The 576716-nt window shown below is 44.4% G+C and overlaps 4 protein-coding genes across 6 annotated transcripts; 1 reads left to right on the top strand and 3 right to left on the bottom strand.

Annotated features, from left to right (window-relative positions):
* The first annotated feature begins 103109 nt into the window (after window positions 1–103109).
* Window positions 103110–425010, top strand: CACNA1D (calcium voltage-gated channel subunit alpha1 D). The gene is made up of 46 exons (XM_081245584.1): window positions 103110–103271; window positions 105223–105532; window positions 109271–109376; window positions 268343–268482; window positions 277227–277369; window positions 281627–281779; window positions 282327–282523; window positions 289253–289356; window positions 317991–318160; window positions 334322–334409; window positions 335730–335756; window positions 339425–339585; window positions 340497–340722; window positions 340853–341060; window positions 343379–343499; window positions 346190–346304; window positions 346833–346902; window positions 347767–347833; window positions 348579–348726; window positions 350875–351004; window positions 354256–354315; window positions 356961–357067; window positions 358551–358638; window positions 359450–359557; window positions 359645–359697; window positions 361053–361199; window positions 362951–363152; window positions 365225–365383; window positions 366699–366809; window positions 375342–375425; window positions 383532–383660; window positions 386249–386314; window positions 387997–388088; window positions 388977–389136; window positions 389698–389825; window positions 389964–390060; window positions 393466–393568; window positions 393903–394004; window positions 398819–398949; window positions 411994–412110; window positions 412819–413186; window positions 415111–415260; window positions 416646–416815; window positions 419554–419675; window positions 421548–421868; window positions 422343–425010. The coding sequence occupies exons 1-46, from the start codon at window positions 103205–103207 to the stop codon at window positions 422634–422636; spliced, it is 6420 nt and encodes a 2139-aa protein (XP_081101710.1). The 5' UTR covers window positions 103110–103204; the 3' UTR covers window positions 422637–425010.
* On the bottom strand, window positions 425008–497247 carry CHDH (choline dehydrogenase). The gene is made up of 8 exons (XM_081245578.1): window positions 497074–497247; window positions 449436–450194; window positions 448646–448797; window positions 447757–447886; window positions 446668–446802; window positions 430219–430361; window positions 429633–429735; window positions 425008–428875 (listed from the first exon to the last, which is right to left on the bottom strand). Exons 2-8 carry the CDS (start codon window positions 450136–450138, stop codon window positions 428457–428459), a joined length of 1785 nt encoding a protein of 594 aa, XP_081101704.1. The 5' UTR covers window positions 450139–450194; window positions 497074–497247; the 3' UTR covers window positions 425008–428456.
* A 9944-nt stretch (window positions 497248–507191) lies between these two features.
* Window positions 507192–525882, bottom strand: ACTR8 (actin related protein 8). Of its 3 annotated transcripts, XR_014016917.1 has the most exons (16): window positions 525655–525882; window positions 522570–522740; window positions 521071–521181; window positions 520339–520443; window positions 519882–520055; window positions 519267–519360; window positions 518918–519050; window positions 517471–517624; window positions 516580–516675; window positions 515929–516069; window positions 514621–514885; window positions 513685–513848; window positions 512675–512863; window positions 510986–511019; window positions 509162–509230; window positions 507192–507279 (listed from the first exon to the last, which is right to left on the bottom strand). XR_014016917.1 is itself a non-coding variant. In XM_081246938.1 (14 exons), exons 1-13 carry the CDS (start codon window positions 525775–525777, stop codon window positions 512720–512722), a joined length of 1875 nt encoding a protein of 624 aa, XP_081103064.1. In that variant the 5' UTR covers window positions 525778–525882; the 3' UTR covers window positions 510963–511019; window positions 512675–512719. The 3 variants fall into 3 exon arrangements, 2 of the variants coding, with proteins under 2 accessions (XP_081103064.1, XP_081103063.1); XM_081246938.1 differs by lacking the exons at window positions 507192–507279; window positions 509162–509230 and having other exon boundaries at window positions 510963–511019; XM_081246937.1 differs by lacking the exons at window positions 507192–507279; window positions 509162–509230; window positions 510986–511019 and having other exon boundaries at window positions 511287–512863.
* An 800-nt stretch (window positions 525883–526682) lies between these two features.
* Window positions 526683–533622, bottom strand: SELENOK (selenoprotein K). Its single transcript, XM_081247120.1, has 5 exons — window positions 533448–533622; window positions 530091–530181; window positions 528562–528645; window positions 527866–527952; window positions 526683–527606 (listed from the first exon to the last, which is right to left on the bottom strand). The coding sequence occupies exons 1-4, from the start codon at window positions 533605–533607 to the stop codon at window positions 527871–527873; spliced, it is 417 nt and encodes a 138-aa protein (XP_081103246.1). The 5' UTR covers window positions 533608–533622; the 3' UTR covers window positions 526683–527606; window positions 527866–527870.
* Between the last annotated feature and the right edge of the window lie 43094 nt (window positions 533623–576716).

The following is a 576716-nucleotide window of genomic DNA, read 5'->3' as shown; positions in this document are numbered from 1 at the left end:
TAATAATTTGCATGTTGAGCATATTTCCATGTGCCTTTTGACCATCTGTATGTCTTCTTTGGAGAAAAGTCTATTATAGGTCTTCTGCCCAGAAAATGCAATATTTCTTAAGCCAAGACCATAAGAAGAGTTTTTGTAAGGCATCTCTCTGTCGTGTCAACTCTGAATGCTGATAGTTTCTTTGTGAATGTCCAGATAAACATGAAAGCCTAAGAAGCACTGATAATAGAACCTATAGATTCTCTCCATGGATTCTCTTCTATAACTCCCCAATTTTAATACTTGGTTTCTTCTAGTCTTATATTGCCATTATTCATTTATTAATATTTATTTTTCTGGCATAATTAACGTCATAATCATTTTTACATATGAATTTAATTCATTTAATGAATTTTAGCTCCCTCGAATCTGCAATTTGATTGTTCGGTGGCCAGGGAATATTCATAAGTTGTTGATCTCCTATGGTTTGCATCTGTACAGAAATACCTATAGGAGTTAATTATTTATATTTATTATACCCTCCCACTTTGCGGTAAAACCACAATGTTACATAGTTAAAGGGTTCAATGCTTTCTGTTTTTCTGTTTACATCTTGTCCTAATTTGCCTCTCTGACATGTGGTCTACTTGAGACAAAACTGACATATGAGTCATTGGGAGTCTTTCTTGTGTAAACCACTCACTATATGATCTGTGGAGTAATAAACGTGGTCCAGATACAGTTTATGTGAACTCAAACTCATTCACCCTGAAGGCTCACGTATTAGGAAATCCTATCTTTCCCAATTCAAGTGCACTTATAGACTGTGATGTCACAAAGGATCATTAAAAATCACTCTGAATTACTGAACCACTATAATTTAATGGAGATTAACTGTCACAATATGAAAAGCCAGTCACTCATCTATGTGTTGTCTGCAGCCTTGAATTTAATGAGTATTACCTGTTCTGAGCCTTGAAGGGATCTTGATATTCATTATCTAAAGAGAAGCACATAAATTATACTTTACCATTCAATAAGCATGAACCCAAAAGGTAACAGAATAACCAGTTTCTCTTGCACAGTAAAATTATTGCCACTACTGTGAAAAAAGAGGTTGAACTAGGTCAGGAACGGTTCTTTTTACATTGCTCAAGAACACTAGAAGAATTAAAAATTTATGGATTACCTCCTAGAAACAATGATCTGGTAGAGAAATGTAATACAACACCCACTCTCCTGTGTCTTCCTAAGCTGCTCCATGCCATTTCATTTTGCGATTGTATTAGTGTGACAACTTTCCCAAAGCTCTAGAAACTGTCTTTTGGCAAAGATGAAGATTTCCAAAGCAAAAGATTTTTTGTGGGAAATCCAGAGGCAGACGGTGTAGAAAGGTAATGTTAAAATGGGAAATCAAATAGAATCTCATTTTGTGTATACTCTGTATATTCGTATTTTTATTTTACTTAGGTTGCTGATAAGTACAAGCCAAAAAACAATGAAGGTGAAGTAGAGTGGTATTAATAGTATCATACAATATAAGTATCCTTCTGGCTACGAAAAATACTATCTTGTTATTTTTATGTGAAATCTTCCAGCAGCAAAAGCTGGCAACGTTACTTCTTAAAAGAACAGTATCTAGTTTTGAAAAGTCTTTTATTAATGGTTCTTTAACCTTTCAGACACTTCTAAGTCTTTGTTGTTGTTTTTAAAGAGTATTTTAAAGCATGTGTATTTGTATAATATTTAATGCTGGAAAATAATCTAAGCGGGCCCGTTTAGTGATAGACGTAACTTAGTTTTAAGGGATTTGGGGGGGAGTTGGGGCATTTTATTTGTAAGTGTCTAAAAATCATGTGTTTCCTAAGTATTGATGGATGTTTTCATATAGAAAAATTTTTGTTTTCTGACTCAGTGATTCCTTTCCTATCTCTGTTTTCCTTTGATGGCCGTTTATTCTTCCATAATGAACCGCTTGAGAAGATACACAGTGTCAAGCATTCCATTGATCTGTTTTTGAGCTAAATTGCCTTGTGGTTTAGCAAAGGTAATGGAAATATGATTAGTTGGGTGAAACATTACTGTACAGACATTTTCTGCTTTCCACAGATTCCTGCATTTAAAGTAATCTACGGAAAACTAAGCCTTAGGAGGAAAAAATGCCCATCCACAGTTTATGCTAGTAGAATACATGCAAAAAAAAAAAAAAAACTCGAATTTTTTAGTCAGTGAATCCCTGAGGATTGAGGTACATCATCTATTGAAAGCAGCCAAGAGATCTGTTGAAAGGCATATCACATCAGAGAAAAGAGCTGTGTAGCTTGCAATTGCTTGAAATACATCAGCTGAACCGAACTAAAAGATAATCTCAATGTCATATTTTGGCGTTCCTTCTCAGAATAAACAAGTTTTTTCCCCCCCAAAGAAGTCAGCTGATTTTTAAAGTGTTTGGAATAGCATAGATCTTTCCTGGTGTGATCTGCAAAGGTCTTTGAAAAAGGTATCATTGACCATAAAAAAGGAGCAGTCTTTGGATTTTTTGTCCTTCAAACTGGAGAAGGGTAGTGCAAAAGAGGTTTCAGAGGCAAAGCCAATGAGTTTATTTCAACCTTCTTCAGACAGGCAGAGGGTAAATGAATTGATATTAACATCATGAAAGAGAAGAGAACTGACCTTTTAAGAAAGTATGGGTTAGGTTTGCATCTATTAGACCTAAGTATTTCATAGGTCTGAGCAGAGCAAAGCCAGCTGCTGACTGTGCAATATTGTGGTGTGGCCAGGCCTTCTGTTGTAGGGTCATCTGTCCTCCAAGATGCAGACGGGGTGAAAAAAGAACATTTTGATAGCTGAGGGGAAAACACAGACTTGACTTCCTTTTGATCTTCTACACAGCTTTTGAATCCAGTTTTATTTAAAACCATCACCATCAGATGTATGTACACTAAAATACTTTTAACTTTATTTTTTTTATTTTTTGGCCCTGCCACACGGCATGTAGGATCTTAGTTCCCCGACCAGGGATTGAATCCACGCCCCCTGCAGTGGAAGCGCAGAGTCTTAAGCACCGTACCACCAGGGAAATCCTTTGACTTTTAACTTTAAACAAAAAATATAAGCAACAGGGCTTCCCTGGTGGCGCAGTGGTTGAGAATCTGCCTGCTGATGCAGGGGACACAGTTTCATGCCCCGGTCTGGGAAGATCCCACATGCTGCGGAGCGGCTAGGCCCGTGAGCCATGGCCACTGATCCTGCACGTCCGGAGCCTGTGCTCCGCAACGGGAGAGGCCACAAGAGTGAGAGGCCCGCGCACCACAAAAAAAACCAAAACCAAAACAAAACAAAAACAAAAACAAAACAAAAAATATATATATATATGTGCAACAAACCTGTGAGGACTCAGTAGCACTTCTTCCAATAAATAGTTAGGCACTTTGATTTTGTATAGAATTAATTGACCATACAATCTTGACCCAAAAGTTCCAGGGTAAGAACATTGATAAACTACATCCAAACTCTGCCATGATGACAAAGCACCGCATTCTGGTACTTTCATCTTTTAATATGCTCCTTGCTGTAGGTGAAGAAAAAGTTTTCTTCAAACTTTTTAGGGTCCATGGCTGGGTCTGAAAATTAAACTGGTGAAGATTAACAGGAGAAAAGTACACACATTTATTTAAGTTTCATGTGACAACAAGAGACTTCATAATGAAATGAAGACCCAAAGAAATGGTTAAACCTGAGTGTTTTTTTTAAATTAATTTATTTTGGAGTATAGTTGATTTACAATGTTGTATTAGTTTCTGCTTTACAGCAAAGTGAATCAGTTATACATATATATATATATATATCCACTCTTTTTAATTTTATTAATTTTATTTTTTAATTTTAATTTTAATTTTTTTGGCCATGTAGCTTGCAGGATCTTAGTTCCCCGATGAGTGACTGAACCTGGGCCCTCGGCAGTGAAAGCCTGGAGTCCTAACCACTGGACTGCCCAGGGAATTCCAATATCCACTCCTTTTTTTACATCTTTATTGGAGTATAATTGGTTTACAATGGTGTGTCAGTTTCTGCTTTATAACAAAGTGAATCTGCTATACATATACATATAACCCATATCTCCTCCCTGTTGCATCTTCCTCCCACCCTCCCTATCCCACCCCTCTAGGTGGTCACAAAGCACCGAGCTGATCTCCCTGTGCCATGCAGCTGCTTCCCACTAGCTATCTACCTTATGTTTGGTAGTGTATGTATGTCCATGCCTCTCTCTCGCTTCGTCCCAGCTTATCCTTCCCCCTCCCCATGTCCTCAAGTCCATTCTCTACATCTGTGTCTTTGTTCCTGTCCTGCCCCTAGGTTCTTCAGAACCATTTTTTTTTTAGATTCCATATATATGTGTTCGCATATGGTATTTGTTTTCTCTTTCTGACTCACTTCACTCTGTATGACAGACTCTAGGTCCATCCACCTCACTACAAATAACTCAATTTTGTTTCTTTTTATGGCTGAGTAATATTCCATTGTACATATGCACCACATCTTCTTTATCCATTCATCTGTTGATGGACACTTAGCTTGCTTCCATGTCCGGTCTATTGTAAATAGAGCTGCAATGAACATCGTGGTACATGACTCTTTTTGAATTATGGTTTTCTCAGGGTATATACCCAGTAGTGGGATTGCTGGGTCGTATGGTAGTTCTATTTTTAGTTTTTTAAGGAACCTTCATACTGTTCTCCATAGTGGCTGTATCAATTTACATTCCCACCAACAGTGCAAGAGGGTTCCTTTTCTCCACACCCTCTCCAGCATTTATTGTTTGTAGATTTTTTGGTGATGGCCATTCTGACTGGTGTGAGGTGATACCTCATTGTAGTTTTGATTTGCATTTCTCTAATGATTAGTGCTATTGAGCATTCTTTCATATGTTTGTTGGCAATCTTCTTTGGAGAAATGTCAATTTAGTTCTTCTGCCCATTTTTGGATTGGGTTGTTTGTTTTTTTGATATTGAGTTGCATGAGCTGCTTGTAAATTTTGGAGATTAAGCCTTTATCAGTTGCTTCATTTGCAAATATTTTCTCCCATTCTGAGGGTTTTCTTTTCGTTTTGTTTATGGTTTCCTTTGCTGTGCAAAAGCTTTTAAGTTTCATTAGGTCTCATTTGTTTATTTTTGTTTTTATTTCCATTTCTCTAGGAGGTGGGTCAAAATGGATCTTGCTTCCACTCTTTTTTAGATTCTTTTCCCATGTAGTTCATTACAGAGTACTGAGTAGACTTCCCTGTGCTATATAGTAGGTCCTTATTAGTTATCTATTTTATATATAGTAGTGAGTATGTCAATCCCAATCTCCCAATTTATCCCTCCCTGCCTTTCCCCCTTTGGTAACCATAAGTTTGTTTTCTACATCTGTGACTCTATTTCTGTTTTATAAATAAGTTCATTGTACCATTTTTTTAGATTCCACATGTAAACCATATCATATGATATTTGTCTTTCTCTGTCTGACTTGCTTCACTCAGTCTGACAGTCTCTAGGTCCATCCATGTCACTGCAGATGGCAGTGTTTTGCTCTTTTTTAATGACCAAGTAATATTCCACTGTATAAACCTGAGTGTTTTTATGCTAGATTGGATGAAGAATGGAAGTCGTGGAGAGATGATGGAATGAAGGGTATGAGCTAAGTGTAGTAAACTGGGGGAAACTCAGCAAGGCCTGTTTGTTCAAATTCCTCCCTGTGTCCCTTTTTCTTCAGAGATAGAGATGCTCCTTCCTCTGGGTATTGGGAGAGCACCTCTCACATGAGGGTTTTATGACCTGCTTCAGGGAAAGGTCAGAAAGTCCTTCCTGCACAAGCCGTTTCTCAAGTTCTTCCAGGTAGAAATATCCAATATGCCAAGGTGCCCTATTTTGGGTAGCATGTCCTGAACCCTGTCACTGCCATAGAAATATTCATCTCTCACATTGAACATCCATACAAATTATTTCCTTTAATGTGCAACCCAGGGCAAGGCAAGGATGTTTATCCTTGTTTCATCTAGGGGAAAGTGGGTGCTCTGACAGTGAAGTGACACAGCCTGTCTCCACACAGGTGGAGCCAGCACCCACTGCCAGGGTGCCCATCCCACAAGACCACTCCGCCTCACTATCCATGGACGCTGGAATCTCAGCCGTTTGGCGTCCGAGGAATCATGTAGCAAAACCGATAAACAAATGCTAATGTGCCAGTGGTGGTTTAGAGGACCATTCCCAGGTACCCCACTAGCTGCTTTCATAGTGAATGTTTCAGGAAAATATGAAAGATGGTTTTGGCTAGTAAGATAATGGAAACTGGGCTGTGAAACAAGAAAAAGGAGAGACAGAAAAATTCTGGCATCCGTGAAATTTTGTTAGATGCATTAAAAAGTTTTGGGATGCTTTTGGGAAGACCCTCATGTTTGACTTAACTCAGTTCTGTGACTGGAGTTTTCTTTTTCTTGGAGCTGCCACGGGCTTCCTTGTCTCTTGCTCCTTCACCGCTGAACAACTCAGTATATTCCAAGTGAACCTTTTTTTTTTTTTTTTGCGGTACGCGGGCCTCTCACTGTTGTGGCCTCTCCCGTTGCGGAGCACAGGCTCCGGACGCGCAGACTCAGCGGCCATGGCTCACGGGCCCAGCTGCTCGCGGCATGTGGCATCTTCCCGGACTGGGGCACGAACCTGTGTCCCCTGCATCGGCAGGTGGACTCTCAACCACTGCGCTACCAGGGAAGCCCCCAAGTGAATCTTGAAAGCTCTGTCCTGGCTTCCCTTCCTCTCTGCCAGTGGGCCGTGCAGAGACTTCCATGCTCTGAAGCTCCCACTGTAATAGTCAGCTCTGGATATCGGGGGCTGATGATTCAATCTGTGAAATATCCAGGATCTTTACTTTTTTCTTTTTTTTTTTTTTTTTTTTTTTTTTTTTGCAGTACGTGGGCCTCTCACTACTGTGGCCTCTCCCGTTGTGGAGCACAGGCTCCGGACATGCAGGCTCAGCGGCCATGGCTCACGGGCCCAGCCGCTCCGCGGCATGTGGGATCTTCCCAGACCGGGACACGAACCCGTGTCCCCTGCATTGGCAAGCAGACTCTCAACCACTGCGCCACCAGGGAAGCCCACTTTTTTCTTTTTGACTATATTAAAACATTGAGATATAATTGACAAAGAAAATTATATTAGTTTCAGGTGTACAACATAATGATTTGATATTTGTATGTCTTGCGAAATGATCACCGCAGTAGTCCAATTAACATCCATCACCATATGTAGTTACACATTTTTTTTCTTGTGATGAGAACTTTTAAGATCCACTCTCTTAGCAACTTTCAAATATGTAATACAGTATTGTTAAGTATAGTCTCCATGCTGTACATGACTTACCCAGGACTGGTTTACTTTATAACTAGAAGTTTGTACCTTTTGACTCCCTTCACCTCATTCCCCCCGCCCCATGCCTCTGCCAATCATCAATCTGTCTTCTGTATCCATAAGTTCAGTTTCTTTGTTTTATTTTATTTTTTTTAGATACCACATATAAGTGAGATCATACAGTATTTGTCTCTGTCTGACTTATTTCACTTAACATAATGCCCTCAAAGTCCATCCACGTTGCAAATGGCAAGATGTCCTTCTTTTTTATGGCGAATAATATTCTATTGTATACATATTTGTATATATCTTCTATTACATATATACATACCACATTTTCTTTATCCATTCATCCATCAATAGATGCTTACTTTTTTTTTCTTAGCATTTCCCTGCTTATTAGAGTAACTGGGAGTTCAGAGGGGTAGTTAGAAGGGGTACTGTTATAAAGCAGTATATGGTAAGTGCCAAATGAATGGTCCTGCTATGCTAGCCAGGGCCGTGTTCCAGATGAAGGGCACTCAGAGAAGCCACACGGAGGAGCAGAGTCTGGGCCTGAGCTTCAGTGGTGGGTGGGGTTAGGACGGACTGAGGGGAGAGGAAAGGATGCCAACTCCCTTCTTTTTCTATATGTTTCATTACAGAGAAAACCATATGGGTTCTCTTTGGGGTTACATTCTTTTTTCTCTTTTTTGTGGTACGCAGGCCTCTCACTGTTGTGGCCTCTCCCTTTGCAGAGCACAGGCTCCGGACGCGCAGGCTCAGCGGCCATGGCTCACGGGCCCAGCCGCTCCGCGGCATGCGGGATCTTCCCGGACCGGGGCACGAACCCGTGTCCCCTGCATTGGCAGGCGGACTCTCAACCACTGCGCCACCAGGGAAGCCCTGGGGTTACATTCTTGAATAATATTTCTTGGAACACTCTTAGAAAGAATGTTCTCCTTTTCTCCTGTTTGCTGGGTTATGCTAAAGCAGTATCTCACCAGTAGCTTTAAGACGCCCAACATCTGAGCATTTCAAATCAGAAAGTCAAACAAGAACTCCAGTGTTGGTTCCATCGCGTGATGGCTGGCACCAGCGGAGAAATCATTTAACTTCTCTGGATCTGTTTTCTCATCTGAAAAAATAGGGTTATTAATTTCTACCTCCCGGGCTTGTAGAAATTGGGAACTTTGGCCACACTGAGAAAACGTGGGCAAATTAGCTAACATGGTGCCTAACACATAGGAAGGGCTCTATCAATGACAAGGTTCTTGTCCCTCCTTATAGGCCATAAACGACAGATTTGTTTTTTGAGTAGGGGACAGACATCATGGCTCCTGACAGCATGTGAATAAGGTGGTACCTCTGCTGAAATGCTTGTCTCTGGAATCGTGGTCAGCCTTTCTGGAAACCTAAGCCTGACCTCTCGCTGGTGGTCGCCCACAGACGCTGTTCCTTGTCTGGAGAATGAATGGGGGCCCCAGGGTCACAATTCCTGGTACATTGCCATCCACAAGCCCAAGGGCCCCAGAACACATGTGCACTGTCAAGAGGATCAAAGGACAGCAGAGTTCAGGACGGAAAAGTGCTGAGGCCAGGCATATTTGTTAAAGTGAGGATGTTAGCCAAGGACAAGTGCATATTGCTAGGTAATCAGAAGTTTCCCAGTGAGCTAGCCCAGCACGGAGTTACAGTAATTTTTCTTGCATATATTTTTCTGGGTGGCCTTCTAAAGCCCTTTGATAGTGCAGTCAGATGGGACAGACACACTGGTTAAATCTGCTCTCTACTAACAGAGGGAGAGTAATGGCTTCTGTGCTGTATTTAATTAATTAAAATATCTTACTGGGAAAGTGGTCATCACGAGGGGAAGAATCTGTTCTGAGAGCTTGTTGTAAGCCTAGGAATTGAAGAAAGGGGGAGGTTGCATTATTACAGACCCCCTAGCAAGCTAAATAACATCCCTTTGAAGGCTAAATAAAATTTCAGAGTGAATCAGGTATATACCTGTAAGTCCTGTGTCTTTATGCTCTAGGGTTTCTGCTGAATTAATAATAGTAAGAACAATAACAACAAATGACAAAATACTTCCAGTCAGAGAAATGGATCCAAGGCAAAAAATCCCCTAAAACCCCAAAAGGTAAAGCTACCTGTTTTAATATTTGCTACTAACATGGGAAGGGAGGCTCCTTTGTGGCCCTGAGGAATTGCTTCCGCTGGGCAACCAGTCTCTGGCACAGCAAGGACACCATCTTCCAAGTCTGCAGCAGGGGCCTCTGTTCTCTATTTCTTCCCTGAACACTAGAGTTATTAAAGAGGGATTGGATTCATGTTTAAGGAAGTGTTTATTCTTTGGGAGATGAGGTTAGGGTTGGTGTTGGGAACAGGGCCTTGGAGAAGCTCTTAGAGGTGAGAAAATGATGTTATTGTTACTACCCTCTTTCCCTCTTTTTCTCACCTTATTAAATAGTTAAAAAAAGGTCACTTTTTTGAAATGCTTGAAAACAGCTTTTTCACACTCTAGGCAGCAGACTAAGTTCTTGTTCAGGGTGGCCTTTGGGCTGGAAAGTTGGATAGTCACTTGGTGGAAAAGGGAAATTAAAGGTAGTTTTAACCAAGTGAAGAAAAAAATAGATACAGTCCTTTATTGTTACTTATTGATGGTGTTATATGCAGACTCCATTTAGATGGGGATCTGAGCCTTTGTAGAGTGATGTCCTAAGACACCTCAGGAAAGGGTACCCTAATTAGAGTAGTGGACTTGAAAGGTGGTAGAAGAAAGATTTTCTTTAGGGTTTTTTTTAAAATAAATTAAAAAAATTATTTATTTATTTGGTTGTGCCGGGTCTTAGTTGCAGCAGGCGGGCTCCTTAGTTGTGGCACATGGGCTCCTTAGTTGCAGCACGTGGGCTCCTTAGTTGTGGCATGTGAACTCTTAGCTGCGACATTCACGTGAGATCTAGTTCCCTGACCAGTGATCGAACCCGGGCCCCCTGCATTGGGTGTGCAGAGTCTTAACCCCTGAGCCACCAGGGAAGTCCCTTTAGGGGGTGTTTTTGCCACCCAAAAGTCATAGGGTAAACTTTCTCTGCCCCTGAGGGTCAATATATTTCTGAAGTTAATGATTAATTGAGGTGATGAATCCTGTGTCCCCTCTACCCCTCCCTACCATATCCAAAGCCTAGGTTTTCTTTTTTTTTTTTTTGGTTTGGTTTTGTTTTCAGTGTAAGTAAGGATTGAACATCAGTTATCACTGTGTAACGTAGGTCAAACCTTAATTTCAATATCTTTTTTGTTGAATAACTATTTCAATGGAAAATGAAATTTAATTCTCTTCTTTTTAAAAACATTTGAAACAAAATATTTCAGGGTGTTCAGATTGCCCGAGATAGTTGAGCTCATACTGAGATATCCCTAAATATCCAGTCAGGCGGAGAAGATTTGGCATATATGTTAAAAGTTAGAACTAATTAAAAACATGTTGTGACACTGATTAAAACCGGGAGATGAAATCATGATTGCAGTGGTTTTTAACCTGGGGCCTGTGGATGGCCTTTAGAAATTCTTCGACTGCCCTGGGATTAAAAGCAATGTTTTATGTTTCTGTGCTTTTGTCTCAGAAGGGGATTGGTGGCCTCCATCAGATTCTCAAAAGGGTCCATGTCTCCCCAAAAGGTTAAGAACCACAAACATTTAAAAGTGCCCAGTACATAGAATTAAATTTTAAAAATTGATAAAAAGAAACTTCTCTGGTCATCTATACTTTCTCTTTTTACATTAAAGGCTTAGAATATTAGATATTATAGGATATACAACCTATAAAAATTCATTCTAGTATGAATTTTAAATCCCAATGCAATGATTATAAAAATTATTTCACAAATAGAGAAGCTCGACTGAAAAGGAGATGCCTTGTCTTAGGGTGTGAGATGGCCTTAATAAATTCAAATGAAAAATTTCCTGGGAACTGGAGGACTGAGAAGATGGACACCCTGATGCTGTGGGTGGAAAATGTCACCTGAGTGCCACTGGGGGGCGCTGTGGCACAGCGAATAAAAGGAACCCAGGTTTAATGAGCCCTCAGCTTCCAGCTCCAGTGAGACCGTGGACAGGTCATTTAATCTCACACTGGGTCAGTTTTGTTAACTGCAAAATAGAGATATTCTGTTTCAATGTATTTCAATGAGACTAAGGTATGATAGCAAAGCGCTTTTTAAAAAGTATACCATGGCCATTAAAATAACTGTGTTGATAAGGATCGCCAATATACATTATAAGCATAGAGAGTAAGGTGCAGAGTAGTTATAATATGATGGTTTTGTGTATGAATTTTTATCCAAACACGTATATGCTGATAATATATGCCATTATGATTATTATTTACTAGAAAGGTAAACAAAAAACTGTGGTTACTGTTGGGGGAATAGAACCAGGAGTGGGGAGGTATTTTTTTCTTCTTTTCTTTTTTTTTTTTTATTAGTTTCTGTGGTATTTTTTTCTGTTAAAAATATTGGGACTTCCCTGGAGGTCCAGTGGTTAAGAATTCACCTTTCAATGCAGGGGACGCGGGTTTGATCTCTGGTTGGGGAACTAAGATCCCACATGCCGTGGGGCAACTAAGCCTGTGCACCGCAACTACTGAGGCCAGGTGCCTCAACGAAAGATCATGCATGCCGCAACTAAGACCTGGCACAGCCATAAATAAGTAAATAAATAAATAAGTAAAAGGAGAGCTGATTATAGAAAGTTAAAAAAAATATGATCCGTAATTTCACTATTTAAGAAAATATTAATGGCATATTTGGGCAGTGGGATTATGGGCTGTTGTTTTAATTATTATTTTCTCTTAAAAAACTAAAAATAATTTGAAAAAAGAAAATAGAAGACCCTTGGGAAAAGGGTGACTCGGAGGTGTTAGGTGGGATTATTATTAATGAAGAATAACCATGGCTGATTTAAGGTCTGATCATAGGAAGGAGGGTGTTTTCAGGAAGTTGCTTCCCAAGGATGAGGAAGTACCCCAGATTCACCTCTCTAGGTCCCTTAAATAGAACAAACTTGGAGACGGTTTTCTTCTCTAAGAAACCTATGTCCCTGTCCAATGTGGCTGTGAGACTTGTGCTGGGTTTACTTGCAGGTAACAGCGTAACGCCTGCACCAGAGCATGCTTCCCTCTCCCATCGTTCTCTCTTCCTACTGGGTCATCCTCTCATCGGAACACTAACTTTCTCCAATGTCGCTATTTTCAGAAAACCCTCATGACTTTCAGAAAACGTCAACCCCACATTCTCTTCTTGCTGCCGCCCCATTTCTCTGCTTCTCTCCTGGCTTCTCTAGAGCAGTCCGTACTTGCTCTCTCCAGGTCCTCTCTTCCCATTCTCTTTCAACTAGTTTTCTGTGGCACGTGGGATCCTCCTGGACCGGGGCACGAACCCGTGTCCCCTGCATCGGCAGGCGGACTCTCAACCACTGTGCTACCAGGGAAGCCCTCAACTAGTTTTTGATGGTGAGTTTGAAACAGATATAACTGTAGAGTTAATAGTAGAATGAACCCAAGGATGCTCCTCACCCAGCCTTAACAGTGATCAATCATGGCCAATTTTATTTCATCTACACCCTTATTTACTTCTCCTTTCCCATATTTTGAAGCAAATTTTATATAGCATATCCCTTTATCCGTAAATATTTTAGTGTCTTACTAAAAGATAAGGTCCCTTTTACCATAACCAATACCTTAAAAATTAACAATTTCTTGGGCTTCCCTGGTGGCGTGGTGGTTGAGAGTCCGCCTGCCGATGCAGGGGACACGGGTTCGTGCCCCGGTCTGGGAAGATCCCACATGCCACGGAGCAGCTAGGCCTGTGAGCCATGGCCGCTGAGCCTGCGCATCCGGAGCCTGTGCTCCGCAGCGGGAGAGGCCACAACAGTGAGAGGCCCGCGTACCGCAAAACAATTAACGATTTCTTGATATCATTAAATATCTGGTCAGTGTTGAAATTTCTAATGGTTTCACCTCTGTCGTAACTTTTTTACAGGGTTTGAAACAGGATTCAAATGTTGTCCATATAATGCATTTCTTCTTTTTCTCTCTGTTTCTGAATCTGTCTCACTTTCTCTGTATCCCCTCCCTTGTAATTTGTCTGTTGAGGAAACTATGATCCATTTCCTTTAGAGTTTTTCATAATCTGGATTTTGCCAATTGTATCCCTGTGGTGTAATTTAATGTGTTTCTCTGCCCTCTGTATCTCCTAAAAATTGGTAGCTGAATTTAGAGGCTTGATCGGATACAGGTTTGATTTTGGGAGTGTGGGACCAGGATGACTTTATAGCTGCCAGTGTGTTTTTCCGTCAGGAGGCTTATAAAGTCTGTTTGTTTTTCTCCTTGAGATGCTAGTTGCTCTTGATGATCAATGCTTGTTTCCATTAATTCATTAGGGGTTCCAAAATATATTAGGTGATATTCTAATTTTATCGTTCCCTTTTCATTTATTTACTGGCTGGAATAATTCTATTTTTTAAATTAAAATTTTTTTTATTTATTTAGGCTACACCGGGTCTTAGTTGCGGCACGTGTTGCAGCATGTTTGTTTGTTGCAGCATGTTTAGTTGCGGCATGCGGGACCTTTAGTTGCGGCATGTGGGATCTTTAGTTGCAGCGTGTGAACTCTTAGTTGTGGCATGTGGGATCTAATTCCCTGACCAGGGATCAAACCCGGCCCCCCTGCACTGGGAGCCTGGAGTCTTATGCACTGGACCACCAGTGAAGTCTCTGGAATATATTTTAAAAGATAAATTTACCTTCATTTACTATTTGGATACCCAATAGTACAATTTATATAAGAAAACCAAGATAAATTCTTTGATTTTTAAAAAATTCACTAGTCTCAGAATACTAAGTTGGTCTCCTAGGATCCTCAATTTGGGTTTTTTGGGTGATTTTTTTCAAGTATTATTATGAACTCATGTATTTAAACATATTATATGTGTTTCAGTCCATTACAGTTATTCATATTGATGCTCGAATTTTCCCATTCCCATTCTCTCTTAAACTCACTTCAGTAATCCCCACCACTTTTGTCAATGTCACCATTGGCCTACATGCCACAAAATCCAATAGTCAACTCTGAGTTCTCTTTTTTAAAAGATTTTTTTAAATGGAGATATACCACATACCATTAACATTCACTCTTTTAATGTATACAGTTCAGTGGGTTTTAAAGTTTATTCACAAAGTTGTGCAGCCATCACCACTCTCTAATCCCAGAACACTTGGACTTCCCTGGCTGTCCAGTGGTTAAGGCTCCGAGCTTCCACTGCATGGGGCGTTGGTTCTATCCCTGGTCAGGGAAGTTCCATATGCCATGGGGTGCAGCAAAACTCCCCACAAAACAACAACAAAAACACCCAATGAAAACAAAAAACATAGGCCAGAACACTTTCATCACCTCATACCCATAGCGGTTAATCCCCGTTTCTTCCTCCCCCAGCTTCTGGTAACCACTAATCTACTTTCTGTCTCAATGGATTTGTGTATTCTGGACGTACTATATAAATAGACTTGTACAGTATGTGGCCTTTTGCGACTGGCTTCTTTCACTTACCATAATGTTTTCAAAGTTCATCCACATTGTAGCGTGAATCCTGAGTCCTCATCTTGCCCTATCAGGAGCATTTGACATGACTGATCACTGTTGTTTGTTCTTTTGACTTCTGGAGCACCCTCTCTCTTACGTTCCTCTCACTACTCTGGCTGCATCTTCTCAGTCTTCTTTGATGCTTCCTCCTTATTGTCCAGTCCTCTTAATGTTGGTGAGCCCGGGGCTCAGACATCATTCTACTTCTTCTTTTTTTTTGGCTGTGCCACGCGGCCTGTGGGATCTTAGTTTCCCGACCAGTAATCGAACCCGTGCCCCCTGCAGTGGAAGCATGGAGTCTTAACCACTGGACCGCCAGGGAAGTCCCAGACCTCTTCTTTATACTCACTTCCCAGGGGCCCTCATCCAGTCTCATGGGTTTACATCCCATACAAATGCCATCAACTCCTGAATTTGTATTCCTAGCCAGGACATTTCCTCTGAATTCCGGAGCTATATCTTCATCTCTTCTTGGATGTCTCACATGCATTGCAAAAGCAACATGTCCAAAATTGAACTCCTGAGTCACCACACCCTCCTGCTTTCCAATTTGTTCCTCCTACAGCCTTCCATCTAGATGCTTTGACCAAAAACTTCATAGTCATGCTTGACTGTTTTTCTTACTCCCTACATCACATCTATCAGCAAATCCCGCTGGCCTTTCCTTCAAAATACATCCAGAATCCAGCTCCTTCTCATTACGTTCATGGCTAAATCCCCTTGTCTAAGCCCCCATCACCTCTTGTAGGATAATTGCAATAAGTTCCTGACTGGCATCCCTCTGCCAACCCCCTATGGTATATTCCTAGCAGCTCGAGAGGTCATTCTAAAGCCTAAGTCAGATCATGTGTCTCTTCTGCTCAGAATTGTTCAGGGGATCCCCATGTTGGGCAGAATAAAAGCTGAAGTTCTTACAGTGTCTTACAAGCCCTCTGTGAGGCGCCCTCCCCTCACTCCATCACACGCACATCCTGCTGCTCTCTGCCTTGCTTTCTCTGATTCATCCTCACTGGATTCCTTGCTATTCCTCATAGACGACTCACATGTTCTCACCTCCAGGCCTTTGTACTCACTGTTTTTCTGCTAGAATCCTGTTCCTCCAGACACCTCAATTCCTCATCTTTCAGTTCTGTGTTTATGTCACCTAATTGATGAAGCTCACTCTATTTAAAATAATAACTTGTACCCAGCCCCTTCCCCATTCCCTATGCCACTTTCTCTGCTTTTCTTTTTTTCCAAAGCACTTACCTACCTACACGCACCCATAAATATATGCATCCACATGTGCACACATTCTCCACCTATGCCTACATACATGCACACACATACACCTACTTGTTTACTTGTTTATTTGCCTATTGCCTGTCTTCCCCACTAGAAGGTAAGCTTTGTGGATACAGGAACGTAATTTTTTTCCCTGCTGTATTCCCAGCACCTAGAATAGTACTTGGCAAATCATAGGCTCTCAATATATTTTTATGGAATAAGTGAATGAATTGTGTGAATACTTCTTTCCCTGACAGAGACAAATGGCTAGAGCAGGAGCTTTAAAGCATTATTCTTGTGCCTTCTGCTTCTGCTTCCTTTCTAAAACTCAGCTGGTCAGGAATGACAGTCCCTCCAAGCTCTGGGCTCACACAGATTCCTCCTGGACGTTTAGTCAGCACGTCTTCCCCTTTGATCTCCCGCAGCATCCCTGGGGAGTCAACATTTAGGCCCATCTGCGAGCCTGGCACAGAGCCTTCCTTCCCTCCAAATGTATGGATGATTGGGTTTTGGGTAGAGATGCTAAACAAAGAAAGGAAGATTATCTTTTGGGTTATGGATTACTTCCAAAAGCTAAATGTGATAGAAGCGCTATCACAAAGGCTAGCACACACAAGTAGCTTGAAAAACTGGCTTGAGCATTTCTGCTTGCTACAGATAGAGGAGAAAAGAACTTCTAAATGTAGAATTTCCCAAACCATCAGACTTTTAGAATCAGGAGGGCATTTCCTTCCCTCCCTCTCTCCCTCACTTCTTGACTCCCCTCCCCTCCTTCCCCTCCCTTCCTTCCTTCCTTCATTCCTTCTTTCCTCCATTCCTTCCTTCCTTCCTTCCTCAAATAGACACAAAAGGCCAGAGAAATGAGGCAGATCTCCAGAGTCACACAATTAATAGCAGAGTCAGAACCCAAACTCAGGTTTCCTAATTCTCACTCTTTAGAATATATTATGCCGCCTTCCCAGTAAACAAGGAAATAGTCAGGAAGATGCTCAATTAAATATTTTTGGGGAAGTTAACCACTTAGGTCTCAAAAAGCTCAGTGCCAGTGGACAAGTAATTAGAGTATCACCCAAGAGATGGAAAAATGAACACTTCTTGGTCTTTAACCACTCTAAAGTTTCCAGTTTACCTCTCTAATCCTGTAGATTTCTCCCAAGGCTATTTATTTTCAGCTCATCATTATTTGCTCATTTACTTGCAGACAGTTTATATCCTTCTTTGGGCAAGAGAGAACAGAGAGGGTCACAAGGAAAATGTGTTATTTAAAAAAATTATTACAAAACAAATTTTTAATGTTTTTGGCCATGTTGCACAGCTTGCAGGATCTTAGTTCCCTGACCAGGGATCGACCCCAGGCCCAGAGCAGTGGAAGCATGGAGTCCTAACCACTGGACTGCCAGGGAATTCCCTACTACAAAACAATTTTAATGTACGTTAAACTTAATAAAAATAATAATGGCTGATATTCATTAAGCATATTGTGTGACAGATGCTATTATTACTTTTCATACATTATCATATTTAATCCTCATAACCTATGAGGTAGGTATGATTATCATCTCCATATTATAGAGGCAAAAACTGAAGCTTGGAGAGATTAGGTAACTGGAATTGGGTTTTCTTCAGTCTCAAAAGATATTTTTAATATTATGTCAGTGGACAGCTCTTCTGCTACTGACATACCATTTGTCTTTCTGTGGCTTAGTGGGTATGGGATTGTACCAGTCTATACAGTTTTCTGTTTTTTTATGTTAATTGTTTCTAGTGGTAGGACCATATATTATATTTATATAGACTTGGACATACAGACAATTATAGAATAATATATAGGCCACATATATAATTTGAAACACTCATTCTAAATCAGGACACACAAATTCTCCAAAGGAGCTCCTCAGACATGCTGAATCCAGGATTTGACTCCAGTGACTACTTTCTAAACTCTTACGCTTTGGAAGATAAAACTAAAATATATTTTGCAAGTTTTCTTTGTATTTTTGTAACTCATAATAGGAGAGTTTTGGTATGATAGTTGTCTTACATAAATCAAAATGATTTATTAAAATGACATTTTACAAAGGTATAAAACTCTTAGGAGAAGACATAGGTGTACATCTTCGTGATGGTGTAGTAGGCATTGGTTTCTTAAATATGACACCAAAGGCATAAGCAACAAAAGAATAAATAGACAAATAGAACTTTTGCAAAATTAAAAATTTTTATTCTTCAAAGGACACTATCAAGAAAGTGAGAAGACAACCCACAGAATGGGAGAACACATCTGCAAATCTTATCTGATAAGGGTCTAGTATCTACAATTTATAAAGATATTTACAACTTAACAATATAAAGAAAAACAATCCAATTTAAAAATAAGCAAAGGAAAAATAAGTGAGGGAGATTAAGAGGTACAAACTTACAGTTGCAAATAAATGTCACCTGTATAAAATGTACAGTGTGGGGAATACAGTCAATAACTATAATATCTATATGGTGACATGTTGTAACTAGACTTATCATGGTGACCATTTTGAAATGTATAGAAATACCAAATCACTATGTTGTGTAACAGGAACTAACATAGTGTTGTAGGTCAATTATAATTCAACAATAGACAAACCAACTCATAGAAAAAGAGATCAGATTTGTGGTAACCAGAGGTAGAGGGGGAATGGGAGGGGGAATTGGATGAAGGCAGTCAAAAGGTACAAACTTCCAGTCATAAGATACATAAGTACTAAGGATGTGATGTACAACATGATAAATACAATGAACACTGCTGCATGTCATATATGAAAGTCATTAAGAGAGTGAATCCTAGGAGATCTCATCACAAAACATTTTTTTCTATTTCTTTAATGTTGTATCTATATGAGATGATGGATATCCAATAACTTATTGTGATAATCATTTCATGATGTATGCAAGTCAAATCACTATGCTGAGATCCTTTTTGATCCACCTCGTAGAGTAATGGAAATAAAAGCAAAGATAAACAAATGGGACCTAATGAAACTTAAAAGCTTTTGCACAGCAAAGGAAACCATAAACAAGATGAAAAGACAACCCTCAGAATGGGAGAAAAATTTTGCAAACCAATCAATGGACAAAGGATTAATCTCCAAAATATATAAATAGTGCATGCAGCTCAATATTAAAAAAACAAACAACCCAATCCAAAAATGGGCAGAAGACCTAAATAGACATTTCTCCAAAGAGGACATACAGATGGCCAAGAAGCACATGAAAAGCTGCTCAACATCACTAATTATTAGAGAAATGCAAATCAAAACTACAATGAGGTATCACCTCACACCAGTTAGAATGGGCATCATCAGAAAATCTACAAACAACAAATGTTGGAGAGGGTGTGGAGAAAAGGGAACCCTCTTGCGCTGTTGGTGGGAATGTAAATTGATACAACCACTATGGAGAACAGTATGGAGGTTCCTTAAAAAACTAAAAATAGAATTACCATATGACCCAGCAATCCCACTACTGGGCATATACCCAGAGAAAACCATAATTCAAAAAGATGCATGCATCCCAATGTTCACTGCAGCACTATTTACAATAGCCAAGTCATGGAAGCAACCTAAATGCCCATCAACAGATGAATGGATAAAGAAGATGTGGTACATATATACAATGGAATATTACTCAGTCATAAAAAGGAACAAAATTGGGTCATTTGTAGAGATGTGGATGACTCTAGAGACTGTCATACAGAGTGAAGCAAGTCAGAAAGAGAAAAACAAATATCACATATTAACGCATGTATGTGGAACTTAGAAAAATGGTACAGATGAACTGGTTTTCAGGGCAGAAATAGAGACACAGATGTAGAGAACAAATGTATAGACACCAAGGGGGGAAAGCGGCGGGGGGCGGGGTGGTGGTGGTATGAGTTGGGAGATTGCGATTGACATGTATACACTGTTGTGTATAAAATGGATGACTAATAAGAAACTGCTGTATAAAAAAATTAAAAACTAATAAAAAAAGAATTTAAAACAAAGGACACGGGGGTGGGGAGGAAGGGTAAGCTGGGATGAAGTGAGAGAGTAGCATTGACATATATACACTACCAAATGTAAAATAGATAGCTAGTGGGAAGCAGCTGCATAGCACAGGGAGATCAGCTCGGTGCTTTGTGACCTACTAGAGGGGTAGGATAGGAAGGGTGGGAAGGAGATGCAAGAAGGAGGGGATATGGGGATATATGTATACATATAGCTGCTTCACTTTGTTATACAGCAGAAACTAATGCAACATTGTAAAGCAATTATACTCCAATAAAGATATTAAAAAATAAAATAAAATAAAACTAGACTATTATAAAAAATTAAAGGAAAATAAATGGAAAAAAATCACTATGCTGTACATCTTAATCTTATACAGGGCTCTATGTCGATTATATCTCAATAAAACTGGAAGAAAAAAATAAAAATAAGCAAAAGATCTGAACAGACATTTCTCCAAAGTGGATACACAAACGGCAAGTAAGAATGTGAAAAGATGCTCAACATCATTAGTCATTAGGGCAATAAGTCAAAACGACAATGAGATACTACTTCATACCTACTAGAATGGCTATAATAATAATAAAAATAATAACGATGGAAAATAACAAGTGTCACTGAGGATATGGAGAAATTGGAGCCTTCAAACATTGCTGGTGGGAATGTGAAATGCAGCAGTCACTTTGTAAGACAGAATTGGCAGTTCTTCAAAATGTTAGAGTTATCATGTGACCCAGCAATTTCATTCCCAGGTATATACCCAAGAGGGTTGAAAACATATGTTTTCATACGAAAACAAGGGCATAAGAACTTGTACATGAATGCTCATAGCAGCATTAATAGCCAAAAGGAGGAAACAATGCCAAATGTTCATCAAATTATCATTGGATAAACAAAATGTGGTGTATCCATACAATGCAATATTATTCATCCATAAAGAGGAGCAAAGTGCATGCTACACCATGGATGAACCTTGAAAACATTCTGCTAAGTGAGAGACGCCAGACAGAAAAGGCCACATATTGTATGATTCCATTTATATGAAATGTCTAGAATAGGCAGATCCATAGAAACCACAAGTAGATTAGTGGTTGCCAAGGGATGGGGGGAATGGGGAAATTGGGAGTAACTACTAACAGATAAGGGGTTTCTTTATGGTGTGATGGAAATGTTCTGCAGTTAGATAGTGATGATGGTTGTACAACTCTGTGAATATACCACTATGTTATACATTTAAAAATGGCTAACATGGTGAATTTTATGTTAATTGAATTTTATCTCAGTTTAAAAAAATGGCATTTTACAAGCTTTAAGTGATGCGTATATTTGAATAATCTTATTTAAATTAGATTTCTGTGCTCTTTATTGCAAGCAAGCGTTGCCTCTTTTTGTATCTGTCAGAGTTTGATTTTTAAAATTTTTATTGGAGTATAGTTGCTTTACAATGTTGTGTTAGTTTCTGCTGTACAGCAAAGTGAATCAGCTATACATACACATATTTCTTCTCTTTGTTGGATTTCCTTCCCATTTAGGTCACCACAGGGCACTGAGCAGAGTTCCCTGTGCTATACAGTAGGTTCTCATTAGTTATCTATTTTATACATAGTAGTGTATATATGTCAATCCCAGTCTCCCAATTTATCGCACCCCACCTTCCCCCCTTCCCTCCATACATTTGTACTCTACGTCTGTGTTTCTATTTCTGCTTTGCAAATAAGTTTATCTGTACCATTTTTCTAGATTCCACATACAAGCGATATTATACGATATTTGTTTTTCTCTTTCTGACTTACTTCACTCTGTATGACAGTCTCTAGGTCCATCCATGTCTCTGCAAATGGCACAATTTCGTTCCTTTATATGGCTGAGTAATATTCCATTGTATGTATGTACCACATCTTCTTTATCCATTTCTCTGTTGATGGACATTTAGGTTGCTTTCATGTCCTGGCTATTGTAAATAGTGCTGCAATGAACACTGGGGTGCGTGTATCTTTTTGAATTATGCTTTTCTCTGAGTATATGCCCAGTAGTGGGATTGCTGGGTCATATGGTAGTTCTATTTTTAGTTTTTAAAGGAACTTCCATACTGTTCTCCATAGTGGCTGTATCAATTTACATTCCCACCAACAGTGTTAAGAGGGTTCCCTTTTCTCCACACCCTCTCCAGCATTTATTGTTTGTAGATTTTTTTGATGATGGCCATTGTCAGAGTTTGATTTTGCGGCAACACCAGGTTGGGGTTAGGGCATGTGCTTCTTGAGTTGTATCAGAACTTTACTGTGGTTGCTTTGCCTCACCTGCTGCCCAGCTAATTTTATAATACTACCTTCAGAAGGCAGGGAGCAAACCTGGTCATCACCAAAATTGGGTCTACATAGTGGCAAAACATTTGATGACTTTAATCTAAAAATAAAGCTGGAAATAATAGACTCTTAGAATTCTAGTTAGGATTGTGTTTGCCCTTGGTGAGGAGAGGCATGGTTATGACTAGGAAGGAAACATGGAGGAGGTTTCTGCAGTGCTGGGGATATTGTATATTTTGACTTGGACACTGGTTCATGGGTATGTTCAATTTGTGAAAATTCATCCAGTGGTATGCTGATGATATGTGCACCGTTCTGCATGTTTGTAAATTTCAATAACATGAAAACAATTCAGTTCAACCTCCATATACGTGTTTATGATATCGACAAACTGGTGTGATTAAATGGGGACCAGAATCCACTGAGTTGACCTGCTGCTATGGAGGTGACACTCAGCCATGGCCATTCTGAAAGTTTGTTGCCAAACTTCGTAGGCGCTCTCTGAGCTCTGCATCAGGGCCCTGTCCCTGAGGCAGTGAGTGCATCTTCACCATCTCCTAATCATTGTTTTGAAGAGCAAGGGTATGGCTAATGAGTGGCTCCTGTGCATTGGGGCTGCTGGAATATAAACCCCCTGGATGACGTGATGCTCCGAGCCAGATATGGAGCTGCCAGGCAGGCGTGCCCCACTCCCTGCTCTATCATCAATGTTAGACGTCCAGAAGCTACATACCGTTGTGCTTGCTCTTTCCACCCGGGCCCCAGAAATGTCCTTATGGGCACCCACTACAAACAGATCTGATTGGCCTGTTCGTGGGTTCAGGCCCACAGTCCCATATCTAAAATATTTGGTGCTGGATGTATTTTAGCATCCAGATATTTTGGGGTTTTAGAAAGATGATACATTGCCTATACGGTATATTATGTATAAATACTGCCAACACGGCCTGGGGCAGCAGTCTGTAATCAAAGTTGAGTATTTGGACCAGGTGGGATAAAGACTACAAATGGTCTCCTGTCAGTTCAGGCCAGGGCATTCTGTCAAATGAGTTTGCCTTAAGACTTAAAAAGTTTTTTTGGATCAAAGAAACAAAAAATGAAAACAAATTTTAAATAGAAAAGAAGACATTAAAAACATTTTTTTAAAAAAGAGAAAAAGAAAAAAATTTTTGTTTTTCAGAGTTCGGGGATTTGGAGTTGCTCATGGGAGAACATAGATCTGTATCAGTCAATTTACCGTTAAGCACTGAGTCCCTGTTCTTTCCAGACGGAGGTTTCAATGGGCTGAGTGAGCAGGGGAATGCGGAAGGGTATCACGTGCTGAGGAATGTCACAATCTGCTCAGGCTGAGGCTGTGCCTCTGGGTCGGTAAATGGAGGTGGAAGAGTGGCCAGAAGGTACCCTTGATGAGGTGGGACAGAGATGCTTGGTGGAGCACAACCGTTTTCTGGATTCGCCTCTCCTCCGCGGCACCTGCTGAGCTGTCAGTGCTCGTTAACATTTCATCGATTCCTGCAGCTCATAGGGGCCTCCTGGAGCATCTAGCTGTAGCCAAGCTTATGATGTAAAATTTAAGGAGACTAATATTTATCTAAATTAAGTTAATTATAGGGATGATAAAGCTCACTTACACATGTGCTTTGAGGAGATTAGCGTTGAATTCCCTACATGAGGAGCAGGAAACAAGGAGCCTTTCCTGGAAAACGGATTTGCCACCATTCCTGCTGATCACTCAACAGCATGTAAATTCACTGTAGGAATGGCTTCTAGATGTTTTTCTACAGGACTGTCGATAGAGGTTGGAGGGGCATAAACAGACAAGTCTCACATCACATTGGGAAAATGTCCCCCATGATCCCCAAACACGCTAATCTTGGTGTAAACTGTTTAAAGGGAACGATAAAGAAAGTGATGATGACGGTGTGTTTACGTGTGTCTGCAGACGGAGGGTGGTAGCCAGTGGTGGGGGTAGCTTGTAAGCTGATCCTAGTTGCAGCTGGTGATTACATTTCACTGTGGTGTAGTATTTTTTAGTTCTCTTACAACCTCAGAGATATTTTCCTGTCTCCCTCTTGCACCTCCACCATCTTTTGCCCATCATCGTATCTCATTTGGATCCATCCAATAGATGTTTGTTTACGGAGTGCTTTTTGTGGTGCGGGAGATACCACAACGGTGTAGTAGGTGCTAGGGAAATAAAGCTGTTAAGACATGGTCTTTGCCCGCTAAAGCTTTTGGCCTGGCAAGGTAGACAAATGACTTCAACAGTTGTGTACATACAGTAGGATAGGGTAAGTCCTGCAATAGAAGGGTTCATGGAGTGTTATGTGGGCACAGAGGAGGGTTATCTGAATCAGCCTGTGGGGCTCAGGGAAAACTTCTTATAGGAAATGATGCTTTGGGTTGACTCTTTTCGTGTTGCTTCCCATTATAAACAGTTAAAATAAAATGCACAGGTGGTAATACGTTTCAGTGCATTTTTTTTTTTTTTTTGTGGTACGCGGGCCTCTCACTGTTGTGGCCTCTCCCGTTGCGGAGCACAGGCTTCAGACGTGCAGGCTCAGCAGCCATGGCTCACGAGCCTAGCCGCTCCGTGGCATGTGGGATCTTCCCGGACCGGGGCACGAACCCGTGTCCCCTGCATCGGCAGGCAGACTCTCAACCACTGCGCCACCAGGGAAGCCCCATTTCAGTGCATTTTGATCTTTAATCAAGAAATCATTTTCATCAGCACAGAGCGTTCCTTTGCGCTCCTTTCCAGCCAGCGCTCCACTCCAACCCACCACCTCAGAGGCAACCAGATGAATGGTCTTTGGTCTAGACATCTACAATAGGAAGAGTGGAGGAAAGGCAATTCCATGGAGGGAACAGCGTGCAAAGGCATGGACATGTGAGCAATTGTGATATGTGTAAGGGACCTCCTGTCCTCTGGTCATCGTGCCTCTGGGGCTGAGGGAATGTCATCTCTGTTGGATGGAAGTTTGACAGAGGTGAGGCTAGGAGCCAGGTCACTAAAGGATGGGCAGTCAAGCAACTTGACTTTCATCTTATAAGACAAAAGGAGCATGGAAGAGATTCAGGCAGAGTAGTGGTACTAGTACCAAGACCAGTGAACTTAATTTGGTTTTTTTCCTAATGAAAAAATCTCAATCCTTTTATTGAGGTAAAATACACACAACATAAAATTTACCGTCTTAGCCATTTTAAAGCGTACATTTCAGTGTTATTAAATACCTTCATACTGTTGTACAACCATCACCACCATCCATCTCCAGAACTCTTTCCATCTTGCAAGACTGAAACTCTACCCAGTAAATAATAACTGCCCATTCTCCCCTCCTCCCAGTCTCTGGCAACCATCGTTCTACTTTCTGTCCATATGATTTTGACTACTTTAGGTACCCCACATAAGTGGAGTCATACAGTATTTGTCTTTTTGTGGCTGGCTTATTTCACTTAGCATAATGTCCTCAAGGTTCATCTATGTTGTAGCATATGTCAGAATTTCCTTCCTTTTTAAGGCAGAATCCTTTGTATGTATTCAGTATTTTGTGTAAATGTATTTTGCTTATCCTTTCGTCTGTTGATGGACATTTGTGTTGCTTCCACGTTTTAGCTATTGTGAATAATGCTGCTATGAACTCGGGTATACAAATATCTGTTTGAGACTCTCATAATTCTTTTGGGTATATACCTAGAAATGGAATGGCTGGATCATATGGTAATACTTTGTTTAATTTTCTAAGGAATCATCATACCGTTTTCCACAACAGCTATACCATTTTACATTCCCATCAACAGTGCACAAGGGTTCCAATTTCTCCACATCTTTTTTTTTTTATAAATGTATTCATTTATATATTTATTTTATTTTTGTCTCCGTTGGGTCTTCATTGCTGCTTGTGGGCTTTCTCTGGTTGTGGCGAGCGGGGGCTACTCTTCATTGTGGTGTGCGGGCTTCTCACTGCAGTGGCTTCTCTTGTTGTGGAGCACGGGCTCTAGGCATGTGGGCTTCAGTAGTTGCCGCACACAGGCTCAGTAGTTGTGGCTCGTGGGCTTTAGAGCGCAGACTCAGTAGTTGTGGCGCACGGTCTTAGTTGCTCCACGGCACATGGGATCTTCCTGGACAAGGGCTCGAACCCGTGTCCCCTGCATTGGTAGGCGGATTCTTAACCACTGAGCCACCAGAGAAGTCCCTCCACATCTTTGTCAACACTTGGTGTTTTCTGTTTTTTGACAGTAGTCATCCTAATGGGTATGAAGTGTTATCTCATCATAGTTTTGATTTGCATTTCCCTAATGATTAAGACCTTACTTTTAAAGAGATCACCCTGGCACCCAGTGTTTGGGGAAATGGAAGGGGACATTGAGTAGAGGCAGAGAGACCCTGTTAGGAGTGATTACAGTAACCTAGAAATGATAAAGGCCTGAGCAAGACAGGGCATGGTGGAAATGGAGAAAAGGAAATAGATGGGAGAAGAGTTAAGGAGATAGGCTCGCCAGTACTTGGTGATTAGGTAGAGGTTGACTTTATAAACTAAGGCACCTACAAAACAGTACATGCATGGTATTTCCTTTAGTAACACCGGATTGTGTGCCTCCCCATATTTCCAGATTTTGCTTATTCAAAATTACCAGCAGGTTAGTGGAGAACACTAGAACTCAGATCCCTGGCTCCCAGCCGAGGTGGGGAAAAGTTTTTTCTACCATATTTTTAGGGTCCCTTAAATAGCTCAGAAATGGTCCAGTTGTTATTCTTAAATAAATAGTCGTGGGCTCCCTTCCTCAAGGAATGACTGTATACCAGTTCAATCTATGATTTTTTCAACCTATAATTTTTAAATAATGGCTTTATTAAGATATGATTCATATACTATGCAATTCACCCACTTAAAGTATATAATTCAGTGGTTTTAATATATGGGCAGATTGTGCAGCCATCACTATAATCAATGTCAGAACATTTTTTCACTCAAAAAAGAAACCCTGTTTCCATTAACACTCACTCCCAGTTCTCCCCCTGCCCCCAGCTCCCAACCCTAGGCAACCACTAATCTACTTTCTATTTCTATAGGTTTGCCTATTCTGGAATGTTCACATAAATGGGATCACACCCTATGTGGTCTTTTGTGACTGACTTCTTTTACTTAACACAAAGTTTTCAGGGGTCATCCATGCTGTAGCATGTATTAGTACTTTATTTCTTTTTATTGCTGAATAGTATTCCTGTATGGATATGCCAAATTTTGTCTAGCTGTTCATCAGTTAATGGACATTTGGGTTGTTTTCACTTTTTGGCTAGTATGAACAATCCTGTCATGAACACACATTTACAAATCAATCTATGATTTTATTTTTTTATTTTTTTGCGGTGCGTGGGCCTCTCACTGTTGTGGCCTCTCCCGTTGCGGAGCACAGGCTCCAGATGCACAGGCTCAGCAGCCATGGCTCACGGGCCCAGCCGCTCTGCGGCATGTGGGATCTTCCCGGACCGGGGCATGAACCCATGTCCCCTGCATTGGCAGGCGGACTCTCAACCACTGCGTCACTAGGGAAGCCCCTCAATCTATGATTTTAAATGGGAATGGCTACCTTATGAGATTGTTGCAAGAATAAAGTGAGAGGCTGCATGTAAGGCACAAATACAGTGCTTGGTACACAGCAAGTGCAAAGCAAATGTTGACATCATATGATGAGGGTGGTAACGATGGTGAAAGGTGTCTCTGTTAGGAGCTGGAGGTTAATGGCCCTCAAACATTTCTTTCTCTCCTTTTGTCCTACTCTATGGCTCCACTTCCATCTTCCCCTTTTTAGTTTCTCCTTCTTTTCTTCCATATTACTTTCGTTGCCCTCCTCAACTCATATCTTAACATTGTTGGTGGTTCCCTGATGGATTGCTTAGCACCTGGTAGCCTGAGGACAGAGCCACAGTCTTTGTTACTCTTTGAGAATGAACATGACAAAGACTTGGGAGCAAGTACAGTGATGGACAGGAAATTACTGCTGGGAAATTCTATATGGATTTTTTCGGATTTCACAGGCTCTTATTTGGGTGGCAAAACCTGTGTAATGGAATATTACTCAGTCATAAAAAGAAATGAAATTGAATTATTTGTAGTGAGGTGGATGGACCTAGAGACTATCATACAGAGTGAAGTAAGTCAGAAAGAGAAAAACAAATACCATATGCTAACACGTATATATGGAATCTAAGAAAAAATGGTTCTGAAGAACCTAGGGGCAGGACAGGAATAAAGATGCAGACATAGAGAATGGACTTGAGGATATGGGGAGGGGGAAGGATAAGCTGGGATGAAGTGAGAGAGTGGCATGGACATATATACACTACCAAATGTAAAATAGATAGCTAGTGGGAAGCAGCCGCATAGCACAGGGAGATCAGCTCCTGCTTTGTGACCACCTAGAGGGGTGGGATAGGGAGGGTGGGAGGGAGACGCAAGAGGGAGGAGATATGGGGATATATGTATATGTATAACTGATTCACTTTGTTATACAGCAGAAACTAACACACCATTGTAAAATAATTATACTCCAATAAAGACTTTAAAAAAAATAAAGGAATAGGAATCAAGACACTGTGGTTTTTTAGCAGATACAAATTATTACAAAGAGAATGGATAAAAACAGGGTCCTACTGTATAGCACAGGGAACTACATTCAATATCCTGTGATAAACCATAATGTAAAATAATATGAAAAATATACATACAGGGCTTCCCTGGTGGCGCAGTGGTTGAGAGTCCGCCTGCCGATGCAGGGGACACGGGTTCGTACCCTGGTCTGGGAAGATCCCACATGCCACGGAGCGGCTGGGCCCGTGAGCCATGGCCGCGGAGCCTGTGCTCCACAATGGGAGATGCCACAGCAGTGAGAGGCCCGCGTACCTCAAAAAAAAAAAAAATACATACATATAAGTGAGTCATTTTGCTGTATAGCAGAAATTGATACAACATTATAAATCAACTATACTTCAATAAAATTTTAAAAAAGAAAACAAAAACCTAATATAAGTTTTTCAGCCATAATTATTTAAGTCTTACAGCTTCTTTTTTTATATTCACATGCTCAGAGGTTTTTATCTTTTAATCAAAGGATTAAATCAAAGAAGTGCCTGGGTGTTTTCTATACTGCCATGCAAGATAATTATTTTTAATAGGTAATTATCTTTTTTTCTGAATTTGTTGGTATTTTATCCATTTTTAATTGAAGTATAGTTAATTTATAATGTTGTGTTAGCTTTAGGTATACAGCAAAGTGATTCAATTATACATATATATACATATATATATTCTTTTTCAGATTCTTTTCCATTGTAAGTTATTACAGGGCATTGAATATAGTTCCCTGCACTATACTGTAGGTCCTTGTTGTTTATCTATTTTATACACAGTAGCGTGTATACATTAATCCCAACCTCCTAATTTATCTTCTACCCCCACCCCCCTGCTATCTCCTCTGGTAACTGTAAGTTTGTTTCCTATGTCTTTGAGTCATAGGTATGTATCTTAATATTAAATAAATTATTCTTATCAATTCAAAGAAAATATAAGGTAACTGTGGAGACAATTTGCATTTTAAAGTTCAACTGGTTAAAACATTTTGAGGGCAAAGTTTTATTTTATTGGTAAGAAATTTTAAAATTCATTCCTCTATGTAATACTGTAATCTGTCTTTTTATGTGAAGAGAGACAAGCATCTAATTAAATAATACTGCTTGACATCAAACAATTCATCAAATATTTCAATGAAGACAGTTTTATGCTCAGAGTTGCTGTTGGATGGTGTCTGCGTTTGAAACTCTTTTTCACATTAATTCAGTATGTCATCCATCTCTCTCTTTGACTCACACATAGGAACAGAGATGATTCTTTTCTGTTAGGAGGACCTCAAAAGCAGAAGCTGAACTGACACTGAAGAAGATTTGAAAAAAGATTCATCAGGCCTTTTTGAAAGGTGTTATGTGGGTGCACTTTCCTCTGACTAAATTGATAGTTTATTTGCTTTTGAAGTATGGAAGGAAAAAACAGTTACCTGAAAGAAACTCCTCATCTCAGGAGCAAAGCTGGCTTATCTCTGGGGGTCCTTAGTGTGTTGTTGACTGGTGTTGTGAACTGCTTTTCCTTACTCTTCTCCAAAGAAACCTTAGGATGAAAATTTATTTTTAAAATTCAGTTGTTTTTTGTGCTTCAAAAAGTGAACTTGTATGAGTAACCACTCTCTGGTCCTCAATGTTTTTGTGCAAAGATGAAGGGAATATAGACAATGAGAGCTTGCCAGAAGGCATGCTGGAAATATCATTAAATATAGTCATATACTATTTCAGAAGAACTAAAAGACAGTAAGAAACTTATAAAAGACCTAAAGAACCTTATTCATCAGAATTAGAAAAACGTACAAATGAGGTGACAAAATTCAAGACAGAACTAGAAATAAAAGGGAAAAAATCATTTTAGAAAAGAAGACCAGACCAGAAGGAACAGTAGAACAGAGATAGTAGAAGGTAAAAAGAAATATAATTTCACAGTAAAAAAGAAATGAAGAAAGAAATTAAAAGGACTTGAGGGAAGTGATACATAGGAGATAAAGAAAGTCAGAGATACGGATATTGGGAGGGGAAGAAGTCCAAAGAACCGGAAAGAACAAGTGTTAAAAGTGAAAGTCAAGAAAACTTTCTTGAAATATTTCCTGGAATGTTTTGAACTACAGATTGAAAGAGCTCCATTGACCCAGAACTGCAAATACCAGGACACATTCTAGAACAATTGCTGGACTTTAAAGAAAAATAAAGAATTTCTTTTAAGGCACAAATAGCATGTGACTTATGAAAGAAAGGAAATTAGATTATTACCAGACTTAATTTTTAAAAAAATTTTTATACAAAGGTTTTATATAAAACCTTTTATATGGAAGGGTACTTTCCATTTATAGTTGTTACAAAATATTGGCTATATTCCCTGTGTTGTATAATGCATCCTTGAGCCTATATTACACATAATAGTTTGTACCTCCCACTCTCCCACCCGTTTATTGCCCTTCCCCCCTCCCCACTGTATTACCAGACTTTCTGACAGCAAACATTTATGCCAGAAGACGGAATAATATACTAAGATACTCAAGGAAACAAAATCTGAACAAAAAGTTTTATATCCAGTAAGATTGACACTAGCTGTGATCAACATACAAGAACTCAGGGAATATTGTTCTCATGGGCCCTTATTCAAGTGTCCACTAGAGATCAAGTCCACCACAAAGATTAGAGAGACGCTGGCACAAGAACTGGTGGTGAGCATGAAATACGTGGTTGCTTGTAGAACTAAGACTTAATGAGGGTTGAAGGCGGGAGATTATAATATCTAAAGGTTATATGAACTGTCAACACAGATCTAGTACAACCATTAAAAAAGAGGAGAGAATGAGGTTAGCCTAAGAAAAACATTTTTTTCCAAGACTTTTTTTGATGTGGACCATTTTTAAAGTCTTTATTGAATTTGTTACAATATTGCCTCTGTTTTATGTTTTGGTGTTTTGGCCCCAAGGCATGTGGGATCTTAGCTCTCCAACCAGGGATCAAACCTGCTCCCCCTACATTGGAAGGTGAAGTCTTAAACATTGGACCACCAAGGAAGTCCTCAAAAAACATTTTTTAAAGTGTTTTCTCTAACCATAATTTGTGATGGTATTATTATTATTCCAAGACTGTTGTACAATTATTATAGCTTAGAGTATATGATGGGATATTCTAATTCTATCACCCTCTGGATCCTTGAGACTAGGATTCTTGGTATGGAATAAAGGGTGCAATCCCCTAGTAACAATGAGTAGCTCTAGTGCCCAGAGTATGGCCCTGAAATACTATGTTCCACTAAAAGAAACTAGGGCTTCTTGGAGAAATGGCTGATTCTAGATCTGGAGTAGGAAATGTACAAGATGAACTGGAGCATCTTGACATAGAATGGGGCAGGAAGGCTATCAAAGACTACTAGAGGGGCAGACAAAAGGCTCAGGGGCCATTCTGAAGAGGCTTCCACATTATTAGTGAGAATAATGTTGAAATACGTTTAAATCCATGATTTCATAGTAGTATCTAAAAAGAAAACTAATTGGTCACCTTCTGAGAATGATAGATAACCAATTCATTATTTTGAAAACTGTGTGAATAAAAACAAAGAATCGACTATTTATCTTGTTTCTCCTTTATGAATTGTGCAAACACATGGGTAACCAAATGGTATATGAGGGGAAGTATCTCTTTATTAGATGATTCCAGCCAATAAATAAAAACAATGTGATAAAATTAGAATATCACCATTCCAACTATCTCAAATGAACGAATTAACCTAGGCATTGAGCACTAACTGCCAACGTTAAAACAAAAACCCTGGTGAAAGAATACATCACCACTTCATCTTGTCAAAGAGATGGAATCTGAGTCTCATTAATACTCTGGATCCGGTGGCCAATTTGCAGGAAAAAACAGAGGATAGAGGAATATGCTGACCTGTACCATAAGCAAGCAGTCATAGTAGTCCAGATCGGAGGAAACTGCACAGGTTAAACAGCCTAGGTCCTTCAACAGATACACTGTAAGGGAAAGAAAGGGATGGAGGGGGATATACCAAGTTAAAAGGGGAGCAAACCAAACTACTGTGCCCACTGGGGTGATAAAACCATAAAGTAACACAAGAAGGTGATTATATTTTTAGAGGGAGAGCTGGAAGGTGTGATTAGTATGGGGTACACAGAGAATACTTCACCAAGTATTCCATTATTAACACACTACTATACGTGCTTTATCATACATGTAGCCAAAGCTATCCCTCCATCCATCCATCAATCCATCTTAATTTTGGATGCATTTAAAAGTAAATTACAAACATTTGTATACTTCCCCCAAAGTACTTCAGTACTCTAATACGATTAACCAGACCTTAATATTTACTTACGGTTTTTTCCTTTTGATGTAAAATTTACATGAAATGCACAAATTTGTAGTGTACATCCACTGAGTTTTGACAAATGCATACGCCCATGTAGCTCCTATCAAGATATACATTACCTTCACCCCCAAATTCCCTCATGTTCCTTCCAATTCTCTAAAATCTGAATGTATTTTTCCTCAAATGATTAAATTCAAGAACAAAATTGATTTCCTTTTGAGTAAAAAAAAAAAAAGCCTGTTTTACTTCCCCTTTCCTTCCCCCAACATCGCTAATTTTTGTAGATATATTCCAGGAATCTCACTTTGGATTATTGTTAGCAGTACTGAGAGGAAGTCTAGAATGGTGGTTAAGATTTTGGAATGAAACCGCCTGGGTTTGAATCCCAGCTCTTTCCCTTATCAACAGTGTGACATTTCTACGTACCTTCTCTGCCTCAGTTTCCTTCTTTGAAAAATGGAGGTAATAATAATACCTTCATCAAAGGGCAGATTTGAGGATTAAATGAGGTGGTACAGTTGGCCCTCCCTATTAGTGGGTTCCACATCCATGGATTCAACCAATAGCGGGTCAAAAATATTCTAAAACTTCTAGAAATTTCCAAAAAATAAAATAGTAAAACTTGAATTTGCCACGCGCTGGCAATTATTTGCATAGAATTTACATTGTATTTACAATTATTTACATAGCAATTATATTGTATTAGGTATTATAAATAATCTAGAGAAGATCCAAAGTGTACATGAGGATGTGTATAGGTTATACTCAGATACTAAGTCATTTTATATAAGGGATTTGAGTATTCATGGATTTTTGGTATCCTCGGGAGTCCTGGAACCAATGCCCCATGGATACCAAGGGCCAACTATATATGTAAAGCACTTACAACAGTACCTGGCACATAGTAAACAAGACATGTGTTTACATTATTGTTATTAAATTACCATTTTACAGTGTGTATAATTTCTTTCAAGAACTATTTTGATGATTGCATTCAGATTTAAAATTACGTTAACAAGAATTATATTAACAACAATTATTTAGACTTAACTGGATTTGAGGGTCAATTGGAGGCATTCGATGATTTAACTATGGGTCATCCTTGCAGTCTGGAACGATTTGTTCTAGTGTCCTTCAGAGACCATCCATCTGGTGTAGATCCCATGTGGTGTTGAGGAAGCCTCATACCTTCTCTCTTTAGTTTCCTTTTCTATGAGATGTGAGGAGCACCAGAGACTCATACAGGAGATTCATCAGACTCATCACAGGAACTTCTTGGTTATAAATTAGATTATTCATATGAAAACTTGTGGAAGTCTTCGGGAAATCGATACTCTACAAAGGCCTGTGATTGCTGTTATTTATCATTCTCCAAGTGAGTCAGTCCTTTTCATCAACCCGGGCATGCTAACTTTAGCAGTGTCAGCTTGCAGATCATCCATAATTGGTGTCCCCTTTTTTCTTCCCCCTTGAGTCATCCTCCCCAAGGATGCCTCCATCTCCACCACCACTTTCCAGCCATCTCTCCTGTACGACATGGTCAGCCACCATTACAACAGCTCCAGCCCATCCAGGACTCTCACAGAGGCCAGATCTACCTTTTTCTCCATGAGGGAGCAGGAAAATACCTACCATTTCTTTGAAATAGTTAGCTTTGCAGCTATGGAACTGAGGGCAGTCATTTGGAATTCTGTTTGATTTTACTGTGTGTATGTTTACTCTTCTGTGATCAAACCTCTGAAGTTTACTGACAGAACGTGCAACAAAAACTTTGTTCCATCAAGATGGATTTTTTGGATAATGTGAAAATTATCCTTAATTTCTTCTTTCTCTTAGACAAGCAAACCTACATTTAATAGTGGTGATGGTTGCACAAGACTGTGAATGCAATTAATGCCCCTGAATTTTATACTTAAAATGATTAGAATGGAAAATTATATAAATATATATAAATCATATATTTATATTATAATATAAATCATATATATAATATATATATATGATTTAACTGTAATAAAAAGAATGTGTTAGACTTTGGAGGTCCTATAGCTCACTGGCAAAGGCTGGTAAGGGGGAAGAAACATGTAAGTTATTATTATCCTTTACTGGCCTGAATCTGTAGAGAATCTGTACTCTAGGTATCTCTCCTGAGCAGCCTGTGTTTAGTGGAATCTTAAGCAATTAAGACAAGGTGTGTCGGGGACTTCCCTGGAGGTCCAGTGGTTAGGACTCCGCACTTCCACTGCAGGGGGCACGGGTTCGATCCCTGGTTGGGTAACTAAGATCCCACAAGCTGCGCGGCACGGCCGAAAAAAAGACAAGGTTTGTCAAATTTAAGGATCTTTAAGTAGAACTTTTGTTCTTAGCCACAAAGTCAGTTGACTGTGGTGTAAATAGGTGAACAGGGAGAGCTTTGCATTATTGATTTTCCTTCCTATGATTTAAATCTGATTACCAGCTGTGGAGTGATAAAGTGGATGCGCTAATCTAGAGAAGAAAGAGCTCAGTGTTTTCAGCCAGGGCTACTGGAAACCCTCACATAGACCTTATCTGACTCCACTCCCTTTGTGCGCCTGCATTTGTTAAGCCTCTGTCCTTGAGCCATCTGCAGTCTCAGTAAAGTAAAATGCTGACTCCACTTCACCATGGGGTTAGCGTGTCACACCCTAAGTGACTGGGGACTCCGGAGAAGTAGCCTAACCCATAGAGGTGTGCTCCTTTTACCGAGACGCACATTCCCAGGGCCCCTTAGTTTGCACAAATAAAGCTGTTTTGATGGCCTGTTGGCTGAGTTATCTTTGAAGTTTGGCTATTGAAAGATTAATTTGACCTTAGCCTGAAAAAAAAAGAGCACATTAATGTAACTTGTGAAGCATTAAATATACTATTTTCGAGAACGAGATCCTTTATATAAACATTTGCTACACATTGTGCATATGTTTACGTTGAACTATTAAATGTGTCAGTTAAGTTCTTAGGCATTACTTACAGTTTTTTTTTTGTGTGTGGTACGCAGGCCTCTCACTGTTGTGGCCTCTCTCGTTGCGGAGCACAGGCTCCGGACATGCAGGCCCAGTGGCCATGGCTCACGGGCCTAGCCGCTCCGCGGCATGTGGGATCTTCCCGGCCCGGGGCATGAACCTGCGTCCCCTGCATGGGCAGGCAGACTCTCAACCACTGCGCCACCAAGGAAGTCCCTACAGTTTTAATATATCTGGGTGTGTTGAATCCCAAGCAATTTGTATCCAAGGAAGCATCTCACACTGTGAATTGCCATCTGGGAGACCATTCATTCATTCATTCAGCATCAGTCAGTTAGCATGTGCAAGGCCCTCTGCTATGCCTTGAGTCCAGATCTAAAAGCACTCTCCCTGTCATTCTTACTGCCACCAGTACGCCAGAAGCAGGGGACTTCCTTGGGAGGCCTTGGCAGGATGCCTCACCCTGAAAAAAAGCTGCTGTTCCCTAGCAAAGCCTAGGGTTGTTTTACTGACTTCCCAGGAATTTAGAGAACAAGGTGAGCAGGTGCTGGTATTAGGTGTATGATGTCTCCTTTCCTTTTAATCATATAAATAAAGGGTTTTCTTTTTCTTTTTTTCCTGGGTTTTAAAACTGAAGTGTAGTTGATTTACAATATTGTGTTAGTTTCTGGTGTACAGCAAAGTGATTCAGTTATACATATATATTTTTTCCAGATTTTTTTCCATTATACGTTATTACAAGATATTGAATATAGTTCCCTGTGCTAAACAGTAAGTCCTTATTGTTTATCTATTTTATGTATAGTAGTGTGTATCTGTTAATCCCATACTCCTAATTTATCCCTCCCCCGCCCTTTTCCCCCTTGGTAACCATAAGTTTGTTTTACATGTCTGTGAATCTGTTTCTGTATTGTAAATAAATTCATTTGGGGCTTCCCTGGTGGCGCAGTGGTTGAGAGTCCGCCTGCCGATGCAGGGGACACGGGTTCGTGCCCCGGTCTGGGAGGATCCCATGTGCCATGGAGCGGCTGGGCCTGTGAGCCATGGCTGCTGAGCCTGCGCGTCCGGAGCCTGTGCTCCGCAACAGGAGAGGCCACAACAGTGAGAGGCCCGCATACCACACACACACAAAAATATTCATTTGTATTGTTTTTCAGATTCCACATGTAAGTGATATCATACAATATTTGTCTTTCTCTGTCTGACTTATTTCATTCAGTATGATAAACTCTAGGTCCATCCATGTTGCTGCAAATGGCACTATTACGTTCTTTTTTATGGCTGAGTAATATTCCATTGTATACATATACATCACATCTTCTTTATCCATTCATCAGTTGATGGACACTTAGGTTGCTTCCATGTCTTGGCTATTGTGAATACTGCTGCTATTAACATTGGGGTGCATGTATCTTTTTGAATTAGAGTTTTCATCTTTCCCAGCTACATGCCCAGGGATTGGTGGATCGTATGATAACTCTATTCTCAGGGTTTTTTTTTTTTTTTTTTTTTTTTTGCGGTACACAGGCCTCTCACTGTTGTGGCCTCTCCCGTTGCGGACCACAGGCTCTGGACGCACAGGCTCAGCAGCCATGGCTCACGGACCCAGCCGCAGCCGCTCCGCGGCATGTGGGATCTTCCCGGACTGGGACAAGAACCCGCGTCCCCTGCATCGGCAGGCAGACTCTCAACCACTGCGCCACCAGGGAAGCCCCTATTCTCAGTTTTTTGGGGAACCTCCATACCATTTTCCATAGTGGCTGCACCAATTTATATTCCCGCCAACAGTGCAGGAGGGTTCCCAATAAAGGGTTTTTATTTGTTTATTTATTTATTTATTCATTCATTTATTTATTTTAAAGGGTTTTCTTAATTTTCCACATCACCAGGCATTTTCTCCTAAACATCTCTTGAAAGCAGCCAGGCTTTTGTCTCCCCGTAAGGTGGAACCTGAGATATAGATATGAATAGGCCAGCTCAAATCATGCAGCAAGTCACTGACAAAACTGGGGATCCTAGGTTCCAGGAAAGGATGGCATCTCATCCATCCCTTGAGGTCCTGACAGTCTCCTCTTCTTTGAGAAGCCTTCCTTCCCCTTCCCAGTCATTACCTGTCTCTCCACCTTTTTCCTATAGAACCCAGCCTCCAGGCTCCTGGTCACACAGTTTTGTACTGTGTCTCATTTCCACAACTAGATTGTAGGCTTCTTGAGTCTCTCAAGCAGAGTGTAGCACATAGTTGCCTTCTATGGCAACCCTTTCGTATCTTTCTATCTTCTCTACTTCTCCTTCCAAAATGTATCTGTGCTTTTCTATGTCTCATCTAGGAAGGGAAAGTGATATTCTCAGAACACCTATGGTCTATACTACAGTTATGATTGGCTATTTTGGAACAAAGCCTCTTGTTTGTGTCTTTGTTTTTTATATAAATATATTTATTTATTTTATTTTTGGCTGCATTGGGTCTTCGTTGCCGCGTGTGGGTTTTCTCTAGTTGCGGCGAGTGGGGGCTACTCTTCATTAAGGTGTGCAGGCTTCTCATTGTGGTGGCTTGTTCTGTAGCGGAGAACAGGCCTAGGCACGCAGGCTTCAGTAGTTGCGGTACACGGGCCCTAGAGCGCCTGCTTCAGTAGTTGCTGCGTGTGGGCTCAGTAGTTGTGGCATGTGGGCTCTAGGGTGCTCGGGCTTCAGTAGTTGTTGTGCATGGGCTCAGTAGGTGTTGCTCACAGGCTCTAGAGTGTAGGCTCAGTAGTTGTGGCTCATGGACTTAGTTGCTCCGTGGCATGTGGGATCTTCCCGGACCAGGGATCGAACCTGTGTGCCCTGCATTGGCAGGCGGATTCTTAACCACTACGCCACCAGGGAAGTCCCTTGTTTGTGTCTTCTAATCAAATGGAGCAATTCTCCTTTTGTAGGGGCCTTGAAAACCCTAAGGCAAAGGCAGAGAATTAAGGTCTAGCTAGAAAACATAGTTTTCTTTTTTTAAAAATAATTATTATAGGAGTTCCCTGATGGCCTAGTTGTTAGGACTCTGGGTTTTTCACTGTTGTGGTCCAGGTTCAATCCCTGGTCAGGGAACATCCCGCAAGCCATGTGGCACGACCAAGAAAAAGTTATTACAAAAAATTTGATATTTAACTAAATATGTGTATATGTACACACACACAAACATGTATGTAAGTTATGAAGGTCAAAAATAAAATACCAATGAAACTGATATTCAACTTAATAATAAAATGTAACCAATACTATTGAAACTACCTTTGCATTTCTCCTTTGTTTTATTCCTCTGCTTGCCCAAACCAACCTGAGTGAATCACTATCCTGAATTCTCTTCTTTATAATTTTAATACATAGGCATATATCACAAAACAATGTATTATTTAGTTTTACATGTTTAGACTTTAGATAAATTATATCATATAGTGTGTTTTCTTTTGGTATCTTGATTTTTTTTTTTTACTTAGCATTATATTTTTCAGACAAATGTTACTGTGTGTAGCTGCAGTTCATTTATTCTTACTGCTGCATAATATTCCACTGTGTGGATATTCTGCAGTGTTTTAACCATTCTCCTGTTGATGGACACTTTGGTTGTTTTCAGTTTTTTACTAATAATGCTGCTAGAACATTCTTCTCCCTGTCTCTTGGTGCAGATGTGCAAGAGTTTCTCCAAGGTATTTGGCAGTCCTTGGTTGGATTTACCCTCAGATCTATTTCTTGCCCTTCTGCTGACCTGCTTTGTATTACAGGAGGCAGACCCCTGCAGGCTGTGTGCTTCAGGCTTTTGTGTCCACTGGGTTTGGTGAGTTGGAGGCACTGAGGGGAGATTGGAGGGACAAGGAAGAGAGAAGCCAGGTATTTCTCCCCCTCTGTCTTGAACAGTATTTCTGGAAATGGCTGTGACTGTCTCCTCCTGGCTCTAGGTTCTGGACAGGCCATTGTGGTTCCAGCTTCTGCCAGGTGACTGTTGACCATGCGCTTCTAGAACATTGCTTTCTCCCTTTGTCCCTTGTGACTAAGAGTCATCAAACTTTTCGTATAAAGGGCCAGACAGTAAATATTTTAGGTTTGCAGGCCACACAGTCTCTGTCAGAACTACTCAACTCTGTGAATGGGTGTGGCTGTGTTCTAATAAGTCTTTATTTACAAAAACTGGAAAACATGTTTGTGAGACTATTTGATAATTATCGTATAAATTCCTGAGGCTGAGTTTTATTCTTTCTGTCTTTTTTTTTTAACATCTTTATTGGAGTACAATTGCCTTACAATGTTGTGTTAGTTTCTGCTTTATAACAAAGTGAATCAGCTATACATATACATGTATCTCCATATCTCCTCCCTCTTTTGTCTCCCTCCCAGATTGGATGATTTTTAAGATCTGTCTTCAAGTTTGCTAACACATAGTTCATCTATTAAGCCCATCCAGTGAATTTTTCATTTCAGTTATTGTTCTTTTCAGTTCTATAATATCCATTTAGATCTTTTAAAATGTTTTGTTTTATTGCTGCAATTCCGTATATGTTCACTCAGTAAGACAATATGCTCCTTTAAGTCCTGGAACATACTTATAGCTGCTTGAAGTTGTCTGCAAAATCCAACATCTGTGCCGACTTGGGGTCACATTTTCCTGTTTTTTTTTTTTTTTTTTGCATGTCTAATACTTTTGAACTGCATACTGGAGATAGTTGCTGATACATTGTATAGACCCTGGATTTTATTGTCTTCATTTGAAGAGTGGTGATTTTTTGCTCTATCAGGCAGTTCAGTTACCAGCAGGTCACCTTGAATTTGTGCAGAGTTAGTTTTACGCTTTGTTAGGATAGATCTGTGCAAAGCTCATATCTGTGGCAAACCCATTCCCAGCCCCTTGACCTTGGCAGGATTCAAACTCCAAAGCTATGTCTTTCCCTCAGATCTTGTCAAGACTGCTGAGTGGTCTTTTTATTCCATATATATTTTAGAATCAGCTCATCAAATTCCTAGTTATTGGGGACCTATCATGTTTTCAGCTAAAGAAGAGTGGTTTAAGAATATGTGACATGGTCTTTGTTTACAATGAGCTTACATTTAAATTGCAGAGAGGACTAATATCCATGAAACAGTGAAGAGAATAAGATGGTATGTAAAGTGCAGGATTGTGTGGAATGTGTTAGACACAGAGGAGAAACCCAGAAAAGAGTTGGATAAAGAATGTAGAAGAGATAGTGAGATTTCAGAGAGGGTGGTGGGGCTTGGAGGGTGAGATGAAGAGGAGAAGGGGCGGTGTGCTCAGAGGTGATAGAAATAGAACTTACCTGAGTGTTACTGCATCCCAGCTTACATATATTATCTCATTTGTTCCTCAAAGAACACTACTGGGTAAGACAGGTAATAGTCTTATTTTAGGGGGCATAGAGGGAAAGTGATTTGCCTAAGAATCTAGTTTGTAAATGCTAGGCTGGAACTTCAGAGCAGATCTTCTGCTTCTAGTCCAGAATCCTTTCCACTGCATCCCCTTAGCTCTTCATATAAAGAATGGTTTCAAAACAAAGCCAGGACGCCTAGAACTGTGGTTTGTGTTATGCACGTGACTTCTCCCTTCCCCAGAGCATGTCAGGAATCAGGACAAGCTGCTTGATCTGTGACCCTGTGTAATGCTTTTAGCATCCAGGCCGACTCAGCCAGGGGTCCTGAAGGGGAGATTAGGGGGAGAAAATAAGAGAGGCAAGTGGGAATCACGTGACCTCAAAAAGATCTTGAGTACCTCTTAGGAAATTAAATTTAATACAGAATCCTTATATATATATATATATATATATATATATATATATATATTTTTTTTTTTTTTTTTTTTTTTTTTTTTTTTTTGCGGTATGCGGGCCTCTCACTGTTGTGGCCTCTCCCGTTGCGGAGCACAGGCTCCGGATGCGCAGGCTCAGCGGCCATGGCTCACAGGCCCAGCCACTCCGCGGCATATGGGATCCTCCCGGACCGGGGCACGAACCCGTATCCCCTGCATCGGCAGGCGGACTCTCAACCACTGCGCCACCAGGGAGGCCCAGAATCCTTATATTGATACCATGGCTCTATTAGAACAGGCTTGTTGTTTTTCCTTAAAAAGAATGTCACCCAAAGGGGAACAGGCGGGGGTGGGATGAATTGGGAGATGGGGATTGACATGTGTACACTATCGATACTATGTATAAAACAGGTAACTAATGAGAACCTACCATAAAGCACAGGGAACTCTACTCAGTGCTCTGTGGGGACCTAAATGGGAAGGAAATCCCAAAAAGAAAGGATATGTGTAAACGTATGGCTGATCACTTTTCTGTACTGTAGAAACTAACACACCATTAAAAAGCAGCTATACTCAATAAAAATTAAAAAGAAATGAATGTCACAAAGTAATTCTATATTTTTATCAGACAAAATTCGCGGTACCATTGTTACCTCCGGACTTGCATTTGGCACAACATGGATCTGGGCTCAGAATGCGTCCTCCCGTGCAAAACAGCTGAGGCTGTAAAGTTGATACTCCTTTCCAGCAATTTCCCTGTCTTCTTCTATTCCTAACTTCAACTGTTGAGTCCCATCTGGTAGCCAGTGCCCTCTTGATGACTCTCCCTCACTTCTAAGCAACAGCGGTGTTCAAGATTGAATGTGACTGAAGCAGGCTAGGGTAAACTGATGTGTGATAAGCTATTTTTTTTTTTTTCTTTTTGCGGTACGCGGGCCTCTCACTGTTGTGTCCTCTCCCGTTGCGGAGCACAGGCTCCGGATGCGCAGGCTCAGTGGCCATGGCTCACGGGCCCAGCCGCTCCGCGGCATATGGGATCCTCCCAGACCGGGGCACGAACCCGTATCCCCTGCATCGGCAGGCGGACTCTCAACCACTGCGCCACCAGGGAGGCCCGTGATAAGCTATTTTGATGTCTTTCAGGAGCATCTTCATTTTTAAAAAAATATTTACTTATTTATTTTATTTTTGGCTGCGTCGGGTCTTAGTTGCCACACCTGGGATCTTCGCTGCGGCACGCGGGATCCTCCACTGCGGTCTGCGGGCTTCTCGTTGGGTGCGCCGGCTTCTCTCTCGTTGTGGCGCGTGGGTTTAGTTGCCCCACGGCATGTGGGATCTTTGTTCCCTGACCAGGGATCGAACCTGTGTCCCCTGCCTTGGAAGGCAGATTCTTAACCGCTGGACCCCCAGGGAAGTCCCCAGGAGCAGCTTCATTTAATTGAAGCAAAACTTCAAGCAGAAGAGCTAAAGGTGTGCAATGGTGGACTTTCCAGCCATGATCACTGTTGGGTGGGAGGTGGACGGCAAATTAGAGAAAGAAGCTTTTGTTTTAGTCCTTCACTTTATATCAGAAGTCACACCAAATCAGCAAGCATTTACTGAGTGCCTATGAAAGGCAAATCAGCAAACTTCTACTGGATGCCTACAATATGTCTCACCATGAGATATATGGTTTAATCTTGAGAAATGTAGGGTCTATTAGAGATGATGTAACTTGGAAAGTCTTAATTTGGCATCTTTAGATATTCCATGAACTATCTGAAATTCATGCAGTATTTGATGCATGTGAGTGTATGTATATATATTGGTGTGGGGGGGAAGGGTCCAGATCATTCATCAGAATCTCAAAGCCACCCCCCTTCCCCCAAAGCTTAAAAATTACTAGCAAGAGTTCCCTCTTCTGTCTGCATGTAGACTCAGGACTATGGTAGAGATGGGCTCATTTCCTTCTTGAATAGTGATGTCACAGTCAGGATTTGGAATCACATCTCAAGGCTCATTCCAGCTTCATCTTTGTTGCAGTTTAGGTTGGGAAACAGATTCTGCAACTGAGATTAGCCTTCAGGAAGTTTATTTGGGAGTGCATATGGGATTGACACTTGTAAAAGGGAAGGGAAGAAAGCAGGATTGGGCAGAGGGAGAAGCTTTGATACCATCTCAGAGGATGCTGTGGTTGATCCCATGGGGACCAGGGGGCTTGGCCTTTACACCTCCCACAGATCAGTGATTGGATGAGGAAGCGTGACCTTGGGTGAGGTGGCAATCTCCATCTAAGGCAGTCCCAGCGACAGGGGTCTGGTGGGGACTAAGAGTGGAGGGCTTCCTGCTGGCAGTCCGCTCAGCAGTGTAATTCCTTCCTTTTCAGTGTTCATAAGGGTCTAGCTCTGTGCTGCTCAGATCCACTTCTTTTGTGTAAGGTCTGGGGGAAACTCCTCCAGGATTCTAATTGGACTGTCCTCCTGGGTAAGCTGATTTTACTGATGTGGCAGTAAATCTTTGTAGGCTTTATGTCCCACCCCTGGGAGAGCGTATGTCTTAAGTCCCCCAGAGTGCTAGACACTTGTCCATCTGGTCTGACTATATAATCATCATCTGTATGGAGCATCAGTGTGATGTTCTCTGGGGTTTTCATCCACACCACCAGGTTTCTTCAGAGAGTGGGAGAGCTAATATAGCTCTGGGGCAGGACTGTAAATGTATCCTGTATACAAGACTATAAATGTATACTGTTGTTTGTTCTAAGTGAATGGGAACCGTTTCTGATCATCTTTTCTAAGAGAGATAGAAAAGAATGCCATTTGCGGATCATAGCACATAGCTGAGGCCACGTTAATCTGCTCTACCAAAGAGAGGCACGCCTGGAACAGCAGCTGCAATTGGGGATACTGCTTGGTTGAATTTGCAGTAGTTTCCTTTCATACTCCAGCATTTGTCTTATTTTTTGCAGGATCCCGGATTGGTAAATTAGATGAGGACATGATGAGGACCATCCTCTCTGCATCCTTTAGATCTTTAAGGGAGGCACTTTGTTTTTTTGCCAGGATGCCATATCGATTTGGATTTACTATCTGGGCTTATTTGTAAGCCAAGGGGTGGTGGTCAGTTTCAGAGTTTTCACTTGGCCTTCCCATGATGATAGCTCTTACCTGACAGGCCAAGAACTGATATGGAAGTTCTACCAAATAATAAGCGTGTTCTTCCAGTTATACATTTGGGGATCCAAGAAATGACTGTTACATGGGTCATAGACCCAATGGATTTTCTGTGAATAGGACCCGGGCTAGGATTTCAGTTTTTACCTAAATCCCATACGACCCCACTGTAAGGGCTGGGGTGGGAGTGCTTGTGCTGTTTTAGGTCTCTGGAAACTAATGTCAATTTCGACCCTGTGTCCAACAGTCCTTTTGGGCAGTTCCCTTTCCTCAGTGCATGGTTATCTGAGTAATGGCTCTAGAGGCCCACGTGGAGAGAGAACATAAGGAAACATCACCATGTACACTTGCCAGGATGTTACAGGATCCTTCCACTTGGGAATCTGTCTTCTCTTCCAGGCAGTTATTTCTGTGTCAAAAAACTAGCTCAGGTTCAGAAACCTGGCAAGGGACCATGATGTTTTACTGGGGTAATGGACCTCAGTTTCCTGATTATCCATCCTTGATTTATTTTGATTTTACAGTTTGAGTAATACGCTTATTGGGGTCCCACTTATTTTGTCCTTAGGGATCCTGTGTGCTGTTAATCATCTCCTGAACTCTGTGTCTCAGGCCTCCTGGCCGCCCCCAACCTTGCCGCTCACTGTGATAATTACATCCACCTTCCCTCTGACCGTTAAGCATTGCCACCTGGCCACGGAGGGAGGGTAAGGTGGTAGGCGTGGATTGTACCATCCCATCCTCATTGCTATCAATGAGTTGTTTTGTAATGGCGTCTCTCCCATCGGCTCTGGCCCACAGGAGGCAGCCACCATTGAACTTCTCAGCTTTGGTAAGTGCTGCATCCTCTGGTGGGTTTTCTGGCCTCCTATCCATCTAGCAACACCCACCCCAGCATTTCAACCCTTCTTCTGTGGTCTGCCATGGCAGTTCTGGTATTTCTACTTCACTTAATGGGGCCCATTGCCTTTTCTATGCTTTTAGGAATCATGCTAGGAATGTGTCGGCACCATTTCCTGGGATCCTTGCCAGGGTGTTACATCATGTATCCTAGGAGAGTGCTCTCCAAGCGATAAACTCTCCATTATTCAGCCTTGTGTTCTGCCCTCCTTGACGGAGCACGCTCAGGATGCAGCCCTGTGTGCCTGCCTCACTCCTGCGTGTTGGCGAGGACCTGCAGCTCCTTGGTGGCCCCTTCCTCCCTCCCCATGGCCAGATCCTTTTCCCCCACTTCGCTCCCAGCTGCCTGCACTTAAACAGCATTTAATATTTACAGTTACAAAGCTGGATTTTGTTGTGACTTAAACCTTGTTATTGGCCTAATGATGGGAAGGGGAGGTGAGGTTGAATCCAAAACATGTTGTTTTGCTGGGGAGAAGCCTCTGTGTCACCTCCAAGCGAGAGGGGAGTGCTATCCCCTAATAGGGAGGAGTGGGCCACTTCAGCAGGTTCAGAAGTTTAGGGGAAATATAGGAATTTAGCATTTTCAGGTGGATCCACCAGATGCCTCCATCCTATGAGTCATGGTCCCGTTTTTTCCCAACCAGGACTCTATCCTTGGTATAGCAAATCTATACTGGTTGGGACTTTAATGTACCTTGGAGCTCAGCTGCTCTTACTATTAAGTCCTGGGACCAACCCGCAGCCTTTTCTGCCCTCCCACTACAGATGATGACAGCCTCTTCCCTTACTATTTAAGAGGCCATCTGGGCTTTTACACTCAACTTTTTGCTTTTTTAATTTTGTTTTTTTTCTGGCTGCACCACACAGCATGTGGGATCTTATTTCCCTGACCAGGGATCGAACCTGCGCCCCCCACCCCCATTGAAAGCGAGGAGTCTTTACCACTGGACCACAGGGAAGTCCTTACACTCAGCTTTTAATTGATGATTAATGGCTCTCAGCTTTTCATTAATTAAAAAAAATAAATTTATTACTTAACTAATTTATTTTTGGCTGCATTGGGTCTTCGTTGCGTGTGGGCTTTCTCTAGTTGTGGTGAGCGGGGGCTACTCTGTTGTGGTGCACGGATTTCTCATTGTGGTGGCTTCTCTCGTTGTGGAGCACAGGCTCTAGGTGCGTGGGCTCAGTAGTTGTAGCTCACAGGTTCTAGAGCACAGGCTCAGTAGTTGTGGTGCGTGGGCTTAGTTGCACCGTGACATGTGGGAATCTTCCCAGACCAGGGATCAAAGTGTCCCCTGCATTGGCAGGTGGATTCTCAACCACTGTGCCACCAGGGAAGCCCTCATTATCTTTTCCATAGTGTCAATTGTGTTTAGCAATAGCCATGCAACTTCATTACCCTTACTGTTACTATTTCTCTAATGCATGATACATCATGCCAGCCAATGCCTTTCTTTCCACCAGTGTAGCATCCCAGTTCACCACAGATGAAATTTTAACAATTACAGTGCTACCTTATGCCACCTAATACCACACAGTCCCACTAGTGATGGGATCCTCATTGCCAACTGGGTGATCCACTTCCAAAATCCTAACCTAATGTCCACTTCCTCTGACTATGCCTGGTACCAACTTAAGATTAGCATGCAAAAAATTTATTAGGAATTGCTCTTAGGATCAAAACCTGTGGAAGGGAAGGGAAATGGAGCTGTGATGCAGTCTCAGTGGAGGCCTCAGCTGACCCCAGAGGGAGCTCAGAAGCTGAGATCCATGACCCTTTAGGATTGCCCCAAGTTGGGGCAAGAGGGCTTAGTCCTAAACCGCCATGTCAAAAAGTCATGATGCAAGATGCTTTGGTAAGGGGCCACGAGCTTGAAAACGTGGCTCTCATCAGCCAGGGTGATTTGTGTAGGGGCTCACAGCTGACGGACTTTTGCTGGCAGCACTCCTAGGACCTGGGAGTGACTTTCTTCCCTGAAGGCAGATCAGTGTGGAGCATCACAGCGTCCAACACAGGCACTACTTAGGATTTTTAAAATCTTGAAAGTGACATCTCCAGACTCATCTGCCTTTGTTGATGAAATAGATGTGATTGTCTTCATAGTAAAGAATAAATAGTAAACTTAAAGACTAAATACTCTTTTAAGGGTGGGCAAACTAGTCGGGAGGTGAGAAGAACAGGCTCTGACTCTGTGGTCTTGAGCAAATCATTTCACCTTTGAGCCTCTTTCCTTCTCTGTGAACTAGAATGCCAGTCCCTGCCCTGTTTGTCTTCTGTTGATTGAGGATCTCATTAGCTGTTAGACAACATATTTGAAAGTGATCTCTGATTTTAAAGCTTCAGCCAGCCTAGCACGGTTCCCTGTGCACAGTAGGACCTGCTACAAGTGATAGGGGTTGGAAGGATTCCTCCTTTTCCAGAAGAGTTTCCCTACAGTTAAAATTGTTTTCCACTGGAAGTCTTTTCAGAGCACTCAACCCTTGAGAAAGAAAGCGTATTAAGTTACTATCACTCATGCACACCCTCCTAGGATGTTGGGAGGAGCCTCCCGATGTGAAGAGAGGGATCCCAGGAAGGAGGTATGTGAGAATGTTGAAAATACACCAGTGGGCCCTGGCTCTACATTGACATGTGCCCCACTGGCTAGGGTAGCTAGATTGAGTGGGCTGTGCCTCACTGGTTTGCTCATGGGAGGTTTGGAGACCTCCTACAGCTATAAATGAGCTTGCCTCTTTTTCTAGTTAGAGTCTAAATCATCTGTGTTTCTGCAGAAACCCGGAGTCCCTCAGAGGTCTCCGAATCCTGGCACTCCTGGCAGTGTGTGTTAGGAACTGACTGGGCAGGTAAGGAATGGACGGGAACTTCTCACTGTCTATTCAGTGGAAATGGAGTGGATAAAGAGAACTGATAAAATGCAGTTTTGAAATTTACCTCATTCATCATTTCTAGTGTTTTAGATGCTGGCTAACGCACTCCACTCAATCACTCCTCAGCTCCTGGTAGGAGGTAATAATGACAGCTATTTGGGGCAGAGTGGATAATGACAAAAATCCCCTGCATCCACATAGTGTCTGTTCACAACTTTATCCTCTGCTCACAGAGCCCAACTAAAATCAGCCTGTGTTAGTTCAAGTCTGTGGAGAAGCAGACTCCAAGGTGGCATTAGACACACAAGAGTGCTCCTGAGGGGGAGGTGGGGAGCAGGAGAAGGCAGACACGGTGATGTAGATCCGACACCTGAGGAAGGAAGAAGGAAAGAAGAAGAGTCTTGGACGAAAACACAGTCAAAAGAGGTTCAGCCAGGCCAATGGGGAGCCCTCAAGCCGGTTACACATTGGAGAAGCCCTGCCTCTTGCTGGAATGAGCCGCCTTAATCTCCCCACTGTGCTTAATTGTTGTCGATTACCCACCCCACAGCAGGAGGTCTGAGCTGTGCATTTTCAGGGCCACCAGGGTCCATCCCTTGCTCTGCACAGATCTACTGCTTTCCACAGCTCAGGGAGCAGCTTCTGCATAGCTCCTGTCAGCCTCTCTTCCTGAGGGGAGCCTAGAAGAGGTTAATGGGATGAACAATGACCCATTGCTGTGGTTGGTCTCTGGGCCACAAGTAGCCCTCATCCTCTCCTTCCTCCATCATCCATCCTAAATTCCCTTCACCCTCAGCCATTACCTTGGTAGGTGGCAGCAACTTACTGGTAATTGTGACCCAAACCTTCATCTCAAGGGCCTGAGCTCTTGGTAATCATACCCTTCTCAGGCTGGTGTTGCTACACATCTGTTTACAGTTACAAGGTGAGGGAGTACCAGCAGGCACTATCCCAGACCCTCTCCCGGTCCCCTGAAGTAAAGGGCCAGCCACTGGCCACCACTTCAGAATCTTCGCATATTCTCACCTTGGGCCACTTCTCCACATGGGCACGACCAAGAGCTCTGCTCGTAAGTCAACCCACAGGGAAGATTTTTTTTGTCTCTGCTGTCTTTCAAGACCAACTCTGAACGTGGCTGCAAAACAGTTGCTGTCCAGTTTCAGCTTGTATCCACATACAGCTTGTGACCAAACATTTAAAAATTTGAGATGTAATTCACATACAATACAAATCTGTAAGTCATTGGAAAGCCAAACTTGGGCCTTTTCCTGCTCTTTCAGCTGGTTGTGTAGAACTCCCTGTATGGCCATAGATGCAAGCTAAGAGAGAGGCACTGGAGCAGCTGTGGTGGGTGATCTGGGGACTGTGCCCTCTGTTCCTGCTCAAGCTCAATTACAGATGCACATTTCATCTTATGGTGGGCTGAGGCTGGGCCTGTCCCACTTTATGACTTGGCAGGTCCAACAGATGCAGCTCTTCATGGACAGCAATACTGGTTACCACAGGGCCAAGCATTCTGTCTCTATCAGGACCCCTTCAGGAACTGTTTTTCAAGAGGCATAAAACCCTCCACTGCAGATGGCATGGCCTTGCTCCAGAATCGCAGGGGACTACATTGTGATTCTCCCACTGGGGATTACCATAGACTCCACAACATGTCTTTTTTCTACCATTAACACCCCCTGCATGATAGGGTCCGCTGGATAGTATGGCCCAAGTATCAGGACACGTCTGTAGTACCTGCCGTATAGCCCTTTCCTGCTTTGGGCTCCACCCAAATCAGGCATGCCCCTGATTATTGGACCTCTAAACACTTTGCTGAAGTGGCAGGTCCCTGGTGCTTCAAAGGGTTTATCTTCCATCCCTGCCACAAGTGTGTTTTATCAAGGCCTCTTGTGTACCAGCAGCTTTTGCTCATCCTGTCATTGATGGAATGTTTTGGTCTGATGTTCTGTGGGATGGCCAGGTGGCCAGAGGGCTTCTGACTATATCACAATAGAGGGCAGGAGAATTAACATAACCCTGAGGCATTATTGTAAATGAACATTGTCACTGGTCCCACTGTGAATGCTGAATGGAAAAGAATGCATTAGCCAAATCGAATACACATTCTGTACTTGAGGCCTTGTTAGATTGATCTAACATTAATACTAGGCCCAGAGCAGCAGCTACAGTCAGGACTACTACTTGGTTGAGCTTGTAGTCTACAGGCATCCTCTGGGAGCCATCAAGTTTCTGCAGGGGCCAGACTGGTGAACTGAAAGTATGATAGGTCTTCCATCCTGTAGGTCTTTAATGATGATACTAATCTCCATCCCTACTAAGTGATATTGTGTTTGATTTACTATCTTGGCTTTTGGGGACTCAGTTTCAGAATTTCCACCTGGCATTTTCCACTCTGATAGCTCTTACCCCACAGGCCAAGGACCCAATGTGAGGGTTACTGCAACTGCCACGTATATCACTTCGAATCATACAGTCAGGGACTGGGGCAACGATCACTGGGTGGATCACTGGGCCCACTGAGAGCCAGATGATAGCCAGGATCTATTTACTACGTGGCCTCGCCTAAGATAACAACAGGGGGGCGTGATGATGCTTTGGGTCCCCAGGTATCAATGTTAACTCAGATCCTGTGTCTGGTAGTTCTCAAAAAGCCTGGAAACTTCCATATCCATATAATCACATGAGTAAATGGCCCTAGGTCCTTTGCAGAAGGAATCATTACAGTATATACTTGCTGTGCTATTGTGGGTCCTACGTACCTGTCTGCTTCACGTCTTTTAAGGCAGTGGATTCCAGATCTACAAATTGCCTTGGATCTGGGAGCTGAGAAGGGAAAGTGACTTTTTACTGAGGTGACCACCCTCAGCCTCTTGTTCCTCCATTCTTGACCTTTCACCCCCTTATCGACGTTAAATGAAGTAGCATTCTTAATGGCTGCCTATCTATTTCACCTCCAGGAACACTGTGCTCTATTAACTATCTCCAAACTCTCTGAGTGTCAAGCCCCCTTGACTGCCCCCCGGACCACTGTGACTTTGGACCCCATCAGCCTCATAGATATTAACAAGCCTGGCTCTGTGATGACCTTTCCTATCATGAGCTCTGGCCCGCCGAGGAGAGCCACCACTCAGCTTAGTGATGCCAGGTGGATGGAGAGTCCTCGAGCCACAGCTGCCTGTTGGAAGAGTGTGTGCCCTGCTGGAATGAGCCTGCCTTAGTAGCCCTGCTGGCCTCAGTCATTGGTTGGGGGCGGCCAGCAGAAGCCTGGCACAAGTGCGGTGGCCAATCTAGAGCAGGAGCAGCTGGGCCATCAGTCAGTTATGCTCCCTGCTGCAGGTGGCCTGGGCACTTTTCCTGGCTGCTGCACAGCCTCTCTCAGGAAGCGTCCAGGAGTGGAGAAAGCCTCGAGCTTATAACATGGTAACAGGAAGGAACAACTGTGCCAAAGTCACTAAGCATAGTTTCTGGGGTTTTTTTCCTCTAAAATATTTCTAAGCAAGTCACTTTCAAACACTCATTCTTCTACGTGCCTGACCTATAAAAATTGAGATATAATTCATATACTGTAAAATTCACCTATTAAAGCGTACAATTGAGTGGTTTTTTCCCTATATTCACAAAATTGTGCAAGTATCATGAGAGTCTAATTTCGGAACATTTCATCACCCCCAAAAGAAACTCCATACACATCAGCGGTCACTCCCCACTCTTCCCTCCCGCCTTGCTCCAGGCAACCAGAAATCTACTTTCTGTCTCTATGGATTTGCCTATTCTGGACATTTTATATAAGTGGAATCACATATATGGCCTTTTGTGTTTGGCTTCTTTCACTGAGCATAGTACTTTCAAGGATCATTCATGTTGTAGTATGTATCAGTATTTCATTCCTTTTTATGGTTAAACAATAGTCTTTTGTATGGATATACCACATTTGGTTTATCCATTCATCAGTTGATGGACATGGGGATTGTTTCCAATTTTTGGCTATTATGAACAAGGCTGATCTGAATATTTGTGTACACATTTTTGTGAATGTACGTTTTCAGTTCTCTTGGGTATAAGAATGAATTGCTGGGTCAGAGGGTAACTCTGTGTTTAAATTTTTGAAGAATTGCCAACCTGTTTTCCAAAAAGTGTGCCCAACATTTTTATAGGCATTTTGGAAAACACAAAAGTGAAGATAACCTCTCATTCCAAAGAGTTTCCAATTTACAGTAGATGAGGAGATGAGATTAAGATGCATACATTAAACTATAATATAGCTTATAATTAAGAGCCAAACCATGTAGCTCTAAATTAAAAGTGGATCTACAGTCCTACACACTGTGAGAGCTGGAAGGGAAGGATGAATATGTCTGAAATAGTTAGGGCTATGCCGCTGAAAGCCTGCATTTCCACAATCCTCTTCAACAAGACCGGCATGGGACTACCCGGGACAAAGGAGTAGCAACTGCTTGACACTCTGGAAAGCCTGCCCTGTGTCAGGGATGTTTTCTGCTTTCTTCATTTTACATTATTTTTAAAGATAAAAAATCTGATACAGTGGAGATAGTTTGAAGTTATGTTTTAGATATTTTCTCCAAAAGTGAACATAAATTTGAGTAAAGCTACTTCCGTTCTCTGATCTGGTCTCCCTTGTGACATATGGTACACATTTTGCTGACTCACTTGGAGTTATGGTTAAAATCTGTGGCCAGGAGCAGAGAGAGAGCAACTAGTTCACAGAAGAAATGAACCCTGACCTATGCACTCGGGGCCATGTTAAGCAATAGCTTGGGACATTTTCTATCTATGCTAAAACAGTATTGTAGCATTAGTATTCTGTCTCCTTCTTCCTTCAGGGGTCTTAATGGACGGAGTCAAATGCTTTCCACTTGCTATCCATTTATCTTTCAGAGAGCAAATAAATGATAGGATGGGAGTTATTCCTACTGAATTATTCTGAGATACTTCTTAAGTAAAACCGGCATCACCTTTGGTCCATTTCATGTTGATGTTTGCAGTTGATTTCCCGCTCTCTGAATTTCATAACTCTTCCTCTCAGCATCCAGACCTTGCTGTCCTCCTTAGAGAAATCAGCCACCATTGGCCACCCTGGAAGCCTGCGCTCCCCTCATGCTCTCACCTGCAATTGCTCACCCAATTTGTCCTTCACAGAGAGATTTGTTCTGAACGCCACACACCCTTCTTTCTAAGCTCCCTCACCTTCTTATAAGGCTGACATTCATTCTGAATTTTCAGTAAGAAAATATAGGGAATAGGGGGAGAAAGAAGGCTTTTCTCTTTGTGCATGAAGGAGCATGTTCTGTATCCCTTTTTGAAGGAGCAGAGACTTGATAATGGACTGGTTCCCCCCCCCCCTTGTTAAAATTCTCATCTTTTAGTATTAAAAAAAACCCCAATTGCATGGTGAATTGTCTTTATTTTCTCCATGACTAAACACTGCATTCTTCAGCTTTTAACAAGTCATTGTTCTGAAAAATTGGTTTCAGATCAGACCCTGTTTCCTAATGAGGCAATGACTTAGTTGGTAATACATTTTTTCCCTGGGACTGTAAACAGCAGCAGACATGAAAAAAGGTATAAAAGATGGATGGAAAATAAAATTATGCAATTCCCCCTTTCCAGTGGTGTGGTGTCTGTGAATAATAAAGGACTGATGGAAGATTGATGGGGTCTTTGATTGAAAGTCTATCAATCAGAAGTGCTAATTAAATAACTACTGTATAACCAGCCCTGGTCATTGTTTGTTGAGGACCCAAGAAAAGGAGAGTTGCTGCAATCTAATCTGGGAGGAAAGTTTTATTTTTTAAATTTATTTTATTTAAATATAGTTGATTTACAATGTTAATTTCTGCTGTACAGCAAAGTGATTCAGTTATACATACATATATTTTTTCTTTTTCATATTCTTTTCCATTATGGTTTATCACAGGGAATTGAATATAGTTCTCTGTGCTACACAGAAGGACCTTGCTGTTTATCCATCCTATATAGTTTGCATCTGCTAATCCCATACTCCCAATCCATCCCTCCCCCACCCCCTCTTGGCAACCATGAGTCTGTTCTCTACGTCTGTGAGTCTGTTTCTGTTTTGTAGATAAGTTCATTTGTGTCATATTTTAGATTCCACATAAAAGTGACATCATATGGTATTTGTCTTTCTGTTTCTGACTTACTTCACTTAGTATGATAATCTCTAGGTCTGTCCATGTTGCTGCAAATGGCATTATTTCATTCTTTTTTATGGCTGAGTAATATTCCATTATATATACATAATGGAATAATATAATATATATTATATATTAATTATATATAATATCACATCTTCTTTATCCATTCATCTGTCGATGGACATTTAGGTTGTTGCCATGTCTTGGCTGTTGTGAGTAGTGCTGCTATGAACATAGGGGTGCATGTATCTTTTTGAATTATAGTCTTATCCAAGTATATGTCCAGGAGTAGGATTGTTGGATCATATGGTAGCTCTATTTTTAGTTTTTTGAGGAGTGTCCATACTGTTTTCCCTAATGGCTGCACCAATTTGCATTCCCACCAACAGTGTAGGAAGGTTCCATTTTCTCTATACCCTCTGGAAGAGAAGTTTTTAATCTTGTTATTTCTGGACTTCCTATCTCTATCACATCAAGTCCAAACCCTTCTCTTTGTTTGGATACCTTTGGTAATCTGTGGTTCACCTGCCCTTACAACTTGACTTCCCACTTTCTTCCCCAAAAGGAGCTCTCTTAAAGTCTGTCTGGTCTTCTGGGCCATTTTCATAGGCTTTTGCTCATTGCTTTCCAACTCCCTCCTTCCAAACCCCAAGCTTTTCATGTTTCAGAGTCTGATTCAAGTTACACTTCTTTTGGCAGCTTCCCCAGTCACTACAGCATTTCCTGATCATTTTAGTCTATTTTCTCAACTCTACAGTACAGTCTATGTTAAATAATTTGATTCTTGCTTATTAAGTATTCTGTATTGTTCAATAGTTCCAAGTACCCCTTGAAAATGTCCGTTCGAGTTGAGAAAATATCTTAGGTTGTTTGTCTTTCTCAGAGCACTTAACATTTATCTAGCAAATAAAAAATATTTATAAAGTGCTTATTCTGTATCAGGCCCAGTTCAAGGTACGGGAGACACAGTTCCTGCCCACATGGATGTTACACTCTAGTGGGGGAAGCAGACAATATACAAACCAAATAGATGATCTAATGCCAGAAGCATTCTGAGACTCTCTGTCTTTTTAAAAATTTTATTGGAGTATAGTTGATTTACAATGTGTTAGTTTTAGGTGTACAGCAAAGTGGTTCAGTTATACATATATAATACATACATTCATTCCTTTTTAGATTCTTTTCTCATATAGGTTATCACAGAATATTGAGTAGCATTCCTCATGCTACACAGTAGGTCCTTGTTGGTTATCTATCAATACATGTAAGTTCTAAATAAATCACTCATTTTGGAGAACAAGTGGAGACCAATTAGAGAGTAATACAGTAAACAACCTCATGCAAATTATTTTTGCATTTTATAGCAGAACTGTGGTATCATCTTGGGCATTTAATTTTGTGATGCTTCAGTTTCTTCATCTCTTCATCATGCTCATGTTCCATCCTGTGTACACATATGATCACATCAAACACAGTATCATCGTCCCCTTCTGCACTCCAGTGATCATCCTTAGTTACTTGCATATTCACTGGTCTACCAACTGTTCAAAGCCAAGCCTCTGATAATTATTCTCAGTTTTGATTGCTATTGGATTAAAGGGACTTTAGAATCATCTGATCCACTCCCTCACATTATAGGTGGAGAAATTGGGGCCCAAATTGTATGTGTTTTGCCCTAAAACCATATAGTAACTTACTGGCAGAGTCAGAACTATGACCTGAACTTCAGATACTTCCCCCCACCCCCACCCCCACCCTATGATTTCACCATCTCATCTGAAATGGCTCCTGCTTGACCCTTACAGGCTGCCAAGGTCAGTGTTAGCGCCTATTGTATTTTCTGATATGGGACTCTTTTCCTACCAAATAATATACTCTCAAAGCTCACCTTATTCAAGCCTCTATCCCTTCTGTGTACTGTACTGCCTGGCACATGGATGTATCCAGTAAATGTTGGATGAGTGAAGGTATTAGTGAATTATTTATTTATTTAGTTAGTGTTTTAGTGAATAATTCAAGTGTATTTTACTTTTGCAAGAAATACATTTCTAAAAAGTGATGTGTAAGATGAATTTCAGTAAATAGGATGTGACTTTCTTCTTGATTCCCATTCAGAGAAGAAAGATGACTATCTTTATTTCTAATTTGCCTTTGATTCAAAAGTAGTTCCTTACATTTAAACTTTAAGTTTTTTCCTTCCAGCTCAGGGACTTTGTAAAGCTGTTCATGGCATATAAGATAACACTGTCATATACTCAAGAACTGCTACTTAGAATCACTGTGATTAACTTTGCATACATTGAGGCATGATTTATCCTGTCTTTCCTCAACCTATTATATACCTATGTACCACTCCTGGACCATACTGAATTTTCTTAAAGTGAGGCCCACCTTTGGGGTGTGTGTGTGTGTGTGTGTGTGTGTGTGTGTGTGTGTTTTGAGAACCAATGCCAAGGTTAGGGTGACCCAGGAGAGAGGAAGAGGGAAGACGTATAAGCCTCATCATAGAACAGTCAGTGTCAGAATAAAAGTCTAGAGAGTGGGAAAGAAGACCAGGAGGTAGACCAAGTCACAGTGGATAGAGCCTTGAGTGCCAGGATGAGGAAAGGGCATTTAATTTGGTAAGTATTTGAAGAGATTTAGCAGAATTTATAATACCCTTGATCCTCCCTCCAGAGGTCTTTCTAGCCTATTCCTTCTACATCCACTTGCAGTTACACACCCACTGAAATGATGAGCTACTTGCTGTTCACCAAGACTCCCTGTTCTATTGCCTCTGTGTCTCCACCTTCTCTCCCATCCCTTTATTTATGGCCCATGCTAACTTATTCTTGAGGTTTCAACTATCATTTCCTCCAAAGGTCTTCCCTGTCCCCTAACGGAGTTGGACCCTGGTGCAGGGTACCCCCTTCTCCATGGTCACCCTGTCATACCACCCATCTCTCTGAACTCTAACACTTGCTGAATTTTCTGTATCCATCTCCAGGTAGGAAGCTCCTTCGGGGGGGGGGGCTGTGACACACTCACCAGTGTATTCCAATTGCCTGGCACATAATGGTCCAAGTATTTGTTGCATGAATGAAAGAAAGAATGAGCAAATAAATGCGTGGATGGAATGATATAATTGGTCCTGCCCTTTAGGATCCTTACCTGGCAAGACAAATGGAGAAAAGGGAGAAAGACAGGTTAGGCAGTTCCTATGGTATTCAGGCGAAAGAGCTTGAGGCTTAAACTAGTAGCAGAAAGAGTACAAAACTGGGACATAAGAAAGTTTCAGAGGAAATCTAGCAACTGATTGAATGTACAGAGTGAGGGACCAGGTATAGTCTAAAGGCTGAGGTTTTGAGTTTATAAGAATAATGGTACCCTGGATGGAAATAGAAGGAAGAGCTGGTTTGGGGTGGTAATGGTGGGGGGATAAAAGTGTGGTTTTAGACACATGCATGTATAATATTATCTACTGAAGCTAATTTTATGGTTGGTTTTCCTGATTCTTGAAAACATACCAGAATTAAGCTACTCATGCTTGAATGGCGGGTCTGGCCTCTTCTTCATCCTCATTGCCAATCCTTGGATTGTTTGGAAGAACCTACCTTCCTTTTTCAGTGTGGATTTCTAGGTTACTTGGGAAACTCAGCTGTTTTTTTGCACTTCAATCCAGGCAGGATCCTGTATGCCCAGGAAATCAATATCTTGAGCCTGACTCAAGATAGTTGGAATTAAGCCCATTTACATGAGCGTTCTCTCAAGTGTCATAGCAATGGCCATTCTTCTAGGACAGTCCCTATGACTAGTGACATTACCTTCCTTCCCTGCCTCCAGGTCAGATGGGTGCTGAGACCGCAGAGGTGGGATGCACTGGTCGTGGCAATTGCCACTGCCAGGTCAGATGGCACATGAAATGTCTTCTCCAGTAGGATTACCCTCAGCATTAACATTTGGCAAAAGACTGCTGCTGAGGACGTTTGTCTTTGGCATTTTTGGTCACTTTCTCTCCACATCCTTTCTTAATGACTTTTACAACTTTGACACTTCCCTGTGTCTGATCCAGGCAGGAAGCTTCTCTAAACTTCTGGGCCACTTAAAAAGAATAAGATCATACCATTCAAGTGTAGGTGTTAATGTTGGACATTGTTTCACCTCCCTTTCTCTGTGGCATTCCTATTTTAACAGTGGTTAGATTCTTGGTAATATCTGAAAATATTGGAAAGTTGCTTGGTCTGGTGCTATGGACCCTGAAAGCAGAGAGGGGTCCTGGGTTCTGGTCCTAGCAGTGTTATTGACAGACTTTGTAACCTGTATAGATTGAATAGGTATAGCCTCAGTTTCTTTATTATGAAATGAGGCAGTTAAACTTAATCAGTGGTTTTCAGCCATATTATTGTCTTCTCTTTTATTTGAAGCTCCTCTTTTACTATTCTGAAATGGAATTCAGAGATAATATAAGCTACTTAACATACATGATTTAAAAAATCAATATAGTATCTTAACTGTAACAGAAAAAAGAAATAAAAGGAAAGTATTTTATATAAAACAATATGTATTTCAATATGTAAATGCTCAGGCCCACCTACACCAGAAGATATAAAGTCATCAGATATCTGCAGCTATACGTAAAATCACCATAAATGTGACAGCTACAAATGCTGCAACTCTACGTGGTGTTGGCATTCATTTATCATTTTTATTGGCCATCAAATACAACTAGCGGTATTGCTGTCAGTGATTTGATTTTCCAAAATGGTGAACGTTTCTTGGTAAAGTTCCAAACAAAATAAAGCATGATCTTCCCTTCTGGGTTGCTTTCCTAAAAAAAAAAAAAGTCAGTATATATTTAAACTGTCCAAACCCCCCCCCCCAAAAAAAAAACCCATGTACTTATATGTAGAAAGGAGTTTTGTTCTAGGCTCAGATAATTAAACACACACTTTCACTTATGTAATTGGCTGGCTGGACCTTGGGAAGTCAGAGGAGGAGTGAGACAGTTTTCTGTGGGTGGGATTCTTCCCTACGGTGCAGGATGTTGAGTGTCCCTCACCACCCCTACCAAATGCTAGGAGGTTCTCTCCAAATTACTGGGAGAACAACAAAAACACCCACCACAATTTCAAAAACATGCTGGAGTGGGGGTAAGGGGGTGCAGGCAGTACTGCCTCCCTTGAGAATTACTGAACTAGATGATGTTCTACGTCTGTGGAAGTTCCACCAAGGGCAGATTCAGGTATTACGGGACACAAAGCTTATTCAATTTGGAGACCCTGTCTTTAAACAAAGAATCAAAATTAGAAATACAAAATTAAGTAGGAACTTGGGCATGTATTTACCATGAGATGAGAAATGGCAATGAAATACGAAAATATTAAAAGCTGATAAGTACCACAAACGTCATAAACACCTACTATGTTTAAAATTAGTTAACTGCCTGTCATACCTCTCTAAGACTTTTTCCCTGCAGCATCCTCTGGTCATCTCTTCACATGACAATGAATATCATTTTCTATGGAGACAAGGAAGGATAATTCTGTCTTTCCTTTAACATGGTTGATCAAATTTCATTTCTATTGGTAATGATTTAGAAAAGTTTTTTTAGCTTCACAGCTCATTACGATCATATAAATTGTTAGGATTGTTATCAGATTTGGGAAAGCTTCTAGTTTCTTTTATATGTAAACTATAAGATAAAAAAAAATTTTTTTGTGTGCAGTAACCAATCATAAGTAGCCCTTAAATTGACAATACTCATTAACCAGTTTGTCACTGATGTTCTCATTTTAGTAGCTTAATGTTACTTTATGCTGTCTTCATCAAAGTCATATTTCATGTTAAGTCACCTGGAAATTTAAAGACAAGTATTCTGATAAATTCTGTTTTGTATGATTCCCACCAAAAAAGAAAAAAAATGTTTTTTTTTTTTATATTTGTACTGGCCTTACTATCAAGTATATTTCTTTTAGGAGAAAACTTCTCTTTTGACCTGACATCAATGAAAACTTTATCCTTCATTCACAGTTTCACATGTCTGATGATTGCAAGAATTTTCCATAGGCTAGCTTTTAGATATGTACATTTCAAACCTTGCTTCTCCTGCACCACTCACATACTTCTGGGGCTGGGTGCCATAGGACATGTTCATATCATGACACGGCCTCACTTCTGCACCTTCATATCAGGATAGATACCTGATATGGTGGACAGTAGGAGCATTCCTGGAGGTCTTTCTTAGATTACAAGTGAAAGCAAAAACAACTCTACATAGAAGAGCCATATAAATATTTCCCAGTAAAGCAACACTAAATGTATCCACAATTTAACTTCCCCTTATCCAGATTCCCCAAAACATCTCTACTCTGATGGTGCCAACTCTAGAAGTGTGATAGAAAGGAAGCTGGAGAGGAAAGAGATACAATTCTCAAGAACTGTGGTTGAAATATTTTATTTCTGCAAATGACCTGTAAAAATAGTTTTTAAATATTTCATTTTAATGCAAAATATTGCATTTCCCCCCGCTGTGATGTTGCCAATTTCTGGGTTATAAACCACTTAAATTTTTAAAAACTAATTTTTACTACTGGTAATAGAATAAATTAACATATTTCTAAAATTCAAGTAGGGCTAATAACAAAAATCAGTGATCCCATGCCTTCTCCCAATCCAAGAGGCAACCACCTTCAACCTATTAAACCACTTTTTCAGGTTTTCTTTGTACTTTCAAAACCAATATTTATGTACTATGATCTCTTGGCTTATTGTTTTAGACGTTATTTATTGTCTCTATTCTAACAGATGCAAATTTAACTTTCAGTTTCATGTTTCTTTCCTGGAGGTATCCCTTTGGCAGCCTTCTGTCCTTTCCTCCCAGTCTGGACCTGTCCTTCTCCAGGAACACATATGGGGTTTTCCTAGAACTTCTTTTTTCCATCGTCTGAGAAGTCCTTCAGTTCAGCTCATCTTCTGTGTTCTAGCCCCAATTCCTGGCCCTCATACCTCTCTTTTTCTTGCTTTAATCCTCTATTTTGGTGAAATACATTTTTCAGTAGCTTTTTGAAAAAGAGTATATGGGAGATAAATCTTTAGAAACAGAAAAAAATTTTAAGTGTTTATTTTCTCATGTTTTTGGGTGTAGAATTTTAGATAAAAAATAATTTCCCATCACATGAGAATTCTGAAGGCGTTGTTCTAGTGCTTTCCAGCTTCACTGTTGCTCTCAGTAAGTCTGATACCATTTGATTTCCAGTTCTTTGTAGATAGCCTGTTTCTTCTCTCCGGATGTTTTAGGATCTTTTATTTAACTCTAGTGTTCTGAACATGTATAATAATTTGCCTGGCCTGTGTTGTTTTTCAGTCACTGTGTTGGACACTTGTTCGGTAGGCCCTTTCAGTCTGGAAGATGATGTCCTTTAGTTCTCAGAAATTTTCCCTTAAAAACTTTTTTTTTAAGTTATTATTTTGTTTTGGTAATTGTTTTTGAAAATTTCCTTCTCACGTTTTCTTTGTCCTCTGTCTGGAATCATTATTTAGAAATGGGTCTTCCTGTATCACTTCTACTTTCCTTTCCTTTTCAGTGTTATTGTTCATGTCTTGGTCTTTTTGTTTTACTTTGATTTTTAAGGACATTTTCATAGATTTTAAAATTTCATATATTTTTAACTTGAAGAGTCCTTTCTGGGTTCTTGGATTATTACTTCAAAACTTTTATATATAGTATTCTCTTATTATTTCAAGGATGAAATAGCTTTTCTCATTTCTCTGATATTCTAATGAGCTTTCTTCTGCTCCCTGGTTATACCTGTTTTCTCTGAGGTTTTGTTTGTTTGTTTGTTTTCTTTTCTCCTACTATATTAGAAATATTCCTAACATTTCTCAAATGTCTGATGATCCTGTGCTGTCTTATCATATGTAAGGATGAGGTTTAACAGTCTATCTGTGTATCTCAAAATTTATCTAGAATCCTCCTTCTCACCACCTTCACCTGTACCATCTTGGTCCAAACCACCATTGTCTCTTGCCTAGATTATTGCAATACTCTCCTAATTGGTCTCCCTGCTTCCATACCTATGCCTTATAGACTATTCTCAACAGAGGCTAGAGTGATCTTTTAAAAACGTAAGCCATATTATATCACTTCTGTTGCAAATGCCCCAATGGCTTCCCATCTTATTCCAAGTAAAAGCCTAAGTCCTTACAATAAGATATTAGTTTTCTATGCTGTGTAATAAGTTGCCACAAATGTAGAGGCTTAAAACAACACACATTTATTATTTTAGTTTCTGTGGTTCCGAAGTCCAGGCATGACTCAGCTGGGTCCTCTGCTTAGGGTCTCACAAGGCTGCAGTTAAGCTGTTGGCCAGGGTTAGGTTCTCATCTGGAGCCTCGGCCAGGGAAGCACCTGTTTTCTAACTTGAGTGATGGTTGGCAGCATTCAGTTCCTTGCGGTTGTGGGATTCACAGATGTTTGCTTCCTCAAACCATCAAGGTGGTGGTGCTGGGTTGGGTGGGGGGAGAGAGAGAGAGAGAGAGAGAGAGAGAGAGAGAGAGAGAGAGAGAGAGAGGCACTAGGGCAAGTCTACTAGCAAAGCAGAATCTTATACAATGTAACTTAATCACAAGAATGACATCCTCTCATCTTTGCCATACTCTTTTGGTTAAAAACAAGTCACAAAACTTGTCCACATACAGGAGGGAACAGCACAAAGGCGTGAACCTCAGAAGTCAGGATTATGGGGTGCCACCTTGAGTCTCTCTGCCACAAGTGGTCTACAAGGCCATACCTGGTCTGGCTCCCTATTACCTCTCTGACATCATTTCCTACCATTGTCATTCTTGTTCACTCTGCTAGAGCCACAGGAATCTTAGGGCTTTTGCATTTTCTCTCTCCTCCTCCTAGAACTCTCTTCTCCCAGCTGTCCATATAGCTCACTCTCTCATCTCCTTCAAGTCTGTGTTCAAGTGTCACCTCAGAGGACCCTTCTCTGACCACCTTATTTAGAATTCCTGGCACTCTCTTTCCCTTTTTCTGCTTTATTTTCCTCCATATACTGTATCATTTATCTATTTGTTGTATTTATTATCTGTTATCCCCCACTAGAATGGAAGGTCTATGAACATAGGGCTTTCTATCTGTTTTCTTTACTGCTGAATCCCTTGTATTAAAACATGATAGTCACCCCATAAGTATGTATTAAATAAATGAGTGTGCTGTGCAAGATTTGTTGTCTGATGGGCTTAACAATAGGACAATTGGATGGGTGGCTGGCTGGCTTTTTTGTTGGGGACCTCCAAATTTCAGCATCTGTAGGCCTTTGTTCATGTGTCCTTCAGTTTCTCCAAGAGGGGATCATCCAACCTCCTGCCCGAGGATTATAAGAAGCATGGCTGCCATTATTTTGTAGCTATGCAGTGGGAGGGGCTGAGGTTCTCATATTCAATATGCAAATTTTTATTTTATCTTTTAACCCCCTCTCCTCCCCAGGCCTAATGTCCTCTAGACTTGATCTTCTCTGGTTCAATGTCACCAGAGACTTGATCTTCTGTCTCCTATGGGAAGGAGAATTAATTGAATATGCCAGGTGAAGGTTGGGGTCTTGGAGCTTACCTGCTGCCTCTGGCTCACCTCTGCCTTCTATCTGGTACTTAATATTTCCTGAATTCCTCTAGAGTTCTTGAGAGTGAGTTAGTTTCTCTTTCACTGGCCTCTTCTTTTGTATGCCCTCAGGTTTGACCTTTTTCTCTTCGTCATTAATCCTTCCTACATCTACTTTCCGACTTTATATGGAGTTTCTCTTTCTGCTTCTTTTCCTTCTCATTTTGGAGAAAGTTTTGAGAGAAGAAGGCCATCTTAATACTGAAAATCCTAACGGATATTTTCATCCTGATGTTTAACATCTCCTTGGGGATATGCTTGAAGTCTAAAAATATTGATGACAAATGGAAAATCTTACCAGAGGCAGCTTGATTCTGTACTAAAGGTGAACATTAGGAAAAGGATTTCAGATCACCCAAGTGTTAAATGGGGTTGGAGGAGAGGGTGAGAAGTACTATGTACAGTCAACACTTCAGATAATTCATACCTTTTGACCCTGTAATAGCCTTTCAAGGACTCTGTCTTAAAGGAATACTCAGAAACTTGAACAAAAATAGAAGTGTAATTATATTCATCACAACATATAGTCAAAACTGGAGAAACCATAGGGAAATAAAATTTGGTACCACAATATTTCACTGGAATATTATGCAGATATTAAAGAGATATTTCTGAAGTTACTTTTGAAAAGTCATAAAAAGAGAGATAGGGACTTCCCTGGTGACACAGTGGTTAAGAATTCGCCTGCCAATGCAGGGGACACGGGTTCGAGCCCTGGTCCAGGAAGATCCCATATGCTGCAGAGCAACTAAGCCCATGCGCCACAACTACTGAGTCTGCGCTCTAGAGCCTACGAGCCACAATTATTGAGCCCACGTGCCACAACTACGGAAGCCCACATGCCTAGAGCCTGTGCTCTGCAACAAGAGAAGCCACTGCAATGAGAAGTCCGCAAATCGCAGTGAAGAATAGCCCCTGCTCGCCACAACTAGAGAAAAGCCCGTGCGCAGCAACAAAGACCCAATGCAGCCAAAGATAGATAGATAGATAGACAAACAAACAAATAAATAAATAAATTTATTTAAAAAAGATTGTTAAGACTGTTTAATGATGGGAAAAAGGGCTCACAATATATTAAATGATGAAAACAAGATGAGTACATATTACTTTTATTGTAAGAAAGCTTTTGAAAGGCACAATTAAATTAAAAGCCATTTAATTTATTTTAAACCAGTTAAAAAGATGAAGAAACAGTTAATGATACACAAAATGAGTGTTATATGTACCAGAAAATACAAAATTGTGGCTTATAAATGAGTTCAAAAGAAAGCATCTGTTTCCTTTCTTAGGTACCTACTGCTCCTATAGATGTGAAAGGGAATAAAGCAGTTACTCCTTTTCAAGGAAAACAATTATCTTTCCTTTGGACTATCTGGTAAACTTATATGCCCTCACTTTCCAGCTTTCCAGAATAATCTTTGTATGTACTTCAAAAGAATGGCTTTTTCCAATAGTCTGCCAAGCTTTTAAAAAAAGCCCTATTCTTGACCAAGTTTGGAAAAGCACATAAATGTTCACTGCACACAAAGTCAGTGTGTTCATTTCATAGGAAAATTCTCCAGCATGTAGGACAATTTTAGAGTATGCAGATGACAAGTACTCTAATATTAGTTACTAATGATAGAAGAGTTTAATTCAGGGAAAAATTGTTTACTTAGTGAAAGAGGTCAGTTCTTGAACCTAAACTCTTCATTACATAAAAAAGATGTTGGGAAATATTATGGCTCCAGAAATAATCATCACAATGAACCTTCACGCTCAGTCCACATTCATCTACCCAACTCACTGGCACAGAAAATTCTAGGAGGGTAATTCTTGCCCTTGGGGGGAAGCAAAAGCTAGGATGACAAGCAGAAGTTATATTAGGGTATGATTTTTGTCCCTGTTTTCCTTTCTCTTACTCCTTTTGCTCTTTCTCTCCTTCCAGACCCACCCCGCCTTTCATTAAATAGGGGGTGGTGCAGTGGGAGAGATATGTACTATCTGTATTTTCTGTTCTAGTTCTAGAGGAGCTTCTCACATGTCCATGAACTGACACGGACTATACAATTATCTATTTCCACCCTTCACCTCTCATATACAAGTACTGAACATCTTATTATACAAGGCATCACGTGAGACGCATGGCCCCAAGGAGCTTATGACAGAGCTCACGACTCAAGGTAGCTCGGTACACACCATGTATGGTACAGGTGGACAAGAAGAGAGCATTATGGGTAGGTGCCATAGGAAAGAGCTTCTGCTCTGGGCATTTAGTTTTTTGGAATAGAGGGGGTTTCCTCTTTGGAATTCCCCTTGAATTTTATTGTTAGAGCCATGCTTTTGTATATACTCATGAAACCATGCACACTGGACCTAGGCTCAGCAGACAGACATCTTTGCCCAAGAAAGTTGGAAGTTGACCGCTGCACACTTGGAGAGATGAACTTTCCCTACATTTCACAGAATTGGAGGATTTGTTTGGTAGAAATGTTAGGCACAGCTACTTTAACTAAAAATAAAGAAGCTGGACTAATTCAAAAAGGCTGGAATTCTCAGTTTTTATACATTTCAAACTCTTAAAGTGTTTTGTTGAGAAAATTTTACTGATTAGAGTTAAATATCTGAACCAGTCACTTTAGAGCTATTCCAGACCTTTTAATTCTCTGACTTGCTTTTGGAGGATCTAGCCTCTTTAATGTCCTTGGATCCACATGGCAGAAGTTGTAGTGTTTTCTGTTTACTTGAAAGGGGAGGTTTGGGATGACAGTAGCATTTCCATAGAGATTTAGTTACTAAGAGGCAGTTAACACAACACTAAGTGTGTAGGAGGAGTTTAATAGTTAGTGATTACTAAATTGATGAATCTTTTGGGAGCAATGCTGTTATATTTCTTTCTTTTTAAAAAATTTTTATTGGAGTATAGTTGATTTACAATGTTTTGTTAGTTTCAGGTGTACAGTAAAGTGCATCAGTTATATATATACATATATCCACTCTTTTTTAGATTCTTTTCCCATATAGGTCATTACAGAGTATTGAGTAGAGTTCCCTGTGCTATACAGTAGGTCCTTATTAGTTACCTATTTTATATATAGTAGTGTGTATATGTCAATCCCAATCTCCCATATTATCTCTCCCCAACTTTTCCCCCCAGTAACCATAAGTTTGTTTTCTACATCTGCGACTCTGTTTCTGTTTTGTAAATAAGTTCATTTGTACCATTTTTAAAAAGGTTCCACATATAAGTGATATCTTATGATATTTGTCATTCTCTGTTTGGCTTACTTCCCTTAGTATGATCATCTCTAGGTCCATCCATGTTGCTGCAAATGACATTGTTTCATTCTTTTTTATGGCTGAGCAGTATTCCACTGTATCTAAGTACCACACCTTTATCCACTCCACTGTCGATGGACATTTAGGTTGCTTCCATGTCTTGGCTATTGTAAGTAGTGTGGATGCTGTTATATTTCTAAAGACTTCACATACATTATGTAAAGCATTGATCTTTTTGAACAACTTGTTTGTGCAGTTACATGGGATCAAAAAGCTATAGCTGAAAACAAAGAGGGCTGTCCCTGCTCTACAAGGAGAAAGAAGGGAAATTTAGATACGTTTCAGAGTCCAGTTTAATCCCATGAAGACCTCTCTGTCCACCCATGTTTACTGCTTTCCCTCTGCTTTCAGATCTTACAGCTTCTGCACACAATTTATGACTTGTTTCATATGTACAACAGCCACAGCTATATTTTGGTAACTGCTTTGTTACCAGGGGTGTACTGGGCGCTAGATGATGTGGTGATTCCTGCCTCCTGGATGTTACAAAGGAGTAGGACAGACAATAAACAAGTAACAGGAATAAACAGTTCATCAAGGATTCTCAGTTCATTTGGATATAAACTTGAAACAGCTCTATCTGTTTTTCCAGTGACTGCTTTCAACCTTGTTCACACAATTTCCTACCTCTTGGTGAATGTTTGGCAGATCCTATAAATTTCCAATCAATTTGAGTGGTTAAAATACAGTCTAGGCAAGCTTACAATTCAACCTGACTTCTGGTTCAAAGTAAACTCCTCCCTCATTACATGATGTACTTACATTTACCCTACCGGGAAAGAAATTCTCAGAGATTCTGGTTGGTCTCTTTTCCTGGGAAAACCTAGAAGAGCAAAGTTAGTGGGATGAAATATCTTTCTACTGCAGCTCGTCTCAAGGCTGCAACTGACGCTCAGTGTGTCCTTCCTCTGTGTTCATTCTAAATCCCCTCACCCTTGGCTCACACAGCTGCTGGCTTACTTTATGTGGTAAGGTCGGAACCCCTGTTCATTTTAGAAATACCTGAGATCCATGGCTGCTGTACTTGTTCATGTGTCATCAAGTTGGGCAGTGGGATACCAAGAGATGAACCAGTCGGTCACCCGGGTCCTTCTTGTGTAGTAGTCACCCTACCGCCTGCTGATGAGCAAGATCAGTGACCTCTGCTAGCCTAGAGACACCTTTCCTCATCTGCTGGTCTTTGGAACAAGGAGCTCAAAGTGACTAGGTGGCAGCTGTAGCTTAAAGTTGAGTGGATCTCTCATGACTCCCCTGGTAGAAGTGCTACTCCTATGGGAAAGAGGACCTCAAGACCCACAGAGTCTGAAGTTGCAGGGCGAAGCAGCATGCATTCTCCTAGTGGGTTGCTGGGGGTGATAGTAAGTGGGGACACTCCTACTTTTACTCCTTGGTTCCCCGACCCATGCATTCTTCCTCTTGTGACACAGCACAATGTAATCGTCATTGCTTTAGGTGTAAGCTGTGTATATACCCTATGGATATCATCTCTAAACTGGCACCTCAGTTGCATCTTCAATGGGCTGTTCTGTCTCTTTGTCAATGTGGCAGCTTCTAGAGAGATGAACAATATGGTGGGACCAGTGGATCTCATGGTTATGTGCCACACTGTGTCACCTCCTTGGTCTAATGCACTGTTGCACAAGATTCTGTGTTGCTAGACCAAACGCTCTATAAACCCTCCAATAATGGTGCTGGCCAAGAACTTGTAGGCATGAAAGAGAAGGGTAAACTGTCAAATTCCAATAGATGAATTGCTACCCCTTCCAGGGAGAAGGGGTCTGGTGTAATCAACTTGCCACCAGCTGGCTGGTTGGTCTTTTCAAAGAATGATGCTGTATCAGGCACTCAGAATTGGTCTCTGTTGCTAGCAAGATAGATATTTGGCAGTAGCAGTAGGACGATCAGGCTTGTTGAATGAGAGCCCATTTTGTTGACCATGCATGTCCTTTATCCCTGAACCATGCCTACCCCAGTCATGAGCCCATCATGCCAGCGCTGGAGTAGCCAATGACAGAGGCTGGCTGATGTCAGCTGGCTACACCATTCTGCCTCCTTGATTGCTTGATGCCTTTTCTGTGATGGATGCTATCTGAGGAGAATTAATATGTGATAGAAATATCTCCACACTTTATGTTTCTCCCCATAGTTCCATCCATATGCCTCTTCCCCAAGCCTCCTTGTCCTTCATCTTCCATTTTCCTTCCATGTCCCTGAACAACCAGTCAAGTCATTCACTTCTGTCCAGAAGTCTGTGTATATTCTTGCTTCATACCACTTCTCCTTCGACATACAGTGGATGACCAGGTGCAACACACATAGATGCTGTCTTTTAGTGTCACCCCTGAGTGCACTAGTGGTCCATTTTTGGCACCTACATATCAAGTCACTCTATCTGTGAATCATGTTCTGCCTTCTTCCTCCTCTGTCAGCTGTTCATGCAGGACTCCCAGGTGGCCATTGGTGTGAGTTGAGGGAGAAATGCTTACAACAGTGGGGGAGGACCTGGGGGTCTGTGCTACCCACTTCATTTTTTTGTGCCCTCTGCATGCTCGATCCTAGGTGTACTACTTCAGTCTTATGATGTATCACGGGTGGGCCCATCTTATGACTTGGTGGGCCTTACAGAACCCCGTTCATGAGGGGCAACTTCAGCTGTATGGTCACTAGATGTCTTATGACAAGACTCTCCATCTCTCTCCTAGCCCAGTAACACACTAGAAGTTTTTAAAATAGTATATAGTTCTCTGCTGCATATATAATGGCCTTGCTCCAGAACTCTTGAGATTTGTGTTGTGAGTCTCCTGCAGGAGTTTACCATAAACTCGTCAAGGCATTTTTTCCCCCTACCAAGTATACCTCTAGAATCATAGGTTTTGCCAGGTCGGATGGTTAGGGTATAGTGTGGAATGCATCAATGCTTCACTGCTTGGACATGTTATAGAGTCCTTTCCTACTCTGGACATACTTGAAACCTGTAGTCTTCCTGCCACTTAGTAAATGAGTTTGAACAGTATTCCCAGATATGGAATATGCTGCTTCCAGAACTCAGGTACAGGCATGGTGAAGGAAGGTGCCTAATACATCCAAGCAGGGAGGTTTGTCCGGAGAGTACAGCAATACGAGGAGAAGGGCAAGAGCATTGAGGGGATTCATAAGGAAGTGATTATTAAGATGGAACATGGGATCCAAAGAGTATAGGAGGGAAGTGGTGAGAAAGAGGGAGAGAGAGAGAAATGATGTGAGAAAGTGCATTGCAGTTCCAAAGTGATGTTGAAGAATTGCTGTAGCTGGGGTACTTGAGCAAGTAGATCAAAAGACCAGGAGGTTGGAGTGTGAATTTGGAAAAACAGTGTGTGTGTGTGTGTGTGTGTGTGTGTGTGCGCACATGAGCGCACATGCGTGCACACATCATGAGAGTAAGTAGGCTGCTGCATTGGAATGGAGGAAAGAGTAATTTGAAATGAGAGGATGGAGAGACCAATACACTATTCTGTTTTGTTTGTTGTTAATTTCCTTGCAGTGTGTGTCTTCCCTACTAGACTCCAAGTTCTTATATTTGGCACCAGACACAGTGCTGAGGCCATTGTACGAACTCAATGTATACATGAGAGGAACAGCCTTCAGGTCTATGTTACATACAGAAAGAACTTCTAGACATAGAGCTAGGGCTATTTAAACTGATGCATTTACCTGTTAGCAGACACCGTATTACTGTCTGTAAGGAGGCCAGAGGAGCAGCTATAGAGAGTAGATTTAATGATTTTTGACTTTTGCATTAGGCAGGCTGACTGGGGAACAGGAGACATAACCAGAACACAGAATCAGTACAGGGGGTTTGCTGTGTTGTTATTCCCAAATCTACTTCTTTCCTTATATTCAAGTGTCTGGTTCATTATTTTTAATGCCAAGGAGACCCTGTACAGATATTTCTTTTCCCCTTATGTTACATATTTGTGTGACTCTTTCTCTGTTCTTCCAAAGAAAACTGGGGATAGCTTTGATATTTTAGGGGCTAAGTTCTCTAGCTAGGGTGTATTTCTGTTGGGGGGAGCAGATTTTCCTTAAAGGGGTTGGCAAATGCTAAAATTCCTTTGACTAACGTGGTGTTTTTCTTCCATTAAAGAAAAGGCTTAAAATGCAAACTCCTGGCAGAAAGATAACAAAGCCTTAAATGATATTAAGGTGTAAATGACTGAAGCTAGACTCTTTTCTGAGAGAAAGATACATATATTTTTCTGAGAGAAAGGGGAGGAGGATCAGAAGACAGTGATGGTGTGGGCATGGAAGGAAATTGCTCTAAGGAGAAGCAGGGCTACAGGAGCTAAGCCTTTTGCCTGGTGCTGGCTCTGTCACCTATGAGCCTCTGGGTTGCAGGGTTTAGTGGTTATTGACCTAAAACAAATAGATTGCCAGATACTTCTCCAGCAAAGATAGGTTTGTTCAGGATCAGCAGAGAATTGCAATTCAGGGTCTGCAGCCCTGGCAGGCCACATGCAAGTTCCCCCCTGGCAAGGGAAGGAAAACGCTTTTATAGAGGAGAAAGGAAGTGGGGAGGGCTGTAGTAAACAAAGTCCATGGCTTCTCATTGGCTGAGTCCTTGCAAGGGAAGAAGAGGCATCTTTCTTTTTTTGTGAGCTTTGCTATCAACACAGGGCATGAGAGCTCCCCCTTCTGGTCTCCTGACTCTGTTTAATTGAGGTTTCTGTTTATAGTTTTTTTCCATGGTGAATATGGTTTGTGAGCTCTGAAGTCATGATAGTGCTTCTGAATGACCTTGAGGCCAGTGGAAATATTTACCTCCCTATAGGGCGGTGCTCGCTTTCTCTCTCTCCCCTAGGAATTCACCTGGCTTATCAAGTTTACATTCCCTCAAATGGATGAGAATTCTAGGTCCACCTGGTTTTCCTCTATGTATTCCAAACCATTCTTTCCACTATTTCCTATTACCTATGAGTGCAGGAATGAGTCTGTTTACACCAGCGGTTCCCAACATTTTTGGCACCAGGGACCGTTTTCATGGAAGACAATTTTTCCACGGGGGGGAGGAGGGTACGGTTCAGATGGTAATGTGAGCCATGAGGAGCGGCAGATGAAGCTTTGCTCACCTCCTGCTGTGTGACCCGGTTCCTAACAGGCTGCGGACTCCGTAGTGGTCTGTGGCCCGGGGGTTGGGGACCCCTGGTTTACACAAGCACTAATCAGTCATCAAATTAAAATGGGACCTGTTCCAGTGCTTAGAAAAGCGGAATTCTGAGCTTTAAAACAAGTAAAATCTTTCAAGAAAAAAATTTCTTTCAAGCTAAAGTCAGTTGAGATGCCAAAGCTCGGAGTTTTATTTCTAGTTCTACTAAATAGCCATATGACCTTGGATGAGTTGTTTTACTTTTCCGGGCCTCAGTTTCCTCATCAAACATGAGAAAGACTGCATTCATGCAATTACCGTGTATTAAAGTGCTCAAAACAGCCAAAAATGACTGTTAGATGGCATTGCTCATGTTGTGGTTTGAATCCTGGTAAATATTCCACAGTTCACAACTGCTTGGGAATCTGGTCAGGCTTTTGCTGCTTTTGTTCAGTTGGGTTTTGCACCTGTTTCAGGTGGTTGAGGGCAATATTAGAATCACTGATGAGCTTTTTTTTTCTGGCCATGTTACTCTCCTGAAAGCTAATTCCTAGGCTTAAAAGTCAGATCCTCCCCGCTTTTCCCTCCCGGAAGTGGTGTTGATGTTTCTGGCTTTTTACTTCTGCTCTCCCTCGAGGCCTCTTAAGTTTGAAAACTCATTTAATTCCCCATCTCCAGCTGGGAGTGTTCTTGAGTTCTGTATTTTCCCCCAGGATCTTTAAGGAGACTGCTTGCTCATTCCTAGATATGATTTTCCTTGTATTTTCAGAATTGAGCACACGGCTTGACATTCATTTTCTGCATTTTCCTTTTTTTTTCTCTAATAGTCTATTTTCTAACCATTGCTACTTCCATCAAGAATACCCTTTGCCTTTAGTTAGATCCAGTGAGTACTGGACACCACGGTTCTTTCAACAGTACTATTATATATTTATAACCTAACTCCTCTGCATCAGTTCAGATGCCATCGATAATGTGAAAATTTGAGTTACCTTTTCCCCTTTCTTCCCCTTTCTAACCCTGTGGCTCTGGCTTGACCAGGGAGTCTGGCAGCATGAATAGAATTACACCGCTTTGTGTTTTGGATGGATTGACTTTATCTACCAATCTGAGAGTCACAAGATATGAATTTGCATTCCAAATTGCCATCTACTTGCTGTGGGATATCAGGGGGTTCACTTACCTTCTCCGAGTCTCCTGATTCCTTATCTGTACAATGGGTGCAATAATTTCTTGCCTCCTTCACAGTTATGAAGATAAAATTAAATGTTTTGCGATATGTAAAGTACTATATACACGTAAGCGACCTTTGTCATTATTATTATCGTTATGACTGATTTTCTAGGAGTTTTTTTTTTTTTTTTTTTTTTTTGCTGTACGCGGGCCTCTTACTGTTGTGGCTTTTCCCATCGTGAAGCACAGGCTCCGGATGCACAGGCTCAGTGGCCATGGCTCACGGGCCCAGGCGCTCCGCGACATGTGGGATCTTCCCGGACCGGGGCACGAACCCGTGTCCCCTGCATCGGCAGGTGGACTCTCAACCACTGCGCCACCAGGGAAGCCCTTTCTAGGAGTTTAACGTCAATATTACCATAATAATATTAATATGGGACCCTGAGATTGGCTGGCTCACTGGAACACAGGAAAGGGTACCACTAGAATATTGGAGAGTGGACAGAGTGATAGAATGGAGCTGAGGTACCCAAGGTTCCAAAGAACCTGTGTGTAATGAATAAGACTCGGACACTGGGTCCTATCTTTAGCCCCAAGGTAAGGGCCCCCTGTCTTCCTTAGCAATGCCCTCTCCAGTCTCCCTCACCTTAGAGCTCACTCTCAGCTTCTCATTTCCTATAGCTCTAGCCACTCATACCACTTATCTGATTAAATAAGGGTAATCTACTTTGTTTATCTTTTCAATTTTCACATTCTCTCTCCCCTACCAAATTGCAAGTATTTCAAAGTCTAGAACCATGTGCATGCATGTCATTTATCCCATAGAGATGGCACATCACTGTGATATATACCTGGTAGGTACCAGAAATGTATGGTATTTATGCAGTGCTGGGTCATGTATTTCTTTGTCAAAGATTGGAGAGAAGAGTCTTCTGTGTGTGTTCTGTTATTCTCTAAAATTTTTATCTTTAACACAGTCATAAGAGAATATACATTAAAAAGTTAAACTGTGGTAAAAGACTTATGATTCCACACTTACATGAGGTACCTAGAACGTACCTCCAGTTCATAGAGACAGAAAGCAGTATGGTAATTGCCAGGGGTAGAGGGAGGGAGGAAGGAATGGAGGTTGTTGTTTAATGGGTATAGACTTGCAGTTTTACAAGATGAAGTGTTCTGGAGATTGGTTGCATAACAACATGAATGTATTTAACACTACTATTGAATACAGTCTCTTAAAAATAGCTAAGATGGTAAATGTTATGTGTATTTTATTACAATTGAAATAAATTAAAAAAAAGAGTAGTCCCTGTCAACCTCACATTCTAATCTGTTCCCCAGAAGTAACCACTTCTTAACTCTTTGTTTTCTCCTCCTTGAAATTGTTCTCTCTCTCTCTCTCATACATATCTATATTATATAACATATATAATATATCTATATATAATATATTATATATAACTACATACATTATAGCATGTATAATATATATTATACACTATCTCCTGGTTTATCAAATTTATACATTATCTACTAACATAAACATTGGTAGATGAAGATTTTTTAGCTTTCTTTTACTCCCCTCTTCTCATCCTATAATCCAATATACTCATATCTCAACTTTTGGTTAATTTGATTGTCAGTGTTTCAGTTATCTATTGCTGCTTAACAAATCATCACAAATCTTAATGATTTAAAACAACTAGAATCATTTTCTTCTTTCTCACAGTTGTGATGGGTCAGGAATTAGGCAGGGGTTGACCGGCTGGCTCTGGCTCCAGGTGTCCCAGGCAGTTGCAGTCAGGCAGGGGATGGAGGTGGAATGGCAGGGGCCGGCCAGAATGTCATAGAGTTGGAATCCTACAGTATATAACCTTTTCAGATTGCCTTCTGTCCCTTAGTAATATGCATTTAAGTTTCCCTCATGTCTTTTCAGGGCTCAATAGCTCATTTCTTTTCAGTGCTGGACAATATTTCATTGTCTAGGTATACCAAAGTTTATTTATCCATTTACCTACTGAAGGACATCTTGATTGATTCCAAGTTTTGGCAATTATACATGAGGCTGCTATAAACATCCATGTGCAGGTTTTGTGTGGACATAAGTCTTCAACACTTCTGGTGAATGCCAAGGAGAATGACTGCTAGATCATATGGTAAGAGTATGTTGAGTTGTATAAGAAACTGCCAAACTGTCTTCCAAAGTGTCTGTACCATTTTGCATTCTCACCAGCAGTGAATGAGAACTCCTATTACTCCATACCCTTGCCAGCATATGGTGTTGTCAGTGTTCCAGATTTTGGCCATTCTAGTAGGTGTGTAGTGGTATCCTCATTGTTACTTTAATTTGCATTTCCCTGATGGCAAATGATGTGGAGCATGTTTTCATATACTTCTTTGTCATCTGTATATCTTCTTTGGTGAGGTGTCTGTTAAGTTCTTTGGCACATTTTTTATTCAGGGTGTTTGTTCTCTTATTGTCGAGTTTTAAGAGTGCCTTGCATATATTGAATAACAGTCCTTTATCAGATGTATCTTTTGCAAATATTTTCTCCCCGTCTGTGGCTTGTCTTCTCATTTTCTTGTCATCGTTTTTCACAGAGCAGAAAATTTTAATTATAATGGCATCCAGTTTGTCAATTATTTCTTTCATGGATTGTACATTTGATATGCTATCTAAACATTCACCACCCCGTGCAAGGTCATCTTAATTTTCTCCTGTGTTATCTTTTAGGAGTTTTATATTTTTGCATTTTACATTTGGGAATATGATCCATTCTGAGGTAAGTTTTGTGAAGGGTGTAAGATTTGTGTCTAGATCCATTTTTTAACATGTGGATGTCCAGTTGTTCTGGTATAATTTGTTGAAGAGACTATCTTTGTTCCCTTGTACTGCTGTTACTTCTTTGTCAAAGATCAGTTGATTATATTTACATGGGTCTATTTTTGGACTCTCTATTCTGTTCCATTGATCTATTTGTCCATTATTCTACCAAAATACCATACTTTCTTTTTCTTTTTTAAAAAATAATTCATTTTTTAGAGCAGTTTAGGTTCAGTAAAATTAAACAGGGTTACAGAGATTTCCCATATACTCCAGGCCCCTACACATGCATAACCTTTCCCATTAACAACAACTCCCATGAGAGATATTTGTTATAACTGATGACCTAAATTGACACATCACTATCATCCAAAGTCCATAGTTTACATTAGGGTTCACTCCTGGACTTGTACATTCTCTGAGTTTGAGAAATTTACACTGGTATGTATCCACAATTATAATATCATACAGAGTAGTTTCACTGTGCTAAACATCTGTCTTCTACCTATTCATTCCATTTCCTCTCCCAACACTTGGCAACCACATTTTTTTAAAATTGTCTCCATAGTTTTGTCTTTTCCAGAATATCATATATTTGAACTCATACAGTAGGTAGTCTTTTCAGATTGGCTTCATGAATTTAGTAAATATGCATTTAAGGTTTCTTTAATTGTTTTTATGGGTTGATAGTTCATTTCCTTTTTTTTTAACATCTTTATTGGAGTATAATTGCTTTACAATGATTTATTAGTTTCTGCTTTATAACAAAGTGAATCAGCTATACATATACATATATCTCCATATATCCTCCCTCTTGCATCTTCCTCCCACCCTCCCTATCCTACCACTCTAGGTGGTCACAAAGCACCAAGCTGATCTCCTTGTGCTATGCGGCTGCTTCCCACTAGCTATCTATTTTACATTTGGTCGTGTATATATGTCCATGCCACTCTCTCACTTCGTCCCAGCTTACCCTTCCCCCACCCGGTGTCCTCAAGTCCATTCTCTACGTCTGCGTCTTTATTCCTGTTCTGCTCCTAGGTTCTTCAGAACCTTTTTTTTTTTTTTTAGATTCCATATATATGTGTTAGCATACGGTATTTGTTTTTCTCTTTCTGACTCACTTCACTCTGTATGACAGACTCTAGGTCCACCCACCTCACTACAAATAACTCAATTTCATTTATTTTTATGGCTGAGTAATATTCCATTGTATATATGTGCCACATCTTCTTTATCCATTCATCTGTCAATGGACACTTTGGTTGCTTCCATGTCCTGGCTATTGTAAATAGAGCTGCAATGGACATTGTGGTTCATGACTCTTTCTGAATTATGGTTTTCTCAGGGTATATGCTTGGTAGTGGGATTGCTGGGTCATATGGTAGTTCTATTTCTAGTTTTTTAAGGAACTTCCATACTGTTCTCCATAGTGGCTGTATCAATTTACATTCCCACCAGCAGTGCAAGAGGGTTCCCTTTTCTCCACACCCACTCCAGCATTTATTATTTGTAGATTTTTTGATCATGGCCATTCTGACCAGTGTGAGGTGATACCTCATTGTAGTTTTGATTTGCATTTCTCTAATGATTAGTGATGTTGAGCACCCTTTCATGTGTTTGTTGGCAATCTGTATATCTTCTTTGGAGAAATGTCTATTTAGGTGTTCTGCCCATGTTTGGATTGGGTTGCTTGTTTTTTTCATATTGAGCTGCATGAGTTGTTTGTAAATATTGGAGATTAATCCTTCGTCAGTTGCTTCATTTGCAAATATTTTCTCCCATTCTGAGGGTTGTCTTTTCATCTTGTTTATGGTTTCCTTTGCTGTGCAAAAGTTTTGAAGTTTCATTAGGTCCCATTTGTTTATTTTTGTTTTTATTTCCATACCTCTAAGAGGTGGGTCAAAAAGGATCTTGCTGTGATTTATGTCATGGAGTGTTCTGCCTATATTTTCCTCTAAGAATTTGATAGTGTCTGGCCTTACATTTAGGTCTTTAATCCATTTTGAGTTTATTTTTGTGTATGGTGTTAGGGAGTGTTCTAATTTCACTCTTTTACATGTAGCTGTCCAGTTTTCCCAGCACCACTTATTGAAGAGGCTGTCTTTTCTCCATTGTATGTTCTTGCCTCCTTTATCAAAAATAAGGTGACCATATGTGTGTGGGTTTATCTCTGGGCTTTCTATTCTGTTCCATTGAGCTATACTTCTGTTTTTGTGCCAGTACCATACTGTCTTCATTACTGTAGCTTTGTAGTATAGTCCGAAGTCCAGAGCCTGATTCCTCCAGCTCCGTTTTTGTTTCTCAAGATTGCTTTGGCTATTCGGGGTTTTTTGTGTTTCCATACAAATTGTGAAATTTTTTGTTCTAGTTCTGTGAAAAATGCCATTGCTAGTTTGATAAGGATCACATTGAATTGTAGATTGCTTTGGGTAGTAGAGTCATCTTCACAATGTTGATTCTTGCAAACCAAGAACATGGTATATCTCTCCATCTGTTTGTATCATCTTTAATTTCTTTCATCAGTGTCTTATAGTTTTCTGCATACAGGTCTTTTGTCTCCTTAGGTAGGTTTATTCCTAGGTATTTTATTCTTTTTGTTGCAATGGTAAATGGGAGTGTTTCCTTAATTCCTCTTTCAGATTTTAGTGTATAGGAATGCAAGAGATTTCTGTGCATTAATTTTGTATCCAGCTACTTTACCAAATTCATTGATTAGCTCTAGTAGTTTTCTGGTGGCATCTTTAGGATTCTCATGTATAGTATCATGTCATCTGCAAACATTGACAGATTTACTTCTTCTTTTCCGATTTGGATTCCTTTTATTTCTTTTTCTTCTCAGACTGCTGTGGCTAAAACTTCCAAAACATGTTGAATAATAGTGGTAAGAGTGGACAACCTTGTCTTGTTCCTGATCTTAGAGGAAATGCTTTCAGTTTTTCACCATTGAAAACAATGTTGGCTGTGGGCTTGTCATATATGGCCTTTATTATGTTGAGGTAAGTTCCCTCTTTGTCTACTTTCTGGAGGGTTTTTTTTTATCATAAATAGGTGTTGAATTTTGTCAAAAGCTTTTTCTGCATCTATTGAGATGATCATATGGTTTTTCTTCTTCAGTTTGCTAATATGGTGTATCACATTGATTGATTCGCATATATTGAAGAATCCTTGCATTCCTGGGCTAAACCCTACTTGATCATGGTGTATGATCCTTTTAATGTGCTGTTGGATTCTGTTTGCTAGTATTTTGTTGAGGATTTTTGCATCTATGTTCATCAGTGATACTGGCCTGTAGTTTTCTTTCTTTGTGACATCTTTGTCTGGTTTTGGTGTCAGGGTGATAGTGGCCTCGTAGAATGAATTTGGGAGTGCTCCTCCCTCTGCTATATTTTGGAAGAGTTTGAGAAGGATAGGTGTTAGCTCTTCTCTAAATGTTTGATAGAATTTGCCTGTGAAGTCATCTGGTCCTGGGCTTTTGTTTGTTGGAAGATTTTTTTTTTGTGTGTGTGTGGTACGTGGGCCCCTCACTGTTGTGGCCTCTCCCCTTGCAGAGCACAGGCTCTGGATGCGCAGGCTCAGCGGCCATGGCTCACGGGCCCAGCCGCTCCGCGGCATGTGGGATCTTCCCAGACCGGGGCACGAACCCGTGTCCCCTGCATCGGCAGGCGGACTCTCAACCACTGCACCACCAGGGAAGCCCCTAGCTTTTTAAAATTAGTGTTAATATGGTTTCTTTTTCTCCATCCATTTGCTCTTTCGAACAAGAAGAAGACTCTTAGGCCCTAGGGGATGTCGGAACTCCAAGATGGAGTAAGCCTGGTTCCCTAAATCCGTGAATTGGGGAGAATCTCCTGTTAACCAGAATGTTTGTCTTCAATTGTTAGATGAGTGAGAAGTAAACATTTATTTTGCTAAATCACTCACATTTTAAAGTTTATTAGCAGTTAGCATTACCTAAATAATAAATTTATCATTGCTAACATTGTTAATTTATCTAGTCTCCTTTTTTTGATATTGATCAACCATGGTAGAGATTTGTCTGTTTTATTAATATTTTAAAGAAACATCCTCTGTGTTTGATACTACTCTCCACTTCATTAATTTATATTGTCTTCAATATTTATTTTCTTCTATTTGGGTTTAATCTTTTGTTCTTTTTCTAAGTTCTTGAATTGCTTGGGTAAATCGTAATTCTTTCTTTCTTTTTTTTTTTTTTCTGGTCATACCACGTGGCATGTGAGATCTTAGTTCCCCAGCCAGGGATGAACCTGCAACCCCTGCAGTAGAAGTGCAGAGTCTTAACCACTGGACTGCCAAGGAAGTCCCCATAATTCTCAATATGTATTATATTTTAATATATACACTTAGGCCTATAAATCATCATCTAAGTATTAATTTTGCTGCATTTTATAAGTAGTTTTAACTACTTAATAATATTCATTATGATTTTAAAAACATTAATTATTCACACATATGTTTTATTATTTTTCTAATGTTTGAGCTTTGGGGGCCCAGTTTTGTCATTGTTTTCTAGTTGAACTATATTGTGATTTTAGAAAGTCCATCCATTTACATTTAATCTATATGTGTCTTTACATTTCTTGTAGAAAACATATCGTTTGGTCTTGTTTTTTGATCCACTCTGACAATTTGTCTTTTAATTTGTTCATTTTGCCCATTGACATTCAAAGTGATGATTGATATAATTGGTTTAATAGCTACCATATTTGCTACTGTTTTCCATTTGTTGCCCTTGTTTGTTGTTATTATCTTGGTCTTCCACACTTTTTCTGCCTTTTGTGGTTTTAATTGGTCATTTTATATGATTCCAGTTTCTCTTCTGTCCTAGAATATCAGTTATAACTTAGAAAAAAAGAAAAACCTTTTTTGTGGATGCCCTAGAGTTTGCAATATACATTTCCAACTAATCTAAGTCTACTTTCAAATAACACTATGCTGTTTCACTGGTAGTATGAGTACTTTGTAATAACAAAATAATCTTGATTCCTCCCTTGCATCCTTTGTGTCATTGCTCTCATTTTTTTTTATGTTTCTTATTTTCTCATTTTATGTTTTACTTACACATAAGCATACATAGATACATAAGCTCACATAACCAAATACATTGTTGCTATTATATTTTGAACATACTTTTATCTGTTATATCAATTAAGAATAATAAAACTTTTCACATATATATGGGATCTAAAAAAAAAAAAGGTTCTAAAGAACCTAGGGGCAGGACAGGGATAAAGAAGCAGATGTAGAGAATGGACTTGAGGACACGGGGAGAGGAAAGGCTAAGCTGGGATGAAGTGAGAGAGTGGCATGGACATATATACACTACCAAATGTAAAATAGATAGCTACTGGGAAGAAGCTGCATAGCACAGGGAGATCAGCTCCATGCTTTGTGACCACCTAGAGGGGTGGGATAGGAGAGTGGGAGGGAGAGGCAAGAGGGAGGAGATATGGGGATATATGTATATGTATAGCTGATTCACTTTGTTATACAGCAGAAACTAACACACCATTGTAAAGCAATTATACTCCAAAAAAGATGTTAAAAAAAAAGAATAATAAAAATTTTAATTTCACCTTCACTTATTCCTTCTCTGCTGCTCTTCCTTTCTTTATGTAGATCTGAATTTCTGACCTATATTGTTTTCCTTCTCTCTAAAGAACTTCTTTTGACATTTCTTGCAGGGCAGGTCTACTGGCAACAAATTCCCTCAATTTTTGTTTGAGAAAGTCTTTATTTCTCCTTCACCTTGGAAGGATACTTTCACAGGGTACAGAAATATAGGTTGATGTTTTTTTCTCTCAATACTTTAAATATTTCACTCCACTCTTTCTGGCTTTCATGCTTTCTGAGAAGTCAGTTGTAACTCTTATTTTTGTTCCTCTATAGGTGAGGTCTATTTTTCCTCTGGCTTCTTTCAGGATTTTTTCTTCAGCTTTACTTTTTTTTTTTTTTGTAGTTTAAACACGATATGCCTAGGTATTTTTTTGTGGTGGGAGGGGATTTATCCTCCTGGAGTCTCCCTCATGAAATAATAGTACAGTGGTCAACAAAACGATATGGGTAGAGTCTATACTCACATTTTGGGGACTGTACCCTCTGTGGAGCCCTCCTTTCTGGAGTTTCCCTTATAATTTCTGACCTCTCTGAATTCTGTCCTCTAAAATCTCAAGGCAGTAAGACTAAAGCTTTTTGCCAACCCACTCTGCACAGATAAGGAGTGTCCTCAGGCAAAAAGCCACAAATATCAAATCTCACCTAGTACAGTTCGCATCTTTCAAGGGTTAACGTTCCTCCAGTTTCTGCCTCCTTTTGGTCACTCTCCAATATTTTCATAGTTAAAAAATAGTTATTTTGCTCCTGATATTATACCAATCATCTGTAGGTGGGACACTTTGATCAAGCTCCTCTACTGTTATCACTGAACTTTAACCACAGCGTTTTGCAGTGTCTGATGCTCCAATCCCTGTAACTGTCTGTTCTTTTGGGAGTATTGGTTTGCTTCCTGTTGGAATTTCTCTCTGGCAGTACTACATTTTTACCTTCCTCTGCTCTGCTACGTCATTTACCTTTCTTCATGTGTTTTCTCTCTTCATGTATTGTGATTCAGAGTTACAACTGTCTTTAAGTTTCATCAACGTTGGATTTTTTTCCTTATTATTTTTATAGTAATTTCTGGGAGGTGAGTGAATGTGGAAATATTTTTACTCTGTCCTCTTGAAACCTGAAGTCTCTTGAGTTATTCTTAAATGTGTTTAGATTGTAAATTCTTCTTGGACCAGGATAGTATCTCTTTTGTATTCTCTCAACACCGTGAATTTATAAGAGCTAAATTAACATGGTGCATGTTGAAATCCAGGTGGTTTGGACACACAAAGCTCTCTGAAAAGTGTCAGTGTTTCTGGCTGGTTTGGCTTAGTTTCTGTCTAAGAAACAAATTTCAACCTTCCTGTCTTCTCTGAACCACTGCTCTAGGCCTCCACTTAGCCAGTTTTCTTACAGGGCTGTAGCTACCCTCTATGCTTTCTCAGTGAGGTGTAGATCATCCTGAGAGAGAGCTTAAAATCTTTTCACAGGCAAGGCCGGAAGGATGAAGGCTGTCCTTGGTTTCAGGAAAAGTATCATCCTTTAAGCCTTTAAAAATGGTGTATGAGTGGGAGTGTGCAGCAGTGTGAAAGTTCAGCATCAGGAGACTATGTTTATTCTCAAATCTAAGACTTTTCTGGGAAAAATAATGTGAAAGAATCACCACATATCCACTGGCAGATCTGATCTACTAGAGCCCTATTCTTCTTGAAGATGAATCTATCAGTCTGGGTTCATGGCCACACCATGTACTATCTGACTCAGAGTAGCATCTATGGGTTCTCCTCCTTAACCACTAGCTTTCTCACAAACTGATAAACTCCTTTGTGTTTAGAAGCAGCGGAGCACATAGACATCCTCGTGTGCCCTGGAAATGTCTGTGTTTCTGTGTACAGTTTCTGTCAATCCAACAATGAAGGGTGTATGTGGGAACCTCTGTTTTTAATTAGCCTTTAGGGCACAGCCTGCTCTCCACACACTGTCACAACAAAGGGATCTTTATTTCTTTGGGGCATAGTATTAAGATGCAGGAGCTGGAGCTGTATACTTGTCATGTTTGAAACAGCTTTTATCTACTTTTTCATCAGTGATCTTTGACAACTGATCTCCAGTTCTGGCTTAACCATTTACTAGTTGCATAACCTTGGGCAAACTCTTGTCCCAGATTAATTAATCTAGTTTACTGCTTCATAAACTGGCAGTGATAATATTTTCCCTGATCACATACTTCACAGGCTTAGTGAGGTTTAAAGGTTAGCATGGAAGTGGAAAAGTGTTATTAAAAATATAAAAATAAATTATAGATATTACATCTTAGAGAAGTTTTTCATAGGAAGAGGGCTAAGTTAAAAAAAGGAAGCCTTGGTTGACTCCTGAGAGAGTCCTATTCATGGGGGTAAAAACAGAACATGGGACAATGTGGCACTGAGGCTCTGCCACCACTGCTAGCTTTCCCCTCCTTTTCTCAACCCTCCCTGCCCCCAGATGGAGACAGGAATTGACACTGGGCAGGACACCCCTCCCCAGTGCTGCTAGGCCACCTATGCCGAGCAACTTTGTCAGAGGGTTGACAATCAGCTCCCTGCTGCTTTCTCATCTTTTAAAATCCAATTAAACATCTCTGGCCACAGCGTGACAATTGTCTGGGCTCCACAGAGTGGAACTTCACCTGAGGTGGCATTAGGAAGCCAAAAGATAAAAGAAAAGCTGCTTTATCCTGGAAAGATCATGCCCACAGCTCCAGAAAGGGTGGAACCATTGTGAGGTCTGGACCCATGTTCAGACTGAGCCGTTGTCTAGCTGAGCTCCAAACTTCAAGATGTCAAAGGTCACGGAGCAGATTTAACCCCATCCACATGGGCTCCTGTGCAGAGAAGTGCTCTGGTGGTTTAAGAATCATCAGTGACATAACATGTGTGTGAGAAACATCGAATTTGAGTATAACATCCCAGCAGGGACGGATGCTGGAAAGTTAGGATGGAGCCAGATTATAGGGGACCTTGAAGCCATCATCAGAGTCTGACACTGAACTATAGGGCCCGACCTCTTGTGGAAGGCAGGAGGATTCTGCTATGGATAAAGTGTTCACCTTGCAGATTGCCATCCTGTAACATCTTGCCATTACACTTGTTTCCTGAGGTTTATCCAGCCCATCTAGTCACAGGGCATTGGCATGTTGTTTGCATAATACAGTAATGGCTCCCCTTAAACACTGGGAAGATGCTACCTCTGGAAGAATCAAGAGCTTCTTGTTCTGAAATAAATGCTATGCAGTTATTGGATCAACAAAACAAAACAAGGAATCTGGACTCTGGTACTGAATTTCCTACTGTCCAATTGGTCATGTGAGGAAGCTATTCTCTTCTTGGGGTTTCAGCTTCCTTATCAATAAAATGATGGAGAAAGTGATGAGAACTTGTAAGATTTATTTCTTTTTAGCAACTTTCAAATATGCAATACAGTATTATTAACTATAGTCACCATGCTGTACATTATATCCCCATGACTTATTTATTTTATAACTAGAAGTTTGTACCTTTTGACTCCCTTCACCCATTTTGCCCACCTGCCCACCCCCATGTCTGGCAACCACAAATCTGTTCTTGGCATCTATGAGCTTGTTTATTTCCCTGTTTTAGATTCCACATGTAAGTGAGATCATACAGTACTTGTCTTTTTCTGTCTGACTTATTTCACCTAACATAGTGCCCTCAAGGTCCATCCATGTTGCAAATTTCATTCTTTTTTGTGGCTGAGGAGTATTCTGTTGTATGTATATGTATATAAATAATAATCATAAATAATGCTGCTATGAACATAGGGCATGTATGAGCATATATCTCTTTGAATTAATGTTTTCATTTTCTTTGCATATATGTCTAGGAGTGGAATTGCTGGATCATATGGTAGTTCTATTTTAGTTTTTTGAGGAACCTCCATACTGTTCTCCATAGTGGCTGAACCAGTTTACATTCCCACCAATAATGCAAAAGGGAGAGAAATTTCCCTTTTCTCCACATCCTTGCCAACACTTGTTATTTCTTATCTTTTTGATAATAGCCATTCTGACAGGTGTATGGTAATATCTCATTATATTATGATTTGCATTTCCCTGATGATTAGTGATGTGGAGCATCTTTTCATGTACCTATTAGCTATCTGTATGTCTTCTTTGGAAAAATGTCTATTCAGATCTTTTCCCCTTTTTTTTTTTTTTTTTTTTTTTTTGTGGCACACGGGCCTCTCACTGTTGTGGCCTCTCCCGTTGCAGAGCACAGGCTCCAGATGCGCAGCCCAGTGGCTATGGCTCACGGGCCCAGCCGCTCCACGGCATGTGGGATCCTCCCAGACTGGGGCACAAAGCCGTGTCCCCTGCGTTGGCAGGCAGACTCTCAACCACTGTGCCACCAGGGAAGCCCATCTTTTCCCCATTTTTAAATCAGATTTTGTTTTGTTTTGTTGCTATTAAATTGTACGAGTTCTTCATATATTTTGGATATTAACCCCTTATCACGTACATGATTTGCAAATATTTTCTCCCATTTAGTAGTTGGATTTTCATTTTGCTAATGATTTCCTTTGCTGTGCCGAAGCTTTTTAGCTTGATGCAGTCCACTTCTTTATTTCTGCTTTTGTTGCCTTTGCTTTTGGTGTTAAATTCAAAAAATCATTGCCAAGACCAATGTCAAGGACATTACTGCCTACGTTTTCTTTTAGGAGTTTTATAGTTTCAGATCTTACATTTGAGTCTTTAATTCATTTTGGGCTTATTTTTATGTATGGTGTAAGACAGTGGTCCAGTTTCATTCTTTTGCATGTGACTATCCAGTTTCCCAACACCATTTATTAAAGAGACCGACCTTTCCCTATAGTGCATTCTTGGCTCCTTTGTTGTAAATTAATTGACTGTAAATGTGTAGGTTTATTTCTGGGCTCTCTCTTTTGTTCCACTGATCTATGTGTCTGTTTTTATGACAGGACCACACTCTTTTGATTACTTTAGCTTGGTAATATAGTTTGAAATCAGGGAGCATGATACCTCCAGCTTTGTTCTTCTTTCTCAAGACTGCTTTGGCTATTTGGGTTCTTTTGTGGTTTCATATAAATTTAGGATTGTTTGTTCTATTTCTGTAAAAAATGTCATTGGAATTTTGACAGGGATTGCATTGAATCTGTAGATTGCATTGAATCTATAGATGGCTTTGGGTAGTGTGGACATTTTAAGAATACTAATTCCTCCTATCCATGAACATAGAATACTTTTCATTTACTGTGTCTTCTTCAATTTCTTTCACCAATGTCTTACAGTTTTCGGTGTGTAGGTCTTTTTTCTCCTTGGTTAAATTGATTCCTAGGTATTTGATTCTTTTTGATGCAAATGAAAATGGGCTGGTGTTCTTAATTTTCTATTTCTGATAGTTTGTTATTAGCATATAAAAATGTAACAGATTTCTTTATGTTAATTTTGTGTCATACAACTTTATTGAATTCATTTATTAGTTCTAACAGTTTTTGGGTAGAGTCTTTAGGATTTTCTGTATATAGTATCATGTCATCTGCAATATGACAGTTTTACCTCTTCCTTTCCAATTTGGATGGCTTTTTTTCCTTTTTCTTGACTAATAACTCTGACTAGGACTTCTAACACTATGTTGAATAAAAGTGGTGGGTGTGGGCCTCCTTGTTTCATTCCTTATCTTAGAAGAAAATCTTTCAGACTTTCACCTTGAGTATAACATTAGCTGTGGGCTCTATTATGGCCTTTATTATGTTGAGGTGTGTTCCCTCTATATCCACTTTGTTAAGAGTTTTTATAATAAATAGATGTTGAGTTTTGTCAAATGTTTTTGTGCATCTATTAAGATGCTCAAATGATTATCCTTTATTTTGTTAATATGGTGTATCATGTGGACTGATTTGCAGATATTGACTCATCCTTGCCTTCCTGGAATAAATCCCACTTGATCATGGTGCATGATCTTTTTAATGTATTGTTGAATTCAAAGGCATTTTTCAGAAACAGAAAATGACCTGCCTGCAGTCACAATGTGTCAACAATGGTGCCTAGGTTCCACATCTCTCTTCTTCCAGTTTTCTTCTTGCCTTTAGCTGCAGAGCTTATTGTATGATAGAATGATCACCACACTTTCTGTAGTTGTGGGAGATCAGAGGAAAAAGAAATGAATAAACCATGGAGTGGTTGAGGAAGACTAAATGGGAGAAGAGGGCCTAGGCTGGAAACTGACAGAGGGGTAAGATTTAACTAGGCAGAGAGAAGGGAGTCAGGCTTTCCAAGTAAACCAGGATGGCAAGGCAGGGCTGGTGTGTTAGGAGGAGTCAAGAGCTGCACTAGTGAGAACAGGAAGCCTGGGAAATGAGGAATGGCCTTACAGTCACCAAAGCCCCCAGGTAATGCTGAGCTCCTACACTTGGTGTGCTAGGACCTTGAGACTCAAAGTATGGTCTTGGAACTAGGAGCATCATCATTACCTGAGCTTGTTAGAAACACAGCATCACAGGCCCACCCCAGCCCTACTGAGTCCAAATCTTTATTTTAACAAGATCCAAAGGTGATTCCCATGCAACTTAAAGTTTGAAAAGTACTGTCATTCAGGACAATGGTTCTCAGTGATATGATGTCTTATCCCCCACCCCCAGGCCTACTGAATCAGAATTTTCTAGGGATGGGGCTTGGACATTAAAGGTTTTAAGAAGCTCTAACCTGTAAGAAGTACTGTTAAGCCAGGGTTAACAGTAAGTACTTAAGTACTTCTTAAGTACTTAAGTACTTACTCAAGTACTTACTTCTTAAGTACTTCTTAAGTACTTAAGTAAGTACAGAAGTACTTAAGTACTTCTTAAGCCAAGGTTAAGAAGTACTGTTTTCATGGCTATAAAGCAAGAGTGAAAATGTTGGATCAGAGAATAGCACGGCGAAAGATTTAATAAAGATAAGTCAGGCAGCAGTATGAAGAGTGTGCTCAGGAAAGAGAAATTAGTGGCAATGAACCAAATGTACAAAATGAAAGAGAAGACAACTCCACCACGCTGAGTCTTGATGGTTGAGAAAATAGTTGTGCCAGAAGTTGCTGTGGGGTTGGGGAGCTGGTCTGCAGAGGATAAGGAGGAGTTAGTTTGGCTTAAGGTATTTCCGCTTAGTTTTCATGGCAACTACATCTGGCAGGCATTAGGTGGTTGGGCATTGGAGCTTAGGTGAAAGGGCAGCACTAGAAGTGTGGATTTGTGATCCATTATCCCAGGGGTGGGAGCCTGAGTCATACAAATGGTACAAGAAGTCCAGATAACAGAATAAAGACTATTCGTGCTTATAAGTTAGAATGGGAGGCATGGAAGGAATTTTAGAAAACTTTAGGCCAAACTTCTATGCATGATCCAAGTGTCCTGACCTCAATGATAGTGCAAGGAATGTCCTTCCAGGTTGGCCTCAGCAGCTGTCAGCTTAGATCAGGGAAGAGCCATGCCCTGTGTCCCCTGCTAGAGCCCCGTGGAGCTCATTGCCAGAAAGGCCTGGGCTGTGTGTCATTCTCTTGCCAACTCTGTGACTCAGCTACACACTTCCAGAGTGATATTTTCAGAATACAGTTATGTGTAGCAGAATCTCTTTTCCATGACTGGCAGTGTTGCCCATCTGTGGAGTCATCAAGTTCCGTGCTCTAAAAGCAGGGAGGAGGTATGCAGTTGGAGAAACTTGGGAGCCTGCTTGGCTGTTGGGAGTCTGGGGTTCATACTCTGCACCAGGGCTCCACACCCCCGGAAGCCCTCTCCTAAAGGGAGGGTGGGAGTTGACCAGTAATACACAGACCACCTCAGCAATAGGGTGCAAACCAGGCTGAAAATACACACCAAGATAAAAGAAGTAGGCTTGGGGGACTTCCTTGGTGGTCCAGTGGTAAAGAATCTGCCTTACAATGCAGGGGATGTGGGTTCGATCCCCAGTCAGGGAACTAAGATCCCACATGTCGCGGGGCAACTAAGCCCGCAGCGCCACAACTACTGAGCCCGAAAGCCTCACTAGAGAGCCTGCATGCCACAAACTACAGAGCCCACGTGCTCTGGAACCCACACACCACAACTACAGAGCCCACACACCTTGAAGCCTGCATGCCACAACTAGAGAAGAGAAAACCCGCACGCCACAACTAGAGAGAAGCCTGCGTGTTGCAACGAAAGATCCCACATGCCTCAGTGAAGATCCCGCATGCTGCAACGAAGACCCGATGCAGCCAGAAGTAAATAAAATAAATAAATAAATAAATAAATAAATCTTTTTTTTAAAAAAAGAAGTAGGCTTGGGGTCGCAGAACCAGGGTTCAAATCTAAGTGAGCTCTGCTACTTATTGATGGAATCCTTGCACAAGTTTCCTCCTCGACAAAATGAGGAATTTTCTCTTCTTCATGGGCTGTAGAGAGCAAATGAAATGCTGCATGTAAGAGTGCTTTGCAAACTATACAATACTTCTATAAATACAATTTTTTAAAAAAAGAACACCAGAATGTCAAATGTATAGACAGATGAGGGAGAAAAGGACCCAGTGAAATCGGAAGATTTGTTTCCATGATAGTTTGGGAGGTTTTCTCTCTTTCCCAGTGCACCAAAAAGGAGGAATCTTCCCCTTTGGTTCTGTCTCTGTTATGGTCTATTCATTCTTCCTCCTTCAGCCTGAGACTCCCCAAGTCAATCCTTAAGTTTTAACACACCTATGATGTACACCTGTTTCTGTGTGCACACCTGGCTTTGGGCAAAATTGTGAAGGAAGCACAGTTACCTGTAGTGACCCCAGATAGCCCTTTAGGGTATGCTTCCCAAAGCAGGCGTGGGCATCCCACTTCCTGAGAACAGGACCATTTAACTGGGAAGTAAAGGGTTTGCTGTGATATTTCCAGAGATGTTGGCATTTCAGGTGGAGGACTAAAGCTTTAAGCTCTGATGATGGAATTTCTGGCATCAGTGAGCTGGGTGGAAATGTGTAGAATTAGATCTTTCTAGTATCCTTGAAACCATAGTACATAGTCTTCTATCGAGGTGTTAGGCTGCCCTTATGGTGGAATAATTCTCAGCCCTCAAAGATGTCATAAATTGTATGATCCACATTATAAGTGCTCTGGGATTCCGTGAGATGGATCCAATTGCATTACTTTGTTGAATTTTGTAAGAATCAAGAAGAGAACAGAGGAGAGTAAGCCATTGTGTTCATCCCGTGATAAGTACCAGTGCAATACAAGGGCATTAACATTCCTGATGCTGGCAGAATCTATTCAGAGCCATAGAAAGCTGCAACCAGAAGAAATCTCATGAAAAGCAATTCATCTGTATAGTGCAGGGTCTTCAAACTTTAGCAGGTATCAGAATCACTTGGAGGACTTGTTAAAGCATAGATGGCTGGACCTCACCCAGAAACCCTCCAGAGTTTCTGATTCAATAGGTCTGCGGTGAGTTGGAAAATTTGTATTTCTAACAAGTTCTCAGGTGAAGCTGATGCTGCTCTTGTAGGAAATCTTTGGAAACTGTGGGTCTTGTGCTTTGTAATTTATAAAATGCTCTCCCATAGCGATCTCCTGTGATCCTCTTACACCTTGTGACCTCATGAGGCAGGTACTTCACAGATGAAGAAGTAAGTCCAGAAAGACTGTGATTGCTAAAGTTCACCCAGCTAGTGGCGAGCAGAGCTGGGACTCAGAGCCCCTCACTCTTATGGCCGTTTTTCTAGTTCTAAAGTGTACCACTGCGGAGTTCTAGGACATTGGCTAAGTGTGACCAAAACGTGACCATCAATTTTCTAACTCTTTCTGTAGGATTCTTTTTATTCACTTTGCCTTCTGCAGTCTGCAGTGAGCTATAATAGTTGGGGAAGTTTGGAGATTTGTGAAGAAATAGTTGGAGGAGGAAGCAAAGGGACTAGAGGGAAGAAGTTTCTAAGAAGAAAGGTCTGTGAGTGATGAAAGGGTCCCAGTTAGGCAGGAGCTGGGAAAGGAAGCCAAGGAGAGGCCTGCTGAGGGAAAGGGGAGGGGGAGCAAGCTAGTAGAAAGTTAAGAATCCTGAAAGACCTTTCGTAGCACTTAGGCATTGAGCTTCACAGGACAAGATGTGTGGTGTTCTGTCCTTTAGCCACTCGGTTACTCTGCCACATCAAAGTCTAGCCTGTTTCTGATGTGGAGTGTTTGCAAAGCCCCTCTCACCCACCCTGGCATTCTTTGCTATTTATTATTAAAGTAGTGTCAGTCTTTGAAAAATTATGAAGCTCTGGATATGTTTCCCTCTTAGCCCCATGTGTTCTTTGTATTTATCAAAATGGAACACTAACAAATATTTATCCAGTTTTATAGATGTGTTGACGATAAAGAGTACCAGGTGCGTCTCCCTGCCATGGTGATTATTTTGCTCAATACGTGATTGACTGAGAAGTCTTTAGTGTATTATAAACACACATTAAAAATAGCAACATAAAAAAAAAGATAAAACTGACAAATAGGAAGTTCCATATTTTTGGATGCAATACATTGCCAACCTCGTTATTAGGACACCAAACAGATAATCCTTAGTGAGTTATATAACTTTATATAATGATTCTTCTTCAAATAAATGTCTTTTTGGCTCCTACAATTTTTTTTCATTTATAAATGTTTTTCAAATTGGAACCCTTTTTTTAAAATTGTTTTTTTTTTTTTTGGTTCAAATTGGAGCCCTTTCAAAAGAAGCATTTTTTTTTTTTTCTGTGTGTATGTCCTAATAACCTAGGACATGTAAAGATCTGGCTATTTTATCAAAATTTCAAACTCATGGTCCAATTTCAATTTTTAGCATCTACTTGTGACCATAATCATGAAGCTAAGAAAGGTTACTGCATTTTCATGTTGCGTTTTTGTCAAAGAGAAAATGTTCTTAAATTGGCCCAGTACTCTATACTTTGCTAATCAAAGGGGGTTAAAGGGGTTCAAATCACTCAAGATTTGTTACTGCTTATTTCTGGGTGTTATGAAAACAATTTAAAATTAATGAAATAAAGATTCTTAATATTTTTATCATTTCCTACTTAATGTTCCCCCAAAACACTGATTTAAAAGTTGAAAAGACATATAAGTATCAAGGATTTGTGACTTAGATTTTTCTTTAAAGTTGTAAGAAAAGTGAACAGGTCTGCATATACTGTCGGTGCCAGGTCGGAGAGATACTGGTCCCATTTAAACTTCAGTTTTTGTTTTGCGAATTGAATAAACAACTGCTCTGAAGAAACGAAAGGAAACTATAATGTTTGAACTATAAAATTTCTGACGTTTATTGACTCTCTGGATCTCCCAAACAACTTCCTGTCCTCGTAAATTTGCTCCTGTGCTTGGCCAGATGCAGGCTTGTGTTATTTTTCCATTGCAGCATGTGAATATACCAGTTTTATTTCCAGCGGTTAGCTGCTTTTAACCTGGAGGTGGCTGTGCAGTAGTGCTGACTAAACCCAATGTTGGATGTGCTGTGTGTGTGTCCACTGTCACATTCAGTATGTGCCATGGGGCTGCACTTATGTGCACGGATGTAAATACCTATTTCACTATTATCTCTGTCCTCTACTTTATCTCCTTTGGGGTTGTCCGTATTGACTGTTGAATCTAAATAGTAAAGCAGGTACAGGAAATTAAAATATGTAAAGCAAAATACAAAAACCATTTAAAAAATCCAACCGCATTCTATTGCTTTGGGACTATATTGAATGACAGAATACTCATGAACAAAAAGGAGAATCATCACAATGGATTGATCTTAATGGGGGCAAAGAGTTAAGTTTTGAGGTCAGGCCATAAAGGTAAGAACTAAGACCAACCAAGGGAAGGGCAGACTCCTGCCAGCACTATTTAAATGGTGCCCTCCCTTCCTTCCTTTCTCTCCTTGCAACTGCGTATACTTAAATTCACATAAGGTATATGATTCAAGTTGATGGTATGTATCAGCGCTTCTACAACATTATTTTTATTTTTTTAAAAAAATTATTTATTTATTTTTGGCTGCATTGGGTCTTCATTGTTGTGTGCGGGCTTTTTCTAGTTGCGGCGAGTGGGGGCTACTCTTCGTTGTGATGTGTGTGTTTCTTATTGCAGTGGCTTCTCGTTGCGGAGCATAGGCTCTAGGTGCGCGGGCTTCAGTAATTGTGGTATGCAGCCTCAGTAGTTGTGGCTCGCAGGCTCTAGAGCCCAGACTCAGCAGTTGTGGTGCACAGGCTTATTTGCTCCATGGCATGTGGGATCTTCCCGGACAAGGGCTCGAACCTGTGTCCCCTGCATTGGCAGGCGGATTCTTCACCACTGCACCACCAGGGAAGTCCCTACAACATTATTTCAAATCTTTGCAATAAATCAATAAGATGGGTGATATTATCCCTGTTTTACCCAAAGAGAGGAAGTGACTTTCCCAGAGCAACATAGCTAGTAGCTGGCAAGGTCAGGATTTGAACCCAGATCTACCTGGCTCTAAAGTCTAATCTCTCAAATACACCGTATTAGAATGGTAAGAACCCTTAGAGATCATGTTTTATAACCACTTTATTTCACAGATGGGAAATAGGACTTGCCCCCTTTGCTGCTTCCCTCAGTCAGCGTGGATAATGGGGTGTCAACTGTATATACTAGACTTTGCCAGGATTTCCCAACTGGGGAAATGGAGAGGATTTGGTGCATCAGAGAGTGATGGATAAGATTTAAGAATTGGGTCAAGGGGGATGGGAATGAACCAGTTAAAGGAACTGGAATTACATAGCCTGATGTGAAACATAAATCCGGCTCTTCAAGTGAATAGTTAGTTGATGAAGGATAAAGACCAGCTGGGCTCTACTTTCCATGTGCCAACTCAAGAAGAAAGGCCTGTGTATTTTGCTGGGTGGGGGTATAAGTCAGTTGTAATCAAGAAGTCCTGCTGGGAGGCTGTTGGGAGGAGGGTGGCTAGTTAGAATAGTGGGATAGGGGACCCTCCCCACCACCTGCCAGGCTGGAAGCTGACTTCTGCAGGTCTTTATGTTTTCCTCCCCAAGTTAAGAATAGCATTGCCCCTCTCAATAGCTATAGTTAAAAAGTAACATTCTTAATTGACCCATCAGAACCTCCTGCACCTACAAATGTTTCTACTCTCTGATCCATCCTGCCCACTGGGGTTAGAGCTATTTTCATGAAGCACAACTCTGATACCAATTCTCTGCCCAAAGATGGCCCCAGAATAGCTATTTTCAAAGTGTGGTCGATGAAACCCCAGAGGTAAGGTTGCCATTTTAAATAATCAACAGAAAATTTTTTAGTATATCTATGTCCCAGGCAATATTTGAGCATCCTGTATTTTATCTAGTAACCCCTACCTGGGGGACCTTAAGATCCTTTTCAAGGGGTCTTTGAGGTCAAAACTATTTTCACAGGACCACTAAAGCTTCTTTGCTGTTTCCACTGTGTTGACATTTGCACTGATGGTGCGAAATCAACAGTAGTTAAAAGTGCTGGTGTCTTAGCATGAATCAGGGCAGTGACACCAAAGTGTACTGGGGGACATCGTGTGATACACAATCTCTGTCATGTGCTCACAGTAAAAAAAAAAAAAAAAAAGCCAGTTTTACTTAAGAATCTCCTTGATGAAGCAGTAAAAATGATTAGTTTTATTAAATCTCAATCCTTGTGTAGATGTCTTCTTAATATTCTGGGTGACATATTGGGATGTATATATAAATCACTACTGCCGCATACAATGGTTGTCTCAGTTGTGTGATGGTCTGAGGTGCAAAGCTGAATGGTTGCTTTTTCATGGAACACCACTTTTACTGACAAACTTTGGTTATTGAGACCTAAGTATTTGTCAGACGTTTTGAAAATGAATGAAGTGAGCCAGTCACCTCCAAGAAAAACTTGACAGTGTTTGTGCCAATTATAAAATTTGAGCTTTCAAGTGAAAATTAGAATTTTGAAAAACTTCTGTCTACCACTGAGAGCTTGACAACTTCCCAATGCTCAAAGCCTTTCTGATGAGCTTGGTGGTGATAACAATGAATGTGGGGTTTTGTGTTTTTTTTTGATACTCTAATGAAACATGTCAATATTTGGAAAATCTGTGTAACTCAGTGAGTCAAAATATTCCAAATGACCAATGCATGATATTACCAAATTCTGCATCAGTAGAAAGATCCATTCACAGTGCAATATAAACTGAGTGATTTTAATGTAACAGTGTGTAAAAAATTTGCACTGTTATGGTTTTCTTTTTTTTTTTTTTTGCGGTACCCGGGCCTCTCACTGTTTTGGCCTCTCCCGTTGCGGAGCACAGGCTCCGGACACGCAGGCTCAGCGGCCATGGCTCATGGGCTCAGCTGCTCCGCGGCATGTGGGATCTTCCCGGACCGGGACACGAACCCATGTCCCCTGCATCGGCAGGCGGACTCTCAACCACTGCGCCACCAGGGAAGCCCCATGGGCTTATTACTATTTTAAAGTGAACTATAAATGATTTTTTAAATGTTTTGTTTGAATTTTGCATATGGTGAATATCAAGTGAGACCATCTACATGGCAAAAGCTCTTTGGGGTCTACCATAAGTTTTTAAAAAAATATTTATTTACTTATTTATTTAGTCTGTGCCGGTCTTAGCTGTGGCACACAGGATCTTTGTTGTGGCATGCATGCGTGATCTAGTTCCCCGACCAGGGATTGAACCTGGGCCCCTTGCATTGGGAGTGTGGAGTCTTGCCACCAGGCAAGTCCCTACCATAATTTTTAAGAGTGTGAAGGGATTCGGAGACCAAAAATCTTGAGAATCATTGGCCTACAGGACAACACCTAAACTGGTGAACCAGATATTAGGGATTCCTGCCATTCTACTCCAACCTGCCTTTGCCACCTCACTTATCACGACTGTCTCTGAAGTAACCCCAGGTTCCAGCCTAACCACCTACTTAATGATTTCTGCACATGTTCTGCACTTGTCTGCCTGACTCTGTGCATGCCATTCCTCTACCTGGAACACATGTCCACACCCCCTTTATCCACCTGTCTGATGATTAGTGGGTCAGAGCTACCTCCTTAGGGCCTGAGGATGGAGAGACTCATTTAGACCCAACGTCACAGTCTGTTTATGGCTATACTGTGCATATAGCCTTCAGGATCTGTTTATTTGTCTTCCTTAATTAGAATTCCTGGAGTGCAAAGGACCCAATCTTCCCTCTGTTTATATTTTTTCCAATCTAAAGGCCAAGTGTCCTGCCATAAACTTTATGGGATTTTTGTAAATATTAGCTGACAATTTCTACCGATATCTTTGGGCTTTTATGATCCTGTGCAGATTAATCAGAGTATTTAGTGCCTGCTGTGAGAAGAACACTTGGCAGTGGGGGAAAGGGGGCTAAGGAGGTGACCCTTGCTTAAGGACCTGAACTGTGCTTGGAGAGACAGGATTTATAGCCAAAAAGCAATCAAACGAGACACAAGAAGGTATGTAATCAAAGGAATAACCAGGTGCTGTAGGCCTTTAGGGAAGGGGAGATGGGAGCCAGGGCACGTGCGTGTTTGCGGTCGCTGGAGAAATCTGAGCAGGCTCCTGGGAGGAGGCAAGGACTTGCAGGGGACTCGTTAAATAGGGAGGGTTTAGTTAGAGGTCAGCAAGGCAGGATTTTGGGTCAGCAAATAAACACAAGCCAGGGCAGAGTCAGGAATGAGCACAGCATGTTCATGGCCTAATGAGGAGGCTGCTGACCATGGTGAAGGTGAATGGTGTGAAATGATAAGGTTGAAAGCTGGTTAGAGGAGTTTAGACTGGACTTGGAAGGAAGGAAGAACAAGCTTTTTTTTTTTTTTTGGGTTAGGTAAGTGACATGGTGTTTTTTGAGCCAAAGATGGGCTATTTGTGGGAGAAGGAATGGAGATGGGGCATCTAGTTAATGGCCCAGGGGTGTGAGGTGGTGAGGCTCTGGACTGGGGTATCAGCAAGGTTTTTGGAATGAAGTTCACACAGGTCACCACGTCTAGAATGCCAGCATGGAGCTTTTAAATGGCAGTGTTTTATATATAAAAGTCTAGGGATTAAAACTCCACAGTAGTGTGTTAGTGACATAATTGGGTCTTATCATGTGTGGCTGATTTAGAGGTGAAATCTTTTATTCTAGCCTTTCCTCATGTTTTATTGTTTCAGCTACTAAATAATTGTGTGTGGTTTTGGGCAGTTTACTTAACTCCTCGGTGTCTTGGTTTTGTCATCTGTAAAATGAGGGTATTAATAGTTTAATAGTACCTGTCTCATAGCCTCGTTATGAGAATTACATGAGGTAATACATGTAAAGTGCCTATTTTTGCGCCTGACACATAGGAGGCCTTTAAAAAATATTAGCTATTATTATTTATTTATTCAGTAATTCACATTATCATGGGAATATAAGTATTTAAATTACCCAATGGGCTAAAGCATTCAGTGCTAAGCTGAATGAAGGCCCTTAAAAAAAAAAAAAAAAAAAGCTTCCTGGAGACAGGGCAAAGATGGGATTCAGAAGCTGGGATGGAAAAATGTTAAAAATTCTAATTCCATAAACTCATTAAGATCTAAAGTGTAAAACTGGGAGACCCAAGTCACAATTTAATTTTGTCACTTCTCAGCTTAAACACCTTCACTGGCTCCCACTGCAGGAAAGATAAATTTGGTCTTTTTAGCAAGCCAGCAAGGCTTCCTTCACTGACGTTTCGTTGGCCATCACAGCCTTCCTTCCCCAGCCCAGCAGCCTGCGCCTCAGCTGCTCTGCACTCCTGCTAATTTTCAAACACATCCTGTCCTGCACAGCAGTCTCCCTTGCCTTCACTCTTTCCCCCAAAGCTCATTCCTCTTACCCCATTTATGCACTATAAAATTAATCACCTGTTTTTAATAGACTTTATTTTTAAGGGCATTTTTAGGTTTACAGAAAGATTGCATAGAATGTAGAGTTCCCATAAACTGTCTCCCCCAACAGTTTCTCCTTTCATTAACATCTTGCATTAGTGTGGTCCATTTGTTACAACTGATAAACCAGTATTGATACATTATTCTTAACTAAAGTCCATAGTTTACACTAGGGTTCACCCTGTGTTGTACACTACTATGGATTTTGACAAATGCATAAGAAAAATGTCCTATAGCCACCATTACAGTATTACAGAATAGCTTCATTGCCCTAAAATCGCCCTGTCCTCCACCTACTTATCCCTCCCTTTTCCCCTCCCTGTCAGTTTTTTTTTTTTTTTTTTTTGTTTTTGTTTTTGTTTTTTCTTTTTGTGGTATGCGGGCCTCTCACTGTTGTGGCCTCTCCCGTTGCGGAGCACAGGCTCCGGACGCGCAGGCCCAGCGGCCACGGCTCACGGGCCCAGCCGCTCCGCGGCATATGGGATCCTCCCAGACCGGGGCACGAACCCGTATCCCCTGCATCGGCAGGCGGACTCTCAACCACTGCGCCACCAGGGAGGCCCTCCCTGTCAGTTTTTAACAATCAGTTAAAATGCCATCTCTTTTGTGAAAATATCTCAGAATCCCTCAATTATCAATCTCTTTGATGCTTGCATAACACTTTCTTCATACCTGTTATAGCTCCTATGTTCCAAATATTATTAGAGATACACACACTCTTTTCTTCTGGAGTGTATGTCCTTGACGGAGGGTCTGTGCCATAGATTTATCCTCACAACACCTAGCCTAGACCCTGTTCTTTTTTTTTTTTTTTTTAATTTGTGGTACACGGGCCTCTCACTGCTGTGGCCTCTCCCGCTGTGGAGCACAGGCTCCGGACACGCAGGCTCAGCGGCCATGGCTCATGGGCCCAGCCGCTCCGCGGCATGTGGGATCTTCCCAGACCAGGGCACGAACCCGTGTCCTCTGCATCAGCAGGCAGACTCTCAACCACTGCACCACCAGGGAAGCCCAGACCCTGTTCTTAACGGGTGCCTTGTGAATGCTGGCTGAATTGTGAGCAAATATTAGGGTGGGATTTTCCAGAATAGGTCTCAAGAGGCAAAGCTTTAGACCTAGAGTTCTGAAAGTGACAAGTGTACTTATGAATTTTAAACATGCTTCAGGACTCAGGGGTCCATGGATGGGAAACTCTCTGAAGGGAACCGGCTTCTGTCCCTTCAGATTTGGGCTCAGAATCAGCCTCGGTTGAGGTGGCCCAGGCCAGCTTTATAAATATTACTAACTAGGCCTCAGGGCTCTTTCCTTGCCTCTCCTCCCCTCCAAAAACAAAGCAAAAAAAGAAAAGGACAAGGAAGTTGGTTGTTTCCATCCATCTAGTCCCGGTGCCCCTCTCTGGAAGGCCCCTGGAACGTCTGTTTGGTACCCTCCTCTCTCTCCTCAGATGGCTCTCAACAATTGAGGGTGCCCAGCGTGCCTTCTTTGGCCAAGGAGCACCTTCCCTTAATTTCCTAGTTCACGCTGAGCTTTTTGCTTTATTTTCGCTTTAAAGACTTTGTTCTCAAACATTCTAAAACGCTGTAGGAACATGCAGATCAGAAAAGCAAATAAATCGAATCTTCTGAAGTAACAAAGCAGACGTCCTTATTCAACAACCAGCACAACGCTAAATGGGAAATATCAGTCATGCACTAGAGACAGTAGCTTCCCCTCCAGACGGGAACTGCCGTTTGCAAAAAACCCCCAACCCTCAAAATGAGGCAGTGAAGGTATCGTAAAACAAACTCCTCTCCTCAGCTCCCAAACGGGAGTCTGCAGTTTCTAGCAGCACTGCCTGTTCTTTTTACGAGACACAAGCAGTTTGCAAGACCTCGGCTTTTACTTCCCAGTACCTGCCTCCTAACACACGTGGGGGTGGAGAGGGAGGGAGGGAGTGGGAAAGAGAGATGTCCTCCCCTTCCCCCAACCATCTTAGAGCCCACAGCGGCGCCAGACCCAGCGTTGGGTGGGGTGGGATGAGGGACACTCTGGAAACCAGGTTAGATCTAAAGGTGCTGTTACCTGGGGCGGCGAGTGCTCTCCAGACAGCCAGGCTCCCCCATCCCCCTCGCAATCGGAAAGAGCCGAGGAAAAGTGTGTGTGTGGGGGTGCTCCTGCCCTGCTCCGAATTAGTTTGGGAGCCGGGCAGAGCCCTTCGCCAACCGAGCGACAACCGCCCGCCGGCACCTGTGCTCCCAGGGGGCGGGGCCTCCTCCAGGTGTGCTCCGGGGGAGGACGACGCCGACAGCCGAGGCCAGCCGCGGGAGCCTAAGCGTCCCCCGGCCCCCTCCCCGAAGAAATGCCGGGGGAGGAGCGGTTAATCCGCACCCGGCCTCCGAGCGATCCGCGGGCCCCGCCGGGGGGAAAGGGAGAGCACGCCGCGGTACCGAGGGGGTTAAGCGGGAGGCCCGCGGCTGGAGCGCGCTTAACCCTTCGGCGCCCGCGGGTCAGCCGAGCCTGGCCGGGGTGGCGGGCCCCCGAGTCCCACGCGGCGGCTACCCCGACCGCGCGGGCCGTGCGGGGGGAGCCGCGGGTCGGCCTCCGATCGCCGGGGCGCGGCGCGGCCCGTGGGAGGCCCGGGGCGGGCGGGGGGAGGAGGGGGACGCGGCGGCGGGCGCGCAGCGTCGCCAGGGCGAAGCCGGCGTGCGGCGCGGCGCGGCGGGCGCGGAGCTAGCGAGCGAGCGCCTCCGTCCCCGGATGTGAGCTCCGGCTGCCCGCGGTCGCGAGCCAGCGGCGGCGCGGGCGGCGGCGGCGGCGGGCACCGGGCACCGGGCACCGCGGCGGGCGAGCGGGCGGGCATGGGGGGCGCGCCGAGCGGCCCCGGCGGCCGGGCCGGCATCCTCGCGGCGTCCCTCCGCTAGAGGGGTGGACCAAGCCAATTCTCCTTTGCAGCAAAAAATTACATGTATATATTATCAAGATAATATATACATCCGATCTTATTTTTTTAAAAAAAGTTTATTTTGCTCCGATTTTGAAAAAGAGGGAGCGTGGGTGGCCAGCGGTTTTTATAAATTATTCTTATTTTCTGTTATCTGTCCTCGTCCCTCCCCACCCCCTGCTGAAGCTTGAATAAGGGCAGGGATCGCGGCTCCTACCTATCGGTCACCCCCTTACCCGTTCCTCCCCCGCCCCAACGCCTAACACAGTGCCCTGCACACAGTAGGCGCTCAATAAATGTTCGTGGATGATGATGATGATGATGATGAAAAAAATGCAGCATCAACGGCAGCAGCAAGCGGACCACGCGAACGGTGAGCAGCCAGAGCCTGGGCACCCGCTGCCAAATCTAATCCTTGTCATGGTCTTCCTATACCCACCCCCCTCTTCCTTCTCACCCCTCTCCCATCTCTGATGCGCTGGTGGGTTGAGGGGGTTGGAGAGGATGCTTCTAGCTCGGTGTCATCTACATAGAAAGGGGAGATGCGTGACAGCCACTCCGTTCTCCCCTTCAGGCCTTGAATGTCAGAGCTAATTCTGCATTTGTGGGGTTGGGGGCGGCCGTGGAGTCCTTGGAGTACTGTGCCGCCGGAGGGGCGGCGAGCCGAGGTGATTCGGCTTCAGTGTCCTCGGGCTCAACTTTCCGCCAACGCTCCCGAGCGATGGAAAGGGGGTGGCTATGAGTCTTCAGCCGGAGCCCCCTTTCCAGCCTCTTCACCTCCTTCCCCGGCCCCTGGTTAATTAGGAAGAAGGTCTCTGGTGGCATCCGGAAAATTCTAGGATTGCCAGGTTTCAACCTTCTCGCCGGTGGGTGAAGCATCCCCCTACCCTTGAGAGGGAGGCTGGGTCTCCGAGTCGCCGGCCAGGGGGTCGGGTGGAACGCGTATTCCCGCTCGCAGCGCTGCTGTGCACACGTCGGTAACCTAGCAATGCCCGGAGAGTCGCTGCCGCTGTGAGGCTCTGCGCCCCAGCCCGGCCACGTGCAGTTACCATGCCGGCCCGGCTGGGTCGAGGGAAGGGGGCGCAGCTCCTGGCCAGCCCTCTTCACTCCTGCTTGGAGGTCACTGGAGTCCCCCACAACCCTCCATGGGCTCGCAGCCTTCCCGATGAGCGCTCCCCAAGGGAAGACTTGGGGCGACTTCTCCCCTGGCTGAGACCGTCTGCTGCCCAACCCCGCGGCCCCCTCAGGCTGCTGGCCAGGCAGACGTGTGCTCGCTTTGACTCTTCCTTGCTTTGTACTGAGCAAGAATTGGTTTTGCAAACGCCCATCCCTCTACCTCTGCCACCACGCTCACTTTGACTTCTGTCTCAGTAAGGAGGTTGTGACCAGAGGCAGGCAGGTGCCAGGGAGACCTGCCTGGGTCTTGGCCTGACCCCAGGCTGGAGAGGGCTTTGCACATGGAACTGTCTTGGGGTTCTACCCTGTGTGCACTTGGATACCAGCCTACACTGAGGTGATTCCTGTTTAGGCCTTGAGGGCCCCTGGCATAACCCAGCCTGTCTATCCTAGGTGTAAGGGTGCAGGCTGCCTGCCTTGTCTGTTTCTTCGGATGCTGGCTTGGCTGCTGCAGCTGCAATTTAAAATGCAAAAAAGCCCTAAAGATGTTTTCTGTTTTCCAGAGACTGTGGAGGAAATGAGTCCCAAGCATCATGAATTTTCATTTGGAGGAAGTGTCAGTGCATAATCTAAGTATTGGTTATGGGGCTTTTGGTATTGCCCTGGTGCCAGTGGAGGATTTTTTTTCCATGCTGAAAAAAATGCATTGGTGGCTATGGAAAGATGTTGGAGTAACACCCTGAAAATGATTAAGACTGTTGAATTATTGCCACTGCTTTTTTTGTGTGTGTGTGATGGTAGTTATTTTGAAGAAAAGCTGTTGTATGTATCTGTTAACTCATTAGAGATACATGGGTTTTAAAAGTCAGAAAAGATTTGAAATAAACATGGGAATGACCTCAGTTTGTCTGAAGGAATGCACTGAAAGACTCCTTGTGAAGACACGGATGTAGGGAGTTACTAACCCATTGAGCGTGATGCAGCAGTGGTCCTGTGTTACTGACACTTTGGGCAGGGCTTGTGGACTTTTCTTGCTACTCTTGCTGGCCAAACCCTGTTTCTGAAAAATAGGACATGAGGTTTCAAATGGAAACATGGGGATGATTTCCCTACTGTTCTTGATGGGAAACCACTTTAGCTTTCTTCTGACACTGGATTCTCATTGTTTTGTTTTGTTTTTTAATTTTCCTTTTTCTCCTTCTTCCCAGAGGCAAACTATGCAAGAGGCACCAGGCTCCCTCTTTCTGGTGAAGGACCAACTTCTCAGCCGAATAGATCCAAGCAAACCGTCCTGTCTTGGCAAGCCGCGATCGACGCTGCTAGACAGGCCAAGGCTGCCCAAACTATGAGCACCTCTGCACCCGCACCTGTAGGATCTCTCTCCCAAAGAAAACGTCAGCAATACGCCAAGAGCAAAAAACAGGGTAACTCGTCCAACAGCCGACCTGCCCGCGCCCTTTTCTGTTTGTCACTCAATAACCCCATCCGAAGAGCCTGCATTAGTATAGTGGAATGGAAGTATCCTTTTTTGGGGGAATGGTTTCTCGTTTTCTCTTTTACCATCTGTTCTTTAAAAGGATTTGCTTTCTGAAATGGCACTTACAAAGTGATAGCATTTTGGAATGTGAGCAACAGAAGAAGTTGTGTGTAGAGGGTTTCATGGTATATAATTTCCTATCTCCTCTGGGTGCAGAGGGGTATCTCTCTGGGTAAGTATAGGCTACTCTGTGTGTGTGTGTGTGTGTAGTGGTGGGGGAGGGAGTGACAACCTGAAACTTCAAAGTGGTAGATAATTAAAATATGACATTAACCTTTGGTCATTTGACACTAGATGGTTAGTTTAAATGCACCATTGTTTTTTGGCAGTGGTATGCATTGAACCTATTGCAAATAAGGTATGCTGATTTAAAAAAAAACTGTACTAGAAATAAATACATTTTTGACCTTTAGTGGAATCTTCTCATTTTGACGTTTGGAATTTGCCTCGGAAACTCCAATTAATGCTAAGATGGCTTGTAGATCTGACATTTGGTGAGTCTGATTGTTCAGGTAGCTACAAATATGAACACTTGCTTCATAGGGAGGGAGCAATTTGCTCATCAATGCTATGACTTCCTGGAATTTCCTTTTGACAAGTTCCAAAACAGCATTTGAAACGTGAGCGTGAGGGAGCATGTGAAGGGAGAGGTTTGTGTGTGCCTCTTCTTTCAGCGCCCGTGTGGGTTAGAGCACAGCCCTCAGTGGAGGAATTTGCAGTTGCTGCCTTTATAAAAAAACTCCGTCTGTGTCCTTGGACTGGAGTTACATTTCTGGGTGTCTCCTTTGTATTTTTAAAACTGAACTCCAACTGCCCCAGGAGGGTGGTTAGGGCCCAGATCTTGGAAAACTAGGGTGTACTGCCTGCTCACTCCCTCCCCTAAACCTGGAGGCCAGGTTCCAGTGCCCGCCACCCTTCAGAAAAGGTTGACTGAGGCCTTTCTTTCTGAGCAAAAATGGCTTTCTAATTAGTCAGATGATTCATCGGTTTGGGTAAAACACAGCATTTCCTTCTCCCAGAAGTATATTCGGAGTTGACCTGGGCCTTAGAGCAGTTCCTAAGCATGGGAAGGAGTATGAATAAAGGGCTTCCCCATGGAGGCTGAGGGGAGGGGAGGGGCGGTCATGCTACAAAGGGAGGGGGTTGGTGACCCGGGCTAGAAAGTGGAGCTGAAACCCCTGTATCATTTGAGTGCCTAGCTAGGCAGCTCTTTGCACGCCCTCTGTCTTAGCTGGCTACTTTGTGTGCTCTCAGAGAGTTAAAATGAGGTAACTGTCTAGAAAGGTTTTGGAGAGAGTAGCCAAGTGTAGGATTTGAGGGGTTTTCATGCGCTTTTTCCTTTTTAGAACAGATGTCTCCTCTCCAGAGGGAGTTGCGGTGTCTGTCACATGGCTGGGGTTGTGTGGATGTGTTTTCTCTTTAGGTTCTTTCTGAGTCTGAGGACGAACACTGGTGTCGGCCCAGGAGGGAGCCGGCTCCACAGGGTGTCCCTCAAGTGGCATGGCAGCAGTCAGAGGCACAGACTGTACTTAGCCAGAAAGATCTCGTCCTCCTCAGGTTGGCTTGACGTGACTCTGAGTAAGCAGAGGCCTCTCGGTGGGGTCATTAATTTCATGTGGAGTGAGGTGGGAGGCCTGGTGCTGTTTGTGCACAGTAGTTTCTCTTTGTGCACAGTAATTTGTATATAGTAATTTATGTGAACGGAGTGAATTCCTGGATGGTGCTGCCGACTCCCGTTCCCACACTGCCAGACATGTGTGCAGGAATTAGGGGCTGTGGCTGCCAGTGCAGGGAGAAGCCGCCCCTACAAATGGGGAAGTTTGCAGAATAGATCCTGAAACGATACATGATTTTTTTCAAATGACAGTTTTCTTCAGGTTCAGGGAGCAGGGTATGGGCAGCCTCCTAAAGCCAGCAATGCCAGGCCCTGTCAGCACTGGGAGAGTGAGTTTTTACCTGCTGTTTGCCTTTACATGCAGGCAAAGCAGAGTGTCCTGCACTTGGGGAATGAGGAAGGAATATTTAGGATCAGACCATCTGTTTCTCTGATGCTCTGTTCTGCTTGGCTTGTCAGAATCTTGTGGCAGTGGGTTAGGATCCACCAGTACCTGGAGTCTGAAACTGGACCACCATAAAGAAAAAGTACTCTTATGTTTGCTTTCCTGAACAGCATCAGTGCTTCTCAGATTTGCTGGTTTATCATTTAGGTAGCAGGAAATTAAAAAGGCAGAATGGTGGTGTGGGGGAGGGGAGAGACAGTAACTGTGTTTCCATATAGGATAGCCCTGGGGCAATAGACTTTTAAAATTTTGGAAGGAACTGCCAAAAGGAAAAATGAAAAGGAGATTCTGAAGTCTTTTTAAGGTGGACTGCCTTAAAGTTGGGTCCCTACATAAGAGATTTTGTAATACTAGATGAGTTAAAAGAATAACTATGAGGGAAGGATAACTGGCTTTAAAAATAAGCCCCTCAAATTAGTAAGGGAATAATGTCTTTCACGTCCATATTTCAGTGAGTGTTAAAGGTCTTCAAGAGGCTGAGGCTTCATGAAACTCAACGTATCCCCAGAGACATGAGGGGTCTCTGTTTCCTTCAGCATCTTTGGATTTTCCAGAAGGAAATCAGGGTGAGTGGAGAAGGTCTGTGCATATCCTCAAAGCTTTAGGACTTGGAGATGTTTAGTGAAACTGTGGCCTTGCCTTTTATGGGTGAGTGTATGGGAGAAACAGTGTCATACAACCAAGCCCGGAGTTGGAGATTAGATTGGTGCTCGTGAAACCTTGCATTTGGAAAGGCTGAAAACCAAGAGAGGAAAAACAGTCATTTTGGCAGATGTCAAATTTTGTATTGCCAGTTTTGACAGTGTCTCTTAATAACACCAGAAGGTTTAAGCAAGTATCTGTTGAAGGCTGCTCTCAGAGCGATTCTTCCAGACGGACCCCTGAGATTTAGAAATGTTAAGTTGAACTCTGAAAGTGTCTGGTGGTGATTTCTTATGGCCTTTTATTTAATTTGTTTATAAATTGAACACAGTAACAACACGTTATAAACGGAGCTCCGGTCTGGCTCTAATCTAAAACAGTGATAACCGCTGATTAGTAAGAAGGAAAGCGGAGGAGGGAGGTGAAGCCTGGCTTGCTTGTTACAGCGAGGGATTGGAACAGCCACAAGACGGTCACAGGTGGAATGGAGAAGGTCCTTGGTGACTTGTCCTATCCCAGTTCGGACAGGAGATTCAGACTGACCCAGCCAAGAAGAGCCTCCAAGAAAACGGCTGTAACACATGGTGACAAGGATTTGTGGAAGAGGTTTGTCTTATGATGGCTTTTCTTTGTGTCTACAACAGCCAGGAATTTAGCTCTCTGAGGCCCTTGTTGCTGTGAAAATGACACGAAGTAGAAACCTGTTTCACACAGTGCCCTAGTTGGATGTACTTTTAGGTTTTCATATAAAATGTCCAACAGAAGAATGAGTGTAACGTGATCCTTGCAACAGAGGAAAAGGGCGTGGAGATGTCATTTGATAGGAAGATCTGCTGTGAGTTGACCACTAACTGTTACTCCTGCTGGAAACCTTGTAGTCACAGCAGTCAGTTGAATAAGGATTTGTGGGTAAAATTTTCATTTAAAAAGCAGTTCAAAAGTGGTGTGATCGGGAGTGTGACGAGAGAGATGGTTTATGTTGGTGTAACACAAATATACCTTAACAAAAATTTTCAGACCATTTGACATATTTATATTATTGGCTATTTTTGCCAATTGTGTGGCCTTAGCTATTTACATCCCATTCCCTGAAGATGATTCTAATTCAACAAATCATAACTTGGTAAGTGTCCTTAGAGTTGCTGCTTGTCCTGATGTGTGCTTGTCATTTACCTCTATACTGAAGCTGGAAGCTGGCAGCTGTCTTTCTGGATGGTTGAAGTTAACAGCTATGCATGTGATGTTTCACGGAGCTTTGCAACAGCGGTGTTTTTTTTTTTTTTTTTGACCTGTATTCTCAAATTCATACTGAATGAAAGTGTTTAAAGTCATGAATCTTGTATAAATAGATGTGGAACTTTTCATAGAAGAGGTTTGTAGCAGATTTAAAAATAACTTTTCTCTCCATATAGGTTTTTTTTGTCAACCATTCTTTTCCTCGTAATGTTAGCCTTTTTTTTTTTTTTTAATCCAGTGTTATTCGGGAGTTGTGGGTACTATTGGGTACTATGGTTAATTTTTCTGGTAAGTAGAGAGTTATCATAGCTTCTGTACCTGAACCATTAATTTTTACAGAAGTAGAACACAACAAAACTAATCCATGTAACGCATAATTTGGTGAATGTACAGTAGAGTATTGAAGTTCCTCCACTTGGTCCTATGAAATGCTCCAAGATAAAATGATTCTATGGTGAAATAAATTGGGATACTTCCATATACCTTATTGCTCTCTTAAAGATTTATAGTGCACGTTAACTCAGTAAAAGCTCCAGGAAAGTCTGTAGTTAAAAAACCAGTTTCATTTTGTTTAACTCAGCTAGTCCCTAAAAGTAATTGGTCATGGATTCTTTAAACATTTTTTTGGCAGAGTGCATCACAGTGTTTCATGGAACTTCCTTTGGGAAAGGTTGATACAGTTTAAAAAAAAGCACTGAAGAGCACTGGAGTGGGACTGGGAGTTGTCCCAGTGGACTGTCAACTGGCTGTATTTTGGGGCATTTCCCAGACCCATTTTGCATTGCCATTTACCCACCTGTCAATTCGGGGGATCGGATGAGAAGAGCACCAGGGTTGTTTTTACCTCTGACATCCTGTAATCTTTCCTTGATGATTCAGAAGCCATTTTAGGATTTTTCTGGTACTGCAGCATCCTCTTTGCAAAGATCAGTCCTTCATGAGTGGAGGCTGTGCAGAAAGGAGGTGAATGAGGGGCTGGTCCCGGATAAACAGGAAATTCTCCCTATTGTTTTGCTTTCCCCTCTTTTAGCTGGTTCCATTTGGTTTTGGTTTCTCATGCTGAAGCTGTATTTTAGTAGGGCTGGATGTTCTTAGCTGAGTGTTGTAAAGTCAAAACTAGTGAGGGGAGAGCTCTGCCGGGGTCTGTAGATGTTGACATTATGCTCTTATGATTTTAGAGTTCATGGTTTATGTACAGGATTTCATGTTACATTTAAAATGTGCGGCACATTTCAGATGTAGTGTGATGTCTCTTCATATTTGGGCTTTTGTAGTCTGATGTGTAGGGAATTTTAAAAAATTTTGGATACTGCTACTGAAAGTACAACTGTAAATGGGAGTTGGATACACATGTAAAGACTTACTGGTAGTATATATTTATACTGTGCTAGAGATGATCTGTGTGACTGTATATTTTAAATAGCTTGTGATTTAGCTGTAGACATGTGACTTTAGACAATCATTTCAAAGGAAAAGCAGAAGTAGTGAAAAGCCCCCACAATGGGGCTAGATCATCACAGTCTAGGCCACAGATGGTGTCAGCCTTGTTACCAAATTTAACAACGTGGATGGTGACCCAGTTTGTTGCTTTTTGTAGCTCAAGAGAACATGATTAAACAAACTTAGAAAATAGATACCTTTCTGAAAGGCAGATTAATTCAGATCCATGGAATAATTAATGTAGCTGCATGTGTAAGTCAATTAATATTCTGATTTTTTTTTCCCAGGGAAGTTCAGGGCACTAATATAAGTACTGTCGGGCCATTTGGATTTCTCAGCTAATAAGTGAGGGAATAAAACATAGGAAATGGATAAATCTCTCTTCCTCCCCCTGGCAGTCCCTCCCCCGTGGATCTTTTATTGACAGTTCTTAAAACACCGGCCTTTTGTGGGTGGGAGAGGGCAGTGTGTTAGTTTGGCAATCCTTTCTAAAAAAACCCAACATATATTTCTTTGACCTCTTAACATTCTGAAACTTATAGCATTCAAGTTTGTGTTCACTTGGCTGGTCACATGGCCAGACGAGTTTAATCTCTGCCTAACTCTTTAAATATTTCCTTTCTCACTGTGGGAAGCGAAGATCTTTGTGGATTTCCCCCTGACTCTTAGCAAGGTCCCATGCCATGTCAGTCCTCCTGCCAGGGAGCCGTTTTTTTTTTTAAAAACATTTGACCCAATTTGTACCAAAGTGATTGCTCTATTTTTGGGATCGGTTTAGAGGCAGCTGAACGAAGCTTATTTTTCATCTGTAGTAAATACCTTTCAATTAATGTGAATGGCAAAACAAAGGGCAGAGACTGATACGGATTGCAAAGCTGTACGTGTCAGGGAGCTGGTGGTTTCCTTTGCCTCCAAGCTCTGTCGGGAATGTAGATGTTGAGCGCTTAAAGTACGATTCAGGGCCAGCTTTGTGGAAGATGTTTCTGCCTGTTACAGGTAGTTGGCAGTGAAATTATTACTTTTGTTGGGTAAGAAATGTGGCCATCTCCCTTGGTCCAATGTGCGTTTAGTCTGGGTTGTACCTAACTGAGCCAGCTTTGGGGATTTGGAGACTACCTTGGGGGCAGCAAGTTTTCCCAGTGTTAGATTAAAAAAAAAATTATATATATATATATATATATATATATATATATATATATATATATATAAACAATCTCAAGTTTCTATGCAGCTTTCATCTGTGGACTTGCAGGGACTAGTGGAGGCTGCAGCCATGGAAACGGTGCAACTCAGTTCCCACAGCAATCTCCCTCCTAGATCAGTCGGTAGCAGGATTTCCTCAGTTCCACTTATTGAAAGCGTATACCATTTATTTAATTTTTTTCTTAGCATGGGGCAGGGGGCGGGGAGCGCTTCTTTATGGAGTGTCAGCGTGGGAATGATCACAATCCTGTACCTCACTGTGTTGGAAAATGCTTTATTTCACTTCCCAAACTTCAGTTTCTCATAAGTCACAAACTGACTGAACGCTTCAGTCTGGGCATCCGGCTACTGGAACTCCCACCCCACCCCCGGGCCCAGTTCTCCATAGCGCTGACCGGCCTCAAATTAGAACTGTCCAAAGGAGGGCGCCCAGCTGCCAGCCCTGACCTTCCTTGATGTCTGCAGCCACCGAGGGCAGGGCGCATGGCCTAGGCCGCTCTGTCCCTTTACCAGGTGCTCAATATATGTGTTTGACACTCAACGAGAAGGTTTACTAAGTCTTTGACCCCCTTTTGGCCCCCTTTCTCATCTTGCCTTTGTGTTTTTAGACGGCTGACACTTGGCCTCTATAAAGCCCCTCATGTCTTCCCCTTCCTCTCCATTCACATTGCGGTCAGATGGCTTTTGCTAGAGGAGTGATCCTGAGGTTTCAGGGGCGACCTGCTGCCCGAGGGAAGGCTGGGTGCTCCTTGGTCTACCCAACCTTTTCTGGTTCACCTTCTGTGCCTCTCCTTCATACCCACCCCCACCCCCATCCGTTAGTCCACCAGCTGATCGTGAACACCCCTCCCTGCTCTTGTCCACCTCCTTGGCCTCTTCTCCATCTGAAATACCTCTTCCTCCCCACCACCCCTTCATCACTGTCACTGTCCTTAGAGCTGCTCAGGAATAATCTCAAAGGATGTCTCTTCTGTGAAGCCTTTTCTGACCCTGATTAGAAGTAACACTCTTATCTGAACTGCTCCGCTGGCACTTTGCATATAAAACACCTTATATTTTGGTTATTTATGTGCACATCTTATCTTTGTCTTATCAAGCCTCTTCAGAATGCAACTCACAGTGAATCATTTTGGAACCCCAATAGCACTGAGCCTGACGGTGTGTAGAAGATGTTCATAAATGCGGGTTGTTGAGGACCACTGAATGAATGCTCTCAGGAGAAGTTTCCCACCCAGTCTTTCCTCTGAACCGTACTCAGGATTTCCTTGTGTGGCAGGTTCCTCTGAGGACTCTTTCGAGGTCCTTGGCGGGGGGTAGGTGGGAAGTTCCACGTGTTTACTCCTGAAAAGCTGAGGGTCTCATGACCCTGCTCCTCATGTATCCCTGGCTGAAGGCACCGTGGGGCTGGGTTTCCGAGCTGAGCAGCCTTATGCGTTTTGTGCTCCAGCTCCAGGGCTCCGAGTAGCAGAGTGGTGGGAGCATGTCTGGGAAGCAGTGCTGCCTGGGGACTCCTGTCAGGGGGACCAGATGCCTTATGAGGGCCAGGAACGCTGTGGGACAGCCTACTTTGATTGCATTCTCTCCTCCGTGGCCGCGATTCCCACGCAGTGTTTCCTGGGCTTAAAAAGCGAGTTCATGGGCTCTGCATGGTCCATAGTTTAGCATCTCAAATAGTGAGTGGTGTGAATTGAAATACCTGAAACACAGTCTCGTAACCTGTCTCCTTGGGCTTTGCCTAGAAGGTGGCTTTTATTTCCGTACCTCCTCTCTGTGGCTTCGCTCTGTTGTCTTTCTGTTTGAATTGCGAGTTTATTTCTGCATGCCTAATAGATGCCGTTTCTCTAGGACAGCTTGTGTGCTGCCCTCAGGTCAGCCTTCTCTGATCCTTGTCCCCACCTTCCACCCCACCTGCCTATGTGCAAGTAGTACTTGCTTTCCTCTTTGCAGATATTCACCCCTTTCCGCCTTATTCTATAACTGCTGTGGGAAGTGGCTTGGTGTGTGGGGTGCAGTTCTGCACATGGGCTTTGGGCTCTGACAGCCTGGCTCTTTGGCTGATGAGCTGAGTGACTTTGTTTTTGTTTTTTAAAATTAATTAATTGATTAATTTTGGGCTGCATTGTGTCTTAGTTGCCAGGCTTTCTCTAGTTGCGGCGAGCAGGGGCTACTCTTCATTGCACTGCGTGGGCTTCTCATTGCAGTGGCTTCTCTTGTTGTGGAGCATGGGCTCTAGGTGCGTGAGCTTCAATAGTTGTGGCTCGCAGGCTCAGTAGTTGTGGTGAACTGGCTTAGTTGCTCCACGGCACGTGGGATCTTCCCAGACCAGGGCTCGAACCCGTGTCCCCTGCACTGGCAGGCGGATTCTTAATCATTGCATCACCAGGGAAGTCCCGAGCTGAGTGGCTCTGGATGAAAGTAGCATATGCTGAGTCTGACTGGTCTCGATGGTGTTGCGAACTTAACCCTGTGCGGGCGCACAGTAGGCACATCAGGAAATGCACGTGGAATGGGTGGGTCCATAAATGAATGACTGTGTGGGATTCCATGGCATGTCCTTATAGATCAGTAGTTAATTTTCAGCAATTGGCTAATGATTAATGTTTGCTGGAGAGGCTGACTTTCATTGTCCAATATTAATGAGGATCCCAGGAAGCACCTGTCAGTTTGTCTGGAATTTCAGGATTGTATATTTCTTGGCAAATTTAACTCTTTATATCGGAAGGAGGAGAGAAGAAAGACAAATGCTTGATACTTTTTGAATCCCTGCCTCATAAGCTGGCTTCTGTGTTCAGCACTGTGTGTGAGCCACGTGTGAGAGGTTGTACTTGGGTGGGTGTGTGTCACATTTCGTGTAAGGGTTGGTGGAGCAGCAGAATGCCCAGAATAGATGGACTTGGGGAGTGACATTTAACCCAGAGCTGGTGAACCCGTTTATGCCTTGTACAAGTAATTGCATCTCTTTTGTCGTCTTGCCTTATGTTGACAAAGAACAAGTTACCCAGATTGATGTTTTATTGAACAGACTTGGCTTGAGAATCGGCAGTTTTTCAGAAATCAAACCCAAGTCTTAAGGAATTCAGATTTACTTCTATTAAAGTTCCTTAAGAGGAATTCCCAAACGGTCCTCACCCTTTTGGTTTGTTAAAAAGTGAACCTCATTTCTCTATAGACACACCTCGAACACTGGAACTTCCCTGCTTAGACCCTTGAAAAATGAACCTGTCTTAGAGTGAGGATATGTTGGTGTATTGGCCAGAACTTGTTGGATTACAAGTTGCAGAAACACAAATTGGCTTAGTTGGGGAAAAAAAAAGTATGTGTGTGTGTTTGTAATTTATTAACTTAGGTAACTGAAAAGTCCAAAGGGTAGAAACTGTTATCAGACACAGCTGGAAAGGGGGCTTAAAAGAGGGTCTCAGGATCTCACTCTGCACCCCAGCCTTCCCGTCTCCCAGGCACAGTCAGACTGGCCTCCAGCGGGTCCCTCTCACACACTGCCTGAAGTGTGCATCCCGTCAGCCCACTTTGGGGAGGGTCTTTGGGGAGATGCATTCCTTCCTTAACCTCAGCTCAAGTTCAGTATTTTAAAATGATAGTGTGAGAAACAGGAGACCCTTCTAGCAGATTTGTGGGTGGTTTCCTTTTTTAACCTTCCCCATCAGCATTTAACTTTTAACTGTCTGCAAAACGTGAGAAGTGCCTGATGCAGAGGGGTCAACTTGCCCAGCTGCAGAGACACTTATGTCTTGTTAACTACAGGTGGTGGTGGTGGGGTGGGACTCCAGAACAGACCCTCAACTGCTCCTCCCCTAGGAAAGTCTCTAAAGAAATTGCAGAGGCCCTGGGATGCTGGTGGTTGAGCAGAGTGTTACTGTTGCTTGGACGACGTGCCCCGGGTAAGCGACGTCGGTGGGTTTCCTTGCCCTGTGGGGTGGCAGTGGAGGTTGGCAAGTCATTCCAGAATAGATGTGAGCCTCCTGTCATGCTCACACTCCTGGGGCCCTCTGCCATCAGCACTGTAGGATTTGTCCCCAAGTCCTGTTCTGCCCATGTGATTGAAATGAGGAAAGGTGAGATTGGTATTCTCACAGCTGGGGTTCTTGTGGGCAGTGAGGTGTTTGGCTGGGCAGGCAGAGCTGGCACTGGGAGGTGGGCACAGTGAGAAAAGCTGAAGATGGGGTTGGAGGAGGAACTGTCTGAGTGAGGAACTGTCCTCTGTCTCTGTGTGTGTGTGAGAAAGCTGGGGGAGAGTGTGGTGGGTGGATGGACCACTGGGTGTTTTTGACAACACACACCTAGTAGCATGAAGCCCTCTTCTGGAGATTTTAACTCTGCAGGGTTCCAGACACTGCCCAGGCTGGGGAAAATGACTTTCTTCTCCAGAACCTCAAAGCAGTTATTTCTGCTAATTTCTTTTCCCCCTCCCTACTGGCTGAGTGGTAAATTTAGAAATCACCTGTTGAAATTATTGAATGAGTGAACATGAGAGTCAGGCTGGAGGGAATTGGCAGGGGGTGACCTGAGGGAGGGGAGGCCAGCTCCAGACTGCTCAGGGAAGATGTAGCTGGCAGATGGACCCTGCCTGGGAAGGAAGGAGGAGGTGTCCTTGGTCAGCTTGGCCTGTGGATTCACAGCAGGCTGGGTGTGAGGCTCATGCTTTCCCTGCCATGGTCATCTTCTGAGGGGCCCACCGTGCCTCCCTTCCCTGCACCCATGGGGAGGTCTAGCACGGCATACTCACAGATATTTTCGTAGTGCCGTAAGGACTCTTGTTTATAAGACAGGAAGTCAAGGCACCATTATTCAACAAATATTTATTGAGACCTGCTCTGCAGAGCATACCGGACTAATGTGTCGGGACTTCTAGCCGGCGCTGCTGCGGGCTCACTGTGCCCGGTCGCCCTTTCATAAGGAAAGCCCACAACGTGGGGTCCGAGAAAGGCCTTCTTTGTTTTTTATATTTTGCATTCTTACAGTAAATCATCATTCAAATTTATACAAATAATACAGGAATACATTCTTCTAAACTACTAAAAAGCTGCAAGTAAACTGAGTCTCCTTTTCCCTACCCAGCTCCTAATCACAGTAATCAGTTTCAGAATTGTTTTTCACTGTGTCTGTATGTGTATATCATCTGTGCATTTTGAAATCTATATCTATACAGTTTGGGTACTTTGAGTTTTACACAAGTGGAAACAGAGTCCATGCATTATAAAGCTTCCTTTTTTCCCCACTTGATGTGTCTTACAGATCTTTCCGTATCTGCCTGTAGAGATCTAACAACTCCTTAGTTGCCGTAAAATATTCCGTGTATGTGCCATGGTTTGTTTAATTGTCCTCTTTCTAATGAGCAGTAGGTTAGTTCCTAAAGTTTTGCTGTTTCAAACAATGCTGCACTGAATATCCTTGTATGTATACCAGTAAACTGTTCTCTGGGATAAGTACTTAGAAGGGAACTCTCTGGGTGGGAGGACAGTTCATTTTAATTCCATACTTACTGCTGCATTGGCTTCCACGAAGCCCGTACTATTTACGCTCCCCACCCCAACAGCTCCTTGAGGTCAGCTGTCCTTTAACTCTGACGAGTGATGTCATTCGTTCCTTGTCTTAGGCCCTGGGAAAGGAAATCTTGGGGGGAGGGTACAGCCTCTCTCTTGGATGTCTGGTAGGCACCCAGAGCATCTGGTTCGAGCAGAAAGTCCTGGAACTCTGAGCACCAGACTTGTCACCTCTTTCGAACCACAGACCTGGATGAAAGGTACCAAGGCTCATTATTCTTTGCCTTGCTTTGGGTGCACGCACTTGGGGACCGTGCTTCTTTCAAGAGAAACATTCATTCCAGATGGCTAACAGATAAATAAGTCCCTAAGGCAAAAAACTGAGTCTCACTTTTGCAGTGTTTGCTGGCTACAGCTGAGTTCTAAGACGAATTCTTCCTTTATGTTCCTTTTAGTGGTGGAAGAAAAATATCTCACCTGGTATGTTTCTGCTGTCCCGTGGTCTTTGATGATTAATTATTCTATTTTCACAGGCAATTGAACCTCGCTATTATTATGGTATTTATTATAGGGTTTGTACCCCCTCCTGCTTCCAGAAGCTCTGAGGTGGCTTAGAAAATGGAAACTGATGAAGGATGGGGCAACCTGGAATCAAAACAAAAAAGCAGACTTGCCCAGGTGCTCCAGATGAACGGATTGCTGACACCTGGGCACTGAACTGGCCGTTAGGCTTTCCAGCAGTGGTGGCGAAAGGGAGCACTCCTAACTTACAGGGTTTTTATCCTCTCAACAATGGGAAGCAGCCACATTCATTGAAGAGAGGCATTTTCTAGGAAGCAATTCCAAGCAGGAATCTACAGCATGGGTCCTTGTACAAGGTACAGTTGGGGCACGGAGAGCCATGTCTTCGCTGTGCTTTTGTTAACGAGAAATAAATGCCCTGCAAGCAGATGGTCTCTGGATTCAGAGTTCCTAAAGGGTTAGGACACAGCATTAAAATGTGGCATACTGGAGGCACTTCTGTATTCTATAGCAGTTTTGCTTTTTGGTTATATAAATTACTATAGAACTAAAGCTGGGAAGGTTAAAAAAGGAGTAGTTTAAAACAGCTATCATTTGATCACACATAAAGTACTTTCTGGAGCATTTATTATGTGTAAAATATAGTCCATTAAACATTCACTTACTGGCTTAACTTGGTTTAAGTCAGAGTACAAAAGGATAGTATGTATTAATGCAAAGAACCCCTCCCAAGCCCTCATTTTGGAAGAGATGTGGTTTTATTATTTTACTCTAATGTGAACTAAAGAAGTGACCAATGTATTTTTTTAAAATAAATTTCTTTATTTCTTTCTTTATTTTTGGCTGTGGTGGGTCTTCGTTGCTGCGCTCAGGCTTTCTCTAGCTGTGGCGAGCGGGGGGCTACTCTTCGTTGCGGTGCATGGGCTTCTCATTGTTGTGGCTTCTCTTGTTGCAAAGCACAGGCTCTAGGCGCGCGGGCTTCAGTAGTTGTGGCACGTGGCCTCAGTACTTGTGGCTCGCGGGCTCTAGAGCTCAGGCTCAGTAGCTGTGGCGCACGGATTTAGTTGCCCCACGGCATGTGGGATCTTCCTGGACCAGGGCTCGAACCTGTGTCCCCTGCATTGGCAGGAGGATTCTTAACCACTGCGCCACTGGGGAAGCCCGTGACCAATATTTTTAAAAGAAGACATCCTCGAATGTTCTTCAGTAAATAGATAACAATGGGGTATTACGAAACACTGTTTATACTTAAATGACTCCTTTCAAATTGTACAAAAACAGCTTGACTGAGTAAATGGTTAAAATGCTGCCCTTTTATAACAGTAATTTGTCCCTTAGTCTTTTTTTTTGAGATAATGCGAAAGTGTGCTTCTCTTTGGGCATTCACAATTTCTGAATTATTGAACTATAAATTAATGGTGAATCTATCTAAAGCTCTTTCCATAATTTTTATCTGGTGGGAGTGAAATGAAAACATCTAAAGTTCTAAATTAGAATGTGGGGAAGTGGTGACACCCAGCAAGAATTTGGTAAAAGAGAGGTGTTTAAGAAATCTTTTTCTAGAAAGCCCCGTGGGGTCGCAACTAGTTTGGTCGGGGCAGAGAAAGCTTTGGAACTATTTTAGGTTGACCAGCTGAATAAGCTAATTGATAATCATTAAAGACAGGTGGGGGATGAGGGGGTGGGGAATAGGAGCTTAGATGCTGGCTCTGATTTAGCCGGGATGGTACTGAATGTGAATCACAGACTGGTGAGGTTGGGATTGGGAAGGACCCCGGAGACCTTCAGGTGGATGCGTTCATTCTTCAGACCCAGCAGTCGACTTGCTTAGGGTCGCACAGTGAGAGAGGAGTCAAGTGGGGACTTAGGCCAGGGCTTCTGTCTCTGGGTCTGTTTCCTTCCCACCCTCACCGTTACAGCCCTGAATCCAGGTTGAAGTCAGGCGTTTGCCATCTGACGGGTAGGTCTGAGGATGCCAGGGGCACTTGTGACATCTGGAAAATCAGATGCCAAAAAAATGTCTCTTCAAAGCAAGCTGGGCATTCAGCCGATTTCTTTGTCTTCCATAAGATAGTTTTGATCATTCCTCCCTCCCCTGTTTTACTTCATAAATTATTCTCTTCCTTTCTTCATGCCTGTTAACATGCAGGAATCATTTGGCCATGGACGGCCTCATTATCTTATGGAAAGAGCCAGGCCGCTGGCCAGTGGGTGTGGGAGGGCAGGAGGGAGTCAGCAGGCCTGGTGACAAACGCTGTGGGTCTTTCCTCAGTCATCTGGTTCTGGTGTGGCTGCCATACCCTGTCTTTTTGACCATAACTGGAGGCACAGAGATAATTGCCTTTGTTACCAGCTCATGGCTGACATCTGCTGAGCTAGGTGGGCTTTGTATGTATAATCTCCTTAGTTCTCCTTTAATCCTCACTGTAGAGTCTTGAAGGAGAGACTACCGAAATCCTCATTTTGCAGGTGAGGAAAAAAAGCTGGGAGGGCTCGAATTGCTTACATGAGGCCATTAGGCCTAGTAATTGGCAGGGCCTGGATCCACATCCGGGCTTCCTGACCTCAGAGCCCACCCTCCACCGCCAGGCGGAGCAGATAAGTCAGAGCTCACAGCCTCTCGCCGTCTAAACGCCCGGCAGCGCAGAGCAGGGCGGCGCAGAGCAGCGCAGAGCAGCGCAGGGAAGGCCGCGCGGGCTAGAGCAACGGCAGGACCTCCAGGTGGGTCTCTGCGCAGGCTTCACGGCCTGGTTTCGCTTAGGGCTTGGAACCCAGGTTCGGGGACTGGCACAGAAACTCCTTGCGTATGATGCACTCCCGTCGCCCAGAGGCGTTGCCAGGTGGGGTGGGGTGGTGGCTGAAGTCAGGGTGACCCTCTGCCTGTCTTCTGAAGCGCCTTGTGAGCCATCCAGTTGAAATGGGAGTTAGAGGAGTTTAAATTAGGGCATTAAGTAGATTTTATTGCATTTTAATTCCTTGAAAAGTGTTACTCGTGAAAGGAAAGCACGGGGGCTCTGGCGTAGGAAGGAGCGAGCAGTTAGGCCGTGGGCTCCGAGTCACACACGCCCGCAGGTCGGCGCCTGTGAAGGGCCAGAGGCGCCTCCCTGCCCGGTCTGTCCCTCTTCTGTAAAAGGAGATTAAGCGGCTGGCAGGGTTAGCACAGACCCTGGCTCCTGGGGTACGTGGAGTTGCGGGGTTCACTATTCCTGGGGCTGGGGCGACGGTCTGGTGCATCCTCAAGCCTCCGCGCGGCCCGCCCTGGGAGGTAGGGGTTGCCGTCCTCAGCCTCACAGGTGAGGAACCTGGGCTGGGAAGCCGGACCGCTTGCTCCCGTCCGTGCATGAGGGAGCGACCCCTCCAGCCACACCAGACGGGTTTCCTGGTCGGACGGCTTGCTGGGTTAGGGGTTGGCTTTCCAAAGCCATTTTACAGAAGATGTTTTCACCAGACCCGTTCGGTCTGTCCCCTGAAGAACCTGAGACATAGCCATCAGAGAGGGTGTTGGGGGGACCTGGTAAAGTAGTGACGGAAAGTGACCCACTGGTCATAGGAGGCCCTAGACCTGGACTGCAACCCGTCCTTGCTTAGACAACAGTCAAGGGCTGCAGATTTCCCTTGGGACACCGAGGAAAGAAGGGGGCTGGGTTAGCGATCAGGATCTGATTCCCACAGCCAGGAAGCCTGAAGCCCCCCCTTTACAGAGAACAATCCAGAGCCCAGTCCTCCCGTGAGGCTTGGTGGCACCCCTGCCGACTGCTTCCTCAGCGGCTTGGGAATCCACTTGACCAGCTGTGTCTTGTTCCTGCTCGGCCCAGGTGGGAGGCTCTGGCCAACTCTTGATTTAAATGTTACTCATAAGAGAACAGAAAACAAGTGCTAAGGAGCAGAACAGATGTCAGGGGAGTTCTGGCCTGATTGCTGCGTTCTCAGAAGGGGAAGGTGGGGCAATTCCTAGAATTGGGGTAGTGGAGTCACCGCTAGCGCCGTGAGCTGCCATCAGAGCGCCTGACGTGCTCTCACTGCGACCTCGTGCGTCCTCCTGCTCACAGGTTACAAAGCAGGTCTCTGGGCCTGGGCCGTTAAATGATCCCCCCTCCCACCCCAGACCAAATAGCCAGGATGTGGCAGAGGTAGGACGTCTTGGGCCCTTCCCACCACACACAGTTCCAGGGCTTATCGGGGGCCTCCCTGCAGGGGGTTCTGCTGGGAGACTGAGGCTCACAGAGGGGATGTGACTTGTCAGAGCTAGGGCTCCCCAGGACCCGGGAAATTGTTTGTCCTTCTTGGCCAAGTGACCTCAGTTTCTTTCTTTTTTTAAAATTAATTAATTTATTTATTTTTGGCTGCGTTGGGTCTTCGTTGCTGCGCGCAGGCTTTCTCTAGTTGCGGCGAGCGGGGGCTACTCTTCGTTGCGGTGTGCGGGCTTCTCATTGTGGTGGCTTCTCTTGTTGTGGAGCACGGGCTCTAGGTGCGTGGGCTTCAGTAGTTGCAGCACACGGGCTTAGTAGTTGTGTTGCACGGGCTTAGTTGCTCTGTGGCATGTGGGATCTTCCCGGACCAGGGCTCAAACCCGTGTCCCCTGCATTGGCAGGCAGATTCTTAACTACTGCACCACCAGGGAAGTCCCTGATCTCAGTTTCTTCCCCTGTAAGATGGGAGTAATGGTGATAGTACTGCCCCATGTGTTGAGACGATAAAAAGGGATTTTGTAAGAGAACGTTCTGCACCATTAATTTCCCTACACGTCAAGCCTGGCTTCTAGGGCTTTCCCTGATCTGACTCCCTCCCTCCTTCCCTTTCAGTCTGTGTTATCCTATCCTTTGGAGAGCTGAGACTCTGGAGGAAATAGATCTGGACCTGGGTCCCAGGGTTTGCCACCCACTAGCTTTGTGACTGAATAAATTGTTACCTCCCTTGGCCTTAGTTTTATCATCTGTAAAATGGGGGTATAGTCATGCTTGTCTCACTTTTAGCAGGGGGCCTTTGAGGAGTGAATCAAATGACATGTGAGTGAGCCCCAGTTCACCAAAGACGTTATTCAGTCGGTCAGGAATGGTCTCAAGGGGAGTCTCTGACCTCCCGGTGATGTTCAAGGTCCGCAGTGTCTGAGTATTGGGGGAACCTCCTTTCCCTCAGCCCTTGTGGTGCTGCGGGGTTTTAAAATCAGCCCCAGGCCACGCTTGTTAAGTCCCCCAGTTCTCTCATGAGTGCGGCATTTCTTGGCCCTAGGATTTTTTTTTTTTTTAAGATGTTGGGGGTAGGAGTTTATTAATTTATTTTATTTTTTATTTTTGCTGTGTTGGGTCTTCGTTTCTGTGAGAGGGCTTTCTCTAGTTGTGGCAAGCAGGGGCCACTCTTCATCGCGGTGCGCGGGCCTCTCACTATCGTGGCCTCTCTTGTTGCGGAGCACAGGCTACAGATGCGCAGGCTCAGTAGTTGTGGCTCACGGGCCCAGTTGCCCCGCGGCATGTGGGATCCTCCCAGACCAGGGCTCGAACCCGTGTCCCCTGCATTAGCAGGCAGATTCTCAACCACTGCGCCACCAGGGAAGCCCCGGCCCTAGGATTTTTGTTTCCCTTTTCCTTAGTGTGGCCTAGTCCGTGGAGGTGGGAGGGGAACGTGCCTCTTTCCTTCTCTTTGAGGGGGGGCCTCGTCGCTGCTTCTGGCCCGAGGTTGGGCGGCCATTGAGGCTGGAGATCCTGACGTGTGGTCTTGACTCCTTGCCATCCTGGTGGTTTGTGAGCTTGCAGTCCAGCGCCTTCCCTGGGGAGCTTCATGGACTAGCCCCGGGTGGGAGCTGCCCTGTCCCGTGAATCACACGCTTGCTTGGGTTTGGTCTTATGCTCTTTTCTTATTTCCAACAAGAGTGTGACCTTTTCTGGGCAGGGACCCAGTTTGCCCTCATCTGCACCCTCCTCAGCTCCTGGGATGGGGTGTTTGTAAATGATGGACCGTTTAGTGAAGCATCACTGTGTCTACATCAGGTGCTCTGAAGTTGCCTTATCGCTTTGACTGCTTTCTTAATAGGGCCTGATGGTCTCTCTTTGCAAGCTGGGAGCAGAGCACTGGGGAGATGGATGGAGAGATGGAGGGGCACTGGCAGCAGGACAGAGAGACAGAGAGGGGAGAGGGAGAGATAGAGACGGGGGAGGGGGGAGAGACATGGGTTGGGGGAGAGAGAGAGAGGGGGATACTCTCTTAGGGAGAGACTGTGATTGCTTAATGAAAACATTAGAACTTACAAAACCCAAACACAGTGAGCTCTTCAAAGCAGTTATTTCTGAGGCTGCACCTTAGTCCCAGTGATGCAGGAATGCTTGTTTTCAGAATTGCTTTCAGAGCCAGTTTCTACTTTTCATTTTTCTCTGCTTCTGGAGAAAAATGGGGTGGTCCACGTTGATCACTGACCTTATTCACCAGCGTTTTCCTAAAGAAATTCTTGGATATTTGTAAGAAAGTCAAATCTGTCTTCAAAGAGAGCCATGTTCTCTTATTTTTGAGGCTCTTGAGAGGCGTGTGTCCTGGGCTCTGGAGAAGGTCTTCACTGGCATCTTGGAGTTGCTCTGAGGGGTGGCAGTATTCCCAGCACCATGCAGCCTGCTTCCCAAGCTTCCTCCTTTGAAAAGAACAACACTTGTTTATGTGATTCTAGTGTGTTGATTAAACAGAACAGCCTTCCTAGTTTGTAGTCACACTTCCCTAAGTCTGTAGTCTCATCTGGCCTGACTTCTCCTGGTGCCAAGAATCCGTCCACCTAGGCTTTCCTCTTTAGCCACTGGCCCCAGGCACACGGTCAGGTGAGGTGTTTCACTCCCAGCTGTAGCCTGGCTTTTAAAGGCCTCCCCCATCCCTGGTAAGGCAGACCTTCACGTTACCCCAGAGTCAGGGGACGTGGATGTGGGCTTCTTGGGAGCGGGGATACCTGCCTGACCCCTACCGGGATTCGGGGGTCCTGGGTACAGGTGTAACTGCACCATTCATAGCTGTCATGTGGGTGATCTACGCAAGTAGACAGAATTCCTTCAGTTCCCAGGAGGGCTCCTTGGGCTTAGAAGAATATGTGAGTTTCCGCATTTCTTCTTTTCTTGCCTTTAAAAAAAATGCACTTTTGATCCCAGTTAGGTTAGACTTCTTAATCTTAGCTACAGCAAAGAGAGCTCCACCCTTGCTTTGTGTGAAGTGTACGAGATGACGGAGGCTTCTTTAAAAATAGCCCCTCATTTATAAGTGGGGCGTCTTCGACCTAAGTCATGTTCTGTGCAGGTTCAGGTGGTCGGTGTTGGGACCTGGGGGCAATAAATAACAGAATTAATTGGTCTTCACTAAGTAGGTGGGATGAAGGCATGCACATTTTTTTTTTACATAGCCTTATTGAGATATAATTCACATACCATACAATTCACCATTTTAATTATACAATTCAGTGGGTTTTATTATATTCAGTCATGCAACCATCATCAAAATCAATCTTAGAACATTTTCGTCACCCTGAGAAGAAACCCCATATGCATTAGCCGTCAGTCCGTATTTCCCACCAACACTCCCTCCCTTCCCCAGCCCCAGACAACCACTAATCTACTTTCTGTCTATGGATTTTCCTATTTTGGACATTTTATATAAATTAAGTTATATAATATGTGATCTATCAAGTCTGGCTTCTTTTACTTAGCATAATGTTTTCAAGATTCATTCATGTTGTAGCCTGTATCTGTACTTCATTTCCTATTGTGGCTGAATAATATTCCATCGTATGGATATGTCACATTTTCTGTATCCCTTCGTCAATTGATGGACATTTGGGTGGTTTCAATTTTTTGGCTGTTATGAATACTGCTTTGAGCATTCATGTGCAAGTTTTTACGTGAACTTATGTTCTCAATTCTCTTAGCATATATACCTAGGAGTAGAATTTGCTGGGTCGTATGGTAGCTTTAACATTTTGAGGAACTGCCAAACCGCTTCCCAAAGCAGCTGTGCCATTTTACATTCCGACCAATAGCGTATGACAGTTCCAGTTTCTGCACATCTTTCCTGACACCCGTTAATGTATATATTTTGGGTTCTAGCCATCTTAGGATATGAAGTCGTATCTCATTATAGATTTGCATTTCTCATGACTAATGATGTTGAGCTTCTTTCCTTGTGCTTATTAGCCATTTGTATATATTCTTTAGAGAAATGCATATTCAGATCCTTTGCCCATTAAAAATTTTTTTTTATTATTATTGAGCTATAACAATTCTTTATATATTCTGGATACCAGTCTCTTTTCAGATATATGCTTTGCAAACATTTTCTCCTCTTCTATGGGTTGTCTCTTCATTTTCTTGATGGTGTCCTTTGAGCACAAAAGTTTTACATTTTGACAAAGTGGCATGTACATCCTTAGAATCTTACAGCTGGATAGGGCCTTTGTGGTTGCCTGTTCTAAATCTCTTGTCCTAGTGATGACATGCCCTGTGGTCCAGAGAGGAGGTGCCTTCCTCAAGGTCACAGGCTAAAAAAGTCAGGACTGGAGGTTAACCTCTGGGAAGCCTCAGTTTCATCCCCACTGTTTCTGAAGGTGGTAAGTTTAGGTGAGAAGGGAAAGAGTTGGCAGCTCTGAACGTTCTCATCTTCCTGGAAGCCCGCAGACTCCAAACTTAGCTCTCCTTATAGATGGAGACCCCTCCGCATGGTTCATTTGTTTTAAAGTAGAGGAGGGTCCTGTCACATTTGGTCCTTTCTCTGGGAGGGTGCACCCTATGAGAGACGAGTGTAGATCAGTGCTGTCGGGAGTGGTCATCACTAGTCACCTGTAGCTATGACAACTTAAGTTAAAATTGACTCAAAGTTAAAATTTTATTTTCTCAGTCACATGAGCCTCATTTGCGTTGTTCAGTATCCATATAGGGCTCCCATATGGGACAGCACACGTAGGGAATGTTACCATCATTGCAGCCAGTGCTGTTGGACGGCGCTGGCCTGGAGACATTTATGCCCCGTGCACTGGCATTCTGTCCTCACTTCTGACCCAGGCTGGTGCCCTGGACTCACAGCCTTGATCCATCTTCTGTATGTTCCTCCTGCACCTGCCACTCAGACTTCCTATGTATGTAGCTGCCTCTGGGCTTCTTGGCAAGGCCCTTCCTCAGATTAGATGGTCTGTGGGTCCTGCTGGTGGAGATGCTGCTTTTCTGTAGCTTCTGGACTTGGTTGCTAGTAAAGAGACCAGTGTGTTCCCTCACTTCAGCCAATGGATGTGACTTGCAGAAATCGAGCTGGAAGATGCTTGGAGAGGAGTGTGTTCTTTCTTGGAAAGGCTAACTCCCGAAAGTGAATGAATGAACATATCGATATGCTCTGTGGACGAGAGGAAGAGGCTGAAGAACTTTGGAGTTTAGTTCTTTTGGTTGCATTTGTGGGTAGTCTTTGAGTGGGTCCTTCCCTTTAGAGGCAGTTGGTCCCAGGGATTTGCAAGATTGCGAAGGGATGCAGGGAGGGAGGCAGGAGGAGTTGGAAGCCCAGTGTCCCGAGTCAGTGACATGGCAGATGCTGGCCTTGTCCTGTTTAGCGCCCTGTGGCGTCACCTTCATTTCAGGTGCCTGTAATCCTGAGGGCCATCCAAAGCACTGACCCCAGGGTCACTAGCGCTGCACAAAGACTCTCAAAGGAAGTGCTTTATGTAAAAGGATGGAAGACATCATGGTTGTACCAAGTTGGAGCATTAGAGCAGAAATGAGCCTAGAGGATATCGGAGAGGAGAAGGGACTGACCCAGGTCACAGCAAGTTAGTGGTGGCAAAACTGATGAGAACCCAGGTCCTGTGGCATCTGGCCTTATGCTCATTCCACACGCCAGGGTGTATTTCTTCATTTATACAAGGGACAAACACAGCGACTTCTTGGAGGTGTTGCCCAGGCTGAGACATGAATTAATTTAACCCACATGAGGCACTAGGTCTTGCCTTCAAGCCTTCATCTGCTGCTCACGTCCTTTGAAAATATTAAGAAACCTTTCAATTAAGGTGGGATCACCCAGGGTTCTCATTCCTTCTCTACATCCTATCTCCAGGATCTATTTTCTGCAGGCAGGTCTGTCCTTGACTTTAAAGAAAGTGTTGGGAAACAGAGACTTGTTTTTTTTGAGGTCAGCCTTGTTCACTGGGCTTCGAGAGCCTTGAGGGCAAGGCCAGTGTCATCTGTCACCACTTGGGGACTGGCACAGTGCATTCAGATAGGGAATATCTGTGGACTTTCCCTTTTTCAGGAAAACTTCCCTTTGGATGGGTTTCTGAGGTACGAGGTCCCTTCTCCAGGTGGTTCTGAAACTTTGTCAGTTCTAATTTGGAAATAGTGACCGGAAGAAACGGGATCATTTTTTTCTGTCTGCAGGGAGAGTTGCTCATTTTGACTTTGAACTTTATAAGAGCTGAATAACTTTCATGTTTGTATTGAGAAAGTGAGGGCTACTTTTGCTGAATTGGGCAGTAAGTATACAGAACCCAACAGGACATGCTGGGTAGAATTCCCAGAGCAGTGAGGGGGTAAGCAGGGAATTGTGGAAGGAATTCCAGGCCATAAACACAGAGTATCTCGCTTAGTAGTGGAACTTTTCTGCTCTCTCCTCCAGAGGTGGCAAACAGTTCTTTTCAAATACAAGCTTAATGACTACTATGCCAACACACCAAACTACAAGGTAAATTTATGTACCAGTTTAGCACTAGAAAAGCAGTTTACAAAAGATCTGCACGACAATCTTAAAAACAGGTTGAAACATCGTAGGCTCAGCTGGTTTACTTTTAGGTTAGTTATTAGGGACAAGGCTGCAGGGACAAGATCATTGAGCAGGGATGTGACCCAGGTCAGAGCACCTGTCCGTCTGGCATTTGAAGCCTCTTTTTGGGTTCATTTTAATTAATTTCTTGTTCAGCTTTTACCAGGACCTGAGTTTCTCTGGTTGGAGCAGAGTAAGTTTTCAGGCTGAATTACTTGGATCATTGCCTTTGTTTTCTTTTTCACATAGCCTGTGGCTATCTGGCCTTTTCAGCCAAGGAAAATGGAAATGCTTTTAAACACTCACTTGCACCATGAATTTCAACCATATATTAATTTGCTGCTTATCCTTTGATTTTCATATCTTTTGAGAAGCAGTGAAATGACACTGGGGCAGGCCTTCGAGGTCCTTTGGAGATAACTCAGGGGCCTGGAGCTGGGGGGGTGGCGGCCAGGGAGAATGGAATTGTGCCCTCCCACCCGTGTCACCCACAGAGCAGTTCTCCTCCTCCCTCTTCTCATTTTCTTCCTCCCTCCCTTGTGTGTGTGTTTGAGGTTTGCACTTAAGATTTCATTTGGGGGCTTCCCTGGTCGCCCAGTGGTTGAGAGTCCGCCTGCCGATGCAGGGGACACAGGTTCGTGCCCCAGTCCGGGAAGATCCCACATGCCGCGGAGCGGCTGGGCCCGTGAGCCATGGCCACTGAGCCTGCACGTCCAGAGCCTGTGCTCCGCAACGGGAGAAGCCACAACAGTGAGAGGCCGGCGTGCTGCAAAAAAAAAAAAAAAGATTTCATTTGGGGAGAAAAGTTTCTGAAATGCCTCTTGTTGGCAGTTAGAGGAGAGGTTGGTCTGTGTCCTGTCCTCACTTGCGTCAGTGAGGATTCCCAGCTGAACATTTAGGGCTTGGCTCTTCTTGTTCCTTCCTCCTAAGAAGAGTCAGCCACAGGATAGACACTGTACTAAGGTCTCAATTTTGCCTCTAACTCATAGGTGTTAGTTAGCTCTTCGGGGCAGCAGAAGTAAGAAACCTGGTGTCAAGAGTGAGCACAGGCCCTTTAACAAGTGATTTCTGTGTATTGTGGACATCTTGATTCAGTGTTATCCCCATTTTTTTTTAATATGAAAAAAAAAACCCCAGCTAGATCAGAGTATGAACTCATTCCTGTCTTCTCCCAAACTTCTTCTCCTAGGAAGGAAAAGATTCAGGATGACGAGTAGGTAACGGGCCATATGTAACGTGGTGGCTTTGCAGTGGGGGAGGTGAGGAGTACAATGGGAATAAGCTGATTAAGTGACCAATAGAGGGTTTTGCAGGTTTTTGTTACTTTCTGCTTTGGGTATAGGTTTTGCTCTGTAAAGCCTGGAGGTGACCTATTTAATCCCTATGTATATGGAGCTCTCAGAATGTGCCAAGGATCAGCTCAAGTCACAGAACGCTAATGGAAGGGGAAAGAAGTCAGTCCCTGACCTCAGGGAGCTCACAGTTCAGTGCGGGACAGATGGCCCTTAGTGAGCCTGTGCATTAGGACTCCTCTGGTCCAAGTAATGGGCCCAATCCCAGCACAGACTGGATTAAGTCAAAAAGGGATTTATTGGCTCCCATAACTGGCCAGTCCAGAGATAAATCTGGAGTCAGCTCAGGGACTCAAATGATGTCATCAGGATCTGGTTTCTCTCTCCCCATCCTGCCTCCACTTCCTGTGTGATGACCCCATTCTCAGACATGCCCTCCCCTTGTAATTGCAGGATGGCTGCCAGAAGTTCATAGGCCTGCCTCCTTCCACCTTCCTTCCAGCAAAAGAGATGTGAGAGTCTTTGTCCAGCCCTGCCGGGCAGTCTTGTTTGATCTCATTGGCTCAGGCTGGGTCACGTGCACATCCTGAACCTGTCACTTGACTGACTTAAGCCTCGGTCCTGTGATTCACCCCTGAATCCAGGGTGGCGCCAACTCTACCCTAAGCCCCTGGGCTAAACATGGAGAGAAACTGGAATGTTGATTGCTGGGGAAAGGTAATGGAATCAGGCTTGAACTCTGGCCTGACCCAGCGTCGGGGCAGGCTGAACTTGGGGCTGTACTCCCACCGGACATACCCATGGGTCAGAACTTATTCCACAATGAGCAGAGCATCTTGCTACCGTGCGGTTATAGCTGCACTGTGGATTTAGACACCAAACCTTGTCTGCCCTGAGAACATTGTTCCTGCCAGGGTTGGGAGGGAAACATTTCAGGGGAGCATTAGGACCTTGACTCTGATAGCGGACATCTTCATGGTGGTTACTGTTTGAGACTCTCAAATGCATACAGGTGAATAAGGACAGTGGTGCACTGGCACCCCTCCCATCAGCCACGTCATTCAGATGAGCATGTTTTAATCTTTCTGGGGTTCGAATAGCAGAGTGGGGAACGGTACTGACTTTAGATAGAGTTTGGAAAGAGACCTGGGTGTACATCCTGACTTCAGGTTCCTCATCTGTAAAACGGTAACCACCTCAGAGTTGTGAGAAATAAACAAAGTGGTGTGAGTGAAGCCCAGTGTCTGGAACATAGTGCACAGTCCATAGTGGTGGCTATTGTCATTTCCTAACTTTTCAGATGAGCAGGGGATGCTGCCAGATAATCTCTTTAGAGTTTGTTTTTGTGTGACCATTCTGTAAATCTATGAAAATCTTTTCTTCCACTGCCCACACCTCTCATAGTTGGAGAGATGCTTCTTCACTGGGGATGAGATGGTGGAAAGCTCTCACACATCATGGCCCTTACCATGTAGCTCACTGAGTGCTTTTGCGTTCATGCCCTCATTTGATCCTTAGAACAGCCCCTGATGAAACAAAGCTGGAGTCACAATTCCCATTTTATAGATAAGGAAGCTCATCTGTGACTCAAGGACCTCGTAGTGGGAGAGCTGTAGGGCAAGTCCTACTGTCAGGAATCTTCTCAGATATCCTATGTCCATTGTAGCTTTCTTCTACTCCAGTGTGGATTTGCCTTTCTGATATAATTCATTGAATTTGTTAGAGATCTACCATGGTTTCAGATGGATTTGACTGGAGAGCCATACTGTACATCTTATCAAAATAACCCTTGAATTTATCTAGTGAAAAATAAAATTGTCCTTTTACATCTGTCTTTGTTCACTGGCTTAATTCATCAGGATTGTACTGCAAGCCTCTCTTGCCATTAAAGCAAATTAGCTCAATTTGTGTTGTTACAAAATAACATAAGTCAAGTTTATAACATTTCAGAGTTATAGTCAGTAGCTTCCCAATTAGAACCGGAAAAGCTTGCCTTGCTGAGGTCCAAGTCATTTATCTTGGTTAAGGTAGAGATTTCTCGGGGAGGTTGGACTCCTGGGAAAGAGAGTTAAATGCTAAATTCTTAATCTGTTAACACCTAGCTCATTTCTTCCTAACCACACCCATCAAAGCATTGTGCACTAGCCTATTTGCAGTACTGGATGGTAATTACGATGGCATTATTTGAGAAAAATTGAGGGTGCCTGGCAGCCAACAAACTACTGTTAGAATATTATTAATATTATCATATACACATCTACCTCGACTTAATGATGGGGTTACGTTCTGATAAAGCCATCCAATGTAAGTTGAAAATACCGTAAGTCGAAAATGCATTAAACACACCCAACCTGCCAAACATCATAGCTTAGCCTTGCCTACCTTACACATGCTCAGAACACTTAGATTAGCAAAATCATCTGCCACAAAGCCTGTTTTATGATAAAGTGTTGAATAGATCATGGAATTTATTGAATACTGTACTGAAAGGGAAAAGCAGAATGTCTATCTGGGTACACATGGTTGTATGTGTATTGGTTGTTTACCTCCTGATCGCGTGGCTGACTGGGAGCTGTGCTTGCTGTCCTGTCCCACGTCAGGAGAGGGTATCTCTCTAGTCTGGGAAAAGATCAAAATCTAAAATTCGAAGTATGGTTTCTACTGAATGCCTCTCGCTTTCGCACCATTGTAAAGTTGAACCATCGTAACTCGGGGAGGTCTGTAGGTCTTTTGGGTTCTCTGTTTCAAGACATTTGAAAATGTAGACCAGATTAATCAAATGCGTCGTGCATGATACATGGCTGTGTGTTACCCTCTTGTTCATGTGTGAGTGAAATGGTCACAAGAACCAGCAAAAGCAAGATCATCTGGAGCAAGTTTATCTGTTAGGTGGTTTTAGGGTGAGTAACTTCTAGTTGACTGAGGGTTGAGACTGAAGCCAGATTACTGGGCTCGTGATATACTAGGAACAGGCTTTCTGTGAGGACACACAAGGCCTTAACCCAGACTTCTAGTCTAGAGGTATGCAGGTGTCTCTGTGAAGACATCTCCTGTAGTGGAATAAACCAAGCACCTGAGACCAGAGCTCAGATGAACAGCAGATGTGTTTGGGGTGTGCCATATATATGGTGAAGGGCATGAAGTGCACAAACATGAACTTGTACGTGGACAGACCCATGTAACCACCGTGCAGACCAAGCTATAGAGCATTTCCGTCACTCCAAGAGGGTTCCTTTGTGCCCTTGCCCACCTCTACTCCTTCAAACCCCCACCAGGAAATCACTATTTTGACTTCTACTAGCATCAGTTAAGGTTTGCCTATTCGTGAGCTTCATTATAAGTTGAATCATGCAGTAGGTAGTGTTGTATGTTTGGTTTCTTTCACTCAGTATGATGTTAAAAGCACAGGTTTTCTGCCGTCAAGGTTGGCTTGAGAACTCACCTGGAGTAAAAAAAAGGTTTGGAGAAACCTTGGTTTATACAGGTGGGCAACATACCTTCTGAGATGAGATGTCCTGGAACCATCATGAAATAAAATAAAGGCCAAGAAAAACAGACATCACCTAAAGAAAAGGACTTCCATGAAATAGGAAGCTTCTGATGACACATCTTTTCTTTACCTGGTGGTGGGAATTCTACCCTCCCCACCTTGCCTCTGCATCTTCCACGTAGGCACTGGAGAGTCCTGGCTGCTTGGGTCTGACGTGTATAACATCATGTGATTGATAACATTTGAATGCGTGTGTGTGATGTGGTCAGGGAATGTGTTAGCTGGTATTCTGTTTCAGCTGTTTCTTCCTGGTCTTGGAATAATTCCCTCATATGTAATGTGAATGGTTGTAAAAGACCTTGTAGAAAGAGACCTTATTTGTTTTTTGTTACTTACATTCCTTGTCTTAAGAGTCCCTTCTCTTCACTTGGTATGTCATTTCCTGTTTTTTCTTCCCTTTTTTGGACTCTGAATAAATCCTGAAGAACCTCTATTTTGTCCAACTATAGTCCTTTAAAGTGGAGAAGCTAGAGTTCCAGCTATATTTGGAAGTACTTTTCAATAATGTTAAATATAATATATACAACAACTTTTTCTTTCCATAGGTCTTAGAACATTCTGGAAATGTTCTCAAATATACACAGCCAGACCAAACTAAACAATATTTATAACTAAAAGAGAAGAATTGAGTTTGGAGTACAGAATATTTGAAGGGAAATCTAGTTTTATTACTTTTAATTTAGAAATCAATTTTTACTTTTATGGTTAATGTTTTCTAGGTCTTAAGAAAGGTCACAAAGATGCTGTTTTTTCCTAGAAGCTTTACAGTTTTAGCTTTTACATTCAGGACGTTGGTCCCATTTCAAATTTTTTTTCCTACGGCCTGAGGTAGGGGTCAAGGTTCATCCCCCCACCCCCCCACCCCCCATGGACATCTATGTTCTTTAAACAACATACTTAGAAAACCTTTCCCATCTCCATTGAATTGCTTTGGTACCTTTGTTGAAAATCAATGACCCATATAAATTTAGTTCTATTTCTAGACTTTTTCTCTTCCATTGATCTATTTGTTTGTTTGTTTGTTTTGGAGGGGCTGACCCTTGGCATCAGGCTTGGGTGCCTGGCCCGAGGTCTTTTCTCTGGGACCCTTGACTGACCTTGTAGGGTTCTGAGCAGGTTTTGTTCTGGTGGCACTGGCTACAACTGCAGGGTTGGTTAGCGAGGTTGGTTGAGATGTAGACTGAGAACCAGGCTGTTTATGAGATCAGACTTCTTTTTTTTTTTTTTTTTTTTGCCGTACACGGGCCTCTCACTGTTGCGGCCTCTCCCGTTGCGGAGCACAGGCTCCAGACGCGCAGGCTCAGTGGCCATGGCTCATGGGCCCAGCCGCTCCGTGGCATGTGGGATCTTCTTGGACCGGGGCATGAACCTGTGTCCCCTGCATCGGCAGGTGGACTCTCAACCACTGCACCACAGGGAAGCCCTCTGTTTGTTTTTATGCCATTTGTACACTGTTTGGATTACTGAAGCTTTATTGTTGTACGTATAAAATCAGATAGTATAAGTTCTCCAATTTTGGTTCTTTTGTTTTTACCCCCAAGAATGTATTGGCTATTCTAGGTCCTTTGCATTTTCATATACATTTTAGAATCAACCCATCAATTTCTACAAAACAACTTTCTGGTATTTTGATTGAGATGACATTGAATCTATATATCAATTTGGGGAGAAGGACAGCTTAGCAATATTGAGTCTTTCAATCGTTGAATATAGTGTATCTCTCCATTTATTTAGATCTCCAGTTTCTCTCAGCAATGTTATTAGTGTAGAGGCCTTACACGTATTTTATTAAATTTATCCCTAATATTTTGGGTTTTGGTGCTATTGTAAATGGAATTTAAAAGTGAATCTTCCAGTTTCCCTCCCTCTCTCCCTCTCTCCCTCTCTCCCTCTCTCCCTCTCTCCCTCTCTCCCTCTCTCCCTCTCTCCCTCTCTCCCTCCCTCTCCCTCCCTCTCCCTCCCTCTCTCTCCCTCTCTCTCTCTCCCTCCTTCTCCCTCTCCCTCCCTCTCCCTCCCTCTCCCTCCCTCTCCCTCCCTCTCCCTCCCTCCCCCTCCCCCTCCCCTCCCCTCCCCCTCCCCCTCCCCCTCCCCCTCCCTCTCCCCCTCCCTCTCTCCCTCCCTCTCTCCCTCCCTCTCTCCCTCCCTCTCTCCCTCTCTCTCTCCCTCCCTCCCTCTCTCCCTCCTTCTCTCCCTCTCTCCCTCCCTCCCTTCCTGCCTTCCTATTTTTGGCTGCGTTGGGTCTTCATTGCTGCGCGCAGGCTTTCTCTAGTTGTGGTGAGTGGGGGCTACTCTTCGTTGCGGTGCGCGGGCTTCTCATTGCGGTGGCTTCTCTTGTTGCAGAGCATGGGCTCTAGGTGCATGGGCTTCAGTAGTTGTGGCAAGAGGACTCAGTAGTTTCGGCACACGGGCTTAGTTGCTCCGTGGCATGTGGGATCTTCCCGGACAGGGCTCGAACCCATGTCCCCTGCATTGACAGGTGGATTCTTAACCACTACACCACCAGGGAAGCCCTTCCAGTTTCTTTTATTGCTACGATGTGGAACCATGCTTGATTTTTATATATTGGCCTTGTACCTGTCATCTTGTCAAATTTATTTATCAGTTCCAGTAGTTGTTTTGAAGATTCTTTAGGATTTTTTATGAATGCAATCGTTTTGTGAGAAAAGATAGTCTTATTTATTGCTTTCCAATATGTATGAATGTATGTATTTTTCTTGCTTATTGCATTGGCTGGGACTCCAGTACAGTGTTGAAATGGAAGTGGTGAGAATGGACATCCTTGTTTTATTCTTGAACTCAAAGGAAAGGCAGTTAGTCTTTCATTATTGAGTACAATGTTAATTGTAGGTTTTGCATAAATGTCCTTTATCGGTTGAGAAAGTTTCCTTCTATTTCTAGTTTGCTGAGAGTTTTTGCTGTGAAAGGATGTTGAATTTTATCAAGTGCTTTTTCTGCGTGTATTGAGGTAATCATAGGCTTTTCTCCTTTATTCTATTAATGTGGTAAATTCTGTTGAATTTTGAATGTTAAACCAAATGTTATTACCAAGTTAGACCCCACTTGGTCCTGATATATTATCCTTTTTTTTTGTATTGCTGGATTTAGTTTTCTAATATTTTGTTAAGGATTTTTGTGTGTGTGTTCTTCAGGGATATTGGGGTCTTAATTTTCTTTTTTTTATAATGTCTCTGTCTGGTTTTGGTATCAGTGTTCTGCTGGCCTCATGAAATGAGGAGTAGTCTGATACCAGTTGCTCTGCCATGATTGGCTGCAGAGTTCTAGATTTCTTACTTATAAGTGCATAGAGGGATGGCTGTTGGCTGAAAGAGGTGGAATTGTTTTAATAATCAGCTGAGAATTTCTGCTTTAATAACATATGAAACATCTGTGGAATAGTGTATTAGTTGTATATGAAGCAATTTATCATGGATGCTGAAAAATATTTTATCTTAAGTGGGATGAACAATTCACACCTACCTCCCCTTATGCTAAAATTGCATTTATATTTTAGTAGCAAAATGTCTTTTATCACCGAGGGAATGAATTATCTATCTGATTGTCATTCCTTTGTAATTTATGGAATATTTAATTAATAAGGTTTTATTGTATGTTAATATTTGAATCTCATTTTTTTTTCTCTCTCTACCCTCTTTTGGTTGTATTTCTCCCAAATAAAAGCTTAAATTCATAAGTCAGCTAGTGTTTTTTTTTTACCTGTTGAGTTATTTTGCATGAAGATGGTCACATGGCCACAGATAAAATAAAAATATTTTTTCGTTAGTGGCATTGTAGGTTGCCACTGCTGCTGTGGTTTCTGTTTGGGGGAGACTTTCCTTCAAAAAGAAGGATTATAAATTCAGTCTAACTCAGCAGTGGTTCAGTATAGAATGGAGTTAGAAAAAAAACACGCCATCAATTTTGGTGAAGTAGAAATCTTGTGTTAAGTAAGCAGTGGGTGAGAGGGAATTGGGAGCAGCCATCCTGGTTCCCATAGTGATAGTGCACATCCAGGAAAAATACAGGGAAAAAGGGAATCATTATGGAAGAGTTTTGGGGGGGTGTTGTGATGCTTCAGGAAGCACGCCAACTTCTACACCTCTGTCTTCAGAATGATGTGTTTAGACACACATCCTACACAGTGTGTTCAGCAGTACTTGCTGTGCTTCTCTTTAGTCCCTCCAATCCTAGAGAATGGTACCTCTGGGGGAGTTATGGCCCCATGTGATTTAGAAGGATCTTCTCCCCTGTTTCTTTTCAAGAATCCTGGGAAGGTCAGTGATTTATGGCACCTATAAACAGGGACCCACAACATTGCTTGGAGCACTTGGTGACTTCTGATGGACAGGTGTTCCCTCCCCCTGCTGTCGTCCCCAGTTCCTGGGTGGTGGACTGAGTTATACGAGGCTTGTGGGGTGGTGTGCATGTTCTCAGATCCCACAGGCCTGACTTTGATGCTGCCCCTTGTATCAGTCTCCCTTGCTCCTCTGGGGGATGCTTATCAAAAAGGTCTTGGGGGGCTTCCCTGGTGGTGCAGTGGTTGAGAGTCCGCCTGCCGATGCAGGGGACACGGGTTCGTGCCCCAGTCCGGGAAGATCCCACATGCCGCGGAGCAGCTGGGCCCGTGAGCCATGGCCGCTGAGCCTGCGCGTCCGGAGCCTGTGCTCCGCAACGGGAGAGGCCACAGCGGTGAGAGGCCCGCGTACCGCAAAAAAAAAACAAAACAAAAAAACAGAAAGGTCTTGGGATTGGGGACCACTTCCACATTTGTATGAAATGGTCCCCCAGCATGAAACGTCCCTCCTTGCTCTCCACCCATACATATCCCGTCATTCTTGAAGGCTTACTTCAAGTCCAGCCTCCCCTAACTACTCAAGCCCTCCACCTTTTCTTCTCTTTAGGGTCTGCGTTTTGCATGTTTATTTTTTGGTATAGTCTTGACACATTTTGAACACATTTTGAAGGTTTCTTTCAGAGATATAGTCTAGGTCTGATTTTTTTTAAAAAGTGACACAGAATGGAGGCTTTTTGTTTATTTACTTGACAGGAGTAAAAAATGTTCTTATACTACACAATGGGAAATGAAGCATTTGCAACCCGGCAGAGAATTTAGGTTATTATGAGTGTGAGAGCAGAGAATTTAGGCTAAAAGAAACAAAGTTATTCGCGGTCTTGATTTCTCGGCTTGATCCCCTGGATTATTGCCTTATTCCCTGTACTTTTAGACTTCGTGGTAAGATTTTTCTGCAGAGGTACTTTCTTGTCATTAATGAATTCTTTCCGCCACACCCACTCTGTTTGGATTTTTGAGTTATTTTCCCCTTTTGGTTTCCGTACTCCAGCTCTCTTTTTATTAAGACTTCTCTGCCAGTTGTTTTTTGCGTATTGGTATCAGAGTCAGACATCCCCAGGACCAGATCCCAGGCTGTGTAATCCTGAGCAAGTCAATCTCCTTTTTAAAAGAAGAACGAGGAAGCTTGCCTTGCAGGATGGTGGCGGTGGGGTGGCAGAGTTTGAGAGAATGCGTGTCACGGTAGGAGCTCTTGATGGTAGCTCAGTAGGCTTCTCCTTGCTCTACCCCAGGGGTCCCCTCTGTCCTTGTGTATCAGAGGCACACAGTAAGTGCTCTCCCAGTGGGTTACTTACATTACGGCTAGGGTGACCTTGATAGTTGATAGCCAAGGGGAGGTGAGTGTCGTCAGGCTCAGGCTTGTACCCTTGAGCTTGCTGAATTTTTGCAAAGGCATTTTTCATGGTGTTTACCCGTGACAGGTGTGGCATGTACAAAATATTAGCCCCGTGATAACAAAACCCATTAATATAACACCTAGGAAGTCATTAGGCCACAGGAAGTCAGTGGATATCTTACTCTGTGTCCTGTGTGGAGATCTGGGAATAAATAATTAAAGGAGAGAGAGAGAGGGAGACATGGAGCGGATAGTCTTGAGGAGGTGGGACCTTAACCACAGTAACTGCCACTTATGGAGCAGCTGCTGTGTTCCAAGAACCGTCCCCGACAGTCACAACCACACCATAGGGCAGAGAAGTAACATGAGGCTCCAAGAGGCTGTATTGAGGTGGGTGTGCAGAATTCAGAGAGAAGTGTCAAGTGGGCACTTCAGGGCAGGAGAGGAGAACCAAGAGATGGATAAGGGTAAGGGATTTTAAGCACTTCAGGAATACTAAAATTTTAGCACCACTTGATTTTTAAGATAAGCATCATTGGCTAGAGTTTGAGATTAATATGTTGTGGAACTGATTTTTGCATGTGTGTTGGTTTTATGTTTATTGCTTTTGTATTTGTTTTGTGAAAACCCTTTACATTTGTTGGATTTTATATTCTTTGTAGGCGGGCTGAGGCAGTTACTTTTATAGCCAGGAGGAGCAGGGAGGCGGTGGGTGTGCTGAGGCAGAGGCAGCCGACTTGGATTCTGGTCACTTTCCTTACCCGGCTGCGTGACTCGTGCCCGATGCCACGTCACATGGTGGAGGGGCTGACCCTTGGCATCAGGCTTGGGTGCCTGGCCCGAGGTCTTTTCTCTGGGACCCTTGACTGACCTTGTAGGGTTCCGAGCAGGTTTTGTTCTGGTGGCACTGGCTACAACTGCGGGGTCGGTTAGCGAGGGTGGTTGAGATGTAGACTGAGAACCAGGCTGTTTACAAGATCAGACTTTTTTTTTTTTTTTTTTTTTTCCGTACGTGGGCCTCTCACTGTTGTGGCCTCTCCTGTTGCGGAGCACAGGCTCGGGATGCGCAGGCTCAGTGGCCATGGCTCACGGGCCCAGCCGCTCCGCGGCATGTAGGATCTTCCCGGACCGGGGCATGAACCCGTGTCCCCTGCATCGGCAGGCGGACTCTGAACCACTGTGCCACCAGGGAAGCCCCAGACTTCTTTTGATGTCTCAGCCGTGCCCCTTTGGAGCACTCTCTCTGTGAGTTGTTCAAGTATCTGTGTTTCCCATCATGTTTTCCTTTTTGTCTTGCCTTCAAAGAAGCTCAGAGCTAAATTTATTGCTTGATTGCAGTTGCTGGGTTGGCCAAGGTTTTAAATACATATATTTTTTACATGATGTTTTTCTTTTTCTTTTGATAATCTTCTTGTTTGTGTCCTTGATTGCATCCACCTTAAATCATTTTGAGACGTAGGTGAGGTATACATTTAAGAATCATTTCTGTGGGAGGTGAGCCATCAGACAAACAAAAACAGATTTGGGTGACTTGGGTTAAAAAAAAAAGTTTGGGATACATTTTGTATTTAAATTCCTTTTTATGTTATTTGCTTTCAGGTGGTCTCTACAGCTCACTTTACTGTACTTTTATGTGGGGTAAGCATCGGGGGAAAGTTTTTCTTTATAACAATTATTTTCTTGATTATGAAAGAACCGGTGGGGTAACCCTCAGTTCTGACCTTGTTGGCAGACCTGTGATTCCCTGAGTTTGTGGGGGCCACATACCCTCGCTCTCCTGCCTTGTTTGGGGCCTGAGGCAACTCCCCTGGAACCCCAAGGCTGCTCTGGGGGTGAGGGCACTGAGCATGTGCAGCTGCTGGCTGATCCTTCTCAAATACGGAGAGGGAAGATCTGGGGCCTAGTTGCTGGGCGCCACTGCCCCTTTGTTCCAGCCTGGCTTCTAGAAGTAACTTTTATGCACTCGACAAACAGTTGTTTGGTATCAACTGTATGCTGGGCACTGAGATAGGTGCTGTGTTTTTAAAGCTCTTAATGATGACAGCAGAGTTGTTAATAATTACAAATAGGATAGACTCATCACACCGGCAATACATTTTGGAGGAATACTATTGATAAGACTCCTAGTGGCAGATGTGGGCAGCTCCGGTAGAGAAATAGAGGGTCCTGCAGAAACCAAGGACACTGGTTACAGTGGGGCAAGGTAGGGGAGCAGAGTTCCATGGCTAGGTTGTGTTTCTTGTGTGTGAGGGCCTATTGGGACACCTCTTCTCAGTCATTCCAGATGTCTGGGATCATGAAGAAAGTACCTTAGACCCCTAAGCCCTTTGGTGTGGCCCCCAAAGAGATGCTGGAGTTACTTCCAGAAGTTCTGTGGGCGTGGAGCATGCGGGCTGGCTGTGCTTCCCCTGCCCTCTCCTCCCCTCTTTGTGGCTATTGCTTTCTGTAATTCATCTGATTGCTTTTCTTTACAAGTTGCTGGCTTAAGCTTTATGTTATCTAATTTTGTCTCTTCCAGCCTCGCACATCCAGAGCATTGCCGGGGCCTGTGCTCATTTTGTCCCTTCCACTTCTCCTGTGGCCCTCCACATCCCCAGGGGGTAGGAACAGCATTTGCATAATCTCTGCTTTTTCTGGCAGCAACAGGGAGGTGGCTGGCCAGGTGCTCTTCAACCTCTGGAACCTCTCCTTTCTGTGTTCCCCTCCTCGTTATCTGTCATTGACATATTTTGCTTCTTCTAAGACCCGGCCCTGCGTCCTCTCTCCCCGTCTCTCTCTGCCTCCTTGTTTCTTTTGACCCAAATCCTTCCCATCCCCATCCTGCCCTTCTTTGCTTGCTGTCTGGCTTTTCTTACCTTCTGTCACATTTACATGCTCACTATTTCTTTTTACTCCAAGCATCTGTTCATCCAAATCATGAACTGCAGTTGGTATAATTAAATATGTAATATGTTTATTTTAATATCAGTATGTTACTCCGTGCACATATTCGTAAAAGACCTGGCTGTCAGTGCTGGGTCAGATCACTGTTTGCAAATGTCCACTCCTGCCAGCTCCCCTGCGATGTTCGTCAGGCACCTCATCGGTTCTCTCTGTCTTTATGTCTCTCTGCTCCGTCTGCATTTCTCTCTGTGTGTTGCTGTCTTTCTCTCCAGTGCACATCGCTCCTATAGGCTGGCCCCTCTCCTCCACATAAATCCCTGTCTGTGGATGCTCATCGACCCCTGGGTGAGTGAGGAGGAACAGAAGTGCTCAGGCAAGAGGCCGTTCGCAGGAACCAGTAAAGAACTAAAATTTCATGCCCTGCTCTTTATTTTCCTTTTGCTAGCTGCTCTAAAATTGCAGCACATTAGTCGTTGGGAACGTGGAGCCTGGGCACCCTCGCCTGAGTGTATTGCTGATGCAAAGACAGGCAGGCAGGAGCAACCACAGCCCGGCCCGCCCGCCTGTGGTCCCTTGTGATCCCCTTCCCCAAATGGGTGATAGGGAAACCAGCCCATCTGTGAGGCTTATGAGTAGAGTGACAGGGAATAGAGAATCCAGTATTAAGATAGATTATGTGGTGTTTGCTTGTCACTTCTGTTTAAAGGTAAATAAAAATCTATCTCTGGCTTAGAATTCTAGCCGCCTGGCCTGTGGGTGAATATTGACTGGCAAGCGTCACCTCCCAAGTAGGAAGGCTTGCATGCAAGGCTGTAAATTAGAGCTCTGCTTTAGACATATCTTCTTGATGTTTTCTGCTGAGCGGAATTAGAACATGTTGTTTCTTTTGAGGTTGGGAAATGCAAACAAGGATCCCCTTCCACCTAGGCTGGTGGAAAGTAAATGAATAACTTGAAATCCCATTTTATCAGCCATAAAATTTAGATGAAAGCTGGGGCAGACAGATTAGAAGATTGTAGTATGTCTTGGACCACAAATTTTTATTCCTTTTCTGGAAGAGAAGAACTACATTTTAGATTTAGATAGTTGGGTTATGTTGTGTTTTTTTTTTTTTTTTTTTTTTTTGCGGTACGCGGGCCTCTCACTGTTGTGGCCTCTCCCGTTGCGGAGCACAGGCTCCGGACGCGCAGGCTCAGTGGCCATGGCTCAAGGGCCCAGCTGCTCCGCGGCATGTGGGATCTTCCTGGACTGGGGCATGAACCCGTGTCCCCTGCATCGGCAGGCGGACTCTCAACCACTGCGCCACCAGGGAAGCCCTGGGTTATGTTTTGTAGGCTATCAGATACACAGAACGCTGGATTAAGTTTCTAGAGTCTTGAGTTTTAGCATAGTGACGGCAAGTCACTTGACATCCATGGGCTCTGGTTTCATCCGCTCTCTAAGGGAATACAAATTCCCACCTCGTAGGAGGTAGTGAAGATGAATGGGAAATCTGTGCCAAGCACAGAGTATGTGTTCAATAAATAGTAGTAACTGGTAACCCTATGATAAGCCTACTGAAGACCTGGATGGTTCGTTTTTATTTGTTGGTTTTATTTTGTTAGGTAATATGTGGCTGGACTTAAAATAACACATGCTGCTTGTGCTTCTCTGGACATTGGTTCTTTTAGGGACTTAACTATATTGTTGTCACAGAAATTTTGAAAGGACTTAATGGCTCCAAAAAGGGCTGAAAAGTTTTGAATTTCTTTTTTTATTTTTTGCAAAAGAGTTTGAAGCTTAAGTCATGTAATTAATAACAGGGGAGGTTAAGAGTCAAAGATTTTTCTTTTACTCTGGTCATTTTTTAAGCTGAACTTGGCATGGGTTGAAGCAAATCCGTGTCTTCTTGACCATTCACTTTTTAAAAAAAACTGAGAAGATAGATTCTATCTCTAATGAAATAATTGCAAACAGTCTTGTTAACATATGGTACTGATTTTTCACAGAAGCATTGTTGAAAGGCATGGGAACTACCAGGTTAAAAGACATAAAAATAGCCAGTGCTTCATACAGTCCAGATGGTATCTGCAGACTAGAGAGGATCCAAGAGGCAGGAGAAGCGTCTAGAGCATCTAGAGCAGGGGTTGGAAACCACGGCCCTTGGCCAGGCCCAACCTGCTGCCTGCTTTTTGCGTGGCCTGTGAATGGAGGATGGTGTTTTACATTTTTAAATGATTAAAAAAAAATCCAAAGAAGAATACTATTTCGTGACATGTAAAAATTATATAAAATTTACATTTCAGTGACCATAAGTAAGGTTTTTCTTTGGATCACAGCCACTCCCATTTGTTTATATACTGTCTGTGGCTGCTTTTGTGCTAGAAGGTCAAATCGAATACTTGCCTAAAATATTCACTGGCTGGCATTTTACAGAAAAAGATTGCCAATCCCTAATCTAGATGGTGAGGAATTTTAGTTCTAAGATATATTAGTTGATACATGGCTTATTTTGAAGTTCAGCTTTTAAACTTTAAGCCTTTTTGCTTTTTAAAAACTTTTATTAATAAAGTATAAAGAACAACAAGCCACATGGCCTGTTAATCCCACTACTCAGATCACTCTCTTTCATGTTTTCTGTGATAAAAATAAAAATGCTCATGGTAGAAAATTTTCAAACAGTATAAGAAAGGTATAAAATAAAAACCTGTCCCCTACTTTTTCCACTCTCCCAATTGTTCTACCCAAAGGTAACACAATAATTTAATGTTTAACATGCCAAAACCTTTTTGTGGTTACACCAGAATATATGTGTATATCCTTTTTTAAACAGCTTCTCATGGAATGCTTAATTCACTAGTAAAATACCTCTTAGTTATTTATTTAACCTTTTATTTGAAAAATTTCATATGTGTACAGCCTATGACAGAAGAGTACAACAAACCTCATGAACCCATTATTCAGCTTTGATATTTTTCACCCCATGGCTAAATCCTTTTTTCTCTGTGGAACCCACTTCCCATGTTAATTTTGAAGCAAATTCCAGATACATCATTTCATCTGTAGATACTTCTGTATGTATCTCTAAAAGATGACTCTTTCAAAAACATGACCGCAAACTAAAAAACGTAAAAAAACCAAATTAATATAAATTTGAACACTGGGTATTATTTAAAGTTGTCTCTCCCCCCACCCCCAGTTCTCTTTTAAATGTCATAGTTTCTTTTACTCTTTGGTTGAATCAGGATCTGGATAAGATTCACATGATGTGATTGATTGTCATCCTTTAAGTAAATTTTAATCTGTATGTTCCCTCAACACCTCTTCTTTTCTCCTCCTTACTCCTTATTTTTCAAAGAAGCCAGGTTATTTGCTATGTAGATGTTTCACATCCCTGTGGTATTGTTGAATCAGCCATTTCTCTAAGAAGTCAGTCCTGGTTTTTTTTGTTTGTTTTTTAAGTGGGAAATAGCATTTCAAGACACAGTCTGGGCTCAGCGGTGCATGTCCATAAACAAACAAATAAACAGCTTTTTATAATAACACACATATAGATAAAGCATATAGTACAACACTTATGTAACCGTCACCTAGGTCAAGAAGAAGAATATGGTAGCAGCTCAGAAATACCCTAGTGCGTCCCTTTCTGACCACATCCTCTCCCTTTTCCTCTCAGCATAACTGCTCTCTTGATTTTGATGATAATGACTTCCTTGCTTTTTTTTTTTATATCACTTATATATCTACATCCATAAGCAATATAGCTTGGTTTTGTCTGTGCATTTTTTTTTTTTTTTTTTGCGGTATGCGGGCCTCTCACTGTTGTGACCTCTCCCCTTGCGGAGCACAGGCTCCGGACGCGCAGGCTCAGCGGCCACGGCTCACAGGCCCAGCCACTCCGCAGCATGTGGGGTCTTCCCGGACCAGGGCACGAACCTGTGTCCACTGCATCAGCAGGCGGACTCTCAACCACTGCGCCACCAAGGAAGCCCTGTTTGTGCATTTTATATAAATGGATCAGGTTGCATGAATTCTTTTACATCTTCTTTCATTCAACATTGTAAGATTCATTTGTTTTCATTTTCTTTGCAATATTATATTCCATTGAATGAATAGACCATAATTCATTTATTGATTCTCCTAGTGATGTACATTTGAGTTGTTTCTAGTTTTGAGCTGTTAAAAGATGCTGCTAAGACTATCCTTGTGCTTGTCTCCTGACGCACATGTACCTATGTTTCTGAAGGGTACAAACTTAGAAGTAGAATTTCTGGGTCAAAAGGTATGTGTATTTTTCCAAAGAGTTGTACCATCTGATACCCTCACCAAGAGCGTGTGGGTGTCCTATTGCTTCACGTCCTTGCCTACGCCTGGAACTGTAAGACTTTTAATTTTCTTTCCAGTCTGTTGATTTGAAGTGGTAACTCTCTGTGACTTTAGTCCAGTGTTTCCCTGATGACCAGTGAGGTCAAACACCTTTTTGTATGTTAAACTGACTGTTTGGATTTCTTCCTTTTGTGACGTTTCTGTTCAAGTCTTTGGCTCATTTTCCCATTGAACTGTCTTTTTCTTATTAATTTGTAGGCATTTTTATGTGTATTGGATACAGGTTCTCATTGGTTTTGTGGGTTGTATCTTCTCCCATTCTGTGCCTTTTCATTTTCTTTATGGTGCCTTTTGATTAACAAATTCTTGTGCTTTTTGTGTCTTATTTTAGGAAATCTTCCTCAACTCTGAGATAGGTTAGAACATATAATAAAATATGAAATATTCTGTAGTAAAAGTATATAAATAAGATCTCATCTTTCAAAAGCCTTGCAGCTTTGTCTTTCTGTGTACATTCTGTTTTAAAAAGTCTACACAAAAGAAGTAATACTGTACCTTACTTTTGCACATAAAGTTTTATTTTAGAGATCTTTCCATATCATCCATATACTAATCTACCTTTGTTTCTAGTTTTATTTCTTATTAAGATGTGGTGCTGCAAAAAAAAAAACTCTTGTGCATAATCTTGGCATAATTTTGTGAGTATACTGATAAAGCAAATTCTAAACAGTAGAATTTCTGGGTCCAGCAACTTGCTTGTGTTAAATATTAATAGATATTAATATTTGCTCTCAGTTAATAAATGTGAAAGAGCCAGCAGTCCAGCTGACCACATCCAGAGAAATTAGCTATATGTGAAGTGTTTTATAGACCTCACCTGCATGGATTGCAAAATGATTATTTATTTATTTTTTTAGGTTCTTTTTTTTTTTAACATCTTTATTGGAGTATAATTGCTTTACAATGTTGTGTTAGTTTCTGCTGTGTAACGAAGTGAATCAGCTATATGTATACATATATCCCTATATCCCCTCCCTCTTGCGTCTCCTTCCCACCCTCCCTATCCCACCCCTCTAGGTGGTCACAAAGCACTGAGCTGATCTCCCTGTGCTATGCGGCTACTTCCCACTAGCTATCTATTTTACATTTGGTAGTGTATATATGTCCACGCCACTCTCTCACTTCATCCCAGCTTACCCTTCCCCGTCCCCGTGTGCTCAAGTCCATTCTCTACGTCTGCGTCTTTATTCCTGTCCTGCCCCTAGGTTCTTCAGAACCATTTTTTTTTTTTTTAGCTTCTGTATATATGTGTTCACACATTTGCTTTTCTCTTTCTGACTTACTTCACTCTGTATGACAGACTCTAGGTCCATCCACTTCACTACAAATAACTCAGTTTCGTTTCTTTTTTTTTTTTTTTTTTTTGTGATACGCGGGCCTCTCACTGTTGTGGCCTCTCCCGTTGCGGAGCACAGGCTCCGGACGCACAGGCTCAGCGGCCATGGCTCACGGGCCTAGCCACTCTGCAGCATGTGGGATCCTCCCAGACCGGGGCACGAACCCGTGTCCCCTGCATCGGCAGGCGGACTCTCAACCACTGCGCCACCAGGGAAGCCCCAGTTTCGTTTCTTTTTATGGCTGAGTAATATTCCATTGTATATATGTGCCACATCTTCTTTATCCATTCATCTGTCGTTGGACACTTTGGTTGCTTCCATGTCCTGGCTATTGTAAATAGTGCTACAGTAAGCATTGTGGTACATGTCTCTTTTTGAATTATGGTTTTCTCAGGGTATATGCCCAGTAGTGGGATTGCTGGGTCGTATGGTAGTTCTATTTTTAGTTTTTAAGGAACCTCCATACTATTCTCCATAGTGGCTGTATCAATTTACATTCCCACCAACAGTGCAAGAGGGTTCCCTTTTCTCCACACCCTCTCCAGCATTTATTGTTCGTGGATTTTTTGATGATGGCCATTCTGACTGGTGTGAGATGATATCTCATTGTAGTTTTGATTTGCATTTCTCTAATGATTAATGATGTTGAACATCCTTTCATGTGTTTGTTGGCAATCTGTATGTCTTCTTTGGAGAAATGTCTATTTAGGTCTGCCCATTTTTGCATTGGGTTGTTTGTTTTTTTGATATTGAGCTTCATGTGCTGCTTATAAATTTTGGAGATTAATCCTTTGTCAGTTTCTTCATTTGCAAATATTTTCTCCCATTCTGAGGGTTGTCTTTTCATCTTGTTTATGGTTTCCTTTGCTGTGCAAAAGCTTTGAAGTTTCATTAGGTCCCATTTGTGTATTTTTGTCTTTATTTCCCTTTCTCTAGGAGGTGGGTCAAAAAGGATCTTGCTGTGATTTATGTCATAGAGTGTTCTGTCTGTTTTCCTCTAAGAGTTTGATAGTGTCTGGCCTTACATTTAGGTCTTTAATCCATTTTGAGTTTAGTTTTGTGTATGGCATTAGGGAGTGTTCTAATTTCATTCTTTTACATGTAGCTGTCTGGTTTTCCCAGCACCACTTATTGAACACGCTGTCTTTTCTCCATTATATATCCTTGCCTCCTTTGTCATAGATTAGTTGACCATATGTGCATGGGTTTGTCTCTGGGCTTTCTATCCTGTTCCATTAATCTATATTTCTGTTTTTGTGCCAGTACCATACTGTCTTGATTACTGTAGCCTTGTAGTATAGTCTGAAGTCTGGGAGCCTGATTCCTCCAGCTCCGTTTTTCTTTCTCAAGATTGCTTTGGCTATTCTGGGTCTTTTGTGTTTCCATACAAAGTGTGAAATTTTTTGTTCTAGTTCTGTGAAAAACGACATTGCTAGTTTGATAGGGATTGCATTGAATCTGTAGATTGCTTTGGGTAGTAGAGTCATTTTCATGATGCTGATTCTTCCAATCCAAGAACATGGTATATCTCTCCATCTGTTTGTATCGTCTTTAATTTCTTTCATCAATGTCTTATAGTTTTCTGCATACAGGTCTTTTGTCTCCTTAGGAAGGTTTATTCCTAGGTTTTTTATTCTTTTTGTTGTAGTGGTAAATGGGAGTGTTTCCTTAATTTCTCTTTCAGATTTTTCATCATTAGTGTATGGGAATGCAAGAGATTTCTATACATTAATTTTGTATCCCGCTACTTAACCAAATTCATTGATTAGCTCTAGTAGTTTTCTGGTAGCATCTTTAGGCAAAGATGTATAGTATCATTTCATCTGCAAACAGTGACCCTTTTACTTCTTTTCTGATTTGGATTCCTTTTATTTCTTTTTCTTTGATTGCTGTGGCTAAAACTGCTAAAACTATGTTGAATAACAGTGGTGAGAGTGGGCAACCTTGTCTTATTCCTGATCTTAGTGGAAAGGGTTTCAGTTTTTCACCATTGAGAACGATGTTTGCTGTGGGTTTGTCATATATGGCCTTTATTATGTTGAGGTAAGTTCCCTCTAAGCCTACTTTCTGGAGGGTTTTTATCATAAATGGGTGTTGCATTTTGTCGAGAGATTTTTCTGCATCCATTGAGATTATCCTTCAGTTTTTTATCCTTCAGTTTGTTAATGTGTATCACATTGATTGATTTACGTATATTGAAGAATCCTTGCATTCCTGGGGTAAACCCCAGTTGATCATGGTGTATGATCTTTTTAATGTGCTGTTGGATTCTGTTTGCTAGTATTTTGTTGAGGATTTTTGCATCTATGTTCATCAGTGATATTGGTCTGTAGTTTTCTTTTTTTGTGACATCTTTGTCTGGTTTTGGTATATGATTATTTTTGAAAGACGGACACCTATCATTCTCCATATTTCAAAGGAAGAAGTTGCTAATTTAGCCAAATTATAGTTTGGAGCAAATTTCTTGGGAGAGTCTATGCTGTGTGGAGTATACATCATGAAGAACAGGGAGGTAAGGAGGTGCTTAACTGTGCTATAAAATCAGCACAAAGAAGCCATTTCGAAGGACTGTGATGTTCTTTGTGACAACTCACTTGAGAGTTCTTGGGCTTCTGAGTAGTCATCCTCACCAAAGTAGGGACTCTGACCAGCCTTTTGGATCTTAGGTTTTATTCAAATGGAAATACTTTTTCCCCCCTCTTGCTTTAGAAATTCTGAGTATAGCTGTTTTTCCCCAAACATTTCCTGAGTACCTGTGTTCTAGGGGATAGTGAATACTCTGGGGAAGGTAGAGGGTTGGTTATGAGATTTATTGTTTGTCTTCGAGCAGATACCATCACATAGAGGGGTTTAGGTGGTAGTTTATTTGTATAATGGGCTTTTAACATTAATTGGGTATTACTCTCCTCAGGGCATCATTTAAATCAAAGCAGCTGAGCCAGTCACAAAAGATCCTATGTTATATGATTCCATTAACATGAAAGTCCAGAATAGGGAAATGGACGGAGACAGAAAGTAGATGAGTAGTTACTAAGGGCTGGGTGATAGAGGGAGTTGGTTGGTGATAGCTTAAACGATACGGGTTTCTTTTTGAGGTGATGAAAATGTTCTAAACTTGGTGGCGATGGTTGCATGTATCACTGAGTACACTAAAAATCATTGAATTGTACAATTTAAATGGGTGAATTGTATGGCATGTGAATTATATCTCAACAAAACTGTGAAAAAATATTGAAAAAATCAATGCAGCTGTTTTTCCTCTGCTGGCTCAATGAGATTTCCCTGTAAATTCTCTGGTTGCTTAAAAGAATGAATGATACAGCATTCCCAGTCTGGAGGAAGGGTCCTAAAACAGATGCCAGTTCGATGTAAGTGAAATAGCCAGTTTCTTACCGATAGAGAGGAAACTGTGATTTCCTTCTTCACTGAATATGAGTCAGAGCTGTTCAGAGGCCCTTTAAAGAGGGGAGCAGCATTATTCTTTTTGCAGGGCAAAAAAACCAAAGCAAAACATTGCCCACAAACCCATTTAACTCAAATTTTTGTAACTTCTCTGAATTTATAATTAATATAGATTTTAAGTGGTGTTTTTCCTCACTCCCCTTTTCTGCGTAAACCTTTTCTGATGCCAGGAGTGAGGAGGTGGGGTAAAGAACTTGAGTGTACAGCTGAGTTGGTATTCATTATTCCCCAAATGTGCAGGATTCAGAGCTCTCTCTTTTGGTAGGCCTGTGGTCTATACTCAGGAATTGAGGTGTATTTACTGAGGTCTCAGTAAATGCCTGTGCTTATGCAAAGATGCTCTGGCCTTACCCAGGAATATAGCACCTGACTGAGACAAATATGTGAATAGTAAATGTTGTCCTATTAATAAACAACATGTATGGATTGTTTACTGTGTGCTTGGCCTGTACATTTTGTAGTTGTTACAAAAGCAGGAAAAAACTCTCTGGCACTCAGAGGTGTCATTTTCTTATTTAGTGCTTACAACGGAGGTGGTGAAGGCACTCTTTACTATTATTTTATAGGCAAGGAGACATTCAGAGAAGTCAGGTGTCTTGCCCAGGGTCACATGGCCAGTAATGGGTAGATTCACTCCCAGATCTGTCCAACACCTGAGTCTGAACTTTTCTAGTCGGGGGAGAGGGAACATGCAATTGATAACATTTTTATTCTACAATTAATGCAGATTAAAAGACAAGGGAAAGCACAAAGAAGAAAAATAAAAGCTACCCATAACTTTACCCCATGGGCATGCCCATCTTTAGTGTTTCTGTGTATTTCCTTCCAGTCTGTTTATGTGCCTTCTGATCTATTTTTATGTCCACCCAACCTCTGTCAGCCCATCAGTGAAGGCCGTTGCTAATTCATTAAAGGACCTTGGGACTGAGGACACACAAGTCATAAATCAGGATGTTTCATGGGCTGGGGACTGGGGTGGGGGTGGGGGCAGGACACAGACCTGACAAGTTCACACCACAGTCCATCTCAGGGAAGGTCGTACTTGCCCAAAGTGTCCCCTTAATCTTTCTCTACTCCCGTAAGTGTTAGACTGTCCCTCCTGTGCAACATTTAAAGAAAAATCTCTCTACAGGGGCACGTGCTGCACCCCATATGCTTATGGGGCGTGTATGGTGAATATGGAAAAGTGCAGGGTTAATAATAACGGCTTTGGGATCTCATAGGTGAGTGAGGTGGGTGGTGGGGATAGAGGTGGCTGGAGGCTTCCGGAGACTGATGGCACTGGGTCTGGCTTGCAGCCAGTTGAAAACCTGCAAATCTGGGAGAGAACGTTCCAGGTACTATGAAAAGGTCGTGAGAACCTCCGGTGCTGGGAGGACTAGGTGAGGGAAAAAATCAGATGGAACTTTACCCAGTGAGTCATCAGTCATTTGCTTGGTGATTGGTGGGGGTCACCTGCTGTTGTATCTCTTCCCAGTGTCGGGGGCAGGGGTGATGGTGGTGGTTAGAGCTTCCTCTCTGAAGTAATATCAAAAGAAGAGCTATATTTATAAAGGAGGCTTCACCTCACATGTGCATGTGTGTTTAGCTGTAAAGGCTGGGATAGCTGACACAATGGCTTGAGGGTAGTGACCCCTAATGGTTAGGGCTCAGGTCCTGGTTCTCTACAGTAATTCCGACCGCAGCAGTGCTGCTTTCTAGCCGTGTGACCTGGCAGATTGTTCAGCCTCTCATTTGCAGAATGCGGGGCCACCCACGACACCTGCATTTAGCACAGTGCCTGGCCCAGAGTGAATTCTCAATAAAGACGAGCTAATGTTTTATAATTCTAGAGAAGGGGAGAGATGGATGTTTAGGTTGGAAAACTGGATTCTTCTCTTTGTGCTCACAAAGAAAACCATGCAATGAGGCCTACGTAAGTCACTTTAACGTGGTTTGGGGCCTCGGTTTCCTCAGCAGTGAGAGGACGGTTCTAAATGATTTCTTAGATTCTACCCATGACTCTAATTCTATGATTCTGTAGTTTTTCAGTTTGTTTTACACCATATATCATTACAGGTTTTTTTTTTCTTGGGGTAACTTTTAAGATCTACTCTCTCAGCAACCTTCAAATATGCGATAAGGTATTGTTAATTTTAGTCACCATGCTGTACATCACATCCCCAGGACTTAGTTTGTAACTGGAAATTTGTACCTTTTGACCCCCTTTACCCATTTTACCCATTCCCCACCCCACGTACAATTCTGTCATTTGAAAGACTGTCTCATTGAACACAAGCTACTGGTCAGAAGATTTCCTTGTTTGAGTCTCGCCATGACATTGATGGTCAATGACCAATCCTGCTACTTTCCCAGATGAGGAAGCAGGCTTGCAGACCTCGGAGTTTGTGAGAAGAGCATATTCTAGAAAATGAAGGCCGGGGTCCATTTAAAATGAATGTGTGAAATATGGATGCACCTCGATTGGCCTTTGGCCCTTGTGGCGAAATGGAGCTGGAAAGGGGTTCTTGGAGGATCTGGGCGAGGATTTCAGGAGACGTGATTCCCAGGAGAGCTTCAGGCTAGGACTGTCATGGTAGAGCAGTAATTTACAGGCTCCTGACAGCTTGAAAAGGTCATGGTGTTCTTTATAAATGAAAACAAAGTAACTTAGGGTTCAGGGGAAAATGGAAGGGCTTGTAAAGACTGACCTCAAAATCCCCATTTGTTATCATGTCAGAATTTGATTTGTTTGATGCAATTAGCTCAATCTGGACACTTTCTTATTCTAAAAGCAGCTGGGATTCAGGGCACAGGCTAAAGCAGTGTTGGGGCAGGGGGCGGGGAGAAGGCCCTCTGGCAACAGTGGAAAGGCCAGATTGTTTCTATTGTGTGCCCTGATGTAATTCTGTGCCTGCCCTCTGGTTTATCACTTTCCATTTCACGCATCCTTTTTGTAAAGCAATTACAGAAGCAGGGACAAATAGGCAGTAGCAGAGTGGATCAGAGCCCTTTAGAATGGATAACTGATGCAAACTTGGCTTCAGCTTGTGGAGGGTGGGGAGTGTGTAAGGATGGGGCAAGGAGAGATTCTTTCTTGGAGGAATGATGGTCACAGGGTCATGAGTATTGCATATTGGGCCTCTTCGGCCAGGCCCTCCAGCCCCTGAGGTCCTTCGAAGCGGCTTACTGGCTGCACAAGGCCTGTGGCTGTGTTGGAGGCTGCGGTGGCTGAGCTGTAATTTAGATGTTGCCACTGTTCAGCCATGAAAGGGCAGTGTCAGGCTGCTCTGTCGAAGTGCTGGGAGGGAGGCTTGGGCCCTGGGGGAACTGGCGGCTGCATTTTGAGTCAGCGTGATTCCAGGAACCCCAGGAGCGATGCTTGGACCCTCACCTTAGTGGGCCAGAGTTTGGGTGGGGGTCCCCAAACCAACTGTTTGTACTTCTAGGGGTAGGCACTGAGTTTATAGCTGTTCGGTGATCAGGGTTGAGATTAATCTGTCCTTGGTTTTGTTATCGTAGAGTGGCTTTTGGCTTAGGCTTCTGGTGACCAACTGCTCACAGCCATAATTTAGCCCTTGAAAGGCCATGAGAGCCATGATTTGGCTAGCAGGGATGAGAAGCCAATTCTGAAGAGACCCTGCTTCCTTTATGATCGGGCATCTCTTCTGCATTTGTTTTTGCCCCTTGTCTCCTACACCGAGCTCCTCTCTCCCCCAACCCCAGCCAATGTCTTTGTGGAAAGTTTTGCATTATAGGGCCCAACTCACCAGCCTGGCCTTGCCAGCACGATTATTACTAAGTCCGTTGCATCGTACAAAGACATTGCAAAGTAACTGGATAGAAAACGGCCCTGTCCCCTGACGTTGGGCAAGTGGCTTAACTCTTCTGAGTCTCTGGGACTTTTTAATTTTTAAAATTTTCATGGTGGGGATAACAGTAGCAATATACACCATGGTTATGAAGAAGAATATGTAAAAGTTACTCAAATGATGGAATGTATATAGAATAAGATGGCATTCTTATGTAAAGTGAGACCTTCTCTAGAAAAGTTGTTTGTAGTAAATTGCATCATTACACATTCTACTTATATAGTACTTAATATTTGCCCAGAGAGCTTTTATTTTGTTATTCCTTTTTGATCCCATCAACAGTTGTGTACAGAAAAGAGGCAGGAATCATTACTCTCCGCCACCATTTGACAAAGGAGGGGAACTGAGGCTCCCGGATGTTGTGACTTGTCCAGGGTTATTGACTGAATAAATGCCCACATGAGTAATACGAGGCCAGCGCTGTTGCCATCACTGTGTGCTGAGTGCAGAGCATTAGGGCTCATTGGTCACGGCCCTGAGGGCTCACCTGCCTGTCTGACGCCCCTGTTCGTTTGCTTAGCAGCTCTTGACTGAGGGCAGCTGGTGCCCAGGCCCTCTGCTGGGTGTCAGGAATGTTGTTAACAAGGGGGCCCTGGCGCTCGCCTTCTGGGAGCCTACAATCTGGCAGGGGAGGCGGACTGTAATAATTACAGTGTCAGTCGGTCCTCTTTCTCTTCTGCCTCCTGTGAACGTGCCGGGGGCGGGGGTGGAGAGAGACTTGGCTCCCTGACCTTGGGCTTCATCTTTCTCTCTCTCTCCTTGTGGGAAGTCCTGAGACAGCTCCTTGAATGGTGCCTGTTAGGGTTCCGCCTGCCCCTGCCTGAGGCTGTGCGTGCTCAGCAGTCCGCGACAGTGGAGCATGCGCTAGTGTGGGCTGGAGGGCTGTGAAGACAGAAGAGACAGAGAGCTTTCTCCGAGGAGACACATTTGGAACCAGCTCTTAAAGATGATGACAGTGGTCCCTCGGGTGCATTGCCTCTCCTGCTGGCTGTCATGACCCATGGTGGGATGTTGGCAGCTTTCACTGGGACCTCTCGTCCTATTTGTGAAGTTTTAGTACTGCTGTACTTGCTCTGAGTAGAGCTGGATATGACAAGGCAATAAAGTTCTGCCTTTTTCCCTCTAACATCCTCTCCCTACCAGAGCTTTCCCCTAAGGGAAAGGGGGCAGTAAAACGGGACCACTTTTTGGCGCTGCTGGGCAGCCTTTCCAGCATGAGTGAGAGGGGTTGGTCTGGAAAAGAGGAGCTGAGGAGGATTATCCTAGATTTCACAGGTGGGTGGGTGGAGGGAGGTCTGGACTCATCAAATAAGGAAAGTTTTTTTCCCTTGCATCCTGGAATAGAGGTGATTTGCAGACTTCTCTGTGGTTGTTTTTCCTCTTCCTCTCTTGGTCCTTTGATTCATTCTGCCTCATGTCATGTCTTTATTTTCCCCTCTTTGCACCCTTCTCTCCTGAAAGAGGATTTGGTGGAATGGTTATAATCATCTTAAATACACTAGCTTTGTGGCTTAGTTGTTTGTGCATAAAGAAACTGAAGAAGAATATACAACCTTGGCTGTGTTCTCCTTCCAGAGAGCCGAATTTTCCAGAGTGCTGAAGCTGAATTTTATCCATTGTAAGCAGCAAAGCTTTTCTTTATTGTTAAAAATCCATATTGGAAGGGAATTCTCTGAAATGTATTACCCATACACATACACTGTCTTTGTAAGCAGACCGTTCGAAACCTAACCTGACGTTTTCTCCATCACACAGGGTCAGTGTTCGGGGCATCGAAGGTTATTCTGTGCTGGAGGAATGATGCCTTTGGGTTGTTTGCCCCTATAGTAAAAGGCGTCGGAGTCTCATACTTTGCTGATTCTTATATCTGGGCTTTTTTTTTCTTCCTTCCACTATGTTGGGTGTTCCTTTTGCTCGCAATATCTCTCCCCTTCTAATCTGTGTGTTTAGGAACAAGAGAGCAATTTATTTAGAAATGTAACAACAACATCTACCATATAGTGGGTTCTTACTGTAGTCACTGCAGTAGTGCTTTTCACGAATGTTCCCATTTAATGCCCACACAGCGCCAGTAGATACATAGCGTCATCATCCTTATGTTACAGAAGAGGGAACTGAGCAGCAGAGAAGGCGACCACATATCCTTCTTGCCTGAAATACAGGAAATTAATTCAATAGGCATTCATTGGGGGCTTGTATTGTACTTGTTAAGCATCATTAATTAAAAATAATTGGTATGGGGTGTTGATCAGTAACAGTGAAAGAGTTTGAATCATAGAATATTCTTAAATAGTCTGGTTATTTACAGGGCTTCATAAGTCTTTGTGCTGTTTTACAACACTTAAAGGGATTTAAGCATGAGAGAAACAGTCTTTGTAAATTGAATTAAAATGCAGTGGTAGTCTTCTCACTGCTGCTTGGGGTTCAGCTGTTCCGACTAGAACACAATTAAGCACAGTAGTCATCTAAACAAACAGTATAGGTGTAGGTACCTATACTGATATCATAATTTGTGTTCATTTATACAGTCTAATTATCCTCATCTTGAAAGGGGCTTGATTTTTAGAAAATTTTTATGGATTTATTTATTTTTATTTATTTTCGGCTTCGTTGGGTCTTCATTGCTGCACGTGGGCTTTCTCTAGTTGTGGCGAGTGGGGGCTACTCTTCGTGATGGTGCGCAGGCTTCTCTTTGTGGTGGCTTCTCTTGTTGCGGAGCACGGGCTCTAGACATGCAGCTTCTGTAGTTGTGGCATGCGGGCTCAGTAGTTGTGGCTTGTGGGCTCTAGAGCGCAGGCTCAACAGTTGTGGCACACGGGCTTAGTTGCTCCACGGTATATGGGATCTTCCCGGACCAGGGCTCGAACCTGTGTCCCCTGCATTGGCAGGCGAATTCTTAACCACTGCACCACCAGGGAAGCCCTAGGGGCTTGATTTAAATTTATTTACATTGCTTCTGCCAGATGGAAATGACATGTACCTGTGCGTTTGAATTTACCAATGCCTGAGCCTTTGAAACCCTGTAGATAGAGTGAACCCGGCTCTAGATGATTAGACAATTTACTTAGGCTCCTGTTTACTCTGTACTACCAACTTGTTGGGGGCCCTGAGCAGAAATGTTGACTTTTCTGGGCCTCAAGCTCCTCTACTTTAAAATGAGGTAGGAAGGAAATCTGGTAGAGTTTCTAGTCTGGGGCATTCTATGAAGAGTCTGTTCTGTCTCAAATGATTGCAACCAGAGATACAGGTCTATAGGTACTTGCTCTGAAGAGGACTAAATAAGCAGTGGTATTTACATGTAAACCACTGGTTTATAAAATTCTCTGAAAGTTGATTCTTTGAAGGGTATTATATAGGCCCTTGGAGTCTTGCTTATTTTAAAAATTTTATTTCCTTCATGTTCTTCATTGGCTTTTCAAGCATTTTCTTTGTAGATAGCTCAGAAGTGGTTATCAGCCCTGTTTCTTATTAATTTATTGTAAATTCTAAACTGGTAGATTTTCTGTTAATGATGTTCTTGTACTGTCTGTTCACCTTGGCCCTTTAATGCTGAGTAAATTAGAGAGCATGGGGGAGAAGTCTTCCTGACTCCAAATACTCAAAGGGTTACTTTTTTCTCCTGAGCAGCTCTGCATATCTATATAGGACAGAAGTACAATAAAAGGAGTTAAAATGGAGGAGATTTCAGCTGGATACACGGAAGGGTAAAAGCAGCCTGATCATTGTGCTCAAACCTCTGCAGAGCTGCTGTGAGGAAGGGGTGGTGTGTGGTGTTGGCCTGTTCCGCATGGCCCCTTGTGAAAAAGAGTGTTTTCACAAGAGTGTTTTCACTCTCCTCCAGGGCCTGCTGGAGGAGAGTGGGGGGAGCCAGGGATGCCCTTCCAGGGCTGCTGCTGAGGGCAGGTGGCAGCAGGGGGCGTTGGCTGGCCTTCAAGGTTCATTTTTGTGCTTGAGTCTTGAGCTGGTGAGATATGCCACCTGGATCAGGCAGTGCAGAGAAGTGGTTAAGTTCTCCTCTGTGTTTTTAATGTTCCCCGATTACCAAGACGTTCAAGGGTAGTGAGTAATGGTGCTCAGTTCCCCCCTGGAACCATGGCGCAGGGCTGACAGCATAGATTTCTCCCTTCGCCGCAGGTCCAGATCTCTCTCCCTTCGCCAGCATCCATGGTACCCGGAGGCGCGTGCGTCTCTGACTCTGCGTTCCTTGACTCTTAATGAGCTATCAGGCTTCCCCCTATAATTGGGTCAGGCAGCCATGTGACCTGCTCACTGCCAGTTTCTTTTTTGAAAAGATGTTCATTTCATGGATCATTTTGAAGATTCTCCATGGGTATGCAATCTGGTTTGCGAAGGTTGGGTAATTTTTCATTTGTTCTTTGAGATAGGTTGTTTTGTAGTCTTCTTTGCAGTCAGCCACTGTTAGACTTTTTAAAGAGGTTCTCTCTTGTCATCTTCATTTTATTGCTTCTTGTCTGAGTAGAACTACATGATAAGTCCCCAGACCCACATGACCCTAATCTGCTCCGGAGGTGGCTAGAGAGAGAGAACTGGGAGGAAAATAGAGATTTTTGAATTATGGAGATTTTAGTAAGGGGGAGAGAGAGACAGAGACTGACACCAGAAGTGTTTTTTACTTACTTGAGCAATTATATCCTTAGCTTGGGGATGGAAATATGTTCTGAAATTTGTTTTGTCAGCTTCCTCTGAAATAAATAAAATTACAGTGATGATATCATTCCTGTTTGAAATGTTTGAGTAGGTATCAAGGCAAAGTGATTAGGACCTAATTGTTTGCCAGACTTTCTTTAAAGCTGCATTCTTTTGTTTGTTTGTTTGGGGGTGGGGTGGGGATTTCTATGCCAAAAAACATCTTAAACTGATGAACATATAGTTCTCTTCACTTATTTTGGCCAGTTTTTAATTAGATGACTTTTCATAGTTGAGGAAATACATTTGCGTTGGGCTGAAGCCCCAGGGTGCCAGATTTCAATCCCAGAAAAAAATGTTCTCCTCAGTTTAGTGCTGATGTACACTTAAATAGCACAGGAGCGAGCGCTTTTCCTTGGCCAAGGTCACATGGCGACTTTCCAGAGGGTTGATTGGTTTTGGAGTTGGGCAGGTTTCAGGTCTAGTGCCCCAGCTTGCCCTCCATATAGGGAGCTACTGCTCTCCAGCTCCCTGTGAGTGCAGCCTCAGGAAGTCACCAGGTTCCCGAGTCTCTGTCCCAGGCCAGCCTGCCGTGAGCAGGGGGAGTGGGGACCGAAGCACGGTTGCTGCCCAGTACAACCGGACCTCCTTCTCGTCTGCACTCAGTCATGGCGACTGCTGTGTGAATCACCAGCTCCCACTTTGTTTGCTAGCTCGTCCTCGGTGCTAGTAATGAGCTGGGAGGTAGTTAATATTTGCCACCTGCTGTGGGAGATTCTGGGATCAACCAGTTTTAGTTTTCCTGAAACCACACTTTGAGGCTTACACTGATAACATTCTGCAGTTCTTTGCAAACCCCTGGTCAGGCACCTTTACTAGTTCTCTTTTTACCAAGGACGTATGAAGGCTGGACTCCCAGCTCACGCTCCATCCATTCCAGACAGGCTGGTCCTGCTCCTCCCCCAAACCCCCTCTGCATGTTTGCTGGGCTGTTTCTTTTCACCGCTGGGTATCTGACAGGAGCCTTGTGCGTGGCTTCAGTGGTGGCTGGGTAAATTCTCCCAGGTGTCCTGCCCACCTTTTCGGAACAGTGTGTCTCCTGCTGGGGCTGCAGGTGGAGTGCTGGGCATGTGGGGTCTTGGATGGCAAGGGCTGAGCCAGGACAAGGGCAAGGGCTCTTGCTGGGCTCCTGGTTCCTGCGCCTCTCCTGGTGTCCTGTTATTGACCTGTACCCCAGCCCACTCTTCCACCTGGGAGTGATCTCACTCCCCAGGGCAGCTTAGTATCAATATGTGTCCTGGATCCTGGAAGATGACAAACCCCGGGCCCTTCTTATCTCTGCGCATGCCCTCAGTGTTGTGTGGGGTTCCGCTCCTGAGGCCTTTATTCTGCTTCCTGAAGACTGAGGACTTTTACCTCCCCAGCCTGCTTCCCTGCAGCTTGGAGCCCATGATTTTCTTGACTCCCTTCTTTTCTCAGGATGCCCGCAGGAGTGGGGCCGGGGTCAGGAGTTCTGCCGCACTGCCCTTTCCACCAGGTTCTTCTGTTTCTGTTCTTGACATATGCAGTGTAAGGTTGATTTCCTTTTCTTGTTTCGTTGCTCTTGGTACTTTTATTATTTTTTTTAACCTTTTTTCTAAACTACCTTATATTCATTTTGCTTGACTTTGGAGTGGAAAGATAACATGTTCCCACTTTACCCTAGTCTGAACTTGGAACTGCCATGTTACAATTTGTTATTTTTTATTGCATTGTAATTGACCTACAGTATTAGTTTCAGGTGTATAGCATAGTGCTTCCATATTTTTATACATTATGAAATCATCCTGATGATTCTGGTTACCATCTGTCACCAGAGAGTTATTACAATATTATTGACTATAGTCCCTGTGCTGTACAATATATCCCTGTGAGGTATTTATTTTATAACTGGAAGTTTGTACCTCTTAATCTCCTTCACCTATTCCACCCATTCCCCCAACACCCTCCCCTCTGGCAACCACCAGAATTGTTCTCTGAATCTCTGATTCTGTTTCTGTTTCGTTTTTTGTTTTGTGGATTATACAAATAAGTGAAATAATACTGTATTTGTTTTTCTCTGACTCATGTCACGTAGCATAATACTCTCTGGGTCCAACCATGTTGTCACAGATGGCAAGATTTCATTTTTTTATGGCTGAGTAATATTCCATTGTGTGTGTGTATATATATATATATATGTATGTGTGTGTGTGTATATATATATATATATATACACCACATCTTCTTAACCATTCATCTATCAGTGGACACTTAACGTTGCTTCCATATTGTAGCTATTGCAAATAATGCAGTGAACTTGGGGGTGCATATATCTTTTAGAATTAGTGTTTTCATTTTCTTTGAATAAATATCCAGAAGTGGAGTTGCTGGATTCTAATGTAGTTCTATTAATTTGGGGGGGAACCTCCATACTATTTTCCATAGTGGCTGTACCAACTTACATTTCCAAGTAGCAGTGCATAAGGGTTCCCTTTTCTCCACATCCTTGCCAAAACTTGTTATTTGTTATCTTTTTGAGGTATAGTTGATTTATGATATTATAATAGTTTCAGGTATACAACATACTGATTCACAGTTTTTATAAATTCTACTCCATTTATTACAAAATATTGGCTATGTTCCCTGTGCTGTACAGTATGTCCTTGAAGCTTATCTATTTTACACATAGTGGTTTGTACCTTTTAATCGCCTACCTCTATTCTTGCCCCTTCCTTCTTCCATCTCTCCACTGGTAACCATTAGTTTGTTCTCTATATCCGTGAGTTTGTTTCTGTTTTGTTGCATTCATTCATTTGTTTTATTTTTTAGATTCCACATATAAGTGATCACATACAGTATTTGTCTTTTTCTGACTTATTTCACCAAGCATGATATCCTTCAGGTCCATTCATGTGTTGCAAATGACAAAATTTCATTCTTTTTTATGACCGAGTAGTACTTCATTGTGTGTGTGGGGGTCGGCGGGTGGGTGTGCATTCACGCTACATCTTCTTTATCCATTCATCTGTTGTATGTTGCTTCCATATATTGGCTATTGTAAATAATGCTGCTATGAACATTGGGGTATATGTATCTTTTCAAATTAGTGTTTTTATTTTCTTTGGATATGTACTCAGGAGTGGAATTGCTGATCGTATGGTCGTTCTAGTTTTAGTTTTTTGAGGAACGTCCATACTGTTTTCTGTAGTGGCTACACCAATTTACATTCTCACCAATGGTATAACAAGGGTTCCCTTTTCTCCTCATCCTCACTAACATTTGTTGTTTGTGGTCTTTTTGATGATAGTCGTTCTGACAGGTGTGAGGTGATACCTCATTGTGGTTTTGATTTGCATCTCTCTGATAATTAGTGATTTTGAGCATCTTTTCATGTGCCTGTTGGGCATCTGTATGTCTTCTATGGAAAAATGTCTGTTCAGTTCTTCTGCCCATTTTTAATCAGGTTGTTTGTTTTTTTGATAGAGTTGTATGAGCTATTTATATATTTTGGATATTAACTCCCTTGTGGGTCATATAATTTGCAAATATTTTCTCCCATTCAGTAGGTTGTCCTTTCTTTTTGTCAGTGGTTTCCTTTGCTGTGCAAAAGCTTTTAAGTTTAATTAGGTTCCATTTGTTTATTTTTGCTTTTGTTTCCTTTGCCTTAGAAGACAGATGCAGAAAAATATTGCAATGATTTATGTCAAAGAGTGTTCTGCCTAGGTTTTCTTCTGCGAATTTCATGGTTTCCAGTCTTACATTAGGTCTGTAATCCATTTTGAGTTTATTTTTGTATATGGTTTGAGAAGATGTTCTAATTTCATTATTTGACATGTAGCTGTCCAGTTTCCTCAGCACTACTTATTGAAGAGACTGTCTTTTCTCCATTATATATTCTTGCCTCCTTTGTCATAGATTAATTGACCATAAGTGCGTGGGTTTATTTCTGGGGTCTCTGTTCTGTTCCACTGATCTATGTGTCTGTTTTAGTGCCAGTAGGATACTATTTTGATTACTGTAGCTTTGTAGTATAGTCTGAAGTCAGGGAGCATGAGGTTTCCAGCTCTGTTCTTTCTCAAGATTGTTTTGGTTATTCAAGTTCTTTTGTGTTTCCATACAAATTTGAAAATTATTTGTTCTACTTCTATGAAAAATGCCATTGGTATTTTGGTAGGGATTGCATTGAATCTGTAAATCATCTTAGGTAGTATGGTCATTTTAACAGCATTAATTCTTCCAGTCCATGAACATCGTATACCTTTCTATCTGTTTGTGTCATCTTCAGTTTCTTTCATCAGTGTCTTTTAGTTTTCCAGGAACAGGTCTTTTACCTCCTTAGTTTTATTCCTAGGAATTTAACTCCTTTTGATATGATTGTAAATGAGATTATGTTCTCAATTTCTCTGATAGTTTGTTGTTAGTGTATAGAAATGCAACAGATTTCTGTATGTTATTTTTGCATCCTGCAATTTTATCAAATTCATTGCACTCTGTTTTTGGTGGCGTCTTTTAGGTTTTTTAACGTATAGCATCATGTCATCTGCAAACAGTGACAGTTTTACTTCTTCCTTTCCAATTTGGATTCATTTTATTTATTTTTTCTTATTGTTGTGGGTAGGACTTCCAGTACTATGTTGAATAAAAGTGGTGAGACTGGGGATCCTTGTCTTATTCCTGATGTTAGAGGAAATGCTTTAAGCTTTTCACCATTGAGTTTGATGTTAGCTTCGGACATATCATTTATGGCCTTTATTATGTTGAGGTATGTTCCCTCTATACCCACTTTGTGGAGAGTTTTTATCATAGATGGATGTTGAACTTTGTCAAAAGCTTCTTCTGCAACTATTGAGATGATCATATGGTTTTTATTCTTCAGTTTGTTAATGTGGTGTATTGCACTGATTTTGTAGATATTGAACTACACTTGCATCTCTGGGATAAACCCCAATTGCCTGTGGTGTATTATCCTTTTAATGTACTGTTGGGTTTGCTTTGCTAATATTTGAGGATTTTGGTATCTAAGTTCATCAGTGATATTGGACTGTAATTTCTTTTTTTTATGATATATTTGTCTGGTTTTGGTATCAGGGTGATGCTGGTCTCATAGAATGAGTTTGGAAGTATTCCTTCCTCTAGAGTTTTTTTTTTTAATGTCTTTATTGGAGTATACTTGCTTTACAAAGGTGTGTTAGTTTCTGCTTTATAACAAAGTGAATCAACTATACATAAGTTTCATTAGGTTCCATTTGTTTATTTTTGTTTTTATTTCCATTTCTCTAGGAGGTGGGTCAAAAAGGATCTTGCTGTGATTTATGTCATGGAGTGTTCTGCCTATGTTTTCCTCTAAGAGTTTGATAGTGTCTGGCCTTACATTTAGGTCTTTAATCCATTTTGAGTTTATTTTTGTGTATGGTCTTAGGGAGTGTTCTAATTTCATTCTTTTACAAGTAGCTGTCCAGTTTTCCCAGCACCACTTATTGAACATGCTGTCTTTTCTCCATCGTGTATTTTGTCTCCTTTATCAAAGATAAGGTGACCATATGTGCGTGGGTTTATCTCTGAGCTTTCTATCCTGTTCCATTGATCTATCTTTCTGTTTTTGTGCCAGTACCATACTGTCTTGATTACTATAGCTTTGTAGTATAGTCTGAAGTCAGGGAGCCTGATTCCTCCAGCTCCATTTTTCGTTCTCAAGATTGCTTTGGCTATTCGGGGTCTTTTGTGTTTCCATACAAATTGTGAAATTTTTTGTTCTAGTTCTGTGAAAAATGTCAGTGGTAGTTTGATAGGGATTGCATTGAATCTGTAGATTGCTTTGGGTAGTAGAGTCATTTGCACAATGTTGATTCTTCCAATCCAGGAACATGGTATATCTCTCCATCTATTTGTATCATCTTTAATTTCTTTCATCAGTGTCTTATAATTTTCTGCATACAGGTCTTTTGTCTCCTTAGGTAGGTTTATTCCTAGATATTTTATTCTTTTTGTTGCAGTGGTAAATGGGAGTGTTTTCTTGATTTCACTTTCAGATTTTTCATCCTTAGTGTACAGGAATGCCAGAGATTTCTGTGCATTAATTTTGTATCCTGATACTTTACCAAATTCACTGATTAGCTCTAGTAGTTTTCTGGTAGCATCTTTAGGATTCTCATGTATAGTATCATGTCATCTGCAAACAGTGACAGCTTTACTTCTTCTTTTCCGATTTGGATTCCTTTTATTTCCTTTTCTTCTCTGATTGCTGTGGCTAGAACTTCCAAAACTATGTTGAGTAAGAGTGGTGAGAGTGGGCAGCCTTGTCTTGTTCCTGATCTTAGTGGGAATGGTTTCAGTTTTTCACCATTGAGGATGATGTTGGCTGTGGGTTTGTCATATATGGCCTTTATTATGTTGAGGAAGGTTCCCTCTATGCCTACTTTCTGCAGGGTTTTTTTTTTATCATAAATAGGTGTTGAATTTTGTCGAAAGCTTTCTCTGCATCTATTGAGATGATCATATGGTTTTTCTTCTTCAGTTTGTTAATCTGGTGTGTTATGTTGATTGATTTGCATATATTGAAGAATCCTTGGATTCCTGGGATAAACCCCACTTGATCATGGTGTATGATCCTTTTAATGTGCTGTTGGATTCTGTTTGCTAGTATTTTGTTGAGGATTTTTGCATCTATGTTCATCAGTGATATTGGCCTGTAGTTTTGTTTCTTTGTGACATCCTTGCCTGGTTTTGGTATCAAGGTGATGGTGGCCTCATAGAATGCGTTTGGGAGTGTTCCCCCCTCTGCTATACTTTGGAAGAGTTTGAGAAGGATAGGTGTTAGCTCTTCTCTAAATGTTTGATAGAATTCGCCTGTGAAGCCATCTGGTCCTGGGCTTTTATTTGTTGGAAGATTTTTAATCACAGTTTCAATTTCAGTGCTTGTGATTGGTCTGTTTATATTTTCTATTTCTTCCTGATTCAGTCTTGGCTGGTTGTGCATTTCTAAGAATTTGTCCATTTCTTCCAGGTTGTCCATTTTATTGGCATAGAGTTGCTTGTAGTAATGTCTCATGATGTTTTGTATTTCTGCAGTGTCAGTTGTTACTTCTCCTTTTTCATTTCTAATTCTATTGATTTGAGTCTTTTCCCTTTTTTTCTTGATGAGTCTGGCTAATGGTTTATCAATTTTGTTTATCTTCTCAAAGAACCAGCTTTTAGTTTTATTGATCTTTGCTATCATTTCCTTCATTTCTTTTATATTTATTTCTGCTCTGATCTTTATGATTTCTTTCCTTCTGCTAACTTTGGGTTTTTTTTTTTCTTCTTTCTCTAATTGCTCTTGTTGTACGGTTAGGTTGTTTATTTGATATGTTTCTTGTTTCTTGAGGTAGGATTGTACTGTTATGAAGTTCCCTCTTAGAACTGCATTTGCTGCATCCCATAGGTTTTGGGTCATCGTGTTTTCATTGTTATTTGTTTCTAGGTATTTTTTGATTTCCTCAGTGATCTCTTGGTTATTCAATAGTGTATTGTTTAGCCTCCATGTGTTTGTGTTTTTTACAGATTTTTTCCTGTAATTGATACCTAGCGTCATAATGTTGTGGTCAGAAAAGGAAGTTGATACAATTTCAGTTTTTTTAAATTTACCAAGGCTTGATTTGTGACCCAAGATGTGATCTATCCTGGAGAATGTTCCATGAGCACTGGAGAAGAATGTGTATTCTGTTGTTTTTGGATGGAATGTCCTATAAATTTCAGTTAAGTCCATGTTGTTTAATGTATCATTTAAAGCTTGTATTTCATTGTTTATTTTCATTTTGTATGATCTGTCCATTGGTGAAAATGAGGTTTGGAAGTCCCCCGCTATGATTGTGTTACTGTTGATTTCCTCTTTTATGGCTGTTAGCATTTGCCTTATGTATTGAGGTGCTCCTATGTTGGGTGCATAAATATTTATAATTTTTATATCTTCTTCTTGGATTGATCCCTTGATCATTATGTAGTGTCCTTCTTTGTCTCTTGTAATAGTCTTTATTTTAAAGTCTGTTTTGTCTGATACGAGAATTGCTACTCCAGCTTTCTTTTGATTTCCATTTGCATGGAATATCTTTTTCCATCCCCTCACTTTCAGTCTGTATTAGTCCCTTGTTCTGAAGTGGGTCTCTTGTTGACAGCATATATACGGGTCTTGTTTTTGTATCCATTCAGCTAGTCTGTGTCTTTTGTTTGGAGCATTTAATCCATGTATATTTAAGGTAGTTATCCATTTATATATTCCTATTACCATTTTCTTAATTGTTTTGGTTTTGTTATTGTAGGTCTTTTCCTTCTCTTGTGTTTCCTGCCTAGAGAAGTTCCTTTAGCATTTGTTGTAAAGCTGGTTTGGTGGTGCTGAATTCTCTTAGCTTTTGCTTGTCTGTAAAGGTTTTAATTTCCCCATCGAATCTGAATGAGATCCTTGCTGGGTGGAGTCATCTTGGTTGTAGGTTTTCCCTTTCATCACTTTAAATATGTCCTGCCACTCCCTTCTGGCTTGTAGAGTTTCTGCTGAAAGATCAGCTGTTAACCTTATGGGGATTCCCTTGTATGTTATTTGTTGATTTTCCCTTGCTGCTTTTAATATTTTTTCTTTGTATTTAAGTTTGATAGTTTGCCCTTGTATGTTACTTGTTGTTTTTCCCTTGCTGCTTTTAATATTTTTTCTTTGTATTTAATTTTTGATAGTTTGATTAATATGTGTCTTGGTGGGCTTCCCTGGTGGCACAGTGGTTGGGAGTCCGCCTAACGATGCAGGGGACACGGGTTTGTGCCCCAGTCTGGGAAGATCCCATATGCCGCAGAGCAGCTGGGCCCATGAGCCACGGCCGCTGAGCCTGCGCGTCTGGAGCCTGTGCTCCGCAACGGGAGAGGCCACAGCAGGGAGAGGCCTGCATATCGCAAAAAAAAAAAAAAAAAAAAGTGTCTTGGTGTGTTTCTCCTTGGATTTATTCTGTGTGGGACTCTCTGCACTTCCTGTACTTGATTGACTATTTTCTTCTCCATATTAGGGAAGTTTTCAACTATAATCTCTTCAAATATTTTCTCAGGCCCTTTCTTTTTCTCTTCTTCTTCTGGAACCCCTATAATTCGAATGTTGGTGCATTTTATGTTGTCCCAGAGGTCTCTGAGACTGTCCTCATTTCTTTTCATTCTTTTTTCTTTATTCTGCTCTGTGGTAGTTATTTCCACTATTGTATCTTCCACGTCACTTATCCGTTGTTCTGCCTCAGTTATTCTGCTATTGATTCCTTCTAGAGAATTTTAATTTCATTTATTGTGTTGTTCATCATTGTTTGTTTGCTCTTTAGTTCTTCTAGGTCCTTGTTAAATGTTTCTTGTATTTTCTCCATTCTATTTCCATGATTTTGGATCATCTTTACTATCATTACTCTGGATTCTTTTTCAGGTTGACTGCCTATTTCTTCTTCATTTGTTCAGTCTGGTGGGTTTTTACCTTGCTCCTTCATCTGCTGTGTGTTTCTCTGTCTTCTCATTTTGCTTAACTTACTGTGTTTGGGGTCTCCTTTTCGCAGGCTGCAGGTTCGTAGTTCCCGTTGTTTTTGTGTCTGCCCCCAGTGGCTAGGGTTGGTTCAGTGGGTTCCTGGTGGAGAGGACTGGTGCCTTGTGTTCTGGTTGATGAGGCTAGATCTTGTCTTTCTGGTGGGCAGGACCATGTTTGGTGGTGTGTTTTGGGGCGTCTGTGACATTATTATTTTAGGCAGCCTCTCTGCTAATGGGTAGGTTTGTGTTCTTGTCTTGCTAGTTGTGTGGCATAGGGTGTCCAGCACTGTAGCTTGCTGGTCATTGAGTGGACCCAGGTGTTAGCATTGAGATGGAGATCTCTGGGGGAGCTTTTGATGTTTGATATTACATTGGTCTGGACGGTCTCTGGTGGACCAATGTCCTGAACTTGGCTCTCCCACCTCGGAGGCATAGGCCTGACACAGAGCTGGAGCACCAAAACCCTGTCAGCCACATTCAAAAGAAACGGGAGAAAGGAAAGAAAGAAAGAGAGAGAGAGGGAGGGAGGGTGGGAGGGAGGAAGGGGAGGAAGGAGGGAAGGAAATAAAGTTATTAAAATAAAAAAAATTATTAAAAATAGGAAAAAATTTAAAAGTAATAAAAAAGGAGAAAGAAAGAAGAGTGCAACTAAACCAAAAAACAAGTCCACCAATGATAACAAGTGCTAAAAACTATACAAAGAAAAAAAGTGGATAGACAGAACCTAGGACAAATGGTAAAAGCAGAGCTATACAGACAAAATCACACAAAGAAGCATACACATACACACTCACAAAAAGAGAAAAGGAAAAAAAATATGTATCTTTTGAGAAGTCTGAGGTCTTCTGCCAGCGTTCAGTAGGTGTTCTGTAGGAGTTGTTCCACATGTAGATGTATTTCTGATGTATTTGTGGGGAGGAAGGTGATCTCCATGTCTTACTCCTCCGCCATCTTGAAGGTCTCTCCCCTCAAACTATTCTCAAAATAGTTTGAGAAAGATAGGTGTTAACTCTTCTCTAAATGTTTGGTAGAATTCAACTGTGAAGCAGTCTGCTCCTGGTCTTTTGTTTTTTGGGGAGTTTGTGTCAATTTCTTTACTGATAATTGGTCTGTTCATATTTTCTGTTTCTTCCTGTTTGTCTTGGGAGATTATACATTTCTAGGAATTTGTCATTTTCTTTTAGTCTATTTTATTTGTATACAGTTATTCATACTAGTCTTTTATGATACTTTTTATTTCTATGGTGTCGGTTGTAACTTTTTTTTCATTTCTGATTTTATTGATTTGGCCCCCCCCCTTCTCTTTTTCTTGATGAACTGGCTAAAGGTTTATCAGTTTTGTGTAACTTTTCTTTTTTAAAAAAATTAATTATTTATTCTTTTTTGGCTGCGTTGGGTCTTTGTTGCTGTGCGCGGGCTTTCTCTATTTGTGGCGAGTGAGGGCTACTCTTCATTGTGGTGCACAGGCTTCTTACTGTGATGGCTTCTCTTGTTGCAGAGTATGGGCTCTAGGTGTGCGGGCTTCAGTAGTTGTGGCACGCAGGCTCAGTAGCTGTGGCACACGGGCTTAGTTGCTCCGCGGCATGTGGGATCTTCCTGGATCAGGGCTGGAACCTGTGTCCCCTACATTGGCAGGCAGATTCTTAACCACTGCACCACCAGAGAAGTCCCTGTGTATCTTTGCAAAGAACCAGCTTTTAGTTTCATTGATCTTTTCTATTGTTTTTTTCTGCTCTGATCTTTATGACTTCTTTCCTTTCACTAACTTTGTGTTTTGTTATTTTTCTAGTTCCTTTAGGTGTAAGGCTAGGTTGTTTATTTTAGATTTTTCTTGTTTCCTGAGGTAGGCTTGCATCACTATAAACTTCCCTGTTAGAACTGCTTTTGCTGTGTCCTATAGATTTTTGGATCATTTTGTTTTCATTTTCATTTGTCTCCAGGTATTTTTTTTAACTTCTTCCTGATTTTTTCAGTGATCCATTGGTTGTTTAGTAGCATATTGTTTAGTCTCCATGTGTTTGTGTTTTTGCAGTTTTTTTTCTTGTTGATTTCTAGTCTCATAGTGTTGCAGTCAGAAAAGATATTGGGTTGCCCAAAAAGGTCATTGGTTTTTCTGTCAGATCATAACAAAAACCTGAGCGAGCTTTTAGGCCAACCCAGAACTTGGTCAATTTCAATTTTCTTAAATTTACCAATGTTTGTTTTGGGGCCTAGCATGTGATCAATCCTGGAGAATGTTCCATGTACACTTGAAAAGAATGTGTATTCTGCTGCTTTTGGATGTAATATTCTCTGTATAGCTATTAAGTCAGTCTGGTCTGATGTGTCATTTAAGGCCAGTGTTTCCTTATTTATTTTTGGTCTGAATGATCTGTCCGTTAATGTAAGTGGGCTTTAAAGTGTCCTACTATTACTGTGTTACTGTCAGTTTTTTCCTTGATGTCTGTTAATATTTGCTTTATGTATTTAGGTGGTCCTATATTGGGTGCGTATATATTTACACTTCTTCTTGGTTTGAGCCTTTGATCATTATGTAATGTCCTTCTTTGTCTCTTGTAAACCATCTTTGTTTTAAAATCTATTTTATCTGATATAAGTATTGCTACCCTGGCTTTATTTTTATTTCCATTTTCATGGAGTATTTTTTTCATCCTCTCACTTTCAGTCTGTGTCTGTATTTAGATCTGAAGTGAGTCTCTTGTAGGCAGTATAGATATGGGTTTTGTCTGTTGTCACCCTATGTCTTTTTGTGTGTGTGTGTGGTACGCGGGCCTCTCACTGTTGTGGCCTCTCCCGTTGCGGAGCACAGGCTCTGGACGTGCAGGCTCAGCAGCCATGGCTCACGGGCCCAGCCACTCCGCAGCATGTGGGCTCTTCCCGGACTGGGGCACAAACCCATGTCCCCTGCATCGGCAGGCGGACTCTCAACCACTGTGCCACCAGGGAAGCCCCTATGTCTTTTAAAAAAAATCTTTATTGGGGTATAATTGCTTTACAATGTTCCATTAGTTTTTGTTGTACAACAAAGTGAACCAGCTATATATATACATATATCCCCATATCCCCTCCCTCTTGAGCCTCTCTCCCACCCTCCCTATCCCACCCCTCTAGGTCATCACAAAGCACCGAGCTGATCTCCCTGTGCTATGCAGCAGCTTCCCACTAGCCATCCACTTTACATTTGGTAGTGTATATATGTCAGTGCTACTTTCTCACTTCGTCCCAGCTTCCTCTCCCCTGCTCCTGTGTCCTCAAGTCCATTTTCTATGTCTGCATATTTATTCCTGCCCTGCCAGTGGGTTCATCAGTACAGTTTTTTTAGATTCCACGTATGTGCATTAGCATATGGTATTTGTATCTCTCTGACTTACTTCACTCTGTATGACAGACTCTGGGTCCATCCACCTCATTACAAATAACTCAGTTTTGATCATTTTTCATCCTATGTCTTTTGATTGGAGCATTTAGTCCATATTCATTTAAAGTAATTATTGATAGGTATGTACTTAGTGCCATTTTGTTAGTTGTTTTGGGCTTGTTTTGTGATTCTTTTTTGTTCTTTTAATTTTTTCTCTTCCCTTGTGATTTGATGACTATCTTTAGTATTAGGTTTGGATTCCTTTTTCTGTGTGTTTTTGATTTGTGGTTACCATTTTGTTTATATGTAGCAATCTGTATACATACATGATTATTTTAAGTTGCTGATCTCTTAATTCCAAATACATTGAACAACCCTGCTTTTTTACTCCCTTTCCCTCATGATTGCTGTTTTTGACATCATATTTTACATCTATCTGTTTGATGTTGCCCTTAACTGCTTATTGTGGATATAGATGATTTTTACTACTTTTATCTTTTAACTTTCCTACTAGCTTTGTATGTAGTTGGTTTATTACCTTTAATGTATATTTGCCTTTACTGATGAGCTTTTTCCTTTCATAATTTTCCTGTTTCTAGTTGTGGCCTTTTCTTTTTTGCTTAGAGAAGTGCCTTTAACATTTCTTGTAAAGCTGGTTTGGTGGTGCTGAGCTCCTTTAGCTTTTGCTTGTCTGTAAAACTTTATATTTCTCCAACAAATCTGAATGAAAGCCTTGCTGGGTACAGTGTACTTGGTTGTAGGATTTTTCCTTTCATCATTCAAAATATATTGTGTCACCTCTTTCAGGCCTGCAGAGTTTCTGCTGAAAAGTCAAGTAATAGCCTTATGGGAGTTCCCTTGTACACAACTTGTTGATTTTCCCTTGCTGCTTTTGATATTCTTTCTTTATCTTTAATTTTTGCCATTTTAATTACAGTGTGTCTTGGTGTGGGCCTCTTTGGGCTGATCCTGTTTGGGTTTCTGTGTGCTTCCTGGACTTGGATGTCTGTTTCCTTTCCCAGGTTAGGGAAATTTTCAGCTATTAGGTTTTCATATATGTTTTCTGCCCCTTTGTCTCTCTCTCTTCTCCTTCTGGGACCCCTATCATGTCAATATTGGTATCCTTGATCCTTGATGTTGTCACAGAGATCTCATAAACTGTTCTCATTTCTTTTTTTTTTTTGTTTTTCAGCTTCAGTGATTTCCACTACCCTGTCTTACAGCTCACTGATCTGTTCCTCTGTATTATTTAATTAACTTGATTCCTTCTAGTGTATTTTTCATTTCATTTATTGTATTTTTCACCTGTTTTTTGTTTTCTATATTTTCTAGCTTTTTGTTAGAAACTTCTGACTTCTCACTCTGTTCATCCAGTCTTCTCCCGAGTTCTTTGATCATCTTTATCATCATTACCTTGAACTCTTTCTCAAGTAGTTTGCCTATCTCCACTTCAGTTAGTTCTTCTTCTAGGGTTTGTCTTGTTCCTTCATTTGGAAAATGTTTCTCTGTCACCTCATTTTGCTTAATTTGCTGTTTTTATTTCTATGTTTCCTCTAGGTTAATTATGTTTCCCAACCTTGGTGAAGTGGCCTTTTGTAGGAGACATCCTATGAATCCCAGCAACACACTCCCCTCTGGTCACCAGAGCTGTATGCTCTAGGGGTGTCCCCTCTGTGGGCTGCATGGGTCCTTCTGTTGTGGTGGGCTGACTACTGTGGGCAGCCTGGTAGTCATGGCTGGCCCCTGATCTGGTTGTTTGCCAGGCCCTGCCTTGTGTGGAGGCTGCTGGACACTGGTTGGTAGGGCCAGGTCATGATGCAGCTGGTTGTGGAACCCTGGCACTCCCCAGGGCTAGTGCCGGCTCACTGGTGGGCAGAGCTGGGTTCTGAGGTGGGTGGTTGTGGGGCTTGGTTTTCCCAGATCTAGTGTTGGCCTGCTAGTGGCAGGGGCTGATTCCTGACATGGCTGGCTGTGGGTTCCAGGGTGTCCCAGAGCAGGTGCTGGCCCACTGGTGAGTGGGGCTGGATCCTGGGGTGGCTGGCTGAGGAGTCCAGGATATCTTAGAGCTGGTATTGGCCTGATGGTGGGTGGGGCTGGGACCCAGGAGGTGCCACTGCTTGTGCTGGTTCACTGGTGGGTGGAGCTGGATCCCAGGGGCTCTGGCTGCAGGGCTCTGGGGGTCCTGAAGCTAGTTTCAGCCTGCTGTGAGTGTGGTTGTCTCTCAGGGCCATTGGCCAAAGGGCACAGGGTGTCCCAGAATGGAGTTGGCCTGCTGGTGGGCAGAGCTGGAGCCTGGTGGGTCTTGAGGCTGGTGCTGGCCTGCTAGTGTGTTGCCTGGGTTCTGACAAGGCAGGCTGTTGGGCTTTAGTGGTCTTGGGGCTGGTGTCTACCTGCTGGTGTGTGTGGCTGGGGCCCCGGAGATCCTGGGGCTAGTGCCTGCCCACTAATGGGTGAAGCCGGGTCCTGAGGCTAGTGCTGGCCCACTGGTCAGCAAAGCTGGGTCCTGGGGTCTCTGGATGCAGGGTCCATTGGTCCCAGAGCTGGTGTCAGACCACTGGTAGGAGGAGCTGTTTCCTGACACAGCTGCATGTGGGGTCCAGGGTGTCCCAAAGCTAGTGTCAGCCTACTGGTGAGTGGGGCCTGATTCCGTGGTGGCTGGCTGAAGGGCCCAAGGTGTCTCAGACCTAGTATTGGCCTGTCTGGGGGTGGGGTTGGGGCCCAGTGGGTCCTGGGGCTGGTGCTGGACTACTGGTTGGTGGTCTGGGTCCTGCCATGGCAGGCTGTGCAGCTATGGTTGTGCTGGGCTGATGTCTGTCTGTTGGTGGGCAGGGCTGGGGCCCTTTTTGTTGGAGTCCTTAGGGTTTTTTTAATGTACAGTGTCATGTCAACTGCCAACAGTGACAGTTTTACTTCTTCCTTTCCAATTTGGACGCCTTATATTTCTTTTTCTTGCCTAGTCACTGTGGCTGGGACTCCTAATATTCTCCTGATAGAAGTGATGAAAGTGGTCATCATTGTCTTGTTCCTGATCTTAGAGGAAAAGCTTTCAGCTTTTCACCATTGAGTATGATGTTAGCTGTGGGTTTGTCATATATAGCTTTTATTATGTTGAGGTATGTTGCCTGTATACTCACTTCGGTGAGTTTTTAAAATTATATATGGATGTTGAATTTTGTCAAAAGCTTTTTTTTTTTTTTTTTTTTTTTCTTTTTGCGGTATGCGGGCCTCTCACTGTTGTGGCCTCTCCCGTTGCGGAGCACAGGCTCCGGACGCACAGGCCCAGAGGCCATGGCTCACGGGCCCAGCTGCTCCGCGGCATATGGGATCCTCCCAGACCGGGGCACGAACCCGTATCCCCTGCATCGGCAGGCGGACTCTCAACCACTGCGCCACCAGGGAGGCCCTGTCAAAAGCTTTTTATGCATCTTTTGAGATGATCATATGATTTTTATCCTGATTTCTTATGTGGTGTATCACATTGATTTGCAGATGTTTGAGCCATCCTTGCATCCCTTAAATCGCACTTAATTATGGTGTATGATGCTTTTAATATATCATTGGATTCAGTTTCCTAGTTTTCTTGAGGATTTTTGCTGCTGAATTCATCAGTGATATTGGCTTGTAATTTTCTTTTTTTGTACTTTTTTGTTTTGGTATTATGGTTATGCTGGTCTTGTTAAAATGAGTTTGGAATCATACCTTCCTCTTCAGTTATTTGGAATAGTTTTAGAAAGGTAGGTATTAACTCTGTTTTAAATGTTTGGAAGAATTCACCTGTGAAGCCATCTAGTCCTGGATTTAGTTTGGGAGTTTTTTGATTACTGATTAATTTCATTGTTAGTAATTGATTTCTTCATGATTTAGTTTTGGAAGATTGTATATTTCTAGGAATTTATCCATTTCTTCTATGTTGTCCAGTTTGTTGGTGTATTATTTTTCATAGTATTCTCTCATGATCCTTTCTTTGTATTTTGTGGTATTAGTTGTAACTTCTCTTCTGTCATTTCTGATGTTATTTATTTGGGCCCTTGCTCTTTTTTTTTCTTGATTAATCTGGCTGAAGGTTTATCAATTTTGTTTGTCTTAAAGAATCAACCAACTCTTAATTTTATTGATATTCCCTATTTTTTTAGTCTCTATTTTATTCTCTCTGTGATTTTTATTATTTCCTTCCTTCTCCTAACTTTGGGCTTTGTGTTTTTCTTTTTCTAGTTTCTTAAGTTGTAAAGTTAGTTTATTTGAGATTTTCCTCTTTTCTTGAGACAGACTTGTATAGCCACAAACTTTCAACTTAGAACTGCTTTTCCTGTGTCCTGTGGATTTTGGAACATTGTGTTTTTATTTTCATTTGTTTCAAGACTTCCTCTTTGATTTCTTTATTTACCCATTGGTTGTTTAATAACATGTTTAGTCTCCACATGTTTGTGTGTCTTCCTCTTGTAATTGATATCTAGTTTCATACTGTTGTTGTAAAAGACATTTGATATGATTTTAGTCTTAAATTTATTGAGACTTGCTTTCTGGCCTAACATGTGATCTGTCCTGGAGAATGTTCCATGTGCACTTCAAAACAAAGTGTATTCTGCTGTTTTTGGTTGAAATGTCCTGTGTCTATCTACTAAGGTCAATCTAGTCAAATGAGTTATTTAAGGCTAATGTTTCCTTATTGATTTTCTGTCTGGATGGTCTATCCATTAATGTAAGTAGGGTATTAAAGTTCCCTACTATTATTGTATTGCTGTCAATTTCTTTCTTTAAGTCTGTTAATATCTGTTTTATGTGTTTAGGTGCTCCTGGGTAGGTGCATATGTATTTACAAATGTTATGTCCTGTTGTTGGAGTTGAACATTATGTAATGCCCTACTTTGTCTTTTGTTACAGTCTTTGTTTTAAAGTGTATTTTGTCTGATTATAAGTATTGCTACCCCAGCTTTCTTTTCATGTCCAGTTGAGTGGAATATCTTTTTCCCTTTCTTCACTTTCAGTCTGTGTGTGTGTGTTTAGCTCTGAAGTGGGTATATAGGCAGTATATAGTGAGTCTCTTTTTTTTTTTAATCCATTCAGCTACTCTGTCTTTTGATTGGAGAATTTAGTCTATTCATTTACATTTATAGTAATTATTGATAGGCATGACTTATTGCCATTTTGTTAATTTTTTTCTGGTTGTTTTTATAGTTCTTCTTTGTTCCTTTTTTCTTGTTCTTTTCCTTTGCGGTTTGATGACTTTTATTAGTTTTATGTTTGGATTCCTTTCCCTTTTTCATGTATGTATCTATTATAAGTTTTTAGTTTTTGGTTATATGTTTGTTATATATAACAACATATATATATGGCGGTTTATCTTAAGTTGATGGTTGTCTAACTTCACAAGTATTTTACAAACTCTATCCCTCTCTCCATGTTTCATAATTAACATTAAAAATTTTTTTTATCACTCAACTAAATATTATAGTTATGGTTGATTTTATGACTTTTGTTTAACTTTCATACAAGCTTTTAAAGTAGTTGGTCCACTACCTTTACTACATATTTGCCATTACCAGTGAGATTTTTTTCTTTTATATATTTTCTTATTTTTAGTTATGGCTTTTTGTCTTCAGCTTAAAGAAGTTCCTTTAACATTTTTTTGTAAGGCTGGTTTAGTGGTGATGAATTCCTTTATCTCTTGCTCGTCTGGGAAACTATCGCTCCTTAAATTCTGTAGGATAACCTTGCTAGGTAGAGTATTCTTGGTTGTAAATCTTTTCCTTTCAGCCCTTTGAATGTATCATGCCACTCCTTTCTGGCCTAGTAAGTTTATACTGAATAATCTAATAGTTTTTTTGGGTTTCCCTTGTATATAATAAATTGTTTTTCTCTTGCTGCTTTTAAGAGTCTCTCTTTATCCTTAACTTTTATCATTTTAATTATAATGTGTCTTGGTGTGGTTCTTTTTAGGTTCATCTTATTTGGAACTTTTTGGGCTTTCTGGAGCTGTATATTTGTTTCCTTTCCCAGGTTAGGAAAGTTTTCTGCCATAATATCTTCAAATAATTTTTCTGGCCCTTTCTCTCTCTCTCTTCTCCTTCTGGAACCCCTATAATGTGAATGTTATTCTGCTTGATGTTGTCCCAGAGGTCCCTTAAGGTATCCTCCCTTTTAAAAATTCTTTTTCCATTTTGCTGCTCTGTCTGGGTGATTTCCATTGCTTTGTCTTTTAGCTCACTGATTTGTGCTTTTACTTCATCCAGTCTGCTGTTAAGCCCGTCAAGTGTATTTTTCAGTTCAGTTATAATCTCTGTTTGGTCTTTCTTACATTTTGTATATCTTTGAAGCTACCACTGTGTCCATCCATTCTTCTCCTGAGATCAGTGAGCACCTTTATGACCATTAATTTGAATCCTTTATAAGGTAGGTTTCTCATCTGCATTTTGTTAGGGTCTTTTTCTGAGGATTTGTCTTGTTCTTTGGTTTGGAACATCTTCCTCTGTCTCTTCATTTTGCCTGACTCTTTGTGTTTGTTTGTATGTATTAGGTGAAAGGACTACCTCTCCCAGTCGTGAAGGTGTGGTCTCGTGTAAGAGATGATCTGTGAGGCCCACAAGTGCAATCTCCCCTGGCCTTCCGAGCCCAGAGCTCAGGGGGCATCCCTCATGCCGCTTGTGTGCCCTTGCAGCTATGGTGGGGCTGCGCTGCTGCGCTGAGAGCGTGGGGTGTGGAGCATCCCCTCCGGTGCTGGCCGGCTAGAGGGAGAGCACCAGAAGTGGTGCCCACCAGTTCTGTCACCGGCAAGTTAGAATGAGATCACAAAAATGGCACCCAACAGTGTTTCCATCCCCAGAGAAAGTCCCTGCAGGTTCCTGCCTTTACAGCAGCCACTTTGGGCTTAGTTAGTGGTTCTCCCTCACTTACAGTCCTGGCACTTTCCACACTGTTGCTTTTGTGCTGGATCTCAGGTGAGTGGTCTGCATGCCTTTAGGAGCAGGTTTTCAGTTCCCTACAGTTCTGTGGTTCCCCTGGACTTAATCCCTGTTGATTTTCAAAACCAAACATTTTGGGGCCTTTTTTTTATGGTGCCAGACCCAGGGGCCTGATGTGTGGCAAGTCCCATCCCTCCTCAAGGGGAAATTTCATGTTTTTGGGGTCCCTTCCCAACTGTGGGACACCATGCCCAGGGTGGAATCCTGGGCAAGACTGAGTCTCTGCCTGTTACTAGTCTCAGTGCGTCTCTTTATCTTTTCTTATGGAGCCGCTGTTCATGTAGTCCTTCAGTCCTTTTCCGAGGATAGTTATTCCATATATAGCTGTCAATTTGTTGTGTCCATGGAAGGAAGGAAGTTTGGGGTCTTTCTGTGCTGCCATCTTGAACTCCTGATTTCCATGATACACTTTAAAAAAGATTTAGTACTCCTGTGAATTTTCTTCCTTTCTAAACTATAAGCTTTGGACCAGGAACTACATTGCATTCTTCTGTGTGTCCCCCTTGTATCTCTACCTGCTGGGTGCTTAGTAAACACAGGGCAGAATGATTCAGTGCTGATCTGGTATAAGAGAGCAGTTACTTCCAAGTTATGTTAAAAGCTCTCAGGCTCACTAAAAAATTACTCGCGGACACAAATCAAGCTGCCTGCACATACATTAAAGCAGGGACACTAAGAACCACCATGAGGCAACACCATCTTAGCTAAGAAAACAAAGTTTACAGTAGTGCTGTTTTATTTATTGGGTTGGCCAAAAAGTTCATTCGGGCTTTGTATGATGTTCTGGAAAAAACCCGAACGAACTTTTTGGCCAACCCAATATGTGAATGTATTCTAGTTGACACAGTCATTCAGAATGGACTTGCTACAAATTAGTGGAGCATTTCAGTGCAGTTTTGAATAAATTCCTGATTTCTGTGACTTGTCTAATTAGGCTAGGCTGTGTTGAACACAATCCCTGTTTCTTAGTTATCAAGTTATAAAAAAATGCATTTATGCTGTCTGTCTGCATCACCACCTGGCTGCAGAGTCTCCAGGAGCACCTCTGCTCTCTTCCTGTTCACTCTTATTTTAAGAACAAATCCCTCCCATTCATCAAAGATACATCATGCTGGTGGGAGTAGGGGAAATATTACTAGCACTGCTGCTGTAACCACTCCTCACCCCACCCCATGCTAATGGGAGCTAGTGTTTGACGAGCACGCTTATGTTGTACTGTATTCTGAGCAATGTATGTGTGCTGTTCCACTTAATCCGATGAGACAGGTGACATTATTACCCCTAGTTTTGGGGAGAGGAGTTCAGAGAGGTTAACTGTCATGCTAAGATCACACAGCTTGGAAGAGTTGGGAGTGGGGAATGGGCTTTTTTCCCTTAAGGCTACATTCAGTGGACTGAAAAGTAATCAGAGCCTACTGATATGAGAAAGACATTCCCCCAGAATGAGACCACAGGCTAAACATTACCATGTTGTTTGTGAATAAGAGCTAGAGGATGGTGGTTGGGGGTGGGGGAAGGAGTCCGGAATGATCATCAGCTGAGAGTTACCTGTGGTTCAGGTAGAAAGTAGTGCAGGTGCCAAAATTATGATCAAAAGTCATCACTGTGTGGTCACATTACTGAAATGTGACCACACAGTAATGACAAGGCACGTATATATACTGGAGAGGAGGAAATAATGGCAAAGTTAAAAATTCTCCTAGGTAGATAGAGCTTCCCTGTTTATATGTCTGTATGAGCATCTTTAGACCATTCACAATATAGGGACTCCACGCAGTTGCCCATGTGTCTCTTTAGAACATAGTAAGGGTGTGTGTGTGTGTGTGTGTGTGTGTGTTTATGATTTTGAAAATTTCTACAAATACCTTCTGATAAGAAAAAAGAGAGTTGTTACATTAAAAATTTGTAAGGAGAACCATTTTATTCTCAAAGCAGTTGAAGCAGTGTAACTCTAAATAGGGTCTTTTCCCAGCTATTTTGCAAGTCACGGGTACACACACCACACATAGGCTAGGCTTCCAGGCTGTGTAGTATTTAGCCCTATTCAGTCAACATATTTGATTCCCTGGCAGCCAGTATCTGATTGGAAGAGAAGGTACAAATAGGACTGTTAAGATTAAGTTCAAAGATTCTTCTAGGGACTACGATAAGCCTTTGTGATAGGAGCTTTCCGTACTCATACAAGTTTCTGTTACTTAGAAACTTGTGTTAACCTAGAAAATTATGCTACAAAACACAGCTGTGTAAATATCAATACTTTTTGAAAGTGTCTTAAGTTGTGTGTGTGCATGTGTGTTTTAAAACTGGAATTTTCAGTATCACACCACAGGAAAAAGGTATGTAATCTAGATAATAAAAATTATTTACAAAAGTAGAAGAAATTGTGGGCCAGTGAACTGGTTTTACAAAAACTAGATTCACTGCAGTTCCTATAAACCATGCTGCATCTAACCTCGCATCATCCTAACAGATGGGGGGATTGTTTCTTCTCTCCAGGCACAATATTACGAATGGATCTTTTTCCCCAGACTTCACTTCTCTGTGAACTTGCCCTGATGAACTCAAGAGACTCCTTTCCTTGTGCCCCCTTCTTTCAGCCCAACAGAATGGCTGTGAGATTGAATGTGCACTTCGAGCTCCTTACTACTTCCTAGGTCTTCTTCAAATGCATTCATCATCCCTCCTTGCTTACCGTTTAGTCTCCTCAAGGGTAAGGATTAGGTGGTTCTTTGTTCCTTCTCCCACAGCACAGTGTATGTGGCTTTCACTGCATGAGGTTAATACACCTTGGCAGCTGACATTTTATCCCTTTGTCACCACTCAGGAACCAGCACATGGTCTTGTACTCAGTAGGAAATCAATAAATACTTCGTTGATTAATAATTGCTAAAGCTGATCCCTGCATCTGTTGAATTCAGTGACCGTTTCTGATTATGAATGGGAAAGGGTTCTGTTGGGGGTGGAGTGATAGCCAAGTCCCCCTTGACGCTCTCGCATCCATTTAATCACAAATAACACCCCTCTCCGTTTAGATTTGCGTTCTGTTGACATTATTGGCAAGTATGTAGGATTATATGAAAATTTAAAGAACATATACTGAAATAAAGGTGAAAAATTATAATGACTTTGGAGCAAAATCATGTTTCCTGTAGCCTCTATCCCACTATTTCTGGGGTCTGGGTAGTGTGTCTAGCAGTGTCTCATGAGGGGGCTGTACCCAGATGATTGAATTAGAAACTGAAAAAAAGACTTATCAAGCATTTCGTGTCACACACTGTGAGATGTATCAGTACTGGAATTTCCAGCTATGTTTTTTTATGGCACCATATTTTATAAAACCGTGGAAAATATTGAACCTTTGAACAAGGATCTCAGTCACAGTGATAGAACACGATGTAGGATAGGGCTGTGCTGACAGTTCAGTTTGGAGGGTGGATCTCCTGCCCTTTCCCCTGTTTACTTCTGGCTGCTTTTTCTATTTTCCTGTGAGGTTCTTCCCAGGGAATAGAGAAATAAGTCAACAAAAAGCAAGTATAAAAGGGAGATTTATGACTTTCTATACCTAAAGCTCATAGCTTTTTCCTTTAATGCTGTATTGACTCATCTTTGTTTTCCTCTTTAAGTCATTCTCAGTGATGCTCCATTTCTCACTTAGCCTCTCTTATCAGTTGCAGATGACCTGTGGGGAAGGAAGACTCTTTAGACCTTGTTTGCCTCTCAACAGAGAACCTACCTGCATCTCACTGAGGGCTCCTTTCTCTACCCTTAGTTTTGCTGTCTTACGTGGATAGACCCTGCCCAGACTACTCTTTTATTTATTTAAAAAAAATTAACATACAGTAAACCTTTTTTGTTTTGTTTTGTTTTTGTTGTACAGTTACGTGAGCTTTAACACATACATAAATTTTTATATCCACCACCACAATCAGGACACAGAACAGTTCCATCACCCCCGAAACTTATTCATTTGGCTTTTTTGTAGTCACACTCTCCCTTCACCCCAACCCTGGGCAGCCTCTGATCTGTTCTCCATCACTGTAGTTTTGTCTTTTCTAGAAATGTCATGTAAATACAGTCACTCAGTATAATGCCTTTGAGGTTTATCCATGTTCAATAGTGTGTATCAGTAGTTCCTTTTCATTGGTGAGTAGTATTACATTTATGGATATACCACAGTTTACTTATCCATTCACCTGTTGAAGGAAATTTCATTTATTTCCAGTTTTTGGTGATTTTTCAATAGAGCTGCTATAAACATACATGTTTTTGTGTGAATATGTGTTGAATTCTCTAGTGTAAACCCCTAGGAGTAGAATTGTTGGATCATGTAGTAATTGTATGTTTAATATTATAAGAAACTGCCAAACTGTTCTCCAGAGTGGCATGGTGGTACTATTTTGCATTCCCATCAGAAACGAAAGTTCCAATTACTTTGCATCCTTGTCTACGCTTAATAGTGTCAGTACCTTTTATTTTAGTCTTTCTAATAGGTGTTTAGTGGTATCTCATTTTGGTTTTAATTTTCATTTCCCTAGTGGATAATGATGCTAAACATCACTTCATCTGCTTATTTGCCATCTGTGTATCCTTTTTGGTGAAGTGTCTATTTCCATCTTTTGCCCATTTAAAAAGTTGGATTGTTTGTTTGGTTTCTTACTGTTGAGTTTTGAGAGTTTCTCATATATTCTGGGTCCAGGTCTTTTATCAGATATGTAATTTCCAGATATTTTCTCCTACTCTGTGGCTGGTCTTTTCTTTCTCTTAAGTGTTTTACAGAGCAACAGTTTTCATTTTGGTGACATCAACTTTTCAAGTTTTTTCTTTGATGGATTATACTTTCTCCCAGGTCATATACATTTTCTCTAGTGTTATTTCTAAAAGTTTTATAGTTTTACATTTAAATCTGTTTTGTGATCTGTTTTGAGTTACTTTTTGAATAAAGTATGAGGCTTAGGTTGAGGGTCTTTTTTTGCACATGGGTATCCAGTTGTTCCAACACCGTTTGTTGAAAAGCCTATCCTTTCTCAATTGAATTGTCTTTACACATTTGTCAAAAATCAACTGGCCATACTTGAGACTTTTTCTGGACTTGCTATTCTGTTCCATGAATTTATTCCTTTACCAGTACCACACTGTTTTTTTTTTTTTTTTTTTTTTTTTTTTTTTTGCGGTACGCGGGCCTCTCCCCGCTGCGGCCTCTCCCGTTGCGGAGCACAGGCTCCGGACGCGCAGGCTCAGCGGCCATGGCCCACGGGCCCAGCCGCTCCGCGGCATATGGGATCCTCCCGGACCGGGGCACGAACCCGTATCCCCTGCATCGGCAGGCGGACTCTCAACCACTGCGCCACCAGGGAGGCCCCGTACCACACTGTTTTGATTACTGTAACTTTAGTGTCAGTCTTAAATTGAGTGGTTTGAGTTTTCCAGCTTTATTCTTATTTTTCAGAATTGTTTTTGTCTATTCTAGTTCCTTTGCCTTTTCACATAAATTTTTAGATTCAGCTTACTGGTTTCAACAAAAAAGCTTACAGTGATTTTGATTGCATTGAATCTATAGATTTAGGTAGAATGGACACTTCAACTACAGTTGACCCTTGAACAATGTAGGGGCTAAGGGTGCTGACCCTCTGTGCCATCAAAAATCTGCTTATAACTTTATAGTTGGCTCTCTATATCTGTAGTTCTACATCTGTGGATTCAACCATCCATGGATCATATAGAACTGCATATGTATTTATTGAGAGAAATCCACGTATAAGTGGACCTGCACAGTTCAAACCCATGTTGTTCAAGGGTCAGCTATATACTGAATTTTCCAATTCATAAACATGGTGTATTTCTCTGTTTATTTAGGTCATCTTTGATTTATTTCATTAAGGACAGTCTCTGTGTTTTCATTAGTGTTTTTATATCATCTACACTCAAAATTATTATCAATATGTTTATATTTAGGCCCACCATTTTATTATTCTGTTGTCTCTTTTTCATTCTTCTTTTGCCCCTTTCCTGCCTCCTTTTGGATTATTTGAATATTTGTTAGCATTTCATTTAAATGTATCCATTGTTCCTGATCTTAGGGGGAAAGCCCTCAGTCTTTCACCATTAAGTATGATGTTAGCTATGGTTCTTTCATAATGACCTTTTGTTGGATTGAAGAAGTTTCCTTCTATTCCTAGTTTGTTGAGTGTGTTTTTAATTAGAGGTTGTTGGATTTTATGTATAGTGTTTTTTTCTTGTGATGTCTTTATCTGGTTTTGATATCAAGGTAAGGCTTCTGATTTTTGTGGAAGTGTTCTGAAGGATTGGTGTTAATTCTTTAAACATTTGGTAGAATTCACTAGTTAAGCCATATGGGCCTGGGCAGTTCTTTGTGGGAAGTTTTTGGTTACTATTTCAATCTCCTTACTTATCATAGACCTGTTCAGATTTTCTATTTTATCTTGAATCAGTATTAGTAGTTTCTTGCTAAGAACTTGTCCATTTCACGTAGGTTATCTAATTTGCTGGCAGCATTAAAGTTTTTTTACTTTTTTAAAAAGAAATTTATTGGGGTATAGTTGATTTACAATGTTGTGTTAGTTTCTGCTGTACAGCAAAGTGAATCAGTTATGCATATATCTACTCTTTTAGATTCTTTTCCCATATAGGTCATTACAGAGTATTGGGTAGAGTTCCCTGTGCTATACAGTAGGTCCTTATTAGTTATCTATTTTATATATAGTAGTGTATATGTCAATCCCAATCTCCAATTTATCTCCTCCCTCTCCCCTGCAGAGCATTTCTTTTATAGTAGGTCTCCTGGAAATGAATTCTCTTAGTTTTCACCCTCTGAAAATGTCATTCACCTTCATTTCCAAAGGATGTTTATAGAATTCTGGGTTGACAGTTCTTTTCTTTCAGCACTTTATAAATATTTGTTCTCCACTTTCTGACCTCCATGGTTTTTTCTGAGAAGTCATTTAAATCATTGTTCCCTATATATTTTTAAAAAATATTTATTTATTTATTTGGCTGTGTCGGCTCTTAGTTGCGGCATGCGGGATCTTCCTTGCGGCACGTGGGATCCTTCGTTGCAGCACACAGGCTCCTTGTTGCAGCGCACGGGCTTCTCTCTAGCTGTGGTACACGGGCTGCAGAGTGCACAGGCTCAGCAGGTGTGGCTCACGGGCTCTCTAGTTGTGGCATGTGGGCTTCAGAGTGCATGAGCTCAGTATGCAGCACGTGGGCTTAGTGCCCCGTGGCATGTGGGATCTTAGTTCCCCAACCAGGGGTTGAACCCACATCCCCTGCATTGGAAGGCAGATTCTTAACCACTGGACCATCAGGGAAGTCCTCTGTGGCCTATATGTTACATGCTGTTTTCCTCTGGTTTTTTTCAAGATGTTTTCCTTTGTCTTTAGTTTTTAGCAGCTATGATATGTCTGGGTATGGATTTCTTTGAGATTATCCTGTTTGGGGTTTGCAGAGATTTTTTAAACCGTCGGTTTAGGCCTTTTGACAAATACGGGAAGTTTTCAGCCAGTGTTTCTTCAAATATTTTTCCCACATAACACTCTTTCTTCTCTTCTTCTGAGGCTCTGCCGACATGAATGTTAGACCTTTTGGTATTATTCTGCATGCCCCTGGGCTTCTGTCTATCTTTGTAATTCTTTGTTCATCCAGTGACATTTAAAATGTAGTATTGTATTTTTCAGTTCTAAAATTTCCATTTGGTTCTCCTTCATGTCTTTTTTGAGGCAGGGCTAAAATTTTCTATCATTCCATTAGTTTCAGCCGTGTTCAGCCTTACTTCCTGGAACATGGTTATAAAAGCTACTTTAAATTATTTGTTAGGTAATTCCAATACCTATGTTATCTTGAAGTTGATGTCTTTTAATTGTCCTTTTTTTGCAAGTTGAGAGTTAGCTGGTTTTTCATATGCTGAGTAATTTCAAATTATCTTCTAGACATTTGGATATTATGTTGTGCTTTTCTGGGTCTTGTTTATATCTTATGGAGACTGTTTATTTTTTCTTTTGTAAGCAGACGATTGATCTGGTTGGAAGTTTTGATTTGCATTCCATGCGCTGTGTTTCTAACATCAGTTCAGTTTTCAAAACCTTTTCAGTGTCATTTGAATCTGTCCCATGTGTGTGTATTCCATTGCCCAGTCTGGGACCTGAGCAATCGTCTCTTCCAAAGTGCAAATCTCAAAGCTGTTGGCATGCTGTTTAGGATCAGATACATGGTTAACAGCTCAGAGGTGAGACCATATATTAATATACCACTTTGTGATAAACTCCCTTAGCTCCCTTCTCTCTGCAATCTCTGTGACAATTTCTGATTCCCTGAGGCCCTCTTTTGCTGTCCTCCAGCCAGAAATACAGGACTGCGTTTCTCTTGCTCTGCTGTGTACTTTCTGTGACTGTGCAGATCCAAGCAGCAGAAGGCCAGTGAGAAAAAGAAGCAGTGGGGATTTATCCTCTTCTTTGTGGGACTATAGTTCCTCGTAGAGAAAATCATTCCCCTTTCTCTGAGTTAGGTGCCTGCTCACCTCTGCTGTTGTTCTGTGGCTCTGTGGGATTGTCTGGCGCTGAGGTAGGAGAGATCAGAAAAAAGCAAAACCAATACAGGGGATTTCTCTGAACATTAGGAGATTAGGAGTTACTACTTTTTTGCTCCTTGGGCTGGAATGTGAGGGTTTCTCTTCCAAGTTCATTCTTTCCTTACCTAGTGAGCACTTCTGGGTGCTGGGCCTTTGAATTCAGCCTGGGTGATACCAGAGAGAACAAAAACAGCAACGGAAAATTCACCACTGGTTTGGTGGTCCTCTGTGTTCTAGTCTTCTTCCTCAGTCTGCCAGCTACCATTGACTTTTCAGAGTCCTCAGGTGCTCCATGTTTTCCAACCAGCTTTTATATTTACATATATTTACATATAGTTAAAGAGGTAAGATGGGTGTTCTTAATCCATCTTGCCCGGAACTGGAGTGTCCATATTAGTCTTAACATCATCTTTTATAAAACAAACCCTGGCTATGATGGGGTTTACCAAGTCTGATTTTCTGAGATCCTAGGATGTGTTCATAACATGTATCATGGTATTCTCACATAATACTTATCAGTTAATAAGCTTACTTTTCTTTAATTTAAAGGAGGGATTAGCATACTGTTTCTGTAATGGGCCAAATGGTAAATCTTTTTAGTTCTGTGACTATACGATCTCTGACACAACTTCTTAACTTGGCTGTTGTTGTGTAAGAGCAGTCACAAACAATACAGAAACTAATGCAGATGGCTGTGTTCCAGTACAACTTTATTGACACTGACATTTGAATTTCTTATTCTTTTCATGTGTCACGAAGTATTATTCTTTTTATTTTTACTACCATTTCATAGGTGGTTGGCCAGATTTAACCCATGGACCAAAGTTTGCTGACACCTGGCTCTTATCATGGATGGCTGTCTGACCCTAACGAAAAACCGTTCTTGATCATAAGGGGTTATTTTTAACTCGTTATGGAGAAACATAGGTAGGAAAGCAACAGAAGTTCCAGAAATCTTATGGAGTGTTCATAGATGAAATATGTAAACCAAAGTAGCATTTCAATCCTTTTCTGTGTTTCTTAGGTTGTGTAGAGAGTGAGGGCCTTTTACATTTTGTGTCAGTGTACCCCCATATTACTTAAAGCAAATGCTTTCATCCTCATTTTATGGATGAAAGAACTGAGGTGTGGAGAGGATTACACGGTCCAAGTCATGACTAGACTGGGGTTTGTATCCAAGCCAGTCCAGTACCGGAGCTGTTGCTTTTAACTCTAGGGCAGTGAAGATCTCCTTTCTCCATTTTGACTTGTGTCCTTACAAAGAGGCCTTGTTGATAGCTGTGTAGGTCATTAAAAGACCTGGTACTTAAGACTTCTGTGTTCTGGTCTGGACTAGTTCATGTATCATTTGTTTCTCTGGGTCCTAGTTTCTCTGCCTATAAAATAGGGAACTGGGCCAGCCAGTGTCTGTCTGTCATTGTGGGTTTCGTGGGTTTTGTTTTGTGGATTTTTGGCAGCGAGCATCATAACCATGGACAGGGACCCTGGGAAGAGGTGGTGCCTGTAGGGCTGGTGAGAGCCATAAGGAGCAAGCCTGGCCCTGGACCACACTGTGATGGCTGTTGACTTAGAGCTCTGTAGCTATAAAGAAAAAGAGAATAAACACAGTACTTCTTTTTTATCTTCAGTTTTTCACAGTATACTCCTAGATTGAACTTTGCTTGATTTAGTGTTCGCCACATAAGTTAGTGCCATTTTCTTTGAACTCTAATCAGTGGAAGTTAGCAATAAATGCTTAAGAATCTGTGGGTCTTGATGAAGTACCGGTATACCTTGTTTGAAGCCTGTTCTGCAAATAGTAAAGCATTTCTTAAAGACTTGATGGGGTAACATGAAAATGTTCATTGCTTTCTTTGTTCACTCTTAACATTTTAAAAAGTTATTCACATCACATAACTTAATTATGTCATTGATTTAATATTCTTTCAAATGTGATGAAAATGGAAAACGTTAAACAGTCATAAAAAATCAAAAAGAGGAGAAATGAAGTCACATTTGAGTGCTGCTTTGTGCTAGCGATTTTCGTACATGCTCTTGTAGAAAGTAGTCTCATTTTACCATGATGAGCAAGACTTGGTTTCTACCATTAAGAAATTTAGAGTTTAATAGGCTTAATGGTCCTCAACTGGCATTACTCTTCTTCAGTACTTAGAAATGTGCGGTTGTAATTGTCACAAGTACTGAGAGCACTATTGGGCTGCAGTGTGTGGGATTACATTACAGTGAAGAATTGCCCCACCCCAAATTCTCGTAGAGCCCCTCTTGAGAAACACTGGGCTGAATGAAATAATAGTATTGATAATAATACACATTTGCATGTTGAGCACATCCTATCTGTTCTGAGAGCTCTACAAATACATATTTTCTGATCTGCAGCTCTAAATTTAAAGATCTGTAAAACTGAATTGGATTTTTTTTAATGAACCCATTTGGTGATAAAACATGACCTGAATTGATTCCTGCTTTAAGAGTACAATTCAGTGATTTTTCAGTAAACTTACAGAGTTGTATTACTATTACCACAATTCAGTCTTACAGCATTTTCTTTATCCTCTCAAATTCTCTTGAGCCTGTGTGAGACTATAATATAGTTTTTGTCCCTTTTGGTGTCAATTTTCAGATGTTCCACTGAAGAAACACGAAAAGTATTTGGTTATAGGGTGTTTTTCCAGATCCTTCTGGGATGTTAGGTATTCATTTTCTGCAATGTGAAAAATTCTGAATTCTAAAACCCATCCAGACCCAGAAGTTCCTGGTAAGGGACTGTGGACCATAGGAATGCATCCCATCCTCAGAATAACCATGTGACATAGATACCATTATTGTTCCTTATTAGTAGTTGTGGAAGCTGAGGCACAAAGAGGGTAAGCAGTCTGCCTAAGATAATGCAGTTGTGTGAGTGGTAAAGCCACAGTTAGAACCTAGGTATGATCTTACCACTTTGCTTTACCATTGCTTTGCTTATCCAAGGCTGAACGGAATGCCAGTGGGAGTCCAGAAGAGAAAACCAAGAAAAGAGCATGACAGCTGGGCCTGTGATAGAATTTGCCTGTGTTTAGAGATGAAGGAAATCATGTTCTTCTTTTTTTATTTGCGTTGATACTAAAGAATATTTATAAAATACTTTAAAATTCAACTCACGGTACTGTGAAAATCAGCAGACTTACAGTCCCCATTAAATAAATCACCATTACCTTCTCTCCTCTGTATACCCCTACTCTTCCCTTTCTCTCCCCACACAGAGGGGACCACTATCCAGAATTTTATGCTTATCCTTCTTTACTTTTCTTGATAGTTAAACCACGTTTGTTTTAATCCCTCAGCAACCTATTTTTAGTTGTGCACATTTTTGAAGTTTATATAAATGGAATTAGATTGAATACATTCTTTCTAACTTGTAGTTTTCTCTCAATTACATTTCTGAAATTTGTCTGCAGTTCATTTGTTTTCATTGCTATGTATTAGAATATACCATGATATATTTATACATTTACTGGTGGTGGACATTTGTGATGTTTCCTTTTTTTCCTAGTTCAAATGGTGCTATAGTGCACAGTCTTCTGAATTTCTCTTGGTACACATGTGCAAAGGATTATCTAGGGGTGGAGTGGCAAGGTGTGTTCTTATCTTCAGCTTTACTGGATGATAGCAACTTGTTTTCCAGAGGGTCATAGAAATTGATGTTCTCCTCTACTAATGTATAAGTGTTGGATTTGCTTTCATATTCTTGTTAACACTTGATATCACACTTTCTAATTTTTCTAATCTAATGGTTCCAAAATGGTTTCTCATTGAGGTTTTAATATTTATTTCTCTGACTACTGAGATTGAGCATCTTTTTATATAGCCATTTAGTTTTCCCCTTTTGTGAAGTGTCTGTCTAGTCTTATACCCATTTTCCTGCTGGATTGCCTTTGTTTTATTCATTCACTGACATTCTTTATATGTCTGGCTACTAATCCTTCGTCAATTATATTCTATACAAATATTTTTCCCAGTTTGTGGCTTGTCCTTTTGTTCTTTGTGGTGTCTTTTGATGAACAGAGTTCTTAATTTTAATGTAGCTAATTTATTCATCTTTTCCTTCATGGATTTTTTTTCTCTTTAGTTTATTTAACAAGTGCTTATGGAGCACTTTCTATGTGCTAGATACTTTTCTAAGCACTTCCCATAGGTTGAAAAACAAGGTATTGCATCTTATGAATTAAGTTGCCTCATTCACCAAGTAAGAGGTAACAGCACCCAGTTGGTCTTAAATGGCTGATATACAGTTTGGTACTTAGGTTATTTTGATTCTATCAAAGAAATTGAACTAGAAGACCTCCACTGGGAATACTGTCACTCCCCAGATGTTCTATCAGAGGAGTATCAAATGCAATGTGTATGATACGTGTTCAGGCACACGCTGCTTTCCTGTAACCCTTTTGTCTGTAGAAAGTATCATTTATGCTGCAAATAGCAGTCAACTTTCAAATAATACCAGTGCTCTAAGTCATAGCCTTTCCCAACTTAGTTGGCCAACGTGAAGCATGATAAGGCTTTGTGAAAATTATAATTTCTATTTCTTTTTGACTGAGGGGCAGAGAATTCCTGGACAATGGGAAACCATTTCCCTACGTAAAACTTGACAGTCTGAAGTCTTTCCAGCCTGCAGACCATAGCAGGGTCTAACCATGGACCAAAGAAATATGTCATCTGCCAGGGCTGGACCCCCTTCATCTCTTACTGAGGTCCCCTTTTCAGTCTGCTCCAGCCACGATGGCTTCCTCATTAGTCTTCAGAATGCTCCTCTTCGCCTGGAATGTGCTTCCCCAAATATTTTGATTCACTCCTAATCACCCAGGTCTCTGTTCTTAGGTCATCTTCCCAGAGAGGTCTTCCCTGATCAACCTCTAAAATAATAGCTTTCACACTGCGTCTTGCTTGCCTCTCTGATGGAAACTTGCACTGTCTAGGTAGCTCTTTCCATGGATATTTCTTTCATTCACACTAAGCTCTTTGAGGCAAGGATCTGGGTTAAATTTCTTCCTCTCTCATCCCTGCCATCTTCCTTCAAGGCCTAGGACTGCACCTTGCATGCTGCTTTGCTCACGGTAGACTCTTCAGCGATCTGTTCACAGAAGATGCAGGTAGCAGTTGTCTTCCTCAAGGGGTAGAGCAGTAAATTAGGCATGCAAACTTCTGGCTAAAGTAACATTTCCACTCTGAATTCCACTATGTGCTTTTCTTGAGTTTTGTGTAAGAGACGTGTTCACTACAGAATATCCAGGGCCTAGCACAGTGCCCAACTCATGGTACCCACTCAGTAAATGTTTACCAATCACACATGGCTGAAGTTAACTTTGGCTTACGTGAAATCTATTATTATTATTATTAGTGTCAAAAAATTACACTTTAAACTTACAAGAATTACTTACACTATCCATACGGGATGTGTAGGGAACAAGTTTCTCATTGTGAAAGAGCCTTTGTTGTTCACCTGACCTCCTGTGATGCTGGACACAAAGGGATTAGAGAGACGTGTACCCCGTTCTGTAGTTGGTATATTCACAGATGTTCAGACCTCAGAGTCTCTTCTGAGTAAATACTTAACTGCTTTTACTTCATTCAGTGGTGCCCTTGTGACCTTAAAGAATTCATACACATTCCAAAATACTTATGTTCCTACTCTCTCCTCATCAGAGAGTTTAAGCCTCAGGTGTTTGTCAACTTTAATAATAGTGTAGCCAGTTATTTTACCAGCAAAAGCAAGCGTATTCAGGAACAGCCAGAGGACTAGAGATACAGGATATGCAAACTATGGTGGACCATAGGCCAATCCAGAGAACAAAGAAGGGGAACTTGCTTTTGTAGGGATAAAGTGGGGAAGGGGGACTTGGGAGAGGCTGTAATAACCCAGGAGTTCATTGGAGGAAGCTGGGAGTCCAAAGTATGGAAGCTTCTCATTGGTTGGGCTGCTACAGTGTCTGGCTGGGCTCTTGTTGGGTGGAGAGTTTTTCTTGTGCTGGGTAGTAAGGTAGGCAACACCTTCCTGTTGGAATAACTGATGATGCATGGCAGGGCGTGAGAGCTCACCCTGTAGCCTGTCCTGACTTTAATTTAGGCTGAGGTTTCTTTAGTTAATTCCACAGATTACTGAAGAATGAGAACCTACAGTCTAGGATCAATGTAAGAGATCAAGGGAAGATAACACAGCCACTGATAAAAAAGTCTGTTTTCATAAAAAATAAGTGAAGCCAATTGTCTGTAGTTTAGAACATCCTCACTGATAAGCAGTTGATTGTGATGAAATGTAAACCACGTCTGGCATAGTTGCCTGGGGTGTGGCTGGATGGTACTTAGGCAGAAGCAAGGGCCAAAGCTTTTGCCAGTTTTTCCAGGCAAGCTTTTGCCAGTTTTTCCAGGCAAGCTTGTATCAGGAATTCCTAGAGAATGAGGAGTTCTAGTTTATGGGTTTCTTTCTGACTGGAAGGAGTGTGGTCTGGGCAGAGCATTGGCCTAGGAGTCAGAAGACTTAGTCTTGTGACCCTAAGTAAGTCTTTAATTGAGGCTCAGTGTCCTTACTTAACACAGGGAGAGACATCATGGGGGGTGATATTTGGATCAAGTGAGAGAATGTGATTCTTTGTGGACAGTGAATTTCTGTGAAAATAAGATGGTGAGGTAGTATTGCATATGAGCTTGGCAAGACCCCAAACTTGAATAACTGCAACTGTTTATCCTCTTATATGCCTGCACCAAGGCAGCTAAGCATGGTTGCACGCATCATTTAGCTGCGTGGATTGGTAGTCTTTAAAATGATCACCAACCTCAAGTGAGAACTTCATGCCCCTGGCATTTATACTATCTTTAATCAAGTCCATTCTTTTTCTCATTCCTTGACACTGATTTCATATCTTCTCCTCTATCCGTAAAGCTCCAGTACCTCTTTCCCATCCTCGTTCTCTGCTGATGGCCTTACTTCCCTCTTGCCCGAGGAAGCTGAAGCCACCGGAAGAGAACTTCTGTGACTTCCCACAGCCATACCCACCCATCTGTCTGCCTTTCTGTCTGCAGGTGCCACTGCTGCTTCCCTGTTACCCATGCCCCTGGCCAAGGCCAGCCGCTTCACTTGATCTCCAGATTGCATCCCATCTTGCCCGTTCAAGTACATGGCATTGCAGTTCTTCTGCTCTGTTGGTTTTATTCTCTATACTGGATCTTTCCCATCAATGCATAAACATGCTGTCATTATTTCCCCCATTTAGGTACAAACTCTCTCTTGATCCCTTTTCAGCCATCAGCTGTGAACCCATATTTCTCTTTTCCTCTCTAGGTAAACTTTTCAAGTTATTTTCTATATTCCCTGTAGTATTGTTCTCATCTCACATTCCTCTTTGAACTCATCTAATCATGCTTTTGCTGTACCATTACTCTCAAAACTGCTCTCATGAAGATGACTACTGATCTTCCTGTTGCTAAGTCCAGTGGTTCATGTGCAACCCTCTCTGTATATGATGCACCTGAAGTACTTTCCACATCCAACCTCCTTCTTCCTTGATACACTGTCCTCTCACTTGCCACACTCTCTGGGTTTTCCTCCGCCTCCCCTGCTGCTCCCTGTCAGCCTCCTTTCCTGGTGCTCCTGGACCTCTTCCTGCTGGCGTGCTCTGGGACGCAGGCAGCGGACCTCCTCTTCCTTCCACCTGCATTCCCATCATCAGTGATCTTACCCAGTCTGCAGTTTAAAATGTATGCAGAGGCTGATCTCCCCTGGCCCTCCAGCTCAGCTTCACTCCTGCACTCCAGGCTTGTATATCCACATGTCTCTGAAGAGGCATGTCCTGTCCTGCTTGCCCTGCATGTTCTCCAAAGCACTTGTTGCCACCGACAGGCTGTTGCTGTGCTTCCTGGTTGGTGGTTGTCATCTCTGTGCCCTCCGCTAGAATGGAAGTTCCACAAGGGAGGTCTTTTGTTCACTGCTATAGCTGCTGCACCTGGGAGAGTGGATGTGTTAGGTTGTATTATTCAGTGAAGACTAATAATTCACTGTTACCACACCCTGTCTCAGCTCTCTCTCCATCTGATGGTGCTCCAGCCCTACATCAATGGTCCTGGTCTTGGAAATCTCTAAATAAATCCATTTGGCAAAATGATATCACTATTTCTGTATAACACTGTTTAGTATCAGACATTTTTAGTATGTAGTGTTAAGTATATTCTTCATGATTGATGTAGGGAGGCTATTTGGAGTAGTAGAAAGATCTTAACTTTGGAGCCAGATTCTTCTGAGTTTAAATTCTTGCTCTGCCACTAAATAGCTACAGAGCTTTAGTCAAAACATAGCAACCCTAGGCTTTAGTTTTCTCTCGTTGGTGAAATCAAAAGATATTTGTTTCACAGGGCTGTTGGGAGAAATTAAATGCTGAGGATATGGACTGCATCTAGCATAATTCTTGGCACATAATAGGTGTTCAGAAATGATGACTGTCAGGACTCCTGTCCCTGGTTGGATAGATGATCTGTAAGATTGCTTGCAATTCTAAAATTTTTGGAATAAAAAGTTTGGTAATTTTTCCTTTTAGACGTTGGCAGTTCGTCATTGGTTGAAAACATGATTGTTTAATACAACATTGTTTCTGGGGTAAAAATTAGATTTGATTTACATTGTTTCAACTTACAGAGTCTTTTTCAGGAATTTATTCTGCTACAAAGTTCAAGGACCTCCTTTCAGTAAAATTTACTTAGAGTGCTTAGGAATGGAATGTTCTGGAGGAATTGAATCTACTAATTAATGAGAAAGGAACTCATTTTGTGAGGGAGGCCTTTCTCAAATGCCTTTATATGTACGCCCGAGTGTAACTCCCAAGTGTACAGCTAGGGCTCAATCACTACTTGGTTACTTGTCTTTGACCTAGAGATACTTACCTGAACTTCTTTATTGATTGCCCTGAGCTGTAAGCTGTAGGAAGTGTAGGTGATGTTACTAAATACAAATGCAGTATAGGCTTAAAGATATCTTATAGGAGTTTTTTGGCTTCGAACCCTAAATGTCAACAGCAGCCATGTTCATGATAATTATTTATTGATTGTACCTACTTAGAGGAGAAGAGTTGGTTGCAAATGACCGCAGTTCGAAGGAGTCTGAGCAAGGAAGTTGAGACACTGCATGCAAACACACATATCCGTGTGTGGCCAAGCATCCACATGGATTCACACACATACACTGTTCAGTGATAACGCAAGAACAAAACCTTGAGTGGGAAATACAGCCCAATATATATCACTGGACAATAGGAGGTAAGTGCCAAATGAAAAGGATAAATTTAAGTACCGTGATTTCAAAGAAGGTGTAATTAGCAGAGGCTAAAAATGGGCAGAGAAAGCTTCCTGGAAAAAGTGAGACTGGAGCTGGATTAGGGTGAGTCAGAGTGTGTTTCCGTGTGATGCAGTTGATGAGGCTGGTCCAGCCAGGAACCAGAGGATGGTTCTCTGGCCAGTCCATACCCACCTCTGGGAGGATCGGGCTGGCGATCGCCTCACAGCTTCCCTGTGAACATAGCTCACCATTCCTAAGTCATGTCCTCGTTTGCCACTTGTGATTTTGGGTGTTTTGTGACTTTGGGAGGCGGGGTTCTTAAGCTGGAAGGGCAGGAGAGAGAGTTTAGGACCAAGTTTGTTGTGGGGAGATGTTTGAAGAGTTAGTTTCCTGTGCGTGTTTGACTCATTCTTTGGAGATGGGTCCACGAGGACAACATTTGGCTGTGTGTTTTTCTCTGGTGATGTGGTGGGTGATTCTGGGGGAGAAGAAAAAGGAGATTCAGGCTTTAGACAGAAAGAAACATGGAAGCATTCATAACTACTTTTCCCCCAGCCACTCAAAGCCAAACGTAGATTATGCCATGTAGTAGGGATGGGATGGGAGCAGTGGGGTAGCCAGAGAGTGGTTTTATATTGATTCACTCGCTCAACTCTCTGGACTGTTTACTGGGAAACCATGGCTGTCAGTAGTTGGTTGTACTAGCTGGAGGGTGTGACCAAGAGCCCGCAGTCTCACACAGGCCTTTATGTGAGTCACGAGGGGCTCTCTGTCGGTGGAGAGGCTGAGACGGAGTCGGGGGCTAGACAAGGAGGGGCCATGAATGTCACAGGGTGACAGCCACATTTCTCCAGAGGAACCACAGCTGCAGATGCATGCTTAGGTTAAACGTGAACCCTAAGTAGGAAAATAACCTTGTCTTTTTTTGGACCTCCCCAATTTAAGTGCCTCTCTGTGTAAGACAGTGAGCTTTACTGCAAAGGCTTATTTAAGAAAAAGCATGACCCATGTGACAGTGATCATGAATCCCAAGCTGTTCGGTTCTCACGGGTACTCCAGACCATAGCTGGACCCTGGCCTGCTCAGCGCATACTCTCTAAATAATAGGTGGTGGGGAACTTCTGACCCTGAGTGATTGGGACTTATCAAATTCCCTGGAAGTGCCTTAGATATTACCCTGGTTTTACAGTTGAGAAAACTGCTCCTCAGCCTGTGGACTGATTTGTTTGAGGTCACCAAGATCTTTTTGTCTGTCTGTTGGTTTTTCCCTCTTCATATGCCATCTATTTGCTGTTGAGTCCTAAATTTATATACCTCTCTGTGACCTATCAGTCATCTCGACTTGTATGTTTCAAAGGCATCTCAAACACGCCATATCCAATAAGGAGCCCAGATCCCCCCCAAGCCTGGCCACCCCTAGCCTTTCCTGTCCTTAACAGATGGCATCCCACCCACCTAGGTGATGACACTCCAAGTCCGAGGACTTCCTGGATCCCTTCTTATCCCTGAGCCTACCATCAGGATCACCAGCCAGTCCTATTCTCTCTGCCTCTGGGTTTATTTTGACTCTCTCCACATCTCGTCATCTCTACAGCCTCCCCATCTAAACCTCCATCTTTTTCTACGCCTCCAGTCTCTTCTCCACATGGTGGCCAGATGGCCTCGTAAACACAAATCCGAGCATGATACTCATCCATCTACATACCCTTTCCTAGATCGTTCTTATGTGAATTGAACTTGGCTTTCCCTTTGAGGTCTCTGAGGCTCTGTGTGATCCCTGCCTTCTCCCCTACACCCCTGTCTGCATTCTCCTTCGCCTGTGATGCTTCGGCCGCATCCATGTCATTTTAGTTTCTTTAAAATAATAAGCTCTCATGGCCACAGGGCTTTCAAACACCTTCCTTCCACCTGGAAACTCCTTTTTATCCATCAGTTCCTAGTTTAAGTGTCACTTCCTTTAGGACTTAGATAATTCTTCTACCTAAAATGTTCTCCCATATTTTTCTCTCTCATTGTACCCAGCTTATTTTCTTGATAGTGTTATCTATAATTGTTTATTTGTTAATCTGGTTATTTCCTGTACTGATTGCTGTTGGGGAAAGGCATATGTTGGTTTTGCTCACCCATGGGAATCCCCCTTTGTCTCCAAATCATCTCCTGTGACTCTGCCTTTCCTCATTCCACTCCAGCCATACTTACTTCCTGGCTGTTTTTCAGAAGTGCCACTCTTGCTTCTGCCCCAGGCCCTTTGCACTTGCTGAGCTGTTTGTCTTGAACGTGGATTTTTGTCCCCCTTGCCCCCCCCACCCCAGATAGCTGCATGGCTGACTCATTTTTAGATTTTTACTCAAAGTCACCCTTTTTGGTGAAGACTTTTCTGGCCCCTGTATCTAAAATTGCACCTGCCCTGACACTTCCATGCCGCCCTTCTCTGCTTTAATTTTCTTCCTTGTACTCATCACTATCTACCATATGGCACATTTTACTTATCTTACTTATTCTCTGTTTTCCCCATGACAGTGAAAACTCTGTGAGTTTCTGTTCTTTTACTGCTATGTACCCAGTATCTTGAACAGTTCTGGGCACATGGGCACTCTATAAATGTTTGTTGAATGAATGAATAATTGCATGAATAATGTATGCTCAGCGAATGGCACATAGTGGGCACTCTATACACTTTTTTTAAAATCATGAAATGTACATAAAATGTAACTTGTTAACTATTTTTAAGTGTACAGTTCAGGGGCATTAAATACATTCTCACTGTTGTGCAACCATCACCACCATCTGCTCTGTATTCTTTTCTGAAATGAAAGGATCCAAGAATAAGCGAGGAACTGAGTGAATGGAAAGCAGGTTTACAATAACAATCCCTTGACTTGGGGCCCAGTGTTCTTTGCCTGGCCTTGTGCAGTGCAGGAAGGCAGGAGGGTGAGAGGAGGAGTCTGAGTATCATCACAGGATGCCTGGTGGCTACTGCAAAGATGCTAAAAAATGTGGCACGTGTACTACGTTGTCTGTGTTGTAAATGAAGAGGGCCCTGCTCTGTTTCCCCTTTTCCATGCGATGCACACCCATGCTCACACATGCACCATGCACACACACGTGCCTTCTGCGGATGTGACTTTGTAATGTTTTGAGCTCATGGGACGTTGTGAAAGGGAAATGCTCATTCGCCTTTGAACCTTTCTTACTGGATCCACATCAGGAGAGGAACCTTTATGCCTCTGTTGGAGCTCTTGGCCCCTTAGATTATTCCATTGATGGCAGGGCAGTGTTATTTTTAATTCTAAAGTAAACCAGATTGCATGGAACACAAAATGTTAAGTGTGGGTCAGAATCATTGACTATGAAATTCTCCCAGGTGAATGGAAAGGAAGGGTTCCTTTGAGCCCTTAAAAGTTTTTTCTCACAAGCTTGTTGAATTCTGTAGAAATCCACATTTTCATCCATATCACCATTTCAGACCCTGCTCTGCTGAAACCCACATGGCAGGTTCTCCACTGCATGTCCTGCTCTGGATTCCTCAGTGACATTGCAGTGGTGTCTTTTCTTCATGACCCCACTGAAGTCTTAAGGCGGAAGCACAGGGCAGACACATCTAAGTGTTTGGGGGTCTTCTCTATTGAATTCCCGTCTTATGTATGCCACCGTGATGGGCCTGACACTGTTTTGGTGTGGGGTGTTCAGAGAGAATTCGAGCATAGCTGGGCCCTGGGGGAGCCTATAGTACAGTACTGCAGATAGAGCCGTCTCTACCTGACTGCTTCTCGATGCTATGAATGCGGCCTGTTGTGTGCACAGAAGGCTGTGGGAGTGTCGAGGAGAGAGAGGAACCTGCTGTGTGGGGTGGGGGTGTGGGAAAGGTTAGGGCAGAGTTCACAAAGGTACCTGTCAAAGCTAGAGGTCCGTTGGTGTGGCCAGAGGCCGTGCGGGAGGCAGCAACGAGGCAGAAAGTCGGCGCAGGGCAGGATTGTGGTTGGGGCCAGCTTCCTGTCTGGTCTTATCAGGGATAGATAGGAAGTGGATTTAATTGGGATTATGTTCATTTCTGTTGTCAGCGCTAATCATTTGTTGTTTGAATTGACTTCACTAGAGGTACGAGTATCTGTCAGGGAATTACTGAATTCCCACAAATGCGGCTGTGGTGCACAGTTGTCTTGCGGGGTCCAAGGTCAGTGGGCATTTTGCTGGTACAGCCAGCATTCAGTGTTACCTAAACTCATAGGATTACCCAGCCAAGTAGAAAATAGCAGTGTCCCTTTAGGTTATTAAGTGTTATTTCATGAGAGTAAAGACACACACTAATTGGTTTAATCTATTTTGATAGTTTGGGGTTTTATTTCTACTTACATCTACTTAAAAAAAATCACCAGTCCATTCTTTTTGTTTATGTTAAAAGGTGCTAGACACTTAGAGTCATTGACATGATAAGACTTGGTTCTAGATTGTTAATTGCAGTATTGACAATACTTATACCCACAGCAGAGTGCACACCTTTACCTTTGGGTCAGCAGAGCTCATTAAGAGAAAGCTTCCATTGTCTTGTTGGAAAGGGGAAAAATACCCATTAATAGGCATAGGTTTTTTTTTTTTTCTGTTCTTAAGCTTAAAAATTAAATTAAGCTTACAAATGGCCAAACAGATGAAAAGATTATTACAATTATTTTCCTGATGCTTTATTTATTAGTTCGGAGGAAATGTTTGTGTTTCATGGGCACCTTCCCTCTCACCACTGAGACTGGACAAAGCTGATGGTCCTTGTTGCATCTTTGCTTTATTTGTTCTCCCGGATGGGTTGGTTTCAGGCCCTGTGTATGACCTATAGTGGGATATGCAACTGTCTTTCCCCTGGGACATGTTACTATTTGTTTCCATCACAGTGGCCCGTGAAGAAGTTGGAAGGTGCCACTGATGTTGGTTACATTTGTTACATATTACACAAAAATAACAAGATAGCTTTCAAGTTTGACTTATAAGACAGTTTGCTTTCTTAAAACAAAATGGCGACCAATGCACATTTTTCTGGTGAGTAACTCCTCTTAAATTTTAAATAGATTTAAATAAAATTTGGTCTGTGGATGTGATAATTTTCAGTGAACTCTTCAGTGTGCAGAAATACTAAAAGCCATTGTACTGAGAGAATCATTGCTTTCTGTAATGATTTCCTGGAAGAACATAAGCATCTACATCCTCCATCAGACTAATGGTTTTTCCAGTCCAGCCTTCTGATGCTGAGAGTGGAATTAAGAGAGTCACCGTGGGAGGACCTGTTGATCCTTCTTGCCTCACCTTTAAAAATTTAGGGGAGTGGTTCAAACATGGGTAACTTCCCTTAATAAGCTATTATGGAGCCAGTACTCATACTATTCTCAAATTTGTCTAAATTGCTTTTGCAGAAGTTTTTATTTCTGGCCTTTACCATCTGGTGGAACGGGGTGGCCAGTCTTGAGTAGCAGCCAATCAGAATTTACCCATGTCACCAGTGAAGGGTTGAAGTCCTTATTCCCATTGAATTTTCACACTCATTCATTTGATTCACTACATGGAATTGACAAATGCTTACATTGTTCACCTGTGTTTATCTTACATCTTTGTGTTATTTTGCTTTATGTCACCAGTACAGTTTCTAAGGACATTTTCTTCACTTCTTTTTTTTTAAAGATTTAATTTTGTTTATTTTTGGCTGCGTTGGGTCTTCGTTGCTGTGTGTGGGCTTTCTCTAGTTGCAACGAGGGGGGGCTACTCTTGGTTGCGGTGCACGGGCTTCTCATTGCGGTGGCTTCTCTTGTTGCGGAGCACAGGCTCTAGGCACGTGGGCTTCAGTAGTTGCGGCACATGGGCTCAGTAGTTGTGGCGCGTGGACTGAGTTGCTCTGTGGCATGTGGGATCTCCCCAGACCAGGGCTTGAACCCATGTCCCCTGCGTTGGCAGGAAGATTCTTAACTACTGCGCCTCCAGGGAAGTCCCTCTCCACTTCTGCTTGCTGTAGGGGCTCTCAGAGCTGTTGAGCCTCTGGCCGATAAGCCCCATCTTAAAATAGTGAGACATGGGCATCAGAGAGTCCTGAGTTCAACTTCTATCCCCACTGTGTCCTGGCTGTGTGGCCTGTGTGCTTCACCAAGTCCCTAAGGCTTAGCATCCTCATCTGTAAGGTCGGGGTGCTGTGTACCTTCTCGTAGAATTGTACTCACTCAGATCCTAAGTTACAAGTGGCAGAAGCCCAATTCAAATGGACTTTTTCAGAATGAAGGGGTGGTGGTGGTTATTAGCTCATGCACACAAGCAGAAAGCCAGGGGTGCCGCTTACTTGGGTGTTACCGGATCCCAGCCCTCATGGTGTGGTGAGGGGCTGTCTCTCTATGCCTCAGCAGTGTTTTTCTCTGCTTGACTGTCTCCTTGGATGTGGTGGCTCAATGGCCATTGGCAGCTTCAAATTCATACCTACCTTATCAGCTTGGCAACCCAGCCCAAAGAGACTGCCTTTTTCCAATAGAAAAATGAGAGAAATCCCATGCAGTTTAGCCCTTGGCTTGGAGCACAGCCTGTTCTTGTCCTTTTCACTGCGGCCAGGGGAAGAGGGATTTTGGCCCTGCAGTGGCCAGAGGATGGAGTCACCTCTGCCCCAACCACATGAGGAAAAAGTTCCCACAGGGGAGGAAGCTCTCGCTGGGAGAGTGGGATTGGGGCGTCCACGACTGCGTCAGGTGGCAACAGTGGCTCCCCTGGCAAAAGTGGGAGGACTGAGGTGGTGCAGGCAGAACCTCATGCTGTGCCTGGCAGACAGAGGTCCTTGGATGGAGCCCTTCCTCTATTACTCTTCATTTTACTACCCAGGGAACGAAGCTTCTTTACATTGGTTCTAAAGCCACTCCTTTAATGTGATTCTACTCTTCATACTTCCATAACCTTTTAATTTTACTTACCTGCAGCGTTGAAGTGTTTTGAAAAGATCTACATTAAGGGGGGATGCCCGCAGGGGGAAATGTCACTGAATCTCTTTTTGTTATTTAGTCAAAAATTACTGCCACATTCTGACTTACTTCACTCTGTATGACAGACTCTAGGTCCATCCACCTCACTACAAATAACTAAATTTTGTTTCTTTATATGGCTGAGTAATATTCCATTGTATATATGTGCCACATCTTTATCCATTCATCTGTTGATGGACACTTAGCTTGCTTCCATGTCCCAGCTATTGTAAATAGAGCTGCAATGAAGATTTTGGTACATGAGTCTTTTTGAATTATGGTTTTCTTAGGGTATATGCCCAGTAGTGGGATTGCTGGGTCATATGGTAGTTCTATTTGTAGTTTTTTTTTTTTTTTTTTTTTTTTTTGCGGTATGCGGGCCTCTCACTGTTGTGGCCTCTCCCATTGCGGAGCACAGGCTCTGGACGCGCAGGCTCAGCGGCCATGGCTCGCGGGCCCAGCCGCTCCGTGGCATGTGGGATCTTCCCGGACCGGGGCACGAACCCGTGTCCCCTGCATCGGCAGGCAGACTCTCAACCACTGCGCCACCAGGGAAGCCCCTATTTGTAGTTTTTTAAGGAACGTCCATACTGTTCTCCATAGTGGCTGTATCAAATACCGTATGCTAACACATATATATGGAATCTAAGAAAAAAAAAAAAAAGGTCATGAAGAAGCTAGGGGTAAGACGGGAATAAAGATGCAGACCTACTAGAGAATGGACTTGAGGACATGGGGAGGGGGAAGGGTAAGCTGTGACAAAATGAGAGAGTGGCATGGACATATATACACTACCAAACGTATAATAGATAGCTAGTGGGAAGCAGCCGCATAGCACAGGGAGATCAGCTTGGTGCTTTGTGACCACCTAGAGGGGTGGGATAGGGAGGGTGGGAGGGAGGGAGACGCAAGAGGGAAGAGATATGGGGATATATGTATATGTATAACTGATTCACTTTGTTATAAAGCAGAAACTAACACACCATGGCAAAGCAATTATACTCCAATAAAAATGTTAAAAAAAAAAATTACTGCCACAGACAACACCCTCAGGTGTTCTGAGAGGATGGAAAAGAACAGGGAAAAGCCCCTTCCTTGGGGTGTCTGCAGGCCAGTTGGTGTGGGTAGTGGGTCAAGTGTGTAGATACTGTGGTGGGAAGTAGAGTATGGGAAAGTGCTGCAGGGGAGGAGGGAGGCTGTGCGGGGCACGGGGTAGAGCAGGACCCTATCCCGGAGGGAGGGTGCGGGAGAGTCTGATGGGGGAGCTAGCTCAGGCATCAGCTGTGGGAGCAAGATGGGGTGTCAGGAAGGAGAGGTGGGAGAAGGGAGCTGGTTCATCCTTGGGTTCCGAGAGAAGTAAGAGTTCCGCAGCGTGGTAGAGGAAGAACGGCACAGTCCCAGGCACCTGGACAGAAGTCCGTATGGGTCTGGTGAGGGCTGGAGAAAGGGGGTCGTCAACTCTCGCTCCCAATGGTGAAGGGTGTGAGCCAAGGCAGAGATGGGAGGGTGCAAGATGACCGGGGGGCGGGGGGCGCGTGATGAGCAGTTTTGTTTCTGGAGTGCGAGGCTCACGAGGAGGAGGTGAGAGGCAGTAGAGGACCTTGGATGTCAGCTTCACACGTTCACTGTGATTCTCTGGGCAGTAGTTCTCCAGGGAAGGCTTCCCGGGCGTGTGACCTCTGCAGCTGCCCAGGGCCCCACGCTCAGCTTAACGCTCTGCATTTGTCGTCTGGAAGTTCTTAGTACCTTTTTTTCCCTTTAACATCTTTATCGGAGTATAATTGCTTTACAATGGTGTGTTAGTTTCTGCTGTATAACAAAGTGAATCAGCTATACATATATCCCCATATCTCCTCCCTCTTGTGTCTCCCTCCCACCGCCCCCATCCCACCCCTCTAGGTGGTCACAAAGCACCGAGCTTAGTACTATTTAAACAAAGGGCCCTGTGTTTTCATTCTGTGCTGGGCTCTGAGAATGACGTAGCCTGCAGTGGGGTCATGTGGTAGTGGTCTGAGCTGGGCTTCAGAACATGTCCCACTGGAGTGAAGACGAGAGGGAGGGTAGAGGTGGGACAGTAATTGGGAAGGTTCACATAGTTTTGCAGAAGAGAGATTAGGGGCCTCGATGAGGATGAAGAGGGAGGGGACGCATCTGACACCTGTGGCTGAGCCTGAGCCACAGACTGAACAAGATGGGCCGGGGGAGGGAGCGGCCAGAGCTGGCTTCAGCTCTTGACTTGGGGGCTTCTCATGCTCACTGGTACCCTCTGAGCCAGGGGACTTCCAGTGGATAAGGCTGGTTTTCCAAGCCAAAATTTAGAAGACTGTCTTAATATTCTTACTCTCAATAGTAAGCTGAAGCTGACACTGGCAGGCTCATTCAACGAATGTAAAATAACCAGAAAAGACATTCTGGAATCAAACAGATGGACCAAGCAATCATGTTAAAAACAGTAAATCACAACTTGAACTTCAGTTAATCATAATCACATTTCTCTTTATTGAATTTTGAAACATCTCCTAAGTAGTTTCCTATTTTGGTTTCTTTTATTTAAAAGACCTTGTTGTTATTATAGGGCACCCCAGTTAAAGATGCCTGATACATGATATCTGACCCCCCCACCAAAACCTTACCATTTAGGAAATGATATCCTTTCTGAGGTTTCAAAAGGTTATTTCATCTCCTACAAAGATTCATGAGGGAGTTTATTTCCCTTTGTTCAGTTAACATAGAAATTAACATGACTGCCTATTTACCCAGTGATTTTTTCAAAAACACCCTTCAAGTAAGTCAAGGTTGCCCTGAATTTAGGGTCCCAACCATCTGTAAGCAGTGTTTTGAGAAGTGGGGCTGAGAAGGGCATCTGGTTTTGACCTTCAGGTCTGACCTTTAAATACTGTCCTATTTCCTGTCTGGTGCAGACATGGACAAAGGACTTTTGGTGCAAGGACACGAGGTCAAGACAGTACTGTCTAGGTCCCAGATGCTGTGCTGGGGCATCTTGAAATTGGGGAAGCAGCTCAGGGCCAGAGGGGACCAGGGTGTGAGTCTTGGGAAAAGATTAAAGGGCTTCAACTAAGTCCCATGGACAGATTGGTATACCTTTTCAAAGTTTTATAGAAAACAGGCTCCAGGGAGGTACGAAGACCCCTGTAGCTCTTTCTGCCCTCGTGATGTTGCCCACACCTGATCATCAAAAATAGCTTTCTCTGACTTGTGCATCCTTTTTACGAAAGGAGTAATTTGGTACCATCCAGATGTGCCACACGCTAAACATGGAGATTATACCTGCTTTTTTAAGGGAGTGTGGAGGAATACATGATGTCATAAATGGGGGGCCCACAAAGTTAGGTGAGAAAGGAAGAGTTCCCTTCCTGTGCTCTTTGGCCCTCGATGATTGCCGTGTGTTTGGTTTTATCTCGATGCTCCTGCTGCACTGACGGTGAGCAGTGCTCTGTGGATGCTGGTCAGTGAAGGGCCTCTCTCATGATGCCTGGCACTGCGAATAGGGAACGTAGTGTAGACACCTGGCCAGTTCCTTGGTGTCTCCCACGCCACCAAGTATCTTGCTGTTTGCACAGTAAGCACTTGTTGTTGGGTGAATGAATAAATGTGCAGTTGAATGAATCCTGTTTGACCTGTCTGGAGAAAGATACCTTCGCCATCTGTAGAGCGTGAATTGTGACTTCTAGGTGCAGGGGCAGCTTTGTGCTCAAGCATCTGCATAACCTCACGTAGCCCTTTTTGGCACCAAGAGCTGTGAAGGCAGAGACCATTTCTATTTTGCTCAGCGTTTATTCCCCAGTGCCTAGCGCAGGACTTGGTATGTTAGCAGGTAATAAATATTTGTTGAGTGAATGAACAAATGAGTGAGATACACCTGTCTTTCTTATATTCTAGAAGAAGTTCATTTCTAAAAGAGTTGTGTGTCTCCAAGTTCCTTTAGTCCTCAGGATCTTCTCCTTCACGTCCTCCTCCTCTTCCCCCTTCACCACCTCCTCTTTCTGCCTCTCCAATGCTCAGCACAGTGATTGACACATAGCGGTCATTTGGTATTTGTTCAGGAAATGAAGTAAATGGCAGTAGGTGAAGGAAAGTGCCATGAGCAGGAGTTAGAAGGTCTGGAGTTTGGCCAGTAGCCAATCTGGAGACCTTGGTTAAGTAAGCCAGGTGTCCTGTCTGCACCCAGCAGTCTCCTGCTTTGTAGAATGGGGTTACCAGTCGCTGCCCTGGTAACCTTGGGCGTTGTTTATGCAGCTCAGAGGTAAAAAGGGATAGGAAATGCTTGGGAAGAGCCAAGTCTTGTACCCATTGGAGGACTGGTTCTTGTTACCAAAACAGGATGGAATCCAGTTATATTGTGTGGCTACTGTGTATTTTCCTCCTTCCCAGTCTGCCCTGAGGACTGGTGGCTTTATTTTTCCTAGATAACTAGATAAATCAGATACACTTCAGTGTAGAAAATTAGGATATCACAGAAAAGTACAAATATGAAAACAATAATCACCCATACGCAGTAGTCCAGAGATAATCACCATTAACCTTGTGGAATAATTTAAAACATTTCCTAGGCAGGTGTATACACACACACACACACACACACACGCACGCACGTGTGCCATATGATTTCAGTCATCTGACAGTTATTTTATTTTTTTTGACAGTTATTTTTTTGTGTGTAATTTTCTGAAGTAAATTGCTGTCTTAGCTTGGGCTGCTGTAACAAATACTATAGACTGGGTGGTTTAAACAACATTTATTTCTCACCGTTCTGGATGCTGAGAAGTCCAAGATCAAGGTGGCAGCAGATGTGGTGTCTGGTGAGAGCCCACTTCCTGGCTTGCAGACGGCTGCCTTCTTGCTATGTCCTCACATGGTGGAAGGGGCGAGGGAGCTCTCTGGGTTCTCTTTTTTAAGGGCACCAATCCCATTCATGGGGGCTCCACTCTTATGACCTAATCACCTCCCAAAGGCCCCACTTCCAGTCACCATCACAATGGGGATTGGGGCTTCATCGTATGAATTTGGGGAGGACACAACCATTCAGTCCATAGCAATGGCCTATTCCAGGAGAAGAAAGAGTGTTGTCTTAACATTTCTTCTGTGACTTCCCTAGTCGGGTGTGAGACAGAGCAGATATTTGCTAAATAGTTAATAGATTTCTGGAACCTCAGGGCTGGAAAGATTCTGAGTTACAATGTTCTCATTTTAAATACAGGAAAACTAAGGCCTAGGGTGAAAAGCAGGCCCCGGGCCCCAGGGCTGGATGATAGCAGAGCTGAAACCCAAAACCTCACCTGTTGTCTTCTTGCCCACTTGTGCTCCCTGCTGATGAGTGCAGGTGCCGGGAGGTCCATGGGGTTAGCACTTTGAGCACATAAACCAGTGCTTGGTTCAGTCTGCCTTTATCTCTAGGTTTGGAGGTACTGCTGCGTCTCAGGATAGCGCCTGGATATCTCAAAGTAGCTGTTTCCAGTGGCGCTTTCGGACTGTTCTCTCAGCATTATGCTGAATTCTGTATTGGTCTACATCTGGGGCCTCCCTCCTGGCTACCATCATTTGTATGTAGGCACAGACTCTGTGCTTGATTTAACATTCTCGTCTTGGTGGGAATATATTCTCCTGTGTTTATTATTTAGATGTCCTAACATTTCTCTTTCCTTGCCTTTAAAGCACAGTGGAAAGGGCTCCTCCTTTCTATGGGTGGTCCTTGCCTCCCCTCTCACAAGTGTGTAAATCCACTCCCTCCCTCTCCGTGGCTGTCTCACTGAGCACTCTCTCATTTACCAGTAAGCATATCACGTGCAAGGTCCCCAGTATGGCTCTCCTGTGGGGGATCCTGCATCTGTGAACACCCTGCCTTTAACTGAAGGATCTGAGTCTGAAGAGTGGTGACATGTATATAGGAAAGTTATGGTTCAGTTTATACTGTGGCTGGGGACCCAAGAAAGGGGCAGAGAAAGTACTCTGGATACTCAGGGCAAGAGGGTAGGGAGATGGGCAGGCAAGGCTTTGAAAGGACGGACATTTGAGCTCAACTTGGAAAGGATGATTAGGGTTTGAATACTTGGAGGTTGCAGGGGAAAGCATTCCAGGTGGAGAAAGAGTATGAGATGAGAAGGGTCGGGGGTGAATCCCTAGCTGGGAGCAGCCAGGAAGGACCTTCAGGAATCCTGGGGTCTGGGACTCAGCAGAAGCAGGCTGAGTCTTCCCCTTTGCAGGCCGGGACTCAGGGACCAGCTCCCTCATCTTCTGTGTTGCTCCTTCTTTAGTGCTAGTGGTGCCAATAGCCTGGCCAGTTGATGCCACTAGCTTTCCTTTAGGACGAGGCTCTTGACCAGGGGCCCATGGACCTCTAGGTGCCTTCCAGTGGATTTCAGGTCATCTGGGAACTACCTGAAATTGTGTGCATGATTTTGTATCTGTGTGCATTTATTCCCCTCCAATTTTCAGAGGTCTCTGTTACCCTTGAAAATGTATGCACCTTAACAGTCTAGAAGGAAGAAGGTTGGCATGTGGATTAATTTTAACAAATCATTTAAAAAATTCTCGGGGCTTCCCTGGTGGCGCAGTGGTTGAGAGTCCGCCTGCCGATGCAGGGGACACGGGTTCGTGCCCTGGTCTGGGAAGATCCCACATGCCGCGGAGCGGCTGGGCCCATGAGCCATGGCCGCTGAGCCTGTGCTCCGCAACAGGAGAGGCCACAACAGTGAGAGGCCCGCATACCGAAAAAAAAAAAATTCTCGGGTCATATAAAGTTTTGGGGGCAAGTTTCATTCAGTTGGAAAGCCATCACTTTTCTCAGGCACATTCACTGATCTTAAACCCTACCCCTGGGGAGTGGGACTGTGTCTCGTTCTTTTCTCTGTCATCCCCGAGCCCCACTACTTGGCGTCAAATGCGTGCCATTTGTGATGTTTGTTCAGGGGATAAAACAGCTTTGCTCTGGATCTCAGTCCACATGTATGCGACCTGCGGTAGAATGGACTTTGTAGACCATTTGGCCGCCTCTAGGATCTTGGGGCTGGCTCTGTGGGAGGCAGACATTTCCAGTGCCAGCCTCCCTGCCTGATCCCTCCCTGCTCAGCATGGGGACCAGCTGAGGAATGTCTGCCCCTCACCTGCCGAATGCAGTCTGAGCTCTCTTCTCTCAAAAGAACACTTAGGCCTCGTGATCCCAGGTAGAGGGCTGGACCCAAATGTGTCTGTCCGCCTGTTATGGGGCAGGGTGCGGGGGACATGCTCGTCAACCTCAGCTCGCCCCTCCTTGACTTGAGCGTGGCTTGTGCCAGCAGCAGCCCGTGCTGGGGTTAGACAGTGTAAGGCTTCCCGTGGCTGCAAAATCACCAGTTGGGACGCTCCTCTGGGGCTTTCTGCTTGGCGAGTCTGCACTTTGACAATCAGGAGCTCTGCCAGGCGGCCGTGAGGTGCCCAGCAGAGGGCAGGGCCCTGGCAGCCGCCTCGGGGTTCTGTTAAGCAGGCATGCGAGTTGTGGCCCATCGGGGAGCAGCTTGGAGCTGTGGTGGCAGCGTCGTGTTCCCACTCGACATAGACTGCTTTATAGCACTGTGGGGGAAATCACGGGAGAGGAGTGGGCCCCTTCGTGGTTGTTCAAAGTCATTTTTTTTCCTTTTTGGGGAAGCACAAAGACAGCATTTGGTTTTCACTGTTAAGGGCTTTGGCCTCTCTGAGAGAGACAACAACTGTGGTGTGTAGTGCCCTAGGGTGACAAGCCAAGCCGGGCAAGTCCTAATCCAGGTGGGCCTGGGACCCCATGTTATCACTCCCATGAACCCTGTCCTCTGTCTCTTTCTCATTCATTCAGTAGCTCATTGACTTGTAGCTCACTGATCGTCTAACATGTGCCGAGAAGGAGACAGTGAACAGATACCCACAGATCCTACGTTGAGGGAGCCTTCTGGAAGGCTATAGCACCTAAGTGTTGTAAAGTATTTTGAGACCTGTGCTGGTGGGTGGGGGGGAGAGGTGCTTGGAGTCGATGCTCCTCCTTCGGAGATGCCCCCATTTTTTTTTTTCTGACCTCCTAAACCTGCAGAATCTTTACCGCTTGTTTCCATCTTTAACCCCATTGCATTTATAGTCGCTTCCATCATCTGCTTGTTTGTCCATCCATCCATCCCTTCACCATCCAACATTTAAAAGCCTTAAGACAGGAATGCAGAAAAAAGACTTAGTTCCAGCTTTCGGGGAGCTCATCTTTGATTTGCTTTTTCATTGTCCAAATTGCTCTGGGAGTTTTGTTCCCTAGCTTAACTGTAAGCTCCTTGAAGGTCAAAGACGAGCTCTTCTCTGATATTCATGGAAGACCGAAAGATTTGTTGTTCAGTGGATTGCTGGAACTGTAGTCCTGGTGTCTTTGCTTAATGATAGGCTTAAAAAAATGTGTGTCTGCAAAGCACACCTGCCTTCCTGCTTGCCACGTTGTGTAGACGTCTCTATGAGAAGCTCTCAGTTTTGGTTTATAAATCCAGAGTGCTGGGAGGGACTTGGGGAAAAAACATAATGTCTTAATAGCAGAGATCCCCAAAGTATACCTGTACTTGAGGATTTCCTGAGGAATAAGAAAGCTTACGTCTTTATGCTTCTACCACATTTTCTGTTTTTTAAAGAAAGGGATGTGTCAGTTGAAGCTGCCTAATTCGTTTTTAATGTGGGTCAGAGCTGCTGCCTTCACGTGCCTTTGTCTAATCGCACCTAGACTTCTGCTGAAATGCTTGCTTCATAAATTAAGTTTAATGAGTAGAAATAGGAAGGTGAAACACAGGGCTGACGACTCTGGTGAGCGTAGCTTCCTGCCTGCCCCAGGGGGCCTTGCTCTTGGAGCTGGATTTGCACTTGGGAAGCCAGGATTCTGGGAGTCAGGCTGGGACATTCATCAACAGTGTGTAGCATAGATCTGCTTCTTAGCAGATGCAGCTGGCCCACTTACAGTCCTGATGCCAAAAGAATTGTTATTGTCTTTAAAAAATTTTTTGACTTAAAAAAAAAAAATCAGACTCAGGGTTGAGTCCAGGTTTGAATCTTAAAACAGGTTGACCTATTTTCATCACAGCGCTATCAAAGCCTGCTTTGTGATTCTACCTCCCTGACATGCTTTCATGGGTGTCATGTGAATTGAACACCTGATCTGAGCAGGGCAGAGAGTGAAGACCTTGTCTGGGGGAGCGCGATTTCCTGCTGGGCCTGGGGGCTGAGTGAGCCTTGGGGTGATGCCTCCCAGAGCCACCCCACAAATGCTTGCTCCCTGCCTGGGAGAGGGCAGCAGCTGTGTAGCCCAAGCATGGGGCTTTACCTGTTACAGAGTGCTTTCTTTCACGTCTCCCCATTTGACCTTGACAGCGGCCTGGGGAGGGAAGCCCGGTGGGCCGTGTCGTCCTTGCTCCACAGAGGAGGAAAGGGAAGCTGGCACAGGTGGGTAGTGGGTGCCTAGATTAGAGCCTGTGGTGCTGGCTCTCCCCAGGGACCTGTTGGAGCCCCTGACCCAGAGCCTCTGCCTTGGGAAGCTTCTTCTCCCTTCCAGATCCTTTGTTCTCTTCCTTGCTTGGTTTAAGCAGTTCCAGCCATGGTTGAGGTTCAGGAGCAAAGTAGCCCCCACCCTGTGTAGGATCCTCATGTGACAGGCTGGCCATTGAAGTCTCTTGAGCATCCTCATCCCGTGGCTCCCGGTCAAGGCAAGGGGAAGGGCTCTGGTTCCCCGTGGGCAGCGACAACCCCATGGCAAGTGCCTCAGGCAGAGGAATTCACGCAGAGAGGGATTTGCCCACTGATTTTTCCTTGCCTCTATTCTGGTTTTGCCCTTTGGAAGACCAATAGCTCCTATTTGCAAGGAGCCTCTCCTGCTTATTTATCAGTAGCCTTCTGGTCTACTTCTTTAATTGTCTTGATTCTCTCTGAGAATCAGAGAGTCTCTTGATTCTTTACCCTACAGTGTCTCCAGTGATAAGAATGGGCATCATAAAAGGTAGCAAAGCAAAAGTAACTCTCTTCACTTTTTAAAATTCACCATAGTCCACGAAAAATATTTACAAGAACTGGAGACTGATGTAGTATTATATCAACAAAAACAACAGTAATAATATATATTATATATAATAGTATGTAATATATATTATTATAATCCTTTACATTCCTGTAGAGATCTTCAAAAACTTTAGACCGTCTTCACTTCTGTTGTCTTACTTGTCATTTTCAGAAACCTTCTGGATTAGACAAGATGGAAATATTTAATATCCATTTACAGATGGGGAAATTAAGACCTAGAGAAGACAAGGTCCTTGCCCAAGGTTACTTGCCAGCTAGTGAGCAGCTGAACTAAACCCGGATCCTTTAATTCAAAACCAGACAGGCACTGTCTTTAACTTCATGAAGCTTATAATCTAATTGGGAAGAAAGATATTGAAAAAATACCAGGACACATGTAAGACACTGAGGGATATAAGAAGACGGACCTGAACTGGTCTGGGAGTTGGGGTGGGCTGCCCAGGGGCAGCGGTGGGTAAATGAGACCTGGATGCTTGTTGGCTTGCTAAGTAAGAAGAGGGATGACAATGATTCAGGGCATGACACGTTCAGGGAACTAGATGGAGCTTCACATGGCTGGACAAGCATGAGCCAGGGTTGAGGACCACGGGGTCACCTTACAGGGGGGCCTTACTAGCTTTGATTTGGTCTAAGGGCTGTGAGAAGCCTCTGAAGGGTTTTAGGCAGGGGATTGACGTGTGTTTTAGAAAGGCAGCTTTGACAGCAGAGTGGATGAAACTAGGGAGCCTGGTCATGCAGCTGCTGGGGTTGTTCAGGGGGAAAATAACGGTGACATAGATAATGCTGGTGACAGTGGGGAGGGACAGAAGTGGAAGAGTGAAGAACCATTGAGCAGTACAGTGAGGAGGAGTTTGGGATTGTCTGGTCGTGGTAGATGGAGGAGAAGTAAGCCTCGTAGGATTTTGGCTTGGATGGATGACAGGGCCATTTGCTGAGTTAGGAAACCTTGGGCAAAGGCTGGTGTTGGGAAGGAGGGCAGAATCATGGACTCAGTCTGGGATGTGCTGAGTTTGAGATGCCTGTAAAACACCAGTCGAGTGATCGGGTAAGAACTTAGACAAGCGGTCTGGGGGCTGGAGGCGTGAATTTTGGATTCCCTGACACAAAGTGAATCACTGAAATAGTGGGTATGGATTAGGTCACCAGATTCTGTTGTTTCTTTACCACACTTCTTGGGGGGTTGTTTTCTCAAGCCTTTATCTTATTAGGAACCAGAGCTTTGAGGGAGTTCTTACCACATCTGGAGACAGTGTAATAAAGGCTATTCATCAGGCCTCAGCAAAGCCCTTATAATGTGAAAGGAAAATCCAGTAGGTCAGTGGAACCCACAAAAGAACTTAGTGTTGCTAATTTAAGAACTAATGGTTGGTTGAAGGAATGCTGGCACATGGTCTCTGAGGTGACACTTTCTTATGGCTTGTTTTACCCAAGTTCACTTCATTAGATCCTTGTGGCATGTGGCACACTTAGAGATAATTCTGAAATACTTTCATCCTGTTTTTAAATTTTGGATTAACTCTTTGGACAAATATGCAGAGGCTGCCCTCTGTGGCTCTAGAGTACATATATCTGTTGTGACTACTGTTACGGAGGTGACCAGTTGTTTGTATCAGTGAGAGCCCTGGACTGGCTGGGCTACATGTCTCTCCCACTGAAACCCTCCAAGGGTTGCCCACCTGGGTTTGAAAGGATCCCCTCCATGAGGCACTTGGAGGGCTCGGGGAGCAAGCACCCACTCACTGGTGCTGGCTGAGCACCTCTGTTGCCACGAGGAACAGAAATGTGACTCAGGCCCAGCCCTCCTGGGAGCCTGGGGCTGGAGCCTCATAGCTGGGTAGATATGACATAGGTAATTGTCAGCAACGGTGAGCTCTGCTTTATGTGAGTTCTACGTGAGGTGGGGGGAGTTTGGAGAAGGAGATGCTCCTTCTGGTTGGGGAGCAGAGAAGTGCTTCACAGAGTTCACGACCATAAAGTGAACGGGTGGAGGTGACTCATGGCTCTGTGCCCCTCGTTCGGCATCCACCTGTCTCTGGCAGAGTCAGAGAGCCCTAGCTGAGGGGGGACACAGGGTCAGCCGGTGGAACCTCAGTTCACCCAGAGCAGGCGGAGGCCCATGTGAGGACCAGCAACACATGCCCAGCCAGCTCTTTTTTACCTTCTAGTTTTTGAGGTATGACTTTTTAAGTAGGCATTTTTCTGACCTTAAAGTTATTTAATGCCCCTGAGAAATCATTCTAAAAATTGGAAATTTTAAGTTACTTATGATTTATTGAGTGGTTCCGTCTAACTACTCAGAGGTACGTGATGTATATGTAAAACTATAACAGATTCTGACCTCCTTTGTGGGGGAAAAAGAAGTAAAGATCTCTTCTGGAAGAAAATGAGAGAAAAGGTCTCGATTAATATTTTGTCATGCTCACATGTTTTGGAGAGCACCTTTCATTTCTTAGGAAAGGTTCCCCCGTGTACTCTTCCATTTTGCACAGTGCCACTGTTCTAATTAGTAAAGCTTCAGAATGGTGACAGATGTGAGATTCTTTAATTCTTCAAATCTGTAGGGTTTTCCCTAGTGCAAACATGAGTGTCTTTTTTTCAATTTAATTAAATCTTTAATGAATATTTTATCAAATGAGCTCTATGTCTTATATTTCATTATTAATGTTGTTTATGAGGCCCTCTCATCAGCATAATTTATAAACTAAGAGATTAGTGAAGGAGGGAGGATATTTCAGAGACAATGAATGGGGGGGTGGGGAGAGCACAGCCACACGTCCTTCTACGTGTGTGCAGAAATGACCATTTAGAGATGCTGTGGGAGAAAGTGGGCTGCTGGAGCGCACATTTCACCGGGAGTGAAAGCACTTGTCCTAAGTGCGTGGCTGTCCCTGCAGCATTTTGGACGGAATGCAGCTGGGAGGGAGCATAGAGCAGGAACCTGGAGGCAGAGGGGCTGAGTGTGGGTCAAGGTTGGTCTCGTCCTCACTGGGTCGCTTTAGCCAAGCCCCTGCCCCCATTCAGGGTCATTTGGATCTGCCCACTGGCCAGAGAGTGCCCCTGGTTCACTGATGACCCTGGCAACCAGCTTGTAATCCTCCTCTGGGCCTGTTTTGGCTCAGCCATATGGCTGATGTCTCATGCGATACTCTGGCCTCTCATTTCAGGGGACTTGATCCTTCTCCCTCCCGTGCCTGGGATCTCATCGTCCTGGGTAGTGTTCTAGCTCCTGAGCCTCTGCCTCAGCACCCCCTCCCTGCTTGGCGCTGCCTGGGACCTGTTCTCCTTCCTCTGTAATCCCTGCAGACCTTTGCTTTCCTCCTTGTCCACCCTACATTCCAGACCTTTCAAGTCACTTCCAGAAACCGTCTTCCCATTTGTCCTTTCCACTGCATCTTCCAGGAAATCCCCAGCCCTCGCTGAATGGAGCCAGCTCTTCTGCCCCTGCCCACCTGTCCCCTGGGGCATGGCCACAGTTGCCTTTTCTGTTCCTGTGGGTCAAGCTCCTTCCCACTTCAGAGACTCTTTAGAGACTGTTCTGTCTCCCTGGGGTGCTCCTCCCTCACTTCGTCTGCTGCTGCTGCTTCATGTCTGAAACCCTCATTTGCTTCATGGGGGGGCCTTCTCTGACTGCTTGGTTGAGGTCGGGGTCTCTCTCTGTCCTGGTCTGTTGTCTCCCTGTGATGTCCCTCATCGGGTGGTGCTTCTCTGTTCCAGACCTGGTCCAGGCTCCCCAGGGCAGCCCTGACTTCAGACCTGCTGTTCCTTCGTGCCCAGGAAATGCCCCAGAAATCCTATTACTGTGGCATCCAATGGTCACCTTCCAGACCGTCTCTCCTACTCAGAAGTGGCTCAAAAATCTTTTGTCAGCATGTGTCCTGGTTCTTGGTTCCCAAAGCACTGTGGTCCTTGTTGTTATAATTCCTGACAAAAGGGATTATAACAGGAGGTGCGGTGGCATATTAGTCAAGGGCATGGGCTTTGGACCAAGATGCTGATTGAAATCATGACCTCACGTCTTACAGCTGGATGGCCTTGGGTCTGGTAACCTCTCAGAACCTCAGCGTCCTCATCTAGAGACTGACAATAGTGCCCACCTCCTGGTAGTGTAGAGGGGATTAAATGAGCAGATGCAGGCATGGAGCGCACAGAGGGTTCAGGGTGCGGGGAGCATCCAGGAAGTGTTGGCTGCTGCCGTTGTGAGGTGTTCTACACCACTGTGGGGACGGACATAAAGCCCTACCACCTGTGCTTCATGATGTTCCCTTACCTATGGGCTTTCAGTAAACATTTGGAGATTGAAAAGAAAATTTTAGGAGGCATCGAACCCTCTCGAGCCTGCGATGCAAAACCCTGTCCACCTTTACAATAGCATCTCGTTCCCCCGTACCCCATGTCTGGCCCTCCTGGCATCACTGCCTTCTCTCCACCTTTCCATCACAAGTGGCCCTTTATGTCTTCTTTCTCTTGTTCTGTCTGGGATACCCTCTGTCTTTGCCTGGATGCAGCATTGTGTCCACCCCGCTCTAATACCGGCTTCACAAAGTCTCAGTGTGTGTCCACTGACTCTGTTGACCCCGTACATGTGGCCGTCTGTCCACTCAGTGCCGTGTTGATTCGCCCTCGTTTGTTGCTTTCTGATTCTGAAATGATAAACTACTGAAGGCGGGAGTGATGTTTCCTCTTTCCTGAGAACTGCACAAAGGATTAAAGAACGCAGTCCCTCCTAGGCATTCAGGAAAAGCTCGTTGACTGAAGGAAATAACCAGTCGACCTAGTTCTGGTGTTAATTAATTAATACCTGCGTATCAGGTGTACCCTGGGATGCTTGTTAAATACATGTCACTCAGCGTATTTTGTCACCAACTTTTGGCAAAACCAGGTGACAGGACCTCGTCCCTCCTGCCCCTTTCTGTTCTTTCCCTGCCTTTCCAGGAACAGCTGAGCCTTCTCTGCACTAAGGCAGCATTGCTTGCGTCCATTCAGCATTTGAACAGGAGTTACCGGACACCTCCCTGCTGTGTCACAGGCAGGCCCTTGTCTGGGCACCAAGGAGCAGCAGCGAACCAGACAGGGTTCCCGCAGAGCTGTATGCTGGTCCTGGTCTGGGAGAGACGCACGTAGCAGGGATGGAGCTTCCCTTTTACATTCTGGCTGGGGAGACGGACAGCGCGAGGGAGTGAGAAGAGGAGAAGAGGGGTAGGGCGGTGCTGTTGCACGTTTTGGGGAGCCAGGAAGGGCTTCTTCGCTGAAGCAGTAGGTCAGCAGGGACCTGAATGACGTGAGGGAGCAAGCCTTGTGCACATCCGGGGAAACAGTATTTGAGGCAGAAGGGACAGCGAGTGCCGAGGCCCCAAGGAGCTGGGAGAGTGTGTGTTGTCTTGGGAAGATGGCCAGGAGGTGTGTTTGATGGGAGTGGAGTGAGGGCGGGGGCGGGAGGAGGTGGGACAGGGAATTTTAGGAGACCAGGTTGCACAGGGCCTTCTCAGCTCCTGTAAGGGTCTAGGATTTTATTCCGAATTAGATGGGGAGCCATTTGAGCGCTTTGAGGAACAGAGGGGCACAATCTCATTTATGTAATGTCACCCCACATCTGTCACGAGCTTAAGGAAATTGAACACACTCAGTTGTAGGAGGAGGGAAGTTACTCGTATTTTAGCAGAAGGGCACCTGTCCAATTACTTTGTGGGTGAGGCCCGCCAGCAAAAGGAGAGGAGCCTGCGTGGAATGAAGTGGCTCCACGTGCCTCCTGCTCCTCCCTCTCCCTGCACATGTGTAAGCGGTAAACACTTCGGAAGAGATACACACTGAACCCAGCGGTTTTGTTTTTTATTTTTTTGTCACCGCGAAACTGTCTCTTATTAACTAAAGCAAAGAACCCCAAACACTTTTTGTGGACATCACGTTTTTCTTTTAGATTTTAAAATGGTATTGTGCATATGCCTATTTAAAAAATTTAGGCACCTTTTGGAGGACACAAACAAATCCAAGAAATCAGTGTGAGGTGTTCTGAGGTCTGAATTCAAAGCCTTGGAGCTATTCAACAGACTTCCGTAAAACCCCACAGGCACTTGGTGCCTTTGATGAGAATGTTGTTGATCGTAGCTCTGTACAAGAGGGTCTGTTCCCCTCTGCCTGAGGATGTAAAATTATCAGGAACATCCTGTTGGTGTTGAGGTCATGAGCCAGCGAGAGAAAAGAGGGAGGAAAGGCGTGGCCACTTTTCACCCTTGAAGTATGAGAAGGGCTGTGCTCCAAGGCCACCCAAGCAGCTGGACTGTTTTCCTTCTCGGCCTGATCTCCGCCACCCCCACCCCCAGCCAGCAGGTGAGCAGAACGCGCTGCCTCACCCGCCTGGCTGAGAGGTGGCCTTGTGTCCTGCCTGCATACCTGGGTCACTGACACAGGAGACTGCAACCCCAGCCAGCTTTGCAAGAGCTTTGGTCAGAAATGATGATGTTAGACTCCATTTTTCAGGGAGCTGCTGCTTTTCTTAGAAGGTGTAAAAAAAGAAAGATGTGAGTAAGGCAGAATCTTAGAAGAAGGAAGAACAGAAATTAAGTTCAGCGACAGAACCCACCGGGCCTGGCAAAGTCTGTCTAACTAGGAGTGGGGAGGGAGGGAGTGTGTGTGTGTGTGCAGGTGTGTGTGTGTGTGTGAAAAAGGTAAAAGAAGTGGGAGACTCCCTGGCCAGAAAGACCCTCACCCATAGGTGTGAAGTCTGGTTAATAGGAGTAACTTAGACAACAGCTTTAAGGTGCGTTATTGTTTTCCTTTAAGGCATTTGAAATAACTCGTCTAAAAGATGGTTGTCAAAGCCTTACTTGAGGGTGGAGACAAAGTCCCTAAAGGGCTCTGGGCTTACTGAGACGCAAGTCACATGAGAACTTAGACCCAGTTTCTCCGGCCATGTTTTTTTCCATTAGTTCAGTCACTTCAACAAACAGTTATCGCTTACTAGGTATCAGGCACCGTGCCTGGTACTGGGGCTGTTTGGTGAACAGGCTCCACGTGGAGTTTATGTTCTCCTGTGGGGGACAGGCAGTAAACAGGTAAACCAGAGAAGGTGAATTCGGGGAGCACCTGCCTTACAGAGGAAATGAAGTGAGCTGATGTGGTACCTGGTAGGTGGCCGGGAAGGCCGCGTGGGGCTCTGGGACAGAGTTTTCAAAGCAGAAGGAAGATACAAAGGCTTTGATGCAGAAAGAAGTGGGGATTTTTCGGCGCACAAAGAAGGGCAGTGGATACCATGTTCTGCATGCAGAGAGAACAGCAGTGTCCTCGAGTCCTCTTCCCTTGCTCCCATTGTACTGGAGGCCCACAGACTTGTGTGTGTGCAGCAGGTCCGCTCTTGGGCACCGGGGCGCCTCTTTTTCTAGGCTCTTTATCTTCCCCCGGGCCAAGATGTAGAGAGTTCTGATCAGAGCACGGAGCCTCTTGAGGCTTGGAGAATGTTCTCCTGTCATTTTCCCCCCAGTCACCCAAGTGTGAAAACCCGACTTCCCTTACTGATCTGGAGTCGTGCGCTGGCGGGGATTTTGTCCCTCGCAGCTCTCATGTCCTGTTGCTGCTTTCCTATTGCTTCTTTCCTCAGGTTTCAATTTGTATTTTCTCCATGTTGTCCGTGCACTGGTTGTCCCTTTTCGTGGAGCTAATTGTTTAGCCATTAGAATGGTTCATTAGTTCAGCTCAGCGAGCATACACAGCTGTTTGACAGGGAGTTTCACCTTTGTGGTTTCAGCCCGTCTTCGGGTTAGTAGTCAGGTTGTGATGACCATTTCCTCCCCAGACAGTGTTTTTCCCTCTGGAGGTGGCAAAGGGCACATCCACGAGAGGACGCTGGTAGGGACGTTTGGATGGAGGGGCAGATGCTAACAATACTTCCACGTGGAAGGAAAGATGAACCCCAGAGGTTAAACCAAGGAGTGGAGGAAATGCCACTCCCTACCCCCAGAACCGTTACCCACCCATGGCCATCTCCGAAGCCCCAGATCACTGTGGAGGCCCCGAGACCCAGGAAGGACCATGTGTTGGTTCTGAGTCTCCAGCTGGCCCCAGGAGCTGCTCGGCATCTGCAGTTGCTTCCCTGGTGCCCCCTGACCAGCTCACCAGAGTCCACTGACTCAGGCCAGACCCATGGCTGTCCTGGGCCCTTCCCTGCCCATTCCCCACACCAGTGACCCCAGCTCCTAGTGACACCTGACCAGCCTCAGTTTGTCTAGAATGCAGTGGAACTTGTTGCCAGGGAGATGCCAGGTAAGAATTCATGAAAAAAAGTTTTAAAAGTGTTTTCATGGTTCTTACCTTCAAGGACTTTACAATCTAGTGCTCATGAGGACATGAATGATAAAGGCATTTTATGACATGCACCCAGCGGGTGGTTCAGACAGACTGGCTGAGCAGGAGGGGGATGTAGGGTGTGTACGGTAAAATGTATTACTAGATGGTGGCATCTGTTGTCGACAAACAGCCCAGGCTGGTGTAGGATAGACTTTCTTGATCTCCTGGGGTTTTTTCAGTTGTAGAATTGTGTCATCACTAAAGAAACAAGGCTTAGCCACTTACTGCTTTAATATCAGAAAGAAACAGAGAATGAGGTCAAGATCCATGGGGCATTGAGAGCCTCATAGCACATCTACTGCAGGAACGCTCCTTCTGGCTGATGTTCGAGCCAACCACGTGGCGCTGGTGGGGGAGGGCTGGGACAGAGAACCTGGGTAACCTCGGGCTTCCTGTATGACCTTCAGCCTGGTCCTCTGCCCTTTGGGGACCCCTGCTTTCTCACAGTTGTATCCTCTACCGTGTGTGTGTGTATGGGTACACACACATACACATGAGCCCATGAGTTTGTAGAGAGGTGACTCCATTGTTGGAAGAGATTCTGTTAGGAGTCAGGAACCCTGGATGGCGGTCCTCCCTTTTTCATTTACTGTGCCATTTTGGGGAAAATCGAGCAGAGTAACAGCTCTCCAAAAATGTCCACATCCTTATCCCTGGAACCTTGTGAATATGTTACCTTACGTGGCAAAAGGAACTTTGCAGATGTCATTAGGTCAAGGATCTTGAGCTAGAGAGATTTTTGTGGATTTTTCACGTGGGCTCACCCAGTCCTTATAAGAGGGTCAGAGACAGAAGATGTGATGATGGAAGCAGAGGTCAGAGTGGTACGGCCACAAGCTAAGGAAGGTGGGCAGCCTCTAGAGGCTGGAAAAGGCAAGGAAACAAATTCTCCTCTAGAGCCTCGAGAAGGAATGCAGTCATGCCAACACCTTAATTTCAGTCCTATGAGACCCATTCTGACATCTGACCTCCAGAACCTATAAGATAATAATTTTGTGTTTTAAGTTACTACATTTATGGCAGTTTTTTCCAGTAGGATTAGGAGACTAATATATCACTTATTGCTGTAGCATTTAGTTGCCTTAATTCTAAAATGGGGGCCAGAAATGTTATCTGCCTGAAGGCTGAGAACTAGACCATATGGTTTTTTTCCCCAAGTTTCTTCTGTTCCTAGATCTGTGAGATAACAAGATAAGCCTAACAGTGCTTTGAAAAGTTTAAAAGGAGAGGATTTAAATGGACCATTAATCTGTGTGCCAGGTGTTTTCCACTGTTTTGTCATTTAATTCACATCACCATCTAAGAAACATTTTAGAATTCTCATTTTTTAAAAACTTACTCAACAGGTATTTGAGATGCTGTTCTGGGTGCTGGGGATATAGCAGTGAGTAGGCTTGACAAAAATCTCTTCCCTGTTGAAGGCTCTGTTCTTTAGGGAGCCGGATGATAAACTGTGAACACAATAGCTAAGTAAATTATAAATGATGTTGGAGGCCGATAATTGGTCTGGAAAATAAATAGAGCAGGTTGGGGGACTAGTCATACCCACGTTAGAGGTGCGAGAAGGAAGCTTAGAGTGCTGAGGATTTGCTCAAAATTGCAGCACCAGGAGGTGAGGGGGCTGGGCTTAAACCCAGGTCTTTTGGGATCCAGAGGCCTGATCGGACCTTTCTCTCAGACGGGTAGAAAGCTCTGCTCTACTCGGCTTATTTGGGTTTTTTCTAAGGGAGAGGAGTCCCCATTGCCAGCTGTTGCTTTAAAAAAAAAAAAAAATTGCTCCCATTCTGGATTTCATATTTTTAACTCCTTCCCGTCTCTGCAATAAAAATTCCAGAAAGCTTGGCCAGTTCTGGTGCTGGTGACGAGCCAAGGAATGCAGGCAGCGGGCTGGGACAGCACGCACACGGGCCCCTGTTGCGTTCCCTGCGAACGCCAGCATCCCATCTCAGCGGAGGCCTGAGAGCAAAGCCACAGCCCGCGGAAAATGGGGTCAATAATCATTTCATCTTTAGCATGGCCTTTCTCTGGCAGTTCAGTGTTTATCATTTCCTGTCATTTAGAAATATGTTTTTCTAGGGAACTGTCATGTCTTCAGAGGGAAACTCTAAAATTGTTCCTTAGAGCCCCTCTCTCCATTCACTTCACTTCTCAATCGCAGTCTGATTTGACAATGAAAGGTGCTTGGCAGTAAGACCAATGGTGGTACATTGTTTCAGTATTAAATATTAACAAGTCATAATTAATAAGTAGTCAGTAAGTTTTGTTAATAATCTTCACAGGCTCAAACGGTAGATTTTAGAGATTGGTTTTGCAGTGCCTTCTGTTGCAGGAAGGGAGTTTGCAGAAAAGCTTTGTTGCCCTGCTTTTATTTCTTCCTACTGCTACTTCTACACAAAGCCGAAAGAAAGGCTTACTTCAGAAGAATTAACCCCTGGGGCTAGCTGCAGTGAAAGGAATTGAACTTCTGGTTAATCAGTGAAGGCTGGGGCACAGCTGGTGGAAAGGGATGTGCCAGGCCTGGGCACTGAGAGATCGGGTCTTGGTGTAGCTCTGCAGTTGATATCCTTGTCATCTTGGAAGACATTTCTGGGCCCTGGGACAGCTGAGAAACTTGATTCCATTTGAAAATGTTCTTCAGAGCACTAGCAGATTAGCCAATCCTGGCAGTAAATAAGTTTTAAGTGGCCAAATTTGGATATGTTATCAGTGTGCCTCCTTTTTTAAACAAAATACCACAGGTATGTTCCTGGTAAAAAGCTGCACGTAAATTGAATTTTAAGTAGTTTTCCAGTGGAAGGAATCCTTTTCTTTTTAAGATATTAGTTTCTCCTGTAGCGGGGGCTCTGCCTGCATTTCCTTTTTCACATCAGCTTAGAAAAGTTTTAAGGTAAAACATGTTCATTTCAGAACATGTAGGAAACATAAAATATATATATATATATATATATATATACACACATTTTAAGAATGGAATCATTTGAAATACACTCTTTTGAAACTGAACAATGTGTTGTGAATGTCTTTGATATCTTTTGAGATCTCCTGTAGCTGTCCTTGCTGACTGCATACTATTTCATTAAAATGGTTGTTCCATTTAACTCATGGTCTGTTGGAAATATAGTTTGTTTTTTTTTCACCACTATAAATCATGTTGCATCAAATATCTTGGTGGCAAAATTTCCATGTATGTCCATGATTATTTCCTTAGAATAAATTTTTAGACCTGTAATTGCACAACAAAGAGTATCCAGAATACAGAATTGTGCGATTTTTTTTTAAGGAAAGCCTCGTGTATTTTATTTAGAGAAGTACTCTTTTTAAAACTAATTAATTTATTTTTGGCTGTGCTGTGTCTTCGTTGCTGTGCGCGGGCTTTCTGCAGCTGGGGCGAGCAGGCCTCCCACTGCAGTGGCCTTTCCCGTTGTGGAGCACAGGCTCCAGGCATGCGGGCTTCAGCAGTTGTGGCTCGTGGGCTCTAGAGCATAGGCTCAGCAGCTGTGGTGCACGGGCTCAGCCGCTCCGTGGCATGGGGGATCCTCCCGGACCAGAGCTTGAACCCGTGTCTGCTGCATTGGCAGGCGGACTCCCAACCACTGTGCCACCAGGGAAGTCCCAGAATTCTGTGCTTTTGATGTGAGTTACAAAGTATTTCTTTGTCGTTGACTTTTAAAAGGGTGTAAAACTGATAATTTTTGATGTTAAAATAATTGAATATTCAAGAACCCAGACTTTCAAGATATTTCACATCTCTGAGGCTCAGTTTCCTCCTTTATAAAGTGGGTATAATAATATCCTTAAATGAAATGTGAGCATTAATGGAATCATGTAGTATAACTCAAATCCTAGGCTGCATGTGAACTCTTGCTATGGAAGTCTGTTAATTTGCACGGGAACCTCTCCTCATTCGCCAGAAACGCATGGGGCCTGGCACGGTCCCCTCTCCACTGCTCCCTCTTCCTGGGCCGCTGCCGTGGGCTCGAGCAAGCCTTCCTCCATCTTGGTGCGCTGTGCCCAGGGTTGAGATGTCGGTCCTAGTTCTGAAAGCCTGCCTTCAGACATTTATACTTTCAGACAGACTAATCAGGCTGAAATATCTCATGCTTATTTGCAGCTAGATGAAGCAATCCATTTAGTTTCTTTGGAATTACCCAGGCGTGGAAGAAATTGGTTTCTCAGCCTTTAGAAATTCTGCAGATAGCGAGGTATTGACAGGCACCAGGGTGAACTTGGAAACAAGGGCGCCTGGGTGTGGCCCTCGGTCAGGACCTCTGTCCATGGCTGAACTAGCGGTTCCCTAGGACCCCACCTCCGCTTCAGCTCTCCCTTTGGCCAGTGTATATCATGAAGTGATTCCTCATCTCCTCCTTTGAGGAGCTCTGAGCTTCTCACTGGGAAAGTAGGGCTCTGGTTTCCTTTTCCTTTTAGTTTCCTCGTTAGTTGATAGAGATAGACATTTGCTGATTCTCTTCCTCCTTTTCCTGAGGGAGAGACCCGGGGGCCCTTAAATACAGAGTTGCTTTCTGTTGAAACCCCAGCGATCTGGCCTTTGGGCTGTCACTAAGGGCTGTGGGGCAGGAGAACTTGGGCTGAGTTTGGGATTCCAGATTCCACAGTGTGTACTACCTCCTGTACTCAGTCTTCACTACCCAGGAGACAGGAACAGACCGGGAGACTGAGGGATGCAGAGGAACGAGCCCAGAGACATGCAGCTAGTAAATGGCAGAACTGGGATTCAGATCCTCACAGAGTACGCTTCCATTGTTGGTGCTTTTAACCACCACATGATACTGTCTTTCAACAAATACCTGCTTATCAGCATGTGTTTTGTACCTGTCTGCACTATGGGGCTTAACATTCATCTGCCAGTTATGCCATTATCACACAGGAGCTTGCAGAGACAAAATGATATGGTCCCTGTTCTCAGAGGAACTTTTCACATAATCGTATAAGCAACAAAATAACTCTGTTATTATATGAAAATAACTCACCTGCTTGATATATAGATCTAAACCCCAAAAATCTTCTGAAGAATTTTGTTCTGAATGATCAAAATAGACGATCCTTACATAATATGCACATACAACCTTCATGCCGCATCTCCACCCCAGCTCTTACTTAGTCTTTGGGTTCTTTGCTTTACTGGCAATCCTGGTGGCTTGGGTTATGGGCTCTGTAACTCTGCAGTTCACTCGTTTGACATGAAGAGGGAAAACCATGTCAGGCACACACCACGTAGTGTTTTTCTGTCCCCCTTTTCGAGGTCATGCCCTTTCGTCATGAATATAAAAACTCCAGCCCCACTCCAGAGATTCTGATATGCTTTCCCGGGTTGTGTATTTGCTCACCATTCCCCACCCATCCTTAAATGTGCAAAGAGGGTTGTGTTTCTTCTCTCTACATCCCATCAGCAAAGGTTAGGTCAAGCTTTGCTTCCTGTCGTAGGTATTGAGAGTTTTAATTTTAAACTATGAAATTACATTCTAATACTAAATATTCTCCTTTCATGTACACCCACCGCGGTGAGCCTGTCCACTTTACCGAGATGTGTCCTCTCTGGGGTGCACCCCTTAGTTAAGAAACCACTGTTTCAGTAACAAGGGAGAAGGCAGGAGACTGATTAAAACAAACCCCAGGATCCTAAAAATCCTAGGATTTTAAAAATGCCAGGATTCTAAAAATAGAATGATTTGGGGTAGGGAAAGAGAGCCCTACAAACCTCAGTCGGCCCTGACAGTACTGTTCTCTTATAGCTTAACCTTTGATTTTCCTGACTCCATAGAGAAGCTGTTAAATGATTATGTTAGTAATAATGATGCTGATGGTAGTAGCTACCACTGAGTATGTGCTAAGCATTATGGGAGGCACTTTTCATATTTTTAATTCTTACAGTGACCCCCTGTTACAGGTATTTCACCCCCATTTTAGATATGAGGGGACTGGCTTATGGAGGTAAGCTTTTCCCATGTCTCACAACTAGCCAGTGAGGTGCTGGGGTTTTAGCCCATGTCATCAGAGACTGAAGGCCTGTGCTTCTAACCCTGACACCCTGCTGCAGCTTCACAGCACTTATATCAAGTCGTGTGTCCCTTACTGCTGCTCCATCACAGAGGTTTTACTTGCTTGAATTGTCCTGTATTGTCTTTGCTATCACAGACCCTTTCTGGAATGAGAGCTGGGTGTATGTTAACGCATGTAGTCTCGTTCACTAGACGGTAAGGTGTTTTGGGGTCAGAGCTGATGACTTTTATCTTTGTAGTAGCAGTTAATAAAAGTTCATACCAGCTTAGAGTTCCTGCTTAGGTGGACAATGGCTGGACCTTGGCCAAGACTGAGTTCTGGGTCTTACCTGTCATTAAGTTGTTTTAGGACTTTGGGAAGCTCCCTTCCTGTCCACCACTAACTGGTTGTGGTTCCCTTCCCTTTCCTCCTTTCTTTCCCTTTTTTTTCTTTTTCTTTTTCCTTTTTGCTAAGCCTCACATCCTCTGCCAGTTGATCAGAGCTGGCATGTGAGACAGAACCTGCTTTCTGCTTCTTGACTTGGCCTCTACAAGTCCATTTCTAGAACTCTCATCTGATTATGTAGCCGGTGAAGTTTGATAAGCTCTTTCTCGCTAGCTGACCAGGTTGTCCCTCTTGGACAGTGAGTTACAGAATGTTGGGTCATGTGCTGTGCATGTGGCAAGGGTAGGATCCTGGAGGTGTGAAGTCGGGAGGGCTGGAGGGGAAGTGGAGCCTTTCACGTAACAAAACCCTGCTCTCGATTGTGCTTTTGCATCTGGGGTTTTCCGAGAGGCCTCAGCTGACACGTGGAACAGATGCACTCCCCTTGAGCAATTGTTCCAGATATTTCATTGAACTAGCACCTAAACGCTTTAAAGTAGGAATGATGCTCATGCTTTCTCTGAAAGGCAATAGAGCAGAGTGGTTCAGAGACTGCTGCGGCTTGAACCCCAGCTCTGACATGAACTGTAAGACCTTGAGCAGGTTCCTCAACCTCTCTCGTGCCTCCAGTTCCTGATCTGTAGAACCAGAGATGATAATAAACCCACCCGATGGGGTTGCTGTGAGGATTCAGTGACTTTCTACATTATAAGCACTCAGAATAGTTCCTGGACATAGTATATGATGGATGATACCATATTGTTAGATCACTTGATTCTCTAAATCAAATGAGAATTCTTCATAAGTTGGAAAATACCATTCAAATACTCTTCATGGCAAAAAAATGAAGCAATGAAACATTGTAGTTTAAGCTATAGCTGATAATCCCAGTTCATTCAGCAGCAGTCAGATTGGCCAGTTGGAGATGATGGGGAGCTCACAGACATGACGGAGCTCCCTGGAGCAGTGATGCCTTGGACTTAGCTGTGTATTAAAATCTCTGGGGAACTTCAAAATCCATAGTGCTTGGTTCCTTTCCAGACCAGTAGAATCAGAATTTTGGAGGGCAGGGGGAAGGGTGGACCCAGGAAGTTGTAGTCATTGTTTTTGTTGTTATTATAATTTTACAAAAAGCTCTCCAGGTAATTCTGGTGCAGCTGGTCTGTAGACTGATGTTTGGGAACCTCTGACTGGCATGGTCTAACAGAATTATATTGGTTATATTTGGTTGTATTTAATGGGGTGCAAGATAGTTTGGTAGAGGGTCTGATAGCAGGCATTACATTTAAATAAATGTTCAGTAGGTAATAAGGGAGAGGCTACACAGGCAGGCTTGTCTGAAAGAAATTCTAGACATCTAAAGACACCTGAAGTCTCGCTCTGTTTCTTATCGAGGTCAGTGTCCACTGGCTGACTGGTTCTCTTGCCATGGGGGTAAAGTGGTGATGGAGACTGTTACCTGCGTGAGGAGTGGGAAGTGAGTGTAACTGCAAAGATTTGGGAGTGGGCAGTTTTGGGATCTTGGTTTGCGGAAGGCACACTGGTTCTCCACGTCTGAATGTGTAGACGAAACGGCTCTGTGGGTGTGGGATTTTGAAGAAGGGGAAGCTGCAGGCAGAGGGCATGGTGCAGAAGATGCAGTGAGCAGGCATTTGGGTGACTGGCCAGAAGATGGGGAGTTCGCCTAGTCATTCCAAACTCATTAGTCTGGGAGCAAAGAACAAGCTGGAGGCTGTGTGTTCAATTAAAAGAGGGGGCTGGCATATCCTTGAGAAGGAGGGTTAGAAATGGAGGGCTTTTTGAAGGCTCTTCCTCATCTCCCCACTCTCCTCTTCTTCCTGTAGCTAAAAAGTCTTTAAAAGCTTCTTAATGAGGAGATCATAAAAGCTAAATGAGATGCCAGGTTGGGTCAGTGATAGCCCTTGGACCAGCATCTAGCAGCTGGTTTGCTTTTGCTGGCCCTGGCTATGAATGGGGTAAGCATCCTTACTTTGCTGAGCTGCCATAGAGTTGGAGGAAATAGTGGTTATCAGTGGTGGCTTTGTTGGCTGTAAGGTGCCATTCACACTGATGTGGACATGGCATCCCCCTTGGTGTTGGAAGAGAGAACAGTCTCTGCCCCTGGATGGAGGTGGGAGTACTTGCTAGTGAGGGTAGAGCCCCAGATCTAAGGATCTGGAAACATGTACCATCGCCCTCATTTCATGGTCTAAGATGCAGGAGTATATCCCTCCTAAGGTGCATTGCAGGGCAGGGCACTGTGCTGACTCCTGTGATGCAGCTGTAATGGCCTGACTGTGATGGTTTCTCCCTGTGGCTGTTGCAGTTGGGTGGCTGGTTATGCCCAGTTCCCAGAGCTCTGCTGTGACTCCATTTCTTTCTCTTTTACTCTATTACTACATATGAGCAAGAGTGAGACCATTAGAGGTAACCTCGAATCCATCCAACTGATTTTAAAAAATCCAAAACAATAGATTATGCACAGATTTTGCTACTGTCCTGTTAGAAATACATGTGATACACCACACAGCAGTTGTCAAGATAAGAACCACCACCCCAGGTAGGGAGACCCTTCCGGACATCAACTGTTTCCATGCACTTGAGACCACCATGGTGGGCTTCCCCATGTGTCTGGTGCTTTGGAAGTTCTTGGGGAGACAGATGGTCTCTTGTTTTTCTGGCCCCTTAAAGTACTTTAGTCCAAATGAATGGTAGGCTTTTAGGTTCTATAGGAGTTATTCAGAGAGAGAAGATATCTCAACATAATTGAAGTGGTGTAATTGATCAGCATGCTGGAGGACAGGCAGCCACGGATCACACGAATCAAGAGTAATAAATTCTGTGCAGAGCGTTTTACATTTTATATAGTTTTCTACAAGGATTGTGAATTCCGATGCCTTCAGGAGCCAGACAGGTAGCAAACATCAGAGAAGCAGTTAGGATGGCAGGGATTATGCTTTAAAAGACAGCAATCCAAAATTTAGAGCAGAAGCATAATACACTGTTTCTGATTTTCAAAGAACATTTATAAATATGATCTCATTTAATGTTCATAGCATCCTCATGAAGCAGGACTGTTCTCCTCTTCCAAGGATAATAAAGTGTCAAATACAGTCAAACCAAGGCAAAGATAGCTTGTGGCCTGGAACCTGCAGAACTTTGTGGTGCTTCCTGTAGACGCCTGGGCCCTGTGGACCGAGCCACTTGGGAATAAGGTGTTGTGTCTTGTAGCTTCTGCCCTGTCCCCAGAGCTGCTTCCATCGTCCTACGAGCATGGCTCTGGGGAGATGGGCCCCTGGGCCTCTTTGTGTCTACTCTCAGTCAGTTTTCTAAACGGACCCAGGAGTAAAAGGCCAGGAGATGCCAGCAAGGCTACACAGGAGTCAGAGAAAGCCATCAGCTGAGTCAGTACGCAGGTCCTTTTGGACATAACGACAGGCCCAAAGTGCTGAAGTCAGCTTTGCTACCACATCGAACTGGCTGACTTGAGCTTTCCCAACTGTCTCTTCCTTTTTTTTTTTTAACATCTTTACTGGAGTATAATTGCTTTACAATGGTGTGTTAGTTTCTGCTTTATAACAAAGTGAATCAGTTATACATATACATATGTCCCCATATCTCTTCCTTCTTGCATCGCCCTCCCTCCCACCCTCCCCATCCCACCCCTCCAGGTGGTCACAAAGCACCGAGCTGATCTCCCTGTGCTGTGCGGCTGCTTCCCACTAGCTATCTATTTTACGTTTGGTAGTGTATATATGTCCATGCCACTCTCTCACTTTGTCACAGCTTACCCTTCCCCCTCCCCATGTCCTCAGGTCCATTCTCAAGTAGGTCTGTGTCTTTATTCCTGTCTTACCCCTAGGTTCTTCATGACATTTTTTTTCTTAAATTCCATATATATGTGTTAGCATACGGTATTTGTCTTTCTCTTTCTGACTTACTTCACTCTGTATGACAGACTCTAAGTCCATCCACCTCATTACAAATAGCTCAATTTCGTTTCTTTTTATGGCTGAGTAATATTCCATTGTATATATGTGCCACATCTCCTTTATCCATTCATCCGATGATGAACACTTAGGTTGTTTCCATCTCCTGGCTACTGTAAATAGAGCTGCAATGAACATTTTGGTACATGACTCTTTTTGAATTATGGCTTTCTCAGGGTATATGCCCAGTAGTGGGATTGCTGGGTCATATGGTAGTTCTATTTGTAGTTTTTTAAGGAACCTCCATACTGTTCTCCATAGTGGCTGTACCAATTCACATTCCCACCAGCAGTGCAAGAGTGTTCCCTTTTCTCCACACCCTCTCCAGCATTTATTGTTTCTAGATTTCTTGATGTTGGCCATTCTGACTGGTGTGAGATGATATCTCATTGTAGTTTTGATTTGCATTTCTCTAATGATTAATGATGTTGAGCATTCTTTCATGTGTTTTTTGGCAGTCTATATATCTTCTTTGGAGAAATGTCTATTTAGGTCTTCTGCCCATTTTTGGATTGGGTTGTTTGTTTTTTTGTTATTGAGCTGCATGAGCTGCTTATACATTTTGGAGATTAATCCTTTGTCAGTTTCTTCATTTGCAAATATTTTCTCCCATTCTGAGGGTTGTCTTTTGGTCTTGTTTATGGTTTCCTTTGCTGTGCAAAAGCTTTGATGTTTCATTAGGTCCCATTTGTTTATTTTTGTTTTTATTTCCATTTCTCTAGGAGGTGGGTCAAAGAAGATCTTGCTGTGATTTATGTTATAGAGTGTTCTGCCTATGTTTTCCTCTAAGAGTTTGATAGTGTCTGGCCTTACATTTAGGTCTTTAATCCATTTTGAGCTTACTTTTGTGTATGGTGTTAGGGAGTGATCTAATCTCATACTTTTACATGTCCCTGTCCAGTTTTCCCAGCACCGCTTATTGAAGAGGCTGTCCTTTCTCCACTGTACATTCCTCCCTCCTTTATCAAAGATAAGGTGACCATATGTGCGTGGGTTTATCTCTGGGCTTTCTATCCCATTCCATTGATCTATCTTTCTGTTTTTGTGCCAGTACCATACTGTCTTGATTACTGTAGCTTTGTAGTATAGTCTGAAGTCAGGGAGCCTGATTCCTTCAGCTCTGTTTTTCGTTCTCAAGATTGCTTTGGCTATTTGGGGTCTTTTGTGTTTCCATACAAATTGTGAAGTTTTTTGTTCTAGTTCTGCAAAAAATGCCAGTGGTAGTTTGATAGGGATTGCATTGAATCTGTAGATTGCTTTGTTTGTCTCTTCGTTTCTATCTTTCAATCATCTCAGTCATTTTTCACTGAAAGAAAAAGAGAGATTGAGAGATCCAGTTGGGGTTAGTTTAACCCAAAGCGAAGAAACCCCAATACCGGGACTGGATTCCCCTGAAGGAGGGAAGAGGTGTCAGTTACAATTAATGTGAGCAGAATCTGTGGCTTCCAAGACCTCTGGTTACAGCAAATGTGACAGCATAGATTACCTTCAGTTACAGTGAACTACATTTAACTACATTATTACCAGTACACCTTGATGGGAGCTGGCTGCTTTAATATCCCTGACCCATGGAAGAAAAAGACAGGAGGGGAGACATGGAAATGGCAGATGCCTAGGATCTGGGCATGGGGCATAGTGACAGGCCAAGGAATGTAGACTTTCTGTACCATTCCAGAGGTTATGGATGGTGTGGATCTGGTTTCCACAGTGCTTGAGGAAGGAAATTACTCACTTTATTGAGGTATAATTTATATACAGTAAAATGTATACTTTACACTGTACAGACTGATGAGTTTAGATAAATGTATACACCTCTGTAATCACCACCCTAATGAAGATGCAGAACAGTTGCATCATACCATCAGGTTCCCTTGTGCCCTGTCTGGTCAGTCTCCACCCCAATTCTTTTTTTTTTTTTTTTTGGCTTTTCATACATTTACTCCTTTAATCCTCAAAACAGCCCTTAGTAGGTGTGTTCTCATTTATTGCTGTCGGTTGGAGAGGCTGTAGGTGTGGTGCTTAGGGCCTGGACTCCAATCTGCATTAGAATCTTGGCTCTGCAGTTTACCAGCTGTGTGACCTTGGGGAAGTCACTCAACCTCTCTGTGCGTCAGTTGCTTCATCTATAGTTTCTTCCTCTAGGGGTTGTTGTAAGTATTAAGTGAAAAATGATGCAGGTAAGCACTACAGATATGTTAGCTATGATTAGATGTTATTTTACAGAAGAGGAAACGAAGACAGAGAGATTGACTTGCTCTAGGCACACAGCTGCTAGAGGCCGTCAGGATTCAAATCTAGGTCGGTTTTATGCCAACATCCACTACCAGCTACACTAACACGTCCATGGCGATTGTAGAGTGTCTCTCAAGTAGAGATATTTTCAGTGGTTCTGTGAGCTAAGGGAACAACAGAGGCAAAGAAGGGTTAGGAGTGACTTGGCCAGAGTCTAAGAAGGATTTTGATAAGTTAAAAAAAATTCCAAATTTCTCCCTGTTTTCTCTTCTTAAAGAGCCATATCAGTAATAATAGTGAAAAGGCAGTGTAGCAGTCCATTAGTAGAAGACATCCCAGGTACACAGTTGCTTTTAGGCTTGTATAGTTATTTTCTACATTTACTAACACACATGATGATAAAGGATCCTTTTCTAAAAGGCATTGCAGGGTTTAGATCAAGAGGACTTCTTCTACCTATTTATGAAACAGACAGACAGAGAATACACTTGTGGTTGCCAAGGGGTATGGGGAGTGGGGGAGGGATGGTTTGGGAGACTGGGACTGGCAGATGCAAACTATCATATATAGAATGGATAAACAATAAGGTCCTACTGTATAGCACAGGGAATTATATTCAATATCCTGTGATAAACCATAATGGAAAAGAATATGAAAAAGAATGGGGCCTCCCTGGTGGCGCAGTGGTTGAGAGTCCGCCTGCCGATGCAGGGGATACGGGTTCGTGCCCCGGTCTGGGAGGATCCCATATGCCGCGGAGCGGCTGGGCCCGTGAGCCATGGCCGCTGGGCCTGCGCATCCGGAGCCTGTGCTCCGCAACGGGAGAGGCCACAACAGTGAGAGGCCCGCATACCGCAAAAAGAAAAAAAAAAAAAAAAGAATGTATATATGTGTATAACTGAATCACCCTTCCACATAGCAGAAACCAACACAACATCGCAAATCAACCACACTTCAGTTCCACCCCAATTCTTGACCCAAGGCAAACACTGATCTGCTTTTTTTTTTTTTTAACTATTATAGGTTAGATTTGTCTTTCCTTGAGTTTCATAGAAATGAAATGATTCAGAATGTACTCTTATGTGGGTTATCCAAAGTTTGTCCCTTTTGTTGCTGGATGACTTTCCATTGTATGGATACAGCACAATTTATCCACTTAACTCCTGTTGGACATTTGGGTCCAAACATTGGAAACGTCATTTTGGCTATTACAAATAAAGCTGCTTCATAGCTGCATAAAGCTGCATTTTTATACAGGTCTTTGTGTGGACATATGCTTTTATTACTCTTGGGAAAAAGAGCAGATTGGAATTGATGGATCATATGGTGTGGTGGGCAGAATTTTGGCCCCCATGATCTTTTCCCCTACTCTGGGTGATACACCTGTGAATATGTTATATTACAAAAGGGACCTTGTAAGGTTGCTAATCAACAGACTTTCAGATAGGGAGATTACTTGGGGTTAATGGGCCAGTGTAATTACATGGACCCTTAAAATCAGAAAAGGAGGGCAGAGGAACCAGTTATAGTGGTGTGGGAGAAGAGGTTAGATTAAAAGAGTGAGAAGGACTCAGTCCAGTGCTGTTGCTGACTTTGAATGTGGACACACTTGAACTCCTATATAACAAGATGAGGACTGAGGACTTTCTACCTAAGGAGATACAGCTGACTTTGTTACACGTGACGTTCTCACCCTTAACCCCAATGAGGAGACACACAGTCCCAGGAGCTATTGTATTCCTGTCTGGCTTTATTAATTACTACTCACATTCAGTCACAATCCCATTGAATACTCTGTTACCTAAAGACTAAATTGTTAACTAAGTTAACTTCCAACAACTTGTACATAAAATCAAAATGGGAAGGAGAGAGAAGAAAATAATTAACATGTAGAAATAAAAAATAAACCTATAGCAGGCAAGTAGAAAATATGCCAATCTGCTACAGTCCTAATTTCTGTAACTGATCCCATGACCACAGTTGCCATCAATGGCTTCCTTTTTCTGCTACCCATTCTGTATTTGCCCTGCACTCAGCCACAGTATCAGCCGGTTGGGATTCTTTACCTGGTGGAATGACCCACACCTTCCTTTCTGAAGGGTCCGAGTCTTCCGTTTCCTGCCTGGTTTGGTTTGCTGGAGTTTTCTATTAACCTTTTTGATAGGGCATGGAAGTACTAAGAGGTGCCCCAGAGAATCACCTGGTTTCTGGACTGCCTCCTGGCCGCCGTTGTGTAAAAGCAACCCAGTTCCCCCTTGCCAGTCAGAATCAGTCACTATAGTCAGTGGATTAACCCCCTTCTCCCTGCCCATTGGTTCAGTGGCATAAAGGGACCCAAATGTCCAGGTGGTATTCTCGTGTTCAAATTCATGCACCCTTGGTGGAATTGTTCCTTCTTTGGGGATGGAGGTCTCCAAACCAGCAGATCAAAGTTGCTGAGATGGGAATCAGATATCCTGCGAGTTGATTGGTAGGTATAATAGTGACAGGAGCCTTGCTCACTTCTGCACCTTAAATTCTGGATCATGTATTCTGGCTACGAAAGAGACCACACCGTGTGTTGGTTTCCGATTCAAAGCATAGGCTGCTTCCTGGAAAACAGAATTCCATCCTTTCAGGGTATTCTGTTCCACCTGGTGCCATAATGGAGTCTTTAGAAGCCTTCCCACCTTCAGCTGGCCAGCCACTTCCAGGGACAGGGCACTGACAGTTCTTGACATTATACTGATACCAGGTTTCCTGCAGTTTCTATATTCTTGTTATAGCTGGCTTGTTGATCCTCACGTTTCCTATCTCATCTGCCTTCTATCATGACTTGATGTGCAACCTTAGGGAAATCCTTTCCTCTCTCTGGATCTTCAACTTTCGATTCAAAGAGTGGGAGTTTTGGACTTGATCGTCCATTGAAAACCTTCCACTTCTAGTGTGTTCTTACTTGAGTGACCTTGCAGGGTTGTCGTGAGATCACTTGGGACTGTGTGGGTAAAAGTGAGCTGTTGATGCCAGGGGTTGTCACATAGTAGGAGGGTTGGGCTGTGATACATCCCCATCATCATCATCATCATCATCATCATCATCAGTGTCCAGGGTTTGACTTCCATTCTCTCTGGAGCTGAAGGAAGGGTACTGGCCCTCCAGTATCATATTACTATGTCTCTGCCCCAGGGCTCTAAGATCGATGCTCCTTTCTGTGGGTGTGGATTGGGACCTGTTGGCAGGGATGGGAAAGGGCCTCATTGTGGAGAGATGGCCGGAACAGGAAGGTGGAGGAATTTGACATTTCCAGGCTGTGCCTCCTGCTTCCCTCTCCTCATCCCCCGACAGAGAGGTGCACACGTGCACATTCTCTCTTTTCCAAACAGATACAGATGCTTTGGAGTTAACCAGCCTTAATGAGGAGATAGCCATTCCAGTTCCTTCCTCCTGCCTGCTGCTGGCCTGTGCTGTGCTTGGCAGTTGCAGCAGGCCTGTGAGGAAATACACCGTTCTCTCCCTGGTGGTTGGGTTTTTTTTTTTTTTTTTTTTTTTTTTTTGAGATGAAGACCTAAAAATATTCTACTCTATAATTGGTTATCCAATCAGCCATGCAAATAAGCACTATGCCAGAGCCTATAGGAAATGAGGTAGGAGGCCTGACACTTGGAATCATGCCAGATTTGCCTTTCTTTTTTCTTTTTTTTTTTAATGTGCTTGGGAGCTGAATTTGGGGGTTGAGGAGGAAGATGTACTGGGCAGGTTTCCCTGGAGGCAGGCACTGGACACTGATTTTGTGTCTACCTGGTGGGTTGAGGGCAAAGCGGGTAGGACTCGGTGTCATGGGGAGTTTTGGAGCTGGTGTTACTGAATATAGTTGGACAGTTTGACCTGCTGTGCCTTGAACATCTCTTCCAGCCTCTGGGCCTTTCTTTTTTTTTTTTTTTTTTTGTCTTTTTTTTTTCTTTTTTTGTGGTACGTGGGCCTCTCACTGTTGTGGCCTCTCCTGTTTTGGAGCACAGGCTCCGGACGCGCAGGCTCAGCGGCCATGGCTCACGGGCCCAGCCACTCTGCGGCATGTGGGATCTTCCCGGACTGGGGCACGAACCCGTGTCCCCTGCATCAGCAGGCGGACCCTCAACCACTGCGCCACCAGGGAAGCCCTGGGCCTTTCTTTTATACGATGCCTACCTCCCCCAACGCAGCTGCCTAGAACGCCCCCATCCTCTTTTCTGCTTCTTCAAATCCTGCACATCCCTCAAGGCCCAGCACGCACTTGACGCTGTCAGGACCAACCATGCATAGCGACTGCGACCTTCAATACTCTCTGTCTGCAGGAGAAACAGCCTCCTCCCCACAGCTCTGTGTGGCGCTCATGTGTGCCCCGTTTACTGTGTGCCCCGTGTCTCCCCGGATTCTCCCAGAGGCTCTCTGACACTAGTGGGGGTGGGCCTGCGGGGAGGAATAGTTCAGTGTTTGGGCTCAAAGCACATGTTGGAGTCGCATCCTTGCTACTCTCTGTGACCCTGGTTAAGTTACTTTGCTTTCTAAGCCTCACTTTCCTCCTTTGTAAATCACTGAGAGTGATACTTGCAATTTCATAGGGTGTAGGGTTATGACAGTTGAATGACACAATGGCTGTGAAGGACTCAGCGGAACGGCTGGTTCAGAGGCAGGGCTTCTGAATGCTAGGTGGTGGAGGTACACTTTTGTAGTTGAGCGAAAGGAAGTGAGGGGAGTAGGCGACTTCGTCGGGTTGCATAGTCAGCCATGGCCACCTAGCACGGACTGTGGATGGTCACCTCACTGGATTCTTCAGCGCTGCCTCCCAGCCCAGCCCCTGGACGCTGTGCCGGACCGGTGGCTGGTAGTTGGGGGCACAGTGGGGCGGAAGGCTATTGGCCGTGAGGTGGGTGGAGGCACCTGCGTGCAGAGGGGAGAGCGCCTGACCTGAGCACAGAACAGAAGCTCCGTGAGGAGAGTGCCCCCAGCACCAGGACAGGACCAGCCTCATCATAGGTACTCAGTCCTCCTCTGGGAAGGAACGCCTAGGATCCCTGAGCTGCAGCGCTGGCTGTCCCCCTGACCTGGGTTACCCTGACAGGTCCCGTGGCCCCAGAGTCACAGGGACCCCCAGTGCAGAAGGGGCTGGGCTTTTAGGGATGCAGTTCTCTGAGGTCTCCTGGCAGCCGCCCTCCACCCAGCATGCGCCCTTACCTCAGTTGTACTTTTGGAGAACTGGGTGGAGAGACCAGAGCACCAAGGTCCGACGGGGCTGACTGGCAGGGAGGGCGCCAGGTGCTGGCAGGGCTGCGGGCAGCATGTGGCTGTCCTCAGATGGCCGGGCTGGCTGGGCTTCGCAGGAGTGCTCAGCTCGTGGACAGCTCTGCTTTGTGCTGACCCTGAGGGACTTCCCTGACAGCCAGATTTGCTGCTGTCGCTGCTGCCTCGTCAGAGTCAGGAGTGTTCTGACAGCGGGCCCTACTTCACTGTCCCTCTGGTGGTCACAAGGCTCCAGGCTCTGGTCGGCCACAGGATAAAACCTCTGAGCATGGCGTTCAAGGCCCTTGAGGTGTTCTGGCCCCACCGGCTTTTCCTATGTCGCTTCCTGCTCGCTCCCAGTTGGCAGGCCCCAAAACCCATGCTTTGGCCACCTCAACTGTTTGCTCGTCCCCAGATATACCCAGAGCCCTGTTTGTCCACATAGGCATTCATTGTGCCTGTCTCTGCCCTGTGCACACCACGCTTTTCCAGTTTCCCCTTCCCTGCTCAAATGTCGTCCGTCTCGAGGAGTCTCCTCCCCTTGGTTGGAGTGAATTCTTTCCTTCCAGTTTATAACCCTGTAGCCCCCGGACTGTCCTTGCCTCCGTCTGGCACTTTTCATCTGCACGTCAGTACACTCCAGCAGTGCAAACGTTGGCGTTGCTCTTGCACAGACTGGGATTCCAGTTCTGGTTCTGCCATTCTCTAGCCATGTGACCTGGGAAAATCATGCAACTTCTTGGGCCTTCACAGTATCGTTGGTGAAGTGGGGTTAACAGCCCTGATGTGACAGGGTTTGTGAGCTACTGTATTTGTAGCCCTTTGCAAGTGACAGCTAGTGGGCCCCAAGGGAGCTCCTACCAGCACCATCTCTCCTGTGTTGGTTCGAGCCTGTTTCTCTGGCCAACTCCACCTCCTTCCATGTGGAAACCATGCCTGTGAAGTGTTAGCCTGACAGCAGGTCCGGTTGGGATGCAGAAACCACACCAACACCAGGCACCGGGCCGTGTGGCTCTAATTTCCACCCCCTTCCTGACCCCGTGGCCACCACACCTCGCATGGGGCTGCTCATGGACCCGGTCTTCGCAGAAAGAGGTGGGATTTGATTTTGAACTTGCTCCTACCTTATCTCTTTGGGCCCTCAGAAAATTAATATTCAGAATTGGCATTCGTCATGGACATTTCTCCATTCTCTCCTCTTTCCTTTCTCTGTGAAGATCATAGTTTCAGGTTATTTCCTCGAATTAATTAATTTTGGCAAACCTTTGTGAAGCATTGATAAGGTGCCTGGGTCCGTGAGGTGCTGGGGAGGATAACCAGCATTCTTAGATGGGTGTGCGTCTTCCAGAGACCTTCACCGCTGCTGCCTTGGTCCACGGCGCCAGAGGTGTCTGAGGGGCCGTTACTACTATTCCATCCTCATTGTGCAGGGAGCTGGGGATCAAGCCCTCATCTTCAGGCACTGAGTCAGGTGTCCTCTCCCTGCCCTGCCGTAGGAGCCTAGGCCCCAGAACATGGCGGAAGGAGCAGGAAGGGCACCTCTTAAATGAGGATGAGAATATACAGTTGCACACAGAGCCTCTGATGCCAGGCTGAAAGTCCACTTCCTCTTCTGCATGGCACCCTTCCCCACCCTGATAGTTAAAAGCTTAGAGGATACCGTTTTATTACAAATGAAAACAAACGCACCTTCAACACTGGGATAGAGACCTGTGAATGCAAGTAAAGGAGAAAAACAGAATGAGCCACTGTTGGGAGTTCATGGAAAGCGACATGCGTGGGACTGGGGGTACTGCTCCCTCAGCTTCTCCCCCCATTTGAGGCTCAATCTAGGCGGCCCTGGGTCTTGACTAAGTGTCTCTGTCTTTTCAAAATTTCTGCCCTGGAACTAAGCCGGAGGGAGCTCCGGAGAGAGTGTGTCCAGAGCACGCTTTTCCGGCTCCTCCGCAAGCTGACTGTTGCGGTCTGGGGTGAGGACGGCGGTGAGGTGGGGGCGGGGATGGTGGTGAGGAGGAGAGCCAGGTGTGTGCTGCTCAGCAGTTGCCTTGGGAGAGGAGGGAGAGGAACAAATCAGTTAAATCCACTTGTGCCAAGTCCTTGATTTTCTTCACATAAGCAAAGGTTTCTAAGACAGGGCACAGAAAGCAATAACTAGAAGAAAACACTGATATGGTGACTTCATCGAAATGACAAACATGTGCTCATCAGAACATGCTGTAAGGAAAATGAATAAGCAAGCCCCCCCATCGGGAGAAAACATTTGCAAAACATGACGGGTGAAGCACTTGTATTCAGGACATGTAAAGCATCCATACAACCCAATAATAAAAAGACAAACATTTGCATTTTAAAAATTGGCAAATGATTTAACAGATATTTTTAATAGAAGATACAAATGGCCAAAAGGCCCATGAAGAGATATTCAGCATTAGTGTCATCAGACAAATGCAGACGTACCATAATGATTTGCCATTCCATACCCCACAGAGTGTGCAAATGAAAAAGGTGATAACGCCAAATGTCGGTGAGGCTGTCAAACAACTAGGAACTCTCACACATTGTTATTGGGATTGGATGGTGGTACAAGTGCTTTGGAAGAACCTCAGGCAGTTTTTTTAAAGGCCTATGACACAGCAGTTTTATTCCTGGATGTTTACCCAAGAGAAATGAAAACATGTCCACAAAAAGATTTATATACGAATGATTATAGCATCTTTATTCATAATGGGAAAAAATTCTAGATACTCCGTAGGTGTCCATCAATAGGAGAATGGATAAACCGTGGCATATTCATACAGTGGAATACTACTCAGCAGGAAAAAGGCATGAATTACTGGTCCCTGTGGCATCTTTATGCTGAATGAAAGAAACCTTTCATAAAAGTGTCACCACACTATGAGTCCATTTAAATGAACTTTGCCTGTCCGGGAACTAATCTATGGTGGTAAGAGTCAACAGTGGTCACCCCTAGGGAATGTGGGACGGGAAGTGGGAAGAGGCTCAGTGCAACTTTTCTGCAGAGGTCTGTACCTTATTTTAAAGTGTATCTAAAAATAAGATGCATTATTGGTGTGTAGAGTGGTGGCTTAGATATGTGAGAAAGCATGTACAGCAAAGTCCTACTTGCAGAATTTAGGTAGTGGATGTAGGGGTGTTCACTGTAAAATGCTTTCAGCTTTTCTGTGTATTTGAAAATGTTTAGAATAAATGTTAGAATAAATTTGCTCAAGTAGAGGATGCAATTTGCAGCAATATGAATGGAAAATAATTGTGATTTATTGCCCTTTGTTACGTGGGGCTATTTTGCTTATCTTCTTCAAAATTCCTTTAAAATCTGCCACAGGAGCCTCTGCAATAGAGCTGATTTATCAAATTCAGAAGAATTCTTCCATCCTTTCTGATTCATTTGTGTCACCTGGATACCTTTGGGTTAGTTTTCTCATCACATGATTCTCTCTCCCGCCTTGAATGTGAACTCCCGAAGGTGTGTTTCCCTCAGTACTAAGGGCTTGGAGTAGTTTCACAATTGTTTTCACTGTCTGTTTGGAGAACAAAAAACCAACGAGTAGAAGGAGATTGGGAAGTAGTGATGGGGGGAGACTCAGAGTTCACTAAGTAATTTGAAAGATACTCAGGGACCAAAACAAAGTTGTAGCTTTTCAGCAAAGATTTACATAAAAAGATGAACTGGGTCATTCTTTTCCCTCTGTCACCAGTGACCCACCTCCAGTGTTCTGGTGGATGTCGTGTGCAAGAGCTGAAATGGCCGTCTATTGGAACTCTCAGGGCCTGAGACAAAAAAATGCCTGAGACGCTGTTTAAGTTAGCGATACCAGGCCAGCCGTTGAGTGGGGACCGGAAGTTACAAACCACCACAGATAATCACGGAGTGAGCTGAGGACAGATTAGAGCCTCAGCTTTTCTGTTTTTCTGGAATGAAGTCAGAGCAATGTTGTTCTCATTTTCATTTGCAATGAACCCAGTTTTTGTACTGATCTGTGTTATAATAAGTACATGAAAGGCAAACTAGAAGAAAGGAGCCAGCACGCCGGCTAGTTAGGTCTTGCACGATAATGAAAACAACATAGGAAAGTGAACCCAAGCCCTCTGGCCAGTCAGGTTCACTCTCCTTCTTTCCTGGCCCCTTCCCCTTCTGCCATGCTGAGCTCTTCCCACCCAGGTACGTTTTTGGCAGGGCTTTGCTCTCCCCCTTCCTGCCAGCTGGAGCCCAGCTGTAATCACCCATCTGCAAGGTGTGTTCTCCTGATGTTTGCCTCCCATTATATGGCGCTTCACCCGGGAAGGGCTCTGGTGAGGCGCTCTGCTGTCTCCCAACAGGCTTTCAGTTGGTATTAGTTCTTAATCCTTGAGCTGTGGCTTTCATGGGATCAGTCATCAGAAATGGAACCTCTGTGAGGTCCTCAGCTGATAGACCCAAGACTGGACTTGTCCAGGTGGTGCCAGTGGGATTGTGTAGGGGCATCTCAGAAATGTACACTCCATTGGTACATTGAGAAACTCTAAGAAACTCGAAGCATTCTGGTGACAGTGAAAATTGCATTGATCGAATAGGGGTGTAAGAAAGCTGATCAACTGATTTTTTTATAAAGCACTATTTTTATAAAGGGATAGAGAGGGAAGGGGAGAAAAGGGTGTGTGTCAGTGTGCAAAGGAGTGTCACAGTGGCCCATGGGTTTCTTCCATTGTTCTCAGCCCTGAGGAAAGAGGGCTTAATTTGTCTCCAAATCATGGGCAGTGGACAGAACTCAGTACAGTGGACTCCGGGTACAGAGCGTGAAGAGGCAAAGACCACATTTCATTCATGTCTGGGTCTCCATGTCCCAGCATTGAAAGAGTGGCTGGAGGGAGCCCCAAGGGCAGTGAGGGTGGCCGGATCTGAGCACTGGTGCGGATGCTGGCGAGATGGACCCTGCGGTCTACCCCTCCTACGTTTGACAGTGCCACATGGTTATAAATGTGTCCATGGCCATGTCTCCACTGTGTCTCCTGCACTTTCCTCTTGGAGGTTTAGAAGTGCTGCTTTGCTGTTTTCTTGCACCCTACATCCGTCTCTTGTCTCCAGCACTTTTTCAAAAATTTATTTTTATCTTTTTACTAATATGTAATTTATTTCCAATATGTTCTTTCTCCATTAGTAATATTTATTTTTTTATTTTTAAAATTTTATTGAAGTATAGTTGATTTACAATGTTGTGTTAATTTCTGCTGTACAGCAGAGTGACTCAGTTATAGATATATATATCTATTCTTTTTCATAATGTTTTCCATTATGGTTTATCACAGGAGATTGAATATAGTTCCCTGTGCTATACAGTAGGACCTTGTTGTTTATCCATCCTATATATAATAGTTTGCATCTACTAATACCAAACTCCCAATCCTTCCCTCCCCCACTTCCCTCCCCCTTGGCAACCACAAGTCTGTTCTCTCTGTCTGTGAGTCTGTTTCTGTCTTGTAGATAGGTTCATTTGTGTCGTATTTTAGATTCCATAAATAAGTGATATCAAATGTATTTGTCTTTCTCTTTCTGACTTACTTCGCTTAGTATGATAATCTCTGGGTCCACCCATGTTGCTGCAAATGGCATGATTTTATTCTTTTTTAGGGCTGAATAATATTCCATTGTGTATATGTACCACATCTTCTTTATCCATGCATCTGTCGATGGACATTTAGGTTGCTTCCAAGTCTTGGCTATTGTGAATGGTGCTGCTATGAACATAGGGATGCATGTATCTTTTCAAATTATAGTTTTGTCTAGTTATATGCCCAGGAGTGGGATTGCTGGATCATATGGTATATCTGTTTTTAGTTTTTTGAGGAACCTCCATACTGTTCTTCATAATGGCTGCACCAATTTACATTCCTACCAAGAAGTGTAAGAGGGTTCCCTTTACTCCACACCCTCTCCAACTTTTATTATTTGTAGGCTTTTTAATGATGGCCATTCCGACCAGTGTGAGGTGATACCTCATTGTAGTTGTGATTTGCATTTCTCTGATAATTAGTGATGTGGAGCATCTTTTCATGTGCCTATTGGCCATCTGTATGTCTTCTTTGGAGAAATGTCTATTTAGGTCTTCTGCCCATTTTTGGATTGGGTAGTTTGTTTTTTTGTTATTGAGTTGTATGAATTGTTTGTATATTTTGGAAATTAAGCCCTTGTTGGTCGCATCATTTGCAAATATTTCCTTGCATTCTGTGGGTTGTCTTTTTGTTTTGTTTATAATTTCCTTTGCTGTACAGAAGCTTGTAAGTTTGATTAGGTCCCATTTCCAGCACTCCTCTTGAAGACAGTTGTTTCATTCTTTAGCTGTGTGAGGGCCATGGTGGCACCATTCACGCTTCTAGGAAGGTTCACTGCTCTGGGATTCGGGGGTGTTCTCTGCATCATGCCTGTACCTCCCCCGACCCGAGCACTCCCATCTCTGCCAGGTTGGTGCCCTGATTTCTAATAATAAACAACTTTAAGAGGGTGGGCACATTGTTCATTTATTTGTTCATTAATTATTAAGTGCCCATTTTGTCTCAGGTATAGACAAAAGGAATTTGCTAAAACTACAGACAATTTGCGACCGCTGGATTTCTGTTTGACCCTCACATCTGTTTATAAGTTTGCAACAAATTAAGAAAATGAGTCCTACAGTAGGGTGACTGGTCCCCTGCTGACTTGTTGTGGGGGAGTGGCTGACTGGGTGTGCAGAGGTTCAGGATGCCCAGTGCAGAGAGAACTTGGGGACACATGGGGTCGCCTGGTCCAGCTCCCTGCCTTTGGGGCAGGAGGGGAGCCAAGTGAGAAAATTCACAAACTGTGGAGGGAAGGGAAGAGTTTTGTTTCTAGTGCTGCTGCTTTGGGTTTTTCTAGATGAGCTTAAATGCTGGAAATTGACCAATAAGATATACAGAATTAGTAGAATTCTAGAGCAGAAGGGTCTGAAGCTCACTGTACTCCCCCTAATTAAAAGCAGGGCTCATCAGAGATGTATCCAAGTCTGGACTCTGGCTGGCTTAGTGCAGTGGGCTTGGGTTGGTCTGTGCTGCCCTGGGCCTATACCCTCATGGTCAGAGGGGTGAAGAGGGCATGGTGGCTGATGGCCAGGTTCCAGAAGGGCCTGCTGCAGAGTCATGTCCTGGTGGCCCTGATCTAGAAATAGCCTGGAATAGTAATCGAGACCTGAGTATTTGGGGACAACCTGGCCGAAAGTAAGATCCTGATTGTCAAAACCAGTCAGATGGAGGGGAAAGTGGGGCAGGTATGGCAGCTGATAAAGGCCATCTGCATGGAAGATGGGAGAGAGACCAGAGAGGGAAAGGCTGAGTCGTGACATGGAGAGAGAGAAGGAGGCTCTTAGGAAAGTCCTCAAGGAGGGACGAGCTGTAACCTGACCCAGGCCAAGAGCCAGTTCCTCTAATTTTTCTTTTTTTTAAGTCAAACATGGAAAAAATCACACTCCAGTGTCATATTGCAGGGGAAAGTTTCAGTGTAGCTACTGTTGTGGTTTATTTTTATTTTTTAAGAATTTTATTATTATTTTTTAAACAGCAGTTTCTTATTAGTCATCAATTTTATACACATCAGTGTATACATGTCAATCCCAATCTCCCAATTCATCCCACCCCCACCCCCACCCCCCGCCGCTTTCCCCTCTTGGTGTCCATACGTTTGTTCTCTACATCTGTGTCTCTATTTCTGCCCTGCAAACTAGTTCATCTGTACCATTTTTCTAGGTTCCACATATATGCGTTAATATACGATATTTATTCTTCTCTTTCTGACTCACTTCACTCTGTATGACAGTCTCTAGATCCATCCATGTCTCAACAAATGGCCCAATTTCATTCCTTTTTATGGCTGAGTAATATTCCATGGTATATATGTACCACATCTTCTTTATCCATTCGTCTGTCGGTGGGCATCTAGGTTGCTTCCATGACTTGGCTGTTGTAAATCGTGCTGCAGTGAACACGGGGGTGCATGTGTCTTTTTGAATTATGGTTTTCTCTGGGTATATGCCCAGTAGTGGGATTGTTGGATCATATGGTAATTCTATTTTTAGTTTTTTTGGGAGTCCTAGCCACGGCAATCAGAGAAGAAAAAGAAATAAAAGGAATCCAAATTGGAAAAGAAGTAAAACTGTCACTGTTTGAAGATGACATGATACTATACATAGAGGATCCTAAAGATGCCACCAGAAAACTACTAGAGCTAATCAATGAATTTGGTAAAGTTGCAGGATATAAAATTAATGCACAGAAATCTCTTGCATTCCTGTACACTAATGATGAAAAATGTGAAAGAGAAATTAAGGAAACACTCCCATTTACTGTTGTGCTTTATGACGTCAGATAAATTCTTTCTTCTCTCTCAGCCTCAGTTTACCCCTCTGTATTTCACAAGCTGAGGCATCTCACATTTGGACATGACGTGGTTTGATGTCTCTGGTCGCTCTTTCACCTGGGCTGTGGTGGCTCCTTCGCCCCCCTTCTTCACAACATCCTGGGCTGACCCCATACCTTCCCAGTCACGTTCAGTTATTGAAACTTGAGTGTCAGAGCCTGAGTTAGGCTTCCCCCGGCCCCAGCCATTGTAGGAAGGGAGCAGGACCTAGTCTTCCCCTTTCTGTCCTCCATGCCCCCAGCCTGCACCCCTCAATAATCGGCTCCAACTGCTCCACTTTTGAGGAAGCAGTAAGAGGACAAATACTTTTTCACCTAACGGGGCTCGACTGAGGGTTTCTTCCTGGTTGGTTTGCAGCTTCCATAACTGAAACTGGCCGGGTGGCAGGCCCTCCATCTGGCAGGCATCCACACGCAGGGGTCTCCAGGGTTCTGTGGACGGCTTGCTGAGCCCTCCCCACCACAGAGGCCCTGACCTGGTACTCACGGCTCTGGCTCAGCCCCCTGATCCCTACTGCACTGCCTGTGTCGCTAGGCTGACCCACCTCCCTTGGTGACCAGTCCCTTCGGGTGAGGCCCCAGAGATAACTCAAGCCTGAGACCCCATGGAGAAGCTCGTGAGAAGCTCACAGGAAGCTCGCAGGTCCCTGCCGGGCAGGAAGGCAGCATGGTGACTGCCCTGCCTCTTTGCTTCTCCCTGTTCTGGGAAGGGGAGTGGCCGTTCAGGACTGGCTGACGCCGAGTCCCTGGGGGATAAGGAGCTAGTGTTTCCTTCGTTTGAGCATGACCATCTTCATGACTCTCTTGAATTTAGAAAGGGGTCCTCTAGCTTCTCCTCCCAGATACTGTGATCGGCTCTCTGTCTTCCCTTCAAACCTTATTAGACTATAGCCCTTGGGGTGGCAGAGGGCTGGCTTAGTAAGCCCTGGGTGGGGAGGTGTTGAATCCTATTTCTTGGTTACTTAGAAAATGAGATGCTTAGTATTTCTTGTTGTCAGCGGGGAGCCCTGTCCTCTAATACCTGGGTAACAGCACACATCTCAGCCAACTCCTTTTTAAGTACAAAGTTAAGACTTTCATCCTCACGCACACTGCCTGCCTCTCTGCACCCATGCATGAGTGTCAAATGCAGAACCTGCACCCTTTAGGTGAGGCTGTCTTTTCATGGTTCTGGTTTTCTCTCTGTGACGGTGGTGTTTGTCAAAGTCTGAGGACCATTTCTTGTAGAGGATGGATGTTAAGTCTTACTTAAGGCTGTTACAATGTCACCCCAGCCCCGCTCCCTAAACCTCAGAGAGTCAACACGCGCTGTTCTGGGTCTGCTGTACGCTGACATCAGTGCTGACAGACCAAATTATAGTACTCCCTAACCCAGTTCTAAAGGATGAATGCCATGGCACTTAAAATATTTGGCAGAAACTATTATTTTAACTCATTTTCACAGTGGCTATGGGTTTTTTATAGTCTCGTAGGAACTTTGGTTAAATACAGAGTAAAAACTGAAAGCTCCTTGGGGAATAATGGGGAGTCAGGTCCTTCAACATCTTTTAAAAAATATTCCCTAAGCAGCAGTTTCTTTCGTGCCTGCAATTCTGAATTGTAGTGTGTGCCTCCAGGTGAAGATAAGCACCATATGTCATGGTGCATGTGTGTGTTTCCAAAGCCTCGGTGGTCACTGTAATTTTAGTGCCTGTGTATTTTCACAGGAAACAGTAAGGAAGAACTGTCAGCACCTGTTTTTAAAAATGTTTGTGTTTGCAAAGATTTTTGCTAATATTTCACACGTATCTTAGCCATTAAGCAAAAATGTTACACCCTTCATCTTAGCAGAAGGATCAGGGCTAGATAATCACTAGCATTCTCCTTTGCTTTATCTCGCAGGGAAGTGAAACCTAAAGGCGTTCTATCTCATGGGCACTAAGGGTCCAGAGCATGGGTCAGCAAACTTTTTCTGTAAAGAACTAAATAGTAAATAATTTAGGCTTTGCAGGCCATGCAGTTTTGGTCACAGCTGCTCAACTTTGCTGTTGTAGTGCAAAAGCAGCAATAGACAGTACAGAAATGAATGAGCCCTGCTGTGTTGCAGTGGAACTTTAGTTAGAAAAGTGTGGCTGGTGGACCAGACTTGGCCTGTGGGCTGTGACTTACCAGCCCCTGGTGTCGTGAGAAGTATGAGTTTTGAGTTGTCACTGAGAATCTAATCCAGCCCCGGAAGGTAGTACTCCTCGCTTGATGGCCTTTATATGAACACACGTCTCCTGCTGAAGGTTAATGAGGACGTAAGGCCAGGCTGGTCTTCAGTCTTCTCCTGAGGATGTGATCACACCTGCAGAGATTTATGTAGACCCCCGAGAGAATGCCTCATTTCCCCTCTTCACTCTACCTCAGGAGCTGTGCATCAAACACAGGGACATAGAGAGTGAAAGAATTCTTGACAACTTAAATGAAGTCATGGTTAAGGTGAGGGGTTAGCAGTCAGCACCTGGATGCTTTTCTGGGCAATTCTCACCAGTTGTGAATTTCTACCAGGGGCTGCCAACCTCCTTTCCCATGTGTGATGCTGTGCAGGTCTTTCCTGCTCAAATGCTTTCTCTCTTTCTCAGTCATGCTCACTCACATTGCCTCCCTCCTTTCCTTTTTCTTGCCCCAGCACATAATGCCACTACCAACACACACACACACACACACACACACACACACACACACACACTTCCCATACTCTGGCACACAAGAGGACAGAGATGATGACATGGATTCAGCTTTGGAAAGTTTGCCGCCATCAAGCCCGAGTCCCTAGTGGGTGGTACTTGGTACTGTCTCAGGGCATCACACAAGTGGTCAGGTCACCAGAGCAGTAAGATATTCATTTAAGTATATCCTCACCAGTGACCGACGATGCACTTGCACCCTATTATGCACTTTCTAGAGACAAACTCACGGTGAGCATAGTCAAATGCTAGACCTCAGATGGGAGCTGAGGACAAGGTGAGCCCTGGTTAGTCTCTCCAGCCTCCTGCTGCTCCTGCCCTTTAATCTGACCTGTAAGTTGGTTATTCTAAAAAGTCGGTTATAGGGAGACTCATTTAAAAAGATAGAAACACTTCTTTTTTTTTTTTTTTTTTTTTTTTTGCAGTAAGCGGGACTCTCACTGTTGTGGCCTCTCCCGTTGTGGAGCACAGGCTCCGGACGCGCAGGCTCAGCGGCCATGGCTCACGGGCCCAGCCGCTCCGCGGCACGCGGGATCCCCCCGGACTGGGGCACGAACCCGTGTCTCCTGCATTGGCAGGCAGACTCTCTCCCGCTGCGCCACCAGGGAAGCCCAGAAACACTTCTTAAAGATAATTTTAACCTAGACTATATAACTGAACACTTATTTGCCAATATTTTGGAGTCGGGCCAAAGGCTTTTTTTTTTAAAATATTTATTTCTTTATTTATTTTTGGCTGCGCTGGGTCTTAGTCGTGGCACATGGGATCTTTGTTGTGGCATGCATGAGGGATTTAGTTCCCTGACCAGGGGTTGAACCTGGGCCCCTTGCTTTGTGAGTGTGCAGTCTTACCCACTGGACCACCAGGGAAGTCCCCAAAGGCTCTTTTGAGTATCACGCATCTACTGGTCGGGTGCCCATTTTCTTTCTTGCATAAGCGACACCTGTAATATACCTACAGTATCCGATTGTGTTTTATTTGAATCAGAGTAAGAACTTAAAGATACATGAGAAGAGAGCAGAGAGCAATTCTGAATGTGTATGGTTTTCCCTTTTCCCTTGCTGTCATCTGACTTGTATCCGACTCCACAACAAACCCTTCAGCAACAGTTCTTATCAAGTACTTCTGGGGGATTCAGCTGAGTTTTTGTGTAAGCAATGACTCTTTTTGCACTCATGTTTCATCATTTCAAGCACCATGCGATTGTTAGGTAGTTACAGTAACAAGCATACAACTCAAGCGTTGAGGACAAAAATGTATAATCTTTCTAGAAATTAACTTGGGAGCCACATGGGTTTGGTATGGCGTGGGCTTTGGTCATTATCTTTTACCCAGAAGAATGTCAGTTCATCTGACCAGATGGTTAAAAGCAAATCAATTTAGAGAGCTTCTGCCTATTAGAAAAGAGGTCAAGACCTGAACTTCCACCCTCAATTCCCAGTAAAATAATAACCGTTTATTGTTAACAAGCGCTGGGCATTGCACGTTAGTTCATTTATTCCTTTGACAGGACTGGCACTGATTAGGAAACCAAGGCTCAGAAGGGTGAAGTTCTTGTCCCAGGTTACACAGCTGGATAAAGTAGGAACTTTGAACTCAGGCTGTCTGACTCTAAAATTCACTGTGCTACCCAGCTTACAACTGGTAGTCAGAAGTCATCCAGCTAGATTTCAGTTTTCCTTATCCTGCCTTGAGGGGTGTCTGGTTGTTTAAAAAGTAGCAAACTGGTGGATTGTAGGCCCTACAGAGGTGATACAGGACCTATTTACCTTTTACTGGCTGTAATGAGGGAGTCGTCTTATCTCACATCTTTGCCTCTCTCTGTGCTCATACGTCTGGGCTGTGAAAAATATGCACAACTGGATGTTACAGTTGAACTTTTGTTCTGGATTTGGATTTTTTTTTAAGTTTGGCATTTGAGCAGAATCACAAGTTGTAGAAAGTGGTAATCTCTAGACATTTGAGGTCTGATTCACCAACGCTATTGGAATTAAAGAAAAACTTGTATTTGTGTGCTCCATTTTATCCTAACTCACTAGGATGTTTTTATAAATAATGAACCTAGATATTTAGCAAATGGCATGTATTTAGCTGTTGAAGCTTTCATGGGATCTTCTGTTCATATGTTTCAAAGTTATCCTAAAGATAGGAGTTTGCCTGAACACTGAATTCACTGGGAAGTGACTATGGAAAGTGAACTATACTGGCATATAGAGGCAGCTTTAAAATACAGAGTATAGAAATTAAGCAGCTTGACAGTTCTCTTAGGAGGTACGCTTATGAAGTATTGAGAGCCTCAAGTGTGATGATTTCAGTTGGTCACAGAGTGTTAATGAATTTTGAATTGAGGCAGTTATGATTAAGCCTGTTGCCTTTTTCAACACTAATCATTATTAAAATGATGATTGATCTTAGTGATTATGAAACCATTAAAAAGGCATCTGCCTATGCCTGAATTAACAGGATGGATGTAGGTTTTGTAGTTGTAGCCAAACAGGACTTTAGTGATTGTGATTTCAAGGTGCTTGTTTGTTTAGGCTCCTTCCTGTGTTTTCGGAGCCTGCAGTACTGTTTTTTGTCACAGGGTACAAACAGTGGGGTTGAGGGGTAGTGCTTGGTGCGACCCTTTGGGCCTCACTGTGGCCTGTAAAGTGAAAGGAGTAGGGTGGTTTCTCAACGTTCCAGAACCCCACCCTTGACTGGGGAGATGCTTGTGGAGACCCTTCCGTGAACATTCAACAACACAGCCGCATGATGACGGCAGCCACTTTATTGAGTGCAAGCCATGTGCCAGGCATTTGCGCCATCAGTATTAATCCTTAATTCCCCCAGGGTGGTGGTGGCCCCATTGAGAGGATGAGGAAACTGCTGCCTGAGAATTTCAGTGCTTTCCCTCGGGCCACACAGCTGGTCCAGCAGAACCGGGGTTTGAAACTATTCTTCATTATCTACAGTCTTGTGCTTCCTTAAAAGAGAGTTCTTTTGGGAGATTGCTGCAGTCTTAAGAAAGCTGGGGAAAGACTTCATCGCATCCAATGTATGAAGATACAAAAACATGATTCAGAAGAATAGCCTCAGGCTCTGTAGAGCCCACCCAGCTCAGAGGGCCTTTTACCCTAGCCAACCACCTTTCCCATAAAGCAACTAGGGAAGAGGGACCCCATTTCTCCCTCGTGTCCCCCCTCCTGTGTGAATTATAGACGCCTCTGTCCTGATCACCCTGCTCCCACCTAGGAGGTGTGTGTGCCTGATGGCAAGCAGCCCCGGGCCTGCCAGGGGATACATGTGACTCTCGTTGCCCTACGAGCTCCGGTCTTGGGTGGGGACCATGGCCCAGGTCTTCACATGCCCCCATGCTCCCTACCCTGCTTCTGTGACCTGATGCCCCACTTAGGGCCCAGCGTGGGTGTCATTTCACTCCCTGTTCCGGTCTGGTTTTTATGAGCCATCCCTCATATGGACTCGAGGTGGATCAGGGAAGGTGGGCAGGCTGTGGGGTAGATCAAGTCTGCTAGAGCCTTCCCTCCTTTCTATGTCCAGCGCCCAGGTGTCCTCGGCTGCTTTTCCTGCCCCCAGTGCTCGGCGTGCCGGTGCTGCCCTTTCCCCCTCTGGGTTTCAGTTTCTCCATCTATTGGAGGACGGTGCTATTGGGGCTCTGGAGTGCCTTCTGGATCTGTGGTTCAAAGCCTTCCCCACCCCGTCCTCCCTTCAGTGCCCCACTGAGATGCCTGTATCTTCTTCCTTCTCATAAAAACTCCCATCTTGGTCTCAGCCACTCTCCTTTCCTTCCTCTCCAGGTGACCCTAGAGACAGCTGACTTCCAAGATGGCCCCACTTCTTCTCCTAGGACAGGCAGGGAGCTCACTGCCCAAGCTTGTCCTACGTCTCTGGTTCCTTATGTGGAGATTCAGTTCTTCCTCCAGAAACATACCTAGGACGTGTGCCTCATCCCCATCACTTCCTGGGTTGACTCTTTTTGACTGTTTGGTTTGCTTCTTGGGTATTTGGCCTTGTACACAGTTAGGGATTCTTTAAATACCTTTTAACTTCAGGGGTTTTGTGGATGGATGTGTGTGTGGAAGGGGAGAGTGTGTGTAGCTAAGCATGAGGGTAAGAGAGTGGTTATTATTCCCCACTGGTGTCCAGTGGTGGGTCCAGATTATTGGCTTCCAGAGCTCTGTTTGTCAACATTTTTTTCTGTGGGGGGGGCAAAGGTAGTAGATACATTTTACATTGTAGCTCCCAAACATCTATGTATATATCATCTGAAAACATGACTTTGATGAAAATATACTTACACTCACTAAATTCTCATATTTGCCATGCTTTCCAATAGTTTCCGTTCTATTTTATTTCATTTTTCAAAATTCCTGGATGTAAACCACAAAATGAACTTCATATTCATTCCACTTTAAGCGTCTTCTCCATTACAGTGTACATTCCATGAAGACAGGCAAAAATTATTCTAATTCCTATAATTTGTGCTCAATTCATATTGTCAGCGGATTCTTCTAAGCAAATCCTCTGGAGAAATATTTTTGTTCTGAGAAACAGTTTCATTCAAAAGATAAGGTGACTTGTGTCACTGGTCTGCTTTCCTTCCACATTAGCTGTTAGAAATCTCGGAGGCACGTTAATAAAAATGTGTTCATAGAACACATCTTGGTTATGATCTTATTCCTGTTTCATTTTCTTTTCTTTTCCTTGTTAATTTTAATTTCTCATCTTATGATTTGTCCTAAATATTTAGACTTCCAGCTGATTTTAAAGATGCTCAGTGAGAAAACCACAAATCAGACATACCTAAAAGTAGAGACAGAAAATACCCCATGATCTTGCTTTCAGAGGAAAGCCTTTTCATTTTCAGGTGTCTGTGCTGCAGACTGGCTTATTAAGAGATCTCCTCAGACATCAAAGGGATCATGTTATTCGCATTATTCCTGTAGTAATGTATCATAGACATCCTTCCCTGCCCTTACATGTAGATCTCCCGCTTTCTTTTAAACAGCCATCTAGGATTCCCTTACTTATTTACTTCAAATTTTTATATTTTTGCTGCCTAGAGTTCTTTTTTGGAGCGAGGCAGATACTAAATAACAAGTTACCTTAAAAAGAACAGTAGAGGTTAGGAACTAACCCTAGCCACTTGACCAAACAGAATCCCCTCTAGTGACTGCTTCTGCAGCCACCAGTTTTCCTGAGAATGGAATTGCTCATAGAAAGCCTGTGCGGGTCTGAGCTTGGGGGATGGTGGCAGACACGCCTGCTGCACCCCCTTGCTGGCCACCCCAGCCCCGGCTTCTGGGAGCTGGTAAGTGACAGAAGAGGGAGAGGTTTGACTGGCAAGGCCAGATCAATGTGAGGGATGCTCCCCAGCTTGGAGTGGGTGTGCAAACACTCAATTCTGCTTAGTCATGGCCTTGGGTATTGATTTCTACTTCAGGACCACAATTAGGTGGTGCCTGGTTTTTAACCCACCCAATGTCTTTTAAATTAACTTCATTTTACTTTCTAATGCTAAAACAATGATGAATTATAGGCATGGAGTAATTAATCTTCTGAGTAAATGTATCACATATTTTATCCCAGTTATAGACTCCACACTTTATGTATTTTTAAACACTGATTCATGACTTTATGAATTTATTCAGAAAGAAATGATCCATGTTCCTATGGTCTTGTTACATTTATTGGAAAAAAGCTGACCGTGAATGAGGGTTGTTCATCCCAAAGACTGGTTTTTGTGGTGGAGAGACACACCTGGTGAGCGGAATGGTGGCTGCTCCCCCAGCCCACCTTTGCTGGCACGGTTGACACGTGGCCTGGGAGCTGGGCCCTGTTTCACCTCCTGAGTGTCCTGTTCTATGATGGGCCCTAGGCAGACTTTGCTGGACAGTCCAGGTGGTGTAGGAGCTGGGCTAGATGGGCATCTGTCTCCCTCAGAGAGGAGCCGGTGCTGACCCTGGGCCGGCCCCCTCGAGGGGGAGATGCCTGCCCTGGGGGTGTGCAGACCTGCAGGGTGGGCAGTGACCTGGGCCCTGGACCCAGTGCCCATGTAGCGAGTAGTTAGCAGGTGCTCTGTGCCAGGCCCTGTGCTGTTCCTGGGGCGTGGCCAGGCCAGGGAAGCGTGTAACACAGACGCACCAGTAAAGTGAGCCAGCGTCCATGGGTGTGTGTACCCCACAGACCCTGGCTCACGTATTTTACGTGTGTTGCCTCATTCACATTCAACAGCAAACCTGGCCCACTTCTGCCCTTCTTATTCTCACTTTATGAAGAAACAGCAGCAAGGAGGGGTCAAGTCACTTGCTTGAGTCCACACAGCCAGTAAGGGGCAGATCTGGAAGCTGACCCCAGGCTCTTTGTCCTCTGGACAAGGTCAGAGTGCATCTGAACACGTGACTGCAAATGTTCTGAAATGGGGGCAGCACTGCCCACCAGGTGCCAACACTATTACAGTCGGCAGCTCCGCCCCCAAGGTGCATCCTCAGGCTGCTCCGTCCAAGTTGTCTGGATGACCCGCGGCTGAGGTCCTGGTGGAGCTCCATAAAAGCCCAGGCGAGACTTGGCAGCCATGGGACTGGCAAGGAAGTATGCTTCCCCGCCAGGTGGGTGCGGTAAGGCCTCTTCAAACCAGAGGGCACGGTTACTGCTCTTTGTTTTTCCTGTTGACTGTGACCCTCATACATGAATGGAAATAGTAATCCTGCCTTTGCCTGTCTTACTCCGTAGTTTGGAGAATCAGTTGAGATGAGAGATAGGAACATGTTTCTTTTCTTAGATACTGTGTGCAGGTGTGCACATGGTGTGTTTATAGGGGTACCAGTGAGCATCGGGGGCGTGAAATGAGATTACACTTAGAATTCAGATGTCAGGAAATGTAATCATAGACAGGTGTGAAATCCTCTGTTAATGGAGAAAAGCAATGACTGCTTTCTTGTCAAAAGGAAGATGTTTGGTTTTAAACTTACTCAGTTCCTGCCATTTTGAAATGTTTGCCCATTTCTTTTCAGCCAAGGAAGTGGACACGTGGGAGCATGTGGTTCGTGTCAGGCAAATGAAGCAATACTAAGAAAAGACTTCTTTTATAAAATGATGGGGTTTGGCAGTTTTCACATGACCTGGGCCCATTAGATCCCAGGGAGGCAGTGAGCTACTTTGATCAGCCCCACGTAGGGCACATCATCTCACTGCCGTTTACCTTGACCTGAGCTGTCAGAAGAGGATGTAAAGGCCTGACACAGTTAAGAAAGAAAGACGAGCTCTGTACTTCCACCTAGGAGAGGCGAATGGATCTGGGCCTGGGTGTCAGAACTGCTGGTGGGGCTCCCTGACAGTGAGACAAGGTCTCGGCCCAGGCGCTCAGAAATGCAGCATTGGGCTCTGCTTTTTTTCTCCTTTTTTTTCGTGGATGATGCCATCTTGGTGTTTATTGAGACTAAGTGCTCATTTCTCTGCTCTGTACGGTGAGAGGGTCTGCAGAGGTAGATGTAATGGATCTTGCCCTCAAGGTAGTGACAATCTACAAATAATACAAGACGACACCCCATAGGTTCACCTGCCCAGCTTAGACCAAGAGCTCTGGAAAGCAGGGCAGTGCCTTGCCTCTCTGCTTTCTTTCATGGCCTCATACGTAGTTGGTGCTCAAGCATTTGTTGTTATGATTTACTTTCATGATTAACTGCAGGTGGTGCAACTTTTAACTCTGGGGTGGCAAATAGTTTTGACTCACATGCCCACTGCAGTCTGGGGGTGATGCCTGATCGGGCACCATGTGAAGCTGCGTTAGGGTGCAGTCGGAGGAGTGCTGGCTGGAGACGGGCGAGGGGTGTCTGCTGCAGGGGTGCCTGGGGAGCAGAGGAAGTGAAATGCCCCCGTCTTCTCTGGAAGGGTGGAGCAGATCAATAGAAAAAACACGCTTTCAGTGACGGAGAAGAGCAGTGACAGAGACCAGAGGGTCCAATGGGTGTGACATATGCAGGGTGTTATGGGAGCTGACAGACGGGAGCAGAGGGGGTCGTGGAGGAGGAAAGGGAATTGGGTGGAACAGAGGCCCTGTGCCCGGCGGGGTAACATATCAGTTGTTTGTTGGTGCATAGAGCATAGACAGATTGTGTAGAGGTCCTTGGGGATGCCACATGGAGGAATTGAGACGTGATACTGTCCTCCGCTTTTCAAGAAGCTTTCCCAAATGCTCCACACCCAATTAGTTGCTCCATTCCACATCTCCCCACAGGAGATTCCCAGTACTCTGCTTTAGCTTTGATTGTCGTCTGCTCTGTCTAGAAATGTCGATGTATACATCTGCTGTCCTCCACCAGGACATGGACACTGTCTTAGCCGTCTTTTATCTCCATTGCTCAGGACCGCACCTGGTATGGAATAGATACCCAGTGAATATGGTTGAATTAAATTGAAATAGGGTGCCTGAAGTCCAAGCAAGGTGGGGTGGAGGTGGGCAGTGCCTTCGTGGTGAAGCTGGGTGAGGAAGTGTATGGCTGCCAACCATAGAATGTACCCACTACCAAGGGGTCCCAGGATGAGTGGGATGGGAAGCAAGCCAAGTCTGAGGCATCAAGTTTTCAGGAGTGTGTTGAGTCCCAGAAACCAGTTGGAATTCAAGACAGCAATAGAGAATGGATGAGATGGAAGGAGGAAATCTGGAAAACTGAGCCTAGATGAATTCCCAGGGGCAGTGACTTGCAGGGCTTATGGGTCCTGTGCACAGAGAACCATCCCTAAGCCTGTGGGTCAAAGGGAATCATCCAAGGAGTTGAATCTCTTGAGAAGTGAGGAGCTGCTGAAGATTCTCTTAGGTGCTTAACTTTCAGAGAAGCAGAGTGATCCTGTAGGCCCCCGGTATCTAGTTAGGACTTTTGTTTGCAATTGACCAAAAACCAAACCTAAACTGGCTCAGTTTATTGGCTTTTGTAACTGAAAAGCCAATTCTCCCCCAAAAGTGGGGGGAGAATTTTGCCTTCAGGTTCAGCTTGATCCAGGGGCTCATACAGTAGCATCAGAGCTAGGTGCTTTCCTCTGTCTGAGCTTCTCTGTCTTTCTGTTTGGCCCTCTCTCTCCTCATCTTTTGGCTTGGCTTCCCTAGGTGTTGGCTTTTCATCTTTATGTCCCCTTGGTAACTCTAGGCTTATAGCCTCTGAGAGCTAAGTCAAGCCAATGACAGAACTTCTGGCCTAGTGGCTGAGTGAAACCCAGGATTAGCTTTAACTGAACCTGGTTGGTGGGCATTGGGACACATGCCTATCCCTGAACCAGTAACCTGGGTCACATACTGACCCTTGTGGTCCCTGGACTGAAAGTAGGAAAGGAGCAATTCTCAGAGGAAAGTCAGGGTGCTGTTACCCTGTGAGTTTTGCTGGGTGGCAAGAACCATAATGAGCCACCCACTGCCAGCTGCTTGCTTTACCCCTGCAGCCAAGCAGCAGCTGCCTCTGTGCTGCCGGTAAGTGAGGCCACATCCAGCGAGAGTGCCCTGTCAGCTTCCTCTGCCCTCTTCCCATGGACCAGATGCCTTTGAAGTTGGTCTCCATGGAGTGGTCAGCCAGGCCACCTGCTGGCCACCTTCATTTGTCATCTCGGATACATTCTGGACGGCATCCGGGGCAGTGGCCCTGCTTGGCCTGGGTGGTCATGGGGTCACTGGGATGGCGACAGTCCTATGAGGTTCCTGTCCCATCTCCTGGTCCTCCTACTAGGACTCCACTTCCAGAGCCCGGGAGTGCGGCCTTGCCCCTTCCTGTCCCGGGTGGCCTTTGATGGCGAGTTTCTGATGGTTCACAGGGCTCTTTCCCGCTTCACTTAATCTGATTTTCACCATCACCTGAGTGGGCAAGGGTGAGTATCCTGGTTTTATGGATGAGGAAACTGAGAAGCAGAAGGGGCAAGTGACTTAGCCGAGTGCCACAAGAAATGGACTCACTTGCATGTGCTCTACAATTTGTACTTAGAAACCAAAGGTGAAGAAGAAGGAAGGCATGCTGACTATTCCAGCCAGTCTCTTCATGTGAATGTGTTGTCAGCTACCCATTGGCGGCCTTCTAAGTACATACTTCATTAATACCTGCAGAGGAAAGCATTACCTCTGTTTACATCCCAGTGCTCTGAGCCGAGGCCGCCTGCTGCTCCCCCTCCCGTGATCCCTGGCAGAGTTTACTGGAGGTTGAATCACACATCAGAACCCTGTAAGAGTGGCCACAGCTCTTGAGGGCACCTCCTGGAACGTGTGAGGCAGCAGGTGGGAGGGTCTCTCGGGCAACCTCGGGTGACCTGGTCACCTGACAAGGCAATGGCTGCTCTTGGATCTTGCTGCTCCTGGTTGGCTGTCCTCCCTGGGGTCCCTGGTCCCTCACATGGCTTCCCTCTGAAGCCTGAGTCTGGACATTGCTCATCAGGTCACAGAGAATTGTAATTTCACACTGGAAGACATCATCCATTCAGGCTTCTTGTCTTACAGGTGAGAAACGGAGACCCAGCCTTAGAACCTTACCTCCTCTCACTCCCACCCCCAAGTCCATGGTGTCCCTCGGTCCCTTCATCCTCCCCCTCCCCTCACACCTGTGCTCCTGCAGCCCTGGACCTCTCATCACCCTTGATTGATTTGCCCTTGTGGGTGCTCCTCCCTCTGACTAGAGGTGGGGAAGCCGTGGGTGCAGAGTAGGAGCTGTGAGGCTCTTCCCAGGTGTTTAGTCGTGGGCGTTTTCCTGGGACGGGGCCTGCAGTATTGTTATGGGTGGGATGTCTGTGTCCCGCCCTCCCTCCCCTGCCTGTGTTCATGTGTTCAAAGCTCAACCCCAGTGGGATGTTGTATGGAGGTGGGGCCTTTGGGAAGTGTTTTGGGTTAGATTAGGTCTTGAGGGTGGGGCCCTCATGTTGGGATTAGTGCCCTGAGAAGAAGAGGAAGAGATCTCTCTCTCAATGTGTATATTTCCACCAAGGAAAGGCCAGATGAGGACATCATGAGAAGTCAGCCATCTGCAAGCCAGGTAAAAGGCTCTCACCAGACATCAGATCAACTGGCACCTTGATCTTCCCAGCCTCCAGACTGTGAGAAATAAGCCTCTGTTTGTTTCAGCCACCTAGTCTATGGTATTTTGTTATGGAAGCCTGAGCTGACTAAAACAATTATGGAACGTCTTATCAGGAAGGGCTATTGAATAACGTTTGGTCAAAACTTCTCATTTTGCTCATTTATTTCTTCATTTATAAATACCAAGTATCTATTTTTGTGAGACTTGGGAATACAGTGATATATGAAATAGAAATGGTCTCTGATTTTATAAGAAATTATCATTTATTGGGAGAGACATATATCAAAGAGGTAGTTTTTTTTTTAAATTAAAATGTTCCATTGTGAATAGGGCTATGCAGAAATATGGTGAGCTTTGACAGTGGGCCCAGATTTTGTCTGGGAGGTCATCAAAGCTTTTGCTGAGAAAGTGTCATTTAAGCTGAGCCTCAAAGGACAAGTAGAACTTAGCCTGATGAAAAGGCGGGAATTGGTGGGGGTCAGGGTGGAGGGAGGCATTCTACAGTGAGGGAACTGGATGTGGACCTGAGTCACTCAGGGGCTGAGCTGGGGCCAGCAGAACACAGATATAGCTCCAAGCCCTGCGTTCTCTCCACAGCCCTGTGCTGGGCTTGTGCTACTGCTGTATCAGGGTTGTGTGCTCACCGAAGAGGGGAGTGGACACACACGGGGGTAGGCACACCAGGTGGGTGAAGCAGCGTGGGCAGAGGCACGGAGAAGGGAAATCATGGACTTGGGAACACAGTGGGAGGGAGCAGCTCGGCCCATGATTTGGAGTGGACACTCCTGCAGGAGAGAAGCAAGCAAGCCAGAAGGTACAGAAGGGTGGAAGGTGAGGGCGTTCACCAGGGGCTCCAGCTGGGATTGAAAGGGAGGGCCTGTGAGACGTTGGGATCAGCTATTTATTGTCTCTACAGTCTGACCATTGATTCCAGGTGTGTTATAGGAAGGGTTTTTGGTAACTTAGAAAGATTCCTACCCTGCTTGTTTTGCTTTTTGGTACATATGCTAGAATCCCAAGTTCTCATGTTTTTATAGTCCCCTTTCAGTCTGGCTTTGTTGCTTAATTCCTTCTCTTTTTTTCTTTTCTACCTCCTATTAGCACCTGTGTGTACTTTATGTGTGCCCTGTATGGTGCTGGATGCTGGGGTTACAAAGACAGTAAGAGACGATCTCTGCCAATGGGGAGCCCGGGACTGCAGGACACAGAAGGGTTATGTGTGTGGAGGGGAGACTCTGTACCTTCTACTGCCAGGCTGTACGCCAGGAGACCACTGCAAAGACGGGCCCTGTGGGTGGATGAGCAAAGCAGAGAGGTGAACCTTACATGGCTCATCAAGCCTTGTTGATCTTTTGACAGCAGGCCAGGAGCTCTGTGAGGGTAGGGTTCAGGCTTTCTGAGGAGGACCCAGGTGCTCAGGGATAGATGGGTGGATGATGGATGGATGGATGAATGGATGAATGGATGGATAGATTGATGGTGGATGCATGGATGGATGAATGGATGGATAGGTTGATGGATGGATGGATGTTAGTACCATAGCACTAGTAAAGGGATGCTTAAAAATAGGACAGCTGCCAACCAAGTACAGTTAAAGATCCTGGCATCTCCTATTCCCCGCCAGTTGACAGTTTCTGTTTCTCAAGGCTCTGTGAGGGGTTAACTGGTTTCTAGACTGTTGGTTTAGAGCCTCTCCTGTTTGGTGAAACTTTACTGTTTAAAGAAGATAAATCAGGTTGCAGAATTTGATTTTAAACCTTTATTTCTCTAGTGACTTGAGTCTCATGGGGGACTTTTCATCCACATAATAGGGTGGTCTCTGGTGAAGAATTGGTGCTTTCTTAAAAGATGGTTTGCTGGCCCTACCCACCCAGGATCCCTTGTTAGTGAGGCGGATCCCTGCTGGTGGCTGGTTGAGTGTGCCTGGCAAATGCAGGGAGACTGGGGTGCAGGAATCATGTACTATTTTTGTTTAGCCTGGGGTAGGGCTTTTAAGGTGCAGTCCCTGCCCAGGGGCCACCTCATTTCATGTTCAGTTCTTGAGGGCTCTTGCTTACCTCTTTTCAGCCATCCCATTCCTTCATCCGTTCTGTGGTTTCTTCCATCCCAGCTGCTGACTCCATATCTTTTCTGTGCGACGTCTCACGGCCCTTCAGCCAGTTGCACGTTCCCACCCCACCCTGCAAGGAACCTGACTTTTTTGGCGGCTTCCTTTCAGATCACTGACCCAACATTCTTTTCTCAAATGAACAATCCTCTTGTGAAGTAATTGCCTCCCCTTCCCATGATTGTTGTTTTGCAAGATTTTTTTTTAACACTACATTTGCTTAAATGTAGAGGTGTATTTGTTTTACTGGAGTCCTTTTAAATGGCAGGATTGGGGACCAGGATGACACTGGCTTCTGGGCAGACTGGTCTGTCGTGCTCTCCAGGCTGTGATTGTTCAGCTGGCACCATGGTAGAGTGTCTGTAAGAAAGAATCATGTTACAGCAAGGTTATATTTCTTATAATCAATTCCATCAAGTAATGCACTGAGGATTTTGGAAAGAGAAACCAAAGTCTTCAAAAAGGAGAGAGAGGAGGATGAGAGAAGGGGATAAAAGAACCCTAAACAATTCAGTTGCATGAATGGCCCTTGTATTATTGTGACAAAATTACTTGTAAGTAAACGCTAAAGAGGAAAAACAAGCTGTGTTTGGTAGGTGTACTCTCTGTTCCCTGTCTTGTTTGTCTGCTCTGCAGTATAGCGCTGTGTTGATATAGGGATATAACTGCTATGAATATTGATGGCAGCAAAAGCCTTTTTTTCCCCATCTGGCCCAGTAAATAAAGCAGAAAGGATAAAAAGGGAAGAGGAATTGTAAAATCCGCGTGCTGTTTCCAGCTTATCTTGTTCCCTTACAACTCTAACTCTCAAAAACATGTTGACGATCTACCTTTGGTGGTCAGGGTCTAATCTGAGTACAGTAGATTGGTTTATTCAGGGATTTTTTGCTTCTTGTTAAAGCAACAGGGTGGCTTTTCCTTTTAGCTCTCTAGGTTAGCGTCACTGCCTCATTGAAGCTTTCCTGGATCTCTCCTCTGTAGCTGGTAGCAGTCAGTCTCTATTCCTCACTATCCACAGTGGCCTGAGGGCACCTCTCGTGGGAACCCACCACGCAGGGATGTGGCAGTGAACGGGAAGACGAGCCCTTGCTCTCATAGGCTCCCAAGGACTGCAGAGAGTGAACAGAGGAGTCCTTGGAGGTCTGCGTGTGGCACGAGGGGGCATGCACGCTGCTACCCTGGGAGATTTCAGCTGCTCACCGCAGCCTGGAGGGTGTGGCTGGCTGTGTGGAGGGAGTAGGTCATGGTCCGAGAAGGCCTCGCAGCCTGCTGAGGGGTGCGGGGTGCGTGGGATGGGATGAGCCAGGCTGAGAGCAGGACCTGCTGGCAGATCTGGAGGAAGCGTGAGTGTGGAGGTTGGGGATGAGCTAAGCTTTGAAAATTGAAAACACTTTGACTCTGGCTAACTGACCCCACAGAGGAATTTGTTAGACCGCTAGGATGGTGTTCTGAGGATCAAGGGGTGCTCTGGTGGCACATTAGGAATGACAGGGACCTTGAGGGGAAGAACCGATGAACTGGCTTTTCAGTGTGACCGGTGGGGAGTCGATAATGGGGGTAAAGCCTGGGGTACCGCCGGGGTTAGATGGTTTCCCTGCTGGTAAAGAGGAAGGATGCAGGGGCAAGGCTCGGTGAAGTCCCACCGGGGACTGGGACTCGTCTGCGATGGAGGGGTAGCACTCTGGCGGCGGATGGCTAGACCCCAGGGTGGCTTAGGCAAAAAAGTGCTCACATGGAACAAAGCAAGTCCTTGCAGGGGAGAAGAGGTCTAACCCTTTGGCCTTATCAGAGGGCAGAACTGCTTATGAAGGTTCGGAGTGCTCTTTGCCAGTTCCCTCTCCTGGGATGTCCTCTATGTACCACAACTGAACCCCTACCTCTTGCACCAGACTAAACCTTTCGAAGATAGGACCACAGTGGAGACATTTTTCTTACCTTGGCTCCTGGTGTGGGGCCCATCGCCCAGAAGAGGTGCTCACTAAGCATTTCCTGAGCCAAATTTATTTGCCCCCTTGCACCAGGCATCTTAATAAATGAATTCTATGACTTCCATTTTTCTGAGGCATTGGTAACTTTCCTCAGGTCTCACAGAGGAGAATTAATATTAGCAGAGAACTTTATGGCCTGTATGGGACAGTTTTAATTACTTACGAGTTTTCATTTACTTATTATTTCAGTAGCTTTTTGCCAGCAAATGCCTCTTGTAAAATTAATCGCACACATCTCAGCGGTCTATATTTCTATTGAAACCAATGCTGTATAAAGAAAACCTTTGTAAAAGAGGAAAGAGCCAACATTTTTAGACCTGCTGATGGATGCATTTTCTACAGCCCATGGAATTGCATGAGTTGGAACTGAAAAGGTCCTAAGAGCCCTCTAGCCTGAGGGTGGCATCTCGGAGGTCTGTGGCAGTCAGATGGGAGTGGCTGCTGAGTCTGGAAGAAGAGGATTCAGGGGCTGAGTCCAGACTCCCTGGGAACGTGCGTGGTGACCCATCAGTAGTGTCAGCCGGGAGAGGCGGCACGCCAGTAAGGAGGCTGTAGGCTTGCCGTCCTGAATCCCCTCCCCTTACTGTTCAGGTGAGGAAACTTAGGTCCAAGGGATTGGAGGGACTTGCCGAGGTCACCTTGCTGCTCAGTGACAGAGATGATCCTGACTTAGAAGTCAGATGGAAACCCGAGAGGAAGAGAGGGTCAAAGCAGATGCAATTTGCTTTCTTCCAAAGGACATTCTGTTCAAAGCCCTGTGGGAATCTTTGTTGCATCCTTGTGCTTTTCTGGGCCTGATTTGGCAATCTTGGGAGGAAAACACGCTGCATTTTGCAAATGTGTGCAAATAACAAACGTGCTGTTATGTCCTAGGCAGAGTCACTGCACACACATCAAGGCAGGTTGCAAAGTGCAGTAATATAGCCACTGATGAAAAGTGTTTTACACTTAGTTGCTTATGAGAAATTCAGTGTTAGAATTAAAATGCCTTCTTGCTCCAGGTACAGTGTTAATTGTTCCATTTCTCATAATAAAACTTTGCTTGGAGAAAAATGCTTATACCTCTGAGATACTGATCCAATTAATCCCTGTTTCTTTTCTTCTTTTTCCCCATCCCCCCCCCTTTTTAAATTTCTTTGTTTCTCTTCACAGGAAAAAGTAGAATATGCCTTCCTGATTATTTTTACAGTCGAAACATTTTTGAAGATTATAGCGTATGGATTATTGCTACATCCTAATGCTTATGTTAGAAATGGATGGAATTTACTGGATTTTGTTATAGTAATAGTAGGGTAAGTCCCTTTTATTTGAGGAATTTTTTTTTTTTTTTTTTGGAAAATGGGAGGTGGGGAGTAACAGAAGACAGTATTTTAAAGGAACGGGGTTGTTCCTTCGTGCCAGTGATTGCTGCCAGAACCTGTCAGGAGTTCTTTGAAGCCTGATGCTGCTGCTGTCGGTCTCTGGGCAGAAACCAATTTGAAATTCTCTTGTTGTTACTCCCTCTTTCAGTAACGTGTTAAGGAAGGAAGTTTAAGCTCAGCTTGTGATGTGAGAGGGTTCATCTTACAGGGCCTTGGGCCTCTACAAGTAGGCCAGCCCTGCTGGTGCTTTGAGTCCAACATGTACAGCTCTTATGCTTAACACCCCATTAAGTTAAAAAACCAAAATAAAACAGTAAAAAAGTAATAAATCCTTCATAGCAGTGAGGTACTCTGCTATTTAACATCCCTTGAGGAAAGCTATTAATTTTTTCTGCTGAGTTGGGAGAAAAGATGTGGCAGCTACTATCCCATTTCACATAACAAAACAAGTGTTTGAAAAATATCAGATATCCGACATGAAATGAAATAAACCAGAAAATGCAAAGAATCAAGGCTTCTCCCTGAATCCTGTCACAGGAAGAAGACACCAACAGTTTCAGTTAAAGGAGAATGTTAAAATAAAAAACAGTGGCCTGTGTTATTCTGGTCCTTCAACACCTGGAAATGTTTCCAGCAAGAGAAAATGAATCAATGTCAGAGGAATGCTGGGTCTTTGGACCAAATACCCACATAGGAAAATAAGATCTGTTCCTTCGCTGAGTCTTAGTTGCCTAGCTGTAAAATGGGTTGCTCCTAAAATTTTATTTTCTCCTATAGAGAGAGAATGTTAAATGGCCTTTCTGTTTTTATCTCCATGACTTCATTCAAATGCCTTCTGCAGTTGAGCAAGGTGATTTTTCTTTTGGATTATTCTTTATCATGAATCCTTTAGCTTTTCATGGGAGACTAATACTGCTGGATATTGGGAGAGTGGGATAAATTTTGAGCCTGTTCTTTCAAACCTAGGAAGTTAAAGTGGGATCCAGAGTGGTAGCCCAACAGGATGATTAGACTTATGGAGAAAAATGTTAACTTTTTGCAAAAACCACCCTAGTACATTGGACTCTAAGGTATTGTGGCAAAGGTAGTGCAGCATGAACTAAAATGAAGATATGTATCATGCCTTCCTGTATTTGATGAACTTTAACAAGGAGTGGCAAGCAGGAGCCTTACAGGTCTCTTGGTTCTGGAATAATCTTGCTGTGACTCTCCTGACTCTGGACTTCGTGTTCATCTAGATTATGGAGCTGCTTAGCTCCATTTCTTTTGTCCCTACCCTACAATCAACTGTCTGGAGGCATTTTTCAGATTATCACACAGCACAAAGACAGGTGACCAAGAAGAGTGTGGTAGTCTCATTGAGTTGAAGAGACAGAGACAAGAGTTCAGGGAGGCTGAGGTGGCTGAAATTTGAGAGGCATGATATGGGAGCAGTGAGGGAGATATTGAGAGAAAGAGGTCTGTAAGTATGCCTTGGGGTCCTCTTGAGTTTCGGCTAAAGACTAAGCTACGCTACATGGGATGATAGTCCATAAGGTCAGGCAAAGATTACGACGAGGGAAAAAAGAAAATCTGGGGGGCTATAGCTGACTAATAACTAGGACTCACATAGGTCTGGGAGTTGTTCAAGTTATGACCAACCAGAGTGGAAAGACCTCGTTGAACACCCTGGACTGTCAGTAGAGACCCCAGAAGGGCCATTAGTAGTACAGGCTAACTAACTCTAGAGCAGGGTTTGGCAAACTGTGGTCAGTGGGCCAAATTCAGCCTGCTACCAATTTTTGTAAAGTTTTATTGTAACACAGTCACAAGCATTTATTTACATAGTTGAGTTGTGTGGTTTAGGTCCACAAAGCCTAAAATATTTACTGTCTGGCCCCTTACAAAACAATTTTGCCAACTCTTGTTCTAGAGTAAAAACCATCTGAAACCCTTAATAATAATATTTGAAAAGAAGCCTGAAAAGGAGCAAACTGACATGCAAGTAACTTAAGTGCCTGCCAAAGCAAAACTCAACACTCTTTAAAGGAAGACACAAAATCCAGATAATTAAAGTGTTCAGCATCCAGTCAGATATTACTAGACATGTGAAGAATTGTGACCCATAATCAGCAGTAAACTCCATCAATAGAAACAGGCCTAGAAATGACAGACATGGTGGGATTAGTGGAGAATTCCTTTACAGGACTTTTAAAACTGCTATTATAAATATGTTTATGGACCTAAAAGGAATATATGACTACAGTGAGAAAAGATGGGACAACGTAAAAAAAGAACCAAATGGAACTTTGAGAGCTGGAAAACATATCTGAAATGAAAAATTCCCTGGATTGGCCTAACAGCAGATTAGTCTCAATAGAAGAAAATAATCAAGGAATTTGAAGATATAGGAGTAACACAAAGAATAATGATGGAAAATAAATAAATACCACCTTGGTGACCTGTGGGGCAATATCAAGTAATCTAACATACATATATTTTGAGTCTCAGAAGATAGGAGATAGAAGGGAGACAGAAAAAAATATTTGAAGAAATAGTCCAAATTTTCTAAATGTGATGAAAAATATAAACTCACAAATCCAAGAAGCTCAACAAAGCCCAAGCAAAGTAAACATGAAGAAAGCTACATCAAGGCACATCATGATCATAAATTGCTCAAAAGCAAAGATAAAGAGAAAATCTTAAAAGTAGAGAAAAAGCCATGCAACTATGCAAGCAACTGTGCAAGTCAGAAGACAATCGACATTTTTAAAGTGCTAGGGGAAGATGTCCAGGCAGAACTCTTATTCAATGAAGATATCTTTAAAAATTGAAGGAAGAAAGAAAATTTTCAAACAAACCACAGCTGAGAATTCATCAGGAGACCTGCACCTTAACAAATGTTAAAGGAATTTCTTCACACTGAAGGAAAATGACAATAGATAGAAGTATGGATCTATACAAAAGAAATGAAGAATGCCAGAAAGGATGAGTGCATGTGTAAATATAAAAACACTTTTCTCATTTAAAAATCTTTTAAAAGTAATTGATTATTTAAAGCAAAAATAACAACAGTGTATTGGGGGGGGTTATAACATCTATAAAAGTAAAATATATGACAACAGTAGCACAAAGGACAGAAGCAAGGAAATAGCCATATACCATAGGAAGGTGCTTTGCAGTTGGTGGAGTTATTTGAAGGTAGACCATGAGAAGTTATATTGTAAACCCTAGAGCACAGGTCAACAAACTTCAGCCCATAGAACAAGAACGGTTTATTGCCTCCCCTGCCCCCCAACACTGACAAAGTATTTTACTGTCTGCTTTAGCAGATTTAGTTTTATTGGAAGACAGGCACACTCACTAATGTTTATGGCTATTTGGTGTTAGGATGGAAAAGTTGACTACTTGTGACAGAGACCCTATGGCCTGTAATTCCTAAAATAGTTACTATCTGACACTCTACAGACAACTTTTGCTGACACTTGATCTAGAGGAGACACTAGAAAAATAAAGTGGTATAGTTAATAAGTCTATTGGAGATTAAATGGAATTTTTTTAAATCTCAATTTTTAAAAAAAAACAGGGAAGACAGGAACAATGGACAGGGCAAATAGAAAACAAATAGCAAGATGGTAAATTTAAACTCACCCTTATTTAAAATCCACCCTTACTTAAAATCCAGAGGTTATCAGATTTTATATGTGTATAAAAACAATACTCTATAGTGTCTGTAAGAAACCTAATTTATAAAGACATAAATAATTTGAAAGTAAAAGGACAGAAAAATGTATACCATGCAAAACTAATCAAAAGAAAGCTATATTAATAACCAACAAAGTAGACTTCAGAACAGGGAATATTATCAAGGATAAAGAAAGACACTTTATGATGATAAAGGTGTCATTTCACAAAGATGATGTAATAATCCTAAGTGTGTATATATACACACACACGTGTGTGTGTGTGTGTGCCTGCATGTATGCATACATACATACAATAGCAGATCTTCAAAATATACGAAGCAGAACCTGATAGAACTGAAAGGGGGAATGGACAAATCTTCAGTTGTTGTACATCTTAATACCCCTCTCTTGAGGAGTGTTGATAGAACATCTAGTCAGAAAATCACTAAGGATATAGGGAGATTTGAACAGTTCCATCAACCAATTTGACTTAATTGACTTTTTTAGAACACTGTACCCAACAAGAGCATAATACATTCTTTTCTCATGCATATGGAACATTCAGCAAGAAAGACATATTCTGGGCCATAAAACAAGTCTCAGTGAATTTAAGAAGATTAAAATAATATGAAATTATATGTTTTGAATGAATTTAGCAATGTTTCTGGATAAAAGGTCAGTATAAAAAAGCATGTGAATTTCTATATACTAGTCATGAACAATTTGAAAATAAAACATTAATGACATTATTATTTACTATGGCATCAAAAACCATGAACTATTTAGGGATAAATAGTGACTGAAAATGACTAAACCTGCTGAGAGAAATTAAAGAAGACTTAAATACATGGAATGATGTACCATGTTCATAGACTGGAAGACTCAGTATTGTTGGAATATCATTTCTTCCCAAATTGAGGTATAGATTGAATCCTAATCTAAATCCCATTAAGATTGTTGTAGAGATGGACAGATTTATTCAAAAATTTATATAGAAATTGGGCTCTAGACTAGCCAAAGAAATCTGTAAGAACAAATCTGGAACCTGATTTTAAGACTTCCTGTAAAGCTACAGTAGTCAGGACAGTGTGATATTAGAGTAAGGAATAGACATAAAGATCAATGGGACAGAATAGGGAGTCTAGAAATAAACCCATATGGATGTGATCAATTATTTTTAGACAGAGGTGCCTTGATGACTCAATGGGTTGAGGAAACAGTTTTCAACAAATAGCACTGGAACAACTATTTATCCATATGAAAAAGAAGGCTCTCCATTCTTACCTCATACCGTATACAAATATTACCTTAAAATGAATCATAGCCCTGTATTTAAAAGCTAAAACTATAACATTTCTAGGAGAATATCTTTATGACTTTGGGGTAGGCAAAGATTTCTTAGGACCCAAAAAGCACTTGACATAAAAGAAATAATTGAAATTTTGAACCTTATCAAAATTTAAAACTTTTCTTCAAAGGAGACACTGTGAAGAAAATGAAAAGATAAGGCACAGATTGGGAAATCATATTCCCAATACATCTATTTGTATTCCCAATACATACCAAGGACTTGTATTCAGAATTTATAAAGAACTCTTATAACTCAAAGATAAGGAGATGACCCAGAACATAAATGGGAAAAAATTTGAATAGGTCTTCCCAAAGGAAGATATGTAAATGGTCAACAAGCACCTGAAAAGATGTTCAATGTCATTGGTAATTAGAGAAGTGCCAATTAAAACAACAATGACATAGCACTACATACCCACTAGTATTAGTAAAAAGACCGACGATACCAGATTTTAACCAAAATATGGAGCAACTGGAACTCTTACACACTGCTTATAGAAATGGAAAATGATACTATCACTTTGGAAAAGTTTGCCAGTTTCTTACAATGTTAACCATACACTAACCACATGACCATATTACCAGGACTATCCTGGGTACTTACCCAAAATAAATGAGAATACATGTTCACAAAGAGACTTCATTCATAATAGAGAAAAACTGGTTAACAACCCAAGTATTCCTCAACAGGTGAATGGATAAACTCATTGTGGTATGTTCATACAGTGGGATATCAGTCAACAATAAAAAGAAATGAACTGCTGATAAATGTAACAGCTTGGATGAATCTCAAAACCATAGAGAACAAAAAAAGATAAACAAAAAGGAGAACATGTTGTATGACTCCATTTATGTAAGATTCTAGAAAAGGAAAAAACAACCTAAAGTGATAAACCAGATAAAGTCAGTGGATACCTGAGGCTGAGCTGAGGATGACTGTAGGAGGCATGAGAGCACTGTTTGAGATATTGGGAAGGCTCTCTGTCTTGGTTGTGATGTTTGTTACTGGGGCTTAGGCACTCATCAAAACTCATCTCATTGTACACCTTAAATGGGTGTATTTTATTATATATAAATTACGCTGCAATAAAGTTGGTTTTAAAAGTAAAAAATCATCTAGGAAACTAAAGTCGAACTGGACTTGGTCTTTTTTTCTCATTAAGTATGAAAAACTTTAGAACATCAGATTACCCTTTATCTAAAATATGTACTAAATTGTAGTCAAAGAGCAGAAGAAAAGTTCAAAAAGAAAAATGAAATTATTATGTCTTCCCTTGAATCAAACTCCTGCTCACTGAAGTTGCCAACTGCCAACTCTATCTTCATCCAATGGATTTTCCGTTCCAAGTCAACCATGACCTATTGCTTTTGTCAAGATTCCCAATAACAGAGATGTCAAGAAAGTAATTGATATTTCTAAAATGTTAACTGTTAATAATGTGACCACAGGAAGGTTCAGCGTGTCTACCGGCGCAGATATAATTCTCTTATAGAAGAGTTTGATCTGAGTCAACTTTTATCCCACTCCTCTAAATTTCTCAACATACATGTATTTCAAGCATTCAAGCTCATCACTTAAGCTTTTGTGAACATGGGGGGCTCATTCTGGTGCTTCTAATTTGTGTCAGTTTGGGTAGCTCCTTGCCTTCCTGTCTTGGGGTAAACTTTTAATAACAGTCTAGGATCAAATACTTTCTCCTCTTGTCCTCATCTCTTCAGGCACATGGTACTTATTTTGTTTGGGTGGGGGCAGTGAAAGGAGTAGAATCACAGAATATTATAATGGGAAGGGCAGGGCTCTGGATCATTTAATCAGTTTTCAGAGTAGGAAACTTAGGCCCAGAGAAGGGGAGGGACTTTCCTAATGCCTCCTAACTCTTAGGAGTGGAAGCATGCCCTGACCCCTTGAGCCCTCCAGCTGTCTGGAAACAGCAGCCGGCTTCCCTCTCTGAGTCAGGCTCCTCTGTGATGGGAGAGACATTGTTCACCTGTTTTCAAGGGCATCACCGAAGAACAGGGGATAAAAGGGCCATAAAGTGTACATTGCAAAGGTACACTGATACTTGAAAGCAATCTTAAGTTACCACCTGCATAAATTATTTTCCTAACCCTTTGGGATGAAAATTCCTGTGGCTGCTGCATTTCAGAAGAGTTTGAGGTTTTCTTTCTTCCTTTTGCTTTGTTTTTATGACACTGTGAACTTGTTTTGGAGGGGAGACGTTTAACTTTATTTAGCCTTGCTGCAGGGGTTTATAGTAATTACAAAACTATGCTAATGAGAGAGACCTATCATAAATCTGATATATTTCCCCAGTCATAACCAGAAAGAGCCCACCTTCTGTAGCTTTGAAAAGGTAAAGACCTGACTTATTCCCTCCCTGTTCCCCACCCCCCGCCAGGTTCATTGCTAATTGCGGTACTGTTATTAAAACAAATGACCGGTCTTTAAACACCCCAGAATGACATGACTGTGCCCCATCAGGACTGTAATCAGACCACCCTGTGTTTTATGGACTTAGTGTCTTGGCCATCCAGAGGCACGCCAGTGGGTGCAGAGTTTCTGCTTTAGCTGCTAATTAAACTTTGGAAACCTTTTCTTTGTTGCTGGGCCAGTCATTTCCACAATCTGATTGGCCAGAGTTGATTCTATTTGAAATGGGCAAATTTCTATTCTGAAAAACAAGCAACAAGTCCAAAGAACAAATGTTTATTTGAAAGAGCAAAAGTAACTGTCAAATGAGCGGATTGCCTGAAAATAGCTTTATCCGAAAAGCCTTCTGAGAGTAGGGAAAAATTTGTCGTGGCTGCCAGATACAATATTATTCACATTTCAAAAGAGAAAATGACGATATTAATACCTTCTCTTAGGTTTCTGCTTTTGGCCTTTGCACAGCTCCTTAGCATCTGTGATTTACATCATTCCCTGAACAGCCCTTTGGAGGTGGAGCTGGGGGTGTGTATGTGTCAGTGACTGTATTGGAAGTGGCATAACATATCGTTTAAGATTTGGGACTTTGGAGTCATTCATTCATTCATTGTTTATTCATCAGATATTTTTTGAGTGCCTCCTGTGTGTCAGAAACTGTTCGAGGCACTAGGCTGGAACAGACTAAATGAACAAATGAACACACAGACTACAGTTCCCTGCCCTTACGGAATCTAAGGGCGTCGAACATACCTGGATTCAGGTTTTAGTTCTGCCACTCGTTTGTGGCCTTGGGCAAGTTACTTGTTCTCGCCAAGTTTGTTTTTTCATGTGTAAAATGATGTTCATGATAACTCCCACTGCCTAACATTTTTGAGGATTAAGGAGATAATTTGAAGTGTTTAGCACATGGTGAGTGCTCATAAATGGCAGCTGCTGGGGCAATTCCACTGTCATCATTGGAAGAGGGGATTCACCAGGGATCCAGGGCGCTGACATGCTAGAATGCTCCATTGGCAAGAAAACAGGTGAGATCAGTCCCCATCCCTAGTCCTTCTAGATGTAGGGGTCACGGCCAGGAGTCACAGCCTGGTTCCTACCTCTGCTTTGCCTTCCCTTTACTTAAGCAGCAGCCTTACAGAATTGGCCCTTGTTCAGAAATAACTACTCTCACCATCCTGTTTTGCTTCCCTGGGTGACAGACTCTAACATTTCTTCCTCTCTTCTTCTTTCAGATTGTTTAGTGTAATTCTGGAACAATTAACCAAAGAAACAGAAGGCGGTAACCACTCCAGTGGCAAATCGGGAGGCTTTGATGTCAAAGCCCTCCGCGCCTTTCGAGTGTTACGACCACTTCGACTAGTATCAGGAGTGCCCAGTAAGCACGTTTCGTTTCCTAAAGCCAGAAGTTTGCTGATTTTTTTTCCTTCTGGGTAGGTCTTGGGATTATGAAACAGGGTGCGATGAGGTGAGTTGCTGTGCACCAGCCAAGGGCTCAGCAGGTGACCATGGAGGCCTTGGCCATTTACAAAGCACTTTTGCTTGTATTGTCGCTTTGGGTCCCCGTGACAGCCCCGACCTGGGGTGGAGGGGGGTGGAGGGGGGGCAGTAGTGATGGTTGTCTTCCTGATTTTGTATAAGAGAGAATCTTCTCTCGTGCAGAGACCAAGTGGGTGGTGGCAGGAGACCTTGAGTTCAGGCCTCCTGATTGCTCTGGTCTTCGTCCTCTGACATGTGCTGCCATCACCTCCCCCCACTCCCTGTCCCTTTGAACGTGGTGGGTTATGGGGATGAGGGTGTTGGAGGCCTCAACTGACTGCCTTTTTTCAAAGTGAGAGCAGCAGGGGGCTGGAATCCTGGAAGTCTATTAAACTCTCCCTCAGAGGGACTGTGCCCGTCTCACTCGGGGGTGAAGAGGTGAATGCTTCTGTGTCCTCCCTGTATGTAGGGCACAGTAGCACCTGCCTGAAGGTGGTTGTGAGGTCTGAATGCAGTAATGCAGGGAGAGCCTTCAGCGCAAGGTCTGGAGCACAGAGAGGGCCCTCAGTGTGAGAGATGCTGTATCACCCACTAGCCTACTCTATACCTGTCCGTGCCAGGCCCTAGTTTGCTTCTTGCTCCAGATCTCCAGGCCAGGTTCAGTGCCACCTGAGTTGGAACAGATGCCCCGTCTGTGCCCTGGCCAGGAACTTCCATAAGGAGCATGGCATATGCTTCCCTGGGCTCTACTCATGATAGGACATCCCTACTGGGAACTTGAGAGGGTGGAAGTTTTAGTGCCTCTCCAAGGACTGTGGCTGTGAGTTGGCTGCCTGCTTCCAGCTGCAGGACAGATATGGGATTGCAGGCTGTGCCTTTTTTTCACAGCTCATAAAGCCATCAAAAGAGCACAGATCATGTTTTTGCCTCTCCAGAAGTTCTTCATGAAATTTTATTAAACCTGTTGGCGCTCAGAACGCACCAAAAAATCTCTGGAAAAAAAAATTCAAATTTAACATTTTAAAATGTAGGAAGTGGTGTTTTATGTGTACTTGTTTTTCCATATTGTTCCTTTATTTTCATTGAAAAAGATCAGCACAAGTCAAAACCACAGAACCGTCTGGAAGCAATTGAGAAAAATAGAAATACCTTGGAAATGACTGGCCCTGTTACATGTAACATGATTAAATGAGAAGTTCCGTGAGCAAACATGAGGTTTCAGATTCAGTTGTTATAGCTTAATCTAATTTCAAAGTAACCACGGCAACTTTTTTCCCCCAAGGAGCAAATGACAGGCCAGCCTGCCTGCAGTATGTGCTGTGAGCAGACATGCGGGTGCAGTGGCTTTGTGGATCTGAGTCATATGTGAGGACTTTCTCAGCTCATGTTCATTAACTGCCCTGGAGCATCCAAGTCTCTCATCAGAGCCAGCTGGGCTTTGGGGAGATGGGTCAGGGGCTCTGGGTCATGCTCTTTCCCATGCAGTTGGCAGCTGTGGACTAGTGATTTCTTATATTCTTGAAGTTGTTAAAAATGCCTGGGAAGGTGTGACTGTTTATACTTATCTGGGAGTTGTCTAATCCCTTCTAAAGAGAACTCAGACTGTCCTACAAGACATGATTTTGTGTGTGTATGTGAATATACGTTCATTCATTGGAAAGTAAACATGTGTTTCAGATAGAGTCCTTCAGATGTTTGTGAAGCTCTTAACTAGCTCCACACAGGTAACTGATAAATATGCATCAGAATCCTAGACCATCAAATGGGAAAGAACCCTCAAGGTCATCTGGTCCACGATCACCATCTTTTAGATGAGGAAGGTCATCGAAACTTTGGGCAGCTTCTCATGGCTAGTGGGTGGCCAAACAGGACCAGATCGGTGGCCTCCTAGTTCCTGGCCCAGTGTTCTTTCTGCTCCATTTCACTGCCTCCTTGGTTAGAGTCCTGTGAGATCTGTTGTACACATTGGTTATATACAAAGGAGCCTAATGTCATGAAAGTGTACACATTCACAATAAGATACAATGTCATTATTTCATAAATTTGGCCAATCTGAAATATAATAGTTACAATAAACATAGACACACTTATGAAACATAGGGCTCACTGCCATACAGCTGAGAAGAGCTGACTGCTGGATGATGATTTTGGATGGCCCATCCATGTCTTAAAAAAAGAAACACAAACAAACCCAAATGAAAAAACAAACAAAAAACCCCTTGCCCAAGTAGATTAGAGCATATGTTTCTTTTCCCCTCCATCTATTCCTTATAGAAGACAGAAACATTAAAAGTCATCCTATTGATCATTTTTTCTCTAGAAGAAACCATTTGAACATTTAAGTATCCGAAGACAGTATGTAGGAGTTTTGTCTTAATGAAAGTCTGGAAAGAGGCCCTTTGCAAGTCTGAAACCCTCTTATCGCCCTTCCCTCCCCATCCCATCCCCCAGCTCTTCCCATGTGCTTCTTATCAAGGCGAACTTTTGCTGTTATCGCTGATAAGTATTTTTGCTTGGTGTGTTCTGACTTCTAACGTATTTAATTCTAGCATCTCAGCCTCTTCTGTTCTTTCATTGTTTGAATATGTATTGGGAAAGTGGGAAGATACTAGAAAAGGGCAGTTTGGAGGAGGGAGAGACAGCAGGGAGAGGAAGGGAAAGAGAAAGAAAAAAGGGGGAAAAGAGTGAGCTAGTCGAGTGGAAGCTGAGGTAGGTCACGGTGGTTGGAGGAGCGCAGGGCACATGCAGGGGCGTCAGGTGGCCTGGATCTAGTCTGGCTCTGGTTCCTGCCGACCGCTCTCCCTGCGGCTCCTGCTTCCCTCCACCCCGTCCAGAGTGTTGCCCCACTGTCCCTGCTCCCATGGTCTTTTCTCTTCCTGTACCATGGCTCTCAGTGTTGCTCCATGGGTAGCTCCCAGGTTTCCACGTCCCTCCCTCATCTCTCAGGTCCACGTTTCAGCCTCAGGGCACTGCCCCCTTCATGTTAAGTGATCAGACTCACCAGGTGGACAGTCGCTCTTACCCTCTCCTTCCCGGGCCCCTCGTCTCCCTCTGCCACTCCAGGGGAGCCTCCTTTGACAGACTTGTCTTCGTTCAGGCATTAGGATTAGCCTCTTGACCTTGCCCTGCCTCCCTGGGCACCTTCCTCTAACTCAGACCCACTTGCTGAGTTCTGGTCTCATCCAGCTCCTCACCCTGTCCTCCCTGGAGAGCCCAGCTCCCTCCAGCTGCCTCTCTGCCTGTCTTGCCTATTGCTGCCCCACTTGCCTTTCTAAAAAGGCTGCCTTTTGAGTCTTCCTGGGTCTCTCCCATGTATACATGTTATTAAACTTCTGTTTGATTTTCTTCTGTTTAAAATAAATAAAGAGGCTGCCTTTTGCCGATGGACTAAACTCTGGCCCTGTGATCTGAATTCAAAACCCAGACCTACCCAGCTGCAATCTGCTTGTCTTTCTTGTTACCCTTTTCCACTTCATGACCGCCAACCGAGACTCACCACCCCCAGCCCACGTGGCGCTAGCTCACTTCCGTGCTTTTGGTACTTTCTTCCGCTGCCTGGAGTAACCTCTCTCCTCTTGCCTGTGGAAATCCATCCTCCTCATGCTTCAGGCCCTCCTGAGAGGGAGGCTACTGCCCAGGCCTCTTTCTTCTCCCCCACTCAGAAGCGATGTCTTTCATCCCTCTTTAATTTTAACTGTGTAATATTACTTATTCAGCATCTGTGTGCTACCTTAGAGTAATTTGTGTTTAATTCTTATGTCCCCTTCTGCAGCATAACCTCTTTGAGAGAAGGCACATCATTTAATACATCTACATATCCCCCAAAGCACTAAACCTTATGTTTGCTGCACGGTAGATGTTGAGGGAATTTTGTTGAATGGATGAACAAATGCTTAAATGAATGACTTTCATATCTGGCAGTGCCCTCTCTAGGCCTTAGTTTTTCCATCTTTCAAGTTGAGGGAGTTGGATTAGATGGTCTTTAAGGTTCCTCTTTGACTTACCTCACATCCATGTTTAACGTTAATTAAAAGCTATGAAATACCTCTGAGTTTTATTACTGCGTGTCCTATACAGAGCAAGCATCATTAGGAATCATATCTGTGCATCACTGCAATATCTTCCTGGCTCACAAACTTATTTTTCTCTTTCCTAGGTTTACAAGTTGTCCTGAACTCCATCATAAAAGCCATGGTTCCCCTCCTTCACATAGCCCTTTTGGTGTTATTTGTAATCATAATCTATGCTATTATAGGATTGGAACTTTTTATTGGAAAAATGCACAAAACATGTTTTTTTGCTGACTCAGGTGAGTAATAAAAAATGGCAGCTAACCTAACTATTTAAAAATTTGGCTTTCCCAAAAACAACTTTTGTGGTTTGGGGAAAATCTAAAACAAAATGAGAGAGAGAGAGATGGGGAAAAAAAAAAAGATAGCCAAATACACTGGTGAATCTAAGACAGTTCTTAGTGTGAATTATATTCAGAACAAATGAGAATTTAGTTCCCTTTTCTATCTCGATTTCCTATGTAATGTGCTCTGGTAAACAAGATGGGGGGACCCCCTGAAACTGGACCGTGAGGTGAATCAATAGTGTTGCTCTGTATAGGCTGAGGAAAGGTGCTGTTAGAGTGGGGACAGAGGAGAGAGGGGTGGATTCTGAGTAGAGGAAATGGCAAATTCCATGGAGGAGGGAAAGTTTGAAGTGAACCTTGAAGGACAATAGGAATCCAAGATAGCATAGCTGGGAAGTAGAGTGTTCCAGGCTCTGGGCAAGGTACTTGGCTTCTGCAGCTTGGTTTCCTGATGTTCATTCCTCCCTTGAGTGGTCAAGCCTTCCTCTGCTGTTTGCAGATATCGTAGCTGAGGAGGACCCAGCACCGTGTGCGTTCTCAGGGAATGGACGCCAGTGTACCGCCAATGGCACAGAGTGTAGGAGTGGCTGGGTTGGCCCCAATGGTGGCATCACCAACTTTGATAACTTTGCCTTTGCCATGCTCACCGTGTTTCAGTGCATCACCATGGAGGGCTGGACGGACGTGCTCTACTGGGTAAGCAGCTTGAGGAGAGAGTTGATGGAGTATGCTTTCCTCAGATAAAAGTGTTTCATTAGCTAGAGCCATTGGAGAGCTGGCTGAAAAAGACCCCCTGGAAGTGAGTTCTTTGGTAAGGGAAGCAGGCCCTCTCGTCACTCAGTAAGACCTATCATCTCTCCACGTTGGGGCCTTGGTTTCAGCTCTAGAAAGCTGCTATAGGATGTGGACTCACTTGCATCCCCAGTGCCGCCTGGGGACTTACTGCTGAGCATGCCCAGTAGTCCCCTTTGTTGGAGGAACTCCAGAGGGCCAGGGCTGTCCTCATTAAACTCTTAAAGGGCCAGAGGTCATTCCCCAGGTTAAGAGGCTCCTGGACTTCCATGGACTAAAACTGACCTTTTATACCTAAAGGCAGGTTGCTCTACCAGATCCTAAATGGAAGATAGGGAACATTAATTGAATTCTTTTCATGCTTTCCATAGCTTAGTAGAGCCTTAAAGCCCAAATGGGTTTTTTCCCCTATTATAGTATTTCCCTTTTGCATCTTCAGTATTACTACTAATCAGCCCAGCATAAGCCCTTAGCTCTCTCTTCCTTTTTCTTTGGCGCTATAGAACTCTGGCAGAGAGGGTAGAAATGGCATATAAGCCTTCCAGGGCTGGTGGACCTGTCCATGAAGAGAGTTGGACGCTCTTTGTATGGCTCAGGGCTGGCTCTCCTTGTTCCTGACAGAGCCAGAAAGTTTTGCTGTAAATGAAGAGCCGTCATATTTTAACAGCCATTTCTCAGAGCTGGGTTTGTTGGTTTACTTCTGTGTTTGATAGAATTTGAAAAAGCTCACAGAAGTTTAGAAATTATTTTCCATGACACAGAGTTGCTGGGAAGAACAGCTGACTTGCAGATTTTGAGCCTAAATCCAAGTCCAAATGGGATTAACCAGGATTCCAATAATGATTTGTTAAAAGACAATGGGTAATAACATACTTCTTGAGTGGTCAGTCTCTAGTTAGAAGGCCTGCAAGCTGAGAAGTAGCTTCCGACAAGATCTAAATTTCAGACACTTTATAGGATTTCCCATTACTCTGTAACTTCAGAGGACATAGCATATAACGGTTGTAAATAGGTTTTTGCTTCCCTTTACAAGTGAACTCCATGCATGCAAGATTGTAGAAGTCCCTACATATGTTCAGTGTTAGGCAAAGAAGACATGTTTTTATTTTCATCCCCATAGTGTGAGTCTACTTTGGTAATAAGGTTTTTAAAACATCACCAACATGTTATATCTTGTTTCTCTCTCTCTCCTTTTTCTGTTGTCATAGGGGAGTGTGTGTGTGTGTCTGTGTGGGTATGCACATCTGTGATATTTATATCCATAACACAATGCCTTTTGTGAAGAGGAAGAAGGAGGTAGATTATATTGGATGAGCCAAGGCCATGGCCATGCAAGGGGACCCTCTAATTAGGTAAAGGGTTTGTTTTCAGTATTATCTTCTAAGCTGTAACTCCGAGTTAGATTAGCAGAGGGCTCAATCCCAGTCTTCCCTTGAAGTTTCTGATAAAGAGAAAAAGCGTCATCCAGATAGCCCACACTCTGATCCTTCCCCGCAAAACAATACAGAAGACGACATTTTGATTGAAAACAAATAAATGAAAAACCTGTGACTCCTCTCAGCTCTGTTCTCCCCGGTTTCACGGTGAATTGCCATTGCCAATCCAACATGCCCTGACTAATGGACAATTTTATACTTTATGTTACGTTTCTGCACACTGATTGTCTCATGACAGTTTTCCTATCGCCAAGCTAGTGAAAACTCTGGGAGCGTGTGATTAAAGGAGAGAAAACTCCACGTACCCAGAAACAAAAGTTTCCACTTGCTTTCCTGAGAACCTCTAAGTATCACCTAGGATGATATAATTATTACCTCTCTTTTTCATATGACAATCACAGAGCTAATAATTTGACAACATAATAATTACATTGTCTATAAATTACATGGCATCTTTATTCTGATGGAGGAACTCCAGTAATTTATCAACATTATTCCAGTCTATATCCCATTATAGAAGGTCTGGGAAACAGTGGAATATAGACTCCTGAACATGCCCAAGGTCCTACCGCTAGAGCAAGTGGTACTTGATTTAGAACAGGGGTCTACAGACTTTTTGATAAGGGGCCAGATAGTAAATATATTTGGCCTTGCAGATTGTAATGTCTCTGTCACAACCACTCAGTTCTGCCCATGTCGCTTGGAAGCAGCCGTAGACAACATGTAAACAAACATGTGGCTTCGTTCCAATATTTATTTATGGACGCTGAAGTGTGAATTTTGTATAACATTCCTGTGTCATGAGATACTCCAGATTTTTTTCCCTACCATTTAAAAATGTAAAAACCATGTTTAGCTCACGGGCTGTACAGAAGCAGGTGGTGGGCTGGTTTGGCCTGCAGGTCACAGTTTGGTGACCCCTGGTCTAGACTAGAACCCGGTACTCTTTCCTTGGCATTTTTCCACTGTCAGAGGTTTTCGAGCCCTTCAGAACACTAGGGGGCAGCTCAGTGATGTCTTCCAGAGTGTTCACTAAGACCTTAGTCTCTGAAGCACATCAGGTTGCTTTTAATTACTTGTTTATTACACTTACTATCTCAGCACAGAGATAGGCAGGAGCCAGGGCCCCACCTTCTTCATACTTTATGGGCCACAGTCAACGGGAAGCCACACAGCTGTGCACAGAACAGAATATCCCTGCCCAGCACAGCGCCCGGCCCAGAGCAAGCGATCAGCAAACACCAGTTACTGTTACTCTTTAAGTGCATGATCCCATTGCCTCACTATAGATGGGCCATGTTTCAGTGCCTCTTTTTATCCGCAGCTGGAGTGTAAAGGGAATATCTTGAGAGAGACCTGAGATTTTATTTTAAATATTGATGGCAAGCAAATTTTTCAATCCTTTAGGCGTTTGTATATGGTGGACAAAGTCTTTGCCAGAGATGAGTTTGCATCTGGTCAGGTTTATATTCAGTCAGTGTTCTCAAGTTCAGGGATGCCTCAGTTCCCAAGAGTGCCTGGCAAGTGGTGGCAGGGTCTTGAAAAGGGACGTGCAGGTGGGCCCGATATGCAGAAAGGCACGCATAGAATAGGACCATTTGGATGTGTGGGGAATGGGATTATTAGTTTCTGGTGAAAAATGACTTTTTTTAGTGCTCTTTTATGAAGTGAATTCCATAAACATAATTAAGGTGCCATCTGACCCACATGCATCTGTTGTCCACAGAGGCAGAAAGGTGTAGTGCAAAGAAAGAGCCTTAAGGCTGGAAAGGGCTGGGTGTGTGACCTTGGTAGGTCACCCAAACTCTCAGGGCTTTCATTTTGTCCACAAGATGCAGAGTAACCCTACATGATCCTATTGTTTTTTTCTTCAGCTCAGAGGAAGTGTTTTTAGATGTAGGAAATTAATGAAAAGAGTATTGATTTCAGAAGAGAGCTCTCCATATAAATCATTTGTGGCCTTTTGCGTTAGTGCCAAGCTCTTTTCTCAGTGAGCATACCTATGGCAGTGCTGGCTGTATGACTCAAATGGGAAGTTCCCTTGGCCAAGCTGACCATCTTCTTCATTCAGGGTACCTGGGAAATCCCTCTCTAGTTAGCCAGCAGCTTGCCTTTCTGCCCCTTTCTCTGATTCCATGCTCAGGGGAGCGACAACCAATATATCAAGTTTCTAGTCGTAGTTGCAACAGTTAGAAAAAAACAAAAAGCCTAGGTTAGCCTTTACTTGGAGACATGGATGTGCGTCTCAGCCTTTGAAGTGAGGGGAAACTGAAACTAGGTTATTTCCTGAGTACCAGATGACACCACATGATGACTTTGACATAAATATTTTAAAAATCTAAATTGAAATGCTTGAGCTCCTTCCGATTTTCCCATTGCTGACAAAGACCAGTCAGACAAAATCCCAAGCGGAGTCTCTATTTTCCTATGGGTATTTCGGGGACCAGCTTGCCAGTTCTCACTAGTCCCATGTGTATGGTAAGCCTCTGAAAAGAGACCTGGGTTGAGGAGATTTCTTTGGGAGAAAGACTGGCCCTTAAAGCTTAATTTTTATTGCTCTTTCTCACCCTCTGGAGATTTATAGAGTCTCCTGTGGCCTTTGTTTTCCCCTTGGCCCCTAGCTGTTATTCCAGGGGTTATTTCTGATTTGAGCAAATGGGAGTCTGTTGCACACTTACTTCTAAGAAATTAAAAGTTTCTTTACTTAAAAAAAATGTTCCCTCCCAAGTTGGAGCAGTCAGCTGTTCCTGGAGCCATTCTCTGGAACATGGGACTGAGGCCTCAAAGAGGATGGGTGGGGCAGGTGCTCGGCTGACGGCTGGCCCACTTTGCCAGAGCTGTGGGAGAGCGGGGTCTCCGGTGGGAGTCCTGGACGTGCACATCCTTACTCCCCGTGAGCGGGCCCACTCTCCCCTGTCACGTGCACTCCTCTTGCTTCAACAGAGGGGAAGCAGGCCCAGAGAGGTCTCTGTGGAAGGCGCTGACTCCAGGCTGGGCTCTGGTCCCTCCACCAGGCAGCCTGTTTCTTCTCCTCCACGTCTGGATTATTAAATAAGTTTAGCGGTGTAGCTGCTTTGGAAGAATTACCCTTGGCCTTCCTGCTGAAATTAGTTTATCCAACTTAATGAGATCAACAATTGCAGCCACGGCCCTGCCTCATTCATTACTCTAATTGCCGATGTAAGATGTGCAGACTGATAGCAGTTCTATTAAGCACATCCATTTTCATGTGGCCAAACAGGTGTTTCATAAGGGATTTAATGCCCTCTCCCTAGACTTCAGCAGCAGATGTTAGGTAATTTTTTTTTTTTTAATGTTCTCTTTTTCCGTTTGGTTTCTGCATGAGGCAGACAGTGAAATGCTTGAGCTTCGCTCTGTAAAGCTAAAAATCTAGCGCCAGATAATGTAAAGGAAAGCGCATGCTTAAAGGCCTAAGGGCCTGACCCTGCAAGGCAAGAGCGATGGATCAGCCCAGACCATATACTGTTCTATTAGCCGAAGATCCTGGCTGTTCCAACGAAGTCAGGCCCGGGGTCATTCATTCTGTCCCCTCACCAGTCCTTAACACTTCCTTCCTGGGAGAAGTGTTTGCCCAATTTAACGTGATCTGTGCTGCCGGAAAGTTCCATCCAGCCGTGAACCTGAAAGCACTTGTTTGCTCCATCATGAAAGCTGCTCATGATCAGACCTCTCCTGGGAAGGTGTATCCGGGAGGCCATGTCTGACTGTGCTGCTTCAGCTTGTCCTAGAAGTAGGGACACCAGGTTCCTCTGGAACAGCTCACAGCTGGAGCCAGCTCCCCCAGCCAGGGTGGGTCATGTAGGTTCAAGCCAGGTGTGGAGGATAAGGGCTTCTTTCCTTCTCCTGGGTCCTTCGTATGGGTGTGGATATGGAAAAAAATGTCATTCCCCAAAGCACCCCTGAATGTGTCAGCTGGTTGACTTCTGAATACTTTCCTTCTTTGCATGAATTTAGCTGTGCTTGCACTCACTGATAGCAGATAATCCAGATTTAAAGTGGGTTAGGTTTCCTTGGATTGGTTGGCTTCCAGTGGAAAGTTATTATTTTAGGGTTTTTTTTAAAGAAAAGAATTTATAGAGTCAAATGTTGCAAATTTGTCTCTATAACTAAGACTTTTCCACCATCACAAATTTTGAAAGCAAAAATAGTACTGACAACTTGGGCAGAGTAGAAAATAGTTTCCAGCTAAGCACTAGTTTTGTCTTCTGTCAAGATCTTTTCTGAAAATCCCTTACCAAGGCAGTTTCCTGTGAGAAAGAGCCAAATCCCAGCTGATTGCCCTAGCAGTGGCCAAAGTTTGCTGTTATTTACCCCGAGAGCTTTGATGACTCTGTGTGCGTGTGTGTGTGTGTGTTTTGGGAATATATAATGAATGTGCATTGGCTACTGTTGTCTGATTTGAAGCTAAGTAAATGTTTAATTAAATGTATAGAATGCTGTCTCTAATGTAACCTTCTCTCCTTATTAGATTCTCTTATTAACCCACTCCTATGAGACCATCTTATTTCTTACAGATGAATGATGCTATGGGATTTGAATTGCCCTGGGTGTATTTTGTCAGTCTCGTCATCTTTGGGTCATTTTTCGTACTAAATCTTGTACTTGGTGTATTGAGCGGGTAAGCTACACCTCTTTCATCTTGAAAGCAGAGTCCCGAGGACAGTTGCCAAGACCACACAGGCTTTGCTAGATGGGGGCCGCCGGGTGGGTGCCAAGCATTTTATGTGTCCTCCAAGATGCTTTCTTTTCTGCTGAGGCTTCCCAAATCAAGATATTTCCTGGAACCTTACCAGCCTTCACGAAAGAAAGCTATAGGATAATTATTGACCAGAAATTAATCAGCGTTGTCACTTGGGATTTAAATTGTTGGCATTGCTTGCCCATTTGTCTGTCCTAAAAGCAGATACATCTATAATTGTGTTATTGGCCTGGATCCAGATATAATGCAGATTAATTGGTACAAAACAGTAGCTAAATGACTTTTGGTAGGCCACATTTGTAGGCTTCAGCAGCAGAACCTGTCCTTATTGAAAGAACAAAAACGGAAGGCCCTTGGCGGCGTCCCCTTCTAGGAGCACCAGTCTTTAATCAAAGCCCTAGTGGTCCAGCAGCTGTTCTTGGGGCTCTGCTCTCTAGCAAATGGATAACTGATAACTAATCTCCTTACATTTTACAGGTAAATGACGCGATAGGATGGGAATGGCCATGGGTGTATTTTGTTAGTCTGATCATCCTTGGCTCATTTTTCGTCCTTAACCTGGTTCTTGGTGTCCTTAGTGGGTAAGCAGTTGGATCTGTGTTCCACATTCTGCTGCTGCCATGTGTCAGGCGGCTCTGCGTGTCCCTGCGGCTTTCTCTGCATGCATGTGGACTCTGATGTCCCCTCTGTGTGTTGCTTTTGGACTAAACTGTGATTCTTTCTGCTTGTATCTGTCTGTGAGATTCTGTGTTTCTGATGCTTGCCAAACACTATTAATTTAATGGAACCATTTCCCCGAAGCCAGTCACGTTAATACGCCAGTGTGTACAAGTAGATTAAAAGTGAGTAAAAGGATTCCCAGCCTTGGTCTCCCCCAGGAAAGGGCCTTTGTCTTTTGTGGTTTTCTTCCCATTAGTACATAACCTGGCCCTTTTAACCTGCAGTGTATCATGATGATTTCCAGTGATGTTTCAGATTTCATGGTAAAAGAGAAATAAGCCTAGATTAGCACAAAAATACTGAATAGTTTCAAACTCTCACATCCTTCAGATCGGGATCGTTTCTTAGCTTGGTTTTCCATTGCTGTCACTGAGAATGCTCCCTTCCATTCATTTTTAATCTTAACTTGTAGAATCTGTCTTTAATGAGGGTAATAATCAGCTTTTGCACCTAAATTGCCTGTGGCCTTATCATCGTCCATGTCACTCAGTCACCATTTTTGAAATTTCATTTTGTTGACCCCCTTGGCTCGGTGGATTGACAGGGGGTTCGCTGGAGACTGGGTCAGGAGGGGGGCTTCGCCCTGCCTGTAGTTGCCATCCCAGAGCCCTTCTGGGCAGCTCTGCGTCCTCCCCATCCCACAGACACCCCAGACAGGGGAGTACCCCAGAGAAGGGAACCAGGGCTCTCCAGACTCTCAGAAGCAGAGCCAGTATATAGCCATTGTCGGGGCGGGGGCGGGGCTGGGAGTGCGACCGAGGCCCAGGAGGTGCCCATCTCCCCAGAGGAGCCTCTGTCGCTCCCTGAGCTCAGACATCCTCAGGAGATACTGTTGATAGGCTTGATTCCCAGTGAGTTTATCTACTCCTCACTCACTCTATCTGTGCCTTTCCAAGCTTGTATCTTGGGGGAAGTGGTGTCTTCGTGTAATGCTGAGTCAGTGGAGAGACCTTTATCGCATTTTTCTCAACACTGCCTCTTCCAGAGCAGAAAGCAGAGCTAGTGATCCATCTCTGCTTCCTTTCCTCATCTTCCCTCTAACCTATCCTCCCTGTTTTCAGGGATAACACGTTTAGAATTCTCCTTAACCGAGTGTGGTCACTGTTACACCATGGATGTACGCTGTCCTGTGAAGCCCTGTCTAGAAATGGCCCTGGAGCCTGTGCCCCACAGTGAGGGGAGTAGGGACTGAGCTGGGGGTGTGACAGCTTACCCCCTGCCCCCCACCTCAACCAAAGCTTCCTTCTATAGATAAATGGCTCTTCGAGCCTCATGTTCTTTCACTTAAAACTTTAAAAGTGCCTTCCTCCTAGTGACCCGCCATGGCCTTAGGTTAGTGTCAGGATGGTAAGGGTGGAATGTATCCCTGGAGAAACAGCATCGTGTTGACTTTACCACAGAAACGGCCAGTACAAGGGTAACAGCAATTCTGTTGTGAATTCCTGGCACCCCGTGCCTCCTAAACCCAACTAAACTGAGGCCGTGGAAGCGGTTGATTTTAACAGTGCCAGTGACATGCCTTATCTCTGCGCTCCCAGAGCAGGAACATCACCCCTGCGTGATGAGGCAGCTTAAAAAGGAAAACAGGAGCAAATGGGAGGGAGGGACTCCGTGTTACAATGGTGGGTGTTAAATACGCACTCTGAGGGGGGTGGTGCCCAAAGCTGGAGGATAAAAACAGGCACACACCATGGTGGAACAACCAGTGTACTAAAATATATTTTGGGGAAAATAGTAAGTAATTTAAAAACAGTTTTGAATCAGAACAAAACTAGATCCCTTATGAAGGAGAGCGCAAATGACACATGAATTTTTACAATAAAATCCGAGATTTCGCAGCAGTTTTCAGTCCGTTCCATGATGTGGGGCTGCAACTGACTCTCTGCCACCTGTAAGGCCACTTGGGTAGGAAATGCTAAGCCATGCTCTGTGTAAAGGAAGAGCCACGTCTGCAGAGCAGAGTCGTGCATCCGCGTTCGCTAATTTGGTCAGCTTTTCCTGAGTTCCTGTTGAGTGCCTGGCTCTGGGCCAGAAGCCAGGGTGCCAAGATGTCGAAGACTCAGATGGGGGCCTTGTGCTCAGACAGTCATTGTCTCGAGTTGGGGGGAAACTGTTGTTAGGCAGTGCAGGATGGCCAAGCTAGAGTAGAGGCGGAGATGGAGGGGCTGTGAAAGCTGCATGTCTGTGAGCTGGATCTTGAAAGATGATAAGGTGTCTCTGGGGGGTGGGGGTGGAGAAACCAGAGAAGGGGCTGCTCCCACCTCCCCTAACAATTAGTTACCCAGGCTTCTCTGCCTAGGTACTCCTCCTCGACTTTCCCCCAAAGCAACACAAAATCAAAATGGGTCATTTGTATTCATTTTCTTGTTAAAGAAATGTAATTTTTTTTTTTAAGTTTAGTTTTAGTCTTAGGGTTCTTCCCAACTTTTTTTAGGGAATATAAAAAATGTTTTAAATAAATGTTAAAAGGAAGACAACTTATGTCGCATAGCCCCTTAGGGACCATCAGACCAACACAAATGTAATTCCGAAAGGCCCAAATTAAAATGTTCTCCTGTTTTAGACACTTAAGACCGTTTTGCTGCTTTCTAATGAAGAATCATTATAAGATGCTGTGTGTCTTTAAGTCTGTTAACCATTTGGAAATATTTGTTGCTTTTTTTTTTTTTTTTTTTGCACACTTGTTTTGGTGTTGGTACGTTTTTAAAGCATTAAGACTGATGCTTCGGAAAAATCTTTGCTTTTACCGCAGACCGTTCTTCTCAAGGTGAGTGCGAGGTTCATGAATTTTACGCCCGACATAGCCAAATGTGATCCTGGATGAAGACGTTTTTCTCTGGTGCTCGTGCTCTGTGGGAGGAGCCGAGAATATCTGTAACTAGAGTTGCGATTTCACATTAAGTCGTCATTAAGGAGATGGTCCCATTTTGACCAGGCATTGGAAAGACTGTCTCGATTAAGTCTACAATTCAGACTATGTCTGTTCTCATGGTGGCTTTGATGGTTTTTCACTTTTAAAATTGTTCACTTAACCCTTGTCCCCGTTGAGGTTTTGTCCGTAGATAGGTAAAATAAGAGAACACAGTGGTGTTTCTGCGCTTTGTTTCTTTAGAATCACTGCCAGGTTCCCGGGGGGAAATGGTGGTCATGGACAGTGGGCTTGTGTCTTCACCTGCAGGACCCACCTGATGCCAGGCACACCTGCAGTAAGGTAGAGGGCCCTCTGAGCCCCTGTGGTGTGGGTCAAACCCCCAAGAAGGGACTGATAGATGAGAAGGGAACTGGAAGACCTTGGTTCTGGTCCTGCCAGTGTCACCCGCTAACTCTGGGACTTCACTTAGGAGCCCTGAGCCTCTGTCTCTTGACCCCTCAAATGGGGAAGATGCTGCCGCGCTGCCCCTCCTGCCGTGGGGTAGCTGGCTTTAGGTCAGCTCATGAATGTAGAAGTGCTGTGAAAAATATGTACTATAAAGAATTTTACTCATTGAATCTATCTTTCTCTTAAATCCACGGACCTCCTCCCAGTCCCCTCCCTGGGTGAGGTGGGACAGCTGAGGGGCTGTTTGGAAACTATCTGAAGTGTCCCATTTTCTGGATTTCCCAGGAAGTGACCAAGAGAAACGAGCTATGTATGCACAGTAATACTGTACTCGGTGCCCCCACAAGAGGAGGCCGTGGAGGTTCTTTGTCAGCTATAAAGTATGATGCAGCTGTAAATCATGACTGAGGTTATGTCTGACAGTGATTTCTTTGCACAAATAGAGGGGCATGGCATTTCTGTAACATATGGTTAAACACTGGCTTTAGAGTCGGATAATCAATACTTGACTCTTTGCTCTACCTTTTACCAACTGTGAGATTTGGTGAAATGACCTACCTCTTAGAGCTTCACTTTCCTTGTCTGTGAAATGATGTAAATAACATTCACCGTGTGGAGTTGCGTGAGGATTCAGTGAGCTGAAGAGTGTAGAGAGCTTGGTTATCGTTATGATGATAGCTTGAATAAGAGTATATAAAATGGGATTTGATGCAAGAAAAATCTAATCAAGTCAGTTCTTTTAAGCTAATTTTTTTCCCCTGTGACCAGGCCTATAGATTGGGTTTAATTTGCATGACTATTTTACTCAGGAGTTAATAAACGAAGTATTCTCTACTGCTCTTTACTTTTAGAGGATCTAATGTTCAAAAATGCTATCAGAGATGCAGGAAGGTACAATGAAGATGAAAATATTTAGAAGCTGGTAAATTATAGGTCCTTGTTGAGGAAGGATTTGATTTGCCTTTGTCTTTGTTTCTGCCAAAGAAAGACTAAGGACCCACAATGCCTAGACAGGTTTTGATGTCTGTTAGATGGATTTCTCCTAAGAAGTTTAGATAATCTCTGATATTTATTATAGTGGCAGTCATATTCCTGGCACTTAGCAATGGCCAGAAAGAGATTAGAAGACCCTTAAGAGATTAGTGTAATATAACCCAGACTTTGATGCATCTGTTCTCTGTCGGCCTTTGAAGTCAGACCCCACATGCCATTTTTCATAGTAAATCCAAAGGGCAATTTTAGGATCCTATGCTATGAATATTCTTTCTGTTCAGTTGTTTTTAATACTGCTGTTTTGGTGCCTGGATGTTCCTTGCCAAAAAACGTTTAAAAACTCTATTTTCTTTTATAAATTCAGTATCATACTATGAAGGCTCTTGAATTATTTACCAAACTATGACCAATATTGAGATGGACCTCTATCCTAATCACTTTTTTAAAGGAAAAAAGTGATTAATTTCATCTCCTAATCCTTAGACTCGATTCACATTTGTCCAGAACATTCCATTTCTCTTCAACCCATTTGGTTTGTCTTTAATCCACAGTAATTGGGGGGAAAGGATGCTTGGTGATTGGTTGAAAGTGTTGGGATAAAAAACCTAGACAAAGATTCAGGCATGGCTACTCTACCTACCTGTGTTACTGTTGGTATAGAGGAAGTGGAGAGGGGTGGTGTTGGGGGGGGCACTGTACTGAATAGGTTCAGGTTTGGGAAGGCATCATAATTTACACCCTGGCCCATTAAATTCACACCATTATGAGCCATGGTCAATCGGAGATTGCCTCTAATTTCCTCCCCTTGAATGTTGGCTCAGCGGGCAAAACATACCAGGTAGATGGTGGTTGTTTGCTTGAGGAGACATACCTTCTCGGAATAGGCATTCATATAATTATTCATGACTGGGATTAGAATTAGCTCTCATTAAATATTTGACCAGCATCTGCTGACAAAAAATAAACAACAGAATTTCTTCCTGTACATAAACATATCTACATCTTAGAAGAGTAGTTGAATTGCTTGCAACGTTGAAAGGGGTATAGTTAGGTAATGTGATAACCAGGCTCTCAGCATGGTTGGTTACCACTGTTTTACAGAATAAAATTATATTGAGTTAATGAGTTAATTCCATATCTTGACCAACAGACTAAGAAAGCACACCAAGATCTAGTCCAAAAACAAAGGGACAATGCTTGACCAACACACTAAGAAAGCACACCGAGATCTAGTCCAAAAACAAAGGGACAGTGGAGGGTATTTGTAGATAGTTCTTAAAATTAAAAAAAAAAAAAAAAAAGATTTTCCTGTGCGTGATTAGTGATGATCAGGCTACCAGAATTCTAGACACATTTAGCTGGATTTGTCTTTGGTTTTGACTAGACTCATAGGTGAAAGAGTTGTCCATACAGTTGGAGGTCTCTTTTCTTGAACTTGGAAGTAATGTTGGGAGTGGGGTTGAAAGCTGAGGGAGAGATCTGTGGTCCTTTAGTAACTTCACATGGTTTGGTTTTGGTAGAACAAGAAATTAAGCCCCACTTCAGCTTTAAGTAGAAGAATGCTAAATTTCCTTTTTCTGATAAAGAACCGTGTTAAACATTTATATATACATTTAAGCACTGAACTTTTCTGTTGCAGAGTTAAGATGCTGTCGGGGGTGGCTGACAGGTGGATGCGGGTGCTGTAGGTACGGTGGTACCTGAAGCGCATAGGCTGGTAGCCACACCTGACATTAACAAGTGAGTGGTAACCTCTCCGCCGCTGGCTCGAAGCGACGGTTTCCATAGAAATGGCTGTTGGGATCAGTGGAAATGAGGTAAGTGAAAGTTTTCGCTGATCCTTGTTTCCATCAAGCTGACGCCTGTTTCCCTGGCAACAGCAGTGGACAGCAGCCAGGCACTAGCAACAGATTCAGGAGAGCTCTCTCACTTGTCAGCTGTGGCTATCATCTATTCCTAACCGAATCCTTTTTTATAACACTTGGCAAAAACCTCTGAGGACCCAGGAGGCATCTCTGGCCACGTGTGCCCTCCTGAGCACCCATTTTGCCGATGGAGAGCTCTGTACTAAGCGAATTCATCCTAGTGCTCTCATGCAGAGCTCAGCTCTTCATTAAGCCTCTGGTACCTTAATGGTTGAAATTAAAGCCATAATTTTCCTGTGTTCCCTATTCCATTGGCGGCATTAACAATCACTGTTACTTCTGCAGTGAAGGGTTGTTTATGAATTTAATAATTTGACTTCTGTGATTGCCCTAAGGCGCTACTGTCAACCTTATGCCAGTCTTTTTTTCCTTCTGTGTAATACCTCTTATAAGCTGGTAAAATTGCTTACAGAAATCAAATATTGGCATAGCAGGACAGCTCAGTATAGCAAGACCTGTATGTCTGGGATATAGGGAGCTCTTCTTTATTAAAGTTCAGCAGTTGTTCCTTTCCTGGAACATTTTAATATTTAAGCAAATTATGCACCCAAGGCGAAAGTATCCTTCTCCCGTATGAGACAGTGTTCGCAGGTTCCACAAAGCAAAGGAGAGCTGTCATTATTGCCCTGGTGTGTAAGGTAAGCGTGTGTGTGGAGAGGCACAGAATGAGGCGTTGGGCTCTGTCTGGTGTTAAACCCTTAAAGATACTATTTTAAAAATATTTTGTCTGAAACAAAATGAAACTCTGAGACTCAGAGCTATATCTCTGAGAATCAAATGAAGATATGGATCCACAGCGTTACGAGAATTTAGATTGGCTGTGTAAAAGAGCACTGAAAAAATGGTGAATTTCGTGTCTTGGAGGGCTTTCTGAATGACTTTATTCCCAAGAATCTGGATGAGGGCAACTATAATAATTGGCTTGGAGGCGATATTTAGGACTAACCCTGTACCACTGGATCGGGTTCAGTGCAACAGACTAATAAACAGAAAATCTTGCTCGATATTTTTCTCTCTCTCTTAGACTTCTTAAGAAAAAAGGACTTATTCATTCAATGAATATTTTTTGTGTGCCTACACAGTGGTTTCAATGGTGAGACAAAGCAGAGTCTTGTCTTCATGAAGCTTGTATCTCATGAGGGAGACAAAAATTATAAACTTTTATAAGTTCTTTGAAGGAAAGGTGCATGGTGCTGTGAGAGTGTTTAACAGGGAGAACAAATGTCTAGGGGAAGCATCCTGGAGGAAGAGAAGGATGAACGAATAGCCATCATATCCAGGAAAGATGGGAGAAGAGGCTCGGGGAGGGTATTACAGTCAAGGAGAAACCCATGCAAAGGCCCGACAGTGGGAAGGAACAGAGGGCATTGGATAAACTGAAGAAAGCCAGGGTGGCAGGCACTCAGGGGGCTGGGAAAGGAGGGTGAAGAAAAGAAGACAGACTGGTCAGCAGAGCCCAGATCACAAAGGTCCTTCAAGATCACATCACAGATTCTGGACATTAGCTGAAGGGTAAAGGAACCCACTGATAAATTTCAAGCCCAAAGTGATGTGATTTACATTTGTGTTTTATAAAAATTACTCTGCTTTCTGATGTCTTCAACTTACCTTAAAATACTTCAAAAAATATAACTGGATGGATAGAGGGATGGATAGATAGGAGCTAAAGAAAATGTAGCAAATGTTAATTGTGGAAACTAGGTGGTAGGCATTATGGCTATTCACTGTGTTAAGTCTTCCTACTTTTATGAACATTTGAACTTTTTTCTTAATGTTGGAAAAATTCAGCATATAAAAATCACTCTGGCTGCAGTAGTATGAATGGATTGGATGGATGCAAGACCGGATGTAGGGAGACCAATTTAAGGCTATTGTAATCCTCTTCCAGCCACAGTATAGTAACAGTGCCAGAATGGACCTTCTACTATAAACAACTATAAAACTGGCAAAAATATACGAAGCAGTGTTTTTTGTTTTTTGTTTTTCAGAAGATGGAAATAGGCAACACAGGATTGGGTTCCTTAGGAGAAGGGAAACACATGCAGTAAGTGCCACAATTGTCCTGGCTGTCTGCCCAGAGATGCTTTTAGAGTTGTGGCACAGGAGGCAGAGCCCAGGGGAGGACAGTGGTCTATTTGCTCGAGAGGCAAAGAGCAGAGTTTGAGAGGCTGAGACAGCTGGGATTTTCAGGGCAGGGTACTGGAGAGAGAGAGGTATGCAGAGAAGGGGCCCCAGAAAGCTGAATAGGGAGTCTCTGAAATCTTTGACTATATACTAAGCTGCTATGTGCTAGTTGAATTTATTGGTAGAGAACAGCTACTATAAAGCTGTGAGCTCCTGGAAATCTCACTGTTGGGAAACAGAGGGATTCTGACCAGCTGGAATAGATTGACATTGGTGATACATTGGACATTCAAGTGAGACCTCGGAAAGGCCAGGCATTACGGGTAGGGTTACCTTAGCCCTGCAGTAAGAGCCACTCTAGATCTACCCCAGTCTAGACCTGCAAATCTTATAAACAAGCTTCAAAAGGATCAAGACAAGTGGCTAACTTAACACCTGCCAAAACAAGTCAACACCCATTAAAGGAAGACACCAAAAACCCAGACGTTCCCCAAATGTTTCCCCACATCATTAAAAGTTACAGGACATGAAAAGAAGCAGGAAAACGTGATCCATGATCAAGATGGGGTGGGGGCGTCAATAGAAACAAATTGAAAGATGACAGATAAGGCAGGAAAGGAACAAAGAACATATGGGATGAACAAAAAACCAATAGCAGGATGGTGGACATAAACCCAACTGTATCAGTACTTGGATTGAATGAAATGGGCACAGTGTTTTAATTAAAAGACAGAAATTGTCAGAGTGAATAAAAATGCAAGATACTATAAGACACAGATTAAAAATAAAGGGAGGGACTTCCCTGGTGGCGCAGTGGTTAGGAATCTGCCTGCCAATGCAGGGGACACGGGTTCAAGCCCTGGTCTGGGAAGATCCCACATGCCGCGGAGCAACTAAGCCCGTGTGCCACAACTACTGAGCCTGCGCTCTAGAGCCTGTGTGCCACAGCTACTGAGCCTGCACGCCTAGAGCCTGTGCTCCGCAACAAGAGAAGCCACTGCAATGAGAAACCCGCACACCGCAACGAAGAGTAGCCCCCGCTCGCTGCAAACAGAGAAAGCACACGTGCAGCAATGAAGACCCAACTCAGCCAAAAATAAATTAAAATAAATAAGTAAATTTATTTAAAAAAATAAAAATAAAAAAATAAAGGGATAACTATATTAATACAAAACATATAAAATAGACTTCTATACAAGGAGTATTTGCAGAGAGATATTTCAGAGATAGAGACACTTCATACTCCTGGAAGGGTCAATTCATCAAGAAGACAATGATTCTACATGAGTTTGTACCTAATAAACTTTGAAATACATGAAGGGAAAGCTGTCAAAATTAAGTGGAGAAATCAATAAATCCACAAACATAGATGAAAATTTTATAGTTCTTTCAATAACTGAAGAGCAAGGGGATGAAAAAACTAAATATAGATAACATCTGAACACTACCAACCAGAATGACCTAACTAGTACTTAAAGAACACTATATCCGATAACTGCACAATACTCATTCTGTTCAGGAGCACCAAGATAGACCACGTGTGGACTGTATTAAAAAAAAAAAAAGTCTCACTAAGTATCAAAAGATTTAAATCTTGCAGAGTACATTTTTTCTAATAGCAATTGATTTGAAATAGAAACCGGCAACAATACGCTGTCTAGAAAGTCATTCAAATACTGAAAAGTAAATGATACATCTCTAAATAACTTACAATTCAAAAAAACATTACAATAAAAGTGAGAAGTTTTTTAAATGGAAAGATGATAAAAATACAACATCTCAATTTGCATTATCCATCTAAAGCAGTGCTTAGAAATTTGTAGCTTTAAATGCCTATATTAGTAAAGAAGAAAGGTTTACATTCAGTGGTCTGTATTCCCATCTAAGAATCTAGAAAAGAAAAGCAAATTAAATCCAAGGAGAGTAGAAAAAAGAAATAAGAACATAAGTCAGTAGAAGAGAAAATGCAAGAAATAGGTAAAGTTAACAAAGACAAGAGTGGACTCTTTGAAAATCTTAATAAAGTTAATAAATCTTTAGCAAGACTAATCAAAAAAGAAAAGTCGATCAGTATTAGAAACGATGGAGGGTATGTCAACACAAATATTACAGACATTAAAATGATAACAAGAGACTAGGACAATAAATTCAGTAACTTAGGAGAAATGGACAAATGCCTTGAAGAACACAGCTTATTAGAACTGACTCAAAAAGAAAGAAAAGACTGAAGAGCCCTATATTCGCTTTTCAAATGGAATTCAGAATCATAAACCTTCTCTCAAAGAAAACTGGGGGCCTCAATGATGTCAAAAGTCAATTCTGTCAAACAATTTAGAAAGAATATCATTTCTAGAAAAAAATCTCAGATAATAGAGGAGGAAGGGGACATTCCCTAACATATTTTTATGAGGCCAGAATAACCTCAGTACCAAATCCAACAGACAGAAGAACAGTAGTTTTCATTAATATAGATGTAAAAATTCTCAAACACTAGCAAATTAAATCTAGCAATTATTAAAAGAACAATACCTCATGACCAGGTGGGGTTTATCTAGGAAACACAAGGTTAGTTCACCTTTGGAAAATCAAACAATGTAATTTACCATATTAACAGAATGAAGGAGAAAAATCATATGATCATCTCAGAAAATGCAGAAAATGCCACCAACAGTATTCTGTAATATTCATGATAAAAAGCTCTTAGCAAACTAGGAATATATGGGAACTTCCTCAACCTGTAAAAGGTTATCTACAAAACAACACAAAACTGTAACTGACAACATACTTAATGGTGAAAGGCTGGATTTTTTTTTTTTTCTTTCTTATACGCAGGCCTCTCACTGTTGTGGCCTCTCCCGTTGCAGAGCACAGGCTCTGGACGCGCAGGCTCAGTGGCCATGGCTCACGGGCCCAGCCGCTCCACAGCGTGTGGGATCTTCCCAGACCGGGGCACAAACCCATGTCCCCTGCATTGGCAGGTGGACTCTCAACCATTGCGCCACCAGGGAAGCCCACTGGATGCTTTTTTTTCCTGAGATTAAGAACAAAGTAATCATTCCTCTCTCACCCCTTTTGTTCAACATTATACTGGAAGTACTGGCCAGTACATTAAGGCAAGTAAAGGATATAAAAGGCAGAAAGATTAGAAAGAAAGCAAAAGCTATTTCTGTTCACAGAAAACATGATTGTCTACTTAGAAGGTCCTAACAAATTGCCGGGAAACCTACTAGAATTAATAAGTGAATATAGCAAGGTCTCAGGATACAAAAATCAATTTTATTCCTGTACATTAGCTGCAAGAATGTGGAAAATGAAATTTGAGAAAATATGATTTACGATAACATTAACAAATTAAAATCCTTAGGAATAAAGATAAGAAAAGATACGGAAGACCTCTGCACTGAAAACTACTGTAGTAAAATTAAAGACGATCTAGGTAAATGATGATGGCCCATGATCATTTGGTCTGGATTGGAAGATTCAATATTTTTAACATGTTGAATTTATCTGCGTTCCTCAAATTTATCTATTAAGTGCTGTCCCATTCATAAATGCTAATGGCTTTTTAAAAAAAAAACTGACAAGATGATTTCAGTATTTATATAAATTGCAAAGGACCTATAATAACTATAAAAATCTTGACAAAGAACAAAGTTGGATGACTTACATATATCTGACAAAGGGTTTGTATGGAGGATATACAAGAACTCTTAAATAATAAGATAAACAGTAAACAATACAATAAACAAAAAATAAAATTGGCAAAAGCCTTGAACAGATACTTTGCAAAAGAATATGTACAAATAGCCAGTGTACATGTAAAAATGTTTAATATTATTAATCATCTGGGACATGCAAGCTAAAATTGCAGTGAAATTCTACTACATATGTAGAATAGTAGAGTAGCTAAAATCAAAGAGACAGTATCAAGTGTTGACAAGAGTATAGAGCAACTGATAATGCTCACATGTTGCTCATAGAAACAAAATGGTACAACCACTTTGGAAAAGCTTGTCAAGTTCTCATAAAGTTAAACATATATTTACCATATGGCTCAGCAGTTCCATTCCTAGTTGTTTACTGAAGAGAAATGAAAGCCTTCTGTCCACAAAATGACTTGTATGTCAGCATTCATAGAGCATTGTTCATAGTAGCTTCAAATTGGAAAAACCCAAAGGTCTATCAGCAGGTAAAATAGATAATCAAATTGTGGTATCCAAGTCAAACTTTGGAATACCATTCAGCAGTAAAAATAGAATGAAGTACTAGTACAACATTATCAATGATGCTTAGAAACATTTTGCTGAGGGAAAGAAGCTAGGTACAAAACAGAACATATGGTGAAGTTCTGGAAGAGGCAAAATTAGTCTATAATGTAGAAATCAGGTCACTGATTTTCTAGGGTGGGAAGAGGAAGAGTTTACTGAGAGACCTTTCTGGGAGGTGTTATAAATGTTTTTTATCTTAATTGGGGTGTTTTTTACATGGTGTCAACCTTAGCCAAACCATCAACTTAAATCGTGTGCATTTTATTGTTCGTGACTTGTGTCATGATAAAATTGATTTTAAAATACCATTAAAATAGATTTAAAAGAGTTTCTGCTTCTGGTTGAGGTGGAGTAACAAATACCAGATTTACCCTACCCTCCCACGTGAAACAACAACAAAACCCAAAACACAATATATGTAAAACAACGGTTTTCAGTACACTGGACGTCAGGCAGTGAAGGGCAGTGATCCCTGAGAACCAGGAAATAAACTAAATAAGCTCCATAATTGTTCCAGTTTACTGGCTTAAGAGAATTCTTGGGCCACGGCACAAGGAGGGGGAACCCAGGCAGAGCCCTGTCGTCCCCCTGGGTTTAGAAGATGAAGCTAAGAGTCTGCAAAAACGAAGGTGGCTAAAGTATGCAGGACAGAGTACTGGAGAGGAGAAAATTTCATAGAAAGAGAACTCCAGAAGTTCCCCCTTAAGTATTCAGCAGAGTACTTTTCAGCACATGTGTGTGAGGAAGCTGGGGAAAGAATATTTGAATGGATTAGAAAAGATGGTGTTCAGTGCTGGCACAGGGCCAGGAATATTGCCTGTTCCCACCAGCCGGACTGGAAAAACTCACAATTCGCAGGACATTGGGTAGAGTACTCAGAAAAGATTTGCCTCAGTAGTGGAATTACTAGTCCTAGACTAAGTAGTGTTCCAGATTGACCTAACAGATTATTAAAGCAAGACCTGAAATGATCAATCAGTTTAGTCCAAGTTCCTTAACTGCATCCCAGAGCAAAGCAACTGGCATATTTGTAGGAATACAAAAATATCTACAATCCAACAAGATAAAACTTTAGATGTCTGGGATTCAGAAGTCAGTAGGCATGCAAAGAAGCAGATAAACATGACCCATAATTAGAAGATTTAATCAATCAGTTGAAACCAACCCAGAACTCATTCAGATGTTAGAATTAGAAGAAAAGGACATGAAAGAGTCATTATAACTATATTCCATGTGTTCAAAATGTTAAGCAGAGACATGGAAGATGCAAAAAAAAAAAAAAAAAAAAACTAAAAACGTCAAGATCCCAGGAATAAATCTAACAAAAGATGTACAAGATCGTGTCTACACAAAACTTTGCTGAAGGGAATTAAAGAAGACCTCAAAAAATGGAAGGATTGGAACACTCAGTTTATTAGGATGTCAGAAGACAGGTAGTATTAAGAAAAGGAGGTTTTCTTTGTCATGAGAAGAAAGGAAGAGAATATGGGGCAGATACAAAAGTTTGGTTTGATCGTAGGAAGCTAGGAGTGTTCCTGCCTGATTCCTAGCTTCTCTGAAGCAGGGGGCAGGGTTAACTGCTGGCGGCAAGGGGGTGGGTGGCAGAGTCCTGTCTGGAGAGTCAGGGAGGTTCAAGATGGTGGTTACAGGGAGTTGGGGAGTGAGTGGACCAGAGAACCGACGTAGGTGATAGGTAGCATGGAGGTCCTTTCTGAAGCTGGCGATGACAAATCCATATTGATGTCAGTCTATCGCATCGTATGACTTTTCTGTAGCCACGTTTGACTGCTCTTACCCAGGTATGGAGAAAGGGAGTATCTGAGGTCATCTGGGGTGAGGGTTTTGCTCTCTCTGTATAGTAAAAGGATGCAAGAGAGTTTAGGGTAGCAGCGAGAACATCACTAAATGGTTTACTGATGGATCATGAAATCTAAGGTAGATTAGGAGGGAAGGGGAAGCCTAACAGACTGAGAGAAAATGGGGGCGGTCAGTGGACTGGATGTTCCGAAGAGGTTAGTATTGTTTATAGTGGGAGGAGTGAGACAAGTCAACTGATCTGAGAGGAGGTTGTGGTCAGAGAGCAGAAAGCTTGAATTCATGATTAGGGGTGGTAAAATTTGGGGATCAATAGTCATGGAGATTAATATGTCAAGGGATTGAAAAGCCAGGTGTTGGCAGGGTCAACCAAGGGCTACTGGAGTCCCTCAGGAAGATGGTAGGACTTGGGATGGGGAGGAAGGCTGGGAGCTGGGAGCCTAAGACTTCAGTCTAGGGGGCAAGTAGGAGACAACACGGAGGAAGGGGAGAAGGTCACATAGCCTACTGGCACTTCCTGAAAGGAGTAGGGTTTTTTGTTTATTTGATTTTTATAGCAGGATGAGGGAGTATCGGTCTAGATGTGAAGAGGAACAGAAAAGCAAGGAGGCTGTCAATCCGAGGTAGGTGGGGTCTGGAAGGGCTACAAGGGAAGCAAAGCAGTAAGCTTGAGGATGACCCAGGTTTCCATCAAATCAAGGAGAAGGGGGGGGTCCCTTTGAAAAGGTTGAGGATACAGGAGATTGTACCCTCTGGAGCAGCAATTCCAGAGTGAAGAGTGAGAGGAGGCTGAGTCCGTGATGGGGAAGTTCAGAGGACCTGAGGATGACGACGCACTGGGCGATGGGGACTGGGCCTTGGACATGTGCCTTGCGCTTTGCTCAGTGACTGCCGGCATCAGTGAAGAGAACTGAGGCTTAGTGGTGGTGAGGTCTAACGATGGGGCAGGGTCCTCAGCTAACGGAGACCCTGCTCACTTGGTCTGGGGCGATGTTGTCCAGCCCCTGTGGTCTGGGCTTACCTGGCCTGAGATATGTGCCAGAAGCTTCAGTCTCTGCAGACAGAGCCTGGGGGTGCTGGTAACTCCAGCGGGTGTATCCACAGCCGAGGGTTGTGGCAGTGCTGTGGCTGGGATCCCTGAGTGCTGCCCCGCCTGAGGTGGCTCCTTTGGCCCAGGGGATTCCTAGTTGCTGTGGTTATTGGTTTCCACATGTCGTAGTGGGAAGAGCTCAAGTTCAGAGGTCAGAGTCCTGGCTCTTGTCCTGGCACCACATTTCCTGACGACGTGACTTTCATCAGTATACTTCACTTCTCCAAGTCAGGGTCTTCTCGCTCCTAAAGTTGACGGCCCCATTGCCATGTAGTTTTTCTTTTCTTTTTTTTAATGTTTATTTATTTATTTATTTTTGGCTGTGTTGGGTCTGCGGGCTCTAGAGCACAGGCTCAGTAGCTGTGGTGCATGGGCTTAGTTGCTCCGCGGCATGTTGGATCTTCCTGGACCAGGGCTCAAACCCGTGTCCCCTGCATTGGCAGGCAGATTCTTAGCCACTGTGCCACCAGGGAAATCCCCATGTGGTTTCTCTTACAAGGCTGTCCTGAGAACCAAGGAGAGAAATGGATGGGAAGGGACCTTGTAAACTGTAAAGACTTTTGCAGATGTGAGGTGTGGTCAGCATTGGCTGTTCCTGTGAATAAGGAACAAGGCTGTTCCTGTGAATTTGAAAAGCCTTCTTGTTTGCAGTCTGAATATTCACGTGCCAGCTGTTGTCTCCAGGGCCCCGCCTCTTTCCAGGACCTGGAGTGGCACTTGAAGACCTAACCTAATTTCTCTAAGTCTGATTGTCATAAGAGTTTGTTTTGGATTCAGGGATAAAATATTAATCCACTCAGAACTAGATCATTCCCTTGAAATTCTGCTTAAAATAAATCTTGGTTTAAGTTTTCTGCCAGCACCTTCAGAGCCTCCAAGCATTTGGGGCTTTTCGGCTTCTGAGTCTGGGAGGCTTTCTAATCCAGTGGGTGATGGCACACTGCCTGCCCAGAGGTGTGCTCTTCCCAGAGGCCTACCTGTCCTTGAATCATATGCCGGTACTTACAGATAGGCTTACGGAGACATATGGAGGAGCTCCAGGGCACTCCCTGTGTGCACGCCAGCACCTGTACCCTCTCCCCTCCGGCTCTCATCAAGTGTACTTGAGCACAATCTGTACCGAGCCCTGTGCCCTGGGAGAGCAGTGGAGGGCTGGCAGGTCAGAGAGGGCTCTCCTGAGGAAGCCGGACTCAGGCGGGGCGTTGAAGGAAGGGCGTTTGTAAGGATGTCAAGATAGGAGGATGCATCCCAGACCCCAGAAGCAGCGAGGGGAGCAGGGCCTGGTGGGGCCCGCACTTCAGGAGCCAGTGAGTTGGCCAGTGGGGCCGACGAGGTGCTGTGTGCTGTCTGGGAGTCGTGGGGCAGAAGGAAGTGCCTGGTGACGGAGGCGGGGTTTTGTCTTTAGTTCATGGGAGCTGTGGAGGCGTTTGAGTGGCAAGGTGATGGAGGCGGGCTGGGCCTGGAAGGTAAAGCTGTGCCTCTCTGGGCCGAGCAGAGTGAGGAGAGCTCTGGGGCTGGGGGCTGTGGCAGAGGGAGCGGGGTGTGAGGAGGTGGGAGTTCCGGCTGTGGTGGGAATGAAGGAGACCTCGTGGAAGATGGTTGAGGGTCAGCGTCTCTCAGATGAGGAGAGAGCTGCGGATTTGTCAGCTCTGGGGTATGGATCACGTGAGGGAATTTTTCTTTATTACTTATTGTTGTTAATATGTCAGTTATATATAGATCTATGCCCGGCGCTGAGCTAGGTGCCTATATAAAGTTTATTTCATTCAATCTTCTCAGCTACTTTAGTGGCTGTGTCTTTTGCCTCAGTTTTACAGATGAGGGAAGCAATGCTCAGAGAGGGTTTGTTTTTCTCAAAGTCACACAGCTAGTAAGGAAGGAATTCCGGGTAAGCTAGGGATGAAATCTGGATCTGCTCGACTCCAGAGCCCAGGCTGCTTTCTCCTCAGTTGGAAGCTCTTTCTGTGTGTGATGAGGGGGTGCCCCTGGGGGATCCCATCTATCAGACTGCCTCTGTGCTGATACATCCTGAGCTGTTCCATTCTTCATGCTCTGCCAGTTTCTTTCTCTTCCCCCAAATTAATTACTCAAAGTAAAGGGGAATCGTGGAATATGGAGACTTCAGAGAAATTGGGGTTTTTTACCTCTTAAAACTCCTGTGAACAAGTCCCAGTCTATCTCAAGAGGCCCTTTGGGATTCTGTTACTGGGGCGGGGGGGCGGGTAATCTCTCTGAGTCCCTGAGTCTCCCCTATAATAGGATGCTCTTCCCTTGTTCTCAAGTAAGTCTGATGGTTCAGAAAGGGCACTTCACCTGTCCTGTCCTTCAAGGAGAAGCTCCTCAGAGGGAGGACCCCATCTCCCTTAGGGCCTCTCTCCAGGTGGTCTGCCTTTGACATGACCAGTGAGAGGGATTTGGGCTGGAATTCCTACAGGGATTGCTTTGAGGACTTCCCAGCTGGTGGGCTCTGTTCCAGCTTTTTCCATGGGCTAGTGTGGCTCATCTGTGGTCAGATCCCCCAGCTGCCCTTTGAATAGGTGGTGCAGCCCTCTGTCCATCTCAGGCTCTTTAACCAGGCCCTTAGCAGCAAACTGTTTTGGTGCAGAAGCAGGACAGGGCCTGGGCTCGCTGGTCTCTTCCCACATGTTAACTTTGAATGGTTCTGCCACCCTCCCAAATCAGACTTCAGATACACAATTTTCTAATTTTTCTTTAAAAACCAGAATCTGACAAGTCTAGTGGGGTGTGGTTCTCAGACGACTTCTTAAGGAGCAGTATTTGAAGCCGTCATGAGAAGATGTGATATAGTTGGCAGGGCTCACTTGATTGATACACTTCACTTGGAGAAAGTGATGTGAGGCAAGAGGCCCATGTTTTTGAAGAACACGTCTTAAAACATGTTTTTTAGAAAACAGGTTGAAACAAGAAGTCTGTAACTTTTAGCATACAACCCGGATTCTTATCATTTGGGGAAATGTCTTTGGTAGCCATGGAAACTAACTCTTCAAAGAAAGAACAGCTCTTCTGTCCTCAGACAAGGGGATGTGGTGAAAGGAAAGTGTATTTCATTCTAAGAGGCTTTTTCTCCATGGATGACTTCTTAGACTTGTCCAGGACTCTGACTGGCTTCGTTTTTGTTTTTTGCTTGTGACAATGACGGGTGCAGTTTTAGGTGATAGAAAGTTACAGGTACGTCCCATGCAGAGCCCACAATCATGTCTTTGACATGATCATCATTAGCGTAAGGCCTGAGCCTATGAAACTATATATTTAATTCAGCCTAATCTTATCGAGCAAATACTAATGACCAGGATTTGTGATAAGGAACCAACATCCAAAGATAAGACAGACACAGCCCCTCTGTCACAGAGCTTACAGTCTGGCGTGTAAGAGGGAATATTAAATAACAAATTGCAGGGCAAATTGGAGAACTGTTTTTGTAGGCTGACCCAGCTGAGTGGGGTGGTATTTGGAAGAGTAGTGAGTTGAGCCTCACTTCGGGAACAGCCTGGAGCTGAAAGAGTTCTCCGTGCCTTGGAGAAAATGAGGGAACTTGAGGATGGCCGGAGCACAGGGTTCAAGCCAGGGAGTGGTCAGAGAGGACTGGGAGAGAGAAAAGAAGACTGGACAGATCAGGCATTTGTTCTCTCCGTCCATACCCCCCTTCCTCGTGGGCAGCATAAGTGCCACCCTGTCCCTGAGCTTTGGTGTGTTCAGGCTGCCCTGCTGTCGTTCACCGAAGATAACTCACCCTAGTTATTAAAAGCTAGGAAAACACCTACTTTGAAAATGGTTCATCTTCCCAAAAGACGGCAACTCTTTTCTATATAAAGCATCTTCACAGACGTTGATGTCAATAAAAGAAGCGCAGGACATGAAAAGGGGAGGATTGCTTTGAGAAAATCTCTTAATATTCCCCAACCGTCACAAACAGAAAAATTAGAAGGCACAGGATCCCTTCGCACAAGGATTCCCCATGGAGTTTGTTTCAGGAATGAGCTCCCGAAGCATAGTCGTAATGTAGTTGGGTGATTGGAAGTGCGATTGTTAAACATTTTTCTCGACCTGCTTGCTGTGTAAACAAGGGTCCTCCATTTGCTCTTGTCTCTTTGGCTCGCCGGTGGTTCTCCTCCACTTCTTGGTGGCCAGTGCCTAACTTCCGTTGAAGAGTGCTGTCATCCATTAGCCCTCTTCCCCTCCGTGGGAGTTACCTGCAAGGGAGCAGATCCTATCGATGGGGTGCTGCAGCCCAAAGCCCTCCCCCCCATTCTGGCCTATTTATTTCATGCAGAGAGAACACATTTGGGCTGCTCCTGGCTTTTTGGGGTTGAGGGGAAACTGGAACAAAGCCAATGATTCTGATGAACTTTGAACTAAAACCAGTACCAACAAATTAAAATTTTTTTGTGTGTGAAGCATCACACAGTATGGTTGACTTTTTTTAAATAAAACACCCAATTTCCTCAAACTCAAACTGAACTTATGTGCTTTTCAAAAAATTAAATTTAAGCAAAAAAGTTTTTGAACCAAACTGCTCTTTCATCCTGTTTTATTTCCTTTATGTCTGTGCAGGGGAAATAATTTAGGTCTAAAGAAGACTGGCCTCTGCTGATAAAAATCAGTGGCTTATTTCTTCAACTTCCCCCTCCTCTTAGCCTGTTGGTGGGGGGTTTGTTTTCTTTTTTGATGAATTTCTGAGTCTTTTCTACAGAAGTCTGAGTCCTAGTGATTCCTTTGGCCTTGCTCTCTGGAGGTTTTTGTGCTTGTTTGTGTTTGTTTTCTCTGTGCGTGTGTGTATAAATTTCAAAGCATTTAGCTTGTCTAAATTTCATTTGTGTGGGTTTGGTTAAAATAAACAGTACTACAACCCAAGAAAAAGCTCCATCTCTAAATCAACATGATTTCCAGTGGCCCATTTATTTTATGGGGCATTTGAGAAATAACAGATTCCAGAGCAGACCGTGCGTCGTCCTTCTGCATCGGTGGCAGTCACGTTTGACCTGCGCTGCCATTTCAGGGCGATGGTTTGCTTCAGGCTAAGTGCTCTCTCTCCAGGAGTGTTGATTGAGCCAGGGCTCCCAGAGCTGGGGATGGCAGGGCCTGTAAACCCTGGTCAGTGTCAGGCTTCGGGGAGCTCTCTGCAGAGCGTGAGGCATGTGCCTGGCTCCTGGGTGAGGGGGAAGTTATGTAGGGGCTCCCGGGAGGGAGGCTGGCTGGTTTTGGGGAGTGAAGGTCAGCATGTGGGGAGATGAGCAGAAAGGGTGCGGTCACGTTTCTCTGAGCCCGAGCTGGGGCTCTGGAAGAAAATCAGGATGCAAGGGTAAACGGTGCTTTCTGCCCTGCCCCTCCCTTCCTGGTCCTGACCAGTAAGTGTCCAGCCTGCCATCTTCTGAGCCAGGAGGCGGAGGGATCGGGAATCCTTTGAAAAGAGCCCTGGGTTTGGAGCCTGGTTCAGAGCCCTTTGTCCTGCTTACCCGGCATGTGACGTGGGAGCAGTAATGTCACCTTGTTGAAGCTGGGTTTGGGCCTTTGTGAGACGGGAGGGAAAATCCTGGTCCTGCCTGTGCCGTAGGAGGCAGTGAGGCCTGTGGGCAGCGAATGTAAAGACACTCCCAGGGCTCCAAACACACATCCCGATACCAAAGGGGTTCGCTCCGTTCCTGCCGGGGAAGAGGGCCATGGCCTGATGCACTCGCCCGCGGGAAACCAAGTCAGCCCCCAGCCGTGCAGATGCAGACCCTCTGGAGCTGCTGGAGGTTGGCTGGGGCCCAGGGCCAACGTGCTCGTGGGTGAGGGGCTGCTCAGGGCGGTGAGGGCTCAGGCTGTGCCTGTCTCGGAGCTTCCGCTTGTCCTCTTCTTTGTGTCGCTCCATCTGTGTGAGCCCCGTGGAGGCAGGGAGGGAGCCGGGGGCAGCACCCCTTGTGACCCTTTCTTCGGAATGCTCTCAGCCCTTCTGCTTCTCGGCTGCCAGCACTAAGAGAGGGTTCCAGGCTGCTGCCCAGGGAGAGGAACAGAAGATGAGGAAGGGACCACTTCACAGCAGTTGGGTGTCCTGCATCCCTCTGAGCCATTGAGGAGCCTGGGGAGACTCAAGTTACCGCTATGGTCAAACTCAGCGCGGGGCAAGTGCTGTCTTGAGGGAGGACAGGGTGATGAGGTGGGGCCTGGGGAAGACAGACGGCAAGGTCTTCACCACATCCTGTGCGCCAGTTTCTCCGCCAAGGGCTTAGTCCTTCTACCAAAGGTCCCTGTTGTACCCCTCGAGGGAGTTGCTGCTTCCAAGGCTCCCAGTTCCCATTTTTGGTGGACTTGGACTATTAGAAAAATTTTCCTTCTGTTGTGCTGAAAGCAATCTTCTGAAACGTCCATCCACTCCCTGGGGCACACAGCGGGTCTGCTTCCTCTTTTCCACGGCAGCCCTTCCAGAGGTTGAGGACCAGGGACGTGGCTCTTCTGTGGCATCTCTTTTCCATCTGACTTCCTGTTTGCCCTTCCTCTGCCCTCTGCCCACCCTGCCTTTCTTTCCTGAACACTTAGGCAGGTAATGTTCACCTGGTAGGTGGTGTATCACCTGGCCCTGCAGGAAGGTCCATATTAGCTGAGAAGACAATGGTGGATGTGCCAGACCTAGGGGACCACGTGGAAAGGGTGGAGGTGGAAATGACCAGACTGTAAAATGGAGGGTGGTTGGAGGGGCAACAGTGTCAGGCTTCATAGTTGCTTTTCCAAATGGTATAAGAAAGTTGGGCATTGTATCAGGACCCTGTTATTTTTTTACTCGCATTTTTATTGATGTTAAATCTAGTCCATCACCCAGGGTTTACTGAATACCTTCTGACCTCCTCACCAGATTTTCTCTTTATATGATCTCATCTTCACACAGCACTCCTAGAAAACAAAGGTGATGGTGACTCTCTCTTATCAAACTTCTGTTGGTTCCCCATTGCCCACAGGGAAGCACGTCCCTTAGTTTGGGATTTAAGGCCCTTCCTGGACTGACTATAAGCTGATTTCTTTTTTATCCTTATCCATCCCTATGTTTACTCTCTTCCTCCTCGGCCTCCTGTGTGCCCATGTGGAGGTCCTTAGGAGGGTGGATTTAGGAGCTGGAGGGGCTTGTGTGACCAACTTCTCTGATCTCAGTTTCTGTGTAATGAGGGTGATGCCATCCTTGCCTCGCCGTTCACACTCTCCAGTGAGGATGACGTGTAAGGAATTGTGCTGGGCTCTGTTAAGGACACCGCTGAGGAGGCTGCAGGGAGAAGGCACGCATGCAGATCCATGGCTGGTGTCAATGAGGAGAGTGCTCTGGTGAGCACAAGGAGGGCAGAGCTCTTTGGCTGGGGTAGCCAGGGAAAGCTGGGTCTCGACAGGTGAGCTGGAATTGAAAGGCGGGAGAAGGCTGCTCAGGTGGACAGAGTTCTGTGGACAAAGGCTCACAGGGTTGGGGAAGCAAAGAGGAGTGTAGCCAAAGTGCAAGGGGTGCATTTATGAGAAGGGGAGATAAAGCTGGAATAGCAGGTCGGGGAAGGCTGGAAGGCCTTGAGTGCCGGGCCAGGGTGTTTGACCTTGATTCCTGAGGGCAGCAGTGAGGAACCCTGAGGCATTCTGAGCAGGACGACACCATGGTGGAGTCCAGGTGTGCAGTGCTGGTGACCAGCCAAGAGGGAGGCAGGCCCTGAGGAAATGCTCCAGCTACAGCCCCTCCAGCTGCCTCGATGGGTGAGGTGTGTGCAGACTGGCCAGTGTGAGACCCTGAGGAGTTGTCAGGTCCAGCTGGCAGGAAGATTCCTCCCTGAGAAATCGCTCCTTACGGGACATAGACCTGGAGGGAATCTAACAAGCTGAGACAGAAACTCTAACCCATAAGCCTGGAAGTGATTAGGGAAAATGGCAGGCTGGTGGTAGAGCCTGTTCCTGATGCTATCCACAGGCTCAGACGCATTCGTTTCAGGCTTCTGGCCAATCCCAGGAACTGTGGGCTTTCTGTCCTGGTGATTTCTGGCCTCTTTAAGGAGTAGGGCTCGTTTTGTTGTGTGTTACGTCTTTTTGTACCTCATCTCCTGTGTGCCTGCTCGAAGAGGGGCTCTCTTGGAGGAGAGAGATGTGGAAAGAAAGAAATGGACAGCATTGTCCACTCCCACAAGGAGCCTGCAGTCTACCTAGTAAGCGGAAATGAATGTAAAACAACCTAAATTTGCATTTGATTAGAGCGGTTACGTTTTCCAAACATTTTAACAAATTTTTTATTTGGAAGTAATTTCAAATATACAGAAAAGTTGCAAGAATAAGAATATCTTAGTAAGCAATCCAGGTACCCTTTACTCCAATTCACTTAATATTCTATTAATATTTTATCTTGCTTGCTTTTTAATTTGTCTATAAGGGGTGTGGACTGGTTTTTTAAAATATTTTAAAATTCCTTACTGTTTTTAGTTATTCGGGGGCTCACATCATCTCAGATTTGGCCCATGAGGTGCTTCTCATGCCCCCATCATGTTTTGTTTTGTTTTTTAAGCACTTTCTTACTCTCTTAGTCCTGTGTCTACCCTGCCCCAGCCCTGGAATCAGCCATTTCTCCAAAGACTACTGGTCCTTTTAATGGGAAATGGTAATAGAGACCAAGATCTGGGTGCCAGGTATGCTCATAACTACTGGGTGTGGGGGCATCTTTGTTTCTAGATCTTTCCAACGGAGCTAGGAGGTATATGCATTTACATACACATACCTACCTTTATATGTGTAGTCATATGCATACATCTTTAGAAATCATGAGTTCACATCAGTATCCCCGTTGCAGTCCATCCCCAGAGGGCTCTTTCTAATGGTCCCCTTCCCATCTTTCTATATCCGTCCTTCCACAGGGAGAACACTGGCTCCCAACTGCATTTACGCATTAACTCATTGGTGAAATCCTGTAATACGTCTAAAATAGTTTCAGCGTGGTTTCGTCCCTATCACTACACAAAACCAACGTGACTAAAAGGAGTTGAGCATTTGTCTGTGGCTCTGCCCTTACCCCAGTCCTGTCCAGGAGGGAGAGGATGCAGTCAAGTGTTCATAAACTACTTGAGCTAGTTTTGTCTTTCTCCTTCAGGGTGGTTATGGTATTCATGTGAAGTACAGTCAGATTCATTTGTTTCAGTTCACTTCCGCTTTAGGGGTATTTTCCTCCTTCCCGTCCCTGTTGATTTAATTAAAAATTTAGTGTGTAAACCATTAACATGATTCTAAAAGTCAAAATTATAGAAAAAGTGTCACTCCTACTTCATCCCCTCAGCTCCCTTTGTCCTCATCCCTTATTTTGTGCTTTATCTTTCAGATACATCCTACAGTAGTGTTTGTTTCCTTATTTCCTCTTCTTTTGCATCCAAAGGGTAGCACAATATATGTGCTTTTTTGTCCAAGCACTTCTTAAAATCCTTTTTCTTTTTTTTTCCCCCTTCTGATCTGGAACAGGTAGGCTTCTATCACATGTGAGTTGTCAGATTTCTAGTCACTTGTGAAAGTCTGACGGTTTCTACCAATAGCTTTGTTAAATTAACTTTTATAATAGTGACTGTTACTTAATCCCTTAGTAATAGGCTTCTAGAATGATAAATTCTTAAGTGAAATGGAAAACTTTTTTTCATCGTCCACTGAGGTTGATAAAGATTCAGTGGACTCAGGTGAGATTTCCTGGGATGCAAGGTTTGTTGTGATGGGAATGAGTTATTTTTCACTGAGCAGATAGTGGTGCAGGGTTGATGGGGCACTTGCTGGCTTATCAGGGTCACTCTGAGCCCACTTTGATCCCATGTGTCCTTTTGTGCTTCCCTCTATTCCGCTGGCATCATGCAGCTTAGAGCCCATTCATAGCGGTTTGCAATTTTTCTCCTTTTGGTACTTGAGAAACCTCCTCCAATTGCCTTTTATTATTCCCAGATTCAACAACTAAATGTTATACATTTGAACTTCACAATTGTACAGTGCTTTGTGATGTTCACAATAGCATCTTATTGAATGTCTGACTTAATCCCTGTGAGACAGGAGAACAGGTAGCGTGTCTGTTTTGCAGGTGAAGAAACTGAAGCTCAGAAAAGGCAAGTGACAGAGTGGGGACTAGGGTCCAGGTCTTCTGACTTAGAGCCCAGAGTGGTCTGGGAGGACTGATGGGACAGCTGAGTTTATCACAAAGAGCCCACCTCCCTTCACCTCCGCCCTGTCTCAGAGCCAGCAGACGGAGATTTATGCCTTGTCGATCTCAGTTCTGTCCAAATCAGTAAATGTTACGCACCTGCTAAGTATTAGGCCATTCAGAACTGTCTAAAATCAGTTCAGAGCGTTTATATTAACAGTTTTGTTACATGAACAGTTATAATAGTGATTACTATTTAAAATAAATGGGCTACAAGCCAGGACTTAACAGTGTTTTTTTGTTTTAAACATTTAAATATATATATTTATTTATTTATTTGTTTGGCTGCATCGAGTCTTAGTTGTGACACGTGGGTTCTTTCGTTGTGGTGTGTGGGATCTTTCGTTGTGGCGTGTGGGCTCTTCGTTGCAGCGTGTGGGCTCCAGAGCATGCGGGCTCAGTAGTTGCAGCGTGCAGGCTCTCTAGTTGTTCACTTTGGCTCTAGAGTGCGTGGGCTTAGTTGCCCTGCGGCATGTGGGATCTTAGTTCCCCAACCAGGGATCGAACGCACATCCGCTGCACTGGAAGGCAGATTCTTAACCACTGAACCATCAGGGAAGTCCCATCGGCAGCGTTTTTTATTCTCAGAAATTTTAGTCACAGTAGGATTTTACCTATGCGTGCTTTGCTGTGTCCCAACAACCAAGAATGTGCAACAGTGATGCAGCTTGTTAGAGAGAGGGGTTTTGTATTTCTAATGTAAAAAAACTTAATGAAATATGATATTAAAGCAAAATCCCCTGTGAAACTTAAGGGTGACTCTTTTGCTATCATAGTAATTTTCTTTTTCAATAACTCAGATGATATATGTAACCAAAATAAGAATACCCTGTCTGTATATAATCATGTGAATTGAATACTCTCAGTTCAGAGTCAAAATATGCAGAAAGATTTGTGCTGGGATACTTTTGGTAAGCAATAGAATTGAAGGCCCACAGACTTGGTCTTTATAGTGTATTTAAGAGAATAGATTACATGATGCATTTTCATATTGACATGTGACACTCCAAGGCCTCCACTTGTTCAAGAATGAGATTCTGGTTCAGGTGTGACATTTTCAAAGTTCAGATTCATTTGGTGGACCTACCCTGGACTGAGTTATGCATGGCCGGTATCTCAGGAAGCCAAGGCTGAGAAGCCCCACATCATTCTCAGGGTATGGTTCGTGTGAGCAGCAAGATACTGCCTGCAAAGCCCTTTCTATTTTGAGAGGGAAGGTGTTCTCCCCAGGAGGAAAGGTCCTGGGCTGAGAGTGCAGAAAGCTTCTCTGGTCCTTGATAGGCTTTGGCTCCCCACGCAAACCCCCTGGAGTCAGCTCCCCCGCGAGCCGGGCTCGGGATGCCCCACAGCCTTGCCGCCTCGTCACTTGCCAGTGGGTGAAGTGGGACAGACCAGCCCTAACAGAGCCAAGGACAGATCCCAGGGCATCTGAAACCTGGGTGATATGGTTGAAGGACGATGAGGTTGTCCTTTCTCACAGGGCGGGGGGAGAGGGTGGCAGCTTGGTGAGGATTCCGGTTTCTTACCTGAAGCATCAGTGCCACTGGGTGTTCAAGTGTCTATTCAGCCCATCGACAGTCCGGAGTTGGGGGGTGGGGAGAGATAGTAGAGGTTAGCTTTTTAGGTAAGCAGGTCACCTCCCCTTCGTCGCTTGGCTTGGGCTGGGTTGGGTTAATGAGGTCCCTGCAAGGGAGATGTGCTGGCTTTGGGCTGGAAGGAAGGCAGACGTAGAGTCCGTCAGCATTCAGGGGTCTGTGTGTAGACACTGCACTGCATGTCATCTCATCTGCTTTCTTAGCTGCTTTTTAATCATACTTCCTAAATCCATAACACACACAACTTGGCTCCTGTAACAGTTCACGGTTGGAAACGCAGATGGTTCCTTGTATATGAGAATTGGGTAATCATCCACCTGACCTCCTGACTTGCCTGAGCAAATGTGGGATTCTGTATATACGTAGAGATCCAGGCTTGCAGACGGGAAAGGTAGAGTAAACAATGAACAGTTGGGAACATTTCCATGTCTGCCAGAGCCTTTCCAGGGCAGGTGTTCCCATAAATGGGCAACAAATCATACTGCCTTTTCCCCTTCTATAGGGAGGACTTCTGGGGAAAAGATCATGGCAAGAAGCGAGGGTTAAGAAAGATAGCAGTGCTTCATGGGTGCTCCGTTTCCTGTCTGGGAAGGGGGAACGGGGCTGTGAGGTGGGTCTGCTCTGACCCTGTCCACTGCTCTGGCCAGAACTGCAGTGGGTGGGGAGCTGGGGTCTCAGGACTCTTGGTTTGGACAAAGGGACCAATACCCATTAGGAACACTGAGTGTTCCCTCAACGTATGGAAGAAGCCCTCTGTGACCACAGCTTGGCCCTCGTGAATCCTTTCTCTCTCAAGCGTGATGCCAGCTATCTGAGGAGACTCTGGGGAGGTGGGACATCTCTGAGTCCAGGCCCCTGGTGGGGGGTCACGGGCCTGCTGTGACGGGCAGCTCGTGGTGTTTGGGGACTCGGCTTGTTGGGAGCACAGAGCTCCTGAAGGGAGTTCGTTTTCTGAGGGATGGTGCATGTGCATTGGTGTGGTCTCTGCAACTCTGATCCCCCACAGTCTTGCTTGGGAAGGCACTGTCGTGTGTCCTGTCCACGTGTGTGGCCCCTGTTGCTGTGCTCATGTGGCTGTACTCGGTGCCGTGTGTCCTGCTGCAACACTGTTGTGCAGCAGGGCAGATGGCTCTCGGCGTGGGTACCCGGCGACGTCCTGACCTGTGCCTGTTCTCTTTGCCTCCCCCAGAGAATTCTCAAAGGAAAGGGAGAAGGCGAAAGCACGGGGAGACTTCCAGAAGCTGCGGGAGAAGCAGCAGCTGGAAGAGGATCTCAAGGGCTACTTGGATTGGATCACCCAAGCAGAAGATATTGATCCTGAGAACGAAGAAGAAGGAGGAGAGGAAAGCAAACGAAATAGTAGGTGGCGCCCCTCCTGCTCGGGACCAGACAGAGCCTGTGTGCCCTTCAGATGCCTGCCCACGCAGGTGTCTCTCCCTCTCACCCGGTCTGAGACTGAGGCCTCCTCCCAGCCCTCCGGTTCCCTGGCCTGCACATCAGCGAGAGCCGTGCATTTACACCGACTCTGGATTTCTGCCTGGGGTGTGGGCTTTAGATACGTATCTCGTCTTGTGGCTTTATGGTCGGGGGGTCGTCAGCCGATTGTGCCGTTTGCCCCTCTGGAATGGAGTAAGCCCCTTCTCTGCAGCAGGGGTGCAGTAAGACACCCTTGCACCAGAGGAGACGAAGTTGTGCTTCCTCCAGTTCAGAGCGAGTTATTGGAAGGGGCCTTGAGAAGCAGGGCACCTTCGTCCCTTCTGCTCCTTGAAGCGGCTGCCACCTGCACCAGCCAGGGGACACCACATGCTTAGCCCATCACCAGCCAGGAAGACAGCAATTCACTGTTTAGGGCGGCGTTAGGAGGCATGTGAGTCAGCGGGGCCGCTCCGGAGCCCACCCAGCCGGTACCCCACACGGGGACACCAGGCATTGCTTGGTCCACCACTGGAATTCATTGTCATTGTCAGCCAAAGCATCTCTTTCATCATATGCCTTTCTTGCTCTTCCTCTTCCTGAGGCCATCTGTGCCTCCGGTAAAAGTGGAAATTGAAGTTCGGCAGCGGAGTTGACTAAGGTGTTTGTGATGTGTTTCAAATCTAGACTAGTTGATAGTAAAGACCGAGGGCGCTGGTCCATTGAGAGGCCTGGGGATGCAGGTTAGGCCCCGCCCCGTGGAAGATGGCTGGGTAGGCCCCCGCGGAGTGGAGCCCCTCCAACTTCATGCAGTCAGCCCTTCGTTCAGCAAAGCTGGGTGCGGGATGCTGGGCGGACTCGTGCCGGGGGAGGACGTGGTTTGCTCCTTCTGGGGAGGGCGGGCCCGCACACAGGTGAATGCGGCACGAGGGCACGGAGATGCGGGTCGGGCGAGGGGGCAGGCAGTGTGTCCAGAGGAGGAAGGGATGGCCTAGGGGTCTAGGGCATAGCTGTGGGCTCGTGGGACCTGGGCCTTGAAGGACAAATGGACCTGAGATATGTCAGGAAAAGCAATCTGAGTCGAGGCAGTGGTGTGAGAAGGACGTGGAGGTGGGCAGGCAAAGGCTCGGGGAGGCTGTGATGGGCTCTTCCTTCAGCCAGAGCCCCGAGGGTGTGCAGGTGAGGGTGGGACGAAGCAGGGAGGGTGGCCGAGTGGAAGCAGAGGCTGAGACCCAGGGTGGAGGGGATTCTTGACCAAGACGGCCTTCGCGATTCTCCAAGCCTGGGACTCGGTGAGTCTGTGTTTCCATGGAGAGTATTTCCTGTCATCGGGGATGCGCACTTGACTCAGTCCTGTGTGCTAATGTGGGGGGAGGCCGGTGCATGCAGGCCCCCTGCCTCCCAGGCTGCACGACTGCCTCCTCAAGGAAAGCCTGGGGGTCGCCCCCCGAGGCCGAGGGAACTGGGGAGATCTCTAGACTAGGTTTGTCGACTATGGGATGAGAGTTTCTAAGTGGACGTTCGTGTGAGTTCCACACCCGTGACGTGACCGCTTTGTGATGAGGTGTTAGGAGTGTCCGCATGTCTTCGGCGCAGCTCTGTCTGGGGCGTTCGCACCAGAATCCCATGGCCTTCTCGGCTTCTGCCCCGGCAGCATGGCCAGCACAAGCCCGCAGCTCAGGGCTGCCTGCCCCCCTCTTTCCCTCTTCGTTCCCAAGCTGCGGTGTTGACGCTGCCCCGCAGAGGACCCCCAGCCCCCGGCCCTGCTCTCCTAAGCCCAGCCCGTCACCTGTTCTGTGTAAACGGGCAAAGGTCTCGTCCTTTCTCTGGAGCAGAGCACGTTGCCCTGCCAGCGTGGGCGTGTCCTGTAGGGGCTGAGCAGGGCCCTCTTCTGTGGGTGGATGTCCTTTCGTCTCCTCATTGCTCCCCCTCTAGAAACAGACAGGGGGCTACCTTAGCGGAGCCAACATCAGTTGTGCTAGAACTGTTTCTGTGGCCCGTGATTTGAGGAGTAGGGATTTTTGCTGGACTTGAGCCATTGTCTCCCAGTCATCCTGAGGGTCCACTCTTGTGTCCTAGCCCATTTCCTGTGTCCTGCCCCTGCCTGTAAGGGAACGTCTAATGGCAAAATCAGTGCCTCTACCTTTGGAGACCTTGCTGTGGTACCTTAGTGTGAGACAGAGTGGAGAAACTGGCATCTTAACCCAGGGCCTGCTGTCCACTGTGGGAGCCCAGAAGGGCTCGGGGGTGCGGGCTGTGGGGGAAGCAGGGAAGGCCCCGCGGAGAGGCCGTGTCCCTGTTGCGCTCTGAGGGATGAGCAGCCTTTGGCTGTGGAAGGTTGGCGGCGGGGGAGTGCTTTTCAGGCTGAGGAAATGGCATAAAGAAGGTGCAGAGGTACACATGTTCAAAACCCTTAAGTGCATTACTTAGTAAAGTAATCAAGGAAAGAAATAAAGCCCCCTTAAAAGTTGCAGAGCCTCAGAATTTACTGTGCAACTGGTGCTCCAGTGCCCAGAAAGCTGCGCCGTGTCTCAGGGACGTCAGCATCATGGCTTCTGCTCTGCGCAGTGATGTACAAGTGAACATGCAGGACCAGCTCGGTGCTTGGTCCAGAATGGCACCTCCTTCCAGTGTCCCCTGGCTTTTCATCGGCTCCTTTGCCAGGTGCTGGGGTGTCCTGTGGAGCGAGGCTTACAGTATTTTCCCAGTTGTCAGAGTCCCAGAGCCTTGACGGATGACGGTTGGAAATGAAGATGTATATCCCAGGCTGTGGGAACCATGTTGAGGTTTAACTGATTTGAGAAGAGACCCCAAGCCTCCTCCCAAGGAGCACATTCCCCGCAGCTCAGACCTTCTGGAGGAGCAGTGCTGCCAGGGTTTCCCTGGGGCCTCCCGTGGCTGCCAACCGTTTCCTCCTTGCCACAGCCAGAAACACAGGGGAGAATGGCTCACCTCAGCCCACGTGGTCCTCCTCACCAGCGAACAGTGGCTGACTTACCACCTGCACACACCAGGCCTGGTCTCTGTCACCTGTTGGCAGGCAGTGAAGCGTGGGCATCACCACTGTCCTCCCCGAGTGTGTGAGACTCACCCCCGACCCCAGCCCTGCCCTGCATTCTCTCTGGAGAACAGGTGGGGCACTCCTTCGGGCTCCTGACTGTGTCCACACTGCCTCAGGATGCTAACTCCATCCACTGTCCTTTTCAGTTGGGTCATGGATGCATTGGGACAGTTTCCTCCCAGACATGGAGGAATTAAGTGACAGTGTGAGAAGAAGCCTCCCTGATGGCTGAGGCTCAGCCTAGACAAAGGGGACTCTTGGGAGCCATTAATAACAGCAGGTGTCATAAGCCCAACAAAGGCAGCGGTGGGGCCAGGAGGCACGTTGATGTCCCTTCTCTGGAGTTGGCTGCAATCGAGTTTGGTGACTTGGAATTTGGACCGGAGTATTAGGCACATCACCCAACATCTCTGAGCCCCAGTTTCCTTGCCTGCAGGAAGGGGCAAAAGCTATTTGCCCACAGAGTTGTCATGAGGGTTAAATGTTCGATAACTGGTGAGAGTCGTCATAGCTGTCACAATACTTGCTGCTGCTGCTGTTGTCGTTAAACTCCAAGGAAACTTGACCTAAACAGAATTCTTTTTGGAGAAGTACTAGCTCTCTACGCAACCTCAGGGTGAGGACCCCTTTTCGGATCATCCCTGTACTTTCGTGTTGAAGAACTATAAGGTTCTCAAGTATTGATGGAAAACAAACCTGTCGACTCGGTCACTTTTGAGATATGGTAGCACAGCCCTCTGGCCCTTGAAGTCCATTTCTAGTTTGGTGATGCTTGGTGTCAGAGAACAGATGTCAAATCAGGTGCTTGGAGATGCACCCACATCATCTTTTCTCTCTGATCTACTGTCTGCATCTGCGATACCCAACTCTGGCTGCATTGGGTTGGCCAAAAGGTTTGTTTGTTTGTTTCTGTAAGATGGCTCTGGTAGCACTTAGTTGCCTTCAACTTCATTCAAAACAATTTTGTTAGATCGTATGTGACAGCCGTCATATCAGTGTGCACTTAAAAAGAGACGTCAAAATTGGTGAATTTTTGTGTAGCCATTTTCATATTGAAGATGGAAGAGAAAAGCGACATTTTCGGCATATTATGCTTTATTATTTCAAGTAAGGTAAAAATGCAACCGAAATGCAAAAAAAAAAGATTTGTGCAGTGTATGGAGAAGGTGCTGTGACCGATCGAATGTGTCAAAAGTGGTTTGTGAAGTTTCACGCTGGAGATTTCCTGCTGGACGATGCTCCACGGTCAGGTAGACCATGAAGTTGAAGTTGGTAGTGATCAAATTGAGACATTAATTGAGAACAATCAACGTTATACCACGCTGGAGATAGCCAACATACTCAAAATATCCAAATCAAACATTGAAAATCATTTGCACCAGCTTGGTATGTTAATTGCTCTGATGTTTGGGTTCCACATAAGCCAAAAAAACCTTCTTGACCGTATTTCCACATGAGATTCTCTACTTAAACGTAATGAAAACGTTCTGTTTTTAAAACAAATTGTGATGGGCGATGAAAAGTGGATACTGTACAATAATGTGGAACAGAAGAGATCGTGGGGCAAGGGAAATGAACCACCACCAACCACACCAAAGGCCGGTCTTCATCCAAAGAAGGTGATGTTGTGTATATGGTGGGATTGGAAGGGAATCCTCTGTTATGAGCTCCTTCTGGAAAACCAAATGGTTAATTCCAACAAGTACTGCTCCGAATTAGACCAACTGAAAGCAGCACTTGATGAAAAGCGTCCAGAATTAATCAACAGAAAACGCATAATCTTCCATCAGGATAATGCAAGACCGCATGTTTCTTTGATGACCAGGCAAAAACTGTTACAGCTTGGCTGGGAAGTTCTGATTCACCCACTGTATTCAGCAGACATTGCACCTTCGGATTTCCGTTCATTTAGGTCTTTACAAAATTCTCTTAATGGAAAAAATTTCAATTCCCTGGAAGACTGTTAAAAGACACCTGGAACAGTTCTTTGCTCAAAAAGATAAAGAGTTTTGGGAAGATGGAATTATGAAGTTGCCTGAAAAATGGCAGAAGGTAGTGGAACAAAAGGCTGAATACATTGTTCAATAAAGTTCTTGGTGAAAATGAAAAATGTGTCTTTTATTTTTACTTAAAAACCAAAGGCACTTTTTGGCCAACCCAATACGTGACAGTCACCTGGGGAGTGAGGATGCATCCTGGTGCCATGCCCCACCCCACACTGATTGACTGGTCTGTGATGGCACCCACGCATGGCTCCCTGGAGGTTCCAGTGTGACACCAGGGTTGGGGACTCCTGAATGCCAGCACGCTGAATATCACACTTGGAAGAAGACAGAAGGAGAGACATTCCTTCCTTTATGCCTATCTGGTAGCTACGGTGACAGGTACCTCTGGCTTTGTGCGTCCACAGATTATGTACAACGCCATTTTCCTAAATTTCCTGATAGAAAGCTGGTGTTACACAATTAACTGAATGGACAAGATTCCCTTGGAAGTTAGTTCCTCAGCGTTTGGGAAATCTTCAAGGATAATTTATTTAACTTTTTGCTGAGCTTCAAGTTTCTTAAGAAACTCTGCCAAATCTCAAAGTGATTTTTTTAGACGTATGCAGCTGTTTCTGAGTTAACAATGGAGTTTTGCTGGGGCCATTAAAACCTGAAAGCCTAAAATTCTATTTTAAACACTTCTCATTGTCAGCGATTAGTTTTTTTTAAAAAAAATAGCATTAAAAATAATGAAATCCTTTTCAAGGAAGCTCATTCTAAAATTCTGGCTAGAAAAGCAAGGCATTTTACTGTGGGAGCTATGAATGATCAATAATCCCTGTAAGGGGGAGTATTTGATGCCCAAAGAAAGAGAGGGGAGGATACCTGAAACTCCAACTCTGACCACTGGGGAGAGCCTCTGTCTTCACTTCATCAGATCAGCTGTCCTGGAGGCTGTGAGCACTGTTCCTGCCCGCTTCGCACTGGGAAGCTGCCCCCTCAGTGTACAAGGTTGTCATAGCTGGCACCTCCCTTCTGCACATGCCACCTCGATGCCTTTTACTGCAGTGTTTGATTTGCGGGGTGGGCAGAAAACCAGAGATGCCATAGCTGTTTGCAAGCACAAAGCATGGGAATTTGTTGGTCCTGTTTAAAAGGTTGTGTCTTCAAATTTTGATTTATAAAACTGCTTTCATCACAGTCAAACCACCTCAGGGCGCAAGTTCAAAATGGAAAACATTCAAGTAAAAGCCGGAAAGCAAACAGCAGCAGTTAGAGCTGCATATGGTAAACATGCATCCAGGACACCTGCCCTCTCTGGAGAGGGCCCAGGGCTGGAGTTACGGGAGACACCCGCTCCCCTGGGTGGTACTGGGAGCCGTCGTCTGCCCGGGGCTGGCCTCATAGGAGCTGGTGAGAGACGGACTTGGGGATGGTTGCCCCACCATGATGAGGAAGGCGGGCACTCCTGCCAGGTTTGTGGAGTCCCGACTCAGGGTGGTGTTTGTTTTTAATATACTTGGATTACATAAGCAATGTTTGCCCACTATAAGGAATTCATATAATATCAAAGTTTAGAAAATAAGACCATTCTCTCATCCCTCTTCTTAGAGGGAAGCAGGTGTGGCAATGGGGGCCTGTTCTTTCCGGCCTCATCTGTGCACATGAGAACCTGCATTTGCACAGACAGCACGCTCACTGGTCCCCACCGTTAGATCGCCCAGCACGGATGGTCCTGTAACTTGCCTCTTTCACTGAACCGTGTGCCGTAGACGTCTCCCTGTGTTTTTTTAAACAACATTTTGGCTATTTTCAATAAGTGGCCAGTTTAAATCTGCAATGGACTGGATTATCTATAGAGCACATGGAGTCTACAGCAGTTGTCAGAGTTGCAGTTTTACGCTTGTTTGTGTGATTGTCTGGTTGCTGTCTTCCTCTGCCACGAGACTGGGAGCTCCGTGGGGGCAGGAATGGGGTCTGCTTCTATTCTGCACAGGGTGGCTGGCCCCTGGCACAGTCTTTGTCACACGTACAAGCTCGCAGTGGTTACTTGTTGAATGAAATAGCACCAGATAATCTCTATCACATGCTTCCTTTGTGCCAGACACTGTTCTAAAGGCAGTGGGTACGTGAGTCTGTTATTCCTCACACAGCTCTGAGGCCAGAACTTGACAGAGGGGGAAGGCGAAGCACAAGAGAGTAAGCAGCCTCTCAGGGCCGCATGCCTGCTAAGTGGCAGAGCTGGGATTCCAGCCAAGGTTTTGCCACAGTCTGCATGTTCGCCGCCACTTATTCCCCCAAACGCAGCAGTTGTGTGACCACCGGTGCCCTTCGTCCCATGGGAGCGATTACCAGAAAGGGTTTTGCTGGGTCCCAGAGGAGGCCCATTTCAGAAATGTACGTGTTATGCCGAGTGGCACCACTTCCCATTCCCACCAGTCGTGCGTGCAAGTTTCCCCCGTGCCCTTGCCCACCCGCCATTCCTTCCGCTGCCCTTGCACTGCCCAGGGGCGTGTGGCCTCTGCTTCAGAGTGGCCATTGTATCACAGAGCTGGATGGGGCTGGAGACCCTAGAATCATTTTCTTGTGACCCAGTGGCCACAGGGGAGTTGTCATGGTTGACTACGCCTCGCCAATGCTTGTATCACTATATTTCACCCTATTTACAATTCACCTCTTAGAACGACTCTGTGATGTGCAGGTCCAACTGTTATTAACATCTTACAAGTGAAGAAACTAAGGTTGAACACCATCAGGTACCACGTCCACAGTCATTCAGCCAGTAAGTGGCAGGGCTGGGGTTAGACCTGGTCTGTCCAGGTCCAGAGGCCACCACTTGAACCCCTAGTGTCCTGCTTTATATAGTGATGCTGGCTGGACTCACAGAGCCGGTCAGCACCCAAGACTCCTGCTGAAGTGCCCTCTCCCTAACACCTTTCCTACAGGGGAAGCCAGACCTTGGGAACCTTTGTCCAGAGAGGGTTAGTTGGTTGTTTATTTAGGACAGGTTTTTGCAGGCAGGCGTTCTGTATACTAGCTACAGAAGGTGCACGTCCGCTCTCCCCATCAGATCCTGAACTGTAGGTTTCTCCGTGCAAGGAGGGTAGTTTTGGGGTTTGTGTATCAGAGCCCGTGGATGGGGCCACCTCTGGCATCCTCGGGCCTGCTGGCATTGCTGTTGCTGCTCTCTACTGAAGCATAATGGAATTGCCTGTGTTCCACCCAAGGGGTCACATTGGCCGACTTACTAAAAGAGGATAAGAAGAAAAGGAGGTTTCGCTGCTTTCGCCAACGCAGGGCTAAAGATCACGGTAAAATGCTGAGATTGAACTTTCTCTTTGGGAGACTCTTCTTCCCAGACTTCTGGCGCCTTTTCCTTACACATGGGCATGGTGTGAGGTGCATGTGCTGTGTGCTGTGTTTGTAAGATGCCTATGTTTTCATTTGATTTCTTTGAAACTTGGCCGTGTTGTTTTCCTCTTGTCTTTCCCCCAGATGTGTGTCTTAGCCAACATAGCATTGCAGTTTCCTCTGTTTGAACTGTACCTTTTAAAGAAGCAGCTGAACCAACTCAGAAAATTTATTTAATTCCGCACGAATATTCTTAGACTGGACGACAGACTTTTTAAACACTTTCCCCCAAATGATGGTTTTTAATCTAAACTGTTTGGAAATTCCAATGATGTTATTTGATTGATTTTTTTCTTTTCCAGGTTACATGTTTCACATGGCCTCTGGGTCTTCCAATCTCTGGCTGGTTTGCCCAGGACCAGGCTAAAGCTAGTAGTGTCAGTTTCAAGAATGAAGTTAAAAGCAGACTTCTAGGATGCTACGATTTGGGGGCCCTTGCTTTTACAAGTGGGAATGGGGAAAGGGCTTATGTAGGAAACAGTTGAGTATCTATCTGTGCTCTAGACTAATGCTTATCATAGTCCCTCATCAGAAGCCCTGGGGTTGGCATCAGGACCATCCCCATGCAGGGCAGTTATGCAAACAACTGGTGTCCTGCCCTGCCTGCCCGAACCACCCCTGTGGTCCCACAGCAGCACAAGGCTTTGCCTGTGCACACCTGGTTAGTGTCACCGAGGTCGGCCCTGGCCAGACAACTTTGGAGGAGTCTGTGTGAGAAGATTCAGACTTAGGGACACAAAGCCAGCCGCCAGGAGAGCAGAGGGTTTACGTTGCCCTGTTTGCTGAAGAGTGGTCTCAGCCATTCATGGGAATGCCGAGCGCAGCGGTGATGGGAACTGGACTTGAGCAAGTCCTGGATGGTCCAAATGAAGGTTGTATTAGATTCCTACTCTCTTCAGAAGGCCCGAAAGTGGAAAGGGACACCGAGTATGAGATATGAGCCCTTCGTCACTCTGAGAGCATGCGTGTATTTGTGTGTTGATTTCCCTCTGAATTCACAAGCCAGGCAGATACAGTGGAGAATTAACGTGGGCCTCAGCTAAGCAGGAAATATTGTGATGGCCATGAGAAATACGTTTTCAAAGACTGACGCCTACAAGCTCCGGTGGGTTGTCACGAGCAGATGAGTGGTTCCCGTCCTAGGGGAGCAGAGACCCCTCCTTGGGCACATAGGTGCCCACCCTCCTTAGCGGGGGCTTGGGCCTCGTGGCTTTTCAAGGATTCTTGAGGCTTCTGGGTGAGCCTTGAGATCTGCAGGAAGAGGAAGCAGCCTTATGTTTTCAGGAAACTTTCTGTATTTTGTTGGGGTCGGGGGGTCTTTTATTTACTGAGCTACCTAGGAACCCTAAAGAAGGCCCCTGACATTACTGGTGGTGCTAGTGGGGTTGAGGCCCTTGTCGGGATGCTGTGCTCCCCATGTCACTGGTCATACAGAAATAGTTACTGATCAGGGCATGATTCTTGCTTTAGACACAGAAACCTTGGTCTGGCCTTGACCCACATTCTCCAACACGAGTCTGGCTTCTTTACAGCAACAAGACTCCGTTACCCTGTGACGGCTGAGCGTGTCACCACTAGCAAGCACAGGCAAATTCCTCCAGGGGATGTCATGGCACTGCTCGTGCTTGTCATGAAAATAAGATAAAAACACAAGATCTTGGCTTTGGAGCCCCTGTCCCCAAGGAAGGCAGCCATGACCCTGCCACTGCTCAGTTGTCTAACCTCACCACCACCCCCGCCTTTGAAAGGAAAGAGTGAGAAGCTTTAGGCTGCTGGGGCGTGGAGGAAAGCGCTGGAAGAGACCCGTGAGAGTGCAAGAAAGCCTGTCCCGTGGAGAACAGGGGAGCGAGGGTCCTAGAGGCCCAGGACACGTGTGAGCGAGACTGTCCCAAGAGGAGGCTGGCGCGCTCCAGGCTCACTTGGCAAGGGTCCCCGTGGTTCCTGGCCCCGTGGCTGGCAGAGGTCTCTCGGGGTCTGCTCCCTCCTCTGCTGCCCCACTCTCCAGGGCACTCTGCCAGGAGGTGACTTGGACCCAGTTCTCATGGGCCAACTGCTGGCCTCCTGGCCACCCTCCTGAGGGGTGGGCAGCAGCTTCCCAGTACTGCTCGTGTCTTGCTTTCCTTGCCGGGCTGTGGGGGAATGCAAGGGAAACCCCCTTGGTGCTGGGAGTAAAAAACAGCCTGTGGGTATTTCCCCTTTACAGCAGTTCTGTCAGGTTACAGGTAAATTGGTCTTAGAGGTGCAGTTGCCCAACAGCTCATTTATAGATTCGGTAACTAAGCCCTGAGAGGAAAGGGGACTTGTCCCCGTACCACCGATGACAGAGACCAAGCTTCTCTGACATCTGTCCTAGAGGCTTTGGGCTCAGTAGCCTCCATCACTGAAGGAAGTTAGTCTGAGATGTTGCTGTGCCTGTTAGTGGTGAACATAATTTGGGGGCTGCCTATTTGGACCCACACAGAGGCTCATTCAGACCCCTGGGTGCGCGTACCCATGCACGTGTGCGTGCGTGTATTTGTGTGTTGATTTCCCTCTGAATTCACAAGCCAGGCAGATACAGTGGAGAATTAACGTCGTCCTTCAGAGAGAAGGTAGATAGAGGAATGTTTACACGTTGGTGGAGATGGTGTTGTGCTAGCCTGAGAAACAGCGTGTTTCCCCGGTTTATTTTGTGTGGCATTACCCATGATAGCGTCCAGGCCCTACAATTAGATCCTAAAGAGAAATAGTGTGACCCGCTATCCACAGAGAGTGCTCCTAGCGGGGGCCGAGCCCAGGCTGCCTGGGTGGCCCTGGCAACTCTCACTTGCAGTCCAGGGTGTGCTGGGCTCCTGGCTGGCTGGCACCATCCCCTCGCCGACAGCAGCAACTCTGGACCCCTTCTCAGGCGCACACACTCGAAGCCTGAGGGTCTGCCCTGGAGCTCTCCCCAGAGATCCCAGTACCTGAAATCAACTACAAAGCATAGGCCCTGAGCTACCCTAGATTTTCCGCAGGCAGATTGCAGGGCAAGTCAGCATCCTGTCACAGGCAACAGGCTTGTTCTAGTGCCTGGTTTCAGCTGGAGTCATTGAAAAGTGTTTTCAAATTCATATTTTAAAAATGAAAACTTCCTCAACAAAGCTCTAAATTTTCCTGAAACGTGTAAAGGAAAAGGACTAATAACCTCTCTGCATGCAGATGGCCCCGGCTTCTTCTGCAGGAGGGTCTGGTGCCTGTAGGTCTGAGGGGGTCTCTCTGTTGCAGCCCTAATTAGGCCTAGCCACTCGTCAGCAGTGAATGCTGAATCCCTGCTCAAGGGGGCAGAGAGGTGACCCTGAATGGGGCAGTTCTGATGCTGCGGCAGCTATTTAGGGAGAAAGGCACATGTTCTGATAATTCGTCCTTGGGTTTACTTACTTGGGCTTTTATAATTCTTTCTGTTTGCATTTTTATGAAGTCCCAGTAGTCCCCATCCCACCTGGATTTTTGAACTCCCCACATTTGCTGGGCTGATCTCCTGGAAGTGGTCTGGCTAATTAGGACCAGACACCAAGGCTGGTGGGTAACAGGCTTGCTTGGTTTTTGGAACTTTTTGATTTATGGAGTTTTAAGTATATACCCATACACATACCAACATGTACCAATACTGAAACATACACCAGTATATTTAAGGATGTACCAAAGCCACACGGGTGGTGTGGCACAGTGGCAGGGACTCAGGAGAGCTTTCTCCTCACACGTCTGAGCTGCGTGTCCCAAGGCAAGTGGGTCAGTTCTCTCATCTGTGAAATCACAGCGTTTGTTCATGTCCTCTCAGAAGCCCCTTCCAGTTCTAACAGTCTGTGATTCTCCTGTCTTGATTTTTTTAAATGTAGATGGGATCCTACTGGGGCTAAGTGAAGTGAAATCCATATCAATTTATGAACATTAAAAAAATGAATGCCTGGTGCAAGTGAAGGGTGAAATGTTTTAATGTACAAACAAGCTCCTTGGTTATGCCCACTGGGCCCTGTGTCTTCAATACGTCTGGAAAAGGAAACACTCCTTTGGCTGCAGGGAGAGGCTGGAGTGGACGGGAAGGGTGCCAGGGCCCCGGCCAGAGCCTGGCTCCTCGGCTTGTGGGGAGGGACTGGATCCAGATCCATTTCCAGGACCAGATGAGGTCACGACGTTCTAGCGTGGTCACTGCTCCTTTCCCCCACCTGGCCCTTCTTCTCCTCCTCCTGAGCCCTAGGGACGTGATTCTGGAACAGATTTATTTATTTATTTATTTATTTATTTATTTATTTTTTTTTTTTTTTGCGGTACGCAGGCCTCTCACTGTTGTGGCCTCTCCCGTTGCGGAGCACAGGCTCCGGACGCGCAGGCTCAGCGGCCATGGCTGACGGGCCCAGCCGCTCCGCGGCATGTGGGATCTTCCCAGACCGGGGCACGAACCCGTGTCCCCTGCATCGGCAGGTGGACTCTCAACCGCTGCGCCACCAGGGAAGCCCTAGAACAGATTTATTTATTAGGGACCTATGGCTCTGTAGGTGTCAAACAGTGATGCCAGAAAAGTTGCTTTCCATACAACAGGCTAAATTAGAAATAACTCAGTTTAAGACAGAAAAGATACAAACCAGGGGTGTTGGCCGAGGCTGGTTCAGAAGTGCAGAAGGCTGTTCAAAAGAGGATCCTCTGTGCAGTAGTAGAAGTGGGCAGGGCGAAGTGACACTGGATTTGGACCATCTAGGGAGTGTCGCCTTGCTTCCAGGGAGCTCCAGGAAAGCTTTTCTGAGATGATGGATTCATCACTTATGGGCCTCACTGATGGCCTGACACTGCAGACCCACTCTGTATCTCACCTCTTATAGTTCTGCCAACAGCCCTATGAGGTTAAGTACTCCCCAGTTTACGGATGAGAAAATGAAGCCTTGGAGATGTTCGGTCACAAGTGTGGGGTTAAACTTAGACCTGGCCAACCTGAGAGCCCGCCTTAACCACTGTCCCATCCCACCTGAAGGATGGAGCCCGCTTGGCGAGCAGGAGGATTCTCTCCACCAGTGCAGCCTCAGTTTCTGCTTGGGGAGTTCAGTCTTACTTCTTATCTCCCCACACCCACCCTTAGTCCAGGGAGCAGCTTGTACATTTCATTCACTAGTAGTTGGCATAGAGCCAGAAATGCAAAATGATGTCCTTCCCCCCCCCCCGCCCCGCTTCCCATAGGCAGGGTGGTGTAATTTATCTGTTTGGATCAGATCATTTGAGAAACAAGCTTTAGGAATGAAATGCAGCAACTCTGTTGATGTCATCATGGGACATGGCCCCAGAGAGTAAAAAGCCACAAAGCTTTAGCCCGTTCGGAAGAAGTTTGCCCTTTCAGAAATAGTGACTGAAGTTACAGTATGATTAATAGTGGTTAATATTAGAACCATGAAGTGGTAAACTGTTAGAGATGGAAGTGACCCTCAGGAGTCTAGAGATAGTGTCCCCACTTTACAGGCAGGACACTGAAGCCTGAAGAGAGGTGGGACTGCCCAGGGCAGAGCCAGGACTGAACTGAGGCCGAGGGCCCTCACCCACCCACCCCACCCCCGCCCCATGCTGCTCTCAACTTCTGTCCTCTTAGTGGTGGCACAAAGCACCAAGAAAAACATTCCACATAGACGACTCATGCTCATATTTGTAAGGGCCTCCCACCATGATTTTCTTTTTGCTGTTCCTGAAGATAAGGGTGACCCTATAGGAGGAACCTCTAACAATGAACTTGGCTGACTCACGATTTTTCAGTCTTTCTGCTGAAGTCAGAGCATGGAACAGTCGTGGAGAAGTGAATTGCATGAGCAGCCTCCTGTGTCTGTGTGTTTCTATCTCTTGATGGAGCTTTTTGTTAAAGGTTTTCCTGTGATTGGATTGTGGGCTTTTTTTTTTTTTTTTTTTTTTTTTTTGCGGGCGGGCGGTGTTTTTGTCTGTTTTTTGCATGGAATGGTGAAAGAGTGAGTCAAAGTTTGTAGCTGGTTTCTTTCGACTTAATTAAGGAAGAAAAAGGTTATTCTGTGAGAATACCAGATGTATTATATGGTTCTGTAATGATCATTTTGTCTTCACTTTTGAAACCTTTGCCTAAATGTGCCTGGAGGTAGCTATTGAGCCCCACCCCTCGCAAGCAGGCTCAGTTCCCTGGGTGCTCACAGAAGGGAAGGGGTCTTCTTCGGTGCCTCAGAAAAGATGTTTCTCGGCTCTCTGGGCCCTTCAAGTCAGGTCTGTGTCCATCCTTGCCATTCACACCCTGTCTCTCCCCTGAGCAAGGTCCGCAGGCGTGCACTGTACAGACAGAGCTCGCTGGTCCCGCACCTTCGCCCTGCATGCCTGAACTGGTCTCAGACTCCGCCCCACAGCACTCCAGGCACCACTGCCGGGTTTTACAGATGAAACCAAGGCGTCCTTCCTAAGAGGAACCATATGGGCAGAGCTTGCAGGGGGAAAGGCTTTCCTGTTGGCACCGTTAGGTCTATAAAAACCATAAGGTCACTGCAGTTCAAAGTTACGCATCAAGGAATAGAAGTGCATGGGTTCGGGTGATTCTCCTGTGTTTCAACCTTTGACCACTTCTTGTAACCCCAGAGCAGAATTAGTCATTACCGCACTTGCTCAGACCCCTGCGGTAGCTCTTGTCACAGTAGATTGAAGTCCACCAGGGGACTACCTCTCCCATGGGCCCTCCAGGGCAGGTGCAGCGCCCAGTCCCTCTCTGCGTCCTGCATCTCCTTTGCTGCCTGGTCTCCAGCACACGTCCGTGATGTTTCTAGGGTTGAATCAAGTGGAGGAGAAAAAACACCCGTGTGCCAGATGGTGGCTCTGGGTGGGTCCCAGGGCCTCCTGACACTAGCAGGTGCATTTCAACATTTCTTCTACTTCTGCTCATGATCCTGCTATGGGGGAGGGAGATGTGCCCAGAGACCCTGGTAGCACTGGGACCACAGGCAGCTTTGCCTTCTGGTCGCTGGCTGGGAGAAAACCTTCTTCTCCCCATAAGACTACTTCTTGGTGCTCTAGTGCTGGTGTCTTTGGTCGGCACCTTCTGCATCTTGGCTTCACAAGCTAGGCAGAAGAACATCCGATAGATTAACGGAAAATGAGTCAAATTCTTAAATTTTTAAAGAGATTTTATGCTTGGTACCTTCATGCACTCCTCCCTCTAGAATACTTCCTCTCCTTCAGTATATTTAAAATAAGAATTTGTTTGTGAAGTATTAGGTTTGTTCACAGATTTTCTAGAGTGCTTCTTGTTGGGACAAGAAAAGATGTAGCTGTAACTGAGATGTCTTGATGGCCTCTCAGCGCTAATCTGGAAATCAGAAGAATAAGCTGGCGCCAGACACAGTGGCAGGATTCAGTTTGGTCCCCAGGCTTCTTTTCTTGGGAAGTTGGATGGACAGGATCTCTTCCTGTCGGGGGACTTTGTGGGCTTCCTCAGCAGATCACGGAACTGAGGGCTCCCCGCTGTGGAGGCGCCTGGCTTCTTGGCATTTCCTTTTGCCAGTCAAGCCCCTGAGGACCCTTCATCACCCTCCTCGCCCTCTTGCCACATTCCCCAAGGGTCAGCCTGGAGGCAGAGATCACATCTGTTTCATCCCTGGGCACACAGTGCATCCGTGGCACCACTTAAAGCGTTTCTTCTCCCCACAGCCAGCATGCCCACCAGTGAGACGGAGTCTGTGAACACGGAGAACGTGAGTGGGGAAGGCGAGAACCAAGGCTGCTGTGGGAGCCTCTGGTGAGTGGGGGGGAAGGGGGGTGCCCTGAACTCTCAGCTCCTCCTGGCTTCTTAGAGAAGCAGATATGAGGAAGACACCCAGATTTCAGGGGAGCCCTGGAGCCATGGCCTCAGGTGCAAGAGGGGTGGGCGGGCTCACCCTGGACCCCTTGGTCCTCCCCCTAGCCCAGATCCCCCAGACCCCCAGCATTTCACCTGCCTCTTCCCTCAGAGCGGTCTGTTCCGCTGAGGTGGAGCCTGCCGCGGGCTGAGCCAGGTAACCCGACAATTCCCCTGTGTCCACTAGGTGCTGGTGGAGAAGAAGAGGCGCCACCAAGGCCGGGCCCTCTGGGTGTCGGCGGTGGGGGTAAAAGGCCCGATTCTCTGAGCCTGGTGCTGGCGTCAGTGCTTTGAAGGGCTTGTATGGCAGAATTGCTGATAGAATGTGCTACATATTTAAGTTTTCTTCACTCACGGGGTCTCCCAACCTCATGTATAGTGGCTGGATAACGAGACCCTGCCCTCCTCGGCTCACGCACTTTGTCTGGAGCCCTGCACCACCCTCTCCTAACCGTGGAGGATGCCATCACTTTAACACCCACTGGCTTTTTTCTAGACGAGCTGGGCTGCAGCAGCGGGTGCACCAGCAGCGTGCAGCGTGCAGAGCATTGCCTGCTTTTGGGGGAGGCCCATGCGGTTTTGTTTGCTTTCTGCTGCTGTCCTTTGGGTCTTATGTCTGTTGAGTACAGGTGTCGTTTTTAAGAGAATCTGATCTCCTTGGCAGAGGTTCATAAAAATGATGTGTTAGGAGCAGGAAACTCAACAGTTTATGAGGTAGATTTGCCTCCTCTCTCTTGCTCTGCCCTCCTACGATAGCATGAAGTAGGCAGGGAATGGGTTTGTCTTGCCATTTTACAGATGAGCACACTGAAGCTCCAAAAGGTGCGCTGCTTGCCCAAGCTCTCACAGTGAGTGAAGAGCAGAGCTAGGACTCCGAGCCCAGGGCTCCTTTTGCTGTAGTAGCAGCAGCATGTGCTGCTGTTGAGATGTGAGGCTGAGCGGTGGGCAGGAGAGGGCCTGCTGGCTGCAGTGTGAGGAATTTGGGTGAGGGGAGAAGAACCCCTGGCATCACCACCTGTGCCAGGGCTGCTCAGGCAGCTAAGAGTCTTCTCTTGCTTGGCCCCCTGCTCGGCGCTCACCCCAGCTGGCCCGCTGCGGGAGCCGGGGGTGCTGGGTCCAGGCTTCCATGCATGGCTTTTATGATATCTCTGCTGAAATGTGGGGGGAGTGTATCCTCAAGACTTCCTAACAGGAATCATATTCTTTTTGTCTTTCTTTCAGTCAAGCCATCTCAAAATCCAAGCTCAGGTCAGTATCTTCTTTCTGTACTTTTTCTTAAGCCTGTGTGGGTTTTTTATGTTCAGACTTCTGAATTTTACATAGAGTTGCTCTAGACTTGGTTTTTCACTCTGTGGGCACTAACATTCATGTAGAAGATGAATCTGCCCAGTAAACAGTAAGTACCTGCCTTGGAGAACAGCCAAAGATTCCCCCCTTCCAAAACAGACAGACCAATAAGATGCAGCAATGAGCAACGTTGTGCCTACTAATCAACCCTTTACATCCCCTCCCAGAGTCCTTTCTCTAAGAGAGATACTTCCTGTCACTTCTCTGCTTAAAGCTTTTCCATGGAAGGAAGTTCAAGAGGTCTTCTGAGTTGCTCGTAATGTTCTCTTTGTTGCTCTGGGTGCAGGTTACACAGTCTGTTGGTAAAAACTCATTGAACTGTATACCAATGGTTTGATACTTTTCCATATAAGTATTATTTTTCAGTTAGAAATAGTGTTTTACCACTATATACAAAACTTAACTTGAAATGGAATAGAACTACATGTAAAACTTAAAACTGTAAATATTCTAGAAGAAAACATAGGAGAAAATCTTAGTGACCCTGGCTTAGGCAAAAGTTTCTTGGGTACAACACCCAAAGCACTGGCCGTAACAGGAAAAACTGATAAATTGGACTTCATCAAAATTAAAACTACTGCTCTTTGAAAGAAAAAGATCAGCTGTAGACTGGAAGAGAAAATATTTGCAAAACATAATTGATAAAGGACTAGTACCCAGTATATATAAAGAATGATGTCAGTAATAGGAAAACAACCCAATAAAAAGTAGACAATAGATTTTTAATAGGCATGTAGCCAAAGAAGAGATACAGGTGGCAAATAAGCACATGAAATGACCATTGGTCATTAGGAAAATGAGAATTAAAAATCACAGTGAGATACCATGACACATCTATAGAATGGATCAAATTAAAAAATCTGGCAATCCCACGTTTGACAAGGATGCAGATCAATGAAAATTCTTATACATTGCTACATGTCAAATGACATAGCCATTTTAAAAGCAAGTTGGCAGTTTCTTATAAAGTCAAACATATATTTACCATATGACCCAGCAATCCCACTTCTAAGGTATTTATATAAGAGAAATGAAGATAGGTATCTACATAGAAAAATTTTTTCATGAATGTTTATATTCATAAGCATTATATATGTATAATTTATAAATATAACATTTACATGTTTATTTAAAATTGCCAAAAGCTGTAAATAACTCAAATGTCCATCAAATGGTAAAGGGTAGACAAATTATAATTCATCCATATGATGGACTAAAACTCAGCAACAAGAAAGGAAAAAACTACTGAGAGAGCAACAACACAAATGAATCACAAATGAATTTTTACTAAGTGAAGGAAGCCAGTCTTAAAAAGCTATATATTGTATGATTCTGTTCATAGGATTCCAGATGAAGCAAAATAATAGAGAAAGAGAACGAATCAGTAGTTTCTGGGGCTGAGGTGAGCAGAGTGGATTAACTACAAAGTGCCATGAAGGAACTTTATTGAGTGATGGAAATATTCTCCATCTAGATTGTGGTTACAGACTGTAGAACTAAATAGAGTAAATTTTACCATATGTAAATTAGATCTCAGTAAACCTGACTTAAAAAAAAGGGGACTTCCCTGGCGGTCCAGCGGTTAAGACTCCACCCTCCCAATGCAGGGGACACAGGTTCAATCCCTGGTCAGGGAACTAAAGCCCTTTCATGGACTTCTTGTTGCCAGAGGGCATTTAAATTCCTTCATAATTTGGCCCCCAGCTCACCAAAACATGGTCTCATGTTTTGACACCCTTCCCAGACTCTGCACTTTGTTATTCTGGACTGCTTTCAAGCCATCAAAAATTTGTACCACACACTCAGGTTCTTCCCATCCAAGTCTCTTTGGGGGAGCTGAGTGGAGTGCCCTGCCCTCTCCCCCTGGCTAACTCTTACTCAGCTATCGGGAGCCAGCCCAGACCTCAGCTTTTTGAAGAAGCCTTCCCCAGCTCTTCCAAAGATCCCTTGCAGCTCCCTTCTCTTTGCTCCTGTACCCAGTACCCTGGGTGTAACACTTGATGTGGATTTATAATTACCTGCCACAGCCCGGTATACTATTCAAGGACAGGGGCCATGGACCATGCCTTCATCTCCACGTGCCTAGTGCAGGGTTTGCAGGGATGAGACAGTCCCCTAGATTTGGGAGACACCTGTGACTTGTCACCGTAGCGTGAATAGACCCACCAAGGCTGGATCTTGTTCAGGCCACCTTGCTTATGTGTACTGAATTATGCATCACAGGAGAAACCCAGTCTTGTGGGGACAGTTTTTAGTGTCCTCAGTGGACTTCTTCTATGCTGGTTATCATGTTTCCAGCTGCCATTACCATCAGAAACCACATAGCAAGAGCAGTAACCAAATGCACCTTGCTTGTTCCAGGTCTTGCCAAAGAGCTGGCACAACTCTTTCTTTGGCCCCTGGGTTACAGTGTTCTTAGCAGATCGGTGCAGCTAAGTTGGCCAGGGCTACAGCCCTGGACACAGCCTGGAGATTCTTCTGACTCAAGCACCTAAAGGAAGCGCCCACCACCCCCCGTCACTGAGCACAGGCTGGACAGAGCTGACACTGCCACTCGGCCAGCCCTTCCCTGGGACCCCCTTCACCAAGCCATCCTGTGGCAGGGAACGTTTCCTATAGGGAGACGGGCTAAGGGAAAGAATACTTTCTCTAATTACGTACTGCAACTGCGAATTGGTAGAGGACATGCTACTTGTCTGTTTGGCTCAGCTCATTCTATTTGTATGGAAACATGATTCAATATTAGCTTTTCTCCTGAAGGTATATTTTGAGCATCCCTAGTTAGAAAGGGCACCTGATGACTCAGGAGTACTCAACGTCGACAGCTCTCTCTGGCTCCAGAGGAACCTCCAGATTTAAGAAAGGACTGAAAGTTTCCCTAAAAGGAAAACTTGGGTTTGGGAGCACTTCGCTGCCTGGTAAATTCCGCATGATGATTAAGAGATGTGTATGATAAGCTGGTCTCTCTGCCCTGAGAGCTCGGACTGATCCATGTGCCTCGAGGTGGGCACGTGAACTGCATATGTGTACGAACTCATGATTCTGTGAATATCTAGATTTCCTAACTGGTTTGAGGACTGCATATGACAGATTATGGGGCTATCTAAAGCCATAGGAAGGAAACTGATAGCATGATCAAGTCAAGACTGTGCTTTTGGGCTTCCCTGGTGGCGCAGTGGTTGGGAGTCCGCCTGCCGATGCAGGGGACGCGGGTTCGTGCCCCGGTCTGGGAAGATCCCACGTGCCGCGGAGCGGCTGGGCCCGTGGGCCATGGCCGCTGAGCCTGCGCGTCAGGAGCCTGTGCTCCGCAACGGGAGAGGCCGCAGCGGTGAGAGGCCCGCGTACCGAAAAAAAAAAAAAAAAAAAAAAGACTGTGCTTTTAAAAGTTGTATTTTAAAACCAAAGTAATTTGTCTTACGAGGTCTGGTCATTTCTATGCCATTTGTTCTCATCTTTCCTGCCTGCACCCGGACCCCAGCTGGGAGCTCCAGAGTGCAGCTACTCTTCAGTGTGGTGTTCATCAGGTGCTGCATCTGTCTTCCAGGGAGTAACGTTTGCTTCTCTTTCAGCCGACGCTGGCGCCGCTGGAACCGCTTCAGTCGCAGGAGGTGTAGGGCTGCCGTGAAGTCTGTCACGTTTTACTGGCTGGTTATTGTCCTGGTGTTTCTCAACACCTTAACCATTTCCTCTGAGCACTACGACCAGCCTGACTGGTTGACACAGATTCAAGGTATAAGCAGAAGCCGTTCTCTTTTTGCTCCGAATAGGGGATCCCTGAGGCTGTCTGACTGCAGTCTAGTCTTTTCTGATGGACATAGGGTAGCATCCAGGACCATTTCCAGTGAGCAGTAGCTTGGAAGGCGGCAGAACCAAGCACAGGGCGCACCTGGAGAGGGGGTGTGGTCTGTGAACACCTTGAAGCTGATAACTCCAGAGCAGCTCATTGTCTTCACCCTGTGACAACCTGGGATCAAGGAATCAGGCAGCTGGAAGGGACCTCATAATCCCTTCTCCCCGTCTCCACTGGAAGCTTTGCAAGCGGTGGCTGTTCACCTACCTCGAATGCCCCAGCAGGGTGTTATGGGAGCTCATCCCATTCTGAGTTCAGCAGTTTTGAGCCATTGTGAAGCCCTGCCTGACATCAAGTCAAATCTGTTTCTGTCTGACTCTCCAGCCTGCTGGGTGGCATTTTCTGAAGTGATCTTGATAGGCAACTGCTTCTTAGATCATGGTGCTTTAAGGAAGATCCAACAGATTTTTTTTGTTACTGATTGAAACAAACAAACTAAAGCCACGTGATGACCTAAAGGCAGAATTGTAGGCTTTCAGGGCTCAAAAGTATCAGAGATTATGTGGTAAGCTGCCCCTCCCCATTTTACAGTCAGTGAAACTGAGGCCCAGAGAAACCAAGGAGCTTCTCCAAGGGGCACATGTCTGGGTAGTAGCCAGAAGCAGGACTAGAGCCTGACAGACAAGCAGACCATAAGCGTTCGTGCCGCATTTCTGTAATTGGGGCAAGAGCAAAGACGAGGGCAGAGGTTCTTGGGGCACTTCTGGCTGGTGAGAGGGAGGTGGTGAGGGAGAGGTCAGAGCCACTCCCGTGACGAGATCCCGAGGACATGTGCCCCTTTGTCTTTCTAGATATCGCTAACAAAGTCCTCTTGGCTCTGTTCACCTGCGAGATGCTTGTGAAGATGTACAGCTTGGGTCTCCAGGCATATTTCGTCTCTCTTTTCAATCGGTTTGATTGCTTCGTGGTGTGTGGAGGAATTACTGAAACGATCTTGGTGGAACTGGAAATCATGTCTCCTCTGGGCATCTCTGTGTTTCGCTGTGTTCGGCTCTTGAGAATTTTCAAAGTGACCAGGTGAGGACGTGCGCATCTCACTGCAGGTGTTTTCTGAACGTGGGTGGTGGTCAGCCCTGTCCCCGCCTGGGGGACCTTCTGCTCCATCCCCGGTGGCGCTCTGGGCTCACCCCCTTGTCTTGACTTGCAGGCACTGGACCTCCCTGAGCAACTTGGTGGCATCCTTGTTAAACTCCATGAAGTCCATCGCTTCGCTGCTGCTTCTGCTTTTTCTCTTCATCATCATCTTTTCCTTGCTGGGGATGCAGCTGTTCGGCGGCAAGTTTAATTTTGACGAAACGCAAACCAAGCGGAGCACCTTTGATAATTTCCCTCAAGCGCTTCTAACGGTGTTCCAGGTGGGTCCCCCGCCATCCTTGCCCTGGGCTGCACCTTAGGGGATGCCTTCTCGTCTGTCCACGAATCAATAAGACAGAACACTCCATTGTTATTGTATCAGTAACCTCTGCCCTAATAACACTGATTAATTTTGTGCCATTTAAGTCATTTGTTTTGCATCTCACTCCAGATCTATGTGCTGTGATTTCACGTTTTTGTGAGACCACTAGTTGTATTATGAAATAATCAACCCAAAACTTGTGTTTGATTGTATGAGGTTTCTGAGGTTCCTGTGACATAGGCTCTAAAATCCTCTCTTGTCCTTTGCTAATTTTTGATGGCAGGCAAGTTTTGTAATCCTGGTTATAATGGATTTATGCAGAGAAGTGACTTCGAAAGCCCTAATGCCTTGGTGTATAGTCAGAGGAATCAGGATGATTAAAGAGTTGTGACAGCTTTCTGGCCCTTTGTTGTCCTCCCTCGTGTGATGTAATGGGGACACACAGACTCTGAGGATGTCTCTGCTGTTGGGGCCTTGGCGGGCATCGGGCTGAGAAGGGAGCAGCAGTGTCAGAGGTTCACAGGTGGCCCTGCACTCAGAGGCCCAGCCTCTCCACCCCACCTGGCTGTAAGCTGAGGTGTCCCAAACCCCCACCTTGTGTATTGTGAGCTGAAGCCCTTCCTTAGAGCCTGGCAGGTAGATTTAAAAGACCCATCTGCCTGGGAATTCCCTGGCGGTCCAGTGGTTAGGACTCCATGCTTCCACTGCAGGGGGCGTGGGTTCCATCTCTGGTCGGGAAACTAAGATCCCACAAGCCACGCAGCGCCCTTGTTGCCCTCATCTGCCCTTGTTGCTTTTCACATGCGATGCCAGCAGCGAGTCCTGCGGGAGAGGGGGGAAGGCCTGTCGGGAGGGGCAGTGGACATGGACGTCCCACGGTGGCTCCTCCAGTGCCCAGCTCTGTGACCTTGGAAAGTCACTATTTTCTGAAAAATGAGAGCCTTGGGAATGATCTCTAAGGTTCTTTCCTACTTGGATGTTTCAAAGTGAATGGAATTACTGTCACTGCTCTCGACCTGGCCTATAGCAATAAAGTATAATATAACTCAGTTTTAATTTTTGGCCACTGATGAGTCTTTTTTTTTTTTTTTTTTGGTACTTTCAGAGAAACCTGCATGGTGGCGGTGGTTTTTGTAGTACGTGTGCACGGCACAAAATTCTAATGTTAAAAAAGCATATAAAGTGACAAGTCTCCCTCCCACCCAGCCACCAATTTCCCGTTGTCGGAGGCAACCACCATTAAGCAGATTCTTTGGTATTCTCCCAGTATATTCGCTCAGATGTAAATAAACATACCTACCTGCCTGTCGACCTACAGATGAATTTACACGGATGGTAGCTCATCCTACATGCTTTCTTTCGTCTTTCCTTTTAACACCTCACGTGTCCTTAAGCACCTTGTTTATTGGTCCGTACAACGCTGCTGCCTCCTCTTCAATGCTGCCGTGTTGTGTGGTGTGGGTGGGCCAGAATTCATGGGTCCAGTCCCCTGCTGATGAATATTCCACTGTGTCTCGTCTTGGCTGAGTGGATGACCTTGAAGATACACCATGGGGCACGTGTGTGACAGTAGGTCTGTAGGATAAACTCCCCAAGTGGCATTGCTGGTTTAAAGGGTGTGTGTCCATTTTTAACTTTGACGCTCTTGCCCAGGTATTCCCTTCAAGGCTGTGGTAGTTCATCCTCCAGTGATGGGGTGTGGGGACTGCCCCTTGCCTAACTCCCTTTCACCATAGTGAGTGTTCAGACGTTTGGATTACTGCCAGTCTGGTAGATGGAAATGGTATCTCATTGTAGTTTTAAGTGATATTACTGTTGTCAGGAGTGATGTTGAATGTCTTCTCATGTGAGCAAGAGCCATTTATAGTTCCTTTTCTGTGAATTGCTTTACCTTTTCAAACCATTTGCCAAATTTCTATTTGGTTGTACGGCCTGTTTTCTCTGGGTATGTATATACGTGTTTAAATGCACAAAGGTCCTGGAGAGACACACCAACAGCATGCTCCTGGGGAGGGGACCGAATGGGCTGGGGTGTAGTCAAAGGGTACACAAGTCTTACGTGGAATGCTATTTTACTTTCACCAGAAGAGTTAACTCATGTATTTATGTGATTAAGCATAACATTTTAAAAACTATAGGATAACGGATGCATTTGTTCAGTGCAAACTGAACTGTGAAAGGCAGGTTACACCAGACACGGGCAGCCCCCAGGAGCTCTGGGAGAACCGTGGGAACTGTGAGTCCACCTGCCCGCTGATCCCAGTTTTGGCTTCTTAGATTCTGACAGGTGAAGACTGGAACGCTGTGATGTATGATGGCATTATGGCGTACGGGGGCCCGTCGTCTTCGGGGATGATCGTCTGCATCTACTTCATCATCCTCTTCATTTGCGGTAACTGTATCCTTCAGCCTTCGGGCTGACCCGGGCCGCCTTGCTGTCCCTGTCGTGTTTGCTATCTTCCTCTCTGAGTTTCCCCATGGCGATGGCGGTAGCCGTCGTGGTGGGGAGGTGAGTGCCCTCACCTCACTCTTGTGCCCTCCTTCGCTGTTGCTAGGGCAGCACAGGAGAAGCAGAGTCTCAGTCAGGCTTTGAGGAATGAGAGCAGCCACGGGAGGGAGCCTGAGACGGCACGTGGGCTGCACCCGTGGTCACCCACTCGGCATGACGTCCCATCTCCTGTACAGGTCCCAAGGGATGGCTTAGGGCAAAGCCCTGTTGTTCTCCATGCCATCACCCTTGCGGGTGTAGGGAGGAAAAATGTCCCTCTAGCTTCCAGGTACTTTCGGCTGGCTAGTAATCAAATTGAGGTAAGACAGATTAAGGGGAGGAAAACAAATTTAATTTCATACAACATCCCTTGAGCTGTTTTCCCCTTCATCTTCTCTGGCTTGTTAGTGAATTTTCTTCAGGGTGGAAACCCCAGTGCAAACCTATTATTGTTCTTCAGTCTATTATATGGAAGTCCGTCTCTCAACACATAGAAATCCTAGGAGTCTCTCATGCAGCTCCAACAGCCCTGCTGCAGGGAACTACCCTGCTCCCCCTGCCCGGAGGGCAGCTCTCCTGCCCGGCTCTCTGCATATGCCTCTTACTGCCTGTGGGTCCTGCTGGAGTTTGGGGTGGCATTTCTCCATCTTCCCAACTAAATGAGAAGCTTCTTGAGTCACCGATCTCTTTTTGTATTCGCACATCTCGTGGCTTACACCACAGGGTCATGCACAGACAGCCCTTGGTCAGTGTTTGTTAAATGAATGATCAGTGTTTTCTTTTTCCACTCTCCTCGTGATTCATTCTTTAGACCACAGCCATATACTGGCCCTAATCTGCAGAGAAGTATTCCCTGGCCACTTTCCAGTTAGATATTGTTTTCTTTGTAGTGCATGTATCACTCTCTGAAATCCTTAAGTAGTTTATGTTCTGTCCCCCACAGCTAGAATAGATGCTCCTCAGGAGCTTGGACTCCAGTCTGTCCTGTTTCCTCCCATGTCCCCAGCACCCAGAACAGTGCCTGGTACATCAGAGGTGCTTGACAGATGTTTTCAAATAGATTCCACAGCACACCACTGTTTAGGAGGGCCTGGTGGGTAATGCTTCTGAAAACAGATAATGGGTATTTGCTCTTGGAAACCACCTGTTACAAACGTGTAAGATTTTCCTGTGGTTTATTACCCAGCATTTTCTTTCTACTACCTAAAAGAATCTCGTGTCATTGTAAGACTAGAGATACGGTATTTCTTCGTTGCGATCATTAGCAGGGATTCCCAGTGCAGTGATTCCAGCACGAATCGTTTTCTGAGCCGTGATTGCACCACGTCTGTCAGAGGAGAGCTCGTGTTGCGAAGCCGTTGCCAAGCCCAGGACAGACTGCTTCCCCAGGCTCATGGCCGCTCTGTTAAAAAATAATCCTACTGTACCAAAGGTGTTTTGAAAGTCTTCATAGAATCCACTCACATTTCTATCCTCTTTAAAGACTTGAATAGGCCAAGCATGACTTCCCCTGGAAGCCTGCTCATCATCAGCGCCTTGTTAGGTTATGTTTGTTGACATGTTCAGCAACCTGCCTGAGAGTTCAGATTGCGGAGGGCGTGTGGGACCGTGCTGTGCCTCTCCTGTCTTGGGGTCCCTGGGCTCCCATTGTCTTGCATGCAGGTGGCGGTACGTCAGCTAGAGGGAAGCATCAGTCAGAGAAGGGAGTCGTTTTGACCTATTTATTGCCCTCTGATCCCTGTGCTTCTCCAAAATGTACTTAACTGCTAACAAGTAAGAAACAGGCATCGTCTGATTTGGGAACCTTATTCAGGATATTTTTTTCAGTCATTCAAGGAAACCACACATAGAACATTATAGTAAGAGCCAAAAACCTGATAACTTGTTCAGTCACCTAACTTTTTACTATTTGCAAAAATGAAATTCAACCACAATAGACTAAGATACAGCCACCGGGGGACAATGCAGAGGAGTAGTCCAGCGCCATCAGGCAATAAGGCAGGTGTGCTGGAGTCAGTCAGTGTTTGTGGAATTAATGAATGAACAAGGTATTCACAGACTCGGAAGGTCATTTCAAATAAGAAAGGCTCAGGCTGCCTTGTGTGATGGGATCATCATTTGAATAATGTGTAGCCTTTACAGGGTCTTATTTGGAAGGGACACCCCAGATAGATATGTTTTGGGTGTGAGTGTTTTAAAAGAAAGAAAACAAAATGCATAAAGCAAAATGCAAAATGCATAAAAACGACACGCTTGTGTTATAGATTGTTTTATGCAATGTGTGTCGTAGACACCTAGATGTATAGACACATGTGCACAAGCACATACATGCACACGCATGAAGGGGGATGTTGGCGTTTGTAGGTTGTCATGGGTTTTGGTGAGTCTTAATTTTGTGTTTGGCCAGCTTATCTTCTACAGGTTCTAGTTCGTTTTTTAAAAAAGTGGGACTCGGGTCTCCTAGCTTTACCAAGTGAACATAGCACTAGGGGACAGTTACCTGTCACCAGCCTCCTGAACACGGGGGTGTTTCATTACCATTATTGACCGTGTGTAGCTGCATTTAGAACCGCGTTGCATCCTTAACATTTTCAAATTAGATATTCTACTGAATGTCTTCTTGGCCATCGCTGTAGACAATTTGGCTGATGCTGAAAGTTTGAATACTGCTCAGAAAGAGGAAGCTGAAGAAAAGGAAAGGAAGAAGATTGCCAGGTAACCCCATTTTCACCTGGGCGGTTTGCTGAAGGGTTTGACCCGGGGAGCCATTCGCAGGTGGGGCCTGCCAGGGCACCGGACTCCACAGCAGCTGCAGCTCCTGTGCTGCTGCTTTGTGGGGATCCTGGCTGGTCCTGTGAGGCCGACCAAAGAGGATGGACTCTTGGGCAGAACCCAGGCCCTTGGCTCTCATCCCCTCGGAGCTGAGAGTAGGAGTCACACGTCCCCATGCTTAACGAATCACTGCAGTTAACTTTGGCATCATAAAATAAATGATGCATTCAATGCTGATTAGCTCTTGGATGAGAATTTTAATAAGATGATCTGTGTAATGAATCCAGTGCAGTGAGGTGAACAGGAAGCTCTGGGTGTGGGTTGTGCTATGTTCTTGCGATTAGGGTTGTTGCCAATTAAATTCTGTCCTTCACTGGGCCACTGTTGATTCAGAATCCTGATTAGCTTTTTTATACAAAGCAATATGGTTACTTGGGGGTTTTTTGTTCTCTTCTCTCCTCTTCTCTGTAGAAAAGAAAGCCTGGAAAATAAAAAGAACAACAAACCAGAAGTCAACCAGATAGCTAACAGTGACAACAAGGTAGATGTTACATTCTCCACTTGGTTTCAAAACGATTCTGTTGATATCACCATAAATGTACCCTTTACACCATGACAGTGTTGTGTGTGATATTTTGGAGTAGTGAAAGTGTGGCACCCCGTCATAGACACTGGCTTTCCAGGGGTGTCTGAGTGAATTAAGGCACTTAGCTCGTGGTTAACAGTATTTCACCAGAGAGCTGGTATGATGCATCCTGAACTGGTCTGACCGCTTATTTTTTCTTGATCGGAATGATGTGGTCAGGCCTGACCTGTGTCAGTATCTTCTCAGTGGGGATTAAAATCAAGGATTGCTGAAAGATGTCTGTCCCCAGAGCGTGGGTGTCTCAGGATCAGAGGGTCTGGGTGCTCAGGGCCCTACTGTGAAACTTCGTGCACCGTGTCAGCTCTGGATTTTTCATTAATTTGTTCATTTATTCAGTGAGTCAGTAAATACTTTGTGAGTGGTGACTGTGTGTCAGATACTGGGGATCGGGAACGGCCAAGACCAGCGAGGTCCCTGCGTGCGTGGGGCTCTCAGTCTGGCGGGGCGGCAGGAATCTGTAAGGCAGTTCTCATGTAGCGTGGGTGCCAGTGTTGGGAGAGGAAGAGGCATGGGTGGGGCTGGCTGTCCATGGCTGGGCAGGGGTTACACCAGTTTACTCCTCATCTGCCCTCAGACCTTCTGTTTTCAGCAGAGTCACCATCTGGGGGCACCTGCTGTCCCGACACACTTACATACAGCGCACACTCTGGAGACAATTCCTCTGCCCCTTGCTGAATGGCAGGGTTGAGCCTTTACTTGCCCCTCTCAAGTACATTTAAGTCAGTCTCCGTTCCTCCCAAGACCTCTCTGTCTTCCCAGGTCACCATCGATGACTACCGAGAAGAGGATGAGGACAAGGACCCCTACCCGCCTTGTGATGTGCCAGGTATGTGGTGGAGGCCAGAGACAGGCTCTCAGCGCATGAGCCATATGTCTTTGCTCTCACTCTGATCAGCGGCTGAGTCTGCGGCTGGCTGGCCCAGCTGGGCACACGCGGGGCTGCCGAGGCTGCCGAGGCCACGGGTGCAGGCCCCTCGTGGGCCGGTTAGCTCTGCTTTTTCTCGTGGTTGTGGGCGGCTCATGTAACCTAGGCTCCAGGGGGTGGGGAGAGAACGTGTAGGTGGAGCAGGGCAAGCCCACACTGGGCTGGGGCGTCTCTCTAGGAGATGGCCAGTTATCAACACTCACCTGATACTTCCACCTCGACTGAGGCCTTTACTGGCTGACATAGGAGGGACCGTGGAGTCAGGGAGCCTGGGGGCCTGTGGGTGACTTGAAACCCCACACGGTTTTTCAGGCTGGAGCTGAGCACAGAGGTTGCTGGGGACGCAGCAAGGTGCTGGGGGGATGGGCAGTGAGAATCCCACAGCTGCCACCTTCACCTTCGCTCAGATCTTAAACTGCTGGGGCCTCATGCCCACAGCTACGCATGCTCACCAGATGGGCCGCTTCTCAGCCCCTCCCCACCCCCACATACTCTCCGTTCGGATTTGGAAGGGTTTTGATTAATGTAAGCTGATAGATGATGTTAACGTTTAAGCCAAATATTCATATGAAATTGAGGACGACCATTGAAACCCAAATGCAGTCTTTGTTTATTTCATGCCTAAAAAAAAGTGTCTCCTTTAAAGTAGGTGAAGAGGAAGAGGAGGAGGAAGAGGATGAACCCGAGGTTCCTGCTGGCCCCCGTCCTCGAAGAATCTCTGAGTTGAACATGAAAGAGAAAATCACCCCCATCCCCGAAGGGAGCGCTTTCTTCATTCTTAGCAAGACCAACCCGTAAATATCCCCTTTCTAGTTGCACAGCTGCCCCGTCTCCCCCAGGAACCTACAGGTTGCTTGAGGGTAGCTGGGGATGGGGTGAGGGAAGATGGTTCTCAGCCCCTTTCTGCGCCTGAGCGTCAGGGCCCCCAAGCCCCCTCGGACCCCTGTCCTGCTCCAGCCTTGCCTTTGCCCTCTGTTCATCTCTTCCTAGCCTTCCTGTGCCTGGACCAGGGGCTTAGGGGTGTGACCAGGTCCTGGGAGAAGTGCTGTTCCAGATTCTCCTCCCCCCAACCCCTGCACTGGGGCAGCAGTGGTGCAATACTGTGGCTTGGTCAGAGCCCACAGCTCTGGTGTGCCGTGAGTCGTCACTTGTGAAGTGTTTTCCATCCAAAGGACCCTTTCTTCACGAGGGGGCCTTCTGTTAAGATGCTGTGGGGGATGAGGATTTTGACCAACTTCTGCAGAGTATCTTCACCCAGTGATCCAGTTTAGTTGATTACTTTTCCCTACTGGGTTTGACGGTGATAAAGTAATAATCGCTCAGTGATATTGTATAGATGGTGGCTATTCAGTTCAGCTCCCTGATATCCTGCTTAAAATGCATTTCTCTTGTTAAAATGATCATGTTCTCACCAGGAGCATGGTCATTACTCACAAGTACTGTGAGAGGAAGATGTGTATTTACTAGCTCGTTTCTAGCTTTCAAATGATCTGGGAACGAGTGAAGTGCCAGGGGGAATCGATGGCTCCTGGAAAGGTTTCTAGAATTGCAGAAGCAGTTCTGGGCTATCAGCGAAGAACTCCATAAATTCACAGGCTCCAGGGAGACATAGGTGGGAAGCAAGCGGGGCTGCAGTCTTACCGACTTGAAGCCTGGATGGTAGTCTTTATCGCTCATTACCGTTGACAGTTTGGGTATCTCTTTTAAAAAGTTATTCAGCTGACTCCCTGACATCTACAGCTCATTACCTCTGCCTATATTGGAGGAATGGATTGATTTTCCCCCAAAGCTTTGAGCACTCCTGCCCTCACAGCACTGGAAGGCCTTCCCTTGCTGCTGATGGCTTGCAGGCCCTCCAGGGACCACATCCCAGCATTAAGCAGCCCCAAAAGGGAAGACTTGAAGCAAGGGGTCACCTTCCTATAAAGTGGACTCCAGTTTTTAAAGTGAAAAAAACGTTTCAAAGGAAAACCTACATGTATTCTATAGACAAAAAAAAAAAAAAATCTTTAAATTCTCAAGTCAAATATTGAGGCTAAGGGAAGTCAGGCACTAACTTCACTAACTAGCCCATGGGACATCAGGGGCATCAGGAAAGGCTCTGATGGCCTGTGGAGCCGTTGTGAGAGCCAGGGCTGGGGGTGCTGAGCACGTGCAGTAGCATCCTTCTAAGATTCTTGCATGATGGTGTAACTTTCACTTGACTTTCTCAGAAGTACTTGTTGTGGGTCGACTCCCCCTCCTCCCCGCAAAAAATAGCACTTATGACGGAATCTCCACATAACAGGAGATTCCACCAAGCCTCACTCACCGTGGTCATGTTTTGATACAGCCCAACTGCTGGGATAGCTCCTATTCTTTGTGAGCTGTTGGCATGAGCTCTGACCTCGGTCTCTGTTCCAAGGCAGGGAAAGGGAGCAGCTGGGCTTCATGTTATGGTGGGGATATGTCACCCTCAGACCTGGACTGGAAATCTGCCCCTGGTCCCTACTATCTGGGTCACTGTTTTTTTTTTTTTTTTTGGCCACACACCACTCGGCTTGTGGGATTTTAGTTCCCTGACCAGGGATCACACCTGGGCCCTCGGCAGTGAAAGCATAGAGTCCTAACCACTGGACCGCCGGGGAATTCCCATAGCTGGGTCACCTTAAGAAAGTTCTTTCACAGGCTGAAGCCTCAGTTTCTTCACCTTTAGATGGATGGTGTCCACACTTTTAAGGTCTCAGTGAATGGTCTCTGTGGCGTGTCCATACAGAACACTTGGGGTCTGCCTTCCTGGGGTTTCCAGGGGCTGATGGTCCGGTGGGTCCGTTTGCTGGGTCGGGGCTTGGGCGGCACAGGGACAGCTGTCCTCCACCTGGTTCGTCACCGCGGAGTGGCCCTAGTGTGCTGAGGGCCCGGGGCCTTCTGGGGCTGCGTCCATGCGGCGGCTTTCCCCGCAGGATCCGCGTGGGCTGCCACAAACTCATCAACCACCACATCTTCACCAACCTTATCCTCGTCTTCATCATGCTGAGCAGCGCTGCCCTCGCCGCCGAGGACCCCATCCGCAGCCACTCCTTCCGGAACACTGTAAGCCCCCAGCGAGGACGGCAGGGCGGGGCTCCCCGGGTTGGCGCTGAGCTCTCGGGCAGAGGCTGCGTCCGCGCAGGGCCTTCAGGGGCCATGAGGACAAAAGCTCAAGTGGGCCTCTTGTTCACCTGTAGGCATTTTGTTTCAGGTTTGTCAGTGCCAGAGAGGTTTTGTTTTATGGGCACAAACTTTTATTGAATCATATGTTTTACCCCTCGTTTCACATATTCTGCAGTAACTGAGTATTTTCAGGGGCTCCGCTTCTCTACCTCTCCGTTCCTCGCTGCCAACATCTTGGTCCCTCTTTCCCCTTCCCTGGTCCAATTCACATGCACACCTATTTTGAGATTCCCGCCTGGTGGCAGCATCCAGCAGGAGAGAAAGTAAAATTGAAACCAGGTGTGTCACATGCCCGGGAGCTCTTATGTAGGGTTGGCAGGAAGACTTAAATGCACAAAGCTACTTGGTTCTGTTACTGACAAGAAATACAAGTTAGGGAAATGACAGATGTGGACCTGAAGGGTTCAGTGGAGAAGAACTAAGTTTTGGTTAGTTTGGGGCAGGAGGTGGCTTTACAAAGAAAACAAGCAGAGGGTTTAGTCTTGTATTTGTAATCAGTTTCATAATTTAGGGCTGGCTCCCTTCCCCAGCATCGATGTTGGGCAGAGACTGATACCTAAATCAGATCCTGCCTGAGCAGTTCAGTCTCAGCAGGTCAGCTGTCAGCACTGAGAACAGTCCAGAGGCGAGACAGCTTCAGAGGACTGTAGCCTGTTGACTGCCCGGCCTCAATACCGTAGCGCAGTTTCAGATGATCGCCCGGAAAGCTGCCCGGGGAGGGAGGCCCGCAAGTGTGCGAGGCCGTCAGGGGTCGCTGCCTTGCCTGGTTGGTACCTCTTTTGGTACAAGAGATTTTTAGAGATTTGCGGATTTAGGCGAATCACCAGGTCAGTGTCCCACGATTTCGGTTGTGACAACCAAGCCCTGTACTGTCTTTTCATTTCCAGTGCTCTTGGTTTGAAGCCTGGCAAACCCAATCTATCAGATTGCTGAAATTCAGGCACCCTGATACGAAGATTAAAAGATCTTCCCCTCAAAGCATGTGTGGGTGATGTAAAGATGAAGGCCCTGAGCCTGTCTCAATCTGTACTCAGAGGTTAGGGCTTTTGTTAAGATTCTCGAGACTGTCTAAACACTCAGATGGAACAAGGCCCTCAGTGTCACTGGTTCCATCCGAAAGATGAGACACAAGGCGGAAAAGCTGTTTGGGAAAAAAAATACCATTATGTGATGGACTAGATCAGAAGCTAGTCCTAGAACACAGATGGACAAAGAGTTAATTTACATGCGGGCCTCATGTTCTAATTTTTTATTGTAATTGCTTCCCCATGGGTTTATTTCCCTGCCACTTTTCCCAAGAATGTTATTGTTCTTTTTTAATAGATGTACATATGTATGTGTGTCTTGCTTTTAAAATGCCACAGTGTTTTTATTTGACTGTAGTCAGAACACTTAACATGAGATTTTCCTTGACAAAATTTTAAGGATACAAGACCGTATCCTTAACCCTGGGCACCATGTTGGATGGCAGATCTCTGGAACTCACTCACCTTGTATGACAGGAACTTTACCCACGTCCACCTCCCGCAGCCCCTGACAACCGCCATTCTGCTTTCTCCCTGCGAGTTTCACTACTTTAGATACGTCATATAACTAATATCATGCAGTGCTTTTTTTTTTTTTTTTTAAATCCTTAGCTGATTCATTAGTGAAAAAGAGAAAGGAGGCAGAGTGAGGAAAGAACAACCTGCGTCCAAGAGCTTTGACCCCGGGTACCAGGCCGAGTTGTTGGCTTGTCGGCAGCTGCGTCATTCTTGGCTACCCATGTGCTTTCAGCAGGCACAGCCCTGCTGCGACCTCGGAGGGGCTAAGGAGGAGGGGCAGGGTTCCCCGTGGGCAGCCTTGGTAGTGTACTGGGAAAGACCTTTTATTGCCTGGCCAGAAACACAGATACACAGAAGGGTTCCAGCAAAATGTATAAATCCCCAAATGGAAACAGTTTGGAAAATGAATAATACTGTCTGAAGAGAGAGAACTTCAGCGAGGAGGGCTGCCTTTGAAACAGAGGTCCTCGCCTTAGTGTAACAGTAGTAAGGACTCGCCTGGGGTGGGTCCCACACGGACACAGCAGGGCCCGTGGCTCTTGACTGGCATATCGGAGGCCTGGCTTCCCTCTCAGCGATGCAGAGACTGGCCGCGTGGCCTGAGCAGCTGCCCCCGTTCTCAGCATCCACATCTGTGAAATGAACGGAGTTGGCCTGGGTGGGCTCCACGGGTTATCTTCCAGGGCCGCTCTCTTCAGTTCCCCCAAACCACAGAGCCCAGTTGTCATGCAGATAAGCAGCCAAGATGGCCTCTTCCAGTGGCAGAGTCTCGGCTGCTGTGTTTGTGGCTGAGGATTCCCTGTGGGCAGCCTTAGGCCCACTGCTGCCCACCTGCCCGCCCTTCAGCCCGCATGGCTCTGAGGAGAAGCAGGGACCCCAGAAGGGCTTAGCAGGACTCCACTGGTTGGAAAGGAGACGGTATTCTCAGAAATGCTGATAAAGTGGCCTGGACCATCATTCAGAGGCCAAGTCAGTCCATTCTTTGAATGGGCCCAGCAAGGAAAAAACCTGCCTTAAGAGAGAGAGCAGTGTTAGATGCAGAGCAGCGGGCAGGAGGAAGATGATAAGTGAAACTCTTCCTTGCAGATTTCTCCAGCCGGGCACATCGGTGGGGGAAGGGTGTTTGCTCCCTGATTGAATGGCCTGGAACTGGAGGGGACACGTGGCCCCATTTGGTGGCACTAATACCTTTGTTTACATTTTCCCTCCAATCCAAAGTTCAGCTGAATCACAGCATATTTCATTTTACCAAAAAGGCAGTTAAAAATCTAAAATGTATGTGAGACTAATTTATCTGGTGCCACAAGTTACCTATCAGCATGGTGCTTTCATAAGTGAGCCTCTGTCTGCCCAGAACACGAGGCTGGGCCGGGGGCGGAGGGGGGCAGTCACCAGGAGTGGTTACAGGAGGTAAGTATCCCCAAAGCTCTTGGTTGGACCAAAGTGGGGCCCTTTGAGCATCTCTGCACTTTCCTCCAGGGTGGCAGGCGTATCCCGGGAGAACGGGTCTCTGACCGCTTGTGGGCCTGTAGCTGTTGGGGTTTGTCCGGATGCCTTTTTCTCATCTCCACGTGTTGTGCCTTGCAGATACTGGGTTACTTTGACTATGCTTTCACAGCCATCTTTACTGTTGAAATCCTGTTAAAGGTAATGGCTTTTTCATTGATCCTCGCATACTCTAAAGCAGCGGTAGCAATAACGGTGGCAATTCTTTGTTTACCTTCCAGATGCTAGGTTATGCAGATTATGTCTTCACTGGTACTTTTGCATTTGAGATCGTTTTGAAGGTAACAGGTGCCACAGGAGTGTGTTTCAGGGGCCTGCTCCTGTGTGTGACACACGGCCAAGACGCGTGATGTGCTTCTGGCTATTTTCAGTTTTTGTCCTCTGTGATCAAGCTCCGCTTTTTTTTTTTTTAACCAAAGGATTTTTTTCCTGTAACCATTCAACTTGTTTTTGCTGTTTCTTTTTAACCTTTGAATGCATGTAGGAGCTACTTTGGCTTCCTAATAGTGATTGGAAATTATATTTTGCTCCTTTTTTAATGTCCTCTGAAATGTGTCAACTGATAACAGATACAACACTATGTGTGAACTTTCTTCCACCCTTCTTGACATCAAAGTCAGAGGAAAAGCATTTCTTCTGCGAAGGGAATGTCTCTCTTCTCATTTCTTTGACTGCATTATGTTTTCAGTGCCCTAAAAGAGTAACACACTATTTTCTTGCAACAGGATTTGCAAGATAATGTGGGTCTCTTTGTGTTAAGATATATCTGTTTTAATGGATGGGCTTACATTTATACAAACGAAAAGAGCACCCTCTGGACAGGGGGCCCGGAATGTACTGCCCATGCATGAGTTGCCAGTTGCCATTGCTGCATGTGGTTTGTGTACTGGTTGTGAAGGCCACCCTGGGGAGAGCTCGTTCCTATGTTCTCAGAGGTCTGGAGACCCACAGCAGAGAGCCCAGAACCCCTGACTTGCTGAGGGGCATGCTTCCTCGCAGTACTGGGACAACGTGGCCCGGGACAGCTGTCAGGGCAGTCATCTCCTAGTGGAGAGACAAGCTGGGAAATGAGGTCTTGGAACCACAGTTTCTTTAAACCATGTTGGGGTTTTTGTGTGTGCATCTCAGGATAAAAAAAAGAAAAAAAATGTATTTTAATGTACCGTGGAACTTGGGCTCTTTACAAAATCTTCTGTAAAATGAAACCTCAGTTAACATTCCAAGCAATAGGGTATTTAGTTATCTTCTCTCTCTCTTTTTTTTTTTTTTTGGTTAATGAAAATACTAGCACAAAACCAACGAACCAACCTCTGTTTAAACCCTTGTTAAAAATCTTCTAGGCATTTGAGTTCATTTTCCTGCCTTTAGGCCAGTAAATTTGCTTAACGGTTGTCCTAAGTGAGATGCTGCCTGGGTCAGTGAACAGATTCTACCTCCGTCTCCACGGTGATGGGCATTGGAGCAGAAGGCACAGGGCGTGGGGTGCAAGGACGCTCACCTGGCCTCTGCTTCATCCTGAGCTGCTTTTTTTCTTGGCAATTTGCCTTCTCCTCAAACTGAACAGGAAATGTTGTCTTTAGCCTGTTAGCCTGGTTAATTGAGGTTTTACTTTCCACATTTTTAAGTTGTCCAATGCATTTAGTTCCTCTTGGGCTTCAGGGCAAAGAGATACAGGTTTATTTAAAAGAAAACAACCCACAATTATTGCTTTTCAATTTTTATATATTTGCCTCAGTGACTTAAATCTTCCAAATCAATTCTCATTTTGAAAGTATCTCATAGAGTGGAAAATGAGCTAAAACAAGAAGGATTCAGAAAATGCAGAATCTCTGAGAAGCAGCTGACATCGAAAGAGTGGTTCCTGGTGGCCTGGGGAAGATTTGGAAGGCTGTTTGGATACTGGGTTAAACCATTTGAAGTGGCCTTTTTTTTGCAGGTTAAATAGGGTTAATTATTGGCAGTTCCATATGGGCCAGTGTAATTAGCTCCCACCTCTGCCTCTCCTCTCCTGTACTTATCTGAAACTTCTCCCATCTGTTTTTCTAAAGAAGCAGTAACTCCATGTATTTTGCAGTTTTTATTCTGGAGCACTTCCTCACTAAGCTCCTTATTCAAGAAGCTCAGTGGGGAACCTGCGGTGTGGGCTCCGGGTACTTGGGGCTGTGACTTAGCAGGTGATGGCTTCTGAGCTACACCTGGCACATGCTAGAGTAGCTGGGCTTGGAGGAGCCTTTAAAATGGGTGTATCAGTAAGGGCCGTTAGGAGCAATACGGGGCCTGGGAAAACCATGCAAGTTTCTATATCAACGGAGCATGTGAGCCCGGGGCTCGGGCACTTCTAGCCCCACTTGGGAAGTCTGGGTTGGAGCAATGTGGGCTCGGCTGGGGTCTCAGAAGGGCCGGAACTGGCGTTTTGTGGGGAAGCCAGGTTGTCTGGGCAGTGATTACATCCTGACAAACCTGGTCAAGTGGACTCTCTGCCGAGACAGAGCCTTTGGACGTACCAACGATATATTCATACTTGAAATTTGTTTTCACTGTAATAAGGTCCAGTGAAATAATTGCTCTCTTCTTTTAAAATGTATAGGAAATCAGCTGCCCCTTTTCCATTTTTGAACAAAGCATTCAGTTGCTCTGCCCTGTTGGTTTACATTTCTGGCTTCCTAATGCACACTTGTTCATAAGGTCATACTTTGCTCAAGCTTTTGTAAAGAGCCCAGGTTTCTTTTCCTTTGCAGAGAGAAAAGAAAAACAAAACTCTAACTCACTCATGATTCTGCTTATAGATGACGACTTTTGGAGCTTTCCTCCACAAAGGGGCTTTCTGCAGGAACTACTTCAACTTATTGGATATGCTGGTCGTTGGGGTGTCTCTGGTGTCATTTGGGATCCAGTAAGTATTCTGGGGCGTGCGTGAACGTGTGTGTACAGGACTGTTGGGCAGGAAGGTCTATGTGAGGAATCTTAACATAATTCATAAAGCCTAGGCATCATTTTAATTATGGCATTCGGTTATCTGGGAAAGCTTAATTTGTGCCCATGCCAGAAAGCAATTGGGACAACTCACCCTTTCTTGGGTTTCTGTTTTTCTTTTTATGTCCTCTGCTGGGTTGTGCTCATTATTCTCTGTGATATTTTTTTCAAAAGAGGGTGAAAGAAGTCTAGACTAGGAGGGAGGGCAGCTGGACTCTAGTCTGGGTTCTCCAGAGGCTGGTCCAGGGCCCGGGGCCGGTGGGGGCTCCTCTCCCAGGATCTCAGTTCCCCATCTATACAGGAGGGGTTGGACGAGGTGACCTCTCAGGCCTTTCCAGCTTGGATATTGAAGGCTTCCCTTCCTCTCCAGGATAAATCAGCTGCTATGACCCTTTTGCCATCTAAAATTTTTAGCTATGAGGGGCCAAAGCTGCAAGTCAGAGCCCCAGGACCTTTCCATGGCATTGAGGGATTTCTGGTGGGGTACAGCCCCGGCTGTACACTGCCTGCCTGCCGTACCTGGGGGTTTGGGGCAGAGGCTCCAGTGGGAGCGTCCAGGGGTGGCCTCGCTTTCCTGCTGACTTTGAAGCGCCTCTGCTCAGGTGCTGACCATCAGTGCCCCCCATATGAGAGCACATGTGTGCACATGGCCTCTGAACTAAAGGGAAATGAGAGGCTCTATCCCCCTCAGAAGGGGGAGGACCCCTGCCTGAAACTGCCCTGTGTGAAAATCCTCTTCCTCACCTCCCATCAGTACCCAGTGAGAGGGAGCCATGTAGTCACAACTCGGAAAGGCATTCTCACAGGTATCTTTGTAATGCCTGTAAGCTCACAGCTGTGCCTGCACCCTTCAGCTGCCCCCCCCCATATGCTAACCCCATACCCACTTGGGACTCACCTGCTATTACCTCTATGGGGCCTTCCCAGACTCCCCAAGGTGTGTTCCCCTGGCTGCCTTCCCTCTGTTGTCACACCTACATGCTGGCTTGCAGTTGCCCATCTCTCCTGCCCAACAGCGGACTCCTTGAAGGCCAGAGAAGCCCAGCACCAGGGCACTGCAGCAGGCCTCCAAGCTTAGAAAACCAACCAAACCAACGCAACTCAGCCAAGTACTGCCTAGCGTTTACATCAGGGGGAAAGAATAAAGCAAGCTCCTAAATTGTGTCTCTGCTGCATTAGTTGTGTGCCTGTCAGGGTCTCGGAGAGTGCGGGGGGCCTGGCTTAGGACGTGCCATGGAGCGTGGGCCGGAAGGAGGAGACCCACCCTCGTGTGTGGGCCATGGGGGGAGATTAGCTCTGCTCGACGTGGCCCCACCATAGTTGTACTAAGTGAAATCATCTCACAGCATCTTACCCACCGTAATACACTCTGCTTGCTTGCTTTCCTCTGCTTTTTCCCTTAGATCCAGTGCCATCTCTGTTGTGAAGATCCTGAGAGTCTTAAGGGTCCTGAGACCGCTCAGGGCAATCAACAGAGCAAAAGGACTTAAGGTTTGGATTCCTCTCCAGGCTGGGCTGGTTTTGGTTGGGGTTAGCTGTCATCACTGATTTTTCTGGGCCGGGACTGGGTTGAGGCCTGATGGATTTTCCAGTGAGCTTTGCCTTTGAAAAGAACATTTATAACCAATGAAGCTGCCTCTGCTAAGTGCTGGTCGTGTTTTTCAAGTTATTATTTTACTCACAGACTTAGAGAATGATCTTATGGTTACCAGGGCGGGAAGGGTAGGGGGAGGGATAGATTGGGAGTTTGGGATTGACATGTACACACTGCTATATTTAAAATAAAATGGCTTTCCATGAAAAAAGTTATTATTTTTTAAATTTTTTGTTAATTTAAGATGTTTTTCTTTATTTGATTACTGTTCACACTTCATTACTTTTTTCATTATTAATAGTATTCCTTTGGGTTTCTTTTAGTCTTTAAATCTATTCTTGTGCAGTTTGTACAAAAGCCCAGAGGGTTTACATTTTCCTGAGTTGTCTTATGGGGTACAGGGCCCTGTGGGCCTGTGTGCCAGGCAGTGCTGTACCCCACGGCATTTCTTCTGACTGAGCTCACTGCTTTGGAGGAAGCCAAGGAGGGACCTGCTTACAGGGCGTTCCTCCCAGGTGGCCATAATGCACTGGGGGTAACTCCATAGATAACTACCTGAAAAACGAAGCCTAAGGGACTGTCAGGTAGGAAAATAATATAAAAATGCGTATAATCATAGAATATCTTGGCTGGTATTAGTTCATCCCGTGGCTAAAGTAACACGGGGAAGTAACGCTCCCGTGTCCCCTCCCCACCCCCTCTCCCTAGCACGTGGTCCAGTGCGTCTTTGTGGCCATCCGGACAATTGGCAACATCATGATCGTCACCACCCTCCTCCAGTTCATGTTTGCCTGCATCGGGGTGCAGCTCTTCAAGGTACAGGGAAGGGCCTTCAAGCATGGAGCCCAGCCCGTCTTCTTCAGGCAAAGCCCACATTTGACTGTCTGTCTGTTTTGTATCCAGGGAAAGTTTTATCGATGCACAGATGAAGCCAAAAGTAACCCTGAAGAATGCAGGTGAGTGTCCTGAACGTGGGGGTGGGGAATTTGGAAGGACAGATAAAAAGCTTCGAGAATCCGCTCGTGCTAGCATTTCAGAAGTTTTTGTTGTGGAGGACAAGAGGCCTGAGAGCTCAGCTCACGGCTGGAGACATGGAAGGGTTTTGTTTTGAGGTGAAATTCACGTAACGTAAAATCAACCATTTCAAACCGTACAGTTCAGTGACGTTTCCTACAATCACATTGTGGAGGGAGCACCACTTCTGTCTAGTTCCAAAGCTTTTCCTCACCCTTAAGGCATGGACGGATGGCTTCTGACGTTTGGTACAGAATCAGTAAACTGGGGGAGAGAGCGGGCACTAAAACGTAAAATAACAATTATGAAATGCTCCCCCAAACCTCCCCCTACAGCCACGTATCCAGTTTTTTCCTCAAACCAGAACTCGAAGCTTAACTTCCTGGAGTTCAGGATCTGGCCACCCTCTTCTGACAGGTCCCAGGATGCTTCTTTCTCCTTGCTCCCGTCATCCACATCTTGGCCATATGTTCGTTCACAGTAATGGGCAGAGGAGAGAGCAGGTGGCATATACTCGTTCCTCTTACCCCAGTGCATCCAGAAGACAGTGAAGGTAGACACGGAGACCACTGCCTGAAGTTCTGAGACCTTAGAAGCATAGACGTCCCTGTGTCCCTGTCCTTTTGAGATGTCACCAGGCAAGGCTGGCCTGCTTGCACTGTGTTCATGGAGGGTTTCTTTTCAGCAGAAGGTGCAGTCAGAGAGCACCAAAGGCCATGTGACTGTGGCACTGCACCTCAGGGGCCCCGTTCACGCTCTGGGCTGGGGGGCACCCGTGGAGGTGACGACACAGCAGCCGCGTGAAGACGCCTTCCCTTCCCTCGCGAAGTCGGCCTCTCATCCGTGAAATAGAGACATTCGAGGAGCAGTACTGTGTGCCAGCGATTACAGAATTGTTTTGGAAAGAAAACTGGGAATATTGTTAGTATAAGAGAAGGAATTTGATTAACACTAAAATGTAGATGAGAGGATGCCTGGGCTTGTTTCCCAGAGCTTGTGGAATTCTGCACGGCCAAAACATTGCACACTTCGAGGCCATTGTATGAAGGATGGTTCTTGTTCGGTAGTTTTCATTTGTGATCAGGCTGGGTGTCTGCCTGGTTACTCTGGAGAATACTCATTTAGTCATGGCTGCACGGTTATTTGAACCGTAGAGTAGGCTACATGCAGGGCAAGATACGGAGAAACGCAGGCTGTGCCATGCTCAGAACAGTGTGGCCTGGCCAGGGGAGGGATCGGGCAGTGTGACAGATTCCACATCCTGCCAGGGTGACCGCCCACTTCCTTTCCTCTCTAGGGGGCTCTTCATCCTCTACAAGGATGGGGATGTCGATAGCCCTGTGGTCCGTGAGAGGATCTGGCAAAACAGCGATTTCAACTTTGACAACGTCCTCTCAGCTATGATGGCTCTGTTCACGGTCTCCACGTTCGAGGGCTGGCCCGCGTGAGTACCGAGATCGTGTGTCTCCCAGGGACGCTCCTGCTGCTTGGCGGGCACTCTGGGCTGAGCCGTCTCTCCTGGAGAGCGAGTCCTGCTGCTTTGCTCCAGTTTTGTAGGCCTTTTCTATGACTTTTTAACTTTGGACCACTTATCACTCACTTCCTGGCCCACAGGGCTCCTCTGTCTGATTAGGCAAAGGATTAACCCCTGTGGGCAGCCAGGACTCTCGGATTTGGGCAGCTGGGGTGGTGGAAGGGGGGTATCTCTCAGCGGGCTCCTTGGGGGGCATCACTGGATGTGGATGGGGAGTCCCCAGAGGCATTTTTCAGGCCAGCTCCCGTGTCACCTCATCAGTAAAGCTGCCACTACACTGTTCCTAGAGAGGCCCTTGATAGCGTCCCAGACCGTTGATTCATTTGTTCATTCACTCCTAGTAATGTACGAATACGTGCCATTGTGCCACGTCTTTCACTGCCGCGCCCGCTGGCTCATTCATAAAGTGTGCTCTGGATACCAACTCCATGTAACATGCTGTACTAAGCCCTGTGGAAGAAACAGAGCTGTCTGGATGTGGTTTCCCCTTTCAAAGCCCACGTTCAGTCAGTGTCCTCAGCCAAGCCAAGCGGGAGGGTCCTGGTGTGTCAGAGACGCAGCATAGGGTCCTGAGGAATGGCTAGGATTTTGATGGGTGAGGGAAGAAAAGTGGAAAGAAGGTAGAATACAAAAGGGGAGCTCTTGTGCCTTTGTTGTTCTCTGCTCTCTGATGGCCCCCCAGCTCCTGCCACCACAACATATATACGTTGATAGAGTTCTGAGTGTCAAGTTCTCATGCCCAGAGGAGGGTGGACAGGCTGGCAGGGCTCTCTGGATGTGTGGGGTGTCTGCGAAGTAGAAGGACAGTTGGGTGGGGCTTGTTCATTGGTGCATTGGTCCCGCGAGAAGAGGAGCATGGAGTGAGAGCCTGCACTCTACAGAGGCGCTAGCTGTGGTCGCAGGTTTTAAACACTGCACTTTAGTAAATCTGGGTGGCAGCTGCCACCAGGGATGGCAGGGAAATGAACAAACTTGGGGCTTGGGGCTCAGGGGAGGTGGGCTCAACTCCTGTTCTGCCCCCAGGACTGTGACCTTGGCACTTAAATCCCTCTCTGAGCTTCCGTAAGACAGGGACGACCGTATGTCCACCTTTCCAGATGGATGTGAAATCACCTAGCACAGTGCGTGCCTCGGGTGGGTGCCTGGAGGGGCTGAATCCGCATCAGAATGAGCGTACGTTGCATTGGAGGCTGTTGCAGTAATTGCCCCTCTTTCTGCTCAGAGTTCTGCCTGGCACATATTTAATTTTAGTGCTTGTCTCAGTTTGGGGGAAGCTCTCTTAGTTCTTTGGAAATGCCCTGGCCGCTCGCTCGTTGTCTTGTGTTTACAGCTTTCAGTTCCACCAGTGTCTTCCATGTGATGTCCTTCCTGTCTTCTGTCTGTGACTAGAAAGGAGCATTATTGGATATTTGTAAAAATCTTTTCCAGTCTTCAAAGCAGTCAGTCCACAAATATATCCCAGGTGTTCCCTCCGCCAGGTGCTGGGCTGATTGGCCTAATGCTCGAGAGGCTTCCTGAGGGACCTCCACGTGTCCCAGGGCCTTGGGGTGGGCTCCCAGTGAGGGGTCCGACCATCAGTGCCCACAGAGGTGGTCAGAAGCCAGCGGGGCTGGGCTGCTGGCCGAGCGGCGCTGGTGCTCACTGGATCCTCCGCTCTCCAGGTTGCTGTACAAAGCCATTGACTCGAACGGAGAGAACGTCGGCCCCATCTACAACTACCGCGTGGAGATCTCCATCTTCTTCATCATCTACATCATCATCGTAGCATTCTTCATGATGAACATCTTTGTGGGCTTCGTCATCGTCACATTTCAGGAGCAGGGGGAGAAAGAGTATAAGAACTGTGAGCTGGACAAAAATCAGGTTAAAGTCACACACTGTTTGGGCTTTTGTCCCTTGAGCCAAAGAGGACTGATTTCTCTTTTGACAGCTTTCCGCATGTACAGAGAAGGGTGCCCACCTGCTCTCTCTCCCTGGGGCTTGGGCCCTGCTCAGAGCACACTCTCAGCCATTGTGAGTAATCAGTGTGGAGGGTTAGTTTCCCAGATGCAGATTAGGCTGTAATTTTGAAATTTACCCCCAGACATGTGAGTGAGAAGTCAGGATACCTAGGCCACCTTCTGTGGTCATGACCCACTAGTGACAGCTCAGAGTCATGTAGGATGGTGTGGCCTGGGGCCAGGAAGCACCCAGTGACACTCGCACAGTCCCTCCCAAGGAATAGCCTTTTATCTCCTCAACCTCGGGACTATTGACATTTGAGGCTGGATAATTCTTTGTCATGCTTGCTGTGCGTGGTTGAGAAGCCTCCCTGGCCTCTACCCACTAGATTCCAGTAGCACCTTCTGCCCACCACCCTCATTCCCGCTCCATTTTTGGTGACAACCAAAAATGTCTCCAGACATTGTCAAATGTGCCCTGGTTGAGAACCATTGACTTAGGAGGAAGTACCCTATCACACCACCGGGAAAGTCGCTAACTTTAAACTTGGGACTAAGATGGCACTGGCATCACTCTCTTGATCTAGCACCTTGTTTTAACCAGTCTGTTAGGTGCAGGGGCCTTTGGCTCTGATCGTGTGATGATGCGAGGGGGCCAGGAGACCTGTCTGGTCCTGTTCTACCTGCACCTGCTCTGTGACTGTGGGTGCACCTCCACCTCCCGTCTGGGCTGTCTCCCTTCTCTCTAAATTGAGGGCATTAAGGAGTTACTTTTAAAGGTCTTTTTCAGCCCTAAAAGATAGTCTGTGAGATCGAGATTCTGTTCTGGGAGTTTCCCCCAGGCCCTCTATCAGTAGCCATCTCCGTTTGGTGATTACATAGAGAGCAAGAATCATCTGCCAGCCTGGGCTTCCTGGCGGGAAGTCGCTGTGCATGGTGAGGCTGTCTGTCTCAGGCTGGAGCATCGCCACTGGGGGAAACAGGAGGACAGCTTGGTTTATAGGAAGACGTTGCTGTGAGTTGTCAGGGCGTCCCTGCAGATTTCATCAGTGACGGTCTGAGGGAGGCCCGGCCCAGCTCTTCACCCCTCCCAACCCCCACCAAGGAAGAAGAGTGTCAGGGCAAGACCCAGGCAGAACCAGAGCTGAAACTAGGTCACCACGAGGTCCAGGATAGGCTCCAGTCAGGGTTCCCAAGAGTCAGCATGTGAGGTCACAGCAGGGCCAGGTCCTGGACAGAGAGAGCCTGTGGTTAGTCTGGGCCTAGGAGCAAGGAGGGTATGATGCTGAAAAGGCTTTCGGGGCTGGAGACTCCCTCTGGGCTTGCTGCAAAGGGTGGACCGGTCTCGGCCCCAGGATCAGTGGGCGGGGCAGTGCTCTGGCCATCATCGTGGACCATGTCCTGGGGGTTTTAAGCTGAACACAACAAGCTCCTGAGCCTCAGAAGCTCTCAGACAGACACAGAGCTCACTCACCATTAGACACTTAGGGTTAACATGCCCGTTCTGGCTTCTGGTAGGCGTCTTGTATGGGTCCATCCTGGAGCAGCCATGGGACCTCCAACCTCAGGGAGTCAGCCCAGCCCCTCTGGTTCTGGAGGATTTCCTTGCCTCTCGTTACTTGGCTTCCTTCCCTGGGCAGGAGAACTACAGATGTACTCCACCAGCATCAGGAAGGGCAGGGATAAGACGTGGGTCAAGGCTTTGCATCTCTGCTTAATGCACCGCCGGACCTCAGTCTTTTAATAAGTGAAATGGAAGCAAACTGGGTGCACTGCTTACCCTCAAAGGCTGCTGTGAGGACCAGATGAGGTGATGGAGCTCGGGGGCCCTTTGTCAGTGATGCTGAGTGGTACCTGTGCAGGGTGCGCTGGTGGTTTCCCCTCGTTCTCGCTCCCTCCCAGTAGGTGTGCACCAGCTTTTCAGGGCAGACGAGAACTGTGTCTTTCTTCCATAGACGTGCTCAGGATCCCCGTTGCTCTTTTCTGCCATTGCAGCGTCAGTGCGTTGAATACGCCTTGAAAGCACGTCCCTTGCGGAGATACATCCCCAAAAACCCCTACCAGTACAAGTTCTGGTACGTGGTGAACTCCTCGCCTTTCGAATACATGATGTTTGTCCTCATCATGCTCAACACCCTCTGCTTGGCCATGCAGGTAAAAATGGAGACAGCCGCGTGGATCACGTCGGGCCTTCGGTGCAGCCCCATGCCCCAAATTCTGAGGGTGGAATGCCGCCCCCTCACAGGAGGAAGGGTTTGATTATCTGATGAGTCTGGGCTGCAGTTTGGCCAGACTCCCATTCTGGCTAACAGTTGCCATGGCAGGAGTTTACAATCGCTCTTCTGCGTAAGAGACTGTACAGCGTGACCATAAGTGACATTTCTGTGGAGCCCTAGCATGGCTTGCAGGCCTGTAAACCTTTACTGTGGGCTTCTGTGGCCAGGGAGTGGTTGTGGACTAAAGCTCTGTCTGTGTGGAAATGAACAGGCAGGGTCTTCAGTCCTGACTTGACTCCTTAGCAGCTGGGTGACCCGGAGAAAGTTATTTAAATCCCCCGAGCCTGGCTTTGTCAGTTGGTAAAGTGGGAAACAAAGTTTATGCTGGGTAATTTGTGTCAGGCACTTTGCTCTGGGCCTGTCACAGAGTGTCATTCCTGTCCTCAAGTCACTCTCAGCGTGGCAGTGGGGAGTCTTCTGGTCCGTGGAGTACTGAGTTTGACCTGCCTGACAGCGACTCTTTGCTCACTCTGGGGGCAAGGAAGGCAGCTCACTTCAATTGGCCACGTTGGATTACAGAGCGGTATTGATAGTGAACGTTTCCAGCACTTGCGTTGTCCAGTGGATATTGCACTAGGACAAGAGTGGCCAAGGTCTAGATTCAGTTTCCCACTGGCTCTAAGAACTTGAGCAAATCAAACCAACTCCCAGTGCTGTCTGGAAGATGAGTGTAAAGACAGCCAAGTGTATGTTTTCTGGCCCTTTCCTTAAATTTAAGAATTCCTTATGAATGAGGACCCTCTGCTGATGTAGGGAAAAGCATGGAGGCAAGATAACAGTGCCTTTGATTGAATATAGGCCTAAATGGCATATAATGTATCCTAACCGAATCCTACCTTTGTCCATAGACCTGTGGGTGTGTTCTGCATCGTGCCTGGGTCAAGGCCCCGAGTAGAAACCCTGCTGGGAAAAAGGGTGGATTCCCTTTATTCCGAGCAGAGGAAGTGGATGTCTTTCCCCTTCATCGTTTGGTCACCCTCATCTTGTCAGGGGCCCCTGTGCTTTGTGGGGGGCCAACCATGGGCCCTCGCAGGGTCAGTGGAATCACTGGGAGAGGGTGCTGGACCAGGGAGGTTGCCTCGCTGTCCATGTGGCAGGCGGACGGACGCCTGCAGGGGGTGGCGGGCTGGGGAGCCTCCTTTTGCGAGTCTGGAGCCGACCCCTGAGAACTGCGCCTCTGCTTCCATCCACAGCACTACGAGCAGTCCAAGATGTTTAATGATGCCATGGACATCCTGAATATGGTCTTCACGGGGGTGTTCACTGTCGAGATGGTTTTGAAAGTCATTGCATTTAAACCTAAGGTGAGTTGCTGAACCCACTTGTCAAAGGCTGTAGCTGAATCACTCCAAAGAATCACCCACTTCCTGTTAGTCTTGTGTTACTGGATTATGCTGAATTGTCCTGGCCCTTAACTAGCTTATCCCCTGAGAACGTTAAAATCTGATTAGGGCATCTGTGTACCTACGGGAAAATGAATCTGCCAAAACAAAACCTCACAAAAACAATTCTGAGAAAAAGAAGAAGAGAGAATTAGGAATTTGCAGAATGGAGATTGTTTTGAAACCTGATTTTCTGTTTCTAGAAGAGCGTGTGTCAGACTGTCTCAAGGAAACTCGCCTCATTACTTGAGCATTGGAGACATTGTTTTCTTTTCACATAACCCATCAGAAATAACTCGGTCCTGATTTTACTTTTACATTTCCAGCACAAAGACTTTGGTTTTCTTTGTTCTTGGTCTACAGCATCTTTTTCACCTTTTATGGAAAATTCTACCAGCTGCAGACCTCTCACAGCCATACCATCTTTCGTTTGTTTAATTTAGAAAAATTTCACTTGAGTTTAAGACAAAACAAGACATGAGCCTTTTAAACTGTGTTGGACTGCTCTGCGTATTATGTCTCCTTTAGGACAGAGTGACTCCAGTCCACAGTTGTCAACGTCTGTAGCATAAGAGACAGATAGTATAGCGTCGAAGAGCACGCACCATTCTGGGACCAGACTGGATTCAAATCCCCAAGCAAGTTGTCGATACTTCACTGCTCTGTGCCTCCATTTCGTCACCCATGAAATGAGGGCGCTAGTAGTCCTACTTCATAGGGCGGTTTGGAGGAGTAAGAATCACTCTGTGTGCCACGCTTACAAGAGTGCTCGGCATGTAGCCCCATGCTGTAGATGTGTCAGGACTGTTACTATGACGACCACCATCCCCATCATCAAGTGATGACATTCCCTCGTCCTAAAACCCTAGATGGAGGAGCAGATCCTGGCCGAGCTGTGAGACATTTGACCCTCAGTTTCTTTTCTAGCAAAGCCTCCGCCCATCAGAGTTAGCGAATGAGTTCAGTGACCCCAGTGTCTGTTCATCAGGGTGTAAGGTATCTGACAACACTAATTTAAGTAAGACTCAGATTATGAAATGACGGTTTCACATACTCTATCCGTGAGTGGAATTCTAATTCAGAACTGTTCCTTCCTTTAATTTGAATTAATTCCTATGCAATCTTTATCAGATCTTTGTGGACCAAAAAGAAAAGACGCTTGTAAGTGATCGATCGGGGTGATTGCAGTGGGGTCAAACTTGGCATTTTTGCATGGCCAGATGCTCATTACTGTGACTTGTCCATATCTCCACACATGCACATTCTTCCCCGCCCCCACCAAACTCTTCTGAATATCCTTTGAGATTTTTGGTTTGCTTCCCTTTCCCCTTTCCGTCTTTGATCAACATTTGTCTGGACTGATGGAAAGGTTGCAGAGTAAGAACTCCAGAAGCACTTGATCAAGGCAACATGGCACATTTATTTATCTATGCAGCATTTCCTAGATCCCCTCGCCATGTCTTGCCCTGCCTGGTGATTAAGCTCTGAGAAGGCACGTTTGTCCATGGCATGTGTGAGTCCGTGTGTGTCTGCGTGTGCACTGTCAGCGGCTGTGTCCGGTGAACCACTGATACCAAACCTGGGAGGAGAGTTCAGTGGCGTGTGAACAGGCTGGTGAGGCCGAGGGGAAATGAGTAGCTAATTTATAATCAGTACTGATCGATTAGAGTTTTCAAATGAGTGATTTCCACTAGAAATTGTGCCGCTTCGTAGTTTTCCTCCACAAGGTATTTTCACAGCAGACGACGACCTCAGATTACAAGCGAGAAAAATTTTAAAACAGCCATAGCAGCACCTCTACGCTTGAGGGACACTGTCACTGCATTTGCGAAGCAGATGGATTTGGTGTTGTGACGGTGTGTCTGGAGGAGCCGAGAGAGTCATTTCACCAAGAAGCAAAGCTCTTCTTAAAACGCTTCCTGACTCTCCTGTCTCCTCTTTGGTGTTAGCAAAGCAAGGCCAGGCGAGTAGTCTTCCACAAAGAAGTCAGCGAGGCCCTCCTACCCATCAGAGGGGCAGTGGGGCTGAGGAGGCGCGTTGCAAAGGTGGCAGGAGGAAGCCTCTCTGTGAGGAGATGGCCAGAGGGGCAGAGGGCTGGGAACCTGGCCCATAAGCTTCATCTCAGAAAGTCTTTGTCTCTCCTGGGGAGCTTTGTCGCAGGGTCCTTCGGGGCTGTGTTCTCCACAGTGAGAGGCTCATGTTCTGGGAGAACTTGTCAGCATCTGTCAGGAGAGACGGGGTTTGCAGCTGTTTTGTAATAGAAATACAGAGGGTGAAGTTAGAATCCTTCCTGGGAGGTGAGAAGCCATCATAGGAGGAAGGGTTCAAACAAGTGGAGGATCCCGACTCCTTTTATACTCAAGGGCCTGACTGGTAAAGGGGGCCTCCTGAGTGAGAGCCCATTTAGAGGGATGTGGTCCGAGCTGGGAGCTTCCCTGGTGGGGAGGTGGGATCATTCCAGGGGAAAAGTTGTTCTGAGTGTGGGTTAGGCAAGCATGGAAGGTGGGGAGATGCCAAAGAGCCAAGGAAGGAGGGCCGAGCAAGCAGGCTGCTCAGGGGGTTGTGTCGGCTCCCCAGGGAAGACCCACCCATCGGGCATCGACCTCGTGCGCTTGGAGCGACTGAGCCGCCCTAGGGTTTTGAGAGGTGGGCCATGATGTAGATAAGAGCCAAGTCCTGTTCCCCTGGGCTTCCCCTCCAGTACTCCCAAGGGGCAGCCGCTGGACTTCTCAAGTGAATTCTCTTGCTGCAAGGAAGGAGATTGAAGAAGAAGGGCTTTGTCCAAAGTACTGGCTCCCGTAGGTCTAAGGAGCACTTCTGATTTGTCTGAGGTTCCTTCTTTGTGCTTCCGGAAGCCGCCCATCTGGTGTTTTGTCCAGAACCTGTTCAAGTATGTTACCTGCCTCCATGTGAGCTTTTCCTCAGGGAGCCACGCTTTGTTCCCAAGTCTTAGACCTCGAAGCATTTGGATCTTGGTTCTACACTTGACCCTTGAACAACATGTGGGTTAATCTGAGTACTACTTAGAGCCACCGCTCCCTATCCCAGGTTCCTCTGCACCCATTCATTCATCCAACCACAAACCACACAGGGCTGTGGTATTTACTCTTGAAAAACATCCATGTGTATGTGGACACGCACAGTTCAAAGCCACATTGTTCAAGCGTCAACTGTACCTTGAAAATGTCTAATTGACCTGCCTAGCCACTTGAGCTTGGAAAACGTTGAGAGTTACTGGGTTTGGGGAAAGAAGAAAATGCTTTAGTGCTGTGCTCGTGCTTTTGTGCAGAGCAGATGTGTCGTGGACACTGGGTCACCTGGCCCCATATGCCTCCCAGGACAGCACTCCCTCCCCCAGGGTCCCTGGCAGGAATAAGGCTGCTTAATCAGCCCCAGCAATTTTCCTGGAGCACATTCTGCACCTCCTGGGAAGAAACCCTGACACTATCTTTTCAGTTCTTCAGTGATCTCTCTCTCTCTCTCTCTCTCTCTCTCTCTCTCTCTCTCTCTCTCTCTCTCACACACACACACACACACACACACACACACATCTCATAAATGTATCTCAGTGATTTATTTTAATGCCAAATAATGCTTGAGAGGAAATATTAACTCTCCTTAACTAGAACTTGATGTCAGACTCCTTCATGGGCTCAGCCTATCCCTTCAAGGCCGGGGTATCCCAGAGCTCCCTCCTGGTCCCCTTCTCCCCTGATAAGGTGCATGCACGCCCAGGGCCTCAGTGGCCAGCTCGTCTCACCCCAGCCTCCGCCGCCCTCCTCCCTCTTGCATCCCTTGACTGCTGAACCATCCCCTGCCTCTGGCCTCAGCACCCCCGCTTCATCTTCCACACACTCCCTTTGTAAACCAAAAGCTGACCATGCCACCTGTTGTATGAAAAAAAAAGGTAATGTCATAGTCGAAAATTCAAAGTTCTGCACCAAGCACTAGCACACTTACATTTCCGCCTCATTTCCGGCCGCGTGCTCCCAGCCATTCCTCCTCTGCACCCCATCCCCACTGTTACCATGCGGGACCTTTCCGTGGCACGTGCTTCTGTGTCTGGAAGCCCTTTTCCCACCTTGTTATCTTTTAAGGCCTGTCTGGAATGTGGGCTCCTCCGTCAGAGTGTCCCCCCAGCCCAGCCAGGGTCGGCTCTCCCCTCCACATGTGCTTCTGTTAGATGCTCACTGTGCACTGTCAACATCAATACCCCCCATGTCTCCCTTTCCACTAGCTGATGAGCAGCTGCTCAAGGCTGGGTTGTGTTTGTCTCACGCGACGCCTGCTACATGCTGGTTACTCCGTGGGAAGTGGTGGAAGGAAGAAAGGAATGGATGGATGAGCCTGTGGGTGCAGCCTCTTGGCATCAGGCACTACCGGCTTTTCTATCACAGGAGATGTGGGCAGAGCAGAGTGGCCAAAAGTGAACGTATTTTTCTTTAAGCCTCCACTTGACCTTTGGAAAGGCTTATGCTGGTTAGAAAGCTGTCAGTTACAGTTTCCACCAGAAGTTGGCACTGTGGGTCATCCCTTGGGTCGAATGCTTCCCAGACAGTCCCTGGCAGAAATTGGTACGTGATCCGGCTGCCTCAGTAAACCCCGAAAGGCTGGGCAGCGAAAAGATCCTGGACTTGGGCTGCTTCTCTTGTTTCCATTGCATAGACCTTGCCACCCGCCGTGTGCCAAGCCCATGCTCTATCCTGGCTGGGGGTCCAGCTCTCCTTCCAGGAGCCTATAGTCTAGCCGGAGATTATGTTAATGGACCATCAAGATAGAGTTCTTAGAGACAAGGGAGCTTCCTGGCCCTAAGCCCACGTTAGTCTGGGTTATGATTTTAAATTCCCGGAGTCAGAAGTGTTTCCGAGTAATAAATGTTATTGCGTGTGGCTGACTTGCTTGATCCTTTCAAATGGGTGAGGCTGGACAAAAAATAATAAGGGCCAACTGTGGCCAGACTGGTAGGGACTGCTGGTTCCACCTGAGGGGCCCTGGCCTCCACATTCAGTTGTAGGAGACCCTCTTGTGACTGGCCAAGAGGAGAGAGTATGCAGGTGGGCGTCGTGCTAGAAGCCCTAACCTTCTGCTTACCCAGACGCTGCGGTGGCTTTGATGGGAAAGGGGTGGGGCTGAGTCATACTCACTTGACCGTGATTTTACTACCTAGGAGGCTACTAAACAGGGAAACAGGATGTGGGAAGAAGGGGCGGGGGCTGGCATTTTCTGCCTCCCCGGGACCCCTAGCAAGCCATCTGGCCAGAGCCTGTGATTCCGGCCACCTGCCAGCAGCAACTCAAGCCTCCTGTCGCCTAGATGAGGATGTCAGTCCAGGAACCCTCTAGAATTTGGGCACAACTCTGTGAGTGCGGTGGACCCTCCAGAGAGGGTGTTGATGAGATTACCAAAGAGTTCCAGGACCCCAAACATCAAGCCCCTCTCGTGTTGATTTAAAGTGACTTTATACACCACAGGGGGCCAGGATGGGCCAGTTGGAGAATAGTTTGCAGGCTGATAGGAATGATCCGAAGGTGAATACTGATCATTCTGGAGAGACAGAGACACAGAGACATACAGAGAGAGAGGAGCTATTCAGGAATAAAGTCTCAAGTAGGTAAGAGGGGCATTCAGTGCCCTGAATGCTAGTGGGCTTGGCCTCCGGTAAAGGATGTACTGTAGCAAGAGGGGGGCAGGGCCCGTGGTGTGGGACAGGACAAGAGGGACAGTGGGTCTTCACTGCTCTCTGTGCCCTAGAGCCCCAGTTGTTCCTGATGACCACACGTTTCTAAGGCATCAGTTCCTCTCTAGAGGAGAGGGAAAGGCTCACCGTGCTCTCTGCAGTTCTGAGTTGCTGTTAAATCCATGAAGAAGAGGACAGGCTCTGCACCTCAGAGCGTGCTCTGTGGCCAGGCCGCCAGTCAGCCCACTGTGTGTTACCGTTCGCAGTGATGCAAATAATTTAAGAGCAAACGCTGTGTTCTCACAACCCGGGTACAACGGCGGCACTCAGCGCGCCACGTGATCCAGCTGACTTTTTGGGTTGGCGTCGTCCTCAGGGAGGGAAGCAGAATGTGCCTTTACGTCCCCGTGCACGCTCTGGGTCTCCTCTCTGACCAGCACAGCCAGCTTCCTGAGGGGCACCGGTCGTGTCCTCACCATGGCCCGCCTCTCCTGTTTCGCCAGCCAAGAGTCCCACATCTTGAGAAGAGAAGCTGTAAGGAGTGAGACGTTGTCTTTATTAAGCAGATGCTCCCCTTAGACGTTTATCACAGGTCATCAGAGCTGGTGCAGGCGAGCTTTTGTTTACTTGTTAGAGCGCTGACAGAGGGGTCTGGGAGGGTGGCAGTCAGTCCGTGAGGGTAAGTAACTATGAGAGAGGTGCTGGGATTGTGGGAGAGGAGGAGAGAGGAGATGGCGGGGGTGGGGGGGGGCGGGGGCGGGGGCGGGGTCAGAAGTTATGGCAGTTCGTTGGGAAAATCTTACATTATTTAAGATGAGATTTTTTAAAAATCTCAAACCCTAAGTCAGCGTTACAGGTCCCCCATAAATGCAGCTGGGGTGATTAACAGTGATTAGAACAAACATCACTCCTCCGGTTGTTAGAACAGCCAGCGTGTCCACATTCTCCATAGTGTCATAAAAGGCTGGGGCTCCGCAGTGGCTTCCTCTGGGCCTGCACTTGATCACCAATTCATGGGACCTGACACTTCAAAGTACCTTCTGTTCCGGTGTTCTTGATCCAGCACTAAGTGTACCCCGTTGTAAGCACACTGGCTCCTTTTTATATGATTCAGACCTGAATTTTTATTTCCACAACACATCCTGGCTTGTTGAAAAGATGCAGTTGATTTGCAGACAGTCGTTGACCTTGCAACCAGAAGCCTCCGTGCACTGTTCTCCCCACCACCCCCTCCGACTGAGGGCTTCCTGGGGGGTATCAGGAGACAACAGGCAGTAATTTAGCACCTACTGTGCTGAGCCCAGAAGAGGATGCAAAATGTATGCCATGTATGTACAGATTTGTAAGTCACAGTCGTTGGGATGTTGTACCTTCAACAAGATACAAGGACCTGAAGTAACAAGAATAGGGTAGAGCTGCATGACCAGGAGGGTGCAAGTTGGTGGAAGGAGGAGGCCTTGCCACGTGTCAAGCACTATATGGGCTTACGGCTCTGGGCTGGGTGGTGGGATTAGTGGAGGAGGGGACAGGGCTGTCAGCACAGTCCTCATCCTCAGAGGGTTTTCCGTGAGGTAGACCTGCGGGCAGAGGCCCCAGATTCAGTGATCAAGACCTGAGAGACATTCAGAGTCCCCAGGATGGGAGGTATAAGTCAGGAGGATCTGAAAACATGCCATCAGGGCGTTGGCATTTGAGCTGAGTGTGAAGGAGGAAGTGGACGTGGGCAGGTAGAGGTGGGGTGGGGAGGCCGGGATCCCAGAGGCCTCAGGAGGTGGGCAAGAACCTGGTGGTGGTTTGAGGGATGGAAAGGAGTCCGCTCAGCCTGGAGGATGCAGAGGGAGGGGAGGGAGGCCAGAGCTGGAGAGGAAGAAGGAGCCTGTCAGGAGATAGGGGCCGCTCTGGGGGACAGTGGGAGCCCTCGAGCATCAGCACCATCCCTCAGCGCTCCTTCCCCTGTGAGACCTTCTGTGCACTGATCCCGCAGCCCTACAAGCCACACCTCTGCCTTAGACGGCGTGCATCGCTGGCCTGTCTCCCTGTAAGCCTTCGTGTCCCTTTAGACCGAGAGCTCTGTGAGGACATCCTGCCGTGGGGCACACCCTTTGCAGTACTTGGACTGTCGAGGAGGGGCAGGGACACTGGTTTGTTTCAAGGGCACAGCAGTGAGAAGGTGTGAAACGCTGGTCATAGTGGTCTTGACATGGAAGAAGAGAAGGAGGTGATTGGGAACCCCATGCAAGGAGTAGGAGGGCCTTCTCCTCCCTCAGCTAGTGAGGGGTTGGGGTTGTGACCTTGGGTGCCAGGGCAGGGTCGCCAAGTGCCTTGCTCTGTCCTGCAGGTACTTGGCTTGGTTCAGTGCTGCCCAGGGCCGCGGTCTGCATCGTGTGTGTGTGTGTGTGTGTGTGTGGTGTGTGTGTGGTGTGTGTGTGTGTGTGTCTGTGGTGTGTGTGTCTGTGTGGGGGGTGTGTGTGTGTATGTCTGTGTGTGTGGTGTCTGTGTGTGGTGTGTGTGTCTGTGTGTATGTGTGTGTCTGTGTGTGTGTCTGTGTGTGTGTGTGTGTGTGTGTCGGCCCATGCACCCGTGGCCTCTCTCACACATGCAGGTGCCCCCGCCCTGTGTCCCTCTGCACCGGTGGACGGTATGGTCGCTTCCCTTTGGCCGTCCCACCCCCCCTGGTTGCCGTGGTTGCTGCGGGGCCCGGGTGTGTCCCCACGTGGTCGGCGTGGCTTCTCCTTCCTACGTGCTCATAAACATCTGCCCCCGCCCGCTCTGTCCAGGGGTACTTTAGTGATGCCTGGAACACGTTTGACTCCCTCATCGTAATCGGCAGCATTATAGACGTGGCGCTCAGCGAAGCCGACGTGAGTATGTGCCCGCCCAGGGCCACCTCCCATCCTGTCTCTGTCTGCACACCCGCCCGGCCCTGCACTGCATCACCTGGACAAGTCACAGAGCCCAGTCGTACTTGATCGAAAATCAGGAGTTTTCTAACGAGAGCTGCAGAAAAGAGGCCTTTTAGCGTAGAGCTTGATCCCCAGGCCTTTAGACACACATCACCTTTTGGAGGACTGACTGTTTTGCAACGTTAAGCCGAGTCAGCGGTAGGCAGGGCAAGATAGGCATCTCTAACTGTTTTTATTTGCTGTATCAGAAGCAATACCCGAAGTGATGTACCTATAACATGTTTGTTTTAGGGTGATTTTTCAAGTAGCCAGGTGGCTTGATGCTAGAATGTTCCCCTTTTATAACACTGTCCTTTTCTTCTTTTTTTCCTGTTGTGCTTCCTCTCTTCTGTGGCTTCTGAATGCTTGCTCTAACAGCACTATTTCACTGATGCATGGAACACTTTTGATGCCTTAATTGTTGTTGGTAGCGTCGTTGATATTGCTATAACTGAAGTGAATGTAAGTAGCAAATTTTGTGTCCTATAACCTCGTTAAGTCTAACACGGAGGAGACCAGAAACCCTCCCCACGGATCTCTGTACACTTTAGAAATTCAAGCACACATCTGCTTCAAAGACTAAGAACATTTTGTCCTCTTCCCTCCCTCCCCCGGCCCCCCATCCCCCCATCCCCTTCCCCTGAACGAGAGTGGGGAAGTAAATGTAGAATTGCCATTTTGGAAGGAAAACATTATTTTTAAAGAAGACCCTATTAGGGCTTCCCTGGTGGCGCAGTGGTTGGGAGTCCGCCTGTCGGTGCAGGGGACACGGGTTCGTGCCCCGGTCCGGGAGGATCCCACATGCCGCGGAGCGGCTGGGCCCGTGACACGGCCGCTGAGCCTGCGCGTCCGGAGCCTGTGCTCCGCAACGGGAGAGGCCACGGCAGTGAGAGGCCCGCGTACCGCAAAAAAAAAAAAAAAAAAAAAAAAAGAAGACCCTATTAAAATGTTAAGGGCTAGGAGTTAATTGTGTGGATGTGTGAACATTATTGCTCAGTAGCTGGGTGACCTCGGCAGGGCCCCTGGCTGCTTCGTGCCTCAGTTTTTTGAGCTGGGAAGCAGAGTTCATAACGTGTGCCCTGGTACCCACTGTGGGTCTGTGAAGGCACAGGAGGGAAGCCCCACAGCCGTGCCCTGAGCACGTGGCCACCGCTGCGGGTGTCCTCACCTGTACCCTGTGTCTGCTGAGCCCTACTGGTGATGCTGGGGAACATGCTTATTCTAGCTCCCCAAATAGTGACGCAGATTGAAGGCTGCCCTGGGCCAGGGGACAGAGGGCCTCTTGTATATTAGGAGAGGGTGTCAGCGCTCCTCTGTTGCACCCAGTTGAATCCTTTGTTGAGGAGCAGTGGTAGGTGGAGTGAACACCCCGCCCAACCTTTAGGAAGCATCCTGAGAAGCTTCCTCAAAATTCAGAGGCTGCAGAAAGGGGAGCACCGCCTCCCACTGGCCCCTCTCAGATCTGACCCACGCCCAGACCGGGAGGGCCTGATGCGGGCAGAACTGGCCCTGCCCACCTGGTCTGTCCCCAGTTCATCAGAAGGCCTCCGTGGGTGCCCAGGTTGTGTGGAGCCCTTCGCAGGGACAGCTGGAGCATGGGGTGGGCTGCCGTGCTGTGCTGGCTTCCTGCTGCCCGGTGCCAACCTGGCCCTCCTCCCCCCATGCCTGGCTGGGAAGGGGTTGCCACGCTCTGCCTGGCTGACACCTGCGGGCTTATATGGTCCATCCTGGTGCCCAGACAGCCTGTACCAAATAAGAATGATGAGATCTCTGTATGCCACCACTTTGGGGGCCAGGCTGACCGTGGAGTGTAGAGTAGCAGGACAGTGCTAGCCTGGAGCTGGGCCTCACTTCCCTCGTGGACCAGTGGGATGAATGATGTCTGCCCTCCCTGCTTCTTAGGTACGTTGCAATGATAAAATGATAGGCATATTTGTGAAAATACTTGCTTAAACTCCCAAAGTGTTAGGGAGATACAATGGTATTATTTTAAATATAGATTTTCCTTATAATAATAAGCGAATTGAACTGGAAGACATTACCATGTCCATGAGAGTGTGAGTTAAGCCTCATGACACTCAAATTCATGCCAAGACCAGGTACTGAAATGGTATTTTACTAGATTTAGGTACATAAATCTGCCAACCTCCATAAGCCCGGACTTATATAAATTCCACGTTATGTGAAATATTCCACAAGTCAGGTATAAAATTGCCATTCATAATGTGTGAATTATGCTTGGTTATAAAATAATTTGATGCTAATGGGAGAACATAGGACCCTCCCTGGGCTGCCCGGGGCTCTCTCCTGAGTTTATGAGCAGACATCTGCCTGCTTAATCATCTCACCACATAAAGCACTTACAGCCTCCATCAAAGTACACTTACGTGAACATTCTGGAACCAGACCCTCATGTAAGTCAGAGGTGGTCTATAATGGAACTGAAAATATCATAAGTGACAATTTGAGCAGGTCTCCCTGGAGCGCTCCGTGCTTCACGTGGTGTGTAGGTGGTGGGGTCCATGCTTAGCTTCTGGGCACCAGGATGTGGCCAGGGTTTGTTCACCAAGCGGACAGCCCAGCTCTCTAATGCCTGACCCCCCACGCTGGTGCACCACCGACAGTACGCGCGGCTTCCTGGCTGCCTCGCCGCGTGCTGGGGCTGAGCCCGCTGTGCCTTCCCTCTGGTTCAGCCCTGCCCAGCAGTGTCTCAGACATGTCCGCCGTCACCTTCCATCAGTCAGGAAAGCCACAGGTCTATAAAAGCCCACACGAAATGTTTTAGTTAGCATTTGACTTCGGGGTTTCTGTATAATACAGGCTTTCACTGGCATTCAGTCAGACTGAAAAATCCCACCAGTCAACATCCTCGTACTGTTTTTCAGTACGTGACCTTTCCCCTGGTCAGATGGAGCCTGAGACCAAACCTTCCTGAGCCAGGAGCAATGCGAGTTCAAGGCCCTGGCCCAGTAGAAAACCACCTTAGGGGACCTCAGCATTTCTGTGCTGGGCCTCAGTGAAGAGGGGATGCTCGAGGCCACCTTCTCATTTATTCAGTCCTTCATCACATCTGTATTGGGCATCTACGACCCTCAGGCCACGGCACAAAGACAGGAGAGACTGGATGTCCTTAACCTCTGGTGACATACCTATCTGAGTGTAGCCGGTGGTTCCTCTACACGCCCCCATGCCGAGTTCCCCGGGAAGCAGCACACATCATTTCCCTTGGTGGCCCTGTCCCCCGCACTCCTGACTCAGCTGAGCATGAATACTCTTGGTCCATTGTTGGCTGTTTTTAGCTGCCATAAGTCATCATTTTTTGCAATGTTTAACTTGCTGTGCTGTCTCTCCCAACCTCTGTTGCTCTTCCTTTTCTGTTGCCTAATTGATTTTCATGTTGGTTTTGTTTTTAGAAAATTGTAGCGGCAAGTATATATAAACATATATACGGTGAAGTCGTTGTTAAAGCAAAAGCACTCGAAAGACTGTATACTTGTCTTTGGCTTCTGCACCTTTGGTTTTCGCTGAGTTTCACAGGAGTGCTGTGGATCGTGGTCATCTAAATTGTTTGCTGTGCCCTATCTTGTTGTCTCCAGCCTGGGGCCTGAGCTGGGACCATCTTGGTCAGTCACGCTTGGCTCTGTGACATGGCCGCATAGTCTTCAAGAATGAACGATGCGGCCTGGAAATGAGAAATCGAGCTTGCGTTTGTATTCTTTGCAAAAACATTTTGGATGGCCCTTTCTGTTGTCCGGCTTGCATGCTCACCTGGCCCTCTCCCTCCTGCCGCCCCCTCCCATGACCCCTACCCTGCCACGGTCATGGTTTGATAGCTCTCATGGACTTGCCTTCATCACAGTTGGTCATAATGTCATCAAGCTGCTAAAATGTCAGATGAGGACTGGCAGGCTCGGTTTTGCTCCTTCTTCGATGCCTGTTTGTTCCTTGAACGGAGAAATGATCCAGCATCATATTCTCTCTAACCTGGGCAATGGCTGTTGCTGACATTTAGTCTTTCCGATTATCGTTATTGGCGGGGAGGCAAAACACTTGTTTAGCAGCAATGTCTGCACTGTTATTCCTTAAGAGTATGTACAAAGTCAGTAGGGAGGTCACTCCCAGGGACCTAAGAATTGTCCCTGACTTGTCGTGTACCCGGGGTGGACCAAGTGGCCCACAGCTACACTCAGCCTCTTGTTCTAAACCCATGGTCAGGTTGTTCAGCCCTCCATCCTGTATGCTAACCCTTTTCTAGGGACCAGGTCGCTGGTTTCTGGAGACAAACTCAGCAATCCCCAATACAGAAGCCTTCCATCCCAGAGGTGTTACATGCCAGGTCAGAAGTAGTCAGAGAGAGGCTCCCCAACAAGAACTCTTCAGGATGCCTCAGGGTAACTGGTCTGCTTCCTGTCTGAATTGGAAAACTGCATCCTTTCAGCTTTTCTAGGAAGAGATGGGGATTAATGCATAAATGCAGACTGATCCCTTTGCACTTGGGAAACTCAGGGCTCATTTGCCTTCCGTAGTTGCAGGGAGTTGGCCCAGAGCCTACATTGCAAGAGCCTGCTTGGGAGCCCTGTGGGAAGGAGCTTCCCAGACTCTGGCATATAATTTGGCTTCCTGAGGCTGAGGGTCCATTTCCCTGTAGGGTTTCCAGATGAAGACTGTGGCATCTCGGGAAGGAGTTACCGAGGTCCTCTAGTCCAGGCCCTGGGATGACACTGGAATTCCATCTATTGAAACATCATTCAGCCCCTAATGCTGTCAGTGGAAAACTCCCTGGGGAAGTGAGACCTTCCCTAGTCTCACAGCCTCTGGGGGTGTCCTGCGGTTGATCCCAGGAGTGGCAGCTTGCTCATGGTCCATTTGCACCCTTCACCAGCTCCCTGTGTTTCTGAGCCTTCTCTACCCATCCCTTGTAAGGAAGATGGGGATGGCAGCTACTCGCTTTGCATCCATCTTGAGTACTGAAACCTCATCAACTCCAGGAGAACCCATTGCTTAGCTGTAACAGCCTGCATGGGCTTTTCTGGTGGTCGCATTCTGTGTGGCCCCTCCAGACCTAAAGGGAATGAGCTGGTGTGGGTGACCAGCTGAAGACATGGCCCAGCTTTACTCTGGCCTTGGGCTGCTGCTCTTGGCTCTGGCTGTATGTTGGAACCACCTGGGAAAGCTTGGGGCCAGATCAATTAAGGAGCTTTGGGGTGAGAACCAGGCATCAGAGTTCTTAAAGATCCCCAGGCAGTTCCAGTGGGTAGCCCAGGGTGAGAGCTGGCCTGCCCTTTTCATCAGGCTGGCGTTTGTAGTTTAGGCAAAGCCATCCTCAGGGTCCCTCCATTTGTAAGATATTTTGGCAACTTGTACTTTCCCCCGGTGCTACCAGTGACACCCTCCCCTGCCCAGTCCTCCTTGCCCAGTGAGGCATGTGGGGGGGGTGTCACAGGCTGCACTGGGGGTGCACGCAGCCTGGTGTGCCATTTGCTCTGTCATTACTTTCTTGCATGTTGTGCTGCTTTGTCCCTCCACAAATGCTGTCTTTTCCTCTTCTTTGTTTTTTTGAGCAAAAGACTACCCATGGTTTCCAGTTCATAGGCCAAGATTTGTCATACTTCAAAGATAGCAGTTGAAAAAGAGATGTGCCCTTCAAAAGTCAGTTTGGCTGCTAACTTTCTCATGTCATAAGGGGAGTGTAAAAGGTCTGTCAGACTTGACGTGGGCTAGGGAAGGGCCAGCAGAAGAGGCTTGGGCCAGGTCATGGCCAGAAAGAGTGTCTTCCTCGACCACCCAGCCTCCTTATTCTCCTGTAAGTCCAACACACAAGTTATGGACGTTGCAGAAATATACTAGAGTGTTCTGTCTTATGCACACTCTGGTCCCCTTGAGCATAGGCAAGTGCGCACACACACACACACACACACACACACAGACACCCCCTCACACTCCAGCTGTAAGGGTGAGACTGGAGCCTCCTGCACACAGCCCTTAGGGAGTTGGTGTGGGCAAGCGTGAGAACTTGGGAAAACAAATACCTTCATTTGCTAAAGTCATGAGTTAAAAACCATCATCTGTCCTTTTAAGGAGATGTGATCCCTTTTGAGATGAGATGATAGAAGGAATGTAAAAAGAGTGCCCAGGCTTTGACCAACCCATTGCAGGGGTCACGTTCCGAGCATCCCAGGCGAAGCAGGGACCCCTTTTTAACCCCATCAGAACCTGTTAGTCCTGGCTTAGTAATCTCGTTGAATTTCAGTTGTGATGTGATGTGCCCAAACTCCTTCTATTTTATGAATTTTATAGAGTTTTAGGTTTGATCTCAGGAGGCAGCCATTGACGAGAATGAGACTCCAGGATGGAGTTTTTCCTTTCCCTGTATCTCCTGGGAGGAGAACCCATCAGATTAGGGTGTGCATCCATGCGTGCACACACAACCCTTAGGTGTACAGACCCACCGTGCAGAGAGGCTCCCTAGACCCCTGGAGAGCACCCAGGAGTGCTGGGCCCCCAGTCAGAAGAGCCTCCTTCCTTTGTTGGCTTCTGGGTCGACCAGCTGCTTCAGCAGAGGTGACCCCACTGAAGGGGAAAAAAAAAGGCCATCATTTCCTGACTCTTGTTCAGCCTTTACTGTTTAATTTAAAGATGGCTCCTGATATTTGTGAGTTGGCTTACAACCTCTTTGCATTCTCATAAACACTTATTGAACCTCTAATAAGTGCCAGACACCATGCTGGGCACTGAGTGGAGTGAGGCAAGGTCCCTGCCCCCTGGGGGCTCACAGACTGAGTGGGGAGGCTGGTGACCACAGGGCGATGAGGGCTGGGATTCTGCACCCTGGGGCCCAAGTGACAGGAGCCCAGCCAGACCTCGGGTGAGACAGCACTGCGGAAGCTCAGGGAACGCTGGTGCTAAGCTGCTTCTTCCCAAGAGTCACCCAGAGCTGAGCCTTCTTGGTGGGGCAGTGAAGGCTTCTGGAGGGAAACCAGCCCCTCTCCTGCTTGCCCTGGCTCAGTCTGCCCAGCTCCTCGGCAGCCACGCCAGTGAGGGCCCATCGGGCGCACGCCGCCCAGCTGTGCGGCCCCAGGAGTAGAGTGGGGCAGGGGAGGTCTGTGGAGCGCAGGCAGCTGCCACTCTGCCCTGTTTGGTGGAGTCACCCTGTTCCTCAGGGTTAGGAACGGCCTGCCTCAGAGCAGTTAGGTCCTCAGACCCACAACCCTGACTACAACAAGAGAACCAGTCTTCCCATGAGAAGCAGAGTCCCACTCTGCATTTCTGTGCTTGGGGACAACTGAGGTCTTGCAGTGTTGTCTTTTACTGGATGTCTTTCCGTCTTGAAACATCATGTCCTGGGGTGTGAATTAGAAAGTGATAGTGTCTGAGCCTGCATCAGTGGCTGCCCACCCTCAAGTCCAGTTCCAAGCAGTTCCTGTGGCATTTCCTCAGGGAGGGAGCAGATGTGTTATCCTCAGACATGAACCACAGATTTGTTTTTTAAAAAAGGGGGGGACACCCTCCTGAACCCTTGCTTCCTTCCCAGTTCATTAATACATTTTCAATCTTTGATTTCTTAAAGCCAACTGAAAGTGAAAATGTCCCTGTCCCAACTGCTACACCTGGGGTAAGATCAGTGACTAGTCTCCAGGGGCTGGGCCTTTTCCTTGAGTTTATTTGGCCATGTCGAGTTTTCCACTAGCTGTTCTGTATTCTCCATGATTGTCCTTCCAGAACAGTGTCTGCAGTGGTTTGCATTCATCATCAGTGTCCAGTACTCTTGACCAGACCAGTGTCCTCCTCTTAACACACTAGACCACGTGGACATGCATGTGCTGTGTGGACACAGGGTTTCCCAAGCCCTGTGTTGTTAGCATGTAACTTTTCCTCTCATATCATGCTTTGTAAGGTGAAAAGGCCCTAGAAACACATCTTTAATTCTTACCTCTGCCACCTCTGTTTGCATCTGTTGCTGTTTTTCTGAAAGTGTTGCATGTTCTACTTTCCATTGGGTTTGACCTCTCCATGATAACCCTTCAGAACTCTGAAGAGAGCAATAGAATCTCCATCACCTTTTTCCGTCTTTTCCGAGTGATGCGATTGGTGAAGCTTCTCAGCAGGGGGGAAGGCATCCGGACACTGCTGTGGACTTTTATTAAGTCCTTCCAGGTAAGAGCCATGCCAAAGGCTTCTTTGTCTTTGAAGATCTTATGTAAGTCAGTGGTTGTCCCCTGTTGTGGAGGATCCAGGCTCCTTTCTGCAGGACCACTGTGACCACCTAGGTCCAGAGAGGACCTGGAATGCTGAGGAGACGGGCCCAGCATTGCTTGGATAAATCAAATAGGATTACTTGCTTACGGAAGCAGAAGAGAAAGCAGTAAGGCCTGCAGCTGAGGAATCTGCAGCATTTCTGAGGTGGCTAGATATACGGGGCTCCCCGCACCTCAGTCCTCCCCAGGATGCCCGGGAAAAATGGTGATGTCTGAGAGAGGGAGGGTCCCAGCCGATCCCTGGAAGCCTCATAAGGCTGCGGCAGTCCTGTCCGTTGGCTAATCTAGATACAAATCAGAGACTACTTGGCCTTGGCCAGCACACCATCCCCCGTCCTGGGTTATCCAGTGCCTGGGAGGATTACAGAGTGAAGGGCACCTGGGTATAAGCCAGGTCCCCTTTGTCATCTATGGCTTTCCAGCCTGGTGCAGCCTGCTTCTTGGCTGTTCCAAACAGAACCCAGCTTCTCCTGTACCTTACAGCACCCCACCCTAGATGTTCTGGTCTTCTGGACTTACTCCGTTGGGGAGGGGGGCACAGATTCTTATTAAGAGGTGCACCGCATGGGGTAGTTTGTAGATGTGCACGAACTTTAGAAAATGAGTCATGGATCTTCGTTTCTTTATCTTTTGACTTTTTAATTCAAAAGTAGTAAATGCTCACATTAACAAATTAAGTTATTCAAAGATACACAAAGAACAACCCCATCGGCTCTGAGGAAACTGGTGTTAATATCCCAGGAAACATTTTTTCCACAGTGGGCAGAATTTTAACAGGTAAAGAGGAGAAGGGTTGGCATCTGGGGAAGGAGGTAGATCCAGAAACTCAAAGAAGGAAAATCGCAAGTCCTGTTGGGGAAGATGAGACTGTAGGAGGAGCCGGGATGCAGCTCTGAGAGAGGCAGGGCAGGTGGGGGGCCTCGAGCAGGTGAGCCTCGGTCCCGGAAAGGGATTAAATCCTAGATGGTTGTTATTAATACAAAGTACCAACATTTGTGAATGAACTGCTATAAAAATAGAATGATTCATGCAATAATATTCTTACATTAAACTTTTTTTTAAAAGTTTTAGTCACTATAAGATGAATTCATGTCACAGAGACATAACCATACATGACCATTCACGTCCATAAAAATTGAGAAACTATGCCAACAGAATTCTTAAACATTTGCTCATCTAGGGAGAAAACGCATACTGCTATGGCAAGGACAGCCTGAAACTAACCCTGTGGGACTCTGTCAACCAGTCCAGTTGTCAGGATGGTGCTACTGCACTGGGCCAAGCTGGCAGTCACAGATCCAGAGCTGGCACAAGTCGGAAGCTTTTTTCGCCACTGGCTTTCTGATGACCTTTCTCAGATAGGAGAGCAAGTGGAGGCTTTATGCATGTGAGCTTGGCCTTAAGTTTAACAATCTGGGCACTCCCTGGAGGCGTGCCAAGCACACAGACATCTTCTGTCACTTGAGATGAGGGAGACAAGCAGCTGAGGAGCCTTGGATTAAAAGACCAGTGGTGGGCTTCCCTGGTGGCGCAGTGGTTGGAATCCGCCTGCCATTGCAGGGGATGCGGGTTCGAGTCCTTGTCCGGGAAGACCCCGCATGCCATGGAGCAACTAGGCCCTTGTGCCACAGCTGCTGTGCCTGAGTTCTAGAGCCACTGAGGCCCGCACACTTAGAGCCCGTGCTCCGCAACAAGAGAAGCCACCGCAATGAGAAGCCAGTGCACCGCAACGAAGAGGAGCCCCCGCTCGCAACTAGAGAAAGCCCACGCGCAGCAACGAAGACCCAACGCAGCCAAAAATTGAATAAATTAAAAAAAAAAACAAAAAACGGTGGTCTGACCCAACACATGTGCTTATATTTGATGTTCCTAAGGAGAGCCCAGGCTTGGTGACCACACAGCTAGCTCGTTTTCTTCCCTGGCCCAGCCCCCAGCTCCGTGGTTCTTTCAGAAAGAGTGCATTTTAAGAAAGGTGTCTTGCTTTCTACAGCCACAGCCAGAAAGTGGTTCTTCCCCTCTGACCCAATAATTCTACTCCTAAAGCTTCACCCTAAGGAAGTACTTAAGCAGATGCAAGGTGATTTTGCATGAAGGTGTTCCTTTGCGAAAGAGCCCCTTGCCCCCACCCCAAACACGCCCACAAAAGAAAGCGGAAGCGATCTAATTGTCTAGCATGTTGGAATTGTTTCATCAATTACAGTAGTTTCTGAGAGCGACACTGTTTAGGATTAGGATGCACTGTTAACAGCTGTGGAAAGCACGTCGTGCCTGCAGCTTCGTAACCCGAGGTGTGCATGGGCTGCTGTCCTCAGGGCTGAAGCCGGGCTGCTGGGCTGGGGTTTAAAAAGCTCTTCCTCACTCTTGATGTCCTTACAATATAACATGGAAAAGAATAGAGCGTGTGCCCCATGCGGGCCTTCCGTCTGCCCCCAAGCCATGCGGGGGGACGGGGTGCTCGCGCTGAGCCAAGTGCTGCTTCTCTTCCAGGCGCTGCCATATGTCGCGCTTCTCATCGCCATGCTGTTCTTCATCTACGCGGTTATCGGCATGCAGGTACGCTCCAGCACCTCCCCCCCCCGGGGCTCCTTTACTACATCGCCCCAGATCTGTGGCAGGCTGTACCTTGGCCAGGTGGACTGGAGAGACAGGTTATATGAGTTTTCAGCCAGACGCCTGGGCTGCTGAGGAGCTATAAAGATGAAAAAGACATGGCCCTGCAGGAGAGAGCCTGTGCCAGCGAGAGCCGGGCTCAGAAGGGCAGGGGGAGGTTGGAATATGTCAGAGGAAGCTGGGTTTAGGGCACTCCCCACCCCCAATCTGGGTCTGAGGGGAGCCAACTGATTGAGAAAACCCCTCGTTGATTGTAGCAACAGCAAATGCTGTACTGAAAAAAGCCATAATTGTCCTATTTTCTGCATCAGAGTTGCTAAGAAGATACTGAGTGATACAAAAGTCTGTTTATCATCTGAAAGCATTACAAACTATCTCTAGATGCTGGGGCTGAACTGGAACCATTATCTTGCCTCAGAAGCGCCCCTCTAAAAAGAAGCGTGAAACCAGGCTCTTCTGTGGCCTGGTCCTGGCTGAGGGGCTGTGAGATGCTCCCCAGCTCCTCCTGAGGTGCGGAAGGGGGCATAGGAGCTTCCCTTAACAGCTGAGCCCTAACGCAAAGTGGGCGGGTAGGGGGCAGAACCCCCTGGAGGAGAGGGAGGTGGAGGACCCTGTGGCCCTGGACCTCCCCAGGGTCCCTCTGCCACGCTCTCTGCTGGTTCAGGTGCAGCCTTTCAGGTAAGGGAGGGCTGTGAGTGAAAAAGAGGTGAAGTATTCCTGCAGCAGAGAAATGGTGGTACGTGCTTTTTTATTCTGACGGCAGAGAAGCATTTGCAAGTGACTAGGACTTTTACCAGGGGTTTTGAACGAAGAGGCAGTGTGCTTGAGCCCCTGTAATTTAGCAGCTTGTGACGCCATGGGCCCCAAAGGGTCTTTTATGCCATAACGTCCTCATATAAAACTTAAGTGGTCACAGAGAACTGGAAACTGCATCTCGCACACCACCCCCGTGTTCACTCAAGAGTCTTTGCCGGCCGTCAGGGTCTTCGAAAATGTCAGTCTGCTTCTGTAATCCCCACAAGTGAAGAATTTGCTGACTTCTCCTGGCCCTTAAGGCAAAGCCCACTCTCCTTCCCATGGCCCACCGGCCCCCCATGCTTGTCTGCAGCCTGGTCTTTGGGCTGTTCGTCACACTCACGTTCTTTTCACTTCCTGGAGCACCCGGGGCATGTCGCCTCTACACGTCGTGCTCCCTCTGCCTGGAGCATTCTTCACCCTCCTTGTCACCTGACTGGCTTCTCCTTCCCCTTCAGTTCTGGGCCTTAACCTCACTCTTCCTGGGGGCCTACCCTGACCCCAGCCCCAGCCTCAGGGATCCTGTGAGCCTATTCTGTGCTTCCCCATCAGGCTGGACCAGCCCAGCTCCCATCTGGAGAGGCTGCCGGTCTGGTTACTTTTTGCATCCCTTCCCCAGGCTAGGAACTCCTTGAGCTGAGAATGTGCCCAGCGGTTAGCACCGAGCCCAGCATATCTTAGTGGGATGAATAAAGTGCCAGGCACTCTGGGTATTGACCAAACTTGAGTTCTAAATTCACATATGGAGGGGTGGATTTTTTTTCTTTTTTTTTTTTTTTCTGGTATGACAAAATCTTTTCTTTCTTTCCCCTAATAATTTCTCTCTCTAGATGTTTGGGAAAGTTGCCATGAGAGATAACAACCAGATCAACAGGAACAACAATTTCCAGACCTTTCCTCAGGCAGTGCTGCTGCTCTTCAGGTGACTGAGTTCAGCCCGGAGCAAGTCTCTCTGGTTCTGGGCTCCAGAGCAGCAGAGGACCCAGATTCTTAAAGCAGTTGGTCATGGTGGCCTTTTGTATTTGTTGGTTTTGTACTATTAAACAGACACGGTAGCATTTTAGTCACAGAGGAATTTTGCAGGCTTTTGGTCATTCCCATTGTGATTGGCTTAAGGTTTTCCACTTGGGAGGGAGCAGGTCTACTGAGCCGCCTGAGAAGGTATGGGGTGTATGCTTACACATGGGCGTGTGTGCTTAAACAACCGGGAAAATGAAAATTTAGCAGGAATGTAGAGGCCTTTTGCACAGTCAGTGGGGAGCATCCTGAGATGTGCAATTTCAAACTTCATGGGATTGTTTTTAACTCCATTTAATAGCTTTGTAAACAAAGCGCCTTAAAATGAGAGAACTTTCTAGAAACCATACAAGCAAGTCCTAATGACTGGAGAGCAAGTTCTTTGTAAGTTAGATAGTTTCCAGTTCTTTGCTTTCCACAGAATCAAATGGGGATCTAATCAAGTTGTCAGATGTTAGGTCATTAAAAATAATCGTTTAAAAATTGTAACATAAGTGTTTAAAGGAGAGAAGACAACAAAACAAACATCGCTTTATACAAAAAGAATTGATATGCTTGTATCAGGTGACTGATATAAATCAAAGGGAGTTGCAACAGGGCCTCCCTTACCGATGTAAGTTGCATTTGAAAATAGGTAGGAATTTCAGTGTAGGAATTTTCACTAAATCAAACTGGCTTTCCCCCCAAAGTACTTAGGTTTTGGTCTAATTAAAAAAAAATTTTTTTTTCTTAAAATTTCTTAAAGATCTAAGCCTCAAATGCCTTCTTTGTTTCTTTGCTTGATCTAAAAAAGGTGTGCGACGGGGGAGGCCTGGCAGGAAATCATGCTGGCCTGCCTCCCGGGAAAGCTCTGTGACCCCGAGTCCGATTACAGCCCCGGGGAGGAGTACACCTGTGGGAGCAACTTTGCCATTGTTTATTTCATCACTTTTTACATGCTCTGCGCATTTCTGGTAAGTGATCAGAATAGCCACCCCACCACCAATGGACACATATTCATGTAGCATGTGGGATTCAGACCAATGACGTTGCCCCATCAAATAGCTGTGGGGTATTTTATGCTGACAAGCAGTCTAGACTCCACTGGGCCGTCGAGGTTTTGTTGAGCGAGGCCTGTGTTACTAGAAGCTTTGGTGTGAGCAGGGGTTGGGTGCTCGCTAACTGGCTTCACCACCCCAGCTTCTTAGGGCTGCTGGTTCCTTTATAAAAATCTCGAAGCCACTGCACATAGTAGTGACTTAGGAGAGTGAGTTATTTGGTGGCAAATTACAACACTGCAGTGTGTTTCAAAAGGTCAGACAGGACATTCCCCCCTGCCCTCCCCTGGGCCTATACCCAGACCATTTTGGAAAGCTAGAAGTTTCTTAAACGGTCTCCAGAATGAAAGATTTTCAACCTCACTAGGAGAAATGGGTCCAAATGTCTTGTGACCCTTATAATTAGGAAGCACTCACTAGGGTTGAACCCAGCTCATCCCACTACAGCTGAAACTCCCTCTCGATTGGCTTTTACAGATCATCAACCTGTTTGTGGCTGTCATCATGGACAATTTCGATTATCTGACCCGGGACTGGTCTATTCTGGGGCCTCACCATTTAGACGAATTCAAAAGAATATGGTCCGAATATGACCCCGAGGCAAAGTAGGTTGAAAAGAATTCCATCTGGCTTGTGTGGGCTGTTTCTGGACATTGGGTGTGCTTTTCTGTGGAAGGTGGGATGGACTGAAAGCCCAGGCCTGCTGGTGCTGCCCTGCACCTCATGCCGTACTTTGTCTCCAGGGGAAGAATCAAGCACCTGGACGTGGTCACTCTGCTCCGCCGCATCCAGCCCCCCCTGGGGTTTGGGAAATTGTGTCCACACAGGGTAGCCTGCAAGGTAAGTGTCCTATTGGCATCCCTGACGGCCTCTCTTGCAGGGACTCCCTGCTTTAGTCAACAAACCCTTACTAAGTGATGTTCTGTGGAGCCTGCTGTCAGGCACTGGAGCTGCCGAGATGAATGACACATGGCTGCTGTCCTTGAGGAGTTCTCAGCTGTGTAACTCTCAGGTCACCCTGTCAGCCAACAATAAGAATAGGAAGGGAATTGTGTAATTTGTCACTGGGTAGAAGGAGGGGATGGTGACATTTGCATCAGGTCCAGCAGGAGAGAAGTAGGAGTTTGTCAGAGGGGGAAGGGCATTGCAGAAAGGGAGCCCAGGGAGCCCGGACGTGGAGGCAAGAGACTGGGGAGTCGGTGTGGCTGGAACGCAAGAGGAGGTGGCAGAAGGCCTCAGGCCCAGGCTGAGTGTAGCTGCGAGGAGCCTTCTGTGCTACGCTGAGTCTCATGGAAGAAACAGGAGGAGACGTCCGTTCTAGAAGGTTGACTCTTGGCAATGGAGAAGTGAACTAGGGACAGGAGAACACCCAGGAGAGCTGTTGCATTATCTCACTGTGAAGTACCGAGAGCCAGAGGGAAGTGGGCGTGGAGAGGAGGGGATGGCTTAGGGATCTACTTAGGGAGTAGAATGGTGGCCTGGACATTTCCTAGCTCGTGTGATGGTGCACACAGTGACGTGCCCCTCGTGTGCATCCGGCGGTGGCGTCTCGGGAATGGATTCAGATCTCCTGCTGAAACCGCACTCCTCCTCGGACGGGACTCGAACCCGTCTGCACCTCAGATTGAGACTTGAACCCACAACTCCTGACTTAGGAGGGGACTTGAACCCACTGTCTCTTAGTTAAAACCACTCACCTGGTGTCAGGACTTACTGAAACTCAGGTTCTTTTGCCTCGATGCAGAAAGAATACAGCATGAGGCAAAGTGGCCGGCAAAGAGTGAGTTTCTTAGCATAGGATGCTTGTGAGAGATACAAGCGGGCAGGCAAGGGAGCGCAACCCCGAGAACAAAGAGGGCTGCATTTTTATAATCAAAGAAAAATGGGGTAGGGGAGAAGATCGCCTTCTTCCTCATTTTTGGCTAGATGTCAAGGCTTGTATCCTTAATTCCTCTTTTAACCCTTGATGGTCTAACCAGGACTGTCACCGCGCTCTTTACATGATATGTATATTAGCAAAAGGGTGGTAACATATACTAAAACATGGTAGTTCATCTCAGGTTTTGGTATAATGTCCCCTTTCACCTAGTTTCTTTCCCCTTTCATCTATATTCCTGTCTTGGCTACACACAGGAATGCAGCTCTTCAAGGACCATTAATTCCCTGACTTCATACAACAAGATCCAGATCTCATATCTGTTGTCTTGTACTTTAACTACATACGTAGATTGTTGCTTGGTTACTGGATTCTTTTCTTGAGTTGTCTCCCACTGCTTAAACAGTCTCCCAAAGTCCCTTAGAATTCCCTTTCTGACTTTAATCCCCTAGTGGGATTTTTTTTTGGATTAATTTATTTGGTTGCGTCGGGTCTTCATTGTGGCATGCGGGATCTTTCGTTGCGGTGTGTGGGCTCTCTGTTGCAGCGTGTGGTCTTCTCTAGTTGTGGCGCGTGGGCTCAGTAGTTGCAGTGCACAGGCTCCGGAACGCACGGGCTCAGTAGTTGCAGTGCACGGGCTTAGTTGGCCTGTTGCATGTGGGATCTTGGTTCCCCGACCAGGGATCAAACCCACATCCCCTGCATTGGAAAGCAGGTTCTTAACCACTGGACCACCAGGGAAGTCCCCCCGTAGTGGGATTTTTAAGCTATATCTATTTAATTATCCTACTCTATCCCTGTCACCATCTCACCCCATTCCTGAAGTTTTCACATCAGACCATGCTCTCTGCGAGCTCTCATCGAGATTTGTTTTCCTTTCGTAGAACTCACATCGAACCACCTTGAGTCAGCTGTAGCAATAGAAAAGGATCCCCCTTTTTAAAGGAGAGATGCAAGATTTGCCTGTTGAAACTCTACCCTATAGAAATCCAGCCAGTCTGTGCAACAACTGGTCCCCTCTTCCCACAGATATGAGGGGATTCGGGGTCAGGGGTTCACCCTACCCCCAAAGGGATGCTGGGCTGGCTCTAGACAGAACCCACAGTGAAGAGTGGAGTCTACAATGTATTTCAGGCTTTCAGAGAAATCTGAGCCAAAACTCATTGTTCCCTGGGCTGGAAGTCCAGTTGGCAAGTCCTTGGGGTCCTTGCCCGAGTCTTTGCTTCTCCTCATCCTGGACTCTGGATGTAGGCAGAGAATAAGCCACAGACGTTGATTTTTTTCCCATAAATTTCCCAGTATCAGCCTCTTTTCTGTTTCCAAGAACAAGATGGGTTCTGGCTCATGGCTGTTATTTGGTGTTTGCATTTCCAGACCCTTTTATGTAAAGGATCTACGTGTCCTTCAGGCACAAAGTAGTCCATTTTGCTGATTCAGGAACTTGCCAGGAAAAGCAAGTGACTGTGCAGGCTCTCCTAGGACTAGGAATTTAGGTGGGACGAATCATGTGTACACAAGACTCCAGTCCATTAATAGGGAGGAGGAAAAGTGTTTTAAAATCTTTCTCTTGGGACACCTTGTCAGCCAAAAGTAAGAAATTTGAAACTATTAGAAGTTCTAAGGACCACTTATTTAGCACTTACCATGTGCCAGGCACCTGGCTGGAGTCTTAAGTGTCTGTGAGCTCCTTTAACCCTTGCACAGCCCTTTGCTGTGGGCATGGCATCTGCAGTAACTGGGGCCACAGAGAGTTTCACTCACCCAGGTCCTCTCCAACTCTCAGTGGTGGTGTTACAGGGGCGAAGAGAGAGAAAAGAGAAGCAGGATGTGGGGATCCAGCTCTGAAAGACCGAACACTGGACTCGTAGAACCGCGTGGACTTGTACAAAACACTCCACAGTGGTCTCACCAGGGCAGGGTCCTTGAAGGACACTCCCTGCGTTAGGAAAAGTAATCAACCCTGTTGGTTGAGGACCTTGGTCCCAGGCTCTGTGCCTGGCTCATCATACCTGGTACATCACTTTACCCCCAAACAGCCTTAAGGATGTGCCCAGAATGGAGGCCTGACCCCAAGACACAGGGAGAGCCAGTTAATGAGAAAGGGAGAGGAATGCATGAACAGTAGCGAGTCTAAAAAACAAACAAAATGCATCTTCTGAGTGCCCGCGTTTGCGCTTCATGACTCAAGCTTTGATCTTTGTCAGCTCAGAGCTCCTCAGATAGTAGATGCCCCCCCACATGGCTGTTGAGTTGAATCGAGGGTTGATTAGAAAGGAGATGAGGGATAAACAGAGAACAAACGAGGAAAAGGGCTGCAGCTGTCATCATTCGTTTGCGTTCTATTAAGGGACTTTTCTTTCTGTTTACAGAGACTAGTTGCCATGAACATGCCGCTCAACAGTGATGGGACAGTCATGTTTAATGCAACTCTGTTTGCTTTGGTCCGAACGGCTCTTAAAATCAAGACGGAAGGTGAGCCCTCCCTGGAAGCAGGACAGGTGGGAGAAGAGGAAGGGGAGGCTGTATCCCACCTTGATTCCCATCTGGGCCTCTTCTTGTCAAAGGCGGGGCAGGGAGAGGACACCCCGCTGCCCAGGGGATGGGGCGGTATGTGAAATGCGAACATCTGTGCTGGCCCCACTGGCTGGACCTGCTTCCCTCAACCCTTCTCCCCTCCCTCCGTGCTTCACCTTATCCGAGAAGGTTGAGAGGTGACTCGGGCCACCAGCAGCCCCAGTGAGAACAGAGAGGCATTGCTGGGCAAAAGAAACAAGGCTTGTTCCCCCCTCTTGCTTTTTGAATTCAGGGAACCTAGAACAAGCTAATGAGGAGCTCCGAGCTGTGATCAAGAAAATCTGGAAGAAAACCAGCATGAAACTACTTGACCAAGTTGTCCCTCCAGCTGGTGGTCAGTGCAATTTATTTCCTAAGTAGTTCTTGACCAGCACATTGGTTTCAATGCTAGTCTCTAGGAAGCCCAGCGTGTTTGCAGGATGCTTAAGGTACCAGCCAGAACATTGAGGCCAACAGCTAAAGGCCCTTCAGCCATTGGTGTAATGATTTGGGGGTAACATGAAGACCACTGCAGGCAAAGGAGAGGCTTCAGTGAGAAGGAAATCAAGACCCACATGGTTGAAGCCGGGGTTCTCTTGTGGGTAGAGGAATTAATGTTAGGAGAACAAACTTGCTGCCTCAAAACCAAAAGCCTATTTTTGTTTGGGTTTTTTTTTTTTTGCCCAAAATGAAGTGTTTAAAACTAGTTTTCCTATGTCCTTCAACATACTGTTGAAAACTTCTCACACAAAAAAAAAAGCTTTCAGAAAATGGTGTTTTTGAAATGTTCTTAAGACTGGATCTGCTACCATAATTACCAAAAACATCCCTTTGTTTAGAATTTAGAGACGGAACTAACAGGCATGCTTATTTCCTTTTGTTATCATAAAATAACTGACTAAACTTTTCTCAGATTTATATACATATATATATAATACATATATATATATATATATATATATATATAATACAGATACTGTATTTCCATTTTTGTCTAAGTTTACATGGACTTACAAGTGGAGGTGATTGTGTTTTGACTTTTATTTTCCAGTTTTAAAGGTGCAGGATCCGTTTGCTCGGTGCCAACATGCCCGCACTTTACCCCCTAGCCCTGGGCACGTTAGAAGTGTTTGCTGTGTTTTGTAACCAACTGAAATTTTATAGTGTCACTGCTCCTGCATCCTCCAGATTGGGCTGGCTCAGGTCCAGAAGCTGAGCCAGGACGGTGGCCTCTCCTTTTGAGAAGGTGACAACCTCTGGCTCTCGGGGGCAGAGAGAGCAGCATGCTGGCCAGCTCCGCTCTCCGGCATGAATCCAGAAGCAGGATGAGCTTTTTCGTGGCTGGAGGGAGCCACCCAGAGCTGGCAGGGCCACCGGCTCAAAGCTGGGAAAGATGGCCCACAAAGAAATGATAAAGGGATAGTGTGCAAAACAAAACACTGAAAGAACAAAACCAAAATGAAAACTCCCGCCTAGAGAGAGAACCCTGGCTCTCCACAGGAGAACGGATACTGCACGCTTAAAACGAACCTTTGGTTTTCGTTCTTTTCTTTTTAGCTGCACACCCAGGTGCTCGCATGGCTGAGACGAATTGCTTTTTCCAGTCGTTGTAACAATGTGCTTGAGCTTTTTCTGCAGCCTCCATTCCTTTCAAGTCTCAGTCTTTCAGAATATTCTGAAGCAATTCTGTTTTAGGGTGGTGGCATGGAATCGGAGTTATCTCTTGCCAGTTGTATTCCCCTACATGTTTCTCACGATGCAGACGCATGCTTCAGAGTAGCGGGCTCCACCTGTCCAGGGGGACCTGCCTTAATGGTACCCGCACCTCCCGTCTCTCTTGAAACGCCAGCCTCATTACAGCCCAGTCTCTCTCACATCAGCGCCCATCCTGGCAAGGCTCGCCTGGAGAGAGTCATTCGCATTACTGTGAAACTTCCTTTCTTTTCATTTCACCAGAAAAAAAGTCCAGAATTTGGCTCCCTTCCTTGGAAAAACTGATCAGCTTTTAGCCCTACTGGCCTTCTCACGAAGGCTACATAGTCTTCCGCTTTCTTGGTCCAATAGCGGGCCCTGGTTTTCTCTCTGTTATTTCTTAGCATGGATTGGGGAGTTAGGATGACAAGGGTTAATCTCTTCCAAAATGGCAGTAAGACCACTGAGAAACCTGGAACAAAAACAGTGCCTCAATAAGGCATGGAACACTCCAGAAGTTCCATGGCATGGGTTGTGGATGTGCTGGAGCTTATCCAGGTTGAATCTCAAATAAGTGCTCTCGTCACTGAACTTCCATAGGTGGTAACTTCAGGCTTTGGTGGACAGACTCTGGTTGAGTTGCTGCACAGGGTTGTAGCATCTGCATTCACCCCTTGCCTCTTTGTTTTTCCTCTTTTACCACTGGGTCCCAGCCTTTCCCACACTGTGGGGCACTTAGAAAAGGAGAGCATATTTACGACCCTCTGGGCCAGCGGACGGGTAGCTCCCACGGCTGAGGGGCTCGGTGTCCCGCCCACTGTAACTTGGTCAGAGGGCAGAAAACTGAGCCAGGCCAGCCCTGCACCTGTGACTGGTTGATGTGGGTCACTCGGGGGCCCCTTACAGCCCTGGTGACAGAGCAGAGTAGGTGCCCACCTTAGAAGGCTTTGCCAGCACAGGGGTGATGTGAGCCCCACTCCCCGCCGAGGTCATCACGAGCTTGATGAGGCAATACTCAAGAACGAGCCTGGAACCCAGGCCAGAATTCCGGGCTCTCGCGGCGCCTTTGGCCACGGTGACAGCCTCTCTGCTGAGCTGTCTCATTTCCCACCTGGCTCTTGCTCGTGTTCTCACCTCTACTCTAGTCTCCTGCCATTTTATGGATCTTCCCCCCTCCTTTAGAAGTCCCTCCTCCTCCCAGGGGCTCTTCTTTGTCTTTGGGCCTTCGCCCCGGACCTGGATCTTTGGCTCTTTTGCCCTGAGAAGCACTCGGGGCCGACCCCGTTGCTCTCTGCCGTCCTGAGCCCAGACGGCCTCACTGCACTTACTCCTCTTCCTTCCTTTTCTGACCTGCTGTAGCTTTGACTTTCCCTGTTCTTAAGACTCTTCCTGGGCCCAGTTTCAATAGCTCAGCATCTCAGTGCAAAAGGCCAAGTGACCCTTGAGAGGCCTGCCCTGTAGAGCCCTAGGTGGGCACCTCTGCCCTGGAGCTGCCCCTTGGGCAGAAACCTGATCTGCCCTCTTCACTGAGTACACCGCCCCCCAGGTTCTGGGCCAGGAAGAGCCAAGACCCTCCCACAGGAGCCCCCTTGGCCCCTCTAGGTTAGCACCATCCAGGTGGAAGGGAGAGAAAGGTTAGGCCTGCTTTTGCTGGAAGCATCCCAGCATGGGATGAGGTGGGCCTTCTGTGAGTACAGCCAGTGTTTTTCTTGGGAGCCCACAGAGAAGAGTGGAAACCCTGGCCGGCAGAGGCTGGCTGCCCCTGGGATTCTCAGGCTGCAGTCGGTCCACCTCCTGCCATGTGGCCCAGTGGGGAGGTAGACTTGTACTCTAGGAGAGGCGGCCCCAAAGGAGCAGGTGGCCCTTGTGGTGGAGCAGGGAGGTGGTGGGGTAAAGAAGGAGAGCCCAGGCCCAGGGGTCCCACATCCCAACTCACCTGGCCTGGGGCAAGTCATGGAACCTCTATCCACTCCCCTGTCGCCTTCCTGCCTCTGGACAGTGCGTTGTTAGACCATTTGGACCAGCCCGAGACTGATGAGGGACCTGGTTTCACATCTACCCAAAGCCCTAGGTTCACTTTGGTGGCCCCTACACCGTTCCCAGACTTGCCGGGCTTGGGTTTAGAAGGAATGCAACACACTCCTCAAGGCTGACCACCGCCAGGCATCTTCTCACACAGTAACACTGAGTAGCTTCTGACAAGGAAGTTGGGGGCCGCGGGAAGCCCAGGATGGCCCAGCAGTGTCCAGACGGGGGTACCCCCCTCACGGCCACAGAATACACCCCACCCAGGAGGGTCCCAGTGTCCCCCACCCCGTCATGCTCTATGATCCATTTCAGTGGATGCCACTGTTGGCGGGTTGTAAAATAATGGTGACTCTGATGGCTCACCATCCCCCATCCCCGGCACTTAGGACCACCCAGAGTGTTCTACTGGCCTCTTCTCCCGTAATCCTCACAGCTTCTCCTCAGAGAGGCTTAGGCCTGTTTACGGGTGAGAACGCGAGCCCAGAGAGTCCGAGCCCCTTACCCAAGATGGCACGTAAGTTGCGAGAGCAGCCTGGCCACAAGTAGAACTGTGCTAAAGCCTGAGGGCAGCAGCCGTTCCTACCTCCCAGCCTCTGCGAACCGTGGTCAGTAACCCCCGGGGGCCCTGGACAGATGTGGGGGTGAGCAGGCCTTGTGGAGACTCCTGGGCACACGGGCACTGCCAGGATGGTTTCCCAGGAGACAGCCAGAGCCCCTATTCTGCCTCATGCATCACCTTTAATCACGCTCGGCAGAGTTCCAGCTCCCCAGCCACACACGATGGGGTTGTTTCTGAACAAAGCAGAAATAAGTCAGCTCAACTTTGAGGTTAGTTGGAGCTGTCACTTGCAGTATCGAAAACAAGCAGTTCTGAATTACAAACCAAGAAATGACATGTGGAGGCTATTGGCAGAGAATTAAGGGGGCACATGAAAATCTGGGTCTGCAGCCACTTTTCAGAAATGTCCTCTCCTTCCAAGCCTGTCTGTCACCTTTCTGAGGTCTCTATCTTTATCTCCAGGCATTGGGATTTGGATGGTTAATTGTCCTGGGCATTCGTGGTAATTACACATGCAAATCCCTATGCGCAGGGGTGAAAATATGACCCATGAAGGCTTTTTTTGTTTTGTAGTTTTTATTTTGAATCAGTAACCAAGACGGCACTTCATAGTGTTACTAATATGCTGCTCTATTAAACTCATGACAAGTGTATTATTTTCTGCAATTTTGAGCATCAGTTTATTTAACTGACTCTAATTTTGAGCCTTAACTGCTTTGCACAACCTTGCTTTTCGCTAGATTTAGTCTCCCGTGTCCTAAGCGAGAGCTCAGTGCCTCGTGCCCCGTCTTGCCCTGCCCCTAGCCCCCAGCCCCAGCCAGAAGTGAGTGTTTAGGCTCTTGCTGCAAATATGCTGATTCGGGAGAGCTCTGTCTGGTCTCTCCGTTTAGATGATGAGGTAACCGTGGGGAAGTTCTATGCCACTTTCCTGATACAGGACTACTTTAGGAAATTCAAGAAACGGAAAGAACAAGGACTGGTGGGAAAATACCCCGCGAAGAACAGCACAATTGCCCTACAGGTGAATTGTTGTTTTGTCTTTTTCTCTTTTTCACTAACGATTTTATGAGCTTATTTGAAATACTAGAGAGCTGACTATTCATGGTTGAGCAGTACCACCAGGATTTTGTTTAAACTGAGATACTGCACACTCCCCCAAATGTGGACTAGCCATTTCTGGGCCACCAGGTAAGTGCCTCCCCCCCCCGCTTTCTCTGGCGTGCCCCTGCATCCGCGTCCACTGTGGCCCAGCCCGTGGGGCAGGGCCCCCAGGACAGTGGCCGAGGCACATCCCTGGCGGGAGGGGAGCCAGAGCTGCCCTCATGCCTTGTCTCCCCCAGGCTTCTCCAAAGGCAGCGTCCTCCCAAGCAGGCACCCACCTTCCCCCAGCCTCGGGCTTGGGCCCTAGCCGCCCACGAAACAGCTTTCCATCTGAACGCAAGTGCTTTGTTTTGTTTCTGTTTGTTTCTTACCCCACTGCTTGTTGGTTTTTGGTCCATCTCAGTAACATCCATCACCTCCTAGTGCATGTGTGCGTGTGTGTGTGTGTGTGTGTGTGCGTGCGTGCGTGTGCGCGCGCGTGCGGTGTGTCTGTCTCTGCGTGTTGTCTCCTGATGGCCGTGAGGCTTGCTGTGCAAATGCTGTTCTCTCTCGACCCAGCCAGCCTCTGGTCCCGTCACCCGCCCGGGCACCTGGCGGGGGGATGTGGTTTCAGGAACCTCTGGTTCTAACTAGGGTCCATGCATTCAAGGGTGTAGAATCCTAGGTAAGCCCAAAGCCCTGGTGGGAAGCAGGTGTGTGGGGAAAGGGAGTCCCAGTGGAGACGTGCATGAAGAGGGGCTAGGAAGGGAAGCCTGTGAGTGCTCTGACTGAGAAAGCAGAGTGGAGAAGGAATGAGGAAAAGATGCTAAGGACTACAAGAATGGAACTACAGAGGTTGGCAAGCTGTCAGAAACAACTGTGCAAATTAATCAAAAGCCCTGTCATCTCTGCTGTCCGGAGCATGTTGAGTCCATTATGCATAAGATAAAGAACTTTTGCCTTTTATGTCCCTGTTATCACCATTTGTCTTAAACTGGGCCTTGTTGGTATGGGTAAGGTTCAACATGGAATAGTCTTTTGCTTTTTTTCTGGGGGAAAATGCCCTGCATTGTCTTGTGTTCTCAGTGATGGTAATTACCAAAGTGAAGGCTTGTCTGTGATCTCCCTGAGAGAGAATGAACATGAATGACAATGAATGCGTGAAGGAAGTGGGGTGGGGTGTGTGCATATGGCGGGTTAGGAGATGACCTTGTGTGACAGTGACCTGTTGATTCATGATGCAACCTGGGCTCTGCCCAGACAGCGCTGGGGGGTGGGGTGGGGAAGGATGGATGCTGAATCTGACCAAAGACAATTTCTGATCTTTCTTCCTCTGATCACATCTCCTAGAGGGAGTTCAGTGAATCACAGGCTTGAATAGCTGATTGCCATCTCAGCCTGCAGAATTTGAATAAGGCTTTCACCTCTGACCCATCCAGTTTACAAGTGACAGCCTTTCTCCTGATCACAGCTCACAAGTAGACTTAGAGAGAAGCAAACTGAAAAGATGTGTTTGCAAACTTTGAACAGGTCTGGTCCATACTTTCTAGAGGGCGGCGTGGCCAAACTGGGTGCAAGGGCAGGGAGTGATAATCATGCTTCTGCAGGCTCTTCCCTAAAGCAGCTCTGGGCCTGGAGGACCAGGGGGCCAAATTCCAGAGTGTCGTGATCCCCTCCTTGTAGGGAACTGCTTGCTGTTCTCAGATTCTAGTTCTTGCGGCTTGATGACTTTTCTGGAGGGGGAAACATACTCTTTCATGGATGGCTGTGTCGTAATTTACAGTAACCAAGGTAGCGTTGTGCTGAGACCCTTCTGTTTTCTGTGGAAGGCATATATGATGACCATCTGGATACAGGGTTATACTTTTACTGAGTCCCCAAGGCTTCCCAATTAGATGGCTTCAGTGCTTGCTCTGGTGGCTGGATATAGTGTTTGGATGTTTTAAAAACCCGAACAACAACACATGGCTACGTAATTAATAATCACATTTCATGGGTGGGTTTCACTGAGAGTTTAAGTTGAAAGTTCAAGTGATGCTGAAGCTACATGTATACATGGTGGGTTAAAAAGACTCTGTTACATTGTGTCACAATAATGTTTTTCCCCTGGACATTTTTTCATTTCATTGTTTATAGAATTTTCCTTTCCTTGGTGAAATTAAAATATCTCCAGTTAGATGCCAATATCAACACATTTCCACACGGTTCCATTGGGAGTTGAGGCTGTGACTATAATTTATGTTGAGTACCCAGCCTAGTAAATTAAGTTGTGTTCATAATCTTGACAGATACATTCTGAAAATGCATTTGATTCTGCAGCAAACATTAAAAACAGAAAATTTTTGTTTCCGTGAAGGATAGTTCTCATTACATTTTTGGCTTCCTGTGCTCTAGAAAGGGCTTCAAATGTGATTTGTCACTCTACATTTAATTAGCACGACGAGGCACTTCCTTTCTGCATTGAGGAAATATTACATGACGATGCGGCAGTTAGGGAAGCGGGGTCAGATGGCGGTGGGAGGAGAAATGGATCAACCGTGGCGCTAGGATAAGTACACAGATCCTCAGGAAAGCTCCCCAAGGTGGGCACGGCCTGTCCAGAAGTGGGATGAGTTGCATCTCCCTGTGCCAGGGGTGCCGGGAGTCTGAAAGCCCAATTACTAATGAAAAATGGAGTGTGGGTGTCAGGTGAGCACAGGAGTCAAGACCTAGGCCAGTGCGTGCTTGTGCTGCATAGGGTGCAGTCTGTCTGAGCAGGATCAGAGCTGGTCCACGTTCTCTGTCCCCCCGCCGCCCGCATTGGAATGGTTTCGGAGGGCACACAGATGCACTCTGGTTATCAACTCTGTGGGCTCCATCTGGTCTCCCTCTGTTCAGACCAACTGCAGGGCCCCTTCTACATGAAGGGGGGTGGCTTGAGGAGCTCCTGGATCCACGTGTGGGTAGGAGCTTGGCACCTGGTGTCCTCTGGCCTCTGTGGTCTGAATGAGTGTGCAGTTTCCATCCGTCCATCCATCTTCATCATTAAAGCCAGCCTTCTCTCCAGCCCCTCTCCAGAGGGAATCAGAGAGAAGCTGCATCAGGCTTTTTTTTTTTTCTTCTCTCACTCATCCCCTACATGCCATATTCACTTTAGTTTGACTCAGCCTTTGCTCTTCATCCATTGTTGCTGCATCCCAGTGACCTGCAAATTTCCCCAAGGAGCAAGTAAATAAAGGAACACAGCTCTGCAGCCACAAAAATGCTGTCCCCTTCCCAGCAAATAGTAATGCCTCATCAGATCTTCCAGATGAGGACTGCAATATACAGACACTAATTAGTCCAGTATTTCAAGGATTAGAAAAAGAAAAAAGATCCCAGAGTGGGGAAAGTTTTGTTCATTTCTTTTTCTTTCAACGTTCGAGGATTTCCTTTTTGCAAAAGACACGCGGGTGGACTGAGGGGAGACTGTTCCCCACTCATCCCAGATGGGAGTCTGCCCATCTTCAGGACAGGAGGACTTGAGAGGAATAGATTTTTCTTTTCTTTCTTTTTTTTTTTTTTTCCCTTACCTGTTTGGAAGTTGGGTTTAAGGAGGAGACCGTCATTTCCGGCTTGCAAAGAATTAGGTGGTTAGGTTTTATAATGTGGAAGCCTGAGCCCCAGCTGGCAGGTGATGGTGTAGGTGGCCCAGGAGAAATGTGGGTGGTGGACCGGAATCAAATGACTCTCAGTCCCTGATGTGGCCCCCTCGGAGAGGCTCGGGCATAAAGATAAAGGAAAATGGGATATTCCACAAACATTGAACCTGTAGAATATCCCACACCTGTTATCTAGTCACCTCAGTCTAAAAATGAGCAAGATTTTTTGTCTTTTTTTTAAAAGCATGGTTCCGTCTAAAGCCATAAAAAGGCTTTTTTTTTTCTTTTTTAATCTAAGAGAAGAACAGATGCTAACAGATGAGATTTCACTGGCTGATTCATTTGTTTCAGATGCTTGAACGGATGCTTTAGAATTTTCTGCCTGAGCTACAGCACCAAGCTCGTTAGTCGGAAGGCGTTTGTGGCTAAGGCCTTGAAAGGGAAAAGTCTCAAGTGGGCTTATTTCTACTGAAACAGCATTTCGGGAGAAATGCAGGAAAAAGCAAACCCAAGGCCCCAGAGAGACCCCTTCCAAGCAAAGCACTCCTCCGGAAGGTGGAAGCAGGGCCGTGGCTCAACTGCGGAGCCGTGGTCTCCTGTCGCGGACGCTGCTCGTGGTGGCTCCTTTTCATGAAAGGGAACGAGCAAGGCTTAACAGTTTTCCCTTCCAAGCAGAGACTCAGAGAAAGGGAAAGAGTGAGAGAGAGCAAAGGAGGGGGGCAGCCGCTCCACAGAGAAATGAAATGAACACAACTTCCTGATGCTGGCCAGTAAAAAAAAAAAAATTAATAAAAAGATTAAACAGACCTGCGTAAGGTGGGCAGCTGACTCCATTCCAAAGTCCTGCATCCCTAGTTTACCTGAACTACCAAAGACTGGCAGGCCCCTTGGCACTGGGCTGACAAAGTTCCTTTTATATATGCCAGTCCATCATGACCTCCTGACCATCCAGCTCCGCTCTCTGCAGTGACCAGTGCAGGATGCAGGGAGATGTGGACAGGACAGGAAGCTCAGACACCCCCATTTAAACTAACACATACACCTGCATGCCCAAACCAACCCAGGCGACACCTCAGGTTCCATCTTAACGCGTCCGCGGGAAATACCACCACACCCAAACCTCATCCGACATTGTCCGTCTTTAATTCAAAGCCAGTCTGGGGATGCCTCTTTGGAAGCAGTGTGGTCCAGTTTCAAGGACACTGGGAGTCAGGGAACCTGGGTTCTAGTCCCAGTTCCAGCGTTCACTTGCTGTGTGACCTTGGGCAAGACACTTAACCTCTCTGTGCCTCAGTTTCCCCATCTGTAAAATGGGGGTAATAATGTCGACCTACCTCACAGGGCTGTTGTGAGGAATAGCTAAGTGATTGTAAAGCACTTTGAACGTATAATTGCTTATTATTAAGACTACAACAATAATAATATCATATGCCTGTTTACTACCAGAACTTTAAGAAATTCTTGTTTTTCTTTGACCTCTTCTCTGTTCTGTAGTGATCCATCGAGAAAGAGAATTCTCCCCTTTTTGAGATATCTAGGAAATGCATAAAGATGTAAACAGAAGTAACTCTTCAGGTTGTTTTCTCACATCTTACAAAAAGTAGATTTTTTTGCACAAGAAGTTGCTTCCGGGGGCGGGGGGGGGTCGCCTCTGAAATTCTCAGCTGATTCCAAGCAGTAGTTGAGGAGTCAGTACACCTGATGCTGAGCCCAAGATACCCAGAGGTATTCAAAAGTAACCTTAGTGCAAAACCTTGAAGTTCCTGAAATGTCTAGAGAAGAGAAGGGTTACAAGCCCTGGTCTGTGCAGACTGGAGGCTGCGTGCATGTGTGCGTGTGTGCAGGGCGTGGAGAGGCCCAGGATGTGGGGAAGCCCGGCTCCTGGCTGTGCTCATCCACAGCCAGGCAGGGTGGGGGAGCCGTGTAGCCAGTGGGAAGAGTGGTGCTAGCAGAAGTCCCCCAGGCCCGTCCTATGCATGACTGAGAGGGTCCCTCCCAGCCTGGAGGTGTGCTCCAGGATGTCTTCTGTGCTGTGACCTTTGTTCCACTTGGGAAACAGGCCTGGCCCCCGATTCTGTTCCCATGTGTGCAGACTGTCTTAAGTCTAGGAGCTCGTGGTGGGTTTTCTGGATTCTCACAGCAGAGTCCGTGGGGCCAGAGAACAGGGTTGACCCCTTCACACAGCACCATGGGTGGTGACGTGGGCATGGGGGTGACCCCTGTGAAAATGTTGAAGCACAGCTGTACCTGCTAGTTGATAGCTGTGGCCCCCAGCACTTTGAGTGTCCTCACCCCCTGCTAACATCCCAGCCCTGCACCAAACCCCTCTGTGATTCAGTAACTAAAGGGCGAATGCCTGGTGTAGCAGGGACCTCTGGGAGCCTATTCTGGTCCGAAGGCCCACCTCTGCTCTGACCGGGTAGTGCCCGGGATAAACCAGTTATTAGGTATGTGGTGTATCATCCCTGAAAAAGAAGCTGGTCAGCTCTATGGGCACAGGTAAGGTGTTTATCCACTGTCACAAACGATCCCTCTGTCCCTGACCAACTCTGATGTCATTTATTAAATACTAAAGGGAGCGTATGTGCTCACCCCCGCCCCCTGTCTGTGTCACCCCATCTCAGAGGCCCACAGTGACCATCTGGCTTCTAGATCTAAGTCTCTATACACCAGAGCCTCAGCAGAACAGCTCTAAGCAATCCATGTGGCTGGTGTCTCCACATGCCTTTCTGCACAGTCCTTCCAAATTAGAAACTGGAAAACAGTAACTGTCTAGGTAGGATTTATGGAACGGTCTAAATGGAACGTGAGAATCTTGCCCAACGTGGGCCTGGCTGTGTGCTGAGTGACGGGCCTGGTGGTGGCTGGTGGCTGAGACCAATTGGTAAAGGACAGCCAGAAGTTGTCGGGGCTACCTCCCGCCTCGCTCGAAAGGGAAACAAGGCTTCCCTGGAACCTGGTTCACAGTCAAACTGCAGATACCTCTGTCCTTTTCCCTAGGACCTTAAAAGAAGAGTAGCTTTAAACGTAGAAAAGTTGTAAGAGACAAGTCAAGTTTAATATGTCAGATTGACAGACTCAGCAAACTCGGTGCCCAACACCAGAATCCATGGTGCTAAACTCTTAAGCTCCTGGATGGAAGACACAATGCAGGCCAGAATCCATCATAGGGACACAGATGTAGGATCGGGCCTCAGGCTCTTCTTCAATAGCTTATTCTATGGTGTGACCTAATTAAAACTTCAGTTGATCCACAGGATTATTGGGTACTGGATTCTCTACTCTTAAAGGCAGGCGATCGTTCCTCTCTAAGAATAGTAATTATTATTTTCAAAAGTCTTTGAGACGATAGAATTACTGAAAATAAGGAAAGTTACATGATGTCATCGCAGAAGGTCTTAATTACTGTGGCGTGTAATTGACTAACACCCACCTAGTAGCCCTCTTTAGCCCAAACGTATCACGATTTGGTTATCCACAGGCAGGAGCTTGCGAACACTCACGGTTCCTTGGTTGGGTAGCTACCTGTACAAATTAGTTCTCCCTGGCACACTGTAGCCCTGAGAGAGGTGGCTGTTTGGGGTGATGGGAGGGCACATCATTCTAAGGCACAGTGAAGGCAACCCATGCCAAAGGCTAACTCAGAGAAGCCATGAGAAGGATGTTTCTTCCCAAAGTAGAGAAAGGTCAGGGGAAATCACAGGAATCCTGGATGGGGGAAGAGCCCAGCTCCAGGAAAAGATGGTGTTGCCTGTCTGAGGGCGGGTTATCATCAAGTTCTACAACTTTTTGGTCTCAGGAACCTTTTATGCTCTTAAGAATTATTGAGGACCCTTATGTATCAATATTTACTACATTAGGAATTAAAGCAGAGATTTTTAAAACGCAGAATATGCAAGCACAAAGATGCCGGAGAGATGAGATCCCCAAGGTTCATGCAGCCTTTGAAAAACCCCACTGTGCTCTCCGGAGAGGATGAGAGCGTACAAGGCCGAGAGCATCCTTGTCTTATTATGCAAAACACAATGACCTCTTGGACCCCTTAAGGTGTCTCAGGGGGCCCCAGGGTCCTAGGGCCACACTTTGAGAACTGCTGCTCTGGGGGATTGATCCCATATCCCCCCCTAAAGGAAAAGGGTGCTGGAGCCTTTTTCCAATCTCCCGCCCCTACCTTGAACTGTCCCCTAACTCCCAGGCCCGTGCCCAATCCCAGCCCACTCACCTATACACGGAGGTGCCTGAGCCCCCAGCGTTCAGGCTGAGAGTTGTACCGCACAAGCCATGTCTCACTGCCGGTGCTGATCTGGAGGAATGGTGGTATGAATTCGTGTGTGAGAGAGAAGTGTCTGTAAGGATCTCAGCTCCTGAGAGTGGCACGGTGGAGACAAGGGTATGTGCTGAGTGTAGGACCAGTTTTCGTGATACCTGGCGATTTCTGTCATTGCCGTGATACAAGAGTGCTGCTGAGTTAGTTGTAAGAAGTTACACCTTGATTGAGTGGCAGCCACAGTCACGTGGGGTTGCAGTCGTGAGTGAGTGCATGGTGGGAACTGGATCCTGGCACTCTTCCCCGTAGACCCAAAAAGGTGGGGCAGCATGGTGTCACTGGAACAGCAGAACTGGGCATCGCGATCCCTAGCTGAGCCTTCACTAGTGTGGGCAGGTCACTTAGCCAAATGGGAGTCATCTTGGCTCTCCCCTCCCCAGCCCTCCCTCCCAAGATGTAGTGGGATAAAGTATGTTACATTGCAGTGACAAAGATGCTAGCAGAATAGGTCTCGATTTGTGACTTCTGCTAAGCCCACATTTTAAGTAAAACTCTCTCTGTTATCAGGAAACTGGCAAGCATTTCTCCAATGCTGGTGTTAAAACTACAACCAAGAATTAAGGTGGAACTGAAACAGCTCTGTCAAATCAGAGGAAATGTTACAGATTGCTTTAGATAATTGTTTTTAAGTTGCAGGGAAATGTCATAGATCACTTCAGGTAATTTTTTTAAACTTCCCTTAATCTTTCAAAATGAAGGTAACAAACGCCATGTACACAGCTGAGTGCCACCCCCAGGGTAACTTACATGGTAATGTTACAGCTGACTTTGCAGCCAGGGTCGGAATCACTGTGCATGACTCACGGGCATGCCTTCCTGGTAATTCTAGCCCTTTATGTTTATATATAACTCGAGGACTGTTCATAATGGACGCAAAGGCCACACCATCACATTTTCCCTGGTGGAGAGCAATGACAAAAGAAGGGGTGTGCCTGTGTGTGATGTGTGTGCATGTGGGGATGCAGGGGAGGTGGGATGGCTTATAGATGAGCAGGTGTATGCTATGAGAATTTAATCTCCAGTTCTTTCTGCCGAGGGAGCTAGTCTAAAATGATCCCTTCTAATTGGGTAGGGGCGGAAGCCTGCTAAAGGGTTAACCAGAACTCGCTTTTAACGAGAAGACCGAGCAGGGCCGGCCTTGGCTGCGGGAGGCCTGCCTGTGATAGAGACCGGGCTCTGCTCTTCGGCTGGAGCCTGAAAGCCTGGCACTCATACCCAAAGATGGATGGCCTGGCCCAGTCCCGACTGGAGACTCACATCTCTTATCTGCACTGTTACAGTGTAGGTTCAGGAGGGGTGCCTGGGCGTTTCTACGTGCTGAGAGCTGCCAGGCGACCGGTGTGAGTGATGGCGCTAGCTTAGGGAGACAGGCAGTGAAAGCATTTCAGATGCACCAGGTAGGAAAAACTTAACCCTGAAAGTGGGCAAGAGAAAGGAAGGTAAATGAATGGTCCTACTGGAGGTTAAAATATCATACATTTATGCTATTGCTTCAGAAATATTTACAGAGGTTTTATAGTTTGGGTTTTTTTTTTTTTTTGGTGACTTAATCATTCACTAGAGTAAATATCTATAAAATTCCAATTAAATGGTGTCTAAAATTTAAAACAACAGTCTACAGGCAAAGCGCCAACATTTCTTTTTTTAACAAAAATATTTATGAGAACATCTAGCATTTAAAAATCAACCAGAAACGAGGCTTGATTCTGTTTAATATTTTATATGATTGGACATCTTAAAACAAATCAATAATGTTTATATTTTATAGAAATTCTGTGTTTATTCAAAACCATAATTCTACTGTGATGTTAATGGAATGACTTTATATGGCTTTAATTGCGTTGGTTTAAATGCTAATGACCACATTTCAATTTAAAATAGTATTTTGCTGATAGAGGTAGACACAGATATGACATGAAAGAATAGATAATTTTACTGATTGTAAAGTGTTTATTTCAAGAAAAAAATGTTCTCTTTTTTTTTTAAGGGCTGTGAAAAACTAATTTTTCAAGGTTTTAAGATAGATTTCTGCACTTTGGTAATTGGAACTTGTGCCTATGGAATTTTTGGAGCAGCCTAAGCTACCTTTTAGCTTGATATGTGTGCTAGAAAACTTTTCATTATCATGTTTTGTGGTATGTAATAAATTCAGGGTGCTGTGCTTAAGCTTCGTTTCAATTCAAGTTTGGGAACATCTGTCTCCCTCATTCCCAACCCTGGCAGATGCCCCTACTCTCCATAGTACCTCCCCCCTCCCACCCTGTCTGTCTTTCCTCAGATCCCCTGTGAAAGAGTAAAGTCAGTCTCTGACTCTTAGAAGGTATGTTCCTTCCTGCGTGGAGCAAGCAAAATATAATCATGATTTCTGAGCCTCTGCTTTCCTGTCTGGGAAGAGTGATGCTTTCTCTCCTCCTGTGATGTCTCTTTAATAAATATGTTGTCCTTATTTGTCTTTGGACGTGGCCTCTTGGGCCACCTCTCAATTTCCTCCATGATTTATGTTGCAAACAAATTCTCTGTCCTGTGTTTGTTCACTGCTCTCTCCTAATCTTGTGTATCATTGAAGACATGCTGGAGACAGTTTTTGTTTTTATTATGCAATTATGTCATATGTGTATTTCAGTGAAATGTCAACCCGTCAACAGAGGATGATGTTAAAAATTATCCAAATAAATAGTTTTCTATTTCTTCTAATCAGACCTAGTCCAGTCAGTTGAATGACAGTGAATAGGATTATCTGCTGTTATTTAAACAGAGTTTTCCTGGCCCACACTGCCTTGGGACATGGATGAAGGTACATAATTTACCTGGGGATGTTGACTCGGTGCATTGTCACCGGTGTGTGTTTTGTGGCAACGGAAGCTGGTGTCTCAAACCTGGTCTCTTGTTTGGGAGCCTCAGATATGTAACAGCTCTTTCTTTGCAGTGATCCAAAATCAGATGGTGAAACTCTGGCTTCATTTATCTTCCCTTGATAATTGTGCCCTACGGAACACTGCCTGGATGAATTGCAGGCTGTTCAGTAGTACTGGGCTCAACCTTGCTGCCCAGGCCTGCGGCTCTGCTGTACAAGAGCTTTCATCCACTTGGCATTAGAGTTGCCTTCTTGATGTTTCCCTGAGAATGGTGTGGGTCTGCCTCTAAGACAGATGATTTCCCAGGCTCAGATGTGCTGGAAGCGGGGTCCTGAGAGAGGAAAAGAGTGAACGTGTGTGTGTGTGCATGTACATGTGTATGCTTGTAGGTGTACGTGTGTGCACGTCTGAGTGCGTGTGTCTGGTGCCTGTGATCAGAGGGACAGGTGAGCGAGAGGCAGCCTCACTGACCACACCACAAGCTGTTCTGGGTTTGGCCCTGGGACACGTGTGTCCTTCCCCTGCGAGACCATAGCCTTCTTAGCCGGGAACCTTAAGGCTTTGACTCCAGGCAGCTCGTTCACCCCCCACAGTTCATAAAATGGAAAGGTCTGGGGCTCCTGTATGCAAAGAATGGTTCAAACCAGACGCAGCCTGGTGTGCCATCTTTAAAAGGATCCTCTCGTAGGCTGAGGGCTATTACAAACGAAGCCATTTTCACGAGAGCCTCTTGGGCGGTTCCATATGACTGCAGAAGACTGGTCTGAGCGTTCCCACACTCGTGGGCTCGGTCCTGCCGGATCTGGCAAGATGGGGGCCACCCTCCCCTCCTCCCCTCCCCCCCACCCCCTCCACTGCCGGGCATGTCTCAAATGTGGTCACCATGCTTTGTCTGTGCTCTGTACCACCCGCTGCCGGGGCTTGTGGAGGAAGGACAGGGAAGTGGTCCCCCCCTCACACTGGGGGGTGTTAGCTGCAGATGGAGACCTGCATAGCCAGGGCCTCAGATGTTCTCCACACCTTTAGTGGCTACTGAGGTGTAGACGGATGGCCGGCAGGTGAGGGGGTACCACCCGGGTACAGGACGGGTGACCTTAGACCGGGGACAGGGAGGGAATGCCTCTTTCCGATGCCAGTCTTTTTGTGTCCAAGGATAGAGTAACTGTACTCTCCCTATTAGCATGCCATTTTCCTTCAAATTGTTGGTCAAAACATCATAATTTTCTCAGAGCCAGCAACCACCCCTCCCCCATAGGTAGTCCATAAGCATCTCGAATATTTCCCTAGAGAAATTAAGTACAATGGGAGGGCTTCTCCCAGGCCCTGTCCCACTGGAACCAGGGGCCCAGGGTGAGGAATGCCGGCTGTGAGGGCCTCAGGGAAATGCAGAATGTCTGCGAGGGGCCTGAAGGGGTCACCTGGCAGGTCTGGCACCGCCTCCAGAGGCTGGGGCCCCTTTCAGTGTGTTGTGGTCTTCAAGAGGATGACCCAACCATTGGCGAGTTCTCCGCCTGAGCACAGGCTGCAGGCCCAGGTGCCAACAGATGGCCATGGAGCCTGGCCCTGCACAGCAGCCCAGGTCTGTGCGTGTCTGTCCATCGCGTTCTGGTCCTGAGTGTGCTGGTGGCTGCAGTGTGTTGTGTCCCTCCCTCGTTCCCATGGCTTTGAAGCAGAACCAGTGGCCCGGTTGGCTGCTTGGTCTGCTTGCCCTCTGGCACCTGCACTAGGCTTCTCATCCTGGGCACAGCCAGCGAGCGCTTGCCACCCTCCCTGTAAAACAGCCGCGCCGTGCTCCTCGTCCCGTCCGAGGCTCCGGGAGATGGCGCTCTGCAGGCCATCCTTCTGTAGACAGTCATTTAGACATGGGCCTGGGCTCTTGGCCATGGCAGACCCTAGTACTAGTAAGCAAGCACTGTTCCCTGCGAGTGGGGGTATTTGAAAAGGCGGTCACTGGCCTCAAGCATCCCAGCCCAGGACCATCTTGAACTCCTGACCACACCCTACATCCCTGAGGCTGCAGGGACACCATCAGTTACGTTCAAACAAGTGGTCAGTTCCCTGGACTGTCCTTTGGAGAAACCTTCCCCTCCCACAACTGAATTAGGCAGGAGCAAAGCCAGGACCCAGGCTGGGCCCAGGCCACCCGTGTTGTCTAACCTGTTGTGCCATTTTCATTGATCTAGGCGGGATTAAGGACACTGCACGACATTGGGCCAGAAATCCGGCGTGCTATATCGTGTGATTTGCAAGATGATGAGCCGGAGGAAACAAAAGGCGAAGAAGAAGAAGATGTGTTCAAAGTAATTATTCCACGCCTAGCTACACACTGGCCACTTGGAAATAGCGGGGCAGGAGTCCAGTTGGGGCAGTTAACGATCTGCCAAAGAGCCTGGAGAATGCACACCAGCCCCAGGGCCTAGAGGGGCTTGTGGACCATGCCCTCCACCCTGCAGCCCCTCCCCGTTCAGCAGCCCCCCTCTAGGGCCGGGCCTGCTCCTTCCCTGAGCTTGCCCCTCTGCCCCACACTGGCCACTTCGGAGGAGCTTGGTCACAACCACTGGCCGGCGTGGATGAGCATCCTGGGTCCTTCTAGCAGCTGCTGGCCCTCCCTATCCCTTCTTCCCCGGGCCGGCTCTTTGATCTGCCAGCGGCCCTCCACTTCCCAGCCCCCGGCCCAGAGACCTGCCTGCCGCCCAACCTCAGCCACTGGGGCTGCCGACAGCCCTGCTGGGCGAAAGTCAGCTCACCTTGGAGCAACCGGAAGAGTGCACTTGAATGACAGCCGAGCGCTGGCTCCCCAGCTCAGGAATCGGTAACCTTCCTCATTTCAGGGGGACCAGCTGACACACACAGTCACCCTGGTCACTGAGACACTCAGATTGTTTTACAGGGATTCTATGGAGCTTACCTAGAATTTGTTTTTCATGTAGAAAAGAAATTACCTAACATAGCTAGCCTGCATCAAATATTTGTTAAATTACCTGGTGTTGTCTCCCATTATTTTGCAGAGAAATGGTGCCCTGCTTGGAAACCATGTCAATCATGTTAATAGTGATAGGAGAGATTCCCTTCAGCAGACCAATACCACCCACCGTCCCCTGCATGTCCAAAGGCCTTCAATTCCACCTGCAAGTGATACTGAGAAACCGCTGTTTCCTCCAGCAGGAAATTCGGTGTGTCATAACCATCATAACCATAATTCCATAGGAAAGCAAGTTCCCAGCTCAACAAATGCCAATCTCAATAATGCCAATATGTCCAAAGCTGCCCCTGGAAAACGGCCCAGCATTGGGAACCTTGAGCATGTGTCTGAAAATGGGCATCATTCCTTCCACAAGCATGGCCGTGAGCCTCAAAGAAGGTCCAGTATTAAAAGGTAACGTTTAAGATGTGTTTGCACTTGGTAATGTAGTGTCAGCCCAAGGCAGGTCTTTCTCCCGTCTCTGGCACAGGTGGGAGGCTCCCTGCGGGCACTGGTGTTAGGACCTGTGAGTGCCTCCAGGTCACAGCTTCTTCAGGCACTGGCCATGTGATGAACCCAAAGGATAAAGGGCCACCTGCCACCCTGCATCCTGCTCTACGCGATGCCCCTTAACACAGGAGCAGCTGCAAACTCTACCTTCCCTGACTGTACCACATACTTAGGGACTGGCAGAGTTTTCCTGTAAAGGGACAGAGAGTAAATATTTTAGGGTTGGAGCCTCATACAGTCTCTATTGTAGCTAGTCACCTCTGTTATCGTAGCAAGAAGCCAGCCATAAATCATATGTAAGCGCACGGCTGCAGCTGTGTCCCGGTAAACCTTTATTTGTGGACACTGAAATGTGAACTTCATGCACTCACGTGTGATGAAATATTTTTCTTCCTTTGATTTTGCTTCAGTCCTTTAAAAGAATAAAAACTGTTTGTAGCTTACGGGCCATGCAAAAACAGGTGACGGCCTGTATTCCGCCCATGAACCATAGTTTGCCGACCCCTGCTCTAGGGAGTAGCTTGATATATTTGCTTTTTAAATTTTGCTAGAAATATTTAACTTTTATCTTCTCCCTCCCTCCCATGTTATGCCTTTCCTGGATAGAACCCGCTATTATGAAACTTATATTAGGTATGTGCTCATTGCCTGTATTTATGTGTTAAATACTGTGTGTCCTAAGTGGGACCAGATGGCCTCTCTGAGTGCTGAGAGATGAGAAAGCCCTGGGAGCCAGCTAGCCTAGTGCAGGCTGTTACAGCCCAGGGCCGTGGCCGCAGAGCTTACAGATCCATATCTGCACAGACTGTGTTACCATCCAAGGACCGAAGTTCACATGCAGCGTGCCCACAGCTATAGCCCCGCAGGCCTCAGTGCGGTGCTGGGAGAGCCCCTGGCCTGTGGAGCTGGGTAGTCGTGCTGCTGTCTGGGGTCAGGCCTCTTGTGGAGGCCTTGTAAAAGCATGACCCCCCACCTCCTGAAGTCCAGGAGCCAGGCCTTCTCCTTTGTGTCCTGAGCAGCCCCCTACCCACGGGTAGTATACCCTGCTCCCTGTTTGTTGAACCCAGTTGGACTGTGGGTGGGATGGTCATGGTGTTGGGGACAGGGAGGACAGATGTCCTGGTTTAATGATCTCAAGTTAGAAGTTACTTGAGCTGGAGGAGGGTGGGAGAGAGTGAAGAGCTTGGAGGAAGCACAGTCCTCTGTTTGGAGAGCAGCGATGCCACAGAGCCTGGCCGGCTTCCCTGAGGGCCGAGGCCAGGACATCTGGGTTTCAGGGAGACATCACGACAGTCCTGGGGCAGGGCTGTCTTTGAAAACGTGGTGGACATTGTCCGGGAGAGTCTCCCTCCCCTGGGACCCTGTACTCAAAACTCCTGTCCCCTTTCCTGGGTCAGATGCAGTGTGAAGTTGGGACCCTCTTTGCTTCAGGCTCTGAAGGCACCTTGGGCCGGGGTAAGGAGGCACAGGGATCCGAGCAGGTGGCCTGGGAGCCCATCACTGCAGGTCTCTAGGTCCATTTTCTTGCTCTATTCCCAAACTACATCTACTCTTTTGGTTCTCAGGCCTCTGGGGGTAGTGGTATGGCACTAGCATCATCAAGGCACTGAGAGAGAAACCCCTTCCTGGTACGTGCGTGCGCACACTCAAGACACACACACACAGCACCATTGCCAGAGGCATTAACAACCCAGCCCCACTTAAGGCAGGAGCACCCAGGGAGGTGCCAGAGCACCTTGGGCAGGGCCGCTGTGGCCACCGCCGAGGCACAGCCGGAGGAGCTGTCTGCCGCCCGCCCAGCTGCTCAGGCCCTCTCTCCCAACTGCAGGTCTGACTCAGGAGACGAGCAGTTCCCAACTATTGGCCGGGAAGACCCAGAGATACACAGCTACTTCAGGGACCCCTGCTGCTTGGGGGAACAGGAGTACTTCAGCAGTGAGGAGTGCTACGAGGACGACAGCTCGCCCACCGGGAGCAGGTGAGGGCTCTGTGGCTCGGGATGACCTTAGGAGGCCTTGCTGTCTCCTGGCCCTGGGGCTGCGCCTGCTCATGAAGCCACGGGCCACCTGCTGCTGCCCTTGGGACTGTCCTGGGAAGCAAAGCAGGAGCACAGCCTCCAGGCCACGGGAGAAGTCAGGGCAGGAGAAATAGGACTGGGGAGAGGCAGAGTGGAGGCCTGTGTTTTCAGGCCTGTTGACTTATTTCCACCAGGGGCCCACCCATGAGGCTTTAGTGTAGGCTCTAGAAATGAGAGCCTTTGCTAAACGCTGAGCGCTCTGGGCTGGGGGCTCTCGCTGTGTAGCGGCTCGTCAGCCCAGAGCTTGGTCGGTCTTAATGGACAGCTCCTGCTTCCCGCTCCCATCAGGTGGTCTCTCCTAGAGGTGAGGGGACAAGAGGTCAGAGTGGCCCCACTCAGCAGATGTGCCTCTCTAGGCTCCTGTCCTGAAGAAGGCAGGTATGAGGTTAAAGCGGATACTTTGCTTTAGGACAGGTAGCAGGCAGTGCAGGGGGATAAAGGCCACCTACCACCCTCTTCTCTGTAAACTGCATCCTACTGTGACCGGTGGCCCATTGAAGTGGACGTGGTTCTGTGGTGAGGTCACTTCTGGTGTCTGAGATGTTGTTAAACGTCAGCCTCGTCTTTCAGGCCAGCCACAGCTGAGCCTCCCTCACCCTGCTCTGCACCACGGCCTTCCGCAGGCCTCCCTGGATGCCTGACTTGCAGAGCCACTGGTCCTGAGCCAGCTGCATTCTGAGTTTCCGTCTTCAGGGCCTTTGCTCAAACCATGACCACCCCCTTGGATGCCCTTTCCCCACCTGTGCTCACCTAATCCCACCTTCCCTTCAAGGGCCTGCTCCTCCCTCCTCTGACTGGAATTGAAATGCCACCCCCCCCACCCCACCCCGAGAACCCACGGAGCCCCACCCTGAGCCCCTCTCTTCCGGTGCCCACCTTCGCCAGCCTGCGTTAGAATTCCATGTGCATGAGGTATTTGCTAAGCTCCTTGACTGCGCTTCATGCATCTTCGTGTCCCAGGTGCCCCGCTCAGCACCTGGCCGAGGGCAGACCCTCGGGAGGAAGCGAGCGGGTGATAGTCAAGCTTGCAGGGCATCTGCAGTCCACATCTGACCGGGGTCTGAGGCTGCCCCAGGGAGGGAAAACATCAGCACCTCGCTCATCGCAGGTCTGCCATCCTGAACCTTCCTGTAGCAGCCCTTGCCCTCCATCTAGAATTTTCCATGGAGCTGAGGGCTGCCTTGTTCTACTGTGTCCAAGGCGGTGGGGAGAGGACTGTGATGTGGGCTTGTTAATTAGGCTCTCATGTGTCCCTTGCTCTCTCTTCTGGCCTTTTCGATCACCAGGCAAAGCTACAGCTGTGGCTACTATAACCGATACCCAGGCAGCAGCTTGGACTTCGAGCGGCCTCGAGGCTACCATCACCCGCAAAGCTTCTCGGAGGATGATGACTCACCTGTTTGCTATGATTCCCGGAGGTCTCCAAGGAGACGCCTGCTCCCTCCCACCCCAACATGTGAGGCCAGATTTTTTGTTTGGGAGCAAGGCTCACAGAGCGCAGCGTGCCTCTCCCCCTGCCCCAGCCTGGGGGTGGTGACGGACGTGGTCCTGCCATGTTGGGGGCCTCCAGTCCTCGAGACCAGCCCCCTAGTTGGAGATGCTGTTGGCTTTCTTTCTCATCTGTGTGCCACGTGGTAGGGCTTAAAGCGCTTCCTGCTGAGAACAGAGGGAGACAGTGTGAGGCCCCACAGCTGCACGGTATGTAGCACCTGATGAGGGGTTTTCAGTGCGCCTCATCACTGCCTTTGAGCTTGGGATCTGCCCTGACAGGTAGGCAAGACATGCACCATGGTGTTGATAGTCCCACTCCCTAGATGGGGCGGTGACCCCTTAGAGGGCGGAGGATGGGCCCACGCACAGAGTGGACTTGAGCCCAGGCCTCTTACCAAGGCCCATGAGGAGTACCTGGGGGTTCTTGGTATCCATCCTTCCTCCTCTCTCCCACCTTTGCCTTGGTCTGCCAGTGCTCTCTGCTCATGGTAGGTTGTGGCCTTGGTGGTGACCTCTAGGGTAGGCTCTCCCATCCTGGGGCCAAGGAATCCCCTCCCGCAGAGAAGGGGCAGGGGCTGGCTGCTCCCTGACCTGGTTTTCGTGTGCATCTGGCATCAATGGTGCCACCAGGAGATCTGGGTCACCCACAGTGAGGAACTTGAGCCAGGGAAGGAAACACAGCAGTGGCCCCTGCCAGTTCCTGGCTGGGTAGTTTGAGTTTGGACACGTGGACATTTTGATGCTGGTTAAAGAATATCTACTTCTGGCGTTTCTGAAGAATGAGGCATATTTTGGGGTAGGACTCTAATCAGTAACCAAAAATAACCAAGACACAGCGGCTCTGAGTCTGCCATCTAGTGCACAGTAACAAGTGCAGTTGGGTGGTGCCCAGGTCCTCTCTCTCTCTAGCTGTCATAGCCCTGCTGGGAAGTGTAATCAGACCCATTTCCATGGTTAATATTTAATTTCACAGCCCCAAACAGAAGCTGCTAAACAGAGCAGTTCTGGGGTCCATCAGTACCAGGTGACGCACACGCAGGCGAGGCTGGACAGAGGCCCCTGGCCCTGTGAGTTCCACTGCCCTCCTGTGACCTCCCTGTCTCCCTTTGGTGGCCACGATAATCACCATTCGCAGGTGCCGCCTCTGTGAATCAAGGACCCTGAGCGGGCAAGAGTGGCTGCCCTCCTTATTTTTAAGGGTGAATAAATTAAATGCATCTTATTTGCTTTGCTGCCCATCCAGTCAGACCTCAGGCAGGGAGACCACGGAGCCCCTGTGTTCTCAGCCACAGCGGGATTACTTCCCCCATTAGAGACGGTGGTGCAGAGAAAAGAGAGGATCCACTTTCAAAGCTGAAAGGTGCTGCCTGAATGACAGCGGTGGTGGTTCTCCTTTCCTGGATCCATCCTCTGGCCCCACCATCTGACCCTAGGAGGGTCCGAGAGGTGGTGCTGACCAGGGAGCCCGTCCTCTTCTTAGAACACTTAAGTTCGGTCCCGCGTGGCACGTGGAGGGAAGGCTGTCTGATGCGGATGGCAGGTGTCCGTGTCCCATGTCGGCAACTGGACGAGGAGGCCCAGCAGGCCCCACGGTGTGCGTTGGGCCCACGAAACAGGGTTCGTTGTCTGTCTGGTCCCTCCGTGTCGGGCAGTGGCCGGCAAGGGCTCGGTCTGGTCTCCATGCACTTTTGGAGCCTGGCCCCCAGAGAACGGGCTCTGCAGCATCGTGTGCAGTCCCGGGGTGCCGGGGGCCTCCCCAGGCTGGTCCCTGCGGTTTTCCAGTGCAGGAATTAGGGGTGTGTGGAGTGTTGCCGGGGCATGAGAAATGCCCCGTGAGCTTGGAAAGCAGAGTTCAAGAAAGGACTGTTGAGGTGACTCAGCGCTGCCTTGCAGGCCACCAGTAAGGCTGCCGAGGCAGCTCCACGGCGGCAGCGCCTGAGGGGAGGTGTCCTGGGGAGGCCTCTGGCCTGTGTTCAGGGCCCAGAATTCAGACTCATCTCCCAGGCCTGGTGCCCTGTGAAGCCACGAGTGTTGGTTCATCTTGTCATCACTCGACCTGTTTATAAGCCTCTATTCAAAGTGGCTGTTAACAGGGCAGCCAACCTCATTTTTTAAAGTTCAAGGTATCCTTTCTTGTTTGTTCTGTCTTCAGGGCTAGGGAAGCTGAGTCTTTCCCCACAAAAGGATCTGCTTATTACCTGGTTGAGCTATTAGGGCAGGTAGCAAACAGAAGTGTAAACATAACACAGGAGCACCAGCATGATGCTCCAGCCCCCAGTGACACTCAGGATGTCTGGAAGGTGAGAACGGGGCGGTCAGCAAGCGTCTCTGGGATTCTAGAACGACGTCGTGTACTTGACCCGGAATGCTGTGTCCACACCAGGTGCAGGGACAGGGGCCTAGGGTCAGAACAGCCACCCTCTGGCTGCTTCTAGCTCCTCCCCCTGAGAACAGGCGTGGCAGGGAGGAGAAATTGACTTGCTCTTTTGAAAACATCCCTTAGTTGGGCTGCTTCTTCCTCCCTCCCAAAGTTCTGAGACACCGCCCCCGCCCCCACCGCCCCGTGCCCAGTGCTTTTTCTTGGATGCCTTGCTTGCTTCCTCCTGGGCCCCCTGCTGAATGTCCAGGGGGCTGCCCTGACCCCAGAGCCCCGGGGCCCTGATGGCCAGATTCACAGCTGCACGGTGTGATTTAACTTCTCAGCCCCCCGGAGATCCTCCTTCAACTTCGAGTGCCTGCGCCGGCACAGCAGCCAGGAGGAGGTCCCGCCATCCCCCGCCTTCCTTCACCGCACGGCCCTGCCTCTGCACCTGATGCAGCAACAGGTGAGCCGGCACACCCGGCCCTGCCCCCAGGGCCGATGGGCACCCCGTCCCCCTCGGCTGCCAGCACTGGAGGGAAGGGGGACCCTCCACAAACACTCTGGTTCAGTCCTGTGACAACCTCGCCAAATAGAAACTATCATGAACCCTGTTCTACGGATGAGCAAGCATCACAGAGGGAAGGTGACATCCCTGAGCTCACACAGGAGGTGAGTGGCCGAGCTGGCATTTGAGTCCCAGGCTGCCAGCTTCCAGAGCCGGGCTCTCAGCCTAGCTGCACACACCCTTCCTCGGCACTGAAGGCAGGGCCTGGGACAAGCCACACTGCAGGGAGTGGCTGCCGCTTGACTGACCCTGAACAACTGGTGCTGCCCTTGGCTCTGAGAGGTTGTCCCGTCCTTTACGAAGCCCTCTGGGGGCTGGGCCCTGGGGTCACGAGAGTGTGTGAGCCTCCGACCTGCCTGCAACGGGGGTGTAGTCCAGGGAGACCGGCCTGTCAGGGCGGCCGGACAGGAGGGAGCCCAGGGCCTGGAGGGCCTGCGGGGCTTTGCCTCCAGGACAAGGGTATGGTACTTTGTCTTCCTAAAAAGACCACATCAGAGATGCTGTCCTCTTGTGTCTGTGTGTGTCTGGGTCAGGTGGGAGCACACATGGTATGGTATGCTTCTTACCCTGAGCGTCCATTTCAGAGTTTCTGTTCAGGTCTGCCAACATTTTGCCTTTCTGCCTTTTTAAAAAAAAAAAATTATTTATTTATTTGGCTGTGCCGGGTCATAGTTGCAGCATGCTGGATCTTAGTTGCGGCAGGCGGGATCTAGTTCCCTGACCAGGGATCGAACCCAGGCCCCCCTGCGTTTGTAACGCACAGTCTTAACCACTGGACCACCAACGAAGTCCACTGCCTTCCATTTTTTATGTTAAGTTTTGTGTGCTGCTTTGTCATGGACGGAGGCCCTGGAAGGCCCTGGCCATCGCATGCCACACACCAAGTAGGCATGGAGGTCTTTGTGGGCTTGTGCGTGACAGTGTCCCGTCCCCTGCTACCCCGCCCTGCCTCCCCCAGGCGGTCCTGGCTTCCGATTTGGCCACAGGCCTGTGCTGTTCATAAACCCGGCCTCACCGTCCCCCTCTGCAGAGTGGGATGCCAGGGCAGACCTGCCATGGCATCTCTGGAGGTGGAAGAAGCAGGCTTGTACCTGGTGCTTCCTGAGCAGAGTGCTGGCCGCGGGATGAGTTGCCCTAAAGAGAACCAGCCTGTTTCCCTACGAGCGCTGGGCGCCGTCAGCTTACTCTGAACGCACTTCCCTATTCAAGCCCGGAGTGAACCGGGTGGCGTGTTCATACCCCACAGCTTGTGTGTCTTCCCTGTTTCTTCATGCTTCTAAGCAATTTCACCAACAACTGATTCCTACCTGGGAAGAGTCACAGGAAATATATTATGCATTTGGGGGAAAAGAAAACACGGTCTGCTAGAAAGCCAAGTTTTTACGGCCAATTCATTGAATTACTCAGTGTGCTGTGTCCTTCTGAAGCCCCTGTAAAACAGCGCCTCCAGCCTGGTCTGTTTTTTTTTGTTTTTGGGTTTTTTTTTTTGCAGTATGCGGGCCTCTCACTGCTGTGGCCTCTCCCTGCTGTGTCCCATTGCGGAGCACAGGCTCTGGACACGCAGGCTCAGCGGCCATGGCTCACGGGCCCAGCTGCTCTGCAGCATGTGGGATCCTTCCGGACCGGGGCACGAACCCGTGTCCCCTGCATCGGCAGGCGGACTCTCAACCACTGCACCACCCGGGAAGCCCCAGCCTGGTCTGTTGTGAGGGGGCCCGAGGCCGGGACCTCTGAGGACCTCTGGTCTCCCCACTTCCTCTTTCTCCTCAGATCATGGCAGTCGCCGGTCTAGATTCCAGTAAAGCCCAGAAGTACTCGCCGAGCCACTCCACCCGGTCATGGGCCACCCCGCCAGCGACCCCGTCGTACGGGGACTGGACGCCATGCTACACCCCGCTGATCCAGGTTGAGCGGTCGGAGGCCTCAGACCAGGTCAACGGCAGCCTACCGTCCCTGCACCGCAGCTCGTGGTACACGGATGAGCCTGGCATCTCCTATCGGACGTTCACACCAGCCAGCCTGACCGTCCCCAGCAGCTTCCACAACAAAAACAGCGACAAGCAGAGGAGCGCAGACAGCTTGGTGGAGGCAGTGAGTGTGGCCGCGGAGTCTGCACGGGAGGGCGGAACTGGGGAGAACCGCATGCAGCAGGAACGGGTGGTGGTTCTGAGGGCAGGCAGGCTCCGGAGCCCGGATGCCTGGCTTCTGAACCTGGACACCGCCCACTTCTTAGCAGCAAGGATGGTACTTAAAGCATGAATATAAAAACAGCACCCCGGCCGGGTTTCATCAGGTAGCTGTACCTAGGATTGTGTGTGTTGTTCCTGCAAATATGACTAGCTTATACTGAAACATCTGTCCCCAGTGGGTTGCACTCTTATTGGGCCACATGCTGTGTTTGAGGTCCTTCAGATTTTCAAAGCCATTCACCTTCCCTCTTAGTTACCACGTATGGGGTCTAGCAGACATGATTGGCTGAGTCCCAAGAGCACATCATACAGTCACTGCTTGAGGTGCTTTTTCTGTCCTTTTGCATTCATGCCACAGATCCTCTTTCCTGTACAGGTTCTGATATCTGAAGGCTTAGGACGGTATGCGAGGGACCCAAAATTCGTGTCAGCGACAAAACACGAAATCGCCGATGCCTGTGACCTAACCATCGACGAGATGGAGAGTGCAGCCAGCAACCTGCTGAACGGGAACGTGCATCCCCGGGCCAATGGGGACGTGGGGCCCGTCTCACACCGGCAGGACTACGAGCTCCAGGACTTCGGGCCCGGCTACAGCGACGAGGAGCCAGACCCCGGGAGGGATGAGGAGGACCTGGCAGATGAAATGATTTGCATCACCACCCTGTAGCCCCCAGGGAGCGGCCGACTGGCTCTGGCCTCAGGTGGGGCGCCGGAGGGCCAGGGGAAAAGTGCCTCGTAGTTAGGAAAATTTAGGCACTAGTGTGGAGTCCCTATTCAATTTAGACTTTTGTACAAGTGACGTCATGCCTCAAGGAAGCCATAAATCTGGTAGGGGACAGCCGCGCCCACATGCTCAGCCCCAGCTGTGGGCAAGAGCAGGTCCAGCCCTCCTGGAGAGGACCAGCGAGGAGGTCGGACAAGCCCTGCCCGCTTGTCCAGAGTGCTGGCCCGCCACCCGCAGGCATGGGGGGGAAGGTTTCAAGGTGATGACGATCACCATACCTATGTCATTACCTCAGCCATCGGTCTAGCATATCAGACGTTCACTGGGCCCAGCGTATCCATTTTTAAACCCTTTTCCCCCAAAAAACACACTGCTTCCTGATTCCCGTTCGGCTCTTCTGAAATGCAGTGTGTAAGTCAGGACCTACCTACCAGCCGTCATCCTGAGAGGGGAGCGGGACCCTGTAAACGGGGTTTTCTGTGACGTGACGCCAGTTTACAGGAGAGAGCATCACTCCGACGGTCGGTTTCTGACTGTCAGGCAAAGGGCAACTGTAAACTGGAATAATAATGCACTCGCAACCAGGTAAACTTAGATACGCTAGTTTGTTTAAAAATTCTAGATTTACTGTATATGACTTGTAATATACTATAATTTGTATTTGTAAAGAGATGGTCTATATTTTGTAATTATTGTACCGTATTTGAAATGCAGCAATATCCATGGGTCCTAATAATTGTAGTTCCCCACTCAAATCTAGAAACTATTAGTATTTTTACTCGGGCTATACAGAAGTAGAAGAAATAGAGCCAATTCTCATCTATCCAGTGGAAATCTTTTGGGGGTAAAATTTTAAGTTCAAAAGAACTTGGCACTACAGAGATTTTTCTAAACTATTTTGAGTCACTATAAATCTGTCTTTACACAAGAGATACCAGATGACTATTTGCAGTCTTTTTTTGGGCAGGGGTTCTATGATTTGATGTTGCACCTCCTGATCCACCATGGGTTGCAGCTGTCTTTTGTTTTGCTTTAGTAACTCTCCGATGAGCACACTGCAGCCTAGGTCGAGCTGGTTACTCTGACCCGGTGGCATTCATAGTTGTGGTTTTCTCAGCTGCCCCCACAGGACATTTCCGGCGCAGAAATAATCGCACAGGTGAATGAAGTCCTTCTGCTGTTGTCCCCTGGGGACTGGTAAGGCTGCTTGTCTTAGGAAAGAAATAAGGAGTGCTGGGGACAGAGGGGGCAAAGGATGATCGATAGGACTAGACGTCGGGCTCTGTACAAATCGTATTGCCTTTTTACAAAACATTGCTGTACTGTGTGTTCTCTTTGAGGGCTTTTATATGCAACTGAATGAGGGCTGAAGTTTTCATTAGAATGCACTCACACTCCAATTGTACTTCTCAATGAAAACCCACTTTTGGATCATTAGACCCATCAAGGCTTCCTTTTCTGTTCACAGAATTATGCCGACTTTGTCAAGTTACCTTGGCAGGGATTCCCTGCAGTCAAAAAGACTGGTAGCGATTTTTGGTTCAAAGTTTTTAAATATTACGTAACCTGTTAATGTTTTGGTTTTTTTTTTTGTAAATAACACTTTGTTATGAAGACCTTACAAACCTCTTCTTAAGACATTCTTACTCCAGATCCAGGCAAAAACACTTCAAGGTTTGTAAATGACTATTTCCTGACGTAAATTCTTTTTTATTAAAATGCAAAATGATCTTCAGAATAAAACTGTGTAATAATTTTATTGTACTTGGGAGCTCTCGCAAAGAGCTGGCGTTCGCCAGTGCGAGCTTCGGGAGGGGCAGGTACTCTGTGAGGGCACTTCTGTAATTATGTAGATTTTTTTCTTATCCTCTTGGCGCCTTCTCCTTTTTTCTTATCCTCAGGCCGATGGTAAATTAAGGCCAGCTGCAGAGAGCCCTGTTTCTCCTAAAGGGCTAACCCACTGTCACCGTCATCTCAGACTCTGTGTCTCTCCACCGAGCATCGGTCTTTCTTACTGTGTGGCTTGGCTTACCATCATCAGTCCTAAACTGCTGTAACAGGACTGAGTTTTCTGGTATAGTCGGTGATCTTTTCTAGTCAGCACTTAACCGGCATTTTTACAGGCTGCACCACTCCTAATATCTGTCTGCATTAAGCCTGCTTCGACTGCTCATCTAACATTAAATTTTTCTTTGGAAGAAAAATTTGAAGTTGTAGAGCATGGTTTTTTTCTTTCAGGAATCTTTTAAGATTAAATGTCTCTCCTTTTTAGTTCCCCTCCCACTCCCTAAAAAAAAGTCATTCTGTTGTGTCCCCAGGAATAGTACATTTAGTTTCTTTCATCTTGTGTTTTCCATAATATCACAAAACAGAAATGGCAGCAAGAACCTCGTTAAAATGGTCTCTGTGATTTCCATCCAGACGGCTGGGCCACGCAGCACCTCCCAGCCTGATTCTGAGATGTTTCAGAATCAGCCAGTGGCTGGGAAGGGTGGGTTGCAAAGGCCCCAGAAGCTTCTCCAGTGCAGGATGGGCTTAACCTGCCTGATGAACCCACTTTACGGCTGATGCCACGCTTGTGAGAGAAACCAGAGCAGTTTATTCTGTGTTGTTTATGTTTTGCAGTCCTAAGTGTCTTTGCCCATTGCCTGTTTTCCTGCAAAGGTTCTTACTGTTATGCTGGGTGGTCAGTTTGTCCTGAAAACTGGTTAGCATCACACACAGAGTTCCAACTCCTTTACTAGCCTCCCCGACTCAAAAACAGACTCCAGCTATGGCCTTCATTTGTTGAAAAAAAGTTTTTACTTCTCTAAAATGATATTCCTTCCCTACTGGGGACCTAGGAAGGCAGGCGAGGAAGAGGAGCAGGCCTGGGGCCCTTGCTTCTAACCAGAGAACGAGAGCCAGAATGGCTGTGAGGGCGCCCTGTGGGGACAGTGGCAAGAGATGCGATGGGAGGCTGAGTCTCAAGACGGGGCCAGCGGAGAAGGGTATGTGTTTTTTCTGGTTTTTAAGAGAAAGGCACCTAGGTATTTGATCTGATGGTAAGTCGTGCAGTGGAAATCTGAAATGACCTTTGGGAGGAGGAAAACGGTTTGGCTGGAGAGAAGACTCTATTTGAATTTGTGGAAATGGCTCCTGCAGCCTGCATGAGGGCTGCACAAGGCCGTACGTTAAGGCGCCAGAGTCCCACCTCCGGGACCTGCCCTTTCCTGGTCACCTGCGGGCAGGCTGCTCCTCTAGCTGTATGTTCTGGCTCTTATTCTACCAGGAAGAACCCTCTGCTGATGCAGCAGCTTAAACACTGGCTTCTTCAGAGGGGTCAGTGTTCTGACCACTAGGCACATTTGCAGCTTTCTGTTAGGCTTTTTCAACCATTTTTGGAAATGTATGTTTTTCCTTTGGGGGAGTACTGCAGGCTTTTTGCTAAGGGACTTAAACGACGTCTTCCTGGTTCTTCAAGAGGCTGAGCACCGGCCGGTCTCCATGCCCCTCGGGCTGCCAGACTATGGCTCATCCTCCCCAATTCCAGTTTGCACTTTCCTCCCCTCTCTGGCTTCCTTGGCCAACAGCCCTCTCTTTCTGAGGTCGGAGCTTCCTTCGTGGTGGTGGACCCTTCAGAGCCTTCAGGTTAGGACACGGGCCAGTGGCTCCACCCTGCCCACGTGGCCACGGCACTCAGCTGTCAGGGCTCGAGGGAGGAACCAACCGCCTCAGATCAGAATATTCTGTCCTGGGTCTGAACTCCAATCGCAGTTTTCTGTTGGGTCCTGGATATACGTGACACTCATGCTCTTCTCCTTTGAAACGTGTGTGTGTGTGTGTGTGTGTGTGTGTGGCAGTGTCATGTGATCGCATGGAACGAGGCCCCGTAGCAAGGGCGGGAGAGGGGCCTGGGTGCCATCCACCGTACAGGCTCCCCTTACACACTTTGCTTTGCCCATCGACACGCACACTAGCGCGTCAGCCACCGTCTCAGAGGCCGAGGGCACCACAGTACGCAGAGGTGACCGAACTGAATGGCCATGTCACCTGCCATACCGGCGCCAGAGGAGGTCAGTGCAGTCACACTCAGGCCTGGGACCGCCGCACACCTGCTGTGTCACTTCGTGGCCCTCAGAGCAGGGGGCTGGCACCTGCACTCCTACTGTTCCTTCGCCCCCGCAGGCAGCTCCTAGACCCAGAGGAGGCCTGTGGGCAGGTGGGGACCTCTCTAGGAGAAAGACATCTGTTGGCAGATGTAGAATTTTCTTTCTTGACCCTCCGTTGGAACCGAAAATAAAGCAAGATACAGGTAAGATGAAACAAGATTTGCTTAAAGATTTTTAAAGGAAGGATGGTGTGATGGCTTTCTGCTTTCCACTCTCCTGGAAATCTTTCTCAGAAATGTTAAGTTGCAGCTGTTGGGCCTCCAAGGCACCTCAATCCACTGTGATCCAGGGTGAAGCCAGGAATGTTCCATTTTCCTCCCCTCCTGATTCTGGGTCCAGCACGACAGGTTTCCATATAGCACTTCCATTCTTTCTCGCCGTAGACAGTGGCTTTTGGATATCATCAGAAAAATCAATCCAAAATGCATTCAAGTTTTCATTACCTTGTAGAGACAGTCTGGATAATGACAGTCTCAGTTCAAAGATTAAGTTACGGGATTGCATTATTGAATTATAAGAAGTTTAAAGATCAGAGAGCTGTCTTAAATGTTACTTTGTATCTGTTTCCCCCCACCAAACTCAAATCTTTGCCAATTTATTTTTCTTTCACTCAACTGCATTTTTTTACAGGATCAGGATCACAGTTTTACTTGACTGCTTTTTCCGTCAGTCTGGCTCCCGCCTGGTCTGTTGCTGTGGACGTCTGGAGAATGAGAATTAGCCAGCCGTGGCCACTGCTGAGCCCTCCATCTCCCCAGGCTGAGAGGGAGGCTTTGCATGGAACGGGCCAGGGATGCAGGTCTGCTCTGGGTTTCTAGGTTTCCTGGCAACAGGAAAATCTTTAAAAATGCTGAACCCTGAAACCCATGGTAGTGAAAAGACCCTGCAGACTTCTGAGTCCTGGAAAAAGTCCCAGAATTCCTCTCATCGGGCTGATGGTGTTAATAAGAACCAGAGCATCAGAGAGGTGGGCTGCAAGCCCCTCAGAGGGACCCAGCTGAGCACCAGTTCCTGCCTCACTCTGGGAGTGAAATCAGGAAGCGGCAGAGAAAGGAGAAGCCTGTTTCTTCCAGCAGGCAGCTTTCCCTCTGGACACTGGAGGCTTGTGCACACATCCCAGCTGAGCTCCATGCTCCCTAACTCCTGTGGGACTCTCGGCCTCCGCTGCAGCTTTCAGCCTGAGGGGGAGGATGCCCCGGCCTCTGTGCAAGCACCCTGCTCTTGGACGGGCTTGCCTCCAGAGGGAGCCTGGGAGAGAACCACTTTCCTCAAGTCCTATCAGGGCCCAGGAACACAGCAGGACCCTGCGTTGGAGAGCGCCACAGAACACAAGACAAGGACCTGGCCAGAGTTACCCATTCTCCACCGGCCTCCCATCCCCTCTGCTGTCCTACCAGGAGGCAGGGAGGAGGGGCCCCAGCCAGAATGCCGGCCTTCCCCAGAGGGCCCCCAGGGACATGCTGGGAAGAAAGAAACCGATTCACTGACCAATACTGGTTTCATTTCTTAAATTATCCAATTCTTGGCCATCAAACTGTAACATTCTAGAGAGATCCAGGAAAGCACATTTGGTGCCAAGGGCTGTGCTGAGCCTTCTTACTCAGGGACAGCCTCAGCGCTGGGTGGCCAGGGTCCTGGGCTTGTAGACAGGGACAGCCTCATCCCAGAGAGCTGGCCGCCCCTTGATGATGTCGGCTGCCTTCTCTGCGATCATGATGGTGGGGGCGTTTAGGTTGCCGCTGACCACACTGGGCATGATGGAGGCGTCGACCACCCTGAGGTTTTCCACCCCGAGGACCCTGGTCTGCGGGTCCACCACTGCCATGGGGTCGGAGGGCTGGCCCATCTTGCAGGTGCACGATGGGTGGTAAGCGCTGTCTGCCTTTGCCCGCACAAAGGCGTCTATCTCCTTATCCGACTGGACGTGGCTTCCTGGCTGGAGCTCCTTCCCCCGGAACGGTGCCAGAGCTTTCTGTGCAAAAATTTCTCTGGTCAGCCTCACACACCGACGGAAGTCATCGATGTCAGTTTCTGTCAAGGAGAAGAAACAGGTTAGATGCCTCCTCTTACCATGCTGGCCTCACTGGAAGATTCTCCACTGGGAGAGGCTCAAGAAGCTGCCCAAGGGGACACGGTTCAGGGACATGGAGGTCCAAGCCACCAGGTTGCCTGTCACCTACCCATCAGCAGTTACAGTGCAACCAAGCAGAGTCCCATGAAGCCCAGACAGACAGCATCCTAGACGGACACAGCTTGCCCCAGAGGCCCTACGCTTAAATCGGGGATCTGAATTTTCTTATCTATAAAATAGAGATAAGACTACACATCCTGCCTCTGCCACAGCGTGAGTATTATTGGGCAAAACCTGCCCAGTGGGGACTGTGCAGTTTTGCTGTGCATATAGAGGCAGGCCCAGGAGTGTAATTTGCTTTTAGAAGATACTCACAGGAACAGTAAGAAAAATGTTCTGTGAGCTACCTATACACAGCCAGATCTCCTTGCGTCTCTTGGTAGATTGTTCTGGAAGCTGCAAATCCTGCCTACTGTGTAAAATGGTGTGTCGGAGTTAGTTCAAGTGACCGAGGGCACTACATAGCAACACGTGCACGTTTACAGCCCAGGATAATGGGGTGGAGGGAGGACAGAATGTGACTTGTGTCTCAAAAATGGGGTCCAGGGGTGAGATTCAGGGACACATATGAACCCCATAAAGGCATTCATTCATTCAGTCAATCCGTCAACGACCCAACAAGCCCAGGTCTGGGAGAGACAAAGGTGGCTGAATTACCTGTTGACAAGTAGTTGGGTTGGATCACAGGGTGGTCATGGGGGTTGGCACTTCTCAGTTTGAGCCAGCCCACGCTCGTGCCCCTCATGGTCCCCACATGCACCTGGAAGAGCCCAGAGAGGTGGTGACCCCTGTTAACCCCCCAGCTTAGTCATTTAGAGAGGCCCTGGGTTTCCTGTGGTCCCTGGGACTCAACACCCAGAGTCAATTAAGAGCAGATACATTTAAAAATCTACCTGCATCTTACCAACCCCACCCCCAACACACACAAAAGGCATCAAAACCACCTCAGTCCCTCTCTCCTGCTTCCTGGCTTTATTACCTGATGGCTCATGTTCAGGGGCTGGCGGTCCCTGGGCAGAGCCGGCTTCATTGTCCATTTCTAGTACTCAGGACCCGGTGCAGCTGCCCCAAGCTGGGTGCAGGTGTGGCCTTGCTGTGCACCACACAGTCTGCTTCACTCTGCCTCTCGCTCCCCACCCCCCTTCCCTCCTCTCAGACACTCCGGGCAGCTGGAGAGCAGGGCATCGCCTTCTGGGCCGCCCACCCTGGAGGCCCTGCTGCAGTGGGGAGACGACCTGCTCACCTGGTAAGCCTCCTGCTGTGGGGGGACCCGCCCATGGTCGATCACCTGGGAAGGGAGGAAGTGGAACTGGATGTCCGGGTGGGGGACCCCAGGCTGGCTCCGGATGAACCCACCTGTTTCCAGATGGGCTGTGGCTCCATCCCCTGAAGATCAGAAGATGATAAGGCAGAAGAGCAAGTCCAGGCGTGGCAGGTGGGCCAGCCTCCTCTCTCCTGGGCACGTCCTCCTCCTCTTCCTGCCTGTATTCTAGTGCCTGGACCCAAGTCCTCGGCTCGGTCCTCCTTCCCCTAGGTGGGCTCACCCAACACCATGGCTTTCGATATCAGCTCCATGCCAAGGGGCTTCAGCTTTGCCCCTTCCCCTGACTCCACCACTGCCAACTGGACTGTGGGACCTGATGTCCTATGGGCATCCCAAACCTACGGCAGCCCACCCTTCACATACAGGCCGTGATCAAGGTCAAGGCCCTCTTCCATCCAACCTCCCACTGTTGCAGGAAGGGGAACCCCTTCCAGGGCCCGAGAGTGGGCTCTTCTCTAACACTCGGAAATGAATTGTCCGAGGAGGCACATGTGCTGACAAAGCAAAAGACTTTATTGGGAAGGGGGCGCCCGGGCAGAGAGCAGGAGGGTCAGGGAACCCAGGAGAACTCTGCCACATGGCTCACAGTCTCAGGTTTTATGGTGATGGCGTTAGTTTCCAGGTTGTCTCTGGCCAAGCATCTTGCTTGGCCCATCATCTGACTCAGGGTCCTTCCTGGTGGCGTGCGCATCTCTCAGCCAAGATGGATCCCAGCGCAAAGGATTCTGGGAGGCTGGTTGTCTCTACCCTCTTTTGGCCCCTCCCAAATCCTCCCAGTTAGTTTTCACCAGCAGCACCCTGTTCTTTTTCAGGACCTCCTGTTGTGAGACACCTCAGGCAAGAGGCTATCATCGTGCCTGGCCAAGGCGGGTGGTTTTGGTTAGTGGTTCCCTAACAACTCGAGAGCCCACTCTCGGGCCCTGGAAGGGGTCTCCCTTCCTGCAACAGCTGGCGACTCTGGTGGAAATCTCTTCTTCACCACGACTGACATCCTGACTGCTCAGGCACCAGCTCACCTACTGATGGACCAGACCCAGAGGCCACCACTGGGACCCTCTTGTCCCTGATCTCCTATTGACACAGATGACTGGCCAGAGTGCCCCGCCCAGGTAAGGAACAAGAGACGTTGCTGACCTCTTTGCCCTTCCCTCTCCCCTTCCTCTTCTCAACCCCTCCTATCCTACCCTCCTTTCTTCTGGATGCAGGAGTCTGGCTGAAGGGCTTCAGTTATCTGAGCGCCAGAGCCTGATCACCTCCGGTGGGCAGAGAACTTGAATTATCTGGTATCTGGTTTCTGGTAGGGCCGAGTTCCTGTCCTCCCTTCCTGGAAGCCCAGAGAAAAGTCCCGTAACGCCTGGGGGTCTGCAGGTGGCAGGAGATGTCCGAAAGGCCACCCCTTTTGTCCCCCCACTCCTTCCCCTCTTCTTTCAAACTGCCCTCCTTTCCTCCCTTTGAAATCTCTGAAGACCTGAGATATTTCCATTTACTCTGTTCGTCAGTACTCGGATCTGAAGTTCTCTGTCTCTGTAGGAGGTTTTCTGAGAGACTGCAATCTTGTATTTAAGGGAGTGTCTGATTAGGACAGCCGTGCCTGTGTGTGTTTTGTACTCTGTGTTCTGTGTTGCGATTTGTGATGGCCATTCTGCCTTATGAAATGGGAAATTCTGGTTCTGTTCCACTGCAGAGCCCTCTTGGGAGAATTCTGTCTGACTGGAAAGATTTTAGCTATGAGCCTATGACTAAGGAAAAGATGATATTCTATTATAACACTGTGTGGCCAGAATATTCTTTAGACTCCAGAGAAAACTGGTTTAGGTGAAACTCTTGAAAATTCCAAAACTGGTTCTTTTTGCATATACAGTTAAAAAAGGGAAGCTTGATACAACGTCTTTTCAGAATTCTGACCCTGAGGGAACAACTCCTTCTGGGAGAACTTGCTTTTCTGCTCTCAGGATCACTTATCTTATCTAGATCATCTCTAATTCCTGAGATTGAGGGGAAAAAAAACAATGTGGAAGGAAAGCTTTCTAAATTTTACTTATTCCAACCATTATTTATAAACTTGTGAGTTTTATAATACCTGACTCATAACTAAGTTTAGAAAATGAAGCTTTGAGATCTCTGGTTGTGTTTGTCTATATATCTGTGTGCGTTATATATATGTCCTTACCTTTGGATGTTATTACCAAAACTAATTTTTTAATGAGCTCTATTTAATTGGCTTAAGGGAAATTTAGCGCTTATATAAATTTTCAAAAATACAGAAGGTAACTGGCCAGAATTAATTTCAGGTTCATGTAAACTGGGAAATATTCAGTATTAAATTAATATCTGGTATTAAACTTAGTTTAAGTTTGTTAATTTAAATAGACATGTCTTTGTCATCAACATTAAGTATAATACCTTTATTGTACCTAGGTTTAATAGAAGTCAAATAAGATCTTATTATATCTGTTGTAAATTTGTCAACAAGGAAAATAACTTGGTGTGATGAAATTTTTTAAGTGAATTAAATACAAGTGAGATCAGAGCTTTTGGGTGAACTTTTTAGGAATAATTATATTTTAGCAATGTCTACTTGAGAATAATCTCTCCAGATACTTGGAAATATACTTGAAATTTAGAGTGGTTCTAAATTAAGTGATGGAAGTTTATTGAATAGCTAGGTGGTTCCCAAATAAAATAAGATACTGAGACATCAATTACTAAACAGAGAAACTAAATGTATTTAGGACTATTAATGAATATGTTTGGTGCCACCCTGAGATGTTCTCTATAAGAAAGCAAATGTTTTTAGAAATTATCACTAGTATTTATGTTTACCAATCTACAGAATGCTAATGTAAAAGTTCATAATTGCTGGGACTTCCCTGGTGGTGCAGTGGTTAGGATGCCACGTTCCCAATGCAGGGGGCCCGGGTTCGATCCCTGATCAGGGAACTAGATCCCACATGCATGCTGCAACTAAGAGTTCACATGCCACAACTAAGGAGCCAGCATGCCACAACTAAGGAGCCCGCCTGCTGCAACTAAGACCCAGTGCAACCAAAAAAAAAAAAAAGTTCATAACTGCTTACCTCTTAGTTTTCACTAGAAATTAAGGTTTTTAAGAGTTGAGGGCTCTAATTTAACCATGTAATTAAAGCTAATAGAAATAATAAAGGAAGCATTTCAGTGTACAGCAGGAAAGTAGGATGTGTGTTTGCCTTGAAGAAGGTATGAGAATGGAATTGCACTTTATTAAAGGAAAAGAAAGTGAGTCTGTCTTAGAGCTGATTGTTTCTCAGTGGAGAAGAGAATGCGGGGGCAGACTAATATGGATACAGAAAGTGATGGAGGGTTTGTGGATGGTCAGGATTGGCTAGGTGTAGAGTACAGTCAATTAAGTGAATTTTGTTATTAAAAGCAGGCTGGTACAAGACTGGATCTGGTTTTCTCTCTTTAGTAAGAGGACAAAGTTTCCTTGGAATGCTGCTTTTGATAACAGATTGTGTGAGTTTCCGTGCCTTTAAGTGATCTGTATTTGCTTTTGAGACCTCTTGTAACTTTGGTTAAGGAATAAGCATTATCTCACAATGACCTATGATCTTATTTGACTAAGTGTTTTGAGACCTTTTGACAAACTTCCCAAATACCAAATTTTAATTAAAGTTCTTTTGACCTCCAGCTAACTTTGGGACACTTTAGAGGGTCTCTGAGGCATTTCAGAGAGAAATATTTAACTAGTATTATCTGGTATGTTAAATTACATGGAGAGCATTATCACACTAGTGATAAACCTACTTAGAATATACTGTATGGATAAATATTATTAATATACACATTCTAGAAATTATATAAAGTTTCTGAAATTTGGATATGTCCTGGTATTGTTATAATATTAGTTATCTTAAAATGTTGTATGTGACAGAAACTTGGTTAAGCTTCTTTGTCAAAAACATTGTAATTAGATCTTTAACCTTGCCTTTTTAAGACTTTTTGTCATTCACAGACAGTTAAACTGATGCTTTGCAAAACTGCTTCATCTTCAAGAAGATTCACAGAAAGAGCTTTAGACAAGTACAGGTTTCTGATAACTTTTAAATCATACTACTAAACTAGATAAGACTTTTTTTTGTGAGTAGCTATTTTATTTATGTCTTTGTTTTATTTACTTACTTACTTACTTATTTAATTTTTGGCTGCACCGTGAGGCATGTGGGATCTTAGTTCCCCGACCAGGGATGGAACCCGTGGCGTCTTAACCACTGGACCGCAGGGGAAATCCCAGGTAAGATATTTTTAACAGTGTAATGGAAACTGTTAACAAAAAGGATTAGTTACATAGGATTGAGTAAACTGATGAACGTGGTTATAATTTTTATGGTTTCTGTCTGAAACATTACTAGCTTTTAATCTGTGTTTTCCAGATATAGAGAAACCCCCTCAAACTAATTATGACTTGTAGCAATTTGGTAAATTGTACCTTTGTAAGCAAAATTGAAACACTTCCCTTTTCTTTCTACCTGATCCCTCCAGAGATTGCAAACTCTTAGGTTCCCAGCAGCTGTATAAGATAAATTAGTAAAGCCACCTCCTAACAGGTGCAGGAATCTCAAGTTATTTTGCGGACCTCAAAAAGGGAGGGATTCACCTAAATCTATAAGGCAAAATCTGTGACAGGCCCTGGCATAGCTTTCCTGGCCTTGGGAGGCCTTTTATCAAACTTAATTTGCAGACAAATTAATCTTGATTTGGATATATCTGATAAAAATGAGGGTAATTTTAGGGAGAAAGAGACATTTCAGTGGATATCAAACTCTAATTCTGTTTATTGAGGTCTGTATTCACTAAGACTCACTTCTCAGATAGTTCCTTGCTGTTATATTGTTGCAAAGTTTAATTGAATTATTAAAAGGACACTCTAAATTTGTTTCTGAAGCTTAACTCAGTAATCTATCCTTGGATGAAGATCAGATGCTCCATGATCTGCAACCGGAAGGTTAACACCAGGCTATGGTCATTTAAATTTAAAGGCTCCCTTATGTTGGGGAAATTAAACTGAACTAGGGATAACCAGCCTAGTAACACTAGGAAATTGGGCTGGGTGCCTTATGGACAATGCCAATATATACTGTCCCTTGAAGGGACACAACAGACTAAGTCAGATGAACTGGGATATACTAGACTGCACCTAATGGAAGTTCTTGACTTAAATTTTTATGTATGACCTTACTAATACTGCTAGCTATATTATTTTTTATATTGCCTGTTTTACAAAATTGTTGTTTCTTGCATTACCAAATGTGTGACTGAGCCTCTGATAAAATGATGATATATAGTTACATATGAGATCAATGATTGTTATAGTGTAACTCTAGATACGGGAAGAAGCATATCAGCATCATCCCTCCTAGATTTAATCTAACTAGAATGTATTTTACCAAAAACTACCTCCCTCATTCAAATAAAATTTTCTACATTAGTATCAGACCAAAAAGGCCTAACCAAACTATATTTTCTCTCATTCCTCTTTACCCTCACCCTAAGCATAGTTCTATTTAATTACCATGAGTAACCTCTATAATAACTACAACACCAATAGGCAGTGACCAACCAGTGACAGTTGCTAATCAAGCACCATAACTATACAACGCCACAATTCCTATAGCCTCTTCACTAAAAAATCCAGAATCACCTGTATTATAAATCACTCAGTCGTCTAGCCTGTTAAACTTGAAATACAATCTCCACTTCCTCATCTTTTAAAACATAAAATACCATTGAAAATTATATTATCAACCCTGAAAGAAATATACCTAAAACAGTCTTCTTAGAAACTCAAACCTCAGGATACTGCTCAGTAGCTATAGCTGTTGTATAACCAAACACTACCAACATCCCCCCTAAATAAATCAAAAATACTATTAAACCCAAAAACGAGCCACCAAAATTCAACACAATCCCACAACCAACACCACCACCCACAATCAACCCAAGTCCACCATAAATAGGCAAAGGTTTTGAAGAAAACCCCACCAAACTAATTACAAAAATAGTACTTAAAATAAATACAGTGTATGTTATTATTATTCTTACGTGGCCAATGACGTGAAAAATCATCGTTGTTATTCAACTATAAGAACACTAATGACCAACATCCTAAAATCACACCCATTAATAAAAATTATTAACAGTGCATTTATTGATCTTCCAGCCCGATCTAACATTTCACCATGATGAGATCTCGGTTCCATTTGTTTAGTATTACAAATCTTAACAGGCTTATTCCTAGCAATACATTACACATCAGACATAATAACCGCTTTCTCATCGGTAACACATATCTGCCGAGATGTAAACTATGGGTGAGTTATCCGATACCTACATGCAAATGGAGCATCCATATTTTTTATTTGCCTATTTATTCACATAGGACGAGGCTTCTATTATGGATCCTATACTTTTTTAGAAACATGAAACATTGGAATCATCTTATTATTTACAGTCATAGCCACAGTATTTATAGGCTATGTCTTACCTTGAGAACAAATATTCTGAGGGGCAACAGTTATTACTAATCTCCTCTCAGCAATTCCATATATCGGCACAAGCCTTGTCAAATGAATCTGAGGTGGCTTTTCAGTAGATAAAGCAACTCTTACACGCTTCTTTGCTTTCCATTTTATTCTCCCATTCATTATTGCAGCACTAACAGCTGTCTCCTTACTATTCCTTCACGAAACAGGATCTAATAACCCCACAGGAATTTCATCTGATGTAACAAAATTCCATTTCACCCCTACGACACAATCAAAGACGTCTAGGTGCCTTATTACTAGTTCTAGTACTAATAATGTTAGTGGTATTTTCACCCGATTTATTAAGAGACCCTGATAACTACACCCCAGCAAACCCTCTGAAAACACCACCCGTATCAAGCCAGACTGGTACTTCCTATTTGCATATGCAGTTCTGCAATCAATCCCCAATAAACTAGGAGGAGTACTGGCCCTAATCTTTTCAGTCTTAATTCTAGCACTCATCCCAATGCTCCATACATCTAGACAACGGAGCATAACATTTTGACCTCTAAAGCATAATATTTCGATCTCTCAGCCAATACCTATTTTGAGTACTAGCAGCAGACCTATTAACACTAACATGAATTGGAGGACAACCCGTGGAATACCCCTTCATTACTACTGGACAACTAGCATCTATTTTATATTTCTTTTTAATTTGGGTACTAATGTCAGTAACTAGCACCACTGAAAATAATCTCCTGAAATGAAGAGTGTTTGTAGTATATCTATTACCCTGGTCTTGTAAACCAGAAAAGGAGAATAACATTCTCTCCCTAAGACTCAAGGAAGAAGCTCCAGATCTACCATCAGCCTCCAAAACTGAAATTCTACTTAAACCATTCCCTGAAACTTTGTTATGGGAGACTTACAAGATTATGAAGTACCATGTCAGTATTAAAATAACCTCTTTTTACCATAAACTACTATGTACTTCGTGCATATATGCACTACCACATTAATATGTACCTAATACCATATCGTACATAATGCCTTATATGTATAATGTGCATTATTTACCCCATGCTTACAAGCATGTACATTATCTTATTGACAGTACACAGTACATTATATGTACAATCGTACATTAATTATTTACCCTATGCTTATAAGCATGTACATTATCTTATTGACAGTACATAGCACATTAAGTCAAATCAATTCTAGTCAACGTGTGTACCATATCCAATAGATCACAAGTGTAACCAGCAGGCTGTGTGAAACCATCAACCCGCTTGGGGTGTCCCTCTTCTCGCTCCAGGCCCATAACTTGTGGCGGTTTCTACTAATGAACTTTATCAGGCAAGTGGTTCTCACTTCAGGGCCATCTCACCTGAAAGAGCCCACTCTTTCCTCTTAAATAAGACATCTCGTCAGACCAACGACTAATCAGCCCCTAACTGTGATTTCATGCATTTGCTAATTTTTAATTTTTAAAGGGATGATGTGACTCAGCTACGGCCATCTGAGGCCTTAACACAGTCAAATAAATTGTAGCTGGACTTTAATTGAATATTATTTACCAACATCATCAACCATAAGGTGTTATTCAATCAATGGTTACAGGCCATAAGGAAATTACGGACACACATACACACACGTACACGTACGTACACACACACATGCAGTAAACAGATGAATGACCTGTTTAACAAACCCTCTTTACCCCCTACTAAATCCCATGCTCTACATGCCTATAATGCCTTGCCAAACCCCAAAAACAAGGCAAAAACATATAAATACATGGAACTTAGCTGCCTACTCAATAAACATGAACTGAATGCTCAGAATTAGATAGACCTAGAAAATAAACCCCAATCATACCAATCAACTACTTAGATATTTACCATTTATATAGACCACTTTTATCAAAATTTTAACACTAAATCCAACATAAACCAACCATATACATATTACTTCACTATGTAAAAACAGCTTGTTAGTGTAGCTTAAAATCTAAAGCAAGGCACTGGAAATGCCCAGATGAGTTTACCAAGTCCATAAACACATAGGTGTGGTCCCAGCCTTTCTATTAATTTTTAATAAAGTTCACATGTAAGCATCTGTGTCCCAGTGAGAATGCCCTCTAAATCATTAAGATTAAAAGGAGCAGGCATCAAGCACACTAATATGAGTAGCTCATAATGCCTTGCTTAACCACACCCCATGGGAAACAGCAGTGATAAAAATTAAGCCATAAACAAAAGTTTGACTAAGTTATGTTACCTAGGGTTGGTAAATTTTCTGCCAGCCACCATGGTCATATAATTAACCCAAATTAATAGAAACTCAGTGTAAAGTGTGTTAAAGAGTGATATAAAATGAAGTTAAATTTTAACTAAGCTGTAAAAAGCCATAACTAAAATAGACTACGAAGGTGACTTTAGTATTTCCTGACTACAGGACAGCTAAGACCCAAACTGGGATTAGATACCCCACTATGCTTAGCCCTAAACCCAAATAACTACAAGAACAAAATTATTTGCCAGAGTTCTACTAGCAACAGCTTAAAACTCAGAGGACTGGGCTGTGCTTCCCACCCTTCCAGAGGAGCCTGTTTTATAATCGATAAACCCCGATAAACCTCACCAACCCTTGCTAATTCAGTCTATATTACCACCATCTTCAGCAAACTCTAAAAAAGAATAAAAGTAAGCATAATTATCATACATAAAAATGTTAGGTCAAAGTGTAACCTATAGGATGGGAAGAAATGGGCTACATTTTCTATTTCAAGAATATATTCCTCACACACGAATTATGAAAACTAAAAACCAAAGGAGGATTTAGTAGTAAATTAAGAATAGAGTGCTTAATTGAATAAGGCCATGAAGCACGCACACACTGCCCATCACCCTCATCAAGTATTATAATAATTTCCTAAAATCTATTAGCAAATACTAATCATACAAGAGGAGACAAGTCGTAACAAGCATACTGGAAAGTGAGCTTGGATAAATAAAAGCATAGCTTAAATAAAGCACCTACTTTACACCTAGATTTCATAATTTATGAATACTCTGAATGAAATCTAGCCCAACACCTCTCCACATATCTACTAATATAGGCAGACTAAATAAAATATTCACTCAACATTTAAAGTATAGGGGATAGAAATTTAAAATATCCTCTGGCGCTATACAGAAGGTACTGTAAGGGAATGATGAAAAAAGCATTAAAAGTAACAAAAAGCAAAGTTTACCCCTTGTAACTTTCACATAATGATTTAACTAGGGAACATCTAACAAAGGACTTAAGTTAAATATTGGCGAAACCAGACGAGCTACTTATGAACAGTTTATTAGAACAAACTCATCTATGTAGCAAAATAGAAGATTTATAAGTAGAGGTGACAAACCTAATGAGCCTGGTGATAGCAGGTTGTCCAGGAAAAGAATTTCAGTTCAACTTTAAAAATTACCAAAATAATTATAAATTTTAATGTATTTTACAATGTTATCTAAATAGGTACAGCTTTTTAGAAATGGATACAATCTTATCTAGAGAGTAAAGACACAACACCATAGTTGGCTTAAAAGCAGCCACCAATTAAGAAAGTGTTCGAGCTCAACAATAACTTTAATACCAATAACAAGCAAATTAACTCCTAGATTTGTACTAATCTATTGACCGACAGAGGTAATAATGTTATTATGAGCCACAAAGAAGTATTTCTCCTTGCATAAGTTTACATCAGTAACTAATAATATACTGATAAATAACAGTAAATAAATACAACTCAACATTAAATTATTTATTAAACACTATTAATCCAACACAGGCAGGCACTCAAGGAAAGATTTAAAAAAGTAAAAAGAACTTGGCAAACGCAAACCCTGTCTGTTTACCAAAAATATCACCTGTAGCATAACTAGTATTAGAGGCACTGCCTGGCCAGTGACAACTGTTAAATGGCCGCAGTATCCTGACCATGCAAAGGTAGCATAATCATTTGTTCTCTAAATAAGGACTTGTACTTGTTAAGGGAGAGGATTTGAACTTGAATGGCCACAAGGTTTTACTGTCTCTTACTTTCAATCAGTGAAGTTGACCTTACCGTGAAGAGGTGGGAATAACAAAATAAGACCAGAAGGCCCTATGGAGCTTGAATTAATTAAGCAAAAAAACCCTAACTAAACCACCAAGGGATAACAAAATTTTATATGGGTTGACAATTTTGGTTGGGGTGACCTTGAAACACAAAAAAGGCTCTGAGTGATTAAAGTCTAGACTTACCAGTCAAAACATATCATCACTAATTGATCCAAAAAATTGATCAACAAGTTACCCTAGGGATAACAGCTCAATCCTATTCTAGAGTTCATATCAACAATAGGGTTCATGACCTCGATGTTGGATCAGGACACCCCAATAGCTGTAACTGCTATTAAAGGTTTGTTTGTTCAGTGATTAAAGTCCTACATGATCTGAGTTCAGACCGGTTTCTATCTATTATATAGTTCTCCCAGTATGAAAGGACAAGAGAAATAAGGCCCACTTTAAAAAGTGCCTTAAAACCAATTAATGATATAATCTTAATTTAATTAATACATATAATATATTACTCAAGACCAGGGTTTGTTAAGGTGGCAGAGCCCGGTAATTGCGTAAAACTTAAACCTTTATAACCAGAGGTTCAAATCCTCTCCCTTAACAAAATGTTTATAATTAATATCTTAATACTTATTATCCCCATTCTTCTAGCCGTAGCATTCCTAACATTAATTGAACGAAAAATTTTAGGCTATATGCAACTTCAAAAAGGGCCAAGTATCGTAGGACCATGTGGCCTATTACAGCCCATTGCTGATGCAGTCTAATTATTCACTAAAGAACCACTACAACCAGCTACATCCTCCATTTCCATATTTATCATTGCACCAACCCTAGCCCTAACCCTAAACATATGAATTTCCCTACCCACTTATTAATATAAATCTAGGAGTATTATTTATGCTAGCTATATCAAGCCTAGCTGTATACTCCATTTTATGATCCAGATGGGCTTCCAACTCAAAATACTCATTAATTGAAGCCCTACAAGCAGTAGCACAAACAATTTCATATGAAGTAACACTAGCAATTATTCTTTTATCAGTCCTCTTAAGAAACAGGTCTTTTACCCTCTCAACCTCCATCACAACACAAGAGCATTTACGAAAAATTTTCCCATCATGACCCTTAGCTTATAATATGATTTATTTCCACTAGAGCAGAAACTAACCAAGCTCCCTAACAGAAGGAGAATCTGAACCTGTATCTGGCTTCAACATAGAATATGCAGCAGGCCCATCTGTCATATTTTTCTTAGCAGAATACGCCAACATTATCATAATAAACATTTTCCCAACAATCCTATTTCTAAGAGCGTTCCATAACCCCTACATACCAGAACTATACAAAATCAACCTTATCATCAAAACACTATTACTAACAATTTCTTTCCTATGAATTCAAGCATCCTACTCTCGACTCTGATACGATCAACTAATACATTTACTTTGAAAAAACTTGTGACTACTAACGCTAGCCATATGCATATGACATGTCTCACTACCTATTATAACATCAAGCATTCCTCCACAAACATAAGAAATATGTCTGATAAAAGAGTTACTGTGATAGAGTGACCTATAGAGGTTTAAACGCTCTTATTTCTAGAATCATAGGAACTGAACCTATGCTTAAGAATTCAAAATTCTTCGTGCTACCACATTACACCATAATATATAGTAAGGTCAGTTAAATAAGTTATTGGGCCCACGCCCCGAAAATGTTGGTTTATATCCTTCTCGTACTATTAAACTCCATCATCTTTATCATCATCCTAACAACCATTATCTCAGGGACCATAATTGTAATAACCAGCTCCCACTGACTACTTATTTGAATCAGTTTTGAAATAAATATACTAGCCATTATTCCCATTACAATAAAAAAGTTTACCACATGAGCTACAGAAGCATCCACTAAATATTTTCTAACACAAGCTACCGAGTCCATATTACTTATAATAGCCATTATCATTAACCTATTATACTCCAGCCAATGAACTATTACAAAAATCTTTAATCCAACAGCATCTATAGTAATAGCAATAGCCCTAACCATAAAACTAGAACTATCTCCATTCCACGTCTGAGTACCTGAAGTTACACAAGGCATCTCATTGACAGCATGCTTAATCTTATTAACATGACAAAAACTTGCACCCTTGTCAATATTATACCAAATCTCACCATCCATCAGCCTAAACCTAATATTATCCATACCATCTATTATAATCGGAGGATGAGGTGAACTAAACCAAACCCAACAATGAAAAATTATAGCTTATTCATCAGTTGCTCACATAGGGTGATTAACAGCCATTATATTGTAAAACCCAACTATAACAATCCTAAACCTACTAATATGTATCATAATAACACTTACCATATTCATACTATTCATTTACAGCTCAGTCACCACCACACTACCACACACAAAATAAAATACCCATTATTACAACCCTCATTCTCATCACCCTGTTATCAATAGGAGGTCTTCCTCCACTATCAGGATTCATGTCAAAATGAATACTCATTCAAGAAAAGACAAAAAATAACAATATTATTTTACCCACACTAATAGCTATCACAGTGTTACTCAATCTATACTTCTACATATGACTCACGTATTCTACAGCACTAACTATATTTCCCTCTATAAATAATATAAAAGTAAAATGACAATTTGATTTGACAAAACAACTCTCCTAACAACAGTAATTGTAATATCCACAATACTCTTATCCCTTACACCAATCCTTTCAGTATTGGACTAGGAATTTAGGTTACACAGACCAAGAGCCTTCAAAGCACTAAGCAAGTATAAGTTACTTAATTCCTGCTCAATAAGGATTGCAAGACTATATCCTACATCAATTGAATGCAAATCAAACACTTTAATTTAAGCTAAATCCTCACTAGATTGGTGGGATTACATTTCCCACGAAACTTTTAGTTAACACCTAAATACCCTAGTCAACTGGCTTCAATCGACTTCTCCTGCTGCAAGAAAAAAAGAAAAAAGAAAAAAGCGGAAGAAGCCCCAGCAGAATTGAAGCTGCTTCTCTGAATCTGCAATTCAATATGTAAAATTCACCACAGCACTTGGCAAAAAGAGGACTCAACCCCTGTCTTTAGATTTACAGTCTAATGCTTACTCAGCCATTTTACCTACATTCATAAACAGCTGACTGTTCTTAACTAACCATAAAGATATCAGTACCTTATATTTACTGTTTGGTGCTTGGGCTGGCACAGTAGACACTGCCTTAAGCCTGTTAATTCATGCTGAATTAGGCTAACCTGGAACACTGCTAGGAGATGATCAGATTTACAATGTACTTGTAACAGCCCATGCATTTGTAATAATTTTTTTTATAGTTATGCCTCTCACAGTTGGAGGCTTCAGAAACTGACTAGTCCCACTAATGCTGGGGCACCCGATATAGCCTTTCCCCATATAAATCATACAAGCTTCTGCTTACTTCCACCCTCCTTCCTACTACTACTTGCATCATCAATAGTTGAAGCCAGTGCCGGTACAGGCTGAACTGTATATCCACCCTTAGCTGGAAACCTAGCCCATGCTGGAGCTTCAGTAGACCTTACTATCTTTTCCCTACATCTAGCAGGTGTCTCCTCAATTTTAGGTGCTCTTAATTTTATTACTACAATTATTAATATAAAGCCACCCACTATACCCCAACATCAAACACCATTATTTGTAATGATCAGTTTTAATTACAGCTGTATTGCTGCTGTTATCATTACCTGTATTAGCAGCCAGGATTACTATGCTATTAACAGACCGAAACCTAAACACAACCTTTTTTGACCCCGTGGGAGGGGGTGATCCAATCTTATATCAACACCTATTCTGATTCTTCGGACAACTTGAAGTCTATATTCTGATTTTACCTGGATTTGGAATAATCTCACATATTGTAAATTATTATTCAGGAAAAAAAAAGCCTTTTGGATATATAGGTAAGTATGAGCCATAATATCAACCGAATTTTTAGGATTCATCGTATGAGCTCACCATATGTTTACAGTAGGTACAGATGTTGACACATGAGCATATTTTACATCAGCCATTACAATTATTGCTATTTCCACAGGAGTAAAAGTATTTAGTTGACTAGCAACCCTTCATGGAGGTAATATCAAATGATCTCCCACCATAATATGAGCCCTAGGCTTCATTTTCCTTTTTGCAGTAAGTGAATTAACAGGAATTGTCCTAGCTAACTCATCACTAGACATTGTCCTTCACGATACGTATTATGTAGTCGCACACTTCCACTACATATTATCAACAGGAGAAGTATTCACTATTATGGGAGGCTTCGTACATTGATTCCCACTGTTCTCTCAGGTTATACACTCAACTCGAGTAAAAGTTCACCTTGTAATTATATTTGTAGCTGTAAATATACTCTTCTTCCCACAACATTTCCTAGGTCTATCTGGAATACCATGACAATATTCCGACTACCCAGATGCATACACAACATGAAATACTGTCTCATCCATAGGCTCATTTACTTCACTAATGGCAGTAATATTAATAATTTTCATAATTTGAGAGGCATTAGCATCAAAACGAGAAGTCTCAACAGTAAAGCTAACATATCTCCCAGGAGAATTCGGGAGTGGCAAAAGAGGGAGGAGGAGACCAATCTCCCAGAGTCCTTCTCGCTGGAATCCATCTTGGCTGAGAGACGCACGCACCACCAGGAAGGACCCTGAGTCAGACTATGGGCCAAGCGAGATGACTGGCCAGAGACAACCCAGAAACTAACCCATTACCATAAAACCTGAGCCTGCAAGGCATGTGGCACAGCAGTTCTCCTGGGTTCCCCCAGGCTCTCTGCCTTGGGGTTCCTTCCCAATAAAGTCTTTTGCTTTGTCAGTACGTGTGTCTCATCGGACAGTTCCTTTCTGAGTGTTTGTTAGACAAGAGCTTACTCTCCGGCCCTGGAAGGCCCTGCAGCAAAGCACCTGCACTGCCTCCTCCTCAAGGTGCTGCAGTCTCCCTGGCCCAACAAATTCGTTCTTCAAGCACACCCAGTGCCTAGCCCCGGGACCTTTGCACGTATTCTTCCTGCCTAACAGACCCCCTGCCACCATTCTCTAGTTTAACATCCTAATTATTCCTTCACTGTACTTAAAACTTAGCATGTTTACTTAGTTTCCTTCCATTGTCTCCACTAGAGCGTAAACTCCCTAAGAAAACCTGCCTTATTAGCACTTCTCACCATGTAGCACAGCACACGGTAGGTGTGCGAGAAATGCATGCTGAGTGAATAAGATTTTGAAGCACTACTTCCTGGCCAAACTCAGTACTCTGAGACCCAGCTAGAAACCGCATGGAAAATGCTGAGAAATAGAGGCTGTAGTCCAGCATCAAGTGCCCTTTCTCTGCATTTTCTCCTGGCCCCTTGGGCCCCAGGCAGTGTCCAGGATGAGGCCATCCCTATCCATCCATCAGGAAGGGCAGCACCCAGCCCCTGCAGAGTCTCACCCCGGGTAAGCCCTGTGTATCACGTCTGGTCCTCACACCAACCTGCCACACAGGAACTGCATATCCCCATTTTGCAGATGGGGAAACTGAGGCTCAGAGAGCTGAAATAAATGGCATAGCTCAGCTCTGAACCAGCAATCTAGAGCCACAGCCTGGGCTAAGCACCTCAGGAGGGAGGCTGTGCTGCCCACAGAACATCTCTCCCAAGGTCATGGATGAGCACACCCACCTGTGAACTTCCAGAGCCACTCCAGGCCAATCCGGACCTTCCTCAAGGGCTTCTGTGCTGAGTGGAGGGTGATGGGGGAGGTGCACGCCTGCTGGATGTATATCTCTAGGTGGTCTTGGAGGTTCTGGCCAACTCCTGAAACCAGAGGGGATGGTTAGGAAAATGTCTCCCAAAGGGGCTTAGCTGGCCTCTCAACATCCCCTGGTTTTGAAAACTTTTCCTCCACCCACTTATCTGCCAGGCCAGCTCCTGCTCATTCCCAGGGACACCATTCCCTCACTCCCAGCCATGTCTGGCCCTCTCAGATGCTGCCAAAGCTGCCTGCCCTTGACACTCGCTCCCAGGGCAGCACCTGTAACCATCCAGGTGCCTTCCTGCTAAGCAGCACCCTCCACCGGGGCAGTGCCCATGCCTCCAGCTGGCACCACTCAGTGAGCTGTCCCGGAACAGCTGACCCTGCACCCTCACCCCTGGCCTGGGGAAGGAGGGAAGCAGGCCCGTCATGCTGTGCAGACCCAGCATGAGCCCATCCAAGCTCAAGGGCACACTGGGCAGGTCACTGTCATGGGCCAGCACTTTCAAAGACCTCTGATGATAAAGCTTCAAGCTCTGGGAGCTTGAGTTATAAGAGAGGGCAAGAGGGCCAGGCTCCAAAGGGCATCAGAAACAATCTATGAAATAAATATTAGGCCTGGGACAACCATCTGAACATGAACAACATGTCAGGGTAGCTGGTGTGTCCTGAGGATGGAAAACACAAAGACCCGGACCCCTCTTGCCACAGGGCTGCCCTGTTGACCTGCCTGAGCCTGGCCCAGTGGGCTTTACGGGCAGATGCTCCCTGCTAGAGGTGCCTCGCTGCTGAGAGGGATGGGATGTTTGGGGAAGGGAGGAAAACAACACAAAAGCTTGGGGTTTCGCTGGGGGTAGGAGTCCAGCAAGGCCTTGGGGACCTTCAGGCTCACGGGAACAATGTGACAGTTCTGAGGAGCCCTGACTCCTGTCCCCTCCCCACTCCATGCTAATAAAATATAATAAACTTTTATTTAACAGGGACACCTTTGGGGCGCAGTGGGGAAGGGAGCTCACCAGGCAGGTGGCACACCACCGGGATGCCCAGTTGCTTGAGGTCGTCTGCATTGCCCACGCCTGACAACATGAGCAGCTGTGGAGAGTTGATGGCACCTCCACTCAGAATCACCTCCTTGCTGGCGTAAGCCTGGAAGAGGCGAGGGGCCATGCAGGTCACAGTTTCCCAGAAAAGCCAGTCAGAACCCCAAGAATATGGCCTTGGCATGACGTACCCACATGGTGGGTGGGGATCCTGCTTACAGTCTCCAGAGCAAGGAAGAGGATGCTCAGGGCGCCACTAGGTGAAAGCAGCCCACACGTGCAGCTGTGGGTGTGTGTGATCATAAATCAAGCATGGTTCATACTCTTGATATATTCTGCAACAGCCTGACAGTAACGATGGTCTTAATTAAAAACAGGACTGTAGAGCTTAAATGAGATAGATGAAAGCAGGCACTCAAACAAGCAGTTTAAATAAAGCACATGGTGAGCAAGATCTTCACATGGGATGGAGAACAATCCCCACGTGCTCCTAAGTGGAAAACAGCAACTGCAGAAATAGGGAGTGTGATCACAGGTATGGTTTTTAAAGCCTCTAATATAAACCTATCAATTTCTGGACAAGTGTGGAAGGCAATAGCAGAAAGAGGTTCATGGGGACGCTCATGCCCGGGCACCATGGGCCCTTTGCAGGTGGCTAGACGGGGGCTTCCTCACCTCTGCCAGGCCACCACCCCCTGGGGACAGTCTTTCAGGCTGTTGCCACCAGCCGCTCACTCCTTATCATCACGTTGATGGAGACAAGGACATGACTCCTGCCCACCCACACTGACTGAGCGTGACCACGGGGTCACTGCCGACTCCCTCCCTGCCATGTGAGCTGCCCATATGGTGGTAATTCACTCACCCTGTGGCTCTGGCCGTTCTTGATGTACTCCACACCCACCGCACGGGTACCTTCAAACAGCACCCTGCTCACAAATGTCTGGGTCTCAGCCGTGAGGGTGGGGCGGCTCAGTGCGGGATGCAGGTACGCACAGGCCGTGCTCCAGCGCTTGCCTGCAGGACAGAGCAAGGAGATCAGTCACAGCCTCAGCCTGTTCCCTAGGCACCTATCGTGCAGGGGGAGGTGGGAAAGGACTGCAGAAAGAGGGAATTTCCCTTCCCCTGACTGTGCAAGCTCTGCCTTCAAAGGAAGGCTGAAAACAAAATACCCTGTCCAACTGACATCCACATCTACCTGGGGCCCCTGGGTGCAGGTGGGAAAACATCCCTCACCGTTGACAGGACGACAGAGACCAGGAGCGGCTGATAAGGAGAGCCCTGGGTCCACCCGGGCCTTGCCTCCGCCCTGCTGCAAGGCCCGTCACTGCTCTGTGCCTCAGTACGCCCATCTGTAAGGCTTTAAAACTTGGGGCTGTGTGGCCGGAGAGCTGCCTCTTCATTCCACACCAACAGGGACCAGAGGATGCCCAAGGGGTCACCATCTCCGAGTCACTCCTCACTGGCTTTGAATGGTATTCTGTGGCCCGTCGCCAGGGTAATCTGTCACATCCCCTCCGCCTCAAGCCAGCCCCAGTCTGTCCACACTTACTGACCATGACAGGTGGGGGCAGGAGGGTCGGGACTCTGATAGAGCAGCGTTTCGTTTTTAGAGGAGGAACCTGGGAGATGGGGAATCGGAGGCCTCATGCTACCTTCGTGGATGGTCATATCCATCCAGCCGAAGCCCTCTTGCTGGAAGCCGTTCATGTCCTCAGTGAGCGGGTAGCCGGCCTCCTGAGCCGCCTCCAGGAATGCGCGGTGCAGCGGGTGGCCGCTCTTGCCCCGGGACACCCGCAGGGGACCGTTGCCGCCGCGGTACCTCCCGGCGCCCAGCTCGTGCGCCTGCGCCTTGCGGAAGTAGGGCAGGCAGTGCGCGTAGTCCCAGCCCGCCGCGCCCTCCCGCTGCCAGCGCTCGTAGTCCTCAGCGTGCCCGCGGACGTAGACCATGGCATTGAGCGACGACGAGCCGCCCCAGACCCGGCCGCGTGGCCAGTACAGCACGCGGCCGTCCAGGCCCGGCTGCGGCTCCGTGTGGTAGCACCAGTTGTACCTGTCATCGCACAGGTTGGCCACGAGGGCTGCGGGCATGTGGATCTTCCACAGGAGCCGCTTGCTCCCCGCGTACACATCCTTGGGCCCGGCCTCCAGCAGCAGCACTCGCTTGTCGGGGTCCTCCGTGAGCCGGCTGGCCAGCACGCAGCCAGCGGAGCCCGCACCCACCACCACGTGGCTGTACTCACCCCCAATCCGGGGGCGCTCGCTGGCCAGAGCACGGATGCCCCGGGGCCAGTGCTGCCCCAGGGCTCCCCATGGGCCGAGGCTCCCTTGCCTCCAGCCTCGAAGGATGCACCACATGCTTCCAGCCCAAGTCCTCTTACTTCCACGGAGGGGAATGTGACGATTCACTTTCCCTAAAACAGAAAAAGAGGTTTTGAAAAGTTTAACTCAGCATGCACTGCAGAATCAGCCCAATGCTAGGGCAGCGAAGGTCCCCTGCAGGCCCGCCAGGTGCCTGCCAGGCGCTGGGTGGGGCAGGCCTGGCTGGCACATCACTGCCCTGGGGAACCAGGAGGAACAAACGGAAGCACAAGCAGGGATATCAGCGCTGTGGGGTCTGCGCATATGGACCGACAGGCTCAGGGCTGGGGGCACTGGAGTGGGGAGGTCCCCAGAAAGGCTTCCCTGTGACATCTGTGCATGAACCTGGAGGCCGGGCAGGAGTCTACCTGCTGGAAAGCAGGGGCTTTCCAGGTTTACCCTCACTCCTCATCTGTTCAAGACAGTAGACAGTTGCTGAGTCCCTACCACGTGCCAGGCACCATTTCCTCTCTAGCAATACTCCGAAAACAAGACATCTGCTCTCAAAAAGATGGTCTGGGACTAGGGAGACAGACAAGACTTACATAAATAACCAAAGGAAGGTCAGGGTGAGAGGCTGGAGACTAAAGAGCTCAAAGCCTTTGACCTAAGGGCCCCAGAGTGCACGAGAGGACTTTTCAGCAGGGGATGGGGTCAGAGCTACAATCTTTCAAGATCGCTCTGTTGAGTGCTGGAGTTTTAACAAACACCAATAACTTGTGGAAGATCCTTTCCCAACAATGTTCATATTAATCCCAACATGCTCAGTGCACAGAGGTGAAGAGCCGAGATATCCCATCAAAACCTCCACTGACACAGGAACCTCTGAGAAAGCCCCACCCATGAGGCTCAGGCACACAAGGCCCACCCAAGACTGAGGCTGCAACAGGAGAACTGGAAAACCTCAGGAAAACCCTGATAAATCCCTCGACCCCTTCCACAAGCCTATATCAAGTAACAGAAGCAGCCTATCACTGGAGGCAGACTAAGAGGTGAGAGTGGAGAGAAAGGTTCCACCCCCTCACCCCCACCCCAATTCCTGCAGGCACAGGAGAAAGAGGCAGCAAGGCCTCCTAAAAGCTAAATCTGAAGCAGGAATTCTGAGAACCTTCCAGCGCTCCAGGCCTCGTGCTAGCACAAGGCAGCAGCAGCCCACAGCACAACTCCCGACTGGGAGTGACTCAACACTCCACACTAACGACCTGATAGAATAAAAGGCATGCCCTTTTCTAGGCATAAACGCTATTTACCTCAGTCCCTACTATCCTGGTACACACAAGGTCAGGTATTCAATTAAAAAATTAATAGACACAGAAATAAGAAAAAGAAATGACTCATTATAAAGAGAAAAGTAGTTAACAGAACCAGACCAAGGGGACCCATCCAGATGTTAGAACTATCAAACAAAGACTTTAAAATAACCAAGTTTAACATCTTAAAAGATTTAGTTCAAAAGGTGGACATGTTGAACAGACAGGCAATTTCAGCAAAAAAGTTGGCAACTATTAAAAAAGGCACAAACAGAACTGCTAAAAATAAAAAAAAAATTTTTAATTACCAGAAATGAATAATTTGACTGGACATAGCAGAGAAAACAATAAGTGAAACCGAACATTAGGTTAATAAAAATTATCCAAAGGGAAATAAAAAGAGAAGAAGGAGTGAAAGAGGGAGAGAGAGAGAAAAGAGCAACTGAGAGTATGGGATGATATCAAACTGTCTAAAGTATAGATAACTGGAGACCCAGAAGTAGGAAAGGGATAAAGGGAAAAAAGAAGAGGGAGAGAGAGGAGGAGCAGAGGGAGAAGGGGAGAGAGAGGCAGAGAAGGACAGAGAAAGAACAGGGGAGAAAAGCTATCTGAAGAGATAAGTGCTAAGACTTTCCCAATATTAATGCAAGACAAAAACACCATAGATTCAAGAAGCTTAGAGCATCCCCAGCAAGATCAATACAAAGAGAAACACATCTAGGTACATCACAGTCAAACTGTGGAAACCTCAGAAAAAAATCATCAAAGCAGCTGCCCGCCCCCAAAAAAACCATATGTACAGAGGAATAAATTTAAGAGTGGCTGCAAACTTCTCATCAGAAAATTTACAATACAGGATCGGATCTAGATGGTGGGGGAGTAGGACAGGAAGCTCACCTTCTCCCACAAATACATCAAAAATACATCTACATGTGGAACGATTCTCACAGAATACCTATTGAATGCTTGCAAAAGACCTCAGGCTTCCAAAAGAGCAAGAAAATCTCCACATCAGTGAGTAGGACAAAAGAAAAAAGAGAGAGAGAGAGAGAAAGGAATTGGGGGCAGGACCTGTGCCCCCAGGAGGGAGCTGTGAAAAAGGAAATGTTTCTGCACACTGCTAAGTCCCCTCACTGGCGGCAGGGACTGAGGGCTGAGGCTTGGGCTTCAGGGGTCAGACCAGGGAGAGGACTGGGATTGGCTGTGTCAAGACAGCCTGAGGGGGCCAGGGTGTGATCACCACAACCAAGGGAGTATGGGAAGAAGCCTGGGCCCGCCAGAGAGGCAAGGCACCACCGTTGGGTGGCGTGCAAAGAGAGGGGCAGGGCCGCCATAGGAGCTTCTTTCTCCATGTAGGGCACCGCCTACTGGAACTCTGAGGGCAGGTGTGAGCCACCGTTGCCACCTTGGACTCCAGAGGCGGGCATGGACCGTTGCTGCCACTGAGGGTCCCTTGACTGGGCACCAAACACTGCCCCTGCCTTCCCGGGAGCCGGCGTGGGCCACACACCTGCACACCCCCTGTCAAGGGGATAACGGCTAGCACACACTGAGGAAACAGACAGCAAGCATCCAAACCAAAAACAGCCCTCACACCAAAAAAATATTAAACCCACAAATGCGACATAGGGATGCTCCCGCATATAAATAGCCCTCCAAGACCACAGTAGATAACTGTTTCTCCTAAAATCACAGAGTAAGAGAAATATAAGCAAAATGAAGAAGCAGAGGAACCACCACCAGTTAAAAGACCAAGAGAATTCCCCTGAAGGAACAAACAATGAAACAGACCTCTTCAGTCTATTCAAATTCAAAAAAGAGGTGAACTAACACAACATTGTAAAGCAATTATACTCCAATAAAGATGTTAAAAAAAAGGAGGTGAAAATGAAAATACTGAAGAAATTAAGAAAGGCTATCAAGAGAAATGCAGATTACTGTAAAAAAGGAACTAGAAACTATAAGGAGAAGCCAAGAAAAATTAGAAAATTCATTTGCTAAGATGAAAGCTGAGCTAAAGGCAATGAATAGCAGAATGCATAATGCAGAAGAAAGAATAAATGATCTGGAAGACAGAATAATGGAAATTATCCAATCAAAACAGCAAACAGAAAGCCAAATGAAAAAAAAAATGAAAGCAATATAAGATAACATAAAGCATGCCAATCTACACATAATAGGGATTGAAGAAGGAGAAGACAGAGAAAAGGGGATTGAAAATGTATATGAAAAAATTATGGCTGAAAACTTCCCAAACCTAAAGAAGGAAACAGATATCCAGGTACAGGAAGCACAGAGGGTCCCAAACAAGATGAACCCAAACAGACCTACACCAAGACATATGATAATAAAAATGGCAAAAGTTAAAGACAAAGAGAGGATTCTAAACGCAGCAAGAGAAAAACAAAGAGTTAATTACAAGGGAAACCCCATAAGGCTATCAGCTGATTTCTCTACAGAAACACTGCAGGCCAGAGAGAGTGGCAAAATATTTTCAAAGCCTTAGAAGAGAAAAATCTGCAATCTAGAATACTCTACCCAGCAAGATTATCATTTAGAATAGGAGAAGAAATAAAGGATTTTTCAGACAAGCAAAAACTAAAAGAATACAGCAATACTAAACCTAACCTAAAAGAAATATTGAAAGGTCTTCTTTAGATAGAAAAGAAGCAAGAAGATATATAAAGGAGGAAATCACAATTGGAAAGTATATCACTTAAATTAGCCAGTATACAGATCAAAAAGAAAAAAAACAAAAACCTATTTGTGAAAGCGATGACAAAGAACAGCAAAAGGATAAACATGAAAATGTAAAAAAGGACATCAAAATCATAAAATGTGGGGAAGGAGAGTAAGAAAATGCAGTTTTGTGGTTTTTTTAAGAATGTGTTTGAACCTATATGACTATAAGTCTAAAGCAAGAAGATATAGGAAGGGGTTAACATACTTGAAAAACAGGGCAACCACAAATCAAAAACATACAATAGATTCACAAAAAACAAAAAGAAGAGAACACAAGTATAAAATAAAAGGCAATCATCAAACCACAAAAAGAAAAAGGAACAAAAAAGAAACATAGAGTCAGCTGGAAAACAAGATTTAAAATGGCAATAAATACATACATATCAATAATTACCTTAAATGTCAATGGACTGAACCCTCCAATCAAAAGATGTGAGTGGCAAACTGGATTAAAAAAACAAGAGCCTACAATATGTTGCCTGCAAGAGACCCACCTTATGGCAAAGGACACACATAGATTCAAAGTGAGGGGATGGAAAATGATATTTCATGCAAACGGAAATGACAAGAAAGGGAGAGTTGTGATACTCATATCAGACAAAATAGATTTTAAAACAAAGGCCATAGAGAAAGATAAAGAAGGACACTATATAATGGTAAAAGGATCAATACAAGAAGAGGATTTTACACTTGTCAACATATATGCACCCAATATAGGAGCACCCAAATACATAAAACAAATACTAACAGACATAAAGGGAGAAACTGATGGGAATGAAATAAGAGACTTTAACACCCCACTCACATCAGTGGACAGATCTCCTAGACAGAAAATCAATAAGGCAACAGAGATCCTAAATGATACAATAGAACAGATTTAATTGATTATTTTCAGGATATTACATCAAAAAAACCCCACATATTTTTCAACTGCACATGGGACAGTCTCTAGGATTGACCACTTACTAGGGCACACAACTAATCTCAGCAAATTAAAGAGTATAGAAATTATTTCAAGCATCTTCTCTGACCACAACAGCATGAAACTAGAAATCAACCACAGGAAAAGAAACGAGAAAAAAATAATTTCATGGAGACCAAACACCATGTTACTAAAAAAACCAATGGGTCAACAAGGAAATCAAAAAGGAAATTTAAAAATACCTTGAGACAAATGACAATGAAAAGACAATCATACAAAATTTATGGGAGGCAGCAAAAGCAGTTCTTAGAAGTTCATAGTGATACAGGCCTTCCTTAAAAAATAAGAAAAATCTCAAATAAACAACCTAACATACCACCTAAAAGAATTATAAAAAGAACAAACAAAACCTAAAGTCAGCAAAAGGAAGGAAATAATAAAGATGCAGAAGGAAATAAATAAAATAGAGATTAAAAAAAAAGAAAAAAATCAATAAAATCAAGAGCTGGTTCTTTGAAAGGGTAAACAAAATTGACAAACCTCTGGTCAGGCTCACCAGAAGAAAAGAGAGAGAACCCAAATAAACAAAATAAGAAATGAAAAAGGAGAAATCTCAACTGATACTGCAGAAATACAAGAAAAAAAAACATAAGAGAGGGAATTCCCTGGCAGTCCAGTGATTAGGACTTCGCACTTTCACTGCTGTGGGCCCAAGTTTGATCCCTGGTTGGGGAATTAAGATCCTGCAAGATGCATGGTGTGGCCAAAAAAATTTTTTTTAATCAAAAAAAAAAAAAAAAACCATGAGAATACTATGAAGAATTATATGACAACACATTTGACAACCAAGAAGAAATGGACAACTTTCTAGAAACATACAGCCCACCAAAATTCAATCAAGAAAAAATAGTTAATTTGAACAGACTGATCACTAGAAATGAAATAGAATCTGTAAAAACAAACAAACAAAAAACAAAACAAAACAACTTCCTATGAGCAAAAGTCCAGGCCCAGATGGCTTCACAGGCAAATTCTACCAAACATACAAAGAAGAACTTATAGTGATCCTTCTCAAACTCTTCCAAAAGATTCAACAGCAGGGTATACTCCCAAAGACATTCTATTAAGCCACCATCACCCTGATACCAAGACCAGAGACAGATACCACCAAAAAAGAAAATTACAGATCAATACCTTTGATGAATATAGATGTAAAAATCCTCAACAAAATATTAGCAAACCAAATCCAACAACACATAAGAAAGGTCATACACCACAATGAAGTGGGATTCATCCCAAGTTCAAAAGAGTGGTTCAACATATGCAAATCAATCAATGTAATACACCACATAAACAAAAGAAAATTCAAAAACCACATGACCATCTCAATAAATGCAGAAAAGCATTTGACAAGATTCAACAACCAGTCATGATAAAAACTGTTACCAAAGTAGGTACAGAGAGAACATATTTCAACATAATAAAAGCCATTTCCGACAAACCCACAGCCAATATAATACTCAATGGTGAAAAGCTGAAACCCTTCCTGCTAAAATCTGGAACAAGACAAGGATGCCCACTCTCACCACTTCTATTCAACATAGTATTGGAAGTCCTAGCCACAGCAATCAGAAAAGAAAAAAGTAAATAAAACGTATTCAAATTGGAGAGGAAGAGGTAAAACTGACACTATATGCAGATGACATGATACTAGATATAGAAAACCCTAAGAACTTCAACAAAAACTACTAGATCTAATAAATGAATTCAGCAAAGTAGAAGGATACAAGATTAATATTCAGAAATTGTTTGCATTTTTTTAAATAGTAGATCCTTGTTGGTTATCTATTTTAAATATAGCAGTGTGTAAATGTCAATCCCACACTCCCAAACTATCCCTCCCCTCCCCACATTTCTTTACACTAAAAATGAAATATCAGAAAGGGAATGTAAAAAAAAAAAAACTTTTAGGACCTAGAAGAACTAAAGAGCAAACAAACAATGATGAACAACACAATAAATGAAATTTAAAATTCTCTAGAAGGAATCAATAGCAGAATAACTGAGGCAAAAGAATGGATAACTGATGTGGAAGATAAAATAGTGGAAATAATTACCACAGAACAGAACAAAGAAAAAAGAATGAAAAGAATTGAGAACAGTCTCAGAGACATCTGGGACAATATTAAATGCACCAACATTCAAATAATAGGGGTCCCAGAAGAAGAGAAAAAGAAAGGGACTGAGAAAATACTTGAAGAGATTATAATAGAAAACTTCCCTAATATGGGGAAGGAAATAGTCAATCAAGTCCAGGAAGTGCAGAGAGTCCCATATAGGATAAACCCAAAGAGAAACATGCCAAGACAAATATTAATCAAACTATCAAAAATTAAATACAAAAAATATAGTAAAATCAGGAAGGGAAAAACAACAAATAACATACAAGGGAATCCCCATAAGGTTACCAGCTGATCTTTCAGCAGAAACTCTGCAAGCCAGAAGGGAGTGGCAGGATATGTTTAAAGTGATGAAAGGGAAAAAGCTAAAACCAATATTACTCTACACAGCAAGGATTTCACTCAGATTCGACGGAGAAATTAAAACCTTTACAGACAAGCAAAAACTAAGAGAAATCAGCACTAACAAACCAGCTCTACAACAAATGCTAAAGGAGCTTCTCTAGGCAGGAAACAGAAGAGAAGGAAAAGACCTACAATAACAAACCCCAAACAATTAACAAAATGGTAATAGGAACCTACATATTGATAACTACCTTAAAGGTAAATGGATTAAATGCTCCAACCAAAAGACATAGACTGGCTGAATGGATACAAAAATGAGACCCATATATATGCTGTCTACAAGAAACCCACTTCAAACTTAGGGAAACATACAGATTGAAAGTGAGGGGATGAAAAAAGATACTCCATACAAATGGAAATCAAAAGAAATCTGGAGTAGCAATTCTCATATCAGAAAAAATAGACTTTAAAATAAAGACTATTACAAGAGACAAAGAAGGACACTACATAATGATCAAGGGATCAATCCAAGAAGATATAACAATTGTAAAAATTTATGCACCCAACATAGGAGCACCTCAATACATTAGGCAAATGGTAACAGCCATGAAAGGGGAAATCGACAGTAACACAATCATAGTAGGAGACTTTAACACCCCACTGTCACCAATGGACAGATCATCCAAAATGTAAATAAATAAGGAAACAGAGGCTTTAAATGATACATTAAACAAGATGCACTTAATTGATATTTATAGGACATTCCATCCAAAAAAACAGCAGATTACACTTTCTTCACAAGTGCCCATGGAACATTCTGCAGAATAGATCATATCTTGGGTCATAAAGCAAGCCTTGGTATATTTAAGAAAATTGAAATCATATCAGGCAACTTTTCCTACCACAACGCTATGAGACTAGATATCAATTACAGGAAAAAAAACTGTAAAAAATACAAACACATGAAAACTAAACAATACACTACTATATAACCAAGAGATCACTGAAGAAATCAAAGAGGACATCAAAAAACAGCTAGAAACAAATGACAATGAAAGCATGATGACCCAAAACCTATGGGATGCACCAAAAGCAGTTCTAAGAGGGAAGTTTATAGCAATACAAATCTACCTCAGGAAACCAGAAACATCTCAAATAAACAACCTAACCTTACACCGAAAGCAATTAGAGAAAGAAGAACAAAAAACCCCTAAAGTTAGAGGAAGGAAAGAAATCATAAAGATCAGAGCAGAAATAAATGAAAAACAAATGAAGGAAACAATGGCAAATATCAATAAAACTAAAAGCTGGTTCTTTGAGCAAGATAAACAAAATTGATAAACCATTAGCCAGACTCATAAAGAAGAAAAGGGACAAGACTCAAATCAATAGAATTAGAAAAGAAAAAGGAGAAGTAACAACTGACACTTCAGAAATAAAAAGGATCATGAGACATTACTACAAGCAACTATATATCAATAAAATGGACAACCTAGAAGAAATGGACAAATTCTTAGAAAAGCACAACCTTCCGAGACTGAACCAGGAATAAATAGAAAATATCAACAGACAAGTCACAAGCACTGAAATTGAAACTGTGATTAAAAATCTTCCAACAAACAAAAGCCCAGGACCAGATGGCTTCACAGGCAAATTCTATCAAACATTTAGAGAAGAGTTAACACCCATCCCTCTCAAACTCTTCCAAAATATAGCAGAGGTTGGAACACTCTCATTCTATGAGGTCACCATCACCCTGATACCAAAACCAGACAAAGATGTCACAAAGAAAGAAAACTGCAGGCCAATATCACTGATGAACATAGATGCAAATATCCTCAACAAAATACTAGCAAACAGAATCCAACAACACATTAAAAGGATCATACACCATGATCAAGTGGGGTTTATCCCAGGAATGCAAGGATTCTTCAATATATGCAAATCAATCAATGTGATACACCATGTTAACAAACTGAAGGAGAAAAACCATATGATCATCTCAACAGATGAAGGAAAATCTTTTGACAAACTTCAACACCCATTTATGATAAAAACCCTCCAGAAAAGAGGCATAGAGTGAACTTACGTCAACATAATAAAGGCCATATATGACAAACCCACAGCCAACATCATTCTCAAGGGTGAAAAATTGAAACCATTTCCTCTACGATGAGGAACAAGACAAGATTGTCCACTCTCACCACTATTATTCAACATAGTTTTGGAAGTTTTAGCCACAGCAATCAGAGGAGAAAAAGATATAAAAGGAATCCAAATCAGAAAAGAAGAAGTAAAACTGTCACTGTTTGCAGATGACATGACACTATAAATAGAGAAACCTAAAGATGCTACCAGAAAACTACTAGAGCTAATCAATGAATTCAGTAAAGTAGCAGGATACAAAATCAATGCACAGAAATCTCTTGCATTCCTATACACTAATGGTGAAAAATCTGAAAGAGAAATTAAGGAAACACTCCCATTTACCACTGCAACAAAAAGAATAAAATACCTAGGAATAAACCTACCCACGCACATATGGTCACCTTATTTTCGATAAAGGAGGCAAGAATATACAATGGAGAAAAGACAGCCTCTTCGATAAGTTGTGCTGGGACAACTGGACAGCTACATGTAAAAGATTGAAATCCGAACACTCCCTAACACCATACACAAAATAAATTCAAAATGGATTAAAGACCTAAATGTAAGGCCAAACAGTATAAAACTCTTTGAGGAAAACACAGGAAGAACACTCTATGACATAAATCACAGCAAGATCTTTTTGACTCACCTCCTAGGGAAATGGAAAAAAAAACAAAAATAAACAAATGGGACCTAATGAAACTTAAGAGCTTTTGCACAGCAAAGGAAACCATAATCAAGATGAAAAGACAACCCTCAGAATGGGAGAAAATATTTGCAAATGAAGCAACTGACAAAGGATTAATCTCCAAAATTTACAAGCAGCTCATGCAGCTCAATATCAAAAATAAACAAACAACCCAATACAAAAATAGGCAGAAGACCTAAATAGACATTTCTTCAAAGAAGATATACAGATTATCAACAAACACATGAAAGGATGCTCAACATCACTAATCATTAGAGAAATGCAAATCAAAACTACAATTAGGTATCACCTCACACCAGTCAGAATGGCCATCATCAAAAAATCTACAAACAATAAATGCTGGAGAGGGTGTGGAGAAAAGGGAACCCTCTTGCTCTGCTGGTGGGAATGTAAATTGATACAGCCACTATGGAGAACAGTATGGAGTTTCCTTAGAAAACTAAAAATAGAAAATACCATATGACCCGGCAATCCCACTACTGGGCATATACCCTGAGAAAACCATAATTCAAAAAGAGTCATGCATCACAATGTTCATTGCAGCTCTATTTACAATAACCAGGACATGGAATCCACCTAAGTGTCCAGCAACAGATGAATGGATAAAGAAGATGTGGCATATATATACAATAGAATATTACTCAGCCATAAAAAGAAAGGAAAGTGAGTTATTTGTAGTGAGGTGGATGGACCCTGAGACTGTCATACAGAGTGAAGTAAGTCAGAAAGAGAAAAACAAATACCATATGCTAACACATATATATGGAATCTAAAAAAAAAAAAAAAAAAAGTTTCTGAAGAACCTAGGGGCAGGACAGCAATAAAGACACAGGCATAGAGAATGGACTTGAGGACATGGGGAGGGGGAAGGGTAAGCTGGGACAAAGTGAGAGAGTGGCATGGACATATATACACTACCAAATGTAACACTGATAGCTAGTGGGAAGCAGTGGCATAGCACAGGGAGATCAGCTCGGTGCTTTGTGATCACCTAGAGGGGTGGGATAGGGAGGGTGGGAGGGAGACACAAAAGGTAGGAGATATGGGGATATATGTATGTGTATAGCTGATTCACTTTGTTATAAAGCATAAACTAACACACCGTTGTAAAGCAATTATACTCCAATAAAGATGTCAAGAAAAATAAATAAAAGAATATAGGAATTTAAAAATAAATAAATAAAGGAATAGAATAGGAAACAAAAATAACTTTTAGAATAGCACCAAAAAACACAACAAAAAACTAACAAAAAAAAAAGCCCTAGGAATAAACCTGACCAAGGAGGTGAAAGACTTACATGCTGAGAACTATAAAACATTAATAAAGGAAATAAAAGAGGATTCAAAGAAATGGAATGATATCCCATGCTCTGAGAGTGGAAGAGTATTTTTTTTTTTTTTTTTTGTGGTACGTGGGCGTCACACTGTTGTGGCCTCTCCCATTGCGGAGCACAGGCTCCAGACGCGCAGGCTCAGCGGCCATGGCTCACGGGCCCAGCCGCTCTGCGGAATGTGGGATCTTCCTGGACCGGGGCACGAACCCGTGTCCCCTGCATTGGCAGGCGGACTCTCAACCACTGCGCCACCAGGGAAGCCCGGAAGAGTATTTTTTAAATGGCAATACTACCCAAAGCAATCTACAGATTTAATGCAATCCCTATCAAATTACCCATGACATTTTTCATAGAACTAGAACAAATCATCCAAAAATTTATATGGAACAATAAAAGACCCCAAATTGCCAAAGCAATCCTGAGGAAAGAAAACAAAGCAGGAGGCATAACTCTCCCAGAACTCAGACAATATTATAAAGCTACAGTAATCAAAACAGTATAGTATTGGTACAAAAACAGACATACAGATCAATGGAACAGAAAAGAGAGCCCAGCAATAAACCCACACATCTATGGTCAATTAATTTTCAACAAAGGAGGCAAGAATATAAAATAGGAAAAAGACAGTCTCTTCAGCAAGTGGTGCTGGGAAAGTTGAACAGCTCCATGTATATCAATGGAGTTAGTACACACCCTCACACCATGCACAAAAATAAACTCAAATGGCTTAAAGACTTAAACATAAGACATAACACCATAAAACTCCTAGAAGAGAGTATACACAAAACATTCTCTGACATAAATCATACCAATGTTTTCTTAGGTCAGTTTCCCAAGGGAAAAAATAATAATAATAATAATAAAATAAAATAAAATAAAACAAATGGGACCTAATCAAACATAGAAGCTTTTGCACAGCAAATGAAACCATAAACAAAACAAAAAGACAACCTACAGAATGGGAGAAAGTATTTGCTAATGATGCAACAGACAAGGGCTTAATCTCCAAAATATACAAAGAGCTCATACAACTCAATAACAAAAAACCAAACAACCCAATCAAAAAATGGGCAGAAGCCAAAGCAATCTATAGAAAGAAAAATGGAGTTGGACGAATCAGGCTCCCCAACTTCAAACTATGCCACAAAGCTACAGTAATCAAGTCAGTATTGTACTGGCACAAAAACAGAAATATAGATCAATTGTACAGGATAGAATGCCCAGAGAGAAAACCACGCACATATGGGCGCCTAATTTACAACAAAGGAGGCAAGAACATACAATGGAGAAAAGACTGCCTCTTCAATAAGTGGTGCTGGGAAAACTGGACAGCTACATGTAAAAGAATGAAATTAGAACACTCCCTAACACCATACACAAAAATAAACTCAAAATGGATTAAAGACCTAAATGTAAGGCCAGACACTATAAAACTCTTAGAGGAAAACACAGGCAGAACACTCTATGACATACATCACAGCAAGATCCTTTTTGACCTACCTCCTATATAAATGGAAATAAAAACAAAAATAAACAAATGGGACTTAATTAAACTTAAAAGCTTTTGCACAGCAAAGGAAACCATAAACAAGACGAAAAGACAACCCTCAGAACAGGAGAAAATGTTTGAAAATGAAACAACAGACAAAGGATTAATCGCCAAAATATACAAACAGCTCATGGAGCTCAATATCAAAAAAACAAACAATCCAGTTTAAAAAAAGGGCAGAAGACGTAAATAGACATTTCACTAAGGAAGACATACAGATGGCCAAGAGGCACATGAAAAGATGCTCAATAACACTAATTATTAGAGAAACACAAATCAAAACTACAATAAGGTATCACCTCACCCTGGTCAGAATGGCCATTATCAAAAAAGTTAGAAACAATAAATGCTGGAAAGCGTGAGGTGAAAAGGGAAACCTCCTACACTGTTGGTGGGAATGTAAATTGATACAACCACTATGGAAAACAGCATGGAGGTTCCTTAAAAAACTAAAAATAGAACTACCATATGACCCAGAAATCCCACTGCTGGGTATATACCCTGAGAAAACCGTAATTCAAAATGAGACATGCACCACAATGTTCACTGCCCCACTCTTTACAATAGCCAGGACATGGCACCAACCTAGATGTCCATCGATAGATGAATGGATGAAGAAGATGTGGCACATATATACAATGGAATATTACTCAACCATAAAAAGAAACAAAACTGAGTTATTTGTAGTGAGGTGGATGGACCTAGAGTCTGTCATACAGAGTGAAGTCAGAAAGAGAAAAAGAAATACTGTATGCTAATGCATATATATGGAATCTAAAAAAAAAAAAAAAAGGATCTGAAGAACATAGTTGCAGGGCAGGAATAAAGAGATAGACATAGAGAATGGACTTGATGACATGGGGTGGAAGGGCAAAGCTGGGGCAATGTGAGAGTAGCATCGACATGTATACACTACTGAATGTAAAATAGTTGGCTGGTGGGAAGTAGCAGCATAGCACAGGGAGATCAGCTCGGTGTTTTGCGATGACCAAGAGGGGTGGGATAGGGAGGATGGGAGGGAGGCTCAAGAGGGAGTGTATGTGGGGACTTGTGTATGCATATGGCTGATTTGCTTTGTTGTGCAACAGAAACTAACACGGTATTGTGAAGCAATTATACTCCAATAAAGATCTATTAAAGGGGCTTCCGTGGTGGCGCAGTGGTTGAGAGTCCGCCTGCCGATGCAGGGGACACGGGTTCGTGCCCCGGTCCAGGAAGATCCCACATGCCACGGAGTGGCTGGGCCCATGAGCCATGGCGGCTGGGCCCGCGCGTCCGGAGCCTGTGCTCCGCAACGGGAGAGGCCACAACAGTTAGAGGCCCGTGTACCGCAAAAAAAAAAAACCAACCAAAAAAAAAAAAACATCTATTAAAAATAAATAAATAAATAATAAATCCAGTAAATGATTTTTAAAAAGTGGGCAGGGCTTCCCTGGTGGCACGGTGGTTGAGAGTCCGCCTGCCAATGCAGGGGACACGGGTTCGTGCCCCAGTCCAGGAAGATCCCACATGCCGTGGAGCGGTTGGGCCCGTGAGCCATGGCCGCTGAGCCTGCGCGTCCGGAGCCTGTGCTCCTCAACAGGAGAGGCCACAACAGTGAGAGGCCCGCGTACCACACACACACACACACAAAAAGTGGGCAGAACACCCTAATAGACATTTCTCCAAAGAAGACATACAGATGGCCAATAGGCACATGAAAAGATGCTCAACATCGCTAATTATTAAAGAGATGCAAATCAAAACTACAATGAGGTAACACCTCACACCAGTTAGAATGGCCATCATCAAAAAGTCTACGAATAATAAATGCTGGAGAGGGTGTGGAGAAAAGGGAACAGTCCTACACTGCTGGTGGGAATGTAAATTGGTGCAGCCACTATGGAAAACAGTATGGAGGTTCCTCAGAGGACTGAAAATAGAGTTACCATATGATCCAGCAATCCCACTCCTTGGCATATACCCAGACAAAACTATAATTCCAAAAGATACATGCACCCCTATGTTCACAACAGCACTATTCACAATAGCCTAGACATGGAAACAACCTAAATGTTCATTGACAGATGAATGGACAAAGAAGATGTGGTAAATATATACAATGGAATACTATTCATCCATAAAAAAGAATGAAATAATGCCATTTGCAGCAATATGGATGCAACTAGAGATTATTGTACTAAGTGAAGTAAGTCAGAAAGAGAAAAATACCATATGATATCACTTATAAGTGGAATCTAAACTATAGCACAAATGAACCTATCTACAAAACAGAAACAGACTCACAGGCATAGAGAACAGACTTGTGGTTGCCAAGGGGGAGGGAGGAGGGGGGAAGGGAGAGGGATGGACTGGGAGTTTGGAGTTAGTAGATACAAACTATTACATTTAAAATGGATAAACAACAAAGTCCTACTGTATTGCACAGGGAACTATAGCCAATTTCCTGGGATAAAGTATAATGGAAAATAATATTAAAAAAATAATGTATACATGTGTTTAACTATCACTGCTGTACAGCACAAATTAGCACAACATTGTAAATCAACTATACTTTAATACAAATTTTTTATTAAAAAAAGAAAGGAAACAGACAATCCAGAAGATAATGGAGTGACAAATTTAAAGTACTGAAAGGGGAGGAAAAAACCCAAACAACCAGTAAACAGAATTCTCTCTACCCAGTAAAGATATTTCAAATATGAAGGAGAAATAAAGACATCTTCAGAGAAACAGAAGCTGAGAGAATTTATTGCCACTTGGATGTGCACTGCAAGAAGTTCCTCAGGCAAAAGGAGTATGATACCAGATAAAAATTTCAATCTATTCATACAAAGAAATGGGGAGCAATAGGAAACGGTAAAAATTGTGGGTATATTAGTTTCTTATGGCTGCTCTAACAAATTACCATAAACTTGGTGGCTCAAAACAACACACATTTATTCTCTTACAGTTCTGGAAACCAGAGTATGAAATCAGTTCCACTGGGCTAAATTCAAGGTGCTGGCTGGGCTGGTTGCTTCTAGAAGCTCACCAGAGGAGAATCTGTTTCCTTGCCTTTTCTAGATTCTAGGGGCCACCTGCATTTCCTTACTTGCAAGAAAGTAGCCCCTTTCTTGCATCAGTGCAGCCTCTTGTTTCTGTCATCACATCTCCTATTTCTGTAGTAGTATCTACCTCTTATTAGGATACTTGTGATTACATCATTGGGGCCACCTGGATAATCCAGGGTAATTTCTCCACCTCAAGATTCTGAATCTCATCTGCAAAGTCCCTTTTGCCATATAAAGTAACATATTCACAGACTCTAGGGTTAGGACATGGATATCATGCGGGGCCATTGTTTAAGTCTACCACAGTGGGTAAATACAATACACTTCTCCCTGTATTTTTAATCTCTTTAGAATATAATTGACTATCTAAAGCAAAAGTACTAAAATATACTATAGGGTTCATAATATATGTAACATTAAAATATATATAACAACAATAGCACAAAGAATGGGAGAGGGGAGAAATAGAAGTATACTTTTATAAGGTTATTATACCAGAAATGAAGTGGTATAATATTATTTGAAGGTATGCTAAGTTAAAGTTATATATTGCTAAGTTATATATTGTAAAACCTTACACAATCACTAAAAAATTAAATAAAAAAAGAATTGTAGCTAATAAGTAAATAGTGGTAATAAATAAAATAAAATATTCAAAAGAGGTAGAAGAAACTAGGAAGAGATGGGACAAATAAAGAGCAAACAGCAAAATAGTAGATTAAAATCCAACCATATCAATATTTGTATGAAGTGTAAATAGTCTAAATACTTCAATTAAAATGCACAGATTGCCAAATGGGATTTTAAAAAAATAAAGCAAGACTCAAATATATGCTGTCTGCAAAAAGAGAAAACCCACTTTATTTTATTTTATTGTTTTTGCTTTAGACCATCAATTTACCTAAATATTATTTTATTCTTTATTTATAAGCTTTTATTTTTGCATTTTAACTTAAAATTCTCAAATTAAATTTGCAATCATATATGTCCCCTATAAATTAAAAAGTATAAGGAAAAGATGAATTTGAAGATGATTATTTCTTTTAACTATTGGATTTTTTTACTTTATTTTTTTTACAGCAGGTTTATTATTTATCTATTTTATGCATATTAGTGTATACATGTCAATCCCAATCTCCCAATTCATCCCACCACCACCACCACACCCCACCCCTGCTTTCCCCCTTGGTGTCCATATGTATGTTCTCTACATCTGTGTCTCTATTTCTGCCTTGCAAACCAGTTCATTGGTACAATTTTTCTAGATTCCACATATATGCGTTAATATATGATATTTGTTTCTCTTTCTATTTTTTAATTTTTCTTTTATAATTTTTTAACATCTTTATTGGGGTATAATTGCTTTACAATGGTGTCTTGGTTTCTGCTGTATAACAAAGTGAATCAGCTATACATATACATATATACCTGTATCCCCTCCCTCTTGAGTCTCCCTCCCACCCTCCCTATCCCACCTCTATAGGTGGTCACAAATCACAGAGCTGATCTCCCTGTGCTATGCAGCTGCTTCCCACTAGCTCTCTATTTTACATTTGGTAGTGTATATATGTCCATGCCACTCTCTTACTTTGTCCCAGTTTACCCTTCCCCCTCCCCGTGTCCTCAAGTCCATTCTCTATGTCTGCGTCTTTATTCCTGTCCTGACCCTAGGTTATTCAGAACCTTTTTTTTCCTTAGATTCCATATATATGTGTTAGCATACGGTATTTGTTTTTCTCTTTCTGACTTACTTCACTCTGTATGACAGTCTCAGGGTCCATCCACCACACTACAAATAACTCACTTTCATTCCTTTTTATGGCTGAGTAATATTCTATTGTATATATGTGCCACATCTTCTTTATCCATTCATCTGTTGAAGGACACTTAGGTGGCTTCCATGTCCTGGCTATTGTAAATAGAGCTGCAATGAACATTGTGGTACATGGCTCTTGTTTCTTTTTTTTTTTTTTTGAATTTTATTTTATTTTTTAATACAGCAGGTTCTTATTAGTTATCCATTTTATACATATTAGTGTATATATGTCAATCCCAATCTCCCAATTCATCACACCACCACCACCCTCCCCCCGCCACTTTCCCCCCTTGGTGTCCATATGTTTGTTCTCTACATCTGTGTCTCAATTTATGCCCTGCAAACCGGTTCATCTGTACCATTTTTCTAGGTTCCACAGATATGTGTTAATATACGATATTTGTTTTTCTCTTTCTGACTTCCTTCACTCTGTATGACAGTCTCTAGATCCACCCACGTCTCTACAAATGACTCAATTTGATTCCTTTTTATGGCTGGGTAATATTCCATTGTATATATGTACCACATCTTTTTTATCCATTCGTCTGTTGATGGGCATTTAGGCTGCTTCCATGTCCTGGCTATTGTAAATAGTGCTGCAATGAACATTGGGGTGCATGTGTCTTTTTGAATTATGGTTTTCTCTGGGTATATGCCCAGTAGTGGGATTGCTGGGTCATATGCTAGTTCTATTTTTAGTTTTTTAAGGAACCTCCATACTGTTCTCCATAGTGGCTGTAGCCATTTACATTCCCACCAGCAGTGCAGGAGGGTTCCCTTTTCTCCATACCAGCATCTGTTGTTTGTAGATTTTCTGATGATGACCATTCTAACTGGTGTGAGGTGATACCTCATTGTAGTCTTGATTTGCATTTCTCTAATAATTAGTGATGTTGAGCAGCTTTTCATGAGCTTCTTGGTCATCTGTATGTCTTCTTTGGGGAAATGTCTATTTAGGTCTTCTGCCCATTTTTGGATTGGGTTGTTTGTTTTTTAAATATTGAGCTGCATGAGCTGTTTATATATTTTGGAGATTAGTCCTTTGTCCGTTGATTCATTTGCAAATATTTTCTCCCATTCTGAGGGATGTCTTTTCATCTTGTTTGTAGTTTCCTTTGCTGTGCCAAAGCTTTTAAGTTTCATTAGGTCCCATTTGTTTATTTTTGTTTTTATTTCTATTACTCTAGGAGGTGGATCAAAAAAGACCTTGCTGTGATGTATGTCAAAGAGTGTTCTTCCTACGTTTTCCTCTAAGAGTTTTATAGTGTCTGGTCTTACATTTAGGTCTCTAATCCATTTTGAGTTTATTTTTGTGTATGGTGTTAGAGAATGTTCTAATTTCATTCTTTTACATGTAGCTGTCCAGTTTTCCCATCACCACTTATTGAAGACACTGTCTTTTCTCCATTGTATATCCTTGCCTCCTTTGTCATAGATTAGTTGACCATAGGTGCGTGGGTTTATCTCTGGGCTTTCTATCCTGTTCCATTGATCTATATTTCTGTTTTTGTGCCAGACCATATTGTCTTGATTACTGTAGCTTTGTAGTATAGTGTGAAGTCAGGGAGTCTGATTCCTCCAGCTCCGTTTTTTTCCCCTCAAGATTGCTTTGGGGGCTTCCCTGGTGGCACAGTGGTTAAGAATCCACCTGCCAATTCAGGGGACATGGGTTCAAGCCCTGGTCTGGGAAGATCCCACATGCCACGGAGCAACTAAGCCTGTGCGCCACAACTACTGAGCCTGCACTCTAAAGCTTGCGAGCCACAACTACTGAGCCCATGCACCGCCTCTACTGAAGCCCACGCGCTCTAGAGCCCATGCTCCTCAACAACAGAAGCCACCGCAATGAGAAGCCCGTGCACCACAACAAAGAGTAGCCCGCGCTCAGTGCAACTAGAGAAAGCCCACATGCAGCAACGAACACCCAATGCAGCCAAAAATAAATATAATTAATTAATTAATTTAAAAAGATTGCTTTGGCTATTCGGGGTCTTTTGTGTCTCCATACAAATTTTAAGATTTTTTGTTCTAGTTCTGTAAAAAATGCCACTGGTAATTTGATAGGGATTGCATTGAATCTGTAGATTGCTTTGGGTAGTATAGTCATTTTCACAATATTGATTCTTCCAATCCACGAACATGGTATATCTCTCCATCTGTTTGTGTCATCTTTGATTTCTTCTTTCATCAGTGTCTTATAGTTTTCTGAGTACAGGTCTTTTACCTCCTTAGGTAGCTTTATTCGTAGGTATTTTATTCTTTTTGTTGCAGTGGTGAATGGGATTTTTTCCTTAATTTCTCTTTCTGATCTTTCATTATTAGTGTATAGGAATGGAAGAGATTTCTGTGCATTAATTTTGTATCCTGCAACTTTACCAAATTCATTGATGAGCTCTAGTCGTTTTCCGGTGTCATCTTTAGGATTATGTATAGAATCATGTTATCTGCAAACAGTGACAGTTTTACTTCTTCTTTTCCAATTTGGATTCCTTTTATTTCTTGTTCTTCTCTGATTGCCATGGCTAGGACTTCCAAAACTATGTTGAATAATAGTGGCGAGAGTGGACATCCTTGTCTCGTTCCTGATCTTAGAGGAAATGCTTTCAGTTTTTCACCACTGAGAATGATGTTTGCTGTGGGTTTGTCGTATATGGCCTTTATTATGTTGATGTAGTTTCCCTCTATGCCCACTAGGAAAACTCACTTTAAATATAAAGACATAAGTGACACATAAGAAAATGGAAAAAAATATATACTACACAAACACTAAATAAAAAAGCGAGTGACTACATTAATACCAGACAATGTAGACTTTGGTATAAAGAATTTTAACCAAGGTTTAGAAGACATTTCAAAATGATAAAGAGGTCAATATATCATAAAGAAAAAACAACTGTGTGTGTATATGTGTCTAGTAGAGCTTTCACAGCATGAAGCATAAATTGATAAAACTGAAATGAAAAATGAATAAATACACAATTACTCTTGGAGTAATAGATAAAACTACTAGATAAAAAGTCAGTAAGAATATACAAGACTTAAGCAACATTATGAATTAAGTTGACCTAATTAACAATTAGTATGAACACCCAAACACCAGAAGAATACATGTCCTTCACAAGTGTACACCACCAAGACAGACAGTATTCTGGGTCATTATAAAAATCTCAACAGGGGCTTCCCTGGTGGCACAGTGGTTAAGACTCTGCCTGCCAATGCAGGGGATACGGGTTCAAGCCCTGGCCCGGGAAGATCCCACATGCCATGGAGCAACTAAGCCTGTGCACCACAACAAATGAGCCTGTGCTCTAGAGCTCATGTGCCACAAGTACTGAGCCTGTGTGCTACAACTACTGAAGCCCGTGTGCCTAGAGCCCGTGCTCCACAACAAGAGAAGCCACTGCAATGTGAAACCCGTGCACCGCAATGAAGAGTAGTCCCCGCTCACCATAACCAGAGAAAGCCCGTGCACAGCAACAAAGACCCAGCACAGCCAAAAATACAAATAAAAAATAATTTTAAAAAAACTCAACAAATTTAAGAGGACTGAAATGCTACAAAGTATGTTCTCTACCCACAAAAGAATTGACTTAGAAATAAATAATAAAAGTATATCTGAAAAAATCCCTAAATACTAAGAAATTAAACAACACACTTTTAAATAACCCATGAGTCAAAGAAGAAATCACAGGAGAAATTAGCAAATGTTTGAAATGAATGAAAATGAAAACACAACAGACAGAAATGTGTGGGATGTAGGAAAGCAGTGCTTTGAATGAAAAATACATCATTAAAATGCTTACATTAGAAAAGTCAGATCTCAAGTTGAGGATTTATACTTTCACCTTTAAAAAGTCAGAAAAAAAGAAAATTGGTCCCATGGTGATCAGAAGAAAGTAATAAACATAACAGCACAAATCAATAAAACTGAAAACAAATTTAAAAATGGAAAAAATTAATAAAACCAAAATGAAGTTCTTAAAAACAATTAATAAAATTAATAGGACTTCTCTGGTGGTGCAGTGGTTAGGAATCCACCTGCCAATGCAGGGGACATGGGTTCAATCCCTGGTCCAGGGAGAGCCCACATGCTGCAGAGCAACAAAGCCCATGTGCCACAGCTACCCTCTAGAGCCCACGAGCCATAACTACTGAGCCCACGTGCCACAACTACTGAAGCCCACATGCCTAGAGCCTGTGCTCCACAACAAGAGAGACCACCACAGTGAGAAGCCCGCGCGCTGCAGCAAAGAGTGGCCCCTGCTCACCACAACTAGAGAGCAGGCCTGCGCGCAGCAACAAAGACCCAACGCAGTCATAAATAAATAAATAAATAAATAAATTTTAAAAAATTAATAAATCTCTACCCAGGCAAAGAAAAGAGGAAGGATAACACAAATTACCAACATTGGCAATGACAGAGGGAACATCCTTACATATTCTACAAATATAAGACTATTATGACAACTTTACAGCAATACATTTGATAATTAAGATGACATGGATACATTTTTTGAAAGATTATCAAAGTCCACTCAAGAAGAACTATATAACCTAAATAGCTGTACATATTTATTTAAAAAATTAAATTCATTAATTTAAATTTTTCCCACAAAGAAAACTCTAGACTATATTGGTAAAAGCCAAGAAACATTCAAGATGGAATAATACCAATTCTATAAAAAAACATATGAGAACACTTCCCAACTCATTTTATAAAGCCAGCAGTATTCTGTTACCAAAACCAAAGATATCACAAAAAAACTATAGACCAATATCCACCATGAACAAAGATGCAAAAATCTTAAACAAAATTTTAGCAAATCAAATCCAGCAAGAGACAAAAAACATACATCATAACCAACTAGAGTTTTATTCCAGGAATGTAAAATTGGTTCAACATTTGAAAATCAGTCAGTGGTTTAACACACCAAAAAAAAAAAACATACAATCATCATAGTTAATGCAGAAAGCATTTGGATATATACAACATCCATAAAATCTCTGTGTACCTAAAGAATGGAAGAGAACTTCCTGATAAAGGGAATCTAGGAAATACCCGCAGCTGACTTTGTACTCAATGGTGAAAGACTAAAGCTTTCCTCCTGAGATCAGAAACAAGGCAAGGATGTTCACTCTAATCACTTTTATTCAACACTGTTTAAAGGTTCTAACCAGGGATTTAAGGTTAATTAATTAATTAAAAATAAAAGGCATACAGATTGGAAAGAAAGAATCATGTGGCCTTATTTGCAGACAAGATGATCATCTACATAGATTCTCAAGTAATTTACAAAGAAAGCTACTGGAATTAATAAGTGAATTTAGCAATATCACAGGATACAAGGTCAACAAACAAAACTCAATTGTCTTTTTATATACTATTAATGACCAACTGAAATTTTAAATGTAATAAAGAGTTTGAGTCCATTTTTTATGTTTGGTCATTGACAGCTTTCAAGCTCCACCCCTCCCTCTTGCCCTACATCTGAGAAAGTCAGTAAGAAGGCTCTGAATTTCTGCCTTAGGTGTCAGTGGGTAAGCTCAAATCATGCAAATCCAACCCATATGTAGGAATCCTCACCTTGGTCCCACTCCCCAGGGCCACTCCCCCTTTCTGTCACTCAAGCTATCCCAGACTGGCTTGGGTGCCTGTCCTGCTCTACCCAGGAAGCCCCATTATGTGAGTAATAAACTTTTTCATAGCCTCTTGGTACATGTGTGGTACCATCAGTCCCAACATTTAAACAAATTATGTGTGGTAGGGGGTAGATCCCACTCTCTGTGAGGCAACCACAAGTCAAAACAATACCACTTACAAGAGCATCAGGAAATTTGAAATAATTAGTATTAGATTTAACAAAATATGTGCAAAACCTATACACTGAAAATGACAAAACATTACTGATAGAAGTTAAAGATGATCCAAATATATAGAGAGAGATACCACAAGTAGGAAGACCTAATGTTGTTATGTCAGTACTCCCCAAATTGATTTATAGATTTTCATGCAATGCCAATCAAATCTCAGCAGGATTTATTTTTTTTTTAGAAATTGACATGCTGACTTCAAAATGTATATGGAAATACAAATGACACAGAAAAAGTTACAGTACAGACAAAGAGAAACCCCACGTGGCAGTGAAAATGAAGGAAGCACAGCACCTCATATCAGTATGGTTGAATACTAAAAATAGATTCAAACTATACAAAGCAAATAAGATGGTATGACCTGAATGAGACCTTTATATAAATAAAGTTTTAAAACATGTAATTCATTTATGTACCCAACATCAGAGTCCCAAAATACATAAAGCAAACATTGACAGATTTGAAGGGAGAAATAGATAGTTCTATAGTAATAAATGGAGACTTCTATACTCAGATTTCAATAATAGAAGAACCAGACAGAAAACCAGTAAGGAAATAAAGAACTTGAATAACATTGCAAACCAAATGGATCTAACAGACATTTACAAAATACCCCACCCAACAACAGCAGAATACATTTTTCTAAAGTGCACATGGAACATTCTCTAGGACAGCCCATGTGTTAGGCCACAAAACAAATCTTAATAAATTTTAAAAGACTGAAATAATACAAAGTATCTTTTCTGGTCATAATAGAATAAAACTAGAAATCACTATCAGAAGGAAAACTGGAAAATTCACAAATATGTGGTCATTAAACAACACACTCTTAAACAATCAATGTGTCAAAGGAGAAATCACAAGGGAAATTAGAAAATACTTTAAGACAAATGAAAATAAAATCACAGCATGCCAAAACATATGAGATGAAGCAAAAGCAGTGTTAAGAGGGGAAATTTATAGTTGTAAACGCGTACATTAAAAAGGAAGAAAGATTTCAATAAAAAACCAAACTTTACATCTTAAGGAACTAGAAAAAGAAGAGCAAACTAAACCCAAAGTTATCAGAAGGAAGGAAATAATAAAGATTAGAGCAGAGATAAATGGAATAAAGAACAGGAAAACAACAGAGACAGTCAATCCAAAAGTTGATTTAAAAAAAATTTTTTTATCAAAAGTTTAGGTAGGTTAACTAAGAAAAAAAGAGTGAAGACTCAAATTAGTAAAATCAGAAATTTAAGGGGGGCCATCACTGCTGATTTTACAGATATAAAAAAGACGATAAGAAAGTACTGTGAACAATTGTATACCAACAAATTGGATAACCTAGATGAAATAGACAAATTCCCAGAAATATACCATCTACCAAAACTGAATCATGAAAAAACAGAAAATATGAATAAACCTATAATTAGTAAGGAGATAGAATCAATAATCAAAAACCTCCCCAAAAAGGAAAACCCTGGAGAAAATGGCTTCACTTGTGAATTCTACCAAACATGTACAAAATGAACATCAATCCTTCTCAAATTCTTCCAAAAAATTAAAGAGGAGGGTAAGTTCCCTAACTCATGTGAGCCAGGCATTAACCAGATAGCAAAGCCAAAGACACTATCAAGAAAACTACAGACCAATATCTCTTATGAGTAGTGATGTAAAAATTCTCAACAAAATACAAGCAAACTGAATTCATCAGCATATTAAAAAGGATTGTTTACCATGACCAGGTGGGATTTATCCCAGGAGTGCAAATATGGTTCAACATATGAAAATCAATCAATATAATACGCCACGTTAATAGAATGAAGGAATAAAAACCACATAATCATCTCAACTGATGCAGAAAAAGCATCTGACATAATTCAACACCCTTTCATGATAAAAACACTCAGTAAACAAGGAATAGAATGAAACTTCCTCAAAATGGTAAAGGTCATATATGAAAACCTTGGGGTAACATCATACTCGGTGGTGAAAGAAGTCTTTCCCCTAAAATCAGGAACAAGACAAGGATACTCACTTTTGCCACCTTTACTCAACACAGTATTGGAAGTTCTAGCCAAATAAATTAGGGAAGAAATAAAAGGTATCAAAATTTTAAACAAAGAAGTTATCTCTGTTTATAGATGACATGATCTAACATGTAGAAAATCCTAAAGATTACAAAGAGATGCACACAATAACTATTAGAGCTTGTAAGTAAATTCAGCAAAGTTGCAGGATCCAAAATCACACACAGAAAAATCACTTGCATTTCTAGACACTAACAGTGAACAATCTAAAAAGGAAATTAAGGCAACAATTCCACTTATAACAGTAGCAAAAAGAATAAAATATTTAGAAATAAATTTAACCAATGAGTTGAAAGACTTAACACTGAAAACTACAAAATATTGCTGAAAGAAATTAAATAAGGTATAAAGAGATGGAAAGACATCCTGTGTTCTGGGTTGGAAGACTCAATATTGTTAAGATGGCAATACTACCTATGGCACTTTACAGATTCAATGTAATCCCTATCAAAATCCCAACAGTGCTTTTTCAGAAATAGAGAAACCCATCTTAAAATTCATATGCAATCTCAAGGGACCCCAAATTGCCAAAGCAATCTTGGAACATAACAGGTTGGAAGACTGACACTTTCTGATTTCAAAGCTTACTACAAAGCTCCAGTAATCAAAACAACATGGTGGTGGCATAAGGACAGACATATAGAACAACAGAAAAGAGAGTGCAGAAATAAACCCTCACATAGATGGGTAGTTGATATTTTACTAGGGTGACAAGACACATTTGATGGAGAAATGATCATTTTTTAAGCAAATTGTGTTGGGGAAACTGGATATCCATATGCAAAAGCATGAAGTTTGACCCTTACTTAATACCATATACAACAATTAAAACAGACCAAAGACTCCAATGTAAGAACTAAAATTATAAAACCCTTAGATAAAAACATAGGGAAAAATCTTCATGACACTGGATTTGGCAATGATTTCTTGCTTGATGATGATGCTTCACCAAAAGCACAGGCAACAAGGGAAAGAACAGATAAATTGGATTTCACCAAAATTAAAAACTTTTGTGCAACAAAGGACCCCATCAAGAGAGTGAAATAACCCACAAAATGGAACAAAATATTTGCAAATCATAGCTCTGTAAGGGATTAATGTCCAGAATATATAAATAACTCCTACTACTCAATTACAACAAAAAGCACACAACTCAACACACACACACACAAAAGGGCAAAGAACTGGAATAGATATTTCTCCAAAGATATACAAATGGCCAATAAACATGTGAAAAGATGCTCAACATCACTAATTCAAATTAAAACCACAATGAAATACCACCTCACACCCATTAGAATGGCTATTATCCCAAAAATGGAAAAAAACAAACGTTGACAGGAATGTGGAGAAGTTGGAACCCTTGTACACTGTTGGTGGGAATGCAAAATGGTACAGCCACCATGGAAAACAGTTCGGTGATTCTTCAAAAAGTTAAATATAGAATTACCATATGATCGAGCAATTCCACTCCTAAGTATGTACCCAAAATAATTGAAAGCAAGGACTCAAACAGATACTTGTATGACAATATTTTTAAGCAGCATTATTCACAATAGCAAAAAGGTGGAAACAACACAAATGTCCATCAACAGATGACTGGATAAGCGAAATGTGGTATATACATACAATGCAACATTATTCAGCCTTAAAAAGGAATGAAATTCGGGACATAGCAGTGAGTGCCAATCGCTGTCCCTCCTATTCCAGGTCACCGCTGCTGCTGGGAGACCCACAAGCAGGTGCCAAACGCTGCCCCTGCCATGCAGAGAGCACTCACGGGACACGAGCAGGTCCCAATCACTGTCCCTGCTGTCCCTGGAGTGCACGGGCTGTCACCACCACTAGGAAACGCAGGAGCAGGTGTCAGTCACTGCCCCCACCATCCAGGGAGCATGCATGGGCAGGGAGCAGGCATCAATCGCTGCCCAGGGGTGCATGGGCTGCCAACCTCAGCTAGGGGACATGCGAGCAGGTGCCAAGTGCAGCCCCTGCTGTTCCGGGGATGCACAGTCCACCGCCTGTGGGTAACCCACAGGGTGGGCACCAATCACTGCCCACACCGCACAGGGAGTGCTCACAGGCCAACACATCTACACACCCCTTATCAAGGGGATAATGGCTAGCACACACTAAGGAAAGAGGCAGTAAACATCCAAACTAAAAGCAGCCCCTCGATTCTGGACAAGATGGAAGAATAGAAGGACTTGAGCTCACCTCCTCTCATGAAAACACCAAAATCACAACAAACTGCTGAACAACCATGGATAAGAAAGAGTGGAACCTACCAAAAAAGATATTTTACATCCAAAGGCAAAGAGGAAGCCACCATGAGATGGTAGGAGGAACACTTTCGCAATATAATCAAATCCCATACCCACCAGGTGGGCGACCCACAAACTGGAAAATAATTATATCATAAAGGTTCTCCCACAGGAGTGAGTTCTGAGCCCCACATCAAGCTCCCCAGCGTGAGGGTCCGGCAATAGAAGGAGGAGCCCCCAGAGCATTTGGCTTTGAAGGCCAGTGGGGCTTGAGTGAAAGAGCTCCACAGGACGGAGGGAAACAGAAACTCCATTCTTGGTGGGTGCACACAAGATTTCACATGCACTGGGACCCAGCACAAAGCAGTCACTCCATAGGAGCCTGGGCCACACCTGCCTGCTGGTCTCAGAGGGTCTCCTGGGGAGGCGGGGGTTGGCTGTGGCTCACTGTGGGGGCAAGGACACTGGTGGCAGAGGTCTCAGGAAATACTGATTGGCATGAGCTCTCCTGGAGGTCACCATTTTGGCACTGGGACTTGGCCCCACCCAGCAGCCTGTAGGCTCCGGTGCTTGGATGCCTCAGGCCAAACAACCAGCAGGTGGGGGAACACAGCCCCACCCATCAGCAGACAAGCTGTCTAAAGTTGTACTGAGCTCACAGCCACCTCTAAACGCACCCCTGGACATGGCTCTGCCCACCAGAGGGACAAGACCCAGCTCCACTTACCAGTGGGTAGGCACCAGTCCCTCCCACCAGGAAGCCTGCACAAGCCCCTGGACCAACCTCACCCACCAGGGCGTAGGCACCAGAAGCAAGAAGAACTACGATCCTACAGCCTGTGGAAAGGAGACCACAAAACCAGAAAGTAAGACAAAATGAGACAGCAGAGAAATATGTTTCAGACAAAGAAACAAGATAAAAACCCAGAACAACTAAGTGAAGTGGAGACAGGCAATCTACCTGAAAAAGAATTCAAAGTAATGATAGTAAAGATGATCAAAGATCTCAGAAAAAGAATGGAGGCACAGACCGAGAAGATACAAGAAATGTGTGACAAATACCTAGAAGATTTCAAGAACAAACAGAGGTGAACAATATAATAACTGAAATGAAAAATACACTAGAAGGAATCAATAGCAGAATAAATGAGGCAGAAGAATGAATAAGTGAGCTAGAAGACAGAGTGGTGGAAATCACTGCTGTGGAACAAAATAAAGAAAAAAAGAATGAAACAAAATGAGGACAGTCTCAGAGACCTCTGGGACAACATTAAACACACCAATGTTTACATTAGAGGGGTCCCAGAAGAATAGAGAAAGGGCCTGAGAAAATATGTGAAGAGATTATAGTTGAAAAATTCCCTAACGTGAAAAAGAAAACACTCAAGTCCGGGAAGCACAGAGAGGTCCATACAAGATAAACCCAAGGAGGAACACACTGAGACACATTAATCAAACTGACAAAAATTAAAGACAAAGAAAAAATATTAAAAGCAACAAGGGAAAAGCAACAAATAATATACACGGGAATCCTCATAAGGTTATCAGCTGATTTTTCAGCAGAAATTCTGCAGGTCAGAAGAGAATGGCATGATATATTTAAAACGATGAAAGGGGAAAACCTACAACCAACAATACTCTACCCAGCAAGGCTCTCATTCAGATTCGATGGAGAAATCAAAAGCTGTACAGACAAGCAAAAGCGAAGAGAATTCAGCACCACCAAACCAGTTTTACAACAAATCCTAAAGGAACTTCTCTTACAGAAAAGAAAAAGCCACAACTAGAAACAAGAAAATTACGAATGGGAAAGCTAACCAATAAAGGCAAACATAAAGTAAGGGTAGGAAATCATCCATACACAAATATGATATCAAAACTAGCAAGTGTGGACTTCCCTGGTGGCGCAGTGGTTGAGAGTCCGCCTGCCGATGCAGGGGACAGGGGTTCGTGCCCCGGTACGGGAAGATCCCACATGCCGTGGAGCGGCTATGCCCGGGAGACATGGCCACTGAGCCTGCGCATCCGGAGCCTGTGCTCTGCAACGGGAGAGACCGCAACAGTGAGAGGCCCATGTACCGCAAAAAAAAAAAAAAAAAAAAAAAAAAAAAAAACACTAGCAAGTGTGAGAAGAGGAGAGTACAGATGCAGGATATTGGAAACCCATTGGAATTAAGAGACCAGCAACTTAAAAGAATCTTGTATACGTATAGACTGCTGTATCAAAACCTCATGGGAACCACAAACCAAAAATCTACAATAGATACACATACAAAAAAGAAAAAGCAATCCAAACACAACACTAAAGATAGTCATCAAATCACAGGAAAGGAGAACAAGAGGAAGGAAGAAAAAAGACCTACAAAAACAAATTTAAAGCAATTAATAAAATGGCAATAAGAACACACATATCAATAATTACCTTAAATGTAAACGATTAAATGCTCCATCCAAAACACATAGACTGGCTGAATGGATACAAAAACAAGACCTGTATATATGTTGTTTACAAGAGACCCACTTCAGATCTAGGGACAAATACAGACTGAAAGTGAGGCGATGGAAAAAGGTCTTCCATGCAAATGGAAATCAAAAGAAAGCTCGAGTAGGAATACTCATATCAGACAAAATAGACCTTAAAAAAAAAGACTGTTACCAGAGACAAAGAAGGATACTACATAATGATCAAGGGATCAATCCAAGGAGAAGATATAACAATTGTAAATATACATGTGCACCCAAAATTGGAGCACCTCAATGTATAAGGCAAATGCTAACCGTCATAAAAGAAGAAATCGACAGTAACACAGTAATAGTGGGGAATTTTAACAGCCCACATTCATTAATAGATCATCTAGACTACAAAAGCAGTTCTAAGAGGGAATTTTATAGCAATATAATCTTACCTCAGGAAACAGGAAAAATCTCAAACTACCTAAACTTACACCTAAAGCAACTAAAGAAGAACAAACAAAACCGAAAGTGAGTAGAAGAAAAGAAATCATAAAGATCAGAGCAGAAATAAATGAAATAGAGAGAAAGAAAACAAAAGAAAACATCAATGAAACTAAAAGCTGGTTCTATGAAAAGATAAACAAAATTGATAAACATTTAGCCAGACTTATCAAGAAAAAAGGGAGAGGGCTCAAATCAATAAAATTAGAAATGAAAAAGGAGAAGATACAACAGACACCACAGAAATACAAAGGATCATAAGAGACTACTATAAGCAACCTAAAAGAAAAGGACAAATTCTTAGAAAGATACAACCTTTCAAGACTGAAGCAGGAAGAAATAGAAAATATGAACAGACCAATCACAAGTACTGAAATTGAAACTGTGATTTAAAAACTCCCAACAAACAAAAGTCCAGGACCAGATGGCTTCACAGGTGAATTCTATCAAACATTTAGCAAAAAGTTAACACCTCTCCTTATAAAACTCTTCCAAAAAGTTGCAGAGGAAAGAACACTTGCAAACTCATTCTATGAGGCCACCATCACGCTGATAACAAAACCAGACAAAGATACCACAAACAAAAGAAAATTACAGGGCAATATCACTGATGAACATAGACACAAAAAAATCCTCAACAAAATACTAGCAAACTGAACCCAACAATACATTAAAAAGTTCATACACCATGGTCAAGTGGGATTTATCCCAGGGATGCAAGGATTCAATATATGCAAATCAATCAGTGTGATACACCACATTAAAAAAGAGAAGAATAAAAACTATACGATCATCTCTATAGATGCAGAAAAAGCTTTAGACAAAATTCAACACCCAGCTATGATAAAAACTCTCCAGAAAGTGGGCATAGAGGGAACCTACATCAACATAATAAAGGCTATATATGACAAACCCACAGCTAACATCATTCTCAATGGAGGAAAGCTGAAAGCATTTCCTCTAAGATCAGGAATGAGACAAGGATGTCCACTCTCGCCATTTTTATTCAACATAGTTTTGGAAGTCCTAGCCATGGCAATCAGAGAAGACAAAGAAATAAAAGGAATACAAACTGGAAAAGAAGAAGTAAAACTGTCACTGTTTGCAGATCACCTGATACTATACATAGGAAATCCTAAAGATGCTAACAGAAAATTACTAGAGCTCATCAATGAATTCAGTAAAGTTGCAGGATACAAAATTAATACAGAAATCTCTTGCATTCCTATACACTAACAAGGAAAGATCAGAAAGAGAAATTAAGGAAACAAGCCCATTTAGCATTGCAAAAAAAGAATAAAATACCTAGGAATAAACTTACCTAAGGAGGCAAAAGACCTGTACTCTGAAAACTATAAGACACTGATGAAAGAAATCAAAGATGACATAAACAGATGGAAAGATATACCATGTTCCTGGATAGGAAGAATCCATATTGTCAAAATGACTATACTACCCAAGGCAATCTACAGATTCAGTGCCATCCCTATCAAATTACAAATAGCAGTTTTCACAGAACTAGAACAGAAAACTTTAAGATTTGTATGGGAACACAAGAGACCCCAAACAGCCAAAGCAATCCTGAGAAAGAAAAATGGAGCTGGAGGAATCAGATTCCCTGACATCAGACTATACTACAAAGCTACAGTAATCAGAACAGTATGGTACCGGTACAAAAAAACCCAGAAATATAGATCAATGGAACAGGATAGAAAGCTCAGAAATAATTAATCTAATTAATTAATAATTAATTAATCTATAACAAAGGAGGCAAGAATATACAATGGAAAAAAGACAGCCTCTTCAATAAGTGATGCTGGGAAAACTGGATAGCTACATGTAAAAGGATGAAATTAGAACATTCTCTAACACCATACACAAAAATAAACTCAAAATGGATTAAAGACCTAAATGTAAGGCCAGATACTATAAAACTCTTAGAGGAAAACAGGCAGAACACTCTCTGACATAAATCACAGCAATATCTTTTTTGATCCACCTCCTAGAATAATGAAAATATAAACAAAAATAAACAAATGGGACCTAATTAAACTTAAAAGCTTTTGCACAGCAAAGGAAACCATAAACAAAATGAAAAGACAACCCACAGAATGGGAGAAAATGTTTGCAAATGAAGCAAACGACAAGGGATTAATCTCCAAAATATACAAACAGCTCGTGCAGCTCTATATCAAAATCAAAAACAAATCAAAACAACCCAGTCAAAAAATGGCAGAAGGTCTAAATAGACATTTCTCCAAAGAAGACATACAGATGGCCAAAAAGCACATGAAAAGATACTTAACATTGCTAATTATTGGATAAATGCAAATCAAAACTACAATGAGGTATCACCTCACACCAGTCAGAATGGGCATCATCAAAAAGTCTACAAACAATAAATGTTGGAGAGGGTGTGGAGAAAAGGGAACCCTACTACATTGTTGGTGGGAATGTAAGTTGGTACAACCACTATGGAGAACAGTATGGAGGTTCCTCAAAAAACTAAAAATAGAACTACTATATGATCCAGCAATCCCACTCCTGGGCATATACCTGGACAAAACTATAATTCCAAAACATACATGCACCCCTATGTTCATAGCACAATAGCCAACACATGGAAGCAACCTAAATGTCTACTGACAGAAGAATGGATAAAGAAGATGTGGTGCATATATACAATGGACTATCACTCAGCCATTAAAAAAAATGAAATAATGCCATTTGCAGCAACATGGATGGACCTAGAGATGATCATACTAAGTGAAGTAAGTCAGACAGAGAAAGACAAATATCATATGATATCACTTATATGTGGACTCTAAAAAAAATGATACAAATGAACTTATTTGCAAAACAGAAACAGACTCACAGACTTCAAAAGCAGACTTGTGGTTGCAGGGGTGGGGGTGGGGGAAGGTAGAGGCGATAAATTAGGAGTTTGGGATTAGCATATGCACACTACTATATATAATATAGATATTTAACAGGGACCGACTAATGTGTAGCACAGGGAACTCTACTCAATATTCTGTAATAACCTACATGGGAAATAATCTGAAAAAGAATGGACATATGTACATGTAACTGAATCACTTAGCTGTACGCCTTAAACTAACACAACATTGTAAATCAACTATACTCCAATATAAATTTAAAATTAACATAAATAAATAAAAATGAATACCAACCAAAAAAAAACATGCTACAACATGGGTGAACCTTGAAAATATTATTCTAAGTAAAATAATTCAGTCATGAAATAACAATTATTGTATGACTCTGCTTATATGAGGTAAATCCATAGAAAAAGAAAGCAGAGAAGAAGTTACCAGGGGCTGGGGAGAGAGGGAATGGGGAGTTACTGTTCAGTGGGTATGGAACTTCTATTTCGGGTGATGAAAAGTTTTAGGAATGGATAGTGGCTATGATTGCACGACCCTGTGAATGTACTTGATGCCACTGAACTGTACACTTTTTAAAACAATGGTTAAAATGGTAAGTTTTATATGATGTATTTATACCAGACCCCTTCCTCATGGAGTGGCAGGTCATTTACTCTCCTTGGCCTCAGTCATCCCCAGACCCCACCTCCTATCACAGTTCTTCTCCAACACCCACCTCCGGCGTGCCCCAATGTGCAGGGCACATTTCATTGTTCTCAAAGGTCTGGGTCTGGCCTTGAGCTAGGCACAGATCTCTCTGGTTCCTGGACAGGGGTGGGGCTGGGCATGGGGGGACCAAACTGGACGTTTCGGTCTGGCCCCACCTCTGCCGAGAAGAAACGCCCTCACGCGTCTCTGCCCCCAACCCACATTCCCCAAAGAATCCCCAGCTTAGGATTTGCTGAATAATGAAGACAGGAGAGCCCAGGGCACTTGCCCAGTCTCACTTCCCCTTCCTGGGGGTGCATGTGGCCAGCTCTCCACCCCATGCCATGGCCAGGAGTGGGCTGACCTTTCCTCTTCTCCCCTGGCAATCCTGGTGCCCAGGCCTGGAGGGAGGCTCTCACCTTGGAGCAACATGTCCCTGTTCCTGAGAGCCGTCCAAGGGGGCTGCCTCCCCCTACCCCTCAGAAGCCAGGCCTTGAGCTGCGGAGAGGAGTCACTCAGGTTCCTGGCTCTCGGTGGTCTCCCAGTGTTGGGAGGTGGCAGCACCTACACGCGCTCACAGGGCAGTGAGAATGGGGGTGGCAGGGGAGCGCTGGAGAGGGAGGGGCCTGCTACCCAAAGGGGACTCCTTGGGGGCAGGGACACCCCAACCCCTAGCAGTGCCCTCTCAGGCTGCCAGACTGGGAGGGTGGACAGACTGACTAACAGGGGGCAGGAGTCACAGGGAAGCAGCCCCTTCTACTGCCCGGGGCTGCCGGTCATCGGCAGTTATGGAGCACGAGGGGTGGGGGCGGGCTGGGAGCCATGGGACCGGAGAAAGGCAGGATAGCATGTGTGTTCACTTGAGTGTGTGTGTATGTGTGTGTGTGTCTGTGTCTGTGTGTGTGTGTGTGTGCTGGGGGCGGGGAGTGGGGCAGGGGTCACAACGTGGGTGTGGGTTAAGGTGGGTGGGGGGCATCCAAGGCTTCCTTCTGACTCTGGGTGCCTGTACCCCTGACCCATCCTGTTTCCTGGGACCAGCCTTGGCTCTGTGTCTAGGGCTGTCTGTCCACTCTTGTGGCTCTGAGTGGAAGAGGAAGAGTCAGCCAATCACTGTGCATGGGGAACAGGACACTTCCACCCTCTCCACCTCCCAGTCAAGGGGAGAAGACCCTCATCCTCATCCTCACTCATCTTCCTGGGGCGCAGGGCAGCCCACCAAGCCACACATGGCATCTGGCCAGTCAGGTTGGAGCTGGACACCTGGACCCTACGGTACTTCCGGCTGGGAAGCAAGGCTTTGGTCAATTCCGGCCCCCACCCTGAACACCAGTGATGGACACAGCGTATGTGGAGAGACAACGTCAAGTGGAGAGGTGACGTTAAGTGAGGGGGAACAAACGTAGGGCCACCATGTCCTTCTGAGTACTGCAGCTTTCACCACCATAGTCCTCTGTAGCAACTAACAATTCTCATTTAGTTCTGAAATCAGTAAGCAAAGACTGGTATGGAAAAATTTGCCAAATTTTGTGGTCAGAACACTGATTGCCTTGTATGACAAGACAGATTTCCATATAATTTTGAGCTTGTGACCAACTGCACAACAAACTTGATAATTCTGGCAAAGTCAAATTGCAAAAGAACTGTGCCTAGAATAAAATGCTTACCCACCACATCTGGAGTACCCATGCTTGGGACAGAGTCTGTCTCCAGAGTTGCACAGCTGGAGGGCTGACAAAACTTCTCGAAACGACCCTTTGAACAGGGTTCTTCACAATTTCTTGGCATGCACGTGTGTGTGTGTGTGTGTGTGTGTATTCCCTTTCTAGCTCGGAGCCATCACAGTACCAGACTAGGATCAGATCCTTGGGGCCGCTGAGGTCCTGGCTTTTGTCAGTTACCCAAGAAGAGATGACAGAACTCTGGAGAGGGGCCAGCAGTCTCAGCCAGGCCTGCACGTGAAATAGGGCACAAGACCTGCTTCAACCTTTGAGCAGCTCTGCCAGGCAGGGCCAATGGCAAATAATGACTCTGCTTTGGGCACAGCTGGGGAACGTGTAGACCTTTTCTGAAGGTGAGGGATGCAGCAGGGTTCTAAGGGTGCAGCCCTCTGTCTCAGCAATCCCACTTCTTCTAACAATTTATCCGAAAGAGGGACTTCCCTGGTGGTCCAGTGGTTAAGACTCCACGCTTCCCAACCTAAATGTCCATCAACAGAGGAATGGATAAAGAAGATGTGGTACATATATACAATGGAATATTACTCAACCATAAAAAGGAACAAAATTGGGTCATTTGTAGAGACACGGATGTACCTAGAGACTGTCATACAGAGTGAAGTAAATCAGAAAGAGAAAAACAAATATCGTATATTAACGCATATATGTGGAATCTGAAAAAACTGGTATAGACAATCTTATTTACAAAGCAGAAATGGAGACACAGACATAGAGAACAAACATATGGATACCAAGGGGGAAAGGGGTGGGGGTGGGATGAATTGGGAGATTGGGGTTGACATGTATACACTATTGATACTATGTAGAAAGTAAATAACTAATGAGAACCTACTGTATAGCACAGGGAACTCTACTCAATGCTCTGTGGGGACCTAAATGAGAAGGAAATCCAAAAAAGAGGGGATATAGGTATATGTATAGCTGATTCACTTTGCTGTACAATATAAACTAACACAATATTGCAAAGCAACTATACTCCAATAAAAACAATTTTTTAATTAAAAAAAAAAAGACATGATGCAATAGGAAAACTATCGACTTGGGAGTCAGAATAAAAGAACAGCAAAGCCACCTGGGGAAAAAAAAAAAAGACTCTGCACTTCCAATGCAGGGCACATGGGTTCGATCCCTGGTTGGGGAACTAAAATCCCACATGCTGCATGCGCAAGCAAAAACAAAGGAATTTAACCAAAAGAGAACTCTGCACAACTGTGAAAAAACAAGCCTAGAGGTCTGTCCCGAGTTGTTCATGCTGGCAAACAATGGTGAAAACCTTACTGTCCACCCATGGGGGACAGAGCCATAAAAAGGGCCCAGTCACAAGAAAGGATGCTGTTAACCATTTACGTAGTGGCTGGGTAGCCCTGTCACTACCGACACAGCTTGAGCAGACCGAGGCACAAAGCTCAGCTGCTCGTGGGCACTAAGCCCCTTGGTGCCCCAAGGTTGGCACTGTCTCTGAGCCCATGGGCCAGGGTGGTGCCGACAATCCTGAGAGAGAACTGCAGAAAGTGTGTGTGTGGGGGGGGGGAGGGCGCCGCCATCCTCACCTTTCTGGGGGTCTCTGAGGGGTTGTTCTCCAATGGAGGATTCAGAGCAGGCCACCTGCCTTTGATTTGGCCTTCTAGTCCTGGCTTTGACCTGCTCTCCTGAGAGGCCTCTGACAAGGTTCTCAACCTTCTAGGCTGGGCTTTGTGTGGGTCAAATGAATAATGCTCCGTAGCTGCCACTGTCTGTTCATGGAGCTCCATTAGGCCACGAAACCAAACAGAGTTATAAGTAAAGTAGTCATAATAGGGGCAGCCACCCATCCTGAGCACTTCCACGTGGGTTATCACACACTGAATCTCCCACAGACACTGGCTTCATCATCATCATCATCATCACCATCACCATCAGTCCCCACATCACAGAAGACAAGCCTGAGAGGGGAGCCCCAGTCCCTTTTCAAGTCACAGGCAGGACCCGCCCCACACAGCCACATTCTGGGAGCTAAAAAGTCACCTGAGTCAGCACATGGAAAGGGCACAAGGCACCACCCAAGGCTGTGGAGGCCAAGAAGTGGTAAAGTTCGGCTGCTTCCCTGCAGCCTGGCAAAGCCTCCTCAATGGCATAGCCATCTGATCGCCCAGCCCTGGGGTGGGAGGAGGGGAGTTTGGGGTGGTGGCCCAGGTGGGAAGGGTCTGGTCAGAGAGGTAGCCGGGCTGGGGAGTAATGGTCCAGAGAAGAACCCTGGGCAGCTGCCCCCTCCCACCATAGGAACCTCATTGCCCACCTCCAGCCCAGGCCAGCCATCCTCCCAAGATGGTGGAGCAAGCTTCCTCACAGCCCCAGGAGCCCTGCCTCCTGCCCCCGCCTCACCTATCACCCCTCACCCAACCATGAGCCTCACTCTCTGGGTTCCAGGCACCCAGACCACCTACCCTCCCACCCACCCTGGGCCTTTGCATGTGTGCTCCTTCTTCCAGGTATGGGGTCCCCACCTCCTTTGCACCTGGGTCACTTCTCACCTTCCCTCAGACCCTGCTCAGCCAATGCTCCCTCTGAGAAGCCTTCCTCGGCCACTGGCCACATCCATCCTGGGACTTCTCTTTGTACCACTTACTGAGACCTCAACCCTAAGAGTGAAATGAGCTGTCAAAGGCCCATCGCCCCAGCCAAAGGCTCTGTGGCCTTGCCCCCAACGCGGAGTGTGGCACTCTGTAATGCTAGCTGAGTAGACACATGATGGGGACAGGCCGGCGTGCACCCTACAGCTCCCAGACCTGGGCAATCTGAGATGCGGACAATGAACTGAGACATCTGTGCCGGGGCAGAGAGAGGTACCCCGTGGTCGGGGAACTAAGATCCTGCATGCCACAGCAAATAAATAAATAAAATAAGGGGCACAAGGAACATTCTGGATCCTGACCTGGTGATGATCACCTGGGTGCATATACAGATAAAAATTCACCATCAGTACACTTTACTGTATGTTGTAGCTTAATTTTTTTTAATTAAAAAAAACTCATTTTCTTCAAAAGTCAAGTTTCTCTTCCTAAAACTCTCATCTCCCACATTTTGGTGCAAAACAAATGAATCAGAAACTCTCCCCTCTTCTCTTGAATTAGCTAATCATTTGCTGCCTCGGAGATAACTCCGACTGCTTGGGCAGGGCCCACTTGTCCTTGCGCCCTCCTGGTACCAAGGGTGGGACACAGGACAGGGCAGAGACTGCTCAGAATGCCAAGAAAACCCCAGAGAGGAGCCCCAAGTATGATGCCAACCACAGGCCAGGCTTTTGTGCCCAGCTCTGCCAGGACTTCTGTATGACCTGGGCCGGGGGTTTCCTGTTGGCAACAGTGGGCGCCAGCCTCTGCGGGGGCCTCTGATGTTTGCAGCTCCTCCCTTCTCGCCTCTGCATATGTCTGAATGAGATATGTGTGAATGAGAGAACACAATGAAATATCCTCACCAAAAACTCCAGACCTGAATCTGCTCACACTTCTAAATCCCCCGATTTGGAGGAAATTCGAAGATCAGAGGAACATGGGATCCCACACACAGAATCCAGGCCAAGGGAAAGCCCGACATTTCTTCAACAAGTTCAAGTGAAAAAGAAACAAGGCAGAGAGAGATGGAGGGAAATCCACAGATCATGAGAGAATGACATGTGGATCTCACTCAGGTCCTAGGAATTTGAACAGTGACTGGATATTTGAGGATATTAAGAAGGTATTGTTTGTCAGATGTGACACTGGTTCTGTGGTATTGTTGTTTAAAATGACTGTTTCAGAAATACCTACTGAAAGATTGAAAGAAAAAAATAAGCAATATTTGGGATTTGGTTTAAAAAAGCCCAGGGATTTGGGGGGCAGACAAAACAGGACCACCCATGAGGGGATGGGATATGGGATTCAATACTCTCTTCTGGCTAATTTTGTGTGTGTTCCAAATTTTCTACAACAAAAAGGGCTTTTGTTGTTGCTATCTGTTTTAAATCTCAAATTTCCCTGCTAAAGGAGTGAGGGAACGAAGGCAGAGTGGGAGAAACTCAGAGGCCGGGAGCCTGATCTAGGCTGATGGCCTCCACCCTGTTCCACAGAAGTCGGGGCGTTCAACAAAGGTTTGCTATCCGCTTCCTCCTTCAAGCACATTTTCAACCAGTTTTTAAAACCTCGATTAAAAAACACCACCTCTCTGTCATACAGAGTTAAGTAAGTCAGAAAGAGAAAGACAAATACCGTATGCTAACACATATATATGGAATTTAAGGAAAAAAAATTATCATGAAGAACCTAGGGGTAAAACAGGAATAAAGACACAGACCTACTTGAGAATGGACTTGAGGATATGGGGAGGGGGAAGGGTAAGCTGTGACAAAGCGAGAGAGAGAGAGAGAGAGAGAGAGAGAGAGAGAGAGAGAGAGAGAGAGAGAGAGACATGGGCATATATACACTACCAAACGTAAGGTAGATAGCTAGTGGGAAGCAGCTGCATAGTACAGGGAGATCAGATGGGTGCTTCGTGACGGCCTGGAGGGGTGGGATAGGGAGGGTGGGAGGGAGGGAGACGCAAGAGGGAAGGGATATGGGAACAGATGTATATGTATAACTATATAAAAGCAGAAACTAACACACCATTGTGAAGCAACTATACTCCAATAAGGAAAAAAACAAAAAACAAAAAAAAACCCATCACCTCACACCCAGATGTGAAGGATTCAGGCTCTGTGTCCAGGTCCAACCCACATGCTATTTTCTACTGCCTGCGAAAGATAAGCACAGAATCAAAAGGCAGGGTTTAGAAACGTTTCCAGCAATCTGACACAGTGACTTGATATCTGCTGCATCTCCTAATAAGATAATGAGCTTAAATGCAATGTATCTTTGTTTTTATTGTAACAACTTTTATTACATTTTTTTAATCAACCCATGTGAGATTAAAATTTAAAAACCAAACATGGTCCTGCACCACAGGGAGTTTGAGATGCACTATTATGGACTGGACATCAATCCCCTAGAGGCCCAGACCCGTGCGCTGAGGTGACTTATCCAAGGTACCAGAACAAAGCGTCCCTTCCCACCATCCGAGGCACCGACTCTGGCATCTGCTGCAAACACAGGGCTAAGCAGAGGGCAGAGAGCAGCAGCTGCCAGGACTGCTTGATCTTTTTTTTTATTTTACTTTTTATTTTTTTTAACACCTTTACTGGAGTATAATTGCTTTATAATGGTGTGTTAGTTTCTGCTGTATAACAAAGTGAATCAACTATACATATACATATCTCCCCATATCCTCTCCCTCTTGCGTCTCCCTCCCACCCTCCCTATCCCACCCCTCTAGGTGGTCACAAAGCACTGAGCTGATCTCCCCGTGCTGTGCAGCAGATTCCCACTAGCTATCTATTTTACATTTGGTAGTGTATATATGTCCATGCTACTCTCTCACTTCGTCCCAGCTTACCCTTCCCCCTCCCCATATCATCAAGTCCATTCTCTACGTCTGCATCTTTATTCCTGTCCTGCCCCTAGGTTCTTCAGAACCTTTTCTTTTTATTAGAGTCCATATAATATGTCTTAACATATGTTATTTATTTTTCTCTTTCTGACTTACTTCACTCTGTATGACAGACTCTAGGTCCATCCACCTCACTACAAATAACTCAATTTCGTTTCTTGTTATGGCTGAGTAATATTCCATTGTATATATGTGCCACATCTTCTTTATCCACCCATCTATTGATGGACACTTAGGTTGCTTCCATGTCCTGGCTATTGTAAATAGAGCTGCAATGAACATTGTGGTACATGACTCTTTTTGAATTATGGTTTTCTCAGGGTATAGGCCCAGTAGTGGGATTGCTGGGTCATATGCTAGTTCTATTTTTAGTTTTTTAAGGAACCTCCATACTGTTCTCCATAGTGTCTGTATCAATTTACATTCCCACCAGCAGTGCAAGAGGGTTCCCTTTTCTCCACACCCTCTCCAGCATTTATTGTTTGTAGAGTTTTTGATGATGGCCATTCTGACTGGTGTGAGGTGATACCTTGTGAAAGGATGCTCAACATCACTAATCATTAGAGAAATGCAAGGCCTGCTTGATCTTTAATCCGTGTTCACTCAGGCACTACCACAGGCTCGGAGACACACTCCTCGGAAGGCCAGCAAGGCCCTGGAGGTGCTAAGCGACCCCCTGTCGAGGCGCTATCCAGCCATGGCGTGGCAGGGACAGGGACGCCAGATCACACTTGGGAGCAGCCCTGCAGGTAGCCAGCTCACTTTCTTTTATAAACCAGCGGCGAGATATGAGTCAGCCAACTTTCCCACACATGCCCGCTACTGTGTCCCTTTCAAGCTCCTGGAGGGGCTTAGCGGCAGAGGGCCCTACGGACTGCCAGGTGAGCTGCTTAAAAACGCCCACTGCTTCCTTGTGTCAACTAGGAACAGCGCCATCACTGAACGAAAGTGCAGGAATCAATCAGGCACCAAGGCTAGTGTAGGACATCAACCAGCATCCACGGAGCCTGGTTTCAAGTATCACTGATGGAGAGATAGGTGGCTGCCCCTTTGCTATGAGTCCCACACGTGCCCACTGCTCTACCCCCTGACACCTCCAGTAATCCTCCCTCAAGCTCTGGGAGGCCGACTCTGTCACCCATGCACAGATGGGGCTTTGAGAGAAAAACAGTACCAGCCTCCTCTGCATTCTGGACCTTCTTCCAGGCGCCAGTGTGACAGCGCGTGTGAAGATCGGTGCAAGTACACACGGGCTGTGGCCTCACGGGGTTTCGCCCTAGGAACTGGCAGGGGTAGTGTTAACATGGACTTAACAACGTGGCCCGCGTCTGTGGGCCTTCCTGGGCCAGCCCTCCTCACTGGAGCAGAGAAACCGTTTGCGGCTCCATGGCCCCACTGTGAACAGGGGGCAAGCTCTCAGTGTGGCCTCAGGGTCCCTGGCTCAAAGCAGGCACGGCCACGGACTCTGCAAAACTCAACCAGCTGAAGCAGAACACTGGGTGGCGGGCGGGGGGGGGGGCGGGTACCGAGGGCGGGATGCTCCCAACAGCACCCGTCCCAGCTCGGGAGGGCTGCCGGGGCCCTGGGAGGTGGCCAGTGTCCGCCAGAAACAGCTTGCTCTTCATGAGACAATGGGTCCACTGTTGGCTGGCTGGGGCCTTGATTAATATTTGAAAAAACAAAAGAAGTGGAAAATTCCACCTGTGTGGGTGGAGACTGGGCCTGGGACATGTCAACAACCCTGATGGTCTTGTTCCCTTGCTGACGCATAGGACAGAGAAACAAAGGTCTGACAAAAGTGACAGCCTGAGGGCATTGCTGCACTTGGGTCCAAAGGAATTTCCCTATTTGGGCCGGGGAGATCATTTATTTATTTCTTGTCCCAGCTCCCCTGCCCCTAAATTTACAAAGCACTTTTAAGTCCTTCACCTTTTTCCCACCTCTTCAGAGTCTCCCAACAGCCCTGCCAGGCCACCAGGGCTGATGTTAGCTTCATGTTATGGATGGGGAAACTGAGGCCCCAGGACACTCAGAGCCTCATCCAAGGCTGGCACTGGGGAGTAACTAGCACAGCCAGGGATCTGGAACCCTGGTCTCTCCACCCCCAGCAGCGGCACAGAACCTGTCCCAGGGGTTCTGGGGTCATAGCCATGGGTACTAGACAAAGTGGTCTTCCAGGCTCCAGGAGAGGTGCCCTTCACCCCACCAGAGGAGGAAGAGGAGGAAAGAACTCAAACCAGCTCTCCTGGGCAGGCAGGCTTTGGTGCCAGCCTAGGAGGAAGGTATGCACTCATTCATTCGTTCATTCAAGCATTTCACAAGCACCTCCTAAATACCAAGACTTGAAGGCACACTGCACAGTGGCTCTTCCAGAACCCTACACCCAGCAGAATTCATGGCCAAAGGGGGAAGATCAGAGCATCTGCACTTCCCTCACAGACTTGAGTCACCTCATTGCCATTACACTGTCTCATCCGCCCACTTTACAGTAAAGGAAACTGAGGCTCTGAGAAGGGCAATGACTTCCAGAGGTTACAGAGAGAGAGGAAGCTGAGACCTCCTGACCCGCAATGGCCCTGCCTCCTGTTTAAAGCCACGACACTATTGGACTTAGGCATTCAAACATATGGTGTTCCTTCCAGCAGGCCACCTCGGAGGCTGCATGCTTAACCAACAAGGCCCTCTTGTGGAGGGACACTTTTTGGAAGGAACTTCCGAGCCAGAGCAGACCCCTTCCCCCTGAAAAGACAGGCAGGCACACCTCGCTGCCCACAGAGAACACCAGCTGTGGCTGAAGGGCTCTCCTTGGGACTGCCCACTGTGCAGTCCTGCCGCGGGCATCAGAGAACCAGGGCCAGGGCAGTGTCACCTCTGTGCCCACACACACCCAGCCCTGGACCCAGGGCACTGGGGGATCAGTCTGTGTCCCAAGTCAATGGCCAGCACCAGTCTCCCTCCTCCTACCCGATGCCCAGCCACCTCGGCACCATGCTGGCCTCACGTTTCCTCTCTCCTTTGCCCACCGCTTCTTCCCCTGGAGAAACGATCTTAACCTCGCCCTTCCTTGAAAGAAAATCACCCCACCTCCACCTCCAAACTCCTCCTCCCCTGCCTGTCTCACCCCTTCTTGCCAAGGACCTAAGCCAGGGGCCCACCTCAGGCCAGGCCACCCCTGGCCCCACCTCAGGCCAAGCCACCCCTGGCCCCTCTGCCTCATCTGACACCTCGGCTGCCCCCTCACTCTCGGGTTTTCCTGGTGCAGGCCCTCCTAGCCTTCACCTCCAGGTAGTTCTCCTTCCCCGGGGACCTATCCTCCTCCCCTCTCTACCACCCCTATAAATGTCTGACTCACAAACTCTATCTCCAGATAGAGGACTAACCTCTGCATCCCTGATTGTCCCCAAAGCCCTCACACTCAAGAGCCCAAGCTCCTGCAGCAAGGCCTGCTTTGGGGCCAGCTGTAAAGCTGGCACAGCTCAAAGCCTGGCCCACAGGGACTCGGCTATTTGTCCAGTGAACGCATTTTGGTGAGCACCTGCCTCCTCGCCGGCCTCAGAGGGACTGGCCTCCCACAGCCTGGCATAGCCACCCAGGTGGGCTTTCTAAAACTGAAAACTGACCACCACCAAAACGTCTGCCGTGGTTCCTCTGCACCATGGGATAAAGTTCATGATCTCAAGAGCTGGAAAACGAGGCTGTCTGCATCTGCGTTTCCACAGCTGGCTGGGCACATGTGCCCTGGAACATGCTCTCACCGCCCTCATCCGCAGTCCAAAGGCACCTTTGCACCCCAGGGCTGGCACCCTGCACGTGTTTGCTCAGAAGAAAGACAACTATTAGAGTTGCAAGTGATCTCTGGGACCCCAGGTCTCAAAGCAACTCAGAGAGGTTGAGCGAGGGACCCAGGGTAGCCCAGTCCCAGGCATGGGTGAGGCAGCAGCCGCACCTGAGCCACCCTCCTTGGTTAGAAACCAGACCAATCCTCTGGAAGCATCACCTGAAACCTACATGTGTGCATGCCAGAGCCCCCAGCTCTAGCTGGGCCCACGCCATGCTGGCCCAAATCTTAATCAGGCAGGAGGGCCAGGCCTGGTGCACAGGACCTCAGCAAAAGAGCTGCTTGACTAAGTCAACCTCGCACCAGCTGACAATTTCATCCCTCCTCAGGCCTTGGTCTCATGTAAAGAATGGAGCTAACTTGGCCTACAAGTTTAAGGGTCCTTGAGTTGGTCACCCCCACCTTGTCCTTTGCAAACCCAGGCAGCTGAAGCAGCAAAGTTCCAAGCACTCTGATCTGCTGTTGGCCCAGCTGACTTTTATTAACCTTCCCCCAAACCACTGTGCCTCAAAGGATGGTCCTGGTCCACCTGCGCAGAATTACCAGCAATGTCAAGTTACATGCAGATTCCGGACCCTGCTGGACCTGAGGAGCTGGGTTGGCTCTCTGAAAGGCGGGCCCCAAATTTGCATTTAACGCTGCTCATAAATCCTGAGCTCAGGGAAACTGGAAAACCCGCCTCCAAACCCAAAGGGTGAAGGCTTCCGTCTCCGGAGACCGAAGTGTTAGTGTCAGGCCTCATTTTGTGAAATCATACGTTGACCAGAACACCCGGGGAAAGGGAGGGTTTCTATTACACGAATTACATATAACTTAGTTCCTGCGAGGAACTAGCTCCCGCGAAGAACTCAGTGAGGCTTTACTATCCCCGTCCCACTGTTTCTGTTTCCCGGGGCTCAGCCGTAGCGTCAAGTGGAGCCCCAGCCTCGGCGTCCAGCCAGGGTCCTCCGGACCCACCCGACCTCTCGGCCCGAGGCCGCCGGGGGCTCCGGGCTGCGGCCGGGGCCGTTCGGGGCGGGTGGACCCGGGGTCTAGCGCGTCCCCGCTACTCACCGTGGGCAGCTCGGCCTGAGTGCAGGAACGGTCGGCGGCGGCCCAGCCCCGCTACACTTTAACTGGCGACGCCGGTGCTCCGCGCGCTCCGGGCGGCCAGGAGGGGCACCGCGGGCCTCTCGGACCGACCTGCTCCGGGAGGGGACCGGACGCCAGGCGGGCCCGCCGGGCTCGGGCGAGCGGGGCGTGCGTGCACTCGTGCACCTGGCTCACTGCACGCACGGGTGGGCTGAGCCGGCGCGTGCGCGGCTGCTGGAGAGCCGCTCGGACCCAGACATCCCTCGCGGCCCGTGCAGGCCGGGGCACTTCTTTCCCTACCCAGGAAGGGCGCCAGGGGGCCGCCCCTACCTGGGCGGTGCTGGGGGAGGCGGAGCCCGGAGGTGTGGCCCCGGGCGCCGGGATAATAGCGCGGCCGGAGGCTGGCAGGGAACACGAGCGGTGGCGGGCGGTGCGATGTCGCTAGTACTGCTGAGCCAAGCCGCGCTGTGCTGCGGTGCCATGCCGCCGGAGCCGGTAAGCCCACGTCCGCGCCCCTCTCCCGCTTTCCCGTCCCTCGAGCCCGGACCCAAATTCGTCCCACCCGTCAGCTCATGCTTCTCCAAGGCGTTCGCGGAGGGCCGTCTGAAGGGGACGCGTGTACATGCTCTGGGGCACCGGGGGTCGGGCTGCTTGAGTCAGGAACAAGGGAATCAGACAAACCTGGGTTCGCACGCCACCATGTGCTCTTGATTCAGCCATTTATGCTCACGGAGCCTCTTGTCCTCATCTGTGTAAGGAAGGGTCATACCTAACTTACCAGGATCTAGTGAAGGACAGCGATAGGGCTTGCAAGGCAGCAGCAAAGATCCTGGCACATAGTAGGTGTTCACTATTGTTATTGCCTGGGGTCTTGAGGTCTGTCCTCTTTGGGGGCACAAGAGCTGCTTCTCCATTCCACTCGCCCTTTTTGCCCTGTTAATTTCGCTGTACTGGGGCCCTTGTCCTCAGAGCTAAGCTCCTGAACTCTACTGCAGGTTTCTTTTCGTCCCCTGTGCCTTGAAGGACTGAGGGAATCTTCTGGGTCATTAAAGAAAAGCTCATCTGCGAAATAGCATTTGAAGCTATACTGCTGCCCTTTTAGCATAGCACATAGCATAAAAGCATGGTGTTACTTGGTGATGGAAAGACAAACCCCATTCCCTGCCCTTATGTCTTCAGCTACTCTCCTTGTCCTCTCAGTTCGGAGCCCATCCCCTCACTCCCTGGCCTTTTCCACTAGAGGAAGAACTCATTGCCTTTGCAGTAGCTGCTGTTAGGCCAACAGCTTGAACTCTGTAAAGTTTAGAGCTGTTGCTTTGCTTCTTCCTAAAATTTGTCTCACCAGCCCTTTGACAAGAACGTAGCTCCCAGTATGGTGGCTCATTTGTTTAAAAAGCTGCCTGATGATATCCCTTGGAGTTCAGCTTTGAAAAGACAAAGATGAGCGACTGACAATTTCACCCAACTCAGATTACTCAAACTATCAAAAGTCTTGCCTTCTGTCATACAAGGTGTTTAGAAACGTTGAGGCCGTGAAGGATCAGATTCCAGAGCAGGTGGACTTAACCACGCTGTGTCATGTCACTGGAACTTGCGGCTGCCTTTTAGGTCCAGTATTTTATTACAAAACCAAAGTACTAATTACTTTTTCTTATAAAAAGACATGAGCAGTTAACTCCAAAGGATTTAATACTGGCCTTTCTTAGACACTGATGATATTATTTTCTAAGTTCTCTTTATTATTTTTTAAAATAAATTTTATATATTTTATTGATTTTATTTTTGGCTGCATTGGGTCTTCGTTGCTAGTGCGGGCTTTTCTCTGGTTGCAGAGACCGGGGGCTACTCTTCGTTGCAGAGCATGGGCTTCAGTAGTTGTGGCACATGGGCTCAGTGGTTGTGGCTCACAGGGTCTAGAGCGCAGGCTCAGTAGTTGTGGCACGCAGGCTTAGTTGCTCCACAGCATGTGGGATCTTCCTGGACCAGGGCTCGAACCCCTGTCCCCTGCATTGGCAGGCGGATTCTTAACCACTGCGCCACCAGGGAAGCCCTAAAAGTTCTTTTTAAAAGATAACATGATGAAATCACAGTTGCGTTATGATTTGATAAATATCTCAGGTGAGTCCTTTTATATTAGAAGAATTTTTTAAAGCATCTGGGAAAGGCACCATGGACTGCACTCTTCTGCTTATCTTCTTGGCACAGCCAGTCCTTAACCTGGGAAAACTCAATATTCTAGACTGTCCTGAAAGCCTGCAGTTAAACATAAGAGTGGGAAGGGACCTTCATGGTGGTCCAGAGTTATCCCCTGCTTGTAGCAGAGACGGCTGAAGTGCAGAGAGGGGTAAAAAACCCACCTCTGGTCTTTAAGGGAGGTGATGGCCAGGCTTGAGGGTCAAGTGTACTAGTGGTTAATCAATGGCCCATCATAGCCTACCATGGGGCCACGTAGTCTCCCTCAAACTGTGAAGTGGAACCAGCTCAGCATTCATCCCTTGTATATGTATTTAAAGAAAAGATGGTGTTTTGCCTAATTGGCAAATGAAAGCTTGTGGTTTGACGGTATTCAACATGGCACTTGGTGTCTTTCTCTCTTACAGACGATTCAGTGTGGCTCTGAACCTGGTAGGTGCACTAGAAACAGGGCTTTACATCAAAAGCACAGTTGGACCTTTAGGGGACCTGAATCCCGGCAGTAGGTCATCAGAGACCAGGCACAGGGTGAACCATTGCTTTGTTAGCTGATGTGGGTGAAGCCTCTATCTGCTCAAGGCAGAGCTCCCAGGGTTTCAGGTGAGCTGGACTCCTGGCAAGTTAGAGGCACAGGAAGGGTGGGAATCACCATGCAAGGTAAAAAGGGAAGCCTGCCACTCCTTGGAGGGAGATCAAGTGCCATGGGAGGGACGTCACTTACAGTTGGGAACAGGATGCAAATGTTTTAGAGAAGAAGGAGTGTGGGAGATTGTAGCATTTGAAGAATGGGTGGGCTTGTGCCCAAGAAATGTGGATGGACAGGGTGAGCTGGAGGAGAGATGGTACCAGCAGAGACTAGGAGGTAGGGAGGGAGAGTCATGGGGGCCAGCTGGCTGGAGTCCAGGATGAGGTGTGGGGAAGGCAGGACTGATCCTAATAAACATGTCAAATATATTAGATACACACATACGTATGAAGGGACCCAGAGTGGTTACACGTGCTCTGTAGGTTGGGGCCAGGAGGTTGAGCATCACCTCGGCTGCACATCAACCAGCACTGAGAAATGTCTGGCCTGCCTTAGCTGGAAGAAGAGATGAATTGTGAGTGAGGGGTGGTCAGGGTGGGTCACATAGAGCAGGTGGCATTGGATTGGGCTGGGGAGGGGGGCTGTCATGGGCAGTCTCGCCTTCTCCCAGGACCATCTCCAGAATGGATGGTCTGACACACCCTGACCCCAGGAGACTTGAGGGATCTCCGAGTGGAGCCTATTAAAAGCAGTGTTGTGCTGGAGGACTATTCAATTTTGATGAACATAAGCTGGATACTCCGGGCAGATGGTAAGTTTGCATCAATCAAAGATAAGGCCTGATGTGTCTGCTAAAGCAGAAAAGGGCAGACTCTACAACCCATTACTTCCCCTCCCAGGCACATATCCAACAGAACACGTACATGCACGCACCAAAGCCACAGACTAGAATGTTCATAGTAGCAGTATTCATAACAGCCAAAAATGCCTCAAATGCCTGACGGTTGAATTAGAATCACAAAACGGAATCCAGTATAGCAATGAGCATGAATGATCTGTAACTACACACAGTGTGGATGAATCTCACAAACAAAAGAAGCCAGATTCAGGAGTTCATACCTTCACATCTGCACAAAGGCCTGCAGTCCTACCCACCACATGATTCCATTAACAAAGAGTGCAAAACAGGCAAAACTACTCTAAGCAGTTAGAAGTCAGGACAGTGGCTACTCTCAGGTGGGGAGTGACTGAAAGGAGGCCTGAGGGGCACTCCTGGGGTGCTCCTTGACTTAAGTACTGGCTGCATGAGTGTGAAAACTCATCAAATGGCACGCTGGTGTGCTTTTCTGTATGTTATGCTGTCCTTCATGGAAGAAAATTGGGTAAGGCCAGAGATGATCCCCAAGGTTTAGGAAAACACTCTCTCGGGTAGATAACTTTTCCACCTCCCAAAGGGCATTGTGGAAGTCCTGGCATTTCTCTGAGGCACCTTGTGAGTTCTTTGGATGAACCAATCCTGGGGACCTAAAGGCCATGTGTATAGGTTCCACCCACTAAATTCAGCTAAATTCCATCCGGTCGATAATCTGGGAGTGCCAGTCGGGTTCCCAGAGGGCCAAGGGGAGGCAGACACAGGCACGGACTCCATCAGGAGAATCCTGGAGGGACCTGTACTCTGAAGGGGTTGGGGAGAGAGGAGGAGAGGGCCCTGGTGAGACCACATTAAATTAGATGTTGCAATAAGGCATTTGGCTTCATCCCTGGCACAGAGCAGGCTCATGTATGTTAGCTGTTGTTACAGGCGGTGGTGCATGAGTTGGGCCTTGAAGGAGTAAGACTTGGAGAGGCAGAGAATAGGAGGAAAGGGCATTCCAGGGAGAAGGAGCAGCATGCATAAAGGTGCAGACAGAACAGCCATGGCTGCTGAGGACACTCTGAAAGGCCTTTGTGGTGTTCTATACAGCAGGCCTGTTCCTCTTAAAAGAGACCCAAAATAGTGCAGTTAGACTCCTCTTTGCAGGTATCTGTGAAATTCAGGGTCACCTAAGAGGAGGAAAGGCTTTGGAATTCGAATCCATATTGTTCCACTGATGAACTTTGTAAGCCACAGCAAAGCTCCCTGAAATTCCCTACGCCTCACTTACCCCATCTGTAAACTGGAGACAATCATAGTGCCTACCTTTGAGGGCTACAGTGAATGTGAAGTGTGATGAGGCAGGTAGGCTGTCTAGCATCAAGTCATCCACAGATTTAGCACTAAATACACAAGTGCCCTCTTGCCCACTTTGGCAGCCAGCATCTGCTTGTTGAAAGCCACCAAGATCTGCGTGACGGGCAAAAGCCACTTCCAGTCCTTCAACTGCATCAGGTGCAATTACACTGAGGCCTTTCAGACTCAGACCAGACCCTCAGGTGGCAAAGTAAGCACTTGGAGACACTTGGCTAATTGTCACTAATCCAGGTCCTTTGTTGGGGGTGTGGATGTTGTGCTCACATACAGGCTGCTGAGAGCTACAACCTGGAGCCTGAAGCAGAATGCCTGGGTTCAAATCCCATTTGGGGCCATTTCTCTGCTGTGTGCCTTGGGCAAGTCAGCATCCCTGGGCCTCAGTTTCCCCATCAGCAAAGTGAGGGAAGCTGAACTTAAATTACACCCTGGCTCTAGAATTTTACACTTCTCTGATTCTGTGAGTTACACTGGCAAACCGTGTGGGATCCATTTCCTTAGCAGCCATTGACTAGAGACATGAATTTCAGCAGTAGGTTAAGGAATGAAATTATAAATGAGAAGAACTTGGAAATTCAGGGCTTCCCGCTTTGCCTTGCAGTGGACTGCAATGCAATTTTCCTACATTGGCTTTCCTGTAGAGCTGAACACAGTCTATTTCACTGGGGCCCAATGCAAATATGAATGAAGACAGCCCCTCCCTGGCTGTGAACTTCACCTCACCAGGTACACTTCCTCACTCTTCTCTTACTCTCTGTCTTGCTGGGACACCTGTTTTGGTATGTGGTTTGGTACAGAGAAGCCGGGTACCCTGGACAAGGCGTTTGGCCTTACTGAGTCTCGGCTTCCTCGTGTGTAATATGGACATGACAGTAACCGCACCTCACTCACAAGGAGAGGATTAAGTCAGGTGAAACGGAGGGGAAAGCCCATTCCTGTGTGTCAGGCACTGATTGAGCACTTGACACGCATCATCTCACTTAAGCCGTCAACAACCCCGAGGTTGGGACAGCCCCGTTTTACAGATAAAGAAACTGAGAACTTAAGTAACTTGCCCTGGTTACACATGCAGAAGTGAAGCTGACAGTCAAACTCTGGTCCTTCTGGAATGATGCACTTTAGCCATTCTTTGTTGTTGATGCAAAACGCTTGTTCCAGCCTCAGTTTCCTGGCAGGCTGTGTAGTCTGACAGCGTGTGGCTGGTCTCTGAGGATGTACAGACTCCAGTAGGTTTGTCCCCCAAGCTGCGGTGAAGAGGCAGATGGCACTGAGTTGAGTGCTGGGTTCTTGCCCTTGCTCTGTGACACACAATCAGCTCTCTGGTGTCACACCTGCAGTTATCACACACGGGGTTGGGGTGAGGATGAGATGGGATCATGGGTGAGGAGGGTCCAGCATGGTGCCCGGCCCCCGCAGCTCCCACGTCACCCCCACTCGGCTGGGTCACCTGTTCTGTATCCCATGCCTGTCCCTGTCCCAGGTGTAGCATCGAAGCCAAATGGGGCAATTTCCAATCTGTCATTGTTCCTTGGTCATGGTCCAGTGTATTCTTGGCATCACATCATTTACTACACAGTAGCGCCCAGCTTTCTTGATGAGACTAAATCTCATTTTTTAAATTATATTTTGGAATAATTTTAGATTTATAGAAAAGTTGCAAAGCTAGTACAAAGAGTTCCCATATACTTCTCACCCAGCTTCCCTTATCGTTAACATCCTACATTACCGTGGTCTGTTTGTCAAAACTGAGAGTCCAACACTGGTACATTTCTATGAACTAAACTCCAGACTTTATTGGATTTCACCTGATTTTCCATTAATGTCCTCTTTCTGTCCCAGTGGCATTTAGTCCCCCGTGTCTCCTTCGTCTCATCTGATCTGTGACAATTTCTTAGTCTTTCCCTGTGTTTCACGACCATGACAGCCTCGAGGAGTGATGGCCATACATCCTGCAAACCCAATCTGGGTTTGTCTGGTGTTTCTCTCATGATTAGACTGGGGATATAGGTGTGTTTGGTGAGAATTCCGCAGAGGTGAAGCACTCTTCTCATGACACTCTATCAGGGGTGGGTGACATGCACAGGACGTCACAGGTAGTGCTCACCTTTGTCACTGGTTAAGTGGTGTCTGCCAGGCTTCTCTGTGTAATCTAGTATTTTTCCCTTTCCCAAATTTTAGTTTTTGGAAACAGATCACTAAGTCTACCCCATCCTGGGGTGGGGGTATAGGGTGGGATTAAGCTCCACCTCCTGGAAGGGGCAGTATCTACACATATTACCAAACCTCATTTTTGAATGGTTGGTTTCTAAGTCTTCTCTTGGGGATCACAGATAGTTTTGATAAAGGCTGTATTTAAATTAGACTCTGGTTATCAGTTCATGAATAGATAACCTTCTGTTTAACAGTATAATGTTAGCATCTCATTTAAATCTGGTATCTGGGGCTTCCCTGGTGGCACAGTGGTTGAGTCCGCCTGCCGATGCAGGGGACACGGGTTCATGCCCCGGTCCGGGAAGATCCCACGTGCCGCAGAGCAGCTGGGCCCACGAGCCATGGCTGCTGAGCCTGCGCGTCCGGAGCCTGTGCTCCGCAATGGGAGAGGCCACAACAGTGAGAAGCCCACATACAGCAAAAAAAAAAAAAATCTGCTATCTGACCTCATATCTGAAATGTTCTGGCAATTCATTACAGGTGTGGTAAGCATATGTGTGTGCACGCTTGTTGGCAAGGAGTTAGTTAATTCTTGATTTTTGTCTCACTCACCTGCACCAGAAGGAACTAACTCGAACTTCCGTGGTGGTTCAAGCGACTGGGGAAAGGGAAGGTGCTGTGGTCCAAGTAAAGCTGAACGAGATGCTCTGGGGAGGGGAGAAGAGGGGAAGGGCACTGAAGACCCACTGCACCGCAACTCGTTGCCTTTGAGGGGTCTCTCTAGTTGCAGCAGATGAGTTCTCTCCCCAGCTCGCTTCTGCCAGCAGTCTCGCCATCATGTGAGGCTGATGGGGAATCCCGGCTTCCATCTTCACAGCTGTGAGGTCAGGAAGCTGACCTTATCGTCACGGTCCCTTCTGCTTTTGTGAGTGGCTGTTGACTTTCCAAGGTGCTTTTATTCCTATTTTCTGTCACAGAAACACAGAGGAATTCTGAGCCATTTTATTATCCCAAGCCTCCATTTTCACTGCAAAGTGAAGTAACAAAGGATTTGAAATCAGCAGGCTTGGGTTCCCAATCAGCATATGAACTTTGAAGGGCAGCTCTGTCCCCTCGGGGACTGAGTTTACTCCGCTGGAGAACAGGAAGTTGGGCTAGCAGGTGCTCTCACAGCTCTTTCCACTCTGAGTGTATGCTGTGGGGCCATGGAGGGTCCCGGTAGGACACAGCTACACCCAAGACATAAGGGCCTTTTTGTTCTTCATTCCCGGGACATACAGGCAGAGCTCAGACACGCCCGGCGGAGCAGATACCCATCAGCACGTTAGGACTGCACCCCTTTTCCAGGGAACCAGACTCTACTAGTCCCAAGGGACTTACATGTCGTAAAGCGCTGGCTTAGGTCGAGGAGTCCCACTGCTCTGTTTTTTGGAGGACATATTTGTATATGTATTAGGATGTGACCTAACCCTTTTAGATAAGGAAATTAACATCTTAGTAACATGTACAAAGTTTAGGTTCACAGCTCAGGAGTCTTAGAAGGTGTTTGGTCTTGAGTCACTAGTCTGGATTTTAGGGCTTTGTGACAGAAGTATGACCAAGGAAAAAAAAAAGTCCTATTACAATGCTAGAGAGGGGTTGAAGCCAGAAAAAAACGGAAGAGAAGTTCTGGTGAAAGTAGAAATATGGCTGAGCCCCTCATTTCTCCTTAGCTGACTCCGTATTTCCGTACCTGTGCTTCATTTATGAGATCAAGATCCGTGACCAAGCAGGATATACACAAGAAGGGAAACAAAATCAACGGTGCAAAATTGATGTTCAGAGTGCCGCAAGGATCTGCTGAAAAACGTCAGGGCTGTAAAGGGACTGAGTATATGAGGGAACATGCATTTCACTGCTTTTTGACTTTCTTATCTGTCTCAGTGGCCCAGGCCTGGCTGTTACTGTAATTCATTGTGGCCACACAGACATTTGGATAACAAATTAGGAATAGTGGCACCAAGAGACACACGTCATTGGTGCCTGAGAGCAGCTGGTTCTGGAGAATGTCTCTCTGGATTTAGAGATGTTAGTACCTTCACTGCAGGTTGACAAATAAAATGCTTCCAGAACTAGCCCAGGGGTGGGGTCAAAAGTTAAAAGGGGACTTCCCTGGTGGCTCAGTGGTTAAGAATCCACCTGCCAGTGCATGAGACATAGGTTCGAGCCCTGGTCTGGGAAGATCCCACATGCTGTGGAGAAACTAAGCCCGTGCGCCACGGCTACTGAGCCTGCGCTCTACAGCCTTCAAGCCACAACTACTGAGCCCACGTGCCTAGAGCCCGTGCTCCGCAACAAGAGAAGCCACCACAATGAGAAGCGCGCGCACTGCAATGAAGAGTAGCCCCGCTCGCCGCAACTAGAGAAAGCCTGCGTGCAGCAACGAAGACCCAACGCAGCCAAAAATAAATTAAAAAAAAAAAAAAGTTAAAAGGTGCTGGTCTTAGAAACCCACCTCCTAACAATACTGACTGCTGTGTAGGCACAGTGCCTATGGATTCCTGAGCACGTTCACACGCTGGAGCTTAACTGATCCTCAACATTCCCGTAACCAGGTGGCATGACCCCCCACATCTGTCAGTCTGACAAAACAGCCTTTAAAAATGCCATCTATCCATATTATGTATTAAGTGATTGCACCCAGAATAACATTAATTCAGCAAAGAACAAAAAAACGAACGTAAACTCTGGCTACCACAGTGAAAATGTGGAGTAAGAGGCCAAAATGATTTTAGAGGACTGTTCCTAACCTCCTGGGCCCCCTCCCCCTTTTGAGAATGTAATGAAACACCTGGACACTCTATGGAAAAACACACTGATCTGCAGACCCCCTGGAGATCTACTGACCCTTGGCTTTAAAGGGACCAAAACTTCCACAAAGCACTGAGTAAAAGTTTTAGTTTCCAAATAAGAGACAAATTTGGTTCTGTTCTGCTGAAGATGAATAAGCTTTGTTTTCTCCAGGCAGAAGTGTGCTGGGTGGATGGCTGCCTCTCCTCCTCTTGGCTCTGCTGGTGGCCACGTGGGTGCTGGCGGTTGGGATCTATCTGACCTGGAGGCAAGGTAAGGATTATAATTTAGTTCTTCAAAGAAATGCAGATGAGGAAATAACACTGATTTTTTTTGAAAGCAGATTCCTCCAAAGGCAATCACATTTTGGCATTACACAAGAGTCAGACATTTATTTAATGCCTCAGAGCTCTCCTAAAGACTAATATAATGACTCGACCACACCTGCTAAGGTAAAGCAGGGATTGGGACTCCAGATCTGCTATCACCTGTTTTCTTTTTACCATCGAGGCATCTACAACGAGTGTAATGGGCCAAAGATAGCTGATAACAAATTACATTTTACCTGTGATAGGTACTCTATGCTAGTTCCTAATTTTGAAAAATAATTCTTCCAAAGCATAAGAACAACACTCACTTGGATTCATATACTCTAAGGATCTTGCCAACTCTAGAACACTGAAGACTTGAATAAGAAATCAGAATATTTATATAGATACACAGCTAGAGAGAGGCCCACTGAAAACCTCTGCTTCTCCTCCCCTCCACACGTAGACAAGGAAATATAAATGTAGTCTTTGAGTTGTTTGTGATGTTGTATACAGAACAAGATTAATCCCATGTTCTTTCTTAGGTAAGCAAGCCAGGTCAAACTTTGACCTTAAGAATACTTATATTGGGCTTCTCTGGTGGCGCAGTGGTTGAGAGTCCGCCTGCCGATGCAGGGGACACGGGTTCGTGCCCCTATCCCGGAAGATCCCACATGCCGCGCAGCGGCTGGGCCCGCGAGCCATGGCCGCGGAGCCTGTGTGTCCGGAGCCTGTGCTCCGCAACGGGAGAGGCCACAGCAGTGAGAGGCCCGCGTACAGCAAAAAAAAAAAAAAAAAAAAAAAAAGAATACTTATATTAATGGCTATTGTTTGACTCGTATTCGTTACAGTAGTTTCATACCTAGTTTCCATTCTTTAGCACGTATAGGACAGAATTCCAGTTGAGTTCCAGCTGAAATGGGGTACCACTTAACCTTATGGAACTGTAAAGAAACTCTACCACCTGTAGGTAGAAGATGGAACAACTACTGAGTTGACCCAACTCAAAACGTGATGTGAAGGGCAGAGAGGTCAGCTGTCCCTGTTGACATATGGCACTAAAAATACTAAATTTACAACCACCCACCTGAAAAAGAGTACCTTAAACCTGAACAGGGCTTCCCTGGTGGCGCAGTGGTTGAGAGTCCGCCTGCCGATGCAGGGGACACAGGTTCGTGCCCCGGTCCGGGAAGATCCCACATGCCGCGGAGTGGCTGGGCCCATGAGCCATGGCCACTGAGCCTGTGCGTCCGGAGCCCGTGCTCCGCAACGGGAGAGGCCACAACAGTGAGAGGCCCACGTACCGCAAAAAAAAAAAAAAGAAAAAAAAACCAACCTGAACAGTTTCTATGAATTTCTTTGAAAAGCTACAGGCTTAATCAAGAGGACTAATTCAGTGATAGGGACTTAGAAAATACATCTTTTAAGCATCTTTAAGGTTTAAGCACTGATGTGTTTCAGGTGATGTGTACAAAAGGAACATCAGGGGTATTTTCCTCTCTGGCAGTCGTAACATCCCTGGTGCTACGGTGATGTGCCCTAGCAAGGGATCATTTATCAGCGATAGTTTAGACTAGAGTAAAAGCCTGTTATTTGCTTTCCAGAGATGACAAATGCTTTTCTCCCCCCCCCAGGAAGGATCAAGAAGACTTCCTTCTCTACTACCACACTACTGCCCCCCATTAAGGTTCTTGTGGTTTACCCATCTGAAGTATGTTTCCATCACATAGTTTGCTACTTCACTGAATTTCTTCAAAACCACTGCAGAAGTGAAGTCATCCTTGAAAAATGGCAGAAAAAGAAAATAGCCGAGATGGGTCCCGTGCAGTGGCTTACCACTCAGAAGAAAGCCACGGATAAGGTCATTTTCCTTCTTTCCAGTGATAACACCATGTGTGATGGTACCTGTGGCAAGAGGGGGGGCAGCCCCTGTGAGAACTCCCAAGACCTGTTTCCCCTCGCCTTTAACCTCTTCTGCAGCGATCTGAGAAGCCAGACTCATCTGCACAAATACGTGGTGGTCTATTTCAGAGAGGATGATACCAAAGACAACGACACTGGGCTCAGTGTCTGCCCCACATACCGCCTCATGAAGGATGCTACGGCTTTCTGCACAGAGCTTCTCCATGCCAAACAACGTGTGTCGATGGGGAGAAGGGTGCACGCCTGCCACTACAGCTGCTCCTCCCTGTAGCCCAGCCACGAAGCAGGAGACCTTAAAGCCTTCCTACTGCTCCAATTACAGGAGGAAAGCATCTGTGACGATTCTGAAGTTTACCGTACGGGCTACTTGTAGGGAGGATTACAGTTGAACCTTGAACAACCCAGGGGGTAGGGGCGCTGACCCTTATGCAGTCGAAAATTCATGTATAACTTTACAGTCCACCATCTGTCTCTGTGGTTCTGCACCTGTGGATTCAACTGCAGACCTGTAGTATATATTTATTGAAACAATCTACATATAAGTGCATCTGCCCAGTTTAAACTTGTGTTGTTCAAGGGTCAACCATACGTATACCTGCTTTAGCAAAAGGAAGTAAGGGAGGATTCACAACTGAATACATACACCTTAGTCTAGTAATTAAAAGTTTTTATGCTAATAAAATTGTTACAAATTTACTAACTACTGTGGCATTAAAGAACAGAAACTGAATTTATTAACTATAAAGCTAAGTCAATTTCACACCTAAAAATCAAGAACACTTATAAAACTATAACCATTCAGATAATCAATGATAAAGCATCTCCTAGCTGAATATCCAGTCTTGAATAGTCCATGCTCTGCAGAGTAGGTAGAATTGTTTAGCTCTATAACTTTCTAAGTTTAATTAATGAATGCCAAACCTAAGAGTCCTCACTAATTCACTCAATAACTTCTTAGGTGAAAAACCTTCTATTACACACACAAGTCCTTTATTTCTAAGATAACAAAAATAGGGAATAACAAGCTGAACCTGTCTTTGCTGACCAGATGACCTACTCTATGTGGAACCACTTGTATACTTGGTATTTGCATAGGACCCTCCCTCTCAGAACTAGATTCATGTCCTATCTGACTCTTGTACAGGTGACTTTTAACATCAACAACAAAATACATCACTTGCAGAGCTGATGTCTACTTTTGCCCAAAGTTAGCTATTAGAAGTCACTGTCAGAATTCAGAGTTTTATGGTTATTACATAACTTTCCATGTTCAAAACAAAAATAATTCCTATGTTGAAGTTAGCCCTCCTGAAGTAATTAGTCATTTTATAAATGAATTATTGCACTGGTTTACTTAAAAAACAGAATCTACCACAGAATTACAGAATGTAGAGATCTGTGGCGTTTTAAGTCTTTCAACTTTTTACTTTTCTCAAAGCATCTTTTTCTTAATGCAGAGGTCACCAAAAGGTTGTTTATATTAGCATCCATATTTTTCTAGGAAAGCTTGTCTCTTTCACACAGTGCAAGACTGCATCTGCTCTAGAATGTGGATCAGTTTCAGGTGGCTGACTGTTAAAATGTTCTTGTAGATTATCCTTAAAGGACCATGCCACTCCTTCTAATACATGTCTTACAGATAAAGACCAAAATAAGGAAGCATAGAGTGTCCAGCTTCACAAGCAAATGCTTAGCAATGCCTGAGGCAATACAATTAATGTGGTAAAGCTCACTTACTTGTCATGATCAGTTTTCACGGTGCTTGTAAGTGCTGGTAATAGAAGACAGCTTATGTCAAAACTTGGACCAGAAACCAACCTCCTCTGAATCAACATCTACCAGTTATAAGAGCAATATGCTATTATGTGAAAAACTATTATAAACAGAAATACATTATGCTTTTAGAACTAGGTAGCCAGTATTAAATTGTGTTGAAACAGCCCAGAAACATAAAATCAGTATTGTATAAATGTAATTATTTTGTTAAAAAACTGAAAAAATAAAAGCATACAATTTTCAAATTTAAGGCAAACATCCCAAATAATACTAGCAAATTAAAATTTTGTAATACTGGCAGACTCTTCTTTGTTTCCAACCTACTGAGCAGATATGCAAAATAATCCTATTTATTTAAAATGCTCTAGTAACAGCATTTCTCCAAGTCCTAAAACTTCCAACCATCCTTTTTTTTTTTTTTTTTGGCCATGCTGCGCTGCTTGTGGGGTCTTAGTTCCCTGACCAGGGATTGAACCCCGGGGCCACAGCAGTAAAAGTGCCGAGTCCTAACCACTGGACTTCCAGGGAAGTCCCCACCAACCGTCCTTACTGTTTCTATATTCCACTTACCTGCATCTCTTATCTGCATCTACTTTTGTCTTTCCCCCAGTCCCACTCCCACCCTCAGTTCTAGAGAAGCGAGATGGTCCCTGGCAGGGAGTGGCAGGAATCAGGCATCCTCCCCATCCTCCCAGGTCTCTGAGCCCATAGGCTGTGCTGGCTGGCTCCAGTCTCCAAACCTCCTTCCCTTCCTCTGCCGGGGCTCAGAAGGCTGCACCAAGGCCTGGACCACTGGTGGTAATAGCTGTCTGTATTTCAACTTTGGTTCAGACTGCTCACAGATTAAGGTCAACTGATCATACTGAACAAAAAGTACTCCAAGAATTTTCACTTCATTTTTCAGGTAAAGGAAAATTGGGGACCTGAGGCTTAAGTTAGAAATTACAGCAGTCTCCTTGCTTATCTGTACGACACATTAGAAAATCATTAACCTAAATCATTTCTATCTGGCTTTAGGAAGCAAATGAGTTTTCCTTTTCATTTCTGTTCTGTTTTGGTCAATGACTGTTTTCCTTCCCCAAGCCCACCCCAGATTATGTCAGTAACAAAAGCCAGCCAGCCCAGCCTTAAATCTTTGCCTCTGGAAATCTAGACCTGAACGTGCCCCAATATTTTTTGTAATACAGGAGGAAATTTTAAAAAAACAAAAAACTTTCTTTCCTATTTGGAATTTTAGCAGCATACACAAGTCATGACATATGTGCTTGCTGTACTAGATAAGAGGGAAAATGCGTGACCAGACATTTCTCACAATTCAGGTACACAGTCACACACCCACCCCTCATGGTTATGTGAGACTGCCTGATGACTCGCAGAAGCCAACCTAAATGAAGGGCTTCACCACCTGAGAACCATTCTACTGCAACAATTTAGACCATCGGGAGTTAGAGAGCCTGAAGAAGGGGCAGGAGAGTTTACCACTGAAGACTAAGTTCATATTTATTCTCAAATGTCCTGACTACAAAAGCAGCTTATTTTTTACACCAATGTCATGTTCTCAACATAAAAGTTAAAATTCATTTATTTTCATAAAACTTAAGCACCTAGATCAATAAATTAGAATATAAATGTTCTATAAGTCTTTTATACCACGAGGTTATGTGTTGGTCTTCAACAGTGACTTTTCTGTCCATTTCACCACACAAAAGCAGCTCGCTCTCGTAGCATGCGGACGCCAAAGCGCTGCCATTCTCTCTGATAAATCCACAGCTCCTGTGTCGTATCTAAACAAGCCAACACTGCCCCTCCTTTCCATGCAATCAGCCGGGGATCCATGTCCTAGAGAGGTGATAAACAAAGATATTTCAGTGTAAGCAGACAAGACATATACTTAATCATTTACTTGAATTTGGGGGTAGAAAAAACCCTGCTGAGTCAATATGGAATAAATCTGATTTTCAACTTGCATTAAAGACCCATGAAGGATCCATGAACCACAGACATCTTCTATTTCAACTCACAAGAAAATTTTTTAGTTTTTATTACTGAAAATGCTACTATTCACTATTTACTATTATTCCACAAAGAGTCCCTATAGGCAGGAACATATGTAAGGACATAACTTATTTTGAAGTTTGACTGGAATAAATATATCCCACAATCCCTCCCTCAGAATTAAAATTAAATAAAAATATTCCCAGGAATTGTCAGAATAATAAAATACAGACACAATCTGTTTCTAAATTCCTGTGTTTATGGTTGCCAAGATAGTTCAAACCAAAAAGATCCTTGAATATCACCTGGTCTAGGGACCAGCAGGAGATTCTTAATATGAAAGAGATAAAAATGGAATTGTTCTGGCTGACAGCATGAGAACAGTCAGTCTTCTCCTTGCCCCATCCAGTCCTTTGACAAAGGTGAAGTCAGTCATGCTAGTTTGGAGGGCACAGCAGGGACTAAAAGCCAGTAACCTAGTCCCTAGTCCAGAGTTCCTTTCACCACATCTGTGACCTGCTGAAAGTAATTTTTCCACTTGCTCCAAGCCCTTAAGAACTCCCCAGATGCAAACCCACGCCTCCCAGGATTTTCTCTGTCCAATACAACTAGAAATAATGCTGTTTCACCGGCAAAGAGTACAACTTGCACCATGTACAACATACCTTGGGCCTTGTGATCACATCCACATTTTCAATAATTCGCCTGAATGAAGGTGGCATCTTATTGAGAATTCTGTGCTGCAGAAATTCTTGAGCTTTATGAAACATCAAACCACCTCCCACCACCAGGATGGAGCTGTACATCTTCTTTTTGGTTTCATCAGACGCTGAAAAGACAGTGAAATCCCCTCCACGCTTTTTCTCCATATCCACCACCACCCCAGGCCAAGCCACCATCATCTCTTGCTTGGATAACTGCAGGAGCCTTCTCAAAGGTCTCTCTCCCAACCCATCCTAGACAATGCTACCATGCAGCCAGAGGAACCTTGCAAAACACAAATGTGAGCATGTTGCTCTCCCACCCCCGACCCTGCTAGTAGCAGGATTAGGACCAGAATCTCTAGCAGGGCCTACAAAGTCCAGCGTGGTGTGTCCCCACCACTTCCCACAGCTTCACCCTGCATCCTGCTTTCCAGCCACACTGGCCTTCACACAGGCTTCTCCATCTACCTGGAATACCAAGGTAACACCTCACTCTCCCCCTAGATCCCTCTCTCAAATGGCTCTTCCTCAGGAAAGCCTTCCCTGCCTCCCCACCTCCACAGCCTCTCCTGAGTAAAAACCCCTTATTAAATCCCTCAATCAGAAACTCTCAGTCAGAACCCTTTAGTTCAATTTTGTAGCACCTGCCGCAGTTGTAATTTCATCTTTGTGTGGTAAGTTGACTTGTTTTGGTCTCTTCCACTAGGCTCCATGCTCAGCGAGGCCAGGAACCAGATCCTAACACCTGACAATGTAGGCACAAAGCAGATGCTCAATAGCTTTTCTTTCTTTTTTTTTTTTTTTGCTCAATAGCTTTTGCATGAACATGCTGCAGGGCAAAACTACACCCTAGCCTGAACCCTGTAATTGCTCTCTCCCGGCTCCCAACATGCTTACAACAACAGTCTATGCTATGGAGGATGGCTTTATCCAGGCCCAGGGCTTTCCCTTCAAACAACGAGATGGCAGTCTTCCTGGACATCAGTGCAGTGAGAGCTTCCTCAGAATCATTGCCAGCCATCAAGCAGTCTCCCTGGGAGGATCCCAAATCCACTTCCTGGGAATGCAGTCTTTCTGGAAGATCAGAGGACTGGCCACGAAGATCCCCCTCAAATCCAATGGGTTTGGATGCAGACTTTCGGTCAGCAGTAGCTTTTGCAGACTTTAAATCAATCAAAAGGAGAATCAAATGGATGGTAAGGCTATGATAGAACATGGTTGATGTTCTCCAGCTAGATCCCCCCCTCTCCCTACCCCACTACTCTACACTCTATAAAAAGAAGGTCTGTCACTGTGCTGCAGAGAGGAAACACACCATAGTTCTACGAGCAAGCACCTGGTCTCCACCCCCGGATAACTGGGAGTGAGGGGTGGTGTGCAGAAGATGAGGAAGTGCTGACAATTCCAAAACAATCATGGGCAGGCAGCGCGTGAGGTAACACCTCACTCTCCCCCTAGATCCCTCTCTCAAATGGCTCTTCCTTAGGAAAGCCTCACCTGCCTCCCCGCCTCCACAGCTCCTCCTGAGTAAAAGAGCTATAACTTTGCTATTACTGATTGGATTTTTAAGATTGAAATGTCGATGTAGATGAACCTTTTTCCCCTGAGTTTTTAAGTGTAGTAGTTCACTGGAATTCTTAGGCCAGTGGCTGTTATGGGTCCTCATTTTCAGACCTTATCTAAGCACCCCATGCTCAGCTTTGGGACAGGAACAAAGACTAGAAAAGGTTCACTGCCCTCTTCTCTCCATCATGAGCTGCTGTTTCATTAGCAGATGAGAGCTTTAATTTGTGCCCCTGAATCAGACATCCTATAACTAGGATCAGCTTTGGACAAAAAAATTCAGCTCTTTGCCTGTGCCACCCAGTTTTTGCATGATAATTTTAAAATAGGTAAGATTTTACTGAAAATACTACTGGATAAATATTCAAAAGTAGATGAAGTATTATACATAAAGTACATAAAAAATAATTCATGCCAAAAGGGAAGTATCTTATAGACTGGTATTCTGAAAATTGATGTTTGCTGAATAAAGAAATCTGTCATCTTGATTTTAAACACAGACTTCATTTCATCTACGGTCTTAAAAACAGTAACAGCTTTAGTATACTGTCAGATTGCAGCCACTGCAATGATCCATTAATTATGGGCAAACGTCTCATACAGGGACAAAACTGTCTCCTCTCACACAGAATGACCACAGACCTGTTCTTGCTTGCTTTGTGTGGCCAGCAGGTAATGTTCATCATGAGGATCCTCAGGGTCACCCTGGGATCTGTGCTGCAAAGTTGTCATTTTCTGTCCAACGATTCCAAAAGTTGCTGGATAAAACAAAGCCATCGGAGCCTGTGCATGGAAGGAAAAGAATGACCAACCAAGGATACTGCCTTCTGAAAAAACTGACCCATTAAATAAATTTTGTTCTTCCAAAAACAAAACTGGCAAATCAGATCCTGTAAGTTAGACCGAGCAAGCATTCTCTTTCAGAAGTAACATTATTTCTTCAGTGCATGATAGGCCAGAAAACTCACTTATCATCAAATTGAATGGGTGATATAACACCAGAAATCTCAAAGTAAACGTAAAATAAGTGCCTAGTAATCTACTTTATAATTTCCTAGTAAGAATGGTGCCTCTTTCTAAACAACAACTCATCACATACTGGCTAATTAAAATAATGGCTCAGATCTGTTCTAATCTGTACTCTACCAGTGGTTTAAATGTTGGGTTAGCAGCTAATTTACAACCAGTTGACATTCTCTCCTCATGAGGTTTCCAACAAGTACATATTCTCTCAGTCTGATTGAACCTGGCTGCCTTTCTTTCTACCCATGGAAATATATACCGATGTGTTACCTGGAGTTTTTCATCTCCTAATCGAAACTGGTAAAGAAGGGCAGGGGAATCTGGATGTCGAATCTGAAACTCATGGTCCTGAAGCCCAGAGATGTCCTGATTCCAGGAAAAGATGCTGTCAGTGAATCAGTAAAAGTGCATGCAAACTCTTCAAATGCCATCTAAATCTCACCTATAAAAGGGCTGCCCTACAACTTCCTACCACTCCCACTGGAACTTAATAAAACAAGAGTTCAACTGTACCTTGATTCTCTTTCAACATTTCTGAAGTTCCCACTATGTGCATTTTTGTTTGCTTCACTATCAACACACACCAATACAATGTCCAAACCAGTAAGCAAATTCCCTCAATAACTGGGAAATGTTACCCTGTCTTATGTTTCTCAAAAAAAATTTTATTCAGAATTACATGAAAAATGTACTTGAAAAATGCTTTAAAAAAGTTGGAAAAAGAAAGGTCTAAAACAAATAGCATAAAAAGGTAGCAATTCATATACAGCAATGACTAAATGTTGACTGTTCACAATACCAAGAAAGTGCTTCAAACGATACCATTTTATTAACTGTCTATACCTATGTATTTACCTGCTACTATTCATTACATCCAAAGGTTTATCTTTATCCTTTATTAGAATGATTGTAGATCCTAAGGAGAGAGATATCTGCTAAACTCTCTTAAAAAAACTAGCTGTGTTTTCCAGAGCCTGAGACACATCCGTACGGCTCTGCCCTTAGCAAAAAACTCTCTCACTCCTTAAGAACTTCAGCCTCAAGGCTTCATAAACTTGGGTTGAACAGGTTGCATAATACTGTTAAATTTTTAATTAGCTTTAAATATCTTCAATTTTTCCTGAAAACAAAAATAATCAGCAATTTTGATTTTACTCCCACCTGATCTAAATGACAAAAAGTTTCTTTAAGGTGCTGCAGAAGAAGGCAATCCATTTTATTTGTTAACTGGCATTCTCTGTAAGGGAACCCAGCTCGCTGCATCAGCCAGTAAAAACATCTTGACACATCAGATCCACCATATGCCAGACAGAGCCTAGTGTTAAGAGAAAAGGGCAGATGGGTAACCTGTCAGTTAAGAAGGTGCAAAGGGTGCTCCAAAAACTCAGGCACAGTGAAACACAGCAAGTTTCAAGAAATGTTGTAGAGATAAACTAAAGCATGAAAGGACAGAATGGATGTAAGGGAGACAGAAAGGAAACTAGCAAAAACCAGTGGTGAACATCTAGAAGCAAAAAATGCTATTTGCAAAAAACGTCCAAGAAACAGAATACATATTAAATCCGGCTCATTTCCAAGTCCATATGTGTAGCATATGACAGCTGTTTGACTGTCTATACTCACCAACATGTAGAAATGGCAGGCAGTGACACCGTAAGACAAACTTAAGGGAGAAAATCTTAGCGAATACTATCCACTAACTGAATATTTCTATGATTTGGAAAGATCACTGCTGTGTTGTTTTAGTGGTAGAAGCCCTGGGTCCAGTGTTTTCTCTATACTTTGAAAACCAATGGCATTAGGTGTTACAAATGGATGAGCCCAAACAACTCAATCTGGGTTTGAGAATGCACTGTAACTTGTGGTGGGAGGTAACAAATTAACCTTTCTCATGGACTGCTTGGACCCTCTTTTAAATTTGTTTCTATGACTTAAGAGTCAAACTTCCTATGTGGGTGACAGAAAGAATTGAAGCATCCTGAAGAAGCCATCCTGGAAGCACAAAATGCTGCAGAGAACTGCTGTGTGCACTACCTGAGTGTGCTTACCTGTGCTGGGCTTGTCTCAGGACAGACAAGCAGCAAACCTGCTCCTGCTAGTTATTTTATTACCTCTTCTATCAGTGATGACATAATGAATGGACCTAACCACCATAAAGTTACTCCTCACTCACCAAAAACAATTATGACAAGAAAAGCAAATACTCAAAATGCTAGCTAGCTAGAGAATTCAGACCTGAAAACCTATTTTCTCCTACGTGACTTGCCCAAATAAAGCTTTGCTGTGAATGTGATTGGTATCTCTCTGCCACACCATAGTGAAGGACACAGAGTTACATACACACTTCCTCTGTGGGAAAGCACACAACACACACTAGGGCTTTCAGGAGCTGCTAATGTGAACTCACATTAGAGAGTTCCAATGGGAAGGGTAAAATCGGCTATTTATAGCTGTGTTAGAATTTGCACTTCCACAATCTTACTAGTTTCACATGAAAAATCTAAATATGTAATTCCTTACAAGAACTTCTTTCTAACTCATGATGCTTTTAGTTGAACAGGCTGTGTGGGGAGAAGGAGCAGGGAATACCTCCTCCCAAGCTCCTCACCGAGTGTTCCGATGAGAGACCCCATCCTCCACACAGCACACACTTGTCTTTTGGTCTCCAACATCTACAATACACGTGCTGCTTAAACCACTTCCATAGGTGGCGCACACAGACTCCTGATGGACCACAATCCCTGAAAAACAAAAGGCAGAGGGGTGAACAGCTGGGGAGCAGGAAAGATCCTACAACAAATATTCAATTAAAGTCTAGGAACCTCCAGGCAATCATCCAAGTATCACTGACCCTCCCAGAATAAGCATTTCAATAAAGCAGTGAATCAGATTAACTTTGTCAGTAAAAACAAAAACAATCTCATTTCAGGCAGATTTCACTGGGATATCAGACATACCTGAAAAACCCATCTTCATTAGGATCATATTCACTAATTCTTTCACATGCTGTTTATTATAGATATCAGGAATTAACAAGATGCATCTATAATACTAAAAAGAAGAACAAAGAAAAAAATATAAAATGGTTAACACTCAAGTCAGGTCAAAATAAATTTCACCACACTTGTTGTCAAAGAGGATTCTCTCTAAAGCAGTGGCAGCAATGGCTAGAGGCCCAAAATAAAAATTCAAAGCTCTCTGCTATCCTTTAGGTTTTATGAAAAAAGAAACAGAAAATGCTGAAGTTTTGTGGGCTTTTTTCCCTTTGAGTTATTTAACGCTTGTAAAATGAAAAATAAGACAACTGATGTTTCCGAAAAAGGTCCAGAGAGATGCATAAACATGAGCAAGCTTGCTGATTGCAGAGCAGTTGAGAGGTACACCAAGAACCAAACAAAATGAGAAAAAAAAGAAAGCACCAGAGGGGAATTCAGTGAAGGAAAAAAAGATATCCTTAACAGCTTAAGGTCGAGAAGGCTTCAAGGACACTGTCTTACAAACAACTGAGTATAGTATACTTTTATTGACCAAGAATCTTAAAGACAATCCAATAACTGGTCATTTTAATTTACCTTTAAATCTTTCAGTGGGATTTCCAAGTATTTTTGTATCGCATGAGACCATATTACTTCAATATCTGCCAGAACAGCTGTAAGGGAGCCCCCAGGTCCTGGGTGAATATTTAACTGACCTCTTCTGATAGGCCAGTGAATATTGTAACAGTCCAAAGGATTAACATACAGAGCCTAGAAAAGACAGGGAGATGAATACATTGTTAAAACTCTTCTCTCAGGGTTTTCTAGATTCACACTCAAAAACGTAAGGCCAGAAATTATCATTAACATTTGCTGACTGTTCTAATGTTGAGAGTTGGTGTATGTAACATCTCAGGAGCCAGTGTGAATATCTGGTCCTCAAGGTAGGATTACAGAATGCTAAGAAAAACTAGAACTAGGTGGCAAAGCAAATTAATTTTAGAAATAGTATCTAGGTTTTCTTCTTCCATTTCACTGTAAAGAAGTTTCCTACCTCTTCTCCTACCAAAAACTCAGGGTGATGAGATGTGTTTGTCCACTTATTTCCAGAGCAATGATCTAAAATCGCAGGTCGCATCTGCTTGTTGTAGGAACGTGCCTGAAACAAAAGAGCATCCGAAAATTCTCTGAATCCATGCAAGAAAACAAAAAAGGGGTTGTCCTCTTTTCTCCTCTCTCACAGACCAGATACAGTAGCAAATTTTAATCGTAAATCCAAGATATGTGAGAAAATATTGATTGGTCACAAGTGGATTCTCCTGCCCTATACCACAATCTTGATTTCTCCCATAATGTTAACACTTAGGCAGTGATTCAGTCAGTCCAAAATTAATACCGTACTCTGCTGAAAGTTGAATACAGATTTATATATCATACAGACTCATGTCCATTCCTAGCAGTACTGGTTTATCACGTTAAAATGACAAATGTGGTAATAGGAATACAGCTTCCCATCAAGATCCTGGAATTACACACTTAAGACTCTCAGATAAACTAAATTTTCATCAACTTGATACAAGAAACACCACCTTACAAATTATTTGGCTTGCCTAGACATTTGCAACACCAATTCAGGTATTCTGTAGGTGGTTAAGAATGGTTTTTCTTCCTCTTTTAAGGAAATCCCATCTTTAATTTGCATAATGAAATAGGGAGCACACACGAATGGTTACGACTTAACAGCAGTGGTCAAAGAATGAATCTGAAGAAAGAGTTGAGACTGAACCTGCTCAGGGGACACAGGAATCCGTCTTGTACCATTTGACATCTTTTTAGACCATATTGCTTGATCCACCATTTTAAGGCCATTTTGTCTTTGTTCATTACTTTCAGGTTTCTGGGGAAAAAGAACAGAGATGAAGAGTATAAAGAACTTAGTGAAAAAGAGAAAGAAATGGCAAAATACTAATTTAATCCAGCAAGAGCAAATGCTCCCTCATCAACAAGTAGCATGTCCTTCACCTCTGTTACATGTATTAATCTTAAGAATTCAAAGTAATCTTCTGATTATTTATAAATTAAAAGATCAGAAAAGAGCCATCGTCATAAAACTATCTGCAAAAATCTATAACCTCAAGTGACTTTTGACTGATATCAGAGCACTGCTACTTTATATTTACAAGGTATTCAAGAGACTCTTCCATATATCTATATAATTCTCATGTTCACAATTTTACAACAATGTTTTATTCCTTCATGTGTTATTTCACTTAATTAATGAGTATTCAAGTTCTTGTGATATTGCAAAGAACACTCTATATTTTTATAAAATATTATTTTGTTTTCTTTCCATTTTTATTCCTGAGATTTATTCCTAAAATAGAACTGTAAGATCCAAAGATATGCGAATTTTAGATTCTTACACTGTCACGTTATACTTAAGCTTAGAAATGGACTTAAGGAGAGTCTGTTAGTTATGCTAAAAAATGGAACCCTAAGGCTTACTATAAGAATTATAGAAACTGCAAGTTCCTAAAACTACCCTTGATTTAAAACTTAAAGCAGATTACAATGCAATACACATATTTAACACCTATAACAAAAATTTTCCTGTTAATTATCACCTGCAAAATAGGATGCCTACTGCATCCTAAGTAAATGCTTACTCCAAGGAAATACTATTTTTTGCCTTTAAATTATGATTTGATCTAAGACTGTAACAAGTGCTTATTGTAGCAATTCAATTTGCTACAGATTGAAAATATGAGCTCAATTTAAACTCTAAGTATGGGGAAGAGAAAATATGGCAGTCAGTTAATAGACACCTGGATGCATCATTTTAAGGGAGTGACAATTCTGTATCTTCCACTAAAGATCATCTTCATCAATACCCAATTCATCCTGATGGGTTAAAAAATTAGATTTACTTTTGTTATAATTACTTCTGTACAATCTAAAATTGATAGCTCAGATAAAAAATGATATTTGTAACCCTGAATGATGTCGTTATTTTAAAATACATTAAAGCTATGAAGATGTCATTCAAGATTATGGCATACATTGAATATTGAAGCCCTCCCACGGAGACAACCCTGGGCTTTCTCTCTAGGTCTTACATTTCTTTTGTGTATGTGTGCTGGGGGGGCGGGGGGTTGGGTTTTTTTGGCCACGCTGTACGGCTTGTGGGATCTTAGTTCCCTGACCAGGGATTGAACCCCAGCCCTCGGCAGCGAAAACTCAGAGTCCTAACCACTGGAACGCCAGCATCCTCCATTTCTGACTTACATTTAGTCCCTCCCTTAGGAGCCAGTTGTCTTTGTACAGGGGCTGCCCTTGTTGTTTGTGTCTTCGTGCAATAACATGAGGAATGCTGGCAGGAAGTGTGTCTGTGGCTCGACCGATCCTCAGAGTTGTTGAACCTGGATGTATGACAACGATGAAGTTGCTCTGGATTTGCTGCAAATACAAAACATAGGAGTGTGACCTCAGTAAATAACATGCAGGTAACATGTTAAATAACACAGAGGTAACAGGCTAGACTAAGAAATTAGTTTCCTGTAATGACTATCAAACTCAAAGGTATCAAAATAATTCAGTAAAGGGAGTTCTCTAAGAGGCATCCAAATATTGCTCTCTGCCTGAATGCAAACTCTTTTTGTATCTGTGTGCCGAGGATCTGACTCACGGTACATAGGTCAACAAATATTTGTTTAGATGAACGAAATCCTAACTACCCAATGCAAATCAAGCTATAATTTGGGGGCATTTCTGTGCCAATCACTGTGGGTACAATGGTGACCAGGACAAAGTCCTGACCACTAGAGAACTTCCCATTTACTAGAGAAGAGAGTTAAACAACGAATAAGAGTGTGGGGAATACTATGACTTGTGAAGTATGGGGTTCCCTAAATCTGAATCACCTAAAGATCCTTGTTAAAACAAAACAAGACAAAAAAGACCCTAAAGCTTCACTACAAATTTTCTGATTCAGAATCTCCAGGAAGAGAGAGCCTAGGAATCTACAATTTACAAAAGCTCCTGAAGTAATTAGTATGATCACTCAGATGTGACAACACTGGTTGAGAAGGTGAGAGAAGGAGTTAATTTAAGATCAGAATCACTGTTTTGCAATGCTGGAAAGTAAGTGGACTTTATACATGGACCACTTCCGAGAATGCGCATGAACGGTATTTTCGTCATTGTTTTTTAAACACTTTACCCTTATTGGTTCTGTACTAGTTACCTGATCTGGCAAGTCTGCAGTTAAAAAACCAGAGTTCACAATTCTATCCTCACAGGTCAAAAAGCTCTGCTGCATTTCACCATCCATTATTGGGAGACAGTGAACAAGGACTGACAAAGCAGCACAAATCAGGACAGTGGAGTAATGACTGTGGGCTTTTGGATCTGTAATTCTCAAGGGGGCAGAATATAACCTGAATCACTAGGGAACCTTTACCACGTAAACCTGTTGAGCGACCCAGAGTTTCAGGAGGGAGTGGGGGAAGAAGGGACTCCAACAATCCCTTTGACAACAGGATGCCTCTGTTGAGAATCACCATTCCAGTGTGACTCCTAAGTCAGCGCCTACTCTGCTCTGCCTTAAGCTACAGTTGTGTCTTCTTGGCATGTCCTCATTTAAAATATTTCCATAACTTGCCAATAAGATACAGTCCTGAACCTCCAAGATCAAGACCCTGCCTACTTCTCTAGCTCTACTCTAGAACCACTTACTTTTCAGTCTCTTTAATCTTCCCAACCCAGATGTCTCCTGATTTCTTAGTTCACTGTGCTGACATTCAGGCCTTCACAAACGCAACGCCCCTTGCCTGCAGTGTTCTTTCTCCCTGTTAAATCTTACTCCTCCCTTCAGGTCTAAAGTTAAATGTCATCAGACCAGGTTTATTTGTCCTCCTGCAATAAAATCTTATGGCACCCCTCCTTTTCATGACACTTATCATTCTTGTAATGATTTACTGTCTGCTCTCTCAAAAGACAAAACCTTCATGTAAAGGACTACTACTGTCTTGTTCACTACTCTGTGTCCAGTGCATGGCATACAGGAGCCTAGGAGGTATTTGTTGAATGCCCGTGGCACCACTCTCACATGGCCTCGTGCTCTGCAGCACACTTCTCAAGCTTTTGCGTGCTATGGCAGACAACATTTATCTAGCAAACTGAGTTAAACAGATGAGGTGGCTTGCCATCAGGGACATCTGTGCCTCATTAATAGTACACAGGCTGCAGCACACTGATTGGGAAGCTCTGGGGTGGTAAACGCAGTTTTCCGAAGTGTGGACAAGCAGTTTTTAATAATTACATATCTACCTTAACATATCAGAAAACAACTAGCCAATACATCCTACACATCATTTCCTGGACATTACTGCTTAAGATAAAATTGAGGAAAAACAGTTATTCAGCAAATAATGGTAGAGGTCTCACAGAGGATATGGAAAAACCAAAAGTTGTTACATGACTTTAGTTAAGCAAATGTTGTTATAGTGGCTAATGGCCCAGGCTCCAGATTCACAAATCTGGCTCGAAATTCAGGCTGTGCCACTTCCTTGCTCTAGATAAAGTTCCTACCTCAGAGAGCTATTGTGAGGATTAAACGAGTTAATCATGGAGCTCGGAGTCTGGCTATCTCTTCCCAAGTTCTGCATTCCCTTCAGAAGAGGCCAGGCTCTGGCTTAGACGACCCTCTTGATGCCATCCCTGTTACGATCTCCAGTCTCATGTCTTGCTCCCTCTTCTTCCTCAATTCCAGACATCCTCATCTCCAACATTTCATATCCTCCCTTGGCCCAGGTCTCTTCCATGCTGTTTTCCTGCCCTCACATTCCCCCTGGCTAACTCCTAATCATCCTTTAGGTCTTTGTCCAGGTGTCACCTCCACTGAAGAAACTGTCCCAGACCGTCAGGGCTGGAGGAGGTACCTGCTGTGTGTGCCCAATACCTCCCCCTATGGTCCTCTGCACTACCCCATCCCACTCCATGCCCTAGGTACTTACTGCCCACCCCCAACCGTGAGCTCCCCCTTCCCACCAAGTGGGAGAATCCTACAGAGTGGGAAATGGCAAGGCCCTTACACACCATCCAGTCTATCCCCTCAACTAGTTGGCAGGAAGGTGACAGCCCTGTGCTGGTCTCATGGCCTGGGAGGCTGGGGTTCGCACAGTGGCTGGTGTCACTGGCCTGGCCATCTGCACTGTGCCCTCGGAGCAAGCGGGGAACGACCCCCCTGCACCGCCCACCTGGGTGGGCGCCCGAACACTCCCGCCGTTCGCCAGCCTCCTCCCCTCGCCCAGCTCCGTGGCCCCCCGCCCCGCCCGGAAGCCGAGTCCGAGGCCCGCCCCCAGCGCCTCACCTCCTGCAACGACTCCGGCACCAGCGCGGGCACGATGGGTCGCTTCACGCCGCGCTGCTCCTTCTCCTTCTCCCCGCCCTTCTCTTTCCCGTTCTCCGTGTCCCCCTTCTCGGCCTGGGTCATCTCGGCCGCCGACGCCCCTCCAGCCTCTAGCCTCAAGGACGCAACGCGACCGCCAAAGAAGAGGCCTCGGAGCAGGCTCAACCTCTCGGCCGACTGCCCACAACCAAGATGGCTGCCGGGAGTCGGCCCAGAGCATTCCGGGAAAGCGGAAGGGCGGAGCTGCACGGAGGAGGGTGAGGTGGGAGGGTGCACTGGCTGGATGTTGCTGTGATTGGTCCTGGCTGCAGCATGCCCGCAACCTACTTGTGTTTTGTTTTGCGTGCTTGCTGTGGAGCAGCTGATAACTGGTGTCTCGTTTCATCATCACGCCTGTCTTTTCTGGCTTCTCAGACACCATACGTAATTCTAGTTCTCCTCGTAGTTCACTGGCCATGCTCAGCCGGGCCTCTGATGTTAGGATTCTCTGGAGTTAGGGCTTCTCTCTATACACTCCTTGGATGACTTTATCCAGTTTCATGGCTTTAAATATGAAGATAACTCCCAAATATGTATTTCCAGTTTGAATCACGCCCTGATAACCAACTGCTTATTTAGTATCTCCACTTAGATGTCTAGAAGGCGTTGTAAACTTAAATATATCCAAAATGTAACTCGATCCCCGCCTCCCCCCAAAAAATCTACTCCCATTTTCACCATCCTGTTTCACTTGTTTCTTCAATTGTCCACATCTTCTACATCCAAATCCATCAGCAAATCCCACAGTCCCTCAAATATGCCTTGAATGCATCCACTTCTCCACTCCTACTGCTACTACCTGGTCCGATCTCACCTGGACCACCACAACATCCTCTAAACCCAACTCCCTGCTTCCAGTCTTGTCCGCCTGTAGTCTGGTTTTCATACAGACCAGTGTTTATTAATGCCACTACATCCCCATTTTCTGGCAAACAGAGTTGAATAAATACTTATAAACGGATATAAAAGTGCTTTTACTGAACACTTTGGTTTCAAAGACTGTTAAACACAAAGTAGAATTATCTGTATTATTCATTTTTTCCATAAATATTTCAGTGCCTATTACACGTAGTCACTGTTCAAAGCTCTGGGGCAAAGAAGACAAAATCCCTAACCTCATAGAGCTTTCATTCTAGTGAAAGAATGAGAGTTACCAGCATTCAGATGGGGTTAAAGCCAACAGGCAGTATCTTAAGCAATGGTTTTGAATTAAAATTGGTAAAGATGGCATTGAAGTCCTCGATTTTAAAGACCACCTAGCAAATCTACATTTTGTAGCTCAGGTTTGTTGGTTATGGCTTTACAAATACCCTGATAATTACATCTGGTAGCAAGTAAGACACATTGTATTAAAGATCCATGGGACAAATAGGTTTTAAGATAAAAATTAATTCAAGAGCACAGATATCATATGCATACTACTGAAATACACTGTGATTTATTTATAAAGAACAACAAAAGCAATGAACAGTATTTCAGAAGTTGAAAAAGGTGACACTAATAGTACTCAATATGCACCCATTTATTTTCCTTCAAATTTGGAGCTTTCTGTGTTTTAATTATATAAAGATGAGAAGTCAGTCTTTTAACCTAAAAATATTTACTTATTAAAACTATATTAATACTTTCATAAACGATACAAAAAAGATGAGACAAACATGTACATTTATAGAACTGCCTCTCAGTCATGCCAGATCCCTGCAGGGGGGAATTCCCAGCACAACCTCATTCATCTGTGAGGACACAGAGCAATCCTTCTTCAGAGTACACATTCATCTAACTTGTCCAGTGTGGTCAACACTCCATTTCTTGATGGTTTCCTTCTGCTATGAATGTGCTTGTCCAGTTGTCTGCTTCTTAGAGCAGACATTTACCTAAAAGAAAATGTTATAATAGTTACTAGTTAGTAATTTGGATCTGTATGAAAAAGCTAGTCATTACATGTTATAAAACCTTCTTCAAAAGACATTTTGATTCAAAAGACAATTTTTCAAGGGTTAAGATAAAAATATTTTTCCAAATAAGATGTCTGAGTAATTACAAAATGTTGTGACTTCTGCTTTCCTAAAGAAAACCTGCCTAAGGAGGCATTTTCAAAATGAAATCCCTGCAGAATTGCAGGTTTTAAGTTACCTTCCTCATCCACCGGCCATTGGAGGAGGATTAGGGCCACGCAGATGATTAATTCGACCCATTCTTCTGGGCGGGTTTCCTGGTGGCCTAAGATATGAAAAGTTAATTTCTACTGTTTAGTAGACACTACTTCAATTGATTCCTTTTAAACACTCAAATAGACCCTCTTCTTTATTTAAAATAGGAACTACCATTTAGGTCGCGAGTCACAAATTCAAATACTGAAAGAGACCAGATGCATAATGTGCATGAGGAAAGTGAGTCAAGCAAGGGTTAGGATAAATGGAACAGCTCCTCCTATAAATGTCCAACTGAAACGCAGCTCCAGCTGATTTTTGCCATACAGAAACACAATCCCCACCCAGTGCTGCGGGATCGTGAGATTTTCATTAGCAGCTGGAAATCCAGATTCTAAAGTGAAACCTCTAGATTTTAATGTTGGCCATCAGTTTTCATCCTCTAATTTAGACTTTTCCCATAGGATATTTGATATACATTTTAGCTTTGTCAGATTAACTCTGATTATCAAATCAAAGGCAATTTGATTTAATTTACAGTAATACATTAATTTTGTGAAATAGAATTTAAGCCTTTAATTACCATGAGCCTAACTATGTTTGTCTGCCTATTTATCTCTAACTTAATTATATTACACAGAGGGGTAAAAACATTGTTTATCAATTTAAAAAATTATACCCTCCTCCATCATCATATCTGGAATCAGATGAGCTTCCGTAGCCTCTTCTCTTTTTCACATCTTGCTGAAACAGAGTTCTGAAACTGAAACAAGGGGCAGAAAACAACAGAAGATCCACTTTCAACATTAAAAAATGCATTTCCATGGTTCCAACTATCATCTCTGTGGGAGGATGACTACCCTAACTTAGCTCCAAACCCACATTTCTTGAAGCCAGCTGGACAACACTATCTAGCGCAAGCACAAGTCTAAACAGAGTGTGCTATGTTCTGTGCCAAAGCCACCATTCCTTGTCTTCCTTGTTTGCTGTAACTCTTCTAGACAGAGTCTAGCGATGACTCTGAAACCAGAGTCATCTCCAACTTCCTTCCTCTGCTCTGTATCAGTTGTCAAGTCCGAGTCTGCTTTTATAGTATTGCATGTCCATTTCCTGTGCCAACAGCCTACCTAATGTTACCTTGGGGAAGGAGGGGCTGAAGTGGTGTGCCAGAGGCACAGGGCTTTCTGGCAATCCGTTTAAATGGAATTTTCTTTGTGGAGAGGGAAGGATTTAACTAAATTAAAACAATATTTTAAATAAACAATATGGAGGTGAAATTTGTAAGAGATTGCAAAGAAGTCTTGCAATGAGTAACTTAACTTAGGCCTCTCTGTCCCCTATTGTATTTCTCTATGGAACAGTTTCTTCCATTTTACCCCATCTAATTTATGCCACATGCAGCCATCAGATTAATCTTTCTAAACCAGAGCTACAATCAAATTAAGTATAAAGAGCATAGGCTGATTTTCAAATTTCTCTGCCATCTTTGCTGTGCCTCTTCCACCTGGAATAACCTCCTCTGATGTCCTCCTCCCACTATCATGCCCACCGCAAGGCCCCTTGTAAAAAGAAGACATTTACTGATATTAAAATCAATGAAGGAAGGAGAAATCCCACATCTCTGCATATCTGCAGTTCTCTGCCCACGAGACACTCAAATGTATATTCAAACTTTGGATGAGTAAGACTTGTTAGTAGATGAACAATTTTCATAAAACAAACAGCATAGGAAAGACCAAAAAATGAATTTAACTAAGAATCGCTTGAAATTATGGTGACATTTAAATTTTTGTCTCCTCTGTATCGATGCTAACCCTTCATTTAAAAAAAAGTTTATGCCTTGGGAGCTTTTAAAAATCAAGATCTAATTCCCCTGTTTACTTGTTGTATACTATGCCATAAAAGCTGCACATACACACTAAAGGCAGGAACAGTAGGGAGAAAGCAAAGTGCTGTCATCTGGCAGCAGAACGAGCAGGTCTGGCCCCATAGCTGCAGGCTGACATGGTTACCACCACGGCTAAGACATGGTCAAGCTTACTAACTCAAGGAACATATTCATAATCATAAAAGATGTTCGGGGCAGTTTTATCACTACACAAGTCTTCATCTCCCTTGGGAAAGCTATTAATAAAAATTACAATTAAAAAGTGCTTCAGGCAAGCTGAACTTAAATATCAGGGCTATTAAGAGGACTACTATACTTACAACAAAACCACGAACTCGGCTATTCCCCAGAAGAAATCCGTTATAAAAGACAATCTCCATGGGGACTGACTCCTGCTGTCCAACACTTGTCCTATAGACAAGAATAAAGAAACTTCCGTTAGTGCAACAAATCCCTGACACAAGATGCATTACATTTAATCAGTTAGGTAACAATCATAGGCTCAGTTTTCAACTTGTTCACTATTCCAAGGAAAGGTGTGTTATGTGTACATCATTCTAAGGAAAGGTTAGGGAAGTGAAGTTCTGTGGTCTAGAGGTCATTCCTTTAATATGTCAAATTATGCCTCCTATAGTTTGTAATTTCTGCTGGGTGACATTTCAAGGTTTTTTTTCTCTTTTTTTTTTACTGTGGTAAAATACACAAAAAAAATTTTACCATTTTAACCATTTTTAAGTGTACAGTTCTATGGCATTAAGTACACTCACACTGTCATACAACCATCACCGTCAGCCACCTCCAGAACTTTTTCATCTTCCCCAACTAAAACTCCACACCCATTAAACACTAACTCATTTCTCCCTTCCCCCAGCCCCTGAAAACCACCATTCTACTTTCTATCTCTATGAATTTGACTGCTCTAGGAACCTTGTACGAGGAATCATACAATATTTGTACTTTGGTAACTGGCTATTTCACTGAGCACAATGTCTTCAGGATTCATCCATATTGTAGCATATGTCAAAATTTCCTTCCTTTTTTAAGGCTGATGAATATTCCAATGTAAGTATATACTCCATTTTGTTTATCCATTCATCTACTGATGGACACTTAGGTTGCTTCCACCTTTTGGCTACTGTGAACATGCCGCTATGAACATGGGTGTACAATACCTTTATTCAAGTATTTTGAGGAAACAAATGAGATGAGTGAATATAAAGAATGCTCACACCACTTCCATTTTCCTAAATGTGTTCTGAGTATCTCTTTCACTTGCAAAGTCTCTTGCCTATATAAAAAGACTGTTTATACATACCCTTAAAATCTTCAGGATCAGTTGTTATATTAAAATTTTTATATATCAAAGAATTTGTGGGCTCTAAGTACTAAAGAGAATTTGGCTTGTTCATTAAAATGACCACAATTTTTCTTTAACAGAATGTTGTTGATCCGAATTACAGACTCCAGTTTTATCTTACAGAAAAATGGATACATTTTTCGAACCACTTTAAATAATAGAAGCTACATCAGGAAAAGTTACTACTCTAGAGTTTCAGTCTTGCAAATCAACAGGTAAGAATATTTTGGGAGACGAGCCATCTGTCAACTACCTCTCCTCTCCATTTTCCCAAGGGCTTCACCACTCACTGCCATGCCCAGTTTACTTCTCCTCTTTCCTTGACCAGCTTACTTTCAGGTAGCCACTTGGACCTGAGCCCTCACAGAGCTACTGACAAAAAGGGGCTACACTTAAAGACAGAGTGTGAGTGATAGGCTTGGTTCTGCCTCTTACTAGCGCTGCTTCGTTGGGTGACATGACATTTTCCTTCTCTAAGAAAAAGTATTCCAAGGATAGTCATCATATAGAATTGTTGAGAAAAAAAAGTCAACTGACAGTGAGAAAAAGGTTTTGTCAACTATGAAATGCTGGTACAGTCCTTCTAAGAAAACAGATGTAGGACTTCCCTGGTGGAGCAGTGGTTAAGAATCCGCCTGCCAATGCAGGGGACATGGGTTCGATCCCTGGTCCAGGAAGATCCCACATGCCACCGGGCAACTAAGCCCCTGTGCCACAACTACTAAGCCTGCGCTCTAGAGCCCGCGAGCCACAACTACTGAAGCCCGTGCACCTAGAGCCCATGTTGCGCAACGGGAAGCCACCGCAATGAGAAGCCACCGCAGTGAGAAGTCTGCACATCACAACGAAGAGTAGCCCCCGCTCGAGGCAACTAGAGAAAGCCTGTGCGCAGCGACAAGAAGGGAGGGAGGGAGGAAATAGATCTAATTGGAACCCGTCCATTTCTTCCTTTGCCATTCTAAAGAACATATTGCATGCATTTGTACCATTCTGACTTTTTTGCGCTTTTCTTCCCAGTTTCTGAAGGCAGAAACCTCCCCTCCCAATATCCTCAGAGAGAAATAAGTTGCAGTTGGCCATTTCTCAACTATAAAAGTGAGATTAGAGGCCCTAGTAGGACCTTTATGTTATTTATGTAGATCAAAAACAACAATACATACACAAAAAGACGCACTACAAATACAAGGAATTATTCAATAAATAATAGAAGCTGCCAGTCTTAACCACAAAGAATATAACACAAAGTCTGCAAGTGCCCAACACGAAGATGAAACTTTGATCTTTAGTGTCCATCAACCTATTTGTTTCAAAGATTTTTAAGTAAGAGATAAGGAGGAAGAGAAAGTGAGATTTTGAAAAGCAAAGAAATGCAAAGTGCACTCAGCCAGAAGATTTCTCACTACCTTCTTGGTCTCTGAAGATAAACAGATGACTCAAATAGAACCAGGACCTGGTTCCAGTGATGCAAGAACTAGTTAAGAGTGCACCGAGGCATTTATTTCACCTGAGTCAAACAAGTGGGCAGGCAGTTCTGACACTGTTCTGACCCAGTCATACTGTGTCTTTCCTTCCCATTCACTGTCTTTGGGGAGTCACTGAATTAAGTCTCTCTCAGCTTCTCCATTCCAGGAATAATCAACTTGCTCCTACAGGGAGTAATGCTACTCCCTGTGCCCCTTGAAATTGGGGCAGAAAGCTACATGCGTGACGAGCTACCCCTCTGCTGGGATAAAAAGCCTATCCAAAGCTTTTCTTCAACTCTCTTACACATTACAGAAAGAGGCAGCGTAGTAGAAAACCGTAAGAACGCAGACGTCAGTCTACCTGCGTTAGAAACCCGGCTGAGCCATTAGAACTACCTCTGTGATACTGGGCAAGCTATTTAATCCGGCTGCGCCTCAGTCTCCACCCGCAAAACATATAGTAGGGTATCACTCGGATAAGGCGACATTAAGACAATGAGCGGACAAACGAACAACGCTAAAAAAAAGTGCCCGAGGCACAAGCGCTACGTAACGGCGTGAACACTGTGGTCTTTTCTAGTTAAGGACACTGACGCCCGACAGGAAAGACCACTTTCCGAGATCCACAAGCAGAAGCTCCAGGAGGGCGAGGACGCCGGGCACTCAGCACCGCCGTCACCACGGCCCCCGCCGCGGCTCAGGGACGTTCGGCCGACAAGCCGCAGGCCCGGGCGACTTCGCCCCCTGGCCTCGGGGCGTACCCGGAAAAGCGGCGCCGGGACGGCGGGCGAGGATGGAAGAAACCCGGGGCTCGGCCTCCCAGGACGGAGGTCGCCCACGTAGCCGCTGCAACTCACCATTCGAGATGTAAACCATCTTGCTCCTTCTCCGCCTCCAGAGCGACAGTGGGGACTGGCCCCTCTCACTCTCCGTATCTCCCTCCGCACTCCTCCCTCTGACGTCACAGGCCACGAACAGACAAAACAGTGACAGAGGAGGGAGGTGGACAGAGCCCATTGGCTCTGGGGGGACACGCCCTCGACGGGCTTTTTGGTCTCGTCATGCTGGTGATTTTCGATGTAAGGTGGAGGCTGGGGCAGGTGATAGGATGTGACGTTGCGGATTTAGCCTGTAAACGCGGGCTTTCCTGGCTCCTCCGGCAGTGGAGTTTGGAGAGTTCGTTTGCGCTGCCGGGAGAAGTTACGCTGCTTTCTAGTTGTTTGAAGGGCGCAGGGTTGGGAAGGCAAGGTCACGTGTGAAGTGACTTGGAGAACCGCCGGCAGGAGGAGGTTCCTGAGAATTTTCCAGAATTGTGGATCTTTCAAGGTGTGCAGGGAAGTGCCTTGCGGGCGGAGGCGGTGATCAATCCGAAAAGAGCTTTACGGTCAAGACTTCGGGAATACACAGGCCCTATCTAGACAATGTACTCATTCTCTTTAGAACCGGTGTTTCTCCTCTTGGTTCGCTAGAAGTGGATGGAGTTTTTATCAGCGCTTGTGACACAGCTGAAAAATACTGTAGCGCGGGGTAGCTCGAGACCTTTCTCTGCTTGTTTTTTATTACTGGCTACTTCGTGATATTGCCAGCACTGTGGAGGTGACAGATGAATGAGAAGCTGTCTCGTGGTCATTGATTAAATATGGCCCACGTACCTTGTGCTGGTTGATTAAATATGGACCACGTACCTTGTGCTGATGGGTACTTCCTCGGCTCCAGCCACTGGGCTACTTTCTGGTCCTTGACCATGGTAGTCTCATTCCTGCCCCTTTGCTTTTGTACTTGGCTGTTCTTTCTGCATGGAATCCTAATTTCCCACCCCCCCCCCAATTCTCAAGTCATGTGTTGTCTCCTCAGAAAGTTTCTAATCACCTTAACTAAAATAAAATTGAAAATTCCATTTCGGAAATAATATTTTACATTTAACAATGTGTGTTAAGTTGTATGTTCCAATACCTAGAATAAACAAATATTTATTTTCATGTTGACTTTTTCAGTAGCAGTTTTCCCAAAAAAAAGTGCATAATAGGGGCTTCCCTGGTGGCACAGTGGTTGAGAGTCCGCCTGCTGATGCAGGGGACACGGGTTCGTGCCCCGGTCCGGGAAGATCCCACATGCCGCAGAGCGGCTGGGCCCGTGAGCCATGGCCGCTGAGCCTGCGCGTCCGGAGCCTGTGCTCCGCAACGGGAGAGGCCACAACAGTGAGAGGCCCACGTACCGCAAAAAAAAAATTAAAATTAAAATTTAAAAAAGTGCATAATAGGACAAAACAACATCCTTCATTTGAAAGTTTTGCAGTGCAGGGGGTTTTTCTGCACAAATATTGGAGTGGGGTCATTAATTTTCCCAAGTACCTTCCTTAACATAAGCCATGCCACCATCATCTCTTACCTGCTCTTCTCTAGTTGTTTTCTATCTGAAATCCCAGCTTCCACCTTTACCAGCCTTAAGCAGTTTTTCACACTGTAGCAAGAGTGATCGTAAAATGGAAATCATTGCTTGCAACCTTTTAGATACTGAAATTTAGTGATTTCCTATTGCTCTTAAGATCCAGTTCCTTGTCCTGGTCTACAGGCCCTTCATGACCTGTCCATTTGATCGCCCCCTTCGCTACACCTCCTGCCACAATCCCCACCCAAATTTTGTGCTAGCAACATTGATGTTTAGTCTCAAGCATCCAAGTTTTTTCATGCCTGCAGGACTCTGCACATACTTTTCCTTCTACCTGGGACACTCTTCCCCTGACTTCTTGCACAACCAGCTCCTTTCATCTTTTAGATCTCAGCTTACCTGTCACCACTTATGAATTCCTTCTCCTGGCCAATCATCTCCATGATTATTTTCTTCATAGTGCTTATCATGATGTGAAAATATTTTATGTCATAATTGGTTTGTTTCTTTCCAGAAAATATAAGATGTAAGAGGTCAGGAATCTTACCTGCTTTGTTCCCTCATATCTTCAAGGTCTATTATAGTCCTTGGCAGGTAGTAGGTACTCAGATGTTTGTTGTTAGAGAGGGAGGGAGAGAGACAGACTGAGAGAGAAAGAGAGAGAGGTCTATCTAAAAGTTCCCTAAAAATCTCCCAATCACCAAAGGAGGAAGAGAACTAATATTGGGATCTCCTGAGTACCAGACACTGCTAGGCTCTCTCTTCCTCTTCATCCCTCTATCTAGATTATTTCTTCCTGAGATTTTAATGCAGTGATTCCCTAATGAACTACCTCTAGCCTCTCCCACTCCATTTCATGATATGTTTAGCCTCTTGTTTAATCCAAGTTTGCCTCTTTCCTGCTCACATCTTCAGTTTCTCCGTACCACCTGACAATTCACACCCCAGCCTCCATGGTCTGGCATTGAGGGCTTCCTTGATATATTTTCTTAGGTTTATCTCTGTGACTAATTTCCTAATAGACCCCTGGTCTTCCTTCCTTGTTGCTTCTGCTCATTTGTTTCCTCTTGATGGGAATTTTCCCCATCTCTTAAAATCTAATCCATCCTTCAAGGTGAGGCATGTTCCTATTAAATGAAACAACGAATAGCAAATGTGAAAGGACTTTGCAAACCGAAAATATATACATATTATATATAACTATATGTATATTATACTATATATATTTCAGATAGATAGATTATATAGGTAATTAGTAGCAGGATGGGCCGGAGGACAAAGAACATTTCCCTCCTTTCCCTAACCTTTCATGTCAAGAACTGCATGTTAGTTACCAGCCACATGTGGCTGTTGAGCATTGAGATATGGCTTTAGTCTGAAATGAGATGTGCTGTACGTGCAAAATGCACACTAGATGAAGAGATTTAGAATGACATGATGTCCAATATCTCAATTTTTAATACTGATTACATGTTGAAATAATATTTTGGGCATTGGATTAAAATATTTTATTGAAAGTAATTTTGCCTGTTTCTTTTTACTCTTTTAACGTGACTGCTAGAAAATTTTAAATTACGTACTTGGTGCACATTTATGTTTTGCATTATATTCCTTTTGGACACCACTGGTCTAGAGTGAAGACATTATTGGCCTGGCACAGGAAAGGTACTCAGTAAATATTGGTTGAATGGCTGAATGAATGCTCTTAATAATGGATAATATTATGCAAGGTTTACTATGTGTCAGGCACTGTTCTAAGCATGTTTTACTTATTAGTCCTTACAACAACAATAGCTAACATTTATATACTATTTACCCTGTTCCAGGCAATATTCTAAGTACTTTTGATGTATTAATTCATTTAAACCTCAACCTTATTAAGTGGGCTGTACTATTATTCCCATTTTACAGATGAGGAAATGAGTCACAAAGAGCTCAAATGACTTGCCCAGGGTCACACAGCTAGTAAGGAGCAGAGCTGAGATTAAGACCAAGAGTTTGGCTCTATAGTTTGTGCTCTTGACTCCTGTGCTAGGGAATTCCCTGGCAGTCCAGTGGTTAGGACTTTGCACTCGCTTTGCCAAAGGCCCGGGTTCAATCCCTGGTCTGGGAACTAAGATCCCACAAGCTGTGCTGCATGACCCCAAAAAACAAACAAAAAACTCCTGTGCCGTACTGCCTCTCCACACATAAGCAGAGGTATTGAAATCGGATATAATCCAGTGTGGTACTCATAATATAGAATGGGAGGTGGTTTCTGGATACAATTTAAATGTATCTCAGTTTTCTCAAAGTTACAAAATAGCTTCCCACAGTTTTTCTTTTCTAGATACCCTAAGCATAAAATTCCCCTAAGCATCTCTAAGTTGATTACCTAGCCATCTCAGTTCCAATCTAAGCCCAGAGGGATGGGCTACTGTGAATGACAGGTACCTCTGGAGCTGGGACTGGAGTGAATCCCACCTAAACCACATGGGTGGAGAGAGGTGTTTACCAGAGTATAGAAAAGGAATGCTGGGTAACATCAAAACAATAAAATGCCTTCAATACTGCCTTTAAGGAACATGGAAAACAGATGGCATTTATGTTCTTCATTAATCTTTTATGTGTTTGTTCTTACAGTTATTGCTTCTATATTGTTTATTTCATCTGGGCTCAGATATCTTAGCTGTCTCATTTTTCTACCTTATATTCTTTACTGATGTCTTTCACAGTAACTTTTTTTTTTTATTCCTTTTAAGGTATGTAGTCTCAGACTGGACATGCTGTGCAAATCAGGGGCTTACTTTTTTGCACCAATAAGTACTTCATCCCTTCAGTTGAACTGATAGTTTTACTGCTCTACAAGTCACTTTCTTAAACCACTTGAACTCATTTTCTGCATCAAAATGGAAAAATGTTACTAGAAATTCACAACGCTCTCTTCCTGGGAGAATCTGGTGGATTCAAAAGTTGGGGATTTCATCTGTAGTCTCTAAAGTATATCACAAAATTAATGATATTATTAGTTTCATTAGTGAGCCTGTGAGGTTCCATTTAAACCGTCTATCTTGTGCAGCATGCGAGAGCTTAGTTCCCCGGCTAGGGATGGAACCTGCACCCCCTCAGTGGAAGCACAGAGCCTTGACCACTGGACCTCCAGGGAAGTCCCTAAACAGTCTATCTTTAAATGAATAAGGAATATCTAGATTCTACCTGTGATTCTGTTACAGGAAGAGAAATACTGTTCCAATTATAATTTATAACCTTTTAAACTCATGATCTGATTTTAGTAAGGTGGTAACTGTAATGGAAACTGTTACAGTGGTAAATGGAAGGAAATACTTGTACAGATTTGTAAAGTAAAACCATCAGAGACTTAGGTGTTGGTTGCCTTCTATCCTAGGGGCATTAACTGATTATTAAAAACAAATTTTTATTATTTTTAGAATTATATTCTATAGTACAAAAAAAGTATATTGCTTTCCAAGCCTTATGTCTAGATTCCTAAAAGTGGAATAAAATATAACAGAAGTGTACATTCTAGCGCTGTGTTCGTTAAGTCTCAAGATAACGTTGATTTTTATATTTGAAAAATTAGAATATAGATATATGCCTGTTGACTTTAAGAAACATATGATTTATTATTTTTATTCTCTAAATGGTTTGCAGCAGAGCATTTGATAGTCCTCATATCTTTTTGTTTTGTTTTAATGTGGTACCTCTATATAATACAAAAGTCAAAAGATACAAATGAATATTCCATGAAGAACAAGTCTTCTGTCTTCCCCTGTAAGCCAGAATTCTAAACTTCCATCCCCTAGCTTAGAGAAGCTGTTAATAGCACTGATTGGCAAATTCCTCTTGGGCAATAGTAGCCTCAATGACAGACTCACCTCTCTGAAGTTCCATCTTCTCTGGGATCTTGGCTAAGCAATTCTTCACTCACTTACTATCATCTTTACTATTTTTAAAATGTTTTCCCCTCATTTTTTTATCCAGGTTTTTAAAGTTGTGCTCAGAAGAAGTGGTATTACAGATTACTTCATCCTTCATAATGAAGTGGAAGTTGATGCATTTATTTAACCAAATCGACATGGCCATTTAGATTAGGTCTTAGATTAAGCACTATTTTGCCTTTGACTTTAAAAATTCTGCTATTTGTGTATAAGTAAAATTTCCATAACAACTGCTATCTTTTCGAATATAGTCAAAACATTATTACTTATGAACAGAAAGGATTATTGTAAACAGTAAATTTAAATGTGTGAGTGATTTAAAAATATATTTATTTTGCCAATAAACATTCCGCTTTTAATCCTTCCACAACCAAATAGATGAATAAAACCTTACTTTGGTTTGATAGTCTCGGTCTTTTAATTAAAGGCTCAAAGAAAATAGATTCATTTTGTGGCCTCCTAGGGAAAAGTTCTTTATGGCCCAATGATGACTGTTACTTGGAAAGATTGTTAGCGAGGCTCCAAAGGATTCTGGTAGGGAGGTTGCTGTTGCCTCAACTAGGTGGTGAGGCGGGCTGTTGCTGATGCCTCAACATCACCTTATTTGTTTTTTTCATAAATTTATTTATTTATTTTTAGCTGAGTTGGGTCTTTGTTGCTGCACGCGGCTGAGCGGGGGCTACTCTTCGTTGCGGTATGCAGGCTTCTCATTGCTGTGGCTTCTCTTGTTGCAGAGCACGAGTTCTAGGCATGCAGGCTTCAGTAGTTGTGTCTCGTGGGCTCTAGGTGCGCGGGCTTCACTAGTTGTGGCACATGGGCTCAGTAGTTGGGTCGCACAGGCTCTAGAGCGCAGGCTCAGTACTTGCAGCACACGGGCTTAGTTGCTCCACAGCATGTGGGATCTTCCCGGACCAGGGCTCGAACCCATGTCCCCTGCATTGGCAGGCGGATTCCTAACCACTGCACCACCAGGGAAGCTCCACTTTATTTTTTCTTAACTAACTGTATAACACAAGCAGCTTGGTTAATATCACCCAAGGTCAAATATGGTTCTTAACTTCAAAAAAATCATCTTTCACAATTATCAGTAATCTATCTCTTTTGCTGTGAAACTCTAACTTGGTTTTGATGAAAAGTATGAAGCAGAGACTCTGAAAATGGAATCTGGCAACTGCCAAAGTGTTGCTTGATGTTATTTTCTCATTTCATTTTGAATGTATTTAGCTACTCGTTAGTGGCCCCCAGTCTTTCACATTCAGACAGAGACATTTCACAAGTGTGTTGGAGACCATATGTGCAGAAAAGTGGAGAAGCAAGGGGAAATGGCTAGAGTCACCTTGGGTTGCTGACCTGTTTGGTCTCTCTAGTTCCCTGCCATAGTCAGCAGGCTGGCAAGGGAGGGGAGCAGGTGTGCTGGCACACGAGACAGGCTCAGGCTTACTGCTTGCAATGGTGGTGGCAGCGTAAACAGTTCACACCAGCATTTTATAAGCTAGCCGGGTACTGGGGAGCTCAGCTTTGGGACCCTTCCTGCATGAGGAAGCCACCCAGAATATGACTCTAGCCATTTCAATTGAGTCACTGTTTTTAGAAATGTAAAAAAAATTTTTTAAATCCCACTAAAGTACATTTTCTATCATAAGCCTTGAAAATGTTCATATTCATAATCCAACATTTCTATTTCTAGAATTCATTCTAAAGAAACAATGAGAGATGTTGAAACAGATTTACAAGAATATTTAGCCCAGTGTTAGTTGAAATGGAAAGAAAAAATGAAAGCCATATAACTGCAATAGTGGGAGATGAGCTAAATTTTGGAATACATAGCATAGTGTACATTAATATAGTGGGAAATTATTTATGATGTATTGAGTGAAAGGAGCATATTATGAAACAGTATGTAAAGTATTATATCAATGCAAAAAATGTGTGTATCTGGAAATACACTAAAAATTATGGGAGCTATAATTTTTTCTTTGTGTTTTTCTACAGTTCTCAGATTTTCTACAATAAACACGTATTCCTTTTCTAATTAGAAATAAACATCAATTTTTTAATTGAAGTATAGTTGATTTACAATATGTTAATTTCTACTATATAGGAAAGTGACTCAGTTTCACCTATATGTACATTCCTTTTTTTTTTTTTTTTTTGGCGGTACGCGGGCCTCTCACTGCTGTGGCCTCTCCCGCTGCGGAGCACAGACTCCGGACACGCAGGCTCAGCGGCCATGGCCCACGGGCCCAGCCGCTCTGCGGCATGCGGGATCCTCCCGGACCGGGGCACGAACCCGCGTCCCCTGCATCGGCAGGCGGACCCTCAACCACTGCGCCACCAGGGAAGCCCTGTACATTTCTTTTTATATTCTTTTCCATTATGGTTTATCCCAGGACACTGAATATAGTCCCCTGTGCTATACAGCAGGACCTTGTCCATCCATTCTATATGTAATAGTTTGCATCTACTAACCCCAAACTCCCAGTCCATCCCTCCCCCACCCTAAGTATACATTTGTTAGAAACTGAGGGTTTATCTCTAGTCTCATTTTAATGGCTTGGGTAATTTTTTAAAATTAATTAATTTATTTATTTTTGGCTGTGTTGGGTCTTCGTTTCTGTGCGAGGGCTTTCTCCAATTGTGGCGAGCGGGGGCCACTCTTCATCACGGTGTGCGGGCCTCTCACTGTCACGGCCACTCGTTGCGGAGCACGGCTCCAGATGCGCAGGCTCAGTAGTTGTGGCTCACGGGCCCAGTTGCTCCGCGGCATGTGGGATCCTCCCAGACCAGGGCTCGAACCCGTGTCCCCTGCATTAGCAGGCGGATTCTCAACCACTGCGCCACCAAGGAAGCCCTTGGGTAATTCTTAAAAATATTTTTTTTCTAGTAGAAGTGATAGAAAATTAATAACCAAGGAGTTTACTCATGTAGTTGTTAACTTTCAGAGTACATTTTAAAGTCATTTTATTTAATAGGTTGTCTTTGCTTTGCCTGATTGCTCTAGTACACACAGCATACACATGGGAACCCCACTCAAGTGAGTTAGTCAGTGCTTTTGGTTTTCGCTTAGGATGAATAGTCCAGTAAGAATCAAGTAAACAGTTTCAGATTCCTTGCTATTAGCTCAAAATAATTCTGACTGTTTATCAAAATGAAGACTTAATGTGTTAATTTTGTGAATGGTTTACTGGCAAGGTTGCTGAATAAAAACCTTCACTTTAAACGTGTGCTTTTTCAGAGAGTTCTATCATACTGCTAAATAAAATCCTTTTAAAAAGAGTTCAAATAGGGATGTGGACCTTTATAGATCTTTAGACCTTCTTTTGGGCAGTTGACTGTTGATAGACGGTAGAATCATCTTACCAGTATTTTGCCCATGCTGAAAAAAAAAGGCCCATGAAGCAAGAAAATTTATAGTATTTGATATGGTGGCAAAAAAAAGTTGTCAAGGGCTTCCCTGGTGGCGCAGTGGTTGAGAGTCCGCCTGCCGATGCAGGGGACACGGGTTCGTGCCCCAGTCCGGGAAGATCCGACATGCCGCGGAGCGGCTGGGCCCGTGAGCCATGGCCACTGAGCCTGTGCGTCCAGAGCCTGTGCTCCACAACGGGAGAGGCCACAACAGTGAGAGGCTCGTGTACCGCAAAAAAAAAAAAAAAAAAAAAGTTGTCAAAATATACAAACAAAAACAAATCCATATACGTATAGCTGATTCACTTTGCTGTACAGCAGAAACTAACACAACATTGTAAAGCAATTATACTCCAATTAAAAAAGAAAATCCAAAATATTCCCATATGAGTGTTTCATCTAATGAGCCTTCCTTTAAAATAGAATTTAGCCTTAAGCAACTGAGCCTTATTTTCAGGGGATGAAATTAGAGTCCAACTCAATGACTTTTGCCTCCCTGCTGGAAGGCACTCTGGAAATAGCAAGCAGGGAATCAATGCTGAAAATAAGTAATTTCTTTTCAATATGGATACAGTGAAGTGTAAATTTGAGCTGCCTTTTATAACAGAGTGAGAAAGCCTGGTTTATGCCTAGGCTTTACAAGGGTCAGGGAAATTTGAGGGCCGAGGGGGGCATCTGTGCATATAGTGCCCACAAGTATGCTCTGGACTATTCTCTACGGGCAATTTGTTTCCTTTAGCTCTCACTCCCAAATAAGCAGGATCTCAGCTTTAGGGATAAATAAATTATTTTTGAAATCTAAGACTAGTAGAGGAAATGGCTTCCTTTGATCCTCTGGATGTTATGACACCTATTTAAGAGCTTGCCTGGCTTTTATGATATCAGCCCAGAAAAAAAAAAAAAAAAAAAAAGACCTCTGGATGCTTTAGGGTATTCCCTTTTCTTTTTAATGACCTGTGGATTTCAGGAGAGAGCTTCAGAAATGTTCTAGGCACTTTACTTTTTGCTCTGGACCTTAAAGATCTGATAAAATATGCAACAACCCCTTGAATACTTGAATTGAATTCAGTTTATCTTGATAAAGATTTATCAGGCTGTTAACTGTGTACAAGATATCATGGTAGCAATGGCACAGATAGTAATAATAGCTAATATTTATTTAGTATTTTGTGCTTGGTACTGTTCTAAGCAGTTTCCATACGTAAACATTGTATTGAACAAGCAAAACATATGGGTTGTGATCAATAATTTTACTTTTTTCTTCCATCACTCCTTTCTTTTTGTTCAGTGGGACTAGCTCTTCTATGTTCCCAAGTGAAAACAGGCAAGCCCTATGACTTCTCTGACTTCTCATAGGTCATATGCTTGGTGTCAATTTAGTAATAAGAATGTCCAGTGCTGGGCTTCCCTGGTGGCGCAGTGGTTGAGAGTCCGCCTGCCGATGCAGGGGACACGGGTTCGTGCCCCGGTCTGGGAAAGATCCCACGTGCCGCGGAGCGGCTGGGCCCGTAAGCCATGGCCGCTGAGCCTGCGCGTCCGGAGCCTGTGCTCCGCAACGGGAGAGGCCACAACAGTGCAAGGCCCGCGTACCACAAAAAAAAAAAAAAAAAAAAAAGTAAAAAAATAAAGAATGTCCAGTGCTAAGTAAAAGTAAAACTCCTGATCTTGATTGAAAATTAAGATATTTTTTCCTTTCCCGTGTGAATGAAAAATGTTGCCAGCCATATCAGTAAACAAAGAATGTTGCAGCCATCAAGCCACTATAGCCACCCAGGACAGCGAGCCCTGTGGAGACTCAGGATGGGAAAGAACAGGATACCGGCCCTAGATAGCTAAGGTGCATAACAAAGGAATGATGTCAATAGGCCCAGACTCTTGCATCTTCCCATACAAAGAAAAGCGCTAAATTCATTAACTTGAGATATCTAATTTTCTTTAACTAACAGTAATTTTTTGATGTTCTGACTAGCTGGTCTTTTTGCAAAACTCCTATATATCCTGGTTCCTCCCTTACCCCTTGGGAGCAGTCTTTTAGAGATATCTGAGAGGCTGATTCCCAGGCTTGAAGTCTTCAGAAAGTCCACCAAATAAAACATAATTCTCGACTTTCAGGTTGTGCATGTTTTTCAGTAGACAGTGCTTAGGGCCAATATGCTTCCTCTGTCAGAGACACAGGGCCCTGGCCATTAGCCATAGCTTTCCAGTTAGCTTGTTGAGCAGCAATGGATTTTATGAGTGTCTCTTGGGAAGAGCACACTGGGTTCATAACGGGACCATAATGGATATCACAGGTGGATGAACAATTTAGGGGTAACATACCTGTCAGTCTGGAGGTGGCATGATCCATTACCTTATGACTTGGTCTTTCCATCCTTTTCTATCCATAAAACATACTCTTGTTCCATTTTTTAAGAAACATATAATCCACTTATTATCTTTAACATGTCTTCGATGTTACTAATATACTATCTTTTTAACCTCCATCCTATTCATTTTTCTTGACTTCTATAACAGAATTGCATAGTCTTAAATAATATAATAAGCCCATTACAGTCCTTCCAAAATTTAGGGATGCATATTCATCTGTCCAGGTGGTTTCCTCATGACTTGAGATGAAAGTAGGGAGGGCATTCTCCATAGAGTGGGTGACATTCACAGAATAGCTATCTCCACAGAAGTCTTCTTTTAAAACTTCTCCTCAATCTCTACTTTTGTATCCCCACATGAACAGCTTAAGAGTTAAGAAACTGGTTTCCAGATGGCTACTTTAAGAAAAGATACAGGTTGCTCTAGTTCCTGTTTTAAAATATCAGATCTATTTTATCCAGGTGCCTCAGTCAAGACTTCCATTTTAGCATCCTGATACACATGTATTATTCCACTGAACCCTCACAACGACCTTAGGAAGTTAGTATGTTCTTGTCTCCATTTTATATATGAGGAAATTGAGGCTTAGAGAGATTTAGTAACTTGTTCACTCTTAGCAAATGGTAGAACTGGGATCATAACCCAGGCAGTCTGGCTGCAGAGTCCCTGCCATTAAAGAGTCCCTTTCATTCTCCACAAGAAGGAGGGGGGTTGATGAAAGCACAAATGACTAATACAAGATTGAGGAAAGTCAAGTGCCCTAAGAGAATTGCATGCTAAGTGCCCATGGGGTGAGGAGGAGGGAGACCACGCATTACCTGGAGGGAATCAGAAAAGGATTCCTGAGAAGTGATGGTTGAAGTATATCCTGTGAGGTAAAGAGTATTTTGACAGAAGCAAAAAGGAGATAGAAATGAAATGAACAATGTATGACGAGATTGCATCTGTCATCCAGAAATCCTTTCACTTCAGCTAAATCTCCAAATGATCACATACCTTAAACCTAGTAAGACTTATGATGGAATTAACTTGAATTGGCTGATGTTTTTTTAAGCATGCTGTTTCCATAGTTTATCTTATGAAAGACAATTATTTTGTCATTGACTCAGATTTCTTGTCTACCTGTTAAAACTCAGCTGGTAGACTCACATTAAAAATGTTCTAACTGGAATCAAGTTGCATAGGATATTTGAATGCTTTGTATACTGGCAACATATTATATCTTAAGTCATTTTTGTTCTTCAGAACCAAATGGATAGCTGCACTATACACTGACTAAACTCAAATAAACTTGTGGATTATTGTTCACTGTCATCTCCTATTACCAACAAGCCCTTGAAGCACAATACGGCAGGAGTGGCACACTTGGGTGGGAACTGTGGCAGACAGAGAGTACCTTTCCTCTCTAAAGGGGACAGAAAATGTTCAGCTCTAGCTACTCACCACCATGTGGGATGGGGATCCACTGCAGCCAGAGCTTCTGATGATTTCAAGAGAAGCTTGAAATCTGGATGATTATCCAAAATGTCCCTGATTTAAAATGTTAAAATATTAGTAACTAATTCATACTTTTTAAAAAAACATGATACTGGGCGAGTTTCCTGTTGGCCTAGTTGTTAGGATTCCTGGCTTTCACTGCTGTGGCTTGGGTTCAGTCCCTGGTCAGGGAACTGAGATCTTGCAAGTCATGTGGCATGGAGAGAAAAAAAAAAAAAAAAAAAAATCAAACAAACAAACACACAAACAAAACAAACAGAAATCCCCATGATACTAGCCAAACAAAACATGTCTATGGGCCAAATACAGCCCAAGAGTCACCTGTTTGAAACCTTTGCTTACAACATACCCACTGGAAATTGCTGAAATTCCTTATGGGCCCAGGCTTGAAGAAGCACACATTAAAAACAAAAACAAAAACAAAAACACTAACCCTTTCAATCCCTGGTCCAGGAACTAAGATCCTGCATGCCACACAGTGCATCCAAAAAAAGAAAAAGAGAGAGAGAGAGAGAACAAACCTGTGGTTGCCTAGGGGAGGGTGGGGAGGGATGGACTGGGAGTTTGGGTTTGGTAGATGCAAGCTATTATATATAGAATGGATAAACAACAAGGTCCTACTGTATAGCACAGGGAACTATATTCAATATCCTATGATAAACCACAATGGAAAAGAACATGAAAAAGAATGTATATATATATGTATAACTGAATCACTTTGCTGTACAGTAGAAATTAACACAACTTTGTAAATCAACTATACTTCAATAAAATAAATAATTAAAATTTAAAAAATAATTTAAAAAAAACACCAACCCTTTTATTATGGAAAATTTCAAACACTGAAAAGTAGAATAGTATAATGAACTCTTTTGTACCCTTTGTGGAGTTTAGACAGTTAACAACTCACAGCTAGTCTTGTATCATCCATACTCCCCCCCACTTTCCCCCATTTCCACAGACTATTTTGAAGCAAATCCTAAACACACAGTTTCATCTATAAATATTTCAGTATGCATCTTTAAAAGACAAAAACTCTCTAAAAATATATAATCTTAATGCTACTTTCTCATCAATAAAAATTAACAATTCCTTAGTAACATTAAATGTCAAATGTTCAAAAATCCCCTCCTAATTGTCACAAAATATTTTTACAGCTTTTATTTTTCAAATCAAGATTGAAATATACTGCAGTTGGTTGATATGTCTTGATAAATCTCTTTTAATCTGTAGAGGAACACAACATTTTAATAAAAATAAAACTTTTGAATAAAGAAGAGAAAACCAACAAAATTTGTGGCCATGGGAGAAAAATCTACTGTTCTAGTGATGTGATGAATAATAATGTGATATATTTTCTGGTAACTAGGAAAGTATCAAATCATGTGAGTGAAGTACCTTCACCATCACGTTATTACCAGAGTACTTTAAAAAATGTAAATTTTTTTTAGGTTAAAAAAATCATAAAAATAATACATTAGGAAAACATCAGCAAAAATGGTGGAGTAAGGATCTCCAAAAATTCTTTCCTCCAGAAGAGCAATAAGAATACTGGCAAAAAATGTCAGAATCAACTTTTTCAAAACTGTGGAAATTAATCAAAAGCTTACAGCAATCTGGATAGCCTTTATTCAAAAATGTCTGAATATCAGTAAGAATAGCAATCTTTCTGGCATGTTAACTTGCCCTATTCCCAGTCCCACCTCTCCATTTCCACAGCAGCCTTGAGAGCCAACAGCCTAGCAGAATGGCGTTGGAGTACCTTTAAAGCCTCAGTCACAGAAAACTGTCATTATTTGACCCGTCTGGAGGTTCCCTAGAAGATACCATTTGCAAGGCTAGCAGAACTCACAAAGTGTGGGAAAGATTTTTCCCAGGGGCATTTATTGCAAACAATTAAAAGCAATTAATTAACTTTTTGACTGCCTAAGACAGGGAATAACAGTTGGGGCCAACAATAGGGTAACCAAAAAACTTAAAAGGAAAAACTTGGCAATGAGCCCATAGGTACTTCGAAAAGCTCTGACAAGCTTCTGGGAATCTAGAAGGCCACCTGTAGGGGTAAGGGTTCTGCACATGCCTAAGGCTGTTCGCATGCTCAAGAAAGACCTTAGAAGGCCCTAAGCTCTCAACCTTGAGAACGTGCACAAGTAGTGAGTGAAGGGTAAGAGAGAATAGCTAACTGCCTGAATGAACATTGAAGGTGTGCCCCAAGACACACAGGGTGCTTCAGCAAAGAGTCAGAAGCATATTGATTCCAGACATTTAAAGAAATCTCTGAGCTGACCACTAAGCTAACTGGGCAGAGACTCCAGGGGCTACAGTGGCCTTTACAGAATTAGTTTAGAAAAGTCATTCAAGAAACAATAAACAGCAACAATAACAAACTGGAGGAGGAAGAAGAATCTTATTTGTGGAATTTCAACATTATATTCTTTAAAATGTCCAATTTTCAACAAAAAATTATAAGACATACAAAGAAACAAGAAAGTATGACCCATAGGGGAAAAAAAAAAAAAAAAGAAAGAAACTGATCCTGACAAAACCCAAATGTTACACTTACTAGACAAAGACTTTAATAAGCTATTTAAAATATGTTCAAAAAGCTAAAAGTAGCAATGTCAAAAGGACTAAAGTATAATGTCTCAACAAACAGAAATATTAATAAAGAGATAGAAGTTATTATTATTTATTTATTATTAGTGTTTTTTTTGCGGTACGTGGGCCTCCCACTGTTGTGGCCTCTCCCGTTGTGGAGCACAGGCTCTGGACACACAAGCTCAGCAGCCATGGCTCACGGGCCTAGCCGCTCTGCAGCATGTGGGATCCTCCCAGACCGGGGCATGAACCCATGTCCCCTGCATTGGCAGGCGGACTCTCAACCACTGCACCACCAAGGAAGCCCAGAAATTATTTTTAAACAAGAAGAAAACAAATCTAAAGGTGAAAATTATGGTCACTGAAATAAAAATTCACTAGAATGTGTGACTCAACAGCAGAGTTGAGCAGGCAGAAGAAAGAATCAATGATAGTTTAATTAAGATTATCCAATCTGAGGAACATAAAGAAAAGAGAATGAAGAACAGTGAACAGAGTTTCAGAGACCTGTGGAACACCATCAATCATACTAACTTATGCATAATGAGAGTTCCAGAAGGAGAGACGAGAGAGAAGCAGAAAGAACATTTGAAAAAAATAATGGCCCTTTAACACAACATTGTAAATCAACTATACATGAATAAAATAAAATTTTTAAAAATTAAAAAAAATAGGGCATCATCAGAAAATCTACAAACAACAAATGCTGGAGAGGGTGTGGAGAAAAGGGAACCCTCTTGCACTGTTGGTGGGAATGTAAATTGATACAGCCCCTATGGAGAACAGTATGGAGGTTCCTTAAAAAACTAAAAATAGGGCTTCCCTGGTGGCGCAGTGGTTGAGAGTCTGCCTGCCGATGCAGGGGACATAGGTTCGTGCCCCAGTCTGGGAAGATCCCACATGCCGCAGAGCGGCTAGGCCCGTGAGCCGTGACCGCTGAGCCTGTGCATCCGGAGCCTGTGCTCCACAATGGGAGAGGCCACAACAGTGAGAGGCCTGCATACCACAAAAACAAACAAACAAACAAAAAACAAAAACAAAAAAACTAAAAATAGAATTACCATATGACCCAGCAATCCCACTACTGGGCATATACCCAGAGAAAAACATAATTCAAAAAGACACATACACCCTAATGTTCATTGCAGCACTATTTACAATAGCCAGCAACCTAAATGCCCATCAACAGACGAATGGATAAAGAAGATGTGGTACATATATACAATGGAATATTACTCAGCCATAAAAAGGAACGAAATTGGGTCATTTGTAGAAACATGAATGGACCTAGAGACTGTCAAACAGAGTGAAGTAAGTCAGAAAGGGAAAAACAAATATCGTATATTAATGCATATATGTTGAATCTAGAAAAGTGGTACAGATGAATGGGTTTGCAAGGCAGAAATAGAGACACAGATGTAGAGAACAAACATATGGACACCAAGGGGGGAAAGAGGGGATGGGGGTGGGGGTGGATGAACTGGGAGATTGGGATTGACATGTGTACACTAATATGTATAAAATAGATAACTAATAAGAACCTGCTGTATAAAAATAAATAAATAAAGTAAAATACATTTTTTCAAACACTTAAAAAAATACAGCTGTTCAAGGAAAAAAAATGGGCCCAAACTCCCTAAATTTGATGAAAAATATTAATCTATATATCCAAGAACTAAAATAACTTAAAGTAAGATAAAATCAAAGTGATCCACACATAGATATATAATAATCAATCTGGGTGTCAAAATCCAAAGTGAAACAGAGAATCTTAAAACTAGCAAGAGATAAGTGACTTATTCATGAGGAATCCTCAATAAGATTAACATTTGGTTTCTCATTAGAAACCATGGGCGCAGAAGGTAATGGGATGATATATTCAACATGCTGAAAGAAAAGGATTGTGAACCAAGAGTTGTATATACAGCAAAACTGTATTTCCAAAATGAAGGAGAAATTAAGATAATATTTTTAGATAAACAAAACAGAATTCATTGCTATAAAATCTGCCTGACAAGAAATAATGAACATTGCCATTTAGACTGAAGCAGGAAAACCAGAGAGAGTAACTCAAATCCATATAAAGAAATAAAGAGCTCTGGTATATTAGTTCCTAGGGCTGCTGTAACAAATGACCACAAACTGGGTAGCTTAAAACAATAGAAATTTATTCTCTCACATTCTGAAGGCTAGAAAGCCAGAATCTGGAAGACCTTCACTTCAGAGATCCTAGGGTAGAACAATTCCTTGCCTCTTCCAATTTCTGACAGTGTAAGGAAGCAAAGCTTGCCACCCCAAAATGTCTCTTGGGCATGCAGATTGCTTTGCACTGAAAAAAATCAAGGTTTAAAAGACTCAGTAAGAAACTTTGACCTTCCTCACAGCTAAAAGACTCAGTAAAAAACTTTGACCTTCCCCACAGCTGCCTAAAGAATGTAGATAGAGAGCCTGTCCCAGGAAGGGAGCTATCACCATAGATAACTACAGTGTGAACTAGCTTTGAAAACAGGGAGGAACCAACAAAGTTAAAATTCCTCTCTGTGTCCCATTGTTTTTGCCTGTCCCAGCAAACATTTGTTTACCAAACATTTGCTTTTCCTTCTCCGTGTCAATTGCCTTCCTCCCTTTTGAAATCCCAGACAGGGATCCCCAGTATCCTCTTTTGTCTTTAGCTGAGTATAGTATTTAAGGTGAGGGTTTCAGCCATTTGGGGAGTTAGTCAGTTTTCCTGGTTCTCTCCCAAGTATATATGTTATCAGGCATTTGATTTTCTCCTGTTATTTGTCTCATGTCAATTTAATTCTTAGACCAGCCAGAGGAACCTAGAAGTGTAGAGGAAAATTTCTTCCTCCCTGACAGCTTGGTGTCACAATAATCTACATGCCAGAGAGACATTTTTGTATAGCAAATTTTGCTCCCCTACAGTGGCTGCCCAGTGTTCTTGGGCTTGTAGCCATACCACTTCAATGTCTGCCTCTGTCTTCACATTGCCTTCTCCTCTTTGTCTTCTCTGTATCATATAAGGACACTTGTCATTAGATTTAGGGCCCACCTGGATAATCAAAGATGATCACCTCTCCACAATTTAATAAAGGTAACCACATAGGTAAATATAAAAGACAGTATAAATGTATTTTTGCTGGTAATGAAGCAGGAGGGAAGGGGGCAGGGCACAACCTTTGAAAGAACGACATAGCCCAAGGACCTGACATAAACTGATTAGAATCAAATGGGTCCAAGATGGTGGACAAGTCAACTTCCACTAGACCTTGAGCTTCAGTATACACTCACTGTAACACATAAGCAAGCTAAATGACAAACCCACAGGTGCCACGACAGTTCCAAGGCCAACCATAAGGATCAAAAAGTGGGCAGTGGCCCAGTTCCTGGAAATCCCTGCCCCTTCCTAAAATAGCTGGAATACTCCTCCAACTCATTAGCCTATGAAATTACTCACCCCTATAAAAACTGACAATCCCATACCCTGGTGCCTTTCTCACCTTTGGAGATGGCTCACACTGTCTATGGAGTGTGTTTCTCTCTAAATAAATCCACTTCTTACCTATCACTTTGTCTCTCACTGAATTCTTTCAGTGATGAGACATCAAGAACCTGAGCTTCATTAAGTCCTGAAACCAGGTGTGTGATCTCAGTTGGAAGACAGTGGATTTTGGCCAGGTTCGAGTCCTGGCTGCCTGGGCTCGAGTCCCAATCTGAGTTCTGGCTGGATTCGAGTCCTGGCCGTGGGGGTTCAAGTCCCAAGCAGGGTTAAGGCTGGGTTTGAGTCCCCACACGTGGGTTTAAGTCTCAATCTGAGGTGCACAGTTTCAGCAACTTTTTTCCCCCCACTTATTTAAAAGACAACTGCATTAAGCAGTAATTATAAAATCTGTATTGATGGGCAAATAATGAATAAAGATGTAATTTATATGATAATAGCAGCCCAAAGGAAGACAGGGAATGGATCTATATGAGAGCAAAGTTTTCACACACTACTGAAATTAAGATGGTATGAATTCAAACTAGATTGTTAAAAGTTAAGATGTTGATCATAATCCCCATGCCAACCAATTAGAAAAGAACTCAAAATATATGGTAAAAGAAGCAACAATGGAATTAAAATGGTATATCAGAAAGTATCTATTTAACACAAGAGAAGTTATTAATAGAGGAATAGGAAAAAAATAGGCATAAGACATAGAAAACAAATAATAGAAGTGTAAATCACATTAAGTATAAATGGATTAAACACTCCAGTTCAAAGGCAAAGATTAGCAGAATGGGTTTTTTAAAAACTCATAATATATGCTATCTATAAAAGACATATTTAGATTTAAATATACAAACAAGTTGAAAGTAGAAGGATGAAAGAAATAACCCATGCAAACAGTAACCAAAAGATAGCTGGAGTGGCTATACTGTTAGACACAACAGACTTTAAGACAAAATTTGTCACTAGAGAAAAAGGACATTTTATAATGATAACAGTGTCACTATAGCAAGAATATATAACGATTATAAGCATATATGCACCTGACAGAGTCCCAAAATATATTAAGCAAAAACTGGCAAAATGGAAGGAAGAAATAGACAATTCAACAATAATAGTTGGATACTTTAATATCCCAGTTTCAATACTGGCAAGAAGAACTGAATAATCTTCTTGAATTAGTAATAAAAAGTATTCCTACAAATAAAAGCCCAGAACCAGGTGGCTTTTCTGGTGAATTCTACCAAACATTTAAAGAATTAATTACAATTCTTCATGACTCTTATGTAAAACAGAAGAGGGGGAAACACTTCTCAGCTCATACTATGAGATCTGTACTATCCTGATACCAAAATCAGATAAAGACATCAAAAGAAAAGTACAGACCAATATCCCTGAGGAATAGAGATTTAAAAATCCTCAGCAAATATATTAACAAAATGAACCAGCCACATATTAAAGGATTATACACTATGACAAATTGAAATTTATCCCAGGAATGCAAGTTTGGTTTAACATCTAAAATTAATGTAATACACCATATTAATGGAATAAAGGCAGAAACCATATGTCATCTTAATAGTTGCAGAATATGCATTTGAAAAAATCTAAACCTTTCATGATAAAAAGTCAATAAACGAGGAATAGATGTGAACTCCCTCAACCTGATAAAGGGCTCTACCAAACAAAACGCACAGCCAAGATCACATTTAATGGGTGAAAGAATAAATGCTTTCCTCATAAGATCAGCAACAAGACAAAGATGTTCACTCTCACCATTTCTATTAACATTATATTGGAAGATCTAGCCAGGGCAATTAGGCAAGAAAAATAAGTAAAAGGCATTCTGATTGAAAAATAAGAAATAAAACTATCTTAATTTGCAAATGACCTGTTCTTGTATATAGAAAATCCTAAGGAATACACACTCATGCACATGCATGTACACACACACACACACACACTTAGAGATAATAAATGAGTTCAGCTAGATTTCAAGATTCAAGATTAATATACAAAAATCCACTGTATTTCTATACACTAGAAATGAATGATCCAAAAATGAAGTTATGAAAACAATTTCATTTATCATAGCATCAAAAATAATAAAATAGGAATAAACTTAACAAAAGAAGGGCAAGACTTGTACACTGACAACTCTAAAACTTTGCTGGAAGAAATGAAAGGAAACCTAAATAAGTGTAAAGGTATCTCGTTCACGGATAGTAAGACTAAATATTAGGATGACAATACTTCCCAAATTGATCTATACATTCAACAAAACCTCTATAAAAATCCCAAATGGATTTTTATAGAAAATGATGATTTAATCCCAAAATTCATATGGAAATTCAAGGGACCCAAAATAGCCTTTATTCTAGAAAAAGAACAAAATTGGAGGACTCACACTTCCTGATTTCAAAATTTATTACAAAGCAACAGTAATCAAGATAATGCAGGACTGGCAATAAAGATAAACATAGAGATCAATGGAACAGAATTCAGAGTCCAAAAATAAACCCATGTATTTATGGTCAATTGATTTTGACAAGAGTGCCAAAACAACTCAATGCAGAGCAAGAATAGTCTTTCCAACAACAGTGCTATATATTCACATGTGAAAGAATGTGTTGGACATATAACTTACACCATATACAAAAATTAACTCAAAATGAATCAAAGCTCTAAATATCTAAGAGCTAAAACTATAAACTCTTAGAAGAAAACATAGGTGTAAATCTTTGTGATTTTGGTTTTGGCAATGATGTCTTTAGATATGACATCTCAGGAAGAGGCAACCAAAGAAAAAACAGGTAAATTGGACTTCATTAAAATTAAAAGGTTTTGTGTATCAAAGGACACTATCAAGAAAATGAAAAGACAGAGAATGGGGAAATTTTTTATAACTCATATATCTGATAAGAGCATCCAGAATATATAAAGAACTCAACAATAAAAAGACAAATAACCTAATTTTAAAATGGGCAAATGATCTGACTAGGCATTCCTTCAAAGAAGATATAAAAATGGCCAATAAGCACATGAAAAGATGCTCAACATCGTTTAATAATCAGGGAAATGCAAACCAAAACCACATGAAATATCTCACATACTAGGTGAGTGATATCACACACTAGGATGGCTATAATAAAGAAAAAGAAAGATTGACAATAACAAGTGTTGATGAGGATGTGGAGAAATTGGAACATTTATCATTGCTGATGAGAATGTAGAATGGTGTAGCCACTCTGTAAATCACTTTCAGTTTCCCAAACAGTTAAACACAGATTAACCATATGACCCAGCAATTTCACTCCTAGGTACATACCCAAGAGAACTAAAAACCTATGTCCATACAAAAACTTGTGCATAAATGTGTATAGAGGCATTATTCTTAATAACCAAAAAGGTAAAACAACTCAAATGTCCATCCACTAATGAATGGATACACAAAATGTGTGGTATATACATACAGTGGAGTGAACACACTCAGATTTTGTTTATCTGAAAATGTCTTAGTTTCTCCCTCACTCCTGAAGAGCAGTTTTGCCAGATAATCCTGTATCTGAAGAATCCTGTCTTGGCTAACAGTTTTTCCTTCTAGCACTTTAAATATATGAGTCTACTGCCTTCTGGCCTCCAAATTTTCTTATGAGAAATCTGCTGATAATCTTTCTGAGGATTCCTTGTGCATGACAAGTCACTTCTCTTTTGCTGCTTTCCAAATTCTTTGTCTTTGCCTTTCAAAAACTGGATTATATTTCTTGGTGTGGTTCTCTTCAGTTACCTACTTGGAGTACTTTGAGCTTCTTAGATGCTTCTAGTCATGTCTTTTATCAAGTTTGGGAGGCTTTTGGCCACTACAAAAACTTTCATGGCTCAGTTAATTAGTACCCTCCCCTTCTTCTCCCCTTCCCCCCGCCCCTTTCCTTTTTGATGATCAGAAACTCCTTTGTGACCAATTGCAGATGCACTGCAATTTTATCGCAAGTTTTTGTTTCTTTTGGTAGACTCAACTTAAGTTTCATGGTTTAAGTGGCACCATGCATTTTCAATGGCAATTAAAAGAACAAAATTTCTCTCTCATCTGGCCTCATTCAATTATCTTGGCAGAAAAAAATTTGGTGATTTATAGCCATATTTAACCGTAAAGCTCTACAGAATAAAGGTTCACAGGCCAATGCATTCAGATAATTTATGTTGTGTCTGAACAGCTGGAGATATAAAGTGTTTTGTAGCCACTTGGAACCTGCTTGATTCCATGGGATCCAATCACTATTTGGCAGATTCATTATTAAGGTTCTGATAGAATCAAGTTCAAATCAGGACATTTATTGTACATCTACTATATGTGAGGCACTATTATCTAGCTTGAAACTGTGATTTTGCTGAATCTAATTATGTTTATAAATAGATTTCAAAGGAAAATTTGGAATGTCTTATCATATTCCATTATTACTAAAGATGAAATGCATTATATCACTAAATGCTATATGCATTATATCACAAAGATAGTTTTAGAATTTTAAATTACTTGTTATGGGTTTAATTGTGTAGCCCCCTCAAATCCACATGTTTAAGTCCTAACCCTAGTATCTCAGAATGTGACCTTATTTGGAGATAGGGTCTTTACAGAGGTAATCAAGTTAAAGTGAGTCATTAGGCTACCTTAATCAAATATGACTGGTATCTTTATAAAGAGAGAAATTTGGGCACAGAGATACACATAGAAGGAAGATGACATGAAGAGACATAGGAAGAAGACAGCCATCTACGTAGTCCAGGAGGGAGGCATGGGACAGATCCTTCTCTCACAGTCCTCAGAATGAACCAACCCTGCTGACACCTCGATTTTGGACTTTGAGCTTCCAGAACTGTGAGACAATAAATTCCTATTTTTTAAGCAATCCAGTTTGTGATACTTTGTTATGGTGGCCCCAGTAAATGAATACATTACTTGTATGATTTTTTTTGAAGACAACCAACTCTTTAAAAAAACTACAGGGGCTTTCCTGGTGGCGCAGTGGTTGAGAGTCCACCTGCCGATGCAGGGGACACGGGTTCGTGCCCCGGTCCAGGAAGATCCCACATGCCGCGGAGCGGCTGGGCCCGTGAGCCATGGCCGCTGAGCCTGCGCGTCCGGAGCCTGTGCTCCGCAACGGGAGAGGCCACAGCAGTGAGAGGGCTGCGTACCGCAAAAAAAAACACAAAAAAACAAACAAAAAAACCTATAGAAGCCCATAGAAATGGGAATATTTTGTGACTATTTATGTTTTGTGATTTTTAAAGTTTGCAAGAATTTACAGATTATTTTTATGCATGCATCTTTTCTTAGTGGAGATCTAAGTTCATGCAATGAGGAAATAAATATTGCCCTGGTCTCATTTCTTCTCATTATTTAAAAAGAATCCTGTGATGTGATGCTGTCAGCTAAGTTTTCACTTTCATGTATCTTGCTCAAAGGGAAGCTCACTTTTGATGTTGTTCTCATCAAAGGTTTCAGAGGTTTCTGTACTTCATGCTTCTCGGCAGAAATCACCTGCAACATAGCCAAGGTCTGTTTTCCTCACAGTGCCTGGCAGACTGATTTGTAGGTTGCTGAATGGAGCTAAATTGGAAACTGCCCTATTTGAAAGGAAATGCATGTCGTCAATCCTTCCGGAATATCAAAAGCTACAGGACAGATAGCCCACAAAATATAATGACTGCCTAGAAAACCAACTGGAGAATGGCAGCAAGTGTAATGTGCTGCATTTTAATCATCTACTTGGCATACTGGCTATGGAATCATTTAATTTTGAAAGCCTCATTCTACATTTCAGTGGCCTGTGTGGTAACCTGCGTTGACAAAGAGAGAGAGGCCTCCCAGCCTTGAGGAATCCCTTTAGGACACTTTTTAAAAATTGTGGTCTACCTTTTACTAGATTCCTCAGAGCACAACAGACAGACAGACAGACAGCAGGCCTCAAGAAATTAACTGGTTCCAGCTGATTACATGACTCACCTGGTTGGCTATGGCAGTGAGCTTTCAAGTCTCCTGTATCCAGGCTCTTTGATGGAATTGGGCCTCCAAAATCTCTTGCTATATCTGAGTCTCCTGAATCCCTAAATTAATCCAGAGATATGTGTATTTGTGAGGATGGAGGTGGGTGGGTTTGTCAAATCCTTTCAAACGTATTGAGATGATTACCAAAGCTGTAGAGGAAACTTTATTGTGGGAGGACTTGTTGTTATGCAATGACTAAGACAACTAAGCCTTACATTGAAATGTCCATGATGAGGCCATGGATGTGAAAACCATTTCATAGTTAGTTGAACGACTGGAGGGATACAAATACAGGTTGACATCTTTTGGGAGGACATGGAACAGGAGTAGGAGGCAGTTAGGGGAACTATTACATTTTATCTTACATGCTTCAATTTAGTTTGATGTTTTTGAAAGTGAGAATATTTGTATTATGCATTCATTTTACCAAGGAAGATAAAAATATAAATCTTGAACTAAACTGAAAGCAAAATCCAAAATACTTGGGTAATTAACACCAAATGTTTTGGATGCTTTTTTGGAAAATGGTAAGTGGGAGTGGACTGATTAACAGAAACATAGTTTTCTTGTTTCCTCCTTCCTGCCTCTCATGTTACACTTTTTAAAATGCTGTCCCCACATTCCATAAAAAATAACAGTAGCCTGCATTTCCTGAGCATTTACCTAATGTGTTGGGCACTGTGTTAAGTGTATCACAAATGTCATCACCTTCAATCCTCACCAGAATCCTAGGGATGAAAAAGGGTGAATGTTAGAGAGTTAACCATGTAGGTATCATCTACAGTTACTGCGTCAAGTGCATTATTCTCAGGAACACGTTGCAGATACCAAACTCCACAGAACATCATTTGGAGACACTGTCTTTTCATTGGATTTACTATCAATTTGATGAATTGTTCAAGCAGAAATAAATATAACTGTCTTTTTCTCTTTGAGTCATCCTGTCGTCACTAGAAAATAAATTTCTGATGGTCACATTGTGATGTCTATCAATACATCTATAGAGATAGCTGATGTTCTGGAGTTTTAGCCTGAAGATCATATCCCAGGCTAGAAGAAACAAAATGTCAAGATGTATCCAGAAGTGGGCTTCCCTGGTGGCACAGTGGTTAAGAATCCACCTGCCAATGCAGGGGACACGGGTTCGAGCCCTGGTCCGGGAAGATCCCACGTGCCACGGAGCAACAAAGCCCGTGCACCACAACTACTGAGCCTGCTCTCCAGAGCCCGCAAGCCACAACAACTGAAGCCTGCGCGCCTAGAGCCCGTGCTCTGCAACAAGAGAGGCCACCTAATGAGAAGTCCGCGCACCACAACAAAGAGTAGCCTCTTCTTGCTGCAACTACAGAAAAGCCCGCGCACAGCAACAAAGACCCAATGCAGCCAAAAATAAAAATAAATAAATAAATTTATTTTTAAAAAACAGTTGTATCCAGAAGTGAATTTACTAATATATGATATTCTGAAATAGTCTGAGCTATCCCACAGTAGTAAATTCTTCAGATAACTGATATACAAGCATCAGAGCTTTTAATGACTTACTCGTTCTTTCTTTTTTCTTTGTTTCATAGCTGGTGTATGTTTTTTTTTTTAACTTTTATTTGAGTATAGATAATTTAGCTTGGGTTAGCTTCTGCTGTACAGCAAAGTGAATCAGTTACATATACATACATCCACTCCTTTCTATTTTTTTAAAAATTATTTATTTTTGGCTGCATTGGGTCTTCCTTGCTGCACACAGGCTTTCTCTAGTTGCGGCCAGCGGGGGCTACACTTCGTTGTGGTGCATGGGCTTCTCATTGCGGTGGCTTCTCTTGTTGCGGAGCATGGGCTCTAGGAACATGGGCTTCAGTAGTGTGGCATGCGGGCTCTAGAGCACAGGCTCAGCAGTTGTGGTGCACAGGCTTAGTTGCTCCGCGGCATGTGGGATCTTCCTGGACCAGGGATCGAACCCGTGTCCCCTGCATTGGCAGGTGGAATCTCAACCACTGAGCCACCAGGGAAGTCCCGGTTTTTCATACTCTTATTAGACTGAGAAAATTTCCTTCTATTCCCAATTTTCTGAAAGTTTCAAAAAAAATCATGGATTTTGCCAAGTGCTTTTTTCTACATATATTCAAATGATTGTATGGATTTTCTCCTTTATTATCTTAACGTTGTGAATTTACATTGATTAATTTTTTAACAGTAAGACAACTTTGCATCTTGAGAAGCCACCCTTGATCATGATGTATTATTCTGCTCTATATTTTCTTATTCAAGTGTGTCACATAATTCACAAGTCTATTCTTCAGATTCTGAGGGCAGATTTTTCTCTTTTTATAAAAAATTAAAAGGCTCAGTGGAGTAGTTTGGTCCTGGCAAAGTTTACTGAGGAAGGTTTTTTTTTTATAAAAACAAAAAACTATCCTGGAGTGCTTAAAGTCAGAACCTTAGCAAGGTGTGAGGATGTGTGATAGAATAAAAAATAACCATTTGATCTTAGTCCCCAATTCCTGTCACACAGCTCCTAAAGCCCTGGGAACCTCAGGAGTGATGAGTGCCTTTTGTATGCTAATGAGATGTTTGGTGGCTGGGGGCTCCTAGGATGGATGCATAACCACAGTGGAGGGGCCAGGGCATGACTAGAGGGTTGGAACTTTCAGCCTTACTCCTTGACCTCTGGGCAGGTGAGAGGGGCTGGAGATGGAGTTGAGTCAATAATGGCCAATGATTTAATCAATCATGCCTCTGTAATGCAACCTTCATAAAACTCCCTAAATGGTACAGTTCCGCGAACGCATCCACGTGCCAGGAGGGTGACCCACCCCATTTCCAGGAGACAGAAGCTCCTGTGCTCCTGACCCTTCCAGACCTCATGCTGTGCACCTCTTCATCTGGCCATTAATTTGTATCCTTTATAATATCATTTATAATAGCCTGGTAATAGTAAGTAAAGTGATAGTAAGTAAAGTGCTTTCTTTTTTTTTTTTTTTGCGGTACGTGGGCCTCTCACTGTTGTGGCCTCTCCCATTATGGAGCACAGGCTCCGGACGCGCAGGCTCAGCAGCCATGGCTCACGGGCCCAGCCACTCTGCGGCATGTGGGATCTTCCCAGACCGGGGCATGAACCCATGTCCCCTGCATCGACAGGCGAACTCTCAACCACTGCGCCACCAGGGAAGCCCAAAGTGCTTTCTTGAGTCCTATAAAGCATTCTGGTGAATCATTCAAGTGGGGGTCATGAGAACCTCCTGAATGTATAGCTGGTCAGTCAGAAATGTCAGCCTAGGTCTTGGAACTGGCATATGAAGTAGGGGACAGTCTTGTGGACTGAGCCCTTAACCTGTGGAATCTGATGCTAACTCCAGGTAGAAGGTGTTAGGATTAAAGTGAATTATAGAAAAATAAATAAATAAACTGAATTATAGGACACTTACCTGGTTTTGAAGAGTTGGAGAAGTGTTGGAAAAGACACCATGCATTTGGTGTGTAAAAAACCCCCAAAATTCAACCAAGTAAATTTGAAGAGCTAATTGGCTTGATTCACAAATCCCTGAATCAAGCAGCATCCTGTCCAGTAAATGGAACGGTGGTCTGAGGGGGTTGTACAAAATGGAAGATTTTTATAGGCAGAAGAAGGGTGGGGCAAGGAAGTTATTAGCAAAAGAAAAGAAAGGATTTTTTCAGGCCAGGTCACCTTATTTGGGGGGAATGCCTAGGGTCTATCATGCAGATTACCTCACTGATGTTGACCAGAAAATCCCAGGCTGGCCGATTAAGATTACATTCCTGGGGAAGGTTAAAGCTGTAATTAGCTCAGGTATTAAACCTAAGTTTGGAATCATGCACTTCAGCACAAGTGACCCCATTTTGGGCCTGTGGTTTTCCTCTTTATCAGGTGCCAGAAGTATCGTGAGTAAAAATGGTTTGGAGGTGACAAAACCATCGCAAGCTCCTCCTTCCTTTCCTCTCCATCCCATCTCTCCCTTCCTAGGCTCTATCTTTTTCCCCACAGCTGCGTCTACTCCACTTTCATCAAGATCTAATCCCAGCTAGTTGCTGTAACCATACAAGGAACTCTCAAGGTCATCTAGTTTGATCCAATATATAAATTCTCCTTCTCATACCTGTTACCGAACCAGGTCCCTTTGCCCAACATGCAGCCAGCCAAAACGCTGAGACGCCGAGGTTTGCAGCCAAGTGAGGAGATGGGAGGACAAGCCCAGGATCCATGTCCCTGAAGACAAGCGGGCTTGGGCACTTATAGATAAAGAGGCCGGGCTGTCTGAGGCATGGGGGGTGTGGGGAAAGGTGATTGGAGATAAGAAAAAGGTGAGGTAATCATCGTTCTACGCAGGCGTAACTAAGCTATAGGCTTCTTCCTGGGACGCGTGTTCAGAAAATGGTGGAGTCACATGTTCTGAGGGTGGAGTTTTTAGCCTTCTGATGTCAAAAGGTCACCGAGTGGACACTTGCACATGCCCAGCTGGAGGGTCAGCAGTCTTACCCAGTCTTAACCAGCTTGAGCTCCAACTAGACACAGCTGACTCCAAATTCTTGGAAAACCACTTGGGCAAACATCTGATTGTTTAGGCTCCGTGCTGCTGAGAGGACATGCAACTTTTTTTGTAGCAACAATGAAAGCCAGCTGGATCAGTGAAGGAAGGTTACAGGTGTAATGGATCTAATTGGTGATTACCCATGGCTTCACTCCTTTAGTAAATAGTCAGTTGGTCCCATCTTTAATTTACCTTCCTTCTTCAGAATGTTAGCAAGGCTTAAACTACGACCCACGGCAGAGTTATTAGCTCTTAGTATGTGTTATTAAGGGCTGCAGAAGGTTTTCCAGCACCAAAGGAATGAGCTACAAAGTGATGGAAACCCAAGTATTGATACAGGTGAGGAAGGAAGCATTTGGGAGGCAGAGAAGTCTTTTCAGCTTCCCTAACATCAGACTAACTAGGCTGCCTCCTAGTCTGTCCAAAAGCACAGCCGTGGGGCTACTTGCTTTAAGTGACATAGTTATTTCCAGTCTTTGAATGGCTTTCTTCAGGCTTCTCTCAGGCCTAAAACAAGAGTCATTTCTGTAGGAGAAGTGTTTTGGACAGCACAGTGTTTATTAACTTCTCACCTCTCTGCCTTATGAAATCACAAAGGTTTTAAAAGGATATAAGGCTACACTTGTTATCAGCAATGGAGTAAACACGCAAGAGACTTTAAGTTGGGCCCTGCCCACCCCAAGTTCTCTAACCTTCACGCAAATAGAGTCGCTAAAAATACAATTTTTTTTCAGGCTCCTGCTTGGCCACTCCCCTTCTTTCTCCCACTAGATGTCACCACACTACACAGTAATGAAGGGAAATGACATAAGTGATAGGCTTCTAGTCTTTAGAGAAATGGTTAGCAGCAAATTGGGCCTAATTAGTTTATTTAATAAACTGTATCTTTAAGATATAAAAATCACATCTAGTCAGGCCAGAAAGTAAGTTACCTCGTTCATTCACTCTCTTAAAATGCTATCAGTCCTGGAAACCCAAGCAGAGAGGAGCTTACAGTCACTCTATCGGTAAAAACCTGGCTGGATTAAATCAGCTGATGACCCTGCAAAGGCTGAGTGGATCTCACCCCTCAGGATATTAAATCTCTTTGTTGAGAGGTTGGATTACTGCTAGATCCCTTTATCACCCAAGCTGAGCTCCTACGGCTGCTGGGGATTAGACATGATCCTTCTCTATCCACAGCACTTTCCCATCCTTCCTCCTCCCACTGCCTCCTTTGTGGTCACTCTTCTGTGAAGGTGGAAGATAAGATGCCACAGATAAGGTGGGAGTGAACGTGGCGGCCTCTGCGGCATTTCATTCCCAACACGCCAGCTGACAAGCTGTCCCACTGCTAGTATAAAGATTCTCTCTGGTCCCCAACGTCCAACAGCCTCTGCAGTCCAGGCCTGTGATTTTCAGCTTGATCTCAGATCTAATTTAGGATATCAGGATGCTCGGTGGAAAGCAAAGCCCAGCTAATTCCACGTATCTCCTAGGAAGAGTGATAAACACTTGCGAATGTATCTAAATCTAATGACACTTGGCTCCATGAGGCTGACCCCTTCCATCTCCCAGACAGGTCTCCCTGTGTACCACCATCTAACTTCCTATGGATAGTGATTTAACAACCAGGAATCAGGAAGCTGGTGGGTCAGTGATTACTCTGTGTTCTGTTCTTTGACCAAGACAAGTTGCCACTGACATCTGGCCTTCCTTTTGATGCAACATTTAAAGTTTCATTTCAGCTAGGTCATCAGAGATTGCTATTAAAATGTCCTGGGAGTTCGCAAGCTCTCAGAAGGAAGATTGAGATTCAGCTGCAATCATTAACATCAAGCAGCATTTATAAACTATCTGTGTCAAACTTAGCATGGGGGGGCTCAAATGTGTTTACCCAAAATAGAACAGCTTCCCCTCCCCACTTCTCCTAAATAGACAAAACCAGAGTTACCATATACAGTTGTGCACAACTTAGGGGGTGCCATTTGCGATGTTTTCTCTGTAACCATAGGTGGTGCCTGGGCAGCACCCCAAAATATAAAGCAAATAAAATCAGTATTTTACTGATATAAAAAATTGTACATTCTACTTTTGAACCTTTATTTAAAAGCCAATCAGTGGACAAAGCGAGAGAGAGGCATGGACATATATACACTACCAAACGTAAGGTAGATAGCTAGTGGGAAGCAGGGAGATCAGATCGGTCCTTTGTGACCGCCTGGAGGGGTGGGATAGGGAGGGTGGGAGGGAGGGAGACGCAAGAGGGAAGTGATATGGGAACAGATGTATATGTATAATTGATTCACTTTGTTATAAAGCAGAAACTAACACACCATTGTGAAGCAATTATACTCCAATAAAGTTGTAAAAAAAAAAAAAGCCAATCAGTGGTAAATACCCTTTCGATGAAAATTAAGGTTCTAAATTGTGAGTTGTGGTTGAAAGTTGCCCTCAGCAGGCATCTCAGATCATGCAGATAAGCAGTTGAAATCTCAGAAGCATTTTATTTTGTTTTTTATTTTTTAACATCTTTATTGGAGTATAATTGCTTTACAGTGGTCTGTTAGTTTCTGCTTTGTAACAAAGTGAATCTGCAATACGTATACATGTATCCCCATATCTCCTCCCTCTTGTGTCTCCCTCCCACCTCCCTATCCCACCCCTCTAGGTGGTCACAAAGCACCAAACTGATCTCCCTCTGCCATGTGGCTGCTTCCCACCAGCTATCTATTTTACATTTGGTAGTGTATATATGTCCATGCCACTCTCTCATTTCGTCCCAGCTCACCTTTCCCCTCCCTGTGTGCTCAAGTCCATTCTCTACATCTGCGTCTTTATTCCTGTCCTGCCCCTAGGTTCTTTTTTTTTTTTTTTTAGATTCCATATATATGTGTTAGCATACGGTATTTTTCTCTTTCTGACTTACTTCACTCTGTATGACAGACTCTAGGTCCATCCACCTCACTACAAATAATTCAATTTCGTTTCTTTTTATGGCTGAGTAATATTCCATTGTATATATGTGCCACATCTTTATCCATTCACTCAGAAGCATTTTAAATCAAACAGATCCAGACACTCATAAATAAGAGTGGCAGGAATCACAGATTTTGAAATTTAGGTGATCCTGTGGAAGAGGAGAAGGGAATATCTATCAAATGGAGGTACTGTTTGACCCAGCAATTCCACTTGTAGGATGTTATCAGGTGTACTTTCAAATATGAAAAATGATCTGTAGACAAGAGTTATTCATTGCTGCATTGTTGTTAACAGCAAAAAACTGGAAACAACCTAAATGTCTGACAGAGGACAAATCACACAATGGAACACTTGGCAGCTTTCACAAGGAATAAGGAAACTCTGTATAGATGGAATGGGCTGCAGATATAGGGTCCCAGGAAAACAGCACGGTGCAGAAAAGCATGAATAATATGTTACCTTGAGTGAGTGAGTATGTGTGTGTTTGTTTATCTGCTTTTATGTGCATAAGAAATTCCTGGAGAAATACCCAAGAAACTAATATCACTGTTTGCCTCCAGGGCAAGATACTGACTACATGGGTAGGGATAGAGGGCACTTACTCGATATCTTTTGTACCTTCTGAATTTTGAACTACATGAATGTATTACCTAATCTAATAACAACAAAAATAGTAATATTAATAATAGCCAGATTCCCCCTCCCCCACCAACCCCCCCAAAACATATGATAATCACTGTAGCAGTCTAAAATACAATATTCTCACAGCATAGCCTGACCCACTGCTAATTCACTTTGGTGGTGCAGCTTCACACCAGGATCAGCTCCACTACTGACAAGACAGCATAATTTAGTGCTGAGGTTTAAATCCTGCTTCTATTACTTATTAGTCATGTGACCTACGGCAGGTCTACTTGGCTTCTCTGTGTCTCAGCTCCCTTTTAAATAAGTGATGGTAAATCCTACCTTGAAGGGTTACTGAGAGGACTGGACGAGTTGCTATCTGTTGTGTTCAATGAAATGTTTAAAAAGAACACAGTAGAATAAAGAACCCCACTGTGCCTGCCATCCATTATCAAGGTGTGCAGGGGCTGCAACGGTGTAACTCATAAGAGGGAGCGTATAAGTGTAGCCCTTGACACATAGTAGATGCTTAATAAACATTAATTCCCTCCTCATTCATACTTAATTGGGCTGCCAGGGGCTTTATAGACTCTTTCTGAGCAGTCTGCGCCGTAATTTCCTACTGGACGTATTTGTGATCTCTCAATTTTAGTCTGCAGATGGACCCTTTGAGCTGTGTTAGACTGGGTTAGGGTGCTTTTAAAATGAAAACAACTATTTGGTTGTATTATTTCCATGTCAGTTTCTTGGGCTTATCTTAGTAAACATTTCCATATTTTTTTTGCCTAAGTTTTATATGGATTAAATTGTTGCAGTGGAAACACGCCTTGCTGTAAAATGCAAAATCTGTGGCTCTGACTTCAAGCATAAATTGAAGAAAGGTGCAAGGCAATTATATGAATAATTCTTAGAAAAGCAGAAATAAAAACAAAAGTAAATAGCCAACATTTTTAGAATACTAGAGGCTGTGCCCAGCACTCTACAAGCTTTATCCTTAACCCTTTGCGTTAGTTATTATGATCAGTCCCAGTTTAGACTTGAAGAAACTGAGGCAACTTATTCAGGGTTACAAGGTAGTAAATGGCAGAGATAGGATTTAAAACCATCTGGATAATTTCAGTTTCCAAATTTTGTGCATATACCTCTTCTTCTGAGGCAAATCATCATGAAACTAAATTTGTAAGCCTTAAACAGAAACTGCGGATTTTAGGATATGGTTTTCTAAGTAAGGAAGGGATCATCATCTGTTTGACTTCAATGAATTCTTGGGTCCTTGTGTGCTGTATCTTTTCTGTTCTTACAGTTACCGTGTGAGTTAGGGATTGTTCTCATCTTTCAGGCAAGGAAACCAAGACTCAGAGATGTTAGGTAACTTGTCCAAGACAGCACAGCAAGTGGAGGAGAAAGCATTTAAACCGAGGTCTGTCTACTTCCACAGCACTCAGACTTACAGTTCTGAAGAACTTCTAGTCATCTTCAGTCTTGTCTTGTTTTTCCTCAAACCCCTTGCTGGTGCACAGGTTCAAAGGAAATTCCATAGGAGGTCCTCAAAATTTGTCTCATGGAGCTGTTTCTCCTGGTCAAATACCTATGTGACTCAAGGTAAAAAACAAACTTTCACATTAAGATAAGTCTCTGTCTCTCTGGATCTAGATTCCATCTACCCTCTCTCTATCTAATGTAATATTTCTCATTAGAACATACATTTGTGACGTGGTTCTTGTAACAATGCAATAGTTTCTGCAATTCTTTATAGTCTGAGTTGTCAGTGCCTTAAATTAGGTGGAACAGAATTCCTTTCAGACTATGAGTCTCTGACAGGGTTTGTTTGGATTCCTTTGACACAGCTGTTTACATTCAGAGTTTCCGTGTCTGAGAGCCCAGAACCTGAGGCGACCAACAAGTGGTAACGGGGAGACCCTCACGCAAAGAATGCTCTGGGGAGAAGTCCCTGAAGGGAGGGAGAGAGGCTGGAACGGTGGCTGGAGCCCTGGGTCCCCCACGGTGCTTTGCCATTGCCACCTCTGGGATTCCGTATCTGTAGAAGGAGGTCGGGTCAGATGGTCTCTTATGTAGGTATGAAACCAGGAGCTGGATTATGACCTCTGGCAGAAGGTGGAGGTATTTTCCACATATGAGAATTGAGTGCTTATCATGTGCCAAACAATATGCTGAGCACAGTTGAGGGATGATCTGATATAATCCTCACAACAGCCCTGTGAGGAGAGGTTCTGCTAGTACCCTTATTTCACAGATGAAAAATCTGAGACTCTGAGAGCTTCACTCATTTTACCTGAGGTTCCATAGGCAGTAAGTGGCAGAGCAGGGATTCAAACCCAGGCCACCAGGCTCAGGAACTTGCCCCTTAACCACTCAGCTCTCCAGACCTGAAGCTAATAGAATTACCCCTCATTCTGCTGCCCAGAAAGAGCTCATTCTCTGTGAAAATGTATTCACGTGCATATTATAGTCAAAACTGGATCCTACTGTGCGTACTGTCTGGTAATTTCTTTTTCTCTTAGCAATACACTTGAAAGTTTATCTTCATTTTTAAGATAATCCCTCACTTCCCTCTTGCAGGGGTCTCCCTGTAGAGCCAGGCAGACTGAGGGGTGTGGTGCTGAGAAGAGCACACGGGCAGTGTGGAAGGAGTGCACTGTTAAAGGAACGAGCCAGGGCCTTTAAATGACCCCCAAAACAGCCAGATCCTATTCAGCAAAGGAAAAAAAAAAAAGAATTTTCTTGGCTGTGTTTTGTAGCTTCCATTACCTTAACTGTCATCAAGAACAATGCTGAGTCAGGGCCTGAATGATCTTTTTCTCGGCTTGGGTTCTTGTCTTTGGCTTGCTGCCATTCTTTGCATGCTACAAGGCATGAAGACAGGTCTCCACCTCATCTATCTCTCAAGAAAGGTGGTAGATATTATACGTATTTTAATAAGGAGCAACGTAGCGTGCGGGTTAGGAGGATGCATTCAATCCTGGCTCCAACCCTGTCGAGCCGTGTGTCCTTGAGCATGTGATTTAATTCAGAGCCTTGGTTTCTTCGCCTGCAAAGCACGGATTCTGAGACAGCCTCCCTCCTAGGGCTGTTGTCAGCTGGAATCTGATGGGCATGAGGATACTCTGCACGGTGCCGACACTGCGGGGGCAATTCCACTCTGTGCTCTTCACGGCCGCCTGGGATCATGTTGCTATTCCCAAGGCTCTTGGTGAGGCTACCTGGGACCTCTTTGACTCACCACTTAGTGTCTGGGAAACTCTGGGTCTTGCTACCGACCAGGCTTGCTGGGGACAAGGGCATAGCTCTCCCTTTTTCAAATGTCCAGATCTGTCCTCCTCTTCACTGGGAATTTGGCCCAGAGGGAATAGGTGCAAGGTACCTTCTCACGGATGCATTAGCATTATGATTTTCTTTTCTTTTCTTTTTTTGGCTTCCTTTCTTTCCCACTTGCTCCTTCCTACCAAGCAGAGGCAATTATGATCTATCCTGGGGCAGGGGAGGGGGAGTTGTTAGACAGCAAATCTGTCTTCTACCACGCTTTCTTGCAAATCTTTTTTTTTTTTTTTTTTTTTTTTTTTTGCTGTACGCTGGCCTCTCACTGCTGTGGCCTCTCCCGTTGCGGAGCACAGGCTCCGGACACACAGGCTCCGCGGCCATGGCTCGCGGGCCCAGCCGCTCCTGCGGCATGTGGGATCTTCCGGGATAGGGGCACGAACCCGTGTCCCCTGCATCGGCAGGCGGACTCTCAACCACTGCGCCACCAGGGAAGCCCCCTTGCAAATCTTTTAACTAATTTAAGGAGAGACTTTTAAAACCCAAAAGCCAAGCACTGATCCCTACATTTGTTATGTTCCCCTATTTCAAAACAGTATCCTGATATGGTAGCATGGCTTTATTTTATGGACAATGCTGAGGAACTCAGTCTCTTTTGTTGCCTGGCTAATACCTGTACAGGTTGCTGTTTCAAGATTCTCATGTGAGCACCACCAAGACACCACCAAGAGAAGCCTGTGAGCGTCTCAGTCTCTGGCACCCAGCACGGTGTCTGTCTTGTACACAGTAGGCGTTTCATACATGCCTATTGAATGACATCCTACCTTACCCAAGAGATATTCTGCTCCAAGTTGTTAAATGTGATTTTTAAGGTCCTCAGTGGTAGTTTTTGTCCACAACAGAGTTTATTCATAAGTATGAATTTTTTTGACTTTTAAATCAGTCCTTGATTTATTAAAATTAAAAAATTTAAAAAGCCTTGCACTTCATAAGCTTTTAAGTTTAGATTACAGATCTTTTTTTTTTTTTTTTCTGGTACACGGGCCTCTCACTGTTGTGGCCTCTCCCGTTGCGGAGCACAGGCTCCGGATGCGCAGGCTCAGGGGCCATGGCTCACGGGCCCAGCCGCTCCGCGGCATGTGGGATCTTCTCGGATCGGGGCACAAACCCGTGTCCCCTGCATCAGCAGGCAGACTCTCAACCACTGAGCCACCAGGGAAGCCCCAATTTCCTTTTAAGTACTATAATAGTCTGACTTAACAACACCTTCCTGAATATTTAAGTAACTCCTGTAAATCTAATACATTAAACTTATAAATATGGTAAACCTTTAGTTCTATTAAATTATTCAGGTCTGTAATATACTTATTAAGATTTGAACTTAAAAATCACAAGTCTAAATCAAGTACATATTTAAAATTAGAATCACAAAGATGACTTCTTGCTTCATAAGGCCAATTCTCTTAAACATCAGAGAAGTATATAAAGTACATAAAGGCCAAAAATGCACTGACTCCTTAACATGAAAATATTAATACTACACATCTGAGATTCTTAAATATTTCTATACTTATTTTTAAATCATCCTAGTGGTAAAAGATACTGATGCACCAAGAAAATAACTGTGTCATCCCAAACAACCTTCCTTTTCTTTTATTTTTCTCCTCTATAAATTTGTTCCCCAACCAACCTGGCTATGTATCAATGAAGGCCTTGCCATCAACTGCCTTGGAGATCTCGGCAAAAGCTGTTGCCCTCATAGGGTTTCTGTTTCTCTACCCATAAGAAAATGCATGGGGTTGGGTTAGATGATCTCTAAGGTCTTAACCATGTAATTCTGGAATTCATATTTTTATGTTTATTCACAAGTATGGTTTTCCATTTAGGCTAACAGGAATGGACAAAGTTACTAAATCAGAGCATCTACTGCTCATGGAAAGCTACCATCGCAGAGAATCCCCACCATTGCACATACTAAGTTTGCAATCTGCTTCTACTCAGGGTTACACATTTGGTTGCATGGACCCTAATGATTTTTAGACTTTTGACTTCAGAGCACAAGCAGTCAAGAAGTCACATCTGGGGCCATCTAGCAAGAGTTTTAAAACTAGAAGGATTCATTTGCAAAGTATATGTTCCAGCTTATTTTGAAAATCATGCCCCTCGTTGATGGCTCAGGTCATGGCTACTGCTTCTGAGTACAGTTTGAGGGCTTGAATTAGACATCCTTTTGTTTAAATCCCAGATCCACTCTTTAAAATCATGTGACTTTGCTGACCAATCTTATGCAAACTAATTTGATAATTTAAGATGAAGTGAAAATATTCCTGGAAAGATACAAATCACTGAAACTAATTGAAGAAGTAAAAAATCTAGATAGGCCTTTAAGAAGTAAAGGAGGGCTTCCCTGGTGGCGCAGTGGTTGGGAGTCCGCCTGCCGATGCAGGGGACACAAGTTCGTGTCCTGGTCCGGGAAGATCCCACGTGCCGCGGAGCGGCTGGGCCCGTGAGCCATGGCTGCTGAGCCTGCGCGTCCGGAGCCTGTGCTCCGCAACGGGAGAGGCCACAACAGTAAGAGGCCCACGTACAGCAAAAAAAAAAAAAAAAAAAAAAAAAGAAGTAAAGGAATAATACCAGTACTGCACAAACTCTTCCAAAAAATAGAGGAGAATAAAGCATTCCAAACTCATCTGTGAGACCAGTATGACTCAGATGCTAAAGCCAGAAAAAGACGTCATAAGGAGAACTAAAGACCAATATCCCACATGAACACAGATGTGAAAATCCTCAACAAAACATTAGCAAACCTATCCAAATCCAACAATTTATCAAAAAGATTATAGACAATGCTCAAGTAAGATTTATCCCAGGAATGCAAGGTTGGTTTAACACCCAGAATCAACTAATATAAAACACCAAAAACAACATGATCATCTCAATAGATACAGAAAAAGCATTTGCCAATATCCAACAACTCTTAACAAACTTTGAATAAAAATGAACTCCCTCAGTCTGGTAAAGGATGATATGAAAAACCTACATTGAACATCATACCTAATGGTGAAAGACTAAATGCTTTTCTCCTAACATTAGGACCAAGGCAAGGATATCTGTTGTCACCTCTTTTATTCAACATTGTATGGGAGATTCTAGACAGTGAAATCAGGCAAGAAAAAGAAATAAAAGGCATAAAGACTAGAAAGGAAAAAGTAAAATTGTTTTTATTCACAGATGATATGATCCCTTATACAGAATATTCTAAGGCAGTGGTCTCCAAGCTTTTTGGCAGCAGGGATGAGTTTCGTGGAAGACAATTTTTCCACAGACCAGGGTGGGGTGGGGAGATGGTTGAGGTGGTAGTGCAAGCAATGGGGAGCCATGGGGAGTGACAGATGAAGCTTCCTTCACTCCCTCACCCGCTGCTCACCTTCTGCTGTGCGGCCCGGATCCTAACAGGCTGCAGACTGCTACAGGTCCACGGCCCGGGGATTGGGGACCCCTGTTCTAAGGCATACACAACACACCCACCCACACACACACAAAACTGTTAGAACTAACATAGAAGAGAATCGTCAAGACCATGAGTTAGGCAAAGATGCAAAAGAATCAAAATTCAAAACTTTGCATCTCAAAAGATACCATTATGAAAATAAAAAGACAAGAAACAGACGGGCGGATTTCCCTGGTGGCGCAGTGGTTAAGGATCCGCCTGCCAACGCAGGGGACACAGGTTCGAGCCCTGGTCCGGGAAGATCCCAAATGCTGCAGAGCAACTAAGCCTGTGTGCCACAGCTACTGAGCCTGCACTCTAGACCCCGCAAGCTACAACTACTGAGCCCACATGCCACAACTACTGAAGCCCGCGCACCTAGAGCCTGCGCTCTGCAACAAAGAGAAACCATCGCAATGAGAAGCCTGTGCACCGCAACGAAGCATAGCCTCGGCTTGCGGCAACTGGAGAAACCCCACATGCAGCAACAAAGACCCAACACAGCCAAAAATAAATAAATAAAACAAATACATTTCTAAAAAAAAAAAGAAAAGAAACAGATTGGGGGAAAACATTTGTAAAACACACATCCAATCAAGGACTCATATTAAGAATTTACAAACATATAAGTACAATTTGATTATAAGACAAATAACCAAAACACGGGTAAAAGATAAACAGACATTACACACACACGCACACACACACACAAAGAGGCTAAGAGGTACACGAAAAAATGCTCAACATTATTAGTCATTAGGGAAATGCAAATTAAAACCATAATAAGATACCATTTCATACTCACTAGAATGGCTATAAGAAGTAAGACAGACAATAATAAATGTTGGTGAGAATTTGGAGAAACGGGAACTGCTGAGGGGAAAGTAAAATGGTGCAGCCATTTTGGAAACATTTTGGCAGTTTCTCAAAAAGATAAGCATAACAACTATATAATATGCAATTACATTCTTAGAGAGAAATGAAACAAAATGAAAACATAAGGCTACCAAAAAATTTGTACACAAGTGCTCATAACACTGTAATTCATAATAGCCCCAAACCAGAACAGCCTAAATATCCATCCACTGGTGAGTGGATAGACAAAATATGGTATATTTATACAATGGAGTACTTTTCAATAATAAAAAAAGAATGAACTATACTGACTCATGTTAATCATGAGTGAACCTCAAAAACATTATGCTAAGTGAAAGAAGCCAGACACAAGACACCACATATAGTGTGATTTCATTTATATGAAATGCTCAGGATATAGAGACAGAAAGTAAATTAGTGGTTGCCTGAAACTCATAATATGAACAGGGATTAACCTTAAATGGGCATGAGGAACCTTATTGGAGGGATGAAAATGTTTTGGAACTGATTTATGTTGATGGTTGTACTATTTGGTAAAGTTACTGAAAATTATTGAATCATACACTTGAATTGAGATGATTTTATGATATGTGAAATATACTTCAATAAAGTTGTTAAAGAAAATCATGTGACTTTGGGCAGGTGACTTACTTCTCTATGCTTTAGCTTTTCACCTGTAATATGGGGATAATGAAAATATTTACTTTATAGGGTCATTGGACAGATCAAGAGAGAAAACAAATATATAATGTTTAAAGTAAGACTGCCTTTCACATGATAAACACTCAATGAAATACTAGTTTCTATGATTATTTTGAAATATCAGAAAAAAGTTCTGAAGGAATAAGAGGTTTGTTTCATTTATAAATGATACTGATACATTAAAAGCCACTTGAAAAGACATGAATGCTTATTAAATGTATATTACTAAGTGAAAGAAGCCAATCTGAAAATGCTTCCAAGTATACGACATTCTGGAAAAGGCAAAACTGTGGAGACAGTAAAAAGATCAGTGGTTGTCAGGGGTCGGGTGTAGGGTGTGGGGTAGGATGAATAGGTGGAGCCCAGAGGATTTTTAGGATAGTAAAAACACTCTGAATGATACCACAACGATGGACACATCATTATACATTTGTCCAAACCCATAAAAACGTAAAACACCAAGAGTGAACTGTAATGTGAACTATGGATCTTGGTTGATGTGTCAGTGTAGGTTCATCACTCGTAAAAAATGTACCACTTTGATGGGGATGTTGATAACGCAGGAGGCTATATATGTGTGAAGGCAAGGTGTGTATATGGGAACTCTCTATACCTTCCTCTCAATTTTGCTGTGAACTTAAATTATTCTTAAAAAGCAAAGTCTTAATAATAATTTTGAAAACCCACTTATCTCTTTTCCAACCCTAAATTTTCCATCTGTAGCATGTAAAAACTGGTAGGAAAGGGGAAAATAACTTGTGGGAAACAGAAAATTGGGCTTAACAGGTCAAATAGGCAAAAAATTCATTTTAAGGGATAATAAAACTGGAAATATTTGTCATTTCTTTTTATGAAATTCCAACTTGGTAGAAGTGAAAGATTGTGTTAGCCAAAGAAAACTTCAATCAATACCCAGTAAATGTTTTTCTTTTTTATTTAAGATGTTTAAGTATGTGAAACTTTTTTACGGTTCCAAAGTCAAAATTACACCATAAAGTACGTCAAGAAGTCTAACTTCTATACTCATTTCCTCTACCCTGTTTCTTCTTCCCTCTATAGGTAATCTTTTTTTTGGGGGGAGGGGGTTTGCAATTAACTCTCAATTTTTGTCTTTTTTTAAACTATAAAGAAATCCCCTTTCTTACTAAAAGATACCACAATATAAACCTTCTCCCCCTGCTATTTTTTTCACTTAACAATATATCCTTGTGATTATGCCATGTGGTAGACATTCCTCTGTTTCAGTGGCATAGTCCTCCGTTGTGTAGTGCACCATGGTTTACTCAGCCAGTTTCTTGGTGATGATCATTTAGACTGTTTTCAGTTTTTTACTACATAATGCTACAATGCATAGCCTTGAAGTTGCTGTAAATTTAAGGTGCAAACTATGAACATTCCTTGGCATCTGAATGAGTTTCTCCTTTGGCAGACCAAGCTAGCTATGGCTTATATGACTGATCCAGTACTGTTTGTGATGAAATTCCATTTGGACTACCTATTGGTTTAAATCACTTTGAAATTATTTAGTTTTCTAAGCTAAAATATTTTGGAAACAAATCCTTGATACAGATGCCATTTGTTATTGACCATCTTGTCAATATGTAAATCCAATATGTAAATATTGGATTGCTTCCTGCCTACAACCAAATTGTTTGACTATCTTTAATTAGTATTTCTGGGACTTTCCATTTCATTGTATTAACATTTTCATTATTAAAGTGGGGAAAGCTGGGGTCTAAAAAAATTTATCAAGTCAAATGTCAGGTATCTGGAGTTTGATAGAGCCCTAGACATATTTTGCAAAGACTTTTTAAAAAATATTTATTTATTTGGTAGCGCCAAGTCTTAGTTGCTGCTTGCCAGCTCCTTAGTTGGCTCCCTAGCTGAGGCATGTGTGTGGGATCTAGTTCCCTGACCAGGGATCGAA

The sequence above is a fragment of the Mesoplodon bidens genome (assembly GCF_964165515.1).
Source record: "Mesoplodon bidens genome assembly, chromosome: 10".
Lineage (NCBI taxonomy): Eukaryota > Metazoa > Chordata > Mammalia > Artiodactyla > Ziphiidae > Mesoplodon > Mesoplodon bidens.
Note: the sequence above shows the minus strand (reverse complement) of the source record. Positions and strands in the feature narration are given on the sequence as shown.

Excerpts from the sequence above, each read along its gene's own strand:
- CACNA1D (XM_081245584.1), top strand. The coding sequence starts at position 103,205 with ATGATGATGATGATGATGATGAAAAAAATGCAGCATCAACGGCAGCAG. Across the intron at positions 358,639-359,449 it reads ACAGAGCAAAAGGACTTAAG|CACGTGGTCCAGTGCGTCTT; the intron begins GTTTGGATTCCT and ends CCCTCTCCCTAG. Across the intron at positions 361,200-362,950 it reads ACGTTCGAGGGCTGGCCCGC|GTTGCTGTACAAAGCCATTG; the intron begins GTGAGTACCGAG and ends TCCGCTCTCCAG.
- CHDH (XM_081245578.1), bottom strand. The coding sequence starts at position 450,138 with ATGTGGTGCATCCTTCGAGGCTGGAGGCAAGGGAGCCTCGGCCCATGG. Across the intron at positions 448,798-449,435 it reads GGATATGACCATCCACGAAG|GCAAGCGCTGGAGCACGGCC; the intron begins GTAGCATGAGGC and ends TCTGTCCTGCAG. Across the intron at positions 447,887-448,645 it reads AGAACGGCCAGAGCCACAGG|GCTTACGCCAGCAAGGAGGT; the intron begins GTGAGTGAATTA and ends CGCCTCTTCCAG.
- ACTR8 (XM_081246938.1), bottom strand. The coding sequence starts at position 525,777 with ATGACCCAGGCCGAGAAGGGGGACACGGAGAACGGGAAAGAGAAGGGC. Across the intron at positions 520,056-520,338 it reads AGTTTTTGGTAGGAGAAGAG|GCTCTGTATGTTAATCCTTT; the intron begins GTAGGAAACTTC and ends TGTCTTTTCTAG. Across the intron at positions 516,070-516,579 it reads TAGGAGATGAAAAACTCCAG|GCTCCGATGGCTTTGTTTTA; the intron begins GTAACACATCGG and ends TTCCATGCACAG.
- SELENOK (XM_081247120.1), bottom strand. The coding sequence starts at position 533,607 with ATGGGCTCTGTCCACCTCCCTCCTCTGTCACTGTTTTGTCTGTTCGTG. Across the intron at positions 530,182-533,447 it reads GATGGTTTACATCTCGAATG|GACAAGTGTTGGACAGCAGG; the intron begins GTGAGTTGCAGC and ends TCTTGTCTATAG. Across the intron at positions 528,646-530,090 it reads GCCGAGTTCGTGGTTTTGTT|TTTCAGAACTCTGTTTCAGC; the intron begins GTAAGTATAGTA and ends CCCTTGTTTCAG.